The sequence below is a fragment of the Carettochelys insculpta genome, chromosome 12 (genome assembly GCF_033958435.1).
Source record: "Carettochelys insculpta isolate YL-2023 chromosome 12, ASM3395843v1, whole genome shotgun sequence".
Lineage (NCBI taxonomy): Eukaryota > Metazoa > Chordata > Testudines > Carettochelyidae > Carettochelys > Carettochelys insculpta.
Window position 1 is genome coordinate 8,140,633 of NC_134148.1, and position 576,716 is coordinate 8,717,348.

Here is a 576,716-nt window from a genome sequence, read left to right on the forward strand (position 1 = left end):
CAAACAGTAGGATTCCATTCTGATCTTTCCATTTTTGGGCTTCTCAGCCCACTCTATAAAGTGTGTGCTTTCTTCCCCAACATTATCACACAGGACAACCTCTCTGGTTCTTTTCTCAAATGATGTTTGTGACCCATATTCAAATCCTTCACGATGGAATTGGCATAGGTGCATATAATATAGTGCTACGTAAGATGCCAGAAATACTCTGCCCGTAAAAAAATCTGGCTGCTTCAGAAACCCTTGCATTGCAACAGCGGAAATGTGTGCGCGTTAAAAGCATGTCAACCCAAGAAAAACTGACGCTCAACCCCCCCTTAATATTAATACAAACCCCCATTTCATAAAGCTGACATCCCTCAGTGTGGGAGCAGCGTCCCCTCAAGTTTAAATGTCTTGCCTGGGACAGAGGCGAGGCTGAGAGCAGCTGGGGTTGGGTTTGGTACAAGGGTTGGCCTGTGCCCGGGAACCTCGCCGGGAGAGGGAGTTGCTCGATTGGCGGGAGAGGAGCACCACGGCTGGCGAGGAGGCGGCCTCGCTGGGGAATCCCGACCAGGCTAAGCTGCACAGTCCGGCCGTGGCGGAACCAAACGGGTGTGAAGGGCGGAGGGGGCGGGATGGGATGGGATGGGATGGGACGGGTTGCTACGTATGTCCCGGACGTGCAGCGCCCCCCTGGGCTCCCTACTCGCTGCGAGGAGAGGCCAGGCAAGACACGTCTCCCCTCCACCGTCCGGCCTCCTCTCATTGGCTGCCCGCTCTGACCAATGGCGGTAGGAAGGATGTCAAGTCGCGTTGTTCCGTCCCAACTCTCGCGCGATCGCTGCCTCGCCAGCGCAGCGCGAGGGGGCCCGGAGGGAGTCGCGGTGATGTTGCGGGCGGTCGGCGCTCGGCGCCTGAGGCGGGCGGTGAGTGCGGTCGGGGCCCACTGAGCGGGGCACACCTCGGAGAGCCCTTCCCCCGCTGGCCGGCCCCCTCCCGCCGCCGCTGCGGCCGCGTACCTCGGACTGGGCCAAAGGTCGCTCAGAGCCGGGGAGGAGGGGCGGACGCTGCCGGGGTTCCCCACCCTGTGCCCGAGCCCAGCGACAGCCTGCGCGGCGGGGAGCTGCCGGCCTAGGCCCTTAGCCCGCCCCTGCCGGGGCTCGTCCTCCCGTTCTCCCAACCCTCCCGGGCTGGCGCTGGGCGCCCGTTCTGGGGTCCGCTGTGCCTACAGTTCCTGCCGTCTAGCCCAGGGGAGGGCAGGATCAGCTCCGGCGCTGGACCCGGCCGCCAAGTGGTGCCCGGTCGCCCAGCTGTTGAGCAGAGCGTGCCAGTGTTATAGCCCGCGAGTGTTCAGCTGCTCCCCTGCCCCTTCCACCACCTTGTCCATTTGCAACTGACCTGCCACTAGGAGTCTCCTGCCAGCTGTGCAGATGGGGCAGGGTTAGTGCTGAAGTCAGTGTGTTCCCTGTACCTCATCTCTGCGGAGCAGGGCTCACGTGGAGGGTGGGGAGGAGAGCTGCTTCTTTGTGAAGTATGGATGGTAAGTGACTCACTCAGGAGTTTCAGAGAGGTGGTGCAGACCTGGGCCCCTGGGAGATAACAGAGCAAGACAGATTTCGCTTAAGAACAGGGGGACTTCTCTCAGAAACTTACACAGTACACAGATTCTTTGTCACTGACACGAATACCCAGTCTGTGCCACACACAGTCACTGTCACATACACACTGCAGCATGTACTCGGCCTGTGTCATAAATTCTGTCTCATGCACAGTGATTCTCTTTCACACACTCTTGTCTCTCTGTAGTCCCCAGCCCCAACCCTTTTGCCCAAGCTCTGCGGCTTCTGGGGGGCCAAGAGCAGTCCTTTGAACATTATCAAAATTCGTGGAGTGGCCCCTCTGCAAAAATTATTGCCCACCCCTGCTCTAGCCTAAATCTCCCTTGCTATAAACAAAGTCAGTTGTTGCATCTTACCCTGCCTTTGGTGGACCAGGAGATCTGTCAATGACTGGTAGGTCTTTGGCGTTTTAAGACAGCATAAGTGAGGGAAAGAAGCAGCTCAAGAGGTTTACTGGTCTAATTTACATTGCGCTAGGCACAGAATTGCCTTTCTCATCATCTGGACACCTTTGACAAGCTCTGTAAAAATACAACTCTATAAGTTGCATATCTCATTTCAAATTATGGCTTACGTTGAATAATAAGACATTTGTCTCATAGCAAATGGCCAAAAATTGTTCTAGTCTGCATGTATTGCAACCAGTAATCAAGGACTCTCATTTTCAGTGATTAAAATCCCTGTGTTGCCCAGTGACGAATGAAAACAAATTTATTGCAGACTGGACCTTCTAAGAGTTTTTAGAAGGTTGTGTATGTGTCAGAGAGAGTCTTAACTAGATTTGTGGTGGTAAAATAGTAAGTGTGAATATGCTTTAGTGCTATAACAAAATAGGGAGTTCATTTTGATCCTGAGTGCACTCAGCTCCAGTTCATTGCAGTGGGAGTTGAGGGTATAAACAGGTTGGATCTCCCTGGTCTGGGACCTGTGGGACCTGACCCATCCTGAATAAGGGATTGTTGTCCAACCAGGGGAGGTTCCCTGCTTCTGACCCCTCAAACTGCTCCCCTTCCCTTCTGCTTCCACCCTAAACAGCCCCCCTACTCTGCCTGGGGTGCAAGTCCTGGCCCTGGCCTGGTTGCTGGTCCTGACCCAATTCTGTCCCCTGCTGGGCTATTGGAGGCTGGGCCTCACTTCAGCTGCCACTCTGGCCCTGGACCCTCAGACAACACTTCTGCCCTGGGACACTCTGGGTTTGGTCCAGCAAGACCACGGATGTTGCTGGATGAGAAAGTCCTGGATTTGTGAGGTCCAACTTGTATTTGCTTAAGCAGTTAGAGCTTAAAGCAGGCATGTCAAACTCAAAGCCTATTGAGGGCTGCACAAATGAAAACTGATAGCTTTCAGGGCCACCAAGAAAATGTAATTCTTATTTTATATTATTTTTTCAGGTCTTGTTTGATGATAATACAGTAATTTTAATTGAGAATTAGTAGTTTATATAAATTTTATTGTTTTATACCTTTTTTTAATAGTTCATAAAATTTGAAGTGTAAAATTATTTGCTTATATATATTTTAATTTACATATATATTTGAGGTACTGTATGCCCTGGACATCTCCCTGGCACTGGAGCTGATGAGTGGGGCTTCATTGTCCATGCCGGCTCCCCGTCCCGAGCCTGCCAGGGTTCCCCTGGCCCTAACTAGGTTCCCTGGGTTGGAGCTGCCAGTGGGGCTCCGCTCCCCTGCCTCCTCTCAGTCCCGGGGCTGCTGGGAGTCCCCTGCCCCTGTCTGGGTCCCTGGGGCTGGAGCTGCTGGACAGGTCTGGGAGGGCTGCTGGGGTTCACCGAGCCTCAAGCCAGTCCCCGGGGCTGAAGCTGTTGGTGGGGCTGGGAAGGCTGCCAAGGTTTCCCCACCCCAGCAGGGTCCAGGGGGCTGGAGCTGCCAGTGGGACTTTGTGCCACAGCCAGCTCCCAGCCCCAGGGCCAGAAGAAATTTGATGGGGCCACATGTTTGACATGCTTGGCTTAAAGTAATTCAGTTGGGAGGTATGCATACAAAGTGAGAGCTGATCACTTTTATAAATTAGGTCATAGCAAGATATTTACTTTGTTGCATCATAGTTTGTGTTCAGGCTTCTATGTTTCTAAGCTTTACATTTAGGTAAATACTCAGGGTTATTGGGTCATTTTTGTTTATATATCATTAACCAGTTAATTAGTAACAGAGAGTAAGCCGTGCTAGTCTATACACTATCAAAACAAAAAGCAGTCAAGTAGCACTTCAAAGACAAGCAAAATAGTTTATTAGGTGAGCTTTTGTGGGACAGACCCACTTCTTCAGACCATAGCCAGACCAGAACAGACTCAATATTTAAGACATAGAGAACCAAAAACAGTAAGCAAGGAGGACAAATCAGAAAAAGATAATCAAGGTGAGCAAATCAGAGAGTGAAGGGGTGGGGGGCAAGATCAAGAATTAGATTGAGCCAAGTATGCAGACGAGCCCCTATAGTGACTCAGAAAGTTCCCATCACGATTTAAACCATGTGTTAATGTGCCGAATTTGAATATAAAAGTCAGCTCGTCCACTTCTCTTTCTAAAACGGTGCGATAATTTCTCTTCAGTAACACACATACCTTGAGGTCATTGACAGAATGCCCCATTCCATTAAAATGTTGACTAACTGGTTTGTGGATCTGGAGTGTTTTGATGTCTGTTTTGTGCCTGTTGACCCTTTGTCTAAGGAAGTTAGAAGCCTGTCCAATATACAAAGCATCTGGGCATTGTTGGCACATGATGGCATATATGATGTTAGTAGAGGAGCATGAGAAAGTGCCCGTGATTCTGTGAGTAACCTGGTTAGGTCCAGTGATGGTATTTCCAGAGAAGATATGTGGACAAAGCTGGCAGCGGGCTTCATTGCAGGGAAAGGTTCCAGTTAATTAGGGTTGAAAAGAATAATCTCATATGTGCAATACTGTCCTTACAGAAGTAATGCATTTATTGTATTTCAGTACTATCTGAGATATAGTGAACCAAAGCAGAGTAGATTGATTTAAATCAAGTTACCAAAAAAGCTAAGGCTGACGGTGCTTAGAGTGAACATTATTTTGGAGTAAGCTTCATTGAATTCACTGGCACTTACGTGTTTTGAAAAAACAAATGTAAAGTGGAGTTCTCTTGGAAAATCTGAGTTATGCTGAAGTAAGATAGGGAATAGACTCATGGCATTACCATTATGCCTGTGGCCATTATGCCCCAAAATAAGGGGCACGTGTTTACTATAAAATAAAAAAAAGGCACTGTGGCAACTAGCAGCTCTAGATTTTGCTTACTGCAACTTTCTGTAGTGTATACTTGACAGATTCTAAACCAAATAAACTAATTAACTAAGCCATGAGGATTAGCTAATATAATACTGTTTCTAGCAACATCCATATTTTGTTCCTCCAAACTTTAGTGTTAACCCTACATGTGTTTCTTTTTCTAAGGCCTCATTGCTCCAGCGATTTCAGAGTACGTTGGTAATAGCGGAACATACAAATGAATCTCTCACACCCATTACACTTAATGCTATCACTGCAGCAAAGCGTCTTGGAGGTGAAGTGTCTTGTTTAGTAGCTGGTACCAACTGTGACAAGGTAAGAAACTGGATTATTTTTCTATCCAGTTGTGTTTAAATTACAAGTACCATTAAGTAATACCGGTTGAACTGCCGGCATGAATACTGCGGCATGATTTTAGTTACCTGGATGTCTGCTTACTGTAAGTATGGCCAGGTTTCCTATGATCTGCATATTTTTTATAGCTCCAGTCCTGCGTCTCTGTGCTATTATTTAGCTCTATGTTAACCCTAAATGCCATTTAAGAAACCAGCAAGCAGTGGAAGTGCTGGCAATGCTGCTAAGCATAAGCCTGGTTTTTGTGGTTTATCTTCTTTCTTTCTTTGTGCAAATATAGTAAAATTGTATGACAAAGCTAACAGTTTATGAAGAGGTGATAAGCCTTGGCTAAGTGTAGGCTTATGTAAGGTGCATCAGTAAATCATACATTATTAAGCAGCACTGCAAAGGTTCTGTGTATTTACCTCGGTGAAATAAAAGTAGAGACCCACTTGTAGTATGGCAAATTTTCTGGTTTGGCACCAGTCAGGTTCCAAGGGTGCTGGACTACAGAGGTTCAACCTTTACCAAACAAGATTTGGGTCAGTTTGAAGAATAATGTCGATGTAGGACTAGCTAGGCCAATGGTTACTAGTCCCAAAAAACTGTCGTGTTTTTAAACTGTTGCTCATTCTAAACTGAAAATATGGATTTGGGTTTTTAAGTTGGCAGAGTCCCTTTTAGCTTTACTATCTATTTTAAAAGAAAATAACATGAAGTTTTTATAAATTTCAAGGCCAATAGAAATGTTAAAATATCAGTTTAAATAGCTATTTTAAAAATATTTTCCTGTAAAGTGTGAAGTCCAGATATTACAGCACTGAGAATCTGAAAGCAAAACTTGCTTAACTAGCTTATAGCCCATTCTGTGAAAATAGCAACAAGTAAACAGAACATAAGGAATACAAGTAGAACTTGAAAACAACCTCACTGTTAATAATCAAAGGTGTTACTAACGTAAGAAAATGTTTACAATGTATGATTGAATGTTTAACTGTAAGGTTTGACATATTTTTAGAGAACGAACGTCTTGTTTGCTTGCCAATAACTTTGCTTGGATCCTCTCAAGAGTCCATTGTAGACCAGTTTTGTTATGTTGTCACTAAGGATTTTAGCACTTGACACTGATGTACCAATACAATGTAAATGTGGAAATGGTGATGATCATGTCTTATTACTTGTAAAATTAAACTAAGTTACTGCAGAGTAGTTTTTGTTGTAGTGGCAAGTAATATCTTGGGCATAGAACTATACATGTGGCAAATGCTATTATTGACACTTGGCGTTGTAGCATCCTTTCCAATCACACCAGGAGGAGAGATTATAACTAGATTATAAAGACTTGTAAACTCAAGACCTGACATGTAATAAGTTTCAGAAACGTTGGTTTGATTCATGTTTTTTAACAACTCCATTGGTATCCCTTTATTTCGGAGACTTTTTGCACTCAGCTAAAACATGGCGGGTGAAACTTGTTCTCTTTCAATATTCGGTGTGTTTTGTGTGGTGGTGACCCAACTTATTCTAGAAAATAATACTGCGTTTAAGGTGAGATTTCTTTTTAAAGTTGTAAGACTGTGTATAGGTGGGTTAAAAATCATAATACAGTAAACCCTCGAAATGCACGACTTGAGTTGTGCTTAACTCACATTAACATGAGTTAAGCATAACTCAAAGCCTCTCTGCAGCTGACTGCCTGCGAAGCTCCCCCAACTGGGGAAAGCCAGGCAGGCAGACAGCCACCACCTCTGGGAAGCCAGGGAGAAGCCTATTTCCTCGCTCCCTGCCACTCTAGGAGCCAGGAAACCGACCAGGCCTGGTGGCATGGTCAGGTTCCTGGCTCCTGCAAGCTCATGGGAGCGTCAACCAGGCAGCCATCTGGTTCCTGTCTCCTGTGACTTGCTTGAAATTTGAGTTACATGGGGGGGTTGTGAGGAACGCAACCCCCGCGTAACTTGGGGGTCTGCTGTGCATAAATAGCAGTTATATAGTGGCCACTTTGGTTTTATCTCTTATGCCCTTTTTTGCGGTCGGGATAAAACTGGTCTTCAGGAAAACCAGGCAGTAATGTAGGCTGGAGTAATGCAAGTGTCTTATCACAATTCTGTCATTCTACCGCAATGCATTTTACAACAACTCTTTCATATCTTAAGTTTTACTTCTGTGAATCAAACATAACAAAACCATAGGTGCAGATTTGAAATTCTATAGGAATTCAACAGCTAATAATGTCAAACTTCAGTACAAAAGATGTCTGCTGCAATTAATAAGAGGACTACATCACTGCTTGTTTTTCTTGGCACTTGCAACATACGTCTATAGCATTGAAATACAAGGCAAAATTCATTGTCTGGGTTTCGTGAAAGAAGGCCAGGAGACACCTGATAATGGGTTTTAATTAGGGCACAACTTTATTAGACAGGTGTCTGGGTCTGCTCAGCAGATAAAATTCACAGTGCTGGTCAATCCCTGCTTCTTTAAATAATTACCCAGGGTTCCACCATCCCTATTCCCCACCCCTGATTTCTATTGAGGTCCCCCAGCCTGCTCATGGCTTGGACCTTACCATTCACCACCCTCATAGGAGAGTGAAGGTGAGCTATGAGAATGATTTTCTCCCTGTGTGATAGAGTAGGGATCCACGTGTGTGTATGTGTGTGTCTCAGAGAGGGTGTGGGGTTCCTGCTGAGGGTAACCTTGGCGACCAGGTGACACCTTTGTATTGCAGACAAAGGAGGAGGTGGAGCCTGAGGAGTTTGAATTGGAACTGGGAGTTGGAAAGCAGTTAGTCTGGGCTGGGAGAGAGAGGGAGACAAAGGAGAGGGCAAGGCACTGGCTCCGGGGGCCCTTCAGGACCTCCTCTCCCCAGTGTGGATTGGACTGGTTGTCTCTGATTGCTGTACTGACTCTTGTAAGACTTTGTGCCCTGTCAGCTAATAAACCCACTGTTCTGCTGAGTGAGAGTCACTCCTGCCTGCAGATGGGATGCGGAGCTTGGGGACCCCTGAACCCCACCACACCCTGTCATACCAATCAGAGGAGTCCCTGTTTCCTCCCCTATTCTGTTCCTTTATCCCACACCTCCTTTTAAGTCCTTTGTAAAGCCATATTTCTGGTCCCTGGATGCCTTCCCTATAGAGTACCTGCATGGGACATCTACCCAACCTTATGAAATAAGTTATGACAGAAATCTTACCACTTTTTTTTCTTATCTGAAAAGGTCCTTCCTGATATTTGCTCTGAGGAAGGTGAAACACCTCACTCCAGTGAAACCAGTCTGGTGGTGCAGTAAAAATTCCTTCCAGCGCCCTCTTAAAAAAGGAGTAACTAGTACGATGCCTACAGTATAACCCAGGGGTCTGCAACCTGCAGCTCTCTTCAAAGATTTCTTTGTGACTCCAAAAGCAATAATTGCAAATTTTTTTTTTAAAAAAAAAAGCCCTCCTGATTATTTTCAATAAACTGTGAACGTCTAAAAGCCCAAAAATTAAGAGCACCCATCCAAATAGCAACAATACGTGATCTTGAAACATTGGATGACTGCTAGCATTCCCGAGAGAGAGAGAGCAGTTTGGGAGTGTAATTCAGGAAGACAGTGGTACAAATACACGTGTAAGGTGTGAGGAAATAGAATACGTAAAATTTGTGAACATCCTGCAACAAACATGTATCACATTACAAATCGTTGTGTGTTCACTGTTCTTAAAATAAGTGTTATAAAGATTACGGTTTGATGTTATTTATTAAGGACCATCTTGTGTTCATACGCATTACGGCTCTTGAATTGAGTTTTTTACTGAATTGGAAAAAATGGCTGCTCTTGCTATTTTGGTTGCCGACCCCTGGCATAATCCAATCTTCACCTTCACTAGAGGAGGGAGAGTGGGTGGTTGGTGGTTTTGCTTGTTGTGCGGAACAAAATGGCTTCCCCTGCCCAGTGCTTGTACCTTTTATACCTTTTTGACCTCACATTCCTGAGGGGTGAGTCAGTGCTGAAAAAACTGTCTGCTGTCCACCTCTCTGACCTCATTCTCCCCCCTACATCCTCTGCCATAAAGCAGAACTGTCCTTCTCCAGTAAGCCCAGGCAGCCCCTTCCCAACTTAATTATAGATTTATTGATTTTCAGAGGAAGTAACTTTAAGCTCTTGAATAATTAGATGAACTCAGTTGAAGCCATTGTCTGTATATTTTGAATCAGTTGTTAATGGCTGTTCATATAAATGTTTATCATCTTGTAGGGGTTCTCTTCCACCTTTTAAAACACAGATTGCCTCTTAGAATTTGTTGGAACCTGGAGTGCCCTCCATGATCAGATAGCAGTTATCTTTCATTCAGATTTGCGCTGACTACTCCTCCATCACAACAGAGGTGTGGTTGAGCCAAATCTGAGCGTATGGCACTGTGACCTGATGCTTGGCATCACAGCTTTTATGTAATTACAGAAGTATTTGAAGGCTCATTCCCGCACCTGTTTAGAATTCTGATAGCAAGGTTATTGTACACTACTGTTTACATGAGGCCAACATGTCTTATGATGATTTCTTTTGTAGTGTTAGTCTTACTCAAAAATTGTGTATACTTGTGTTGGAGAGGAAGCATAACCAGCTCCCTGGGGCACGAAGCTCAATTGGGCCTGTAGATGCTGGTGCGATACTTTATAATAATACTTTTGTAATCATAGGTGGCAGAAGAGCTCAGCAAAGTACAGGGTATTGCGAAAGTTCTAGTGGCTCAGCATGATATATACAAAGGATTTCTAGCAGGTGAGCATTATTGTATATAGCTTTCGGGCAAAAATAATCTGCTGTCACATAGCAAAGAAAACTGTAATCGGAAATATAAATAATACTGATGTAAATGGTGACATGTATTTTTCCTCAGAGGAGCTGACTCCATTGATTTTGACAACTCAGAAGCAGTTTAATTACACACACATCTGTGCTGGAGCCTCTGCCTTTGGGAAGGTGAGGAGATAAGAAACACATCTGTATTATGTAAGAGGCTAAGAGCTCATTATGTGTGAGTGTGAGTTAGAAATTGGTGGAAGACCTCTCATATTCTGTAACTATGCTGGACTTTTCTGAAATGTTACAGCAGCGTAAAGGAACAATTTAAAGCAAGTATTTAATTCTCACTAGTCATAGTATAAATTTTGCTTTGTATGTGGATGTTTAATAAAAATAGGAACTAGAAATTTGAAATCATTTTGTATTTAGAAAAGAGAGAGTAGTATAAAAAGCTGATTGTGGTAGCTCTTACTTTAGAAAAAGCAAAGTTTTACTTGTATTCAGTTTTGTGGTTTGCACCTGTGAAGTAGGGATAGCATGCATGCCTTTTAGCATTAAACTATCCTGGCTTTATTTACGTGTCTATGGAGTAAAGCAGACTAGAGTGTAGAAATATTTAAATTTTGCATGAAAAACACTAACTGTAACTTCCAAATTTTATTATATATAATTTTAAAATGAAAATACAACTCTGAGTATTCTTTTTGCCTTTCACATAAGCATTCCATGACTAATTCAGTTAAGCTTCCTTCAGATCACTTTTCACTTGTAATCGGTATCAATCCTTTATACATTGTTATTTTCATTCATAGTAGTGCTCTAGATGTGTTTTGTCCCAATGCAAATTTTCATGGCAGCTTTGACCTGATATTTAGCTGGCTAGAAATGGCTGCTTTAGTTTTCTTGTCCTAAGAGCTTGGTAATAAGAGCCTACTCTCCCATAATACCGCTTAACATAACTAGAGATATCTGAAGTGTGCCCTTACTCTGTGTATGTTGTACCAAGTCAGGAGGAAGAACTTAACCCTTGGATTCCTTATTACATACAAGATGTGTGCTTCTTAGCCTTCTCCCTGTTGCTTTTACATATAACTACACTTTTTGTAGTAAACTATAGACTAAAGTGTCCTTTGTAAGTTTTGTAATTTTAATATATTTTCAGTTGCTTTTCTGTCTGCTGAAATACAGATTTATTCCTCACTCTTTGTATTTGGGCACTAACTTCTAAATATATTCAAACAAACAAACAAACCCCAAAACCTTTCTTATCAGAATTCAGCAATCCATAACTGTCCATTTTGTTAGCAAATGGCATCTGTATTCAGTTTCAAACTATTAAAGCAAACAAGCATCATAATTCAACATATTGGATTAAGGGTTTACTTACTGTAAGTCTCATAACATTTCTAATGTTGTTACAGTAATGGGCTTTCATTTAACCACAAAGGCTACTTGAGTAGCCATCCAAGAGCCTATAGTTTTCTGTGCCTCTCCACATAGATAGCATTGCTTCTTCTTCGAGTGGTCCCCGTGGGTGCTCCACAGTAGGTGTCGGGCTCGCCCCGGCGCCGCAGATCGGAAAATTTTTAGCAGTCTCTGTCGGGTCGCGCATGTGCCAATGCGCGCCGGTCCTTCGCGCGCCTTTGGTCACGTGCGCAATCCGGTCCCCGCCAGTTCCTTCTCAACCGCCAACAGCTGCAGACAGATTCCACTCCGGCTCCAACTGTGTTTTTATTTTGTTAATCTTGTTAATAGTTATTAGTTTGATAGTTTAGTTAGCATTGTTAAAGTTGTTCCGTTAAATGTAGATATAGTTTTAAAAAAAAAAAAAAGGAGAGAGAGGAGAACGGAGGCGGCTGCCTTAAGCGGTCTGCTATCCTAAAAGCCGCAAACGTTATCTTTTTTCCAGGACTGATTAGCTGTTAAGTGCCCTATTAACTTTCAAAGACTTAAGCGCCCAGGCCGAGATGTCCTCGCCGGGGTTTAAGAAATGTGCGTCATGCCATGAGGCCATGCCTGTCTCAGATGAGCATAGTGAGTGCATTCGTTGCCTCGGGGAGACCCACGTTCCACAAAAGTGTCCTCACTGCTCCAAGCTCACAGCCAGAGCCAGAAAGGACAGGGAAATGAGGCTGAAAATAATTTTATTTGATAAGGTCCTCCAACCTGCACCATCGGAGAAGCCCCATAAAGAGGGACCTTCAGGGTCGCACAAGAGGAAGGCGGCTTCCCTAACCTCCTCTGTACAAAAGAAAAGGAAGCTTTCTCCAGCTCGATCCTTGCTGGTAGCACCTGCGAGCAGGATGAGCGGAGCACAGGGCTCTGACCCGCGGGCTGCTCAAAGTGGGATGACTGTAGCGCACACAGCTGTGCCAGGGCCTCCGACCATTAAGCAGTTGGCACCGGGGGTGCCGCAGGCGCCGGAATGAGCGGCACTGACTCCCACGGCACCGAGCCCTGCGGCACTGACGGCACTGGAGCAGGGGTACCCGGCATGGGACCCAACGGTGCTGGAGGGAGCTACCTGTGCGGCGCCGTGCACAGGGGCACCGAGCGCGGCACCCACAATGGCGTCAAGGTCCCCGGCACGGCAGGGGGCGGCGCCTGCTTCGCAGGGATGGGGAAAAGTAAAAGCCAAAACCCGGCACCGCAGCCCATCCCCAGAGGCCACCTCATTGCCGTTATCGCCTAGCTCCACCCCAGAAATATATTGGGCAGCAACTCCAATGGCCTGCTTCGGACCTCCATCCCCGTTCCTTCAACCACCATCCCACTGGCTCAGACAACCTTCACCAGTCTCCAGTAGGAACCCATATGAATACTATCACAGAGCGTCTCCGCCACTCTGTGTCATCGTGGAGGTCACACTCGTCTAGACCCCATGCGTATGTTTTCCAATCGTGGTCCAGATCATCATCACTGGGCCCTTGCCCCTGCTGTTATGGCCGTCCCTACCATACTGAACACCGGCACAGGGGGTCCAGGTCCAGGGGTAGATCCCCACCCACACCTCACCAGCACCCCTTCACACAGTCTCACTCTGTGAGAAGAACACAGCCTTCCTAGGGGGACGTTGGTCCACAGGCCCTGGACCTCCCCTCTGAATCCTCAAAAGGGCAAGCATATGGACAAATCCAGGAATCGGAGGAATTAGAGGAGGTATATCATAGCGACGCCTCTTCGTCCTCCCCACGTGAGGGGATTGTCCCTGGGGATATTTCCCCCCCAGACGACCTTAGGCAATTCCAAGAACTATTCAAGAGAGTAGCACAAACACAGGACATTCACATAGTGGAGGTGCAGGAGAAACATCATAAACTCCTGAAAAATTTAAGACCCCCGGCTTCATCTAAGATCGCTATCCCACTAGATGAAGCGCTTATGGAATCAGCCACCAACATATGGCAGACTCCAGCCTCTACCCCTCCCACAAATAAGAGGGCGGATAAGAAATACTTTGTTCCAGCCAAGGGCATGGAATTTCTGTTTAGCCACCCCCAACCAAATTCCCTGGTAGTGGAATCATCACAGCAGAGATCCAAGACACCCCAATATAAATCAGGAGGGTCAGAAAAAGATGCGAGGAAATTAGACACGTTCGGTAGGAAGGTCTGTTCTTCTTCGAGTGTCCCCGTGGGTGCTCCACAATAGGTGACGGGCTTGCCCGGCGCCGCAGATCGGATCTTCCAAGCAGTTTCTGCCGGACCGCGCATGCGCCGGTGCGCGCCGCTGCCTTGCGCGCTCCTGGCCATGTGCGCGATCCGGTCCCCGCCAGTTCCTCTTAACCGCCGTCGGCTGCAGACGGAATCCGACTAGGCTAAGGCCAAATAGCGTATTCAACGACTTTATCTGTTTTTCTTTAAAGTTTTTTCAGGTACTTAGGCTACTACAAGTTAGCCGGTTGTTATTTTGTAAAAAAAAAAAAAAAAAAAACAACAACAACAAACAAGCTACGAGAGGGACAGCTCAGTCCAGTCCCAGTAACAAGCGCTGGAGGCCAGGAGTTAGGGCCATCAGCCCTCCTGCTGAGGCAGGCCATCGGACGGGGAAAACGGCACAAAGAAGGTGCTAAGTACCCACTTAAAAACTCAAAGACTCACCAACAATATCCTCTTCAGGCTTTAAAAAATGTGAGTCCTGCCGAGAGGCGATGCCAGTGTCCGATGGGCACAGTCTATGCATAAGGTGCCTGGGGGAGTCCCATGTGGCACAGAAATGCGCCTTCTGTGCTAAATTAACGACCAGAGCACGGAGAGACAGGGAGATGCGGATTAAAATGCTGCTTCTTGATAAGGCCCTCCAGCCAGACATGCCGGAGCGGCCGCAGCAGGAGGGACCCTCCGGGGCCCTTAAAAGGAAAGCTGCCTCCCTCACTCCATCAGCGCAAAAACGGAGGAAAGTTTCTCCAGCCTGATCCCTGCCGGCAGCAACAGTGAGCGGGACGGGAGGAGCAAGCAGCCCCCAGCCGCAGCAACAGCTGATCGGCGGCGGCACGGAGAGCCACGTGGAAGCGGCTCAGCCTCCGATAATCAGCCAGCCGCCCCGCACCGCAGGCAGGGCGGCGGCTAAGCAAGCGCCGGTACCGGCAGCACCGCAGACAGCGGCACCGACCCCCAGGGAACCGGCGGTGCAGAGCGCGCAGGCACGTAGCCTGCAGGCGCAGAAGGACACCGCACGTGCGGCACCGCCTTCGAGCGTGCCTAGCACGGTGCCGACGGGGCCGGGATCCCCCGCGCGTCAGGGGGCGGAGTTACCTCCTCCAGGGAGGGGGAAGGCTGCACACCAGAGGAGGCATTGCAGCCCCTCTCTGGACAGGGCTGTGGAGCTGCTTTCTCACAGCCCTCCGCTCATGTTGCAGACTCCAACCAGAAGGCAGGGGTCCCCCCTAACCTACCCGGAGCCCCCTTCTCCATTTTTACAACCAGCCTCACCATGGCTGGCACCACCTTCACCCTTCCTGGGATTTGAACCGCTGGACTATTACGCGAAATCGCTCTCTCCAGTGTCTCGACGATCTCCCTCCCCCAGATGCAGAGGGTACGCACCAAGGGAATGGTCAAGGTCACCTTCCCAGGAACAGTGCCTCTACTGCCATGGTCGCCCCTACCACGCGGGGCATGGACATCATCGGCAATCTACTAGGGAAAGATCCCCACACACTACCTCGTACCCCCGAGGGCAATTGCGATCGAGGACAGAGACTCAAGCATCTCAGGGGGGACTGGTCATGGAACCCCGAGATTTTCCCTCGCAAACCTCCAGCGAGAGGGTGTACCATCACCAACAGGAACCGGAAGGGTCCAGAGAGACGTACCCCAGCGGTTCCTCGCTCTCCTCCCCGGACGAGGCCACGGCCCTGGGGGACGTCCATCCTACGGACGATCTCAAACAGTTTCAGGAGCTGTTTAAGAGGGTGGCCTTCACGCAAGGCATCCAGACAGCAGAGGTGCAAGAAAAACACCATAAGCTCCTCAAAAATTTGAGACCTCCAGAGTAGCAATACCGCTTGATGAAGCGATCTTAGAGTCCGCCACTACGATATGGCAGACCCCTGCAACTATTCCGCCTGTCCAAAAGAGAGCGGATAAGAAATACTTCGTGCCGGCGAAGGGCATGGAGTTCCTGTTTAGCCACCCACAGCCAAACTCCTTGGTGGTGGAGTCCTCGCAACAAAGATCAAAAACATCTCAATTTAAAACAGGGGGAACAGACAAAGATGCCAAGAAGCTAGAGCTGTTCGGCAGAAAGGTCTACTCCTCCTCCACTTTAACGTTGCGAATGGCAAATTACGCAGCGCACTTGGCGAACCATAATTTTGACAACTATTCCAGGTTAACCTCCCTCATGGACTCGATTCCAGAGGACAAAAAGCCGGTCCTCAAGGCCATAGTGCAAGAAGGCTACGCGACTGCGAGGATGGGAGTTCAGATTGCTTTGGACGTTGCGGACACAGCAGCACGTTCCACAGCAACTGCAGTGGTGATGCGACGGGAGTCCTGGCTCCAGACCTCGGGTATACCGAGAGATCTGCAGGCAAAGATAGTTGACCTTCCCTTCGACTCGCAGAAGCTGTTTGCTGAATCAACTGACTCGGTCCTTCATTCCAGTAAAGATTCAAGAGCCACACTCAGGACCCTGGGGATTTACACCCCTCCATACACAAAGAAAAGGTACTACCCTCAGCAAAGGCGGTACCAGTACCAGCAACAGCGCCCCCAGTATCACAGGGGTTACGAGCAAGGGCGACATCAACAGCACCAGCAATACAGAATTCCCAGGCGACGCTCACAACAGGGCCGTGCGTCCTCGGGGCGGGGCCAAAGGCCACAAGTTTGACATACAGATCCAGGGCTGCGCCATCACTACCATCGCACAAGGTCATCCGAAGTGGCTATTTCACCATCGCCTCCGACCATTCTACGACCAGTGGCAAAGGATCACCACAGACAAATGGGTGCTGGAGATCATAGCCACGGGGTACGCCATCCCCTTCCAGTCGCTCCCACCGTCGCGACCTCCACCCAAGCCCCACCTCCAGGAGGCCTCCCATGTAGCCAGGCTCAGGCAGGAGGTGGCCTATCTCGTGCTCATAGGGGCGGTGGAAAGGTGCTGGAGCAACTGCAAGGAAAAGGGTTCTACTCCCGGTATTTCCTAACGGAGAAAAAGACAGGAAGCTGGAGGCCCATCTTAGACCTTCGCGGCCTCAACAGGTATCTGCGCAAGCAAAGTTTTCGGATGATCATGATTGCCTCCATCCTTACAGCACTGGACGATGGAGACTGGTTCGCAGCCCTCGATTTACAAGACGCGTACTTCCACATAACCATCCATCCGGCTCACCGGCGATTTCTCCGGTTCATGGTAGGCAACGAACACTTCCAATACAAGGTCCTACTGTTTGGCCTCTCCTCGGCCCCCAGAGTCTTCACCAAGACCTTGGCAGTGGTGTCAGCCTACCTGCACAGACAGGGGGTATTTATTTTCCCGTATCTGGACGACTGCCTGCTCAAAGGGGCCTCGAAAGGGGAGGTTCTCCGCATGATACGCGTCACAGCAAACACGTTCTCCTCACTTGGCCTGGTTATCAATCTGGCAAAATCAAAAATAGACCCCACACAGGACATAGAGTTCATAGGGGCTCGCATAAACTCGGTCACGGCGAGAGTATACCTACCAGAGGCTCGCTTTCGAGCCATCGGTTCCCTCGTGCAAGTCATCACCTTCAGCCCTATGGTGCCGGTCTTGACGTGCTTGCAGCTGCTGGGCCACATGGCAGCGGCGACGTTTGTGGTACAGAACGCCAGGTTGCACATGCGCAGCATGCAGCACTGGCTGGCGAGTGTATACAAACCGGCAGTACACACCGTTCACAGGGTGGTGTCACCCACAGCCGGGGTGTGCAAATCCCTGCAATGGTGGGTAAACCCCAGGAACTTGCTAACAGGGGTACCCTTCCACCAGCCGCAAATATCGGTTTTTCTCACTACAGATGCCTCCCTCATAGGGTGGGGAGCGCACATGGGTGAAGAGGTGACTCAAGGACTGTGGTCACCTACGGAGCAGTCACTACACATCAATGTACTAGAGCTCAGAGCAGTGTTCAACGCCTGCAAACACTTTCGAGACCACGTACAAGGCAAAGTCGTCGGGATCAGTACAGACAATACCTCCACCATGTTTTATATAAACAGGCAAGGAGGAGCTCGATCCCGTGCCTTATGCGCGGAAGCAATCCGCTTATGGAACTGGTGCATCGCCCACGATATAATATTGAAAGCCTCATACTTACCGGGTGCGCACAACGTGAAGGCAGACCAGCTGAGCAGGCGTTTTGCACTCACACACGAGTGGCAGATCTGTCCCGATCTGCTACGGCCGATTTTCCACGCATGGGGGTTTCCCCAAATAGATCTGTTTGCCACTCAGCACAACAAGCAGTGCCCACGATTCTGCTCCAGAGCAGGACTGGGCTGGGGGTCCCTGGGGGACGCGTTCGCGATCCCGTGGGGGGGCCCCCTGCTTTATGCGTTTCCTCCCACAGTGCTGATCCACAAAGTTTTGCAAAAAGCCAGGAGGGAAAGGGCCCGGATGATCCTGATAGTCCCAACGTGGGATCGCCAACAATGGTTCCCCCTACTCCTGCGCATGTCAGACCGTCCACCGATGCCTCTTCCGGTGGCGCCGGATCTGCTCACGCAAGCCCAGGGGTCCATAGTGCATCCGCACCCCCACAGCCTGCGACTGCAAGCGTGGTTAATCCATGGCTCAGCTCCTTAGAGAGCACATGCAAAGTGGAAGTACAGCAAGTGCTAGAAAGTAGCAGGAGGACTTCCACTAGGAAGACCTACAAACAAAAATGGACTCGCTTCACGGCTTGGTGTTCTGCCAAACAGCTGGCCCCCCTTTCGGTGCCTATACCTACAATTCTAGAGTATTTACTGGACCTCAAGAGAGGAGGACTCTCGCTATCCTCGTTAAAGGTCCACCTTGCCGCCATCTCGGCGTTCAGACATGAGGAGGAAGGGCCACACGGTGTTCGCCCACCCTATGGTTACCAGGTTCCTCAAAGGGTTGGTAAACCTCTACCCCCGTCGGAAACCGATTCCACCTTCGTGGAACTTGGACCTGGTGCTTACCACACTGATGGGACCACCGTTCAAGCCCTTGGCCACGGTTTCCCTCCGCCTTCTTACAATAAAGACGACCTTTCTTCTTGCAATTACATCAGCTCGTAGGGTGAGCGAGCTCGCGGCAGTCATGGCAACGCCACCCTGCACTGTTTTTTCCAAAGAGGCGGTAACCATACGGCTGCATCCAGCCTTTGTTCCCAAAGTTTCTTCTGAGTTTCACATCAACGAACCTATTGTTCTACCCTCGTTTTATCCAAAGCCTCATAACTCCAACGAGGAGGCGCGCCTACACCTCCTGGACGTGAGGAGGGCGCTAGCCTTCTACGTAGACAGGACCAAGTCCTTCCGGAAAACGGATAGACTCCTAGTCTCCCTCGCTCCCAAATCGAAAGGAGAGGGTCTCTCCTCGCAGAGAATCTCGAAGCACATTGTATCCTGCATAAAAATGTGCTACGAGCTCAAAAAGACTCCTTTATCGGCCACTCCCAGGGCTCATTCCACCAGGGTGGTGGCGGCATCAACAGCCTTTTTCAAGGGCGTTGCGTTAAAAGACATTTGCAGAGCGGCGACCTGGTCATCCTACGACACCTTCGCCAAACATTACGCCCTTCACAGGGTATTCCAAGAGGATACCCGTCTCTCTGCAGCGGTCCTCTCGGGGACAAGCTGCACATAATCCGATTACCCACCTCCTATCTTGGGTTACTGCTGGGTAGTCACCTATTGTGGAGCACCCATGGGGACACTCGAAGAAGAAAGAGAAATTACTCACCATGGTAACGGTGGTTCTTCGAGATGTGTCCCTGTGGGTGCTCCACTACCCGCCCATCCTCCCCGCTTCGGATCTCTGTTAGTGTTTTGCAGGGGCACCCGAGGCGGTTGGTCGAGGAACTGGCGGGGACCGGATCGCGCACATGGCCAGGAGCGCGCAAGGGAGCGGCGCGCGCCGGCGCATGCGCGGTCCGGCAGAAACTGCTTGGAAGATCCGATCTGCGGCGCCGGGCAAGCCCGTCACCTATTGTGGAGCACCCACGGGGACACATCTCGAAGAACCACCGTTACCACGGTGAGTAACTTCTCTTTCCTCCTCTACCTTAGTACTCAGAATGGCAAACTATGCAGCACACCTGTCAACCTACAACTTTGACAATTATTCCAGACTTACTTCCCTCATGGATTTCCTTCCAGAGGATAAGAAACCGGTGCTGAAAGCGATCGTCCAAGAGGGCTACGTGGCCTCACGAAGAGGAGTCCAGATTGCCCTGGACGTGGCAGACACGGCAGCATGCTCCACAGCCACAGCAGTGGTAATGTGTAGGGAATCGTGGCTCCAGACATCTGGCATTCCCAGAGATCTGCAAACAAAAATTGTAGACCTTCCATTTGATAAACAGAAGTTATTCGCAGATTCAACTGACTCGGTCCTACACTCCAGCAAGGACTCGACAACCATGCTTAGGACCCTGGGCATATATACCCCTCCGTACAGGAGGAAAAAGTTTTACCCCCAGCAAAGGCGCTACGCTTATCAACCTCAGCGTACGCAATACCAAAGGAGCTATGACCAAGGGCGCCACCACCAGCAGCAACAGTATAGGGCCCCCAGATGACGCCCCCAGCAGGGTTGCGCACCCTGGGGGCAAGCCCTGAGAGAGCAAGTTTGACGGGTATGTTGAGGACTGCAATATCAAGACCATCCCTCAATGCCAATCCCAGCACATGTTCCATCATCGGCTCAAACCGTTCTACTCTCAATGGCAAAACATCACCACAGACAAATGGGTACTGGAAATTATAGCCACGGGATACACGATCCCCTTCCAATTGCTACCTCCACCGAAACTGCCCACCCAGCCTCTCACGAGACAAGGTTAAAACAGGAGGTAGACCATCTTGTGTTCATAGGGGTGGTGGAGAGAGTTCTGGAACAATTCCAAGGGAAAGGGTTCTACTCACGGTACTTCCTAACAGAGAAGAAGACAGGAGGCTGGAGGCCAATCCTGGACCTACGGGCCCTCAACCGGCACCTGCGCAAACAGCATTTCAGGATGATTACAATTGCCTCCATACTTATGGCATTGGACGATGGAGACTGGTTTGCAGCCCTCAACTTGCAAGACGTGTATTTTCATATAACTATTCACCCGGCACACAGACGTTTCCTCCGCTTCACAGTAGGCAGGGAGCACTTCCAATACAGAGTTCTTCCGTTCGGTCTCTCTTTGGCGCCCAGAGTGTTCGCCAAAACACTGGCGGTAGTATCAGCTTACCTACACAGACAGGGTGTGTTCATTTTTCCATACCTGGACGACTGCCTACTGAAAGGGGCCTCAAAGGCAGAGGTCCTACACATTCGCCTTGTTGGGCCTAATTATCAACCTCTCGAAATCAAAGACCGAGCCTACGCAGAATATAGAGTTCATAGGGGCAAGCATAGACTCTACTACATCAAGAGTATACCTGCCTGAGGCCCGTTTCCGCACCATCAAATCCCTGGTACAAGTGATGACGTACAGCCCCACAGTGCCAATCCTAACATGTCTACAACTGTTGGGGCACATGGCGACCACCACGTTCGTGGTACAGAATTCCAGGCTGCATATGCGGGGCCTGCAGCATTGGCTGGCGAGCGTTTACAAACCAGTAGTCCATACCATCCACAGGGCAGTATCGCCCACAGTGGAGGTGCGCAAGTCACTGGCATGGTGGGCAGATCCCAAAAACTTACTGGTAGGGGTGCCCTTCCACCAACCACAAATCGCGACTTTCTTATGACAGACGCATCCCACAAAGGATGGGGAGCGCACATGGGCAACAAAGTAACTCAGGGGCTATGGTCCCCCGCGGAAAAGACATTGCACATAAACATACTAGAACTCAGAGCAGTGTTCAATGCGTGCGGACATTTTTGGAAATACCTGCACGGCAAAGTAGTGGGATAAATACCGACAACACCACCACCATGTTTTATATCAACTGGCAAGGAGGGGCCACATCCCGTGTGCTATGCGCGGAGGCGGTCCGGTTGTGGAACTGGTGCATTGTCAACAATATAACGCTGAAAGTCTCATACCTACCCGGTGTCCACAACGTGAAGGCGAACCAGCTAAGCAGGCGATTTGTGCTCACGCACGAGTGGCAGATCCGTGCTGATCTGCTCGGACAAGTTTTTCACAAATGGGGGGTTCCCCAAATTGATCTGTTTGCCACTTACAACAACAAACCATCCCCTCAGTACTGCTTCAGAGCGGGCATAGGACAGGGATCCTTGGGGGACGCCTTCACGGTGCCATGGAAGGGCCCTCTACTCTATGCGTTCCCTTCCACGACACTCATTCACAAGGTTCTAGAGAGAGCCAAAAGAGAGAGAGCACGCATAATACTGATAGTCCCAATCTGGGACCGACAGCAATGGTCTCCTCTGCTTCTGCGCATGTCATGCCGCCCGCCACTCCCCCTACTGGTAGTGCCGGACCTTGTCACACAGGCTCAGGGGTCCATAGTGCACCCACACCCTTAAAGACTCCGCCTACAGGCGTGGCTAATCCATGGCTCAGCCCCTTAGAAAGCATGTGTTCGGAGGGAGTGAAACACGTCTTGGAGTCCTGTCGAAGGACGGACTTCCACCAGAAGGACTTACGCGCAGAAGTGGAAACGATTCATCTCCTGGTGCTCTTCCAAGCAGTTGGCTCCTCAGGGTGCCCCTATAACTGGAATTCTAGAATACCTGCTGAAACTAAAACAAGACGGACTCTCCCTATCCTTTATAAAGGTCCATCTTGCTGCTGTATCAGCATTTCAACATAAAGAGGAAGGACCAACCATATTCGCCCATCCTATGGTCACACGGTTCCTAAAGGGGCTGGTAAACCTGTACCCCCCTCGGAAACTGCTATCGCCGTCATGGAGTTTGGACTTGGTCCTCCGCACGCTGTCGGGACCACCCTTTGAACCATTGGCCACAGTAACCCTCCGGCTACTTACCCTGAAAACAGCCTTCCTTCTCACCGTCACGTCAGCCTGCAGGGTGAGCGAACTCGCAGCAATAATGGCAACACCATCCTGCACAGTATTCTCAAAAGAAGCGGTGATCTTACAATTACACCCGGTTTTCCTTCCAAAGGTTTCCTCAGAGTTCCACATTAATGAACCAATAGTATTACCCTCATTTTATCCTAAGCCTCGCAACTCTAGCAAAGAGGCGCGGCTGCACCTGCTAGACGTAAGGAGGGCGTTGGCCTTTTTACATAGACAGAACTAAGCCCTTCTGGAAAACGGACAGACTCCTGGTGTCTCTCGCACCCAGGTTGAAAGGGGAAGGCCTATCCTCACAAAGAATTTCAAATCACATCGTATCCTGCATAAGACTGTGTTATAAGCTGAGTAAGACCCCTCTGCTAGTTCTGCGCAGGGCTCACTCCACCAGAGCGAGGGCTGCGTCGACGGCCTTGTTCAAAGGCATCGCATTAAAAGACATCTGCAGAGCGGCGACTTGGTCATCTTACGACACCTTTGCCAAGCATTATGCCATGCACTGGGTGTTTGATGAGGATACACGCCTATCAACAGCAGTCCTATCAAGGGCAAGCTGCACATAAGCGGACACCTACCTCCTTAATTGGGGTCACTGCTGGGTAGTCACCTACTGTGGAGCACCCACGGGGACCACTCGAAGAAGAAAGAGAAGTTACTCACGTGTGTAGTAACGATGGTTCTTCGAGATGTGTCCCCGTGCGTGCTCCACTACCTGCCCATCCTCCCTGCTTCGGAGCTCTGTTTTCGTGTTTTTCAGAAGCATCCGGGGCGGTTGGTCAAGGAACTGGCGGGGACCGGATCGCGCATGTGACCGAAGGCGCGCGAAGGACCGGCGTGCATTGGCGCATGCGTGACCCGACGGAGACTGCTAAAAATTTTCCGATCTGCGGCGCTGGAGCGAACCCGACACCTACTGTGGAGCACCCACGGGGACACATCTCGAAGAACCATCGTTACTACACAGGTGAGTAACTTCTCTATTCAGTGCCTTAACTTCTTTATATATCTTAATTATAGTTTATACACCAAACTGGTTTATTTTAACTTTCCTTACATATTCAGGTTACTACCCCTCAGTATTTTGCTAACTTTTCATATTTAACATTTTAGAACCTTCTTCCCAGAGTGGCAGCTAAACTTGATGTTGCCCCTATTTCCGATGTTATTGAGATTAAATCTCCTGACACGTTTGTGAGAACCATTTATGCAGGTGAGCCATACAAGATTCTGCTGTACAATAAGGATCCAATCCTGTTTACCTGTGTTACTAAAACGCCAATTTCTATACCTTGAGATATGTAAGGAGTTTCAAGATAGCACCCTAAATTGCTGTGGTTATTAAGAATTTAACTGGAAACTGGAATTTATTTTAGTAAAAACAAACAATCTGAAAAACCAAACCAAAACACACACACACAGAGCATTTTCCCTTGTATTATAGGATTGTAGCTCAGATCTGACATTTTAATTAGCAGTCTCTGGTGGTGATTTTCATGCATACTGTATTTCTCTGTTAATGTACTTCTGATCAGATTTAGCAAAATATAAGATTCAGATAACTGACTTTATTTAATATGGCTAGCATTAGTTCTGATTTCAGATATCTGTGAGGTTATTTTTCCTAGTTATGCAGGCATTGATCTGATTATTTGTAATATTTAATTGGCTTTCTTTAGTCATTATTTGTAATCTTTGGCTCAAGTCTAGTTCTCTAATGCCTGTCTTACTCTTGTGATTTATGTTTTTCAAATTTAGACATGAGCTCATTAGCTTGTTTTTTACGTTAGTGTGGCAGGATTTGCCTTCCTTGAGCCCATATAATATCTTAAGATAATGGTGATACTACATTTGAGATGTGACATCAAAACCTAGATGAATTTTGGTACTATTTAAGTTGCTTACTTGTAATTCAGGTTTAAGGGTTTTTTTTTTAATTGGTTGCTGGTATTCTAGCATTTGTTTTCCTTTCCCCAGTATCCCCAATTGAGAGAGATTAGTCGGTTAAAATATCGAAAATCAAATATTGGGCAGGGTTGGTTGGTTGGTTTGTTTTTAATTCTGTCATCTGACAGTTTAAAAGGCCTGTTTGTGAAATGGAGGCTTTTCATACTGTTGTGAAGTCTTCAATCTTGCAGTTATGATAATTGAAAATAAAAAAAATACCTGAAAGCGGAGCGCTCTCTTGAATGCAGTTGTACTGTTCTGATTGGAAGTGGGAAAGGCACACTGTCACCACTGGCATTTTTCTTAAATCTTGTGTGATATGTACGAAATGCAAAATGCAGTTTTAAGCCTGAAAATTTTCTAATTTTATTGACCTAAAACTGCAGTTTTAGGGAGACCGTCTTGTGCTCATTTTGTTTTTTAACGCTGCATTTTTGACTAGAAGTACTAATATTTCTGGTTATTCACTGGTGCTCTGTTATATTTACAAAACACTGTCTTTTCTAGGAAATGCTCTGTGTACTGTGAAGTGTGATGAAAAAGTAAAAGTGTTTTCTGTACGGGGAACCTCTTTTGAAGCTGCACCATTGAGTGGTGGGAGTGCTAATGTAGAACAGGGTGAGTGTTTTCTTTGTTACATTTTCATCATTTGGTTTTAGTGTTGCACAGAGTGTAAAGTTCACAAAATTTCTTATCCCAGTAAACTAACTATAATGATCTTTATGTTGTGCTTGAGAGAATTTTTTTTTTAAAGTTTTGCCCACTTTCCAGGTAAGGGAAGAGATGTATTGCCTGTCCGCTGGCCTTTTTTCCTTTTCTAATCACACCTGTCTAAATACCAAGTAACAGTTCACTTACCTGCTTTATTGCCTTGTGCTGCAACAATCTGTATTTTCAAGTTGTCTGTATTTAAAGTTGAACCAACTTGCTTAAATTGGTGCAAAACAGTATGAACTTCAATAATTTGGTTTAATCCAGTTCTCTGGCAGCTTCCATCTCAAGATGATTTCTTATCACATTGAGATAAATTGATGAACAGATTTAAATCAGATTGAATATCCAAGACTGTTTTTTGCACCACTTTTGAATAAATTATGTTTTCAATGAAAATCACTGCAACTTTGAATACAGACAAGGCCATAGTCACATGTCTCCTTTCTGGTATGGTACCATTCAGGATGCTTCCATGCATCTACCAGAGGGAGTCAGTAACACCATACAAAATATTTCTTTTTGTCATCAATGATGATGTTAAGGCTGAGAAGTTACTTCCTCTAAATCCTTCTCCAGCATTCACTCTGTCAGCTCAACTCTGATCAATAAATATTAGCAAGTTGCACTGTCATTAGACCAATTAGCCATCTTGGCTTACTTTTTAATAGTAGTTGTGCTGCTTTTGCTAGGAAGATACAATACATGTGCAAATATTACAATCCTTCATTTTAGTCCAGTTTTAATATGCAATATGAAAATAGTTTTCAGTAAACTTTGTATGTAGCACTACAGATACATGTAAATGAGCTATAAATGTAAATAAGAGGCAGTGTTTCCTCTAGTTTTTTCTATCCGTGTAAATTTGTTATGTGCACCAAGACATGTGGCTGTGCATCACCAATAGAAGCAAATGCTGCTCACTGTTTTTGTCTGGCAGCACTCTGCTAATAAGTTGGTGTCACCTTAATCTCTCTTGAGTGGCTGCCCCAGGACTCTGCTTACCGAGAACACTGATAAGGAGGTGAAGTATTTTAGTGCCTAATAAATGAAATTGCAGCTCCAAGATCCTAGGGCAGTTCTGAATAGAATTATTCTGGAGGCATATGAATGGAATTAGTACTGTAGTGGACTCCTGTTCAGTTGATTTCTTATGTACCACTTTAGCTTAAAGCAATAAAAATATTTCAGAGTTTAAAAAATAAAGTAACATATACTTTTAAAAATGTTATTACATAAACAGTAACCGCTCCATCACCGGTTGGTCAGTCTGAATGGATCGAGCAGAAGCTAACAAAAAGTGATCGTCCAGAGCTCACTAGTGCAAAAGTGGTTGTCTCGGGTGGTAAGTAGATAATGCTAAGTTTTAGTTCAACTAATAGTTATAGTCAGACTCCTTCTTTGACCTGCTCCACTGTGTTTAGATATTTAATTTACAGTATGTGGCTCTCTTTTTGAGCAGATGCCTGAAATCATGTATGTCATGTAAGTGGCAAACTGTGAAATCTTAACGTTTGGTGACAAATATTTTAAGGTCATTGTCACATTGAGTATGTCTGTAAATTTAAAGAAGTGCATGGAAATATTTAGGTTCATATGTGACCTATATTAAAATGTGTACAATAGTCCAAGAATTGTTAATTCAAAACATATTCACTGTCCTGGAGTAAGAAAATAAAAAGCTACCTGATGTATTTTTGCTCTTCAGTAGCAGAGCTGTATAGCGAGAGGGAGCACAGATTGACAACAAATCCTGTTGCCAGACTTGAGGGAGAATTGATTATGCTGTTGACAAGGAAGAAAACTAGACAGGGCAGTGTTGGTGCATGAATAAGAGATAACATGCTAATCAAATGAAACAGCAAAATCTGTATGAATTCAAATTTTTAATTTCAAGATGCTGGGGATGCTAAATCTATTGAGTAAAAAGTGCTTGAGAGCCTGCCTCTCTGAATATAAATATTGTTAATATATGTCCAGTATGCATACATTCTCTATTATAAGGTATATAAACAGAATATTGAATGTTTTCTTCTTTTTTTTAATCTTAAGGGCGAGGTTTGAAGAGTGGTGACAACTTCAAACTTTTATATGACCTTGCAGATCAGTTGAATGCTGCAGGTAAAATAATTATTTTGTCTTATTTTTAATGGTGGGTGTTTAAAACTGACACAGGAACAAGACTAGATAGTATTTGTGATAGTCTTTTATCTAGCCATTTTGGTCTGTCTTGCTGTTAATGTCATCTTTACTCTGTAAAAAAGAAACCACTTTTTTTCTTTGAGTGTTTGCTCGTGTCCATTGCACAGTAGGTTTGTGTGCTTGTCACATGCACTAGTGCTAGAAGTTTTTTACTTCAGCAGTATCTGTAGGGGAGTGGCCCTCATAACCCCTAGAGAGGTGCCTACACGGTGCAGTATAAGGGGTTCCTCTCCCAGAGATCTTTCCTCCTCTGGATGTCCTTCTTGCTGCCAGTGATGGTGCATTGGACTTGCTGTGCTTTTGGATAGCTTAATTTTTGCTGCAAAAGCAGTTGTGTTTATTTAGATAGTTCTCTCAGTAGTTTGTTATTAGTTGACTTATTGTGTCCCTGGATAGGACTTACTCTAAGGCAGGGGCATGTCCCAGTCCTGCCTCAGGTTTTGAACCACATTTAGAGTGCCAGTGCTTTGTGCTGGTTAAGGACCCACATAACAGCTGCCTGAGGTGCTTAGGCAAGAGGCATAGTGGCAATAATCCTTCATATGAAAGGGGTTAAAGCCTCAAATGAAAAAAATAAAGGGACATTCATCTCAAGGATTCAACACTAACCCCAGCACTGGTGACCAGATCAGCCTTGGCCTCCAGTACCATGACCTCAGGGTGGGATACTCTGGTGCCTCCATCAGGTCAGCACAACTTGTCACAGTCCCCAGCATGGATGGTGAAGATTCAAGCTTCCTGATGTCCTGTAAGGGGCAAATGGGTGGAGAGCCTAGATCTGTGGTAGGCAGCTTATCAACTGCCTCAGGGAACTGGGTGCTAGCGCAGGAGGCATGGGAAAGCCCCTCCCATCCCTCTGTGGTGTTGCTGAGTAGTGATACAGTCCTCCAGCTCCTGGAGGAACCATCTACATTGGAGGCCTTTGTGCAATGCAGGGTATTAATTTTGTTGGCGCTGGCAGCACCTGTTAAGGCTGTAGTGTGGTCTGAGACAGGTCTATGTTGGGTTCTATATGGGCATAACCATCCTAGCAGCCTCAGGCTCCTTCCAAAGTACTGTTCCATGGCATCCAAGCCTTGGATAATGGGAGGCGGTCCTCTTAGGCAGCCTTCTGTTTTCTGATTCAGGGCACAGCAAGCAGGACTTGGGGCAACACTAACGGAACATGTGTGAGTACCCAGGCCTCCTATTGATCACACTGGGATCTGTTCTCAGTTATGCAGAGTCTCCAGTACAGGTTCCAAGACCACTCAGTCTGTCAGGCCATTGATCTTCGTCATGCTGGCACCCATCTCCATCCCATCGAGCTTCTAGGTCAAGGAGATCTTTGGACCACAGGTCTAGATCCCAGTCTGGATCCTGACACCAAGTGAGCATTAGGCATAGTCTGTATCTGGATTGCTGTCACTGATCTGCTGACCCATGACATTCTCCAAGGTTCCAAGATCAAGACTTGTCTTATTTAGACAGATCTTCCTGAAACCGCAGCTCTTGCCAGACACTGAACCCCTGGACGTCCTCTTGTACCATGTCCCCAGATACCAAGGAGGAAGCCTTGGAGGCCAGCACTGAGCAGGAGTCTCTGCCTCTGCGTCAAGTTCCAGCACTGGTGGTACTATCCCATTCTGCAATGCCACACCCTTTGGGAAGGCCACAAGGGCAATTGGCCAATGTCCCAGTTTCTCTGGAACCTGTGTGGGGTCATGTAACCCACCCAGCCAGTGTACTCAATGTTGGGGATTTTGGAGTGGCCATCAACCTCGGGTGAATCTCAGAGAATCACCTGACACCATGTCAGGAGTCTCCAGCATGGGCTGATTCAGCCCAGTTGTGTTTGACTCACCCCAAACAAGGGACAAAGAAATAGTTCTGAGGGTGTACCCAAGGACAGCATATAGGATATCTGTGTGGATTTCTCCTCCCTCTGTTTGGCAGCTGCTTTTCCCATCGCCTGTCCTGAACTTCCATAACTTTGGACCGTTAGGTTCTGAGCACTATCTTTCTGGGCTATATCCTCTAATTTCTTTCTTCCTCTTCCACCCGTGTCACTCCCTACCCTTCTGAGATGCTTCTTACAAAAACCTACTCTTATTGGAGGTTCAGGAACTGCTGTGCTTTGGAGGCAATGAAATAAGTTCTGCCCCATTATTGGAACAAGGAGTTCTAAGTGTATGGCGGTAATGGCAGCCTACATCAGACATCAGGGTATCCAGAGTTATCCTTACTTTGACAAATGGTCAAAGGCAGTTCCAGGTCCAAGACAGTATAGTGGTGTTCCTGACAACCTGCCAATCCTTGGGACTCCTAGTTAATGAGAAAATATCTGCATTAGTACTGGTCCAGAAAAATAGAATCCATCAGGGTGATAGTCAACTCAACCACCTGCAAAGGCCTCGCTGCCCCCAGACTGTTTCCAAGCCTTTGCAAACCTCATAGAGGAGATGTCAAAGTCTCTCCTGACCACTGGCAGGATCTGCCTGCACTTCCTGGGCTATATGGCAGTATGTACCTAGGTAGGTTGAGGCTCCTTGTGTGGCTGCACTAGCAGTGACTGATATGAATTAAGTCCCAGACTCAGTATCACTTGGACAAGATGGTCACAATTTTCCCTGCAAGTACTTACCCATACTGCAGTGGTGAACAGTTCTGCACAACTCTCTGGAGGAAGTTCCATTCAATGTCCCCTCCTCCCTCTGTTGAGCTAAGGTCCAACGCCTTGGCTGGGTAGCACATATAAGCAGTCAAAGAATTCAGAGCAGTATGTCTGGCATGTGAGGCTTCCTGCCACGTGTTGGGCAACGTGGTGAGAATCCTCACAGACAATAGAGCCTCCATGTTCAATATCAACAGGCAGGAAGGGATTTGCTATTCAAGCCTATGCCGGGATGTGCTCCTTCTCTGAGACTTCTGCATTGATCATAACAGCCTTCTGGAAGCCTGTCAGCTCCTGAGTGTTGACGGTGCCCTGGCAGATTGCCTCAGCAAGGATTTTTATTCTCACCATGAGTGGTTGCTCCATCTGGACATGGCTAGTGCAATCTTCTGAAGGTGTGGACCTGTTTACTATCAGTCAAAGCAGGAAGTGCCACCAGTTTTGCTCCTAGTGAGTAGGGAAGGGTGCTGGGAAGGCACTTTCTCTGATGTATGTCAGCTGTCACAGTTCAAGGGCCAGCTGTATGCATTCCTGCCAGTTCCTTTCATGAGTCAGGTCTTGTGTTGGATCAAATGGGACAAGCTCAAGTGACATGAGTGCTTCAGTATGGCCCTGCCAATGCATATTCAGCATGCTCATGAGCACATTGCTATACCCTCTCAGAAGTGTTCTCTGTAAGCAAAGTGCTTGGGCAGTCACCCAGGAGGGATTCAGGTACCAACCAGCAAATTAGTAGAGCACCAACAGTCATTCAGCATGAACACTGTGTGTTTCTGTTGGTTGTGCACATTCACACATCTTAGGGCACCGTAACAAAATTAATCTTCCCATAAATAGAAAATATTAGAGAGAATGCTGCCTACCAGACCCCTTCCAAGCCACCTGGACTTCTTGTCACAGGATCACAATCGGCTTCTGCGTCCCTGCCCCTGTTGGCATGAATGCTACATGTTTGATCACAGAGGAGCATACTTCCTCAAAAAAGGTGCAGCAGGTCCTCATAGGCAGCAGGAAGCCATCTACACATCTAATGTGTCAAGTGAAATGGATGGGGTTTTCTCTTTGGGCTTTGAAGTGCAGTATCTGGCCAGAACAAACTGTCCCGCAGTCCAGTTGTCATTGATCACTTACTGCAGCTGAAGGACCAGGGCTGGTGCATTACTCCATGTAAGTGCACCTTGCAGCCATCTCTGCTTTTCATGAGCTGATCCGAAAGCGAGCTGTCTTCTTCTATGACATGATGGTGAGGTTCCTGCACAGCCTTGAAATGTGCTACACAGAAGTTTGGACCTCAACTGAGTTCTCTCTTGGCTCATTGGGTTACTGTCAAACACCTCTGTTTCTGCTCCTTGGGTCCCACTTCTCTTGGAAGAACAAGGTCCAGGGGAGGCTGCATCCAGGTGTCTTACCAAAGGTCATCTCCATTTTTCATATTAATCAGGATATATTGCTGCCAGAGTTCTGGCCCAAGCCTCATAAGTTGGCAGGGAGAGGTGGTTCCATACACTGGGCATCAGGAGGGCCTTGGTGTTCTACCTAGAGCGACCAAACCATTCTAGAGCTCGACACAGCTCTTTCTAGGTACTGCTGATAGAATGAAGAGCCTGCCAGTATCTGCTCATTGGCTTTCAAACTGGATCCCCCTCATTTATTTGGACCTGCTATAAGAATGTGAGGGTCCCCCTTCCACCCACCATCCAAGGTCACTTGACTAGGGCTCAAGCTTATTGGTGGCCTTTTTGGCACATATGACAATCTGTGACATCTGTAGAACTATGACGTGGTCTTCAGTTCACAGGTTCATGTCTTGTTATGCCATTACTCAGCTGACTTAGACACTTTGATTTTGCTTTTATTAGTAAACTGAATTTAAGCAAAATATTTAGAATAACTGACATGTTACCTCCACGGGGGCCTGATACACAATCATAGAGTACAGGGCAAGTGTAAAGTAAGGAAAAGTACTTACGTGTATTTTTTTTTTTAAATGAAGTGCGGAAATGTGATGGATTTAAATATCCTGTTCTTTCATGGTAGTATTAGAGATTTCTTGTTGCTTATGAAATGCATTTATACTTCCTAACTGGAAACTTGAATCAGTGGTACAGAAGGAGTGCTTATAAGAATATAATTTTTGGAGGGAAGTATTCAAATACATGCCATCACACAGGACTTATTGCTAATATACACACTCTTTTTAATCCGGATCTGAATTTTGGCTTGCTAATGTTTTATGAGAACACTGAACGTATTTTCTTTCAACCAGTTGGTGCTTCTCGTGCAGCAGTTGATGCTGGCTTTGTTCCCAATGACATGCAGGTTGGGCAGACGGGCAAAATAGTAGCACCAGTAAGTATGGAAATATCTTTTTCAAAAGAACTGTATATTCCCTGTCTTTAATAAAAAATAATGTATTTATAACATGTGCTACAAGGATCAGTTCTAGGACCGGCATTGTTCAACATCTTTATTAATGACCCGGATGAGGGGATGGATAGCACCCTCAGCAAATTTGCAATGACACCAAGCTAGGAGGACAAGTAGATATGTTGGAGGGTAGGGATAATGTCCAGAATGACCTAGATAAATTTGCAGGATTGGGCCAAAATAAATCTGAAGATGTTCAATAAGGGTAAGTGCAGAGTCCTGCACATGGGATGGAAGAGTCCCAAGCATTGTTACAGGCTGGGGACTGATTGGCCAAGTAGCAGTGCAGCAGAAAGGGACCTGTGAATTACAGTGGCTGAAAGGCTGGATATGAGTCAACATTGTGTCCTTGTAGCTAAGAAGGCTAACAGCATGTTGAGGTGCATTAGGAGAAGCATTTCCGGCAGATCTAGAAAAGTTTTATTCCCCTCTGGTCTATACTAGTGAGGCCACATCTGGAGTATTGCATCCAGTCCTGGGCCCCCCAGTATAGAAATGATGTGAATGCATTAGAGAGGGTCCAGCAGAGGGCAACAAAAATTATTAGGGGTCTGGAGCACCTGATTTATGAGGAGAGGCTGAGGGATTTGGGCTTATTTATTTTGCAGAAGAAAAGATTGAGGGGCGATTTGATAACAGCCTTCAGCTTGCTGAAGGCTCTAAAGAGGATGGAGAGCAGCTGTTCTCAGTAGTGACAGGTGGCAGAAAAAGGAGCAATGGTCTCAAGTTACGGTGGGGGAGGTGTAGAATGGATATTAGGAAATGCTGTTTTTCCAGGAGAGTGGTAAACACTGGAATGCGTTACCTAGAGAGGTGGTGGAATCTCCATCCCTAGAAGTTTTTAAAGTCCTGACTTGACAAAGACCTGACTGGGATGATTTAGTTAGGGTTGATCTTGCTTTAAGCAGTGGGCTGGACTTGACTTCATGAGGTCCTTTCCAACCCTAGGGTTCTATGGTTCAATAATGTATCATGTATAATTAGCTGAGATTTAGTATTGAACATAGCAACAGTGTCCATCTATTACCTCTAACAGGGGTGGGCAAAGTGAGGAGTGGGGCCTCTTGCGGGAGGGGAGCCTGAAATTTCCTAAGGTGTTGGGGGCGGGTCACAGCACAATCGGCTGCTGGGTCTGAGGCATAGCCATCTCATTAAAGGTGTTGAAATATGTTAAGTTTTTTTTTTTTGTGTGTGTATTCACATTTATATATTGATTGATACATTTTTTTACATTCTACATGCTTATTTTCTTACATATGCTGAAAGGTGGGTTTTTTTTCCTATATGAACATCAGCAGAATGTCTATCAGTTTGGATTACATTGGAGGGGCTGGGGGACGCAGGTACTTTCCAGGACAAAAAGTGCCCAATGTAAAAAGTTTGCTCATCCGTGACGTATAACAAAAGCATTTTTCAGTGAAATTTTAAGGCCACAACAGTAGTAGAACTGATAGTTATTCACTTTGTTGTTCATCAGAAATATTCTGCATGTTACCTCAAGTAGCTGTGACTGTACTGGATTCCTTTCAGTTCTCTCTGGGAATGCTTTGCATCTTTCATTTACTCCCTGAATGCCTTCATTTCTGGTATTGGAGTCTAATTCTGTAGATGATAAACCCGTAACTAGTAATTTTATAGTTAGGCTAGTTAGGCACGTTACAGAGCTATTCCTCACATGCACATTAATGATTTGGTGTTCAAGCTCTTAGGTGGAGCTTACTGAATTGTTGCACTGTAAGCTAAGCAAAGCTTGTGCAACGGATAGAAATGCCAGCACATCAAGCATCAGTTGGGTTACAAGTTTATGGCAGATAAACAAGGACTGTTGGCTGTATTGCAAAGCAGTAGTTCAGGGACATCTCAGCTGTGAATGGTTAATAAATGTCAAGGATCATGGAAGCTTTAGAGCACCTTCTAGAGGCAAGGGCATCTAAGCTTTTTTTGATCTTCAGCCCTAGAGATAATTATGAAAAGCTAGAATAGAAAAGACTGATTCTTGGAGGAGGAAGGTTTATTCCAGATGGCTGATGACATCAGCAACATGTAACTGGTATAAGAAACTCATATGATTTTAGTCTAACCATGGTCACCATCAAAGTCAGTTGGAGTAGAGAGAGGTAAGACTGACTTACTGTTATGTCAGAGAAGAGAATTGTAATTGACACAATCACGTGGATGTACATAAGACAGTTCAGAAATCCTTTACCAGCATTTTTCTATATTTTAAAATTCTTGTAAAAATAAACAATTTCATAGAATATTAAAACTTAACTTGTTTTAATTGAAATAATTGTTTCAAGTTATAGTCCCTAATTACTGGTCAGAAATGCAATATACTGTAACTTACAGGTGCATTGTAAAAATAGTTTGCAAAAATTAGAATGTAACGAAGATGAACAGACAGTAAGAAGGTCAGAGTTGCTAACTGGAAGAGATAATTTTGTACCATAATACTTGTGTACCTAGATGGTAAAATGTCTCAAAATGATGCACTTGACCACCAGTGAATCTTTCCTGCTAAAAGTCAGTCAGTGCTTTTTTCCTAGGAAAAAAAGGTGGTGGAACTCAAGCCTCAATCCACTCCCCCCCACCCCAAGGCTCAACACCCACCCACCCCACGGGGGCCCAAACTGCTCCTAGGCAGCTTAACCACTTCCTGTGTGGGTCCTGAGCCACCCCCTATGTGGGTCCCGGGTAGGGTTGCCAGATTTTCAGAATGCTTATGAGGGACAATGCCCTTCTTCTCCCCCCCAACCCAATCCCCAGCAACACTGCTCTAACCTCATCCCCTTCCTGCCTCTGGAGCTAGGTTACCACAACCCCGTGCTGTAACCCAATGCCCTCCCTCTCCCCCAGAACCAGACATCCCCAGCCACTCCCCCTCCCCTACTTTCATCCAGCAGTTGCTGTCCTAGGCAACTGAGACCACAGTAATTTTTCCAAACGAAATAGTCAATTCACTCTGACAAAAGTGCTTCCAGTTCAATAATGGCTGTCCTGGGGAACCACTGACAAGATGGTTATAACATGGGCAATACTGGAAAAGCTATTTTTAAAACCCTTTGTAAACTAAGATGCTGCAGAATTCCCATGGGTATATTAGCATTATCACCTAAGCTGGAATTATCAGCCCGGTTCCTGCATGTGTACTTTGGTCAGCCACGTTCTAACTGTCTCCGGTCTACCTAATTCCAGTGCACCGACAGCTGGAGTCTGTAGATGCAGACCCTCATCACTGCTTTGGCTTTGGAAGAGACTTTTTTAAATTCATATTGTGCCAGAAATCAGTCAGCTGAAGAGCTTTTGATGTTTTTCTATCTTAAACCACAATGATTTGACCAATTTCATTCATAAGCAGAGATGAAGAGCAGGATTTCGTAGTGATGGAGGACTTCAGCTATCCAAGGAAACTAACACAGCGAAGTACAGGCTATTCAAAAAGTTCCTGGACTTCATTGAAGGCAATTTTTTTTTTTTTATTTCAGAAGGTTGAAAAAGCTGCTTGGGGGAGGCTGTTCTAGATTTGATTATAGGTGGGAACAGGTTGAGAATTTGAAAGTGGAAGGCAGCCTGGGAGAAGGTGACTGTGAAATCATAGAATCCATGATTCTAAGGAATGGTGGAAGGGAGAACAGCAAAACAGAGACAGTGGATTTCAGGAAGGCAGATTTTGATAAATTCAGAGAGCTGGTAGGTGAGGTCCTGTGGAAAGCAAGACTAAGAGGTAAAGGAACTGAAGACAGTTGGCAGTTTTTCAAAGGGACACTATTAAGGGTGCTAAAGCAAGTTATATCACTGTGTAGGAAAGATAGAACGTATGGCAAAAGACCACCTTGGGTTAAGCAGGACACCTTGCATGATGTCAGAATCAAAAAGGAGTCATATAAAAAGTGGAAATTAGGACACATTACAAAGGATGAATATAGGAAGATGATACAGACATGTTAGGGGCAAGATTATGGTAACAAGAAGACATGCTACAATATATTAGAACCATGAGGAAGACCAAGGACAGGGTAGACCCACTGCCCAGTGTGGAGGGAGAAACATTATCAGGGAACTTGGAAATGGTGAGGTGCTCAATGACTTCTTAGTTTCAGTCTTCACCAAGAGGTCCGATGAAGGAATGCCTAACGTAGTGAATGCTGGTGGGAAGGGGGTAAGTTTAGAAGATAAGATAAAAAAAAAGAGCAAGTTAAAAATTACTTAAAAAAGTTAGATGTCTGTAAGTCACCAGAGCCTGATAAAATGCATCCTAGATACTCTAGGAGCTGATAGAGAAGGTATCTGAGCTTTTAGCTATCATCTTTGAAAAGTCAGGGAAGATTCCGGAAGACTGGAAAAGGGCAATTGCAGTGCCCATCTATATTAAGGGGAATAAGAGAAACCCAAGAAATTACAGACCAAGCTGTTTAATTTCTGGGTCAGGACAGATAATGGAGCAAGTAATTAAGGAATTCATCTGCAAATATCTGGAAGACAATGGCTACGTCTACACGTGCACCCAACTTCGAAATAGCTTATTTCGATGTTGCGACATCGAAATAGGCTATTTCGATGAATAACGTCTACACGTCCTCCAGGGCTGGCAACGTCGATGTTCAACTTCGACGTTGCTCAGCCCAACATCGAAATAGGCACAGCAAGGGAACGTCTACACGCCAAAGTAGCACACATCGAAATAAGGGAGCCAGGCACAGCTGCAGACAGGGTCACGGGGCGGACTCAACAGCAAGTCGCTCCCTTAAAGGGCCCCTCCCAGACACACTTTCATTAAACAGTGCAAGATACACAGAGCCAACAACTAGTTGCAGACCCTGTATATGCAGCACGGACCCCCAGCTGCAGCAGCAGCAGCCAGAAGCCCTGGGCTAAGGGCTGCTGCCCACGGTGACCACAGAGCCCCGCAAGGGCTGGAGAGAGAGTATCTCTCAACCCCCCAGCTGATGGCCGCCATGGAGGACCCCGCTATTTCGATGTTGCGGGACGCGGATCGTCTACACGTCCCTACTTCGATGTTGAACGTCGAAGTAGGGCGCTATTCCCATCCGCTCATGGGGTTAGCGACTTCGAAGTCTCGCCGCCTAACGTCGATTTCAACTTCGAAATAGCGCCCAACACGTGTAGACGTGACGGGCGCTATTTCGAAGTTACTGCCGCTACTTCGAAGTAGCGTGCACGTGTAGACGCAGCCAATAAGTGACAGCCAGCATGGATTTGTAAAGAATAAATCATGTCAAGCCAATCAGATAGCTTTCTTTGTTAGGATAACAAACCTTGTAGGTAAGGGAGAAGAGGTGGACCTGGTGTACCTACATTTCAGTAAGGTATTTGTTATGGTTTTACATGCTCTTCTTGTCAATAAACTAGACAAATACAACTTAGATGGGGCTACAAGAACCTAGAAGTCATTCTTCTGCTCTACTCTATGCTGATTAGGTCTCAGTTTATGTGTTACGTCCAGTTTTGGGCACCACATTTCAAGAAAGATATGGAGAAATTGGAGAAGGTCCAGAAAAGAGCAATAAGAATGATTAAAGGTCTAGAGACCATGAGTTGTGAGGGAAGACTGAAAGAACTGAACCTGTTTAGTTTAGAAAAGAGAAGACTTAAGAGGGGACATAATAGCAGTTTACAAGTACCTAAACATTTGTGAGGAGGAGGAGGAGGAGGAGGAAGAAGAATTGTTCTCTTTGGTCTCTGAGGATAGGACAAGAAGCAGTGGGCTTAATCTGCGGCAAGGTAGGCTTAGGTTGGACATTGGGAAAAACTTCCTAACTGTCAGAGTAGTTAAACATTGAAATAAGTTACATAGGGAGCTTGTGGAATCTCCATCTCTGGAGATATTTAAGAGCAGGTTAGACAGATATGTATCAGGGATGATCTAGACCAGTAGTCAGCAACCTTTCTGAGGCAGAGTGCCAGATTTTGACTTTTTAATGTCTACGTATGGTCTGAGTGCTGGTGATACTTTCAGAAGTCACTAATAGTCCTTTTTACAACAGCTTCATTAACAAATAAATTATGATGTGGAACTTTACTGTTTCGGTCTTTAAATTTCCATCCTGCTCGGTTTTTTAAAGATCTAAAAAATTCTGGGATTTTAATACAGGTTGAACCTCTCTTATCCTGATTCTCTGGTCCAGAAACATCCATGGTCCAACAGCACCACAGATGTTAATGAACTAGGGAGCTCCTGCCACTCTGATTGTCTGCAGCTCCTGCCAATCAGAGCAGCAGGGGTGGGCAGTGTCTGAACCCATGTCTCCAAAAAGTCTCTCCAAGGCACTCTTCTCCCTGCTGATGTTCCCCTTGAGGGGCTGGGGTCAGTGCTGCAGGGAGATAAGCATCCCACCTTCACTCAACCTGCTTCTGCCCAGAGCACCCCACCCTGTTTCTACATCCCCTCCTGCCCACTCTCCCTCCCCAACCGTGCTCCTGCCCAGACTCCCACCCTCAGTCTGGTCCTGCACCCTCCCTCCCACCCATACCTCTCACTTCCATCTCTTTCCTGAACCCTCGACCCACTGCTGCACCTTACCTCCCACCCAAATCCCCAAACCACAGCCCATTCCTGCACCTTCCCTCCTGGCCAGAACCCAGACCCCCCACCCCCAGCCCATTGGGGCGGGGGAGAGGCACAAGCCTGCAGCAGGTTCTTCAGGGCTTGTCACTGTGGGCTCTGGGCCTAGCCCCACTCCACCCAGGGCTCTGGCCCCAGCCCCCTAGCGGGGAATTGAGGGGGAGCCCATTGGCCCTGTGGGAGGTCTGGAGGGTCCTCCCTACACCCTACAGGGGTCTGGTCCTGGTCCCCTGACATGGTTGGGACTCTGGGATTGGGGGCGGGGGGGGGCACGGCACCTGTGTCATGCAGGGCTTCGACCCCAGCCCCATGATAGGGGCTGCCCTGGTAGGGCTCCAGCCCCAGCTCCATTCTGTGATGGCTCCAGCGTGCATGCCCCCCCCCCCGCCCCTAGTTTCCTGCCCACCAGCTCTGTCCCCAGACCAGCCAAGCACCAGAGCGAGGCCGGGGCTGGTGGCAGTGTCCCGGTGGGGCAGCAGGTGGAGGCAGGTGGCTTGGAACTGCATTTAAAAAATGGCAGCGGCGGGGAGGAAAAGGTGGCGGAATGCTGTTTTGTGCCCCACCAGAAGAAGAGCCCTGCTGAAAGCGATCTGCTTTAAGCTTGTAATCACTTCAGCTCTTTGATACAGAGAACATCTTGTAGCGGATGAGGAGGTTCATCTAAAAAATAAAAAAATTGATTTTGTGAAATAAAATAAAAGGATAATAAATACAGAACAGTCCCCTGAAAGAGGTGATTGCAAGCTTTGCAATGAAGAATTCCTGATGTTGACAGTTTAGCAGGAGCCTCATGTATATTATATTCTGAAAGTGTTTTGTGACTGGACTCAACTAACAAAAAAATCTTGTATATTACCTGATCACATTATTTGATTCCTTAGTTTTCCACTTGGATTTGGATTTTGACTTAAATCATTCATAGTTGTATTTGTTAACAGCAGGAAATGACTGCTACAAAAAAAGTGCTGGAGTGTGAGATGTCTGAGCTTTTCACTTTCTGATGGGAAAGTATTTCAGTGTTTGCTCTTGTTATTCTGTTTATAGCTGCTTGCATGTTCCCAGTGGAGGACTAGGCTGGATTTGCAGTGTTTTTTTCTTGAAGACTAGGAAGGTGGAGACTATACAATCTTCCCCCGCTTTACAAGGGTAATTTGTTCCTGAAAAACCCCTCTTAGGGCGAATTCTCGGAAGTTGAAAATGTGATTGCCATTAATTTCAATGGGAAAAAATTGTATGCGTTCCTGAGCCCCAAAATTTACACTCATTTATGTTAAAACAACACCAAATGCCATTAAATCTGGTGCAAGGGGGTGGGCAGGGCAGAGCAGGGCACAGGGAGGTAGCCCTGCCTGAATGCAGTTTAGGTTAAGCAAGGAGGGGGCGCTGCCAGGGCCTGGCCGTGTGGGGAGGTAGGCAGGCACAGGGGGCCCCCGGCTGGCGAGGGGCGATGCCTTGCTGATGTGGGGCTGCGCCACAGAGAGGCCCCACTGGCGGCAGCTGAGGAGGCAGCGGCGGGTGAGTCAGGCACTAAATGGAGAGAGGGAGCACCGCAGACGGCGAGCAGCACCTGAGGCACAGCTGCGCAGAGCGAGCAGCGGCGGCCCCCTAAGCCGCCCGGGGGTGAGCGGCAGCAGCGGGGCCAGGATGGGCTGCGCCCCCAGCATCCACGTCTCGCACAGCGGCAAGATCCACTGCTGGGACTCGGACAAGCCTACCTCCCCACACCAGACTGCTGCCCTCTCGCAGGGCGCCGCCGCCCCCCTGCACGGCCTCTGTGTCAAGTTCAATGCGGCCGACTCTATCCCCTCAGTGTTTGCCTACCAGAGTCGCCAGCCTCCAAATCGGTCTTCGTAAATGTGAAGAAATGCCTCATAAGCTGAAGTAGGGGTATGAAATGAAACTCCTTATGAAGTCGAATTCTCATAACTCGAATGGGTGTATCTGGGGGTATGTCTGTATTAGCTTATAGGCCAAGGAAGGAGGGTGTGAATCTTGCTTCCTATTGCCTGCTAATGTGTGGAGGTGTTCTTTTCTTGTTCATTGGTGGATAAGGTAATGTTCTGAGATCTCTTTTGCTGTCCTTATGTCTATCTGAGGATGTGATGAGGAGAAATTTTGGGTTTTGACAACAGATTTGAGAACCCAGCTCAATTAGTATCACAGGACATGTTGAGAATCCCCACAGTTTTCCTGGGCAATTAAGAGCTTTTCTGAAATGCTAATATACTAACACATGACCATATGGCCAATTTCATTGTTTGTTTTTTTTAAATATCTCTTTGCAGCCTAGTCATCTGGGAATGTTCCTAGAAAACTTCTATAAAACCTTTCACTTTTCTTTAGGGAGTGAAGAAATTAGTTGAATAAGAAACTCAAATACACATGTTCCATTCTGGACATGAGACTTTGCTCCTGTGCAGTATATTCTGTGGAACAATTTTACGTCCCCAAGGTTTTGTGTTTATAAAATCATTTATTTTCATTCTTAAATTATATTCATTTTCTGGTTGACTGGAGCTTTGGTAATGTTGCTCTTGTATAGTTTTGACCTGTTGTCCCAGATTTTTTTAACACATTAGGATATTATTTAGTTTCATGTAGTTTTTGTAACTGTTGGTTTTCAAGTCTGCTATGCTAGCAACATTTTATGGAAACTTTTAAAATCAAAATAAAAGCTCTCACTTGGTGTTTTAGTTTATGGTTAAGCAAACACATTATATGAAGATTGTCTCTGACTCAGAACTTGTTAGGCATAAGCAGTTACCTGTGTCTGCTGAATCTTAAAATTCTTCATTTGTGCTGATTGAAATATCCTTTCAAATTGGTTTAATGTTAGTTGCAAGAACCCTTATGAGTGTTCTTTCCTTTGAGTGTCTTTGTTAAAAAAACAAACGGTCATCTTCTGTTACACTGACCATGTAAAAGTTCTGCTGATCTATGGAATTTTTTCCTTAAAATAAGAAACATGTACTGTGTCCTTATTTTACTAGTCCCCTCCCCCGCACCCTTTTTTTACTCTTCTTAGGACATTGAAATTAAGTGATTAAAGGCCTTTTTGTGATTATCTGAATGTTTGGTTAGACTTTAATTATTGTAAATATTCATTATTGTGGCTGGTTTTGTTCAACATCTTTATTAATGACCTGGATGAGGATATGAATTTCATCCTCAGCAAATTTGTGGATGACACTGAACTAGTAGGAGAGGTTGACTCTCTGGTGGGTAGGGACAGGATCCGGGGAAATCTGATGAGGTTCAATAAGGACAAGTGCAGAGTCCTGCACTTTGGATGGAGGAATCCCAAGCACTGCTACAGGCTGAGAATTGACTGGCTAAGCAGCAGTTCTGCAGAAAAGGCCTCTTGGATTACAGCTGATGAGAAGCTGGATGTGAGCCAACAGTGTGCCCTTGTAGCCAAGAAGGCTAATGGCATACTGGGGTGAATTAGTATAAGCATTGCCAGCAGATCTAGGGAAGTGATTATTCCCCATTTATTTGGCACTGGTATGGATGTGCAGTAAACCCTCACTTTTATGGATCCCAATTTTATGGACTCCCCAGGTCTCTTCCAGCTCTGTGAGATGTGTATCTCCAATTTAGCGGGCTCTGGGAACAACAGACACCACCCGCCTCCCCTTGTTCTTGAAGTCTGCTGAGGTTCATGAGATCACCCTTCCCCCCAAAAAATATTTAAAAACTTGCTGCTGCAGCCTGAAGGACTGCCACCTCTTCTGCCAGAGCTACCATGTGTACGTGGCAGTGGCTCCTACAGGCCGTGCGGGGTGCTTCTGGCTGCCTAGCTGGATGCATCCTGCCCCACATGCCGAGGCAGTTCCAGCTGCGCGCTGGGTGCCTCCAGCCACACAACAGGGTCCATCAGCTCCCCCATCAGCGGCGGTTCTAGTGAGTGGCAGGGTTTTATTTTTGGGGGGCTGGGGCTGGGGAGCGTGGTAGGTGGGGTGGGCATATAATGGGCTTCCAGGAATTGTGGACAGCCTTCACCCCCATTAGTCCATTATAACAAGAGTTTACTGTACTGGAGAGAGTCCAGTGGCAGGTGATGAAAATGATTAGGGGCTGAACTACATGACTTAGGAAAGGTTGAGAAATTTGGGCTTATTTAGCCTACGTAAGAGAAGATTGAGGGGGTTTGATAGCACCTTCATCTGCCTTAAAAAGGTTTTTGAAGAGTATGGAGGCTATTCTCAGTGGTGTTAGATGATAGAACAAGGAGTCTCAAGTTGCAGTGGGAGAGGTCTAGGTCTAGGTTGAATATTTGGAAAAACTGTTTCACTCGGAGGGTGGTGAAGCTCTGGAATGGGTTATCTAGGGAGGTGGTAGACTCTCCTTTCCTAAAGGTTGTTAAGTCCTGGCTTGCAAAGCCTTGGCTGGGTTGCTTTAGTTGGGATTGCTCCTAAGCAAGATGGAATAGTAATGTCATTAATGCCCATCAGCATGCATTTATGGGAAGTAGCACCTGTCAAAGGAGCTTTACGTTGTTCAAGATTACAAAGCTGGTTGATAAAGGTAATTGATATGTAATATATTTAGACTTTTTTAAAGCATTTGGGTTGGTACTACACAACACGGATTTAAAAAAATAGAGTTGTCTAAAATTAACAAAGTCACATAGTAAATAGATTAAAACTGACTGACAGGTATGAAAATGCAGTTATAAACAGTGACTCCTCATAGATCAGGTATGGTTCCAGGGGGGTCCCACAAAGATTGTTGCAATTTAACATTTTGTCAATGACCTGGAACAAAACAAAAAAATCTTAACCGATAAATCTTTCAGAGAATACAAAATTTGAAGTGGCGTCATGGATAATGAAGAGGGATACAGAGTAATCTAGATTACTTGGCAAGCTTGATGGATGCAAACAATATTCATTTTAATATGCATAAAGATATACAATCTGGGAAGAAATCATATAGACTTAGAGGGTGGGGTGCTCTATTCTGGAAAGCAGTGAAAAAGATTTAGGAGACTTGATGGTTAGTCATCAGTTAGGGAGCTGCTGTGGCCAAAAGGGATAAACTAATTTGATGGTTAGATGCATAAATAGTGGGGAGTTTCCAGAAGAATGGAGAAATTATTTTAGCTCTGTGTTTGGGACTGGTTCACTGCTGCAGGAATACTGTGTCCAGTTCTGGTATCCCCAAGAAGTATGTTGGTATATTGGAGAGGGTTGGGAGAAGAGTCATGAGAATGATTGATTAAAGAATTAGAAACCTTCTGTTGTGATAGCCGCAAAGAGCTTAATTTGTTTTAGCTCAACAAAGAGAAAATTAATGGGTGACTAAATTTTAGTTACGTACCTAAATGGGTAACAAATATATAAGTGACTCTTCAGTCTAGCAGAGAATAGTCTAAACATGATCCAATGGCTGGAATTGTAAGATGGACAAATTTAGGCTATAAATATTGGTACATTTTAGATAGCGAGAGAATATTTAACCACTAGAACAATTTCAAGACAGCTTCTCAATCACTGCTAATGAGGGAATTAAAACTGAATACTTTTATAAAATGTATGACATTTGAATTACTTGAAGGTGGTTCTGCAGCTTTTGTTAATGCAGGTCAGATAAGATGATTATAGTGGCCTCTTCTTGCCTTGGAATCTGCGAATAATTCTGTTGTCAGTTGGTGGTTGCAACTAATATTTAATTTGAAAAATGATGATGATGATGATGAGTAAGTGGAAGAGCAGGAATTTCAGAAAGATACCTACTGATAATAGTTGAAACTCAGTACATGAGAGTTTGCAGTGTGATGTGATAATATACGTGATTCTGAACTTTTGTGCTGAGACACATCACAGAACAGATGTAATCCTTTGTGGTTCTGGTGTGAGCACTTTTAGAATACTGCATTTCGGTCTGAGCACCATGGAGGAAATCCTGGCCATGGTAGCAAGTAAGATAGACCTTGCTTCTGCCTAATGCGGCTCTGAGCTTTTAATCTACTGGATTTGTTGAGACTTTTGTAGCATGTTGTGGGAGCCTCAGAAAGAAAAATCTTGTGAACTCCTGGTTTAATGGATGTGATCAAGGGAGGGATGTAAGTGTAAAATATTTGAGGGGCACTAACACCAAGGATGGAGAACCACAACTTGGAGCCTGTGTACATTTTATAATTAATTTGGGGTAAGGCAGGGTATGAGTTTAAAGCACCATAACTATCACACAGATATTCTCATTCTATGTGTGGACAAACCCTAAAGTGTGGTACATTTTATGTAGCTAGGAATAACAGGATGAAAAAATTGAGGGAGGGAAGATGGAGTCTGAATAGTAGAAAAACATTTCCTGGCCGTGGGACACATTAGGTGATGTAACATTCTTTCCCCAAGGGGTGGTTGGAAGCATTTGGGCATTTAAAGGCAGACTGGTCGAAAAAAAATAAAAGTCTACTTTTCTGTGCAGCACTGCACTAGACAGTCTCTCCTTCATTGGATGCATCACACTGTTTTGCACAGTCCATCTGAGGCAATATCACATGCTTCAAAAGGCATTATCACAGTTGGTACACTTATTTAATCTGCTAATTCTGTTATTAATCAGGGAAAACAGCAATCAGACATTTTGTGTAGCCTGATTTATTTTTTATGTTAATGTCTCCTGGTTCTGTTACTCACTTACGTGCTTAGAAGTTCTTTTCCCAATATGTATTCCATTATTTTCCTTAGGACTATTTACTTGTCCCCTCTGCTGAATACTGTCTATTAGAGTAGTTCTCTTTTTGGGGGAGATTGGTACCATGTTGTCTTTATTCCCTTATTCAAGTAGTTTCTCAGATCTCTGACTTGCTTTCAAAGAAATTGCTGTTAGTAAGTGAACTAGTTAATACTCTTAGGCCCTTGGACTGCATGTCCTCTAGACTGCCATATTTGTGCGTACACTCATCCCTTGGTATACAAGCACAGTTGGTTCCTAACTTTTTGCTTGTAGGTGAAAACTCATAAGAGGGACACTAAATTCCTATTAAAATAAGTGTAAAAGACTCTGTTTGGTTCCAAGTGCTGAGAGGGGCAGCAGGTGGCACTGCTTTTGAAAGGTAAGTGCACCTGGGTTTGGGAGGGGGTTAAAGGCTGGGGGCAGTTTGGGGCCATGAGTGGGAGGGAGGGTTAAAACCTGTAGGCAGCTCAGGTGGAGGAGGTGGCAGCTTGTTCCTCCTGGCTGCAGCAGAGGTATCTGGTGGGTGGAGGGGGGCAGGGTGTTGGGACAGAACAAGATGGGGTGGCTGTTGGGAGCGGTCTGGGGGGTTGTGTGGGGAGCTGTGGGCTGGGGAAGTGTTGGGACTGGGTGGGGGCAGGGGGGCTGCGGATTTCCCTGCCCCCCAGCCAGGGACCCCACTGTCGGCTTGGCTCCAGCTGTGGGTCTCCCTGCGCTCTGGCCAGGGACCCTGCGGCTGGATGAGAGCCAGCTGCAGGGCTGCCGGTCTCTCTGCCCCCTGCCGGGGACCTGGGGTTGCTGGTGTTGCAGCCCCTGCCAGCGGCTGGCTCGTATTAGGGGGGGAAGTTCGCTCATCTAGTGAACATTGGTAAGTGTCTTCCTCATTTTAACGAGTACTCGTAAGAAACGTACTCGTTAAATGAGGGATGAGTGTACCTACTTTTTTAATTTTATTCCCCTAGGGATGTAAAATCCTGTTTAGTTGTTTAAATGGTAGGTTTAACAGATTAATCTGATAAAGGGGGAGTGGCTGGGAATGCCATCACCAGCCACTCCACCTGCAGCGCACCATTGACCAGGGCTGCTCCAGCTGATCTGGAGTGCCCTTCACCTGTGGGGCATTGAGGACCTAGGCTGCTTCAGCCCAGCTGGGGTTTCCCTGCCTGTGGCCCTGCAGACAGAAACACCCCAGCCGGGGAGAGTAGCTCCAGTCCCTGGCATGCTACAGGTAGGAATGCTCCAGCTGGGCAGAGCAGCCCTGGTCCCTGGCATGCCATGGCTGGAGTGACCTATCTAGCTGCTCCTGCCCCTCCGGCTGGGCTGGAATGCCGCTCCTCCCTGCAGTGACCCCATAGGGTTGGAGCAGACCCTTGCCCATGGTGGGCTGCTCCAGCCCCTACTGGTTAACCGTAACTGGTAAACCTCACCCATGTAGGGCAAGGCTTACTGGTTAACCAGATAACCATTAACATCCTTGTATTCCTCCTACTTGCTTATCAACAGCTATATGCACAACATTTTCATTACTTATTAATTGTCTGTGCATACAAGAGCATACTGAGATAACTAAAGTGTCAGTAATCAATCACATGGTGAATTATATTATCACACCTATAGCTAGCCTCTTTGTGGGAATGTGTTATTTGTGCATTTCATTTGGGCATTTTATTAACAGATCAGCAGATGCACTTCTTGTATAAATGGTTGAGTTGAGGTTGTTAGGTGGGATTAGTTTTTGGAAAAATGATCATGCTTAGAAATTTTATTTTTTGGACTGTCTCCTCTGCTAATTCACTAGTGTTGCAAAGTAGCTCTGCAGCAGTGAACTTTAGAGAGCTGTTTGTATGCAGCTGGGACTAAATTTACAGCCTACCTTTCTCTGTCTTGCTAAAAAGCTAAAGATTGACAACCCTTTCATCCTGCATTATCCAGCATGGCTTTTAAATCCAGAAGAACTGTGTTCACAAATTGATGCTCTGTTCCTTTGGGGTTGGTGCAGAAACATTAAATTGTACTAAAATATTCATATGTGAGTGCATTTAGCTGAAAGCAATTGATGTGCAGTTCCCTGGAGAGCAAAAAGAACTGCTGTATGGCCCTGTACTCCAGCAGACACCCTAAGCATGCTTCTTAAGAGTAATTACATGCCCTGGCTGATCAAAGCCCTTAAAGGTTCTTTAAGTGAATGAGATTAGGAGTAGATGGAGCTGCAGTACTTGGTGCACTGTTTAATAACTTTTCTGCTATTTGTACTAAAACAAGGGTTTGGTGAATATCTTGGATTCGTTTTCAGAGTAATTGTTTGATACACAGTGTAATATATTTTATAAAATCTAGTGTTAAACTATACCCTTGGTGTCTAATACACTTTCCATTCGCCACATGTGGTGAACTGGACAACGTGGTGTGGCAAAATGCGGCTCCTTAGAGCTACACACGTGGAGTGCCCTCTTTCTGCTCCATGCACGTGTCCCACCACTTGGTGAGACAAGTGCGTGGTGGCAGCAACTCTGGCCTGGAGCCTGCAGCCTTCCACAGCCTAGCGTGGCTGGTGCGGCAGCAGCTCCAGCTGTGGGGTGGCTTGTGTGGCAGTGGCAGCTCCTTCAGCTGTTGGTGGCTTCAATGGTGGCGGCAGCTCTGGTGAGTTGCTGGCAGTTTGTGTGAGGGGGAGGTGTGCCTGGGTTGGGGGACAGGGTGGGGATGGGGGCTGTGGCTATCTTTTTACATTTCTATTGGACACTGCTGAACTACACACTATTTTTATTGGAGCGAATAGCTTTTAATTGGTATTGATCCTTCATGTGAAGTAACTCACAGCTAAGTTTTCTGTCTAATTTCATTGTCCTTACTCGTACAAAGAAAAATATCCGGGCTGTCTGTAGAAAGAGTGCATGTGCCAAAGGGGTTCATTAAACTAGCCGTTAAAAGCATGCTGCTGCAATGATGACAAGTTGATGCACACCGAAGATTTTTAAAAGTAATTCAGAAGTTGGGATGATAGTCAGTAGGAGCTGGCAGCACACTTGCAAAGCAACTCTCTCATCTTGTTACACACCTGTGCAAGATACAAGACAGTATCTTGAGTGAATTTCCTCTCAGACTATAAATGAGAATAAAATGTTTTCCTGTGGCTCTCTTAAGCAAACCCTAAGGCAGCCCTGGGCAGTGTAAAATAATCTCAAGTAAATACCATGGAAAGTGACAAGACATGACATGTTTTGGAAATCCTTGTTTCATGAATTGTTTGGGGATCTGCGTCCACCTGAAAAATATTCTACATTGATCTATTGGTAATTATAAGTACTGTAGGCTATAGTGGAAACTCTGTAATTTACTGTAACTGGGCATATAGATTTCAGATGCAGTTGTGCATACTGCTGTATAAGGAATCTAAATAACTTTACTGGGATTACTTAAGTAAGGGTTTGGAGGATTGGGTATTTTAATTTTGACTTTGTAATTGGTAATTCAGGGAGGGATCTAAGGGTTGTTCTCAATCTAGAATTCTGGCTGCATGAAACCTGAGCCAAAATTGAGATTGTATGTAGAATAAAATCAGGGCTTTAAATGGTGATTCTTTTTACAGTTGTTCTGATTCAAGCCTGCTGCTACAACTCTAAGAGATGCCAGGGATGAATGATTGAATTTTGAGCTGCAGAGCTGCCCACAGGCAGCTATGCACTGTTGCAGAAATTTAGAAGAGCCCGGACAGGTGCTCTAACTTGCTGCAGAGACTCCAAATCTGGGCCACACAAAGATGGTGTAAGCCCATTTTTGCCCTCCCCCCTTCTTTTCCCGCACCAGGACCATGCCTCCTGAGAATATCAATATGGAATCTGGCTTCATGTTGTCTTGCATTTTTATGCAATACCTAGTCTTAACCGGGGACTTTGGGCACTGTTACAGCATAAATAATTGCGAGGACTTTACCATAGAACTGAGATAGAAGTTTCTGGTTGCAGTAAAAGCATGTACTTGAGATGGTTTTATATTAGTCTTAAAATAATTTTAAAAACAAAATGAAAATGGGAAATAAGGCTTTTGTAACCTTCCTTATCTTGGGAGGGGAGATGGCTCAGACTCTTTTGGGTGACCAGATTCTTCCTTGTAATGCTTATATGGTGCTTATGTTGGCATCTAGAAGCTTTGAAGTGTTATTGGTCATATCAGCTTGGTGCATTTAACTGTTACCTGTATAGACCGAGTCTCCTTCTAAATATTTGGATTTTTTTCAATAGGGAGCTATTAATAGGAAACATGCTGTTCTGCATAATGTCTTTATAATTACACATTCAAGTGAAAGTTTTATGTAGTTGAAGTGTTCTGCCATACAAATTAAACACAATCAGATGGCTTGGGAAATCCTTGGTCAGCTTAAACTCAAAAAGGATGCATATAAGAAATGGAAATGTGGACAGTTGACTGAGGAGGAGTATAAATATGTGGCTGGAGAGTGCCGGACAGTAATCAGGAAAGTGAAAGCACAATTGGAACTGCAGCTGGCAGGGGATGTGAAGGGCAACAAGAAGGGTTTCTACAGGCATGTTAATAAGAAGGTTATCCGGGAACGTGTGGGGCCGTTACTGGATGAGAGAGGTAACCTAGTGACAGATGATGTAAGAAGAGCTGAAGTACTCAATGCTTTTTTTGCCTCAGACTTCATGGACAAGGACAGCTCTGACACTACGGTGCTAGACAATACAATATGGGAAGGTGGAAGGCAGCCCGTGGTGGGGAAGAAGCAAGTTAAGAGCTACTTAGAAAAACTAGAAGTACAGAAATCCATGGGTCTGGATTTAGTGCACCCAAGGGCACTGAGTGAATTGGCAGACATCATTACTGAGCTTTTGGCCATTATCTTTGAAGACTCTTGGAGATCAGGAGAGATCCTGGATTATTGGAAAAAGGCATATGTAGTGCCCATCTTTAGAAAAGGAAAGGAGGACAATCCAGGGAACTATAGACCAGTCAGTCTTACCTCAATTCATGCAAAAATAATGGAGGGGATCCTCAAGGAATCCATTTAAAGCACTTGGAAGGGGGAAAGTGATCAAGAGTAGTCAACGTGGGTTCACCAAGGGCAGCTGTGCCTGACCAATCTGATTAGCTTCTGTGACGAGGTAACAGGTTCTGTGGACATGGGGAAGTCAGTGGATGTGATATACCTACACTTCAGAAAAGCTTTTCATACAGTCTCTCACAACATTCTTGCCCGTAAGTTGAGGAAGTATGGATTGAATCCATGGATTGTAAAATGGATAGAAAGATGGCTTGATGGTCGGGCCCAACAGGTAGTGATCAATGGCTCAATATCTGGATGGTGGCTGTTTTCAAGCGGAGTGCCCCAAGGCTCAGTTTTGGGGCCAGTGTTGTTCAGCATCTTTATTAATGACCTGGATGAGGGACTGGATTGCACCCTCAGCAAGTTTGCAGACAACACTGAGCTAGGGGGTAAGAGAGATGCATTGCAAGTAGATCTAGAGAAATGGTTTTTCCCCTCTATTTGGCACTGGTGAGGCCACATCTGGAATATTGTGTCCAGTTTTGGGCCCCTCAGTGTAGAAAGGAAATGGATGTGCTGGAGCAGGTTCAGCAGAGGGCAACAAAAATAGTTAGGGAGCTGGAGCACATGACCTATGGAGGGAGTTGGGCTTATTTAGTTTACAGAAGAGAAGACTGAGGGGTGATTTAATAGCAGCCTTCAGCTTCCTGAAGGGGGCTCTACAGAGGATGGAGACAAATTGTTCTCAGTGGTGTCATATGGCAGAACAAGGAGTAATGGTCTGAAGTTACAGAGGGAGAGGTGTAGGTTATATATTAGGAAAAACTACTTCACCAGGAGGGTGGTGAAGCACTGGAATGCGTTGCCTGGAGAGGTGGTTGGAGTCTCCATCCCTAGAGGTTTTTAAGTCCCGGCTTGACAAGGTCTTGGTTGGGATGACTTAGTTGAGGTTGATCCTGCTTTCGGCAGGGGGCTGGACTTGATGATCTCCTGAGGTCCCTTCCAGCCCTATGATTCTATCATATCCAACTTGGGAAGCTGAATGCAGGCAAACTAAAAGGATCATGATGTTCATAAGTCTAAACAATAGTTATGTCTTTTTAGACAAAGAAATCTGGTAATGTATAAATGACCTGTTTGTTAAAATATATTTCAAGAAAATAAGGAAAGACAAAGGAAATAGGAAGTAGACATGAGTGTTCGGTGTTTGATAAATTGGATGCCTTCCAAATATTAGTTTTTAAATTTAGCAAATGGACAAAAGGAACTTGGTAGTCTAGAAGACCAGTGATAGTTAATCAGTCTAAACATCTTATGATAACCGTCTTTAAAAAGTTATATTTAAAAAAAAAAAAGTGATAAATTTCTCATGTAGATCGGGGCGGGCAACCTGCGTGCCCTGCAAGCCTCAAGTGGCCCAATAGGGCTCTGCCTGTGACTTGCAGACCCCTATCTGCCCCCCGCCCCATGTACCTCTCGTGCACTGGGACACCAGAGCGCCCCACACTTCCTATGATTCCCCTGCTCCTTCCCAGTACTTCTGGAAGAGCTGCGAATCACCTGATTTGCACTCTGTCCCCACTCTTCACCCTCCCTCCCAGGACTGGAATGCTGCATACAGCTGATTTTGCAGTGTTCCAGCTTTGGAAAGGACGGGGAGGAGTAAGTAAGTGTGGGACTTCAGTGCCCTGATATGTGAAAGGTGCATGGGGGAGGGGAGGCAGATGAAGGGATCCAAGTGGAACCTAGTGGGTCCCGGTGGCCCACTGATGTGCCACTCATATGGCTCACCTCCTGTTCGTGGCTGTTCATCCCTGATGCGCGCACAGTTTTTTTCCTTTTGGGATAATTACAGTATCACACTCGAACCAGGTGTCCTGTTTATATTATATTTCGCTTGTTAGACATAGCCCTGCATTTAAGATAGGGTGACTCCAAGCATTATTGAGTAGTGGGAGAAGAAACAAAGGGCCATGAATTTTGTAGTCTCTATTAGACATGTTTGTGAAAATGCTCAGAACTGAGATGCATTTCATAGTCTTACTCATATTTTTGCTGCTTTTTATAGACTTATTTATTCAAAAGGAAATTTCTGATCATTCTGCCCTTCTAGAGACTTTTATCACTGTTAGAGGGATTTTTCTGTGTAAACAGTGGAAAAGTTTCATGACTATATAGGGGGAAAAAGCATAATTTTTGAAGACTGGTTTGGGTGAATCTATGCATCCAGCTGTCTTAATTCAAGCACCCCTCCTCCCCCCAGCTTTGTTTCCCCTGAAGAGTGGGGAGGAAATTTGGCTTATTTGGGATGACACAGTAATAATCATTGCTATTTGTGTGCTGGGATCCCACAGAATAAAATATGCCCTTGATATAGGTGCTGTCTGCTGTCCATGGAAAGGAGAAGCCCCGTGTAGGAATTGCTAAAGTAAGTTAGGACATGAGAACTCTGGAATCTTATCTCCTTGATGATGATGTACACCAGGGGTAAGCAACCTTTCGGAGATGGAGTGCTAATATTTGGCCTTTTGACCCCGTTTGTGGTTGGACTGCTGGTGATATTATAAAAGTAAATAGTCCTACTTCCAATGACTTCATTAATAAAAAGATGCAGAGCTTTACTGTTTAGTGTGGTGGGCAGAAGGGGTCGGCCAGAGCGCCCCAGGAGCTCATGCTGCTGCCTGCTTATGGGGCAGGCCAGCTCCCACTGCTGCTCCAGCCCAAGTTCCAGTGGTGACTGCAGCTGGGGCTCAGCTGGGGCCCTGTGGCACGGGTTCTGGCCCCACTTGGAGCTTCAGTGGGGGGTCCTGGCACCTACCCTTTTCCAGGGGCTCTGGGCTGACTCTATACTGAGGGGGGCTGCTAGGTCCAGCCCTGTGGTGGTCCCATGCTGAGGTTGGGGGGCCCTTGACTCTGGCCCTGCACAGTGGCAGGGGTTCCAGCCCCGTGCTCCAGTGGGGGGGCTCAGCGGTGGGGTCTTGGCCCCAAGCCAAGGCGGGGGGCTCCACTGCGGGGCTCTGGCCACACCCCGTGTCCACCCCCCATGCTGTCTGGGAAAGGAAGGGCAGGAGTTAGTCCCCCAGAGAGTGCCACTCTCTAAATCGTCTCACATGCTGAGATTGGCACCTGTGCCTGTGGTTGCTGACCCCTGTGCTGTTTCTACATTGCATTTTAGGTGTCCTAAACTAACTGAGCCTTGTAACTAAGCTTGTTTTTAATTTTTGTTTTCAATTGGAGGCCATTGAAGGAAAGTGGGAGGCATTAAGAAATTATTTAACTTAAACAGATCTTTCTGGTTAGTAGCTGCTTGTTTTACCCTTCATGAATGAGGTGGTGAACTGTACTCTTTGTTCTCTTCTATGAGTTTTGAAGGTAGCCAAACAGTAAAATGTTGACCAGAAAAATGGCCTGTTGGCCACAAACTCTGGTTCCAAGAGTTCGAAATGTGCCTTGCTCTGTGTAGATCAGTCAGAATGAGTTTCAGACCAAGGGAGAAAAGGTTTTTTATTTTTTTGGTTTTTTTTTAAATAAATTAAGACTGCCAATATTAATCAGCTTTTTTTGTTTTTTGAGGAATTTACATTTTGAAGTTGGTAAGAATTTATAAGCAAATAAATTAAAATGTCTAAAACCGTAGAAACTTAGGCTCTACTTGTGTCTGCAAGGTGCATTGATTTTAAATCAACTGTTTTATATATGATTTAAATAAATGAGTTTAGTAATTTTTTGTATATGCACTTTTTAGTTACTTTATTAAAGAGAGCATGATTCTTGTTCATAACATAAAAAGTGTTGATTTGCAATCCGAATGTAAGTCTTTACACTAAATTCAATACTACTTTTTGCTAACCATTATGTAGCATAACATCCATTTGTTCAGATTCTTATTTTCTACATGTATTACAGAATGGAACGCTTACCATGTTCTATTTATGGATGGTTAATTTTTACTTGAGTTTTGCATCAAGTCTTATTAAGATGAAAATTCAAGCTTTATTTATGCACAAAACATTTACTGTTTTTAATTAACTGAAGCTCTATTACATGTGCTGGTAAGAAAAAGTTCATCAAAACGTGGTTTGCATTTAAAACTGATTTGTTAAACAGTTTATCTAAATTATATGTAGTTAGAAAATTAAACAGATTGATGGACACACAAACAGTTTTAGAACTAATAGTAGTCATCCTCTCACATCTAGTTTTCATACAGAGCTTGGAACAAAGACAAGACTTCCTGGTTTTTCAGTTCTGACTTGGTTTGTAAATTTTGACTTAACGAGTTATTGAATTGAACTAGCTGAGTAAACTGAAAAGGGAGAGAATTTTTTCTGCACCTGCAGAAGAGGTTACTGCTTTCAAAAGCTGATTTAGCATATCAGCAAAATTTGGTTCCAGATGCATAGCCAGTGACTTTCACTGGTTCAGTGGTGACTTTCTTTGAAACTGGGTAGCAAACATATGCTGCTTAATATTTTCGTTTTTTAATTTAAATGTGGGCTTTAACAAAGGTGGTCCATTTCAAATTTAATTTTAAAAGGTTTGCTTGTTTGTTTATTTATTTATTTATTTATTTATTATAAATAAACTTGTATTAAATTAAAACTGATAGGAAAAAATTAAAATCTCCACACAATGAAAATCTGAAAGACGCTGGCGTGGTGCCACTCCCTCCTCCTATAATGTGTGCGTGTGTGTATGTGCATTTACAACATAAACAGGACATCACTGTGGTTCTGTGCATGTGCCAGATGCTCTTTTGTTTCATTTTTATTTTTTTACAACCCCAAACTGGCCAGGTGAACAAGAGAAACAAATCTCTTTCTCAGAGATTTCAGCCTGTTGTGCACCCATAGCACAATGTGGTGCCCTGGAGTTCAAAAATCTAGACAAGAAATTTATATTGATTTTTGTTAAAACGGGTAACATTTATCTGAAAATGTCACTTATACTAATATATTTTTCTTCTAGGAACTTTATATTGCTGTGGGAATATCTGGAGCAATCCAGCATTTAGCAGGGATGAAAGACAGCAAGGTACAGTCCTACATGCATTAGAAAAGTCTGAAAGAAGGAAGATAATATGTAAAAGGCAAAATACATATATCACTAAAACTTTTTCCAGTATTTGTTGAAAGAAATGATTTAGTTGGTTCCGTTAGTTGATGTTGGTTTGTTCTGTTGTGTTAAAAATGTCAACTCAAAGATACGTCAAATACTGTGAAAGAAAGTGTTTCAAGAGTAAGCTAACTTTAAAAGAAATCTGTTGCTAAAACAGAAGTAATTCATCAGAAAAATAATTAATATATGGTTTAAACATAATTCCATTCTTGAATACTATGTTATAGTCACACTCACATATATTTCAGACCCTGACACATGAAATCATGCATAACAATGTGCAATTTAAATTATGAACTTACATTCCATGAAGTAAAAGATGCCTCCAACATTCCTGCATTTATTCATTCAAATGGAAACCTATTATAAAATGGTAATAAAACTTTAAAAGGTTTAACTCCTGCGTAGCTGACGTGTACAGGCTAAATGTGGAAATTGGACAGTGGACTGGACATTGACAGTTTCCTAATAGGTTGGCTGGGTTATGTGCTCTGATAACTGTGCCAAAAATAGAGAAGTTGGGGGGAGTGGGGACTGGTGTGTAATTTTTTAAAAAGGTACCATTTGTACCTCTTCAGGAGACTGTGTTTAAAGTGGATTTTTCAAAGGGGCTCAAATGCATTTGTGCTGTGGCATCCTGCTGAAGCATGAACTTCCCATGGAGCAGTGGAAAAACCCTATGAGGGTCTCCCGTTGTTTTATATTTGGAGCATACATTTCTATTTTCACACTTGATAAATGGATCATAAGAACTTTTTTCCTGAAGTTTCAGAAAATTTCCTTCTGGTGATAGTAACAAATTAAGCTTGGTTAAGTATCCAGTAAATATTCTTAGTATGAGCCGAACGACATAGTAGGATGGTTTTCACTTACTTTAGCACCTAGGTTCTTCTGAATTTGGTGTGTGCATTTTAAAGTGAAATTTCAGTTTACTGGGGGGGAGGGGGGGCATAGGAATGAATTGAGTGCCGGCTTGCCAGCTATAGATTAGAGCAGTGTTTCCCAATTTAATTGGACCATGGAACCTTTTTAAACTCGAAAGAATTTTGCAGAACTCCTAAGAACAGTCTTATATACGGCTTAACCCATCCAAATTAGTCCCTGGAACTAACTCATCCACCCAAAAAGGCCCCCAGCCTAACCCCACCTGATCAAACTCCACCCAAATTAGCTCCTCCCATTACCTTTCCCAACATGGTGGAGAAACCTGCCTTAGCCACCTCTGTTCGTGCGACTCTAGTCCCAAGGGTCCAATTTCATTGGCCGTCCTATGGCAATGTGAGAGGCTAGCCACAGCCAAGAAAGGTGAGGACAACACAGGAACAGCAGAACCCATCTGGCTCCCCTTCCGAATAGCCATTGGCTCCCCTTGCCCTGCCCCCATTGCATGCACGCTGGCTATTTTGCAAGCAAGGCGCTCCCTGCGGCTCCCTACCCTGCTGCTGCCGCCGAAATAACGTAACTAAATTCAGTTGGTTTAATGGCCAGATTCCTCCCGTCACCCTGCTGGGCGTTAAACCGATTAAATTTAGTTCTGCTGTTTCAGCAGTGGCAGGGGAGGGACCTGCAGAGGAGTGAGCGGTGGCAGTGTCGGGAGTTGCAAATGATTCCTTTGAGCAGCATGCAGCTCTGGAGGTGCAGGTTGCCAACCCCAATAGTTTTCTCATAGAACCCTTATTTTCACTTCATGGAATCCTGTGGTTCTTCAGAACACCGTTTGGGAAACATTGGTTTCAAGCAAATGCCATGGAAAATGCAGTGTAATACATCTTATGTTGCCACAGAGCTAGCTGTGCTAGTCTGCATCGTCTCAAAACAAAAAAGCAATCATGTAGCACTTTAAAGACTAACAGAATTTATTAGAGGATGAGCTTTTGTGGGGCAAACCCACTTCTTCAGATCTGGAATAACTTGATAAGTTATTTTGTTAGTCTTTAAAGTGCTACATGACTGCATTTTATCTTGTGTAGTATTATTCGTACAAGCTGTGTCCTGCTTTAGAGTTAATATAATTGGAAAATAACCTGAATGAAAAATGAAAGGATACCCTGAGCAATGGAGGAAAACTTTAATATGGGATTGTGAAGTGGAAATATGCACGTTATAGGACCTGCAATGGAAAAAGCAGCTTTTATGTCTGCATTAGTGAAATTAGCTTCTTCCCTTTTAACCAGAGCGGTGGGGAAGGTAATAAAGAATATGAATACCGTTTTTCAATGGGATATCCTGAATTGTGAAAATAATTTGGTTTGATCCCAATTACATATAAAGATTACGTGATTTTTGAATAATATACTCTTTGGTTTAATTTTTTCCTTTAATGTTTATATTTAAACAAAATTGTGCATCTCGAGACTTTTGCTTGAACTGTGACCTACTTCTGTTTTTAGTAGAAGCAGTTAGGTCTGCAATTGGGTCTGAAAAGACCCAGTTTATATTATTTAAAAAAAACCTGTAACCATAGCAACGGTCTCTTGTGTGATTCCTCTTCTCCAACTCCACCATACAATGAATTATCTGGCATTGTGAACTTGCCCACTTAAAGATATGGTTTCAGAAGTAGTCAGAGAAGCTTTCTCTGAGTGAATGTATAATTTATTTGTACTTTTACGACAAGATAGAAAATCAGTTTTCCAGAAGGGAACAGAACTACAGATGTTAGTTGTTTTGTCTGTTGTGGATTCACAATTTCTTTCCCTTTTCGGAAATTTATTTTTTCTATATCTTACCTAGCTTACGTGCCAGTAAGTTAGCATAATTTTTAAATGCACAGAATCCAGTCATTTTACAGAACAGTGATTAAATTATTTCGAAGACAGTGAATCATTGTTAAGGGTTAGGTCTTAGAGTGTGTGAAGAATACTGTTATATTTAAAGCCTTTAAGTGAAGATACTGACTTGTTACAACACCTTAAATGGTACAGTATTTGTTGTTTCTCCGAAGGTACCATCTGATTATTGCCTTCATTATTTCTTGGGAAGGGTGATGGTGGAGCTGTAACAAGTTGAAAATACGACCAGCGTCCATGAGGCTGTAATTTCTCATATGCTTTTGATTTTGCACATTTTAAGACGCATGGGTTAGAATTATCACACAGGACAGGAGAAGGATTGTAATCGGCAGTGGCTTTTTTGTTTAAAAAAAAAAAGAGAGAGAGAGAGAGACATACTGGTACTCAGCCACCTCCCCATACCCTGCTCCCAGCCAGTCCCATGGCTGGGGCTGCCGAAGTGCCAGTACTTGGCGTACCAGCACAAAAAAAGCACAGGTGATTGCTTGTAGCCAGTAAGTTGGATTCAATACCTATTTTAAAAATGTTTGTTTGAGAAGTGCAAAGGAGAGGCAGAAGAGCTGCTGAATGCCTGATTCTCTGGTATTGAGATTCAGGTTCTCAGCGCTATAGACTATGAAACGTATGACCTAGAAAACAGCTTTGTGTAAGAAATACTAGGTGACCGAGGTCCCAGAATTAATGAATGTGTTATAGGAGAAACTGTGGTGTTTCTAAAGAGCGGTGAGGTGCATCTCCCTCTTTAACAGGCCAGTGGGGGATATTTTTCTGAATGCCTATTACGCAATACCACTACAAGCCTCTTCTAGAGCAGTGCTCTTCCCCTTTTTCAACCTGAAGGCCACACCCTTGCTTCAAAATGACAAGGGATTACAGCCAATACTTGAGGGCAGATTATTGGCCTTCTGCTCTTTACTCCTGCCTAGGGATCCTGAGATCCTTATACAGTACCTTTTAGAGAAGTCCTTGCTTGATGTAACACCAATGCAGCCAGCTCCTTGCTTTCCTGCAAATGGTCTCTGCTGGAGTGGCCACAGCATCTTGCATTGAGGCCGTCCCCACATGGGCATACAGTTCTTAAGGGAACATTGCCAGCTAGCGGAAGTTAGCCTAGCTTCCATACTTCTCTAACTGGTGCCAAAATCAGGGCATAAATTAAAGGAGGCATACCTGCTTTCCCCCTTCCCTACACTGGGGAGGAAGATCATCCTTTGCTAGTTGTCTCTAGGCTCCAGCTTCTGTTTTGCCCAGCAAGGAAATAATGGAGCAGCATTGGCTTCCCTCCCTTGCAATGCTGCAGGCAAACAACTGGGCAGCTGCTCCTGAGATTAGGACTGATGCATGGGGAGGGTACAAAGAGGGTCCCATACACCCTCCTCCATCACCCCTACCCCACCATAGTTTCCTGTAAGCTGAGTACTTGGGCAGCCGCTTAGGTGAGATTCAAGTGCTGCCCTACTAAGAGTGCCCACAGCATCCTGCCGTTGGCAGCACGTTTCTATTGGTGATGCACATCTGCACGTGCCTTGGTGCACAGAACAGAACTACTTCTATGAGTGTCCCCGTGGGTGCTCCACAATAGGTGTCGGGCTCGCCCGGTGCCGCAGATCGGAAACTTTCCAGCAGTTTCTCCTGGATCACGCATGCGCCGGCGCGCGCCGCTCCCTTGCGCGTCCCCGGCCACGTGCGCGATCCGGTCCCCGCCAGTTCCTTCTCAGCCGCCATCGGCTGCAGACGGAATCCGCTCAGGCTACGGCCAGAGTCAGATTAGATAGAGTTTTTACGTGTAAATTGTTGTTTTTCTTTTCAAAAAAAAAAAAAAGAAAAGAGAGAAAGCAAGAGAGTAAAAATATATATATATATATATATATATATATATATATATATATAATAAAAAGAGAGAGAGGAGCGGAGAAGACACATGGACGTGAAGGCCAGTAGGCCTCCCGCCACTGCAGGCTGGTGTCCGCGACGGGTAAACAGGCACGAATTAAGTGCTAAGTGCCCTATTAACAGCAAAAAGACTGACCGCGATGTCCTCTTCAGGCTTTAAAAAGTGTGAGTCCTGCCACGAAGCTATGCCGGCCTCCGATGGGCATAGCGAATGCATTCGGTGCCTGGGGGAATCACACGTTACCCAGAAGTGTTCCCACTGTGCTAAGCTCACAGCCAGGGCCAGGAAAGACAGAGAAATGCAGCTGAAAATGCTCCTGTTTGATAAGGCTCTCCAGCCTGACTTGCTGGAGAGGCCTCAACCAGAGGGACCCCCTGGGCTCCACAAAAGGAAGGCGGCTTCCCTCACCCCCTCGGTGCAGAAATGGAGGAAGCTCTCTCCAGCCCGATCCCTGCTGGCGGTCTCAGCAAGCGGGACGGGCGGAGCACACAGCCCCCAGCCGCATACTCAAACAAGCGGCAGCGCAGCAGCGCACGTGGCAGAGGCTGAGCCTCCGATTACCAAACAGCCGGCAAGTGCAGCACTCAGAGCGGCAGCCAGGCAAGCGCCGGAACCGGTGGCACCGCCACAGGCGGCACCGACCCCTGCGGCGCCAGCAGTTCAGGGCCAACAGGCACGGAGCCTGCAGGCACCGGAGGACGTTATACGCGCAGCACCGCAACTGAGCGGGCCGAGCGCGGCGCCGACAGCGGGGCCGAGGTCCCTGGCATGGGAGGGGGCGGTGCCAGCCCCGCAGGAGAGGGGAAAGGTGAGAGCAAAAACCCGGCACCGCAGCCCTTCTCCGGACAGGGCTGCAATGCTGCTATCAACAAGCCCTCCCCTTATGCTGCACACGCCACCCAGAAGATCTGGGTCTCCACCGGCCTATCCAGAGCCGCCTCCTCCGTTCCTCCAACCAATGTCACCATGGCTTGGGCCACCTTCGCCCTTTCTGGGATTGGATCCCTTGGAGTACTATCACAAACCAGCTTCACCGTTATCTGAATCGTCGTGGAGATCTCGCTCTCCCAGACATCGGGGGTACGCACCCTGAGAGTGGTCCAGGTCTCCATCCCCGGACCTGTGCCCGTGCTGCCATGGTCGTTCTTATCATGCTGGACACAGACACCCCAGGCCTACACCTAGGGGCAGGTCCCCCCCGGCCGTCCAATACCCCCGTGGACACTCCTGGCCGGGGATGGAAACACAGCTATCTCAAAGGGAGTTAATTGTAGAACCCCGAGACTTTCCTTTGCAAGCCTCCAATGAGCGGGTGTACCATCGGCCGCAAGAACCTGAGAGTTCGAGGGAGGTTTACCCTAGTGGTTCCTCCTCGTCCTCCCCTGATGAGGCCACGGCCCCCGGGGACGTTGCTCCCCCGGACGACCTCAAACAGTTTCAGGAGCTGTTTAAAAGGGTGGCTTTCACGCAAGGCATCCAAACGGCAGAGGTACAGGAGAAACATCACAAACTCCTGAAAAATTTGAGACCCCTGGCTTCATCCAAAATCGCTATCCTGCTCGACGAAGCCATTATGGAGTCAGCCACTACCATATGGCAGTCCCTGGCCTCCGCTCCGCCTATGAACAAGAGAGCGGATAAGAAGTACTTTGTCCCGGCGAAGGGCATGGAGTTCCTCTTTAGTCACCCACAACCAAACTCACTGGTGGTAGAATCGTCTCAGCAGAGATCAAAGACTTCTCAGTACAAATCGGGGGGTTCAGACAAAGATGCCAAGAAGCTAGAGCTGTTTGGCAGGAAGGTATATTCCTCCTCAACCCTGCTATTGAGAATGGCAAACTATGCAGCACATCTAGCGAACCATAATTTTGATAATTACTCCAGGCTTATTTCTCTCATGGATTCACTTCCGGAAGATAAGAAGCCGGTGCTAAAGGCAATTGTGCAAGAGGGCTATGCGGCTTCGAGGACGGGAGTCCAGATCGCCCTGGATGTGGCGGACACGGCGGCACGCTCAACGGCTACAGCAGTGGTCATGTGTAGAGAATCCTGGCTCCAGACATCGGGTATCCCGAGGGATCTGCAGGCGAAGATTGTGGATCTTCCCTTTGACACGCAGAAGTTGTTTGCAGACTCAACCGACTCAGTCCTCCACTCCAGTAAGGACTCCAGAGCTACACTTAGAACCCTGGGTATTTATACCCCTCCATATAGGAAGAAAAAGTATTACCCTCAGCAAAGACGATACCTGTACCAGCCACAGCATGCTCGGTACCAACGGGGCTACGACCAAGGGCGACATCAACAGCAGCAACAGTATAGAACTCCCAGCCGATGTCCTCAACAAAGCCGCGCACCCTCGGGGCAGGCCCAAAGGCAACAGGTTTGACGGGCAGGTCGAGGGCTGCACTATCACTACCATCGCGCAATGCCATTCCCAGCTAATGTTCCATCATCGCCTCCGACTGTTCCACCCCCAATGGCAAAAGATCACCGCAGACAAATGGGTACTGGAGATCATAGCCACGGGTTACGCGATCCCCTTCCAGTTGATCCCACCGCTGAAACCTCCGCCCAGGCCCCACCTCAGGGACGCTTCCCATGAGGCGAGACTCAAACAGGAGGTGGACCATCTTATGTTCATAGGGGCGGTGGAAAGAGTGCCGGAGCAATTCCAGGGGAAAGGCTTTTATTCACGCTTCTTCCTTACAAAGAAGAAAACAGGAGGCTGGAGGCCCATCTTAGATCTTCGGGGCCTCCACTGGTACTTGTGCAAACAACGTTTTCGGATGATCACAGTCGCCTCCATACTCATGGCACTGGACGATGGAGATTGGTTTGCAGCCCTCGACTTACAAGATGCTTACTTTCCTATAACGATCCACCCGGCACACAGGCGCTTCCTCCGTTTTATGGTTGGCAAGGAGAATTTCCAGTACAAGTTTCTTCCGTTCGGCCTCCCTTGGCCCCCAGAGTCTTTACCAAAACCGTGGCAGTGGTGTCAGCCTACCTGCACAGACGGGGGGTATTTATATTCCCATACCTGGACGACTGCCTATTGAAAGGGGCCTCGAAGGCAGAGGTCCTACGCATGATACGCATAACAGCAGACACGTTTTCTTCGCTGGGCCTAGTCATCAACCTCGCAAAGTCAAAGACCTACCCCACACAAGACATAGAATTTATAGGGGCACGTATAAACTCTATTACAGCAAGGGTGTATCTACCCGACGCCCGCTTTTGTGCCATCAGTTCGCTGGTTCAAGTCATTACATACAGCCCCACGGTGCCGGTCTTAACGTGCTTGCAGCTCCTAGGCCACATGGCGGCGGCGACGTTTATGGTGCAGAATGCCAGATTGCATATGCGCAGCCTACAACATTGGCTGGCGAGCGTCTACAAGCCGGCATCCCACACTGTCCACAGGGTGGTGTTGCCCACGACAGAGGTGCGCAGATCCCTGCAGTGGTGGGTAAACCCCAAAAACCTGCTAACGGGGTACCCTTTCACCAACCACAAATCTCTATTTTTCTTACTACTGACGCTTCCCACATAGGGTGGGGAGCACACATCGGCGACAAGGTGACGCAAGGACTGTGGTCCCCTGTGGAACAGTCACTGCACATAAATATACTGGAGCTCAGAGCAGTGTTCAACGCCTGCAAACACTTTCGAGACCACATACAGGGCAAAGTAGTCGGGATCAATACAGACAATACCTCCGCCATGTTTTATATAAATCGACAAGGAGGAGCCCGATCCCGTGCCCTATGTGCGGAAGCAGTCCGACTGTGGAACTGGTGCATCGCCAACAATATAATGTTGAAAGCCTCGTATTTGCCGGGCACTCACAACGTGAAAGCGGACCAGCTGAGCAGGCGCTTCGCACTCACGCACGAATGGCAGATCTGCTCTGATCTGCTGCAACCGATCTTTCACACATGGGGGTTTCCCCAGATCGACCTGTTTGCTACTCAGCACAACAAGAAGTGCCCCCAGTACTGCTCCAGGGCAGGATTGGGGCGGGGGTCCCTGGGGGACACATTCGCGATTTCATGGAAGGGCCCCCTACTTTATGCGTTTCCCCCCACAGTGCTCATCCACAAGGTCTTGCAGAAAGCCAGGAGGGAGAGAGCCCGCATGATCCTAGTAGTCCCAATGTGGGATCGACAGCAATGGTTCCCCTTGCTTCTGCGCATGTCGGACCGCCCACCACTCCCCCTTCCGGTGGCGCCGGACCTACTCACGCAGGCCCAGGGGTCCATAGTGCACTCACACCCCCAAGGTCTGCGCCTACAAGCATGGCTAATCCATGGCTCAGCTCCCTAGAAAGCACATGTACGGAGGGAGTACAAGGCCTGGAAAGTAGCCGAAGGACCTCCACCAGGAAGACCTACAAGCAGAAATGGACTCGATTCACTGCATGGTGTTCCGCCAAGCAGTTAGCTCCCCTTGACATTCCTATACCTGTAATACTAGAATACTTAGTGGACCTCAAGAGGGGTGGACTTTCCCTATCCTCGCTAAAAGTCCACCTCGCTGCTATATCTGCTTTTCGGCATGCAGAGGAGGGGCCCACGGTATTTGCCCATCCTATTGTTACCAGGTTCCTGAAGGGGCTGGTAAACCTGTGCCCCCCTCGGAAACCGCTTCCACCATCGTGGAGCTTGGACTTGGTGCTCAGCACGCTAACGGGTCCACCTTTTGAACCATTAGCCACAGTTCCCCTACGTCTCCTTACGATAAAAACAACCTTGCTCCTTGCAATTACGTCTGCTCGCAGGGTGAGCTCGCTCGCAGCAGTTATGGCAACACCGCTCTGCACAGTATTCTCAAAGGAAGCGGTAACTTTACGGCTGCACCCAGCCTTTGTTCCGAAAGTTTCTTCAGAGTTCCACCTTAACAAACCCATAGTTTTACCCTCGTTTTACCCGAAGCCTCAGAGCTCCAGCAAGGAGGCACGCCTACATCTCCTGGACGTGAGGAGGGCGTTGGCCTTCTACATAGACAGGACCAAGTCCTTCTGGAAAACGGGCAGACTTCTAGTCTCTCTTGCTCCCAGGTCAAAAGGAGAGGGTCTCTCTTCACAGAGAATCTCGAAGCACATTGTGTCCTGTATAAAAATGTGCTGCGAACTTCGAAAGACTCCTTTGCTGGCCCCGCCTAGGGCTCACTCCACCAGGGCGGTGGCGGCGTCAACAGCCTTCAAGGGCATCGCGTTAAAAGACATCTGTAGAGCAGCAACCTGGTCATCCTATGACACATTCGCCAAACATTATGCACTACATCGGGTATACCAAGAGGATACCCACCTCTCAACAGCGGTCCTTTCGGGGGCAAGCTGCACATAAACCGATTACCCACCTCCTTACTTGGGTTACTGCTGGGTAGTCACCTATTGTGGAGCACCCACGGGGACACTCGAAGAAGAAAGAGAAGTTACTCACCGTAGTAACGATGGTTCTTCGAGATGTATCCCCGTGGGTGCTCCACCACCCGCCCATCCTCCCCGCTTCGGATCTCTGTTTAGTGTTTTTCAGGAGCATCCGAGGTGGTTGGTCAAGGAACTGGTGGGGACCGGATGGCACACGTGGCCGGGGATGCGCAAGGAAGCGGCGCGCACCGGCACATGCGCGATCCAGGAGAAACTGCTGGAAAGTTTCCGATTTGCGGTGCTGGGCGAGCCTGACACCTATTGTGGAGCACCCACGGGGACACATCTCGAAGAACCATCGTTACTATGGTGTGTAACTTCTCTTTATTCTGCACAGGGATGGAACAATTAGAGGGAATACAGCCCCCTGCTTTCACCAGGAGCTCTGTGTCCCTTCCGGTGAGTTCCGGGGCACTCCTGCCCCTCCCCTAGAGTGGCACTGTTCTAGAGCAGTGCCAGTTTGTAGCTCACTCTTCTCTCAGGCTGCGCTGCTCCTGGGGAGGGATGGGACTGCTCCTGCACTTACAGAAGCTGCAGGGATGGGGAAGGGACAAAGCAGGAGCATATGGCCAGTGCCCCTCCAGGATCCCCCTTATGAGTTGTCACTGCCGAAGACTGCTGGCGGATTCAAACACTTCTGTTTAAAATCATAGGGCATGTCTCAGGAAACCCACTTATGGTTGATAATCATAGAATCATAGAAGAGTAGGACTGGAAGGGACCTCGAGAGGCCATCGATTCCAGCCCCCCCCGCCCTCATGGCAGGACCAAGCATTTGCTACACCATCCCTGAAAGCCATCTATCTAACCTCTTCTTAAATAGCTCCCGTGATGGAGATTCTACCACCTCCCTTGGCAATTCGTTCCAGTGTTTGATCACCCTGACAGTTAGGAACTTTTTCCTAATGTCCAACCTGAACCTCCCCTGCCGCAATTTCAGTCCATTGCCTCTTGTTCTATCCTCAGAGGCAAGGAGGAACAAGTTCCCTCCCTCTGCCTTATGACACCCTTTTAAATACCTGAAAACTGCTATCATGTCCTCCCTCAATCTTCTCTTTTCCAAACTAAACAAGCCCAATTCTTTCAGCCTTTCTTCATAGGTCATGTTCTCTAGACCTTTGATCATTCTCGTTGCTCTCCTCTGGACCCTTTCCAATTTCTCCACGTCCTTCCTGAACTGCGGTGCCCAGAACTGGACACAATACTCCAGCTGAGGCCTAACCAGCGCAGAGTAGAGCGGGAGAATGACTTCTTGTGTCTTGTTCACAACACACCTGTTAATACATCCCAGAATCATGTTTGCCTTTTTCACAACAGCATCACACTGTTGACTCATATTTAGCTTGTGGTCCACTATAACCCCCAGATCCCTTTCTGCTGTATTCATTCCCAGGCAGTCCCTTCCCATTCTGTATGTGTGACACTGATTGTTTCTTCCTAAGTGGAGCACTTTGCATTTGTCCTTATTAAACTTCATCCTGTTTACCTCAGCCCATTTCTCCAGTTTATCCAGATCCTTTTGAATTATGACCCTATCCTCCAAAGAAGTTGCAACCCCTCCCAGCTTGGTATCATCTGCAAACTTAATAAGTGTACTTTCTATGTCAATATCTAAATCGTTAATGAAGATATTGAACAGAACTGGTCCTAAAACAGACCCCTGCGGAACCCCACTAGTTATGCTTTTCCAGCCGGATTGAAAACCATTAATAACTACTCTCTGGGTACGGTTATCCAGCCAGTTGTTCACCCACCTTATAGTAGCCCCATCTAAGTTGTATTTGTGTAGTTTATTGATAAGTATATTATGTGAGACCGTGTCAAATGCTTTACTGAAGTCTAGGTATACCACAGCCACCGCTTCTCCCTTATCCACAAGACTCGTTATTCTATCAAAGAAAGCTATTCGTTTGGTTTGACATGATCTGTTTTTGACAAAGCCATGCTGCCTGTTCCCTAGCACCTTACCACCTTCCAAATGCTTGCAGATGATTTCTTTAATTACCTGCTCCATTATCTTTCCTGGCACAGAAGTTAAGCTGACTGGCCTGTAGTTTCCTGGGTTATTCTTGTTCCCCTTTTTATAAATGGGTACTATATTTGCCCTTTTCCAGTCTTCTGGAATCTCTCCCGTCTCCCACGATTTACCAAAAATGAGAGCTAAAGGCTCAGATACCTCTTCTATCAGCTCCTTGAGGATTCTAGGATGCATTTCATCAGGCCCTGGTGATTTGCAGACATCTAATTTTTCTAAGTAAATTTTAATTTGTTCTTTTCTTATTTCAGCTTCTAAGCCTACCCCTTTCCACTAGCATTCTCTATGTCAGGCATTCCTTCAGATTTCTCAGTGAAGACCGAAACAAAGAAATCATTAAACATTTCTGCCATTTCCAAATTCCCTGTTACTGTTCCTCCCTCCTCACTGACCAATGGCTCTACCCTCTCCTTAGTCTTCCTCTATTAATGCATTAATACCTTCAAATCCCACAGTTCAGACACCACTTCATCATGTACAACTGTCTGAATGTCACTCTAGCTATAGAACACCGTATCTTTGGTTTAGAAGCAGGCTTTCCTAACCTTATTTCATTGAGTTATTACCCCTCAAGCTTTTTCAGCAAAATTAATGATTTGAGGAAATACTTGGGTAGAGATGGAGAGGCACTTGGGAAGAGCAGGAGTTAAAACATAACTTTTGCATAAAAGATTTCATGGAATGTATGAAAATTAGGTTGATTTAGGATGCCTGCATGGCTTCTCCCTGCTTTGAATTGGGATTTAAAATTGGCAGTGCTTAGGTAGGTAGGTGGTAGCAATAATTATACCAGCGTAGAGATTACTTGGAGCAGTATAGCTTTCTGTGTTTCCAGAGCATTTCCTTTCTTGCAGCAGGCCATTCATCTGTCATCGGCTGGAAACTATCACAAAACTGTTTTGAAGTGATTTTGGCTAGGAGTACAGGTTGTCCACTAGGAAAGGGAATCTTCTGTATTTAGCATTGGGATTTTAATAGTATATGATTTTCCACTGCATAGTGAGCTAAATGATTTTTGCCCACATTAAAAAAATTAACATATTAGTTTCCATTGTATGGTGTTATGCTCCTTTTCCAAAATGTCCTTTCCCTGTTCTTATTTGTTAAATATCATGGTCTTTTTATAGTGGGCATCCTTTTTATGAGAGCATTTTAGAGATTTATACTATTTCCCCCTTCTTACCTTTGTGTTTAATTCAGCATGGAACAGTCAGAATGTGTTTCCATTACGTGTTGTAGACATTTTAATTCACTTATTAAGAGATCCTTTACAGTCTTGCATCCCATTTCTGCCTTGAAAACCTTTGCCAAATGCCATTGACCAAATGAAGATAGAACGGTTGGAGCTTAACAAACTTTTGCATTATTATTGTAGACATTAGCTCATTTATTGAGAGGTCATTTTGTAGGTCTCGTTTTAAAGCAGAGATGGAAAGCATTTGTCAAATTCACTTGACCAGATCTGCTAGGTCCAGTATTCCAGTGTGAACTTATAGCACACTTTTTATATTGGAAAAATTGTCACCTGCAACTGTATGTTTTAAAAGACTTTGTTTCTGCTTTCAGACCATAGTTGCTATTAACAAGGACCCAGAAGCTCCAATTTTCCAGGTTGCGGACTACGGATTGGTGGCAGATTTATTTAAAGTAAGTGTAACCTTGTAATAAGGATCGGGGAGGAGGGAGGAAAAGCCTCAGTTTCTCAGAGCTGCCACAACAAAGATCAATTCTGCAGTTTTTTTATTTTTTACTTGCTTTTCCATGAAATTTTGAAGTAAGCGTAAAGATGTATGTAAGGAGATATTAAAAATAAGGGAGTATGCCATTTAAGGTGATGTAAGCATCTTGATAAGAAGTAAATGATGAATCAGGTACTCATGCGATCAATCCCCTGATGTCTTTAAAAGTGTCTTCCACTGCATTTGTGTGTTTGTAGGAGAGAAGCATTTCTTATAGTTGTTGCAAAGATTTTTGTCATTTCCTTGTATACTAGTTATAATCTAAACATTAATCTTTAAATGTGTATCTTTGTATCTCTGTATTATACTGGCCATTGTATTATATTATCAGATTACTATAAAAAATCACACCTAGGTGTGAGCTGTGTGCAGTGTGTTCAGAGACAGAAGGCAGTTCAAAATCCATATTAAATCAGACTCCTTGTGGAAGAGACCCTTGTAACAAAGGAGGGTGCTTAGATGCCTTACTGAAACTGATGTTTAAAACACGACACTTTTTGTAGTGACTAGCCCATAACTGTATTCTGGGACCGCTGTTTTACTTAAACTTCTGACAGTTTTACTATTGAAGTGTAAAACTAGCTATACAATACTGAACCACAGCCCTTTTAAAGATCTTTTATTTTGTAATGTTAGGTCCATTATTCCTGACACTCTTCACATATCAGGGTTTTTTCATGCTCCTTACACTATCCAGCATCTAGGTACTACTTTTTTTTAGGACAGGTAGTATTTATTTATTCTATTTTGGACTGTGTGTTTTCAGTCAGGTACTTTATCATCTCCTCTTTCTCATCAGAGGTTATAAGCTTGTTTTCTAAGAACATATCACAGTGACTTTCTAAAAGCAGTTTACATAAAGTTTCCTGGAAAATTAAGAGAATACAAGTATGATATAGAACATTTTTTCTAACTACATCCTGGCTTGTCTGTGGACCCCAAAAGTTCATTAAAGTTTGGGGAAAAAAAAATCCTGCATGCTGTGCATCTTGGGCTTCCGTGTTCTTTCCCTGTATTCAGCATCCCAGCATTGGGTCAGTGAAATTGTCCCATCTCTTCTCTGCATGCATGTGTATAGGTATCTTCCCTAGCAGATACGGCTGTGTTCACCTTGCATATTACTACAAGCAACTCCATCTTGGTCTTAAAATTAGGATTATATTGCACTCCAGTATGAGTTTCTTTAGCAGCTGTATTGCACTAATTGTGTAGCCTTTGTAGGATCAGAATTCCTCATTGGCTTCTTTTAGTAATATCCTCATATTCCATTGTTATGAGCCATTGAATTTACTACATATTTAAGTTTGAATACTTCACGTTGAATTGGGGACAACTAACCCTCTACATTTCTGGTGAATGTTTTTCTCATTTCACAACAAAACTGGCTTGCTTGATGAGCCATGTTTGAGTTGTATGAAAGCAAGTTTTTAAGATGTCCTGTTTCTTGTCTGTTTGGCTTTCCAGTCTCCTAATTTTGAGAGAGGTTATGATGTAAAGATACCAAACAGTCCCCATAATGAAAGTTCTGTGGGTAGGGGGAGTACAGATCTTGCAAATATTTTAATTTTACTTAGATTTGTGCTAATAGTATATCTATCTTGTGCACTAGGTTCTGAAGAGCAACTGTACACCCACTCACTGAGAGGTGTTGTAGCCAGTATTGTGTGGAATATAACCCTTTCCACAAAGAAATCTGCTACTTCTTCACGGCTTTAAAGCTTTCCATCTTTAATTCTCCTCTGATCTATGTTACCTACTGAAAGTACTTAATTTCTGGTATATATCATTCCAAAATAATTCACTTTCAGAAACTTGAACAATTTGGCTTTTTCAGCTTCTTATAGAAAGAAAAACAAACTACTGAACAGTTCCTAAATGTTTTAGTTAGTGGAAGTATGAATGATGCTGACTTTAGATGTTAGTGAATAGGGTTTGAGTGATAGTTCTAGTTTTGTACAGAGTGAAATAAAACATGGCAGTTTCCTAATATTAAATAAACATAATCGCCTGAACTCCTACTGTCACCTCAAGCATCTATTTACTGTTATGTGAAAAAATTTGAACCCAGAACATTTACTAGGACTTCGCAGTGCCGCTACAGGTTACCCTGGGGGTTCTATTAGCATGTTGTGTGTGTGACTGGCATGAACTTGTAGTTCATCTACTGAGGAAAGTAAGCAGAAACACTGCCAGCACTTAATGCCATTCCAGAACTAATGCTGGCTGGCTCGCCAGTAAACATGGGCCTTTTAATAAGCTGGAGACAAAGTGACAACATGTCGACAATTTCCTTAATAAATTTTGTACGAACACATTAGTTCCACCTAATGGAAATGTAGATCTCTTAAATAATTGAGAGGCTATATTCATCATTGGTGAGTTCAGCTGGGATCTCTTTTGAGATGGGGCAACCTGCAGCCCCTTGAAAGACAAGGTAATTGATATTTTACACAAGTGACTCAGATAGGTTTTCAGGTGCGGTTTGTAGACTAATCTACCGACTCTTTACATGCATAACTGCTCTTCCTAGTGCTAAGCAGAATTACAGTGCAGCATGGTTGGTCTGTTAAGTGGCAGAACCACAGCAGGAGCCAAGGCTTTGGCACTAACTCACTTTATGAAAATTGTTTAATGCAAGTTACATCAGCTTTTCCACTTTTTAAATTCATCACTAATTTTACCTTAAACTGTTTTTTTGCCAGGGTGATAGGAAGTAAACAATCACTTTCTTACCACTTCAGAAATAAATTTTGCTGAAAATTAGAGGAACTAAATCAGTTTTCTAGGTAAATCATTTCTGATAAATAAATGCAATTCTGGCATTCCTGACAAGGCTGGAACTAGAAATTTTGGAAACAGATCTTATAATGATCTTCTAATACCCAAGGATCTGTGTGTTTGTAGTTCTGCTGACAGTAGGAGAAAAATTGGACTGTAACATATTGCTACTGTGCATCTTATGAAGCCTTTCAGCAATGATAAAGGTGCTTCTTGTAATATCAACACTGCTGCACCCTTGTTTTTCTTTTGAAAATCACCCAATATTTTTAAATATCAAACAGCCAGATTGTAGAACTGTTCAGTACCTACACATTACAGTATAACTCCAGGAAGTGGTTACTGCATTGATTGAGATAAGACTCTGATCTTAAGTTGGGTTGAATCCTAAAGTTGAGTTCATTGTGAAAACATTGTACTACAAATAAGAGTTCTTTAGGCTGTAATTCGAGAAGTTGTACATCAAATCATTTCTTCTTGTTGGTGGTGACTTATGGGCTACATCTACGCTACACTGATCTTTCAAAAGAAGTTCTTCCGGAAGATCTCTTCCGAAAAATCTTCTTTCGAAAAAGCACGTCCACACACAAAAAAGCATATTGAAAGATCAGTCTGCTCTTTCGGTAAAGAGCGTCCGCACAGCCCCCACTCTTTTAAAAGAACAGGCCAGGGAGCCAAAAATCCAGCACCATGAGGACCGCTCTTTCAAAAGAAGGGCCCACAGTGCATCTACATGTCTTCCTTTTTTTTTTTTTTTTTTTTTTTTGAAAGGACGCACTCTTCCTGATCTGGGAATGGAAGAGGGTTTCCAGAAGAGGAGCCGTGTGTGTTTGAGTTTCTGGTTGAAAGAGCTCATTTTGTTTATGCATGCTCCATATGTTCTTTCAAAAAAGGGCCTGATTTTCCGAAAGAGCTTGCTAGTGTAGACGTAGCCATGAGGTTTAAACCTTATGGTTCTACACCTCTTTCCCAGTTCTAGCAAACATTTTTCATTGACATTTGTGCATACTTTCTCTGTTTACATTTGCAGGTAGTTCCTGAGCTGACAGAAGCATTGAAAAAAAAGTGAAAGCACCCTTCAGATTTTGAAGAAAAAAATTCTGTGTGCAACACCATTGAATTGCTGATTTCAGGCAGATTTTGAAACAATGAAAATCTGTACAAATTGTCTGAATTCTCATATCTTGTGTACTGCCTTCATTTGCCTTTTCATCTAATTTTGGAATACAAATAATTTTTTGATTCTCTCCCACCATTCCCAATTCTGTAATAAAACATACACTTTAAAATCTAATAGCTGGCAGTAAGTCTGTTTCTTAACTCAAACTGGATTTGTGGTGGGGATGGAAATTATCCCTCTTTTCCAGAAACTTGTCTGCACACTAACTTGCATTTGACCTATATTTTAGTTCTATCTCACAAGGTACATTGTAGTGTAGTTTGTGTCTTAGACGTAGATTATTTGAGCAGTCCTGGTTAGCCTTTCACGAACATGATTCCACATGGAGAATCAAGAACTCCCTTTGTCACACTATATGCTGCCGAGTCTATAAGCAGAATTTCAGCTTTAACATTTCATATGGTGATGTTTGGTTGTTTTTTTGGTTTAATGTACCAGTTTTCTTCTACCTTGTAATTTATTTTATACTGACATGTGGAAAGGATGTGTGAGGACCCAATGACTACTTTGATCTGCTATATCTGGAAATGTATTTATTTACATTAAATAAGTCAGTGCTTTTCTATTGAGTGGAGTCATATCAGTTAATAGCTAGAATGCACTGTGAGTTAAATTACCAAAAGAAGGGGATTATTTTAATCACTGTATTTTATTGGAGCTTTTTCAGAGCTTAATTTTGGCCTCTCTAGAAAATATTTGGTAGTATTATAAACTTGTTTAATATGCCAACAACAAAGACTTATCTTCTGTTTAACTTTGTATGAATTACTTGGAGAGAATAGTGTTGTACAGCAGCTCAACATATCTTCAATATATTGCTAAGCCTGTTTGCCATTTCGTCGTTCTGTATTTTTTAGCAGCATTCTTTACATAAATCATATATCAAAACAAAAAGCAGTCAAGTAGCACTTTAAAGACTAGCAAAATAGTTTATTAGGTGAGCTTTTGTGGGACAGACCCACTTCTTCAGACCATAGCCTGGCCTGTTCTGGTCTGGCCATGGTCTGAAGAAGTGGGTCTGTCCCACGAAAGCTCACCTAATAAACTATTTTGCTAGTCTTTAAAGTGCTACTTGACTGCTTTTTGTTTTGATAGTGTATAGACTAGCACGGCTTCCTCTCTGTTAATATACATCATATATACAAGTGACAAGTAAGTTTGGTTTTGTCCAAACACTGACCCCTTCTGGACACTTGTAATATGCATATGAACAGTTAGACATTTCTAGACGGTTTACCAGTGATTTGTCAATGTGTGAAAGTTGGAGACACGTCTGTTTTTAAACATGGTTAATTAGTCAGAGGAAACAATAGCTGATGTTAATTTACTTATTAGTGCAGCTAACAGTAGGCTATGGGTCTCAGAAGCCCAACGATGGGTCCCTCAAAATAGACTTTAAAATATCGTCATCTTTCCTAGCATGTCACATAGTTTTACGTGACCTTTCAGTTTTAATTTAGCGTGTGATCTTCTGTTCCACTCCTGTTATGATCACTCTGTTAATGACAGTCAAGCAAAGTTGTTGCTTTGCCTGGAATTTGTGAACTCAGTGTAATGAGTTTGAGGTGATGTGATAGTTTTTCATAACCACAGACAGAATAAGTATTTCACTGAAAACAGCAACCTCAGAGCCAGCCTGTCTGTGAGTATTAGGAAGATGAAGAAACCACCATGCAGAAAGAGAAGCGAGCCAAGAGAATGGAAGAGATGAATGCTATCAAGTTCTTAAATATAAGTGGTGTGAACAGTGAAGTCACATCTGACTCCAATAAATTATTCAAGCTACTGCGTGTTCTGAGAAATATTTTCTTGTAAGATTGTCAAAATAATTTAGGTACAGGGAGGTCTGGGCACTAATAGAATAGTTCATGCCACAAAATGCCTGTTCTTTAGGCAAGACAATTCTACTTCTGTTACCAGTGTCAGCAAACTTAGTTTTTAATAGCTTCCTATGATATCAATTGAGAATTTAAGAGCCCCCAAGTCCCTAGCAGCCTCTGCAGCTGGGGCTTCCTAGTTTGGCAACTTACATGGTGCTGCTGGGCCATGGATGTTGCTGGACCAGGGAATTTGGGATAAGAGGTTCAACCTGTATTTAAATCCCGGACATTTTTAGATATATAAATACCTATCTGGCCGGAGATTTAAAGACCAAAACAGTAAAGCTCTGTATCTTCATTTATTAATGAAACTGATGTTAAGTTAGGACTATTAGCAGTTTTAAAAAGTGTCACAAACTCAGATCATGTATACAGGTCAAAAGGTCAAGTTTCAGCAGTCTGCCTCAGAAAGGTTGCTGGTCCCTGCTTTACACAGCATGAGAGAACCACTCAGTGTGCTACGTGGCAGAGGCCCAAGCATTTCAGAAATTGCTGAATTTTTGCCATTCACATAAAGTTGACGTCTCTACTGACTGGTTTATTGAATAGTGGAGGCCTAGGGCCAGAGCACCCAAATTAGTACCTGCGCTGTGGCAGGAAGGCCTGATGTGCCAGAAAATTGGAGCAGAGATTCGATTTCATAACCAGCTCCACTCTGGCAGGAGCACAGGCCAATAGTGCAGTGCGTACTCAGCCTGGGCCCATTCTCATCCTCCTCCAGCTCGTTTCCAATGACACTTCATTTGAAAAAACTCCTGGTCCTGCCTGCTTTCAGCAGCAGCAGCAGCAGTCCATATGGAGTAGACCTTCAGAATGGCAGGAAGTGTGTAGTATAGCTCAGGCTGCTACACCACTGTTTTTAAGGTTACTTGACTGTCCCCAGTCTAAGCACACTGTTCTCAGTTGCTAATAACTCCTTGAAATTTACCATGCTGGGTGCCAGCCTCACAGTGAATAATTACTCATTCTTCTTCGAGTGGTCCCTGTGGGTGCTCCACAGTAGGTGTCGGGCTCGCCCCGGCGCTGCAGATCGGAAAATTTCCAGCAGTCTCCGTCGGGTTGCGCATGCGCCGATGCACGTCGGTCCTTCGCGCGCTTACGGTCACGTGCGCGATCTGCTCCCCGCCAGTTCCTTCTCAACTGCCAGCGGCTGCAGACGGAATCCACTCCAGCTCCAACGCCTGAGACAGATAAACTCTGTTTTACTTACTGTTAATAGTTATAGCTTGTTAATTAGTTGTTATAGTAATTTTAGCTTAGTGTGTACATAGTTTTTAAAAGGAAAAGGGAGCAAGAAAAAGGACGGAGGCGGCTGCCTTCGGCGGGTCCACTATCTGAAAGCCATGAACGTTGTTTGTTGACTGTTAACGGTTATCTGTTGCCGGATTGATTGACTGCTAAGTGCCCTGTTAGCACTTTAAAGCTTAAACAATGTCCTCACCGGGTTTTTAAGAAGTGTGAATCATGCCGGGAAGCCATGCCTGCCTCAGACAGACATAGTAAATGTATTCGGTGCCTCGGGGAAGCCCATGTCCCCCAAAAATGCCATCATTGCTCTAAGCTTACAGCTAGAGCTTGAAAGGACAGGGACATGAGGCTCAAAATGCTCCTGTTCGACAAGGCCCTCCATCGGAAAAGCCCCATAAGGCGGGTCTTCAGGCTCGCACAAGAGGAAGGCGGCCTCTCTGACCTCCTCTGTGCAGAAGAAGAAAAAACTTTCACCAACTCGATCCCTGCCAGTTACTTCTATTAGCGGGACGAGTGGAACACGGGGCCCAGGCCTGCTGGCCTCTTATGGTGGGAAGGCCGCAGCGCATGTCCCTGTGCAGGGGCCTCCGGTTGTTAAGGAGGTGGCACCGGGGGCTCTGCAGGCACTGGAAAGGTCAGCACTGGCTTCTGCGGCACCGAGCCTTGCGGCTCCGACGGCACCGGAGTGAGAGCACCCAGCACGGAGCCCAACGGTGCCGGAGGAGTCTTCCCGAGTGGCACTGAGGACAGCGGCACCGAGCGTGGCACCAGGGTCAATGGAATCCAGCGTGGCACCGACTATGGTGCCGAGCCCCCCGGCACCGATGAGAACACCTGCGGCGCCCGAGTGGGGGAAAGCGAAGGCAAAGACCTGGCACTGCAGCCCTTCCCCTGAGATCATTGCGCTGCCATTATTACCTCGCTCTCCCCCAGAGATTCAGTGGGCAGCAACTCCAACAGCCTGCCGCAGGCCTCCATCTCCATTCCTTCAACCACCATCTCCTGGACTTGGACGTTTTTCACCAACTTCAAGCAGGGATCCCCGCCTATGTCAGTGTCATCTCGACGGTCACGCCATTCTACACATCACGTCTACGCTTTCAGGTTGTGGTCCAGGTCCCCATCACCGGGCCCTTGCCCTTGTTGCTATGGCCATCCTTACTATATGGGACATTGGCACAGGAGATCTGGGTCTCGGCATAGATCCCCGTCAACACCTCGTCAGCATCACAGCGCACAGCCTCACCCTGGGGAACACCACAAGTTTCCCAGTCAGAGACTGGTTTAAAGGATCTGGAACCCCACCTGGAAACCTCAAAAGTACAACCATGTGAACAGAGCCACGAACCTGAGGACTTAGAGGAGATGTATCACAGCGATGCCTCCTCGTCCTCCCCAGATGAAGCAGTTGTTCCTGGAGATATCTCTCCCCCAGATGATCTAAAGCAGTTTCAAGAGCTGTTCAAAAGGGTGGCTCAATCACAAGACATTCAAGTGGCAGAGGTGCAGGAGAAACTCCATAGGCTCCTCAAAAATTGCAGACCTCCAGCTTCATCTAAGATAGCCATCCCATTGGATGAAGCGATCATGGAGTCAGCCACCAACATATGGCAGACTCCAGCCTCCATCCCTCCTACTAACAAGAGGGCGGAGAAGAAGTATTTTGTCCCTGCCAAGGGCATGGAATTTCTGTTCAGTCACCCGCAGCCTAATTCACTAGTGGTTGAATCCTCGCAACACAGAGCCAAAACATCCCAGTATAAATCCGGGGGATCAGACAAGGATATAAAGAAATTAGACTTCCTCGGCAGAAAGGTTTATTCATCATCTACCTTACTGCTACGAATGGTGAATTACGCTGCTCATTTCTCGAACCACAATTTCGACAACTATTCTAAACTCACCTCACTCATGGACTTCCTTCCAGTGGATAAAGAGCCGGTCCTCAAAGCAATCGTCCAAGAAGGCTACGCAGCTTCAAGAGCAGGAGTCCAGATTGCCTTGGACGTAGAGGATACAGTGGCTTGTTCCGCAGTCACTTCAGTGGTAATGCGCAGGGAATCGTGGCTCCAGACGTCCGGCATTCCCAAGGATCTGCAAGTAAAAATCGCAGATCTTCCTTTTGATAGGCAGAAATTATTTGCGGAATCAGCTGACTTGGTTCTACACTCTAGTAAGGACTCGAGAGCTACACTTAGGACCCTGGGTATATATACCCCCCCGTACAGGAGGAAGAAGTTTTACCCTCAGCAACAGCGTTACACTTATCAACCACAGTGCACTCAGTATCAACGGGGGTATGATCAGGGGCGCCAACAGCAGCCACAGCAGTACAAGGCCCCTAGACGTCGGCCACAGCAGGGCCGCGCCCCCTCCGGACAAAACATAAGACAGCAGGTTTGACAGGTACATCGGGGACTGCAAAACCAAGACCGTCTCTCAGTGCCAATCTCAACATATGTTTCACCATCGACTCAAGCCATTCTACTCTCAATGGCCAAGCATCACCACAGACAGAAGGGTACTGGAGATTATAGCCACTGGGTACACAATCCCTTTTCAATCATTGCCACCACTGAGCCCTCCCACCAGGCCCCTTTTCAAGGATCCCTTTCACCACATAAAGTTAAAACAGGAAGTGGACCACCTCTTGTCCATAGGGGCGGTGGAGAAAGTACCGGAACAATTCCAGGGCAAAGGCTTCTACTCCTGGTACTTCCTGACAGGGAAGAAGACAGGAGGTTGGAGGCCCATCCTGGATTTACGGGCCCTCAACCTGTATCTGCGCAAACAGTGCTTCAAAATGACTACAATTGCTTCCATAATCACAGCACTGGACGATGGAGACTGGTTTGCAGCCCTCAACTTACAGGATGCGTATTTCCATATAACAATTCATCCGGCGCACAGACGTTTCCTCCGGTTCACAGTAGGCAGAGAACATTTACAGTACAGAGTCCTTCCATTCGGTCTCTCTTCGGCACCCAGAGTTTTCACCAAAACCCTGGCGGTCGTATCAGCGTATCTACACAGACAGGGCATCTTCATTTTTCCGTACTTGGACGACTGCCTGCTGAAAGGAACTTCCAAAGTGGAGGTCTTACGAATGATACGCATTACCACAAACACATTTAACTCACTGGGCCTCATCATCAACCTCTCGAAGTCAAAAACCGAGCCTACTCAAAATATAGAATTTATAGGAGCCCGAATAGACTCTGCTACATCAAGGGTATACTTGCCCAATGCCTGTTTTCGCGCCATCAAATCCCTGGTACAAGTAATAATGTACAGCCCCACTGTTCCAATCCTAACATGTCTACAGCTGTTGGGGCACATGGTGACCACCATGTTTGTGGTACAAAACGCCAGACTGCACATGCAAGGCTTGCAGCGTTGGTTGGCGAGCGTGTACAAACCAACAGCCCATACCGTTCACAGGATGGTATTACCCACAATGGAGGTGCGAAGGTCACTGGCATGGTGGGCAAACCCCAAGAAATCTGCTAGTAGGGGTGCCTTTCCGCCAACTGCAAATTACCGTCTTTCTCACAACAGGTGCATCCCATCTGGGATGGGGGGTGCACATGGGCAACAAAGCCACTCAAGGTTTATGGTCCCCCGTGGAGAAGACACTGCATATACACATACTAGAGCTCAGAGCAGTGTTCAATGCGTGCAGGCGTTTTTGGAATTGCTTGCCCGGAAAAGTAGTCGGGATAAATATCGACAACACCTCCACCATGTTTTATATAAACCGACAAGGAGGGGCCAGATCTCGTGTACTCTGTGTGGAGGCTGTCCGCTTGTGGAACTGGTGCATTGCCAACAACATAACACTAAGAGCTTCATACTTGCCGGGTGTCCACAATGTAAAGGTGGACCAACTCAGCAGACACTTTGCGCCCACGCGTGAGTGGCAGATCCGTTCTGACCTGCTCCGCCGAGTGTTTCACAAATGGGGGTTTCCCCAAATCGATTTGTTTGCCACTCACAACAACAAGAAATGTCCCCGGTACTGCTCCAGAGTGGGCATAGGACAGGGATCCTTGGGGGACGTCTTCATGATCCCATGGAAGGGCTGTCTACTCTATGCGTTCCCTCCCACAACACTCATACACAAGGTTTTGGAGAAAGCCAAAAGGGAGAGAGCACGCGTGATACTCATAGTTCCAACCTGGGATCGACAACAATGGGTCCCGCTGCTTCTGCGCATGGCACGTCGCCAGCTGTTTCCCCTACCGTCAGTACCGGACCTTCTCATGCAGGCTCGGGGGTCAATACTGCATCCACACCCGCAGGGACTCCGCCTACAGGCATGGTTAATCCATGGCTCAGCGCCCTAGAGAGTACATGTTCGGAGGGAGTGAAGCAAGTCCTGGAGTGTAGTCGGAGGACTTCTACCAGAAGGACTTATGAGCACAAGTGGACACGATTTACCTCCTGGTGCTCTTCCAAGCAGTTGACACCTGTGGACGCCCCTATAACTACAGTTCTGGACCACCTGCAAGAACTCAAATGAAAGGGGCTCTCTCTATCCTCGATAAAGGTTCATCTTGTGGCTATATCAGCTTTTCGACACGAAGAGGAGGGATCAACCATATTCGCCTATCCTGTTGTCATGCGTTTCTTAAAGGGGTTGGCAAATCTGTATCCCCCTCGGAAACCAATACCGCCGTCATGGAGTTTGGACTTGGTCCTCCACACGCTGTTGGGACCGCCCTTTCAGCCATTGGCTATGGTCCCCCTCAAGGTACTTACCATGAAGACAACCTTCCTTCTTGCAATTACATCAGCCCGTCGGGTGAGCGAGCTTGCAGCAATAATGGCTACACTGCCCTGCACAGTGTTCTCAAAGGAAGCAGTGGTCTTGTGATTACACCCAGCCTTCGTTCCAAACATCTCTTCAGACTTCCACATTGACGAACCGATAGTATTACCCTCGTTTTATCTTAAGCCTCACAACTCCAGCAAGGAGGTACAGCTGCACTTATTAGTAACAGAGAGTAAGCCGTGCTAGTCTATACACTGTCAAAACAAAAAGAAGTCAAGTAGCACTTTAAAGACTAGCAAAATAGTTTATTAGGTGAGCTTTCGTGGGACAGACCCACTTCTTCAGACCATATCCAGACCAGAACAGACTCAATATTTAAGATACAGAGGACCAAAAACAGTAAGCAAGGAGGACAAATCAGAAAAAGATAATCAAGGTGAGCAAATCAGAGAGTGGAGGGGTGGGGGGGAAGATCAAGAATTAGATTGAGTTAAGTATGCAGGCGAGCCCCTATAGTGACTCAGAAAGTTCACATCCCGATTTAAACCATGTGTTAATGTTCCGAATTTGAATATAATTGTCAATTCGTCCGCTTCTCTTTCTACAAAGGAGCGATAATTTCAATGACCTCAAGGTATGTGTGTTACTGAAAAGAAATTATCCCACCATAGGCAAGTGACACAGACACGGACCGCGTTTGGCTTTGGGCAGGCTAAGGTACAGCGCCCTGAGTGCCGCCAGACACACAGCCCTCCAAAGCAGAGGTGGAGAACTATGGCCAGCCATCTGAATCTGGCCTGTGGATTGTCTGGATCCTGACCCTGAGGACTGGGGCTCCCTGCCATACAATCCATTCTGGAGAGGATAGAGCCTGGAGCCATGCAGGCTGGCTCAGGCAAGCTGCAGTGCAAGCCAGACTATGGGTTCTGCTAGGGGCCTGGGGACCAGGATGTGGCGCTGGGCTCTGCAGCTGGTCACTGGTGTTGGCCCAGGTGTGGGGAGCAGCAGCTGCTGGGGCTTCTGGCCCAGAAGCTTCCTACTGTGGCTCTATTGGCCGCAATTCCAGCCAATCAGTGCAGCAGCGAGCAGTGTCTGGAAGCAAGGGGTGGGGGCAGAGACGCGTCTAGGGAGTGCTGCAAAGGTTAAATGTCCCCCCCCCCCACCAGTCACCCATGCCCCCAGATAGCTCCTGTCCCCTTCACTTCCAGCCCCCCCCCCCCCCCAAAGCCACCCACTTTCTGCACCTTCTTTTCAGCCCCCGCCAACTCGTCACCCCCCCCCACCTTGCCCCTTCCTGGACCAATGCCCCCCCTTCCCCCAACCGCACCTGCACCCTGTTTCTGCTCCCTTCAAGCTCTCACACCTCAAACCCTCCTGCACCATTCCTCTCACACACACCCTGCCCCTGCATTCCATGCCAAAAATCCCTCCTGGTCCAGATCCTGACCTCCCCCCACCCCTGCCCTTGCCCTCCTGCCCAGACCCCTGTAGCCCTGGACCTTGTACTGTCAGGGACCATATTGGGGCAGTGGTGACTTTTCTTTTCGGCTTCTCACTTCTGTGGTTGTCTCCCCAGACTGCTTTGTCATGGGTCAGTGCCCCCCCCAACCTGAAAAAAGCCCCCCCAGCTCAAAAGGGACCAAAATCCCAACTAATGCCATATTACACTGCCAGTGAATGCTCATGGGGGGAGGGGTGCTAGCTTGAAGCACTGGATGAGCGATATATCCAGGCGTGGCATCCCACACCTCAACAGTGGACTCAGGCACCTCGAGGCAGGAACCCAGGATATATGTGTGTGGTGGGGGGAACCTCTTGTGACTGGATATGGGGACACTGGGTGGGTGTGTAACCCCCCCAACCACTTTTTTGAACACACTGCCAACCATTTAGCAGTGCTCACCAGCGGGGGGGGGGGTGCCCCCCCAGGCCTTATGAAAATTGGCTGAAAATTATGCTTATGAATATGTTTAACTTGAAGCTGCATCATGTGACACATCATTTTTAAAGTTACAGCCTGCATGCTTTTCCTGGGAATGGGGGTGTTACACAAGGGCTGGGTAGCACTCACCAATCGTCTTCAGCTGGCCTTGGACAAATGCCTCCTCAGTGGAAGAGGAGCCTCTCTGGGTTGTGATGCTACAGTCAAGATATAGACTGAGGTGACCTGTAATGAACATTCAGGCTATGTCTCTTTTGAGCTGTTTTCCCTTGCATGCGAATACGCTTTTCATACTTACCACCAAACAAGCCCAGTGTAAATAACTGCTACTGGGGTGGGAGTGGGACAGGGTGGTGGGGCACTCCAGAGGACAGGTAGGCAGGCACAGTGTGATGATCAGAACACTGGGGCTACAACTACACTGCAGCCCTATTTCGCAATACCAGTTATGTCATAATGTCTTCTTTTGAAATAACACACCTACACACAAAATGCATTTTGAAATAGACCCCCACCTATTGCAGAAGAGCATTTCTGGCTCCAGACCGCTCTTGCAAACCAGTGCCCTTGGAGCCCAGTATGGCTTATTTCAAACTAGTGCTCGTCTGACACCTCATCACTTCCACATACAACCATATTAAAGGCAATCAGCTGGCTTGGTAATACCACTTCTCTTCTTCCCACGTTTTCCCAGCCATTGCCCTCCCTGGCAGAACACAAACTGAGTACAGGTTGCTATTATAGGTTGAACCACTTGAATCTGGACCTCTCTTATCCAGCATTATCCATGGTCTGGCATGGTGTTCGTTAGCTGTATGACCACTTATCATGTGTGTGGCCAAGTTTCCTGCGAGTCCCATAAAGTTTGTTTACCACCACCAGTCCTGGCTCTCACTGTTCTGTGCTGTTATTTAGTTGTAATTTACCCCTAAATGTCTCCTAAGAGCCCAGTAAGCAGCAGAAATCACACTATACAATATTGACCTGTGATCCAGCAAATGCTCTCATTCAGCACCAGTCAGGGCCCAAGGGTGCTGGATTATAGCAGTTCAGCCTGTAGTAATACAGTTGTCATTTCAACATATTGCAACTACTTTGTAAGCTATATACTGACTGACTGTCAGACACTTATTGAATGTGGCGGCCGCTTATCAATATAAATTACAAATAACCACAGTGTGCATGGTTACAGAAGTGTGTTATTTTATTGTGGTAACATATGACAGAAGCTGATAAAAATTATGATTCACTGCTGCTCCTTCAGACACATATGCATGTGCTTAATTTTACCACTATTAGTAATGAATCTCTAGTAGTGCTCGTGGAAATAAGGCTAAGCTCATGTATCAGTGTTTGCCTTGGCTTTTTAAAGCATGGTTACACACCTGTCCAGGCTCAACTGCCAGCCAAGACTGCTGCGTGCCTGGAAGGAGGTTGACATCATAGTCTGACTGGATACTTTTTAAATGCTGGGTGTGTAAGCAAATGGCAAACCGCTCCCATGTAAAGCAACTAATCCAGTGCTGCTCTGTGGAAAAAAGAATTATCAGTGAACAATGCCCTCCAGGCTCCAGAAAAGGAGTTGGCATCTCTCAACCACAAAACTAGTGATCCCCTTTAAATGGTCAAATCCCACACCATCATTTAATTTTTTTTAAAATATATTAGCGCTTGACTTTATCTTCTCACTTGGATGTGCATTACACCCACTCACTGTGCTCTCCACAATGATCAGCAAAATGCAAATGAATAAGCATTTAGTGTCCAAATATATAAATGAGAGGCATCTGCGGCTTGATCCAGAAAAGGGCAACTTTGACCGGAACCCTTAAGAAAATGTGTATCGCCTTTTGCACAGTTCCTCAGGAAGCAGGTAGCCATTTGGGGAATAATAAAGCTAGGTCTACACTAGACCTTAAAGTTGATAGACAGTTGCATAGCTGGAATGCACGTACCTAGGATTGACTTATCTGGCTGTCCTCCCTGAGGAACAGTCAGCGAGGTAGCCGTTGTAGTCTGTAGCTTCACAACCCAAAAAAAGCAGTCCCGCAGCACTTCCAAGACTAACAAAATAATTTATTAGGTGATGAGCTTTCATGAGGCAGACCCACTTCTTTAGAGCTGGAAAGAGTGCTGAAAAATGAACTGCCACAACAAATAGGTAAGAGAGCTAGAAAACAAACCAAAAAAAAAAAAAAAAAAAAGGAAACTGACAAATCAGCTGGTGGGCCAAAGGGTGGGAAGGAGCTTACTTACTGCAAGTGACTACTGAGTGACTAACCTGAGATCACTATGAATATCAAAGATGGGGAAACTGTCTTTGTAATGTGTAAGGTAATTGCTATCTTTATTAAGGCCAAGTCACAAAGTATCAAATTTGAGAATAAATTCCAGTTCAGATGTCTCCCCTTGTAAGCTGGTGTTAAAGTCTCTTTGCTGTAGGACACAGAGGCTCAGGCCTTTAATGCTATGGCTGACTCCTTTGACATGCTCACTGATGGGTTTATGTGTATTCTAATGTGTATCTAATGTCTGATTTCTGTCTCTTCATTCTTTGGTGGTGTGATTGTCTAGTCTGTCCAATATACATAACAGAGGGGCATTGCTGGCACATGAGGACATATATAGCATCAGTGGAGACACAGGAATATGAATCCCCAATCGTGTAACTAATACGATTTGGTCCAGCGGTGGCATCTGTGGAGTAAATATGTGAGCAAAGTTGGCACTTCCTCCCTGAGGAAGGTCAATGGGAGAGCTTCTCCTGTGGGCCTCCTTTACAGGGGAGTACAGGGGTTGACTGTTGATCCCTGATTGATTGATTCTCCACGTTCCCACTAGGCATGTGAAATCAAGCTCCAGTAGATCGACTCTTACCAGGTCAAGCTTCTGGGTAGTGAAGACCTACCCTTATGTAGGGGAACTACAGCAATCTAGCCAACAGTATGGCTATGTCTCCACGAAAGCAAGCTTTCAAAAGAAGTCCTTCTAGATGAAAGAACTTATTTTGAAAGTGCGTCTACACACAAAAAAAGCAGCTCAAACGAGTGAGCTGCTCTTTCAAAAGAGAGCGTCCACACAGGCTTGTCTTGTTTGAAAGAACGGGCCAGGGATCGAAAAATCAGGCAACATGAAGACTGCTCTTTTGGGAAAAAAAAAAAGGGCCTTCAGAGTGTCCACACATTCTTTTCATTAAAACCAGACATCACATAACTCAAGTAAAACAAACGGATGCCTTGCAAGGATCTCTGGCTAACAAACACATACACAATCAAACAACAACAAAGCAAGTGTGTTTTTTGGGGGGGGAATTTTTTAACTGACTTTATTGATGGCCATTTTCGGAGATGCTTATCACACAGCAGCTTCCACTCGTGTCTCTATCCTGTTAGCAGTGTTCTTTTAAAAACCTAGCTGCACCTGTGAATGTAAGCAATCTGAAAAAACTGGCTTTTACTGTCCACTTAGTGTTGTGAGCAGAAGTAGCTGTCCTTTATTTCATTTTCTAAGTGGCCATGTCAGAGAAGAACAAGAGGGCAGTTGCTGAAATTAGGATGCAGCAATTAAACCTAGAAGGTGGATATCACTCATAATGCAATCCCTTGATGCAAAATATTATGGATGCAAAATGCTGGCCATGTCTACACATGATCCTCCCTTTCGGAAGGGGCATTTACATGATATGGATTAGAACTGGTTAATGAGGCGTTCATATGAATATTCAGCACCCGTTAGCATAATGGCAGCCAGCCGTGCTTCAAAAATGATGATTTCAAAATGCAAAATGCAGACTGGCCGTGTAGATGCAGGTGCTTTGAAATAAACCCCAGACTTCAAAATTCCCTTATTCCCAAAAGCCAGGTCTACACTAGACCTTAAACTCAACTGTAGATACGCAATTCCAGCTATGGCAATTGCGTAGCTGGAATTGATTTATCTACAATCTACTTACCTGGCCATCTTCACTGAGGAAGGTTGATGGAGAAATGTTCTCAGTGACCTTCCTTACTCCTTGCGAGACTAAGAGGTACAGGGGTTGACTGCTGACCCTTGCTAATTTGATTTTGCGTGTCCGCACTTTGTGCGAAATCGAACCCTGGAAGATACACTAATTACCTGATGAATTTAGCCTCCCTCTACATAGTAATGTCCTAATGTAACTGGGCTTACCTGCTGTTAACAGGTCCAATGTTCTTATCCAAAACCTACAGCTGAAATACTTGCAAGTCCTCTGTTCTAGACTGCAAAATGGATAAGACCCTTAGCTATTCCATTCCAAAGATGTTTCTTTTGATAATGTCCAATTTTCCCAAATGGGGAAGTCTTCTAGGGCCTGAACGTCTTTGACAATGCATGAGCAATTTCCACTGAAACCCTAGGAGCTCGGTATGTATGTTTGCCAGAGAAGCTGGGGCTCTACTACTTATACAGGTGGATTTGAGCAGTACACCTTCCCACACAACTAGCGGAGTATCTAAAAGGGCCAGAGAAGCACATGAATGCCAAAGGCTCTGTTCTGTAAATTCAAATTACCTCAACGATAATAGAACTACACTCAGTGCCACACACTCTGAGCTGTATGGTGCTGCTTTGTGTTGCACTGCTGGTGCAAAGAAGTGTTAAAGATGGCCTGCAAATCACACTAATAACAGCAGGCCTCCACTGCAAGGGGATCGTGACTGCTGTGCTGGTCCTCATGCTGTCCCCTCTTCTTGTGGCCTAGAGGTGGGATACAGCTGAAGAAAAGAGGTCTGGCCACCATACAGGGCACCTGAGACAGCACAAATTATAGCTGGCAGCTGTCCAGCTCTCCTATTTTACCCTGGGCATGAGCTGAGCACACTGTTGGCCAGCTACCTTGGACACCCTCCTGCACAGCATTGTGAACACCTCAGCCACGGATGAGAGCTGAGCCAGTCACTAGTCACTGTACAGTCAAGTGAGTTAAATGTACTAATTCATTAAACTAAGCTAAATGTAAATGTTGTTAAAATATTTTTCAAAATGGAAGATGAAAAGCCCCACTATTTATCTCATGAATTTAGCTTCTCTCTAAATCTATGGAAAAAAACACCAACTGAAAACATCTTTTTTTTTTTAATTAAAATTGAATTTGCAAAATATCCATTTTTTATTCTTGTTGACTTGGAGGTGAAAACAATATTTTTTGTTCCAAAATACTGTTTTTAAAGAGTTTGGGCTAAAACAGAAACAGATCACACTTTGCTTCTTTAATATTTATCATCCAAAGTGCTCCTCCAAAAAGGGATTTGGGAAGAACAAAAATATTTGCAGAATTTGTACAAAGGGGTTTACAGTTGTTGTCATGTACAAAGGGAAAGTAAGAAATCGTAGAAGGAGAAGTTTACATCTGCACATACCATACCCTGCTGAAGCTTGACCTGACAGAAGGCTATTCAGAGTTCCATAAAAATTGTTGATGTATTTTTAAAAAAACTTCACAAAACTAAGATTAAGAATCTGTACATCTTTGAGGTCATTGTTTTGCAATACGCAATATTTTTTTTCTTCATCCAGAGCTTGGCCTGAGGACCTCAAAGGAAGAAATGTCATGGATTCACGTTAGCTCTCAGAAATCATGCATTTTATGAACAGTCAATTCATTCAAACCACACAAGGAGCAAGATATCCAGCCAGTCATTGTTCCGAGGGTGCCATTAAGGCTCTAGAATGCCCTGTCTTTTCCTACCACTTTGAAGAACTATGAATCTGGGACCCTATTCAGCTTTTGCTCTTTGGATTCCAAAGATTTGTACTTTTCACTGATCACTGAGGCATTTTGCTGAAGGTGAATAACTGGCTTAATGTGAAGCACACCAAAGCTCTCTTGGTTCTTCTGGTTGTAAATGTTCACTCTATGTTCCAGCACAGGACTGGCTTTGGTGGACCCCGCTGGACTAGGCAATTTAAGATTGACTGGATCCAAGCCTTTCTGTGTCAAGCAAGAGTCCTCTGACAACGATGATAGCAGTTCCTGAACTACTGCATTGTTGACCCTATGCCTTGCAGAATCAATCTGATCACGTTTTACATTCACAACTCTGTCTAAGGGGCAGTACTCAGAGGATTCCTCCCGGGTGGTACTACAGTCTGTGGAAGAGTCAAATGTTTGACTGCTGTCACAGTTAGCTCGTGTTATGGAGCTGTCTGTAGATCTGGAGGCACTGCCCGATGTGACACTAGCAGAAGTTCCATTACTTCCCATCTTCGTGGGCACTTCCACTGTGAACAGGTCAGAAGATATGTTGGGGTGATGCACGTCAATGGCTGCTGTGGTAACAACACAAATCCCAGCTTCAGGAACTCCACTGTCTACAAGTAAAATAATAGAAATATCAACTGAAAAATGCTGGTCTCTGAATGCTCTGAGGACAGGCTCAACAGCACTTTTTCATGTGAAATTGTTTTGTAAGTAGAGAGAGCTGATTACATTCATAGAAACAAGATTTTTATTTGTATTTTCCTTAGTGCCTATGAGTCCTAGTCATAGACCAGGATGCCACTGTGCTAGGCACCTGTACAAACACAGAACAAAAAAAATAAGACAGCCCCTACTCCACAGAGCTTACCATTTCAATTTGTTTATCTGAAAGTGCTGGATTTGTAAGCACAGGCTGAACCTCTTTCATCCAGCACCCTCAGGACCTGACCTGTGCCAGAAAAGAGAATTTGCCAGATCACAGGCGGTCTATATTGTCTACCATGTTACCAACACTTACACACTTAGGAGACATTTAGGGGTAAATTACAGCTAAATAACAGGACAGAACACGGAGGTTTAGACTACACTACTCTGAAATGCTGGGAAAAAATATGCAACTTGTGCATTGCAACTAGCACATCTTTTCCTGCTTTGCTGCCGGGAAGGGCTATTCTGAAATTTGGCCCCTCTACATGGCACCAAATTTCAGAAAATCCTCCTCTGACAGGCCACCATCTCTCCCTTGTAGAACAAGGTTTGCAGGGATGACAACAAAACATTCTCGATGCAGCAGACCTCTTCCACAATACATCTGCTCTCCGGGAAAAGTCTGCAGTCTAGGTGTAGCCTGAGAGCCAGGACTGGTGGCTGTAAAAAACTTTATGGCACCATGGGAAACTTACCCACATCCATGATAAGTGGCTGTACAGCTAACTAAAACCATGACAGATTTTGCCAGACAAGTGAGTGCTGGACTAGAGGGGTGTGTCTACACAGGCACAAATCCTTGAAATGGCCATGCTAATGGCCATTTTGAAGATTACTAATGAGGCGCTGAACTGAATGTTCAGCGCTTCATTAGCATTAGGATGCTTCCAGACACTGTGCTTCGAAAGCGGAATAAGGGGATTTTGAAGGGTGCGGGGTCCTTTTGAAAAGGATCCCTGTGTAGCCACACCGAGCTGCACGCTTTTGAAACCAGCGCTTTTGAAGCACCACAACCAGAAGTGTCCTAATGCTAATGAGGCACTGAATATTCAATTCAGTGCCTCAACGGTAATCTTCGAAATGTCCATTAGCATGGCCGTTTCAAAGATTTGTGCCCGTGTAGATATACCTGAGAGGTTCAGCCTGTTATCTCATAATGGAATTTGTGTTCACAAGGACACAGGAAGGCACACATAGAACTGACATATTCCTGATTATTTTTAAACACATTTGGAGTAAATTTTTTAAAGTGGAACTGAAGAGGCCACATAAATGGTGGCATTTTTGTTAACTAAATTTGCATGGTCAAGTGAACTGCTTTGACTATTTGCTTTGTTGCATACCTTTTAAAATTCAAATTTTTGGGTATTTATGTATGAAAGTAGTTCACTGCAATGTAAAGTGATACCTTTGATGGCTACAATTCAACTCTAAGTAAAAAATCCATTTGAAGGATAGCGCAGTGCTGCTGCTCACAAGTCAGTGTTGTCTGGTGTTGAGTTTTTTTTTAATCCTTCATTCATTCAGTTTAACTTTTCTAAAAGGTTCTCAGCAAGGGGTTAGTCTTAAGTTAACTTCCAATTGATTTTCTATTCATTTATTTCCAACCTAGGTTTCTTTTTTATGTCCATTTGAACCACTCTATTGACTGCATAATGTACTCCAGGAAGAATGCACACCTGAATCTTAACATCATTATGGTTGACTTGAGTGGGAGCAAGATAAGGTCCTGTATCCTTTAGAGACTATCACTTTGATATAAACGTTCAGGGAAAACATGATAGGTTTAGAGATTAGTTTACTATCCCAGGGTGAGCTACTTAATTGCTCAGTCTTGCTTGTCATTCAACGTAATGTAGCAGTTACAAATGTCTGACACCCTGAAATTCAATTTAAATCTAAATTTTTAAAGAAAACTCACCAGTGCTGGGCTCATTGTAATACTGACTGATGTAGTTGTTCATATCATCCTTGACCATGGGCTCTGGAACAGAAAAAGGAAATGCCATTAGAAAACTATGTATTTGATTATTTTTTCTCATCTATGTGATTGAAATATCATACTTGGCAAAACCCTCCTGCCTCATGTACCTTTGCCCCACTCACCGTGTCTTTGATCACACGCACTGTGTGGTTATAAGCAACTTTTAGATACGCAGCGATGCTTTGGAAGCAGTCTCACAACAAGCCTGATCTTGCAGCCTTGACTTGGGAACTAAAAGTATATGGGCCTGCATAAGGATTTTGGGACCAGTTCCATACTGAGCACTTAAGTTTCTTTATATAGTAACAAATGGAAGACTTCTAAGAAGGGATTCTAGAATGACAAAACACAAGCTGCCTGACCCAAATTCTAAAATTTTTATTCACCTTATTCAAAGTTTGTGATCTGAAGAATGGCAACCCCACCATTTAAATGAGATAGACTGGGAAATACATCTGCACACAAAGCAGAATTAACACCACTCTTTGCAATCAATGGTTAATGACTTAAAGTGACAATAATGTGCAGTTTGAGGCTTGACTAACTAAACTAAAATCCCTGGAAGCTGCATGGAAACTGTTTAAAGACACCATACTAGAGGCCCAACTTAAATGTATACCCCAAATAAAAAAACACAGTAAGAGACCTAACAAAGAACCACCATGGCTTAACAGCCATGTTAAAAAGGCAGTGAGAGAGAAAAGGGCAGCTTTTAAAAAGTGGAAGTCAAATTCTAGTGAGGAAAATAGGAAGGAACATAAACACTCCCAAATTAAGTGTCATAACGTAGTAAGAAAAGCCAAAAAAGATTTTGAGGAACAGCTAGCCAAAAATTCAAAAAATGATAGTAAAATGTTTTTTAAATACATTAGAAGCAGGAAGCCCGCTAAAAAAGCAGTGGGGCCCTTGGATGATAAAGATATAAAAGGAGCGATCAAGGAAGACAGTGCCATTGTGGAGCGATTAAATGATTTCTTTGCTTCAGTCTTCACAGCTGAGGATGTTACAGAGGTTCCTAAATCTGAGCCAGCCTTTTTAGGTGACAAATCTGAGGAACTCTCCCAGATCGAAGTGACGTTAGAGGAGGTCTTGGAGTTAATTGATAAGCTGAATAGTAACAAGTCTCCAGGACCAGACGGTATTCACCCAACGGTTCTGAAAGAACTCAAATGTGAAATTGCGGAGTTATTAACAGTGGTTTGTAACCTATCCTTTAAATCCGCTTCGGTACCCAATGACTGGAAGACGGCCAATATAACGCCAATATTTAAAAAAGGCTCCAGAGGAGACCCTGGCAATTATAGACCGCTAAGTCTAACATCAGTACCAGGCAAATTAGTAGAAACAATAGTAAAGAATAAAATTGCAAGGCATGTAGAAGAGCACGAATTGTTGGGCAAAAGTCAGCATGGTTTCTGCAGAGGGAAGTCGTGTCTAACTAATGTATTAGAATTCTTTGAAGGGGTTAATAAACATGCGGACAAGGGGCACCCAGTGGACATAATATACCTAGATTTCCAGAAAGCCTTTGACACGGTCCCACACCAAAGGCTTTTATGTAAATTAGGTGGTCATGGGATAGGAGGAAAGGTCCTTTCATGGATCGGGAATTGGTTAAAAGACAGAAAACAAAGGGTTGGAATAAATGGTAAATTTTCACAATGGAGGGGGTTCCCCAGGGGTCAGTCCTGGGACGGATCCTGTTCAACTTGTTCATCAATGATCTAGAAAATGAGGTAAGCAGTGAGGTGGCAAAGTTTGCAGATGACACCAAGTTGTTCAGGACAGTCAAAACCAAAAGGGATTGTGAAGAACTACAAAAAGATCTCAGCAAACTGAGTGATTGGGCAGCAAAATGGCAAATGAAATTTAATGTGGGTAAGTGTAAGGTAATGCACATTGGAAAAAATAACCCAAATAACATGATGGGGTCAAATTTAGCTACGACAGATCAGGAAAGGGATCTTGGAGTTATAGTGGATAGTTCTCTGAAGACATCCACGCAGTGTGCAGCGGCAGTTAGTAAAGCAAATAGGATGTTAGGAATTATTAAAAAAGGGATAGATAATAAGACAAAAGATATCATACTTCCCCTATATAAAACTATGGTACGCCCACATCTTGAGTACTGTGTGCAGATGTGGTCTCCTCACCTCAAAAAAGATATATTGGCATTAGAAAAGGCACAGAAAAGGGCGACTAAGATGATTAGGGGTTTGGAATGGGTCCCATATGGGGAAAGGCTAGAGAGACTGGGACTTTTCAGTCTGGAAAAGATGCGATTGAGGGGTGATATGATAGAGGTATATAAAATCATGAATGGTGTGGAGAAAGTGAACATAGAAAAATTATTTACCTTTTCCCATAATACAAGAACTAGGGGACACCAAATGAAATTGATGGGTAGTAGGTTCAAAACTAATAAAAGGAAATTTTTCTTCACACAGCACACAGTCAACCTGTGGAACTCCTTGCCGGAGGAGGCTGTGAAGGCCAGGACTCTATTAGGGTTTAAAAAAGAGCTCGATAAATTTTTGCAGGTTAGGTCCATAAATGGCTATTAGCCAGGGGTAAAGTATGGTGCCCTAGCCTTCAGTACAAGGGCAGGAGATGGATGGCAGGAGATAAATCACTTGATCATTGTCTTCTGTTCTCCTTCTCTGGGGCACCTGGCATTGGCCACTGTCGGCAGACGGGATACTGGGCTGGATGGACTTTTGGTCTGACCCAGAATGGCCATTCTTATGTTCTTATGTTGATTCTCCAGGGCTCCTAAGCTATTTGGGCAGTTAACTCTGTAGGGTACACTCCCTGATGTCCTATGTCTTGGTGACAAAATTTATTCTTAACCTATAAAATTAAACAAAAAAAAAAGCACAGACTGATTATGGATAAATGGAAATGTGCTAGGGAACAGTTGCTCCTGTGCATTGATATATGGCTTTAAAAAAAAAGTCAACACAGCTGAATAAATCCAAAGAATTGTGTCTTATTAAGGATCTTTCCTTTTTCTACAGTTTGGTCATACTGTGCAGAATGTCTAGACTATAGAAGCCTCATTCATCCAGGGAGCAGTTCCGTTCAGTTAACATAAGAACATAAGAACGGCCATACTGGGTCAGACCAAAGGTCCATCCAGCCCAGTTCAGTTGGTTTACACCATGGATGAACAATACAGGTTGAGGGTACATCTACACTTACTGGGCGCTCAACCCAGTTTGGGTCAATCTTCCAAGGTACAATTTCTCATGCCTAGTGGGGATGCGTGAATTCAAACTACCAGTATTTGACAGTTGGCCCCTGTACTCCCCATTATCACAAGGTGTAAGGGAAGATGGCCAGATAAGTCGATCCTAGATAAAGTGGATTCCAGATACACAATTGTTGTAGCTGGTATTGCATATCTAGGATTGATTTTCAGGTCTAATGTGGACCTGCCCTTAGGGACAACATGTTCAAACTTGGTTGTCTACAGTTAAGCACTTAAATTTTCATTTAGCCACCTAAAGCGTCATTTTCACAGGTGCCTGTCACACGAAACTCCTGAAGTAGTAAGCAAACCGTATATAGTACTTACTATGAAAATGAAATGCAGCCACTTCTGGGGCAGAGGGCAGCTCTCAGCTGACACAACAAAAACACGGTAAAAGGGTAATTGGCAACTTCTTACTCCCATAAAACATGTCATGGGGTTTTTAATCATACGCTATGTCTAGACTGGGAGCCCTCCAGTCTCCCAACAGAAGTCTGCCGCTCTGGGAGCCTTCTGTCGACATCCCAGTCATCCTTGTTCCACGAGAAAGAAGGGACGTGTTGGCAGAGGGGGTTTTCCCAACATTTGGCCCCAAGTACATCTGCCAAATGTTGGGAAAGCCTCTCCTGACAGAACTGTTGGCAGGACATATGTCAGTGGATTGTACGATTTGCATATCTTTTGCCAACAGATCTTTTCAGTGTAGTCAAAGACATACAATCTTAGTATTGAAAGGGACCTAAAAAAGTTGTCAGTCCACTCCCCTGCACTCATGACAGGACTAAGTAGCATTTAGAAAATCACCGAGAGGTGTTTGTTTAACTCGCTCATAAAAATTCCCCCGTTGTCTACCTAGGCAATTTCTTCCCTGCCAGGAGGTTTTTCTGAATCATAGAATCCTAGGGCTGGAAGGGACCTCATGAGGCCATCGAGTCTAGCCCCCTGCCAAAAGCAGGATCAACCCTAACCTAAACCATCCCAGCCAGGGCTTTCTCAAGATGGGACACAAAAGCCTCCAGGGATGGAGATTCCATCACCTCTCTAGGTAACGCATTCCAGTGCTTCATCACCTGCCTGGTGAAATAGTGTTTCCTAATATCCAACCTACACCTCTCCCTCTGTAACTTGAGACCATTGTTCCTTGTCTTGCCATCTGTCACTCCTGAGAACAGCCTCTCTCCATCCTCTTTAGAGCCCCCATTCAGGAAGTTGAAGGCTGCTATCAAATTGCCCCTCGCTCTTTTCTTCTGTTAAACTATATAGGCCCAAATCCCTCAGACTCTCTGCACAGGTCATGTGCTCCAGCCCCTTACTCATTTTCGTTGCCCTCTGTTGGACCCTCTCCAATGCATCCATATCTTTTCTATATTGGGGGGGCCCACAAATGGATGCAGTGCTCCAGATGTGGCCTCACTAGAGCTCAATAGAGGGGAATAATAACTTCTCTAGAAATGCTCCTAATGCACCCCAATATGTCATTAGCTTTCTTGGCTACAAGGGCACACTGTTGACTCATATACAGCCTATCATCCACCATAATCCCCGGGTCCTTTTCTGCTGCACTGCTACTTAGCCAGTCAGTCCCCAGCCTGTAACAATGCTTGGGATTCTTCCATCCCAAGTGCAGGACTCTGAACTTGTCCTTGTTGAATGTCATCAGATTACTTTTGGCCCAATCCTCCAATTTATCTAGGTCACTCTGGACTCTAGCCCTATCCTCCAATATATCCACCTGTCCCCCTAGCTCAGTGGAATCTGCAAATTTGCTGAGGGTGAAATCCATCCCCTCCTCGATGTCATTCATAAAGATGTTGAACAATACCAGCCCTAGAATTGATCCTTAAGGCACTCCACTTGCAATAGAATGCCAGTCAGATGTTGAACCATTGATTACAATCCATTGGACCTGACCATCCATCCAGCTTTCTATGCACCTTACATTCCATTTGTTCAATTCATACTGCCTTTACTTGCGGGCAAGAATATTATGGGAGACTACGTCAAAAGCTTTGCTAAAGTCAAGGTTTATTACATCCATTGACTTGCCCATGTCCACAGAGCTAGTTACCTCATCATAGAAGCTAATCAGGTTGCTCAGGCACAACCTGCCCTTGGTGAAACCATGTTGACTACTCCTGATCACTTTCCCCTTTTCCAAGTGCTTCAAAAATGGCTTTCTTGAGGAGTCACTCCATGATTCTTCTGGGGACTGAGGTAAGGCTGACTGGTCTATAGTTCTCTGGATTGTCCTTCTTTCCTTTTTTAAAAGATGGGCACTATATTTGCCTTTTCCCAATCATTCAGGGCTTCTCCTGATCTCTACAAGTTTTCAAAGATAATGGCCAAAGGTTCTGCAATGGCATTTGCCAATTCCCAGTACCCTTGGATGCATTAAACCTGGACCCATGGATTTGTGTATCATTAGCTTTTCTAAACAGCTCTTAACCTGTTCTTTCCCCACGGAGTGCCACCTCCTTCCCATACTGCATTGCCTTGTGCAGTAGTCTGGGAGCTGACCTTGTCCATGAAGGCAGAGGCATACAAAGCATTGAATACTTCAGCTTTTCCCACATCATCTGTCAACATGTTACCCCCCCATCCAATAATGGACCCACACCCTCCCTGATCACCCTCTTATTGTTAACATGCCTGTAGAACCCTTCTTGTTAACCTTCATATTCTTTGCTAGCTGCAGTTCCAATTGTGTTTTTTGCCTTTCTGATTACTGCCCGGCATTCTCCAGCCATATATTTATAGCCCTCTGTAGTCATCTGCCCAAGTTTCCACTTCTCATACACATTCATTTTTAGTTTAAGCTCACCAAGGATTTCCCTGGTGAGCCAAGCTGGGTTGCCCACCATATTTGCTTTTCTTACTGAATATTGGGATGGTTTGTTCCTGTGCCTTTAATAAGGCATCCTTAAAATACTGCCAGTTCTCCTGAACTCCTTTCCCCTTCATATTCACTTCCCATAGGATCCTGCCCATCAGGAGGGAGTCAAAGTCTGCTCTTCTGAAATCAAGGGTCTGTATTTTACTGCTCACCTTTCTTCCTTTTGTCATGATCCTGAATCCACCATCTCGTGATTGCTGCAGCCCAGGTTGCTACCCACTTCTGTTTCTGCTATTAACCACTCCTGCTACAATTTAAGACACTGGTTCTTGTATATCATCAGAAGTTAAGATAAACAACTTTTCTCCCTCCTCCAAGTAACAACATTTTAGTGACTTGTAAAGTGTCATGTCCCCTCTTGGTCTTCTCTTTTCCAGCCTAAATAAATGTAATTGGAGATACATGTCTCCTAGAGCTGGAAGGGACCTTAGGAGGTCATCTAGTCGGGTCCCCTTGGCAGGACCAAGCATAACTATTTGCCCCAATTAGCCTCCTCAGGAATGGAGCTTACAGCCCTGGGTTTAGCAGGCCAATGCTCAAACCACTGAGCTATCTCTCCCCACCACTTAGAAAACCCACTTTTTCAATCCTCCCTCATATGTCAAAATTCATAGACCTATATATATATATATATATATATATATATATATATTTTTTTTTTTTGGCTGCACTTTGTTGGACTTTTTCCAATTTGTCCACATCTTTCCTGAAATATGGCACCCAGAACTGGACACAATATTCCAGGTGAGGCCTAATCATCATGGAATACAGCAGAAGAATTACTTCATATGTCTTGCTTAGCTAATGAATGATGAATGTAGATGAATCTCAGAGGCTACGTCTACACGTGCCCCAAACTTCGAAATGGCCACGCAAATGGCCATTTCGAAGTTTACTAATGAAGCGCTGAAATGCATATTCAGCGCTTCATTAGCATGCGGGCGGCAGCGGCGCTTCGAAATTGACGCGCCTTGCCGCCGCGCGGCGCGTCCAGACGGGGCTCCTTTTCAAAAGGACGCCACCTACTTCGAAGTCCCCTTATTCCCATGAGCTCATAAGGGGACTTCGAAGTAGGTGGCGTCCTTTCGAAAAGGAGCCCCGTCTGGACGCGCCGCGCGGCGGCAAGGCGTGTCAATTTCGAAGCGCCGCTGCCGCCCGCATGCTAATGAAGCGCTGAATATGCATTTCAGCGCTTCATTAGTAAACTTCGAAATGGCCATTTGTATGGTCATTTCGAAGTTTGGGGCACGTGTAGACATGGCCAGAATGATGTTTGCCTTTTCTGCAACAGCATTACACTGATGGTTTCATGTGTGGTCCACTATGACCCCTAGATCCCTTTCTGCAGTACTCCTTGCTGGGAGTCATTTCCTATTTTGTGTGTGGGCAACTGATTCTTCCTTCCTCAGTGGAGTATTTTGCATTTGTCCTTTTTGGGTTTCACCATTTTTTCCAGTTCGTCCAGATAAGTTTGACTTGTAATTGTCTTCTCCAACACACTTACAACTCTGTCCAGCTTAGTATCGTCTGCAAACTTTACAACTGTAAGTATAATATTCGTGGGAATCCAATAAGACTTGCCCCATACACTCATCTAATCTACTTTAGGACAAAAGTTTGTATCAATCCTGCTATATTCTTTGGCCTCTTAAACCAAACTGATGTCTGAAGTTACACTACTGAGCAATCCCCTTCCACCTGATTATTCTTTATAAAGGGAATGCTTGTCTATGGGTTGGAACATGAGTGGTACTCTTGTTTTGTGTTACTTCAGTTCTATTAATTCTGACCCTATGCGTGTGCATCCATGCTGACCACTTCCTACCAATCTGCAGCCATTCCTTTAATTTGTGAGTGATCAGTACCTCTAGACGTTCCTCTAGCGGCGGATTTGACTGGCAAGTCTTAGCTCTGGCTTAGGAGCATTAATACCTTTTTCAGACCTCTAGAAAGCACACCAGGGAGTCCTGGGGTTCTCTGTCCTTCACTTGGAATTTCTTTTTAAAAGCCTTTTCTGCCACTGGAATCCATTTTGATGATGTTTAAATCTTCCTCTCTGGAAGCTTTGGTTTGCTTCTGGCCTCTTTTCTCTCACTCTTGATGTTCAGCATGTTGGTTCAGCTAAAGAGTTGCTGCAAATCCATGGCATTTCATTAAGCCAATGCTGCAATGCTGATTTCCTGTCTGAAGATCTGGCCCCTTAAGGGCCAGCTCACCAGGAAGTGTAAGTTCCCTACTGACTTTGACTGAACTCTGTCACCAGCTGAAGATCTGGCCATGGGATGTAACAACACACATGAAAGCTGCAACTGATTTTAAGACTGTGAAGTATGTAACGGGGGCACAAACAGAAAGGGTGTGTCTATACAGGCACAAATCTTTGAACTAGCCATGCTAATGTCCATTTCAAAGATTACTAATGAGGCGCTGAACTGAATATTCAGCGCCTCATTATCATTAGGACGCTTCCAGCCGCAGCACTTCAAAAGCACCGCTTTTGAAAGCGCGCGACTCAGCGTGGCTACACAGGAGTCCTTTTTGAAGGGACCCCGCACCTTTCGAAATCCCCTTATTCTGATATTCAGTGCCTCATTAGTAATCTTTGAAACAGGCATTATCACGGCTATTTCGAAGATTTGTGCCCGTGTAGACACAGCCAAAGAGAAACACCAGCTGTGCATTTTATAGTCAACAAAGAAGTTTTGTTTTCTTTACAGTAGCTAACTATCATTGGGCATTTTCCTCAACAAGAATTAAGTCTCTTATGGTAAAGTAGTAAGAATTTTACAGCAACTGCAAAATATGGAAAATATAAACCTATTTTGTCTCAATTTTAGTAGAACTGAATGATTACCATTATAAACATAATGAGAGCATCCAGTAAGAACCTGAAGCTTAAAAGCAAGACAATCTATCCAATTTGTGGGGTATCATATGCTTTAAAAGCATCCCCTCCTTTTAAGTGTTCTTTTTGACACCATGTTTCAGAAAATCATGCTCATCCCTACGAGCCAGATTTCCCACATCCTCTTGGGTCTCTGTGGCTACACTTCCTGCCGTTTCACAGCACACTGTGGTTTGCAGGTGAAAGAAACAGATGTTTTCAGTGGAACACTTTATCCACACAACAAGACCCAAACCACTAAGCACTCTGTACCTGAGATAGCGGCACTCAGAAGATGGCAATCTAACTTGACACTGAAAGGGAACATGATTGTTTTCCTGGTTTCAATGGATCTTAAAAGCTTTTTTGGCCCCTGTTGATCTTTAAATGCCTGCAGTCAGAGCTATACTTTGTGCTAATGTCTGAGTTTAAAAAGAGGACTCGGAGTAGCTCAAGGCAATAGTACTGGATCAGGAGTACATTGCATTGCTTTTCAGCTATCAGCTCTTAAAACACACTTCATTTCAATCATTCATAATTTATACTATAAATGCCACAACCTTCACAGCTAGTGTATGTATACCTTATAGATCTAGCATGCAATTTTCAGGCGTCCACATAAGTTTCTGGGACAAGCATCAGGGGATGCAGATATTGGAGCCTTGATGAATTTAGAGATCTCACTAGATCTTGTATATATTGCAGAAATCTCTTGTGATCCTTGAGCAACATCTAATTCAAAGCTGACTTCAGAAATATGTTGGAAAGAGAAACTATGTTGTGGTATGTTACTATGAAAAAGTTGACATAACCTACCTTGAAATAAAACAAAAAAGCAAAACAAACAAAAAAAAAGCCCCCCCACCCCCAAAAAAACAGTTGCTCACCATCTTGTAACTACAGTTTTTCGAGATGTGATGTTGATCTCCAGTCTAGCCAGCTGTAGGGTCAGCCTGGGTGTCCCCTGGAGTCACACCTTCATGGTGTCCAATATAGAGCTGTGCTGACCTGTCCCCTCCTCAGTTCCTTCTTGCTGGCTATTCAGATAGATGGGGAGGAGGTTGGGTATTGGAATGTACATGAACAACACATCTTGAAGAACAACAGTTACGAGAAGGTGAGTAACTGTTTTTTCATCTTTGAGTGCTTGTTCAAGCACATTCCAATCAGGAAACTCACCCTATACGAGAAGTAGAGCAGGGAGCGTGGTTCAAATGGTGGTCCCATCAGTCTAGAAAGGACTAGACTGAGGGCCAATGGAGGGATGAGCTGATGGACACAAGACTAAAGTCTGTTGAGGCCTTTTAAGAACTAGACCAAGTGGTCTGCAACACTGAGCAGGCCCTGTGCATGCAGGTGTAATGTCAATATCGCAGCTAAGTGATCACTTATTGATCAGATTAAAAGTCCTTCTTGCTCTGGGGGGACAAGGCAGTCTAGAATCAGGCCAGCATTGGGGATGAACACTGTTGTGCTGACCAGATTGAGAATCTTTTCCATTTGGCAAGGTAGGTGTCTCTTTGCAGAGGGTTTTCTATGGCCAAAGAGGATTTAGGAAGGATAGGGAGGGGAGAAAAGGAGAAGTTCTCCTCTATGCTATGTGAAGAAGCAGTATGATTGCTCAGAACTCTTGTATAAGGAGGGAGAAAAGCCAATTGAGTGTCTTTGGGTTAAGCTTAGAGGCAAAAGCAATAGAGATGATGTTGTAGTTGGTGTCTGCTGTAGACCTCCATCCAGATCAGGGAGACAAGGTAGATGAGGATTTCTTCAGACAGATAAGAGAAGCTTCCAAATCACAGGCCCTGGTTCTCATGGGAGACTTTAATTATCCAGACATTTGTTGGGCGACCAATACAGCAGCACACAGACAATCCAGGAAGTTTTTGGAGAATGCTGGGGATAACTTCCTAATACAAGTGCTGATGGAACGGACCAGAGGCACTGCTCAGCTTGACCTGCTGCTCATAAACAGGGAAAAGCTAGTAGGTGAAATAGAAGTGGGTGGCAACCTGAGCTGCAGTGATCATGAGATCGTAGATTTCATGATTCTGACAAAAGGAAGAAAGGAGAGCCGCAAAATACAGACCCTTGATTTCAGAAGAGCAGACTTTGACTCTGTGAGAGAACTGATGGGCAGAATACCCTGGGAAACAAAGATGAAGGAAAGAATTCAGGGGAACTGGCACTATTTTAAAGAAGTCTTGCTGAAGGCACAGGAACACACAATTCCACTGCACAGTAAGAAAAGTAATTATGGTAGGCAACCAGCTTGGCTTAACAGAGAAATCCTTGGTCAGCTTAAACTCAAAAAGGATGTGTATAAGAAGTGAAAACTTGGAAAGATGACTAAGAATGAGTATATATACAGCTGGAAAATGCTGGCCAGCAATCAGGACAGCGAAGGCACAATTGGAACTGAAGCTGGCAAGGGATGTGAAAGACAACAAGAAGGGTTTCGAGAGGCATATTAACAATAAGAGGGTTATCAGAGAAGGTGAAGGGCTGTTACTGGATGAGAGGGGTAATCTAGTGGCAGATGATGTAAGAAAATGTTTTTTTGCCTCAGACTTCATGGACAAGGACAGCTCTGACACTACGGTGCTAGACAATACAATATGGGAAGGTGGAAGGCAGCCCACGGTGGGGAAGGAGCGAGTTAAGAGCTACTTAGAAAAACTAGATGTACAGAAATCCATGGGTCTGGATTTAATGCACCCAAGGGCACTGAGGGAATTGGCAGACATCATTGCTGAGCTTTTGGCCATTATCTTTGAAGACTCTTGGAGATCGGGAGAGATCCTGGATTATTGGAAAAAGGCAAATGTAGTGCCCATCTTTAAAAAAGAAAAGAAGAACAATCCAGGGAACTATAAACAGGTCAGCCTTATCTCAGTACCTGGGAAAATAATGGAAGGGATCCTCAAGGAATCCTGTTTAGAACACTTGGAAGAGGAAAAAGTGATAAAGAGTAGTCAACATGGATTCACTGAAGGCAAGTAGTGCCTGAACAATCGGATTAGCTTCTATGATGAGGTAACAGGCTCTGTGGACATGGGGAAGTCAGTGGATGTGATATACCTTGACTTCAGCAAAGCTTTTCATGCAGTCTCCCACAACATTCCTGGCCATAAGTTAAGGAAGTGTGGACTGGATACATGAACTATAAGATGGATAGAAAGATGGCTTGATGGTCGGGCCCAACTGGTAGTGGTCAATGCCTCAATATCTGGATGTTGGTCAGTTTCAAGTGGCGTGCCCCAAGGCTTGGTTCTGGGGCCAGTGTTGTTCAACATCTTTATTAATTATGTGGATGAGAGACTGGATTGCACCAAACTGGGGGAGAGGTAGATACATTGGAGGGTAGAGATAGGACCCAGAGTGATCTTGTTAAATTGGAGGATTGGGCCAAAATAAATCTGATGACGCTCAACAAGGAGAAGTGTACAGTCCTGCATTTGGGATGGAAAAATCCCAAGCCTTGTTATAGGCTGGGGACTGACTGGCTAAGCAGCCGTACAGTGGAAAGGTACCTAGGGATTATGGTGGATGAAAGGCTAGATATGAGTAAACAGTGTTCCCTTATAGCCAAGAAGGTCAATGGCATATTGGGCTGCATTAGGAGGAGCATTTCGAGCAGATACAGGGAAGCTTTTGTTCTGCTCTATTCAGCAATGGTGAGGCTACAGCTGGAGTATTGCATCCAGTTTTGGGCCCCCCCGTATAGAAAGGATGTGGATGTGCTAGAGCAGGTTCAGTGGAGAGCTACGAAAATGATTAAGGAGCTGGAGCACATGACCTATGAGGAGAGGCTGAGGGATTTAGGGTTATTTAGTTTACAGAAGAGAAGACTGAGGGGTGATTTAATAGCAGCCTTCAACTTCCCGAAGGGGAGCGCTAAAGAGGATGGAGAGAAACTTTTCTCAGTGGTGACAGATGGCAGAACAAAGAGTAATGGTCTGAAGTTACAGAAGGAGAGGTGTAGGTTGGATATTAGGAAAAACTACTTCACCAGGCAGATGGTGAAGCACTGGAATGTGTTATCTAGAGAGGTGGTGGAATCTCCATCTCTAGAGGTTTTTAAGTCCTGGCTTGACACAGAGTCCTGGCTGGGATGACTTAGTTGGGGTTGATCCTGCTATAAGCAAGGGGCTGGACTTGATGACCTCTTGAGATCCCTTCCAGCCCAGTGATTCTATGAAGAAGGCCTTGATGAAGACATAGAGGTGCAGGAGTAGGTGGGGCTCATAGAGGTGGGGGTATCACCAGGTGTGGCAGGCAGCCAGGAACTGTTCTGAAGTCCCAAAGCTCATGTTGAGTCTCAGCAGGAGCTTGTTGTGGAGCATGAAGCAAAGGAAAAAAAGCTAGGTAAGTTGCTCTATTGCAGCACATGGGCAGGGCGACCGGTGGCTGTGTTTTTGCCTAGGCCCTGCCGGTCTCGGCATTAATCTGAGCAGGGAACTGATGCACACAGGGATATCAGCAGATTTGTGTAAGAAGATTCTGTCAAATACTTTTCCTGAGGTACTTATTTTCTCAGGGATATTTCATGAGAGGGCTGCCATTTCCCCTCCCCTGGGGTATGGCACTATCCTAAACCATTCTTCAATCTGTGTGCAGTACCAAGGGAGAATGGAGCTGGACTGCATAAGGAACAAGGCACCTCTCCCCCACAACTCTCATTCAGAAGCAGAGCTCAGTTTGCCTGTTAACCTTCCATAGGGAGATATCAGCCGGAGTTGTGGCAGCCTGTAGACACGTGGGGGATTATTAGAATTGCTTCCTTGTACACCTGCTGCACAAGTGAGGACTGTAGATTCTTATGCCACCAAGCACAACCCTCCTTCTCTCCCACCCTTCACCTTGAAAACTCACCAGGTTCAGAATGACTGGACAGATCTGTGTTTGCCTCTAGGGTAACAGGAAAAGTGGCAGGTTGTGTTCAAAGACCTGCATTTCAATGAACTGTTTCAACCTTTAACAGGAATAGTACAGTCACTCAATAGTTAACCATTACTTTTTCAGACCAGACCTTGAGAAGGCACATACGTTCTACCACTCACAAGCCATGTCTACACGTGCACGCTACTTCGAAGTAGCGGCACTAACTTCGAAATAGCACCCGTCACGGCTACATGCATCGGGCGCTATTTCGAAGTTAACTTCGACGTTAGGCGGCGAGATGTCGAAGTCGCTATCCTCATCAGGAGATGGGGATAGCGCCCTACTTCGACATTCAACGTGGAAGTAGGGACCGTGTAGTCATTGCGCGTCCCGCAACTTCGAAATAGCGGGCTCCGCCATGGAGGCCATCAGCTGAGGGGTTGAGAGATGCTCTATGGTCACCGTGGGCAGCAGCCCTTAGCCCAGGGCTTCTGGCTGCTGCTGTGGCAGCTGGGGATCCATGCTGCAGGCACAGGGTCTGCAACCAGTTGTCAGCTCTGTGGATCTTGTGTTGTTTAGTCCAACTGTGTCTGGGAGGGGCCCTTTAAGGGAGCGGCTTGCTGTTGAGTCCGCCCTGTGACCCTGTCTGCAGCTGTGCCTGGCACCCTTATTTCGATGTGTGCTACTTTGGCGTGTAGACGTTCCCTTGCAGCGCCTATTTCGATGTGGTGCTGCGCAATATCGAAGTTGAACATCGACGTTGCCAGCCCTGGAGGACATGTAGACGTTATTCATCGAATAAGCTATTTTGATGTAGGCTTCACGTGTAGACGTAGCCACAGGCTCCATCAACTCAGGCAAAGACCATGTAGGACCTCATGAGCGATGTTTTACAACATTCACTGCTCTGGATCCAAACAAGGGAGGAAAGATGGGTCAGGGAGATGAAAGATAGAAAGGAAGCCACTGACCACATGCTAAAGCTCATGGAAGATCAAACTGAGATTCTGAAATGTCTAAGTAAGATGCAGAGTGAACAGCAGCACACGCAAATTCTGTATCCAGTAACCCTCTCCCTTTCCTCACACGCTCCTTTTCACTATTTGAGAATGGTTTTTGCCAGCCCATTCCACTCTCCATCACAGTTGTGACTGACGGTTGTTAACTCATCTGTGAAGCTTTCCCCTCACCATTCCCTTCCCTTACCAGCGAGCATTTACCCTTGGTTTATGACCCGGATTTGCAATGATCAATAAAGGCAAAATTGATGCAGAATTCAATGAGTGTGTTTTGCAATACACAGCCCATATCAATCATTCTGGCCCCTGGGAAAGCCTGTAACATCGCTTGATTTCATGGGAATGCCTTACACAGGATTAGTGGTGGGATGAGGCAGGGACGCAACCCCAAAATACACAAAGGTCAGTGCTCTTCAATATCAAAGACAGAGTCTCCCTGCTGTTGATGGCCACCCTATGGGCTTCTCTGACAGCCTGAGTGTCTGACTATTCAAACTGTGTCCAAGTGCTGTGCCTCAATGCTCCTTCCATTAGCAAGCATTTCATCCTCACTCAATTATGTAAGCAAGAGCATGCGGCTAAAACCGTGGGGATATGACCCTCCATAACATCTAGCCTGGTACAGAGACACCTCCATCTCCCTTTCAATCTGCCAAATGCACATTCAACAACCATATGGCATTGGTGTAGCCTGTTGTTCAACTGCTCCTTACTGATGTCTAGATACTCCATATAAGGCTTCAGGAGTCAGGTCTGTAAGGGATAAGTCAGGCCACCAAGGATCACTCTTGGCATTTCCACTTCCCACACTGTAATTTTGTGATCTGGACAGAAAGTCCCTGCTTGTAATGTTGTATACAGGCCACCCCACATTTATGTCTGTGAAGTGCCTATGGTGAGCCACAAGCACTGGGAGCACCGTTAAGAAGTACCCCTTCTGACTGATGTACTCCTTGGTGAGGTGGAGTCATGCTATAATTGCAATGTGTGTGCTATCAATGGCACCAGCACAGTCTGGACAGCCCATTTCTACAAAGCCCGCCACTATGTCATCCACATTCCCCAGAGTCACAGCCCTATACAGTGGAATGCAATATAGTGCCCTGCACACTTGCAAGAAGCGGTGCCACAGTGGTAGGCTTCCCCACCCCGAACCGATTTGCAACTGAATGGTAGCAGCTGGAAGTCACTGGCTTCCACATAGCAATTGCTGCACGCCTTTCTACCAAGACAGCAGCTTGTGTCCAGTTTTGGGCCCCCCAGTACAGAAAGGATGTGGATGTGCTGGAGCACATTCAGCATAGGGAAACAAAACTGAAGGTGATGTCGGGCCCCGTGGGCTGCACAGCCACAGTACATTGCTCTTTCTGCTGGCGAGGGAGCTAAAAATGTAGCCATGATATGTCAGAGGGTGGCAATGTAAACATGATTTTTCATCTTTCTTTTTGGTAATTTTTGCATGTTGACATTACTTTTGTCACCAAAGCTGCAGTGTAGACACAGCCCTGGTGGTGGTAATTCTTCGTCTTCTTCTTTGTTGTCTTCTTCATCTTCATCTTCTTTGTCATTGAATGGCTAAATAAAAATCAAAAGAAGGCTACAGTATTTCTAAAAGCTAGGGATTAACAACTGAAAAGGAGAGTTAACAATCTGCTGATGTATCAAGGGGATAGTTGTGCTAGTTTATATCTAAAAACAATGAGTATTCCTGTCGCACCTTGGAGACTAATAGATTTATTAGGGCATAAGCTTTCACAGGAAAAACTCACTTCATCAGATGGAATGGAGAGGAAATAAAAAAAGCAGGTGTACATGTAAGAAAATACTGCAAGAAAGCCACTATCCATTGTAAATTAGGGTATCTCTGGCCATCCAACGTAGCTGATGGGGAGATGTGAATGTTCATGGAGGGGAAGATGCCCCTGTAGATCCAATTAGGCCTAATTGTATAGGACTATTGAGGCCTAATTGTATAGGACTGAATTTGTAAATAAGCTCCAATTCAGCTGTTTGCCTTTGTAATCACACTGAAACTCTACTGATTGTTTAGGGTGATTAAAGTGTTCCTCTATAGCTTTATATGTGTTTCCTTTTTTGATGTCTGATTTGTATACATTTATCCTTTGGCACAGAGACTTTCTGGTTTGTTCAATATATGTGGCAGACAGCCATTGCTGGCACATATCACATTAGCAGATATGCTGGTGTATGAACTAATTTGCAAATGGACAGCTAACAGCTCTGTCTCTAGCCAGAGGTGGCTGAGAAGGAATTGAGCATGGCTAGCCTTTGTGTGCTGGCCATGGACACTGGGATGCAGATGCACCTAAAATGGAGCATCCTTAGGGACGCTACTCGAAGTGGAAATAAAGCATATTATTTAAGCAATATGATATAGCAGCATGAAGGCAAATCATGGTGATCTAAAATCAGATAAAAATGGGCCTGTCTTTTAGGATGTTCAAGTGAAGAAGGATCAAGAAAACAACTAAAACAGCAACTATTTGTAGGAAGGATGCTAGGAGAGACAGCTTTTGGGAAAGGGCAGGGTTTTTTTTTCAATAGTTAAATACTATGTAGTTCTGTTCTCTCAAATTCCGTATTCATAGAATCTTAGAACACTAGGGCTGTGTCTACACGTGCCCCAAACTTCGAAATGGCCATGCAAATGGCCATTTTGAAGTGTACTAATGAAGCGCTGAAATGCATATTCAGCGCTTCATTAGCATGCGGGCGGCAGCCGCGCTTCGAAATTGACGCTCCTTGCCGCTGCGCGGCGCGTCCAGACGGGGCTCCTTTTCGAAAGGAGCCCCGTCTGGACGTGCCGCACAGCGGCAGGGAGCGTCAATTTCGAAGCGCGGCTGCCGCCCGCATGCTAATGAAGCGCTGAATATGCATTTCAGCGCTTCATTAGTACACTTCAAAATGGCCATTTGCATGGCCATTTCGAAGTTTGGGGCACGTGTAGACACAGCCTAGAACTGGAAGGGATCTTGACAGGTCATCAAGTCCAGTCCCCTGCCCTCATGGAGGGACCAAACACCATCTAGATTATCCCTGTTAGATATTTATCCAACCTTTTCTTAAATATCCCCAATGATGGAGATTCTACAATCTCCTTAGGCAATTTATTCCAGTGCTTTACCACCCTGACAGGAAATACTTCCTAATATCCAACCTAAACCTCTCTGGTTGCAATTTAAGCCCATTGCTTCTTGTCTTATCATCAGAGACTTAGGAGAACATTTTTTTCAACCTTCCTCTAGGGCTACATCTACACTTAGTAAAAACTTCGAAATGGCCATGCTAATGGCCAAATTGAAGAATACGAATGAGGCGCTGAAATGCATGTTCAGCACCTCATTAGCATGCCGGTCGCCGCAGCACTTCAAAAGTGCTGCAGTTTGCTCCTGTGAGGCTTGTCTACACCAGGGTCCTTTTTTGAAAGGAACCCACCAACATCGAAATCCCCTTATCGCTATCAGAGATTAGGCACATAATGATGAGCACATAGGAATAAGGTGATTTTGATGTTGGTGGGGTCCTTTTGAAAAGGACCCTGGTGTAGACGAGCCATGCAGGAGCAAACCGCAGCACTTTCAAAGTGCTGTGGCAGCCGGTATGCTAATGAGGTGCTGAATATGCATTTTAGCACTTCATTAGTATTCTTCAATTTGGCCATTAGCATGGCCATTTCGAAGTTTTTACTAACTGTACACATGGCCCATGTAAAAACCTTTACAATTCCCTTGATTCTCTGAAGTATCAGTTCACATTTCAGATTCATCCTGTTTCCTCCTGACAGATAGAATTATTTTCTTTTGATTTCATCCCATGGGGAACTCAGAATTTCCAAAATCTAAGAAATAAGACTATTTTCTCTTTTCTTCAAGAGATACAATTATGTGGCTTCCACATTCTCTTTCATAAAGCCAGTCTCATTCCGTAATGTAAGCTGGTGAATCTCAGAAGTAAGGAAAAAAATAATTTTCCTCTCATATGTGGAGATGGTGACCTTGGAAACATGGTCAGGGACACTGGACTCTAATAGTTATGCTTAAGAGTCTGACCTTGCTTGTTTGATGTACCTTGAACAGTGATTTTCAACCAGTATGTCTCGGCACACTATTGTGTCTGAGAACTGTCCAAGTGTGCTGTGAAATTTCACTGGCCTAGAGGAACAAAAGCATTTCCACACAGGCACTGGTGCATGTTTAATTTTTAGACTTGGACTGCAAGCAACAATACTGCTAATAAAAGCCACAAATCAGGATCTCTCTTACCCACAGGACCCTTAATTTACCTGCACATTCAGGAACCGAAGATGATATCACATTTCTCAGTGGATTGGAAACTACAGTGTACGGCCAGGTGAATTCCAGGCCCTGGAGAGGAGAAGGTAGGACAGACTGCTATCTATGACAAGACACTGCTCTATGAATTGGAGTGCAAATTAACGCTGACCGTGACAAAATTAGATAGTCTGCCAGTGATGTGCAACCACTTTATAGAAAGTGGCAGCTGCGCAACAGCACACAGCAGAACTGTACAATTCAAAACAGGAAGTGGAGACTAGAACTGAATCCAAGTCAGACTACAGTGGAAACTTCAGTAGGCAGAAAGGTAATTATCTAAACTGGAGTTTAGCCAGGACACTGGAGTTAATACTCTCTCTCTTATGAAATCTGAAATAACCTCTTTCTCTGAATTTACAATCAACCATTTTCTGAGACTCTGCTGCTTGAGTAGCTGTGTGCATTGTAAAGCCAGGCTCATCCCTTCACTTCACAGGGGATGGAGCTAGCAATTTTGCCTGCGGTCCAAAATCTTGTCTGTGAAAAACGGGGGCTCTTGGTCAGGAACTAACAGACGGCAACTGGAGATTTTTTGATGGAAATTTCCAAATGGTCTGCCTATTTTTCCTCTTTTTTTTCCTCCATAAAAATATAGACCATAACTCAATTTTTTCCTGGAAATAATAAACTATTTGGAATAAAGTCCCTTCCAACCCATGAGAGGACTGTATAATCTCTCTTTCTCTCTCTCTCCCCTCAACCTATAAGAACGTGATACATTTGGTGGAACACATAAATGCCATTCTGTCTATCAGGGCAGATTCCTCTTCTAGTCCTTTAATCCCTCCATAGCAAATACGCCAATAGTCTCATCAATGTTCCCACTGTATAAGCCTGCAAAATCTCTGGATGAAATAAGTATCACTTGTACACATTTATGATTTTGTGTATTTTTTCTAAAAGAAGTTTTATCATGTTACTTGGTAACATTTTATTATTGAAGCATTTTATTTCATCTTTTTGTTGCCTTTGATTCTGCTGATTCCTGCCTATCAGAGTTGAATTTCATGGACTGTGGAATTATTTTCTTCAGCTGCAGAGTCCCTGTGAGGTCAGGGGTCTTTAGAGGGGGATGCATTGTTACCTCTCACTGCACAGACAGACTGCAACACTATGAAAAAATCTTTTATCCTGTCATTTCTTAAGAATGGGATCTTACAGCTCTGTCACTGGTCTCTTTCCCCTTGAGTACCGATAGCATTTAGAAGCCTATGGAAAGTTACAGTGTGGGAAGTCTAGGTTGGATATTAGGAAAAAACTATTTCACAAGGAGCGGGTGTGAAGCAGTGGAATGTGTTACCAAGAGAGGTGGTGGAATCTCCGTCACTAGAGGTTTTTAAGTCCTGGCTTGACAAAGTCCTGGCTGGGATGATTTAGCTAGGGTTGAGTCTGCTTTGCACAGGGGGCTGGAACCTACGGTTCTATGGCAGAAAAAGAGGAAAATGAGTGCACAAATACAGCAAAAAAGGCTGCTAAGCCACAGTTCAGTATGTTCCTTGCCAAGCTAGAATGAGGACTTGTTAAATTTGAAACCTGATGACTAGAATGATGTCAAAATATTCCAAAGTGATAGTAAACATCACCGCATATATTTCAACTGGGGAGCCCAAAGCTGATTTCTGAGCTTTCTAGTATAATTCTCTCTGTTATGTCAACACAGGGCTGTCACTGATACATCACTTCTGATAAGGGATGGCCTAACTTCATTACTACCGCCTGATTTTGGTTATCTTTTACTATCTACATTAGCAGTCTCTCTGGGTAATATATCCATATTCAAAATTCCAGGTTCCATTATAGCTAATTGTTTTAATATGAGACTAGACATTTGCTCATTGATCCATGGGTGATGCATGAAAGGTTGAGGCTCCAGCACTGAGCTTGCAGCAAAAGAATCGATGATTTAAACATTGCCATTCCTCATCAGATGACATTCTCTTAGACTTTGAGGGCAATAAGCAGTTCAAAATGGACAGCTGTCTGGCAACTTCAACACTGTCTTGCTGGTTCTTTTTGGTGAATGGTTTCAGCTGAGGACTGATCTGGTTGGGGAAAAAGCAGCACATATTTGTCCAGTTGTTAATGTCCATGCTTTTTATCATCAAAAAGAATCTGACTCCAGATTACAAGTAGCTCAGTATTAATCTGTTCCAACTGGACATTGTTTAGGATGCATCTCAAGTTTTTGACATTTGCCATCTCTTCAATGATGGAAAATGCTCACATGATATGAGTCCTGCAGGGACTGCTGTGGAGATGTTGTGAGACCAGAGCTTGCTACAATACTACTCAACCACATCTATACCAACTTTATTATATGCCAGTGAAAGAAGGATGCAAGGGAAGGCTGGAATAAGGGGATTTCGAAGTTCCCGGGGAGCCCTGTCTGGATGAACTGCGTGGCAGTGAGCCACAGCAATTTCAAAGTGCTGCAGCTGCCAGCATGCTAATGAGGTGCTGAATATGTATTTCAGTGCCTCATTAGTAATCTTCAAAATGGCCATTTGCATGGCCATTTCGAAGATTTGGGCTAGTGCAGACGTAGCCCTGGAGGCTAATAAATTCGCTTTTAAGATGTGGTGATGCCACACTTGCCTTTACTTGAATTTCTGAATTCAAGCTTGATGCTATACCCATCATCAAACTGTGATTTTGTAATCTCAAGATTACTGCACCCAAATTCAAATGAATAGTTTTTACAGTGAAGACAGTCACATGGTAAAATACAGATAGCTGAAGTAAATTCGATTTTATCTTGTAGTGTAAATGCAGCCAGTATTACGAGTGGGATTTTTTCAGAAGTGCTCATTGCTGACCTAAGTCTGCACAAGTTGAAGACAATGGCAGTTTTACCACTGACTTAACTGGGGGTAGATCTGGGCCAACACTGAGCACCTCAGAAAATTCTACCCTCCATGCACTAAAGAAACTTACACAGCAGTACCCACAAACTATGCTGACAGAACCTTAGAAATGCAAGTAATTGGATACTGTCCTCTTAGTTTACAATCTACCATGGGCCCTTAAGAGCTTTCTGATCTTAACCATCTGAACTGCACCCTTTTCCAAACTTTGGAGCTGACCCCACTTCAAACGTAAAAGCTGCCAACATAAATTAGACCAAAAGTCGATCAAGCCTTTGTTCCAACAAAGGCCAATGCCAGGTGCCCCAGAGGGAATTAAAGCGGTCCATCTCTTGTCACTCATTCCCAGGTTTGGTCAAACAGAGGCTAGGGACACCACTCTTGCCTATCCAAGCTAATAACCATTGTTGGCCTATCCTCCATGAATTTATCTAGTGCTTTTTTGAACCCCATTAAAGTCCTGTCCTTTACAACATCTTCTGGCAAGGAAATCCACAGTCTGACTGTGTATTAAGAAATACTTCTGTTGTTTGTTTTAAACCTGCTGCCTGTTCATTTCATTTGGCAGCATGTTATCAATCTATTATGAAGATATCTGCAGCTGAACAATGAGTGGGTAAGGTCAGCATCCTCTCTTCTACGCTCTTTCTAGTGGATCTAAACAAGATGACAAATGGAATTTTACATTCCTACTCTGGTGCCATCCTGGAGTCCCTCCTTCCCTCTAGTGACATGCAACACACCTGCCAAGGGGACAAGGTGGGTGGCCATCTGGCAATCTCCAGGGGAGACTTCCACCTGTTTTCTGTGTAAAAACATTTTCTCGCATTAGTGACAGCTACAGTGTTCACAAGACTTTTCCATTCACTTGGATAACTAGTCCCTGCATAGACTTGCATGTGTGTGAAGATTTGGGAGGATCCGCAACATCCATTCTTGACAGAAATGTCAAAGTGAGTAGCCAGAGGAGACAAGAGGAAGAGCATTAATGTGACTCAGTCAAAAACACCTGAGATGTGAAGGGGTTGTTGGTTTGTGAAATCCTGAGACACATTGGTTCTTCCTTTCTCGCCAGGTGCTGCTGTAGAAGAAAAAGCTCCACAAATGACAGCAGTGGACTTTAAGGGTGACATTGTCCCCAGTTTTAGCTGATAAATCTTCATGAATGCTGTGTGTTGGTTTAAACAATGTGTTATCAAAGCCTGCTTTAAATGAGCTCAAATGCTCAGTGACATCCACGGTAAGAATATTTTAAGAATTAAAAAATAAACCTTGAATCAGAAAATCAGCATCTGCTGTGTCATACCAAGACCACCAATCACTGACATAAATTCTGGGGTTTTTATTGTTTGGGGTTTTAAAAGGTGCCCAAGGGAGAGTCTACACTGTTGAACAGGTGATGTTGAGTCTCAGAATCAAATGAACAGCAGTGTAACTATTCCCATTCGAGATGGAGCTCAGGCTCTGAACCCAAACAGAAGAGAGCATGTTGGAGCTCCAGCAGGTATATCTTCACTGCTATTTTTAGTCCTTCAGTGTCAGACCCATGAATCGAAGTAAACTGCCTCAGGCTCAGAGACTCAGCACTCTAGGCTCTTCTTTGCAGTGTAGACATACCTGGACCATTCTTAAACGATTATCAGTGGGACTTGTTCTTCTAAGTCACTTCTAAAAATCTCAGCCTTTGTTCTTTCTAAACTGATCTCCAGGTTACCTTTGTCTGCAGTTCTCTTTTATTCAGTTGGCTTTGGGGGTGCTTATTAGCTCAAGAAATTGACCCTGCAACTGCAGAATCTTTCTCTGAACTTCAGTTCCCTTAGGGTATAACTTTACCTATCTATTCCACAGTTGCAAAGCAGTCATAGACTTGAGGCAAAGTGGTTTAACTTTGTACAGATAGTTAGATGTTCCCTGCTTTTGGAAATGAAAAGGGTGTCTTCTGCTCTATTTTGTTTATACAGGTTGAACCTCTCTACTTCAGCGCTTGTGGCTGGCAACATCCATTACCTGGCATGATTTTAGTTTGCAAAATGTCCATTTATCATGTGTGTGCCAAGTTTCCTGTGGGCCTGTAAAGTTTGTTTTCAGCCACCTGTCCTGGGTCTCAGTGTGCTCTAATGTGCCTGTAAATGTCTTCTCAGAGCCCAGTAAGCAGTGGAAATGTTGCTACTAGACAATATTGACCTTCCATGGTTCGGCAAATTCTGTCATTCAACACCAGTTAGGTCTTGAGGGTGCCAGACTAAAGAGGTTCAACCTGTACACATTTCAAAAACTACACACCGTATGCATGGACGTTCTGTGTGTGGTTCCATTAAATACTGTTTGTTCTAAATCAGACACAGAAAAGCCAAACTGTAACTCTTGCATGGACAGAGTGAGGTCTAACAACACATTTTAGTCTGTCAGCGCAGTCCAATCAAGCTATTATTATGTCCTAAGGTCAGCTCCAAAGTTGTATAAGCCTTTCCTGGCTTTTAAAAAAACTTTAAATAATTTCCTCCTGTTGCTTTCAAACATAAGCTCCCATCAAGTAGCATGGAGGAGGACACACAAACCTATAAGAACCAAAGCAAACTGGCTATTAGAAAATCAGATTTGATTCATATAACTGAATTACCACTATCTGCTACAATTAGTAAAATACATTTCCAGTCTAATGCTTTAACATTTTCTGCCTGCTTGAGAATAATCCTAATGGAGCCCTTTAAAGAGCTCAAATTTTTCATATCCAACAAATGCTATTTTTTTTTACTTGTGTTGATAAAGATATACATAAATACGGATATCAATGAGTACAGCAAGATTCATTTTCACTAAACGTGCTCAAACTGCAGAAGTATTACCTTTTCCCCAAAGGTAAAGCTTCACTGCCAAGCCCCATAAAAATGGAAATTTTTCTCAGTATACCTAAAAAAACACGTCTACAATACAAAGTAACAGAGCTGGGATTCTGCGCTCTTTAAATTAATACACAGCCCTAGTCCAAAATGTCAGTATTGCAGAATTTCAAAGAGTGAAATGACATATGCAGAAAAATATGGAATTTCCACCAGGGACAGTAATTCATATATTATGGGACAGATTAAAGAATAATAAATTTTGGAAGGGCATATTAATGACTATATGGAGCACTGCAAACTTGACATTCCTTGAAACACTGAATTTTGTATCTCAGAGCTTTAAAAATGATTTGTACTTGAGCAAACCTAAACAGAAAAGTTGATCCTACTCTGGCCATGATCAGTTACATATTGTGTGTGTCAACAACCTGACAAGAAAAGCTTCCTTTATAAACTAGAGGTGAACAGTGAGAATAAGCTTTGCTACTGCATCACTGCTCATTTTCTCAGAGGAAGTGAGGATAGAGGGTAACACCTAGAATATTTCTTTCACTGTATGCCAAAGACTGTCCTTTGGATTCTTAAAAATGACTTACCAGCAACATTTAGCATTTATTTATAGCAGTTATCTTCCTCAACTCTTTACAAGCCATGCTGTTAATTCTCACAACACTTCTGTAAACAGGTAATTATTCTAATTTTACATTTGAAAAAAATGGATTGTACATAGAGATGGGCAACATCAGAGCTCAATGCCGGAATTCCTAGCTCCTACCTCAGTGATCATATTATTAGTATGCACTCTTCTATTCATATTCACTCTCACTGACCAGATTTACACTAGACATTAAAGTCAATTGGAGATACGCAATTCTAGGTATGGCAATTGCATAGCTCGATCAACTTATCTACAATCAACTTACCTGGCTGTCCTCACAGCGAGAGGTTGATGGGAGAAACTATTCCATTGACCTCCCTTACTCTTTGCAATATTGAGGAGTACAGGGGTTACCTCTCGACCTCAAACAGTTCAATTCATGCATCCCTACCAGGTGTGTGAAATTAAACCCTGGAAAATCATACCTGACAGGGTTGATCTGCCTAATTTAGACATACCCTTAGTCATTGATCAGGGCACCCTATTGTTTGTGTTCAAGTCAACTTTTGGCTTCCATACTTGTCTGCGTTAGAGAGCTAGTAAAAATCTGTCCAGCATATAAAGTCTGGACAAGTTTAAGAAGATATGTTTCCTGTATCTCTCGGCCAAACTGGACTAGAAAGATACCCTACATTGCCATGTTTTCCACACAGCAATTCCTACCACAGCAGAATTCTCACAAGTGGTCTACCTTTGCAGAGACAATTAAGCCAGAGGCCTGTTATTCACAGACTTAGCATAAGGATGATTCTGTCGTGGAGGCTGAACAAGGCTGTCATCTCACAAAAGTGGTCCTTCCAAAACAAACATGAAGCACGTTGGCAGGGATATTTTAGAACCTTTTCATGGTATAGCATTGTAGCAAGGTGCTGTGGCCTCCCCCCAAACTCAGAGGCAGAGGAGGCCGCTCAGAGACCCTGGTGGACGGGCCCAGAACTGGAACACCTGGGCCCCGCTTCACAGAGGGCGGCACCTGGGACCAGAAGGACCAGGGGCGGGGCTCGAGGCCCATTAAAGGCTGGGCCTCCAACCAGGGTGGAGGGCCCTGACCAGGCTCCTGGGTGCTAGGGCAGGGGACGCACCTCCAACCACCCTACCGGCAAGAGTTGCCCCCCAGCTGCCTAGACCAGCCTGGGCAGCCGCAGATACGCCTGCCGTTGGGCTACTACCCTGACTTCCCAGATCTACCGGGGCCCTCGTATCGGTGGAGGGCTCCCTCCCCCGAGGCCCTGCCAGGACCAGAGAGGCCACCCAGAGCTAGTTACCCTGAGGCTCCAGAAGAACAATGTCCCGGAGTCCTGCCTGAAGCCCGCAGTGCTGAGGCCTCCAACCATCTGGAGCGCACCATCCTGCCACCGGTGGACTATCCAAACGACACAGAGATGTCTGACTGGCTGGAGCCACCAAGGGCGGTCTACCCAGATGAAACCTACCAGCCTGGACCAAGCTGACTGGGACCCCGCACCGATGGAGATCAAGGTAGGAAGTAGCCCGGGGAATGCTCCCCCGAGCCCATGGTGGTGTGTTGTGGTCTAGATCCCCACTGCCACGCTCAGGGTGTGAGTGACCACTAGCGCCCCACGCCGGGTTGCAGCAGAGTGGAAGGGCCTGCGACCCCCTACCCCACCTCCCTGGAGGGGTGACCCCTTGCCTCTCTGAAGCCACCCCTGTCTAGGGGAGAGCAATGGGTCTGCTGCCCCACTCTGAACTGAGGGCTTGGCTTCTAAACTGTTTGTTTGATTGTTGCCTAGCTCTGAACAAGGGGCTGGGCTTCCAAACTATTCGCTTGCCTCCAGTCGGCCGTTGAAGGGGAAAAAGTGCCAGGGTCAGCCAGACATGGAGGGGCAAGATGCGCTGGCCCGCGTCACCTAGAGGGGGTGCTGCCACAGGCCCAGGTCACTACAAGCATGGACAGAGCACTTCTTCACTTTCCAAAAATGCCACCAGAAATTAATTCACTTTAGACAATCAGACAGGTAAGAAACAGCTGTGCAAAAACAAAACCAGTTTGAAAATGTACAGTGAAAGCTATCCAAGCTATCAGCACATACAATATTCTCCTGGTGTATATAGGCACTGTATATCTTTGAGGAAGTCTGTGTCTCTGAGGTCCTGTGTGTAACGTGAGGCAGGGGTTACCTGACTTATTTTATTAATGCTGCTGAAAATGGTTCCACAAAATCCAGTGTAAATACCACAGTGCAAGCTAGTATTTAAGCAGCTGCCCCTGAGGAGCTTTAACTTATCTACTGTCCCATAAAACTCACATGCAGGGAAATGAGCAGAAGCCTGAATGCTTTTTAAATCTGTAATGCTGCATGGTAAAGTAGTTCATACTGAATGTTTCCATTGTTTCTTATGAACAGGAGAAATAAGATTAGTTTTGGAGGGAATACCCTCCATGCACTAAGTTCTTTAGCCAACTAAACCCCACTGGTTTGGCAGAAATTAGGACCCTCCAAACTTGGAAAGATCTTGAGAGGCCCACAAAACCAGGTTCGTCAGAGTATGACTCATGCTGTTCCCTAACTAAGCTACTACAGGCATTATCATGTATTCTTCACAGCTCCAAGATGCCATAATCTGAACCACCCAAATGTTTTAGTCTGATCCAAAGTGGTTGTGACAAACAGAGGAGTTAATGAAAGTAGCATGGTTGTGAGAAGATGCAGATAAAATAGTTTCTAAGACTGTTTGACTTGCAGGATTGTTTGTTACGTGCAACTTTTGGGTCACGCTATCACAAATTAATGCACAGAAGAAACACTGTGAGCCCACAGCAGGACAAAGTAAGGGCATTGGAAAGCCCCACATTCAGCAGAACCTGTGCTGTCTTGGGGTACAAGACAGGGCAAGAATGCGGTGTATGGGTGCATTGTCTGCCTTAAGCCTGGTCTACACTAGGCAGGTAAATTGACTGTAGATACGCAATTCTAGCTAAGGCAATTGCATAGCTAGAATCAACTTATCTGCAATTGACTTACCTAGCCATCCACACAGAGGGAGGTCAACGAGACAAACTCTTACCAGGATCAACTGCCGACCACAGATAGTTCAATTTCGCACATCTCTACCAGGTTGGGTCAATCTTCCCCACTGTATAGACAAGCCCCGAGTATGTAGGCAGTGATACGTGCGGAGAAAACAAGCGATCTGGGACTAACTCAATTTCCCTGCCCATGCTGGAGGGATGGGATGCCCACCAGCAGTTGCACTGTGAGCTATTGAAATGCCCTCTTTGTTCCATGAAATTATATTCTGATTTTGCAGAGATCCTGTCTCTAGAAATTGCTGTTGTGCTGCTCAGGAAAAATTTTGGCAGCAGATTTTTTTTGTGCATACAACTTCAATTTGGCCCCCTGGTGCATAAATTACATAATCACACACTATTTTTCCCTAGGACCACCACTTCAGTCAGTGCACAGGGCAGTGTCCAAATTGGTGTTTCCATCTTTAGGTTACGAAGTCAAACACATGAAATATTATTTTAACACAGACTTTTTTTGTACATAACACAGGTTGAAACTCTCTTGTCTGGCAACATCCCTCCTCTAGCAGGACAATGGGTGGTGCTGAATCAGAGGGCACCTGAATCAAAGAGCTTCAGTTGTGTGGGGCCAGAGCAGAGCCCTGCTGGTGGCAGGGACCCCCACTGGCAGCCTGTTCTGGGGAGCCCCAGGGACAGCCCCAGGGGAGAGAGCCAAGTCTGGGAACCCCACTGTGAGGAGCCTGGCTGGGGTTGGTGAGCCCTACTGTGGAGACCCCAGCCCCAGTCAAGAGCCCTGTGGTAGGGATTCAGCAGGGACCCTGGCTGTGGCAACAGAGCCCTGCTGGCACCCTGTGGCCATGGGGTACCTGGACAGGGTAGGGGAGTCCTGAAGGAGTGGGACCCCCTCCCCAAGCAGTCTGGGGGTAAGCAGCCTGTGGTGGCCAGGAGGGGAACTAGGCCAGCAGGCTGGTGGCCCCTCCTCTCCGCAGGCCAGACAGAAGGCCTGACTTCCCCTCATCCCGCAAATCCCTGCATTTGGGACCACTCGGGTCCTGTGGGATGAGGGAGGTACAACCTGTATAAATGTTGTATTTATACCATGCACAACTTTCTTCAGTTCCAAATGTAACCCTCCACGAACACATGCATAAACGACAATGTATCCTCCTGGGAAAACACTGGCAATCTGACCAAAAGGAAGAAATGCACTTATGGGGCAGGTTACAAACAACCCACTTTTTACTTTTTCTAAATACCATTTGAAAGCTCAAAGAACTATTCCAATAACTACTGATGTTGACCTAGCAGCAAATGAGGATGGAGCCAGGCATAGAATTAAGTGGCAGACCACAACTGTTATTGTGCTCATCTCTTGTACTCTCCTATACCAGGCATTTAACTGGTTCCAGTGCAGGGGTTACAGGGCTCGACCTCATATAACCCATAATGTGGGATAGACTCTCCTCAGCTGACCCTCGAGGACTCAGGGTACAGCAGGGTGGGGACCTCAGCCCACAAGAATGACAAGGTCTGACCCTATCACATGAGCCCAAGGCCCGTCACCAAAATCCCAGCTCTCCCACCTATTTTCTTAACTGCAAGAGTAAATATTTCCAAGTCACAACAAATAAACACCAGCTACATGTATTCATACTTAACTCACTGTGGCTCGAAGTTGCTGTGAGGAAGACAAAAGACTCACTGGCCCTCCACCCGCTGGCCCATGGGAGAAAAATCTCCTTCCTGACCCCCTAACAGCTAAACATGCCACATCTTGTTCTCATTCCTAGTTCTAGTGGATACAGTGGCTGCTGGAACAGAGCTGGAAGAGACTCCACATGGTCCCTGCTCTGGGTTAAACTGTGGGAGCTGGGGAATACTGGCCAATCAGCTCCCATCTCCCCCTCCTTTCCAACTGGTGCTAGAGAGTCCCGAGAAAGGAACTACATATTGTCCCTTGGCAAATGCCTCTCTTCTGTGCCACTGGACCTGTATCTTTCACTGTCCTCCCCATCTGTTTCCCCCATGGCATAGGGCTAAACTGTGATCATAACAGCAAACTATTAAAATGAAAGCAAACAAAAACCAAAATGTCATTGTTTCTAATCTAATAGTCAATTCACTGTTCTTTATAAGCTTTAGGAGCTCTTTTATGTCTTTAAGTTAAAACCCTATGCATAGTGAATTTGATTGCAAGAAGGACTATAATTTAAATGGATTACTATTTCCATGCTCCCTTTGTGAATTATTGACTATCCCACTCACATTATCAGGCAAAATGCCAGAGAAGATCTTAAAAGCCCCTGGAGAAAGAAGAAAAGAGAGGAGAACTAGTATAGTAGAATAGTATAGTATAGTATATAGAATAGTATAACCTATTCACGTCTATGTAGTCACAAGAAAGTGAATGGATTTCCAAAAGAAGACTTCATCTAACTTGGGAGTTGGTCAGAAAGATTCCATGGGAAACAAGTTTAAGAGGAAAGCAGCTTACAGTTTTTCAAACAAACATGATTAAGGACACAAGAGTAAATTACCCCGCTGGGCTTATCTACACTTGCCCCCAACTTCAAAGGGGGCATGACAATCAGGGCCACAGAAGATTACTAATGAAGTGCTGCACTGAATATGCAGCGCTTCATTAGGCTAATTTTCCCCCATGACAACTTCGAAGCATCAAACTTCAAAGTGCCAGTGTGCATGTAGGCCCGCACTACTTCAAAGTTTTGAGGAGTAAAGGAACTCCAAAGTAGCGAGGGCACTTAGAAGTGTCTGTGGCTACACACATGCTGGCACTTCGAAGTTTGATGCTTCAAAGTTGCTGCAGGGGAAAATTAGCCTAATGAAGTGCTGCGTATTCACCACAGCACTTCATTAGTAATCTCTTGTAGCCCTGATTACACTGATCACCATGCCCCCTTAGAAGTTGGGGGGCAAGTGTAGACCCAGTCTACTGTGTAGGAGAGACAGGAAGTATGGCAAGAGACTACTCTGGTTTAACCAGATCATCTTCAATTATTTAAAATTCAAAAAAAAAAAGTCCCGCAAAAAGTGGAAAATAACTCAAATTACCAAGTGTGAATATAAGCAACAAAAGTTTGTAGCGACAAAATTAGAAGCTAGCTAGAGATATAAAGGGTAACAAGAAAACAGTCTACACGTACATTTGAAATAAGAGGAGGACCAAGAACAGGTTAAGTCCGTGAGGGAGAAAAAGCCCAATAACAGAAAATATGGAAATAGCACAGGGTGATAAATGACTTTGTTTCAGTTTTCACCAAAATGTTTAGTAGCAAATGGACTTATATCTTAATGCCCCTATAAATGAGGTAGGATCAGAGGGAAAAAACAAATTAAAAAGTGCTTAGACAAGTTAGATATTTTCAAGACACAAGGGCCTGATAAAATACATCCTAAAATACTCAAGTAACTGTCAGGGGAGATATCTGAGCCATTAGCAATTATCTTCGAAAAGTCATGGAAGAGGAGAGCAATTCCAGAGGACTGAAAAAGGGTGAATAAAGTGACAATCTATAAAAAGGGGAATAAGGACAAGTCAGGAATTACAAATCAGTCACATTAACTTCAGTACCCAGAAAGATAATGGAGCAAATAATTAAGCAATTAAACTCCTGGAAGACAACAAGGTGATAAGTAAGAGTCATCATGGATTTGTCACGAACAAGCAACCAACATTTATTGCTTCCTTTCACAGGGTAAAGTTGTAGATGTCGTTTATCTAAATTTTAGTAAGGCTTCTGACACTGTCTCACATGACCTTATTATAAACAAACTAAGAAAATACAACCTAGATGGAGCTACTGTAAGGTTGGTGCATAAATGGCTGGAATCCATTTCCAGAGAGTAGCTATCAGCGATTCACAGTCGGTTAAGCTGGACAGCATACCAAGTTGGATCTCACAGGGACAAGTTCTATGTCCAGTTTTGTTCCTCTTGCTTTCCGTGCTTTAATCACTAAGGCTACGTCTGCACTAGCAATCTCTTTTGAGAAAGCTGAGGCTCTTGGAAAACTCCCACAGAGCACCTACACACAAAATGCATTCTTTTGATTTTAAACAGGAAGAACGCAGCCCTTTTTCTGGCGGCCCTCTTCCTCTCCCAGATGAGGAAGAGAGCCTTTTTCTGAAAGACTTTTTCAAAAAAACTTGTGTGTAGATGCCCCAGGGGCTCATCTCTCAAAAGAGCAGTCCTCATTGTGCTGGATTTTTCGGTCCCTGGCCTGTTCTTTCAGAAAAGCAGGGGCTGTGGGACAGTCTCTACCAAAAGAGTGGATTGACTTTTTTCAATCCACACTTTTTGTGTGTGTATGCATTCCTTTGAAAGAAGTGTTTTGGGAAGAGATCTTCTGGCAGAACTTCCTTTGAAGGATCTCTGTTGTGTAGATGTAGACTGAGTGAATAATTCCGACTCAGCTGATGCATATTAGTGCTTGTTGGATGTAAGCATCACGACCATGAAGGAGCACATCACAGTCGTTTTTCCCCTGGGTCAGTTTATTGGCTCTGGTTGGAATTTGTTAACATCTTCTGCCACTTTGAAGCAGACCTGTGAATAATGGGGCAGGGGAGTCGCCAGGGAGTGCAATCAACTCACTTGTAAAATGAGACTATTCAGCAAATTCAACAATTCCCTGCAAGGAAACAGCAAAAGCAATTGGTACTACACAGAGCACTCACCTTGGGGTGGTCGTAACTCAGTAATATGCGTAGTGGCCTCATCATCCGAATCTCCAGTCGCCACAACCTTGTATCTATTGCTGTTCTGTTTGCTCAGCACATGGGGTACTTGCAGTGCAGCCTCCCTCTCAGCAGCCAGGTCCAGATCTTGCTGAGCGAGGTGGGCTCTCAATTGCCTAATTTCAAACTAGGGGAAAAAACAACATCAAATGAGGCAACACGCAAACCTACCTGGCAATTGTTAGTCGCCAGAAAGGCTGAGTTGAGCTGAACTCCCAAGGTGCTGGATGCTCAGCCAAAGCCTTTCAAAGGACCTGCAAACCTCATTGCTTGCAGGTTGACAGTCTTCTATGAAAGGTGAAGGGGAATTGCATTGTGCATTTACACAGAAGTTTTTAAGAGTTGCTAACTTCCTTTCAGCTAGCAAAAGTGCAGTGAGAGGTGCATTGCAGTGCAATGCAGTGCATTACTATCCCCCTGTCTGACCTGACTTGTTTTTTCCTCTTTTGATATTGATAATGGGCCATTTCCACTTTGCTGAATAGACATTGTCAGCTCTGGTCCTCCCTTTTACTCAGACTCCATTCTTTAAATACGCCTCTGAAACCACCACCCCACTCATGCATCTGATGAAGCGGGTCTTTGCCCACAGAAGTTTATGCTCCAAAATATCTGTTAGTCAACAAGGTGCCACAAGACTTCTTGCTGTTCTTGAAGCTACAGACTAACACGGAGACCTCTCTGATACTTATCAACATGCAAGGCACTACATTTAGCCGTAATGAGTGCAAATTTCAAAAATCAAATGGAGAGAGAAATCTCTGAGTTGCAATTTATTTGCGTATTTGACTCCATTAACAAAGGATTAAACAGAGACTGGGAGTGGCTCGCAGCTTACAAAAGCAGCTTCTCTGCCCTGGGTGTTAATATCTCCCCATTAGACTCTGATGATGGCTCTTATCCCCCTGCCTGATCTGACTTGTTTTTTCCTCTTTTGATAAGTACTGTTGATACTGGGCCACTTCCACCTTGCTGAATAGACCTTGGCAGCTCTGGCCTTCCCTCTTACTGAGACCCCACTCTTTAAATACCCCTCTGAAACCACAACCACCCCACTCATGCATCTGATGAAGCGGGTCTTTGCCCAAGAAATTTTATGCTCCAAAATATCTGTTAGTCTGTAAGGTGCCACAAGACTTCTTGTTGTTCTCCTTTCAGCTGTGCTTTTAGCTAAGAGGCACAGTGCTGAAAAGTTTGCTGTGCAGCAACCTATTCCTTCACTAATTTTCCTTTTCCCTCTCACTGTGTATAACTAGAATTGTGGTGTTCACCACTATCCCTCTCCGTCCTGTCAAAGAGTTGCAACCCAATACGGTCTTTCCCCAGAACTGAGGTGGTTTAGATATAGGGCTTGCAATATATTGCAACAAGAATGAGGAAATCCCTCAGCCCTCAAATGGGGATTCAGAGATTTCTTTCCTACACCCCAGGAGGCGTGAGTCTATCAAACACAGGGCAATATCGGGGTCTCTTAATGAGATTGTCAGTCTCTCTCTCTTTTTCAGTCACTGTCACTTTTACTGTGTATAGTGCCATTCAGCAAAGGATGTAGCCTATTCACATAAATAATAATAATGAGTCAACTTCTGCTCCCTTCCCTGCAATTCTAGAGGGCATTCCCAGGGGCAGAACTGCTGTGGTTCCCTTGTTTGAGGGAGGAGCTGTTTGAGTGTAGTGTATGGAGATCATGGTACGCTGAAACCTGTGTTGGAGGTCACACTTATTAGGCAATTACTTCTCTTCAGAAACTGCCCTGAATTGTATCTCCAACCCTGCATGAACACTTGTCTGTACAGGGCGATGCTAGTGGGAGACATTCTGCTGCCAACTTTGCACCCACTTATTGAGCTGGTTTTATTATGCTGAAGGAAGAGCTCTCCTTTGCCTGCATAACATGGCTAAATGAGCACTCTTATGGCAGCACAGCTGCATCGGTAGGGCTGCACTGCTTTAAACCTGTAAGTGTCGACATGCCAAATGAAGAAGAGGTCTGGGAACACCAACTCCTTTCACAGTAGCTTCCCACTTTAACAGCCAGATTGCGACAATGATTTTCCATAAGTGCCAGTTTGGGTGAGATATGAACCAACAATTTATAGGTGAAAGATTTTACATTTCGTTATCTATCTTCTGACCTATCCATTGCCTTTACAAATCGCTGTTCTCCAGATTAGATACTACAATTGAGCAGGTGGGTAACAGAAATTCTGCTTTCAATATTGAATCTTCACAAGAACATGAACTAAATTAAGGAAATACAAACACAAACTTCATCTCTTAAAATAAATCACACAAAACACAGCTGAGAAACAGATAATGGGGAAGATTTAGAAAGGTGTGAAAGACAGTTAGGGTAGGTCTAAACAGCCTTATTTTGAAATAAGCTATTCTGCAAGAGTTATTTCAAAATAACACCACTACACACAAAAATGCATTTTGAAATAGCACTTAGTGACTTTGAAATACAGCTTCTAGATATATAGAGCCTATTTCACAGTAGAGCCATTGGATGCACTATGGCTAATTTCGAAATAGGCTCTGTTCTCTGTCATAACAGCGTGTATTTTGAAATAAGAGAGAGATAGCCATGCTAGTCTATATACTATCAAAACAAAAAAGCAGTCCCGTAGCACTTTAAAGACTAACAAAATAATTTATTAGGTGATGAGCTTTCCTGGGACAGACCCACTTCTTCAGAACATAGCCATACCAGAACAGACTCAATATTTAAGGCACAGAGAACCAAAAATAGTAATCAAGGTTGACAAATCAGAAACGTATTATCAAGGTGAGCAAATCAGAGAGCAGAGGGGCAGAAGGCTGGGTGGAGTCAACAATTAGACAAAGACAAGTATGCAAAAGAGCCCCTATAATAACCTAGAAAATTCCCATCCCGGTTCAAACAACGTGTTAATGTGGTGAATATGAATATAAAAGAGAGTTCAGTGGCCTCTCTTTTCCAAACTGTTGTGAAAATTCCTCTTCAGTAAAACGGAGACTTTCAAGTCGTTAACAGAAAGGCCCCCTCCATTAAAGTGCTGGCTGACAGGTTTGTGAATCAGGAGTGTTTTTATGTCTGTTTTGTGCTCATTAATTCTTTGTCTAAGAGAGTTTGAAGTCTGTCCAATATACAAAGCATCTGGGCATTGTTGGCACATGCTGGCATATATGATGTTAGTTAAGGAACATGAGAATGTGCCCGGGATTCTGTGAAAAACCTAGTTAGGTGCAGTGACGGTATCTCCAGAATAGATACGTGGACAAAGCTGGCAGCGGGCTTTGTTGCAAGGAAAAGTCCCAGGACTGGTGTTCCTGCGGTATAGACTGAGGCTGTTGGTGAGAATCCTCATAAGGTTGGGAGGTTGTCTGTAGGAGAGAGCAGGCCTGTCACCTAGGGCCTTCTGGAGTGTGGCATCCTGATTAAGGATAGGTTGTAGCTCTTTAATAATGCGTTGCAGTGGTTTGAGTTGGGGGCAGACTATCCAGTTATGTGGACTCCCGTCTCAAACCCTATGCCACCAACACTCCCAGCTATCTCCAAGATACCACTGACTTCCTGAGGAAATTACAAAACATTGGAAAAGTTCCTGACAACACCATCCTTGCCACCATGGATGTAGAGGCTCTGTACACTAATATTCCACATGAAGACAGATTACAAGCGATCCAGGAATACTATCCCTGATGTCACCACAGCCAATCTGGTGTTTGACCTCTGTAAGTTTGTTCTCACCCACAGTTATTTCCAATTTGGGGACAATTTATACCTCCAGATTAGTGGAACTGCTATGGGCACCCGCATGGCCCCACAGTATGCTAATATATTTATGGCTGAACTGGAACAACGATTCCTCAGCTCTCATCCCTAATTACCCCACCTCTACCTACGATACATTGATGACATCTTTATGATGTGGACCCATGGTATAGAGACTCTAGGAGAATTCCACAGAGACTTTAACAATCTGCACCCCACCATTAACTTATGTCTTGACTACTCCACGTGAGAGATACATTTCCCGGACACCACAGTACAAATCAAGGATGGCCTGATCAGTACCATACTCTACCGGAAACCCACTGATCGTTACACTTACCAACACACCTCTAGCCTCCATCCTGCACACACAACTAGAACCATTGTTTGCAGTCAAGCCCTTCGGTACAATAGCATTTGCTCTGATCCTACTGACAGAGACCAAAAACTGCAAGATCTTTACAAAATATTCATAAACCTGAATTACCCATAAGGAGAAATGAAAAAAAACAAATCAACAGGGCCAGACGAATACCCAGAGACCAGCTACTCCAAGATAGGCCCAAAAAAGCCAAGAACAGAAAACCACTGGTCATTACCTACAGCCCCCAACTCAAATCACTTTAACATATTATTAAAGACCTACAACCTATCCTTAATCAGGATGCCACACTCCAGAAGGCCCTAGGTGACATGCCTGCTCTCTCCTACAGACAACCTCCCAACCTTATGAGGATTCTCACCAACAACCACAGTCTATACCACAGGAACACCAATCCTGGAACTTTTCCTTGCAACAAGGCCCGTTGCCAACTTTGTCCACATATCTATTCTGGAGATACCATCACTGCACCTGATCAGGTTATTCACAGAATCACGGGCACATTCTCATGTTCCTCAACTAACATCATATATGCCATCATGTGCCAACATGCCCAGATGCTTTGTATATTGGACAGACTTCAAACTCTCTTAGACAAAGAATTAATGGGCATAAAACAGACATAAAAATACTTCTGATTCACAAACCTGTCAGCCAGCACTTTAATGGAGGGGGGGCCATTCTGTTAATGACCTGAAAGTCTGAGTTTCACTGAAGAGGAATTTTCACAACAGTTTGGAAAGAGAGGCCGCTGAACTCTTTTATATTCAAATTCGACACATTAAAATGTGGTTTGAACCGGGATGGGAATTTTCTAGCTCATTATAGGGGCTCTTTTGCATACTTGGCTCTATCTAATTCTTGACTCCCCCGCCCCTCTGCCCTCTGCTCTCTGATTTGCTCACCTTGATAATATTTTTCTGATTTGTCAAATGATTACTATTTTTGGTTCTCTGTGCCTTAAATATTGAGTCTGTTCTTATATGGCTATGTTCTGAAGAAGTGAGTCTGTCCCACAAAAGCTCATCACCTAATAAATTATTTTGTTAGTTTTTAAAGTGCTACTGGACTGCTTTTTTGTATTTTGAAATAGTTACTTCAAAATAGAAGCTATTCCTCATGCAAAGAAATTTACCAATTTTGAGATCAGCCAACCACTATTTTGAAATTATTTCAAAATAGAGGTTGCGTTGTATAGACAGTAGGATAATTATTTCAAAATAACAGCTGTTAGGTGCCTAATTCCTGTTCACTTTCAGTGGGAATCTTGTTGTTAATAATACTGAGCATCAGAAATCAAAGTACCAGCACTCGTAAGAATTACACCCAAATTTTTTGATTCTACTAAAGACATTGTTCTTTTTAACAAAATCTTGTTCACAATTGACTGGAAAGCAACAGCTAATTTGATTTGAGTCCTTTCAGAAATCAAACTGTATACAATAAGCAATCAACATGGGGTAACTGAGGCACAGCAACTGACCCAAGGTGTCACAGTTCTGTGGCAGAAATGTATATAGGACCCAGATCTCCAGACTTCCGCTTCTGTGCTCACTCAGTAGGCAATTCCACTTCCTCAGAACAAATCTTTATAGCCTAAATTGGAAAAAGTCATATGTTGGCTGAAGATAAACAGTCTGACTGGTGAGAGAAACTGGAGTCACAGAGATAGTGAAAACCAGCAATTGAGGTGAACAGTGCACTATTTTCAACAAAGTAAAACAAGAGAAGTGGTTTTACTGCCATCTTATGGCCATAAGACAAAATCACATACCACGCTGCCAGCCTCACTAAAGTGAACACTTGAGATCCACAAAGCATCCAGTGTTATGTGCCTCAGAAATCTGTACATAAAGTCTCAGGCAATTTGGACTATTTCCCTCAGCGGTTTTTGAAGACATGAGAAGCATACACAGGCCTTATATGCTTTTGTGATGACACAGGAATCCCTTTCTATTGCTCTGTGCAAATATGATCTGGTTGTTCTGTTTTCACCCTTACCTCCGTGCTGGTTCAGCTGGGCTTAAGACCAACATGGAGCATCAGCATGGCTGTTAAATAATTGCACTCAGAGGACCAGATGCTTAGCTGATGTTAATTGGCATAGCTCTATATACTTTGATGGAATGCGTGTGTTTTGAGCAATGTTCAAATGTTAACAGAAATACCAAAGATTCTCATTTACACCCATGGAAAGTGGGCATAAAATACTACTATTTTTATACAATAGATTTTCTACCAGTAGGGGAGAATCACAGAATGCTAGAACTGGAGGGGACCTCGAGAGGTCATTGAGTTCAGTCCCCTGCCCTTATGGCAGGACCAAGCACTGTAGACCATTCCTGATAGGTATCTATCTAACATGTTCTTAAATATCTCCAGTGATGGAGGTTCCACAAGCTACCTAGGCAATTTATTCCTATGTTTAACCATGCTGACATTTAGGAAGATTTTCCTCATGTCCAACCTAGACTACCCTTGCTGCAATTTAACCCTATTGCTTCTTATCCCATCCTCAGAGGCTAAGAAAAACAATTTTTCTCTCTCATCCTTGTAACACTCTTTTAGGCACTTCTAAAACAGTATCATGTCCCCTTCTCTTTTGTAAACTAAATAAACCCAGTTCTTTCTGTCTTCCCTCATAGCTCATGTTCTCTAGACCTTTAATCATTCTTGTTGCTCTTCTCTGGACCTTCTCCAATTTCTCCACATCTTTCTTGAAATGTGGTGCCCAGAACTGGACACAATACTGCAACTGAGGCCTAATCAGCGCTGAGTAGAGCAGAAGACTGACTTCTCGGGTCTTGTTCACAACACACCTGTTAATGCCTCCCAGAATCATGTTTGCTTTTTTTGCAGCAGTGTCATGCAGTTGACTCCTATTTAGCTTGTGGTCCCCCCAGATACCTTTCTGGATGTATGAAGCTGATTATTCCTTCCTAAGTGGAGTACTCTGCATCTGTCCTTATTAAAATTCACCCTGTTTACCTGAGACCATTTCTCCAGTTTGTTCAGATCATTTTGAATTATGACCCTATCCTCCAAAGCAATTGCAACCCCTCCCAGCATTGTATCATCTGCAAACTTAATAAGCTTATTCTCTGTGCCAATATCTAAATAGTTGATGAAGATATTAAACAGAACAGGCCCCTGAGGAACCCTACTTGCCCTTCTAACATGATTGTAAACCGTTAATAACTACCCTCTGAGAATGGTTATCCAGCCAGTTATGTACCCACCTTATAGTATTCCCATCTAATTTCTATTTGCCTAGTTTATTGATAAGCTCCTGTGAGACCGTATCAAATGCCTTACTAAAGTCTAGGTATACCACATCCACCACTTCTCCCTTATCCACAAGACTTGTTATCCTATCAAAAAAAGCTGTCACATTGGTTTGGTATGATTTGTTCTTTACAAATCCATGCTGGCTGTTACCTATCCTGTTTTTTTCTTCCAGATGTTTGCAGATGAATTCCTTAATTACTTGCTCCATTGTCTTTCCTGGCTCAGAAGTTAAACTGACTGGTCTGTAATTCCCTGGGTTGCTCTTATTCCCCTTTTTATAGATGGGCACTATATTAACAGTATGCACAACACTCTCACTTTGTACACTTATATACAATAATCCATAGTGTTTGGCCAACTATGAGTACATCTTCATTACAGGGAAAATCGACCTCATCGTGGTCAATCTTCTGGAGTTTGATTTAGTGCACCTAGTAGGGATATGCTAAATTGAACTTACAGGGCACCTGTATTGGCACCAGTACTCCTGCCCCCCTTAGAGAAGACAGTGCAGAAGCCCAAATTAAGGCACATTGACTCTAGCTACATAATTAACATAGCTAGAATCGCACACCTTAATTTGACCTTCCACTATACTACAGACCTGCCCAAAGATGTAAATTCTTAAACTGATTACTGACAACAACAAATAAAATATACACAATTCTATTAAAAATGTTTACCAAAAATCTATTAATTTATGTTAGCATGTTTGAAAACAAGGAGGGGGAAAATCACCATTTAATATTAATATGACCAAACACTGCTGTGAAAGACAAATGGATATTTATTAAAATGGTTAGGGAAAACTAAACATGAGACATGGCATCTTTCTAATCATTTTAGCTCAAACTTGGCACCTAGCCCAAAAGATCATTTCAATATTAGTTATAGCCAATTATTCATCTAATGAGATCGCATTTTTTTTTTATTTCAGAGGGGTAGCTGTGTTAGTCTGTAGCATCACAAAAAGAAGCAGCTCTTTTACACCCTAAAAACAAAACAACTTTATTAGATTACAAGCTTCTGTGGGTAAGAGCCATTTCTTCACTTCATGTGAAGAAGTGGGTCTTACCCATGAGAGCTCATGACCTAATAAATTTGTTACTCTTTAAGCTGCTACAGAATCACTTGTTATTTGTCATTGTGTTTTATGGTTAAGATAAGATACTGAAGATGCTAGGAAACTGCTACAGCATTCATTAAAATAGGTTTATCTAATATAAACAAGCCAATAAAAATCAGGGCCATGTCTAGTAGCGAGATGGTTCCCATCTATTGTCTTTAGGCTGTGGGCACACTAGCAAGGGATTTCAAAAGGGGAAATACCAATCTGTAATTTCGAAGCGAGTCGTTTCTATATGGAGCAACTACACACAAAGTGCGGATTGATGTTGCAATCCTCAACATTGAAAGGACCCCCCCCATCCTTTCGAAAGGAAGCAGCTGCACAGCACAGAACCTCCCTTCGAAAGAACAGGGAAAGATAGGGTGGGTCGAATGGCCGACAAGCCCTTCCTAGACCATGGGCCAGCTGCCCCCTTAAGGGGCCCCTCCCACACACCCTCCCGCCTCCATGCACATGCTGAGGACTCAGGCGGCATTCAGGACGCATCCTCTAGCATGACACTGGTGCCCTGCATGGCTGTCCGTGGCCCCGTGCAGGGATCCCCATGTACAGACCTCTCCTTGATGGTGACTGTGGCGGGCCCCATGCTGGCAGCGGTGGGGGCTGCCACCCCCAAGGTCCAGGATGCCCGACACACATGGTCCTACCCGAGAGTGCCTCGGGAGGCTCAGGGGATGCCTGGGCGGAGGTGGCCCAGTTTGTGTCCTCCAAGGGCACAGCGATGTAGAGAATGCCCTCACTGCCGCGCTCTCCATTGCTGTCCCTGTCATCACACTGGGGCTCCAGGTGCACAGTCAGGAGTGATGCAGAGGGCCCTGGCTGTGGCTCCTTGCCCTACCTCTCCCCCTCTGACTCAGCAGTGTCCAGGGCCCATTTCGGGGGTCCTGCCTCCCTGGAGCCAAGGAACTGGTCCAGCTCGGGGAAGTAGGGGCAACTGGCAGGAGCTGCCCTGACTGCTTGGCTGAGTCCTTGGTCCTTGTGTAGCTCTGGTGCAGGTCCTTTACTTGGGAGCGCACCTGGGCTCCAGGCAGGGGGTGGACCCTTTCAGCAAGGTTGTTGGCCAGCCAGGCAAAAGTGGCCACATTCCCCTTCCGCCCCTCCATTTGGAGCCAGATGTCCTCACCCTCTCAGATGGCAAGGAGATCCCAGACCTCAGCTTCCAGCCACAGAGTTCCCCTCTGCTTGGCCAGCTGCTTGGTGTCCTGCTGCTCGCTGTCTTGGGGTTTCTGAGGCTCCAGGGGGTCCTGCCTGCTGGACATGGCTCTGGCTGGCTGCTTTTCGGCCATTCTGGCCAGTGCTGGGAAGTGTGCAGCTGTGAGCATGTATTCCTACGGCTGCACATTCTCAGCTTCTTGTAAAGGGTTTCTGTGTTCCTGCAGCTTTAAGGCAGCTGGAGCTGACAGCCATAGAGCCCTGGGTGCTGGCCAGGGGATCTCTGTGGTCTGGGAGGCGGGAGAGGGGGAGGTGGCACCATGGAGGGCTTGTAACTTCAAAATGGCAGCCAGGGCTGCGACTACACACATTTCCTTTCGAAACCGATGTCAAAATGAGGCATTCCCAGGACAGGAGTGGAACAACGCTTTCGAAATGACTGCCCTTTCACTTCGAGGCTGATTTCGAAATGAGCAATTTGTGTGCAGTCACTCTGCTGTTCATTTCAAAATCGGCCCTCTTTTCGAAAGCAATTTCGAAATTACTTCCTAGTGTGGCCACAGACTTCAGAGGTTAACTGACTACTTTTCTTCTACCACTTTCAACACTGGCATGGAAATCCTGCATCATCTGAGCAGTGCAAACTCTGCTTTTGCCTGTCTCAGACAAAGGGTCTTCGAGAACTGGGACATCTATAGCAAGACAAAGCTCCCTGTATATCGCACAGTGGTGGTTCCAACTACTGTATGCATGTGAAACTTGAGCAATATACAAGCATCATTTGAAGGCACTTGAACAATATAATCAACGCTGCCTCAGGAGACTCCTAAATATCTCTGGGGAGGATAGGCGCACAAACACTAGTGTCCTGGAACAGCTGAACATGACCAGCATTGAAGCCATTATTATTCACCAACAACTTCATTGGACTGGTCACATGGTTCAGATATCTGATCAGTGCCTCCCCAAAACAGATTCTCATTAACAGTCAAGCAAGAGAAGATGGTTGACAAAGCCCTGGAGAAATCAATGAACACTTTAACCAAAAGCTAGCTCATGTCTAATGCTCTGGCATTAATTTTGCTCAATTCTATTATTATTGTCTGTACAGAATGCTCTGCCCTAAAACTCATCTGCCAATGGGATATAACCCAATGTTTATTTCCATTAGTTTAGACATTGTTGGTAACAATAAACATGAGGAGACAGTTGCAAACCAAAGATGTGGTCAAAATAAAAGAATTATGACCTTAGCTGCCTGCCATACATTAGGAAAATGACTAGTAGTTAAAAATAAATTAAAGTTATTGCAAACAGATAATAGCCGTGTCTACACGTGCACGCTACTTTGAAGTAGCGGCACTAACTTCGAAATAGCGCCCGTCACGGCTACACGTGTTGGGCGCTATTTCGATGTTAACATCAATGTTAGGCGGCGAGACGTCGAAGCCGCTAACCCCATGAGGGGATGAGAATAGCGCCCTACTTCAACGTTCAACGTCGAAGTAGGGAAAGTGTAGTCGTTGCGCGTCCCACAACTTCGAAATTGTGGGGTCCTCCATGGTGGCCATCAGCTGAGGGGTTGAGAGACGCTCTCTCCAGCCCCTGAGCTCAATGATGGCTGCGTGGAGCGGCCCCTTAAAGGTCCCCACCCCCTCCCTTCCTGTGCAGGAAGCTGAGAGAGCGTGCTGGCAGCAGCAGTAACACACGGCTAGCCTGCACACTCTTCTGCAGCCACCCACACCCCCAACCGACCTGATGGCCACCCAGCAGCACCCCCCAGCGCCCTCAGGGAACCCCCCCGAAGGGGAGCCAGGGTTCCCAGAGCAGGAGCCAGGCCGGGAAGTGGCAACGGGGCCCCTCCTGGACGGAGGCCGAGCTTTGGGACCTGTTGGGGCTCTGGAGCGAAGAGGAGGTGCTCCAGGTAATGGGGAGCAAGAGGCGGAACGCGGATGCGTTCGCTCAGCTGGCCGAGGGCCTGGCCACCTGGGGTCACCCTGCCCGCACTCCGGACCATGTCCGGAGTAAAGTGAAGGAGCTGCGGCAGGGTTACGCCTGGGCCCGGGATGCGGCCGGCCCATCTGGGGCCGCCCCCATCACTTGCCCCTTTTACAGGGAGCTCAGGGAAATCCTGGGCCCCCGGCACACCTCCTCCCCTCCGGCCACACTTGACACCTTGGCTGAGGAGCCCCAGCAGGCCCCGGAGGCAGAGTCCGCTCCGGAGGCAAGCCCCACACCCCAGGGCCCCCCCCAGGAGCCCACCCCTGGGGCACTGGAGCAGGAGGAGGAGGAGGAGGGGGACTCCTCCTCCACCGACACCGGCCTCCAGATCCTCCTCCCATCCCGGAGCAGCAGCTGGGCATCCGCCCCCCCCCAGGTGTCCCCCGACCGTGGGAGTGGACCTTCAGGTATGTACCCCCCCCCTGGGCGCACACCCCCGGGCTTGAGGGGCGGGGGTAATAGATATGGCCAGGGCCCTCCACATGCCTAGATGACCATGGCCCCAAGGACAGCAGTGGCATGTCCCTCACAGGAGTGCATCAGCCCCTGCCCCCCGCCCCCCATCACGACAGTGCCATGCCCCATCCCCGGGGCTGGGGGGAGCGGAACCTCTAGGGTCCCCCAGAGGGAGGGGGTGGGACACCCAGCAGCAGAAGCAGCAGCAGCATGTGATGGAGTGGGGGGGAGTGCAAATGCGAGACTCAAGCTAGATATGAGCAACAAGTTGAATAGCTCCCAGTGGCTAAGGATGATCCTGGGGCTACAACTGGCAGGTTACACCTCTGCCCTGAACGAAGAGGAGGGAGGAGCCGAGCTGGGTTTGAATCGGGGGCCGCAGTTAGAGGCTAGGGGAAGGGAGAGCTAGAAGGCTGCCTGCCTGAGGAGGGGGGAAATCTACACCCCAGAGGGGCACCCCTCGGGGTCTTCTCCCCAGGACGGGTTGGAAGGACTGTCTCTGACTGCTGTACTGTCACTTCTTGGAGAAACTGGGCATCTGTTGCCTAAGAAACCTCTCCTGTCAGACCTGCTGAGTGAGTGAGAGTCACTCCTGCCAGCGGACGGGGTGCAGTGCAGGGGCACCCCTGAACCTCATCACAGCAGCATCTCCCGGGGACGGGGATGGGGAACCTGCAGCACAGGGGTGGGGGGACAAGGGCCACAGCTCGGGGCCCACACTAATGCCTGTCTCCACTCTTCTTCCCCACCCTCCTGTGTTCCGCAGCTGCACCATCGGAAGGACCGGAGAGCGCCGGCGAGGCTTCAGTGGTCCCGGAAAGCCCTCCGGGGCCATCGCTCCAGGCCAGTCCCTCGGTGGAGGACCGACCGGCCCCACGGCGGGCAAGACGGCGGTCCCAGCAGCAGCAGCCGCCAGCGATGGACCCCCAGCTGCTGGCCCTCCACTGCCGGCAGGTGGAGGTCGCTGAGCAGCGGCTGCGGGTGGAGCAACGCCGCCTCCACCTGCAGGAGCGGGCGCTGGCCTGGCGCCAGGAGGCATGGGGAGCCTACATGGAGACATTCAACCGCTGAGCGGACTACCTGGCCCCCCATGCCGCGCCGGCTGCCGCTGCGCCTGCCCTGCATGCTCCACCTGCTGCGCCACCCGCTGCTCCAGCCGCCGCACCGTCCGCTGTCGCACCGCCACCCGCCACCGAGGGCCATTCTGCTGAGGGGGACCTGGGGCCAGCTGACACTCGCTGACCGTATCTTCTGGTCCACCCGGCCCCCAGCCAAACCCAGCCAGGGCTGCAGCCAAGGCGGGGATCCCGGCCGCCCACCCCGAGTGCTGGACTGTAGGGGAGTGGGGCCCAGGACATGGCTGCCCCCCCCTTTGTGTATATTCCCCCCCACTTTTATGTTTTTTTCGGGCTGTACATAGTTTGTATTTATTTGTGACCCCCTGTTTTCAATGTCTGATCCTTCCCCCCCATGTAAATAGTTCTCCCCTTCCTTGTTATCCCTGGTTTTATAATAATATACATACATATATATAAGTTAGAATTTCTATAGTTAATAAGAAGAGTTCCAGTAAACATGTTTGATTTGACAAACAAGTGTCTGCTTTTATTTGTACAAGAAAAGTGGAGGGGGGTGTCCTGTTGGGTGCTCTGTGGTGTGGGCGTAGGGGCAGGGAGTGTTGTGGAGGATGGGGGGGCAGCGGGGGGAGCCTGCAAGTTTTCACCCCGTGGCCTCATCGAACTGGGCCCGCAGGGCCTCCCGGACCCAGGTCCCTTCGGGGTCCACCTGGCGACTGGGGGCAGCGGGTGGCTGCACATCGGCCCTGCCGGCCTCCACAGCCCAGCCCTGAAAGAAGGCCTCCCCCTTGCTCTCCACCAGATTGTGTAGGGCGCTGCACTCACCCACAATCTGGGGGATGTTGGTGGGGCCCGCATCCAAGCGGGTGAGGAGACACCTCCAGCGCCCTTTGAGGTGGCCAAATGAGTGCTCCACCACCTGGCGCGCGTGGTTCAGGCGCTGGTTGAAGCGCTCCTGGCTGGCAGACAGATGGCCCGTGTACGGGTGCATGAGCCAGGGCCGGAGAGGATATGCCGCATCTGCGATGACGCAGAGGGGCATGGTGGTGTCCCCCACAGGGATCTCCCACTGGGGGATGTAGGTCCCTGCCTCCAGCCGGCGGCACAGGCCCGAGTTACGGAATACCCGGGCGTCGTGGGTGCTGCCAGGCCAGCCCACATAAATGTCCTGGAAACGGCCCCGGCTGTCCACCGAGGCCTGGAGGACCACTGAGTGGTAGCCCTTCCGGTTGATGTAACGTCCTCCACTGTGCTCCAGGGCGCGGTTGGGGATGTGAGTCCCATCCAGAGCCCCGAAGCAACTGGGGAAGCCCGGGGTGGCAAAGCCCGCGATGGCGGCATCTGGGTCCCCAAGCCTCATGAGCCTGTGGAGGAGCATGGCATTCATGGTGCGGATGACCTGCAGGGGAAGCACATGGGAGAGCACCAATGAGGGGTGAGCAGGGTGTGTGTGGCCCTCCCCTGCCAGGGCCCCCCTCCCCTCCCCTGCCCCCCGCTCCTGCCAGGGTCCCCCTCCCCTCCCCTGCCCTCCCCTGCCAGGGCTGCCTCCCCCCTCCTCCCCCTGTGGGTCCTCTTACCTCCATGAGGACAGCCCCGACGGTGGCCTTGCCAATGCCAAACTGCTGGCCCACGGATCGGTAGCTGTCTGGAGTGGCCAGCTTCCAGACAGCGATGCCAACCCGTTTCTCCACACTGAGGGCACGCCGCATGGCAGTGTCCTGGTGCCTGAGTGAGGGGGTGAGCCACTGGCATAGCTCCAGAAATGTCTGCCGGCTCATGCGAAAGTTCCTGAGTCAGCGGTCGTCGTCCCACTCTCCGAGCACCAGCCTCTCCCACCAGTCGGTGCTGGTGGGGTAGCTCCACAGCCGGCGGCGTATGAGGCAGGGGGAGGGGGTCGGGGTGCTGCAGGGTTGGGTGTTGCGTCCTCCTCCCCTGCGGGCAGCTCCTCCTCTGTGGCAAGGAGGTGCTCAGCTGCCTCCTGCATGGCATGGAGCAGGGCGAGCACTGCTTCTGCAGAGGCGGCTGGGTGGACCTCTGGCTGCTGCGGCTGCTGCTGCTGCTCCTGCTGCGGGTCCATCATGACTGCGTCGCTTGAGGTGTGCGTGCCTATGGCTCTGCAGACCACGTGCTGTGCAGGCTGAGTGTGTCTGGGAGGGGCCCTTTAAGGGAGCGGCTAGCTGTTGCCCCGGAAGTGCTAGTCTGCCCTGTGACTCTGTCTGCAGCTGTGCCTGGCACCCTTATTTCGATGTGTGCTACTTTGGCGTGTAGACGTTCCCTCGCAGCGCCTATTTCGATGTGGTGCTGTGCAACGTCGACGTTGAACGTTGACGTTGCCAGCCCTGGAGGACGTGTAGACGTTATTCATTGAAATAGCCTATTTCGATGTCGCTACATCGAAATAAGCTACTTCGATGTAGGGTTCACGTGTAGACGTAGCTTTCTTAATGATTCCCAACATTTTGGTAGCTTTTTTGACTGCTGCTGCACACTGAGAGGATGTCGTCAGAGAACTATCCACAATGACTCCAAGATCTCTTTCTTGAGTGGTAGCAGCTAAGTCAGACCTCATCATTTTATATGTATAGTTGGGATTATATTTTCCAAAGTGCATTACTTTGCATTTATCAACATTGAATTTCATTTGCCATTTTGTTGCCCAATCACCCAATTTATTAAGGTCCTTTTGTAGATCTTCACAATCTGCTTGGGACTTAACTATTTGGAGTAGTTTTGTGTCAGCTGCAATTTTTGCCACCTCACTGTTTATCCCTTTTGCCAGATCATTTATAAATATGTTGAATACGACTGGTCCCAGCACAGACCCCTGGGGGAAACCACTATTTACCTCTCTCTATTCTGAAAACTGACCATTTGTTCTTACCGTTTGTTTCCAATCTTTTAACCAGTTACCAATCCAAGAGAGGACCTTCCCTCTTATCCCATGACAGTTAACTTTGTTCAAGAGCCTTTGGTGAGGGACCTTGTCAAAGGCTTTCTGAAAATCTAAGCACACTACATCCACAGGATTCCCTCTGTCCACATGCTTATTGACCCTTTAAAAAATTCTAATAGATTGGTGAGGCACAACTTTCCTTTGCAAAAGCCATGTTGACTCTTCTGCACCAAATTACGTTCATCAATGTCTCACAATTCTGTTATTTACTAGAGTTTCAACCAGTTCGCCTGGTACTGAAGTCAGGCTGACTGGCCTGTAGCCAGTCTGGAGCCCTTTTTAAAGACTGGCGTCACATTAGCTATCCTCCAGTCATCTGGAACAGGTTAAAAACTACTGTAAGTAGTCCTGCAATTTCACTTATGAGTTTCTTCAGAATGCTTGGGTGAATACCATCTGGCCCTGGTGACTTATCACTGTTCAGTTTATCAAATTTGTTCCAATACCTCTTCTAATGACACATCAGATTGAGACAGTTCAGATTTGTTACCTGAAAAGAATTGTTCAGGTTTTGGAATCTCCTTCACATCCTCAGCTGCGACGACTGATGCAAAGAAATCATTTAGTTTCCCTGCAATGGCCTTATCATCCTTGAGTGCTCCTTTAGCATCTCGATCATTCAGTGGCCCTACTGGTTGTTAAGCAGGCTTCCTGCCTCTGATGTACTTAAATTTGCTATTATTTTTTGACTCTGGCTAGCTGTTCTTCAAATTCTTTTTTGGCCTTCCTAATTATATGTTTACACTTCACTTGGCAGAGTTTATGTTCATTTCTATTTTCCTCACTAGGATTTAACTTCCATTCTTTAAAGGATGCCTTTTTGTCTCTCACTGCCTCTTTTACTTTGTTGTTTAAATACGGTGGCACTTTTTTGGTTCTCTTTACAATGTTTCCTATATTTGGGTATACATTTAAGCTGAGCCTCTATTATGGTGTCTTTAAAAAGTTTCCATGCAGCTTTCACTTTACATACTGTGCCTTTTAATTTCTGTGTAACTAGCTTTCTCATTTTTGTGTAATCCCCCTTTTTGAAATTAAATACTACACTCTTGGGCCTCTGTAATATTTTCTCAGCCACAGGAATGTCACATTTAATTACACTGTGGTCACTATTACTAAGCAGTCCAGAAATATTCACCTCTTGGACCAGATCCTGTACTCCACTTAGGACTAAATCAAGAATCGCCTCTCCTCTTGTGGGTTACAGGACTAGCTGCTCCAAGAAGCAGTCATTTAAGGTGTCAAGAAACTTTACTTAGCTTCCCGTCCTGAGGTGACATGTACCCAGTTGAGATGGGGATAGTTGAAATCCCCCATTATTACTGGTTTTTTTATTTTCATAGCTTCCCTAATCTCCCTGAGCATTCTACGGTCACTAACAGTCCTGGTCAGGTGGTCAGTAATATAACCCTACCATTATAGTCTTATTATTCAAGCATGGGATTATTATCCAGAGAGATTCTATGGAACAGTTTGGTTCATTTATCATTTTTACTTCATTTGATTTTACACTTTCTTTAATGTATGGTGCCACCCCGCTTCCAGCACGACCTGTTCTGTTCTTCTGATAAATTTTGTACCCTGGTATTACTGTGTCCCATTGATTATCTTCATTCCACCAAGTTTCTGTGATACCTATTATATTGATATCTTCACTTAATATAAGGCACTCTAGCTCACCCATCTTATTATTTAGTCTTCTAGCATTTGTATATAAGCACTTTAAGAACTGGTCACTCTTTATCTGCCTGCCATTATGTGATGTGATTGAAAGGGACTCCCTTTTACTTGACTGTTCCTCATCAGATACTACCTGTGTTTTTTCATGTTTCATCCTCTTCTCCTTACTAGGACATAGAGAATCTCCAATAAGAGATCCTGCCCTAAGGGATGCCATGATCCGAACCATGTGTGCCTCCACACTTGTCGGCCTTCCCCCAGTCCTTAGTTTAAAAGCAGCTCTATGACATTTTTAACTTCAAGTGCCAGCAATCTGGTTCCATTTTGGTTGAGGTGGAGCCCATCCTTTCTGTATAGGCTCCCCCTTTCCCAAAAGTTTCCCCAGTTCCTTATAAATCTAACCCCTCCCTCCTACACCATTGTCTCATCCATGCATTGAGACCCTGCAGTTCTGCCTAACTGGCCCTCCGTGTGGAACTGGAAGCATTTCAGATAACGCTACCATGGAGGTCCTGGACTTCAATTTCCTACCTAGCAGCCTAAATTTGGCTTCCAGGACCTCTCTCCTATCCTTCCCTATGTCACTGGTACCAACATGTACCACGACCACTTGCTCCTCCCCAGCATTACACATAAGCCTATCTAGATGTCTCAAGAGATCTGCAACCTTCGCACCAGGCAGGCAAGTCACCATGCGTTTCTCGCAGTCCTCACAAACCCAACTATCTACGATCCTAATGACTGAATCGCCCTTAACTAAAACCCATCTCTTCCTCTTAACTGGAGTTCCCTCTCCTGGAGAGGTATCCTCAGTGTGAGAGGAAGTTCATAAACTGATGACCTACAATCAGAACTGGTACAGGGACTGAAATTCCCACACCACTGACACGAAAGTTACAGCTACACCCTTCTCGGCTGGAATCCGCACCATTAATAAAAGCTTTGGATTAATTTTTTTATTTTAATAAAGTTGTTTCACCTGAAACTTAGTCCCTGTGTCTACATGAGCCCGGAAGGGGCATGTTAATGAGTGGGTTTGAAAGATGCTAATGAGGTGTTTCTATGAATAGGCAGCGCCTCATTAGCATAATGGAGCCCACGGCAATTCGAAAGTGCAGCTTTTCGAATCATGCACTGCCTGTGGAGACGGGGTCCTTCTGAAAGGACCCCCCAGTTTTCGAAAGCCCCTTCTTTCTATCTAGTATTAGGAAGAAGGGGCTTTCGAAAACTGGGGGGTCCTTTTGGAAGGTCCCCGTCTCCACAGGCCATGCGTGATTCGAAAAGCTGCACTTTCGAATCACTGTGGCCGCCATTATGCTAATGAGGCACTGCATATTCACAGCAGAGCTTCATAAGCATCTTTCAAACCCGCTCATTAACATGTCACTTTCAAAAGGAAGGGGCTCATGTATACCCAGCCAGTGTGTTTTATAGCCTTTACTACAAAATTACAATGCACATAGCTTAACACAATCCATTTTTACTTATTATTGTGAGCGCTAATATTTGGGAAGTTTTGTAAAATTATGCACATTTATGTCATGACAGTATTTTCAATACCTTCTACCTTGACTGCCTTCTCTTTTAAATATATCTTTTCTAATGCACGGGGAATGAATAAAATACCAGAAATTCAAACATCTTGGGACACTGAAAAAGGTCAAAATAGTAGTGCAGGCACTTTTGTTCATAAAATATATTATGACTTTCAAATGTGTGGCCAGCCAAACTTCAACATCTGGAAAGAATTTTTTATGTTTGTAAATTCATATATTTTGTGTCATTCCAGAATGGATATGTACTTTATAGATGAGATACCTGATCATCTGCCAGTCCCTGTCTCCCTCAAATATCCACTCCTGCCAAAAAAAATACATGTAGCTTGAGTTAACAGGACAATTCTTGCACCAACCTGGCTGCATCTACAGTGGCAGTTAGGGTCAGCCCTTTACATTGCACAAGGCACAGCACTTTTCATAGGCCTTTGCGAATTAGCTGGGTGGATTTAATTATTAGATTGAGAACAGGCTCCGGATTAAGTTCTCCCATTGATCTGTTGTGTGACTTTGGGCAAGTCACTTCACCTTTCTTACCCCTTCCACTTTCAGTATGACTTGTGTTTTGCAGATTGTAAGTTTTCTGGAGAAAGGGACTGTTTCTCACTGTTTGCATGGCACCTAGGTCTCTAAATACAATACAATGCAAATTTACTACTACTACTACTACTACTACTGATATATGTTTGATAGGATAGCAACTTTTTTCTGGTTTAAAGTGCAACTAGATGTTTTCCTTACCTTAGGCCCCACTGTATGGGACATTTTTCTGTTAAAAGTAAAGGATTTTAAAAAAAGGAATTTGAAAGTCCATTTTCATGGTATTAAAAGTAATTCAAAACATTTATTTCACTGCCAAAAACAGTGTTTTCAAACTGATATTAGTTCCTCTGTGTTTTTGAATGTCAGTGTGTTCATTCGAAACTATTTATTTTGTAAGACTGACCTTGCTTTTACTTAATGCCAAATTACTAAAAAAAAATTGGTCCTGGACAGAACCTAAAACCTTGAGTTGCTTCCAGAAACTTAAAGTTTCCACAACAGCATTTCTAAGTTGGACAAGAGTAGTGATAACTGATAAATTAGTTATTAGGAAAGTTATTCTCTTCCATTAAAAACAACAAAAGCTATGGGTAGAACCTCTCAAATTTGTGGTTTGGCATGATCACAGATGTTACTGAACCAGAGAGCCCCGGCAGCTGGTAACAGGAACCAGTGGAGAGTTGGGAGCTAGATGCCCCAGCTCAGAAGCCACAGCAAAGCTGGTGACAGGGGAGATGGCAGCATCTGGCTAGGGCTGGGAAGCCAGGGCTAAGGAGTTGGGTGCAGGGAACCATCCCCCATGGCCAGGCTGGAACTAGGGACCTGCAGCCAGGTCTAGAGAATGGTGGCTAGGGCTGGGGCTGGGAAGCCATAAACAGGGCTGGAAAGTGGTGGCCTGCAGCTAGGCGGGGGAACTGCATCTAGGGCTTGGGAGCTTCAGCCTGTGACCAGGGCTGGGGAACAGTGGCCATTGGTGGAGATGGGCAGCCATAGCCAGGGCTGGGGAGTGGTGGCCCACAGTGGAGCTGGGGAGCAGGAGCTGAGGCTGGGAAGTGGTCAAGGTTGGAGGCCAGGAAGTGGTCAGTGACTGGGAAGAGCGCTGGAGGCCAGCAGGGGATCATTGACCTTCCCTGGTCCAGCACTGCTCAGGTCCCCAGGGTACCAAACCAGGGAGTTGGAACCTGTACTATCTCCTTAATGGTACGAGGGAAGGACAGCTTTTCAGTGTTGTTTGACAACACCTACATGTTCTAAAGTTGTCTCCATTTCACATATGGGGGACAAAAACAAGTACAACACAGGCTGCAAGTTCCTGAAAGTAGCTAGAAACTTTAGCATTCCTGAGAGGTGTCAAGTTCAAGTCCTTGAGCTTTCAATACAAACTCCTAGTGGTACTTTTTCAAACAAACCTCTCAATTTGGCAACTAGTCAGTCTAGCAGCTAAGCTATTTCAGCCTTCAGGAAACCAGTGTCTTCAACAGACAACATGTAAATAAAAATAAAATGGAATTTTTACCCCTTGTTCCTGGCAGATCTGGGTCAGTCTTTCCAGCTGCTCATCTTGAATCACCTTTGCCTTCTCATACTGTTGAATCACCATCTCCAACTCCAGTTTCACTGGCAACACATAGGCTGGAAAAAACAAACAGGTGCTTGAAGAGGTTACTCACATGAAGTTGTCTGAGATGGTGTCCCTGGGGCACTCTACTACAGGTGTTCTAGCACCCATGCTTCTAGTCAGAGACCTTTGGTAGCACTGCCCTGTTTGGCTGCACATAGCAGCAGCTGTCTCATGCCCTCCAGAAGGCTACTCAAGGCATGTAGCCAACCATCACTCAGTTTCTTCTCTACCCTAAAAGTTCAAGTTGAAACTTTGAAGTAGAGGGGAGGAAAAATTTGTTACTGCACAAGGTGAGTAAGCTTCTTCTTCTTCTTCTTCTCCATCTTCGAGGAATGTCCCTGTGGGCACTCACTCCACTTGAGGTGACTGAAGAGCAGTGCCCTTCAGTGGAGAGAAGGAACTTCAGCAATGATGTCTGTACAATGGAGAGCACTGATCGCCTGAAGCGAAAATCTGTGGCTGACTGATGTTTGAGGGTGTGATATTTGGTGTGGATAACATCTGAAAAAATGCCATGTGTGTACGTGTCCAGTAACATAACTGCTTACTACGTGTAACTGGAGTGTCCTCAGTGACTAGGTTCTCTTATCAAAGAGGTCTAGGCATTTCCAATCTTTATCATAGGGCATGGTTTTGGTTTGATTCTGCATACGCCTTTCACTGATTGCCTCCACCCTCAGTGAGTTTGCAGAAGGGCAAGTAAACTAAACTCTGCTCCTTTAGCCGGCATGTACTACTTCTTGTCAGATCATTTACAAGAAGGAGGGGGTCTACCACAGGCTTTCTGCTGGGTCCATGATGGCAGCATTAATAAGAACACAAGAATGGCCATACTGGGTCAGACCAAAGGTCCATTTAGCCCCGTATCCTGTCTTCTGACAAACATCAATGCCAGATGCCCCAGAGGGAGCTAACAGAACAGGTAATCATTAAGTGATCTCTTTCTTGTCATCCATTTCCAGCCTCTGACAGCTTATAGATATGGATGGACCTAATTTCCATGGATTTGTCTAGCTCTTTTTTGAACCCCGTTAAAGTCTTGCTCTTCACAACCTCCTCTGGCGAGGAGTTCCACAGGCCGACCATGCACCACATGAAGAAAAACTTCTGTTTGTTTGTTTTAAACCTGGCACCCATTCATTTCATTTGCTGACCTCTAGTTCTTATGTTATGGGAACTGTGACAAGTCCCTTGTCAGCCCCTGTGGGTCCCTGCGCTTCCTGGCGGTTCTCTGTTGACTCAGAGACTCACGGAGGCCCCTTATCTGCCCAGGCCTTTCCAAAGGCAGGAGTCTCCACTTAGTGAGCCACCCTCACCATAGGCAAGTCCAGAGTGGGGAGGATAAAGCCAGTCCCCTTGCAGGCCCGTGCCTGCTCCAGTGGAGTAATCCCCCTGGGGAAGGGGTGGGGGGAGTCCAGACCTGCCCTCTACCCTGGACTCCGGTCCAGGGTCCCTACGAGGACAAGAGGCAACTGGCAGGGCCTTCCCCCTTGCCCCAAAGTAGCAACCTCACCCTGGGCCACTTCACCCACCGCTTCCCCGTGGTACCTTCTCACTCGCTCACTTACTTACTCGCTCGCTCTGCTCTGCTCTGCTCTGCTCCGCTCCTCCGGTGCACCTTCCAAAACCTTCCCCCCTGCTACCAGATGGGGAGCCTTTTATAGGGAGTGCAGGGCCCAGCTGACCAATGAGGGCTTGGGCCTAGTCAGGGAACAAAAAAGCATTGGCCCACCATCCAGTATACCGTCCTTCTAGAAGGTTCCTGAAGCTTCCAGGTAGGGGTCTGCCACAGAACAAACAAGTAACTTTTCCTTATTTACTTTTTCCACACCTGTCACTATTTTATATAACTCTGTCTTATCTCCCCTTAGTTTCCTCTTTGCTAAGCTGAAATGGGCAGTACTATCTTTGCTGATGGAGGATTAGCCAGGGGGATGTCTACTGACTCCACTCCTCTTATACACAAATCCTGAAAGAATTTAAATTCACCTCCTGATGGCAAAGAAGGTGGCATTGTTGTGTCATCCAGGGATCAGTGAGTAGGTGGGAGGGTGTCACACCATCCAGCCTTCTTGCAATTCGTCAGCTTCCTCCTGCAGCAATTCTGGAAAAGCTGGAGCAGATGGCAGAGAAGGTGACCATGTGCTGGATCTGGATGGGTTGGACACCAGGGTAGGAGAGAAAAAACTGATTGATGGTTGGTTATGTAACAGAGTAGCCTGTCAGAATGGGATGAGATGGCTGCTGTGCATATGCAGCCAACCAGGGCACTGCTACCAAAAGTCTCTGATTAGAAGCAGAGGGTGCCAAAATACCTGAAGTAGAGTGTCCACACAGGGACCCAATGTGGGTCATAAGCAGGTTTTGAATCCTGGATGTTAGATCCCCAGCTGAGAACCATCCCCTGAGTTACAGGCAGAACTAGAGCTGAAGTGCACATTGCAACTTTGCCTAATGTTTTACACTAGTGCAGATCTATTACAGCATTTATTACAGCTAGTCAAAAGCATTCTCTGCTTTGCATTCTGCATGTCTTGATAACATTTTCAAAATGTGGGCGCGTACTACCTTGCAGAAGAGCCAGTCCACAGCTGTACACATTTTAACATTGACTCCTCAATTCAACTGAAGAAAATGTCTATATGAAGGAAAAGTGAACTAAGGGTGAGATTTTCAAAAGGCACAAATGGCAGTTAGGCACCTAACTTCTTTGATTTTCAACAGGAGTTGGGCAACTAACTGCCATTTATGCCTTTCTGCTTTAAAAATGTTCACCAAGTTGGGTAAGGCAAGTTGCGCACTTTATTCAGGATGACTGTCTAAATTTGACTGTATTTCTTGAGTTCTTCACTACATGAATCAAATCCTGAATTTTGGTCACAGTACTTCACCCGACAGGGTTCTCTCCTGTTGGAACTTCAGATTCCTCAGTGCCTAGAACAAAAACACCACTGTGACACACTCTCACAGAAGCAAAGTGATCCTAGGTCTCATTCTTTCCGCATTTCTCCTCCCTGCATCCCGGAATCCCATATACTGATAGCAAAACAACTTAGGGTTTGATAATAGACGTAACTGCCCTCTGCCTGTGCTAATATCCCCTTTCTTGAATCCCTGTTTACATGCTCAGACACTGCTTCTGTTCTCTACAGTCTTAACTCTTCAAGCTGCTCCCCTATCTCCCAATGTAATCCTATGCAAAACAGCCCTGGTACACAGCTAATTAAGGTCAGATTAATAGTATAGATAGACCTGTGAAAAACCTGCAGCAGGGAACATCGAAGACACAAATAAAAAAAAAAAGAGGAGGAAAGTAGAATGGATCAAGATTGAGGATGCTTGGGCTGGCAAAGAGGAACAGCAAGAAGGAAAATGTTGGAAGCAATTATTTTGATGAAGATGGAAGGAATATCTCATGGTAAGTGGTGAGAGGGCATCATGTCAGCAGCGTTTTCTTTTCAGGATAGGTGTCATGAAAGTAGAGCTCAAAAATAATTCATAAAGCATCATAAGGCATTTAGATATGAAAATTAATTTCTAATGTCACCAGTGGGAGTCACAACACTAAATACCTGTATGAAGGGGTAGACTAAGCCCCCATGCCCCCTACAGGAGGCGAGAGACCTTGCCACACTCCATCCCAGTCAGAGGAGCAGAAAAGAGGTCCTCCAGACAGGATAGAGTGGCTATCTCTGTGGCAGACAATCAGGACCCAGCAGGCCAGAAGCTGCTGGGCTAGGTCCTGACAGTTCCTCATAGGAGCCCAACCCAGGAATGTCTATATACTGGCTGGGAGATCAGCAGCACTATAGACAGCTCTGAGTGCAAGCTGAACACAAACATCAGTAAGGCCCAGAGGCAGTGGCCAAAGCCTGGCCATAAATCTAATACAAGAAGCAACAGCACCATGGACAGGGCTAGTCAGATCCTAGCTTCAGAACCCTGAAGACAACCAGACAGGGCAGCATCCAGGGGAATCAACAAACCAACTCCCTTGTCAGCAAGTTGATTACCACTTACCATCAATAATTCTTTTCACTCTCCATATTCGCAGGGTTATAATGAGACTGATGGCATCCCAAGGACTGCTTGGGCCATTTGCCACTGTAGAGGCCACCATTGGAGCCAAGGATAAAATTATTACAGCACCATCAAATACCTAAAATGAGAAAAGTAAAGTGACCTGATGGCATTTCACAACATCCTGGACTATGGGTAGTCTTTATATCTCTAACAAACAGAACAATCCAGTACTGAATTGCCAGGATGCTCCATGCAGGGCTGAGAGGTCGGAGCTGTGTGTCTCTCTGAAAACCCGGCCACTGGCTGAGCAATTTGCGAGGAGGTGGGCAAGATGCCAGGGAGGCAAGTGGTACCATGGTGTGACCATGGTCCCTGATTACACTGCACCATTTGTAGAGCCATCGGTATGCCGAGTCTCACTGGGAAGTGTTGGTCTGGTACCATCTAGGAGCCCAGGATAGAAGCAGGGCTGGTGCCCAAGCACACACTACCTGGCAACAGGGAGCTTGTGGAGGCATTTTGGGATTGGTACTGAGCTTGAGACAGTGCCATTATTAGCTGGTTAACTTCCTGTAGGTGTCTTGGCAAACATGTTTTCAGGAGATATCTGAATAAGGAGAGTTCAGTGGCCCTGGGGAATCAGCTCACGAATGGCTATTCCATGTATGGGAGGTGATGTGGGAGAAGGCATGGAAAGGTTTATGGGAGAAGTGGACAAATGGCATGTCAAGAACAGAATCGTTGGCAAAGCAGGGACAATGAAATTGAGGGCAAGGCTAATAATAATGCTTGGGCTGGACCACCACATCCTGGAATGGCATAAGGCAGAATTCTGTAGCCCCAGACTTTGTGGAAAGTCCCAGCATACGTCTTATTTACTCATTGATTGAACAGGAAAGCAGGACGTATACCACTACAAGAAAATTGCATTAAGAACTGAACATAAACAAAGTCCATAACAAGTTGTAATCCTCACTGGCATCATCTGTAGGATGCTGGAATACAACACATCCCTTTAAAAAGTGAAATGAAACTGCTGAAATTTATGTTTTGCTGGGTAAAATCAAAATACTACTTGGCTTCCGTACCATACCGTATGTGTCACTTTGAATATGCAAGCCATAAAAAATGGTTTGAGGTTTAGTTATGGAAGATCTGTACATTTCTAAATGTGGCTTTATATGCAATCAAAACCAGATTTCCTGTCCTCTTTTGGAGAGCATTTAGTTTATTAGCTTTATGTTCCATTTAATCCCTATTTCTGTCTCAGCAATATTATAATTACTGAAAATGTAATGTACCCTAACTACTGCTGCACTTTAGCTGTGTAAATTCTTGAGTAGTCATCATTTAGTTAGTTATGTACATTATTTTTTCTTGGTCAGAACCATAATAGCTAGAAATATTTTTGAACACAATTATCAGTAGCATGTACCAGCCATGGTCTTCTTGAGAAGTAGGGACAGGCGTTTGTTGTCTACTATAAAATTATGTGACAGATTATTTGCATTGTGTGGGTTTAGCCTATGCCTTGTCTATACTAGAGCCAGAATCAAGTCTGGGGAGGGCGTTAGCAACACTGTTAAAAAATTGTATTGTACACAAAACATAATGCCCCAGAATGGTCAACATACTTTGACTTTTCATGGTTTTTCACTAGAACTAGTCTGAAAACTGATTTCCTCCCCCATGGAAAATTTTCATTTTGATTTTTTATCACCCTGATTGGGAGGAAAAGCCAAATAATAAATTTGGATACAAAAAGCCTTTTTGAATAAAAGAACCAAAGCTTTAGTTCTGAAAATATTAAAATGGTATGCTTCTGCTTTTTTCCCCCCAAAACGAAATTTGTTGAAATCTGATTTCATTAAAAGTTTTAGTTTTTGTTAAAACAGTATTTTCAAAACAGAAACATTTTTGAGGAAAAATATCTTACCAGCTCTAGTTTATGATTAGGGAAATATGGTTAGACCATTAGATACAAATTCTCAATCATATTTTCAGACAGGTTCTCAGGCTCCTGTTATCATTATAATATGGATGGGGATTAGATAATCACAGTCAGACTCACGCAGTTCCCAAATGGAAATTCTTGTCCACAGCAAAATTATACTAAAACTGTGATACAAAAAAAAGTGTGTTTAAACCACTGTTCTAACTGTCATCAGTCTGACCCTTCCCACTGTGGACAGGGTTTTAATTTGCATTTCATTTCATCATTGTACGCAGGGAGTAACATGCATGAATCTGTGGCTAGTGCTACACTCACCCCTCGTGCTGGCAGCTTGATGCAAATAAGTGGTCTCAAAAATGCAAAATAGATGCTCCTTTGCATATTAACAGCAGAAAACAAGCAGTGAAGATGTGATTCTGTCAGCAAAAACCCCCTCTGTTGCCAGCCCCTCATCCCTGATTTTTTCCAGGCTTAAGGGGCTGGTGACAGAGGGGGATTTTGTTCGCAGAACCTGCTTGTTTTCTGTTTTGCTGGTCTTCACTGCTTGTTTTCTGCTGTGAACAAGCAAATGAGCCACTTGAATATGCAAATGGCTGACGATTTTGCATTTTTGAGACTGTTCATTTGCATCAAGCTGTTGGCACTGGGGGTAAGTGTAACACCAGCCTGAGAGTGTAAATTCCTATAGCTAAAGCACCAACTTCTATAGCTAAAGCACACACTGCAGAAACAGTTAATTATTCTAACTTTGCCATGCTGAAACATAAACAGTGTTTTTGTGGCACTTTTACTTACCTCTATTTTGTTTTCAATGTAATCCCATATACCGAGAACCACAATTCTCAAAATAGTCTAACAAGAAATATTAAGAAAAGGACAACAATTTATTATAACTTACATGCCACACATTAAGAAATCCCTCTGAATTAATAAAACACTTAAATATGGCTGTTGATTAATCCCAGTTAATTCATGTGATTAACTAAAACACTTTACCGTAATTAATTGCACTATTAAACAATAGAATACCAATAGAAAATTATTACATATTTTGGATGTCTTCTATATTTTCTGTTACAATACAGAATACAAAATGCATAATGCTGACTTAAGAATTTTATTACAAATATTTGCACTGTAAAAATGACAAAAAACTGAAAAATGATGTTTCAGTTCAGCTTATAGAAATACAAAGGTTATGTCCTGATTAGCACGCCCTTTCAAAAGACACTTTGGAATATGCTAATGAGGCATCACAACGAATATGCAGAACCTCATTAGCATAACGGCAGCTGTGGCACTTGGACTGTGCCGCTTTCGATCACACGTGGCTCATCTACACGGGGTCCTTTTCAAAAGGACCCCACACACTTTGAAATCCCCTTATTCAGTTATAGGAATAAGGGGATTTCAAAGTGTGAGGGGTCCTTTCGAAAAGGACCCCAGGTAGACGAGCCACACGCGATCGAAAGCGGCACGGTCCAAGTGCCGTGGCCATCATTATGCTAAAGAGGTGCTGCATATTAATTGCGGCACCTCATTAGCATATCCCGAAGTGTCTCATTAGCATCCCCCTTTCAAAAGGGGGGTGCTAGTGTAGACACAGTCTATAGTGCAAATTCCATACCATGAAAGTGCAATTTACGAATGTAGAAACTTCTGTTAACGTAACTGTACTCAAAAAAGGAAAAAAGCCCAACAACATAAAACTCTAAAACCTAGGCTTCTTGTTCAATCTATCAACAGAAGGCAGACAAATAAGTTTGTTTACATTTACAAGAGCCAGTGTTACCCGTTTCTTATTTGCAATGTCACCTAAAAGTGAGAACAGGCATTCACATGGCACTAATGTAGCCAACGTCATAAGATATTTATGTGCCCGATGTGCTAAAGATTCATTTGTTCCTTTATCTTTCAATGACCATTCCAGAGGACATGCTTCATGCTAATGCTCATAAAAAAAAAGTGTTTATTAAATCTGTGACTGAACTCGTTGGGGGGAGAATTGTGAATTTCCTGTGTTGTTTTACTCGCATTCTGCCGTATAGTTCACGTGATAGGTGTCTCATGCAATGATCCAGTGCCTCTTCATTTTAAGAGCAACTTTCACAGCAGATTTGACAAAATGCAAAGATGGTATCAAAGTGAGATTTGTAAAAATAGGAATAGCCTTTGACCCAAGATTTAAGAATCTGAAGTGTTAACCAAAAGCTGAGAGGAATGAGATACAGATCCTGCTTTCAAAAGTCCTACAAAAGCAACATTGTGATGAGTGAAAACTACATAACCAAACCACAAAAAATAAAAAGTCCCAAACAAAACAACAAAAAACCCCAAAACCCCAAACTTATGTTGGTGGCATCTGACTCAGATGAAGAAAATGAACATAGCAACATAGACCACTACAACGGGAAATCCACTGCCCTCACAACAGGACCAAGCACCATCTAGAGTCTCTAGACAATCCCTGCTAGGTGTCTATTTAACCTGCTCTTAAATATCTCCAGTGATGGAGATGCCACAACCTCCCTAGGCAATTTATTCCAGTGTTTGACCACCCTGACAGTTAGGAAATTGTTCCTAATGTCCAACCTAAACCTCCCTTGCTGTAGTTTAATCCCATTGCTTCTTGTCCTATCCTCACAGGCTAAGAAGAACAATTTTTCTCCCTCCTTGTAACACTCTTTATGTACTTGAAAACCACTACCCTGTCCCCTCTCAGTCGTCTCTTTTCTAAACTAAACAAGCCCAGTTCTTTCAGTCTTCCTTCACAGCTCATGTCCGCTAGACCTTTAATCATTCTTGTTGCTCCTTTCTGGACCTTCTCCAATTTGTCCACATCTTTCTGGAAATGTGGTGCCCAAAACACAATACTCAAACTGAGACCTAATCAGCGTAGAATAGAGCGGAAGAATGACTTCTCATGTCTTGCTCACCACACCACAGTTAACGCATCCCAGAATCATGTTTGCTTTTTTTGCAACAGCATCATACCACTGACTCATGCATCAGTCCACTCCTCTAGAACGGTGGCTAAAGCATGAACATGAATATTTAGTACATCTGCCATGTAAATATCTTGTGATGCCAGCTAAACAGTGCCATGCCTGTACTCACTTGCAGGTGACATTGTAAACAAGAAGCGGGCAGCATCTCCTGCAAATTGTAACCAAACTTGTTTGTCTGCGTGATTGGCTGTATAGGAAGTAGAACTTAGTGGACCTGTAGTCTCCAAAGTTTTACATTGTTTTATTTTTGAATGCAGTTTTTTGGTACATAATTCTATATTTGTAAGTTCAACTTCCATGACAAAGACGTTGCACTACAGTACTTGTACTTGGGGAATTGAAAATTACTGTTTCTTTTGGTTTTTCTACAGAGCAAATATTTGTAATCAAAATACATATAAAGTGAGCACTGTGCATTCTGTGTTCTAATTTAAATAAATATATTGAAAATGCAGAATAATAAGTGGTATTCTACTACTGTTTAACATCACAATTAATTTTTAATTGCTTAACAGCTCTACAGTTAACCCTTACATGCTCCTCCGCTGGGGTTCTCTCTCTTCACAGCAAAGGGACATTTCCTCATTTTAAAGTCCCAGGGAGTTAGAGTGCGGGGAATGGGGTCAAATGTCTGCACCCAAGTCTGCTATTAAGCAAACAGCACAGGTTTAGCTTATTTACTTAGAAAAGGGGAATCATAAGTAAACATGCCACAAAGCAGTGATGAATCGCTATGAAAATTCCAACAGCACGTTTCCCATTTTTCTATGATATAGGTGCTTTCAAAAGATGGAATTAAAAAGTTCTATAATTTCACTCATGCAAAACTTAGGGCTCCATTCTGCAGAAGTCAGATTAAAATGTACTTTATACTCAAGTGCAGCATTAACACATAGATGTGTGGCTTGTAAAATACACCAACATTTTATTCTGCCTGTCTATAAATATAATTTATCAGAGAGAGCTTGGCAGATATGTGAGAGAGGTGCCCACGCCAAAAAGGAGTCAGAATGAAAATGTCTTTGACTATACAGGTCTTCTATTCATTCAAAATACAATTACTTTAAACCACCTCAAAACTCTGGGTTCATGCTGCCACCAGTTTCTCAATACAGTCATTGTAACCTAGTCATGGAATAGCATTGAGTTATTCCGCGTACCATTGTTCATACTCAAGAACCTGATTATCCATTGTCTTGCACTTTATGTAGCCATTTTCACCTGAGCAAAGTGAGTTGAAATTGCTCCAGATCAGGTGGGTAGCTGTTTATACTTATTTCGTACAAATACAAAAGATTACACTGGCTGCAAGACACTGCAGAATCAAGTACCAGATCAACAGTTCACTGATCATGAAGGTAAATGGATCAGCTAATGTGCTTAAAATAGCTCACGCACAGCTTGTGACATCTGAGTCTGTTTTGCTGAAAAGGCGTGTGCCCAGATTCACTGATGGGGGTTGCGGGGTGGAGACTACGGGGGGCAAGTTGCACTGCAGGACTGGTCTTTCAAAGGAGCCCAGAACTCCAGCCATCGTGGGGACCAAAATAGCAGTGGCAACAGCTGGAGATCTGGGCCCCTTTGAATTGTTGTGGCAGTGCAGCTCTGGATGCGCATGGCTGGGAGGGAGCAGATGTGTGTGAGGGGAGGCCAAATGCCTGCCCCCTGAAATTGGCTCTGCCCCTTCTGGGGCATGAAGCCAGGCCCCACTGCCACCTCTCTGTGGCGCTGGGTGTGCCAGTCAGGATAATTAATGTGGTTACCCTTTTTCCCTTTGAGGAAGCATTATGGGACCATTAGGATTAGGGACCAATGCTGATAAACTTACACTACAGAAAATACTTTTTCACCTGAAGGATCCCAAAATTATTCGCAAATTTAGCTAACTGATAGACCATTCACAGCAGTCACAACATTGACCTGTCACAAAGCTGCCCGTGGGACAAGACTGCAATTGTTCAACTGGCAGGAAGGACTTAATAACATTATAAGGTTCCCTCTGAGGAACAGCTCCTCTAACAATTCCACACTCACCAGTACTATGTAGAAAGTGAATGGCAAGATCTTAGGACATCTAAACAGTGCTACACTTACAGCATTTTCATTACACAGCATTCCCACTGGAAATACACATTGGTTGACATTTCATACTTGTCCTATAAGTGCTAGAGTTCTCAGTCCTTGCCTTAACAGAACAAGGATTTGTGAAAAACAAACAAAAAGGATCGCAATTTAAAGCCTTATCCCCATATTTTTGCCCCAGAAACAGAATCAAATAATAGAATCATAGAAAATTAGGGTTGGAAAAGACCTCAGGGGATCATCTAGTCCAATCCCCTGCTCAAAGCAGGACCAACATCAGCTAAATCTTTCCAACCAGGGCTTTGTCAGACTTGGCATTAAAAACCTTTAAGGATGGAGATTCCACCACCTCCCTATGTAACCCATTCCAGTGCTTCATCACCCTCCTAGTGAAATAGTTTTTCCTAATATCCAACCTACGTTCGTCCAACTGCAACCTGAGATCATTCCTCTTTGTTTGGTCACCTGCCACCACTGAGAATAGTTGGTATTCATTTTCTTTGGAACCTTCCTTCAGTCAGTTGAAGGCTGCTGCTAAATCTCCCCCCATTATTCTCTTCTGATGATTAAAAAACCCAGTTCCCTCAGCTTGTGCTCACAAGACATGTGCCCCAACATCCTAATCATTTTTGTTGTCCGCCATTGGGTTCTCTACAATTTGTCCTTATCCTTTGCGCATGGAGGTGGGGAGGAACAAAACTAGATGCTATACTCCAGATGAGGCCTCACCATAGCTGAATAGATGGGGATAATCACTTTCCTCAATCTCCTGACTCCTGGGGCACTTTGCTTGATTCTGGCTTGATTTGTTGTTGAGCCCAATGATCTAGTCAGTTTTCTATCCACCTTATAGTCCATTCATCCAGGTGACAGCTGTCTAGCTTGCTGGCAAGAGTACTATGAGAAGCTGTATCAAAAGCTTCGCTAAAGAAAAGTATGTCACATCCACTGCCTTCCCAGTTCCACAGAGCCAATTATGTCATCATAGAAAGCAATCAGGCTGGTCAGGCATGACTTGCCCTTGGTGAATCCATTTTGACTGTTCTTGATCACCAAGTACTTGATCTCCTCCAAGTGCTTCAAAATGGATTCCTTGAGGACATGCTCCAAGATTTTTCCAGGGACAGAGATGAAGCTGACTTGGCTGCAGTTCCCTGGATCTTCCTTCTTCTGCTTTTTAAAGATGAACATTATATTTGTCTATTTCCAGTCCTCCCAGACGTACCCCAACCTCCAAGAGTTCTCAAAGCTAATGGCCAGTGGCTCTGCAATCACATCAGTGAATTCTCTCAGCACCATCACACACATTAGATCTGGCCCCATAGACTTGTGCACGTCCAGCTTTTCTAAGTAGGCATTAACCTGTTCTTTTACTATTAAGGCTGCTTGCCTCCTCCACATACTGAACTGCCCAGTGCCACAGTCTAGGAGCTGACTTTGTGAAAAAAAAGAGGCAAAAAAGTATTTAGTAGTTCAACTTCTTCCACATAATCTGTCACTAGCTTGCCTTCCCCTTTCAGTGAGGGTCCCATGCTTTCCCTAACCTTCTTCTTATTGCCAACATACTGTAGAAACCCTTCTTGTTATCCTTCTCATCCCCACCTAGCTGCAACTCCAAGCATGCTCTGTCCTTCCTGACTACACCTATGCATGCTCAAGCAACGTTTTTATACTCCTACCTAGTTATCTGTCCATGTTTCCACTTCTTGTAAGATTCTCTTTTGTGTTTAAGCTCACCGAAGATTTCTCTGTCATGCCAAGTGGGTCACTTGTCATATCTGATATTCTTTCTGCATGCTGGGATGGTTTGTTTCTGCACCCTTAATAAGGCACTTTTAAAATATGGCTAGCTCTCCTGGTCTCCTCTCCATCCTCTCCCTAGCCATTCAGGGGATCCTGCCCATCAGTTTCCTGAAGAAGTCCATGTCTGCTTTCCTGAAGTCCTGGGTTCATATTTTACCACTCTCCTTTCTCGCTTTTGTCAGGACTCTATATTCAACCATCCCTTAGTCACTGCTGCTCAGGTTGCCAACTATTTCTAATATCCCTTCCAATTCTTCCCTGTTTGTGAATGGCAGGTCAAGAGGTTGTCCAGCACTTGCACTAGGAAGTTGTCTTCACTCTCCAAAAACTTCCTGGATTTTCTGTGCACAGTGTATTGCTCTCCCTGCAGATGCCATGGTGACTGAAGTCCTTAATCCTGGATGGAATCTTCTGAGCTTCTAGTAACAATTTGGATAAAAGGTTTCGATAAGTAAATTAAAAGTCAGGCAAAGTAAATGCTGCACCAGGCTGTTAATAGGAAATTTAAATGGAAACCTTCCTCACTGAATTTCTGGGAAACATTTTTCTCTGTTGCCACTCCAATGACTTCAATGGAGTGACATGAAGGATGAGTTTAGCTCATTTTTATCCTATGCTTAGAAAGTATTTGTGAAATGCTAATTAGATGAGTAACTAGTGTATATACTCAGAAGATGCTTATGAAATGCATTTCTTTTTGCCATGGGTGAAGAATGCACACAAACATTTTATCTTTGGAATAATAAGGTATATTCACTACAAAGAGAACACACAGCACAGCTCTTTGGCTCACAACCCTGAACAGGGGTTGTATGAAACTCCTGATTCAGGGGTCATAAAAAGATTTTTCACATAATGCAGCTGCTGCTTTAATTCCTCTGTGCAATGTTTTAATCGGGCTGCACTACTGGTATTTTAAGGGGTCTGCCTACCTCAAAGTAATGGTAGCCAGACACAAATATTTTTTACCTCTGTTTTGCTGGTGTGAATGAATGTAGGTCAGCCATAATTATTTGACAGCTGTTTTGTAGTGTTAATGGAATAAACTGCTGGATCTTGGTCCAGTTTCTAGGTGAGAGGTGTCCACCTGAGGGATAACCTCCCTCACAATCAGCCCCCTTATTGAGGGTCTCTGGAGAGAAATCAAAGGAAGACCAATCAGGAAGTGTGTACCGCCTCTCAACCCAGAGGCAAAATACAGATACACAGGAGCACTATGTGAACAAGCCTGACAGCTGCCAGTTCCGGGGACTGAAGCCATTAAGCTTTCAGATTTCATCAGCAGAACATTCATTGAAATGTGAATTTAAAAACCTGTAAGAAGGTCTTTCTAACCATGCATTCATTTTCTGGTCTGTGGACATACAGGTGGGAGAGCCTGGTTAATGTGTCTTAAACAGTGGACGTACAGATTCCACCTCCCTGGTCTGGCACCGTCAGGACCCAAGCAGTCCCAGACCAGGGATTTTGCCAGTTCTCCAGCCACAACCCCCTGGTACCCTGGCCCTGTCGTGGGCTGCTGTTCCTCAGTCCCTGACGTGGCTCTCCAGCTGCTGCTCCCCAGCCCCAGCTGCAGCTCTCCAGTCGTGGTCATGGCTCCCGGCCCCAGCTAGATGTTGCTATCCCCCTGTCTCCCAGCCCTCAACTCTCTAGGCTCTCATACTCTCTGGTCCACCAAAGTCTGTAGTCATGGGTGTTTGCAGACCAGAAAGTCACAAATTTTAGAGGTTCAAACCCTATCTCAGCATACACCTGCAGTGTTCTCAGTGCACATCAGCCAATGCACATTGTAATTCCAAGTTCAAATCACACTCTCTCACTGACCCCTGGCCTTTACAGAGAACACGTGTTGGCAACACTCTTCCATGGTTCTTGTGAGGATTCCTACACTCAAAAGAGCGTCTCTAGACAATTCTCCATATATAGTATTTTAAACCTAACAAGTTAACGATAAATAGAGCAATGCTGTGCAGTAGATACTCAATTTACGTGAGGGTTCAGTTCCCATGAACCCTTGCGTAACCTGAATTTTGCATAACTGGGGTGACTTCTTCCTCAGTGGAACACACGTTGCAAGGTAAGTCCGAGGGGGGGGCAGTTGGGGAGGCTGCCAGTGGGCTGGAGGGTTAAGCCTGCGGTGGGCTCGGGCTGCAGGGGGGTGGGGAGTAGAGTTGAGCCAGAGCTGTCCTGTGGGGGGTGATTGAACCAGGGAGGGGTGGGTTGAGTCAGAGCCACACTTGGGGATAGTGAGCCAGGCTGCAGGGGGTTTGAACCAGGGCCGGGGGATGGAACTGGAGCTGCACATGGTGATTTGAACCAGGCCAGGGGATGGAACTGGAGCTGCACATTAGGGGGGTTGTACTGGGGCCAGGGGGGTTTGAAACAGGGCTGAGGGATGGAACTGGAGCCGTGCATGGGGGGGTTTGTACTGGGGCTGGGGGGAGGTTTGAACTGGGGCAGGAGGATGGAACTGGAGCCACACGTGGGGGCCTTGAAGCAGGGTGGGGGGGGGTAAACCAGGGCTGTGTGCGGGGGCGGGGAGGGTTTCAGCTGGAGCCACAAGTGGGTGGGGGTGCAGATTGAGTTGCAGCCGTGTGTGAGGTTGGTTCGCCAGAGCCAGAGCTGGGCACGGGGAGTGAGCTGGAGCCATGTGCAGGTGGTGAGCGGGGCTGGAGGGCGCGGCTAAGCCGGGGGGAGCAGGATTTTGAGTTACGCTTAACTCACGTTAACGTGAGTTCAGTGCAACTTGAAATCACGTATTTCGAGGGTTTACTGTATTAAACATACATTGGTGTCACACATAACATTTTTAATTTTTTTCCAAAAATATCAAATGCATTTCTTGGGCAAACAAAAATATATTTAATGTGATATATTTATACAGTGCATTTAAATCTCCAGCATGATCTGAAAGACAAAAGAAACCCAAGATTAGGACATTTTCTTTGCACAATGAAAATGTAAATGTCTTAAAACTGAATTGTGATTATAATATTTACCAAAGTTTAAACATAGACCCTAGCAATACAGTACAACGCCACTTAAACTGGTATCTGTAATGAAAAGGCACAAATGAGAAGCACCGTTATTTTATTATTAATATACAGACATCTTCTATCACCATAGTACAGCAGTTCCCAAACTTTTTCACGTCATGGAACACTTGGACGTCATGGCGCTCTCTGCAGAACACTTTATCTTTTTTACATCATCATCATACTAACTATGAGGAACATTACTTCTCTGAGAGTGGGGAAGAGGCCACCATTACTCAATTTCAAAGGTGGAACACTTTGCCATAGCTTGTGGAACACCAGTGTTCTGCCGGAACATAGTTTGGGAACTGCTGCCAAAGTAGGTTTGTTCATGCAGTTGTTCTGCTTTTACAATGAAGCTGTCACGCTACACTGGAATTCTGATGCGTATACTTGAATACACATATTTAATATACATGTACACATTACCTTTTGACTTACAGGTACAATGTTAATCTGAATTTCTTAAAACCGAACAATTCCTAATATATTCAGTTTGTGATAGAGCATCTTTAAAATAAAACACCTTAAACTTACCATAAATATTCCTTAATGAAACCCCAAATGTCACAGATGTTTTCAGTCTCTGTTTTTAACAGTCTTCAGCAAGACTAAAACGGGTTAATTGATTACACAACATGCACTAAGAAAAACTGGAAAAATATTTCTGTAGCTTTTCTTTATTACAGTACTAGCTCAGTGGTTTGAGCATTGGCCTGCTAAACCCATAGTTGTGAGGTCAGTCCTTCAGGAGGCCATTTAGGGATTAGGGCAAATAGACGTCAGGGATGGTGCTTAGTCCTACCAAGAGGGCAGGGGACTGGACAAGATGACCTCCTGAGCTCCCTTCCAGTTCTAGGACATGTGTATCTCCAAGTACCTTTAGCTGTGGCTATCAAAAGCTAAACAGTTTTCAAATAAAATGTAATTTTTAAGCTGTTGGCATCCCCTTACCAACGTCGCCTACTATTGTCAAGAAAAGAGAATTGGCTCTATGCAGTTTTTCTATATAGTTTGGTGGGGAAACTTGGCTGAGGACTTTGCTGAGCCAGCCATGTGAATGTCCACAAATTACACGAGTTAGTCGACTGTTAAAATAAACTCAGTAATTTTTAAAAATACTTCATTTCTTGCATAGTTAAAGCAACAAGGGGTCCTGTGGCACCTTATAGACTAACAGAAATGTATGAGCATAAGCTTTCGTGGGCAAAAACCAACTTCGCCAGATGCATCTGACAAAGTGGGTCTTTGCCCACGAAAGCTTATGCTCGTACATTTCTGTTCTATAAGGTGCCACAGGACCCCTCGTTGCTTTTGCAGATCCAGGCTAACACGGCTACCCCTCTGATACTTGCATAGCTAGTACACAGTTTATTTTTGGCGACTCACTGGGTCAAACTAATCCACAAAGCAAAGAAACCAAAACAGGGCAAAGGTGTCAGGTCTGTACACAGAAATTTCTGGGGGTTGTGTGTGCTTTTTTTTTTTTTTTTCAAAAAAGTGCCCAGAGCTCTGGTCTAGTGCTGGCAGCTGTGCTCTCGGGCCTGTGGCTTTCTGCACCCCCTTGGCCACATGCAGCAAGGAGGCGGCCGCTGAGCACATGGCTTGAGGTGGGTCTCTGACCTGGGTGTCACTCTGAGTGGGGCAGCCACGAGCCTGAACTCCAGTCCAGCAGCAAGAAGCAGCAGTTGTGCTGTGCAGTCTGAGGTGTCCTTGCCTCGGCTGCATGCAGTGCGGGGAGGCCTGGGATGCAGTGGTGAAGGCAGTGGTCATGTTCTGCAGCCACAGCATCAGGTAGCGTGTGTGTTGCACCACTAGTATGTGGCACTGCGGTGGGTGTAGGAGAGGTAGAAGAGGGGCTGCTGACATGGCCAGAGCTGTCCCATCCCTAGGACAGCAACCCTGGTCAGACCATAAATTGTTCCCTTTAAACACTGTTCTGAAGTGTTTTAATTTACCTTTTTATGACCTGTCAGTCTTAGAAGCAATTTCCCAATTATTCATACATACCATTCCCATGCCACTGGAGTATGAAGAACATGACATCATCTTTACACTGACGCTCAGGATTGCAACACATGGGTATCATCTCATTCTTCTCAAAATTCTACAAGAATGACCAAGAAAAAAAAGGGCAACAGCTGACTACATCCCACACAATATTCAAATAGTACAAAATATTTTCCACATGTGCTGCATTATAATTATTGTGGTACTATTGTACAATATACCCCAATAATTTATACTAAACAACTGGAATAGCAGAGTGACACCAAGATTACAGACATAGACACCTAATTCTAACAACAGCAACCATTAATATTAGTTTTTTTGGTTACAGCACATAATATCTACACTCTACAGGTGCATTCATGGCAACATTCCTGTAATATGCATTGTACCAAATTTGTCCAAATTTGATTATATTCACTGAGTGCGACGATGGATTCTAAATCAGAATTCTAGATTTAGAAGTGATTTACAGACATGGCTCTATGACCTATTTGCTGCACAGCATAGTACCATGAGGCAAATATGAATTTAATAAAACTCGTTCTTTTGTTTCCCTACATCAAAGGTTCCATCTCATCATGTTGGAACAAGGGGTTTTATCTACATCTCTGGTGTGTATGTAGAAGGTGCAGCAAGAAATGAAGCTTGAAGAGAGTACAACTGAAACACTAGGCTAGCACTCATTATGGGTCAGCACTGTTTGTGGGGAAAAAAGCACTCAGATAAGAAGGATGAAGTTTTACAAAGGCTTTGTTCTAAAGTCTAATCTCTCCAAAAAATCCTATAGTCTCCCATATCCATATTTTTGTGTAGTGACACAGTTGGATGGCTTAGGTTCTAGATCTAAAAAACATTAGAAGTTAAACTTCTGCACCCTATTGAAGTCTACAAAGCCAAAGTTTAACTGATTTTTATAGCAGTTTATAAAATCCATATATTTTTTCTAAGTTTTCCTCTGCACCACTTGCTCCTAAAACCAAAAGTTGTCAGTATCAACAATTATCAATTAAAAACTCCCCCGATGTACACACATGGCAAACAATCCAGCACTCTTAAGGAACCCTACCATAATTAAACTAGTATGTATACAGAATGGAGGAAAACATTCAGAAAGGGGTAAATTTCCAGTTCATTATGGAAGAATCACATACTTTTCTATTAAATTCTAACCTTTCTATACTGGTAGGTTATACTACAGAATGGAATAAAGAATTATATCTTCCCTTTAAGGTCCCTAAATTCTATATTTTCCCTAGTAATATCTACAGGACCCAGTTTAATTCTTACTAAATTCTACAGGACTCTCCCCTAAGATATTTTAATCTTCCTAGCGGTAGTTATAAAGGAAGATTAAAAGTATGAAAGACTACAATAAATGTTTTTGTTTATATGTAATTTGAGCGATAACTTTCATTTTGTCTTCTCTGTTCTTAACATGACAACCCAATAAATATATTTTAAATCAAACTTAACCCCCACCAGACAAGTAACATCTTAACTAGTGGAACCCCAAACACTGTTGGATATTTTCTCATTCCAAAACCTTTGGGAGAAAAGAAGGCCCGATTCCATTGGTACTTAATCTTAAATATGGGAACAGTCCTGTTGACCTCAATGGGACTACTCACATGATTAAGGTTAGCAGACTTCTTGTGTGTTGTGCTGAATTGGGCCTCTGGGAAACAATGCAACAGCAGAGTACAGCCGGGTAAAAATTTCCAATGAAACTACCGGAGTGAGAATACTGCAGAATCTGGCCCCTAATAAATGTAATATGATTATTGAAGTACATTGAGGCTCTATAACACTTACCAAAGTCGATGTCAAATCCTTTGTCTCCCTTTCCGGTCCAAGTACAATCGGGTGTGGTTTTGCCTTCTTGAAATGATGCAATCCTGCATTGCCTTGATTGCTGATTTTGTGTTTTTGGCCCAATATCCTTCTGACATTCTAGCTCCTCTTTTGTCTTAACATCTCTGTATTTTTGATGTACAGGCTCGACATACACAAAGACTAACAGGCAAAGCATCACAACCAGTAAATTTAATCTGAGCTTTTACAAAAAGTTATATGTACGTCACTGAATAAAGATAATGTAATACATTGGAGAGTCTGCTGAGACAGACATGAGGCAAATATAAAATTTACACAAAGCAATAAATTCAAGTTAAGACTTGTGGCCACAGAACAAGTATAAAGATAGAAGGAAAACGCTGGAGGAATAGCTGCTGAATTTTGTTGGCAGCTGCAAACTCCTGGCACACTTGTCCACTACACTTCAATCAAGCAGAAAGCCAGCTCCTATTTAACTGTAACGAGACATCAAAATGGGTGCTAATAGCACCCACTATCATTCACATTGTAAATGTTATCTGCTATAGATTTCAATCAGTCATAATCTTCCAAATTTTGAGCACAAGTGCTTTCGTGTAGTTTGGGGAAAGTAGTGTTATGAGCAATCAGTCATACTCAACAGGCATCTGATAAGATTTGAAACCATGAAATGAAACCCTACAATCTGTGTCTGAACAATGAAAGATTGTAAATGTCTCACTGAAACACACAGCAAAATTATTTCCTGCCTACCCCAAACAAAGAGAAATCTATCACATCAGAAATAGGAAATAAATACATGTAATGAAAATGCTGTAAAAGATCCTCTGACTTTTTCAGGGTCTGCAATTTCTGGAGCATCAGACAACGTTTTGAAAATTCTAAGCTTTCATTTTAGATGAGAAAAGTAAGTTTCTCTCTTCTATTTTACTGACAATCACTACAGTATAAACAAATGTACTGTTGTCCTCTTAATTAAATTTTGTAAAAAAAAAAAATCCCCTATCTCCAGCAGAACAATAGCAGCAGCAAAGGTGAAAAATTCATTCTTCTCCTTATCCAGTGGTGCTCAATATATGGTTTACAAAGTGCTTTCAGGTAGTCTATGGAGCTTCTGCTGTTATAGCCAATATTAATCTAGCTTAACTCTTAAAAGTTTCCAAAACCTTGATTAATAATATGCACTGCAAAAATCCCAGCTTCTTTGCACTCCTCAGATGGCTACTTCATGTCTTCATTGGTGGGTATTTTTTTATGTAAAGACAAACTATGGTTAAATGTGTGAATACTATCAATTAATAACTCAATAGCTCAGTGGTTAGCGCATTAACCTTTTAAACCCAGGGTTATGAGCTCAATTCTTGAGGGTACCTTTTGTGGTTCTGGAGCAGGTTGGCTTTTAAACAGAAAAAAAAAACAGGATGGTGATAGGTCCTGCTGCAAGTGCACAGGACTGGACTCAATCTCTCCAGGTCCCTCCAAGCTCTACGACATACATATGTAGCTCCATGTTTCAACTCTTTATCATGTTTCAATTTGGAAAGACAGAAGCAAACTGGAAAGAGGATGTTAACAGCTTTAGAACAATGGGCACTAAAGGCAAGAAGGGGAGATTGATTCATAATATCTGCATTGTCCTAAACCCAGAGAGAAGGAAAAATACAACACAGACACAGAATGGGACTGGAAGAGAGACAAGAAACTTTGCCCACCATTTTCTAAATAAATTGATCTTAAAATTTTTAATTACTTCTGAACCTTAATCAGTACAGAAAGTCTGGAGTCATGTTTTGGAGGTTGCCAGCAAAAGCGTATGGTTCAGCGTTACGTGTATTCGCTATTTAAATTTGGTATGATTTTTTAAATCCATTAATAGAACCATGGAAATAAATGGTGGTGTAGTACAACTAACTATAAATCCAACAAGTGTGGTTTCCAAGTTCCCCTACAATTATCAAGGCTCTTGCTTCTTCTAAGGCGAATTCTCACAACCTTAAGCTAAACTCTTGCGTGAAGCCACTAATATCTCTTTTATTTGGATGCAAATCCTTTCCCTTTGAGAACCCAGAAAAGATATTCTCCACATATGCAGATATTCCAGAGAGTCTTCTGGCACAGCATGGATATTGGTGTAATTTAAAAACACACAGCTATGTTACAAAAATCCTATTACAATCTGCATAGTATGTCATGGAGGAATAAACCAAATTGCTGCTTTGGGAGCACTTCAGATAGATTGTGGTGAAATAGTAACAGATGCCATTTCTGGAATAAACTGCAGTTATTTCAATTTAGTAATTTATTATATCATCAACACGGGCTTTTCCAATGAACGAATTTATGGCACCAGTATTTGCACAGGAATTCACCACCATCCAAAATCCACCGTTTAGTCTCTAATTTGTTGTATTTAATTACTTGCTTATATAGAAAGAATATAGATGTAATTATATTTAGAAAAAACAGAGAAGAGTGCTTAACTAAATCTTGAAAGGAGATGATTCGTTCCTATTCAGAACAAAGCTTTGTGCAAGATGAACTTCGGGATTTCTTATTTTAGCAAAATTCCCACTGAGGCCAAGAAAGTTCCTGGAGCGAGAACTTCAGAACCAGACCTGACTTTTTCCCTCATTTCATTGAACTGATCTGAGATGATAGTTCTAATTATTCCTCCTCACTTTTCCTATTACATATTGTAAAATATTCTTCCGTTTTTCTTGGTCCTTTCTAATTGACTCTAATAAAGAGAACAATGATAGTCAATACAAACAAGATCCTTAGGTTTTCCAAATATGAATGGCAAAAGCTGACTTATTTTCTTTTAAAAACACACCATATGCTTACTTCTGTTCCGAATGCAGTCAGTGTCAAAATTTGCACTGATATCAGTGGGAGCAGGACTGGGCTCTGCATCCAAATAAATTGTGATTCATGATGCATTATACATACCTCTGAAAAGAACACAGACAAGATGACTAGGCTGATCCAGTGAATAATTCCAGCAAACTGTGATGCACTTGAAACTGCAATTAACACAAGGTAACGAAGGATAATTTTAATACAAACTAGCTACTTACATATAATGGTTATTAGTACCATCACTACCTACATTTAGGAGAAGCATTTCATTGGAAACATTACAATGAAAGGATAACAGACTAGATGCAATGGGACATGAAGCTTTACTCCCTTCAGTTGCTCATTCAAATCAGTTCAGGTCAGTAATGACCATAAAGTTATCTGATGGCTGTTCAGTTCTTTATGTAAAATCAGTAGGTGATCTCCCTAACTGCCCCCACAGCACAGCTGCTATTACTACTACACTAGAGTCCCAGAAGAGAGGCTCAGGAATGAATAGGTTCATCTCAGGTTTTTGTTCTGAAATTGAGTCACCTTTGTGGTAAGCTATAGACAGAACCCTGCCAAAAAAACAGGTGGGAGGAAGAACCAGCAGTGTGGGGCTAGGCTACTCCCAGACTGTCTGAGAAAAGAAATGTGCCACTTTCCTCTCAGCCAGATCTCCTCAGAGACTGTGGAGACTCTCCATTTGTTTTCTCCAGTAGTGGCTGTGACAGTGGGTGTCTTGACCTGTGGTTCATAGAGCTCTCAGGAGCTAATAAATTCCAACCCACCAACCAGTGGTCTGCTAACTGCTGTCAGGAATAAAGCTGATCTCTGACAGAAGACTGGTAGTGCTGCATTCTGACTGGTAGAATGCTGGGGGTCTTGAGTGGTCTTCACCTTCTATTTAAACCAATCAGAGTAACAGAAGTTGTCCATGCAGCTGGATTTCCCTTCTTTAAGGCTGTCACCTGCAATACCTTCTCCTACTGCCTGAGTCTGATCTCCTGATAACGTGACCCCTCCTGCCTCCTGACTTGCAGTTTGCCCTCTGATCTCCTGGTACAGCATGACGTCTGTTCTGAGGACTAGGTCACAAAAATTAGGCTCCCTCTAATTTTTTCCATCCATGGATGGAATAATTTTTGTTATGTGCACCAAGGCAGGTGTGGATGTGCACCACCAGTAGAGGCACATGCTGGTGGCTGCGGGCACTCTGCTAACCTGTTGGGTGGCCCCTGAATCTGTCCTGGGCGAGCCACCCAAGCACTCAGCTTACAGGGAACACTGCAGACCACCATTTTCCTGGTTGTGGGAATGGGCTGCTTGGGATGGAGGTGAATCAACTCTACCAAAATCTGTCAGCCCAGTTTGAAACTTGGTAGAAAAAAAGGAACACTGGAGTGATGCTCAAGGTCAGGTCTGAATCTGTCCTACGTGTGGAGCTGCTACAGAAGCTCATAGCTAGTGTACTGTATCCTATGGCATCATTGTTCCAGGCTACAGCAGCACAAGTCCATTTGTCTGTACTAGGAGATGAGACTAAATCAGGGCCAGGCCAGATACATCTGGCCAAGCTTTTTAATCTGGCTTCAGACCCAATCCTGCAGCCTGGAGCTGTGCCACTCAAAGCATCTGACTGCTCGCTGTAGCTCTCTGTGCTGTGGTGGGGAGGGGAACGGGTTTCATGCACTGCCCCTGGCCCCAGGAAAGTCTCCAAGGTCCTAATGGCTGGAAACCACAGTGCAGAGAGCCACACGGAACAGACATCTGCTTTGAGCTGTCTTAGGCTGCTGGCAGGCAGGGAAGCCTGCCTGAGAGTCCTGCTGGACAGGAGCTGCTTAGATAATAGCCTCCCACCTGGACCCTGCCTCTGGCACCCACTCCCTCTCCATCTCAACACCTCCCACACCCCCTCCAAAAATCCTCTCCCAGAATCCTCTCCTGAACCGACACCCCCTCCTGGACCCTGCACCCCAATATCCTGCCCCAGGTCACAACCCCCTCCTTCAATCAAACTCCCTCTCAGATCCACACCCTCTCCTGCAGCCCAGTCTCCCCTGAGCTCCCCTCTGCACCCAACCTCCATCCCAGACCCCAGACCCCCTCCACAGAAAAGTGTGGCCCTTTACCCCTTACCACAATCTCCACCAAAATTATTGCTCACCCCTGGACTAAACCCTGTGCAACTGAAAATTTAAGAGTAAAATTCTATAAAGTAATAAAAAATTACTCATTCTGTAAATCATTTAAAAAATCTTTTAATTAATGCTGGAAGATCATTGTTTGGACCAAGTTTTTCAAGAATATATGCATAAAATTAAGACTCCTTTATCCATATTAGGCACTAAAGTAAGCAGCCAGATTTTCTGACGTAATCACTTATTCAGTTGGCTAACTATGAAATAAAAATATTGGCCACTGCTTTCACAGAACAAGGCATCAAGAGTCTGCCCACTCAGTCTGATTCTACACCACCAAAATGGACACCTGCATGAAGACCAATATCAGACCTTGAAGAATTAAGTAACTGTTAACAATATTTGATCCCTGCATTAGAAAAATGTGAAATATCACCTGACATCAAACTGTCTAATAAAGATAAATTGCTAGTTGGAGACTACATGTGCTATGAACACATTTAATTCTAAATTGTATAAATCCAATTGGCAAAATGCTGTCAGTGGAAGTTCAAAATAAAGAAAATGAATTACAGAAATTAAACTTTCACACAATAATTTGATAGCTGTCAACCTGCCAAGTCTGTCTTTGTGATACTCCACTGAGGACCACTGCATTACCATACCACAGAGATTCAGGCCTGTGTACTCTATAATTGGTTAGTGTATCTTTGAGACATGGAGGACTTCCTGGCCAAGTCTGACTGCAAGACTGTCTGCTCATGGTGGGTATCTAGGATGAAAAAAGCTTTATACACATGGAAAAACTCGAGACTGCAAGGATGTGTAGCGTGGTCAACTTTGGCTACAAGATTAATATTCCCGTAGTCCCAGATCAAAATGCAATGTAGACAAAGAATCATTCCCCCACCCATTCTTGTGTGCCTGCCCAGGTCCTAGAAGCTTGTCTACAAAGGATCAAAACTGCTTGAGATGATAGGATGAATTATTGCACCATGAAAAAATGTATTAGGTGTCAATAACTGTGTTCATGAAGATGTCAGGTTGTGGCAGAATAATGAGGGAGGAGGGGCATTAGCGTTCAAGGGAGAACATCAAATGAGTTGACACTGGTATTTGTGATGTTAATAAGGGGTCAGTAGAAACTGCCATGCATAGCACCCCTGAATTTCAGCAGAGACACAATAATCTACTATGTATTTGAGAGTGTTTGCTTGTCTGTGAGAGAGCAAGTCTGTCTGTTTGTCAAGAATTCCTCCTGAACAGTAAGAGCTAGGACCACCAAATTTGGTATGCAGCTTCCTCTTATTTTAACTTACAGCAAGGTCAGGTTTGGTTGTGCAAGGAAAATGGGATGTGCCTGGAATGGAGGGGACTGTTATACCACATAATTACCACAGGGGGCATCAACGAGCCAGAAATGGGAACCAAGAAAGCTATAACTCTATGGGGCCAGCACGGGTGAATGTAAGCCTCCCACCCAACACCAAGCCAGTGCGATCCCTGCCGCAGCCGACCCCAGGGAGCTACTGCCTGGCCAGCACAGCCTCCATTGCTCCTGCACTCCCTATGTCCCCAGCCACCCGCACTGAGCCCCTTCTCACTCCCCAACCCTGAGTCCTGCACACCCCCACAACCCCCTGCCCTGAGCCCCTCTTCACCACCAAACCCGATTCCTGAACCTCCCATAACTGCCAGCTCCCTGCCTTGAGCCCTTCCTTACCCCCAAACCTGATTCTTTCACCCCCAAAACTCCCAGCCCCCTGCCCTGAAAGCCTAACCTGAAATCTTGACTCCTGCCCCTCAGCTTTAGCCCTCTGCCCTGAGCTCCTCACATCTCTAAGCCCCTGCACTGACTACTGATTACCTCTCCCCCACCCCAAAGGAGCTGGGTAAATCTTCTAGCTGATTAAGAAATAAGCAGACAGTACTTTAGACACTTCCAACAACACACTGTTTAAACAACAGACAAAGATGAGAAAGGGGAGGAAGCCATTCGTGGGGAGGTGATCTAACAGTGCTTCATCGACATAAAGTCATCTGACTGCCTCCTAGTGTCCAAGGGAAGTATAATATATGGGTATTTAGTGAAGGAAGAAATGGATTTCTCATGTTGCAGTCTGTGCATCAAAGACTGCTAGATATATGTCAGGCTGGAGACACAATACAAGCACCTGAGTCATATCAACAATAAACCATTTCAAATAACCTTCCAGGCACGAAGTTCCTGAATAAAAACTGAATACATATTCCATAAACCAAGTCATCATTCCATCACTCTCAATTGCCTTCTGTTCCTTGAAAACATCCAGCCAAATACACAGACTTCTCCATGCTGAACTGTTGAAACAACACGATGGTTTCAGAAACAATGTGAGAACACTCCAGTGTCCTGACTCTTATGGGGCAGAGTTTCAGTCTACTATTTGTGTGTAAATCTGACTTGCTGTAGAAATTCAGCCTCGTCTCTAACAAGTGAGGCCAAATAAATTCCCACTAAAAGAGAACTCCATATTTACATCCATTCTCATTGTACAGCTATCCAAGTACAGTAAAAGACCTTTTATCTGGCATGTTGGAAGAATTGGGGGTAGGGAGGGCATGCCAGTGACCTGTTGCTACTGTGCCTAGGTGGAAGTGCTTGGTTACGTGGCTCTGTGCACCTCTCAGTTCCCATTTGCCACAGTCCCCAGCCAATGACTTCTGTGGTGAAAACACTCAGGGAACAGCAGGAGCATTGCACAGAGCCATCTAGCCAAATGCCACTATCTAGGAGCCTCAAGGAGAGGTTGCCAGTTGTGGGGAGCCACCGTAGATGAATGCCCCCTGGATCCTGCAGCACAACCTCCCACCTACAGCCCAGCCCCTTCCCACACCCAAACTCCCTCCCAGAACCTGTGCCCACCAGCCCACCCTGCATTCCAATCCCCAGTCCCTCACCTCTGCCTTCACTCCAAACCCCCTTTTTCTGCTTAGGAGCCGCTTGGATACGCCACAGTTTCCAGGGAGCCAAGCAGAGTCAGGGGAGTCTGCTGGCCCCAGGCGAACAGGAGTCTAAACCAGACTTTCTATAAAGGTTAGAAATGCTGGTTTACAACACTTTCTGCTTGGTACAGGGCCAGATAACACATCTTTTACTACACTTACATAGGCCTAGATCCAATAAGCAGATACACACAGGTGGATCCTCACATATGTATGGAGCACCACTGATTTCAAGAAGACTTCACACGGGCATACAGATGTGTCTTTATGTACCCAATTTCAGGAAAAGGGCAGTATTAAGTCACTCCCAACACTACCGGGAGTGGTTAGGCAGAGACAGAGGTACATGGTCACGAGCGGACAGGGAGACAAAAACTAAAGAATTCAAATCATGGCTCCGCTAATGAACCCCTTCACTTGGGCCCTGGGCAAGTGACTTTATCCACCTTCATTTCTTCCCCACTAAAATATGGATAACAATACTCATGTACTTTACTGGTGTAATAAGAGATTACCTAGTTAACGCACATAAGGCCTACCATAAAAATATGCTTCATATTAAATTTATTCAAAGTCTATTAATTTCTCATTTAACCTGTACTTTTGCAGAAACAATTTCCGTGCATACCAAAAAAGAGCTCCAATATGCGCAGAGTGCAACTGAGGTTAGCAGTAGGAATCGGAGTGTAGACTTTTGCCTTGGATTTTAGCAGTCCCAGAAGCCTGACTTTTTTCCACAATATTCAAAACTCTTAATAAAACTAATTTAAAAAAAAACAGACTTCCTTGGTGACTGCAGTCTATAAAGTGGATTAATGGCTTTCTTTGGAAACAAAACAGGCACACAGCATATTCTTAATACACTTGTGTATGTTGCTTTCTTATGCTACAGAGAATCATTAAATGCTACAATTACATTTTAAAAACATAATTACACAACAATAGCTTTTGAAAATTTAAGTTAAAAGCAGAGTCGTCATTGCACAGACTTAGAGGATTCATGTTAACTCCCTCCATCTACTCCACATTTGAGTTTGTCTATGAGCGAGCTAATCTATTCATCCATTTGTTCAAGAACTCCTCCTAAATGGTAAGAGCTAAGACCACCAAATTCGGTATACAGCTTCCTGCTAACGTAACTTAAAGTTGGGCTGGGGAAACTTTTTTGGGCTGGGGGCCACTGACCCATAGACAAATCAGTTGGGGACCATGGAAGTGAGAAGCAAAACACCCCACCTCACTGATGTAGTCTGTGATTCTATGAGGGTCAGAGCTATGGAGTCTGGGCAGGAGGCAGGGTTCAGGAACAGGTTGGGAACTGGGGACTCTGAGCGGGAGGGAGAGTGCAGAAGTGGGCTGAGGTTTGGTGATATGGGCCACAGTGGGGTGCAGGAGCAGGCTGCAGGTGGGGGTTCAGGTGTGAGGGGGTGCAGGAGCAAGCTGTGGTTGGGGGTCCAGGTGTGAGGGGGTGCAGGAGCAGGCTGGGGGTCTGGGTCTAGGTGAGATGAGTAGTGCAGGAGGGTTTGGGGTCTGGAAGGGAGGGATCAGAAGCAGGGTGCGGGACAGGGACATGGGGTCTGGGGTCAAGTGGGAGGGGGTGTGGATGGGAGGGGGCACAGGAACTGACTGGGTGCCTGGGGTCTGGTCAGCAGGGGTGCACTTATCTTTGCAGAACTCTGGATGCACATGACTCTGTACTCCCTCCCCCTGCTCCCAGGCACAGCCCCTCCACTGCTGTGATTGGCTGGATTCTGCAATAAAAGCAGCGGTAGGAAGCCCCCGGAGAGCCAGCTGGGAGAACAGCAGCCACTGGCACCAGAGCCGAGAGCTGCTTCCTCACCTCCCTCAGCCCCCACTATAACCCACGGCCTGAATCTGGACCTGATTGGGCTTGGGGCTCTGCACCCACCACAGGCTGGGTGCCATGAGGAGCCCTAAGCTGCAGGGTCCAGATCCAGACAAGCCACGGGCTGGATACACACTGCAGGCCAGTGGTTCCCCACCCGGCATTAAAGCAGGTAAATCAGGGTTTAGAGTGGCAGTGACAGATACATTGTGCAATGACCTCTGGGGGCCAGCAGGGGGCAGAGATGGGAACCAGGACAGTTATAACTTCACAGGCCAGCAGGCAGACAGGGATGGAGGTAAGCTTCCCGGCCACCACCTGGGCAGCATGGCCCCAACCACAGCTGGAATCAGAGAACTGCTATCTGACCAGTGTGGCTCCTGCCATAACCTGCCCTGGGGAGCTGCCACCTGGCCAGCGCAGCCTCTGCCATGGCCAGCTCACAGGAGCTGCCATTGAAAGCAGTATGACGCCCGTTACGACCAGCCTGGGGGAGCTGCTGCCCAGGTGGCATGGCCCCTTCTGACTCCTGCAGCCTCCACTCCAACTGCCTGCCCTAATCCCCTCCTTACACCCCAATCCTGAGTCCTGCACCCCCCATACATTCTTAGCCCCCTAGTACAAACAAATATAGAAAAGCTTCATCTGTGCTATTTGTCGTACAGTACATTAGTAAAACAGAAGAAAACCTGAACTGTTTGATTGCCTTGCAGGATACTAATTGCCCTGAGCCTCCTCCATCCCTGACACCTACACTCCCAACACCTCTAGCCCCCTGCCTGAGCCCCTCCTCACCCCCATACCTTCACTCCTCCATCCCACACACCACTAGTTCCCTGCCCTGAGCCTCCCACACCCTCACACATCTCTAAGCTCCCTGTCCTGAGTCCTTCTTCACCCCCAATCCTGATTCCTGCACTCCCCACGCCCCCAGCCCTGAAGGACCTGAGCAATGCCAGGTAAATCTTCCAGTACATTTCACAATGGTTAAAGAACAAAGCCCCAAGGAATTTAATGTAACAAAAGCTACATGAAATAGTGAGAAGCATGGTGTATTGATCGTTAGCTTAAATGCAGCGCAATGCAATGCAGAAGCCCAAAGGCCAGCAAGAGTGGAGAGTAGGGCAGAAGCAAAGCACTCTGAAGGGAGAACCATCTATTTGTCTGGCGTCGGGGCACTGGAACAATTTTTATAATGTGGGTGCTGAAAGCCATTGCATCCAATGGAAGTCATGTCAAGCCAGGAGGTGATGCTCCCCCTGCTCTCCCACCCACCCACCTTGGTTCTAGCACTTAGGCCTGGCACAAATCTCTTTGGCTGATGCATGGGGTAGACACTGGTTGACTCTGAAGGATGTCACATGCAGGACTTCTCACAGAGGAGTACTGATGGGGGAACAAATGGTAAAGAACCCAGGTGATTCCTTCGAAACAGTGTCAGAAGTAACGTTATCTTGTAAAGCAAATAAATCCAGTGTTGAGGATTCAACTATTAATTCTACTACCAGAGGCAACTTTAGACATATGCAGTGGGCCTTAAGCACATACCGACCTACCACCACTCAACTGATAGGGATCTATGATCCTGTTTTAGTACAGCTCTAAAGGTAGAATCCTATAACAACCCCAAATGCTTGGAAGACTGCATTTTGCTGCCTCCTCTTGACTTCTCTGTCCTCACAGCAGTTGGGTTAGCAAAGACAGTAGAGTCTCACAAAGATCTGATGGGTTGTGGGAGGCTGGTGGGGTGGTATTTTCATAAACGTATTTGAGATGTGCACATGTAGAAATACAAAGGGACCAGGTCAAATACAAGCAAGGTGTAGGCGAAGGCCGAGTCAGCTTTCCTTCTTACAGGTTTATAAAATAAAATAATAACAACAATAAAATTCAGGCTGCTCCTAGATAGTGGTTTCCTTAATATTACTAACAACTTTTACAGCACTCCAATACACTACATAATCTGATCTTTGGGACAAAATCCTGACCCCACTCAAGTCAAATGGCAGAGCTCAAGAATTTCACCCAATAGTTCTCTAATCTTCAATGGTACTTTTTTGCATCTTTGAGTGTGTCTAAACCCTTTATCATTGATTCTGTATATTTCTACACAGATTTCTTTTTTTAAAGGCCCAGGTTTAATATTTACCACAGGAAAGTTTTAACCGAAGGAGAGAATAGTGAAAGAACAGTGCAATCAGGAAGTAAAGCAACATAATTAAAAACTGCATGGAACCTGTGTAGAGTGAATTCAGACAGACAAAACTTCACTTGGATTATTTGTCTTACAGCATGTTAGTAAAGTAGAAGGAAAACCTAACTTCTGTCATTGCATTGCAGGTATAAATTACAATTTCAGTTCCAACAAATCTCTGTTTAGAGGGACTAATTATCGAAGGAGAAAATACCAAGCTCAACAGGAAAATCTATGCACACTTATTTGCCCACATACATGTGAATGGACAACTGGGTAACTATGATGGACTTGCCCTTTTGACTGCACAAATTTCCTGTTTCCTGATGCAGGCCAGCTGGCGAATGTCATAAGAAAGGAAGCTTTGCAGGTGTGTAATGTGTGGGTACATTGTTGCAAGTATCAAATTGTCAGCATCCTCTGAAAATCTGTCCCATAACAAATTTTCTCTGAGGGGACGAGGACTTCACAATACCAGGGTTCCACATATTTAAAGTACAGTAAAGGTCATTATCAAATTTTTAAACTACTTACATGACCAAACTTCTCCCTCCCCGGCATGTTAACTCTAAACATGATTTATCTGTGATCAAATTTTTAAAAAAGCCTGCTACTCACACTGGAGAAGCTTTATATCTATTAGGAGTTCCAGAGTCAGGAGAATCACCACCAACACTACACAGGCTACCAGGAAACTGTTGAGACTTGCACTGAGCAAAAATACCTGCCACACTGCTGCTCGTCTCCCACAGCATGGCTTTAGCCAATTAGATCTAAGGAAATAAAACAAGGGAGGGGAAGAGAGAAAGAGAGAAAAGAAAATAGAGAGGGTAAAGAGTAATGGACTTTAGATTAAAGAAGTTCTGGTAGAATAGATGTGACCATTAGTAAAGTTCAAAGACTTTCCAAATCGTATTTATTTACTTTTATTAATTTCTCTGTTAAATTCAGCCTCTTCTTTTTATCTAATTTTCTGAATTTCACAGAGTTGGATGCTAGTTACCTACATTGATTGAAATAACCTTAATTAAATGGGCATCTTAAATTGCACACATACTATGGAGGAAGTTCTCTCTGATCTGGAGAACTCAATAGCCGTGTCTACACGTGCACGCTACTTCGAAGTAGCGGCACTAACTTCGAAATAGCGCCCGTCACGGCTACACGTGTTGGGCGCTATTTCGATGTTAACATCGACGTTAGGCGGCGCGACGTCGAAGCCGCTAACCCCACGAGGGGATGGGAATAGCGCCCTACTTCGACATTCAACGTCGAAGTAGGGACCGTGTAGTCGTTGCGCGTGCCACAACTTCGAAATAGCGGGGTCCGCCATGGCGGCCATCAGCTGAGGGGTTGAGAGATGCTCTCTCTCCAGCCCCTGCGGGGCTCTATGGTCACCATGTGCAGCAGCCCTTAGCCCAGGGCTTCTGGCTGCTGCTGCTGCAGCTGGGGATCCATGCTGCATGCACAGGGTCTGCAACCAGTTGTCGGCTCTGTGGATCTTGTGTTGTTTAGAGCAACTGTGTCTGGGAGGGGCCCTTTAAGGGAGCGGCTTGCTGTTGAGTCCGCCCTGTGACCCTGTCTGCAGCTGTGCCTGGCACCCTTATTTCGATGTGTGCTACTTTGGCGTGTAGACATTTCCTCGCAGAGCCTATTTCGATGTGGTGCTGTGCAACGTCGATGTTGAACATTGACGTTGCCAGCCCTGGAGGATGTCTAGTCGCCACATCAAAATAGGCTACTTCGATGTACGCTTCACATGTAGACGTAGCCAATGAGACCCTCTCTTCCAGTCTGTTATTTCTATACCAGGACCATCACAGTTGAATCTGTGTGTGCCTTTCAACAATGAATTAAGCAATATGGCTGACACCTGTCATGTGTGGTCCTTTCTTCAATCCCCAAGAACAAAAAATTCTTGCATGTTTGATATATGCGCTGTGTGCTTCTGTTTGTGAAGGCCAGGGCAAAGACATGAGTCTGTTCTGGTCTGGCTATGGTCTGAAGAAGTGGGTCTGTCCCACGAAAGCTCACCTAATAAACCATTTTGCTAGTTTTTAAAGTGCTACTTGACTGTTTTTTCTTTCCAGTTAGATTGGAAAGTGATGAAGCTTGTGGTAATTCCTCTGCAAGTTAGCATTATGGTCTTTGACCACTACAGTAGTTAATCTCTGTGATGACTTGGGTGGGCAAGTTATCAAAATACGCAAGCAGTCATGCTTCCAACTATCATATGCACTACAGTCAGATCTTACGCTGCCATGTAAGGTGGCAGTGGGTGTTTGGAAATAGAGTGACAAAATCGCCGATGAAGTGGATGCAGCGGTTCTCACATACTATGAGAACTAAAACATTAATACATGTTGTTGGCAGAGCTTTGGCTTTGCCTTGAGGGTCGTACATGGCTAGGCGATTAGGAGGTGCCTCAGAGGCTCACTGTGATTCTCCACGTAGCCGCTCTCTCTTTTGGAAGACAAGGGTCACAACCTACGGAGCCAACTTCATCATAGGCCAATCAATGGGTTTGGTGTGAAAACCCTCATTACTCCTAATCCTCCTCTCAGGAAGTGTCTCTGAGGTGGCAAGGGGAAGCTTGGTGGGAACCCGGACCTGCCCTATGCTCCAGGTTCCAGCCCCTAATGGCAGTGACGACAGGTAGTTTTTCCTCCACTACCCATGCTATAGTCCTGACTTGGGCTACTTCCCAAATGGCCCCTCCCAGCACCTTCCTCTTGGTACCTGACCACTCCCAGATCAGAGCACCCTGATTGATTCTGGCAAGTTCCTGCAGGTTCTGGATAACTCAGGGTATAGAAAACTAATAGTATATTTTCCTTCTGTCAGACTACTGCAGCCCACTAGCCTGGTGGTCTGTCACAATAGATATTGGAAATATTCATTCAGGGGCTAAATTCAATGGAGTCATAATTCAAATAGGATTCACACACCTGGAAAAAAGCCACCACCTTCTCAATGTCATACAACCTAATTGATGTATCCTTACCTCTCCTCTCCAAAAAATGACACACAGGAGGATGTCTCAATGCTACATAAGCATCACCCAGGGACTCAAGAGCTCTCAGGATTCTCTTCAGAACAGTGTTCCATTGAAATTCTCCCCTCTGCCCCAGGAGACTGACTAATTGACCTTAAAAGACTCCCCATGCAGATACCTTGTAGATGAAAGAAGATCTGGCAAGGTTTACAGGATATGAACCCAATCATCCTTAGTTCAAATTCATCAAGTCTCTGCAGTAAACATCTGACACCACCAGATACTGCTTCTCTGTCTCAAACATGCTGACTGAAAAAATGTGAAACAAAGCCCTACTGTATAACAAGGTGCACTAGATATTAAAATTATTATTAAACTAAGTAAACTAAATCACCAAAAAGACACAAATAAAGAACAATTAAACACACTAAGAGGGAGTCTGATAAAGGTCTATAAAATCATCACTGGTGTGGAGATAATGAATAAAGAAGAGTTACTTACTCCTTCCCATGACTCAAGAATTAGAGGTGACCAAATGAAGTTAATAGGCAGCAGGTTTAAAATAAATAAAAGGAAGTATTTCTTCATACAATACACAGTCAACCTGTGGAACTCTTTGCCAGAGGATGTTGTGAAGGCCAAGAAGATAACAGGGTTCAAAAAACAGCTAGACAATTAATGGATAGGTATATCAATGGTTATTAACCACGATAGGCAGGGATAGTGTCCCTAGTCCCTTTCTCAGAAACAGGGATTGGGTGACAGGGGATAGATAACTTGGTGATTTCCTGTTCTGCTCATTCCCTCCTGGGCACCTGGCATTGGCCACCGTCAGACCAGACACTGGGCTAGACGGACCTTTCGTCTGACCTAGTCTAGCTGTTCTTATGCACACAGGTGGTTGGCAGAAGAGGGTACTGCTAACCGTCTGTCCAATTTTACGGTGAGATGACTGGCTCTTAAAGGAGCTGCATTCAGTCTTCCTCTGCTAGTGGCTCAATGAATGGGCTCTGGGAAGACATACGTTTTTGAAATAAAACAAAAGGGAAAATTCTCCCAGCTGTCTGGGGCTCACAGAAAAATTACAATTTGGTCACCAGGGAAAAAAATTCTCTCACAGATGGAGCTCATCTTCTATATTTTCTCAGCCTTCACAACTGCTCCCAGACCCGAAGAAGAGCTTGAAAGCACCTCTCTCTCATCAACAGAAGTTGGTCCAATAAATGATCTCATCCACCTTGTCTCTCTACAACAACACTGCAACCTCTGTGCTCAGTCAGTCTGTAGAAGCTGACTTTGAAAGCACTCCCAATGCCACATGCTATAAGGAACATGACTGACAAGTGAAGCAAAAGTTGTTCTCATTAGGGAGAAAAATCTCCATCTCCGTCTCTCCCTTTCCTCTGCTGTTTTCAGAATGCTTCCTCTTTTTATGGGAAAAAATACAAAATACTATGAAGTTCTATTCAAGGTACTTCACAAAGACATCCGCTAAGCCTCACTCTCAAGATCCTCAGGAAGTCAGCCTAGTTCATTTATTCCTTCTTAAACAGGCAATAAAACTGAGGCACACAGAGCTGTTGCAGAGCAGAGAACAGAACCTCTAACCCCTGCTTTCTGGTCATGCATTTTAAACACTTCTTTTTAATACTTAAGTGCTAATCCGCCAAACTATCTGGGGACAGCCCTTTACGCAGACTGGGACCTTTTGCCATTAGATTTATTGGTAGGTTTTTAAAAAATAATTTAGAAACTGGGTTACATTCTTCACTATGGCTATGTTTATCTTAGGGGAAAACTTTGGAATGGCCATGCTAATGACCAAATTGGAGAATACTGATGAGGTGCTGAAATGAATATTCAGTGCCTCATTAGCATGCTGCCAGACATGGCACTTCGAAAGTGCTGCGTTTCGCTTATGTGTGGCTCATCTACATGGAGGTCCTTTTCGAAAGGACCCTGCAAACATTGAAATCCGCTTATTCCTATTAGCTTATTCCTTTTAACGTTTGCAGGGTCCTTTCAGAAAGGAGCCCTGTGTAGACGAGCTGTGCGTGAGTGAAACGCGGCACTTTCAAAGTGCTGTGGCCAGCACAATGCTAATGAGGCGCTGAATATTCATTTCAGCACCTCATTAGTATTCTCTGATTTGGTCATTAGCATGGCCATTTCAAATTTTTCCCCTAGTGTAGACGTAGCCTATGGCTGCTATTTTAATGTGAATAATTTTATGTTCACCCTCCAGGCAGGAGCTTGAGAGTAGCACCAGAAGATCTGAGGAACTCTGAAAGACCTGTACAGCTCTGTGTCCTCCAACTGGACTGCTCCTTGGAGGCTTATCTAAGAACAACTTTATGAATTCTTTAATTAAGTTTTAATACTGGGAGGGAGGGATTTGCATTCTTTCTTTTCTGACAGCCTAACATAAAGTCTCCTCCTTTAGTATTACAGGTGTGCCATGTTCAATGGTAACCTACCAAAAGTCGAGCTATGTTGGGCTAGGCATGTGAAGAACCAACTGCACTTGCTTTGAAGCCTGTACCATACTGTGCACTCTAACAAGCATTCAAGATACAATTCCACTGTCCTTTTCCCTGATATTCCCACCATTACTACTGCCTCTGCAGCTCCACTGTAATTACTAGCTATTCGTAGCAGGTCTGTCTTGATTAAGACATGCAGCTGCTGCATTCACTGTATTGATTTAGCTATACCAGTTGGAATACTGATGGGAAATATTAGGGAGAAAAGAAAGATTAATGTAGACTAGGCTAAAAGGATCCTGTGCACCACAGCACATAAAGAAATAACCTATCAGAGGTAAGAAGGCTCAGCTGAAGACTCTGAACAATTTGTGTCAGAACAGAATCAGGAAGACATTTCTAAATCCTGGAACATGTTTATAACACACTGACTGGGTAGTGCAATGTTTTCATATATTCTGCAATAAAGGGCTGGTTATCACAGAATTTAGAGTGCTGAATGCTGGAAGTGGAGAAGAGGGTGAATGGCTTCTGCTGCAATGCAGGTCTTAGATTGGGACCAAAGCACAGAGTAACAGTGATACAGTACTGCACAAGAGAACAAACCACCATTATAGTCTCCTTCAATACGTTGCATTGTTCAGCTTTTGTTCCACCTTTCTGGGCACAGTTCATGTTTGGCAGTTATACATATTGTCACGGCTTGGGCATGTCCATCCCCCTCTGGGGTAAGGTGTTCATCCGGGGCCTGTCAAAAAGCGCTCCACGCCACAGGTGTATCAGCTCTAATGGCTCAGTGCCAATAACCTCGCCTTGTCTCTGTGAGGCAGTCCTGCCCTGTGGCAACAGTCAATAAATCACCTGCTTCTTACAGGGTAGTGGGGGCTAGTGGCCAGAGTCAGTAACAACTCACCTTTCTCTCAATGCAGTGTGGCCTAGCAGTCAGAGTCAGTAACCACAGTCTCTTACTTCAGGGTAGTAATGCCTAGTGGCTTCAGTCACAGAGTCACTATCCATATCCCTTTGTATGAGGTGGCATGTTCTAGCAGCAAGAGTCAATGGCAACAGATGTAGAGACACCAACAGCGTCCAGGGGACTCCTTTGATCCTAGGCATCTGGCATTTGGGGCATAACACACAGTGGTGGTCATCCTGGTGTAGCTCCAACATCAACAATTCAAGCTTGCTTGCTGGAATGTGCGGACCATGCTGACCGGCTTGACTGAAGATCTTCAGGCCATCAGTGACACCCCCAAGACTGCTGTCATCAACGAGGAACTGAAGAGGCTCAGAGTTGATATCACTGCACTGCAAGAGACACGACTCGCCGATTCGGGATCTCTAAAGGAAAAGGACTACACCTTTTTCTGGCAGGGTAAAGCCCAAGAAGAACCCAGAGAGCATGGTGTTGGCTTTGCTGTCAGAAACACCCTTCTACAAATGGTGGATTTAGTCATGGGCGGATCAGAAAGACTTCTTCGGATCATGCTTCAAACTTGCGCCGGTCCTGTCCACCTGATCAGCGCTTATGCTCCAACCCTGTACGCCACACCAGAAGTAAAAGACAAGTTCTATGACGTGCTTAGTGCTGCTGTAGCGCAAATACCTGCTCGTGAACAACTGTACATCTTGGGTGACTTCAATGCAAGAGTTGGAGCTGATTGGGCCTCATGGCCTTCCTGCTTAGGACACTTTGGTGTGGGAAAAATGAATGACAATGGACAGCATCTCCTTGAACTGTGCACATACCACAATCTGTGCATCACAAACACATTCTTCCAAACGAAGCCACAGCACAGAGTGTCGTGGAGACACCCACGCTCGAAGCACTGGCATCAACTAGATGTGGTCATCACTAGGCGTAATAACCTCAAAAACGTCCTTCTGACACGCAGCTATCATAGTGCTGACTGTGATACAGATCACTCGCTAGTTTGCTCCAAGCTCAAGCTGAGACCCAAGAAGCTGTACCGCTCTAAATCTGCTGGAAGGCCCCGCATTGACACCAGAAAGACAGCAAACTCGGAGAAAGCTGAAAAGTTCAGAGAGACCCTCCAGGAAAATCTGCGCAGTGGCCCTGGGGGTGCCGATGCGACATCCAAATGGCAACATCTGAGGGATACAGTTTACAACACGGCCTTGTCGGTGTTTGGAAGAAGAGCTAGAAACACGAATGACTGGTTCGAAGCTAACTCTGATGAGATGATTCCAGTCATTGAAAAGAAGCGCGCTGCACTCCTGGAGTACAAACGCTCACCGAGCCAGAGTACCCAGCAAGCGCTTAGAGAGGCCAGAAGAACAGCACAACAGACAGCCAGGCGCTGTGCCAACAACCACTGGCTCCAGCTGTGCAGCAGCATCCAGACCTGTGCCGACTTTGGTAATCTGAGAGGAATGTACGAGGGTATGAAGAAGGCATTAGGACCCACCCAGAACAAGATGGCACCTCTGAAATCCAAATCTGGTGAAGTCATTGCTGACAAAGCCAAACAGATGGGGCGCTGGGTTGAGCACTACTCCGAGCTGTACTCACGCGAGAACATTGTGGTTGATGCAGCCCTCGATGCCATCGAGCTCCTACCAGTAATGGACGAACTGGATCCAGAACCGACTGCGGATGAACTGAAGAGAGCCATCGACAGCATTGCAGCAGGAAAGGCCCCTGGTCAGGATGGTATACCACCAGAGGTAATCAAATGTGCCGTGGACACACTCCTGGAACCCCTACATGAGCTACTGTGCCTGTGCTGGAAAGAGGGTGAGGTTCCACAGGATGTGCGCGACGCTAACATTGTAACATATAAGAACAAAGGAGACAGAAGCGACTGCAACAACTACCGTGGAATCTCCCTCCTAAGCGTCACTGGTAAACTGTTCGCTCGCGTCATCCTTGGCAGACTCCAGAAGATTGCTGAGAGGGTGTACCCCGAATCGCAGTGCGGATTCCGCGCAGAGAGGTCTACCGTTGACATGGTCTTCTCTCTAAGGCAGCTGCAGGAGAAGTGCAGGGAGCAGAGAAAGCCACTCTACATAGCCTTCATCAACTTGACCAAGGCTTTTGACTTGGTCAGCAGGGATGGTCTGTTCAAACTGCTCCACAAGATAGGCTGTCCTCCACGGTTACTCAAGATGATCCAGTCGTTCCACGAAGACATGAGAGGAACCATCTAATATGACGGCGCATTATCGGATGCTTTCAGAATCAGGAGCGGTGTCAAACAAGGATGCGTGCTTGCTCCGACATTGTTCGGGATCTTCTTCGCACTCCTCCTGAAGCATGCCTTTGGATCTTCAACAGAGGGCATCTTGCTGCACACAAGATCTGATGGGAAACTGTTTAACCTTGCAAGGCTGAAAGCTAAGTCTAAGGTGCGAGAAGTCCTCATCAGAGACATGCTGTTCGCAGATGATGCTGCTGTAGTGTCTCACACAGAAGACCAGCTTCAAAAACTGCTGGATCAGTTCTCCAAAGCGTGCAAGGACTTTGGGCTTACCATCAGCCTAAAGAAGACACACGTACTCCGTCAGGATGTTGCTGAATCCCCATCAATCAGCACTGACAACTATACGTTAGAGGTCGTCCACGAGTTCGTTTACCTTGGGTCCACCATCACTGACACCCTGTTGTTGGACACTGAGCTAAATAGGAGGATCGGAAAAGCGGCCACAACTCTGTCCAGACTCAGTAAGAGAGTGTGGAATAACAACAAGCTGTACACTCACACTAAAATGCAAGTCTACAGAGCCTGCATCCTCAGCACCCTCCTTTATGGCAGTGAGACTTGGACCCTGTATGCCCGCCAGGAAAAGAGGCTGAACGTCTTCCACTTGCGCTGCCTCAGGCGCATCCTTGGAATGTCATGGTAGGACAGAGTGACCAACACCGCCGTCCTCGAGCAAGCTGGAATCCCAACCATGCACACCCTCCTCAGGCAGCATCGACTCTGCTGGCTTGACCACGTCCACAGGATGAATGATGGAAGGATTCCAAAAGACATCCTGTATGGTGAGCTAGCCTCTGGCAAAAGACCTCCCGGACGCCCCCAGCTGCGTTACAAAGATGTCTGCAAGAGAGACCTCAGAGAGGTAGACATCGAGCTGGACGGTTGGGAAGAACTAGCAGACGACCGCAGCAGATGGAGGCAGGTGTTACACAAGGGCCTTCAGAAGGGCGAGTTGAAGATCAGACAGCTAGCAGAGGAGAAGCGAGCGCACAGAAAGCACAATAAGGACTTGCCAGACACCCACTACATCTGCAAGAGATGCAGCAAGGACTGTCACTGTCGTGTGGGTCTTTATAGTCATAATAGACACTGTAAATGAAGTCCTCAACTGAAACTTTAAAGGGCGCGATCCATAGTCTATGCAGACTGAAGGATGCCTACTACTACTACTACTAGTACTCTTCATAGCATCTTCTCTCTTCCTAAATGCCCAGCCCAGGGCATTGCCTGAGCTAAGTGTAGTAAGCCCTGCCAGAGCCTACATGGAACTAGCAGCTGGTGGATGTCTTCCTTGGTTTGAGGGTCCTTCATCTGCCATTGCAGAAGATCCTGGCAGATCTCCAACTGGGGTCTCTGGAACTGGTGTTGCGGTGGATTGCTTCCTGTGGACAGATCTGCTGCGTGTTCCCAGTCTGCTGGGGGTTGGTTCCCTCCTCTGTTCCCTTGAGGTCTAACCCTACTTTTGTCTTGGGTCAACAGGGACCTCTGTTGGGCTGGATTCAGATCTCACTGTCCCAGGGCCCCCCCCAGGGTCCTTCACCCAGGTTGTCAGGTGGCTCTTGGCCTATCACCGCTGTCCAGGTGGGTTGAGTCCCCTTTGTTATTAGGAATGAACATTCTCTCTTTGCAGGTGGCCCATGAAGGCGGGCCAATTGTGCCGTAAGACCACTGGGTAGGCTAACTTCTGGGCCACCACAACCTGGCATTGTTTCCTGCTTTCTGTTCTCCAGAGTCACCTTAGTTATAGGGCACCATTTCACATCCTCGTGAATACCCTGTGACTGCACCCAGTTGCTGTGTCTGGGGTCAATCCCACTCAAATAAGGGTTTTGCTGCACCCAGAGTCTACCAGTGCTGTAATGGATGTCCCATTAACTCGGATGGGAATGATTATCATAGTTGTAGCTGTTTTTTGGGTCTGTGAGCCCACAACTATCACTTGCCCATAGGTGTAGTCCATGAAGTGGCACTCCCTCTGGAAATGTCCCTGCTGGCTACACTTAGAGCAGCTGCACTTCTGACTTTGCCCTGTAGGTGGTATCTCCTGGGGGGAGCTCTCAGATCCCTCCATGTGTCTACCCCTACTTGAGCAAGGACAACCCCAATGGGCTCCCTTGATGGGGTCATCTTGAGCTCTTGAGGTGTCCCAGTGTTGGAGCAAAGGGCCCCTTTGTCTGACTTCCCAAGCTCCCGATCATGCTGCTGGCCTTGCACCCTCTGGACTCTCCCATTTCTGATCTGGTTTCCCAGGCTCTTCTGCTGCCATGTAATCTTCGGTCAAGGAGACTGCTTGGCGAGGGTCTTAGGATGGTGCCATTGCATCCACTCTTACCCACATTTAGGCAGGACCTGTACCAATTGTTCTAGAGACACCATGTCTGCTACCTGTGCTGCCATCTGATAACCTGATTCTAGCAACTGCCAAAAGTGATCTTGGATTCACTGGGCCACCACCATAGGCCTAGCCCTAGCAGATATGGCTCCTGTCACAGCCCCCGGTGGTATGTTTCAGGATTCACTCTGGCTTGATCTCGTATGGCCACCTTACCTCTGAGGTACTCCCATACCTCTAAGGGTCCAGGTTCCAGTAAGCCATTTGAGCTGGGCCCCTATAGTAAGGTACCAGTAATGTGGCCCAGAGCTCTGGCAGCCACAGCAGCAACTTACTCAAACATAAGCAGGTAGGCTTCCAGATTATCATGGGGGTCCCATCTTTAGGAGGTATATGGGCAACCTCAATGAACCACCACCAGCAGCCCCATCTTGAGCTGGGTTAGGGAGAAGGGGTGCTGTGTCCCACCATTGTGTTCTCATATGATAGACCAACTGACCTTATTGAGACTGCTGTTGGGTGGCCAGTTCCCTCAGCAGCAGTTGCTGCTGTTCCTGTTGTAGGCCTGCCTGCAGTGGTTGCTGAGTCATCAGCTACGTCTACACTAAGAGAAATCTTCAAAATGGCCATGCAAATGGCCATTTTGAAGATTACTAATTAGGTGCTGAAATGCATATTCAGTGCATTAGCATGCCGCCGGCTGCGGCTCTTCAAAATTGCTGCATTTCACTCCCATGCAGCTCGTCCAGACTGGGTCCTTTTGAAAAGGATCCCGGGAACTTCGAAATCCCCTTATTCCTATCTGCTGATTCCTATCTGGTCGAAAAGGACCCCCGTCTGGACAAGCCATGCAGGAGCGAAACACAGCAATTTTGAAGAGCCGTGGCCGGCAGCATGTTAATGAGGCGCTGAATGTGCATTTCTGTGCCTCTTTAGTAATCTTCAAAATGGCCATTTGCATGGCCATTTTGAAATTTTGTGGTAGTGCAGACATGGCCATCATGTGTTGGAGCAGTTGGGTCTGCTGCTGCTGGGTGGCCTGCTTTTGCTGGTTGTCCAGCAGTCATCTCAAAAACTTAATGGGCACTTTTCTGTATTTTCACTCAGTCTTTCAGCAACTCACTTTGTTTCTGCACGTCCACATTTCCCCTTATATTGGGGAGGGATTTCATTAAATGCTGACATTCTCCACCAGTTGTCATGGGGTGGGCATGTCTGCGCCCCTCCGGGGTAGGGTGTTAAGCCTCTGGGGCCTCTCAAAGGGCATGCCACTCCATATGAGTATCAGCTAAAATGGCACAGGGCCAATAACTCCACCTTGTCTCTGTGAGGCAGTCTGGCCCAGTGGCCACAGTCAAGAAAAACAACCTTTTATCACAGGGTAGTGGTGCCTAGTGGACAGAGTCAGTAACAACAGTACCTTCCCTCAGGGCAGTGAGGTCTAGTGGCCACAGTCACAGAATCAATATCCATGCCCCTTCGCACAAGGTGGCATGGTCTAGCAGCCAGAGTCAATGACAACAGTTGTAGCACCCCCTTGGTATTAATGTGGAGCGGTTAGGGGGACCCAGGCCCTCCCTCTCCACTGGGGCTCAGCCCAGGGCCCTGTCTCCACGTCCAGCTCAGCAGAGAATCCGCCTAGAAACCTGCGTAATTCTTGGGAAAAGTAACTCCCTGCCGTGGGCTATTTCCTATCAGACTCACCATTGCCATCTTCTTCACCACTCTCCTCCAGCCTGGGAGGTTTTCTGGTTGTTCCTCACTGGCTGGCCCCTGTGGTTCAGCCTGTCCACAGCTCTTTCTCAGGAGCTCCAATGTCACCGCCTTCCCTAGCAGCCGTCAGCCCTGACAGAGCTGCTCCGCAGGCTTTTATAGCTGGTCTCAAGCTGGAGCATGCCCAGCAGGACTGTGGGGGCAGTGCCTTCTCAGCTGGATGCCCACCATTAACCCTGGCAGGCCCAGTGCATGGTTGGTACACTGCATCTTACATATGCTTAAAAAACTTGATAAACCAAGCCAACATCACTTTTGTAAACAGAGAGAATGGTGGCTCACTGCACGATACAGTTCAGCTTTAAAAACCTCCACCTCATTTCCCTGGAGACTGAGTTATTCGTAACAGATCAGCCAATATCCTCAGCGACCTACATGAGTTGGACAGTCATTGACAGAAGTGATTTAGGACAGTAAAAATAGGACATCCAAAAATATCAAGTGGTAAGCCAAGGAAGAAAGGTAGAAACTAAAGTCCATTTTAGCTAATTACCTCAAAATCTTCCAACAAATGACTAAAATACAGCAATCAAAACAATAATTTGTCAGAGTTGTAAAAATCCCACAATGATGAGTGAGTGTTTGCAAAGTGTGAATTGGGAGTGCTTTGTTCCAGATGTACCTTGAGTGATTGGCTTGCCATTCAGGCTGCAGTTGATTGGCTTGCAGTTCAGGCTCTGAGCTGGGTCACTTGCTTCAGCCTTATAAAACTGGCAGCAAGAGGGAATGGTTGAAGTAACCTGTGAGAACCAGGGATAGCAGAATATGGAACCTGGACTTCAGAAAAAACAAACTTTGACTCCCTAAGGGAACTGATGGGCAGGATCCCCAGGATGTTAACATGAGGAGAAAAGAAGTCCAGGAGAGCTGGGTGTATTTTAAAGAAGACCTATAGGAAGTGCAGGAACACACTATCCCAATGAGCGGCAAGAAAAGCAAGTACGATAGGCAAGCATCTTGGCTTAACAGAGAAATCTTTGGTGAGCTTAAATACAAAAAGGAAGCTTACAAGAAATGGAAATTTGGACAGATGACAAGGGAAGAATACAAATAGACAGCTTGAGCATTCTAGGGTGTAATGAGGAAGGCCAAAGAGCAAATGGAGTCTCAACTAGCTGAGGACGTGAAAGGAAAGAAGAAAGGTTTCTGTAGGCATGTTAGCAATCAGGAGGAGGTCAGGGAAGGTGTGGGGCTGTTACTGGATGGGGAAAGTAACTTAGACTATGTCTACACTATGAGATAGTATCAATTTTAAGTCATTTAGCCTGATTTTACCAAGTGCCTGTCTTCACTGTAAATTCCGTTAGTTCGATTTATGGCGCACTAAAAATATCGATAGCATAATAGTGTAGTAAGCTGATGGGTTGAGCGTTCAGTTCGAATTTAAAATTCCAAATCAATGGTAATGAGGAAGCGCCGTGTCTTTAAATCAAATTCATTAGCCTCCAGAGATGTCCCGTATGTGCTCCACAATGCCCCACAGTTCTCTGCTCTGGCCTCTTCCATCTCCTCTGGTCTCAGGTGTGGAGGAATTAGGCAACAAGAAGACCATTTCAATTCAGCACCTGGAAGTCTGTGGCTGCAGGGTCATGAGAGGCTGAAAAATCTTCTTTTTCTTTGCTATTAGCGTAGCTGTGGGGTCTGTGGTTCTGCGTATACCCCTCCTAGCTGCCATTTTTTCAGCGCTGCCTGACGCCAGCCACTGCCCTGCACCCCCGCACCATATGGCAGCTAGTCTGTGGGTGGGGTTGTGCTTGTACAAGAAACTTCTTTTCAGTGCTTACATTTTGTCCTGACCCTCACATGCCCTCCGTTTCCTCCCCGCAAAGGCTCCACGCAGTCTGGAACTTTCCTGCGACCAGCTGACCACATGGCTTGACCCTGGACCAATAAAAAGATGTGTTGCGCAAAGTGCCAGGCAGCTTGCATGTGGTGAGGCTCCTGCAGCCAGCCAGGGGAAGTCTCCCTGGTCAGTCATGATTTTTTGGCAACAGAAAGAGAAGTCACTCACCGTAGTAATGATGGTTCTTCGAGATGTGTCCCCGTGGGTGCTCCACAATAGGTGTCGGGCTCGCCCCGGCGCAGCAGATCGGATCTTTCCAGCAGTTTCTGCTGGACCGTGCATGCGCCGGTGCACGCCGCTCCCTTGCGCGCTCCTGGCCACGTGCACGATCCGGTCCCTGCCAGTTCCTTGACCAACCGCCTCGGATGCTCCTGAAAAACACGAAACAGAGATCCGAAGCGGGGAGGATGGGCGGATGGTGGAGCACCCACGGGGACACATCTCGAAGAACCATTGTTACTACGGTGAGTAACTTCTCTTTCTTCCTCGAGTGTCCCCGTGGGTGCTCCACGATAGGTGACTACCCAGCAGTAACCCAAGAAGGAGGTGGGTAATCGATTTATGTGCAGCTTGCCCCCGAAAGGACCGCTGTCGAGAGGCGGATATCCTCTTGGAATACCCGGTGTAGGGCATAATGCTTGGCGAAGGTGTCATAGGATGACCAGGTCGCCGCTCTGCAGATGTCTTTTAGCGCAATGCCCTTGAAAAAGGCTGTTGATGCCGCCACCGCCCTGGTGGAGTGAGCCCTAGCCGGGGCCAGTAAAGGAGTTTTTCGAAGTTCGTAGCACATCTTTATGCAGGACACAATGTGCTTCGAGATTCTCTGTGAAGAGAGGCCCTCTCCTTTTGACCTGGGAGCAAGAGAGACTAGGAGTCTGTCCATTTTCTGGAAGGACTTAGTCCTGTGTATGTAGAAGGCCAACGCCCTCCTCACGTCCAGGAGGTGCAGGCGTGCCTGCTTGCTGGAGCTATGAGGCTTCGGGTAAAACGAGGGTAAAACTATAGGTTTGTTAAGATGGAACTCTGAAGAAACTTTTGGAACGAAGGCTGGGTGCAGCCGTAAGGTTACTGCCTCCTTTGAGAATACTGTGCAGGGCGGCGTTGCCGTAACTGCTGCGAGCTCACTCACCCTGCGAGCTGACGTGTTGCAAGAAGGAAGGTTGTCTTTATCGTAAGGAGACGGAGGGAAACTGTAGCTAAGGGTTCAAACGGTGGTCCCATTAGCGCGCTGAGCACCAGGTCCAAGCTCCACGATGGTGGAAGTGGTTTCCGAGGGGGGTACAGGTTTACCAGCCCCTTCAGGAACCTGGTAACCATGGGATGGGCGAACACCGTGGGCCCTTCCTCTTCATGCCGAAACGCCGATATAGTGGCGAGATGGACCTTCAACGAGGAGAGGGAGAGCCCGCCTCTCTTGAGGTCCAGTAAGTATTCTAGTATTACAGGTATAGGCACCTCAAGGGGAGCTAACTGCTTGGTGGAACACCATGCAGTGAATTGAGTCCATTTCTGCTTGTAGGTCTTCCTGGTGGAGATCCTTCCGCTACTTTCCAGGACTTGTTGTACTCTCTCCGTACATGTACTTTCTAGGGAGCTGAGCCATGGATTAACCATACTTGTAGGCGCAGGCCTTGGGGGTGTGGATGCACTATGGACCCCTGGGCCTGCGTGAGCAGGTCCGGTGCCACCGGAAGGGGAAGCGGTGGACAATCCGACATGCGCAGAAGCAAGGGGAACCATTGCTGTCGATCCCATGGGGGGACCACTAGGATTATGTGGGCTCTCTCCCTCCTGGCTTTCTGCAGGACCTTGTGGATGAGCACTGTGGGGGGAAATGCGTAAAGCAGGGGGCCCTTCCACGAAATCGCGAACGCGTCCCCCAAGGACCCCCGCCCCAGTCCTGCCCTGGAGCAGTACTGGGGGCACTTCTTGTTGTGCTGAGTGGCAAACAGGTCTATCTGGGGAAATCCCCATGCATGAAAGATCGGTCGTAGCAGATCGGAGTGGATCTGCCACTCATGTGTGAGTGAGAAGCGCCTGCTCAGCTGGTCTGCCTTCACGTTGTGAGTGCCTGGTAAGTATGAGGCTTTCAACGTTATATTGTTGGCGATGCACCAGTTCCACAGCCGGACTGCTTCCACACATAAGGCACGGGATCGAGCTCCGCCTTGTCGATTTATGTAAAACATGGTAGAGGTATTGTCTGTATTGATCCCGACTACCTTGCCTTGTATGTGGTCTCGAAAGTGTTTGCAGGTGTTGAACACTGCTCTGAGCTCCAGTATATTTATATGCAGTGACTGTTCCGTAGGGGACCACAGCCCTTGCGTCACCTTTTCGCCAATGTGTGCTCCCCACCCTATGTGGGAGGCATTGGTGGTGAGAAAAATAGAGATTTGTGGTTGGTGAAAGGGTACCCCTGTTAGCATGTTCTTGGGGTTCACCCATCATTGCAGGGATCTGCGCACCTCTGTCGTGGGCGACACCACCCTGCAGACGGTGTGGGATGCCGGCTTGTAGACGCTCGCCAGCCAATGTTGTAGGTTGCGCATATGCAATCTGGCGTTCTGTACCATGAACGTTGCCGCTGCCATGTGGCCTAGCAACTGCAAGCACGTTAAAACCGGCACCGTGGGGCTGTATGTAATGACTTGTACCAGGGAACCGATGGCGCAAAAGCGAGTGTCGGGTAGATAAACCCTTGCTGTGATAGAATTTATGCGTGCCCCTATGAACTCTATGTCCTGTGTGGGGTCGATCTTTGACTTCGCAAGGTTGATGACCAGGCCCAGCGAAGAAAACGTATTTGCTGTTACGCGTATCATGCGTAGTACCTCTGCCTTTGAGGCCCCTTTCAGTAGGCAGTCATCCAGATATGGGAATATAAATACCCCCTGTCTGTGCAGGTAGGCTGACACCACTGCCAGGGTCTTGGTAAAGACTCTGGGGGCCGAGGAGAGGTCGAACGGCAGAACCTTGTATTGGAAATGTTCTTTGCTGACCATAAACCGGAGAAAACGTCTGTGAGCCGGGTGGATTGTTATATGAAAATACGCATCTTGTAAGTCGAGGGCTGCAAACCAATCTCCATCATCCAGTGCCGTGAGTATAGAGGCGACTGTGATCATCCGAAAGCGTTGTTTGCGCAAGTACCAGTTGAGGCCTCGAAGATCTAAGATGGGCCTCCAGCCTCCTGTTTTCTTCTCTGTGAGGAAGTATCGTGAATAAAACCCTTTCCCCTGGAGTCGCTCCGGCACTCTTTCCACCGCCCCTATAAGCATCAGGTGGTCCACCTCGTGCTTGAGTTTTGCCTCGTGGGAGGCATCCCTGAGATGAGGCCTGGGTGGAGGTCTTGGAGGTGGGAGCGACTGAAAGAGGATCACGTAACCCGTGGCTATGATCTCTAGTACCCATTTGTCTGTGGTGATCTTTTGCCATTGTGAGTGGATGCGATGATGGAACATTAATTGTGGATGACATTGTGCGATGGTAGTAATAGTGCAGCCCTCGACCTGTCCGTCAAACTTGTTGCCTTTGGGCCTGCCCCGAGGATGAACGGCCTTGTTGGGAACGTCGCCTAGGAGTTCTATACTGTTGTTGCTGTTGATGCCGCCCTTAGTCGTAGCCCCGTTGGTACTGAGCACGCTGAGGTTGGTACGAGTATCGCCTTTGTTGAGGGTAACACTTTTTCTTTCTGTATGGAGGGGTATAAATACCCAGGGTTCTGAGTGTAGTCCTTGAGTCTTTACTGGAATGAAGGACCGAATCAGTTGACTCTGCAAACAACTTCTGCGTGTCGAAAGGGAGATCGACAATTTTTGCCTGCAGATCCCTTGGGATACCCGATGTCTGGAGCCAGGATTCCCTGCTCATGACCACTGCTGTAGCCGTTGAGCATGCCACCGTGTCCGCTACGTCCAGGGTGATCTGGACTCCCGTCCTCGAAGCTGCATAGCCCTCTTGCACGATGGCCTTCAGCACCGGCTTCTTATCTCCTGGAAGTGAATCCATGAGAGAAGTAAGCCTTGAGTAATTGTCGAAATTGTGGTTCGCTAGATGTGCTGCATAATTTGCCATTCTCAACAGCAGGATGGAGGAGGAGTATACCTTTCTGCCAAATAGCTCTAGCTTCTTGGCATCTCTATCTGTTCCCCCCGCTTTGTACTGGGAAGTCTTCGATCTCTGCTGAGACGATTCTACCACCAGAGAATTTGGTTGTGGGTGACTAAACAGGAACTCCATGCCCTTCGCCGGGATGAAGTATTTCTTATCTGCTCTCTTGTTTATACGTGGAGCGGAAGCTGGGGTCTGCCATATGGTGGTAGCAGACTCCATGATTCCTTTGTTGAGCGGGATAGCGATTTTGGATGAGGCCGGAGGCCTCAGGTTTTTGAGGAGCTTGTGGTGCTTCTCCTGCACCTCTGCTGTTTGGATGCCTTGCGTGAAAGCCACCCTTTTAAACAGCTCCTGAAACTGTTTGAGGTCGTCCGGGGGGGGCAACATCCCCGGGGGCCATAGCCTCGTTGCGGGAGGACAAGGAGGAAACACTAGGGTAGACCTCCCTTGAACTCTCAGGGTCCTGCTGCCGGTGGTACACCCTCTCACTGGAGGCTTGTGAGGGAAAATCTCGGGGTTCCAAAATCAACTCCCCCTGAGACAGCTGTGTTTCTGTCCCCATCCGTGAGTGCCCGCAGGGGTACTGGACGGTCGAGTGGGACCTGCCCCTGGGTGTATGCCTGTGGTGTCTATGCCCAGCATGATAAGGACAACCGTGGCAGCACGGGCACGGTTCCTGGGATAGAGACCTGGACCACTCTCGAGGTGCATACCCCCAATGTCTGGGGGAGCGAGATCGTCTGGATGACTGAGACAATGGTGAAACTGGTTTGTGATAGTACTCCAGAGGGTCAAATCCCAGAAAAGGCGAGGGTGGCCTGAGCCATGGTGACGCTGGTTGGAGGAACGGAGAAGGAGGCTCTGGGTAGGCTGGGGGAGACCTATGTCTCCTGGTTGGTGTTCGCAGCATAAGGGGAGGACTTGTTGAGAGCACCCCTGCAGCCCTGTCCAGAGAAGGGCTGCGGTGCCGGGTTTTCGCTGCTGCCTTTCCCCTCCCCTGCGGGGCTGGCTCCGCCCCTTCCCGTGCCGGGGATCTCGGCCCCACTGTCGGCGCCACGCTCAGCACGCTCATTTGCGGTGCCGCGCGGGTGGTATCCTCCAGTGCCTGCAGGCTGCGTGCCTGTTGGCCCTGCACCGTTTGTGCCGCGGGGGGTCTGTGCCGCCGGTTCTGGCGCTTGCCTGGCCGCCGCTCTGAACGCTGCGCGGGCCGGCTCCTTAGTAATCGGAGGCTCAGCCTCTGCCACGTGCGCTGCTGCGCTGCCGCTTGCTTGTGACTGCGGCTGGGGGCTGTGTGCTACGCCCGTCCCGCTCGCTGTGACTGCCAGCAGGGATCGGGCTGGAGAGAGCTTCCTCCGTTTCTGCACCGAGGGGGTGAGGGACACCGCCTTCCTTTTATGGAGCCCTGTGGGTCCCTCCGGTTGAGGCCTCTCCGGCACGTCTGGCTGGAGGGCCTTATCAAACAGCAGCATTTTCAGCCACATTTCTCTATCCCTTCTGGCTCTGGCCATGAGCTTTGCACAAAAGGAGCATTTCTGGGTGACGTGTGAGTCTCCCAGGCACCTAATACATTGACTGTGCCCATCAGAGGCCGGTATAGCTTCGCAGCACGACTCACACTTCTTGAATCCTGAAGAGGACATTGCGGTGAGTCTTTGAGCTGTTAATAGGGTACTTAGCACCTTCTCTGTGCCTGTTCCCCTCTCACGGACCCCAGCCTGCCGCACAGGAGGCCTACTGGCCTTCACATCCCCGGGTTGCCTCCGCTCCTCCTTCTCGTTTACTAAGACTTTCTACTTATATATATATATATATATATTTTTTTTTGCAATAAAGAAACAAACAATCTAACTAAGAACTCTGAAAAGAAAACTCTAAAACTCTGAAAACTCTAAATACGCTGACTCTGGCCACAGCCTGAGCAGATTCCGTCTGCAGCCGATGGCGGTTAAGAAGGAACTGGCGGGGACCGGATCGCACATGTGGCTGGGAGCGCGCAAGGGAGCGGCGCACACTGGCGCATGCGCGGTTTGGCAGAAACTGCTGGAAAGATCCGATCTGCGGTGCCGGGGCGAGCCCGACACCTATCGTGGAGCACCCACGGGGACACTCGAGGAAGAAGAAAATACTTAGTCACTAGCGTGGCTGTCCTCTCAGAGGAAATTTTTGTGGGGGTTTTATCCAAAGGCCAAGGGGCTGGCTATAGTCGGGGGTCTTATAGCCACCTGGGGGAAGTCTCCCTCGGCAGACACAAATTTTAGATGCTGGTTGTAGCTGGGGTTCTTTTACCTGTCCAGGGGAAGTCTCCCTCGGTGGTCACTACTTTCGGGTGCTGGCTGTAGTCTGGGGTCTTTTAGCCACCCTGAGCCGTAACTGTTTCAATAGTCTGGGGTCTTTTAGCCGCCCCGAGCAGTAACTGTTTCAATGATTCACTGCAGTTTCACTGTAACATCTGTGTCTACTTAAACAAATGGGTCTTCTTTGCCAGGAGGTCTAAATCCAGATGCAGGTGGTGGGTCCTACCCTGGAGTGTCAGCCAGTATCCTGGGCACAGATGTGGCACTGCTGGACCTCCTTCACCTTCACCTGGACTTCCTCCACATTGCAGCAGGGGGGGTGGCCTCGTTCCTTCAGGTTGGTGGCCATCTGGTGAAGACTTGGGCATTATGGTGCTTCACCTTGGGGTCTTGGAGTTGATTCTCCTCACCCCACAGGTCCAGGAGGGTCTGCAACTTTCACTCAGTCCAGGAGGGACCTGCCTCCTGGTGACCCAGGCATGCTCTTGGGCCATTGAGACAAAATTATTGATCTAAGGATCTTTTTTGCCAGGAGGTCTAAATCCAGATCCAAGCCTGCAAAGCAAGCTATACTGCTGCACAGAAAAGATGTTAAGTATGGTAAAAGACCGCCTTGGTTTAGCCAGGAGATCTTGCATGATCTCAAAATCAAAAAGGAGTCATATAAAAAGTGGAAATTAGGAGAAATTACAAAAGATGTACATAAGCAAACAATACATGTATGCAGGGGCAAGATTAGAAAGGCCAAGGCACCGAACGAACTCAAACTACCTAGAAACATAAAGGGTACCAAGAAGTCATTCTATAAATGTATTAGAAACAAGAGGAATACCAAGGACAGGGTAGGCCCACTACTCAGTGAGGTGGGAGAAACAAGACCAGGAAACTTGGAAATGGAAGAGATGCTTAATGACTTCTTTGTTTCAGTTTTCACCAAGAAGGCCAATGCAGAAGTGCCTAACATAATGCATGCTAGTGGGAAGGGGGTAGGTTTAGAGGATAAAATACATAAGCCGTGTCTACACGTGCACGCTACTTCGAAGTAGCAGCACTAACTTCGAAATAGCGCCCGTCACGGCTACACGTGTTGGGTGCTATTTCGATGTTAACATCGACGTTAAGCGGCGAGACGCTGAAGCCGCTAACCCCATGAGGGGATAGGAATAGCGCCCTACTTCGACGTTCAACGTCGAAGTAGGGACCGTGCAGTCGTTGCGCGTCCCGCAACATCGAAATTGCTGGGTCCTCCATGGAGGCCATCAGCTGAGGGGTTGAGAGACGCTCTCTCTCCAGACCCTGTGGGGCTCTATGGTCACCGTGTGCAGCAGCCCTTAGCCCAGGGCTTCTGGCTGCTGCTGCTGCAGCTGGGGATCCATGCTGCATGCACAGGGTCTGCAACCAGTTGTTGGCTCTGTGGATCTTGTGTTGTTTAGTGCAACTGTGTCTGGGAGGGGCCCTTTAAGGGAGCAGCTTGCTGTTGAGTACGCCCTGTGACCCTGTCTGCAGCTGTGCCTGGCACCCTTATTTCGATGTGTGCTACTGTGGCGTGTAGACGTTCCCTCGCAGCGCCTATTTTGATGTGGTGCTGCGCAACGTCGATGTTGAATGTCGACGTTGCCAGCCCTGGAGGACGTGTAGACGTTATTCATCGAAATAGCCTATTTTGATGTCACAATAAGTTATTTCGATGTAGCGTTCACGTGTAGACGTAGCCATAAAGAACAAGTTAAAAATTACTTAGAAAAATTAGATGTCTTCAGGTCACCAGGGCCTGATGAAATGCATCCTAGAATACTTATGAGATGATAGACAAGGTTTCAGAGCCTTTAGGTATCATCTTTGAAAAATCCTGACAGTCAGGAGAAATTCCAGAAGAGTGGAAAAGGGAAAACATAATGCCCACCTATAAAAAGGGAAAAAAGAACAATCCAGGGAACTACAGACCAGTCAGTTTAACTTCTGTGCTGGGAAAGATAATGGAGCAAATAATTAAGGAATTCATCTGCAAACCATCTGGAAGAAAATAAGATGACAGGTAAGAGCCAGCATGGATTTGTGAAGAGCAAATCATGCCAGATCAATCTGATAGCTTTTTTTGACAGGATAGCAAGTCTTGTGGATAAGTTTTGGGACTGGTGTCGTTGAACATCTTCATTAATGACCAAAACAAAAGAATGGATTGCACCCTCAGCAAGTTCATAGATGACACTAAGCTAGGGGAAGAGGTAAATATGTTGTAGGGTAGGGATAGGGGCCAGAGGGATGTAGACAAATTGAAAGACTGAGCCAAAAGAAATCTGTTCATATTTCACAAAGATAAGTGAAGATTCCTGCACTTAGGACATAAGAATCTCAAGCACAGGTACAGGCTGGGAACTGACTGGCTAAGCTGTAGTTCTGCAGAAAAGGACCTAAATATTAGAGTGGATGAGAAGCTGGACATGAGACAACCATGTGCCCTTGAAGACAAGAAGGCTAATGGCACTTTGGACTGCATTAGTAGTAGCACTGCCAGCAGATCTAGGCAAGTGATTATTCCCCTTTATTCGACACTGGTGAGGCCATATCTGGAATATTGTGTTCAATTCTGTGGCCCCCATTACAAAAAGGATGTGGACCCACTGGAGAGAGTCCAGTGGTGGGCAGTAAAAATGATTAGGGCGCTAGAGCACAACTTATGAGAATAGACTGAAAGATTTGGGCAAATTTAGTCTACAGAAGAGAAAAGCAAGACGGGATTTGATAGCAGCCTTCAACTTACTGAAGGGGGTTTACAAAAGGGCTGGGGAGAGGCTGTTCTCAGTGGTGACACATGACAGACTGAAGAGCAATGGTCTCAAGTTGCAGTGAGGGAGTGTAGTGAGTCAGTATGGCCTCCTGCTCATACTGGAGTTACTGGGGGGGGCGGGTGGGCAGGCATAGCCTGCCCATGGCTAAAAGGCCCCTCTCACAGTGAGGGGGCGCCCACTAAAAACACCCAGTCACCAAATGAATACGGGGAACAACAAAGGAAAAAACAGGGACGGGAGTGAGGGTCAAAGGTTTACAATGAGGGAGCCGGAAGGGGATACCGAGCAGAGGACCCCGGACAGCGCCCACTGCTCCTCGAAGGTATCCAGGGAGTTGGTGGACGCCGCCCAGAGGAACTCTGCTCGGATTCGTGAGCGAAGGGAGGAACGGAAGTAGGCCCCACAGTTGCAGGTCGCCCCCTCTGCCAGCCTCCTCTCCCTGGTTTTGTAGATGGCCATTTTGGCCATGGCCAGGAGGAGGCAGACGAGGAGGTCCTGCGACTTTGTGGGGCCGCGGATGGGGTGTGACAAGATAAGGAGGTGCGGGGAAAAGTGCAGCCAGAACCTCAGGAGAAGGTTCTGGAGGAGCCGGAAGAGGGGCTGCAGCCTGGCGCACTCAATGTAGATGTGCGCCAGGTTCTCCCTCATGCCGCAGAAGGTGCAGGTCTCTGGGATGGGGGTGAACCACGCCAGGTACACGCCCGTGCTCACCGCTCCATGGAGGATTCTCCAGCTGATGTCCCCGGCGGGCCGCGGAACCAAGGTGGAGTAAAGGCTGGCCCACCGGGGCTCCCCACCATCCGATGGTGGCAAGAGGTCCCGCCACTTGTGGTCGGGGCGGGACACGAGGGTGGGGAAGTGGAGCGTGTGAAGCACGAGCGCGTACAGAAGATGTCTAGGCGCGGTTCGGAAGGGGACCGGCTGCAAGGTATGCAGCCGGCTGAGGTGGTGGAGGGGAGGGGGGCGGGCAGGATCGCAAAGCTGGGGGCCCACGGAGAGGTCCGGAGGGCTAGGAGTGAGAGGGGGGCGGGGTGCACCCTCTCGCAGGACCTGGCCGAGGTAGACGTGAGCAGTGGGCGGCAGGGCGGCCTTCACCTCCTCGAGTACGCGACGGGGGGAGCGTAGGTTGGAGAGCCCCATGTGCTGGGCGAGCGACGGGGCCTCCATCCAGTCTCCCCGGTCGTAGTCCAGGAGGTCTCCGACCCTGGTGATTCCACCTAGGACCAACCTCCGGCGCACCTCGGGAGACTCCGCTGCCTGCACACGAAGGTGGGGGTTGTGTAGCAGGGGCTCCGTGAGGAGGTCTTCCCCCGCGGTGGCCCCTAAGGACCTGGATGCTGCGAGCAGCCGCCAAGTGCGGAGGAGGTCCTGGTAGAAGGCCGGCAGCTCCGAGAGGCCTCGCGGACGGTCTCTCCAGGATAAATAAAAGAGCTGCTGGTCGTATCGGAGCCCTCGGTAACGGCGGAGGAAAGCGTGCGCCAGCGTACTCCATGCCGGACTATCTGCACTGTTGGTGTTGGTGTTGAGGAGTCCCTGCAGGGCCCGGAGGCGGAGGACATGGACCTGAGTGCGCATGCAAGTCAGGCCCTGTCCTCCCTCCTCCGGGGGTAGGTGGAGTACCCCTGCAGGGACCCAGTGCAGTCCTGGCCAGAAAAACTCCAGGATTAACCTCTGGAGCTGGTCCAGGAACTTTGGGGGTGGGACCAGGGTGCTGAGGCGGTACCAGAGCATGGACAGGACTAGTTGGTTCAGCACCAGTGCTCTCCCCCATAGGGAGAGACACTGGAGCAGCCCATCCCACCTCCGCAACCGCTCAGCGACCCTGCCCTCTAAACCCTGCCAGTTTTCCGGCGGAGATGGATGTGTGGCGGATAGAAAAACGCCCAGATAGGGCAGCGGACCCGCGCTCCACCGGATGGCCTGAAGCGCGGGCGGGAGGCGGCTCGTCTGCCATCCAGTCCCGACCACCAGGCCAGAGCTCTTGACCCAGTTGACCCGGGCGGAGGAGGCTGCCGAGTAGATAGCTCGGCAAGCCTCCAGACGCGCCAGGTCTCCTGGGTCCTGGACCACGAGGAGCACGTCGTCGGCGTATGCCGACAGGACCAGCCGCAGCCCTGCCTCTGGAAGCACCAACCCCATCAACCTTCGACGAAGGAGACAGAGGAAGGGCTCGATGGCCAGGGCGTAGAGCTGTCCTGAGAGCAGGCAGCCTTGTCGTACTCCCCGTCCGAAGCTGACCGGAGCGGTCAGGGTCCAGTTGAGCTTGACCATGCACTCCGAGGCAGCGTACAGCACCCGGAGAAACCTGACGAAGCGGGGTCCGAAGCCGAAGGCCTGCAGGGTGCCCAGGAGATACCCGTGGTCCACCCTGTCGAACGCCTTCTCCTGATCCAAGGACAGGAGGGCGAACGACAGGCCGTCCCTACACCCAAGCTCTAGGAGATCCCGGACCAAGGACAGATTATGGAGGATGGTGCGGCCCGGGACAGTGTAGGTCTGGTCGGGGTGGACCACATCCTGCAGCACGGACCCCAAGCGACGGGAGATGGCTTTAGCAATGATCTTGTAGTCCGTGCTGAGGAGCGAGATGGGACACCAGTTCCTGAGGTCGCAGGGGTCCCCCTTCTTGGGCAGCAGGGTGAGGACGGCATGCCTGCATGACAGGGGGAGGACCCCGCTTTGCAAGGCCTCGGCCCAGACACTGAGCAGGTCTGGGCCGAGGACGTCCCAAAACAAGCGGTAAAACTCCACGGTCAGCCCGTCCATGCCCGGGGATTTATTGGTGGGCATGAGGCGGAGGGCTTCCGAGAGCTCGGCCAGAGTGAGAGGGAGCTCTAGCCGGTCCCGGTCGCCCGTGCTGACCGACGGCAGTTGGTCCCAGAGCACCCTGCAGGCGTCAGCGTCAGTCGGATCCGGGGAGAAAAGGGTGGCGTAGAAGGCGCGAGCCCTCTCGCGCATCTCCACCGGATCCGTAAGAGGGGTGCCATCCTCCGCAAGGAGGCAGAGGATGTGTTTTTTGGCACCCCTCTTTTTCTCCAGGGCGTAGAAGAAGCGGGAGCCGCGGTCCATCTCCAAGAGGAGTTGGATTCGCGACCTCACCAAGGCCCCCTGTCCCCGGAGGGCGTCGAGGGCCCTGAGCTCATCCCTCTTCTCCTGGTACGTGCCGCAGAGGGATGGATCTCGGGCTGGCGGCTAAACGCCTCTCCAGCTCAAGAACCTCCCATTCCAGCTGCCCTATCAACGCATCCCGCTGCCGGCTGGCCCCCCGAGTATAGTCACGGCAGAAGAGCCGCGCGCGCACCTTTCCCAGATCCCACCACTGCCGTGCTGAGGGAAAGGCACGCCGTTGCTCGCGCCAGGCCAGCCAGAACTCCTAGAAGGACGCCACGAAGCCCACGTCCTCCAGCAGGCTGTTATTGAAGTGCCAGTAGGCCGACCCCCGCTTCCCCAGCGAGAGGGAAGCCTTCACGGCCACCAGGTGGTGGTCCGAGAAGGGGGCCGGCCGCACGCTGGAGGCGTGGGCCCGGGAGAGATGGTGCCGCGAGATGTAAATGCGGTCCAACCGGGAGTGTACAGATTTATGGCCCACCACTCGGACGTAGGTAAAACCAGCGTCCTCGTCCAGGTGGTGGCTGCACCAGACGTCCACCAGGGAGTGATGGATGAGAAGCTCCCTGAGGACGCCTGCAGCGGCCTGGCAATGCTTGGTCCCCGTGCGGTCCCGCTCCTCGAGGGTGCAGTTGAAATCCCCGCTGAGGACCAGGCACTCGTGAGGATCGATGGTGTCGAGGAAGGCTGCCGCCTGCCGGAAGAAGGGGGTTCTCTCCGGGCTGAGTGTTGGGTCATAGACATTGACGAGATGGAGAGGCAGCCACTCCACCCGCACCTGGAGATACAGCAGGCGGCCGGGCACAACCTCGACGCTCCCCAGCACCTCGGGCTGCAGGTCTGGGGAGAACAGGGTCGCCACCCCGGCCCGGTGGGCCGAGAGGTGACTAAAGTGGACCCCGTCTCCCCACTCCAGCCGCCACTTAGCTTCGGCGGCTGGGGTAGTGTAGGTCTCCTGTAGGAAGGTGACCGAGTACCCCCCTCCCGAAGGAAGGAGAGCACTTGGCACCTACGGAGACCCGACCCGCAGCCCCTGGCATTTAGAGTGGCAAAGATGATCGGCACCATTTGGAGGGCTGGGGAGGATCCTCGCCAGAGGGAGTACCGATGGTTCCCGTGGGGCCACGCAGCAAACCGTGACCAACCCCGAAGGTGACAAGGGCGTCACGGAAGCTGCGGGCCCGTTGGTAAGCCGTGGCGTCCCTCCTCCCGGTCCCCTTGCCCTCCTTGAGAAGGGCCCTCACGGATTCCAAGATGGTATGAAAGTCCCCCCAGCGCTGGAGGGCGAGAGCAACCTTGTTCTTGGAGCCACGAATGTCCTCCAAGAACCGGTGCATCTCTCCCACCAGCGCATGGGGTGCCGAGGCCTCGGGGTCTCCAGTACCCGTTGGCCTTGTGTTCCTTTGGGCCCCACGGCCACAGAAAAGATTGGGGTGGGGACTGGGGTCTGGTTTTGAGGGGGATGAGGGCGGCAGAGGGAGAGCAGCCCCGGAAGTGCTGGGAGAGGGCGATGTGGGGGGGGCCTCCCGAAGGATTACGGTCTCGGGGGCAGGTATGAGTGGGCAGGGATCAAAGGGAGGGGTAGGAGGAGGAGGGGTGGGGGTGGGGGCAGGGGGGATGAGACTCATCAGGGGAAGGGAAGGTTCATGAGGGGGAGGGAGAGGGGGTAGTGGGGGAAGGGGAGGAGGAAAAGGAGGGAGTGGAAGGAGAGGAGGGTCTGGAGGGGGTAGGATTGCAAGTTCTGGGGCGGGGCGTTGGCTGGGAGAAGGTACGGGGATGATGGCAGGTGATGGGGCTAAGATGGGAGCAGGGGCGGGGATATGGACAGAAGGTGTCTCGGGAGGAGGGGCTTCCTCGGATGGTGGGGCGGGGGAGGGGGGTAGGGGCGAGGTGCCGACATGCTCGGCAGGAGGTGCCAACTGGTCGAGGGGGTGGGTGTTGGGGTCTTTAGTTTCGGGGCCAAAGGCGGGGGACATGGGAAACTCTGCTTCCCCCAGGGCGCCCAGGGGCTGGCCGACTCCCGCAGGGAGATCATCCCTAATTAAGGGGGGGGTCGCCTCATGGGACGTCCCAAGGCAGAGGGAGGTGGTAATTGAGGGGTCGCTGGTAGATGGGGAGGGGGAGAGTGGAGGGGGTGGGGGTGAGTGGATGGACGGCCCACAGGCCTCCAGTAGGAAGCTGTCCACGTCCAGGGCCACCAGGGTGAGGCCTAGGGCCTCGACCTCCTGCGAGAGGAGGGCGAGGCCGGGGCTCACCTCCTCTGGATGCTCCACAGCAGCAGTCTGGGTGGCGGCCGGAGGGGTGTTGGGGGAGGGCACGGGTGCACAAAAATCCTTCTCAGCCTCCTCAGGCTCTGGCTCCGGGGCAGAGGGGATGTTACCTTTCTTAGCCACTGCCGCGGCAGCCCCCGTCGCCCCCGGCAGATGATCGGTAGCCGGGGGTTCGGCAGGTGGGTCTGGGCTGGCAGCTCTTTTTAGTGCTTTGCGCGGCGCCTCCACCCCGTCCTCCGACAGGGTGGGGTGCCGGGTGCGTGCACTCTTTTTCTTTCGTTTCCCCCCCACCAGCACCCAGCCCTCCGAGGAGGCGGGCTGGGCAGTAGAGGAGAAGAGGCCAGGGGGCAGGGCCGATGAGGAGGAAGGGAGGTAAGAGGGGGGCGGGGCGGCAAGGGGGAGGGACGACCCGCCCTGGGACAGGCCCTCTTCTGGTCCTGCCCCGCCTCCTTCTCCTCCGCAGGCCCGTCTCTTGTGCCCGCTCGGGCGCCAGCGCCTGCTTCTTCTTGCCCGGCACCACGCGGCTGGGCATCGTCCGACGCCCGAGCGGCGATGGATCCGTCCGGGACGAGAGGAGGAGGGTCGGTCCCAGGGCCTGTCGCGGTCGGGGCGCCACCGATCTCGTGGCTGAAGCCCCCCGGGTCGGAGGAGGTCCCGGGCTCCCCTTCGTGCCGGGCCAGGGGGCAATCCCTCTGGACGTGCCCTGCCACCCGGCACATAAAGCACCGGGCCTCCCCCAGAGTATAGAAGACCCGGTACTGGGCCCTTTGATAGGGCACCAGTATAGTCCCCTCCTGGGCCACCCCGCCCTGTGCTGCCGCCGGCGGCAGTTGGACCCGGGCCTGCCGGCGGAAGGAGAGCACGTGCCGTAGGGCGGGGTCTTTACAGCCTAGGGGGAGGGGACTCAGGACCGTCAAAGGCTGGCCCAGGGCGGTGAGGAAGGGCAAAAGGGCGGAGTTGGGAAGGAAGGGTGGAACAGATGAAAAAACCACCCGCACGCCCAGGTCTTCCAGCGGCTCCAGGGGCACATGCACGCCCCCAACCGCCAGGCCCCTCTCTCCACCGCCTCCTGGGCGGCGGCCTCCGAAGCCAGGAAGAAGACGATCTTCCCGAACATCTGGGAGGCCGCCACCACGGCCGCGGGCCCCACCACCCATGCCAACGCCCGCACGTAGGTCTCCACGTGGGGCGAGGCAGCCACCAGGAGGCAGCGGACTCCGTGCCTCCTGGTGAGCGCGGGGAAGGGGCCGCGACCGTTGGGGATGGTAGTCCCGGCAGAGGCGGAAGGAGTAGGGTGCGGGGCGGCGGCCGCCGCCTGGGCATACGACCTGGGGGCCGAGAGGTTGGGGCCCCCAGGAGTGGTGGAGGGAGCAGGGGGAAGGGAAGAAGGGGAGGCTGCACTAGGTGTTTGGGAAGCCTGGGGGAGAGTCCCCGCCACGGGAGGTTTGGCCTTCCGGGCGGGGCTCTTGCCCTTTCTTTTCCCCTGGCCCTTCCTGCCCTTTTGGGGGGGAGGGTTTGGGGCTGGGTCGCCAGGGGGCGCCGCATCGGAGGCAGTAGGAGCCCTGGAGCCTGCGCCCGCACCCTCAGCCGACATGGTGGTAGAGTTCTGGGCAGCCCTGGACGTGTGGGCCGCCATTTCAGGGATAGGAGGGGTGACAGTGGAGGGGAGAGGGAGGGAGGGGTCACCAGATGACCCTCCAGTGGGCGTGGGGGTCATATTGGTGGGTCTAAGAGGGAGAAAGTTTATTGGGGGTGGGGGCCTTTAAGAAAGAGCAGGGAGGGGGAGGAGAGTGGAAGGGAAGGAAGGAGTGAGGCGTGGCTGCCCCTCCTCCACTGGCCGGGCTGAGGACCCAGTCAGATGGGGGAAGGGCAGGGCAAGGGGATTGAGGTCAGGGAAAGGGAGACACAAAAAAGGCCACAACTCCCAGCACAAGATGGTAAGATGGCTCCTGTTTCTGCACTGGGATGTGGAGGGAATCAAAGTTTGTGTGTGTGTGTGTGTGTGTGTGTGGGTGGGTGGGTGGGCGAGGGGGCTCAGGCGCTTAAATAAACAAAAAAAGGGGGGAAGGGGTGTGGGCACGTGGGGGGGCGAAGGAGGAGGCACAGCCAACTTAGGGGGGATGGGGGGGTTAATGGGGGGAGGGGTGTGCCCACGTGCGCCTGAGGGGTGGGCCCGTAGCAGCTGCTGCAGAGCCTGGAGATGACAGAGGGAGAAGGAAGGGGCAGCTGATTGGAGGGGCCCAGGTGGAGGGGGCCCCAGCGGCAGCCGGGGGTGGGGGGGGGCAGTAGGGGAGGGGTGGGCTGCAGGGGTGGGGCAGGGGCCACGGCCTAACACCCCACCCCTGGCTATGCAGCCTCCCCTCTGGAGCCCCGGTGGAGAGGGGCCCTGCCCAAACTCACCCCTCCCCAAGCCACTCCGCAGGAGGCTGTGTGGAGGGAGCCCAACCGCCGCTTTGAGAGAGCCCCCTACCTTCTCCAGGTGGTGAGGATGCAGCAGCTGCTAGATGGAAGGTGGGCCCAAATGGGGGGTCAGCAGTTTCTCCCCCAAAAGATGGAAAAAGGGGGGGGGCCCTGCTGTAGGGCAGGGGGCAAGAGGCCCCCACCCTCCACCCACTCAGCAGTTCCTAAAAGAACTAGCTGGAGGGGTGGAGGAGAGGGGGGGAGAAAGATAAAGCCTGCCTGCCCGAGGCAGGAGGGAGGCTGACCCCAGAACGGGGGGGGCTGGGAAGGCAGCCCTGCGGGGGCTTCAGGCAGCCAAGGCCCACCGGCCCCCGGCAGCTCGCCTTCCAGCCGTGGGAGGGGGGTCCCACGGCAGCAACAGCCCTGCAGGAGCGCCTGCAGCAGGCTTCCTGCTGACTCAGAGGCCGAGGAGGCTGCGCAGAGGCCCTGGTGGGCCTGCCCCTCAGAGGGTGGGGCCCAGGGCTAGAAAGGCCAAGGGCAGGGCTCGGGACCCATTAAAGCCTGGGCCTCCGGGCAGGGAGGACGCGCCTGCACGAGCTCCCCGGCGCCAAGGGCGGAGGGTCTGTCGCCACCCGGCCGGGCCGGAGGAGCAAGCCCCCAGCGGCTCCGAACAACCCCGGATCCAGATGCCCCAGGGGGACTACCTGGACTTTCCAGACCTGACAGGACCCTCACGCCGGTGGAGACCCCCCCCCGCCTCAGAAGAAGCCCCAGGAGCGGCCTGCCCCAGAGTCCCGGCGGATCCCTGCAGCCCTCCGGCCCAGGATTGCCTCGGGTCCACCATGCTACCGCCGCCCGACTATCCCAATGACATTGATATGAGCGACTGGCCGGAGCCCCCGAAGGTGGATGATTTGGAGGAGACCGACCCTACGGGACCCCCTGACCAGATGGACTGGGACCTTCCGCCAGTAGAGGTAGAGGTAGGAAGTGGCCCGGGGAACGACGCTCCCATGGCAGCGTGTTGCGGCCTGGATCCCCACTGCCGTGGTCGTGTGTGAGCGACCCCCAGGGCCCCGGGCCAGGTCGCAGCGGAGTGAGAGGGCCTGCGACTCCCTACCCCCTCCCTGACAGGGCCAGACGCGCTGGTCCTGTGCTCAAACCCTTGTGTTGCTGCCCCGCCCAGGCCTGAGGGCTGGGCCGGGTTTTTGTTGCAACTGTGAACTGCTGCCTGCCCTGAACTGAGGGCTGGGCCTGTACTGTATTGCTATTGAGAACTGCTGCCCCGCCTTAGACTGAGGGCTGGGCCTGTATTGTATTGTAACGGTGAACTGCTGACCACCCCGAACTGAGTGCGGGGCTGGTGTTCTAACCCTTTTTTGGGTGCCGCCCGCCCCAGACCAAGGGCTGGGCGTCTCGGGACTCTTACACGTGGTGGAGAATGTGGGTACTCGGTCCCCACCCCTGACGTAAGGGGTGAGGGAGTGGGCGCGGACCCACAGAGAGGAAGAAGCCCCCGGACAGTGCAGGCAACTATCCACTGGTTTTTTTGTTTTTGTTTTTGTTTTTGTTTTTGTGTTATCCCTGCTATCCCCGCTCCGGTGATGGAGATGGACAAGCTGCTGAAATATTTGGCCGAAAGTCAGCAGAAGCAGCAGACTGCCCAGCTACAGCAGCAACAGCAGCTGCTCCATCAGCTGGGAGCCCAGCAGACACAGCAGCTGACTGAACTGATGGTCCAGAACCAGGAGCACCAGCGACAATGTCTGCAGAAACTGGCAGCCCTGGTGCCGTTGCCGGCCGAGCCACGGCAGGGAGCCCAAGGGGGAGGCCCCGCATCAGTCCTGCCGGTACGGCTGACAAAGATGGGTCCAGCGGATGATCCGGAGGCCTTCCTGGTCACCTTTGAATGGGTAGCAGTGGTGGCTGGGTGGCCTCGGAACCAGTGGGCTACATTACTGGCCCCTTATTTGACCGGAGGGGCCCAGAGAGCTTACCGGGCATTATCTGTTGAAGACACCCAAGATTATGACTGGGTGAAGGCAGCCATCCTCGACACCCTGGATGTTAGCCCTGAGACCTTCCACTGGCGGTTCCGGACCCTGACCTACCCCCCGGGGGCTCGGCTGCAGTGCATGGCACAGGAGCTGAGGGACACGTGCCAGCGGTGGCTGCAACCAGAGGTGAGGACCCCCGCAGAGCTCATGGAGCAGGTCGTCTTAAAACAACTTCTCAGCATCCTCCCATCCAGAGGGTGGGCTTGGGTGCGGCGCCACTGACCAGCCACCGTTCAAGCTGCCGTCGAACTCATGGAGGACTTCATCGCTGCGGAGGAGCCGGAAGCATCCACAGACTCGGTCCCGTCGTCATGGCCCCCGCGCCGGGGAGCTGAGAAGCCAGGGGAGCCCCGCTCCAAACTGCCCGGCCAGCTGCGGGGATCACCCAGTCTTCGTCGGAGGCCACCGCGGAAGCCAGGCCCCAATAACCCCCAGGGGGGACCTGAGGGGGCCACCAACCCGCGGCCACCAGGTCCAGGGGGGCGCCAGACCCACAGGGGGCCCCAACCAGTGCTAGGACCCTGCTTCATCTGTGGTCAATGGGGACACCTCCAACGGGACTGCCTGGAACATTTCTGTAGTTTTGGCTGAGTATGGGCAGCCGAAGAGAGGGCGCGACCCCCACAGGCGCCCATGATTACGGTCCCGGTCCTCGTGGGAACTGAAGCCACGGTCGCCTTAGTGGACTCGGGGTGCAGCCAGACCCTGGTCCGCCAATGGGCCGGCCTGGAGGCTGACCCCACTCTAGGGACCATTCGGCTGCACTGCATTCATGGCGACGTGCATCCATACCCCAGCGCACGGGTGCCCCTGACAGTGGCAGGGGTGACCCATCATTTGGTTGTCGGCCTAGAGCCCCGACTGGCGTACCCAGTGGTGTTAGGCCAGGACTGGCCAGGCTTCATGGGTACCTTCCGCCCAGCCACTGGACTCAAGGGGGAGCCGGCCCCCGTCCTGGAGGGGAATATGCCAGAGGATCCACCTGAGGAGAGGGTGGGGCCGGACCTGGGACCCCTAACTGAAGGACCCGCCGAAAGCTCAAAGGGGACCAGCCCCGACGATGGGGCAACTTCAGATTTCTGCCGGGACCAGAAAGACAACCCCACGCTAAGCCGGGCCTATGCCCAGGTGGCGGCAGTTGACGGGGTGGCAACAGACCCCCAGCTCGTGGCACAGTGGCCCCACTTCGAGCTGCGCCAGGAACGACTATACCAGGTGGACCGGGACCCCCAGACCCAAGAACAACGAGCACAGCTACTGGTGCCGAAATGCCACCGACGGGCCGTAATGAAGCTGGCCCATGACATTCCTGCTGCCAGCCACTTGGGCCAAGAAAAGACCTTGGCCTGGATACTGTCCCGATTCTTCTGGCCAGCGGTCCACCAGGAGGTTAAGAACTATTGTAGCTCCTGCCCCGCGTGCCAGCTTGCTGCTCCCCCGTGGGTCCCTAGGGCCCCGTTGATCCCAATGCCAGTGGTGGGAACCCCGTTCGAGCGGGTGGCCATGGATCTAGTGGGCCCGCTCCCTAAGAGCGTAGCCGGGTACAAGTTTGTGTTGGTCCTCGTGGACTATGCCACCCGCTTCCCGGAGGCGATCCCACTGCGCAACATCACGGCCCGCACCATCGCGGGAGAGCTAATGAAGATCTTTGCCCGAGTAGGGCTGCCACGGGAACTTCTCACCGATCAGGGAACCAATTTTACATCCCACCTGATGAAGCAGGTCTGTGCGCTCCTGGGGATTAAACAGCTACGCACCTCTGTGTACCACCCCCAGACGGATGGCCTGGTAGAGCGCTTCAACCGCACGCTGAAGGAGATGATGCGCAAATTCCCCCCAGAGGACCTGCGCCGGTGGGATCAGTTGTTACCTCCCTTGCTTTTGGCCATCCGGGAGGTCCCCCAGTCCTCCACGCGTTTCTCGCCGTTCAAGCTACTGTACGGACGCCGTTCCCAGGGAGTACTCGACCTTATGCGGGAGGTCTGGGAGCAAACCGCGTCCCCCTCAAAAGGACTGCTGCAATACGTCTTCCAGCTCCAGAAGCGCCTGGAACAGGTAGGGACCCTCGCAGAGGAAAACCTGAGAGCTGCACAAGCGTCCCAAGCCCGAACCTACAACCAGGAGGCGCGGAGCCGTAGTTTCGAGCCAGGTGATCGGGTCCTGGTCCTGCTACTCTCCAGCGAATCTAAGTTGCTGGCTAGGTGGCAGGGACCTTACGAGATTATTCGAGCCGTGGGGCCTGTCACCGATGAAGTTCACCAACCCGACCGCTGTAAGAAGACAGCGATATCACATCAACCTCCTAAAACTGTGGCAGGACCGGGAGGGCTTCATGATAAACCCCTGCCCCCGGACCCCGAACTAGGACCCCAGGTGCCTCACAGGGAGGAACCGGCACAACCAGCCCTCAGTGCGATGCTGACAGAAGAGCAACGGAAGCAGGCCCAGTGCCTCCTCCAAGCGTTCCAGGATAACTTCACCGCCCTCCCTGGACACACCTCCCTGGTCTGCCATGTCATCTGCACGGAGCCTGGGAAGGTGGTTCGCGACGCCACGCGCCCACTACCCTTCTGGATGCGGGAAGTAGTGGAAGAGGAGGTACAGGCGAAGCTGGCCTGGGAGTGATAGAACAGTCCCAAAGTGAGTGGCACAGCCCTGTGGTACTCATCCCGAAGCCCGACGGCACTCGGAGATTTTGCAGCGACTTTAGGAGGGTGAACGTGATTTCCAAATTCGATGCATATCCAATGCCCCGGGTCGACGAATTGTTGGGACATCTGGGGGCGGCACGCTATTTCAGTACCCTTGACCTCAGTAAGGGGTACTGGCAGATCCCCTTGGCACCTTCTTCACGGGAGAAGACTGCCTTTGCAACTCCATCAGGCCTATACCAGTTCACCCGAATGCCTTTTGGTCTCCACGGTGCCCCGGCGACCTTCCAGAGGCTGATGGACCATCTATTTCAGCCCCACCGGGACTACGCCGCAGCCTACCTCGACGACATCGTCTTATATAGTCGCCACTGGGAGGAACACCTGGATCGGGTGGCAGCGGTCCTTAGGTCCCTGAGGGCAGCAGGCCTAACGATGAACCTGAAGAAGTGCCGCATTGGATGGCAGGAGATGACGTATCTTGGGTACACTATAGGAGGGGGCCAGGTAAAGCCCCTCGTGGACAAGGTGCAGACCCTAACAGCCTGCCCTCCCCCCAGTACCAAACGGCAGGTACGACGGTTCTTGGGACTGGCAGGGTACTATCGACGCTTCATCCCGAAGTTTGCTTCAATTGCCGCCCCCCGATGCAGCTTTTGACAAAAGCCCAGCCGCAAAGGGTGGTATGGACCGCAGCCACAGACAAAGCCTTCCGAACCCTGAAACAGTGCCTAATGCAGGAACCTGTCCTCTATAGTCCCGACGTCAGTCGTCCGTTTATTCTGCAAACCGATGCCTCAGGGGTAGGCCTAGGGGCTGTCCTATCCCAGGAGATTGACGGAGAAGATCATCCGGTGGTCTACATCAGCCAGAAGCTTTTCCCGAGGGAACAGCGCTACGCTGTAATAGAAAAGGAGGCCCTGGCGGTGAAGTGGGCCTGCGACGCCCTTAGGTATTACCTGTTGGGCGCCCCCTTCACCCTAGTTATGAATCATGCTCCGTTACAGTGGCTATCCCAAATGAAGGATACCAACGCCCGAATTATGCGCTGGTATTTGGCGTTACAGCTGTATGCCTTCGACGTGCGTCATTGGGCAGGTAAGGACCACACAAATGCCGACTTCCTTTCCCGCCTGGGGGAGATGGAGGAGTCCGCCCCCATGGCACGGGAGACGGACTTGGGGAGGGGAGTGTAGTGAGTCAGTATGGCCTGCTGCTGACTCAGAGGCAGAGGAGGCTGCGCAGAGGCCCTGGTGGGCGGGCCCGGAACCAGAACACCAGAGGTCCACCCCTCAGAGGGTGGGGCCCAGGGCTAGAAAGGCCAAGGGCAGGGCTCGGGACCCATTAAAGCCTGGGCCTCCGGGCAGGGAGGACGCGCCTGCACGAGCTCCCCGGCGCCAAGGGCGGAGGGTCTGTCGCCGCCCGGCCGGGCCAGAGGAGCAAGCCCCCAGCAGCTCCGAACAACCCCAGATCCAGATGCCCCAGGGGGACTACCTGGACTTCCCAGACCTGCCAGGACCCTCACGCCGGTGGAGACCCCCCGCCTTGGAAGAAGCCCCAGAAGCGGCCTGCCCCAGAGTCCCGGCGGATCCCTGCAGCCCTCCAGCCCAGGATCGCCTCGGGTCCACCGTGCTACCGCCGCCCGACTATCCCAATCACATTGATATGAGCGACTGGCCGGAGCCCCTGAAGGTGGATGATTTGGAGGAGACCGACCCTACGGGACCCCCTGACCAGATGGACTGGGACCTTCCACCAGTGGAGGTAGAGGTAGAGGTAGGAAGTGACCCGGGGAACGACGCTCCCGAACCCATGGCAGTGTGTTGCGGCCTGGATCCCCACTGCCGTGGTTGTGTGTGAGCGACCCCCAGGGCCCCGGGCCGGGTCGCAGTGGAGTGGGAGGGCCTGCGACCCCCTACCCCCTCCCTGACAGGGCCAGCCATGCTGGGCCTGTGCTCAAACCCTTGTGTTGCTGCCTTGCCTCAAACTGATGGCTGGGCCTGTGCTTAAACCCTTGTGTTGCTGCCCCGCCCCAAACTGATGGCTGGGCCCGTGCTTAAACCCTTGTGTTGCTGCCCCGCCCGGGCCTGAGGGCTGGGCCGGGATTTTGTTGCAACTGTGAACTGCTGCCCCGCCCTGGACTGAGGGCTGGGCCGGAATTGTGTTACGACTGTGAACTGCTGCCCCGCCCTGGACTGAGGGCTGGGCCGGAATTGTGTTACGACTGTGAACTGCTGCCCGCCCTGAACTGAGGGCTGGGCCTGTACTGTACTACTATTGTGAACTGCTGCCCGCCTTAGACTGAGGGCTGGGCCTGTATTGTATTGTAACGGTGAACTGCTGACCACCCCGAACTGAGTGCGGGGCTGGTGTTCTAACCCTTTTTTGGGTGCCGCCCGGCCTTGACCAAGGGTTGGGCGTCTTGGGACTCTTTCAGGGAGGTTAGGTTGAATAATAGGAAATTTATTTCACGAGGAGGGTAGTGAAGCACTGGAATAGGTTACCTAGACAAGTGATGGAATCTCTATCCCTAGAGGTTTTTAAGTCCCATCTTGACAATGCTATGGCTGGGATGATTTGGTTGGGATTGGTCCTGCTTTCAGCAGGGGGTTAGTGTTTATGAGGTTTCTTCCAACCCTATGATTCTAAGAACCTTGCACCATCTGATGCTAATATAGAAGCCAGACTAAGCTGTCTGAAGGAGTAAAATCTGCATATTCTTGGTGTTTTACAAATAAAATAATAAGAAATGAGACCACAAAAAACAAAATGAAAATGAAGAGGTGATGTAAAACGAACAGAATGTTTAAATGCCTTATAAGACAGCAGGAGCAAGGATGAAAAATAAATTCAGCTTGTGTCAAGGAAATCAAAGACAAGCAACAGCAACATGAAGAATAATGAAGGAAAACATGTCACAACATTTTATGGTAGTAACAGAAGTAGTGTGGGTTGCACAGCTGCTGTGCAAAATCTTCCAGGAAATGTCACTGCTACACCTCTGCTCTTGTAATGACTTATGCACATGCTTACTATTTACATACCCTAACAGGCACATACAAAGTTATGCATGTTCATAAGCCATTGTAGAATTACAATCCAGTTATTTTTTCAATTAAAAATACTGGTGATCTTGTGAGTAATGTGCTGCTTTCTGTACATCACAAGTTTTACATATTCTAAATATATCTAAAGAATGCAGAGGTAGTTAGTATGCAATTTCATTTATTGGAAAAAGAAAACATTCCTTTATACCCCAAATATTAGATCTTTATTAGAAGGCAGAAATAACTAATGGATCTGTAAAAGCACAGACATGTTCAAAGTAACAGGAAGATATAAAACAAAAAAGCAGAAATGTAGCACTTTAAAGACTAACAAAATTATTTAAATGTTACTTTAGAAGCCAGGCTAAGATAAGACAACAAGAAATAAGATAGAGGACAAGAAATTTAAAGAACCATGAGCGGAATTAATTCAAGAGAAGAAAAACACGAGGGACCTACTTTATACAGATAATGTAGATAATGAAGCTTCCATCCAGATAGGCCATGTCTACACTAGCCCCATACTTCGAAATGGCCATGCAAATGGCCATTTCGAAGTTTACTAATGAAGCGCTGAAATGCATATTCAGCGCCTCATTAGCATGCGGGCAGCCGTGGTGCTTCGAAATTGACGTGGCTCGCCGCCGCGCGGCTTGTCCCAACGGGGCTCCTTTTCAAAAGGACCCCACCTACTTTGAAGTCCCCTTATTCCCATCTGCTCATGGGAATAAGGGGACTTCGAAGTAGGCGGGGTCCTTTCGAAAAGGAGCCCTGTCAGGACGAGCCGCGCGGTGGCGAGCCGCATCAATTTCGAAGCGCCACGGCCTCCCGCATGCTAATGAGGCGCTGAATATGCATTTCAGCGCTTCATTAGTAAACTTCGAAATGGCCATGTGAATGGCCATTTCGAAGTTTGGGGCTAGTGTAGACACGGCCCTTGTGTTGTATCATTTTTGTCATAATGGCACTGGTGAACAAGGAACTGGTGAAATCCTGGCCCCTAGTGAAGTCAATGGTGAAGCTCCCAGACTTCAAAAAAGAAGTATTTTCCCCTCTTGACTTTATTAAAATTTTTATTATAGTGACTTTACTGTGGATCATCTGTAAACAGTGGAATAAAGTCACTGTGGAATAAAACACGCCATGTTGCAGGTTAGGCAAAGAACTTTGATGAATCAGAAATAGAAGCAGTTTTGAAAATATGCAAAGGATTAGAGATCCAGGTGCAAGAATCTTGAATAACATCTACATAAATATGCACTGACATTTCATCTGGAGAAGGGGAGAGAAACAGCACAAAGATATAACTCAGCTTTAATTCTACACTTCATGCCTGGAAAAGACTGCAAATAACACTGAACAACAAGATGAAATCATCAAGCTATTCAGAGGAAAGTTTTTAAAAAAAATCTATCCAAAGAGCAGTCTTTATAGAACATTTTGGAAGGCTTGTAAATATGAGGGCTTACTGTTTGGCCTTAGACTAGTGACTATCTTAACATGCTGAGGCTGCATCTACACTAGCAAGTTCTTTTGTTTAAAAAAAAGAAAAAGGGCTTTTTCAGACAGAATCTGTGGAGTGTCTACACTCAAAATGCGCTCTTTGGATCTGAAATCAAAAGAACGCAGCACTTTTTCTGGTGGTTCTCTTCCTCTTCCAGATGAGGAAGAGTGCCTTTTTCCAAAAGATGCTTTCAGAAAAATATGTGTGTAGATGCCCCAGGGGATCTTTTGCTCAAAAGAGCAGTCCTCATGGCGCTGGATTTTTTGATCCCTGGCCGGTTCTTTCAAAAGAGCGCAGCCTGTCTGGATGCTCTCTATTGAAAGAGCAAATCAATTATTTTGATCCGCTTTTTTGTGTGTGGATGCACTCTTTTAAAAGAATTGTTTTCGAAGAGATCTTCTGGAAGAACTTCTTTTGAAAAATCGCTGGAGTGCGGATGTAGCCTTAGGGATTAAACTTGCACTATTCAAGTCAGTGGCAGTTTTGCCACTGAGTTCAATGAGAGCTGCTGGTGCTCTGCATCTCTGAAATTCATGCTATAGGGTGATGATTCTGCTCCCACTGAAGAAGAGGATCCAAACTCACTACCTAAAAATGATGGCACCAAACATAAAATGTCGCTCTTGAAAATCTGGCCTTTAAATTCCGTTCCTTGGTTTCCCCATTTGTAAAATGTAGATAATGAAGCTTCCATTCCTTTCTCATAGGAAGGTTCAATTACTGCTCTTAAAGGCTGTGTCTACACTACATTCCCTTTTCGGTGGAGGAATGCAAATGAGGGAGACCAAAAATGCAAATGAAGCACTAATTTACAAATCTCACGTTTCGTTTACATAATTTAGCACGATCGCGTTTCTGGAAAAAACCCTCTGCAGTGTGGACGAGGTTCCTTTGGGGAAAAAACCCCATTTTTGAAAGAATCCTTATTCCTCATTTTTTTCCAGGAATAAGGATTCTTTTGAAAATGGGTTTCTGCCACCAAAGGAACCTTGTTTACACTGCTTTTTTTTTTTTTTTTTTTTTTTTGAAGAAAAGTCTCTTCTGGAAACGTGATCACACTAGATTAGGTAAACGAAGTGTGAGATTTGTAAATCAGCACTTCAGTTGCATTTTTGCTCTCTCTCATTTGTATTCCTCTTCCAAAAGGGGAATGCAGTGTAAATGCGGCCAACGTGATTTGAAAGTTAAAAGCATGAAGGTTTATTATTCTCACATATTTAACTTACTAATACTTTTCACAAGCCTTTAACCATTTTTGTGTCCCCAGCCGCTCCATAACTCTAGTCCACAAAGTTCCTATTTTGCTGCTCCCTTTTGTTTCATCCGCTTATCCTGCTTTTAGATTTTCAAAGTGTCTGAGCACTGAAGTAAAAAAACCAAGACAAATAATTTAAAAAAAATTCACACAGGTATGTCCAACAGATAAAACATATAATCAGCACAGAATATGGATCAAGCTCATTTTTTCATAGTTAGAGACACTGTACATTACTTAAACAAAGTAAACAACTGCCCTCCCACGCACATGCAAAGAACCAAAAGCAAAATCTGAAAGATGTGCACTTGTAGCTCAGTTTTCAGCCTATTATGAGATTGCATCTATGAGATTACATCAATTTATTTGAGAACAACAAGAAGTCCTGTGGCACCTTATAGACTAACAGATATTTTGGAACATAAGCTTTTGTGGGCAAACACCCACTTTATCAGATGCGTGGGTCTTTGCCCATGAAAGCTTATGCTGCAAAATATCTGTTATTCTATAAGGTGCCACAGGACTTCTGGTTGTTCTCCAAGAGACAGACTAACATGGCTCTCTCTCTGATACTTATCAATTTATTTGGTTATTTATGCATTTAATAGTTTCTGTCTATGTAGTCAGGTTCACTCCTTCCGATCAGTTTTCCATTAGTTGTGCAGCTCTTTTACAGGCCATGTGGAGAGGGGAAAAATATTTATTATAAAATAGAAAATACCAACATAAAATCATAAACATTAGGGCTGCGTCTACACGTGCCGGCTACTTCGAAGTAGCGGTGCCAACTTTGAAATAGCGCCCGTCACGGCTACACGGGGCGGGCGCTATTTCGAAGTTGACATTGACATAAGGCGGCAAGACGTCGAAGTCGCTATCCCCATCAGGAGATGGGAATAGCGCCCTACTTCGATGTTCAAGGTCAAAGTAGGGAATGTGTAGCCGTTGCGCATCCCGCAACATCGAAATAGCGGGGTCCGCCATGGTGGCCATCAGCTGAGGGGTTGAGAGACACTCTCTCCAGCCCCTGAGCTCGATGGTCGCTGCGTGCAGCGGCCCTTTAAAGGTCCCCGCCCCCTGCCTTCCTGTGCAGGAAGCTGAGAGAGCATGCAGGCGGCAGCCCAGCCACGCGGACAGCCTGCACGCTCCTCTGCAGCCACCAGAACCCCCCAGCGCTGCGATGGCCACCCCCCAGCCCCCTAAGCGCCCCCAGGGCACCCCCCCCAAGGGGATCCAGGGCTCCCAGACTGGCAGCCAGGCTGGGAAGCGGCAGCGGGGCCCCTCCTGGACGGAGGCCGAGCTTCGGGACCTGCTGGGCTCTGGAGCGAGGAGGAGGTGCTCCAGGTAATGGGGAGCAAGAGGCGTAACGCGGATGTGTTCGCTCGGCTGGCTGAGGGCCTGGCCGCCCGGGGTCACCCTGCCCGCACTCCGGATCATGTCTGCAGTAAAGTGAAGGAGCTGCGGCAGGGTTACTCCCGGGCCTGGGATGCGGCCGGCCGATCTGGGGCCGCCCCTGTCACTTGCTCCTTTTACAGGGAGCTCAGGGCCATCCTGGGCCCCCGGCACACCTCCTCCCCTCCGGCCACTCTTGACACCTTGGCCGATGAGCCCCAGCAGGCCCCGGAGGCGGAGTCCGCCCCCCAGGCAAGCCCCACACCCCGGGGGCCCCCCCAGGAGCCCACCCCTGGGGCACCGGAGGAGGAGGAGGAGGGGGAGTCCTCCTCCAGCGACGCAGGGCTCCAGATCCACATCCTGTCCCAGAGCTCCAGCAGGGCGTCCGCCTACCGGGTGACCCTGACCGTGGGAGCGGACCATCAGGTATGTACCCCCCTGGTGCACACCCCTGGGTTTGAGGGGCGGGGGTAATAGATATGACCAGGGCCCTCCACATGCCCAGATGACCATGGCCCCAAGGACAGCAGTGGCATGTCCCTCACAGGAGTGCATCAGCCCCTGCCCCCTCAGCAGGACAGTGCCATGCCCCATCCCTGGGGATGGGGGGAGCGGAACCTAGGGTCCCCCAGGGGGAGGGGGTGGGACACCCATCATCATCAGCAGCAGCATCTCCCGGGGATGGGGATGGGGAACCTGCAGCAGAGGGGTGGGGGGACGAGGGCCACGGCTCGGGGCCCACACTAACGGCTGTCTCCACTCTTCTTCCCCCCCGTGTTCCGCAGCTGCACCATCGGAAGGACCGGAGATCGCCGGCGAGGTGTCAGGGGTCCCAGAGAGCCCACCGGGGCCATCGCTCCAGGCCAGCCCCTCGGCGGAGCACCGACCAGCCCCACTCGTGGACGGCGACAGACCCCCAGCTGCTGGAGATCCACCGTCGGCAGCTGGAGGTCGCCGAGCAGCGCCTGCGGGTGGAGGAGCGGTGCCTTCAACTTCAGGAGCGGGCGCTGGCCTGGCGCCAGAAGGCATGGGGGGCCTTTATGCAGACATTCGAGTGTATTGCGGACTACCTGGCCCCCCATGCAGCACCGGCCGCCGCTCTGCCTGCCCTGCCTGCTCCATCCGCCATCGCGTCGCCACCCGCCACCGAGGGCCCTTCTGCCGAGGGGGACCTGGGGTCAGCTGACACCCGCCGGCCTTATCTCCCGGTCCGCCCAACCCCCAGCCAGCCCCGGCCAGGGCTGAGGCCGAGGTGTGGGTCACGGCTGCCCACCCCCAGCGCTGGACATTAGGGGGTGTGGGGCCCAGGGTGTGGTCCTCCCCACTTTTATATATCACCTTCAGTTTTATCTTCTTTTGTAAATAGTTTCTGTTAGACCCCTGTTGTTATGTTGTTATGCTGATACCTGCCCCCCCATGTACATAGTTCTCCCCTTCCTTGTCTTCCCCTTTTTTCTTTCATCTTATCTGACTTATAATATATATATATGTAATATTTATTTGTCCTGTAAATAGTTAGTTAAGATAATAATAATAATGAGAGTTCAACATATATCTGGTTTGACAAGCAAATGTCTGCTTTTATTTACAAGAAAAGTAGGGGGGGTGCTCATGGGTGCTCTGTGGTGTGGGCGTAGGGGCAGAGAGTGTTGTGGAGGATGGGGGGGCGTGCAGTGGGGGGTCTGCCAGGGTTCACCCCGTGGCCTCATCAAAATGGGCCCGCAGGGCCTCCCAGATCTGGGTCCCTTCGGGGTCCACCTGGCGACTGGGGGCGGAGGGTGGCTGCACATCGGCCCTGCCAGCCTCCACAGCCCGGCCCTGAAAGAAGGCCTCCCCCTTGCTCTCCACCAGGTTTTGGAGTGCACTGCACGCGCCCACAATCTGGGGGATGTTGGTGGGGACTGCATCAAGGCAGGTGAGGAGACACCTCCAGCGCCCTTTGAGGCGGCCAAATGTGCGCTCCACCACCTGGCGCGCGTGGTTCAGGCGCATGTTGAAGCGCTCCTGGCTGGCTGACGGGTGGCCCGTGTATGGCATCTGCGATGACGCAGAGGGGCATGGTGGAGTCTCCCACAGGGATCTCCCTGTGGACCCGGGCGTCGTGGGTGCTGCCAGGCCAGCCCACATAAATGTCCAGGAAACGGCCCTGGCTGTCCACCAAGGCCTGGAGGACCACAGAATGGTAGCCCTTCCTGTTTAGGTAGCATTCTCCACTGTGCTCCGGGGAGCGGATGGGGATGTGGGTCCCATCCAGAGCCCCGAAGCAATTGGGGAAGCCCAGGGTGGCAAAGCCCGCGATGGTGGCATCCAGGTCCCCAAGCCTCACGAGCCTGTGGAGGAGCAGGGCGTTAATGGCGCGGACAACCTGCAGGGGAAGTACATGGGAGAGCACCAATGAGGGGTGTGCAGGGCCTCCCTCCCCTCCCCTGCCAGGGCCCCCCTCCCCTCCCCCTCCCCTCCCCTGCCAGGGCTGCCTCCCTCTCCCCCCGTGGATCCTCTTACCTTCATGAGGACAGCCCCGACGGTGGCCTTGCCAACGTCAAACTGCTGGCCCACGGATCGGTAGCTGTCTGGAGTGGCCAGCTTCCAGACAGCAATGCTGACCTGTTTCTCCACACTGAGGGCACGCCACATGAAGGTGTCCTGGTGCCTCAGTGCGGCGGTGAGCCACTGGCATAGCTCCAGAAATGTCTGCCGGCTCATGCGAAAGTTCCTGAGTCAGCGGTCGTCGTCCCACTCTCCGAGCACCAGCCGCTCCCACCAGTTGGTGCTGGTGGGGTAGCTCCACAGCCGGCAGTGTATGAGGCGGGAGGGGGGGCGTTGGGGGTTGCATCCTCCTCCCCTGTGGGCAGCTCCTCCTCTGTGGCAAGGATGTGCTCAGCTGCCTCCTGCATGGCATGGAGCAGGGCGAGCACTGCTTCTGCAGGGGTGGCTGGTTGGACCTCTGGCGGCGGCGGCTGCTGCTGCTGGGGGTCCATGACTGCGTCGCTCGAGGTGTGTGTGCCTATGGCTCTGCAGACCGTATGCTGTGCAGGCTGAGTGTGTCTGGGAGGGGCCCTTTAAGGGAGCGGCTAGCTGTTGCCCCGGAAGCGCTAGTCCGCCCTGTGACCCTGTCTGCAGCTGTTCCTGGCACCCTTATTTCGATGTGTGCTACTTTGGCGTGTAGACATTCCCTCGCAGCGCCTATTTCGATGTGGTGCTGCCCAACGTCGACGTTGAACGTCGATGGCACCAGCCCTGGAGGGCGTGTAGACGTTATTCATCGAAATAGCTTATTTCGATGTAGCGTTCACGTGTGGACGTAGCCTTGGAGTGCCACCTGAAGATGCTTTTAACTCATTTTTAAGCAGTAACTACATTTCTGGTTAACAATTTCCCTTACTACATTTCTACTTTGGTGACCACTTTTCCAATATCATGCAACACTCCCAGCAGCCTTAATGAGAACCTCCTAGTAATACTGAGGGTTGAATAGAACCTTTCGGTTATTTTGTTCTTACTCCCAGTCCAAGAGCATGATCTGAGCTAAGAAAGACATAAATTTCTCTATTGACAAACACATTGTCAGACCAGACACCCCAGTGTCTGCGAGTCCTACGGCAGGGATCCATTGGCCTAGAGGCAGGGAGCCTGGTAGTGGTGAAGGGAGGCCAGATAGCCTGGCAGCTGGGGCCGCAGTGCAGCCTGGCATCCAGGGGACCAGCCACCAGGGACACGGAGCCCAGCCAAGGACAGGGCGCCCTGCACCTGGAAGCATGGAGATTAGTCCGGGGCAGGCAGCCCAGGGGCTATGGCCAGCAGTGGAGCCGGGTTGGTAGCCAGGGCTGTGGAGACCAAACAGTGGCCCTGGCGCAAGGAGCCTGGTGGATGGGGCCAGCAGTGGAGCCCAGCAGCCAGGAAGGGAGTTCAGCTGGGTCTGCCGATGGACCCTGAGAGAGCCCAGAGTCAGTCAGCAGGAGGGGGCCGGAACTGACCTCCCCTAGTCTGGCAAACACCCTTGTTCAGGACTGCTCAGACCTTGAGGGTGCCAGATCAGGGAGGTCTAATCTGTACTGATTTAAATTGGAAACACAGGTTGGACCTCTCTAGTCTGGCACCCTTGGGACCTGACTGGGCCTGAATCAAGGAGTTTGCCAGATCCAGGCAGGCCAATACTGGCCCCGTTGCTTCCATTTTCTGGACTCCACTAGGCCCCAGGCTTCCCTCCCAGCCACAGGACTCCCTTCCCAGCTGCTGGTTTTCCTCTCCGAGCCACCAGTTTCCTGGCTCTGCACACAGACAACACCTGGTCTCCTTCCTGCTGGCCTGCCAGTCACTGGCCCCCTGCCGGGCTCTTGGCCCTGGCCGGGCTCCTCTTCTGACCACAGCTGTGCTCCCTGCCACTGATATCCCCACCTTCTGGGCCCCCTGCCATGGCCTGGGTCCATTCCCAGCTGCCAGTGCTGGTCCTGTTGCCACGGTTTCTCCTGAGTGCTCCAACCCTGGAGCACCCAGGGTCCCCAAGGATACCGGAATATGGATGTTGCCATACCAGAGAGTCCAGGACAAGGGAGGTTCAACCTGTATGATACTGGCTCTGACTCATCTGAGAAAGCTCCCAACTTCAATAATTGTCTGACTGACTCGAGTAGCTATAGGAGGTGTATTTTAATGCATATGAAGTATTATGAGATTTTCAGGGGTTCAATCTATAAGGGTTGCTGCCCTAAGGAAGACCTTAATGCTGGGATTTGCACAAAACTCACTTCACTGGAACATATTGCTAATTCGGTCACCTTCTTGCGTGGACTCTACACACTTGTATTGAGGCCCTCCTGGAGATTCTCCAGGCTGTTTCACTTGTGCAACACTGTAATTAAACTCTGGACTTTGTACCAGCCTGTAAGGTAACAAACTGCTACTCTCTATATCTTTTACATGGTCGTGAATAGCAGTGGAGAAGGTGGGATGGCAAACAACAGAGACATCATCCCGTTTTCTGATAGGTCATTTGCCATCTCACATCCCTGATCCTGACACATGAAGAGGCCACAGGCACTTTCTTGATAGAAAGAGGGCAATGTCTAGTCCCTGTAATTAACCTACAATCATTGAGGGTATTTCTGGGTCCAGGGTCCATTCTGCTTAATCCAACTGCTGCCATGTAAGTCTCAGTGTTCATCTCTTTCTGCATGGGCAGTCCGCAGAGACAGGGGACTTAACTCTGCCCAGGACAGAAGCAGTTAATTTTTCCTCTCCTCTCCTCAGCACCTCTTCTAGTTATCACTTGCAGGCCGTGTCTACACTAGCCCCAAACTTCGAAATGGCCATGCAAATGGCCATTTCGAAGTTTACTAATGAAGCACTGGAATGCATATTCAGTGCTTCATTAGCATGTGGGCGGCCGCGGCACTTCGAAATTGACACGCCTCGCCGCTGCGCGGCTCGTCCCGACGGGGCTCCTTTTCGAAAGGACCCCGCCTACTTCGAAGTCCCCTTATTCCCATCAGCTCATGGGAATAAGGGGACTTCGAGGTAGGTGGGGTCCTTTCGAAAAGGAGCCCCGTCGGGACAAGCCGCACGGCGGTGAGGCGTGTCAATTTCGAAGTGCTGCGGCTGCCCGCATGCTAATGAAGCACTGAATATGCATTTCAGCGCTTCATTAGTAAACTTCGAAATGGCCATTTGCGTGGCCATTTCGAAGTTTGGGGCTAGTGTAGATGTAGCCACAGACTCGTATTTTTGCCTGTCAGGTGTCAGAGATTGCTTCAACTTGCCCTATCACCTGTCTTCCTTTCTCTAGCGTCTGTCAGAAGTCAAGAGTGTAGATCAATTTTTAATTAAAATAGTTTCAGCTCTCCACATAGTTTCCCACTGTATATCCCAGGCTATGTCTAAATTGCAGGCTTCTGTCGGGAGACCAGAGATCTCTCAGCAGAAGTCTGCCATGTCAGATGCCTTCTGCCAACATCCCTGTCTTATTCATTCCACAAGGAAGAAGGGACATCTTGGCAAAGGGGGTTTTCCCAACATCTGGCCCCATCTGGACGGGCCGAATGCTGGGAAAGCCTCTCCCAACAGAACTGTCAGCAGGAGATACGCAAATGCATTGTGCAGTTCTTGGCAATCTTGACACAGCCCGAGAGAACGCAGAAGGATTTGTCAGAGCATGAGATTTCAAGGAACAAAACCCCCACGTGTGTGCCCAAAAGGACTTGTATTCCACCACCACGTACTGGGACATGTCCTTAGGACTTGGGAATTTCAGGCCAAGAAGAACCTTACTTGCAAATAGATGCCCTGTATCTACACGAGCCCCTTTCTTCTGAAAGGGGCATGTTAATGAGTAGGTTCGAAAGATGCTAATGAGGCACTGCTATGAATATGCAGCACCTCATTAGCATAATGGTGGCCGCGGCGATTCGAAAGTGCAGCTTTTCGAATTGGGCACCGCCCTTGGAGACAGGACCTTCTGAAAGGACCCTCCAGTTTTCAAAAGCCCCTTCTTCCTATCTGGTGATTCGAAAAGCCGCACTTTCAAATTGCCACGGCTGCCATCATGCTAATGAGGCACTGCATATTCATTGCAGCACCTCATTAGCATCTTTTGAACCCGCTCATTAACATGCCTCTTTCGAAAGGAAGGAGCTCATGTACACCCAGGCATGATGATTAATTTTTTCAAGTGGGGGAGAAGGAAATTCTCAGTCTCATGCCAGCTGAGAACTTTCATGACCAAAGGAGGGGACTAAGGCAATGTCTGTCTGGATATGGCTGCCTGTCTGGTAAGGAGGCCACTCTTTCAGGTAAAAATTCCTACAAGCACTGAGGCCGTGACCACCAAGAACAAAGAGCCGTGTTTACCTCTGGTAGTGCCACCAGATTAAATTTGGACTGGTACACACCAATGAACCTTCTGATCTTTTAAAAGGGAGGCCAGAGAGGCTAGAAAGAAAAAAACGGTGGGCTACAAAGCCCTCGTGTTTTTCCATATCTAGGCTGGTGTCCTTCTTATCATTCCATAGCGTGCTAGCAGGGTACGGGTGGGAGGAGGTAGTGAGGGATGACAGTCTGCAGAAAATGCTGGGAACAATTCGCCCAGACATTGAAAATGAACAGCAGCAGCCGGGAACCATAGCCCAACAGTTAGGGCATGGTGACCCACAGGAGCAGATGGGGACAACAACCTAATACTTTTCTAGACTTGCAGGGGTGCAGGAAGACCCTTTGTCTCCATTTCCTCTTCATGAAGATGGATGTACAACTGCAGCTTATATGTGTTTAGCAGCTGCAGACCTGCTAAGCAGAGTTTCATACCACTCAGCACTCTGTCTAAAAGCCTACGCTCCACCTCTTTTTGTTGGCTTGTTTGTTTTAATATACATTTTCTGTTATTAGACCCCCTAACTCTGATTCAGACAGCAGGCCTTCCCCGCACAAAGGAAGCAAGTGTATGTGCAGGCATGCCCAGAAGAGTCTGGCCTTGTCCTTTTTGCAAGAATCTGCCACACAGCTGTGAAGATGAGCAGAGAAAACAGCACTAAGTTTCTTTAATTACCCTTTGGGGATTTGTCTCCACAGTCTTGCTTCAGAATAGGGAGAGAAACTGAGCTCAGAGACAACTCCAAAAACATCTCCACTGCCTAGCAATCTCCCTGTCTTCAAAGGGGCTGGGATCTATTGTCTCCTTTCCCCCACAAGGTCCTCTTTTATGTCTCTCAGAAAGGTACGGCCTGAGGTTCAAAGATGGGCTTTGACAGAAGTTGTATCTCACTCCAGCAAATGGGGAGTACATCAGCCATATGGGTGTGTGTTTTCCCAAAAGGTGGCAGGTTAGGAATCCCAGGACACCTGTTATAGAGGTGAGGTGGCAGCTGGAAGAGGGAGCTAGACCCAAAGACATTTTGCTGCAATCTGTGATGTTGGCAGAATCTGGGCTGTGTCCATTGCCCTTCGTATGCAGCCAGCAGGGAGATAGAGAGGGAAGGAGGTAACTGAACATCACAACTGGAAGCATAGTTGCTGGTATAGTTTAGTGGGATTCATGCGTAATCTACCATCTGGCACGCTGCCCCTCTGAAGTTGTTCCCATTATGGAGATGGGGTGGAGAAGCTGCTTGCCCCTGGAGCCAGTTATTCTGTTCCTGACCACCTTCTTTCCCACCTGGGGAAGGGTGGAATGAGGTGATCCAGTGTGGGTTGTGAGGAGGAAGCTGCACTCTTCTCACAGTACAGCAAGTGCCCCTCCCCCCTTTCCCTGATAAGAGGGTGAAAGCAGACAAAAGAGTACCCCCGGAAGCCTGCCAGAAAACTGGCAATTGTCAGTGCCTGAAGTGGGGAAATACAATCTCCCCAGCAGGCAAAGAAAGTCCTATGACACCGCTGGGAATTAGACAGACACATTTTTCAATCAATCTGCTTGTCAGAAATTTGAAATAAAGTCTAGAATTTTCCACTGAAAAACTGCAAAGCAGGGAGGGGCTGGCTGAGCCACTGGCCACTGTGGAAGCAAATAAAATTGGAAGGACTTTGACAGAATTGGACATTTCTCTGATGTTCACGACTAACAGGTTTGTGTCTGCACCCAGAATACCAAAGATTGAAGTGCCCATTATAACAGATCTTTGGAGCTTGAAGAATGGAGCTTCAGATGGTGAAGTCAGCGACTGTTAGGGCTGAACACTCGCACTAAACTTGTTGGATATTTATCCAATAGCAATACAGCCTCAAGCTTACACCTGTATATGCAACTAATTACAAAGTGCCTCTTTATGCACACATGGTATTGCATAATATTTATATAAGCCAATCAAAATTTAATTCCCCTTGTTTAAAATTTTTCAAGAGGTCTCACAACGTCCTCCTTGGAAAAATATTTAGGCAAAAAACTGTCCCCTAATTTTGCTTCCTGACTGCAGCATGGAATACTTGCTGAGTGTAGATCCAGGATGTTTCATCTTTGCTGATTTCTGAGTGTAGATTAAAACATATTTAATTGTCAATAGTTTGACGCTTACATACACCTTCTGAAGTTTTCATTTTGAAGGCTGAGGATGGCTTACTGCGAAGTGTTTTTAGACAGATCCTGCAGTAAAAGTAGGTGTGTGTGTGTGTATATATATGTGTGTGTATACACACACACACACACACACACATTTGGTATGATATAAAGTGAAATAGTAATGAATAGCACTTATATAATCTGATGTTGGGCTGTTGGTCACAGGTGATGTTAGTTTTCACACCATAAGGGAGACAGCTTTTCAAAGAACAACAAGAAGTCTTATGTCAGAGAGGTAGCCGTGTTAGTTTATATCTTCGAGAACAACAAGAAGTCCTGTGGCACCTTATAGACTAACAGATATTTTGGAACATAAGCTTTTGTGGGCAAAGACCCGCTTCATCAGATGCATGGGGTGGGAGGGGCTCAGAGGGGTATTTAAAGAGCGGGGTCCCAGTAAAAGGGAGAGCCAGAGCTAACAAGGTCTATTCAGGCCCATTATCAGTAGTATGTATCACAAGAGGAAAAAATAAGTCAGATCAGACAGGGAGGATGTAGCCCATTGCCGGAATCTAGTGTGGAGCTGTTAACACCCAGGGCAGAGAAGCTGCTTTTGTAAAGGGCTGGCCACTCCCAGTCTCTGTTTAATCCTTGGTGGATGGAGTCAAATTTGCAAATAAATTGCAGCTCAAAGATTTCTCTCTCCATTAGATTTTTGAAATTTCTTTGTTTTAGGACTGCTACTTTTAAATCTGTTACTGAGTGCCCAGGGAGACTAAAGTGCTCTCCAACAGGTTTTTGTACATTACCGTTCCTGATGTCTGATTTACGTCCAACAAAAAGCCCTGTGCCACCTTATGGACTAACAGCTATATTGGAGCATAAGCTTTTGTGGACATAGATCCACTTCATTGGATGCATCTGCCGAAGTGGGTCTTTGCCCATGATAGCTTATGCTCCAATACATCTGTTAGTCTGTAAGGTGCCACAGGACTTCTCATTGTTTTTGCAGATACAGACTAACATGGCTACCCCTCTGATAGCTTTTCAAAGGAATCACCATGCAGTCATTGTACATCAAAATACATTGTTTGTAATAAATATACAATTAACTCTTAATACTACTGTAAGTAAAATGTAGTTATATGCTAATTGTTTTATCTATAAATTATAGTGTAAGTTTGACTTAATTGTCTTTTTTCAAAGACTCAATTTGGCCTTCAAACCAACAGACATTGCATCAATATACAGAGCCTGGCAAACCTGCAGCAATCCATGGCTTGTTTTACAAATTTTGTATTTAGAACACTGCAGATCTGTGGATATTGGCTTACATCTGCAGGTAGCCATATATGCTGATGTGGATGCAGATATCCACGGCTCATTTTTACAAATGCGTATGAGGATACCAATTCTGCATCCATGCAGGGATCTTTCCATGTTCCTGAAGGCAGAAACAGAGCTTCCCACACTCACACTCTATAGGTATTCCCTGCCTTACAGACAATCAAGGTGCTAAGTTTGTTAAATTTTTAAGGTAGCTACTTATAAACCACTATTTATAAAAGTTTTGGCTTTAGGCAAAGTACTTTGCTTTTCTCATACATATTGTGATTTAGTATTGAACGTTCTTTTAGTATCTGTGAAAATACTTTAATTCTCTCATTCCTGAAGACATTTTCTAACACACAGTTTGAACTTCCTGTGTAAATATAGCCAGAGTGGCATATATGATCGATCAGAACAACATAACTGCACACAAATATTCTGACTAGCAACAGCCTCATTCACAACATACCCAGAGCAAGTTATTCTTCACAGTTATAATCACCAGGCCAGGAAACGTACACACAAACATGTAGACCACCATCAGTGTCTCTCACCATGGAACATTCTCCTGAGGCATCAGTCACAGAGGATATAGAGAATGTCTCTTTTGCAAGCTTTTGTTTTCTTTTTATGGGGACGAATCAAAAGTCAGGGCAAGACTCAGTTTAGGGCTTGTTTATACCTGAAATGCCACAGAATTTCTGTCCCTGTGTAGCACTTCGGGGTAGATGTTCACAGCGGGGGGCTCGGGGGGCATTGAATATGCAGATGGGAAGCTGGCAATCCACCTCCCCCGAGAGGTCAACAGAAGAATTCTTCAGTCAACCCAGCACTGTCTACACAAGAAGTTAGGTCAGCTAAATTACATTGCTGAGGGGTGTGGATGTTTCACACCCCTGAGGAATGCAGTTGGGTTGACATAACATTTTAGTACAGACCAAGTTGTAGCTTTCTCTCTCACAGCTGGTTTCTAATATGCACCTTGTTTACGCAGGAGCCAGGAATTACTCTTTGTTTCAAGAAAGTCTGAAAACAACTAAATAACTACAGTAGAAAAAGATGCTTACAGAATCAATTCAGGTGCAATTGGCCGGTCTTCTCCACATCATGGCTTTCCCTTCCGTAAACCCTGAAAATCTTTTATCATATATTTGTAAACAAAATTGCATCCTTCCTACTTACCCTTCTCTTTGGTACTCCTCATCCAAATTTGACAAGAGTTGGGACCCTGCCACGGAAAGATCAAGAGCAGCAAGCGGTAGATCTCGGTAAGTGAAGTTAACAAGCTGTACAGGGGCTAAGCTTTTGGTCTCCTCTTCCACTTGTTGTGAAATGATCTCAACTTCTGAAACTCTACCTTCTATTGTAGACCTAAAAATTACAAATAAGCAAAAGGGAAAAATATAAGCAGTAAAGGATGGAAAACTTTCACAAACAGCAGGACTAAAGTTTGTCTTAATGAAAGAGCAAACTTTTGATTACTGCTACCTATGTGTCACTTTTGATAATACATAAGGACAAAGGTTATATGGAGCCAAATCTATCCTCATCTCTGAAATCTCACTTCCTCTGAGGTTAATAGGATCCTCACATACATAAAATGGCAAAATTTGATTCAGACTGTAGGGCTGAAGCCTTTTCATGCCTATAAAAATATAAACTTAAATATTCAAAAACACAAAGAAAAAAACCTTTGAACTAGGTAGAATAACTGAGATATGAAATTATGTATCCTTTAGGTCAAAGGCAGTGCACCAGGACGAAGAGAGGGAACGATGGAGGCCAGGATTACCATACAGAACCTGTTTTCTTTATGCAGACATGGAGGCCCCTGAAGTTCAACATGGGCCACAGCTCACACAAGGTCTTTCGGATTAAGAAATATCAGGAATAAAATCCTTTGCCCCTGAACTCTGGAGGAACTTCTTTTACCACTCCGAGTGCAAGGACTGACTACACTTCCGGCTGGAGAAGCTGCTTGCGAGCAAGGTCCCTGAAGAGGGATGGGGAAGGACGGTGCAAGGGCAGAAGAGAGCAGAAGGGGATGGACTATCCCACTCCTCCTATGTCGAGAACTCAATGGTCCAAAGTAATTTGAGCCCAGGCATTGTGGAAATGGGAAAGAGCGTTCACAAAGGGTACACAACCCAGGAGGGGCTGTAATGTTGTCACTGGGTGTACTTTCAGAACTCTGATTTCTGCCTGGGGACTTGTTGGAAGGGCCCACACCCTGTCCTCAAGTATCTAGAACCTCTCCCTGAGTTATTATTATTGGTGCCCCTCCTTCTTCTGAAGTCTTGATGCGGAACCGGCTGGCAGGGGCGCAGAGGTGATACGGGTGTGAACAGATTCCTCTGCAGAGCAGGGGTATGGATGCCAAAATACCTGGGGATCACCCTGGAGTCCTTCAGGCTATGTAGCCCAGAACCAGCCTGCTAGACAGAGAGGCCAGACCCATCACATGTAAGGTCCTGTATGGTATTCTGGATCTTCAGCAGAAGCCCTGATACCCACAATGAGGAGCTTCTGTGCATAGCTATCGCAATAGCTATTGTGCAGTTGATGGTGCCAATCAAACCTAAGGCTCCCCCTTCTCCACAATGGCCAAAAATTCCTGGTGGGAGTGTAAGGGGAGCAGCTTTTCAAATCTGTCCAGGGTTGACCAAGGATTATAGGAACAGCAACTAAGCAGGCCTGTTGGTTGGCGACATGGAGTTGGAGGTCCCTGTCATGCAAACCTTACAACCATCTCTATGAGGGGTAATGCCACCAAGGGGGCTTTAAGGGTGAAAATATTGACCACAGGGTCACACTCCTCCACTAGAATGCTGAGGTTTTGGGCAACCTTCTGCAGCCCTTGCATCCATTGCTGGAAGGGGGAGGTAGCTGTGCCTGCCACCGCCTCACTCAGCCAGGACGAGGACTTCCTGGGGAGAAATGAGTGTTTGGGTACCTCCAACTCCCTCACCTCCAGCTGAGTCAGCTCCTGGGCTACTGAGGTCAGCAGGGTCACTGTGGTCTCACACACTCCAGTGAAGCGTCAGCAGGGCCAGGGCTGGCAGCACAGCCCAGCCAGGGGCACAGAGCTTGGCAGCTGGGGCCAGTAGCAGAGGCTGGTTGGGGTGTGGAGCCTTGCAGACAGGACTAGGGCTAGCAGTGGAGCCTAGCTACTGGTGCTGGACCATCAGTGGAGCCTGGCTGGTGCCAGAGGCCTGGGAGCAGGAAGCCCGCCTCTGAGACCAGTGGGCTGGGACTAGTAGCAGAGCCCAGTCAGTGGTCAGGATGGGAGCAGAACCAGTGGCCAGACCTGGCACAAGAGCTGGGCTGGTGGTGCAGAACCCATAAGGCAGCCCAGCCTGGTCTTCTGATAGACCCTGGCAGAGCCTGGAGTCCATCAGTAGTGGGGCTGGAATTAACCACCCCTGACCCAGCCAACTCCCTCATTCGGGACTGGTCAGGTCCGAAGGGTGCTGGACAGGGAGGTCCAACCTGTACTAATAATACTTCAGAAAAATGTACCACATCATTTTATTGTTGTGGCACTAATTTAGGATCTGCAAACAACTGAACAAATCCTGCATATCTTACTCAAAACTTAATTGTCCTCCCAGCAACACTGATGAAATCTCCTTGGGATCCTGAGAATTTCACACAGAGGATTTTGAATGAATGGGATTTAACTCATTGAGAAGAAAAACATTTGTAACTTTCTCTTGTGGTACTTACTGGGGATTGGTCATGTTGGAAGATGCAAATAAATCAGCAACTGTTCCAGTATTCAGCTAACTTCAGCTCCTCTTTAGACAACTATCAGCATCTCTAGGTAAGGTTTCTATGAGAGGTAAAACATGATCTGGAACTCAGTTGCAGTTACTGCACAGGTTTCCATTAACATTTTCATATAACATAGTTTGTACAACAGTTTTATTTCCCCCAAATGTTACACACACACCTTTCTTGATGGTGTTTCTATTCTGGGTTAAGACTGGCTCTTCAGAGTACTCCACAAATGTACTGAGCTTTAGAAACACACGTACACCCCACACACCCTTACTTTAAATAACCTCACAGGCCTGGCTTTATGGTATCAGAAAATTTAGGACTGAATTTTAGTGCTTGCAACAGCAAGGCACATCAGCTGCTGCCAACAGCTTCATTCTAGCAAGCTTGTCCACAACAGTTTTGGTGTTGCACTTCACTCCTGTGACACAGCGCAAATACACAGGCCTTGAGCAAAGACTGCGCTGTATGCCAAACAGACAAGTGAGTGGTGGACATGTGGGCATGTGGGAAAATGAGGCACCTACCACGGGAGTGTCCAAGCCCAAAAGGGAGAACCCAGGGTGGCCCAGGCCAGGGGATGAAACCAGGAAAGGATGCCAAGAGGCCCAAGGCAAGGAAAAGGCAAGGGGCCTGCTTCTTGCTCCCAGAACCTCGGCCCAAATCAACAGCCTACAGGCTGTTGAGAGGGCAGGGGAGGGGCTGCTAGAGGGAGGGACAGCCCCCAGAGCCTGGCTTCCCCAGACAGCCTGTAAGCCAAGGGAGTGTGGGGAGGACACTGGAGGCTGGGGTGAGCCCATGGAGCCTGGCCAGCCCCTGGAGCTCCTCCCCAGACAGATTGCAGGATGGCGAGGGCCACTGGAGGCCTGACATAGCCCCACAAAGTGCTGCCACCACAACAGACTGCAGGCCTGGGGGAGCAGCTGGATGCTGTGGCCTGCCCACAGAACCCCAGCCCAAGATGGACAAGCACACAGCCCTGCATCCCGCCCCCAGGAGGAGTTTCTGGCCAGGGCACACAGCCCCAGACCCCTCAGGAGGCCTCGATAGCTGGGGAGCTCTGCCCTGGCCTCCTGTGTGAGCATCACCCTTGCCATCATTGGCGGCCCCAGTAACCCCTCCCCATCTCCCAGCTCCCTGTCCTGAGTCTCCTGCCCTAACTTCTGCACCCCACACCGCCTTGGTCCCCCTCTACCTGGATCCCCCCCACCTCCCAACCCTCTGCCCTAAGCCACTCACCCCTGCCCCTCTTCACCCTTGAACCCTCACTCCAGCTTTCATTCTTCTTCATGCTTTAAAAATACTACCACAGAAAAAAGCATGTACATTTTCCATTTATTGTGAAAAAGTTACCGCAGTTAAAACCCGACCAATGCCAGGTACATCCGCTAGTAGTGCACATAATTAGCCACAGTGAAATTAGTGAAAGACAAAAATGTAGCCTTATGAATTAAGAGTCCATTATAAGGAGTACCCTAGATCTAAACAGCGGCATCTGATAGATTATGCCATTGTCAGAAGGCGAGACATCCGAGACGTACTGATCACAGAGTAATGCGAGGTGCAGAGTGCTGGACAGATCACAGATTAGTCAGAATATCTCTTCAACCTTACATCGATCCCTTTCGGCACAAATGCCTTAAGCATGTGCGACCTGCTTTTAACATAGCTTTTAACATAGAAGGATGCTCAATATTTCAACAATTTTCAGAAGAGTCTCAATGACAAATTAACACCCCTCGGTCAACTGATCGGTACTGTAACCAGAAAGTAGGATCAGTTCAAGCAGATAGTGATTGACACAGCAATAATATCGCTTGGACCAAAGAAAAGAATACATCAGGATTGGTTCGATGAGAACCAAGAGGAAATATGTTCAGCACTGGAAGTAAAGAGAAAAGCCTTTACTGAATGGCACAATGACCCCTCCTCAGTCTCCAAACGGGACCATTTCAAACACCTTCAGAGCAAAACACAGAAAGACCTCCATCAGATACAAGACAGCTGGTGGGAGAGCAAAGCCAAAGAAATTGAGCACTATGCTGAGACCCACAACTCAAAGATGTTCTTTAGTGCTATTAAGACTGTCTATGGACCTTCTAAACCAAGGACTACCCCATTGCTCTCATCAGACAACACAACGCTTATCACAGGCAAAGAGGGCATCAACAAAAGATGGCAAGAACACTTTAGCAACCTCCTTAACAGACCATTGACCGTGAATAATAACGGACTCAATAAAATTCCACAACAACCCATCCTGACAGATCTTGACTTTCTGTCCACTATAGATGAGATTAAGAAAGCTGTTAGCCAGATGAGTTCAGGAAAATCTCCTGGAAAAGATGGGATACCAGCAGAGATATATAAAGCGGCAGGTCCAGCAGCACTAGCAGCGTTCCATAGTGTGATCATCAGCATCTGGGAGGATGAAAACATACCACAGGACCTCCACAATGCTATTATTGTCTCCCTTTTCAAGAATAAAGGCAGCAAAGCAGAATGTGGAAACTACAGAGGCATATCCCTCCTCTCCGTTGGAAGGAAGATCATTGCTTGCATCATCTTGAACCGCCTAACAGCCAGTATTTCCGAGGCAAATCTACCTGAAAGTCAATGCAGTTTTCGACCTGGCCGGAGCACAGTCGACATGGTGTTTGCTGTCAGACAAATACAAGAGAAGTGCATTGAACAGAACATGCACCTGTATGCTGTCTTCATAGATCTGACAAAGGCGTTTGATACCATCAACAGGGAAGCCCTTTGGACCATTCTAATACGACTTGGCTGCCCAAGAAAATTTGTCCAGATTATACACCTTTTCCATAACGGCATGACAGGCAAAGTACTGTCTGATGGAGCCACATCAGCCCCCTTCAACATCACCAATGGCGTGAAACAAGGATGTGTTCTCACTCCTGTCCTATTTAACCTGTTCTTTGCATGCGCCCATAACCATGCAATGAAAGATCTGGACTGAGGTATATACTTGAAATACCGGCATGATGGTTCGCTTTTTGACCTCTGTCGCCTGAATGCAAAGACTAAGACAGAGCAGAAACTCCTTTCTGAGGCACTCTTTGGCGACGACTGTGCCCTTATGGCACACACTGAAAACGATTTACAGCACACTGTCAACAAGTTTGCTGAGGCCTTGCAACTTTTCGGACTAACTATCAGCCTTGGAAAGCCAGAAGTTCTCCATCAACCTGCACCTGGATCAAATGCTCCTGTCCCGAGTATCTCCATTGACGGCACTCAGCTTCAAGTAGTGGAGAACTTTAAATACCTGGGTAGTGTCATATCCAGTGATGGATCACTGGATAATGAGATCAACGCGCGAATATCCAAAGCAAGCCAGGCACTTGGCTGTCTGTGTGTCTAAGTTCTAAACCACCACAACATCCAGATGTCAACAAAACTGCTTATGTACAGAGCTGTTGTCTCTCATCTCTTTTGTACGGGTGCGAAACATGGACACTATATAGGCATCACATCAAGCAGCTCGAAGCATTACACACGTGCTGCCTCCGTAACATCATGAAGATCTGCTGGCAAGACAAAGTGCCCAATCTTCAAGTCCTGGAGAGAGCCCAGATGACAATGATGATTTATCGAAATGATGATTATGAAGTCACAACTACATTGGACCAGTCATGTCAGCCACATGGATGCCAACAGAATCCCTCACCAGCTTCTGTATGGTGAACTCTCCCAGGGCATCGGCATATAGGTCATCCATGGAAACGTTACAAGGATACCATCAAAGCCAATCTGCAGTACAGCACTATCAAACCTAGGGACCTTGAGGACGCCGCCAGTGACAGAACACAGTGGTGTGCAACAGTCAGAAATATCTGCGTTGCCTTTGAGGAAGACCACTGCTGGCATCTACAAGAGGCACGCGAACGACGTCACAGAGCATCAGCAATGCAGAACCCACTGATTGCGAACTTCCCATCTGCGGCAAAATGTGCACCTCTAGAATTGGTTTATACAGTCATCAGCGGGCACACCATGAGACCAATAACAGATGATCTGCACAGATTTGTCATCATCGGATTGATGGACTACCATTAGGTTAGATAAGGAGTACCAGATAAATATACAATGCTAGGATATAACTGACATTACATGGAAAAATTGTTATTACAGTAAACCCCCAATTTAACAGACCCCAATTCAGCGGATTTTGGGAATAATGGACGTCCACCATCCCCCCGTCGTTCCTGAAATCCGCTGAATCCACGCTGAGCTCCCCGCCCCCGCCAAGAAAATACATAAATGCTGGCAACTCACTGGAGCTGCTGCTGGAGGGGCCACCGCTGTGGGAGCTGCCGGAGCAGCTGCGAGACCCATCACGGCTGGAGGAACCGCCACTGCTAGGGCTGTCACCACAGCTGCAAGCGCCGTGCTGTGGCTGGAGCTGCCGTGACTGGAGGAGCTGCTGCCGTTAGAGGAGCTGCCGCGGCTGCAGGACTCATGCTGCAGCGGGAGAAGCCGCCACATGCTCCTCCCACCAGGTGCTAGATATCTACACAGACAGAATGCACTCGGATATGCCCCCCACACCCGGTGGGAGGAGTGTGCGGCAGCTCCGCCTGCAGCTGCAGCAGCTCTAGCTATGGTGGAGGCTCTAGCCACTGTGGTAGCTCCTTCAGCAATGGTGGTGACCCAGGATGCAATGAGGCTCCAGCAGCAACGGCTCCTGCTCAGCAGCTCCAGCAGCTCTGGTGAGTCACCCACTTTACAGTATTTTTTGGAGGGAGGCCTGGGGAAGCCTGGCTGAGGGGGTGTGAGCCAATGCCCAGGTGCCAGCTAAAGGTCTGGTGAGGCAAAAAGTGGGGGGGTGATGCTACACCAGCAGCTATGCTAAGCAGCCAGGGCAGGCTGGGTTCTTTGGTTTGTGTTTAGTTCGGGTACAGCAGCAAGAGGAAAATTACTCTTAGAGAGGCTTTAACAGTTACTTTTTATTTATACAAAGATAGAAACAATTTAACTAAGACAAATGATTAAAGTACAAGTTAGTACTCATGGTTCTTAAAGGGGAAACAACACAATTTAACTTAAGAAAAGTTTTAGACAAACTAGCTAGTTTAAACTAATACAATTAATGTGTACACAAGAAAGGCCTGTTGCAGGTGTGATTTTTACCCCTGCCTCTTAGACCTGGTGGAACCAGAGTCTTTACCTCAATTCCTATAGGAAAGAAGTTTAATACAGGTGTAATTCTTACCCCTGCCTCCTAGATCCAGTGTGACCCAGATTCTCTCAATCCCTCGGGAAGAAGTAGATACGAACCAGGCGTCCCCAGTCTCGGGAGTTAATTCCAGACCTGGCCAGCAGGAGTAGGTGATTGAAACTCAAAGGGGGGGGGGGGGGGTTGCCAAGCCCCTTTATACCCCTTGTGGCACGTAGGCTTCTTCCTGGTCTCAAGTGGCCAATTGGGAGGAGAGTGTTTGAACCCCAGGTTTCCCAGGGAAGATGCAAGGCTCAATTCGCGCCTGTGAATTGTGTACAATTGAGCACCTTTGGAGGTGATGGGCAGGGGTTCCCCAATCTTCCTGGGGAAGTGATCAAGGCTGGGGAAGTGATCAAGGCGTGTTAATTACTGAGATCAGCCAGAAGGGCGGCCATTAGCTAGCCCATCCACTGTCTGGTTTTTCTGTATAGTAGAGAGGCTGGGCGAGACAGCACACCTGTGTTCCCAGGACATCAAAGGCCGGCTGTCTCCCCTGCTTATTCCTCTCTCTCTCTCCCAGTGGGGGGAGAAGAAGAAAAGGCCAAATGGGGGGTCCATGTCTGGCTACAGGGGGGCGTGCTATGCGAATACAAGTAATCCCTTGCATTTAACAGACCTGTGGCATTAACGGACACCCTTCCCCCGCATTAGTCCCTTAAATTGAGGGTTTACTATATTATACTAAAATGTCTCCTCAGTTTTAAGCCAATTACAAATTGCAACATTCAAATCATTTAGGTCTCCTGTAAGTTTTTTCTCAAAAAATACTAAAATAAATGTGCAAATTGCAGGATGCAATAAAGATATTTAATATACAGACAGTATGGCCCTCAGCAATCCCTTAATATTAAAAATTAATCAAAAATATTAGTATAACTACAATTAGAACACCTAGTACAACAATTTCCAGAGCATTGTTTCATATACTGTATGACTGGAACACAATAAAATGTCTGTTAATTAATTCTTAGATTTCCTGTATGCTTGTATATTCAAAAGGCTAGGGCCTAACTCTTAATCACTTTACTCATGCAGATAAATCAACTGAAATGAATGTGATTATTCATCTGAAGAGCAAGCATGTTTAGGCTTTAAAATAATAAATAATTGTATGGACGAACATATACACCATACTGACCTAAAAACTTACAATTTAAAAATTTTGATTAAAACCAGAATTTGCTCATGTATTTAGATCAGTGTTTTCCAATTTTATTTGGCCACTGAACCCTTTTAAACTCTAAAGAATTTTGCAGAACTCCTCACAGGTGATCACACTGCTGACTGAACTGTGCGCCCAGTGCGGAATAGTGATATTACTGTTCCCACTCTCTGACTAAGCTGGCATTACACAGGGACACCTATTGTGGCAAACACAAATGTTTTGTTAATAAAATTCATAAATGCTTAAATATTAAATATTATTTTTAAAAAGCATAAAATGTTATTGTAATGGAAGTTCTCATGGAACCCCGGAGAGCCATGGAACATCCCTTTGGGAAACACTGATCTAAATAAACCCATTCTGATGCACTGCAGACTGATCCAACACTTACTTGAAGTCAACGGGAGTCTTTCCATTGGCTTCAGCAGCCCTTGCCTTAGGCCCTAGCTAGAGGTTCTTTCATTACACTCCTAAAGCACTTGTTTAACTTCCATTGACTTGAGTGGGATTTAAGCACATGCTTACAGACTTACCACACACACGCAAATACAACAAGCTTTGTGTGGCTTGTACAACTAAGATGAGGGTGAGAGAGAGAGGAAAGAATGATGCAGGGAGGGAAAGATGCAGTTTAAGTATTCTGGACCAAAGGCTGTGCTAACTTATACTTGCTGTAGCTGCAATGAAGTCACTATACATATAGATGAAGAGCACAGTTCTAGATCATTTAATTTTATATATTTATTAACATTCCTTTAAAAGAACATATCACACCGTTCTAGGGTCTTGCATAAAAGAATGCATGCCAAAAAATGAAAATCTGAAACAGAGATACTTACTTGGCCAAAGGAACCACACTGCACAACAAAATGAAACCTCCACCCCTCACCCGTCCCCATATCCCTCCACACATCACTTGCAAAACTTCAAGGCAAATGGAGGCCCCGGCATGCTCTCTGAAAGTGTATAAATTCAGCAATATTAAACAAGGCGTTGGAGTGAATGGCAGGTGTCCTAAGGCCTCATTTTACACAGTCTGCCCTTTCTGAATTTTGATATGGAAGCATTTACAGAAATATAGCAGGCATTTTTTTACGAGAAACATTAAGATCTAATCTCAATCTGAGAATGAAAATTGTACCTATTCTATATTTAAATGGGAAGCCATGGGAACATCAAAATCTTTGCTGATCCTGTTATCCTACCGTAAATAAGTCATGGAGCTATCTAAAAGTCTAGAGGGAAAGAGGGAAATGATGGAGTCATCAGAGAAGAGAAGGGAGTCATTAATCACAGTCTGGGATCTTTTAAAAACGAAAGGAATAAAGTAGCTGCACCTACCTGTGCGCATGAACCACAGACATGTCAAAACACTTCATGATCAACTGCATGGAAGCTAGATGAGAGCTTGAAAAAAGAAAAGACATAGATCAGAATGGATGTGACTTTCATACACTGCTGGGAAAAATTATTGACCAGCAATTTACACATGTTTCCTGAAGCCTGAAATGATATTGCGTGGAGTCAAGAAACCTTAAGAATTCTGGAAGTGGTTTGATTTACCCTGTTAAAATCTTCTCAGTCAGCCCAAATAAAGCTTGAAAACAGGTCCAGAGTTGATCAGGTGATAGTTTCTTAACCAGATGCCTCAAAAATGTTTCTTACAGGCTGTTCATCTGAAGGGAGGCACTCACAATGCACAATGACAGAACATAGAACACTTACTTGCTGACATTCCTCAGTCAGGGAAAACCTGAGTACAGTCTACAGACTGGAGCCTGACTTCAGGGAGCAAACAATCACCTTAACGTAATCGTCTGTCGACAGACTGCTGTAGTGTAGACCTAGCCAAAATGTATTCCCTCAAGATACGGCTTTGCCACAATGGAGGCTGTGTCTACGCTGCATTTTTTTGACATCTCTTTTTGATGTCCCAAGGTCAATAAGTAAAGTTGAAAACTTGCATGCACACACCCACAGCATTGTGAAATGGAGCTTTCACATTTACAGCCACAATTCACAGCCACAGCATTGCAAAAGGAGTATTCACATAAGCTGTGTTTTGTTCACACACATTCATTTTCAAGCCTTCAAGAGCGAGGGTTGGGGGTATTGAGGAAAGTTGTTTGCAGAGCTGAAGTTATTTTGAGGAAAAAGCCCTCTTAGCTCGACTTTTCGTGCACGGCGGTCTGATCACCCTGTGTTTTTTTTTGGGGGGGGGAGGGTAGTTTTTTCTGAACCCCTATCACCAAAAACCACAAGTGTAGAGAAACCCAGAGGCTACGTAACAGAGCCAAGTGATTTTCTCTAACAACATAAAATCCCCTACTGATAAAATCTCCTCGTGATGATGACAAAAACTAGGTTTTGGCAAGATGTTCATTGCCCCAAACAGTGGTTTAGGATTTCGTAGATGTTGTGGTGGCTGAAAGAGTTTCCACCAATTCCTGTACAGATATGGCTGAAAATTTAAAATCGATGTCTTGTCTTACAATTGGTTAGGCTTGAACCATGACTCTTACCATCAGGGCTCTTATAATTACATTTCTCATTCTAAATGAATGCTTTTGGAAAGTTTGGAGACAACCATGGAGTTGGTTTTGAGTATAAGAAAAAGCTTTACATATTTATTACATTTTTTAAAAGGGTTGTATTTAGATAAATGAACTTTTAAAACCCCACTAGACAGTCCAACACTTTCTGGCTTGGTTTGAAAAAACGAAACAAAAGAGTAGTTGAGAAAAAATGCATGAACATTAAAATATTATATATTGGGAATCAACACTAAATTAATTTTGTTATCACTTTGGATAGGTGCCAGGGTACATGAACTGTTTATACTGCAGATTCCTGATCCTTCTGATAACTTTAATGTAAAGAATTCCAGACGAGTTTGCAGGGAACAAGAGGGATTTCATACCGTTTCATATTAGAAAGGGGAAACTAAGGGTGGATATTGTAGTCTTGAAGACTTCACTGTTGAAAAGTGTATGTCCTATTATTACAGTAAACACTTTCATATCCAGCAGCCCTGGCACAGGGAAATAGCCAGATATTCAAATATTCTGGATAATAGAGAGGTATACCTAACAATGCATAACACTAAAGAAAAACAAGATTAGATATTCAGAAACAAACAAAAATTTATGCAGAATACTTTATCAACAACAGTAGTATAGCATACTGTAAACTTATACTGTATCACAGAATCATAGAATCCTAGGGCTGGAAGGGATCTTAAGAGGTCATCGAGTACAGCCCCCTGCCTTAAGCAGGATCAATCCTACCTAAATCATTCTAGCCAGGACTTTACAACTTCTAGAGATGGAGATTCCATCACCTTTCTGGGTAACACATACCAGTGCTTCACCACCCTTCTGGTGAAATAGCTTTTCCTAATATCCAACCTACACGTTGAGACCTTGGTCTCTGTAACTTGAAACCATTGGCTCCTTGTTCTATCATCTGTCACTACTGGGAACAGCCTCTCTCTGTGCTCTTCAGAGCCTCCCTTCAGGAAGTTGAAAGCTGTTATTAAATCATTCCTCATTCTTCTCTTCTTCAAACTAAATAAGCTCAAATCCCTCAGCTTCTCCTCATAGGTCATGTGCTCCAAACCTCTAATTTTTTTTGGTGCTCTCTGCTGGACTTTCTCCAATGCATCCACATCATTTCTATACTGGTGAGCCCAGAACTGGATACAATATTCCAGCTGTGCCTCACCAGTGCCAAATAGAGGCAAATCATAACTTCTCTAGATCTGCTGGAAACACTCCTCCCAATGCACCCCAATATGCCATTAGCCTTCTCAGCTACAAGGGCACACTGACTCATATCCAGGCTCTCATCCACTGTAATCCCCAGGACCTTTCCTGCAGCACTGCTACTGAGATAGTCAGTCCCCAGTCTGTAACAATGCTTGGGATTCTTCTGTCCCAAGTGCAGGACTGTGTGCACTTGTTCTTGTTGAACCTCATCAGGTCTCTTTTGGCTCAATCCTCCAATTTATCTAGGTCACTCTGGACCCTATCCCTATCCTCCCCCTATCTCAGGGTCATCCACAAATTTGCTGAGGGTGCAATCCATCCCCTCATCCATGCCATTTTTGCTGTACTTATTTGCATTTACTTGCACTATACTGCACTTATGAAAAACATAACTAAAATTTACTTATGATTAAAATGCTGTTTATTTGAGAGTTTCAGATGACAGAATGCCAGATATAAAAAGTTTACTGTACAAAAAAAATATGTTAAGAGAAAGAAGTTTAGCACTCAAACATTAAAAAATGTCAGATTTGCGTTTGCTCAGGCAGCCTTTATTCTACCCTTTGGTGGATCATCCTGTGCCCTGAATGAACCGGAATGTGGTAGAAAAAAAATGTGATTAGTGTAATTAAAGACTGTATTATAATCCACCCTGATGGATTATTTGTATTTAATTTCCTTCTTTTTAAATGCAAAATAAATTATTATGTACAACTGTAAAAAACCCTTCATTGTCAACATTTGAACACTAAACCTTCAGCACTACAGCACAGCTTGACTTATAATACCAAAGATTAGCTAAAAGTAGGCAAAGGTAATTGTGACAGTCCTCCCTCTCATGCTTTAAGGAAATTGGCTTATGAACATAAATATGAATAACTCAGAGATGCTTTGGACAAAGTATCTCAAATAACCTATCAATTTTAATGTTATAATCTGCTGGATCTATATATTCTATTTTTGGTGCATGAATCATTCTTCTATGTGAAGCTAAAAATATGTAGTGCAAGTCTGTTTATAGTTTTAAATGTGCTGAGCACCATTATTGGTGCCCCTGGTACCCTAATGATTGGGTAATCAATTTAAAGATTTGCAAACAGCTTTGTTTGTCCTGTAAGTCTAGAAGGTGATTGGTCCCAGAAAGACATATGACCATACCAGCTGGTACTGAAAGCCATGTGTTTTTCCACGGGAAGTGGGATTGTAGAACAAAGGTTTCGTGCCTTTAGGAAAGTCTATTTAACCCATGGGAAGCTATCAGTTTTGTCTTCAGCCAGCCTTGGGAACTGTCTGACACACCCTGGCTGTGTCTACACTACAAAAATAACTTCGATATTGCTTACTTCGAAGCAGAGCGTCTACACACACTGTACTTCAAAGTTAAACTTCAAAGCAGGGCACTACTCCATTCCCAGGAATGGAGTAAGGACTTCGAAGTTGGGCTCCCTACCTTGAAGTTAACAATGTGTGTAGACTCTCTGCTGGCTACTTTGATGTAGTGTCTAACTTCAAAGTTACCTTTGAAGTTAGGGAGTGCGTCTACCATGGAACTAAGAGGAAATGAACTAAGAAAGACTGTTGACCCAAATCAGAGCAAGAGAACAGACCTGGTTTGAAGATTTTACCTGAAATGAGAACTGCCCTTTAGGATAAGAATCTGTATGCAACACATTTTTTTAGTGAAATTAGAAATAACACTGCATTTTCTTTTCATTTCAATTTAGTAACTTAGTTTGATCTGCCTACTTTCAATTATAATCACTTAAATCCCACTATTTATGATTAATTAAAAACTGTCAAGCGCAGCATAAGTAATTATTAACTTGGAAGGGCACCACTGTGCATATCTCTCTTTCATTGGTAGCAGAGGCTTACCTGATGAGCCCTCTATGTGCAGAACTTTTGCACAGAAAGAGGTGAATTTTGCAGGGGCAGTTGATCTTTTTTGTGGGGAGGGATTTTCTGGGTGCGGCGCCCTGGAGCTGTGTAGCCAGACAGAATCCCCCTGCTCTACTCCATCTTGCCTGCCTCTCTTAGGTGCCTCAGACCAGCACAAAGTACATGGAAAAACAGCAGTCTTAGAATGTTTTGAGAGCACAAAGTACAGGCTTAAGAATGTTTTGAGATGCCTCACAAACACAGATGTGCTATGTTAGCATGACCCTGGACTGGGAAAAATACTGATAAGAGGGCTAATAGTCTGGCCGATGACCACAGGCCCTCAAGCTGCCCTTGGCTGGTACTGATAATTGATACACCCACATTTTTCATCCCAGAAGAGGAATTTCCTGCCCATGTGAAAAAAAACAACACCCTGTCTTAACAAATTTAGTTATCTCTATCTTACAAGTGTACATTAACTTGCAACTGCCTTGTAAGATCTGGCGTCACAAAGATGAGCCAGCACAATTGGTACCTTGAGATAATGAAGAATCTACGTGCCCCAAGGGGTATAAAGAAGGGTCTGGCAGCCCACTCTAACTGAGCTCCAATTACCTATACCCGCTGGTCGGGTAAGGTCTTTGCCTCCCGAGGATCCAGGGGACGCTCTCCTCATTTGTTCTTCCCGAGGGATTCAGTGAATGATGTTGGCTACGCCAGAGTCGAAGGACGCAGGGGTGAGAATTATACCTGCAATGTTTTGTGCACATTTAATAGTAAGAGCTCTTTAGTCTGAGGTGTCTGGTCCTCAAATGGGTAACTTTCTCTAATTGACATGTCATTTGTATCATCCTACTATAGTAGCTAAGCAAGTAGAGCAATAACCTTGTAACCATTAAGATTTTTGTTTCTGCTTTAATAAATAGTAACCATGTTTAAGCTTCAGCCTGACTCCTTTTAGTTACTGTGATTCAGCCGAACACAAAACAAAGAACCATAGCCGTTTGGCTATACCAGCGTGGTCAGTGGTAAGGTGCAGTAAGAGCTGAGCGTTGAGTCATGTTGCCTCCATGGGACAGACTCCTGGGGGCGCCCGTCAGCCTCCCTGGCTGTCCACTGCAAAGGGACAGTCTGTCCTAGCAGTCAAAGACTCGGGTGGTATAAGCTCTCTGCACCAATCTCAGGGGCACCCGTCAGCCACACTGGCTGCCCACTGCGAAGGGACAGTCTGTTCTAGCAGTAAAAGACTCAGGTGAATCATGGGGGCATCCATCAGCCACCTTGGCTGCCTGCTGCAAAGGGATGGACCATCCTAGCAGCTAAAGACTCAGATGTAAAATAGGCTCACAGACCACTCATTACCTGGCCATCGGCTAACAAGCTGCATCCTCCCAGAGCTGAAGAAAATCAGTGGCTGCATTGCTCTGGTAGGGGCAGTAATACCAACTCTGTGCCTTGGTTGAGGGAGACCAGAGATCCGGCCCAGCAGGACAGAGTGGTGGGAAGCCCCAGAGAGCACGAAGGTGGGTGTCAGGGGCATGATCAGCACACTGGAGAACAAGCCCAAGGGGTCTTCTGTGACAGCACCCCATCACAATTATTTGCAGAAGAAAGGGGACTCTAATTCCACGTGCAGAGTCCAGAGGGAGCTCCGTCTAGCCCTTTCCACTCCTCTCTCATATTGCGTTTCCAGTGGGAAGGAATGGCTGAAGTTATGTACACTTCATACAGGATATTTATGGAGGATGACCAACCTGGGTCTTTTCTTACAGCCCCAGGAATTGAGAGAGCATCTGCTCAATTTGGCACCCCCTCAGGGATGGAGGAATGGGCATGGGATGCTGTGGCAATGTTCCAGGTATAATGTTGTGGTGAGGGTAAGAAGGAAGCTGATGTGGCTTGGCACTCCCCACCACTGTGCTAATGGTGATCCAGCATTCTCAGTTCTGTGCCAGCTCCTGCACTTTCTGGGAGCCTCATCGTACTGTAAGCACGATGTTTGTGCTTTCAGATGTTTGTGTTCTGTTATTATTTTGGCATGCTTCAAAAATTTGCCTGGAACAAACCACAGCAGGAAAAAACATATTCATGATTTTTAGCAATTTGTAACTTGGCTCAACCTGGACAGAATGTCATGGGACAAAGAAAAAGCATTTCACCAATCTGAGGGTTTTCCCTCTGCTGAATTTTAGAAGCTTGTACAACAGAGGCGTTAGGAAAAGTAAAGCCTTGGAAGAATCTTTTTATAATGCAAACTGTTAAGCAACCTAAATATGAAGATCACCATCAGTTTTCTCAATAATAAGCTCATTACTAAGAGCACACATTGGGACCTTCTGGAGCTGTTACTCAGGGACAGCATCCTCTTATTGTCACATCATCTCTCAAAAGGTAGTGTTTATTTTGCTTTAGTAAATAACAGTAAATTTGCAATGGTGTGCTGAAAAAGCTGGTTTTACTCATTTTTCTAAAGGTTAGCAGGTGGGACAGGTTTTAATAGCAGAATGGTTGACTATGTGAGATTACCTAGAGTTCTATGGTTGCTGTCTGGACTACTGAAAATACTGAATAGTGAGAGGTGCCATGTTGCCAAACTATCGTCAATTTTATCAAGAGCCTTTTGTTATTTTATGCATGACTTAAAGCCTCTGCTCCTCAAGTTTCATCTAAAACTAGTAAGTTTCAAGCTCTCACAGTTGCACACTAAAATCTTGAATACATGAACTAAATGCATCCTGAGGCTCCAAAACCAGAAGGCAAATAAAAATAATCCAAAATATATTTATTTCTTAAAATCTCATGATTTCGGGGGCCGAAGTCATGATTTCTGAATGTCTGAGGCTGGAAATACTGTTGAGATGAGACACTTGGGTCAAATGCATTGCAAATGTAAATGGATGGCATGCCAACTCAATCTCACTGCAGTTGCATTTGCTTGGGTCACCAGAGAATTCAGTTTCTAATTTTGTTTTCAGTCCTTAGCTCATTCCCCAGTGATCCAGAACATTCAAATGACTGAAGAAACCAATAGCCTGCAATCTTGTTTTGTGATCCTGTCAGTTCTCACTAGCTGATCAAAGGTACACCTAGTTAGTGTTTGGAGAGGTACTATGGTAAAGAGGATTCCTTAGAAAAGCCATGTTTTGGTATTCTAGACAGCACCTATTTTATCTCACACAGGAATTTACCTATAATTCTGGGTTGCACTTCTCCGCTTAACTTTTTGGCTAGATCTACACAGGAGGGTTTTTCCTGGCAAAACTGGGCTTTTATCGGAAAAACCCCACAGAGCGTCTTACACACAAAATGTGCTTTGTCCACAAAAATCAAAACATCCACCAGCAGCATTACACCTTTCCACATTCAGGTATAACACCTTTCTCAACAGTTTTCTGTCAACAAAATAGCCGTGTAGATGCTCTGGGGGGCCCTCTGTCCACAGACAGGGATTCCAGTTCACCTGGCAGCCCTGTTTGCAGAACTTCCAGTCAGCTGTTCTGTTGAGAGAGGGCTGTGCAGTCTGGTTGCTCTCTGTCAACAGAATGGATTGCTCTTTCAATCCACTTTTATGTGTAGACACAATCAGTCAACAGAAGTTTTGCCAGGAAATCTCTTCCAACAGTCACTTCTGTCACCAGATGCTTCTCGAGTACACGTAGCTTTTAAGTATTTGTTAGGATACCGATATACTGGCCTGCCTGTATAAGCCTATAAAAGAAGACGTCCATCCACCTGTCTGTCCCACCTCAGCTGGGTCCCGGTGACTTGTGGTGGAGCTCCACGTTGTCCCTGGGGCTCCAGCTGCTCGCTGAACTCTGCACCCCAGCCAGCTCCCTCTGTGCTCCGGCTGGCTCCTGGCCCTGGGGCTTCTAGGGGTCCCCTGGGTTCCCAGCTCTGGAGCTCCCAGCTCCCTCCCTGGAGCTGCCAGCAGAGCTCCGCGCCTCTGCTAGCTCCTGATCCCAGGGCTGCTGGGGTTCCCCCAGCTGCAACTGGATCCCTGGGTGTGTAGCTCCTGGCAGGGCTCCATGCTCTGGCCTTCTCCCCAGGGCTGCCAGGTTCCCCTGCCCCCGGCTGGGTCCCCTGGGCTGCTGCTGCCAGCTGAGCTCTGCACCCTGGGGTTGCCAGGGTTACCCTGGCTGGATCCCTGGGGTTGGAGCTTCTGGTGTTCCTGTGGATCCCTGGCCCCAGCCGGGTCACCAGGGATGCAGCTGCTGGCGGAGCTCCGTACCCCAGCTGGCTCTGGCCCCACGGCTGACAGGATTTCCCTGACCCTGGCCAAGTCCCTGGATCAACAGCTGCTGACGGGTCTGCAGCTGCTAGTATGGCTCCATGCCCTGGCCAGCTCCATGCCCTGGCCAGCTCCTGGCCCTGGGGCTGCAAGAACTATTCCCAGTCCCAGCCAGATCCTCAGGGCTGGAGCTGCTAGCAAGCTCCTGGTTAGGTAACAGCCACAAAGGGGCAGGCTCTGCTAGTACATTTTAACTAGTCCCCCTCCTGAGAAGCAGGTAAATAAAATATTCATATTACAGACAGGAAAATGGGACAGAAGCTGACTTTTATTCAGTGCATAAGCTGAAGATGAAGCACAGCTACAAATATAGCCAAATGTCCACATACGAAGTACATGCTTCTAAATATTTGACGACAATAGCTCCGCCTATGCACAGGTGTATTGTTAAGCTTATTTGGAAATTTATAAAATAAAAATTTAAAACAATTGCAGGCTAAATACTGAAGCCTATCCCAAGATTATGTGCAACTCAATTTTTGAATTACGACCAGGCGTTCGAACTCTTTTCTTTTAAACTGGAACGTGAAAGAAGTCAAAGTCAATATTTAAAAGAGAAGATTTTACATTAAATATCAGTATGCTGCAACAGAAACTTGCTGCTGTGGAGAAATAGCAAAGTTCCATCATCTTTCACAAATGCTATGGGCATCTTTCCTGAAAGGGTACATTTAATTTGTGTGAATTTATAGCTTTAATGTATTCCTTAATGGCAACTGCATAATGGCAACTGGTCAACATATTAATATGAAGCAAGCCAGTGCTCTCCCATATTGAAAATAACTCCCTGTAAGTTTGGTTTTCAGAGACAAATAGCCTGCTGGTTTAGATTCTACATTCACAAACAACTATTGTACTTCATTATGATGGCACATATTTCACATTGTTAATCAAAATCTTGTATCTTTCCTCAGATGGTGAAGCAGCGCACACCATCTTCTGTGCAGTCTAATGCACAATGTACATGGTGGTAAAATTCTCTCTTGACTCATGGAGATCACTTTACACTTCTCCCCCACAGGAGTTCTGAAAGATTATGTCAGGAAGGAAATGCACTTATACAGCACATCTTTGAGGTCTAGTTTCTTTCCCTGCTCACTGTTAGCATTACATATTCACACCCAACTGAGTACATAAAAAGCCATTTGCAGTGGGAAGGGTCATGGACACTTATTAATGAGTTCACCATGCTGCACAATGGGACAGAACCTTGTTCCAGGAGCCAGGGAGGAAAACTACCACCCACTTCACCAACTACAGTACAGGTCTGGTGGTTGGTGTAATATTGAGCTGTGCAGCTCTAAAGGGATAATATGCCCACAGATGACTTTAGCCCAAGCACAAGTAGGGTCTGAGATACGGCTCTGTGAAGAATACTTCCTCTTACAGTGTCTGCTGCACAAGATTTTAATTTGCCATCCATTTCTTTCTTATATCAGACACTTAGAGTAGGTGTTTTGGAGTTTAATTGGATAGTTATATATTTTTAAACTCACTTAATTGCTCATTGTTAAGTATCTATCTGAATTGTATCTTGAAGGCAAGAGGTTCTAACGTTTCTGTGCCAGGGAACTGAATATTAAAACAATTATTGATTTTCTATGTAACTGGAGCATAAGCAGTAAGTTTCACTAATTGAGTTGTAACTGAGTTTTCAGAATTTGACTGGTGTTAACTCAGTCGTATTTATTTTTAAGTAGAATACAAAAGAGGATTAGAATAAGGAATATTTTAGGAAAGCACAGAAAATAAAGGATGCTGTATATTTTCTTCATGGTGGAATTAAGCTTTCCAAAATATATCATTTATTGCTTGTTGGACCAAGAAAAGATATTACCTCATCTACTTTGTCACTCTCAGATGCTGGGACCAATAAGGATGCACCAATAGCATAAATAACTATGTACAATTTATTTCTTCACATTTATGTTTAAAATACCTACCCATAGTTTTAGAAGTTTTATACAAATCTCCACACATATTAGGAGGACAAAAAACTGAAAAATTAAAAAGCATCCTATCCATCAAGCTTATCATTATTGGATTGCCTACATAACTAAAACAATCACCCCCATCCAACCATTCGTCCCTTTAAATCCCACCCATCCCATACATAGGGTTACTAAATTTCTAATCACGCAAAATCTAACAGCCTTGACTCAGAGTGGGGTAGAAGGTTGCAGTGCAGAAGGGGGTATGGGATCTGAGAAGGGGCTTAGTGCTGGGGCTGGGGATTGGAGTGTGGAGGGCATCATGTAAGGTGTCAATGGAAAAGTTATGATTTGCCAAAGAGGATTATGCTGTTTATATGCATGTATGAATTTTATACCTGAAGTTGTGAACATTGGCAATAGGCAGACCGTGTTGATTGCCTACCAAAGACAATTAACTCTCAAAATGGGCCACAGAAAAAATTCATTTGGCCCAGAGGGCTCTTTCTGGAGGCACCTTACTTAGCCTTTTAGGCTGGGTCTACACAGCACTCTGCCCGGCGCCGCTGCCGGCAGAACTATGCAAAATGAGCTTCTTGGGATTGCAAATGGCTTCCCACTTGCATACTCCCAAAGCTCATTACCATCACCTTGCAAGAGTTCGGTGTTGGCAGAAGAGGGGACCCAGCACTGCAGAGGCCACGTGGACATGCCTTTGCCAGCTAAATCCCACTCTGTTGCCAGTCCCTTTTGCCTCAAACATTTGCATAGCTCTGCCAGCAGCGGCACTGGGAAGAGTACTGTGTAGACATAGCCTTAGTGGCCAGTAGTTGCCCTTGTGTGTCATCAAGACATGCAAGGATATCTCACATGTGACCCTGGACTCCATTTTGTACCAATAATTTTCCACAAACTGTGCTGTGAACTTTGTTTTGGGACGTCAGTAGATTTTTGTAAACTTCAAACTCATGACAGGGCATAAAAGGGCTGTAAGTTCAGTCCTTGAGGGGGCCTTTCAAGGTTCTGGGACAGGTTAAATTTACAAAAAAAAAACTCTGTCAGGGATGGTGATAGGTCCTGCTGTGAGTGCAGGGGACTGGACTCAATGGTCTCTCAAGATCCGTTCCAGCTCTATGAGATATGTGCATTCTAACCTGAAGATCACAATCTAAATACTAGTCCATTATTATCTGGGGGCAAGAGCTGGGTGAGAAAAGGGACACATAGCTTTTTACCAACAAAAAATTTTACTCTCTGGAGGGGGTGGGGAACAACCCCATTTAAATCAGAGTACAGCTGCCTTTGCATGGGAATGGTGGACTGAGGATAGGTTACAGGAAGTCTTCTCCCGCCCAACATTCATCTACACATAGAACAGGCAGAATCCCAGGGCTTGATCTACTGGTACAACAGTATTCTACAGTATTTGGCTCAAACACTGCAACATCTATTACAAAATACAGTGTTTTCAACCAATTTGTGCAAAAAAAAAAAAACAAAAAAAAAAAACAACCACCAAAACCAACCAACCAACCAAACCACAGCAAAAAAAACCCCTTTGCTATACTGGAGTCAGGATTCAGGAAATTTATCACCAGCCTTAATAGAATGCTTCAGTTTAAACAAAAAAACTTTAGATAACCTGTAAATTCAAAGATAAAATGCCCCACTGCAATTTACATTGGCCAAACTGGACAGTCTCTCTGTAAAAGAATAAATGGACATAAATCTGACATCAGGAATGGTAATGTACAGAAGCCTGCGGGGGAACACTTCAATCTCCGTGGATGCTCAGTGGCAGATTTAAGGGTGATAGTTCTGAAATGAAAAAATTTCAAAAATCAAATGGAGAGAGAAATCTCCGAGCTGCAATTTATTTGCAAATTTGACTCCATTAACCATGGATTAAACAGAGACTGGGAGTGGCTCGCAGCTTACAAAGGCAGTTTCTCTGCTCCGGGTGCTAATAGCTCCCCATTAGACTCTGACAGACTCACATCCCCCTGTCTGATCTGACTTGTTTTTCCCTCTTTCGATAAGTGCTGTTGATACTGGGCCATTTCCACTTTGCTGAATAAACCCTGTCAGCTCTGGCCCTCCCTCTTACTGGGATCCTACTCTTTAAATACCCCTCTGAAACCACCCCCGCACTTATGCATCTTGTCTTTGCCCACAAAAGCTTATGCTCCAAAATATCTGTTAGTTTATAAGGTGCCACAAGACTTCTTATTGTTCTTGAAGCGACAGACTAACACGGCTACCTCTCTGATATCTATTAAAGTGAGAATTCTCAGAATATTGTGGCCATTCACATTTTTTGAAAGGGAATAAATCCAGAAAGAACGTTAAAAACCAAACACATGAGAGACAGAGATAGGAGTTGCGTCAGCAGATGTGTTTAAAACCTGAAAAACAGAAACAAGCATAGAATCACAGAATCATAGATTCCTAGGATTGGAAGGGGCCTCAGATGGCCATCGATTCCAGTCCCCTGCCTAATGCAGGACCAACCGTATCTAAATCATTCAAGCCAGGACTTTGTCAAGCCAGGACTTAAAGACTTCTAGGGATGGAGAATCCACCACCTCTCTAGTTAACGCATTCCAGTGCTTCACCACCCTCCTCGTGAAACAGATTTTCCTAATATCCAACCTACACTCCCACTCTGTAACTTGAGACCATTGCTCTTCGTTCTGCCATCAGTCACTACTGAGAACAGCCTCTCTCCATCCTCTTTAGAGCCACCCTTCAGGAAGTTGAAGGCTGCTATCAAATTGGCCCCTAATTCTTCTGCAAACTAAATAAACCCAAGTCCCTCAGCCTCTTCTCACAGGTCATGTGCTCCCGCCAACAAACAAGCAAACAAACAAAAAAAAAACAAACAAAAAAGGTACCAAAAAGTCAGCAAAGTTATTCTGGAAAAATTTATTTTTGAGCTATTATTCCAAAATAAGATACTTCAGAATAATGTGTCTACACTACAGGGAAGCCCTGGAATAAGCAAAACTTATTCCGAAATGGTGTGTCTGCACACTTAGAACCTATTTCAGATTAAAGCCCCTGGAAGTAGTGCTTCCAGGAGCTCTACTTTACTTCTAGGGGATCTAATCTGAAATACACTCATCCCTCCTTTAACGAGTACTTTGATTATGAGTATTGACTAAAACAAGGGACATACATACACATTTTTGCTCACTAAACGAGTGAACTTCCCCCACTTATATGAGCCAGCTGCAGGGTCCCTGGCCAGGGGCAGGGAGAGCCGCAGCCCTGCAACTGGCTGTGCTCCAGCCGTGGGGTCCCTGGTGGGGGCGGGGAGACCCGCAGCCCCTCGGCTGGAGCCTTCTCCCTCCCTTCCCTCAGACATTCAGCTGTCTGACAGCCTTGTGGCTGGGGGAAGAGAGAGAGAAGACTCTTAGCTTGGTTCCTGGCTCCCCTATGCTGGAGGGAACATGAAACTGACCAGCCATGAGCTGATCAGTTTCCTGGCCCCACAAGCCATGGGGAGACTGGAACCAGCCTGCCCCTGGTTCCAAGCTCCTGCCACTCTGGGAGCCAGGAAACTGACGAGCCCTGGTGGTTCCTGGCTCCCCTCCCCTTGCAGGAAAATTTGAGTTATGCAGGGGTTGCAGGAACAACCTCTGGGTAACTTCAGGGCTTACTGTATTAGACTCCCCCCAACCGCCCGCCCACCCGCCTGCCCCACAGACCTCACCCTCAGCCAGGTTTTAACCCCCACCACCAGCAGCTCCAAACCACCCTCAGCCTTAGACTCCCCCAGAAGCCCCAAAATGCCCCCAGCCTTAGACCCCGACCCCCTGCATCCCTAAACATCCCCAGCCTTAGACACTACTCCTTCGCCTCCCACAGCCTCTTCACCGGGGCTGCTAGGCTGGGTGGCTCACTCAGCCTTTCTGCTCCCAGCAGGTAACAGTCATTAAAACCAATTAACTCAAGCGTTAAGGTTTCAGCACCTAGGCATAAGGTAACTGCTATCCCTAGAGATAGAGATAGTTGCCAGCTCCAGCAGCTATCTCTACTGATAGATATCTGCCTGAGGCAGCAATGTTAACAAACTGAAAATGGTTTCTTTAGCAGCTCACATGTAGCCGGGAACAGCCCAGCTGGTGATCTTTAACAAATCTAATGGGACCCATGTTTGGGTCCTGACCCATAGGTTGGGAATCCCTGCTCCATATACATACACTACATCCTATTTCTGGTGTCAAACTATACACTCACATCAGAAAAGTACTGAACTCAACTGTTTTATGTCAACTTACAAGCACTTGGAACGAATTGGAGACTTTCACGTGAATTTTAATGGGAATTTAGTATCGCTCTTAAGAGTTTTCACCTTTGAGCATAAATTTGTGCTCATATAGCGAGGGATGAGTGTACTATGTCTACACAGCAGAATCATTTCTGAATAAGCTATTCTGGAACAGCTTATTTCCAAATAGCCCCTATTTCATGTCTACACAGCCCCTATTCTGAAATATGTATTGCGGAATAGGCGCTATTCCTCATACAATGAATTTACCAAATTCTAAATAAGCCCTCAGCTATTTCAAAATTATTATAACGGCCATTTTCTCGAAATAACTTTGTTGTGTACACATACCCACAGTGAATTTGCCACCCTATAGCCAACCGCCATCCCCATCAAATATTTACGTATAAGCCACAGAACCTTCTAGGGTGTGTGCGCATGCACACACACACACGAACACCAAAACCAAACCTCAAAAAACTGTAAATTGTACCCATCCATTATTTAGAATCTAAAAACTAAATCCAGAGTCCTGCAACAGATCAGTGCCACAGTTTGGATTAGAAATATTGTGTTTCTGGCTGTCCGCCCACGGCTCAGTCTGCTACACCAGTGATTTTTAATGGGTTCTGTGTAAGATTCTTATTACCTACAACAGTGCTTTTCAAACACAGCTAAGCCTAAGGTTTCAAGAGGTCTGCAACTAACTTTGAAATTTTTTAGGGGTCCACAAATGAAGAAAAAGCCTGAGATCAAGGACTTCCTACAATCAGTCCTGGCATAACGCATAGTTTCAATTATTTGCACCACTCAGGCACTCTCAAGACACACGAATAGTTAATTCAAACATGATTTTAGCAACTGACAGCTCATTAACTGTTGAGATTCATGTTCGACACCATTTGAAAAATCTGGGATTCCAATCTTTCATTTGTTTCCACTAACGTTGATGTCACCTGCGAGAACCATGACAGGCGTAAATGGAGGAAAGCACAAGAGGAACTAATTAGTCTGGGTTAGAAATATTGGGACACACTTTTATTCTTTATAGAATCATAGAAGAGTAGGACTGGAAGGGACCTCGAGAGGCCATTGAGTCCAGCCCCCTGCCCTCATGGCAGGACCAATCACTTTCTAGATCATCCCTGAAAGCCATCTATCTAACCTCTTCTTAAATATCTCCAGTGATGGAGATTCTACCACCTCCCTTGGCAATTCGTTCCAGTGTTTGATCACCCTGACAGTTAGGAACTTTTTCCTAATGTACAACCTGAACCTCCCCTGCTGCAATTTAAGTCCATTGTCTTTGGTTCTATCCTCAGAGGCAACGAAGAACAAGTTCCCTCCCTCTGCCTTATGATACCCTTTTAGATACCTGAAAACTGCTATCATGTCCCCCCTCAATCTTCTCTTTTCCAAACTAAACAAGCCCAATTTTTTCAGCCTTCTTCATAGGTCATGTTCTCTAGACCTTTGATCATTCTCGTTGCTCTCCTCTGGACCCTCTCCAATTTCTCCACATCCTTCCTGAACTGCGGTGCCCAGAACTGGACACAATACTCCAGCTGAGGCCTAACCAGCGCAGAGTAGAGCGGGAGAATGACTTCTCGTGTCTTGTTCATGACACACCTATTAATGCATCCTAGAATTATGTTTGCCTTTTTTGCAACAGCATCACACTGTTGACTCATATTTAGCCTGTGGTCCACTATAACCCCTAGATCCCTTTCTGCTGTACTCATTCCTAGGAAGTCCTTTCCCATTCTGTATGTCTGACACTGATTGTTCCTTCCTAAGTGGAGCACTTTGCATTTGTCCTTATTAAACTTCATCCTGTTTACCTCAGCCCATCTCTCCAGTTTATCCAGATCCTTTTGAATTATGACCCTATCCTCCAAAGAAGTTGCAACCCCTTCCTGCTTGGTATCATCTGCAAACTTAATAAGTGTAGTTTCTATGTCAATATCTAAATAATTAATGAAGATATTGAACAGAACCAGTCCTAAAACAGACCCCTGCGGAACCCCACTAGTTATACTTTTCCAGCAGGATTGAAAACCATTAAGAACTACTCTCTGGGTACGGTTATCCAGCCAGTTGTTCACCCACCTTATAGTAGCCCCATCTAAGTTGTATTTGTGTACTTTATTGATAAGTATATTATGTGAGACCGTGTCAAATGCTTTACTGAAGTCTAGGTATACCACAGCCACCGCTTCTCCCTTATCCACAAGGCTCGTTATTCTGTCAAAGAAAGCTATTAGATTGGTTTGACATGATCTGTTTTTAACAAAACCATGTTGGCTGCTCCCTGTCACCTTACCACCTTCCAATTGCTTGCAGATGATTTCTTTAATGACCTGCTCCATTATCTTTCCTGGCACAGAAGTTAAGCTGACTGGCCTGTAGTTTCCCGGGTTATTCTTGTTCCCCTTTTTATAAATGGGTACTATATTTGCCCTTTTCCAGTCTTCTGGAATCTCTCCCGTCTCCCACGATTTACCAAAAATGATTGCTAAAGGCTCAGATACCTCTTCTATCAGCTCCTTGAGGATTCTAGGGTGCATTTCATCAGGCCCTGGTGATTCGCAGACATCTAATTTTTCTAAGTAAATTTTAATTTGTTCTTTTCTTATTTCAACTTCTAAACCTACCGCTTTTCCACTAGCATTCTCTATGTCAGGCATTCCTTCAGATTTCTCAGTGAAGACCGAAACAAAGAAATCATTAAACATCTCTGCCATTTCCAAATTCCCTGTTACTGTTTCTCCCTCCTCACTGACCAATGGCCCTACCCTCTGCTTGGTCTTCCTCTTGTTACCAATGTATTTGTAAAAAGCTTTCTTGTTTCCCTTTATGCTTGTAGCTAGTTTGAGCTCATTTTGTGCCTTAGCCTTTCTAATCTTGCTCCTGCATGCTCGTGTTGTTTGCCTATATTCGTCCTTTGTAATTTGTCCAAGTTTCCATTCCTTATATGATTCCTTTTTTAGTTTGAGATCATGCAAGAGCTCCTGGTTAAGCCAAGGCAGTCTTTTGCCATGTTATCTATCTTTCCTATGCAGCGGGATAGCTTGTTTTTGGGCCCCTAATAATGTCCCTTTGAAAAACTGCCAACTCTCCTCAGCCGTTTTTCCCCTCAGTTTAGCTTCCCATGGAACCTCACCTACCAGCTGTCTGAGTTTATCAAAATCTGCCGTCCTGAAATCCATTATCTCTATTGTACTGTTTTCCCTTCTACCCTTCCTTAGAATTGTGAACTCTATGATTTCATGATCACTTTCAACCAAACATCCTTCCACTTTCAAATTCTCAATAATTTCCTCCCTATTTATTAAAATTAAATCTAGAACAGCTTCCCCCCGGTAGCTTTTTCAACCTTTTGGAATAAAAAGTTGTCTCCAATGCAATCCAAGAATTTATTGGACACTCTGTCCACTGCTGTATTAATTTCCCAACATATACCTGGATAGTTGAAGTCCCCCATCACCACCAAATTCTGGGCCCTGGATGATTTTGTTAGCTGTTTAAAGAAAGCCTCGTTCACCTCTTCCACCTGGCTAGGGGGCCTCATCCTTGTTTTTTACTCCTCTGAGTCTAACCCAGAGACTTTCAACCCATCCATCTCCTACATCCATCTCCACCTCTGTCCAAGTGTGTACATTTTTAATATACAAGGCAACACCTCCTCCCTTCTTTCCCCGTCTGTCCTTCCTAAGCAGGCTGTACGCTTCAATACCAACATTCCAATCATGAGTATTATCCCACCAAGTTTCTGTGATGCCAACGATATCATAGTTGTATTCATTTATTAGTACTTCCAATACTTCTTGTTTATTTCCCATACTTCTTGCATTTGTATATAGGCATCTCAGACATTGATTTGGTCTTGCCTCCCAGTTTTGCCCTGGCCCTCTTTTTACTCTCCCAGCGTAGCCCATACTCCCTCCCATTTCAAGTTCATGTCCCAGGTATCCATGCTCTCCACTTACCTGCAGGCTTTGCTCCCCTGCCCCCATCGAACCTAGTTTAAAGCCCTCCTCACTAGGTTAGCCAGCCTGTGTCTGAATATGGTCTTCCCCCGCCTCGAAAGGTGAACGCCATCTCTGCCTACCAGTGCTTCCCGGAAAAGGATCCCGTGGTCAAAGAAACCAAAGCCTTCCTGGCGACACCATCTACGCAACCAAGCATTCACCTCCCGGATACACCTGTCGCTGCCTGGGCCCCTACCTCTGACAGGCAGGATTGAAGAGAATACCACCTACGCCCCAAACTCCCTGACCCATGCCCCCAGAGCCCTGAAGTCACTCTTGACCTGCTCAGCGTCACACCCCGCAGTATCATTAGTGCCCACATGGATGAGAAGCATGGGATAGTAGTCAGAGGGCCGGATAATCCTCGACAATGTCTGCGTAATGTCTCAGATATGGGCCCCCGGCAGGCAGCACACCTCCTGAGAGGAAATGTCAGGGCGACAGATGGGTGCCTCCGTCCCCCTCAGAAGAGAGTCGCCAACCACAACTACTCTACGTTTCCTTCTTGCAGGGGTGGCAGTAGACTTCCCAGCGTTGGGGGTACGAGGCTTCTCCTCTTCTGTATGGGGTAATTCTTGGTCTTCTGTATCGAGTACAGCATAACGGTTTTCCAGTACCACGGTGGGAGGGTTCTGAGCAGGGGTGGGACACTGCCCGCTGCCAGAAGTAACCAGCTGCCAGTGTCCACCCTGGTCCACCTCCTCCAGTGGTTTATCAGCCATCCTGTGCACTGGGACAGTTACCTCCGCAGTCTCCACCTGAATACTATCCAGGAACTGCTCATGGACTCGGATACTCCTCAACCTGGCCACCTCCCTCCTGTAGCTCCCCCACCTGCCGCCTGAGAGATTCCACCAGCAGGCACCTTTCACACTGAATATTCCCCTCAGCCTGGGTATCAGTAAGTGGGAATTGCAAGCAACAGTCCTTGCAGAACCACACCAGGATCTGGGTAGAAACATCCATGGTCAGGCAGTCTGTCTGGCTACAGGCACAAGTGGAGGAGACAGCAGTAGTGCTGGCACAGGTGTTGCGGGTCTTCCCAACCATTATAGTCCTCTCTGTCACACTCCCTCCCAAACTCCCTCCCTGTCCGCTTTGGTCCCCTGGTCGCCCTTGCCTCTGGCTTTTAAGCCTGCTGGCCTCTCTCAGGCCCTCCCCCTATGAGTCACACAGGGGAAGGCTGATCAAGGGAGCAAAAGGTCAGGCAGGCAGTCCCAATTGCCATTGAAACTGAAACTGAAACTCCCCCCACCTGGAATCAAAATGGCAGTTCAAATGCCAGCAGTTAAAGCACACGCTCACTCACCCAGAGATCAGCACTCTCACCTGGTAGCTTCTTCAGCAGGAGGCTCACTTGCTCTCCTCCCTCTTAAACTCCCTGTCTGCAGCTCCCTGTCCGCTTCGCTTATATAGCACACCAAAATGCGGTAGGCACATTACAAAGCAATTTCTTTAAAATTACATAGGCCGAGCTCCAAAGAGGTTACAATCTAACTTAGACAAAGATTTAACCAACAAAATGACATGGGTTTTCAAGTTTGGACTATCAGTACATCTTGATAGTCGCACTAAATTAACACATATTTGAAAGATATTCCACCCTGCCTGAATGGCAATGAAGATATGGAGGTTTTAGAAAGAATTTGAAGGAGGAACAATTGATAGTATGGAAAACAAACAACAGGTATGAAAGAGAAGTTACTCACCGTAGTAACGACGGTTCTTCAAGATGTGTCCCCGTGGGTGCTCCACGATAGGTGTCGGGCTCGCCCCGGCGCCGCAGGTCGGATCTTTTCAGCAGTTTCTGCTGGACCACGCATGCGCCGGCGCGCGCCGCTCCCTTGCACGCTCCTGGCCACGTGCGCGATCCAGTCCCCGCCAGTTCCTTGACCAACCGCCTCGGATGCTCCTGAAAAATACTAAACAGAGATCCGAAGCGGGGAGGATGGGCGGGTAGTGGAGCACCCACGGGGACACATCTCGAAGAACCATCATTACTACGGTGAGTAACTTCTCTTTCTTCCTCGAGTGTCCCCGTGGGTGCTCCACGATAGGTGACTACCCAGCAGTAACCCAAGATAGGAGGTGGGTAATCGGTTTATGTGCAGCTTGTCCCCGAGAGGACCGCTGTCGAGAGACGGGTATCCTCTTGGAATACCCTGTGAAGGGCATAATGCTTGGCGAAGGTGTCATAGGATGACCAGGTCGCCGCTCTGCAAATGTCTTTTAGCGCAATGCCCTTGAAAAAGGCTGTTGATGCCGCCACCGCCCTAGTGGAGTGAGCCCTAGGCGGGGCCAGTAAAGGAGTATTTCTAAGTTCGTAGCACATTTTTATGCAGGACACGATGTGCTTCGAGATTCTCTGCGAAGAGAGACCTTCTCCTTTTGATTTGGGAACGAGAGAGACTAGGAGTCTGTCCATTTTCCAGAAGAACTTAGTCCTGTCTATATAGAAAGCCAGCGCCCTCCTCACGTCCAGGAGGTGTAGGCGCGCCTCTTTGTTGGAATTATGAGGCTTTGGATAAATGAGGGTAAAACTATAGGTTCGTTAATATGAAACCCTAAAGAAACTTTGGGAACAAAGGCTGGATGCACCCGTAAGATTACCGCCTCCTTGGAAATTACTGTGCAGGGTGGCGTTGCCATAACTGCCGCAAGCTCGCTCACACTGCGAGCTGACGTGATTGCAAGAAGGAAGGTCGTCTTTATCGTAAGGAGACGGAGGGAAACCGTGGCTAAGGGTTCAAACGGTGGTCCCGTTAGCACATTAAGCACCAGGTCCAAGCTCCACAAAGGTGGAAGCAGTTTCCAAGGGGGGTATAGGTTTACCAGCCCTTTGAGGAACCTGGTAACCATGGGATGGGCAAACACCATGTGCCCTTCCTCTTCATGTCTGGAAGCCGATATAGCGGCAAGGTGGACCTTCAACGAGGATAGGGAGAGTCTGCCTCTCTTGGGGTCCAGTAAATACTCTAGTATTACAGGTATAGGCGCAGCAAGGGGGGCTAATTGCTTGGTAGAACACCATGCAGTGAATCGAGTCCATTTTTGCTTATAGGGCTTCCTGGTGGAAGTCCTCCTGCTACTTTCTAGGACTTGTTGCACTCCCTCCGTATACGTGCCCTCTAGGGAGCTGAGCCATGGATTAACCATGCTTGCAGTCACAGGCCTCGGGGGTGTGGATGCACTATGGACCCCTGGGCTTGCGTGAGCAGATCCAGCACCACCGGGAAGGGCATCGGTGGACGGTCCGACATGCGCAGGAGTAAGGGGAACCATTGCTGTCGATCCCACCTTGGGACTACTAGGATCATTCGGGCTTTCTCACTCCTGGCTTTCTGCAAGACTTTGTGGATAAGCACTGTGGGAGTAAAGGCGTAGAGCAGGGGGCCCCTCCACGAGATCGCGAATGCGTCCCCAGGGACCCCCGTCCCAGTCCTGCCCTGGAGCAGTATTGTGGGCACTTCTTGTTGTGTTGAGTGGCAAACAGGTCTATCTGGGGAAATCCCCCTGCATGAAAAATCGATCGTAGCAGATCGGAACGGATCTGCCACTCGTGTGTGAGTGCAAAGCGCCTGCTCAGCTGGTCTGCCTTCGCATTGTGAGCGCCTGGTAAATACGAGGCTTTCAAGGTTATATTGTTGGCGATGCACCAGTTCCACAATCAGACTGCTTCCGCACATAAGGCATGGGACCGAGCTCCTCCTTGCCGATTTATATAAAACATGGTGGAGGTATTGTCTGTACTGATCCCGACTACTTGCCTTGTATATGGTCTCGAAAGTGTTTGCAGGCGTTGAACACTGCTCTGAGCTCCAGTATATTTATGTGCAGTGACTGTTCCGTGGAGGACCACAGTCCTTGCATCACCTTTTCGCCCATGTGTGCTCCCCACCCTATGTGGGAGGCGTCGGTAGTGAGAAAAACAGATATTTGTGGTTGGTGAAAGGGCACCCCTGTTAGCATGTTCTTGGGGTTCATCCATCATTGCAGGGATCTGCGCACCTCTGTCGTGGGCGACACCACCCTGTGGATGGTGTGTGCTGCTGGTTTGTAGACGCTAGCCAGCCAGTGCTGCATGCTGCGCATATGCAATCTGGCGCTCTGTACCACAAATGTTGCTGCTGCCATGTGGCCCAGCAGCTGTAAGCACGTCAGAACCGGCACCGTAGGGCTGAAGGTGATGACTTGCATGAGGGAACCAATGGCGCGAAAGCGGGCATCTGGTAGATAAACCCTTGCTGTGATGGAATTTATACGTGCCCCTATGAACTCTATGTCCTGTGCGGGGTCTATCTTTGATTTACCAGATTGATGACCAGGCCCAGCAAAGAGAACGCGTCTGCTGTGACGCGTATCATGCGAAGTACCTCCTCCTTCGAGGCCCCTTTCAACAGGCAGTGGTTTTTGGTTTTTTTGTTTTTTTTTCAGATATGGGAATATAAACACCCCCTGTCTGAGCAGGTAGGCTGACACCACTGCCAAGGTCTTGGTGAAGACTCTGGGGGCCGAGGAGAGGCCGAACGACAGAACCTTGTACTGAAAATGTTCTTTGCCTACCATAAACCGGAGAAAACGCCTGTGAGCCGGGTGAATAGTTATGTGGAAATACGCATCTTGTAAGTCGAGGGCTGCGAACCAATCTCCATCGTCCAGTGCCGTAAGTATAGAGGCGACTGTGATCATCCAAAAGTGTTGCTTGCGCAAGTACCAGTTGAGGCCTCGAAGATCTAGGATGAGCCTCCAGCCTCCTGTGTTTTTCTCTGTGAGGAAGTAACTTGAGTAGAACCCTTTCCCTCGGAGTTGCTCCAGCACTCTTTCCACTGCCCCTATAAGCATAAGATGGTCTACCTCCTGCTTGAGTCTCGCTTCGTGGGAGGCGTCCTTTAGGTGGGGTCTGGGTGGAGGTCGTGGCGGTGGGAGCGACTGGAAGGGAATCGCGTAACCCGTGGTTATGATCTCCAGTACCCATTTGTTTGTGGTGATCTTTTGCCACTGGTCGTAGAATGGTCGGAGGCGATGGTGGAATAGTAGCTTCGGATGACGTTGCGCGATGGTAGTGATAGTGCAGCCCTCGATCTGTGTGTCAAACTTGTGGCCTTTGGCCCTGCCCCGAGGACACATGGCTCTGTTGAGAACGTTGCCTGGGAGTTCTGTACTGTTGGTGCTGTTGATGTTGCCCTTGCTTGTAGCCCCTGTGGTACTGGGGACGCTGTGGTTGACACTGCAAACAGCTTCTGCGTGCCAAAGGGGAGATCAACGATCTTCGCCTGCAGATCCCTCGGGATACCCGATGTCTGGAGCCAGGACTCCCTGCGCATGACCACTGCTGTAGCTGTTGAGCGTGCTGCCGTATCCGCTATGTCTAGGGCAATCTGAACTCCTGTCCTCGAGGCTGCGTAGCCTTCCTGCACGATAGCCTTGAGCACCGGCTTCGTGTCCTCTGGAAGCGAGTCCATGAGGGAAGTCAGCCTGGAGTAGTTGTCGAAATTATGGTTCGCTAGATGCGCTGTGTAATTTGCCATTCTCAACAGTAGGGTAGAGGAGGAGTAGACCTTTCTGTCGAACAACTCTAGTTTCTTGGCATCTTGTCCGTTCCCCCTGTCTTGTACTGAGAAGTTTTCGACCTTTGTTGAGACGATTCCACCACCAGAGAATTTGGTTGCAGGTGGCTGAACAGGAACTCCATGCCCTTCGTCGGGACAAAGTACTTCTTATCCGCTCTCTTGTTTATAGGCGGAGGGGATGCAGGGGTCTGCCATATTGTGGTGGCGGACTCCACGATTGCTTCATCAGCGGAATAGCTATTTTGGAAGAGGCCGGAGATCTCAGGTTTTTAAGGAGCTTATGGTGTTTCTCCTGCACCTCTGCTGTTTGGATGCCTTGCGTGAAGGCCACCCTTTTAAACAGCTCTTGGAACTGTTTGAGGTCATCCGGAGGATGGATGTCCCCTGGGGCCGTGGCCTCGTCAGGGGAAGATAGTGAGGAACTGCTAGGGTAAACCTCTCTGGACCCCTCTGGGTCCTGTTGACGGTGATACATCCTCTCGATAGATACTTGCAAGGGAAAATCTTGGGGTTCCAGAATCAACTCCCCCTGAGATATCTGCGTTTCCGTCCCCGTCCGCGATTGCCCTCACGGATATTGAACTGTCTTGGGGGATCTGTCCCTGGGAGTATGCTTATGGTGTCTATGCCCCGCGTGATAGGGGTGACCATGGCAACACGGGCACTGTTGCGGAGATGGAGACCTGGACCAGTCTAGAGGCGCATACCCCCTGCGTCTGCGGGAGCGAGATTGTCTGGGTGATTGAGATAATGGAGAGACTGATTTGTGGCAGTACTCCAGGGGTTCAAAGCCCAGGAAGGGCGATGGTGGTCCGAGCCATGGTGATGCTGGCTGTAGGAACGGGGATGGGGGCTCAGGGTATACTGGAGGTGACCCCTGCCGCCTCGTTGGAGTCCGCAGCATAAGTGGAGGGCTTAGAGCGAGTAGCCCTGCAGCCCTGTCTGGAGAAGGGCTGCGGTGTCGGGTTTTCTGTGCTGCCTATCCCCTCCCCTGTGGGGCTGGCTCCGCCCCTTTCCGTGTCAGGGATCTCGGCCCCGCTGTCTGTGCCGCGCTCGGCACGCTCTGCTGTGGTGCGACGCGGGTGGTCTCCCCCGGTGCCTGCAGGCCGCGTGCCTGCAAGCTCTGCACCGCCGGTTCCCCGGGGGTCAGTGCCGCTAGCTGCGGTGCCGCCGGTTCTGGCGCTTGCCTGGCTGCCGCCCTGCCCTCGGTGTGGGGTGGCTGTTTGATTATCGGAGGCTCAGCCTCTGCCACGTGTGTCTCCGCACCGTCACCACTCACCTGTGACTGCGGCTGGGGGCTATGCGCTCCACCTGTCCCGCTCGCTTTGTCTGCCAGCAGGGATCAGGTTGGTGGAAGCTTCCTCCGTTTTTGCGCTGATGGGGATAGGGAAAGACAGGTTATTCACCGTAGTAACGGTGGTTCTTCGAGATGTGTCCCCGTGGGTGCTCCACAATAAGTGTCGGGCTCGCCCGGCGCCGCAGATCGGATCTTCCAAGCAGTTTCTGCCGGACCGCGCATGCGCCGGTGCGCGCCACTCCCTTGCGCGCTCCTGGCCACATGCGAGATCCGGTCCCCGCCAGTTCCTTGACCAACCGCCTCGGATGCTCCTGCAAAACACTAAACAGAGATCCGAAGCGGGGAGGATGGGCGGGTTGTGGAGCACCCACGGGGACACATCTCGAAGAACCATCATTACTACAGTGAGTAACCTGTCTTTCTTCTTCGAGTGCCCCCGTGGGTGCTCCACAATAGGTGACTACCCAGCAGTAACCCAAGATAGGAAGTGGGTAATCAGATTATGTGCAGCTTGTCCCCGAGAGGACCGCTGTCAAGAGACGGGTATCCTCTTGGAATACCCTGTGAAGGGCGTAATGTTTGGCGAAGGTGTCGTAGGATGACCAGGTCGCCGCTCTGCAAATGTCTTTTAGCGCAACGCCCTTGAAAAAGGCTGTTGATGCTGCCACCGCCCTAGTGCAATGAGCCCTGGGAGTGGCCAGTAAAGGAGTCTTTTTGAGTTCGTAGCACATTTTTATGCAGGATACGATGTGCTTCAAGATTCTCTGCGAAGAGAGACCTTCTCCTTTCGATTTGGGAGCGAGAGAGGCTAGGAGTCTATCCGTTTTCCGGAAGGACTTGGTCCTCTCTATATAGAAGGCTAGCGCCCTCCTCATGTCCAGGAGGTGTAGGCACGCCTCTTTGTTAGAGTTATGAGGCTTTGGATAAAACGAGGGTAAAACAATAGGTTCGTTAATGTGAAACTCAGAAGAAACCTTGGGAACAAAGGCTGGATGCAGCCGTATGGTTACCGCCTCCTTGGAAAAAACAGTGCAGGGTGGCGTTGCCATAACTGCCACAAGCTCGCTCACCCTGCGAGCTGACGTGATTGCGAGAAGAAAGGTCGTCTTTATCGTAAGGAGGCGGAGGGAAACCGTGGCCAAGGGCTCGAACGGTGGTCCCGTTAGCACATTAAGCACCAGGTCCAAGTTCCACGAAGGTGGAAGCGGTTTCCGAGGGGGGTATAGGTTTACCAACCCTTTGAGGAACCTGGTAACCATGGGATGGGCGAACACCGTGTGCCCTTCCTCTTCGTGTCTGAACGCCGAAATGGTGGCAAGGTGGACCTTTAACGAGGATAGTGAGAGTCCTCCTCTCCTGAGGTCCAGTAAACACTCTAATATCACAGGTATAGGCACCGAAAGGGGGGCTAGCCGTTTGGTAGAACACCATGCCATGAAGCGAGTCCATTTCTGCTTGTAGGTCTTCCTGGTGGAAGTCCTCCTGCTACTTTCTAGGACTTGCTGCACTTCCTCCGTACATGTGCTCTCTAGGGAGCTGAGCCATGGATTAACCACGCTTGTAGTCGCAGGCCTTGGGGGTGCGGATGCACTATGGACCCCTGGGCTTGCGTGAGCAGATCCGGCGCCACCGGAAGGGGCATCGGTGGTCGGTCCGACATGCGCAGGAGTAGGGGGAACCATTGCTGTCGATCCCACGTTGGGACTATCGGGATCATTCGGGCTCCTTCCCTCCTGGCTTTCTGCAAGACTTTGTGGATCAGCACTGTGGGAGGAAAAGCGTAAAGCAGGGGGCCCCTCCACGAGATCGCGAACGCGTCCCCCAGGGACCCCCGTCCCAGTCCTGCCCTGGAGCAGAATCGTGGGCACTTCTTGTTGTGCTGAGTGGCAAACAGGTCTATCTGGGGAAAACCCCATGCGTGGAAAATCAGTCGTAGCAGATCGGGATGAATCTGCCACTCGTGCGTGAGTGCAAAACGCCTGCTTAGCTGGTCTGCCTTCACATTGTGAGCACCTGGTAAGTACGAGGCTTTCAAGATTATATTGTTGGCGATGCACCAGTTCCATAACCGGACTGCTTCCGCACATAAGGCACGGGACCGAGCTCCTCCTTGCCGATTTATATAAAACATGGTGGAGGTATTGTCTGTACTGATCCCGACAACTTTGCCTTGTATATGGTCTCGAAAGTGTCTGCAGGCGTTGAACACTGCTCTGAGCTCCAGTATATTTATGTGCAGTGACTGCTCCGTGGAGGACCACAGCCCTTGAGTCACCTCTTCGCCCATGTGTGCTCCCCACCCTATGAGGGAGGCATCTGTAGTAAGAAAAACCGATATTTGTGGTTGGTGGAAGGGTACCCCTGTTAGCAAGTTCTTGGGGTTTACCCACCATTGCAGGGATTTGTGCACCTCTGCTGTGGGCGACACCACCCTGTGAACAGTGTGTGCTGCCGGTTTGTATACGCTCGCCAGCCAGTGCTGCATGCTGCGCATGTGTAACCTGGCGTTCTGTACTACGAACGTCGCCGCTGCCATGTGGCCCAGCAGCTGTAAGCACGTCAGGACTGGCACCGTAGGGCTGAAGGTGATGACCTGCACGAGGGAGCCGATGGCCCGAAAGCGAGTCTCTGGTAGATACACTCTCGCTGTAATAGAATTTATGCGTGCCCCTATGAACTCTATGTCCTGTGTGGGGTCTGTCTTTGATTTTACCAGATTGATAACCAGGCCGAGCGAAGAGAACGTGCCTGCTGTGACGCGTATCATGCGTAGTACCTCCTCCTTCGAGGCCCCTTTGAGTAGGCAGTCGTCCAGATACGGGAATATAAATACCCCCTGTCTGTGCAGGTAGGCTGACACCACTGCCAAGGTCTTGGTGAAGACTCTGGGGGCCAAGGAAAGGCCAAACGGTAGGACCTTGTATTGAAAATGTTCTTTGCCTACCATGAACCGGAGGAATCGCTGGTGAGCCGGACGGATAGTTATGTGAAAATATGCGTCTTGTAAATCGAGGGCTGCGAACCAATCTCCATCGTCCAGTGCCGTAAGGATGGAGGCGATTGTGATCATCCGAAAGCGTTGCTTGCGCAGGTACCGGTTGAGGCCTCGAAGATCTAAGATGGGCCTCCAGCCTCCTGTCTTTTTCTCTGTGAGGAAGTACCTGGAGTAGAACCCTTTTCCTTGCAGTTGCTCCGGCACTCTTTCCACTGCCCCTATGATCATGAGATGGTCTACCTCCTGCTTGAGCCTCACTACGTGGGAGGCCTCCTGGAGGTGGGGCCTGGGTGGAGGTCGTGGCGGTGGGAGCGACTGGAAGGGGACAGCGTACCCCGTGGCTATGATCTCCAGCACCCATTTGTCTGTGGTGATCCTTTGCCACTGGTCGTAGAATGGTCGGAGGCGATGGTGGAATAGCCGTTTCGGATGAGCTTGTGCGATGGTAGTGATGGCGCAGCCCTGGATCTGTGTGTCAAACTTGTGGCCTTTGGCCCTGCCCCGAGGACGCACGGCTCTGTTGGGAACGTCGCCTGGGAGTTCTGTACTGCTGGTGCTGTTGATGTCGCCCTTGCTCGTAACCCCTGTGGTACTGGGGACGCTGTTGCTGGTACTGGTACCGTCTTTGTTGAGGGTAATACTTTTTCTTTCTGTATGGAGGGGTGTAAATCCCCAGGGGCCTAAGCGTGGCTCTTGAATCTTTACTGGAATGAAGGACCGAGTCAGTTGATTCAGCAAACAGCTTCTGCGAGTCGAAGGGAAGATCGACTATCTTTGCCTGCAGATCCCTCGGTATACCCGAAGTCTGGAGCCAGGACTCCCTTCGCATCACCACTGCCGTAGCTGTGGAACGTGCTGCTGTGTCCGCAACATCCAGGGCGATCTGAACTCCCGTCCTCGAGGCCGCGTAGCCTTCTTGCACGATGGCCTTGAGCAACGGTTTCTTGTCCTCTGGAAGCGAGTCTATGAGGGAGGTTAACCTAGTGTAGTTGTCGAAATTATGGTTCGCTAAATGCGCTGCGTAATTTGCCATTCGCAACAGTAGAGTGGAGGAGGAGTAGACCTTTCTGCCGAACAGCTCTAGCTTCTTGGCATCTTTGTCTGTTCCCCCTGTCTTGAATTGAGATGTCTTTGATCTTTGTTGCGACGACTCCACCACCAAGGAATTTGGTTGTGGGTGGCTGAACAGGAATTCCATGCCCTTCGCCGGCACGAAGTATTTCTTATCCGCTCTCTTGTGGACAGGCGGAATAGTCGCAGGGGTCTGCCATATCATAGTGGCGGACTCCAAGATTGCTTCATCAAGTGGTATTGCTATTTTGGAGGAGGCCTGAGGTCTCAGATTTTTGAGGAGCTTATGGTGTTTCTCTTGCACCTCTGCTGTCTGGATGCCTTGCGTGAAGGCCACCCTCTTAAACAGCTCTTGAAACTGTTTGAGATCGTCCGGAGGATGGACGTCCCTCGGGGCCGTAGCCTCGTCCGGGGAGGAGAGCGAGGAACCACTAGGGTACGCCTCTCTGGACCCTTCCGGTTCCTGTTGGTGATGGTACATCCTCTCGCTGGAAGCTTGCAAGGGAAAATCTCGGGGTTCCATAACCAGTTCCCCCTGAGATAATTGAGTCTCTGTCCCCGTTCGCGACTGCCCTCGGGGATACGGGACCGTCTGTGGGGATCTTTCCCTGGTAGATTGCCGGCGGTGTCTATGCCCCGTGTGATAGGGGCGACCATGACAGTATAGACACTGTTCTTGGGAAGGTGACCTAGACCACTCCCTTGGTGCATACCCTCTGCGTCTGGGGGAGCGAGATCGTCGAGAGATCTGGGACACTGGAGAGAGCGATTTGTGATAGTATTCCAGCGGCTCAAACCCCAGGAAGGGTGAAGGTGGTCCCAGCCAGGGCGAGGCTGGTTGTAAAAATGGAGATGGGGGCTCCGGGTAGGCTAGGGGGGACCCCTGCCTTCTAGTTGGAGTCCGCAGCATGAGCGGAGGGCTGAGAGAAAGCAACTCTGCAGCCCTGTCTGGAGAGGGGCTGCGGTGCCTCGTTTTGTGTGCAGCGTTCCCCCTCCCTTGAGGAGGTAACTCCGCCCCCTGACGTGTAGGGGATCTCGGCCCCGTCCGCGCCGTGCTCGGCATGCTCATGGGAGGTGCCGCATAGGCGGTGTCCTCCGGTGCCTGCAGGCTGCGTGCCTGCGCGCTCTGCACCGCCAATTCCCCGGGGGTTGGTGCCGCTGCCTGCGGTGCCACCGGTACTGGCACTTGTTTAGCCGCCACCCTGCCTGCAGTGCGGGGCGGCTGTTTGATTATCGGAGGCTGAGCCGCTTCCACGTGGCTCTCCGTGCTGCCACCGATCAGCTGTTGCTGCGGCTGGGGGCTGCGCGCTCCTCCCGTCCCGCTCGCTGTTGCTGCCGGCAGGGATCGGGCTGGGGAGGCTTTCCTCCGTTTTTGTGCTGATGGGGTGAGGGAGGCAGCTTTCCTTTCATGGGCCCCGGAGGGTCCCTCCTGCTGCAGCCGCTCCGGCACGTCTGGCTGGAGGGCCTTGTCGAAGAGCAGCATTTTGAGCCGCATCTCCCTGTCCTTCCTTGCTCTGGCTGTTAATTTTGCACAGAAGGAGCATTTCTGTGTGACATGGGACTCCCCAAGGCACCTTATGCAGAGACTGCCCATCAGACGCTGGCATTGCCTCTCGGCAGGACTCACATTTCTTAAATCCTGAAGAGGACATTGTTGGTGAGTCTTTCAGTTGTTAATGGGTACTTACCACCTTCTCTGTGCTGTTTTTCCCCCTCTCCGATGGCCTGCCACGGCAGGAGGGCTAATGGCCCTAGGCTCCTGGCCTCTGGTGTTCTGCTTGTTACTAGGACTGGACTGAATGCCGTCCCACTTGTTATTTCTTTTTTTTTTTTTTTTGAAAATAACAACTGGCTAACTTAACAGTAGCCTAAGAACTTGAAAACTTTAAAGAAAAAACAGTTAAAACTATTGAATACGCTAACTTGGCCGTAGCCTAGTCGAATTCCATCTGCAGCTGACGGCAGTTAAGAGGAACTGGCGGGGACCGGATCGCGCACGTGGCCAGGAGCGCGCAAGGGAGCGGCGCGCACCAGCGCATGCGTGGTCCGGCAGAAACTGCTTGGACGATCCGATCTGCAGCGCCAGGTGAGCCCGACACCTATTGTGGAGCACCCACGGGGACACTCGAAGAAGAAGCAGCTTTTCTTTTATGGACCCCTGCGGGTCCCTCCTGCTGAGGCCGCTCCGGCGCATCTGGCTGGAGGGCCTTGTCAAAAAGCAGCATTTTCAGCTGCATCTCCCTGTCCTTCCTTGCTCTGGCTGTGAGCTTTGCGCAGAAGGAGCATTTTTGTGCCCATCGGAGGCCGGCATCACTTTGCGGCATGACTCACACTTTTTGAATCCTGAAGAGGACATTGCGGTGAGTCTTTGAGTTGTTAATAGGGTACTTAGCACCTTCTCTGTGCCTGTTCCCCTCTCTGACTCAGCCTGCCGCAGCAGGAGGCCTAATGGCCTTACGTCCCCAGGCCTCCGCTGCTCCGCTTGCTACTAAGGCTGCAAAACTTTACTTTTTCCTCTCTTTTCTTTTTTTTGAAAGCAATAACAAGCTAACTTAAGCTAAAGACTGAAAAAGAAGCTCTAAACACTTTAAAAACACTGAATACGCTAACTCTGGCCGTAGCCTGAGTGGATTCCGTCTGCAGCCGATGGCGGTTAAAGAGGAACTGGCGGAGACCGGATCGCGTACGCAGCCGGGAGTGCGCAAGGGAACGGCGCGCGCCGGCGCATGCGCGGTCCAGCAGAAACTGCTGCAAAGATCTGACCTGCGGCGCCGGGGCGAGCCCGACACCTATCGTGGAGGACCCACGGGGAGACTCGAGGAAGAATTTCTTTTCAGGACCAGTAAACTTGGCCATTAATTGCTTTTGGAACCACACTTTTGTATGAAAATTTGTTTTTGGCAGCTATGCCTTTTTCAATGACCATGAACTACCTTTAATAATCCAAAGACAGGCACATTATCCCCTTTACACACATGGTAAGGGAAAATTTCCAGTGAAAATGCTGTGGGGTGGGCATAAGAGAATATGCATCCAAAGGAATGGATGCCCCTTGGACTGGGAATGGGATTTGCCAAGTTCAAGGAGGCCAAGGTCCATCAAGAGCAGGCACAACTGGTTGTCTCAGAATAGCCACACGCTGTCAACCTTTAAAGGGATTCTGAGGCTGCAGAACAGTTTATTCAAACTCTTGCATCATTCACATGCAATGTACATTGCCACTAACTTGTGCACTGTTTTTTGGATAGCATAGGGTGCATGATTCTATGGGGCTGAGGGAAGCTCATATCACTTGGAGCTTAAACATGCCTCATTTCAACAGCCCTGAGGAACTTCCGTGCTGTATGTGACTGATGTAGGTTATGCTGGAAGCATGCCACTCAGTCTGTCCTTACACACATACGCTGTTGCTTTCCTCTTCTCGTAGCTGCTATAAGTGCTTCTCTTCATTATACAGAAAGGAGGATAGCATATGGACCAACAAGTGTGAGAAGCTGTGCAGATCTGTTTTACATGTCTACTTAATTCGATTGTTGCTTTGCTAAAGGAAAATTAATGATCCAAAACACAATCAATCATAGGGAGTATCAAAAGCTGCTCCTCTGAGGATAAGAACATGTGGCACTCCACAATGTATTCCTGACAAGAGGACAAACTCTGCTCTCAATCACATTGGGAGTTATTGAACTTACACCAGAATATGTAAGGGCAGAATTTGGCCTAAAGGCTAAAGCTATAAGCCACTGTCACGCCCTTCCCAGAGCATTGTCATCACAGGCTGATGTATAAGATTCACCTCTTTTAAAGTACAAACATAGCTGAATAAGTCATATTACTTAGTTATTTAACCTTGCAGCTCAACAGCTAATGTTTTCCAGATACAGAAAAAATGACTAAGGCTGCGTCTATGCAATGAGATAAATTCAATATATAATAAATTCGAATACTTAACCTCGATATTATGAATTCAAATAAAGTGTTCACAAAGCTTCTTGAAATTCGACCCACCTTTTTTCCGTGTCGAATCTCCACGTCCCCATTGCCACATGCAAGTTCAACAGCATGAGCACTGCATTGTGGGTACCTATCCTACAGTGCCTTAGGCCTGGTGGCTTGTGGGTGTTTCATGTTGGAATCCCAGAATTCCATGCACTGTCCCAGAATTCACTGCATCACTAACTGTGTGAAAAAAGAACTGGAGACCGTACCATTTCCTGCTGCAGCATTCCAGCACAAGCATGGATCTACGAATGCTCCAATTCATAGCACAGATCGTTTCTGCAACCACAGCAGCTGTCATGCAATTTGTCCTTCAATTCCAAAGCTCAGTGGTGCTTGGCTATCCTACTGGTGCTGCTGCTGCTCATGATGAGGAGGAGGAGGAGGATGGTTTGGAATGGCAATCGTCCCAACTGCAGTCCAAGAACTCAGAGCTGGTGGCTGCCATGGCTGCATTGCTGACAGTGGAACGGTGGTTTTGGACTCGAGAGACCAGCACACACTGGTGGGACCACATCGTTTTGGAGTCCTAGGACAACCAGCAGTGGGTGCAGAACTTTCACCTGCACAAGTCCACCTTTATGGAATTTTGTGATGTGCTGGCACCTGCCTTGAAGCACAGCAACACTAAAATGAAGCAGGCTTTAATGGATCACAAGCGAGTGGCAATTGCACTGTGGAAGTTTCCAGCCCCGACAGTTACCGGTCAGTGGCAAATCAGTTCATAATGGGCAGATCTACAGTGGGGTCTGTGGTGATGGAGGTGGCCCATGCAATCTGTCGGCATCTCCTCAGGAAGACTGTGACCCTGGGAGATATACAGGCCATAGTGGATGGCTTTGCTGCCCAGGCCTTTCCTAACTGTGGTGAGGCAATAGATGGCACGGACATTCCCGTCATGACCCCAGCGGAGTATATTAATTGAAAGGGGGTACTTCTCCATGGTCATGCAGGGGCTGGTAGATAGCGAAGGTCATTTTACTGACATCAAGGTTGGCTGGTCAGGGAGGGTTCACAACGTGTGCATATTCTGAAATTTAGGACTGTGCCAAAATTTCCCAGATGGGACTTTTTTCCCTGATCAGAAAATCAAGACTGGCGATATGCAGATGTTCATTTTTACTTTGGGCGACACTGCTTACCCTCTGCTTCCCTGACTGATGAAACCCTACACAGGAGCCCTGGACCCCAGCAATGAAAACTTTAATCACAGACCAAGCAGGTGCAGAATGATCGTGGGATGCGCCTTTGGACATTTGAAAGTGAGGTTCAGATGTTTATTGACCTGTTTGGATGTTTCTGAAGCTAATGTCCCCACTGTTATTACAGCATGCGCTATTTTGAACAGCATATATGAATCAAGGAGGGAAACTTCCCATCTATCTGGAATTCTGAAGCAGAGGAAATAGGCAGGGCTTACTCGCAGCCATCTACGCTGCCATCCAGCAGTAACCACACTCAGGCTGCAGCACTAAGGGACGCTTGAAGAAACAGCTTTATGACTGATCTGTAGTGTACATGGTACTTATGTATGTCCCTGCCAATAACTTCAATAAATCATACTATGTCATAATGAATGAATGCTCTTACTTGGTGGGAGGGGGTTAAGTTGCGGTAAATAGAATGAATATGGCAGGCAGCTGTGCCTTCAGCACCCTGCCCACCAACCCGCTCGGTTCCCTCAGCTATGCATCTGCTGAAGACCAGGGAGTTTCACTGCACAGCTGTGCCTTCAGCACCACTCCCCCTCCCCCCACCCACCCGGTTCCCTCAGCCGTGCATCTGCTACGGACAAGGGAGTTTCACTGATCAGCTGTGCCTTCAGTGGCCATCACCCTCCCTCAACCCACATGGTTCCCTCAGCCGCGCATCTGCTGTGGACCAGGAAGTATCACCAGCCAGCTGTGCCTTTAGCACCACTCATCCTCCCCCCACCCACCTGGTTTGATTTGTGTCTCCTCTTTCCCCCCACCCCCACCCCCAGCCACTCCAGTGGGACAAGAAAGCACACCGAGCTCAAAGGAATGATTCTATTTTGGGGAAGGAGAGTTTAAGTGGCTGGGAAAAAGCCTTCTGAAGGGTGCTTGAAGAGCCTTTTGCAGTGTCCCTTGGGGCTGGAGCAGCAGGTAGCCTTGCCTTCCCTCCCTGTATGCAGGGACCATGACAATGGGGGGGTAGGGGGCGCCCTCTCCTCAGGGCACTCCGGCCAGCGGGTATCAGCAGATGCCCTGCTGGGTTGAGAGCGCCTCTGCAGCTACAGCAGGGAGCGCAAGACCTCCATCTGCTCAATAATGGCCTTTGTGAGCTGTGCTGTGACCTCAGTCTCCTTTGCCATGACTTCATTCATTTCTGACAATTGCGATTGCTGCAGGTCAAGCATTCTCTCGTTAAAGTTAACTTGACTCTGACGCCACTCAGCTGTACTGTGACACCACTGAGCAGTGTCCTTTGTCAGGTTCTTGTGCTCTGCCTCAGTGTTTTCTACGTGCTTCAGGAACAGATCTTGTTTGCATTTCTTGCATCTTCTGGTTTTCTCTGCAACGCTGGGCACTAGGTCTGGCAAATGAAGGTGAAAATTAAGATACAATTCACATAACGTACTTTGAAGTGCAATGAATGGGTCTCTGTGTGTACTATCTCTGACAATGTACTTCTGAAGGACACATGGGTTATTAAGGATGGGACAGTAAGCAGGCATTTCACAATCACTCACTTGCCAGCACTTATCCAGCACATTGTTTTGTGGACATGGTAAGTTATAAGCAATTGTCCTCTTTTGGTGGGAATGGGAAGGTCTGCAAAGCAGGGGCAGCTGCCAGGTGTCCTGGCCGGGTGTCATGTGGCAGTGACTCATGGACAGCTGCGTGTGGGTGGGGCTTTGATGCACAATAAAAATAATGTAAAGAAAAAAAAATATCCAAAGCAAGGCTGGATATAAAGGGACATGGAACAGGAAAAGCAACAGAGGAATCCCCCACATGGCACAGGTAGATTTCTGAGAACTGAAAACAAATGGTGCTTGGAAAGGGACATGGGAGGAGGAAATGCCCAGCAGAGCCCAGCAGCTGTGTGGTCCCAGAGAGTCCTGAAAAATCAAAAGAAATGCTGGGGGAGGGGGATTGAGAGTTGAAACGCCAAGCAGAGCCCAGCAGCCCTGGGGCACTCCAGAAAATGCAAAGAAATGCTGGGGGAAAGGGACATAGTATGGGAAAAGCCCAGCAGAGCCTGGCAGTGGAGAAGTCCTGAAAAACTAAAAGAAATGATGGAAAAGAAATGCTGGGGGAAGGGGACAAGGGACGGGAAAAGCCCAGTAGAGGCCAGCAGCTTCGTGACACCAGGGAGTCCTGCAAAATGCAAAGAAATGGTGAAAAGGAAATGCTGGGGGAAGGGGACATGGGATGAGAAAAGCACAGCAGAGCCTGGCATCAGCGTGGCACAGGGGGGTAATGAAAAATGCAAATAAATGTTGGTTGGAAAGGGACATGGGGGGTAGGAAACAGCCGCAGAGCCTCCAAACCGTGTTCGGTGGGGAATAGAGTGCCTGCCAGCTGCTGCAGGCCAATGTAAAGGGGCAGGAAGCATGTCAAAAAAAAAAAACAAAAACAGATGTGAATTCCCATGGTTCTGCAAGTTCCCAAGGAAGACACCACCCACCTAAAACTAACAGATATGGAGGAATAACAGCTACTCCTGCTGTGTGACCAAAAACCTGGAAAATTTGCTAAAATGCTGCGTGGTGCCAAGACACCAGATTGCTATCTGGTTGCCTGGCGTGGCAAGGTGTGCTACTGTGGACACCGCAGCAAGTCAGACCTGCCCAAGAACCTCGTGAAAAAAATACAAGAATGCCTGGATAAGGCCTTCGAGGAGATCTCCAACAAGGAGAAGCACTCCATCCCCAGAAACATTAACACGCTGTTTTGAGGAGCATAGAAGCACAGCTAGCAAACCTGTACCTATACACAACCCTGTAGCTCTACCCACCCCAACCTGCTTCAGCATGTAGAATAAATACTCACCTGAACCGCTTGCTCCAGGGGGCTCAAGGACCGGTGTGGAGGTAACTGGCGTGGAGGGGACTGCCGTGGAGGAGCCCGCTGTGGAGAGGACCAGTTCCAGGTCAACGGTGAAGAGCTCCGGGCTGTCTGGAACAACTTCCTCTGTTCCCTGCTCATTGCTCCTTTCCTCCTCTCTGTCGCCCTTTTCCTCTGGGCCATTCTGTTCCTCCAGACTCACCCTGAACTCCATACCAGGGCCTCCACAAGTGTCATGATTCAGCCTGGGCTCTGTGGTGGAGTCGCTCCCCATAAGCATGTGGAGCTGTTGATAATAGTGGCAGGTCCATGGAGCTGCCCCGACCACTGGTTAGCTTCATGGACTTTTTAAAAGGGCTGACGGAGTTCTTTAACCTTCACCCAGCATTGCATAGAGTCCTGGAAGCAACCTTGGGCGGCCATTTCACGTGCCATCTGATCATAGATGGTCACGTTTCTCTTGGCCACCCTAAGTCTCTTGGCCACTGATTGGTCACCCCAGATCAAAAATCTCCTGGTGGGTCCAAGCTGGGGGCTCTCTCATGAGCCTGAGAAGTGCTAGTCAGATCACTACCCTGAATACTCATGATTGCAGTACAGGGCTAGTGATAATTGCTACTGGTGTGGTGCGACATGATGGGCAAAGGGATTTTTTCATTATGGACGCCCTTTTGATTTGCAGGGGTGGGGCACTAAATTCCAATTCAAATTTTAATTCAAATTAAATCAAAACTTTGTGGGCTTACTTTCACCTTCTTCCTGCACACCTGACAGCAGTGCACAACAAAGTGGCCATACTTGAAGGGTTACCACATGGCTTTGTGGGATGCATATGGGACACTTCTCAGTAAATTGAGTCAACAGTATTACATGTGAAGACAGTCATGTTTTAATATCGAGCTAAAGTCTTGAAATTCAAATTTATCTCGTAGTGTAGATGCAGCCTCAGACTACAGATTCTGCATCGTTCAGCACATGACAGGATTTACTCAAGCATCCAAAGTTACACTCAGTGGCTGTCAGACCAGAAAACTAACCAATGAAAGTTCAAGAGGTGGATTCTGAAGTCCAGAAGTTCTCCAGCTATGGCCCCTGGACTGCTGATAGGCCTCTGAGAGCTAGTTGGTCACAAAATGCTGACATCTCTGACCCACTTCTCCCCATAACTAATTTACTATATCTCTAACACACACTTTCAATATTGCATCTCTGCATAAGCATTTGCTGAAGCTACTATGAAATTGTTATACAGTCATGAATGGTAGACAAGTGGTCCACAAGACGATTTGTTTTTAAAATAAGAACTTACAGCGTAAGTAAATTCCTGCCAGGGCTGACTTTGTCAGAAGTTTTGAGGGTGTGAAAATTGCAGGACCAAGGTTCGCATCTACTAATATGGGCTTCATAAAATATCGCTACAAGAAAATTGCATATATATGCCACACAAATCATTTAAATTAAAACAAACACCCCTTTTCCCATCCCAGCTGTAATAGTGTAGCCGTCTCAGATGTGTACATTTTCTAGGATTAGTGTTGAGATTTACACTGAATAATTCAAATAGAATGAAGACCGGCCATACTGAGTCAAACCACTGACCAATCCATCCAGCCCAGTATCCTACCTTCTTTAGGGTGACCATATATCCCTGTCCCAAATACAGGACGGGGAGATATGGGCAGGGGGTGGGGTAAGCAGCTCCTCTCGGCTCCACAAAGCCCCAGGGAGCTGGGGAAGAGGCGGCACCCACCAGCATTCTCCCAACACCAGCTCAGGGGAAGCGGTAGCTGCCAGCCCTCTCCCCTCCACCCATCCACCGAGCCCCAGGGAAGGGCAGTCACTGGCCCCTCCCCGCCTCGAGTCCTGGGGAAGCGGCAGCTCCCAGCCTTCCTTCCCCTGGAGCCCCAGGGAACCAGCAGCCACCAGCTCTCCTGCCCTGGAATCCCAGGGAAGCGGCAGCCATCCACCCTTCCCCTGGTGAAGCGGCACAGAGGCGGCAGCTGAGTGCTCTCCAGCCAGCAGCTGCTGGCAGAAAAGGTCAGAGGTGAGAGGGCCCAAATACAGGACAATTAATCCCTTTTAAAAAATAAGTAGGGATGTCTTTTTGGTGTCCCAAATACGGGACTGTCCCACCAATACGGGATGGATCGTCACCCTAGCCTTCTGTCAGTGGCCGGTGCATGACACTTCTGAGATAATCAACTGAACAGGGCAATTAACAAGTGATCTATCCCAGGGGTAAGCAAACTTTTTACACTGGCCCCACTCTTTGGCTCTGCACTTACTAGGTCTCCCTACCCGCTCAACCTGTCTAATGAAATCCAAACCAATGAACATTGCAGCTATGTTCAGATGAATAAAACCTTCTGACTTGTGTAAGTAAATAAATCTGCAGAATCTAAAAATGTTATTAATCAGAATATAAACGTTAATACACAGACATAAAAACAGTAGCATATTTCAACCTTTTAAGGAGACGGACAAGCCTGACACCCAGCAGCCAATCGTGCTGTACCCCCATTATGAAATCTCACTCTGTCCCACCAGTTTGTGCACCCCGAGATCTCCTGACACCCAGTCCCAGCTTCTAGCATTTATATAAAGTAAAAGGTTTGTGAAGAAAATGTGAGTTACAATTCCTAGCCAAAGGGCTTTTGAGCAGCAGTCAAAATAGGGCTGAAAACAATAATTATTTAAAACACAATGTGGGCCAGTACATAATACCTAGAACTGGTTTATTCATTTCTTTTCCAGACCTTTTTTTACCTTTTCCACTTTATAGTTAATTAAGTACAGTTTGGTTATACCTGTGCATGGACTCCTCATTTGATTTCGCTGAGATGTGATAGCAAAAGATTGGGTGCACCTTTCTGGAGTAATTTGTGTTAGAAGTAGCAGGAGGCACCATATCATATGGTTAGCCGTTGCCACACGTGTCCTTCATTCTGTACATTGCTCACAGGGACGCTTGTGATAGATGGGTGGTTCCTTCAGTAGTGAATGGGAGGGATCTCTTAGCAAGAATATGATGAAACACTAATTTAAAGTTAAGCCATCAGTAAGTCTTGCTGCCCAACATAGAGGGGAAGAAAATATACCGTATAAAGGCCATGTACTGAACCTGAGCAGCATGAATCAACCTGTTTTTTCCCCTTCCTCTATTCAAGGCAAAGCAAGGTCATCAACAAGCCCAACTCACAAAATTAATCTAATCCCTCTCAATACACAATGCTTACCTGAAATAAAGCTCATCTGTACTAACGCTTCCATTGCCTGGAATTTACAAGTGTCTCAAAGACAGCAGCTTTCTTTCTGCAAATGTCAGCAGGAGTGATTTCTGCACAAGGCACAAAACCCCAAAGTTTGGGCTTATGGTACATCTACAGTACAAAATTAGGTTGAATTTGCTGAGGTTGATCTTTTAAATTTTGTAAAGTCAAGGGTCCATGGACAAATTTTGGCTTTTAAGTGTCCTCTGTGCAGCAGGTACTACATAGAGATCTTAAGAGATCTGCTTGTCTCGGTTTGCTTCTAGTCACGGTAAGATCTGTATTGGGGCATTCTTTCAAGCCAGTGATTCCAGAAGGAGTTTCTGCATCTGTGCACGCTGCAAGAGGATGTGGGGGTGGGGGTGGGGATGAGACTAGAGGCTGTGGCAGTGGTGGTCACTGCATGCTTCCACTCCCTGCTTTGCTATGGCATTGAGCATCTCCCTTCCCCCAGGGGCCCAGGAAAAGGAAGGGAGGGAGGGCAGGCCTGGCAATGCAGCTGGTAGTATCAGGGCTGTGTGGCTCCTACAGTTGCTGTGTGCTTTTACCCCCCGCGCTGGTGGGGCAGTAAAAGTTTCCCTTCCCCCAGGAGCCTGGGCAAGAGGGAGATGGGTGGTACAAGCATAGCAGAGCAGCTTGTGGTACCATAACAATCTAATGCTCCTTACCCTGCTTCCTCTAGGTTACAATGAGAGATATCAGCCTCCTTAGAATAACACACACTGATAAGGAACTGATGCTGACTGAATGTGGACACAAGGCTGGTCGGTATGCTGTGCTGCAATGATGCCAGATTATCTACTGCTGGCTTGCCATGGAAAGGTGTTCTATTGTGGGAGTAGGGATAAAGCAGGCTTCCCCAGAAACCTTGTGAGATGGATTAAAGAGCACCTGTCTGAGAGGTTTATGGAGATGTGCAGGGAGGGTCAGTACTTCATCCCCAGACATGGTATCAAATTGCCGTAAACACCTTGTACTATGATTAAAAACAAGAACTCACCAGAGGTGCCCTCTCTGCTACCAGAGTCCGGCTGTGAAATGGCCTAGAAAGAAGGGAAGAATCCAAAGTTTAAAAAAGTTCCTGACTCTTGGTGAGATCAGCTGTTGTGTTTGCCTGCTGATCATTCTCATCCTCCTCCTCCTCCATGTCTTCCCTGCTGTTACCAGAGCCTACCTGAGGAATCTCTTACGAGGTATCCATTAACTATTTGGGGACCGTAGTTGGGTCCCCAGCTAGAATTCCATGCAGCTGCTCATAGAAGCAGCATGTTTGCAGAGATGACCCACAATGTCTGTTTGCTTCCTTTGTCTTCTGGTATGCCTGCCTGAGTGCCTTTATTTCCATGAGACACTGCTAGGTATCCCTGGAGTATCCTTTTTCCACCATGCCTACTGCCTTGTGGGTTATCCTGGGAAGGAGGAAGGCTAAGGGAGTAAACCCTGACAGAAAATCCGGAGGGGAGTCCGAAGGCGGTTCGGTGTCAACTTCTGGCACTGTCCCGGCAACTCCTGCAGCTGAGCTGGTACCAGACGTGGAGATTATCCTCTCCTTTGGACTATATCAGTAAAGCCGAGAGGGGGACACTGGTGTCTGGGCAGCCCAGAGTCTCCATAACAAATGCCCAGGCTCACGCCCGGAGAGGTACTCTGGCATCGCTGAACAGCGTTGTATCAACACGGGAGGCAACAGTTACCGGTTATAAGCTCTTGCTCGATTGGCGTACAGAACGAGCGCCAGGGGTTGCCTTCGACGGTGGGAGGGATCCTTGCATCTCACTGGACAGTCACCGCCCGCCTCAAGCTGGGCAGCCCCCAGCCAATAGGGTACTGTCCCGACACAGTTCACCTGCCTCGCTGGGTGCGTGAGGCTTAAGGTTCCTGAACCTGACAAGTGACTGAAATTTGGGCACTAGGCAAACCAATAAGAAAATCAACAAGAAATGAGAAACATCAACAATTCAAGCTTGCTTGCTGGAATGTGCAGACCATGCTGACCGGCTTGACTGAAGATCTTCAGGCCATCAGTGACACCTGCAAGACTGCTGTCATCAACGAGGAACTGAAGACGCTCCGAGTTGATATCGCTGCACTGCAAGAGACGTGACTTGCAGATTCAGGATCTCTAAAGGAAAAGGACTACACCTTTTTCTGGCAGGGTAAAGCCCAAGAAGAACCCAGAGAGCATGGTGTTGGCTTTGCTGTCAGAAACACCCTTCTACAAATGGTGGATTTAGCCATGGGCGGATCAGAAAGACTTCTTTGGATCATGCTTCAAACTTGCGCCGGTCCTGTCCACACGATCAGCGCTTATGCTCCAACCCTGTACGCCACACCAGAAGTAAAAGACAAGTTCTATGACGTGCTTAGTGCTGCTGTAGCGCAAATACCTGCTCGTGAACAACTGTACATTTTGGGTGACTTCAATGCAAGAGTTGGAGCTGATTGGGCCTCATGGCCTTCCTGCTTAGGACACTTCGGTGTGGGAAAAATGAATGACAATGGACAGCGTCTCCCTGAACTGTGCACGTACCACAATCTGTGCGTCACAAACACATTCTTCCGAACGAAGCCACAGCACAGAGTGTCATGGAGACACCCACGCTCGAAGCACTGGCATCAACTTGATGTGGTCATCACTAGGCGTAATAACCTCAAAAATGTCCTTCTGACACGCAGCTATCATAGTGCTGACTGTGATACAGATCACTCGCTAGTTTGCTCCAAACTCAAGCTGAGACCCAAGAAGCTGTACCGCTCTAAACCTGCTGGAAGGCCCCGCATTGACGCCAGAAAGACGGCAAACTCAGAGAAAGCTGTAAAGTTCAGAGAGACCCTCCAGGAAAATCTGCGCAGCGGCCCTGGGGGTGCCGATGCAACATCCAAATGGCAACATCTGAGGGATACAGTTTACAACACGGCCTTGTCGGTGTTTGGAAGAAGAGCTAGAAACACGAACAACTGGTTTGAAGCTAACTCTGATGAGATGATTCCAGTCATTGAAAAGAAGCACACTGCACTCCTGGAGTACAAACGCTCACCGAGCCAGAGTACCCAGCAAGCACTTAGAGAGGCCAGAAGAACAGTACAGCAGAAAGCAAGGCACTGTGCCAACAACCACTGGCTCCAGCTATGCAGCAGCATCCAGACCTGTGCCGACTTTGGTAATCTCAGAGGAATGTACGAGGGTATGAAGAAGGCATTAGGACCCACCCAGAACAAGATGGCACCTCTGAAATGCAAATCTGGTGAAGTCATCACTGACAAAGCCAAACAGATGGAGCGCTGGGTTGAGCACTAATCCGAGCTGTACTCATGCGAGAATGTTGTGGTTGACGCAGACCTCGATGCTGTCGAGCTCCTACCAGTAATGGATGAACTGGATCAAGAACCGACTGTGGATGAACTGAAGAGAGCCATTGACAGCATTGCAGCAGGAAAGGCCCCTGGTCAGGATGGTATACCACCAGAGGTAATCAAATGTGCCGCGGACACACTACTGGAACCCCTGCATGAGCTACTGTGCCTGTGCTGGAAAGAGGGTGAGGTTCCACAGGATATGCGTGATGCTAACATTGTAACGTTGTATAAGAACAAAGGAGACAGAAGCGACTGCAACAACTACCGTGGAATCTCCCTCCTAAGCGTCACTGGTAAACTGTTCACTCGCGTCATCCTTGGCAGACTCCAGAAGATTGCTGAGAGGGTGTACCCTGAATCGCAGTGCGGATTCCGCGCAGAGAGGTCTACTGTTGACTTGGTCTTCTCTCTAAGGCAGCTGCAGGAGAAGTGCAGGGAGCAGAGAAAGCCACTCTACATAGACTTCATCAACCTGACCAAGGCTTTTGACTTGGTCAGCAGGGATGGTCTGTTCAAGCTGCTCCACAAGATAGGCTGTCCTCCACGGTTACTCAAGATGATCCAGTCGTTCCACGAAGACATGAGAGGAACCATCCAATATGACGGCGCATTATCGGATGCTTTCAGAATCAGGAGCGGCGTCAAACAAGGATGCGTGCTTGCTCCGACATTGTTTGGGATCTTCTTCGCACTCCTCCTGACGCATGCCTTTGGATCTTCAACAGAGGGCATCTTGCTGCACACAAGATCTGATGGGAAACTGTTTAACCTTGCAAGGCTGAAAGCTAAGACTAAGGTGCGAGAAGTCCTCATCAGAGACATGCTGTTCACAGACGATGCTGCTGTAGTGTCTCACACAGAAGACCAGCTTCAAAAACTGCTGGATCGGTTCTCCAAAGCATGCAAGGACTTTGGGCTTACCATCAGCCGAAAGAAGATGAACGTACTCGGTCAGGATGTTGCTGAATCCCCATCAATCAGCACTGACAACTATACGTTAGAGGTTGTCCACGAGTTCGTTTACCTTGGGTCCACCATCACTGACACCCTGTCGTTGGACACTGAGCTAAATAGGAGGATCAGAAAAGCGGCCACAACTCTGTCCAGACTCAGCAAGAGAGTGTGGAATAACAACAAGCTGTACACTCACACCAAAATGCAAGTCTACAGAGCCTGCATCCTCAGCACCCTCCTTTATGGCAGCGAGACTTGGACCCTGTATGCCCGCCAGGAAAAGAGGCTGAACGTCTTCCACTTACACTGCCTCAGGGGCATCCTTGGAATATCATGGAAGGACAGAGTTACCAACACAGCCGTCCTCGAGCAAGCTGGAATCCCAACCATGCACACCCTCCTCAGGCAGCGTCAGCTCCGCTGGCTTGGCCACGTCCACAGGATGAACGATGGAAGGATTCCAAAAGACATCCTGTATGGTGAGCTAGCCTCTGGCAAAAGACCCCCCGGACGCCCCCAGTTGCGTTACAAAGATGTCTGCAAGAGAGACCTCAGAGAGGTAGACATCAAGCTGGACAACTGGGAAGAACTAGCAGACGACCACAGAAGATGGAGGCAGGGGTTATACAAGGGCCTTCAGAAGGGCAAGTTGAAGATCAGACAGCTAGCAGAGGAGAAGCGAGTGCACAGAAAGCACAATAAGGACTTGCCAGACACCCACTACATCTGCAAGAGATGCAGCAAGGACTGTCACTGTCATGTGGGTCTTTATAGTCACAATAGACGCTGTAAATGAAGTCTTCAATTGAAACTTTTAAGGGCGCGATCCATAGTCTATGCAGACTGAAGGATGTCTACTACCTGAGAGATCTTGGCATAGATATCTGCATTTCTTTTGCTGCTTTGTAGTTTTGCCAGTACAGCTTCATCTCCCCTCCCCCGCACCCCCTCTGCAATAAGGTTCTGGATCTCCTGCACACTCCACGCTGGAGTTCATCTCTTCTTGGACTGAACCATTGATCAATGGATCTTATCTTCTATGATGCTGTTGGTGAGCAACTAAACCATTCCTTGATTGGCAGAGCCGATTACAGATGTCACATAAAAACCCTCCAACTGCAGGTGCTGTACATTCTTTTTGGATCCTGCGCTTTTCCTGTAGAGCCTGGATACAATGACTCTCAAAGCAATTAAGAGCCTGTACAGTGGATTGCCACCAGAACAATCTGTGCTGAGCTAGAGATTCCAGATCATTGGAAGACATGCTGCATGACTTCACGTTGGTCTTTAAGATGTCTTTATAGCACTTATACTGACCACTGATAGAGTGTTTTCCATGAGCAAGCTAGCCATAGAAGATCACATTTGGTATCTGCATATCATCCCTGCTCATAACAGCTGCGTCTACACGTGCACGCTACTTCGAAGTAGCGGCAGTAACTTCGAAATAGCGCCCGTCACGTCTACACGTGTTGGGCGCTATTTCGAAGTTGAAATCGACGTTAGGCGGCGAGACGTTGAAGTCGCTAACCCCATGAGGGGATGGGAATAGCGCCCTACTTCGACGTTCAACATCGAAGTAGGGACGTGTAGACGATCCGCGTCCCGCAACATCGAAATAGCGGGGTCCTCCATGGCGGCCATCAGCTGGGGGGTTGAGAGATACTCTCTCTCCAGCCCTTGCGGGGCTCTGTGGTCACCGTGGGCAGCAGCCCTTAGCCCAGGGCTTCTGGCTGCTGCTGCTGCAGCTGGGGGTCCGTGCTGCATATACAGGGTCTGCAACTAGTTGTTGGCTCTGTGTATCTTGCACTGTTTAATGAAAGTGTGTCTGGGAGGGGCCCTTTAAGGGAGCGACTTGCTGTTGAGTCCGCCCCGTGACCCTGTCTGCAGCTGTGCCTGGCTCCCTTATTTCGATGTGTGCTACTTTGGCGTGTAGACGTTCCCTCGCTGTGCCTATTTCGATGTTGGGCTGAGCAACGTCGAAGTTGAACATCGACGTTGCCAGCCCTGGAGGACGTGTAGACGTTATTCATCGAAATAGCCTATTTCGATGTCGCAACATCGAAATAAGCTATTTCGAAGTTGGGTGCACGTGTAGACGTAGCCAACATGACCAATCTAGGGAAACTGTCTGTTCATTAAAAAAAAAAAGACTCCAAAGAAAAACTGCACAGCTGCAATTCATTTGTAAATTTGACATCATCAACCAAGAATTGAACAGACACTGGGAGTGGCTAGTCAATTACAAAAGCAGCTTCTCCTCTCTTGATGTTCACATTTCCACATTAGCTACTGATAATGGGTCACATCCTCCCTGACTGAATTGACCTGGTTCCTCCTCTTGATGTTCAGAACTCCACATTAGCTGTGACTAAACTGACCTTGTCAACTCTGGCCCTCCTCTTGACTGGGACTCCCTCCTTTTCATAAGCCTATAAATTTAGACCCTCCTCTGGAATGCCCAATCATGCATCTGACAAAGCCGGTCTTTGCCCACTAAAGCTATGCTTCAAAATAAGTTAGTCTATAGGGTGCCGCAGGACATCTTGTTGTTTTTGAAGACACAAACTAACTTGGCTACCCTTCTGATGTTTGTTCATAGGCATTGCTTCCATATCCATGACACCACACAACTTAAGAAGCTCTATGTTAGGAATTCCATCCCACTAATTCATGTGGGCGATCTTCCTTAGGTAGCGCATATGGAACTGATCATGTGTCAAAACATGGCATCCATGACTCCGAGCCATACAGCAGGATATTCAAGACAACTGCCTGACAAACTGCCACTTTGATATGGAGTTTAATACCATGGTCATTATATAGACATTTGGTAAATTTTCGGTAGGTAGACCTGTCTTTGGCTAATCAAGCAGATACATCATGATCCACATTTATACAGTACATTTCCAAGGTAGCAGAGCCTGTCAACAGCCTTATGGACTGTACCAGCAGTGGAAACTACTGGAATTCTGGGCTCTTTCCAAACAGGCCAAGATATAACTTCAGTTATATAACTTCAGTATTGTGTCCAGTTCAGCTTAACTTCAGTGCCAGGAAAGATAATGGAGCAGGTTATTAAAGAAACCATCTGCAAGCACTTGGAAGGTGGTAAGGTAAGAGGAAACAACCAGCATGGGTTTGTAAAGAATAAATCTTGTCAAACTAATCTGATAGCTTTCTTTGACGGGATAACGAGCCTTGTGGATAGGGGAGAAGTGGTAGATGTGGTATACCTAGACTTTAGTAGAGCATTTGATACGGTCTCTCATGATATTCTTGTCGAAAAACTAGGCAAATACAATTTAGATGAGGCGGGTGCATAACTGGCTGAATAACCGTACCCAGAGAGTAGTTCTTAATGGTTCTCAATCCTGCTGGAAAAGTATAACAAGTGGGGTTCCGCAGGGGTCTGTGTTAGGACCGGTTCTGTTCAATGTCTTCATCAATGATTCAGATATTGGCATAGAAAGTACGCTTATTAAGTTTGCAGATGATACCAAGTTGGGAGGGGTTGCAACTGCTTTGGAGGATAGGGTCATAATTCAAAATGATCTGGATAAATTGGAGAAATGGTCTGAGGTAAACAGGATGAAGTTTAATAAGGACAAATGCAAAGTGCTCCACTTGGGAAGGAACGATCAGTTTCACACATACAGAATTGGGAGAGACTGTCTAGGAACGACTACAGCAGAAAGGGATCTAGGGATTATAGTGGACCGCAAGCTAAATATGAGTCAACAGTGTGATGCTGTTGCAAAAAAAGCAAACACAATTCTGGGATGCATTAACAGGTGTGTTGTGAACAAGACACGAGAAGTCATTCTTCCGCTCTACTCTGCGCTGGTTAGGCCTCAGTTGGAGTATGGTGTCCAGTTCCGGGCACCGCAATTCAAAAAAGATGTGGAGAAACTAGAGAGGGTCCAGAAAAGATCAACAAGAATGATTAAAGGTCTAGAGAATGTGACCTATAAAAAAAGGTTGAAAGAATTGGGCTTGTTTAGTTTGGAAAAGAGAAGATTGAGGGGCAACATGATAGCAGTTCTCAGGTATCTAAAAGGGAGTCATAAGGAGGAAGGAGAAAACTTGTTCTTCTTGGCCTCTGAGGATAGGACAAGAGGCAACGGGCTTAAACTGCAGCAAGGGAGGTTTAGGTTGGACATTAGGAAAAAGTTCCTAACTGTCAGGGTGGTCAAACAGTGGAATAAATTGCCAAGGGAGGTTGTGGAATCTCCATCGCTGGAGATATTTAAGAACAGGTTAGATAGATGTCTATCAGGGATGGTTTAGACAGTACTTGGTCCTGCCATTGGGGCAGGGGGCTGGACTCGATGGCCTCTCAAGGTCCCTTCCAGTCTTAGTGTTCTATGGTTCTATGATTCTATAACTTCTGCCTTGAGGCTCATTGAGATTCCAAAGCAGTGAGCAGAAGTAACAAAGAGATCAAAAAGCTCCCATGCATCCTTCACTAAACGAATCAACCATCTACAATCATCAGCAAACAGAAGGTCACAGATAGTTGTATTAACCACTTTAGTGCGAGCCTGAAGTCTTCGGAGCCTGAAAATACTGCCATGTGTTCGGAACAGAATAGGTATGCCCAACCTGCAGTCCTTAAAAGCAACTAATGGTATCATTGAAAAGTGATGCTGAACAGGAGAGGAGCAAGGACACATCCTTGCTTTGCACCATTTGATAGTTCAAAAGATGCTGATGTCTCTCCATTGTTAAGGATGCGACTACGCATGCCATCATGAAAAGATTGCATAATGTTGATAAATTTTTCAGGACAGCCAATTTGCCCAAGTATTTTCCAGAGCCCATTTCTGTTGACTGTGTCAAATGCCTTGGTCAAGTCAATGAAAATCACATAGAGGTCCTCATGTTGCTCTCTACTTTTCTCTTGTATCTGTCTGGCTGTAAATATCATAGCGGCAGTGCCTCAATTGGCACAAAATCTGCACTAGCTTTTGGGAATAATGCCATTTTTGAACACATGTAGTGAGAGCGGATTGTAAAGGATGTGGGCCAGGATCTTAGCACCTATAAAGAGCAGAGAGATGCCCTGATGGTCATCACAACAGGCATGGTCACCTTTTCTCTTGTATGTGTGTACAACCAGAGATGTGTGAAGTCTTGGGGGACTAGCTCCTTCTCCCAATAGTGCTATATAAATGGGTGAGATGGTACATTAGCTGGCTACTAGCAACTTCATAAAATTTCTGATGGAATTGCATCACTGACAGGCGCCTTTCCAGATTTCATCTGTTTAACAGCTTTTTGTACTTCATCAAGAGCTGATGGTATGACCCGTTGTAAATCACTAGCCCACTGAGGAATCTCTTCAAGAACGGTGTTGTCAAATGTTGTGGTCTGGCTGAGTACTTTGTGAAAATATTCAGCCCAGTGGTCAAGGATTTTAGCCCTGTCTGTGATCAAAGTGAGGCCACCTGCCTCCTTCTACAACTTCATCTACAGTACTGGGAATTCATGGCCATGGCATTGTGCTGCTGAAGTGTGCTGCCTTGCCTGCTTGACACACTGGCCAAGCAGGAAATAAATTCAAACTTTTCCAGGACATTTCCTGCACACCTGGAAGTAATGGAGCTGAAAGAGGTGGGCAGAGTGGGCACATTGTGGGGCACTGTGGGACACCTCCTGGAGGCCAAGAATGTCAAATTTCACAACGCCATGTCTGCACTATCTTAAAGTTGTTCATGCAAGGTCAATTTTGGCGTTACTTCTGAAAAGCAGGAGTACAAAAGTTGACCTTAGAAACCCTTAATACCAGTGAAACAGACCCTGTAGTGAGGACTGATTGCTTAGAAAATTGATATGTCACCTAAATTCGAGCAAATCTCTTAGTATAGACCTGGCCTCAGAGTTTCACCTTGGGAGGGCATTCTGACACTTTTGCTCCCCTCTGCTAGAGTAAGCAAAGAGGAGATTTTGGACCTGGGTCTCCTGTGCTTCATTTCACTCTGCTAAAGACAAAAGACTGCAATTAAACCAGTACGTTATATTCTTTCCTCAATTCCAGAAAAGACAAAAGAAATACCCTCATATAGCACATTGACATGGATTTTGACTTTTGTTTTGGTACTATTTTGTCTTGTTTACTCTCAGTAACATAGGAGAGTAATAGCTATAACTAGGGTGACCAGGGACTGGTTCCACAGCAGTTTGTCCTTCAAAAAGATAATCTCTGCATACTAATGAACCCCTAGTGGGAGGGATAACTCAGTGGTTTGAGCAGTGGCCTTGTAAACTAGGGTTGTGAGCTCAATCCTTGAGGAGGCCAATTTAGGGGTCTGAGGTAGATAGATTTAAAAAAAAAAATCTGTCAGGGATGGTGCTTGTTCCTGCCGAGAGGGTAGGGGATTGGATTTGATGACCTCTCAAGATCCTTTCCAACTCTATGAGATATGTCCAATATTTTCCTAGCAGTAATATTTTGTAATCCAGACCACAGTATTTTGTCTGTGGACTCTCAATTCTGAGAGCGTATATGATTTTGCTCTGGCCACAGGACTAAGTCTGGTCAGGAGGCTAAACAGCCTCATGCCTTGATATAGTATCATGGTTTCTTTCTCATGAAGTTCTGTTGTCCAGAACTTGTTGGCACCATTCATATCTGCTACTGCTGCAAAATGGGAGCTACTGAAGAGCATGGAGGCTGTGTCTAGATTTACCTTGAATGTTGATGGCTGCAATGCAATTTTTGGTACCCCAATTGCGTCCCAAAAATTGACTTTGCAGCCATCGACTTATGTGCCTGTCCTCACGGCAGAAGGTCAATGTGAGCACTCCTCCCATTGACCTTCCTTAAGACCATTCGGCTCAGGAGGTGTTCCAGGGTCAACGTTGACCCTGGAATGCGCCGTTTCAGGCATGCATGAAATGGCACCCCGGAAGATTGATCCAGAGCAGTCGATCTTCTCCAGTACGTGTGGACGTAGCCTGAGGGAGTACTCCCCTTAATCTACCATCAACTCCACTAGCTGAAAAGGTTTCTGAGATCCTGGATACTGCTCCCTTTGTTCTTTGTGCTGATCTATTTCTTGGAAGCTATTTATCATAGATTCTTTTATGCATCATAAATGCTATAAGCATCACTTCTCCTAGGGGAAGATTAAAATTGCTGATCCCTGACCAAATGTGTATATAGTTTGTACTGAAAATACAACTCAATTACTGCAAGGCAGAGATAAATGGTGATCTGAAAAGACCAGGGATATAGAAAAAAATGTATTAATTATTATTATTAATTATTAAATTGCATCACTGTAGGTGGTCATAGGCCAATTTAATGTACAAAGCCAGAATTGTTTTTGTATTTTTCAAACAGTCTCAGTTTCACCTCTATTGTTTCTTCTTTAAAGCATGAATAGTAGGAAAGAGAAAATTAGCTGCCTGACTTTTAGGGGCAGAGTGAAATCTGGAGAAAAGAGATGTTGCTAAAAAAAAATCCTCCTTCCCCAAATTCACTGTGCAACTGCTGATTCTGCCAGACTGACAACTCCAAAACAGGAACTCTTTCATCTCCAATAGATGTAAGCCAAACCCAGAGAGTGTCCATATTTTGTCAGGCTTGTAAAACTATCAGCCACTAAAGAGACTCTACTACAGTTAATAATCTACTGTTCAACAGCAGGTTCCATCTTAGGATCTCAAAGTACTTTACAAATGAAGAAAGCCTCAACTCCATGTGAGATAGATGCTAGCTCCCTTGTACAGATGGGGAAACAGAGATACACAGTGGTCAAGTGAAATACCTATGGTCTCTCAGGAACTATGTGGCAAGACCATAAATATAATTAGGCTTTGTCAACTCTGCACTTTTTAAAACTTTCTCTTACTCTGAGGTGTGAAAAAAAAACATGCTGTTGAAGGACAAAAGTTTAAACCACACAAAAATCGGCCATTTGGACAGCGCTTCATCAATAGGAGCACCTCCTCATTTGGGGGTTGTGTTATTTTGTTAACAGAAGAGCCCTCTCTCAGGGACAAAGAGCAGCTACAATGTATACCTTCTAGCAACCATGGCTGCAGTGGCACAATCATGATGCACAGTGGCACAATCACGATGAAAGATGCATAGCACAGACAAAGCTTCTGATTTCCTGACTCCCATTCCTATGCCTGAATTACAAACTTCTTCTTCATTTAGTTTAGAAAATAAAATAGTGTATACATCCCCTCCAAAATTCACCATTTTTCTTCATTTCTCCTTGTGTTTAAGCAGAGCTTGCACAGTATTGAGTGCTGCAGCATACATGTCCAAAATGAAATTCAGTGAAACTGAAATGGCTTGGAAACTTTTTTGAACTGCTAGTACCATACAGGAAGTGGAAGTGTGACAGACTGCACAATAGCCACTGTCTCTACTGCTGCAAAAATTTCACTGAACCCAGCTCCTTCCACTCACACCAAATCTTTCCCACCTAAGCTATAATGAAAAGGTTGCTGTTACCTGCTTGACAGAGACCAATAACTCAATGACTGATGAAGCTGTTTAATGAGTTCTGAATGACTACGGAATGTCAGCCTACAGTGTACAGTTAAAGGTTTTAGATATACTACGTTTGCTCCTGCCAAATGCTGTTCACAAGATATGCTTTGTTCATGCAATGAAAATAACAGCAATCCAGTCTATTTCGGCCTGTGACCCACTTTAACAAACTACTTCAATGACATCAATGTATAGTACAAAGATTGGATATCTAGAGAGCTTATAGAGAAACGAAATACCACTGAGGCACCAGCTTCTCCACAGTATCCAATTCTTAATTAGCCAGAGTTGCATCTTTGGTCCTAGCCTTTTGTTTCTTTTAAACATTATTATTAACTAGAAGATTTAGCTGCTCAATTTTTGTTTTACTCTCTCAAACATATAGCAGGTATGTTGCAAGCTTTTGTCAGCAGATGGCGCTCTATGTCATAAGAACCCTGTTGCTCAGGCCCTCAACTCAAATTAATTTTTCTTTATATGAATCAGTGCTTCTCAAACTTTTTGAGACCACGGAAAACCAAACAATAATATTTTTATGTGGCACACCTATGAAAATGTTCTTGACAAAAACAAACCAAAAACAAACAAACCAAACAGTAACATATACAGCAAAAACAAAATGACGTTAATTTAATCAGGTATCATAGCAATGAAGAAGGAACATTGTAGCTGGTTTTACTAACAGAAAATACAGACCATCAGTGTCTTTCTCCAAATGCTCACGGCCCACCTGTGAGTTATTCACAGAACACTAGTGTTCTGCAAACGCAGTTTAAGAAACACCAGAACAAACGCTCATACATTTCTATTAGTCTATAAGGTGCCCCAGGTCCCCTCGTTGCTTTTGCAGATCCAGACTAACATGGCTACCCCTCTGATACTTAGTACAAATCTTAGCTCTGGAGTAGAGCTGGGAATGAGGGGCTCAGTTTGCAGACTGCCCCAGGTACAAAGGACTACTCCAGTCCTCTCTAACCACAACAACTTGGGGCCAGGTGAGAAGCACCTTTCAATTACTACTGCAGCTCCAGTAGGCATTGCTGTGGGAGGGGTGCATGTCCCCTGAATGGGGCAGGTCCAGGTTCATCTGTCCCCACTGCGCTCCCCAGCCAGAGTGAGGAATTCAAAAAACTTTGCAATTTCCCTTCACTCCCTAATGAAGGGGAGCAGACAGCAATATTCCCATATGAATCGTGGAAGTGGGAGCTTCAGCCCTCCCGCTCACTGAAGCACGGAAGGCTTGGGGCTGGGGCAGCCCTTGACAGAGGCGCACATCCCCAGACATCCCCTTTTACCTGCCTGGTGATTCTACCTTTTTACGATATGGTTTTATGAAAAGTAATCCTGTTCCAGGCGCATCCCATTTTCCTGGCACAACCAAACTAATGACAGGGAAACAGGCAGTACGCACAGGTTTTGCTGTCAAATGCACAATGTAAACAAACTGAAAAAAATAGATAATATCTACTTGAACTTTTAGATGTATTAACCTTAAGGGTCATATGTAGGTAAAAAACAATCCAGACAAAATTGTTATTTTTTTAAAAAATATGCTTATTGGTATCTCTCTGAACCAACAAAATACGTAACAGAAAGTTAGACTGTTAACATTATTTCAGTTTTTAGTAACTTACAGCCTGATTATGTCAAAGGAATCCACACAGACAGATCCTTACACTCATATGCTGTCCCACAGAAGGCACTTGATTTTGTAAGATCTTGTCATTAACATATACAGTCTTCCCTCGTCTTACGAGGGTAATTCGTTCCTGAAAAACCCCTCTCAGGGCGAATTCTCGTAAGTTGAAAATGTAATTACCATTAATTTCAAAGGGAAAAAATTGTATGTGTTCCTGAGCCCCAAAATTTACACCCATTTATGCTAAAACAACACCAAATCCCATTAAATCCGGTGCAAGGGGGCAGGCAGGGCAGAGCAGGGCACGGGGAGGCAGCCCGGTCTGAGCGCAGGTTAGGTTAAGTGGGGAGGGAGCGCTGCCAGGGGCTGGCCGTGCGGGGAGCTAGGCAGGCATAGGGATCCCCGGCTGGCAAGGGGTGATGCCTCGCTCTTGCAGGGCTGTGCAGCAGAGAGGCCCCGCTGGCGGCGGGCGAGCCAGGCGCTAAATGGGAGGGAGTGCCACAGACAGCGAGTGGTGCCTGATGCTGCCCGCCCTGCGTAGCTGTACAGCAGCCCCCTAGCTGCCCAGGGGGTGAGTGGCAGCAGCGGGGCCGCGGTGGTCTGCGCACCCAGCATCCACGTCTCGCAGAGCGGCATGATCAACTGCCAGGACACGGACGAGTCTACCTCCCCACACCAGACTGCCGCCCTCTCGCAGGGCGCCGCCGCCCCCCTGCATGCTTTCTTTGTCAAGAACAATGCGGCTGACTCCATCCCTTCAGTGCTTGCCTACCAGAGCCGCCAGCCTCCAAACCGGTCCTCATAAATGCAAACAATTGCCTTGTAAGCTGAAGTAGGGGTATTAAATGAAACTCCTTGTAAAGTCAAATTCTCATAACTCGAACGGGCATATCTCGGGGTATGACTGTAGTAACAAACACTATTATTTTAAAGTCCCTTTAAAATAAATAAATTACTTATCACTATTCTAGAATAAAATTCCACATATAAAAAGAAGTACTTTAAAAAGCCGTTTGTTTAAAATTATTAGATAAAAATAGGAAGTATTTAGGATGTTTGGTTCAGCATTTAAACAAAAAAAAAAAAACCCCCAGAAGTGGGTTTGGTGAGCAAAAATATAAAGACTGACCTACTAATTAGATGTACAGTACTATCTGCATATCTAAGATTAGATACCTATCACCATGCACATTGTTACAACAGAAATTATTTTAGGTTTTAAACCCACAAAGGTAGAGATTGTCCCTCATCTATGTTTGTACAGCATGCGCTACAATGAGGCCCCGATCCTTACTGGCTTTGAGCGTTAACATACCACACGTTACTAATACAAGAGTCTGAGGATGCCCTAATAGGGGTCTGTTTTGTTAACTCTTTATGAACAGCTCAGCAGGAAAGAATAAAAATGTAAAGAGCAAATGAAATCCATGTGAATTTTTCCTACACTAGCAAGTACATTTGAAGTTAGAATCGGAAGACCGAGCTCTTTCGAAAGAACCTGTGAAGCGTCCACACACACCCCATGCCCTTTCGAAAGTAACTTTGAAAGAACTCCGGCGTTGTTTTGAAGTCGGTCCTCCGTTTCCGGGATGGGAAGAGCGCCCTCCTTCGAAAGATAATTTCAAAAGACAGCAAGTGTAGACGCTCCATGGCCCGCTCATTCGAAAGAGGGAGTCCTCCATGGCGGTGATCAGCTGGCAGGCGGCAGCGCCGCTCACAGCGCAGATGGAGCTCTATGGTTCTAGTGTCCGGCCGTGCTTAAGAGGACGCAGGCTCCCAGAAACCCTCAGGCAGGAAGCTGAGAGCGTGCAGCCAGCAGTGAGGCCATGCTGCTCTCCAGCTCACCAGCCACTGCAACGGCCAGCCAGTCCCCCACACCACCTGGACCCATGGCCAGCCACCTGGACCTCCGCCCACCCCAGGGGCCCTCCAAAGACACTGGGGAGTCGTCCCAGGAGGCAGGCCAGGCACTGAAGCGTCGAGCCCCCTCCTGGACAGAGGCCGAGATCCAGGACTTCCGCTCCCTCTGGGAGGATGAGGAGGTCCTCCAACAAACGGGGGTCCGTCACCGCAATGTGGTCACCTTCCAGCAGCTGGCAAAGGGGCTGCTCGGCTGCAGCCACCCCACCCACACACCGGACCAGGTCCGGTCAAAGGTAAAAGAACTGCAGCAGGGATATTGCAGGGGCAGGGGCCGGGACGCAGCTGGGCAGTCAGGGGCAGCCCCCGCAAGCTGCCCCTACTACAAGAACCACCTCCTGGGGAGGAAGGAGGCCGGACCCCCCACCATATTCCTCGACACGTCAGTCAGTGACACCGAGCCTGAGACGGCGACTGAGGGCGAGGAGCACCAGGGGTCGTTAGCCAGCACCAGGCGACCGCGGACAGCACGGCCACTCGACCCCACCAGCGATGACGAGGGCTCAAGTGAGGGGACCCTCGTCATCGACCTCCCATCGGGGCCCTCCAGCCGGGCCCCATCCGACCGTGCCTCACCTGCCTTCCCAGAGGGGCCCATAGGTAGGTGGCATGCACACCAGCCTCCCTAGTGCCCAGGGAGGGAGTGTCAGGTCCCACCCGGGGTGGCCACAGGCATCCCACACGGCCACCAGTCCAGGTCCATATGGACCCTGGACAGCTATGTTCCCCGGGCTCTCAGGGGGATGATGCGCGGCACTCAGCAACACATAGATGGGACAGCATCAGGGGCTGCCCAGACTTGGAGGGAGCAGGGAACAGCGTGGGGGGGCGTGTTCCCGGTACCCCTGTGGGGCACCCAGGTACATGTACCCTAGGGGAGGCCAGGACACGGGGACCTGCATCTGGGACTAATGGCCCATTCCCCCTCCCCTTCTGTCTCCACAGCTCCTGCAGCCAGTGGCCGGACCAGCCCCAACACAGAGGGCGAGGGGGAGTGGCCTGCATCCCGAACAGGGACCGTGCGGGGTCACTGCCGGGCCATCCGCCGGCGCCACCAGCGCGGCGACGAGGAGGCGGGGGACACTGCCCATACCACAGCTTTGTGGGACCTTACTGGTGTGCTGCGGGAGTGGCTTGCCATGGAGCAGTAGGCCTAGGACCGGGTTGCGGCAAACATGGATGCCCTGACCTGGGCCATGGTGGGCCACCTAGACCCAGCTGCCACCCCATCGCAAGCCACTACCGCACCCACCCCACCATCCCTCATCCCCCTGTCATCCAGCTGCCCCCCCGCCTCCCCAGTTCCCCGGTCAGCCTCCCCAGCCCCGACCTCAACCACCTCCCCAGTTCCCCAGTCAGCCTCCCCACCCTCGACCTCAACCACCTCCCCAGTCCCCCGGTCAGCCTCCCCACCCCCGACCTCAACCACCTCCCCAGTTCCCCAGTCAGCCTCCCCACTCCCGACCTCAACCATCTCCCCAGGCCCCTGGTCAGCCTCCCCACCCCCGACCTCAACCACCTCCCCAGTTCCCCAGTCAGCCTCCCCACCCCCGACCTCAACCATCTCCCCAGGCCCCTGGTCAGCCTCCCCACCCTCGACCTCAACCACCTCCCCAGTCCCCCGGTCAGCCTCCCCTGACATCTCCTGCCCCCCCGTCTCCACCCCACCCCACCCCCTGCAGTGAACTCTCCCCACGAGCCCGACCTCTCTGCCCTTGTCCCAACCCACCTGCCCCATCTGCCCTGAAGCAGCTGGCCCATATGTTGATGGCCAGGGCTGGCCAAGGTGAGGTCATTCCTCCAGCCCCCCACACCTCCCATGCCGACACCAGGGAGCCCACAGGGGCTCTTCCTCAGCAGTACCCCTACCTCCCTGTGCCACCTGCCCCAGCCCAGCCACGACGGACCACCCAGACCCAGGGAGGAAGGGGCGGATGTGGGAGACGGGGATCCCATCCCTCAACTTCCATAAATGAATAGGGCCTTCTGCCCTTACCCTCAGCCCTCCCAGGGCCCGGAGGGTGACCACCTGGGGCCGCAACGCCCCTGTATGTAGTTCCCCCCAGCCCCCCTTTCTGTGATACTCCCTGTATATAGTTCCCCCACAGCCCCCCTTTCTCTGATACCCCTCCCTGTACATAGGCAGCAAAAAAGTAGTATTGGTTAAGTAAAGTGTTTATTTCGTGGTTCCATCTGGGTCCCCTGTGCATGTGTGGGGGTGGGGTGTGCGTGCATGGGGGTGGGGTGATTACTGTGGTTCCTGCTCAAAGGCCTGGCGCAGGGCCTCCCGTACCCGCACCCCATCCTGCTGGGCCTAGTGGCATGGGGCAGCAGGGGGCTGCTCATACCCGCACCCTGCCTCAACGGCCCACCCATGCACGAATGGCTCGTGCTTTGCCTCCACGAGGTTGTGCAGGGTACAGCAGGCCCCAACCACCGCTGGAACACTGGAGAGGCCAACCTCCAGCCTCGTGAGGAGGCATCTGAAGCACCCTTTCAAGCAGTCAAATGCCCGCTCCACCGTGTTGCGGGCCTGGTTCAGCCGCTCATTAAAAACATCCTGGCTGGGCTGCATGTGTTCTGTGTATGGCCTCGTGAGCCAGGCCTTCAGGGGGTAGGCCACGTCCGCCATGATGCAGGGTGGCATTGTGGTGTCCCCACTGCAGAGATCCTGCTGGGAGATGAAGGTCCCCTGAGCCATGTGGCAGCCCAGCCCCAAGTTCCGGAACACCCTGGCGTCATGGGCACAGCTGGACCAGCCCACACAAATGTCCTGGAACCGACCGTTGGCATCAACGAGTGCCTGCAGGACCATGGAGTGGTAGCCCTTATGGTTTATGAAAGCCCCGCTGCTGTGCTCTGGGGCCCGGATGGCGATGTGCGTGCCATCCTGGGCCCCAAAGCAGTTTGGGAAGCCCAACGCCTTGAAGCCCTGGACGGCATCATCCAGGTCTCTGACACGCACCAGCTGCCACAGGAGGACCCTGTTGATGGCCCGGACGACCTGCAGGGAGCGCGAGGAGGATGCACTCATGAGCATGGGTTGGGGTGTAGAATGCCCAACCATCCCTGACCCCTGCAGGGCAGGCCTCCCTGGGGACCCTGTCCCTGTCCCATTCCCAGTGGGGGCTACCCTGTGGTCCTCAATGGTGCCCCATGCCAGAGTGCCCCCCATTCCCTGGCCCCTGCATGTGCATGGCTTACCTCATTGAGGACGGCCACAATGGTGGCCCTGCCCACCCCGAACTGATGGCCGATGGATCGGTGACTGTCTGGAGTGGCCAGTTTCCAGAGGGCGATGGCCACCCTTCTCTGGAGCGGGAGCACTGGCCTCATGTGGTTGTCCTGGTGCTGGAGGGCTGGAGTGAGCCAGTGGCACAGCTCTAGGAATGTCCCCTTGGTCATCCGGAAGTTCTTCAGCCACTGGTCGTCGCCCCAGTCCTCCAGCACCAGCCGGTCCCACCAGTCGCTGCTTGTGGGGAAGCTCCACAGGTGGCGGATGCCCCGGGGGACTGGCTGGGGATGTCGCGCCCTCAGGATGACTTCCAGGAGCGTGGCTAGTAGGCTGGCTGCCCGTAGCCACTGCTGTGCAGTGGCCAGGACCACAGCCAGTGCACTGGCCACGGCCTCAATGGGGATGGGGGGCTGCTCAGGTTCCATGCAGGCCCAGGGTGCCTCCTCTGATCTCCTTGGTGTGCAAGCCTGGGGACAGGTGGCTGGCCCTCAACGTGTGCAGGCTAACGTATGGGATGAGGGGGCCTTTAAGGGGACAGCGGGCCATGGTCCCGGAACGGCTCATCTGCCATGCGACCCTGCCCACAGGACTTCCTGCACCTGTACTTTCGAAAGAACGCCCTGTATAGTGTGGACACTCATTTTCGAAATTGCAGTCCAGGACTTTCGAAAGAGCGGATTGCACCTATGGTCTCTGTTTTTCTGTGTGGATGCTCCCTTTCAAAAGAACGGCTTTCGATACTCTGTTTCGAAAGCCGTCCTTTCAAAAGGGGGCTGTAGTGTAGACATGGCCAAAATGTGGGACAGATTCCTACAGGAGGAATGACTGCATGACAAGTACATATAAAGCAAACAGGAAGACAATGCAGTGCCATATGCTTCCTTCCACTGCAAGGCAGGGAAGTAACCAAAGAGAAATTTGACTGGGTGGAAGAGAAAGAAAAAGTGAGAATGGCAGAGCAGGGAGTATGGTGCCTCTGCAGCATACTGTTCCCCAAACCAGAAACCTATATAAATGCTTCTGCCACTGCTCACTGTAACTTGGGACACAGATTTTGGGGCACAGAGAGCAATGCCAAGATCGAGCTACAGAGTCACTGCTCTCTACAACCTAATCTTTACTAGGTGGTGGAAGTCTTGCAAAATTAAATTAACGTTACACCCAGCATGATGAATTTCCTGAGACACCCTGCTGAGAAAGAGACTCACGCAAACCTGGGTTAAACAACCAACAGCATCATGACCCTTGAGCTTGTGGGTAGCATATGGAGGAAGACACCACTACACAGGGACAGCTCTGGGCCCTCCCAAGGCTTTGGAACTTCCTTTTCCCATAGACCACTGATCCCTTAGATCAAGGGGTGTGCAAAGTGGGGGGTGGGGCCCCCTGGAGGGGTGCAGCACTATTGGCTGCTGAGTGTCAGGCTCATCCATCTCATTAAAAATGTTGAACTATATCACTGGTTTTATGTATGCGTATTCACATTAATATGACAATTAAATAACGTTTTTATATTCTACATACTCATTTTCTTACACAGGCTGAAACACTTTTTTTTTCATATGAACATAACTAAAATTTCCGTTGGTTTGGATTACAGACAGATGGGGGGAGGGGCCTGCTAACTGTGGGGACGAAAAGTGGGGCCCAGCCAAAAAACTTCCTCATCCCTGCCGTAGCTGTCTAGCAACCATGTCTGTTTTGCAGTCTCCTCTGAAATCTCTTCTTCCCAAGGGGATCTGTGTTAAAAATTCTGAAGTTAACTTTGGAGCCCAAAGGCCTGTTGTCCCAACTAGACGATATGGTCACGTATTTATAGTGACTTCGAGGAGTACTTGCCTTTTTGAAATTTTTTGTTACCTTTAAAAGTTAAACATTTCTATTATTTTAGTTTACTGCTTCCCTGCTCAACAATCCTACTCATTTAAAAATAATCAGGGAATAATCAAATTACTTACAATGGGAGGGAGCAGAAGGGATAGAGGAAAAATAGCTGATGAACAATAGTTGCAAGTGCATATTTAAAGGGTTCTTTAATTTATGGATCAACTGTGTAAATGAACACGCACACTGTGACTATCTCCCGTATCTATTAAAAAAAGCTGTTTTCCAAACTTGCTAATTTTACCTTTGCAGATAAAGAAGTGATAATTTATTAGAAGGGGCCAGTAAATTCCACTTGCCTTTTAGATACTGAGAAAAGTCATGGGGTTGTTTGCTGACAGATACACATCACATGCCCAGTGATCGTACCTTGGCAATTTGCTAATGTAAATAATTACAGCAAAGAGCTCATGAGCTAACTAAAAAACTTTCTAGAATTCAGTTTTTGCAGCAAGAAGGCCTAAAGCATCCAGTGGAAAAAGTAAATCAGTAGAGGTATACCTTAATTTAGGAGGGCTGATGGTTCAGCTGGTGCATTTCCAAGGAGAGATTATGTGGTGGACTTGGACAAATGAACACATGGGGTGAAATCTTGACCCTGGTGATGTCAGTGGGAGTTTTGTCATGAGCTTCAATGGGTACGTCTAGGCTGCCATTAAACACGGGTGGCTGGTCGGTGTCACCTGACTTGATCTTGTAGGGTTAGGCTGCACGGCTATAAAATTCCAGTACAGACATGCAGGTTCTGCGATCCCATGAGGGGGGGAGCCCTGAGAGCATAAATCAGCTGGTATGGGCCAGTCACATGTAACTGCAGCGGAGACATGCCCACTGAAGCCAATGGCATCATTTGCAGTGACTCAGTAGTTCAGGATTTTACCCTTTATGTTTGGAAATTTTCAATAACAGGGAGAAGCTTGTAATGACCCCTGCATTTAAGGTTCCTAACACTCTCTGTTACACAAGTTTCTTGCAACTTCTTCTTCTTCTTTTTTTTTTTTTTTTTTTAAAGAAATTCTGACATGCCCATAGTTTGCAAAAGACCTTTGATGTTCAACAGGGAAATAAAATCAGGCTATAAAAGTGCCCTTTTTTGTCCTGTGACATTTCAGGCAGATTTAGCTAAGATATATATATACACATACACACACACACCCCCCCCTCAGGAAAAGTCTGGCAGCCTGCCAAAATAACTTCTGACTTTGAACATTCTAAAGCCAGCTTCATGACCTTGTAAAAGCATCAGCACACACTGTCAGGAAAGCCTACAAGCTTGCAGGAGGGAAGAGGAGGATGTTTTGGAGAGACAGTCAGGCCAGGTACCTCCCAATCACATCCCAAGATCAAAAATATGGCTCCAGTGATCCATTTTCTTTATGGGTATAGCACCTAGGGCAGGAGCTCTCCCAATTCCAAGAGAGGAGAGGGTGAGAGAGGTGACCTGAGATCTTCCTTCCCACTTGCAGAGCCAGTACTTGGCCCCAAAAGCCCCTCTCATCTCTGACACAACTGCCTCCTCCTCCTGTAATTAGTCTCCTAGCTCAAGCAGCAGAGGTTAGTGCTGCAAGTTTAAGCTTAAAATCCTTTGGATAATATTTCACTTGGGTGATTGTTAGAGTTGTACGTAGTAAAATGTTTTCTCTTTTCTGTTAGCAGTTGTTTGGAATTTCTGAGGTTTTCCTATATTACAAGATTATTATTTTGACCGAAAAGTTAATTCTTGAAAGTTAGAAAATTTGAGATTAGAGGTCAATGAAGCATCTTTAAATCTGCATTATGGTACATTATTTAATTATTATTACCATTTTTCCTCCGGACGCCACTGCCTCATGCAATGTAAAGGATGTACACACAAGGTGTAGGTCTACACAGCAAAGTTATTTTGAAATAAAAGCTGTTATTACGAAATAACTATTCTAGTGTCTATACAACGCAATCACTATTTCAAAATAATTTTGAAATAGTGGTTGTCTTATTTCAAAATAGGTAAACCTCACCATGGCTACATCTATACTGCAATCTGCTTTTGGAAATAGAATGCAAACAAATAAGATCAGGAATGCAGATTTACATATCTCCTGCCTCATCTGCATACTCTCTTGTGGTCTCACTTCCAGAAGACCCTTTTCCGAAAGCAAAAACAGCCATATAGACAGGATTCCTTTGAAAACAAAACCCGTTTTCAAAAGAACCCATCTTCCAATTTTGTTTCCAGAGAAGGGTTCTTTTGAAAACGGGGTTTGTTTTTGAAGGAACCCTGTCTACGTGGCTGGTTTTGCTTCCAGAATGGGCTCTTCTGGAAGAGAGATCATGCCAAAATATGCAAATGAGGAGAAAGATATGTAAATATGTGCCTTAACTGCATTTCCAATCTCACTCATTTGCATTCTGTTTCTGAAAGTGGACTGCAGTGTAGCCATAGCCTGCATGAGGAGTAACACCTATTTTGAAATAGGTCCTGTTAAGAAATGGAATAGAGCCTATTTCGAAATAAACCGCAGTGCATCCAATTGCTCTATTTCAAAACAGGCTATATACGGGTAGACACTGTAGTTTTAAAGAGCTAAGTGCTATTTAAAATGCATTTTGTATGTAGTGGCGTTATTTTGAAATAAGGCTGCTGTAAAGACATACTCAAGGTGATGAATTAAGTTTGCACAGACACACTTTGGCTACAGTTACACTACAGCGAGCTGTCGACAGAAGTCACTGTTGGAAGAGATTTCCTGACAACACGTTGGTCAACAGACTGCGGCCACGCACAAAACCGACTCGGAAGAGCGCTCCAGTCTGTTGAGAGGGTGGCTGGACTGCCCTTCTGCTGTCTTGACAAAACAGGCACCCAGAAGCACAGCAGACTGGACGCCCTGTCTGTTGAAAGAAGGCCCCCCAGAACATCCACACAGCTTTTTTTGTTGACAGAACCTGTTGACAAAAGGCGCTTTTCCTCATCTGGCGGGGCAGAAGGCCGTCGGCAGAAGTGCTGACGTTTGTCAACAGACTGTCAACAACATTTTGTATGTGAACATTCCATCAGTTTTATCAAGAAAACTGGGGTTTTGTCTGCAAAACTCACTAGTGTAGCTGCAGTCTGGCATTTCCTAACTTTTGGGTGCTTGACTTCACAACCAAACATATATTTGACTTTAAACAGATATTTGTACTAGCAAATTGGCCTGGCGTTGCTTGAGTATTTAGAGGGAGTAAGGTTACTGGGTTCCCCCTGTCCCCAGGGTTTGGAAAATAAAAGGAAAATATATATGGTTTCTGCAAGTGATTGTAATTTGGACAATGAAGGAAAAAAGAATTCTGCATTAATAAAAGAGTGATTCAAACATTACATAGAGCCCTGACTCTGGTAGACAATATTTGCAGCCTCTGTCTTTTGCTAAAATAAATCGAGGGTGTGGGTGAGTGTTGGAGTGTGGAAGGGCTGACAGTAGGGGGTGAGTGGCATAGGAGACAAAGCAGGAGGCTGGGAGAGCTGGCAGGACCAGAGCAAGGGGCAGAGGGTGCTGCAGTGAGGGCATAACATGCGGAGTAAGGGCAGAGTGCTTGTGTGGTAGGGATGAGGATGGAGGTGCGGGTGGAGAAGTGAAGACAGGGGTTTGGGCAAGATGGGCTCAGGACAGGGAGTGAGGGGTGCTGGAGGCAGGGCAGAGTGGTGGGGACTCAGAGCACTGTGTTAGTGTGAGCCGGGGGTTGGGTCAGGGGTGGAGGTGTAGCTGTCACAGCAGGGGTTTGGGTGTTGGGGGGTGTGGTAGAGTGAGGGTGGTGATCGGGGACTGAGGGCTAAGGAGTTGTGGGGAAGGCTTAGAAGCAGTGTTCAGTGCATGGGGAAGTCAGGGCAGGGAGGGCACAGAGCAGGGGGCTTATGGCAGGGGCTGGGAGGTCTCAGGGGCTTACAGGAGGCAGCTACAGCAGCAAAGATGGAATTGGTCCCTGTGGGAGCAGGGCTGCACTGCCCAGCCCTGGCATCTCCTTCACAGGGGTCTGGGCTGCAGTTCCTGGCCCCGGCGTCTCCAGGGGCAAGGCTGGACCAGCGTCTGCTCCTTGGGGGAGGCACCTTCCCACACTCCAGGATAGGCATGGGTCGGGCTCCTTGCTTTGCGGGCCTCTTCCTCTGCCCCAGCGTGAACTGGGGGGGGGCAGTGTCAGGGCTCTTTTTTCCTGGCCCTGGCACAGCAGCAGTGGGGGTGGGGGGCTTGGGGGCCCAGAGCAGGAGCCAGAGCTTTTTTTCCCTAGCCCAGTGGTAGTGTCACGAAGAGAAGTTGGAGCTAGGGCTGAAGACGCATCTCTTTTTTCCTGGCCCCAGCACAGTGGTAGCAGGGGGCTGGGGCCACGGCTTTTGCCCTTGTCCCCTGCAGAGCAGGGGGAGGGCTGGAGCTGGGGCCATGGCTCTTTTCCCTGCCTCCGGCACAGCACCAATGAGGGGCCGTGGGCACGAAACCAGAATTGAACCTTTCTTCTTTAGCCCTGGCCCACCAGGAGCAAAGAGAGGCTGGGGCTGGAACTGGGGCCATGGCCCCACTTTCTTCCCCGGTCCCAGCTCAGCAGCAGCATGGGTACTGGGGGTCAAGGTCACGGAAAAGAGTCACAGCACCAACACAGTGGCAGTGTGTGGGGGGGGGTGTCAGTGCTGCGGCTGTTTTCCCTGCCTCTGAGGAGAGCGACTGGGGCAGCCTAGCTTGGGGTGAAGGGGAAGGCTGAGCCTGGGTTCGTGGTTGCAACATCGCAGGATGAGTCTAATTGTATGGGAATTATGGGGGGAGAGAGCAGAGGGGCTCCCCCTGCATGGTGCTGTCGCTGAGCACTGGGGCGGGGCTGATGGTAGAGGTAGCAGGGCACTTAACTCTCTTGGCAAGGTGGGGAGCCCTGTCTCCAGGACGCCTCTGTTTTCCTGCTGTGGCTTCCCCCAGTGGTCACTTTGCAGTATGGCACATTTGCTGCCCCTAGTGGTGAGTCTGAAGCATGTTGTCCCTCCTGTCAGTGCCCCTCCTTCTCCATGTTCTGGGAAATCCTGGGATTTCAGGCATTACCCACTTTCCAGGCACAAGCAAACCCTGACCTTGGTTTAAGTTGAAGTAAGAGGAAGCTGCCAACTCCATTGTGTGGTCATAGCTCTTATGGTTTAAGAGAAGCTCTTGAACAAACATCAACTGACAGGCAGACAGATGCACTCTAAAATATATAGTAGATATAGTGCTACAGGTGCACATGGCATTTTATAAAATAAGCAAAAACATGGTATAAGCCCTGAAAAGCTCAAAGTCTAAATGATTACAGTAGCACAGGATGATGGAAGAGAGAAAATGGAAATGGAACAGAGACAGACATTTGTATAGTGAAAACATTACAGTTTTGAATGAACCAAGGAATAAGTAGATGTTTCATCAATAATTCTTTAGAAATTGAAGCACCTCCATATGCTCCTCAAATATACATATCAGATTCTGCCTCTGCTTAAACACATGGACTCTGATGATTTTGGTGGGACCACATGGGTGTAACTGAGGGCTGATTTGGTTCCTATGACTAAATTATGCTTTAAACTTTATTAACATTCTGATCAAGCCAACTCCAAGCACAGCATACAGCTTGAGTAACTGGGTCTGCAGGGACAGAGACTGTAAAGAAACCTGCCCATTATCTCTTGTGCAGCTTCTGCTGCACCCTGTAACCACTTTGCTCATTGGTTGACCGAAGAACAAGGGATTTTAAAAATGATAAAGCTGGAATTTCACAGAACACTTTCATGTAGTAAACTAGATGCTCGTAATTATTTCAGATAGGACAATTAACATTCCCCCTCCTCTCACCCCTTCCTTCTATCCTATTTGATTTGTCAGTTTTTATTGCAATTTTTTTTTGTTTTTGGTCCTCTGTACTTATATATGTCAGTCTGTATTGGAAATGACATTGATCTGAAGAAGTGGGTCTGTCCCACGAAAGCTCATCACCAAATAAATCATTTTGTTAGTCTTTAAAGTGCTACATTTCTGCTGCTTTGTTTTATCTACAACATACCTTAGCGAGACAATCAGAGAAGAAACATGCATCCGTGTGGGGTAATAAGAGTGGTGGTAGCTCACACGTTTGCAAAGACATTGTGCTTATGGGAATGTTTAATGTATTGGTCCCAGAATATTAGAGAGACAAAGTAGGTGAAGTAGTATCTTTACTGGACCATCTTCTGTTAGTCAGAGAGATAAGCTTCAAAGCTTACACAAAACTCTTCTATTGTGGAAATGTATTCAGAGTGCCACATCTGGATTTATGGATTATTATAACAACTAATAACTCTTAACCACACCTTCTTCTTCACCAGTTTTATTTTTAGCCCCTATGACTAGAGAGGTGTTAATGGGCCACTTCATTTTTAACGGTCCCTTGAAATAGGTGTTAACTGCTTAAGATAAATAATCTGTTCCACCATGTATTTAATTGTCACACTCTGAGTACATTTCTCAGATCTGAAGAGTAACTCTGTAAACTTGTCTTTCTCACTGACAGAAGTTGGTTCAATAAAAGATATTACCTCACCCACCTTGACACAAGCCACTTCAACTGAGCAATAGATTATTCTCTGTGCTCACACGCAAGCATTGTGAGCATGGCCCAGCCACCTTTGTCATGCCCTAAAACCCCCTCCACCATCCCAGGAATTGGTAGAGTGTGTCCAAAGCAGCATGCCCTAGTTTCCTGTTCTGAACCTTTTGTAAAAGAGGGAGGAAAATACCATTCCTTTTCTGCACAAAGTACACTGTCTCACAACAGTTCACAAGCTCAAGGTAATACAAACTTAGTGGAATGAGGACAACCAATTGGACACAGTCACAAAGGGTACAAACTATATCAAAAGGACCGCGGTCTGATAAGAAGAATATAGCAGTAGGATATATTGCCAACCACCTGACCAGTGGAGCGATAGTGACTATAAAATGCTAAGGGAGATTAGGGAGGCTATCAAAATAAAAAAGCTCAATAATAATGGTGGATTTCAACTATGCTCATATTGACTGGGTACACGTCACCTCAGGACAGGATGCAGAGATAAAATTTCTTGACACCTTAAATGACTGCTTCTTGGAGCAATTGGTTCTGGAACCCACAAGGGAAGAGGAAAGTTTCTTGATTTAGTACTAAGTGGAGCTCATGATCTGGTCCAAAAGGTAAATATAACTGGACTGCTTGGAAATCCTGACCATAATATAATAAAATTTAACACCCCTGTGGTTGGGAGAACACCTCAGCAGCCCAACAGTGTGGCATATAATTTCAGAAATAGAACTACACAACAGTGAGAAAGTTAGTTCTTTGAAGGGGTCAACAAACATGTGGATAAGAGGGCTCCAGTAGATATAGTGCATAAGGATTTCCAGAAAGCCTTTGACATGGTCCCTCATCAAAGGCCCTTATGTAAATTAAGTTGTCATGGGATAAGAGGGAAGATCCCTTCATGGATTGAGAACTGGTTAAAAGGCAGGAAACAGAAAGTAGGAATAAATAGAAAATTTCCAGAATGGAGAGGGGTAACTAGTGGTGTTCCCCAAGGGTCAATCCTAGGACCAATCCTATTCAACTTATTCATAAATGATCTGGAGAAAGGGGTAAACTATGAGGTGGCAAAGTTTGCAGACAACACTAAACCGCTCAAGATAGTTAAGATCAAAGCAGACTGTGAAGAACCTCAAAGGATCTCACAAAAATGAGTGCTTGGGCATCAAAATGGCAAATTAAATGTAATGTGGATAAATGCAAAGTATTGCACATTGGAAAAAATAACCCCAACTACACATACAGCATGATGGGGGCTAATTTAGCTACAACTCATGAGGAAAGAGGTCTTGCAGTCATCATGGATAGTTCTCTGAAAACGTCCACACTGCATGCAGCAGCAGTCAGAAAAGCAAACAGGATGTTAGGATTCATTGAAAAAGGGATAGAGAATAAGACGGAGAATATCTTATTGCCCTTATATAAAACCATGGTATTCCCACATCTTGAATGCTGCGTACAATTTCTGGTCACCTCATCTCAAAAAAGATATTTTGGCATTAGAAAAGGTTCAAAAAAGGGCAACTAAAATAAATAGGGGTTTGGAACAGGACCCATATGAAGAGAGATTAAAGAGACTAGTCCTTTTAGTCATACAAGAGAGGAGACTAATGGGGGATATGATAGAGGTATATAAAATTGTGAGGGTGTGGAGAAAGGGAACAATGAAAAATTATTTACTTTTTCCCATAATATTAGAACTAGAGGACACCAAATGAAATTAATGGGCAGCGAGTTTAAAACAAATAAAAGGAAGTCCTTCACACAACACATAGTCAAGCTGTGGAACTCCTTGCCAGAAGAGATGGTGAAGGCTAGGACTATAAAAGGGTTTAAAAAAGAGCTAGTTAAATTCATGCCGGTTAGGTCCATTAATGGCTATTAGCCAGGATGGGTAAGGAATGGTGTCCCTAGCCTCTGTTTGGCAGAAGCTTGAGACAGATGACAGAAGAGAGATCACTTGATCGTTGCCTGTTCAGTCCACTCCCCCTGGGGCACGTGGTGTTGGCCACTGTCAGCAGACAGGATACTGGGCTGGATGGATCTTTGGTCTGACCCGGTATGGACATTCTTATGTTCTAGAAATTAAAAGGTACAGTGCCAAAAGTAAAATCCCTGCAAACTCCATGGAAACTTTTCAATGACACCATAATAGAGGCCCAAGTTAAATGTATACCCCAAATTAAAAAATACATTAAGGCTGTGTCTACACTAGCTCTCAACTTTGAAGGGAGGATGGTAAGTAGGGTGTCAGGAGATTACTAATGAAGTGCTGTGGTGCATATGCAGTACTTCATTAAGCAAACTTCAAAGTGCCAGGTCATGTGTAGCCGTGGTTAACCCGCCGGTACTTTGAAGTGCCTGGGCTAGTTCGAAGTCCCTTTACTCCTCAATACCAATCTAACCCTTACAGATGCTCTGTGACTGCCAAATGCAACAACCGGTCTTTTTTGGTTTTTGTAAATGAAAAAAAGAGGTACTGGTACTCAGCCAGCTCTCCACTCCCCCTCACCCTCCCACCAGCCAATCCAGCAGCTGGGACTGCCAAGATACCGGTACTCAGTACTGGCAAGTGCCCCCTCCCCCCTCAAAAAAAAAAAAAACACTGGCAACAACAGTTTGCTGCTGTCCATATTGTGCACACTGGCAGGCACTCCTCCTTCCTGTCAGCAGCCCTGGGGCAAAGTGGGAGGGGGTCTGGCACTGCACTCTGGAAGGGGTGGGGCAAAGGACAGAATGGGCGGGGCTAAAGGAAGTCAGCCCGTAGCACTGCCTGGACTGAGGTGGTGGGTCCCCTACAGTCATATGCAGCAATGCTGCTGTAATGCGTCTAAGGGGCCCAGAGCTCTGGACACTGCCAAAGTAGCATCAGAGATGGCCAGAACTCCAGGCCCCTTTGCACCTTCCCCCTTTGCCCCCCATGTCAGTGAGCCCGCCTGTCAGTAGTTTCAAGACAATCCTCGCTGCCATATTTGAGGGCCTCATCACAAGTCACAAAGCATGTGAGAGAGGCGTGGGGTCCGTTTTTTCTCACTGAAGATGCCAGACTGCACTGCAGAGAATGGCAGTTGGAAAAAACATCTGAAAGGACATCAGAAGCTCCTTAACATAGTGGTGTCTGATAGGAACTTTGCACGGTCCCAGAATGGCCTGCGCTCTCTTTCATGATTCCATGACACTTAATGACAGATGACGTTGCCAGACTCTGTGGGACACATACCAACAATGCACTGCCCTTGCTTTCGACAAGGGAGCTAAAGCTGTAGAAACAATCTGTCGACAGATGGGGGCAAGTACAAATATGCTTTGGTGACTTTTTTTTTTGGCTACTTCTGTGTGTTGACATTAGTTTTCTTGAAAAAACTTAGTAGGGTAGACACAAGCCTAGTGCAACAGTGCTTTGTCCATGAACCTGCTCTGCTGCTGACAAAGTGAACACTGCTCATAGAGGGTGGAACTTTTTTACTGGCAACAAAGTGTTGACAGTTGCGTGGCTTTTCGGAACACAGGTCTTGCTAAAATCTGTGTAAGACAGACATACCCTCAGTCATGTACCTGTTAATGGGTTGCTAATTAGTTATATCCTGATGACAAAGCACTGTTCACTGTACACTCCTACTTGCCACAGCAAAGATTTTGTCATTTGGAGTGGCAGAGGTGGTTTTTAAGCACCTGTCAACAACAAAAGCTTTGTTGCTCAATTGCCAGTGTAGACAAAGCCTAAGCAATGATGGGAAGAGTTTTTTTTTCTGGTTTACAGCTACTTACAAATCAGGTAATTAAAACAAAAAAGCAGTCATGTAGCACTTTAACAAAATAACTTATTAAGTGATGAACTTTCATGGAACAGGCCCACTTCTTCAGATCTATTGTCTTACCAGAACAGACTCGATATATAAAGCACAGAGGTCCAAAAATTGTTATCAAGGTTGTCAAATAAGAAAAATAGTTATCAAGGTTGGCAAATCAGATAGACAGAAAGAGGTGGGTGAGGGTTGGGAAAGCTGAGTGGTAGGTCAAACATCAAAGTATGTGAAAGTCCTTATAATAGGTCAGAAATTAACATAAACACTCTTTCACATACTTTGGATGTTTGACCTAACACTTAACTTTCCCACCCCTCACCCACCTCTTTCTCCTCTTCTCTTTCACATACTTTGATGTTTGACCTAACACTCAACTTTCCCACCCCTCACCCACCTCTTTCTCCTCTTCTCTTTCACATACTTTGATGTTTGACCTAACACTCAACTTTCCCACCCCTCACCCACCTCTTTCTGCTCTTCTATCTGATTTGCCAACATTGATAACTATTCTTCTTATTTGTCAACCTTTATAACAATTTTTGGACCTCTGTGCTTTATATATCAAGTCTGTTCTGGTATGGCTACGATCTTAAGAAGCAGGTCTGAACCACGAAAGCTCAGCACCTAATACATTATTTTGTTAGTCTTTGAAGAGCTACATGACTGCATTTTTGTTTTGATAGAATACAGACTAACACAGCTATCCCTCTGTTACTAGAAATCATGGAACTGGGAAACTCACCAGCATCCAAGAACTAGACCAAACGCTACACATCCCTCCACATGCTTCATATGACAGCCACAGCTTACTTTTGTTGCTTAGTTTTTCTTTCTTAAACCAAGAAAGTGACTAGATACATAATAGCTTCCAAACGGTATCTTCAGCACAAATTTTTTACTGTTTAATATCTTTTTTTTAAGTATAAATATTTCTGAGTCAATTTTCCTCCCTCTACTTCTATTTATTAATAAACTAATAATAGAAATAACAAGCAGAAAAAAGCATCTACTACATGATGTGAACCAAGGGCAATGTCCACACAATATACTACTTACAACACCCTTGTATAGGGAATCAAAACTATGCCTATTGTATTGAAGACACTGCGCCACCACAAATACTAATACAGGAATCCACAGTGCACCCATGGTTTGCATGCTGGGTGCTACACTGCCACATCTTACCTCCAGAACCCAGTATAATCCCAATAGTCTATTATACTGAAATGAGAGGATGGAATGACACATAAACTGCTATAGTAACTCTCCAACATACGAGTTTCAAATACTTATTTCGGGGACTGAGAAGACAGGCAGGTTGCAATACTCCTTGCTCTAGGAACTCCACAAAATCCCAATACGTAAGGGTGGCAGTATTTTGCCATGCACTATACCCCTGGGTGTCCACTGTCTGCTCCGTTGGGATGGATAGATGAAGGGTGACCTGCCCTGCTCTAGCACATAGCAAATGTACAGCCTGTTAAATGAAGGGTATTGGGAGAGTGACATGTTCTACTCTAGAATCTACTGTATGGGGAAGGAAGGGAATTCCTTGCAATAGAACATAAGGGCCTGCCATGCCCCAAGGCTCCACAGAGAGAGGAGGGATAGCTCAATGGTTTGTGCTTTGGCCTGTTAACTGCAGGGTAGTAAACTCAATCAGATGTCAGGGATTGTGCCTATTCCTGTCAAGAGGGCAGGGGACTGAACTAGAAGACCTCCTGAGGTCCTTTTCAGTTCTAGGAAATATTTATTGTATGTGGAAGGTCATGCTTCAAGCCATACAGCCTCAGTATATGGTGGATGCCCTGCTCCCAACCTTACAGATCTGCACAGACCACTTTATTGGGGCACATCCTTCTTACTGCCACAGGGAACTGCCAAATTTATATGGGGGATGCCCCACTCCCTGCCACACAGACCCACACAGCCTAATTATGCGGAGGATGCCCTGATCCCAAATGTACAGGTCCGGGATCTGTGGGATGCCCTGGTCTCTCCATAGGAACCTGCACAGACCCAGTACATGAGAGATGCCCTGCTGCCGCCTGCCATACATACACGTCATATGGGGAATGCCCTACTCTCTGCTGTGTGACCCTACACAGCCTGCTTTGGAGGATGCCTGCTTTCTGCTGTACGACCCTATGCAGCCTGCTATGGGGGATGCCCTGCTCTCTGCTATACGACCCCACGTAGTCCGCTATGGGGGGAAGCCCTGCCTTCTGCTGTACGACCCCACGGAGTCCGCTTTGGGGGAAACCCTGCTCTCGCTGTGCGACCCCACACAGCCGGCTACGGGGGATGCCCTGCTCTCTGATGTGCGACCCCACGGAGTCCGCTATGGGGAGAAGCCCTGCTGTGGCAGAGGCCGGAGACAGTTTGCAGGGCTACGTGATGTACTACGGAAGGGGGTTCCCAGCGCCTCCCACTGCGGGTGGGACTGGGCCCGTTGGCAAATCGTGCCCTGCGGGAGTGCTGGCGGGCGGGGTGGGGAGACACATACCTGACGCCCGGGATCCTGATACCCCGCTCCACTCTGCAGCAGCAGCAGTAGTTCCCGAGATCAGGCTGGCGCGCGCTCTCCAGGGACCGGGGTTCCAACGCGCACGCACCCGAAATCGCTGCGGCGCGTGCACGTGCCCTCTCCCCCTGGTTCGCTCTACGGCGCGCTCCCTTTCTTCTGGGTCGCCTAGGAAACAACGGGCTGTAGCTCGCTTCGGCTCTGGGCGCACGCCCAGCGTCACGTGGGACATGCAGGCCCAATGGAGACGACGGACTGCGTAAGGCTCGTAGTAGCACGGTAGGGGGGAAGGAGGGAAGGGAGCGAGCGCGTCTCGGGAGGGGGGATCCTGGAGGGAAGGTCCCGCCGCGGGAGGATGGAATGTGGGAGGGGCCCCCGAGGAGAGCGGGCTTCTGGAGAATGAAGCCACCCTCCAAGGAGGGCTCAGAGTGGCTCCTGACAGACCACTCCTCGCCTTGGGGTGGGGGAGGGGAGGTGCTAACGCGGAGAGGTCCCCCACCCCCAAGCCCTAGAGTGTGTGGAGAAACTATTGTGGGGCGAGGACCCCACCGGCCGACATGGCGGGTGGGCCAGGAGAGGCGCTACTGCGGCGAGGCCCCCCCGTCTGACATTGCGGGATGGGAGGGGCTAGTGAGGAGAGACACGCCCCCCGCCGCTTGTCTGCGCGGGAGGGGAGGGGCTAGTGAGGAGAGACACCTCCCACCCAGCCGGACATTGCGGGAGGGGTGGGTCTAGTGAGGAGGAACCCTTACCCTAGTCGGAGCTGAGATGAGTCATTCACGAAGAGCCGCCTATCCTTAAAATGGGACCCTGTGTCCAGAGGTTGCTCTGAAGTGGAGGCAGGCAAGGGAGTCTGGCAGTTGTTCCCAGGCAGGTTGGCTTTTAGTGCCTTGTAAAGGTGCAGAGTTGCCTTATTTTGTCTTCCCCACATGAAGATGGAGGCACCTCCCTGGCTTGCTGGTGCTGTTGGCTGTCAAATCTCTAATATGTAGGAGAAGATGTGAGGCGTCACCATCCTGAATTTGCCCAAAGCAGTGCCACAGGAAAACATCAATGTCCTTACCACATCAGGGTCTTTCTCAAGTCCTGCATTTCAAGATCAGGGATGTAAGTTTGCACTGAAAGGGCAAATAAGGACCTTTGTGGAAATTCTGGATTTAGGGGAAACCTGCACCCAGTTGCCAGGGATAAAGAGGCCCTAGCTCCCTGTATTCCAATTTAATCTTAGTAGAAAGCCCATTATGGTCTGGATGGCATTAAGGTCCCTTAATCTGTGACCCCCCAATCTTGCTCTGGAGGTCATCCTTTCTGGGCACTTGGACCAAGATGGGGCATTGCATGTTGGGTTTTGTTTTTTCAGCATTCAAGTAAGTAGCATGTTTTGCACTTTTGGAGCCATTTCTGCAGAATGAGCTGAATGAATATGAAGACAAATGTTGGTATGCTGGACCCCATCATTTTCATCGGCTGCATTGTTAGACTAAAAGTGAATGCTAATATTGTATGTTAGGACTTGTAGTATAACTGTATCTTCGTACTAAAGATGGAGATAATCCACTTTTTTCTGTGAAGAATAAGTATAGATCTGGGGCTTTTGGAATGTTATTAGTGTAGCCCTCAATTCAGCAATGTTTGAGTCCTGTTAGCATGGTACCAAGAGTTGAATAATTTTGCTGTTACAGTAGAAGTTTCCCCACAACTTAACGACAGATTTCCCTGTTTCTCTCTGAACACCTGGACAATTACATAATCACAGGGTGAATGAACAGCTGTAAGATTATTTGAAGAAGTCTGGAGATTAGTTTGATTCAGCAGATAGTCCTATCTGAGAGAGACTACATATCTAAAGAATACCCATTTACTGGGGTAAAAGCCAGTCAAGTAGAATTAATTAGTTAAAAATAAAGGGGAAAAAAAAGAGATTTGAGCCTGTTTTAAACAGATATAATTTAGGTAAATAACACATCAGTTTTCAGCATTGTCCTCCCATAAGCCTAGCTATTATAAGATGTTTTTAGACAATTTATTATTTTGTGTTTGGTTTATGCGTAGTTTATAAAACAAACTAGCTAATTGAAGGACCCAGTGACCGCATTTTAAAATTAAAGTTTTACAACAAACTTTTCACTATCAGTCTTATTTTGTCAAATAAACACCATATTGGTGGTTAATACACCAGTTTCTAATAAGAATGGTCTTGAACTGTGATGAATTTGAATTTTACCAAAAATTTGAAAGAGGGGTAGAATTGGGATTCTGATAGGAGAATACCTGTATCTCTGAGTTATGAATACAAAAAGTAATCCCACACTGGGATTTCATTACAGGTAAACTGAGTTTTAAAAACACACATTTAAACAAGAGTGTGTTTGAGATCAGGCTTTAGAAAAGTGAAATCTGGGATTATTGTAGTGAAGAAATTAAATGCATGAGCACAAAGTTTGCATTTATACCAATATCTCATCTAAAACTAATTTACTAATTGGGGAGTGCCATATGAAATAAAGTAGGATCCCAAGATACGTATATTTGACTTGCGTGTGTCTTGGGTTAATGCGACTGAGTGGTGGGGAGCTGGCGCCTGGGTCCAGACTACCACACGCCAGCTCCCTGCCACTTAGAGGAGTAGGGAAACTGACCAGCATGATTCTGGGCTGCCTGCCCTGACATGAGCAGCTGCCTACCCTGACAGGAACAGGAGTGGTGGGGAGCTGGGAACCAAGCTGCAGGCTGGCTCTTGGCTCCCCTCCACTGGCAGGAGCTAGGAAACTGACCAGTGATGTGCTGGTCAGCTTCCTGGCTCCTGCAAGATGAGGGGAGCCAGGAGCCAGCCTGCAGCCTGGTTCCCAGCTTCCTGCCACTCTGAGAGCAAGGAAACTGACCAGTGCTGGGGCACTGGTCCCACTCCTATAAGCCCAGGGGAGCTGGGAGCCAGGTTGCTGCCTGGTTCCTGACTCCTTCAACTTGCGCAAAATTTGAATTATGCAAGGTTGCCCAGGAACACTAGACTTGCATAACTCAGGGGTCTACGGTACCAGTATTTGCCTACCTCATTATGTACGTGACAGGTTTGCAGCAGTCTCTTCTCACAGGTGTAGCTATGCTGAGAGAACCAAAATCTTCAGCCTGATAGATATTGAATGTTTGCTTATGTATTAGATCTGTGATTGAAGCTGCATTACCCACCAGCTGTTTATATATCCAGGTATCAAATGAATTTCTGTGGGGCAAACTGTGAGCACAATATGGCTCTTGTACTTGGAGAAGAAAACCATGTTTTTTCATGACCCTCTTGAACATACGGTTAAATGGGAACTCCCTGCATACTGTACATGTGATTTTGTAGATCTGTCATCTAACTCAGAGATTAAAATAGTAAATCAAGCATTTACTTAATGGTATAAATTCTGTTCTTGTTTTCATGTTTGCAACCCCTCTGAGCTCAGTGAAGTTACAAAAGTGTAATTTAGTTCAGAGTTCAGTCCAGCATGTGTGCTTTTGATACTCTGAGGGAATATAATTCATTATGCTTACTCCTATAATTTTTCCCTGGTGACAAATGGAATGCTTAATATTTCTAGGCAGTTCTCTAGTACTTTGTGGGGTTTTAATTTATGTGATAGATTCACCAAGTTTAGGAGGAATGCCTATACATATTTTTATACATTTGAAGGAAATCTTAGTATAAATTAAGCAAAGTATTAATATGTTAGACAATTTTGCTTATTTCAAGACACCATGTGAAAGACAGAAGTGGAAATTACTCATGTATAATACGACTGAAGACTTTACATGTCTATCATTTAATGAAAGGCATGTCAGACTAAAAAAAAACTGGCTGTGATGAATCACAATCTAGAAACTTGCTAATGATATGTCTTTCATTTCATTGAAAGCTGTGTCACAAAACAGTGCAGTCTTGCAAATATCCATTAATCAGATGAATACCCAGTTCAGCCCAGTTTTGCATTATTTAAAAGACACCCAAAACATTTAGGGTGTAAATGGAGAGTGCTACCTTGTGTTGGGGGATGTTTCAGCTTGTCCTTTAGTTAGCTAAGATATAACTACACAAGATGCTCTGTGCTGAACTAGAAGCAATTATTTATTGATAGTATTAACTATGATGAAAAAAGAGGGATACATATGACACTCTACAATTGAGCATTCTGAATATATGAATGGACTGGTAATAAAATGCTAGGAATGGAAGATTTCCCTTAAATTTGTTACAAAGTCACAAATTTGATCTGTGACTGCCATGTTATGATAAATTATGGTATTCTTAATATATCATTCAATTAAATGGATTATGATGATGATAAAATAGTAATATCTAGCACTTCTGAGGACCTTCACCTCTCTGTAAGCAGGTAAGGTTCATAATGTGCTTTGAATAAACGTACACATTTTGTATGTAGTGTAAACGTACTTATCTTCCTGGGGTTTGACTCTGTTGTCAACTTATATAACAAGTATACTTACATACTTTGCTGTCACATGGCGTCCTTGCAGGATTTCTTGTGCACAAAACTCCTGCATTCTAGAACACCTCATATGTTAATTGCAGCTAACTGAATCCAAATGCCACCATGATACAGCAATAATTAATCCACATTTGCTATGCCCTGCACAGGGTCTCAGCAACTGTCACCATGTGAAAATCTGAATGGCTTCTTCAAAGAAAAAGAACAAAGAACAGGAAATACAACAAGCTTTATAAGCCAGAATCCCATCCAGGTCATTGACTATGTTGACAGTCTCAAAGAAAACAGATTTTGAAAGCTAGTACTCTTTTTCCTAGTCCTTATTTTAATAACTACTAGTATTAAAGCAGTTATAATGTACTGTACCCTTTGAACAGCAGTATCCCAACATCTGGAAAATGTCTATGCTACCGGAGTAAGGCAACCTAAATTACCTTATTCATGTAACTGGAGTAGTGTAACCGGAGTCTATATCGCTTAGGTGTCTACACCACACTGAGTCGTTGGGAGACACGCTTCTGTCAACTTTCCCCACTCTTCTCGGAGTAGTAGGTTACATGGCAACAGAACCTGGCAATTGCTGCTCCCAAGAAAGTTGTTGCATGGGATCCTAGTTGTTTCTCTCATAGCTGGGATGACCAGAAAATACTCTTCCATCAGCATGTCTTCACTAGACACACTAAATTGGCATCTGCTGCATCAATTGCAGCAGCATGGATCTACCAGCAAATGTAGACAAACTCTAAGGACATTTCAGGCTTGATGGCTACAAGTCCTTGGTAAGGACCACTACTATTGCTGGAGCTGTTGGTTATAAAATTCAATTACCAGATTAAAAGCTGTGTAACCAAGACTGAATGAATCTTTGTAAGAGTAGCTCTCTTGCTGATATCAAAGGTCAGTCCTCCTACTGTTTCTTCAAGGAGTTTTCAGGTTACTTAGCAGTTAATTTGGTAATTGAATAAAATACTTTACACCCCCACAAGTTATAAGAATAAATACAATTCCCTTTCTTAAATTTAAGTTTTTGTAGAGTGTAAATAAATAAAGGGGGGCCTTAACCCTAATAAAATGTGTGGAAGTCAGTGTTAGTTCTAGTATTTCTAAAGGATTCCCAGAATTTGAGGAAGGTATTAGCTTGTCTCTCACTACAAAAGTGTCTAGGTTCCTATCAGGTGATTTAGGTTCATTTTTTTAGATTAATTGCAGTCTCAAAAGACTAGATTTCAAGGGAGTTGCTCTGCCCAGATTACTGTATTACAAGTAAACATGTAGGGGTTGAAGGTCATTTTACTTGACTTTTGTGCCTTTCTTTTTCTGATTAGAAGGAAGGCAGTGACAGTTTTTACTAGACAACACTCTGTGGCAATAGTATATTTGAACAGATGGAATTCCCAGCCTCCTGTGGTGTGACAACAAGGCATGCCATGCATCACTTTTGTGTAATTGGTACATCCATAACAGGGCAGTATTTTCAACCATCATTTTGGCAGGAGAAAACATGCCAGCAGTTAAAGAATACAAGATGATCTGAACAGTCTTAAAGGATTCTATTGCTATTTTTCTTTTTTGGTTTTAAGCCAGAGGAAGTCATCCACATATGCAAAATCTGCAGTATTTTACTGCGTGGCATACATAATCCCAATTTAGAGTCAAATAAGTTTGTTGCATTGGGAAAAATGCACATACTGTGTGCCATTCTTCACCTTTTCCTGTCTTGGCAAAATTCCGAGATTGAGAAAGAAGGGGACAGATAGATTCTGGTTGTCCCATCTTGACTTTACCATATGTCATTTCCAGTTCTGTTCGGTCTGTCCAAGGACACGCAGCCCCAGGCCTCTTGCCTCAGCAGGAAGATCAGATTTTTCACCCATACTGGAAATATTTTTCATCTGTTGGCTTGATTATTGTAATCCTCTGGGAAAGTCAGAGCTATGAGTGTGCAGTCAAGGATGTCTTCTCCTAGATGGTCACGTCTATTCGTTTAAATAGTTTAAGGATTTGGAGAGAGTAAATTACTACTCCAGTCTCTCACCAGTCATTAGATTTTCTTTGTCCTAGATTCATACAGGATTTTATTGGACTAAAACAAAAAAGTTAAGTTTTGTGGTTAATTTAATTATTTTTTTTAAATCTGCCTGCCCTTGGAAGTCCTCTAATTTCCATTCCTCTTAGAATGAAGCAAATCACAGATGTATAGAATAGTTGGCAGCTTAATAATTTAAAAACATAAATTTAAGCTCAAGTACACAGGAAATTGGTAGGAGAAATTATTGTTAATTAGCATGAAGGGGATAATGCAAACAATATCACTTAGAGAGAGATCATAGAGCCCAAAGCCAAGGGTTCCTTCCAAATGTCAATCACAGAAAGAAGCACTCTCATGCTAGTGAACAAGCACTAGACAAAAATCCACTGCTGCTTCTTGGAGTGATGCCCCCATGAGTGCTTCACTGTAGGTCTTGGGCTCATCCCAATGCTGCAGATCAGAGAATTTCATAGCAATGATCAGCTGGACCCTGCATGCGCAGCCAGCACCTCACAACATTCACACCTTTTTGTGCATGAGCCCGGTCCAGCTCCAACCAGTTCCTCTCAACTGACCTTGGCTGTAGACAGAGTGAACACTTCTCATCAAGATTATCTGTTGAAATTTTTTTCTCTAATATTAGTTAGTTGATAGTTTGTTAGTAGCTGTTAGTTAACTTTAAAAAAAAAAATAACATCAATGCCAGGATCTCTGGGATTCAAAAATGTGACGCCTGCCACAAGGCTATGCAAGCCTTGGATGGCCATTTGTCTTGTATTCGATGTTTAGGCGAGGGACATGTACCTCAGAAATGCCCTCACTGTTTTAAATTAGCTGCTAGAGCCCACAGAGACAGGGAGATGCAGCTTGGAATGATTTTATTTGAGAAGGCCCTTCAGCCTGCAGCCCCCACGCCAAAAGCTCCTGTGGACTCAGCCTCTCAGAAGTGAAGAGCCTTTTTGCCAGGCTCAGCTCCTCTAAAAAACATAAGAATGTCACCCACTTGGTCTTTGCTGTCCTTATCTAGAAGCAGGACAAGCAACAAAGATAATATTGGCACTGTCAGCGCCGCCCCATCTCAGTCTAAAGTAGCCGGTGTGCCAAAAACTAAAAGACGTTAACCCTGGTTCTGACATCAAAACTGCCCATGGAACTGAGAGCGACAGTGGCACCAGCAGCACCCAGCACTGGCTGCAAAGGCTGCGGCATTGACTACAAAGGTTGTGGCACTGACTCCTAAGCTGACAGCACCAACCTTATCAGCACTAATGGGGGGGTCCATGGCATCAACTACTGTGTTGGTGCCTCAAACCTCGGCACCGACCAGAAGTGCCTCTTTGGCAACAAGAAAAGCCACTTCAAAATCTGCATGGTGCCGTAGCTGTACCCCAGACGTCCCCCACCAACCTCTCCACTGGAACCTTCATCTTCACTTCTGGCACCAACATCCTCAGTACTACTGTCCCACACTGGGGATTCGTCTAGCTCCATGCCATCACCATTCTTGAGACTTCCTTCTCCTGTGCTAGATCAACCTGGATGTGTTTATCATCATTCGAGACATATCTCAATCTCTCCTTCACCATCTTCCAGAATGTCTTACAAACCTATGTACTCCCCACATCACTGGAGAAGTTATACACACCACTTACCATCCAGATGCTCGTTTATGATGGACAGCATCACTATTATGACAACTGATATTTCCATGGATCTCATTATCACTTTACCTACCAGTAGTACCCCAGCAGATCTCGTGAATGATCCCCAAGTGGTTGCTGGTCTCCAAGACACTCACCTGCCTCCCCCATCCCTACTTAGAACCTCGGCTCATGTCTCCTCAAACCCAACGTTCTGAACCTCAGGAGGGCCAGATATTGGAACTGGAGATCTCACTGGACACCTCCCCTTACAGATTTGTCTTCTTCATCGCCTGATGAAGCTGTGATCCTGGGGGGTATTTTTCCCCCGGATGATCTGAAACAGTTTCAAGAACTATTCAAACAGGTGGTGGCTAGTCAGGAGATCGAAGTGGCAGAAGTGCAAGAAAAACACCAGCGCCGCCTTAAAAATCTGAAACCTGCTTACACCTCAAAAATAGCCATTCCCCTAGACAAGGCAATACTAGAGGCTGCAGATGAGATATGGCAGACACCAGCTTTGGGTCCATTTACTAGTAAGAGGCCAGACAGAAAGTATTTTGTCCCCTCACAAGGGATGGGGTTTCTTTGTACCTACCCCCAGCCCAATTCCCTGATTGCTGAAGTGGCACAACACAGATCAAAAGCACCTCAGTACAAAAATACAGTTGCAGACAGATTAAAAAAGACTAGATTTATCTGAAAAAAAATTTATTCATCTTCCATCCTTTTATTGGAGGGGTAGCCGTGTTAGTCTGGATCTGTAACAGCAACGAAGGGTCCTGTGGCACCTTATAGACTAACAGAAAAGTTTTGAGCATGAGCTTTCGTGAGCACAGACTCACTTCATCAGATGCATCTGTTAGTCTATAAGGTGCCACAGGACCCTTCATCCTTCTATTGAGGATCGCTGATTATGCAGCGCATCTGTCAAATCACAACTTTGATAATTACACCAAACTGACATCCATGATGAAGCACTTACCGGAGTCAAAGAAGCCCATGCTAAAAGTTATCATTGAGGAGGGCTACATCACCTCTACGACTGCTGTCCAGGTAGTTTTGGATGTTGATGACATGGCTGCAAGGTCTACAGTAACTGTGGTCATCATGAAAAGGGCCTTCTGGTTGCAGACAGCAGGAGTCCCCAAGGAACGACAAAATAAGGTCAAGGACTTACCCTTTGACAAATCAAAATTTTCCACAGAAAAGATGTATGAGGTCCTGCATTCTAGCAAGGACTCCCACATTACCTTTCGAACACTGGACATGTGTACACATATCTCACTATGCCACCATCGACGATCTGCTTCATATCAGAGAAGATATGATTCCTCCTTCCCCAGACAACAGTACCAACAATGGGTCTTTGACCAGGCATATTCCAAACAACCACCCCACAGGCACCGAAACCAGAACATATGCAATCAGCCTATCCAGTCAAACAAGTAGCAGGTTTGACTCCTTGGTCGAGGGTTGTCATACCATTGTCATTGTCATGCAGTACCAATGCTCCACGCCCACTTTCCGTGACTGTCTAAGACCACATTATGACCAGTGGTCTATGATTACATCAGACCAATGGGTTCTAGAGATAATTTCATCAGGCTATATAATACCCTTCCTCTCCACCCCTCCAACCATCCCGCCTACCCCGTCCCTGTTCAGGGACCCCCTCACAAATACATATTGAAGAATGAAGCTGACCTCCTCTCCATCAGAGCTGCGGAGGGGGTTCAGGTGAGTTCAGAGGGAAGGGGTTTTATTCTTGATACTTCCTTACCTAAAAGAAGACAGTGGGTGGAGACTAATACTAGATCTTTGAAACCTAAAGCGCTATCTCCGAAAACAGTGGTTCAAGATGGTGACCCTTGCGTCCATAAACCCAGTGTTAGACAATGGCAACTGATTTGCAGCCCTCAACCTCCAAGACGCCTGTTTTCACTTTACTGTTCACCTCGCCCAGAGGTGACTCTTCCACTTTCCACTGGGCAAAGACCATTTCCAGTACTGAGTTCTATGCTTCAGTCTTTCAGCAGCCCCCAGGGCATTCTGGAATACCCTGTCAATTCTAACAGCACACCTTTGTTGAAAAGGCGTCATAATCTTGCCTTACTTCAACAATTGTTTATTGAAGGATCATTCACCTGCAGAAACACTCAATGTGATAAACACAACCAGGCAGACCTTCCGTTCTCTTGGTCTCCTGATAAATGACCAGAAATCGGTAAGTGAGCCTACTCAGAGTCTGGAGTTTATTGGTACTCAGTTGACTCTGTCACTGCAAGAGCCTACTTACTAATTCAGCAGTTTCAGGCTATCCAATCCTTAATCAATATCATTCGGCATAGCCTGACAGTAAAAATAATTACATGCTTGCAAATGATGAGCCATATGGCACCTACGACTCATGTAGTCCGACATGCCAGACTGCATTTTTGTTGTATATCCAATGTATATACAACATTGGATAGCAACTGTTCATACATCCACAAAGCACTATATTTACAAAGTAGTAGCACCACCAGGCCACGTTCTAGACTTCTTGCGATAGTGGAAGGTCCGATGGAATCTTCTATCAGGTATTCCTTTCCATCAGCTGCAGCCTTCATCCCAAATAACCACAGATGCCTCCCTCTTAGGATGGGGAGCCCATAGGGATGGAGTTTAGGTTCAGGGCCAATCATCCCCTCAGGAAACATCCTTCCCATGAATCTGATAGATCTCGGAAGTTTTCAATGTTTGCAGGCACATCCGGAGTCACATTCACAACACAACAGTCAGAATATTCACAGACAACATCGTCATGATGTATTACATCAATTGTCAAGATGGCGTGTGATCCTGTTCTTTCTGTACAGAAGCAATTTGCCTCTGGAACTTGTGCATTCACAACAACATAACCTTAGTGGCCTCATATTTAACAGGGGTCAGCAACATTGCAGCTGACTTGCTCAGCAGACACTTCACACCAGATCACGAATGGGAGCTTTGAAGTGACATCCTTTGATGTATCTTGCAATGCTGGGGATTCCCCCACATCGACCTCTTCACCACCTACCACAATAAGAAGTGCTGTTACTACTATTCCAGAGTGGGAGTGGGATTGGGTTCCCTGGGCAATGCCTTCCTCCTCAAATGAAGGAGCCCACTGCATTTCCTCTTATGTTACTCATACCAAGAGTTCTGGAAAAGGCCAACATGTAAGGAATGAAGTTAATCTTAGTAGCTCCAGCATGGGCCCACCATCATTGGTTCCCGTTTCTTCAAAGGATGGCCCCATGTTCTCCTTATCCCCTCTCCAATCTTCCAGATGTCCTGACCCAGAACTGAGGATCGCTGCTGCATCCCAAGCCTCGCACCCTTCACCTCACGGTGGGGCTGCTTGTTGGCTCAACGCTTCTGAAGGCCTTTGTTCTGAACAATTCACAAAATACTAATTCATAGTAGACAACAAAATACCTATCAAAATGGAAAAAGTTCGTAGCCTGGTGTTCCTCAAAACGTTTGAGTCTAGATACGACTCCTATACACAAGATTGTTGATTACGTGTTATATCTGAAACAGGAGGGTCTAGCATTAGCGTCAACATCACTAAAGGTACACCTTGCAGCAATATCAGTCTTTAAATATTTGATTGAGGGCACATCGGTGTTTGCCCATCCGATCACTAAACGTTTCCTTAAAGGTGTAGCAAACCTCTACCCACCTCGGATGCCTATTCCCCCACCTTGGAGCCTAGATCTAGTGTCTGGATAACATTTCCAACAGCCATTTGAACCTCTGGCTATCACCTCGCTTCAGCTGATGACTCTAAAGACAGTTTTCCTTCTCATTGTAACATCCGCTCGCAGAGTTAGTGAGATGTGGGCCCAATGGCCGTTCCACCATATATAATCTGCAATAAAGGTGTAATACTCAGACCTTATCTGGCCTTTATCCCGAAAGTCTCATCTGACTTCCATATTAAGAAACCAATTATGTAGCCCTCCTTTGACCCCAAACCACATGCTTCAGCACATGATGCAAGACTGCACTCTTTAGATGTTCAGAGGGCACTGGCCTTTTATATTGAACAAACCCAAACCTTTCTGCAAAATGGATATTTTAATAGTCTCTACTGCTGCCCGCTCCAAGGGAGAGGTGATATCTTTGCAATGGCTTTCCAAACTGATTACCTCATGTATTACCACATGCTGTTCCTTACATTGCACACTGCTACCTACCTAGCCTAGGGCCAACTCCCACAAGAGCAGTGGCAACATCAACAGTGTTCTTCAAAGGTGTTCCCCTCAGAGACATCTGCTGTGCAGCCACATGGTGTTCTTATGACAACTTCATGAAACGTTATGCGATACAGTACCAACTGGCTGCGGACACTGCACTCTCAACAGCAGTACTTTCAGTCATAGTGAGACCTTGACTCTGGAACCCTCCTCTGAATTCTCAAGGTACTGTTACTTAGTCACGTACAGTGGAACACCCAGGGGTACATCACTTGAAGAAGAAAGAGAAGTTACTCACCTTGGTGCAGTAATGATTGTTCTTCATCCCTGTGGGTGCTCCACTACCCACCCTCTTCCCCACCCCAGAGTTTTCTTTATGTCTTTCAGATCTCAGGGTGGATTCGAGGAATTAGTGGGAGCCGGATCGTGCTCGTGCACAAAAAGATACAAACATCGTGAGGTGCCCACCGCACATGCATGATCTGGCTGACCCCCACTATGAAAATTTCTGATCTGTGGCTCTGGAATGAGCCCAACACCTACAGTGGTGCACACACGGGGACCACATCTTGAAGAACAGTCATTACTGCCCTGAGGTGATTAACTTCTCTGTTACACAGTTCTGTGGATCAGTGGATCCAACCTGTACAGAAACTGTTTCCAGACCATAGACCCAACAAATCCACCCTCTACTCCAGAGCAGAAAACTGTTGCAAAATGCACAGGTGTGTATGGGCTAGAAAAGATCACCCACCGTAAAGTAGAAACCTAGCTTTCCACTCTATTTAGGACTTTATGCTTTTGCATAAGAGAACATCTACATTAATATATACCTCACAAGTGCCAATTCCACAGTGCTTATGCACATGCTTAATTCCTGCTGACTTATATGAAATTACTTATCTGCCTGCATTTAAGGATATGTTTAACGCTTTGTGGAGATAGTTATTGTTATTAAGAGGTCTAATTAAATTTGATGGATTACAGAATTTCAAACAATATAGCCTACATTAAAGCCATATCAAATAGAAACTTCAGATAATAGAAGAGGCTAAAATGCAAGTATAGCATTATGTTCTGCTGCCATTAAATTTTTAATTTATGTGCAGTAGTCTGTAAAACAATGTTTGTCTTGAGAACTGGTGTCATGATAAGATACAGAATAAATATTAGAGTAGAATCAATTTAGGTGGAATCCTGTATTGATTGTGCCTGTTCATGATTGAATACATGACTGTGTCTAAAATATTCTCTATGGAGATACCAAGTGATATGATCTAGCAAAGTGGGTCCTGTTGAAAGCGTATTTCCGACAGTATGTAATAGGATGCTTCACTTGGCTGCTCACTTATTGCTAGAGGTTGTGACTTTCTGGATTTCATTTTCAAAATTTGTGGATGTGAATCCATTTCCCGCCAATTAACAGTGGTATTAAGATATTTTGCATTTGGTGGAATGGGAAAAATAATAAAGAAGTTACACTTTTAAGCAAGGTTCCAGTCAGAGTAAGGTCAAGGAGTTTAAACCATATGCCTAAGGCTGGCATTATCAATAATGATGTAACTGTTGAAATAAAGTCATATTTTCCCCTTAGCTGAATAAAGTTACTTTTGATAAAGAGGCATATTTTCTATGGCATTAATCTTCATTTGCTGCCAGGATCCAAGGCTTAAAGCCTGAGGTAAGTTACTGTTTTGTTACAGTAAGTGGTACATGGAGATGACTGTTTTCATCCTGTTGCTTTGCGCTGGAAAAAATAATTATGATTAAAGAAGACAAGACTGAGATCTGTTGCTTTGATTTCCCCCTTTCTCACCTAGTTTGTGGATTATATAATGGCAGTGGGGAAATTTGTTACAACAGAGTTAACCCGGGTTCAGTTAACCAGGTTCATTACCAAAATGCAGCACACTGGAAAAAGGGAATTTGCCTGAGATTAAGCAAGGCATTTTTGTTTCCATGTTTCTATTAAGAACAGATATAGTTTAAGGAATAAATGTTTTAATAGGTATAAACAATAGGATAAGATACTCCTTTAAACTATGCTTAAGTATGCTGTCACAGTAAAAGGGAGGTTGCTCTGTGTGCATCAAATTAATTAAACTGATAAAGGAGTTAGTGTGAAGTTAGGCCATATAGTTTATTTTAATTGGTTAGGATGAGAACTTGTAAGTATTTCACAGTAGTACAGGAAATTTTGAAAAAAAAAGGAATTATATATTTTATGGGGTAAAAATTAGGAGTACAAGTTTTCTGATTTGTTCAGATTTACCTTGTAACCCACATGCTTGGTTGCAATGTATTCTTTTATATTGTAATTTGGACACTGCTTTGGAATTCAGCCAAGTGACAAATACCCCCAACACAGCACTTGTTTATAATCAAGGATCTGCTTTGCAGTTGTGAACATGTGAGAACTCTTTTGTGAGAAGAAGGGGGCGTTTCCCTGGCCTATACTTGGCCTCTGTGCACACTTTTTTCTTTGTCTCACCTTCACCCACATTGCACTATGCACACTCATAAATCTTCAGGTTTTTAGTAGCAGGTATACTATGCAAACCTTGGGTTCTGCTAAACGTAACACATCTCCACAAGAATTTATTTTTTAAACGTTTTAGTAGTGAGGTAAGTGTTTTTGAAAAAACATTATTTATTTTGTGCTATGTATTATTTTTAACTCTATTTTGTTATGAACACTTACTGTGGATAAAGTTGTATGAATGTGCAACAAAGCCAAAGAGGAGGACTGCCCTTTGAATGGAGGCATTGGTATTACATCTTTGTAACATAGGGAATTGCCATTTTAGATCTCTCTTACAGGGTTGCGACAGAGTAAAGACGTGATTTCAGTTCCAGTGACAAACGGAATTGATCTACTTACATTATACAGTAAGTACAAACCACTTTAATCTTTTGAAACAAGTTTTTATAAAAACTTGTTTTGTACAACTAGAGAGGTTCATGCTTAGGCATTTCTTTCTAGTAATACTCAAATTCTTTGTTTTGCTATTTAACTGGCAGAAATCTTTTAAACGCTGGGAAGGAGAAAGTACTTTGAATGGATGATGCAAAGAGGGATAAACACATTATCTTTCCTAATGGTGATGTAGCTGCTATTGTCCTCTAGTGGCATTGTGCTACTGCTTGGCGTGGTACTTCTCCATATTTCTCCAAACTTGTGGCAATATGTTGCCAAAATTAATTTAGTCTTAAATATTCTATTTTTATGGTTTAATAAACACTGAAATGTGAATTGAAACAAAATAAATTCAGAAATTGAAAATGTTATAAAATAGAACATTTCATATCAGACCTGTGCAATTCAGTGACCCATCTGATCAATAGCCTGTCTTACAGTGGCCACAACTAGATCTTTTACGATAAGGTGCAGGAAGTCTTACAGTGGATGGTTATGGAATAGACTGTCCCAAAGTATTTTTTTTTTTCCTTATCTGTCTCTGGTAGTGTTTGTCCTGAAGTAGAAGAATTTATATCCTGTATACGTAAATTATCCTCTCTCAGCTTCTAATTTGATTTTACAATCAGACAAAATAGAAAAGAAACAAATAACAAAACCAAGACTTAAGGAGAGGGTAAGTGTGACACAGTAGTTAATTGCAAATATCCCAATCTTGCAGCAAAACTTAATTGGACTTCAGAATCATGAGTGGATTAATTATGTGCCCTGGAATTCATAAACTAAGCCGCTGCACTGGACAGGGAAAGATGGAAGGAAATAGTGAGAGAAGCATCAGACACCAACAGGCACTGAGCCCACGGTTATTGATAATGATGAATTCATAAAGCAACAGAGTTTAATTAGATATCAATGTTAGTGGTAAAGCAGTTTTCTAAAAGCATCAAGCACTGTAATTCCTTAATTACTGCATCCTCTTCCAGGTGGAATTACCCTGCAGAACTCTTTAAATATTTTCATTATTCAAACAAGTCTTAAGGCATCTCCGCTCTATCAGTAGCCCATAAAGGCTTACATAATTTGACAGTATGAATGCTTGCTATTAGTTTTAAAATTAAAGGAGTTTATGGCATAACAGAATATTTCTGTCTAGAGTAGGTCAGTTTCTTAATTTGCAGCATAAGTGAAAATGCGTTCATATAGCTCTTTACTGTGGGAAAAAGTACAATAGGATTAAAATGCTATATTTAAATTTTTGGTTTTAGGCGCTGTTTTAGAAGACTATCCTCTAGACAAGAATATAAATTGTTGTCAGAATAATATGCGAACAGGTAATTTCTTGTAAGTTTATTTTTGCTCAGATGTTTATATATAATTCACTACAGTTAAGCCAATTACAACAGCTAATATTGGACTGTTGTGGCTTCTCCAGAGAACCAACTCCGCTCCTGGGACAGTGGATCAGCAATTGCAACTCTTGTAAAGAGAGAGTGCATTGGCCAATCTTAACTTCTCAGAAGTTCTGAGATTGGCTGGCATATGGCCCATGACTGCTTATAAAAGGAGGCAGGAAAAGCAGATTCTTTCTAATTTGCCACCTGATAGTTTTGACTTCTTTTTTCTTTTTTATTCACCTGATTGCAACTTCAGGACAATGTTTGCTGGGTAAAGAGTGTTTAGGTTAGCATCTGAATTGGAGAGAAGTAAAGGTGTGGGGAGGGGACAGGTGAAATGGGTTTCTACAGATGGTTAGGTGGCGTTGAGGATTTTTTTTCCCGAGCACCTAGGACACTCTGGCCCAAATTTTCAAATGGGTACAGATATAATTGCACATAAAATTTAGCATATGTGTGACTTGAATATGCACACTCAAGGCCCAGTGGATGAGCAGAAGGCTGCCTGGATACGTGTACACGCACACACCTATATAAAGAATGGATATGCCAATTTGAAAATGGTTGTTAGTTTTATGACCATTTAGAGGCTACTGTAACCTCTACCACTTTGAACCACTTCTGGGTTAGGCCTGCAAGAGTTAATTTTGATTCAATAAAGTTGCAACTGTTTGACCACTGCCTAAATAAAATGTGTTGCCCTCTGCCCTTATTTTCTGTACTCAGCAAGTAAGACTACAAACTACAAATGTACATGACAGAATACAAGACTATGAAACTACAAATGTACATGACAGAATATCCATAATATGTTAGTGCCACTTCTACATATCCAATTATTTATTTATAGTATTAATATTTCATCCCTCTCATCAACATTTATCTTGCATGACCTTTCTGTCTTGGTTATACCAATCTAACCTTAGAATACATTTGACTGTCTAAGCTTATAATTTGCATTTTTAGATTTATTATCTTCACTTGTAAAAAGGTACAGCAAGGTCTTTCTAAATAAAACACAGTCTTCCCTACCAACAGATTTAATAGAATTAGAATGAAATAATACTAGTATTATATTCTTCCAGATTACTGACTGTAAACTTAAAGGGGCAAATTTTGGCTTTACATTCTCAAACTTGACTCCTCTTGTCTGAAGTGAAAGCTGTGCATGCCTAAGGGCAATATTTGGTTAAATTATTCAAGGAGGTGACCATGAATTATGACACTGATTGCAATAATTTTTCTCCATATTATAGCATCTTATACTTTATTATTTCACTTTTTCAAAATGTGTAAGCCATTGTTCAATGTGTCATTTTAATAAATAGCAGCAAAATACTATTTGCTGAGATCAGAATAACTGAAAAGTACACATGCATTGACAACAGGATACTTGATCTATATGAGTGTAAAAGTATTGTCTCAATGACCCACTTCCTGACAAGCAGCCCTGTCAAAAGGGGGGACAAAGAGGGCAACTGCAGAGGAGCCCCGCATTTCAAAGGGGCCAGGAGCTCCCAGTTGCTGTTGCTGCTGCAGTAGCAACAGCAGCAGCCAGGAACTCTGTGACTCTTTGAAATGCTGCAGGAGGATCACTCTGCTGCTCTGCATGGCTTCTGAGGGGTGGGTGGGGTCTAGAGCCATGCTCTGGGCAGCACTAAGAGCTGACTGCCCATGGGCCCCACCTCTTCTGTCCAAAGATCCACCCTTTCTGGGGGCATGGAGCCAGTCCCCCACACACCTTGTCCCTGGGCCTGCAGTGGCTTTCATCCCTACTGCTGGCAAGTTACCTAAAACAGATGAAGGGTACATTTTTTTCCACTTTGTTGCAAGTAGTGGCAGCTCCAGAAAATTGACAGTAGATCCCAGAATAAAGTCAATAATGACACTCCCTGAAGAACAGGTTTTGTTGATATTACTCTACTCCCACGGATGACCAATTATTATTGTAATTTATGTACATACACACAGCATTAGACTCAGAAATTATTGAAATACATTATTTTCTCTCTCTCTCTCCCTATCTCCAGAGTTCCTGAGGCATTCTGCCATGGAATGGAGGTATATCTAATGGGACTGCAGAGAGGGCAGATGTTCTGTGTTCTACAAGGGTATTCTGCAGCTCTGAGAACATTTGGGAGGTTCACTGTATCATAAACTATTCCTAGGTTCTCCTCCCCCATGGCAGAATGGCTCCTGATTGAATCAGCGTTTTGCCATATTCTTTCATTTACAGAAAAATAAAAGATCACTCACTGGGCAGGACTCTAGCGAAGTTAACAAGGGTCCTTATTAACTCCCACAAAAATTTTCCTGGGGGTCTGACAGGAGATGCTGCTGCATAAACTTATTTTGAGGAAGTTGGTGAGGAAGAAGAGTGGGGAGATTAGCTATTTCAGCTTTTCCTCCTTCCCCTAGCAGTTTCAAAGACAATAGAATAGGATTTCTACTTTTTTTATTCCCTCCTTTCATTCAGGAGATCTCTTGACCCCAAAATCTGGTTACAGTGATATAGCAGAGAATAAAATCTCTCTACTTTATTTACAGCTGCTGTTCAAAAAGACTTGTTAGTAAATTTTCTCTTCAGTTATTTTCCACCCACTTCCCCCCCATCATAGTAAATGCTCTGTACACACAGTTGGAATACTTGAAAAGTACTTCATAGTAAGCTTGCCATAAACAAATTATCAGTGTGTATTATAGAAATCATCCTGGTTAAAAGTGGAACAATATTTCATTTTATAACTTTAGTGTGAGCATACAGAATTAAGTTGTCCCTGATCTTGTGCAGAGGTACCTGGATGTCTTTCTGTTCCCCTGATCATTTGCATTAGTTCTGTGAACAGTTCTGATCTTTGCACTCTGAGCACGTGGACATGTTGGGGAAGGTTTGAAATCCTGTTCCTGTTGAAGTCAACAGCAAAACTTCAGCACAGCCAGGATTTTGTCTAGAGTCTCCATTGCCAATTGCATCATTATATAACCCAAAGAGGACAGTGAGGCTAGGTCTACGCTAGAGGGTTTTGTCAACAAAAACAACATGTTGTCAACAAAACCTGGGGAGCATCCAGATTCCTAAGGCATTCTGTTGACAGTAAATCAACAGAATGCAGCACTTTTGTCAACAGCTGTATCCCGTTCCCCAGGAAGAAGAATACCTCTGTTGACAGAAAGCTGATCTGGACACTCCGGGGGACCCTCTGTCAATAGACAGGGCTTCCGGGACACTGGGTGGCGCTGTCTGCTGTGCTTCCAGTTAGCCGCAAGAGGGTCCAGCCACTCTGTCAACAGAGTGGTCACTCTTGCAATCTGCTCTGCATTTTGGCCATGATCTGTAAACAGAAGTTTTCTCGGAAGATATCTTCTGACAAAAATTTCTGTCGACAAATCACTGTAATCTAGACATAGCCTGAGAGTGCAGAATTAGTAGTGGTAGCCCAGTGCAATGTGTGAGGATTGTGCATAGCGCATTTATTCCAAGAATATAATAATGGCCAAACTCTTCTGAAAGCATTGTGCATGCTTGAATTGCAATCCCTCTGAGAGTACCCACTGCTGTGGGATTCTTTAACACGACTTGCTAGTTTGGACTGTTTGCAACCATAGTTTTGCCTCAAGCTTTTATGTGGAGGAATTCAGGGGAGGTGCAATTGAGCTATATTGTTGTATTCCAACAGAGTAGATATGAAAATCAAGATATCTCTTCCCCAGTGGTATATTTTTTGTACACTGCTGAAGGAACATTTTGCCATATGTGAACAACAGGCATGCTGGCATCTTATTTTCTGACATGGCTAGAAATAACCATGAAAATAATCACAGCTAAAGTGTGAGATAACACATGATTCTCAGCTTTGTGATGTCACGGGCCTCTTTTGTTCCTGTTTTAAGGGAAATGCTTGAGTTTAATTAGTGAGATTAATAATATACATTCACACACACACAGCTATGTACTCATTTGCATATAGCATCCACCCACCTATCCCAGTTTTTAAAAAATGTAGACTTCTTACTAGAATGTCCAAATCCTGTATTTAGATGCCCATGACAGTGGGTTCATGGCTCTGCAGAGGAGATAGATGTTAAGCTCCATGGCCTAAAAGCCGAGAGGCCTACACTAAAAATTCTTGGCACCTATGTCCCAGCTCCCTTCTGCACTAAGCTTAAGCCTCAGTAGGCAACCAAGGGTGCCAACCCCACCAGGAGTCTTCACAAAGGCAGTTCAAGTGCTATAAGAAGCACTTTTCCCAGCACCCTCAATCTTCACAGCAGCTGGGCTTGTCCAGGCCAGACAGGCTGGCAAGCAATCATTTTGAGTGGGGGACTTTTGGGGATAACATACCAATCTGTTCACCAGATCCAAGCACCCTCCACTTCTCCAATCACCTCTCACAATTTTACCCAGCATGGGCATATGTCATTTCAGATCATTGTATCCTTAACGTTATTGCCACAGTTTGCACCCTTCAACTACTTTATACCTCTGCTACCTACCCTTTCCACCTCACTTTCTTCAGGGACACTTCTTGTGAGCATCTCCTCAAACAAAAGCTGTGACAGTTCCTTTGCTTAGCAGTAGCAGAGGAGGTGCCATCAGAATTCAGGGACAGAGGCTCCTACTGGTACTTGATTCCCAAGGTCAAGTAGGGACTCAGGCCCATTCTCAACCTACAAGACCTCAACCAGTACCTAGCATGGCTGAAGTTTTGCATTCTTTCCCAGTCTTCTCTCATCCACTACCTGGATCCCAGAGATTGGTACATGAGTCTAGATTTTCAGGATGCATACTTCCACATCTTCATTTTTGATGGCCAAAGGTGCTTTCTCCAGTTGCAGTCCTCCCATGGTCATTCTACAACACCTCCAGGTTTTCACCAAGTGCATGTCAGTGGAAGTGGCCTATCTCAGGAGCAGAGGAGTCCAGATATTTCCATACCTCGACAATTGTCTGGTCAAGGGCAGCTCCAGGTCCTAGGTGTGGGGCCACGTCACATTTCTCCTGTCCATGTGCCAGGCCCTAGGCCTCTTATTGAACAAGAAAAAGTCTACATTCATTCCAGTTACGAAAATACAGTTTTTAAGAGTGATACTGGATGCTGAGAGTACAGGGCCTCCCTTCCACAGAACAGCTTCCATACTCTAGGGGCTCTCATCAGGGATGTCTCTCAGTTCCCAATAATGATAACCAGAATGGGGCACATTGCGGCTTGTACTTACAATGTTTAATATACCAAGCTCCATATGTGCCCCCTTCAGATGTGGCTGGTGTAGGTTTTCTCACAACACAAGGACCATCTGTGCACAGTCCTGTCAGTACTGGCCTCTGTGTTTACCTCCCTCTGATGGTGGACAGTTCCTGAAAATGTGTTGCTTGAGATCCCGTTTTGCAGTCATTTTCCTGAGTCAAATGCATTTTGGATGCATCAGACCTCAGATGGGGGGCCCATCTAGGAGACCATCCATATGGTCACCAGAAAAGATGAACTTGCACATCATTGTCCAGGAGCTCAGAGTGATATGTCGTGCCTGCAAGGCATTCTGTCCCAGCCTCACAGTCAGGTTGGTCAGAGTCCTTATGGACAGTGTGGCCTCAGTGTTCTATATCAACAGTCAAGGTGGAGCCCACTCTGTGGTTATCTACCAGGAAACCTTTACACTATGGGACTTCTGCATCAAACAACATTGATCTGGAAGCTTATCACCTTCCAGGCATAGTGAACGCTGTGGTGGATTGCTGGAGCCAAGACTTTTCTTTTCACCATGACTCTGTCTACACTAGAAACATCTGTCAACAGAAGACAGAGAAACCTCCACTGAACCTCTGTCCACAGATTGCATCTACATACAACTTCCTCTGTTGACAGAGAACTGCCAGACTGCACTGCCTTCTGGTGTCAGAAAGTGGAATGGTATCTCTGCAAAGGGCTGCCCAGCAACTGGAAGCCCTCTCTGTAGACAGAAGTGTCTGCGCTGCACTTCTGTCGATAGTACTCTATCGACTGATTGTTATGCTTCAAATTTTTGAGGGATAATACTGTCAGGGCAAATGCAAATGTCGAGAATCTGTCTACAGAATGCTTTAAGTGTGTAGACGAGCCCTGAGGTATATCAACAGAAGGCCCCCCTTCTGTCAACAAAACTCTCTGGTGTAGACCCAGCCATGGTGTAATTTTGTCGCTTCTTGATTCCTCCTGAGTAAAAATATAACAAATCTCTCTTTTGCTATCTCTGTTCTTTTCAGATCATGAAGAACTCTGTGGTACCAATTATGGATCTTTTTGTCTAAATGGTGGGATTTGTTATGTGATTCCTACTGTATCTAGTCCATTTTGCAGGTGAGTTAAATTTAAGCTTGGATATTAGCAATTGGAAGGACTGATATTGTGCTAGTTTAACAATATAGCTTTAAAGAAATATAGCATGATAAGTGACAGTGTGTATGTGTCCATGGATGTTGTAAACATGTTTGTATTTGCAGACTCAGCAGTTCATGGTTATGTGATCTAATTTTAATGTTTCCATGTGGTTCATAGAAAAGGTAGTGTTTTAAAAAACAGTATGCTTGAAAAAAATTGTGTTTGGAGGAGGCAGTACTCATTTATGTATTCAGAATTTAGGCTGATATCTATAATTCAAAACATTATGCTCCCTCATCTTATGCAGTAAAGAAGAGAGAGAAATGCTCGTAATCTCACAAAGAAGAGACTAGAGGAAGGGTATGCAGAGAAACAATAATGGGTATAGGCTGTATTCCCTTCTCTCCTACAAATTATACAGCAGAGTGCTTAATATAAATAGAATGTGGCTTGACCTAAATGGGAAGGAGTCAAGGAAAACAGTACATTTGTGTTAGGGTGAAAATGTAACAGAGGCCCAAAAATATATGTGATCTACAAACCCTGTTGAAAGACTCACAAAGCAGAGTTTCTGGGGGGACAGCTAAAAAAGGGTCTTTGGACAAGAAAGCAGCATGGTATCTGTGTTAATGCTGTGCTCACGCAACCAAGATGTAAGGGGTTGGGAAACTAATATTTGATCTCCAGGAGTAGGGTGACCATATTTCCCTTTGGGACATGAGGGACACCTGGTAAAATTGCTTGGAGTTAAGTGAGTTCAGTGGCAATCTATTAGAACTATGTGGTACAAACATTCAATATAGCATTAAGTTGGCTGAGCACCCATTTAAATGATATACTGCATTATTATAACAAAAATGGTAAAAATTAAAAATAAATACCTACAAATTATGTGGTTATTGCTGTATAGAAGTGCCTGCCTTGTCCTCAGCTTGCTGTCCTCCAGAGTGTGGGCTTGGGAGTGTGAGGCCTGGTAAGAGAGAGAGGTGCAGGAGCCAGAGCAGAGGCCTGCGGGAATGTGGGGAAGGGCTGCTGGAAATCGGGGCAGGAGTCAGGGATTGGAAGCAGTGAGGAGCCCTCGGGCTGGGTTCTGGAACAAAGTAAATCACCTGATATTTTTGCTGCAGTATAAAAAGAGATGAAACCAACTAGGCCAATTTAACGTGCCCCCCCCCACCATTTAAATGTCACTAGAGTCAGCAGATTTACAACAGATAAATTATGGTACCTGTTTATTTCCTAGTTACTGCCTTTGGGCCCCCCTTTGCTCCCCCACTCTGCAGTCCTGGGTTAACTGGCTCCCCCATTTGCCAGGGCAGGGCCAGATTAAGATAAGGGCTGCAGCCTAATGGTCAAATACCCCATCCCAAACAAATGCTAAAACTTGATGGGAATCACTTATCTGGAAATCCAACTCTAACTGAGAAATCAAACAAACAGGTTCTATGGTAAAGTTCATGCAGTATTTAATTTACCATGCCTCATTTAGTAAAGTAAGAGGATATTTAAAAAAAATGATTAGTTTTCAGATAGTTACAAAACTCCAAAAGAATTGTGTTGTCAAAAGAATTATTTTCCTTCTAAACTATTAACACCTTTGCAAAGAGGGGCAGCCAAACTCCCTACTCCCACCCTATTTCTCTCATCACCTCAGCTTTTCCTCTGGAAGGCTCTGGCTTTTGAGGAAAGGCACAGGCAGAAAGAATGGAGAAGGGATTAGCCTCCCCAACAGGGTGGTTCCACCTGCCACACCTGCCTCAGCAATATAAAAGGGGCTGGGGTTCCCAGACCCATTTAAATTGCTTGAGGTCCTAGGCACTTGTCCCCTTTTCCCATCCAGCAATGGGCCAGTGAGTTCCCTTCCACACTCCAAACCCCTGGGCCCCAGCTGGACGCCCATCCTGCTTCACCCCAAGCCCTTCATCCCAGCTCTACCTGAGAGCATGCATTCCTAGTTGAAGCATCCTCAACCCATTTCACACCCCAGTCTTCTGTCCCAGCCTGGAGCCCATATTCTGAACATATTATTTTTGTGTTCACCCCAGATCCTAGGGGCCCCCACAAAATCTAATATCTCTGGCCTCCAGAAGAGTTAATGCAGCTTTACCAGACCACTGTGATTCATCTTCCTTGTTCCCTTCTTCCTGTCCCTCGCCCTTCATGGGAGTCCTCCAAACCCATTGCCTGGGTCAAGCTGCCCTTTACTCCAGTGACTTGCCTGTTTGCTGCTTTCTGTGGGCTACCAAGCTGAGTGCAACTCCCCAGCAGCTGCCCCCTCTTTCCCCCAAGTAGCTTCTCCTGTTCCCTGCCATAGGGCTCTGCACTCCCTACCCAATCCTTTTACCTGCTAGCAGTGTGTTTTGGGGAGGGGGGGATATCTGAGACACAGCTTCCTCTGTCTGGCAGTGTGAGCAAACAGCACAGCAGCCTGACTCTGGCTTCTAACAACTTTGCACCTCCCCCACTCCCCTTCCATAGCCCTGGGGCCTGCTGGCAACAAAATGTTTTAAGAGCATGCCCATCTCCTCCAGCTTCTCCAACTATCTCTGTAAACAGACAGCCCCTGCTGTATAAGGAGCTGTCTCTTTAAAATTCAGGTCCCTGCTTTGCAACATACGAGACAAATTAGCTTGTTTTTTAAAAAAAGTCAAGATGCTCTGCAGGGATCTAAAAAGAGGGACAGTCCTGGCTAAAACAGGACGGATGGTCAGTTTATGCAGAAGGGGAGCATGAAACAGAGTATGGAAAGACGTAACACTGCTTACCTTTGCAGAGAAGGTCTTCCCTTCTGCATGGGAAAAAAATCTGACTATCTGTTTGCCACGTCATCGGAGATACAGGAAAAAAAGTTTACCCGGTATACTATCTTAGGTCTGCTTCTACTAATTGTTCATTTGAGATAAATGAACTTGTTAACTTAAATGGTTCAATGGACATGCTGGCACTTACACTAAATTTATGGATGTAAGAATGTTATGGGTCTCTTTCTCTTCTACATGGTGAATTTTGTTCCCTGTTCCCTGGTTGCCTCTTCCAGCCTTCACCTATAACTAAAAGTATTGGGTAGAAATGTTTAGGAAAAAAAATCAGGAAAACTTCTCATGATGAGATCTGTTGAATTGTGAGCAATCTCACTTTGGACATTCCAGTCTAAAATAGATAAAAATCCCGAATATTAGACTGCAGGGAACAATCCTGCATTGTTTCTTAAGAGATCAATTATATAATCTCATAACTTGTTTCCATTTCTTACTTTTTTCTTGTCTAGTCACAGTAGACGTGCATATATTAACTATTTCTTCTAAAATGATCAGCAGTGGGTAGTTAATAAAGTTGACATTTAAATCAGAATTAACTTCTACTGAAATGGCTAAATCCACCTCTCTCCTTGTTTGTGGTTATGACAAAGTGTCTTTGTTCATTTCCTTTTTGCTTTTCCATTTGAAAAATTATCCAGTCCCTCATTCTTCTTTGGAAGCACATGCACCTCTCACAATGCTAAGGGAGAACATGTTTGTGGGAAGCTCTTGTTAAAATATTCACTTGCACATCACGGAAATGTATCCTTGAGGATAACTGTCCAGCATAATTTAGTAAATCATGTGAATAGGTAATAGGAGTCCTTATTTCCAGGTCATTTGTTTTAGCTACCAGGCCACACTAACTCATATTATATAATTTAAATTCATGCAGAAGAATTGAAAATAAAAGTCTGTCAAGAAAAATCCCTATTTTTGTTTAGCTAGAAATAAACCCTCCTTTCCAGCTTTTTAATAGCAATAATAAGTAGGGGAAAAGTGGAACACTAAAATTAGATGGTGTCAGTTGTACAACTTCAGATTCAGTTTCAAAGTATTCTGTCTTAGGAATTGCCTAGCTAGAATATAAAGCAAAGGCTGAGCGTCTGATGTGAAACCCATGTATTTGGAATGACGAACTCCCTGAACAATTATTTCTTTGGCTATCATCAACAACAACCACGGGCTCAGTGCCCATTGGTGTCTGATGCCTCTCAAGCTATTTCCTTCCATTTTTCCCTGTCCAGTGCAGAGTGACTTAGTTTCTGTAGACTAGCTCCACACAAATCTACTAGATCATCTACCAATTCTCTGTGGGGCTTTCCTCTCCTGTTCGAACTGTCCATTCTGCTGAGTGCCAGGATCTTGACTTTTTGTTTGTCGTTCATTCTGCAGATATGCCTGAAAAGTTGTAACTTACATTGTATAACCTTCTGCAGAAGGTTCTCTTTCAGCTGTTTCCTCCTATATAATTCCTCATTGGTGACCTTCTGCATCCATCCTATTCTCAGGATCTTTCTGTAACAACTCCTCTCGAATGCCAACATCGTTCTCTTTGAACCTTGTTATTACCCATGTCTCACATCCATACAACGTGCTGCTGAATACACACATTTTCAAGATGCTCAGCTTCATTCCTAAGCTAATCGCCCTGGTTACTTGAAGACATCTAATTTGTCTAAGTAATTTTTAATTTGTTCTTTTCTTATTTTAGCCTCTGATCCTACTTTATTTTCACCAGCATTCACTATAGTTAGACATCTAATCTCTAGGAACTCTCTTGGTGAAAATCACAACAAAGAAGTCATTAAACAACTCTGCCATTTCCACATTTTCTGTTATTCCCTTCCCCACTCTATTATTTAATAACAATCCTATTCTGTTGTTGGTCTTCCTATTGCATCTAATATTTTCTTGTTACCCTTTATGTTGCTAGTTAGTTTGGTATCATTTTTGCCTTGTCCTTTCTAGTTTTGTCCATACACCCTTTTGTTTGTTTATATTAATCTTTGGTAATTTGACCTGGCTTCTACTTTTTGTAGGACTCTCTTGATTTTTAGATCACTGAAGATCTCCCAGTTAAGCCAGGGTGATCTCGTGCCATACCTCCTATCTTTCCAACACAGTAAGGCTGGGTCTACATGGCACGGCTTTCCCGGCAGATCCATGCTAATGAGCAGCCTTGAAATTGCAAATGGCTCATTAACATAGCCACACGAGAGCTCAGTCTCAGTCTCAGACTCGGCAGAGGGGGGTACGGGCAGTAAGGAGGCCATGTGGACGTGCCCCTGCTGGCAAAAAGCCCCTCTGTCGCCAGATCCTTATGCCTGATTTTTTTCAGGCATAAGGGTCGGGCGACAGAAGGGCTTTTTGCCAGCAGGGGCATGTCCACACGGCTTCTTTACTGCTGGCACCCCCTCTGCCAAGACCGAGCTCTCGCGCGGCTATGCTAATGAGCCATGGTACCATGCTAATGAGCAGCCATGCAATTTCAAGGCTGCTCGTTAGCATGGGTTTGCCGGGAAACCTACGCCATGTAGACCGAGCCTAGGATAGTTTGCTCTTGTGCCGTAATCATGTCTCTTTCAAAAACTGCCAAGTATCTTGAACTGTTCTTCCCCCCTATATTTCCTTCCCATGGAACCTTACCTACCAACTCCCTGAGTTTGCTGAAGTCTGCCTTCTTGTCTTTATATTGCTATTCTGCCTCCTACCATTTCTTAGAATCATGAACACGATAATTTCAAGATCACTTTTACCCAAGTTGACTTTGACTTTCAAATTCTCAACGGGGTCCCTCCTATTTGTCAGGATCAGATGTAGGTAGACCAGCCTTTCCCCCCAGTAGCTTCTTCCACCTTCTGAAATGAAAAAAAAATGTTGCATATATATTCCAGAACTTGTTGGATAATTTGCCCTGCTGTGTTGTCTTCCTGACAGTTGTCTGGGTAGAGTCCTCCATTACCACCCAGTCTTGTGCTTTGGATGATTTTGTTGGTTGTTTCAAAAAGGCCTCATTCACTCTTCTGCCAGGTTAGTTGGTCTGTAGTAGAGACCTATTAGCTCTAGTAAGACCAACTATGACCAATGCAAAGAATGACTGTAGCAGCAAAGTTCTGGTTGTAAATTGGTGTGATTGGGCCTCAGGTGGCTGAGTAGTCTAGTGGCTAGATCACTGAGTAGGCAGGCCAAAATGGGGGGATGCTGGTCCCCTGCCCCTTGTGATCCTGGCCCAGAGACCGTGAACCACTTTCTTACTGTTCCTTAAGTTTGCGACATGGCCCAGTAGTCCAAATTCCCCCTAGTCTGGGTCTCTCAGTGGGTTCCCCTCCTTTCCCAGCGGGGTAGTGTGGGGATTATGTGCTCCCATGGCTGCTACACAGGCAGATTGTGGTTGTTCTGCTGAACTTCCTCCAGTCTCCTGGAAGTCAGCCCCAAATTGAGCCAGGCTCCTTGCTTTTCTCCTCCCTCCAAGCCTGTCATTGGTTGCAAGTAAAGTTTGGTGGAGCTAGCTGGGTCCAGAGGCTCTCTTTAACCCTGGAATGCCAAACCCTTCTCTCTCCAATCTCTCACAATTGGTTACATGCTATAGGAGAAAAAAACAGAGTGATTTTGAGCATTCTAGAACATCCTAAAAACCTAGGACAGCTGTAGACATGTCCTGTGTGTCACATACAGTATAGCCATCATATCCATGGAATAAGGACATTTCTTTTGTCAATGGACTCATTAGTGCAAACTCTTGAAACATTTGATATTTAAAAAAAAAAAAAAAGCCCCAACTCCTGGAACCAAGACATATATAAAAAATCTAAGCTTTCTTTATTTTATTTTTTTAAAATGAAGGTATGTTTCAGCTTTCTTGTGGAGAAAAGCTTCAACAGAGTGTCCAAGTGTGTCCCAAATGTCCAAAAACCAGAAAGCAAATAAAAACAACACAGCTGTTTTAAAAATTCCTAATTGTTTGTAAGCCAGTCTCATTAGTTTTTTGTGTCAGCCTCAATTTTCAGGTACCTGGTGTTGGCAGTATTACAGATGGCCTAGTTTCCTCTTGATACTATTACAAAGTTGTGCACCATGCGCCACGACATATGGGAAGTCATCTGTGGCTTAGAATTCCTGCCCATCCATAGCAACACTAATGTGGATCTGTAACCCTGTGTATTAAAGCTTTAGGAAGTCCTCTAAACAAAAGTAACTCCCCAGCTAATGTTAACAGTGTCCCCACTACTACGGAACTGGGCTCAGTGATCTTGACCCAGATGAGATGGGGTCTGGCTCTTTTAGGTCAGTCTCTTTTATGTCAGCAGAGTACTTTTCAGGTACCTTTTGCCTCAGCAAGGTTGAGGAAGGCCCTCCAAGGCTTACAAAATCCTTTAAGTTTACAGCACTTTCCCTAAGCCCCTCACTTTCCTGTCACCTCATTTTTTGTATCGTCTTCAGATAGTTGGGTCCCATAATGCTTTCTCTTCCTTCTGCAGCCCCTCAACATCACCTCTAATTGTACACCTCCTCATGGAGCCGCCATCATGAAATTTCAATGAGTGGCAACTATTTTTACTTCTTCCATTCATCTCTCCTAGCCCCAACCTAATTCTGAGTCTCCTTCATCTTTCCTAGACTGATCCTATGCGTCTTTAGTAAATAATGCTATCATTTTCTCTATCTCTTTCTCCTGTGTTTGTCTGTCCATGTCTCTCCAATGAAGGTTTGAGAGAATCTTTATGTGGTTTGTCTTCAGGCTGCACACTTGCAAACAACCTGTGAGGGGCTGCTGCTTTCACACCTTAACCTGTACCTCAGCTTTCCTTCAGAAGTAAGTTGTCTGAGACATGAACACAGCCTTCTGAAAATACTGTTTGGGTACCAATATCCTAGACTACATGCCACTTTGCGTCTGTGGAATGCTGAAGTCACTGAGTTCTTAGGTCTTGACAGCAGGGAGGTGGTGTAGTGGTCAGGAGGCTAGCTCAGACTTGAGAGGCCTGCATTTTAATCCCTGTTCTTCTACAGACTTTCTGTGGGGCTTTGGCCAACGTTGTTAATATAGGATACAAAAAGGGCCTTATGTGCCTAAATCCCAATGTTGTCTCCTTTATGATCCAAAAAATGCCTGTTGAATCCCCTTGTTGCCTAAATTCACTTAGTTGTTAAGTTTTCAGCCTAAAAAGTCGCTTGTTACCTCAGTTTCTTCCTCAAGACATGCACAGTGGTTTGTGAATTGCTCTGGAGGCTCAGATGGGAAATAGTCCCTGAAGACACCTAGAGGGAGGCAGCAGTGCAAATACTCAGAAGCAGAAATCTAGGTGCTGAGTGAACTTTTATTCTGAAAAGTTAGGTGCTGAGTTTAGACAGCTACATAGGAGCCAAAACTGGGATGTAGGTACCTAAACCCAAGACTTAAACACCTGAGACTTGGGTTTAAGCTCTTTAGCACCTTAGTGGATCTGGAACATAATTCTCTGCATATCAGTTTTCCCATCTATAAAATGGAATGATGATACTTCTCGTACCTCATGGAGTTGTTGTGAAGGTAACTGTATTTAAAAAGAGTGTGACACACAGAGGGTAGGTCTACACAGCACAGTTATTTCAAAATAAAAACTGTTATTTCGAAATAACCAACCTAGCATCCAGATGATACAACAAGAAATTTCACCGTTTTTTCTTGCTTGGAAAAAAGTTCTAAAAATATTATTTGTCCTGACCAATAACAATATCATTAGAAAGAGAGCAGTGGGGTTTCATATGCGTTTATTGGGGTCAAATCTTGATTCTCTATACAAAGCCTATTAAAAGGGGATTTGCTTATGGTGAAGTTGAAGAAAGAATTGTGGTGTATTAGGTCTAAATGTTCTTCCTTGTGGCTGGTTCCTCCTATAATGGAACTGTCTCTTTTCCGCTGTCTTTGTCTGTTTGTAGCCCTTTGGCAAGCTAAGTGATCTAATCCTTAATGTATTTTTCCTTTTCGTAGAATCATAGAACACTAGAACTGGAAGGGACCTTGAGAGGTCATCGAGTCTACTCATATTTAGCTTGTGGTCTGCTCTGACCCCTAAATCCCTTTCTGCAGTACTCCTTCCTGGACAGTCGCTTCCCATTTTGTATGTATGAAGCTGATTGTTCCTTCCTAAGTGGAGTACTTTGCATTTTTCCTTATTGAACTTCATACTGTTTACCTCAGACCATATCTCCAGTTTGTCCAGGTCATTTTGAATTCTGACCCAAACGCTAAAGCAGTTGCAACCCCTCACAGCTTGGTATCATCTGCAGACTTAATAAGTGTACTCTTTATGCCAATATCTAAATCATTGATGAAGATATTGAATAGAACCGGTCCCAAAACAGACCCCCGTGGAACCTGGCTTGTTATGCCCTTTCAGCATGACTGCAAACCGTTAATACCTACTCTCTGAGAACGATTAAAAGCCTGATGCTCTACCGACTGAGCTAGCCAGGCTCATACCTGAGAGCAGTTATCCAGCCAGTTATGCACCCATCTTTTGCTAGCTCCATCTAAGTTGTATTTGTTATGGATAAGATCATGTGAAACCATATCAAATGCCTAACTAAAGTCTAGGTATACCACATCCACGGCTTCATCCTTATCCACAAGATTGTTATCCTGTCAAAGTAAGCTATCAGATTGGTCTGACATGATTTGTTCTTCACAAATTCATGCTGGCCATTACCTATCACCTTATTTTCTTCCAGATGGTTGCAGATGATTTCCTTAATTTCTTGCTCCATTATCTTTCCCAGAACAGAAATTAAACTGACTGGTCTGTAGTTTCCTGGGTTGTTCTTTTTTCCCTTTTTATAGAAGGGCACTATGGTTTTTTTTTCCAGTCTCCTGGAATCTTTCCCAACTTGCAGGACTTTTCAAAGATGATAGCTAAAGGTCCCAATACATCCTCTATCAGCCCCTTGGGTGTCTAGGATGCATTTAATCAGGCCCTGGTGGCTTGCAGACATCTAATTTTTCTAAGTAAATGTTTAACTTGTTTTTTTTTTAATTTTATCCTCTAAACCTACCCCCCTCCCACTAGCATTCACCATGTTAGGCATTTCTGCATCAGATTTCTTGGTGAAGACCAAAACAAAGAAATCATTAAGCACCTCTGTTATTTCCAAGTTTCCTGATATTGTTTCTTCCTCCTCATTGAGTAGACCTTGGTCTTGGTTCTTGGTCCATTCTTGGTCTTTCTCCTGCTTCCTCTAATATATTATAAGCCATGTCTACACGTGCACGCTACTTCGAAGTAGCGGCACTAACTTCGAAATAGCACCCGTCACGGCTACACGTGTTGGGCGCTATTTCGATGTTAACATCGACGTTAGGCGGCGAGACGTCGAAGCCGCTAACCCCATGAGGGGATGGGAATAGCGCCCTACTTTGACGTTCAACGTCGAAGTAGGGAACATGTAGTCATTGCGCGTCCCGCAACTTCGAAATTGCGGGGTCCTCCATGGCAGCCATCAGCTGAGGGGTTGAGAGATGCTCTCTCCAGCTCCTCAGCTCAATGGCGGCCGTGTGGAGCGGCCCCTTAAAGGTCCCCACCCCCTCCCTTTCTGTGCAGGAAGCTGAGAGAGCGTGCAGACAGCAGCAATAACACGCGGCTCGCCTGCACGCTCTTTTTCAGCCACCCAGACCCCCAAATGACCTGATGGCCGCCCGGCAGCCCCCCCAGTGCCCTCAGGAAACCCCCCTGAAGGGGAGCCAGGGTTCCCAGGGCAGGAGCCAGGCCGGGAAGCGGCAGCGGCAGCGGGGCCCCTCTTGGACGGAGGCCGAGCTTCGGGACTGCTGGGGATCTGGAGCGAGGAGGAGGTGCTCCAGGTAATGGGGAGCAAGAGGCAGAACGCGGATGCGTTCGCTCGGCTGGCCGAGGGCCTGGCCGCCCGGGTTTACCCTGCCCGCACTCCAGACCATGTCCGGAGTAAAGTGAAGGAGCTGCGGCAGGGTTACGCCCAGGCCCAGGATGCGGCCGGCCCATCTGGGGCCGCCCCCGTCACTTGCCCCTTTTACAGGGAGCTCAGGGACATCCTGGGCCCCCGGCACACCTCCTCCCCTCCGGCCACGCTTGACACCTCGACTGAGGAGCCCCAGCAGGCCCCAGAACAGGAGTCTGCCCCAGAGGCAAGCCCCACACCCCGGGGGCCCCCCTTGGAGCCCACCCCCGGGACACCGGAGCAGGAGGAGGAGGAGGAGGGGACGACTCCTCCACTGACACCGGGCTCCAGATCCTCCTCCTGCCATCCCGGAGCAGCAGCCGGGCGTCCGCCCCCCGGGTGTCCCCCGACCGTGAGAGTGGACCGTCAGGTATGTACCCCCCTGGTGCACACCCCCGGGGTTGAGGGGCAGGGGTAATAGATATGTGGCCAGGGCCCTCCACGTGCCCAGATGACCATGGCCCCAAGGACAGCAGTGGCATGTCCCTCACAGGAGTGCATCAGCCCCTGACTGCCCCCCCAGCACGACAGTGCCATGCTCCATCCCTGGGGCAGGGGGGGAGCGGAACCTCTAGGGTCCCCCGGGAGGAGGGGGTGGGATACCCAACAGCAGCAGCAGCAGCAGCATGTGATGCAGTGGGGGGAGTGCAAATGCGAGACTCAGGCTAGATATGAGCAACAAGCTGAGTAGCTCCCAGTGGCTAAGGATGATCCTGGGACTACAACTGGCAGGTTACACCTCTGCCCTGAACAAAGAGGAGGGAGGAGTCGAGCTGGGTTTGAACTGGGGACCGCAGTTAGAGGCTAGGGGAAGGGAGAGCTAGAAGGCTGCCTGCCTGAGGAGGGGGAAAGCTACACCCTAGAGGGGCACCCCTCGGGGTCTTCTCCCCAGGACGGGTTGGAAGGACTGTCTCTGACTGCTGTACTGTTGCTTCTTGGAGAAACTGGGCATCTGTTGCCTAAGAAACCTCTCCTGTCATACCTGCTGAGTGAAGTGAGAGTCACTCCCGCCAGGGGACGGGGTGCAGTGCCGGGGGACCCTTGAACCCCATCACAGCAGCATCTCCCGGGGACGAGGATGGGGAACCTGCAGCACAGGGGTGGGGGGACAAGGGCCACAGCTCGGGGCCCACACTAACGCCTGTCTCCACTCTTCTTCCCCCCACTCCTGTGTTCCGCAGCTACACCATCGGAAGGACCGGAGAGCGCTGGCGAGGCTTCAGTGGTCCCGGAATCCCCTCCGGGGCCATCGCTCCAGGCCAGCCCCTCGGCGGAGCAATGACCAGCACCACGGCGGGCAAGACGGCAGACCCAGCAGCAGCAGCCGCCGGCGATGGACCCCCAGCTGCTGGCCCTCCACCGCCGGCAGGTGGAGGTTGCGGAGCAGCGGCTGTGGGTGGAGCAACGCCGCCTCCACCTGCAGGAGCGGGCGCTGGCCTGGCGCCAAGAGGCATGGGGGGCCTACGTGGAGACATTCAACCGCATAGCGGATTACCTGGCCCCCCATGCCGCGCCGGCCGCTGCTGCTCCCGCCCTGCCTGCTCCACCCGCTGCTGCAGTCGCTGCGCCATCCGCCGTCGCCCCGCCACCGAGGGCCATTCCGCCGAGGGAGACCTGGGGCCAGCTGACACTCGCCGGACGTATCTTCTGGTCCGCCCAGCCCCCAGCCAGCCACGGCCAGGGCTGCGGCTGAGGCGGGGATCCCGGCCGCCCACCCCCAGTGCTGGACTGTAGGGGTGTGGGGCCCAGGACGTGGGCCCCCCCGCTTTGTATATATTCCCCACACTTTTTTGGTTTTCGGCCTTGTGCATAGTTTGTATTTATTTATTTGTGACCCCCGCTTTCACTGTCTGATCCTTCCCCCCCCATGTAAATAGTTCTCCCCTTCCTTGTTATCCCTGTTTTTTTTTTGTTAATATACATACATATATAATATTAAGTTAGTTAGAAGTTCCTATAGTTATTATTAGTAAGAAGAGTTGCAGTAAAGATGTTTGATTTCACAAACAAGTGTCTGCTTTTATTTGTACAAGAAAAGTGGGGGGGGTGTGCTGTTGGGTGCTCCGTGGTGTGGGCATAGGGGCAGGGAGTGTTGTGGGGGATGGGGGGGCAGTGGGGGGCCTGCTAGCGTTCACCCCGCGGCCTCATCAAAGTGGGCCCGCAGGGCCTCCCCGACCCGGGTCCCTTCGGGGTCCACCTGGCAACTGGGGGCAGCAGGTGGCTGCACATCGGCCCTGCCGGCCTCCACAGCCCAGCCCTGAAAGAAGGCCTCCCCCTTGCTCTCCACCAGATTGTGTAGGGCACTGCACGCACCCACAATCTGGGGGATGTTGGTGGGGCCCGCATCCAGGCGGGTGAGGAGACACCTCCAGCGCCCTTTGAGGTGGCCAAATGAGCGCTCCACCACCTGGCGCGTGTGGTTCAGGCGCTGGTTGAAGCGCTCCTGGCTGGCAGACAGATGGCCCGTGTACAGGTGCATGAGCCAGGGCCGGAGGGGATATGCCGCATCTGCGATGACGCAGAGGGGCATGGTGGTGTCCCCCACAGGGATCTCCCGCTGGGGGATGTAGATCCCCGCCTCCAGCCGGCGGCACAGGCCCGAGTTCTGGAAAACCCGGGCGTCATGGGTGCTGCCAGGCCAGCCCACATAAATGTCCTGGAAACGGCCCCGGCTGTCCACCAAGGCCTGGAGGACCACTGAGTGGTAGCCCTTCCAGTTGATGTAGCGTCCTCCACTGTGCTCCGGGGCGCGGATGGGGATGTGAGTCCCATCCAGAGCCCCAAAGCAACTGGAAGCCCAGGGTGGCAAAGCCCGCGATGGTGGCATCTGGGTCCCCCAGCCTCACGAGACTGTGGAGGAGCATGGCGTTGATGGCGCGGACGACCTGCAGGGGAAGCACATGGGAGAGCACCAATGAGGGGTGAGCAGGGTGTGTGTGGCCCTCCCCTGCCCGGGCCCCCCCGCCCTGCCAGGGCTGCCTCCCCCCCCTCCCCCCATGGGTCCTCTTACGTCCATGAGGACAGCCCCGATGGTGGCCTTGCTGATGCCAAACTGCTGGCCCATGGATCAGTAGCTGTCTGGAGTGGCCAGCTTCCAGACAGCGATGCCGACCCGTTTCTCCACAGGGAGGGCACGCCGCATGGCGGTGTCCTGGTGCCTGAGTGCGGGGGTGAGCCACTGGCATAGCTCCATAAATGTCTGCCGGCTCATGCGAAAGTTCCTGAGCCAGCGGTCGTCGTCCCACTCCCCAAGCACCAGCCACTTCCACCAGTCGGTGCTGGTGGGGTAGCTCCACAGCCGGTGGCGTATGAGGCAGGGGGAGGGGGGAGGGGTGCTGCAGGGTTGGGGGTTGCGTCCTCCTCCCCTGCGGGCAGCTCCTCCTCTGTGGCAAGGAGGTGCTCAGCTGCCTTCTTCATGGCATGGAGCAGGGCGAGCACTGCTCCTGCAGGGGCGGCTGGATGGACCTCTGGCGGCTGCTGCTGCTGCTGCTGCTGGGGGTCCACCATGACTGCGTCGCCCGAGGTGTGCGTGCCTATGGCTCTGCAGACCGTGTGCTGTGCAGGCTGAGTGTGTCTGGGAGGGGCCCTTTAAGGGAGCAGCCAGCTGTTGCCCCGGAAGCGCTAGTCCGCCCTGTGACCCTGTCTGCAGCTGTGCCTGGCACCCTTATTTCAATGTGTGCTACTTTGGCGTGTAGACGTTCCCTCGCAGCGCCTATTTCGATGTGGTGCTGCGCAACATCGATGTTGAACATCGACGTTGCCAGCCCTGGAGGACGTGTAGACGTTATTCATCAAAATAGCCTATTTCAATGTCGCTACATCGAAATAAGCTACTTCGATGTAGGCTTCACGTGTAGACGTAGGTATAGAGTGTCTTCTTGTTACCCTTTACCTTGCTAGTTTGAGCTCATTTTGTGCTTTTGCCTTTCTAATCTTGCCCTTGCATACATTTATTGTTTGCTTATGTTCATCCTTTGTAATTTTTCCTAATTTCCACTTTTTGTATAACTCCTTTTTGGTTTTGAGATCATGCAAGATCTCCTGGCTAAGCCAGGGCAGTCTTTTACCATACTTTCTATCTTTCCTACACAGCAGTATAGCTTGCTTTTGGGCTCTTAATAACGTCCCTTTGAAAAACTGCCAACTCTTCACTTGTTTTTCCTCCTAGTCTTGCTTCCTATGGGACCTGATACCAGTTTTCTGAGTTTACCAAAAATCTGCCTTTGGTAAATCAATTGTTTCTATTATGCTGTTCTTTTTTCTACCATTCTGTAGAATCATGAACTCTGTGATTTCATGGCCACTTTCTCCCAAGCTGCCTTCCACTTTCAAATTTTCAGCCAGATCCTCCCATTTGTTAAAACTAATTTTAGAACTGCTTCCCTCCCTTACCCCACTGCAGTAGCATTTTCCAGCTTCTTAAATAAAAATTTGTCATCAGTGCAGTCCAAGAAATTTTAGGATAGTCTGTGCTCACTGTGTTAGTTTCCCAACATGTGTCTGGGTAGCTGAAGTCCCCCATCACCACCAAATCCTGTGGTTTGGATGATTTTGTTAGTTGCTTAGAAAAAGCCTCATCTACCTCTTCTACCTGGGTAGGTGATCTGTAGTAGACTGCTAGTATGACATCGCCCTTGGTTTTTACCCCTTTTAACCTAACGTAGAGACTCTCAACACATCTATCTGCTGTGTCCATCTCCCCCTCAGTCCAGGTGCACACAACACCTCCTCCCTGCTTACCCAGCCTATTCTTCCTGAGTAAGCTGGGCCCTTCTATACCAATATTCCAATCCTGTGTATTAACCCACCAAGTCTCTGTGATACCAATTATGTCATAGTTGTATTTATTTATTAGGATGTTGAGTTCTTCCTGCTTATTACCCATACTCCTTGCATTTGTATATTGGCATCTAAGATACTGATTTGCCTTTGCCTCCCAGTTCTGCCTGGTCCCTCTTCTTTTCTCTGCTGTTATAGCCAGTGATCCCTCCCAGTTCCAACACAACTCCCAGGTCTCCAAGGTTTTTACTTACCTGTAGGCTTTGGTCACCTGTCCCTGTTGAACCTCGTTTAAAGCCATCCTCACTAGGTTAGCTGGTCTTGTTCCAAATATTGCCTTTTCAAATTCACGTTAGAAGCCTACATAGCAGAATTGTTTAAAGTCAATAGGTGACATGTTGCAGCAGCATCTAAGTAACATATTGCAACAGCAACACTTGCCCTTGTGAGCACAAGGCTTAATTAGTGTAAGTTCCTCTTTAGTAGGGTTAACTGCGGGTCTTCTGTCTCTTGCAGACACTTTTTCACAACACTGCATTATTTATCCACTAAATTGAACAACTGCAAACTTAATCTCTGTTTTTACATTGACTGTTCATAAAGTGTCTGGCTGATTATAAACCGGTACAGTTGGCTTTCAAAGCCCTTAATAGAATGCTGACCTTTGAGACCTCCATTACAGTTTCAAGTGAGTAGTTGTGTGTGCTTGTACACATGCCTGTCAAAGGATGAAGGGACATCTGGATTTTCTTGATGCCAAAGAGAAACAGTGAATTCTTTGGAGTTACAGTTGTGGTGTAAAACAGTGATCGGGTTCTTAGGATGAGGATCTCAGCCTTGAAGTCTGCTCAGTCTGCTTTGTCTGACTTTTCAATATGATAAGCATTCTTTCGAAAGGGTGAAAATCGAAAGAGGAAAACAGAAAATGCAGATTTCGAAAGGGAGTGACTGCACATTAAGAGCAGATTGATGGGTCAATCAGCCCTTTTGAAGGGCTGCTGCGTTCTTTTGAAAGGGAGCATCCACATGGCTCCAGGCACTCTTTTGAAAGAAGGGAGGCAGGAAATGCTGAGGATGGGGTCCCATGGCCAACAGGCCCTTTTGGGGCTGTAGCCAGCCTCTCCCCTAAAGGCCCCCTCCCTCCACCCCACATGACCTGAGTGCTGCCCAACTGACCCCTGCCCAGCAGAGCCCACTCATGCCCAGGATGGAGTCTCAGCAGCATCTCCTGCATGAGGACACCCTCACCCTGGAGACCATCGTGGCTGTGCTCTGCACCATCGCCACAGCCTCCCCCGAGCCTTCCCGGATACCGCTGGTCCCCCACCCCTGGGTACCTCTGGAGTCCCCCCAGCAGCACCACTGGTGGGAGTGCCTGGTGCTGTGGGAGATGGCTCAGGAACTACTGCATGTCCAGGCAGACCTTCAGGGAGATCTGCCACTGGTTCACCCCTGCGCTCCAGCACCAGGACACCTGCATGTGGCCTGGTTTCACCCTGGAGAAGTGGGTTGCAATAACCATCTGGAAGCTGGCCACCCTGGACTCTACCAGGCAGTAGGACAACAGTTTGGGGTGGGCAAGGCCACCACTGGGGCTATACTCATGAAGGTAAGTCAGCCCCCCCCCCCCCCCCGGGGGGGGCAGGGGGACCAGGGCAAAGGGAGCCCTTGACTGCTGGGGGCAGGCAGGGATCATGGACAACCTGCTATGCCCTCATGGGAGCACAGGTCTCCCTCCCCCCATGTCGGTTATCTGAGCCATCAACGCGATGCTGCTGCACAGGATCATCTGCCTGGGGGAGCTGGATTCCGTCATCACAGGCTTTGTAGAACTGGGATTCCTGAATTGCTTCAGTGCCTTGGATGGCATGCACATCCCTATCCACACCCTGGCAGACAGCGGTGGCCAGTACATGAACAGGAAGGGCTATCATTCAGTGGTCCTCCAGCCCCTGGTAGATATAAGGGACTGGTTCATGGACATCTGTGTGGGCTGGGCTGGCTTCACCCATGACGCCCACATGTGCTGGAACTCCAGGCTCTGCCAGCACATGGGGGCCAGCCCATTCATTCCACAGTAAGAGATCTTGGTGAGGGTGGGGATGTTACCATGCAGCTCTGCATGGTGGCAGATGCACCTACCCCTTACAGCTGTGGCTCATGCGGCCATACAGCTTGACCCTATCAGTGAGGCATTCAGCCATGCCTGAAATGTTGTGGAGGGGACCTTTGGGCACCTTAAGGGGCAGTGGAGGTGCCAACACTTGAGGTTGGAGGTTGGGGTCCGTCACATGCCCCAGGTGGCGAGCACCTGCTTTGTCCTCCACAATATTGGTGGTGGGGAGCACCAGCCGGTAAGGCCATGAGAGGGGCCTGGCCAGGGGGATGGCAGTGGTGGATGGTGAAGAGGGTCACGTTGGCTGCATGCCCTCCAGCATGGTACTGATGCCCTCCAGGGTGGTCAGCAGCCTGTCGTCGTCCCCTCCTGCCCCGCTCTCCACCACTCCAGGTCACCTCTGCGAGCTGGAAGTGCTGCTTGGTCACCTGGGCCTGGCAGCAGCTGGCTGGGTCCTGCTCCACCTGTGGCCCCAATGGTGCACCATGTGGGGTGGGACCTGGGGGCCTTCCACAGCCACTGGGGAGCACTTCCAGCCTTCAGATGGTGCAGCTGTATAGAGAGAGGGACAGCATGTCTGTACTGTATTATTGGCTGGGGCGCCTGACTGTGGGATGGTACCGGCCCCCATCCCAGGGCTGGCATCCCATCCGACGGCGCAGCAGCAGGGGGGCGTCTCGGGCAGGTGGGGGTTCCCGACCTGTGGTGAGTGGTCCCCAGGTGCTGTCCAGCGCCACCTGACTGCCATCCTGCATGTGGCTCATGGCGCTGTCCACTGGGGGAGGGTGCTGGCCATTGTCAGCGAGACATCACAGGGTGCCATGTACCACACCAGGAAGTGTGTGGCCAGGGACCACTGGTCCTGTGTTTTTGTCAGGTGGTTGGTGCATCACTCCCAACCCACAGACCAGGGCATGCACCTCACTGTGTACGTACCCAAGGGTCCCTAGGCAAAATGCAGTTGCTTCAGTACTTGTACCAGGAAGTTATCCCCAACAGTTTCCCAAAAACTTCCTGGATTGTCTGTGTGCTGCTGTGTTGGTTTCCCAACAAATGTCTGGGTGATTGAAGTCTTCCATGAGAATCAGCCCATGATTTGGAAGCTTCTCTTAGCTGTCTGAAGAAATCCTCATCTGTCTCATCTACCTTATCTGGTGATCTATAGCAGACACCAACCACAGCATCACCCCTCTTGCTTCCGCTTTTGAACTTAACCTAAAGACTCAGCAGGCTTTTCTCCCTCCATATATTGGAGCTCTGAGCAGTCATACTGCTCTTTCATATACATCGCAACTTCTCTTCCTTTTCTCCCCTGCTTGTCTTTCCTAAACAGTTTATACCCTTCCATGACCATGCTCCAGTTACATAAGTCATCCCACCAGGTCTCTGTTATTCTAATTATCTCATGCTTCTTTGACTGTGCCAGGGCCTCTAATTCTTGCTGCTTATAAACAAGTGAAAGAAGCCCAGGAAACAAACACCTTAGATAATTAGCTGATTTTCAAACCAGGGGTCCTCCTTTGTTGTTCCTTTCTCCTTCCACACTTATCCAGGGCTTGTGTCACCATACCCAAACAAACCTATTTTAAAGCACTCCTCATTAGGTTTCCAAGCCTGCCTGCAAAGATGCTCTTTCCTCTCTTCATTAGATGGATCCTGTCACTTCCTAGCAATCTTTGCTCCTGAAACAGAACCCCATGGTCGAAGAAACCAACTCCCTCTCTGACACCACCAGTGCAACTATGCATTTACTTCCATGATTCGACGATCTCTACCTGGACCTCTTCCTTCAATGAGGAGGATGGAAGAAAACACCACTTGTGCTCCATATTCCTTGATCTTCCTTCCCAGAGTTACATAATACACAGTGATCTGCTCAAGGTTGTACTTTGCTGTGTCATTAGTTCCTACATGAAGAAGTAAGAAGGGATAATAATCCACAAGTTTGATTTTTGGAAGTCTTTCATATCCTGGATTCTAGCTCCTGATGAGCAGCAAACTTCCTGAAATTCCATGTCTGGGCAGCAGATGGATGACTCCATCCCTTTTAGGAGAGTGTCCTCAACCACCATCGCCCATCTTCTCTTGGAGATAGTGGTCACAGAACTCCCATCCCTAGGGCTATGCATCCCATGTCTTTTAGTCAGTGAGGTCTTCTTTTCATCCCTTCCCTAAGAGCTCTCTATCACAGCATTCTCCACCATATCACCCATACAGAGAGCCTGGAAGCAGTTGCTTATCTCCACCAGAATTGGATATACCTAAATTGGCTCTCTTTTCGTGGAGGTTACACAATTCTAGTTTTCTTCCTTAGTTTGTACTGCTCTCACTGGTTGCTCAGCTTGCTGCACCTGTAGTACCAATTGCTGCCTTCTGTCAAGGAAGTCTTCACCTTCTCTGATGGGCCGGAGGGTTGATATTTCTGCCTCAAGTCCTGTAATCTTTTCTTCCAAGATGGCAACCAGCTTTCACTTGGTAGATATGAAATCCCTTCCATCTTTCAGAAGGAAGACAACTATAGCACATGCCGTGGAGGTCACAACAGCTAACTTGTCACTATCCATTTTTCCTTTTCTTCAGAGAATTCCCTCTGATGAAATTGAGAATGTGATCTTTGTGTGCCAGAGAAACTGGTTGGGGACAGGGAAGGCGGGAAAATCAGGAAGGTGTCTTTGTACAATTGATTACAGATGTTCTAGAGTTGTCCTCTGTTGGAGAGTTTTCTCCAGCTTATTTTCCTTAATGAAATCACAGCCCATGTGATGTAACAGTATAATGTATTATTGTAGAGATGAGAAAAATTATAGTCTGCCTTTCAGCCCTTTCTTGGTTTTCCATAGAGTGCTTTTAAAAATCTTTTGTGGTGCCCACTAGTTCATTCAAATAAAGGGTGTCTTGAATGAGTAGAGGGTGTGTGGATCTGGAGAAGTGAAATGTTCAGGTGAGTTTTTTGACCTGAGATTCTATAGATTTAGTGAAGTATACACCGGTGTCTAGATTGTTCTGTGCCACCCCAAATAATCATGGAGATAGAAAACTGGTACCTTTGATCTTGTATAGCATTTATACCTTGCTGAAGTGGGGAGGCTAACAAAAATTAATGGGGACCACCCTTCTCTTTTGTAGTATGGTAAAATGATTGGCAGAGTGGAATATGTTCAGTGGTGCTTGGCTTACCTGGCTGTGCTTGTATAGCTTAGTGAGGTTGAGAGATGAGTCAGAGGCCAGGCACCAGAGCCACAGGTCAGAGACAGAATCAGGAATGGAAGCAGCATGTCGCAACTGGGTGAACTTGGAGCGAGGCAAGGCAAGAGCAGCTATCACAACTGGGGGCAAATGCTTTAACCGGTTATTGAACAGCAACTGCTGTTGGGCTTAAGAAGTCTGCTGAGTCTTTCAAGTGATCAAGCAGCACACTACATACCAGCTATGTTTGATAGGTTGCCAGAGCCAGGGTAGACTGAAGATCCTGCTTCCAGACTATCTCTGGTGAAGTCCCTGATTCCTCACACTAATGTGCACTTAAACAGCAGGAATTTTGGTACTGTGTCAGAAGCACCAATGCTCTCCAAAAAAGTTGCATTACCCTAGTTTTGGGCAAGTATTTGAGAAGCTTAACTAAGAGTAGCAGTGAAAGCTTTTAACTAGGTCCCTGTGGGCTTGTCTACACTACCACCTTCCTTTGAAGGAAGGATGGTAATTAGGGTGTTGGGAGTTTACTAATGAAGTGCTGCTGTGCATAGGCAGCACTTCATTAAGAAAATTCCCCTCCCCCACCCCCGGCGGCAACTCTGAAGTTTTAAACTTCGAAGTACCGGCACGCGTCTAGCTGCAGCGCAGCCGCTGATACTTCCAAGTGCCAGGGCAGCTTTCAAGTCCCCTTACTCCTCAAAATTAAGGGGACTTCAGAGTTGCCCTGGCACTTCGAAGTACCAGCAGGTGTGCCGTGCGTGCCAGTACTTCGAAGTTTAAAACTTCGGAGTTGCCGCAGGGGGGAATTTGCTTATTGAAGTTCTGCCTATGCACAGCAGCACTTCATTAGTAAACTGTCAACACCCTAATTACCATCCTTCCTTCAAAGGAAGGTGGTAGTGTAGACATAGCCTCTGTGAATGCAACTGTTTTTCAAAAACTTATGTGTTTTGGCATTCCCGCTATTCCATTGCATATAGAACAAATGTAACTGTCATTGCAATTTGTCAAGTGTTTTTACATTTCCCATGTCTCAGTTTATGCTGGTTTCCTTGATCTGGCACAACAGTAGCAGCTCATGGACAGAGAGAGAAAGGTAACTACAAAAGGTTCAGGAATGGAGGCAAGACCAGCATGGACTGGAGCAGAAGAATCCCAAGCATTGTTACAGGCTGGGGACTGACTGGCTCAGCAGCAGTACGATGGAAAGGGACCTCGGGGTTATGGTGGATGAAAGGCTGGATATGAGTAAACCAGGAAGGCTAACGGCATACTAGGGGAGGAGGAGCATTTCGAGCAGATCTAGAGAAGTAATTATTCCTCTTTATTCGGCACTGGTGAGGACACATCTGGAATATTGTGTCCAGTTTTGGGCCCCCCAGTATAAAAAGGATGTGGATTTGCTGGAGCAAGTTCAGCAAAGGGCAACAAAAATGATTAAGGGTCTGGAGCACAAGACCTATGAGGATAGGCTGAGGGATTTGGGCTTGTTTAGTTTACAGAAGAGAAGACTTAGAGGTGCTTTAATAGCAGCCTTTAACTTCCTGAAGGGGAGCTCTAAAAAGGAGGGTGAGAAACTGTTCTCAGTGGTGTCAGATGGCAGAACAAGGAGTAATGGTCTGAAGTTGAAGAGGGAGAGGCGTAGGTTAGATATTAGGAAAAACTACTTCACCAGGCGAGTGGTGAAGCATTGGAACGCGTTGCCTAGAGAGGTGGTGGATTCTCCATCCCTTGAGGTTCTTAAGTCCCTGCTGGACAAGGTCCTGGCTGGGATGACTTAGTGGGGGTTGATCCTGCTTGAAGCAGGGGGCTGGACTAGGTGACCTCCTGAGGTCCCTTCCAGCCCTGTGATTCTGTGGATTTTTTCCACTGATTTTTGGTTCTGTACATTCTGGAAGGCCACACTTTCTCTTCCCTATGTGATCAGGGAACCTTCATGCCCTCAACTGAGATGACATTCTGGGAACTGAAAAAACTACAAGTTACTGTTTTTTAACCCCAAATAAATCTGCCTTTTCACAGGTCTGTCTGCAGGAGAACACAATGTAGCTACTGGAGTCGCCATGCATGCATATAAAGTGTATTTTAGGGGAGAAGGATGCTTCTTTATTCCTCTCCAGTCAAGTTACAAAAAAATCAGAGGATGATATCAGAAATTCCCATAATTCTATAAGTGAGATTTATATAAATACATGTTATAGAACTGAATATAAACTATCTGCAGTGAGTCAGAAATTCCTCCCCCTCCTACCCAAAAAAAAAATATATATATACAAAATCTAATTCATACAAAACTTGGTTTTGCAGGTGTATTGAGAACTACACAGGAGCCCGTTGTGAAGAAGTTTTGCTGCCTAGTTACAAGACCCAAATTAAAAGTGAACTGTTTGCAGCTTTCTTGGCATCAGTAGTTGTTCTAGGAGTTCTTGTAATTGGAGCATTTTACTTCCTTTGCAGGTAAAAGTGGTTCATAGTACTGAAGCTAGTCAATCAAGTAGAAATGTATTTTCAGGTAATCATGTAATGAATTATAAATTAGATATGCATGATTATTCAGCAAAATAATGGACATTTTATCTTAGTTTGTAGTTCTCTGGAATGATCCTTTCAGTGTTAGTGTAGCACTTTAAAGGTTAACAAGATGTATTTATTCGGTGATGAGCTTTTGTGGAACAGACCCACTTTATCAGATCAATCTCATGTCCAATACATTACTGACATTGATAAGTTGAGAGGACCCAATAAATAAATAAATAATTTGCAATAAAAACTGACAAATCAAATAGGACTAAAGGAGGGGGATAAGAGGGTGGTGGTGGGGATGTTAAGTGTGCTTTCTGAGATAATTACGAGCATCAAAGGAAGGGAAGCAGTCCTTGTAATGTGTGAGGTAATTCATGTCTCTGTTCATGCTACATGTTAGTGTCAAATTTGAATATGAATTCCAATTCACAACTTCCTCACTGTAATCTGTTTTTAAATTCTCTGTGCTCTAGGACACAATTCTCAGGTCTTTAACAGAATGGCCTACTCCATTGAAGTGTTCACTGACTGGCTTAAGTGTATTGAGTTTCTTGATATCTGCTCTGTGTTCATTTATTCTTTGGCGAAGGTATTGCCCAGTCTGTCAAATGTACATAGTGGCAGGGCATTGTTGGCACATAATGGCATGTATATTGCTGCTGGAAGTGCATGAGAATGTGCCTTTGATCTTGTAACTAACATAGTTAGGCGCCGTGATGGTATCCCCAGAATAAATATGTGGACAAAGTTGGCAGTGGGGTCTGTTGCAAGGAAAAGTTCCAGGATTAGTATTACAGTGGTGTATCTTGTGATTGTTGGTGAGAATCTCTCTTAGATTAGGAGGCTTTCTATAGGAAAGGACAGGCCTGTCACCTAGGGCCTTCTGGAGTATAGCGTCAAGATTTAGAATAGGTTGTATGTTTTTAGTGATGCAGTGCAGGGTTTGAGTTGGGGGCTATAAGAGATGACAAGTGGTGTTCTGTTGTTGATCTTCTGGGGCCCCTCTTGAAGTAGAAGGTTTCTGGGTATTCGTCTGGCCCTGTCTTTTCTTTTTTACACTTCTCCTGCTGGGTAATTAAGGTTTATAAATGCTTGGTAGAGGTCTTGAAGTTTTTGGTCTCTGTCAGTAGGATCAGAGTAGATGCGATTGTAGCTAAGGGCTTGACTATAAACAATGGATGTCATACAATGGATGTCATTCAATGCTGCACAGAGCAGATCTTAATAGTTTTGTGGTAAAATTGCTGAGACATCAGCTGAACTTCAGTAGCAGATAATTTGGGAGGGTGGGAGAGGGCCCTAGCTGAATTTCAGAAAAGCAAGATAGAATATGGAAAGGGTACTTGGATTAACATGCTTACGCTTTGGGGGGAGGAAATCGCAGAGGCCTTTAATGGTTACACAAATGAGACCTTGGTTTTAGGTCTTTTCAGAATGAAAGAAGTCTTGTAAAATTATTTGTGTCTTTACTAGAAAACTTTCTTTCTACATCCAAAAATATTGCCTTATGTAACAGGTACTACAGATGACTTAAGTATTAGCAGCTTAATTTTCTTTGCTGTTTTACTGAGCTCAATTTTCTACCATTCTATGAACTGCAAGGTAGACACGCTAGGTCTGCCTCTTCAGAAGAGGGAGCATAAATTCACCGAATATGTGTGCTCCAGATTGTCCTCCAAAATTTCTGATGTCTATGGGACCGTGTCAACGTTAACCATATTTTGGCAATAAACACTAATTATTTACATTGTGAATTGGAAAATGGGATATGACAGTTTCTTGAACTGATAGAATTGGTTGTATGGAGGGGAGCTCTGAACATGAATTCCTGGTTTTACAATTACTAATGCTATAGGGCCAGCACTAATTATAGTTAATTAACCAGTTTACCCATTAAGAACAAGGACTCAGTGTGCCACCTTTTTGTACACCACATAAGGAGTGGGAGAAGAGACAGCTTCTTGCACACTGCCCTTGCAACCTTTGCAGCTCTAGGCACACTCCAGCTGTTATCAAAGTGAAACTAAAAGAAATGGCACAAAGAAACACCACCGAGGAAAGTAGTAAGATATTCGCAGTACTTGCTGTTAGAGTTGTGACTTAAGACAGCAAAAGGCTGATTTTACTACAAGCTATTCAAATGTCCAGGACAAGGCTGTACAAAGTATATGAGAAAAGAGCAAGAGAGGTGAATCTAATCCATAATACATCCAAGTTTTTTTTCCCATTGTGTTAAGTTATAGGATGTTATGTTGTGAATCTCCCACTGCAAAGGGGGAGAATTCATCATGGAGGGGGCAATAGATCTGTGAATCTTTGATATCTCATACTATAAATTACGTATGTGAGAAGACTATATTAACAAACAAAATGAGAGACATCCACCTGAAACACATAGTGTGAATAGTAACAGAGAGAAAGCCTTTCTTCACATTGTGTGAAGTAATTAAAGTTTACACAGAACAAAAACTTGACAGAAAAGATCAAACCTTACAGCTTTTCTCAAGACAGATGTCTAAAGTGGTTTTTCTTACAAAGACAAGATGATACGGTAATGTAGTTTATTGGATCAACTGCTGCTGCTGAAAGAGATGAGCTTTCAAACGAGCACTTCAACAGCATTAACTATGTGTAAAACAGCTGCAAAGAAAGCATCCCTTTGGCATTTTGAAAGGGCTTGTTAGCAATTGTGACAAAGTCCTGAGCAACTCCTTGTGGGTCCTGTGCTTTGTGGCAGTTAAAGAGGTGCCTCAGAGGCTCACTGAGCCCCTTTTTGCTCTACCTCTCAGTTTTCCCAGGGGTGGGATACAGCCTATTGAGCCCTTCTCATCATCAGCACAGTCATAAATGGGAAAGGATCCTTTGTGGATGTTGGGTCTCCTGCCCCTTCTGAGCTGTCCCAGAGAGTGTGGGGTGGTCTGGGGGGAACCCAGTCAATCCAGGTTCCAACCCAGGGACCCCAGGTAGCTGCTACAGGAGGGACTGTCTCCCTCAGACCAAAGTGCACCAGCTTCCTCCCGGGGCCACTTTCCCCAGGACCTTCTACTTGCTGCTGCTGCATCAGCAAAGCCTTTTCCTCTTGCAGGCTCTCTTCTGCAGTTCTTTCCTCGTTCCTGGTCTGTTCCCTTTCTTCCTCCCACACCCTACCTGAGGGAAGCCTTTTAAAGGGCTCCATGGGCTTCAATTGGTTGAAGGTGGTTGATTAACCCAGGTGCTGGATTAGCCTGCTGCTGCAGGCTGCTCCCAGGTGAGCCTCAGTCCCTGGGAAACATAAAGGCACTGACCCAACTCCTCACATACTTGCCTTCCATAAGGCTACTATAGTCTGCTGTGGGCTGTGGTGTCCCACAAGATATAAAAGACTAATTAATTAAAATTGTATTGGAGTGACCAAGTACATAATGAAGGCTTTAGGAGTAGCCCAGAACAATGACATAAGCTGGGATACGTACATCTGAATTCTAATCCTCATGTTGCTACAGGCTTGTGTGTTTTTGAGCAAATTTCTTCTGTTTCCCCTGTCCTTCATCTAAGCTGTTGCATCTGCCTCACAAAGGGGCTGAATAATAAAGTATGCCCAGTGTTTTGAAGTTGCAAAGGTCTGATATTACATTGTTAGTGAAAGCACAATTCATACGTTGAATTTCTCTTCTCTGATCAATATTTTCTCATTCTGTGTTTCTTCATCGCTTCTTTGCTCCCCTTTTTGGTGTCTTATTCACGGTCAGGAAGACCCACGTTCCAAGAGCCAGCTCCACAGAGCATGGTGCCAGCCTGGCTGAGACTAACAGTGGCAATGGCAGCAACAGTGAGTACATTTGAAATTAAGTGTCAGGGTTATTCTTGGGGGAAGAAGATGGGTAATTGTTGCTAACAGAACATCTTTCTTAACTTTTTAGAGATAACTTCAGAGTAAAGAAATAAAACAGGAACCATGGGAGAGGAACATGCAGAGCAACCATAAGTGCATAATAGGCGTTGGGGAGAGTCTAGCAACCAGGATGAGCAAAGAAGAAATTAGAAACAAATAAATCTACTAATGTGCTGGAAGAAGATGGCACATAGACCATAATAAGGAAAAACAGTTACATTTATCTGAGTGCCTGATTATTTTCAAAGAAAGGAAGTCGCATTGTAGAGAAACTGTTAGAACCATTTAAAAATCATCTATGCACTTTCCCCTGACAAATATATTGCAGACTCTGCAACCAAGTAGTTCTGTCTGGGAGCTCTTCCTTTTTCCAGTGAAAAGATAGGGAGAATGCGAATCTTTGAGGTGTCTCCTCATGTAAGGAGTACGTTATAATCGTAGAGATTTACATCAGATTGTCCCCTTCTCACTGGAAAGCTGGAAAGCGCACAAACAGGTCAAGGGTCTGTCATGATCCAGTGGTTTCAAAACACATCTGGGATATAGGTACAGAATTGAGCTGACTTCAGACATACCTCACCAGAAGTGAATAAAAAGGCCTTTCTCTCCAGCTGATGTAAGAACTAACTTTTGTTGTAAACAGTGATTAAAGAGTGTGTGGAACCATTAAAATATCTTTCTGGCCTATCTCCTAGCTCAAGGACTTAGACTTGAAATAAAACAATGTGAAGATGAGGAAATTCATAATAGTTAAAGGAAATGTGCTGGGCAGAGTTATTACCCTGTGCTTGGTATATGCCCCTAACATTGGACAAAGAGCCTTTCTCAGTGCTATACTTCCTGTCCAAATGTTTTCTATTGAAAGTCTCATTACAGAGAGAAATTTAAATCTTACCTCAAATCCTACAGCTGATAGATCAGACAGAAGAAAGGAGGAACCCAATTTCCCATGTTCATATTTGAAACAAAAGTTCCATCTGAGTCTACTAAATCCATGGAAGAATGTGAAGCCATTAGTGAAGGATTATTTGTTGTATTCATATCCCCATTTGCTGTTCATGCAAGTAGTAGAATATATATCCTGGTCTGCTTGCTTAAAGGATTTTCTAACTAAAGTAAAGAGAGATCAACTTACATGGTCAGTCCCTATTCCTGTCAAGACAACACTTAGACACTTGCGTGGTAGTAAAAATCACAGCAACTGGGAACTGAATAATTTCATATTTAATAAGCCTGCAGTATTGAATACTGAAATTAGCAAAACTGAAATTTCTTTCATTTATGACAAAAATGGAAACTTACATACCAATGTACTATGGAATATTTGCAGGCCTGTACTGAGGAGGCAATTAATGGCGATATTCTGTAGAATTAACAGGGAGAAAAATATGGAAGACAAGGTTCTTCTTTCTGAAATAAAAATACTAGAGAAGTTGAATAAAATGAAAGGTGCAAGGAGAAAGCTGATTAAACATACCTGTCTTGGGGGACAACTCTCTGTTCTATTGCCAGAAAAAAGAGAATGTGATGTACACAAATTTGAACAGAAGTACAAACAGATGGGAAATATGGGCTGTTACAGTTCAGCAAGCAGGCTAAGACAGGAAAAAGGAAAAACTACTACAATTAGTATTGGAGAACACAACAGTGAGATGCACCATCATACAAGTTCTTACAGTGAACAAGCTGGGCTCTCAGTTATATCTGAACATCTGCAGAAAGAATTTGAGCAAGTCAAATCAGTCGTTCAAAATAAAGCACTAGGAACAGAAAGGTCTCCACTTAAACTGTACAAATCTTTGACTTACCTTTCCCCCAAAAATCTTCGAAGTAATTTTCAGGACTTCAATACATTAGCAGATATTAAGAAAGAAGTCAATACTGCTGTAGTGTTAAAGGCCAGAAGAAGTAAAACTGAATTGTCAAATACAGAATTTAAGAGTTTTGCAAAGGTATGGACAGAATTACTTACGCTTAAAATAACTAGGGGATTTAATCAGGAAAGACAGTTATTAGATAACATTGATAGGTTACCAGTTGTGATTCAGTCAAATCCATTACAGATAAAAAGACCAGGTATGTTACTTTCACTAGATGTGGAAAAATTCCACGAACAAGATAAATGGAAGTGTCTGTGTCTAGAAAGTAAAAGGAAAAAATTGACTGAAATCTTACACCAATCTATAAGAACTAAAGTAAAAATCAAAAGATATGCAAAGCCTTTCTCATTTCATAGAGGCATATGGCAAAGTTGTCCACTCTTCCCCACCTTGTTTGTATTAACCAAGAAATCATTTACACAGAAAATTAAAAAAAATCAACAAATACAGAATTTAAATGCAAAGATTTCAATCCATAAAATAGTGTTCTTTGTTGATGAAGTCCTGTTCATGCTTGCAGAATCCCTCAAAGGAATGGCATTTAGGGAGGTTGTAGGTTCTAAACTTATGTACATAAAATTGCATGTCTCATCAGTCAGCCTTAAAGAGCATTGCCAGATGTGGCTACAGAGTTTTTTAAATTTAAAATTGCCAAACATCACATAAAAGGATGCAGTGGTCAATGGTATTTTCCATTTAATAATGCTGTATGAAGCCAGTCACCTATCCATGCTGAAAAAATTAAAAACCGATCCAAAAGTAAGAGATGATTATAGTGTGGTTTGGGAACATTAATTCCATAAAAATAATGTTGCATCTTCCTCTTCTAGAATCTCCTAGTAAAGGCTTCCCATGAGATGTTAGAAAATCCTTCTGTTCATTTGGGAAAACAACATTAAGAGTGGCTAAATTTAACAGGAAAATTCTAGCACTAAAATCAGGTGACCTGGCAGTGCCCAATGTAATAGGTTTGTGTTGGGAGACACATTTGAAAAAAGGCAATGTATACTGGAGACAGAGAAACTAGTGGAAAGAGAACAAGAGGAGTTTCCTAGTCTACTAATTACTTTGATTTTTATTTCCAAACATCAAGAGAATATCAAGGAAGTACGCTTGGTAGGATCATAGAATTCTGGGACTGGAAGGGACCTCGAAAGGCCATCGAGTCCAGCCCTTGCCCCAATGGCAGGACCAAGTACTGTCTGAACCATCCCTGATAGACATCTGTCCAACCTGTACTTAAATATCTCCAGCGATGGAGATTCCACAACCTCCCTTGGCAATTATTCCACTGTTTGACCACCCTGACAGTTAGGAACTTATGTCCAACCTAAACCTCCTAATGTTCAACCTAAACCTCCCTTGTGGCAGTTTAAGTCCATTACATCTTGTTCTATCCTCAGAGGCCAAAAAGAACAAGTTTTCTCCCTCCTCCTTATGACACCCTTTTAGATACCTGAAAACCGCTATCATATTGCCCCTCAATCTTCTCTTTTCCAAACTAAACAAGCCCAATTGTTTCAGCCTTTCTTCATCGGTCACATTCTCTAGACCTTTAATCATTCTTGTCGCTCTTTTCTGGACCCTCTCTAATTGCTCCACATCTTTCCTGAACTGCAGTGCCCAGAACTGGACACCATACTCCAGCTGAGGCCTAACCAGCGCAGAGTAGAGCGGAAGAATGACTTCTCATGTCTTGTTCACAACACACCTGTTAATGCATCCCAGAATCATGGTTGCTTTTTTTTGCAAGAGTATCACACTGTTGACTCATATTTAGCTTGTGGTCCACTATAACCCCTAGATCCCTTTCTGCTGTAGTCATTCCTAGACAGTCTCTCCCCATTCTGTATGTGTGAAACTGATTGTTCCTTCCCAAGCGGAGCACTTTGCTTTTGTCTTTATTAAACTTCACCCTGTTTACCTCAGACCATTTTTCCAATTTAGCCAGATCATTTTAAATTATGATCCTATCCTCCAAAGCAGTTGCAACCCCTCCCAGCTTTGTATCCTCTGCAAACTTAATAAGCGTACTTTCTATGCCAATATCTAAATAATTGATGAAGATATTGAACAGAACCGGTCCTAAAACAGACCCCTGCGGAACCCCACTTGGTATACTTTTCCAACAGGACTGAGAACCATTAAGAACTACTCTCTGGGTACGGTTATCCAGCCAGTTATGCACCCACCTTATAGTAGCCTCATCTAAATTGTATTTACCTAGTTTTTTTATAAGAATATCATGTAAGACCATATCAAATGCTTCACTAAAGCCTTGGTATACCACATCTACTGCTTCTCCGCTATCCACAAGGCTCGTTATCCTATCAAAGAAAGCTATCAGATTAGTTTGACATGATTAGTTCTTTACAAATCCGTGGTGGCTGTTCCCTATCACCTTACCACCTTCCAAGTGCTTGCAGATTATTTCTTTAATTACCTGCTCCATTATCTTTTCTGGCACTGAAGTTAAGCTGGCTTACAGCTTCCTGGGTTATTCTTATTCCCCTTTTTATAGATGGGCACTATATTTGCCCTTTTCCAGTCTTCTAGAATCTCTCCTGTCTCCCATGATTTTACGAAGAAGATAGCTAAAGGCTCAGATACCTCCTCTGTCAGCTCTTTGAGTATTCTAGGATGCATTTCATCAGGCCCTGGTGACTTGCAGACATCTAATTTTCCTAAGTGATTTTTAACTTGTTCTTTTTTCATTTCAACTTCTCACCCTACTCCTTTCCCACTAGCATTCACTATGTTGGGCATTCCCTCATCAGACTTCTCAGTGAAGACTGAAACAAAGAAGTCATTAAGCATCTCTGCCATTTCCAAGTTCCCTGTTACTGTTTCTCCCTCCTCATTGAGCAATGTCTTACCGTGTAGTGATGAGCGAAAATAAGAATTAGAGAGTGCTGAGAATTTTCCACACTTACTGCAGTAAAAGGAAATTCCAGTCTTCCATAGAATGTGGGGGGCAGCAAGTTGTTTCATAAGGAAAGAAGATGAGCTTTTGCAGAATGACTTGGTTGTGTCAAAAGTGAAACCAGAGGATGGATCAAATACTGCAAATGATTTTCCCCTTAGCAATCTGCATTTTTAATTACTATATAAAAATCACTCATATTATGAGTTGATTTTGATTTGCGGAGGGCAACCTGCAGCCCATCAGGATTCTGTGTGTGGCTTGCAAGACATTTTGTTTATTGTTGCTCATGTGCAGAGTTGCTGGATTACACTGCTTTCTGTCCATGTAGGTTTTTTTTCCCAGCCCCTACCAGTATTACTGTAGTGACACACAAATAAACTAAGGGCATGTGAAGTGTGTGCTGATTGCACATAACATTGACTGTGAAGGATGTGTGCTTTCTCTACATCCAAAGTGCTTCTGTGGTTCAAGTGGCATACCTTGCAAATTCTATGTACACAAATACCATTGGTAAAACTCTTATCTCAGGAGACTGAGATAACAACAAGCTTGAGGCCCCTAGAGATGAGGGCCATGCATGCAGCCCACTTGCAAGCCTAGGCTGCCCATTGCTGTTTTAGTTAGAGCCCTCCACAGAATTGGCAAAAATAATTATGAAATGTAAGGACTTGGACGATATAATTCCTGCCATGGGTGCGGTAGTTATTAAATTATAAATTAGATGCATAAGTGGTAAGTGTAGTTGTATGAACACATTTCAGTGGTCGTGAACAGAGATCATGCATGTGGTCTGGCACAACTGTTTGTTCTAAATATGTTACCATAACAAAAAAAAAACAATCATATTTGACTTTCTTCAGATTGAAATAAAACTAAAAAAACTTTTCAAATATTTGCTGGAGAAACTGTGGATTGGTTGGTATTCTCCTCTGCCCAGCCCCCCCGACCTTCTGATGGGCCTACCCTAAAATCCAGGCATAAAAACTGTTATTCCCTGCAATTTTACTGCCATGTCCAGTTACATGCTTATTTAGGCCACAATAGTCTGATTTCTTAACATGCTTACTGGTAGCAATGGAAAAATAAGAACATCTCTACATCGTTCCTCCATAACACTGGATAAATCAAGACCATCTGCCACAAATCATTTGTCAATGTTTTTTTTCCCATTAAGAATGAAGCTAGAAGACATAAAAGCCTTTAAGGCAGAGTAGTCTTTCTTATAGTTTGAACCGAAAAAAACATCATTCAGATGTCAAAAGGAGACAGGAAAAATTAAACTGTTTTTCTTTATTATAGCTAAAGTTATCCATTTCTCACATATATCAAAAGTACATATAACTGGTTTGCTTCCATTTTGTTTATTATCATAATCTGTGTAAGATGATGTGTGTGTCTGTATCTGTCAAGCACAAAATAAACTGTTAATAAATACTTAGTGTAGGTTATGTTCTTTCTGTATGTGGGACCAATGTTTTTCCCAGCCATGTTTGGTAATTTTCATAATAGTGCATGAGGCCTAAAAATATGGCTGGGTATCCAGTAATGAGAAGTTTTGAATGCATTCTTCTGTACAAAGACATGTTATACAGATCATTCTTTTCTCCATCACAGGATCCACCACTGCTGTTAATTTGGCCAGTTTTGGAAGCAGTTTGTAAGGTTACATCTGCATTAGAAAACTAGGTTGAATTTGTTAAGGGCAATTTTTAGCACCTGATTTTTGTAAAGAGGAAGATGCAAATCCATAATGGTACATGCAGGCCCAATAGGCAGCTTCAACACTGTCAGCAATGCACTGTGGGTACTGATCCCACAGTTCCTGCTGACCCCTTGCACCAATGAGAAGAGGAGGAAGAATGAGGAGATGCTGGCTGCACTCAATGCTTTGTACCCAGTGGAGTGCCAGTTTTGATGCCGTGAAACAAGCTCAGAGTGCTGGGACCACATTGTTCTGAAGACATGGTGTGGCTGCAAAATTTCTGAACTTCTGCATTTGAAAGACCAATTTCATGGAACTTTGCAAATTGCTTTTTTCTCACTCTGACCTGTTGCAATACCAAAATGAGAGTGGGGCTGACAGTTCAGAAGTGAGTGGCAATAGCTCTGTGGACATTACCATGCCAGACAGCTACCACTCAGTGAACAATCAATTTGGCATGGGTAAATCTACAGTAAGGGGTGCTGCAATCCAGTAGGCACTCAATACCCCTCTCCTATGAAAAACAGTGACTTTGGGAAATGTGCAGGACATAGTGGATGGCTTTCCCATGACATGGTCCACTATCTGTGGCAGGGCAATAGCTGGAATGTACATTCAGACCAGTTTGCACATAGTACATAAACCGCAGGAGTTGGTGGATTACAAGGGTTGTGTCCTCAACAGCAATATGGGATGGACTGGAAAGGTGCATGACATGCACATCTTTAGGGACTTTATTGAGAAAGCTGCAGTACAGAACTTTCTTCCCAGCCCAGACTGAAGCTTTTATAATAAGCTTTATATATAAAGCTTTATAATAAGCTTTATAAGCTGCTAATAGTGATTCTGGGAGATTTGGCTTACCCCTTGCTCCCTTCACTTATGCACAGGCAGTCTGCACCGCAGTAAGGAGCAGTTCAACTACAGGCTGAGCAGGTGCAGAATTGTAGTAGAATGTGCTTTGGGCCATTGAAAAGCCAAGTTCAGTGAAAGCAACATTCCCCTAATAGTGGTAGCCTGCCATGTGCTCCATCACTTACATGCGTCTAAAGGGAACATTTTCATGCACGCAGGAGGGCTGAGGCAGTTCACCTGGCCACTAATTATGAGCAGCCAGATACCAGTGCAATAAGGTAAGCACAGTGAGAGGCACTGTTTATCAGGGAGGCTTTAAAATGACCAAACAGCAACATCATGGTCATATTAGTTGCTGTTAAGGAGGTGCCCCCGTATGGGTACTGGCCTGTAAACCCCTGGGAGGTCCCCTTACCAGTGCAATGCAAGCAACACTTAGGGAACAATGGCAGGAACTTCAGACATGGGTAAGCAAGGGCAAGAGGTGTTTTACCATCATGGGGAGGAATGTTTGGGTTAAGCTTAGAGATGGCAGCAAGAGAGGGGATGTTGGGGTTGGTGTTTGCTGTAGACTAGCAGATCAGTTAGCTGATTTAGACGAGGTGGGGGTTCTTCAGACAGCTCAGAGAAGCTTCCAAATCACAGGGGTCTGGTTCTCATGGGAGCCTTTAATGACTCTTAACATTTGTTGGGAGACCAATATAGCAGCTCACAGACAATTCATGAAGTTTTTGGAGAATGTTGGGGATAACTTCCTTGTACAAGTGCTGAAGGAACTGACCAGGGGCCATGTACAGCTTGACCTGCTGCTCACAGACAGGGAAAAACTAGAAGGAAAAAAAATAGAAGTGGGTGGCAACCTGGGCTCCAGTGATCATGAGATGGTAATTTTTGGGATCCTGACCACAGGAAGAAAGGTGAGTAGTAAAACACAGACCCTTGATTGCAGAAGAGCAGACTTTGACTCTCTAGCTGCGTCTACACGTGCATGCTACTTCGAAGTAGCGGCACCAACTTCGAAATAGCGCCCGTCACGTCTACACGCGTCGGGCGCTATTTCGAAGTTAACTTCGACGTTAGGCGGCGAGACGTCGAAGTCACTAACCTCATGAGGAGATAGGAATAGCGCCCTACTTCGACGTTCAACGTCGAAGTAGGGACAGTGTAGACGATCCGCGTCCCGCAACGTCGAAATTGACGGGTCCTCCATGGCGGCCATCAGCTGGGGGGTTGAGAGACGCTCTCTCCAGCCCCGCAGCTCACTGGTGGCCGCGTGGAGCGGCCCCTTAAAGGGCCCCTCCCCCGCCCTGACTGCAGAAGGCTGAGGCAACGTGCAGGCTCCTGCCTGTACACGTGGCGGCGAGCCTGCACAGCCCTCAGCCCCTGACAGCAGCCATGGCTGCTCAGCAGCCCCCCCAGCGCCCCCAGGGGACCGCCCCCAAGAGGAGCCACAGCAGCCAGGGCAGCCAGAGGACCACGCAGTCTGGGAAGCGGCAGCGGGGCCCCTCTTGGACGGAGGCCGAGATGCGGGACCTGCTGGGGCTCTGGAGCGAGGAGGAGGTGCTCCAGGTAATGGGGAGCAAGAGGCGGAACGCGGATGCGTTCGCTCGGCTGGCCGAGGGCCTGGCTGCCCGGGGTCACCCTGCCTGCACTCCGGACCATGTCCGGAGTAAGGTCAAGGAGCTGCGGCAGGGTTATGCCCGGGCCCGGGATGCGGCCAGCCGATCTGGGGCCGCCCCCGTCACTTGCCCCTTTTACAGGGAGCTCAGGGACATCCTGGGCTCCCGGCACACCTCCTCCCCTCCGGCCACCCTTGACACCTCGGCTGAGGAGCCCCAGCAGGCCCTGCAGCCGGGCTCCGCCCCGGAGGTAAGCCCCGCACCCCAGGGGTCCCCCCCAGAGGCCATCCCCGGGACATCGCGGCAGGAGGAGGAGGAGGAGGAGGAGGGGGGCTCCTCCTCCACCGATTCCAGCCTGCAGATCCTCCTCCTGCCATCCCGGAGCAGCAGCAGGGCCTCCGACCCCCGGGGATCTCCGGACCATGGGAGCGGACCCACGGGTAGGTACCCCTCTCTGGTGGACACCCCGGGGCTTGAGGGGCGGGGGGAACAGAGATGTGTCCAGGGCCCCCCACACGCTCACATGGCCATGGCCCCAAGGACACCAGGGCCATGGCCCTCACAGCACTGCAGCCATCAGCCCCTGACCCCCGCCACCCTGCATGACAGTGCCATGCCCCATCCCCGGGCCAGGGGGGAGCGGAACCTTGAGGGGCCCCCGGGCGGAGGGGGTCGGACACCCCGCAGCAGCAGCATGTGATGGAGTGGGGGGAGTGCCAAAGGGAGACTCAGGCTACATATGAGCCACCCGAGCCGAGGAGCTCCCAGGGCCAAAGGAGGATCCTGGCGCTACAGCTGGCAGGTGACACCTCTGCCCTGAACAAACAGGAGGGAGGAGCCGAGCTGGCTTGGAATTGGAGGGCGAGGGCGGGGGCCACAGGTAGAGGCTAGGGGAAGGGAGAGCTGGTAGGCAGCCAGCCAGAGGAGGGGGAAAGCTGCATCCCAGAGGGGCCCCCCTTGGGGTCTTCTCCCCACGACAGGTTGGAAGGACTGTCTCTTCCGACAGCTGGTGCTGTCACTCCTGCCAGAAACTGGCCATCTGTGGCCTAAGAAACCTCTCCTGCTCTCAGACCCTGCGGGGTGAAGTGAGAGTCGCTCCCACCAGGGGACGGGCTGCAGGGCAGGGGGACCCCTGAACCCCATCCATCACAGCAGCATCTCCCGGGGACGGGGATGGGGAACCTGCAGCACAGGGCGGGGGGGGACAAAGGCCACGGCTCGGGGCCCACACTAACGCCTGTCTCCATTCTTCTTTGCCCCCTCCTCTCCTGTGTCCTGCACCTGCACCATCCGAAGGACCGGAAGAGAGCGCCGGCGAGGCATCGGTCGTCCCAGAGACCCCTCCGGGATCCTCGCTCCAGGGCAGCCCCTCGGCCGAGGAACAACCGGCCCCGCGGAGGGCCAGACGGCGGACCCTGCGCCTGCTACCGGCGGCGGCCACAGACCCCCAGCTGCTGGCCATCCACCGCCGGCAGCTGGAGGTGTCGGAGCAGCACCTCCAGCTGCAGGAGCAGGCGCTGGCCTGGCGCAGAGAGACATGGGGGGCCTTTCTGGATACCATCAATCGGCTGATTGATTCCCTGGCCCCCCATGCTGCGCCGGCCGCGCCACCGCCCGCCATGCCCGCTCCTGCAGCCCCACCACCGGCTGCTCCAGCTGTCGCCGGGCCGTCCGCCGTCGCCCCACCACCTCCCCGCGAGGGCCACCGCGCCGAGGGACCCCTGGAGCCACCCACGACTCGCCAGCGCCTATACCTTCCGGTGGAGCCCGCTCCCACCCAGCCGCGCACCAGACTGCAGGCCCGGCGAAGCTCCCGGCCGGGCACGCCCACTGCTGGGCTGTAGGGGCGAGGGGCCCAGGACGTGGCCCCCCCCCTTGTTGGACAGACTTTGGGGACTGGGTGGGTGGTGTGGGTGTTTCCCCTGTTTGCCCCTTCCCCCCCTGTACATAGTTCTCCCCGTTCTCCTCCCTGCCTTTTGTTTTTCTTTTGATGGCGCACAGTGCTTTCATTTTTATTGTTGTACATAGTTTTATTTGTGCCCATCTTGGTTTTGTTGAACGTTTGTCCCTCCTTTTTGGTTTCTGTCTCACATATATATATTTTTTTATTTAAAAAAAAAAAAAATCGTGAGGACAAAAAAAACATTTACGTTCACCCACAAGTTCGTGCTGTCATTTCTCCTGGACAAGTGGCGGGGGGGCAGTGGGGTGCTCCATGGTGGTGTGGGCGTTGGGGCAGGAGTGTGGGGGAGGAAGGGGCGGGCAGTAGGGGGCCTGGGCACAGTTCACCCCGCGGCCTGGTCGTCGAAGTGGGCCCGCAGGGCCTCCCGGACCCGGGTCCCCTCTGGGTCCACCTGCCGACTGGGGGCAGCAGGTGGCTGGAGGTGTGCCCTGCCGGCCTCGGCGGCCCAGCCCTGAAGAAAGCTGTCCCCCTTGCTCTCCACGAGGTTGTGCAGGGCGCAGCAGGCACCCACAATCTGGGGGATGTTGTTGGGGCTGGCATCCAGGCGGGTGAGGAGACATCGCCATCGTCCCTTGAGGCGGCCAAATGAGCGCTCCACCACCTGGCGCGCACGGTTCAGGCGCCCGTTGAAGCGCTCCTGGCTGGCGGAGAGGTGGCCCGTGTAGGGACACATGAGCCACGGCCGGAGGGGGTAGGCCGCATCCGCGATGATGCAGAAGGGCATGGTGGTGTCCCCCAGAGGGATCTCCTGCTGGGGGATGTAGGTCCCCGCCTCCAGCCGGTGGCACAGGCCCAAGTTGCGGAACACCCGGGCGTCGTGGGTGCTGCCAGGCCAGCCCACGTAAATGTCCTGGAACCGTCCCTGGCTGTCCACCAAGGCCTGCAGGACGACTGAATGGTAGCCCTTCCGATTGACATATCGGCCTCCACTGTGGTCCGGGGCGCGGATGGGGATGTGAGTCCCATCCAGAGCCCCGAAGCAGTTGGGGAAACCCAGGGTGGCAAAGGCGGCGACAGTGGCACGTGGGTCCCCCAGCCTCACGAGCCTGTGCAGGAGCATGGAGTTGATGGCACGCACGACCTGCAGAGAAAGCACATGGGACAGCCCCAATGAGGGGTGAGCAGGGTGTGCATGGCCCTGCCCTGCCCTGCCCTGGCCCCCCTGCCCTGGCCCCCCTGCCCTGGCTCCCCTGCCCTGGCCCCCCTGCCCTGCTCTGCCCTGCCCTGGCTCCCCTGCCCTGCCCTGCTCTGCCCTGGCCCCCCTGCCCTGCCCTGCCCTGGCTCCCCTGCCCTGCCCTGCCCTGCCCTGGCCCCCCTGGCCTGCCCTGCCCTGGCCCCCCTGCCCTGCCCTGCCCTGGCCCCCCTGCCCTGCTCTGCCCTGCCCTGGCCCCCCTGGCCTGCTCTGCCCTGCCCAGCCCTGCCCTGGCTCCCCTGCCCTGGCTCCCCTACCCTGCCCTGCCCTGCCCTGCCCTGGCCCCCCTGGCCTGCCCTGGCCTCCCCCTGTGGGTTCTCTTACCTCCATGAACACAGCCCCGACGGTGGCCTTTCCGACGCCAAACTGCTGCCCCACGGATCGGTAGCTGTCCGGAGTGGCCAGCTTCCAGACAGCGATGCCGACCCGTTTCTCCACAGGGAGGGCACGCCGCATGGCAGTGTCCCGGTGCCTGAGTGCGGGGCTGAGCCACTGGCACAGCTCCAGGAATGTCTGTCGGGTCATCCTGAAGTGGCGGACCCAGTGCTCGTCGTCCCACTCCCCAAGCACCAGCCGCTCCCACCAGTCGGTGCTGGTGGGGTAGCTCCACAGCCGCCGGCGTGTGAGGCGGGGGGTGGAGCGGGGTGCTGCAAGGGTAGGGGCTGAGCCCTGCTGCCCTGGGGGCATGTCCTCCCCTGGGGCAAGAAGGTGCCCAGCTGCCCCCAACATGACAAGAGCCAGGGCAAGCCCTGCTTCTGCCGGGAGGGCTGGGTGGACATCTAGCTGCTGCTGCTGCTGCTGCTGCTGCTGCTGAGGGTCCATGCCTGCGGCGCTCGGGGTCTGTGTGCCTATATGGCTCGTCAGACCGCGTGCTGTGCAGGCTGAGTGTATGTGGGAGGGGCCCTTTAAGGGAGCAGCTAGCTGTTGCCCCGGAAGCGCTAGTCCGCCCGTTGACCCTGTCTGCAGCTGTGCCTGGCATCCCTATTTCGATGTGTGCTACTTTGGCGTGTAGACGTTCCCTTGCTGCGCCTATTTCGATGTCGGGCTGCGCAACGTCGAAGTTGAACATCGACGTTGCCGGCCCTGGAGGACATGTAGACGTTATTCATCGAAATAGCCTATTTCGATGTCGCAACAGCGAAATAAGCTACTTCGATGTAGGGTGCACGTGTAGACGTAGCCTCTGAGAGCACTGATAGGCAGGATCCCCTGGGAAGCTAATATGAAGGAGAAAGGAGTGCAGGAGAACTGGCCATAGTTTAAAAATGCCTTATTGAATGCACTGCTGATGTGCAGTAAGAAAAGCAAATATGGTTGACAACCAGCTTGGCTTACCAGGGACATCCTTGGCAAGCCTAACTCGAAAAAGGATGCGTATAAGAAGTGGAAACTCAGATGGATGATGAAGGAGGCATATAAATATATTGCTAGAGACTGCAGGGTTGTAATCAGGACAATAAACGCATAATTGGAACGGCAGCTCACAAAGAGTATGAATGATAACAAAAAGGATTTCTACAGCCATGTTAAGAGGGTGATCCGGGAGGGTGTAAGGCCCTTACTGGATGAGGGAGGTAACCTGATGTGGGAGAAGCTGAAGTACTCAATGCTTTTTTTTTTTTTTTTTTTTTTTTTTTGCCTCAGTCTTCACGGACAAGGTCAGCTCCCAGACTACTGTACTAGGTAATGCAGTATGGGAAGAATGTGGGCAGACAGCGGTAGGGAAGGAACAGGTTAAGCGCTAGTTAGAAAAGCTAGCCATACACAAATCCATGGGTCCAGGTGTAATGCATCCAAGTGTACTGTGGAATGGGCAACTGTCAATGCTGCGTGTTTGGCCATGCTCTTTGAAAACTCGTGGAGCTTGGGAGAGGTCCCAGATGATCGGGAAAAGGCAAATACAGTGACTATCTTTAAAAAGGGACAGGAGGACAATCCAGCGAACTATGGACCATTTAGCCTTACCTCAGTCCCTGGAAAAATCAGAGGCGAGCCTCAAGGAATCCATTTTTGAAGCACGGGGAAGTGATCAAGGGTAGTCAGCATGGCTTCACCAAGAGCAAGTCGTGCCTGAGCAATCTGATTAGGGTTGATGCTGAGCTAACTGACTCTGGGGGAAAAAAAATCAATGGATGTGCTATACCTTGACTTCACCAAAGCTTTTGATATTCTTACCCATAAGGAAAATAAAGTGCCTGGAAAGCTGGCTAGACAGTTGGACCCAATGGGGTGTGATCAGTGGTGCATTGTCTTGTTGATGCTAAGGTTCAAGTGGAATGTCCCAAGGATCATTTCTAGGGTCAATATTGTTCAACTGCTTTATTAATAACCTCGATGAGGGGATGGAGTGCACCCGCAGCAAATTCATGGATGACACTAAGCTAGGAGGCGGGTGGGGATAGCATCCAGCGTGACCCAGCCAAATTGGAAGATTAGGCCAAAGGTAATCTAATGCGTTTCAACAAGGACAACTTCCTGCACTTGGGATGGAAGAATCCCAAGCATTGTTACAGGCTGCAGACCGGCCAGCTAAGTAGCAGTGCAACAAAAAAGGACCTGAGGATTACAGTGGATGAGAGGCTGGATACGAGTCGACCATATGCCTTTTTTTTTTTTTTTTTTTTTTTTTTTGGGCCAAGAAGGCCAATGGCATATTGGGGTGTGCAGTAAGAGGACCATTTCTAGCAGATTATATCTTCCGCTATTTGTCATTAGCGAGGCAACAGCTTGGCTATGATTACACTAGTGAGTTTTGAGGACAAAACTGGTGGACCTTCCACACACAAAATGCATTTTGTTGCCAGTTTGTTGACAAAACAGCACTTTCACTGGCAGTATGCTGCTTCTCACCCACAAGGCATCATGCTGCTGTTGACCGATGCTGCCAATAAAAAAAAGCTGTGTGGACACTTGGGGTGGGGGTGTGTGTGGGGGGGTGTCCTTCCTCTCATCAGACAGGGCATCCAGACCAATGGGCAGCCCTGTCTACTGTGCTGCCAGGTGCCTGTCTTGTTGAGAGAGCAGCTGGGCAGTCCACTGCTCTGTCGACAGAGCAGAGCACTCTCCCGCTTGGCTTTTGTGTGGGGCTATATTCTGGCAACAGAAGTTTTGTCCGGAAATCTCTGCTGAACAGAGCACTGTAGTGTAACTAGCCTAGGAGTACTGCATCCAGGTATGGGTCACACCAGTACAGAAAGGATGCGGCTGCATTGGCGTGGGTCCAGCAGAGGGCAACAAAAATGATTAAAGGGCTAGAGCACATGACCTGAAAGGAGAGGCTGAGAGAGTTGGGCTTATTTATTTTGCAGAAGAAAAGAGTGAGGGGTGAGCTGGTAGCAAACATCAAATTTCCTGAAGGGGATTTCTAAAGATGGCTGCGAGAGGCTGGTCTCAGTAGTGATGGATGCCAGAACAAGGAACAATGGTCTTGGGTTATAGAAATGGGGGTGTAGGTTGGATTTTAGGAAAAAAAAATTTCACCAGGAGAGCAGCAAGTCACTGGAACGCGTTACCTAGAGAGGTGGTGGAATCTCCAACCCCAGAGGTTTTTGTGTCATGGCTTGACAAAATTCTGGCTGGATGATTTAGTTGAGGTTGATCTTGCTTTAGGCCAGGGGCTGGACCCACTGACCTGCTGAGGTCCCGTCCAGTCCTAGGTTTTTATGAATGTCAGCCTTCTGCTCCTTGAAGTTTTACTATGGCCATGTGTTTGCCGGTGGCCTGGTAATATGCGGTGAGGTACTCCCCTGGGTCCTAAACAACCCACTTTTTTACTGTTAGAGCAGGGAGCTGCTAGCACTCCTATGGCCAGGTTGTAGTAACCAAACGGTTAAAGTTCTTTTCGTTGTGCCGGCCGTGTTGCAGTGACAAAAGGGTGAACAGCAGTCAGGCTCAGAGCTTAACTAGTTACAAGTTTATTAAGCTACAGTTATAAGCGTGTGGTTACAAAAGGCTATTGTCTACTTCTTATATGCTAGCAAAGTACAGGTGTTACCAGCTTACGTTACAATCCAATACAAAGATATCTGTTACCATCTAACATGATGATATCTTGATACAACGATGTCTAGTTACAGAGCTCTAATTCTTTAGCTGTGCACAAAAAAATGGAGACCTAGCATGGGTATATCTTACCCTCTCTGCATCTCTCAATACCTGCGTAGCCAAGCCGGATCGGTCACTCAATTCCGCGGAAAGACGAATACGAGGTTGGGCGTCCCCAGTTGTGGACCTCGGGAGGCAATCACCTGACCCGACCAGCAGGTAGTTGGTGGAATGCACTCAAAGTTAGAGTTCTGCTGGACCCATCTTTTATACCCCTTTTTGGCTTACGTATTCTCTTTCTTATCTAAGGTGCCAGATCGTACTGGTCTGTCTTTGTGATGCCAGTTTGTTACAAGGGCAATTCTTACTTAATTTGCACTTGTAAGACAGGAGATAAACAATTTGAGAATACAGGACATTCTTTTTGTGTGGGCGGAGATTTCCCCTTCTGGGATGGCTGTGTGGTCATCAAATTCATCAATGCCAGCTGGGGTGATTTCCTGAGGGTCCCCCCCTCCTCTCGTTGACAGTTTGGCCTGTTAGCCTTCTATCTGTACTTTCTGCTTCTCAGGGTCACGATAAGCTAGCACATCTGGGCCTCAATGAGGGCATCAAAGACTGTGCTGTCAGCAGCCGTTTCCGTGCCCTGTGTGCTCCTCAGTGGGGTGTGGGGGGGGCAGCAAGCAAGCTGGCTTGTAAGGGGGAGACTTTGTCTGGCTACATTCCACCCCCCTGATGCACCACACTACATCCCAGAATGCAAGGTGGTGGTGATGCCAGCACCTCTTGCCCTCCTTGGAGGAAATCTAAAAGTACCCAATGATCCGATCAGTATGTGGGGAATCGCGGAACTGGCTAGGATCACTTGTCAGCTCCATGTATCGGATTTGCGTGGAGGAGATAGCCACATCAATTAGTCTCCTAACGATGCACAGTGTTATGCAAAACACAACTAGTATGATAAGAACAATCAAAATAGTGGTTACAATAGAATGCAGGAATGGAGTAAGAGAAAATTCTAATTGTTGAGCTAGCCATTTTAACCATGAGACCTTTCCATTCTTAGTTACAGCATGTAAGATTTTAACTGCATCTTTGATGGCAGATACATCCTGTTTAATCTGTTCTGAGTGTTTACCTAAAAGCATCAAGATCCTCCTTGTTGGGCCAGGACTGCATACTTTGAGACCCACCCATCCCTTGCTGACACTCAGACAGAGAACAATTAGACAGGAAGGCAGATGGGAATTATGGTCTAATCCAGAATTATGGTCTAATCCAGAAAGTTCAAACCGGTTACCTCTACCCCCACCAGCTTGGGTAGGAGGACGGGACAGAAGGGCCCAGCTTAACCTTCGAGCTTCCTCACACGCGATGGCTTCCACTCCGAGGAATTACAAGCAAAACACACAGTTCCACCCTCCCAGCACCCGTGACGACAAGGTTGTCAGGGACTCAAATCCCAGCAAGCCTCATCTCGTTACAGGGTACGATAACAAAACCAGAACCAGAACCAGAACTCCCAGATTCCTTATTCAAGTAGGAGTTCACCCTATCACAGCATGAACCCCAGGGGCTGCGGCGAAGGTAGGCGTGGACGTCGCTGTCATCAAAACAGACTGGTCCCCACCGGACGATGTCGTTTTTTCCCCACCAATCATTCAGGTTCAGAGGGACAAACTCAATTCCCAATCTGGTAGAGGAGTTCAGCAGGGTACACATCCAGCAATCCATGGCACCAGCGGTGGAGACAATGGACTGGATGGCATTCCTGAGGGGATGCTTAGATGTGGCAGAGGTCAGCGAGGTAGTCAGGAAGATGACGAGGAGTTGAGGTGCCATGCTGTCATCTGGGTCGAAGGTAGCTACAACACAACTAGGCCTATAGCAATTACTAATGGCATCTAGCAGCATGCACACATTAAAGTTCTTTGGTGTGTACTGATGTTACAGGTGGCCGTTGCCTTGCTTCCTCCCAGGAAGGTGTGTATTTCAGGTGGTTCCTTTTTCTTCTGGAGAGAAAACACAAGGTCAGCCGGTCTTGGATGGGATCCAAGCCTCGGTAGTGGTTATTGGTTCCCTTTTAGAGTCTAAAGCAGTCCACACCCCCACCTTTGTATGAGTGCAGTACATGAGTCTGTGTTCCCAGGCTAGGGTGTTTAATTACAACAGTATCTCCAGGATTAGATTTGGAGTCCTTGAGTGGCGCAACAGAAGTTGAGGAATTTTTCCCTGTAGGGAAGAATCCTCTGCTGATTGGACTGCCCATAGGGGTTTGCTGGTTGTTTAGTCGCTGCACCACCTCATCCAGCCTGTTTTCCCAAGTGCCATCCATGGGCTTCAAGTGGCTTTTTAACAGCCCATTCCAGTGCTCGACTATGCCATTGGACTGGGATCGGTAAGGGAGGTGGTAAGTCCACTGAATTCCATGCTTAGTAGCCCACTCTTGTACTGCTTTGTTTTTAAAGTGTGAGCTGTTGTCAGACTGAATTTCTTGGGGTGCTGGGACAATTGCTGTTAAGCAGTTTAGTCCCATAATGGTGGACAGTCCTGTTACCAACCGGGCAGGGTATGCAAAACCAATTCCTGAGACAACTTCCATTCCAGTCAGGAGGTACTTACACCTTTGCCTGGTAGTAGGAAGTGGGCCAATGTAATCAACCTGCCAGGTTGCCCATAGTGTTTTCCCATCTCTTAGCCTAGCAAACCACTGTCCTTCAGCTGTGTGTTTTCGGGTTTTAGCACAGATAGTACAGGCTTGCAACAGGTCTCTGGCCTGTTGGTGGGTGATAGGCCACCCCCTGATATGTGCTTGCAGCACCAGCTCATCACTCCCTGTGTGCCCTAGAGTCTCTTGTAGCCATAGGTACAAACGTTCCCAATCTACTTGGGTGGCAGAGATCCGGGCTGCTGCATCTGCCAGGTTATTTATCTGTGCAGCCAGGGTGTTATTCTTTGGTGGGCTGACACATGTCCTATACTTAGGGGTTGCTCGGTGGCATGGTGGTACTCACTAGACATTCCCACCTTCCATAGGGATTCCTTAATTAAGGTGGAGTTCTGTGGGGTATCAGCTTTCCGGCATGGACATTCCTCTACCCATCCCGAGAACAAACAAACAGTAACCAGCACATTATTAAAAGATTTACATTTGGGTAACTGAATGAAGTTCATCTATAACTTCAGGAACAGTCTTAAAGGCAGAGATCTGGTTGCCAGAACTGTCTTTACAGGTTTGCCCATGTCATGGGCTTGGCAGACAGGGCAAGCCAGACAGTTGTTTGGGCCACTTAGGAGAATTTGGAAGCAAACCAATTTTGCTTGAACAGCAGTAATCATCCCCCTGCTTCGCTTACATGAGTCAGGCTGTGGTGCATGCAAGCAAGATAAGGGAGAAGGACCTCGGGTGCAACCAGGCGGCCGTCCGGGGAGCGCCAAAGGTGTTCAGGGTGCAAAAGGCATTCATCCAGTCTCCAGATAGTTTCTTCTGAATTTAGGGCCTGATCTTAGAATAGTGCAGTATCAATAAGGGTTGCAATAGGAGACTGGGAATCTGTAAAAATGGGAAACAGTGAAGTGGCCCAAGAGGGGAGAGGTCTGCAGCTTTAGCTGCTGTGTCAGCCAAGGCATTTAATAAGGCAGCAATATACAGATCATTTTGTTTTAATTTGTGAGCCCATGTATATTTTAACTGACCAACATAGACAATTTGATAATGCTATTAATAAGATAAGCACAAACATAAAATACAAAACCACATTCTTCATTTTAAAAGGAGATTCATGATGTTTAGGTTGTTCTTCAGTAACTACCAGCTTTTCCTGTGTTTCTGAAAGACAAAAGAATACTTTTCTACCCCCTTTTGGGGTGGCAGGTTACATATTGGAATACTCCATTTACAAATATGCTCAGTTCCTTCTAAACTCTGCAGGCTACTCACTCTGAATTTTCTCCAGACCCTTAGAGTTAAGGACTTACTCACTTACTCTTTCCCTCAAATCACATGCTTATTTTCCAAAGTGACATTTTATTGGATATTACCATTTTAAGTATTACTAAAGGGATTTAGATCTTTTATACCTAAACTTACTGTTTTTCCTATATTGGAAGGTGTCCATATTGGAAGGCGTCCCCTCCTTATGGATGCACCAGCAGGACAAACAGACAGAGAAACAACATTAAACAAAACTCCATGACATAAGCTGCGTCTACACGTGCACGCTACTTCGAAGTAGCGGCACTAACTTCGAAATAGCGCCCGTCACGTCTACACGCGTCGGGCGCTATTTCGAAGTTGAAATCGACGTTAGGCGGCGAGACGTCGAAGTCGCTAACCCCATGAGGGGATGGGAATAGCGCCCTACTTCGACGTTCAACATCGAAGTAGGGACGTGTAGACGATCCGCGTCCCGCAACATCGAAATAGCGGGGTCCTCCATGGCGGCCATCAGCTGGGGGGTTGAGAGATACTCTCTCTCCAGCCCTTGCGGGGCTCTGTGGTCACCGTGGGCAGCAGCCCTTAGCCCAGGGCTTCTGGCTGCTGCTGCTGCAGCTGGGGGTCCGTGCTGCATATACAGGGTCTGCAACTAGTTGTTGGCTCTGTGTATCTTGCACTGTTTAATGAAAGTGTGTCTGGGAGGGGCCCTTTAAGGGAGCGACTTGCTGTTGAGTCCGCCCCGTGACCCTGTCTGCAGCTGTGCCTGGCTCCCTTATTTCGATGTGTGCTACTTTGGCGTGTAGACGTTCCCTCGCTGTGCCTATTTCGATGTTGGGCTGAGCAACGTCGAAGTTGAACATCGACGTTGCCAGCCCTGGAGGACGTGTAGACGTTATTCATCGAAATAGCCTATTTCGATGTCGCAACATCGAAATAAGCTATTTCGAAGTTGGGTGCACGTGTAGACGTAGCCATATACACATACACCACAACATAAATGTTTACATAACTACACTTTGTACCACAAAGAGTTAAGAACTTGAACTAAAGCTTTCAGAGTTGGGCAGTTTCTTCAAGGTCTTATACTCTGGGCTTTTGTCCAAGAAGCTATTTCTCACAGCTAGATACAACTGCTCCAATATTCCTTTTTCCCTTTTAGCTTACAAGCAGTTCTCTGCTTCCAGAACTGCAACCGTGATTCCTCTGATTGTCCCCAGTTCTTTTCCAACACTTCCTCGTCCCACTTAGGGTCACCCCATCCTTCCCAGGTGAATTCCTTCTCTATGTTGGGGAAATCCATGTTGTTTATCGTGACTGGTTTCATTTTGTCACTGCGGTACAGCCTGTGTCACAACCCTGCTCGCTGCGCCAATTCTGTTAGCCGGTGGCCAGGTAATGTGCGGTGAGGTACTCCCCTGGGTCCTAAACAACACACTTTTTTACTGTTAGAGCAGGGAGCTGCTAGCACTCCTACGGCCAGGCTGTAGTAACCAAACGGTTAAAGTTCTTTTCGTTGTGCCGGCCGTGTTGCAGTGACAAAAGGGTTAACAGCAGTCAGGCTCAGAGCTTAACTAGTTACAAGTTTATTAAGCTACAGTTATAAGCGTGTGGTTACAAAAGGCTATCGTCTACTTCTTATATGCTAGCAAAGTACAGGTGTTACCAGGTTACGTTACAATCCAATACAAAGATATCTGTTACCATCTAACACGATGATATCTTGATACAACGACGTCTACTTACAGAGCTCTAATTCTTTAGCTGTGCACAAAAAATGGAGACCTAGCATGGGTATATCTTACCCTCTCTGCGTCTCTCGATACCAGCGTAGCCAAGCCAGATCGGTCACTCAATTCCGCGGAAAGACGAATACGAGGTTGGGCATCCCCAGTTGTGGACCTCGGGAGGCAATCACCTGACCCGACCAGCAGGTAGTTGGTGGAATGCACTCAAAATTAGAGTTCTGCTGGACCCATCTTTTATACCCCTTTTTGGCTTACGTATTCTCTTTCTTATCTAAGGTGCCAGATAGTACTGGTCTGTCTTTGTGACTCCAGTTTGTTACAAGGGCAATTCTTACTTAATTTGCACTTGTAAGACAGGAGATAAGCAATTTGAGAGTACAGGACATTCTTTTTGTGTGGGCGGAGATTTCCCCTTCTGGGATGGCTGTGTGGTCATCAAATTCATCAATGCCAGCTGGGGTGATTTCCTGAGGGTCCCCCCCGCCCTCTCGTTGACAGTTTGGCCTGTTAGCCTTCTATCTGTACTTTCTGCTTCTCAGGATCACGATAAGCTAGCACATCTGGGCCTCAATGAGGGCATCAAAGACTGTGCTGTCAGCAGCCGTTTCCATGCCCTGTGTGCTCCTCAGTGGGGTGGGGGGGGCAGCGAGCAAGCTGGCTTGTAAGCGGGAGACTTTGTCTGGCTACATACACCATGTCTATACTTAGAGAAAACTTTGAAATGGCCATGCTGATAGCTAAATGGAAGAATAGTAATGGGGCGCTGAAATGCATATTCAGCACCTCATTAGCATGCCGCCAGCTGCGGCACTTCAAAATTGCTGCTTTTCACTCCCGCATGGCTCATGCAGATGGGGTCCTTTTCAAAAGGACCCCCACCAACTTTGAAATCCCCTTATTCTTATCAGCAGATAGGAATTTCAGATATGCATTTCAGCACCTCATTAGCATTTTTCAATTTGGCCATTAGCATGGCCATTTCAAAGTTTTCTCTAAGTGTAGATGTAGCCTATGAGTGGAATACAAGGCTGCCCTTGACTTCCCCAGCCCTCCGTTCTGAGGTGCTGATGGGGAGAGGGTGTGGAATACAGTGAGAAGGGTATGCAGTGCACCATGGGCTGAACTGGGGCTCTGTACCAGGCATAGCTGGACCACTGTTAGTTGTCTCCTCAGCTTCAACATCTCCTCCTGGGTCAGGACTTGATGAGCTCTGAGCTGTCTCCTCTCCTCACCACCTGCCCGCTTGGCCTCCTGATCCACCCTCCTCTCTGTGTGAATGGCTTCCTTGTGCTCTAGAAACATATCTTCCCCCATTCATTTTCTCTTTTAGATCTGTGCCAATTTAATGCAGGGATGGGGAGGAGAGCAGTGGTCAAAGAGCCTGCTCTTGAGCAGACTGAAATAAAACATAAGGGAAGACAAGACATCAGGGAGATAAATTTACCATAGTTGAGAAGTTTTACAACCCCAAAGTAATTTCATGAAAGAGTCTTTGTGGCAAACACTAGGGCTGTGTTATGTACCAGGACAAGTTTTGGCTTTTTAGCATTTTCTGTGCAGCAGGCACTACAGCAACCTTAAAGGACCTGCTTGACTTCGTTCATTTCCAGTCCTGGTAAGGTACAGATTGGGGAATGCTGTCAAGCCTGTGATTCCAAAAGCAGTTTCTGCAGCTGTTCACACTAAGTATGTGGGGGTGGGTTGGGGTTAGTGGCTTTCCAGGCTATGGCAGGCACCAATTTGCTAGGGCATTGAGCATTTCCCTTTCCCAGGCAAATACAGGCAAGGGCAGGGATGGCAGGGTAGCTTGTGCTTTCCTCCTCAGGGCTGCTTGCTTGACTTTTGTGGTCACCCTATTCATTCCCCCCCACGCCTGTTGTCTGGGATAGTGAAAGTTTCCCTTCTCCCAGGAGCCTGGGAAAGAGTGCGGGGGTGGTGTGCTCCATGCATGGTGGAGCAGCCTGTGCTATCAGAGTTTAATGCTCCTTCCCCTGCTTTATCTAGGTTGCAATGAGACACATTAGTCTGCTTAAAATAAACACACATTGATAAAGAACTGATGCTGACTGAATGTGGGCAAAAGGCTGGTCAGTATGCTGGACTGCTCTGTGGTGTGATGAGAACTCACCAGAGGTGTCCTTCCTGCCATCAGGGTCCAGCTGTGAAACATTCTGGGAGGAGGGGAGTATTCCAACTTAAAGTTGTCGAGATCAGCTGCTCCACGCACCTGAAACCAGTCACCCTCCTCCTCCTCCTCATCCTCAATGTCTTCTCTGCTGTTGCCAGAGCAATCTCTTGGGACGTATTCACTGACTATTTGGGGACCGAGGCTGGGTCCCCTCCAGAATCCCATGCAGATGCTCATGGAAGTGGCATGTTTCAATGATGACCCAGAAAGTCATCTGCTTCCTTTGTCTTCTGGTACACCTGCCTGAGCTCCTTTATTTTCACAGGGCATCGCCAGGTGTCTCAGAGGCATCCTTTTTCCACCAAGCCCTAAGAGATCGTGGCATAAATGTCTGCATTTCTTTTGCTGCTTCATAGTTCTGCCAGCACAGATTCATCCTCCCCCACAGCAACAAGACCCTGGATCTCCTGCCATGCTACGTGCTGGATCTGCAACCTTGAGAATTCATGTCCAGATGTGCTGCTGACACATGCTGCCTGCTCCATTCACCACCCTTGCCGAACAAATGAAATTCAAACTTTTCCACGCTGTTTCCTGCATACGTGGAGAGCAGTGGAGCTGAAAGTGGTGGCAAGGGTGGTCACACTGGGTCACTGTGGGACACCTCCAGGAGGCCAAGAACATTGCATTTCACAGTGTTGCACCTGCACTACCCTAAAATCTACTGTGGAAGGTCGATTTTGGCATTGCTTTTCATGAAAAGCAGGAGTACAAAAGTTGATCTATAAGGGCTCATAAGTCGGCAGAATGGACTCTGAAAGGGTGGACTGATAGCAGGCACATTTCTGAGCAGCAAACAGGAAGCAAATTTCCAAATTGGACAGCCAGAAAGGTTCCTGCTTTTCCCACGCATCGGAAATTCTAGAGCCACATTTCCTGTGTTCAAGAACATTGTATCAGACTAGAAAGGGTGAGTCAAATGGCAATGAGTTAAGTATGAAACATGGGCTGGAAGCTCTCATAAATGAAAGAAAAATATTTGGCTATGCATCATAATAATTTCATTTTTCCGTTATATTTTATGGTTTTATGCAGCACAGTTGTATCTTTATCTAGACGACGTAGGCTATTCCTTATACAATAATGTAAAACAAACATTTACGAACATTCTGATCATATGCAACACGCATATAGAAGCAAGATATTTGCCTCCTACAAACAAGAACAATCAAATATCACTTTTGACCTTCAGATCTTCTGTCTTGGAAGTGTTCGTTTCTTCCTTTTTCCATCACATTGATTTCTATTCTGCTTTGTGTCAAGGATGAGCCAACATGCCTGCAAGAGATGCATTTCAAATCAGCCCTGAACGCAGCAATTCTGAAATCATGGATAAGTATTTCTCAGGGAAGTCTCTGAAAAATCTGAAAACTGCCTAGGATGACTTTCAAGTTGTTTCTCCTTTAACTGTTTCATCCAACCTTAAACTCTCTGGTTTATTGTGTTTGGAGGCACATGCACAAATCATTCATTAAACACAAAATTCCAAATTACTAACTGAGAAACACAGTACTGGCTTTTGGTACATCCAATACTAAGTTTACACAGAACTCAATACAGAGTACTGTGTTCTGAACCATTTTTTTTCTCCTCTCACAGAATTCTGCTTATTTTGGGGAAACTGCACAATAAAATGAAACATTTTCCTTATCTAAATTTTCAGTATGTTAAATCATAGAACCACATAGCCAGAAATGACAATGTAACACAAAAGAAGGCAGCACTTGAATACCCCTAAAAGACCTCTTTTAACATGGCATCATCAAAGGGCAGAACACACTGAATACAAATCAACAAGTTTAACTTGTAGTAGGATCACTAAAGAGACCCATACTGGCTAATCTCATGCTTTAAAATGCACAATTTGGTATGAAGTCTTCTAGTTTTAAAAACCCCTAGAGTAAACTGATTAAGGGTTCTATCTAAAGCCCATGTTAGCAATGGAGATGTCCTTTGAATCAAGTGAATTTGAATCATGATCACACACGGTAATAATTTCAATCATAGAGCAGATGATTACCAAATGTCTATGCTGAAACTCCACATAGCCTCACCAGGAAAAAAAAATTATCTGAATCTGCAGCGTGCATGAACGAAAGCTGCAAATGTACAGCAGCAGTTCTTGTAAGAGGCCCCCTTATGTGAAATATGTGCCTTTTAAAAAGTTCTTATACAGGTTGAGCTTCTCTCATCCAGCTCTTGTGGGTCCTAACCGGTGCCAAATGAATTTGCTGACCCATGCGAGGTCGATATTGTCTGCCAGCATTACCAACACATCCACTGCTTATTGGGCTTTTAGAAGACATTTAGGGATAAATTATAGCTCAACAGCACAGAACAAGGAGGACTGCTGGCTGTAAACAAACTCTATGGGATGACAGAAAACTTGGCCCCACCCATGATCAGCAGACAGCTGGCTAACTAAAAATCAAGCTGAACCATAGATGTTGCTGGACAGGTGAGGTTCAACCTGTACAAGCTTTCTTCCTATTGCTGTTGAATTACACTGTTGCTGATTCAGCAAGAATTTCAGCATTGTGGACTAGGGAGAGGTGTATAATTGTACACCATAAAGTTTTTGAAGAAACTTATGACAAACATCTACAAGGAAGCAAAAAAAGATGCAACTAGCCGAGGAAATATAATATACGCATCCCAAGTTAAATATTATTGCATCAAACAGCATTTAAACTTTTCCAAAGGCAGGAGGGAACAAAGGCAACAAGCTTTCTAAATGGCAAGGTAATATGATACAGATTTAAATGATTCGCTGACGTCTCTCTCAGGGCAAAACAGAGTAGCCCTGATGAAAGGATGACGCTAAATTTCAGTTACAATTTTTCCCTTGACATACTGCCAAAATTTTGCAAAGTATCTACTATTGACAGCTATTTTCCAACAGTTTACAGAAAAGCAAGCAATATATCCAAGAACAAAAGAAGTGTCTCTGTCCTATGGAGGATCAACTAACTATAATGAATCAGAATTTTCCTCTCATTTTAGAGCTTTCTCTGAGAGTTCCCATCTGCCCTGATGCCAGTATACCACATAATTCCCTGATTTGGAATTGAGAAATACATGGTGTGCTACCAAAACATTTGAGTTGTAGTAAAACTAAAATACAAAACACAACAAATTTCTGAATTGACTCATTCTGGCATTATAAATTCTGTATCTAGCAAAGTTAACATTTTATCAATCCAGCTGTATTGCTCACAATGAGTAACAAACAGAAAAACTGCATCAAAAACTTCAGCCGAAAAAAACCTGTCATCCAGCATAGTCCCTCGAGCTTTCAAATGGAACCTGCAATGAAAAAACAAAAGAGGAAGATCTCAAACAACGTGGAGAAGGTCTACTGAAACTGAAGGACAACTGCTGGAGTACTCCTGGAGCCAGCTAGAAATTTTGTCCCAAGACAGAGTGAAGTGGAAGAGACTTGTAGATGACCTGTGCTCCACACGGAATACAAATAGTAGTAAGTAGCAGTAAAAAAACCTGGGAAAAATTCTTGGTTCAAGTGTGAAAAATACAAAAAAGCAGCAAAAACTAATTTAAAGAAAGGGAGAGTCTGGTCTAGGCTTGTCCCATATTTTAGAAACAGCAAAAATATCCAAAGCTATAAAAGAACTTGAGACCAATGGAAATGGTTCATAACCATGCTGGAATTGCATAATGACTGGCGTACCACAAGGTTCAGTTCTGTTCAATATTTTCCATCAATGAAAGAGTACTCTTGTAGTTTTCAAATGAGACTAAGCTGGGAGCGCTTTGGAAGATAGGACTGAAATTCAAAACGATCTGGACAAACTGGAGAAATGATCTCAGGTAAACAGGATGAAATTCAATAAAGACAAATGCAAAGTACTCCACTTAGTAAGGAACAAATCACACAATCAGTTGCACACATACAAAATGGGAAATGACTGCCTAGGAAGGAGTACTGTGAAAAAAGATAAATGAGTCACAATAGACCACAAGCTAAATACGAGTCAACAGTCTGATACCACCCCCCCCTTTTTTTTTTTGGTTGCACCACTCTGGGATGTATGAGCACAACTTTTGTAAGCAAAACACAGGAAGTAATTTTTCCACTCTACTCCATGCTGAATAAGCCTCAGCTGGAGTACTGTGTCCAATTCCGGGTGCCATATTTCAGAAAATATACAGAGACGGTCCGGAGAAAAGCAACAAAAGTGATTAAAGGTAAAGAAAATATGACCTATGAGAGCAGATTGAAAGAAGAGGACTTGTTTAGTTTGGAAAAAGAGAAGACACTGACAGCTTTCAAGGACTGAAAAGGTTGTTATGGGGGAGGACAGGGCAAGAAAAAAAGGGGTTAAATTGCAGCAAGGGAAGTTTAGGTCAACACACTACGAAAAACTTCCTGTCAGGGTGGTTAAACAGTGGCAAAAATTGCCTAAGGTAGTTGTAGAATCTCCATATTTAAAAGCAGGATAGACAAACGCCTATGAGGGATGATCTAGGCGGTGCCTGATCCTGCCATGAGTTAAGGGACCTGGATTTGATTACCTTTCAGTGTGTCTTCTAATTCTATGAAATGTTTCCATTTCTATGCTTCTGTAGGACACTTTTAAATGAACAAACTGTTTGCAGCATCTGCAATCTTTACATGCACAGTGCTGCATTTTGGAGAAACATAGAAGAGCAAAGGTGAGCAAATTGGTGTTCCTTTTTCATTCATTCCATTCATCAGCCAAACTGAGAAATGCAAAAGCAAAACAGGAAACATCAGATACTTAAAAATTATTTTAATCCAAGGTGTTCTTGAAATCAGCCAGTTTTTAACCAGATAGTATGCTTTATATTGGGTTCTTCTCTCTAAACATAGAAGACACTGTACCCTTTTACATATATTTCACTGGTAGAGTGGTGAAGCTCTGGGATGGGTTACGTAGGGAGGTGGTGGAATCTCCTTCCCTGGAGGTCTTTAAGTCCTAGCTTGACAAAGCCCAGTTGGGATGATTTAGTTATGACTAGTTCTGCTTTCAGTAGAGCATTGACCTTGATGACCTCCAACAGTCTCCTCCAGTCCTATGACTCCATTATATTTTGTATTTTATTTAATGACTACTTTGTGATTACTGCCCAAATATTCTCACTCATTTGGCCTAATGAAGAGGTATTACTGCTTGTAGATAAGGCCCAGTTTTGAACCTGGATGGAATATTCCAATCTTTGTTGAAAGAAGATTCAGGTAATAGTGGAACCAGACACACAGGCTATGTCTACACTAGAAGCATCTGTCTACAGAAGTTACTGTCAGCAGACATATTCCGACAAAACTTCTGTCAATAGATTGTGTCAACACATACAAGCATATTATCTTTTGATCTGCTCTGTTGACAAAAGGGCTCCTCGGAACTTTTTAGTAGACGGTTTCTGTAAACAAAATGCATTTTGTGTGTACACACGCCACGAGTTTTGTCGACAGCACTCTAGTGTAGGCATAGCCATATGCACTAGTAGCTTTTTAAGATTTATGTGCAAGAGATTCACTGATGGTTCACTTTTCTGTACCATTGAGTGTCGGTGCTGGACTACACTGCCATTTGTGTTCTAGCCTTGGGAGAAAGAAAAGCTTCCTTCTATTGTAAAAGCTGAACAAATGTATACTTACTTGCAGTTCTGACGTCTCTAGTTTTATACTCAGTGCAAAGCTTCCCCATACCTACTGTACTGAACTTTATCCTCTCTACAGGATTTTAACACAATGCAAAAATTACAACTATTGATTTTGGAAGGTGCCTTTATGGTATGAATGTGCATCATCCCAGATTTTTTAGCTTTCTGGAACAGAAATAAGTAGCTCAAGTGGTGTATTTAAAAACATGTTTAAATTTGGTTTGCTCTAGTTGAACCAAGATGAATAAGAATCATAACTGTAGTATAACCATGAAATAGATCATCTTTTATGTCACTGCACTCTCTCAGTATGAAATTCCCAGTGACTATTCGATCACATCCTATTTCTCCATGTCCAAAAAAGCCAAACAGGGGAACATTAGGGAAAAACTTCCTAAATGCATCTGCTTCAAGATTACTTTTGGTTTTATAATACTGGTATCCTCTGCCAACACATGCAAACATGAACCCAATGGTGTTGTGCTCAGGAATGTTTGCTGCTTTGAGACGCTCCATTGCTGCTTCTACAGTCCTCTCATCAATCACATCCTGGTCTAACAAAACTGTAGCACTCTGTAGCTGAGGTCCACTGAAAGCCAATCCAGCCACACCGCAGGAATCACCAACTTCACTGTGACTGAAAAACAACAATACACCAAGTTAGGAAGAATTCCAAAGGAACTGCTCTAGGTTTAAACAGAGGCTGCAGTAGAACATTATACAAACTGAACATACACTACAGATGACAGCATTTTACAGAGGTTTTTACAGTCAGCCACAAAAACAACATTGGTGCTCCTGTAAGTAAAGTCAAAGGCAGACTGGCAGCTACCACCAAAGAGTACCAAAATATACATCAGCCAAAAGCAGACCTTTCTCATGCCTCAGCAATAAGAAGCTGTCCTTAGACATCTGGCATATGCCCACCTTGGGGCACTGATAATGATTTGATCTCTGGGATCACAGAAGTAGATGCCACGTTCAGTAGTTTGCAGGGACTCTATTTAATCCTTGAAACTGTATAGGCTTGCTACCCTCTCGACACATTAGTACTTAGAAATCAAACAACAAAACAGAGCAGCAGGTGGAAGGAGACTGACAGAAAAAGCTTGCGACTGCTGCACTTCTCACTTTTTCCTAGTTACCAAGACATTCTGGCTTTTAAAAGTTGTGACCTCGTGGCCATAAGGGACATGGACAGATGTTTGCCCCTCATTGGGCTCTTCCTTTGATAAACACACTATATCACAGCCGTCTCTAACTAGCAATACCTATGCAGAATGGGGTTTAAAAAGATTACTTTAAATCATAACATTGATAGAATCATAGGGTTGGAAGAGACTGCAGATCAACATTGCCTGAGGAGCCATTACTTTAGCTTCTCGGACTGTCAGTCAGTTACTACTACTACCATAGCACAAATACCTGCTCGTGAACAACTGTACATTTTGGGTGACTTCAATGCAAGAGTTGGAGCCAGTCGTGACTCATGGCCTTCCTGCTTAGGCCACTTTGGTGTGGGAAAAATGAATGAAAATGGACAGCGTCTTCTTGAACTTTGCATGTACCACAATCTGTGCATCACAAACACGTTTTTCCAAACCAAGACAGCACAGAGTGTCATGGAGACACCCACGCTTGAAACACTGGCATCAACTATATGTGGTCATCGCTAGACGTGATAACCTCAAAAACGTCCTTCTGACACGCAGCTATCATAGTGCGATACAGATCACTCGCTAGTTTGCTCCAAACTCAAGGTGATTCCCAAGAAACTGTACCACTCTAAACCAACTGGAAGGCCCTTCATTGATGCCAGAAAGACAGCAAACTCAGAGAGAGCCAAAAAGTTCAGAGAGACCCTTGAGGAGAATCTGCGCAGCAGCCCTGGGGGTGCCAATGTGACATCCAATGGCAGCATCTGAGGGATACAATTTACAACACGGCTTTGTTGGTGTTTGGAAGAAGAGCTAGAAACACAAATGACTGGTTCGAAGCTAACTCCAATGAGATGATTCCAGCCATCGAAAAGAAGCACACTGCACTCCTGGAGTACAAATGCTCACCGAGCCAGAGTACCCTGCAAGCACTCAGAGCAGCCAGAAAAACAGTACAGCAGATGGCCAGGAGCTGTGCCAACAACTACTGGCTCGAGCTATGCAGCAGCATCTAGACCAGTGCTGACTTTGGTAATCTCAGGGGAATGTACGAGGGCATCAAGAAGGCATTAGGACCCACCCAGAACAAGATGGCACCTCTGAAATCCAAATCTGGTGAAGTCATCGCTGACAAAGCCCAACAGATGGGGCGCTGGGTCGAGCACTACTCCAAGCTGTACTCACGCGAGAACACTGTGGTTGATACAGCCCTCAAGCTCCTACCAGTAATGGATGAACTGGACCAGGAAACAACTCTGGATGAACGGAAGAAAACCATCGACCGCATTGCAGTAGGAAAGGCCCCGGGCCAGGATGGTATACCACCAGAGGTAATCAAGCATGCCACAGACACTCTCCTGGAACCCCTACATGAGCTACTGTGCCCGTGCTGGAGAGAGGGAGAGGTTCCACAGGATATGCGTGACGCTAACATTGTAACCTTGTATAAGAACAAAGGAGACAGAAGCGACTGCAACAATTACCGTGGAATCTCCCTCCTAAGCATCACTGGTAAACTGTTCGCTCGCGTCATCCTCGGCAGACTCCAGAAGATTGCTGAGAGGGTGTACCCTGAATCGCAGTGTAGATTCTGCGCAGAGAGATCTACCATTGACATGGTCGTCTCTCTGAGGCAGCTGCAGGAGAAATGCAGGGAGCAGAGGAAGCCACTCTATATTGCCTTCATCCACCTGACCAAGGCCTTTGACTTGGTCAGCAGGGATGGACTGTTCAAACTGCTGCACAAGGTAGGCTGTCCACCACGGTTACTCAAGATGATCCAGTCTTTCCATGAAGACATGAGAGGAACCATCCAATAAGACGGCACATTATCGGACGTTTTCAGCATCAGGAGCGGCGTCAAACAAGGATGCGTCCTTGCTCTGACGTTGTTCGGGATCTTCATAGCTCACCTCCTGAAGCACACCTTTGGATCTTCAACAGAGGGCATCTTTTTGCACACAAGATCTGATGGGAAACTGTTTAATCTTGCGAGGCTGAAAGCTAAATCTGAGGTGCGGGAAGTCCTCATCTGAGATATGCTGTTTGCAGATGACGCTGCTGTAGTGTCACACACAGAAGACCAGCTTCAGAAACTGCTGGATCAGTTCTCCAAAGTATGCAAGGACTTCGGGCTTTCCATCAGCCTAAAGAAGACAAATGTACTTGCTCAGGATGTTGCTGAACCTCCCTCAATCAGCATTGACAACGATACGTTAGAGGTCGTCCACGAGTTCGTTTACCTTGGGTCCACCATCACTGACACCCTGTCATTGGAGTCTGAGCTAAATAGGAGGATCAGAAAAGCAGCCACAACCCTGTCCAGACTCAGCGAGAGAGTGTGGAATAACATCAAGTCATACATCCACATCAAAATGCAAGTCTACAGAGCCTGCATCCTCAGCACCCTCCTTTACAGCAGCGAGTCTTGGACCCTGTACGCCCGCCAGGAAAAGAGGCTGAATGTCTTCCACTTGCGCTGCCTCAGGTGCATCCTTGGAATATCATGGAAGGACAGTGTCCAACACCGCTGTCCTTGAGCAAGCTGGAATCCCAACCATGCATACCCTCCTCAGGCAGCGGCGGCTCCGCTGGCTTGGCCACATCCACAGGATGAATGATGGAAGGATCCCTAAAGACATCTTGTATGGTGAGCTAGCCTCTGGCAAAAGACCTCCCGGACGCCCCCAGATGCGCTACAAAGATGTTTGCAAGAGGGACCTCAGGGAGGCAGACATCGAGCCGGACAGCTGGGAGGAGCTGGCAGACGATCACAGCAGATGGAGGCAGGAACTACACAAGGGCCTTCAGAAGGGTGAGATGAGGATCAGACAGCTAGCAGAGGAGAAGCGAGCCCACAGAAACCACAGTAAGGACCTGCTGGGCACCCATTACACATGCAACAGATGCAGCAAGGACCGTCACTCTGGTGTGGGCCTTCACAGTCACAGTCAACGCTGCAAATGATGATCCCAAATGGAACTACAAAGGGCACGATCCATATTCTATGCAGACTGAAGGATGCTACTACTACTACTAGCTCCACTTCACTCTGGACAAAACTTCTAGCTGGCTCCAGGAGTACCCCTGTTGTTGTCCTTCAGTCCCAGCAGACCTTGTCCACGTTATCCAAGGTCTTCCTCTTTTGCATTTTCTTTGCGGGTTCCATGTGAGAGCTTGATGAACTATACTGGATAATGGTTTTCTGAGAGTGTGGCCTAGCCATCCCCACCTTTTTCTCTTGATTTCAATGTCGATTGATTCTCGCCTGGCTCTGTTCCAAAGTTCTGTGACAAAGTCTTGACATACGATGTGAAGGATGTAGCTCAAGCAACTGTTTATGAGTGTCTGTAGCTTGTGATTTGAAGACTTTTTAGCTCTCCAGGTCCCGCATCCATACAAGAGCACACGCTTCACATTTGTGTTGAAGATCCAGTTTCATCTTCGCAGATATTATTTGCGAACTCCATATGGGACAAGAGTCTTGAATGCAGCTGTTGCTTTCCCTGTCCTGGCATTGATATCCTTATCTGTTCCTCCATCTATGCCCATGACGCTCCCCAAGTACGTAAACTGCTCTACATCTTCCAGGTCATCCCCTCTCAGTGTGATGGTTGTGGTGTTGGACTAGCTGATCATCATTGTCTTGGTCTTTCCTTTTTTAAATGCTCAGTCTAGTCACTGAGAGAGTTTTGTCTAGTGTTGTGACCTTTGCTTTCATGCTAGTGTGAAAAAGGGTGACATCATCAGCAAAATCAATGTCCTCTAGCTGTTTGAAAAGTGTCCACTGAATGCCATCTGTTGTCCTGTTCCTAATCCACTCCATTGTGATCAAGAACAGAAGAGGTGACAATAGGCATCTGTGTGAAACTCCCAATATTATGCTGCAGGATTGTTTCAAGACACCATTGTGAATAACTTGGCATGTTGTGGGTTCATACGTTGAATGAATTAAGTTAATAATTTTGGATGGGATGCTATGGTGTTGCAGCAGTTTCCACAAAGCGTCTCTATCAGTGCTGTCAAAGGATATTTCAAAGTCTATGTACAAGGGCGAGTTCCACTTGAGCAACTGTTCTACGATCACTTAGAGTTGCTATTTGGTTAGTACAGGATCTCTTGCTTCGGAAGCCAGCCTGTTCTTCCCTAAGCTGTCTATCGACTTCCGTCTTCACTCTCTCCAAGAGAATCCTGATGAACACTTTTCCTGGAATAGACAGTGACATGATGCCCCTCCAGTTCTTGCATTCCTTCCGGTTGCCTTTCTTTGGCAGCTTCATAAGGTAGCTGTGTTTCCTCTCCTGTGGGATCTCTTCAGTGTCCCAACTTTTCTCAAATAAATTATACATCATGTTGACTGATGTCTCACTACCTGCCTGGATTGCTTCTGCAGGGATGTTGTCTGGACCAGGTGCCTCTCTGTTTTTCAGATGGGCAATGCCTTTTCTGATTTCTTCTTTTTTGGGTCTGCTGCTCTTAATTTGCAGGTGGTAACTCTGGAGGTTCCAGTGGGCAGGACATTTCAGTAGCAAGTGTTCCTTCCATTTATTGAGCTGCTCATTTGGGTTTTTTAGCACACACCCCTCCTTATCCTGTACTGGCTGCTCCACTGTATACTGTGGCCCAACTAGCTTCTGTGTGATGTTATAGAGCTCTTTTAAATTCTTCTGTCCTGCAGCTTGTTCAACTTGTTGTGCAAGGTTTTCCACAAACTCCTTCTTGTCGCATTTTACAGCATTTTTAACTTCTTTGGTGGCTTCTGAATACAAGCCTCCACCTTGGCTGTTCTTGTTTTGCTGCTGTTGACTGCTGCTTTTCTGTCCTTTCATTCCTGCACTTTTCTCAGAGTTTCTACGGTGATCCATTCTTTGCGACACCTTGTCCTCTTTCCCAAGGTTTTCCGACAGCTTTCTTTGCAGACTGGTTTGGTGTGTTCCCAAATTTTTTTCGTGGTAGCATCTTTCAGGATGAGGTATGCCAGAAGTGCACATCTGTTGGACAGCTCCACTTGGAAAACAGGTTGTGTCTCTAAATTCTTCAGTTACTCCATTTAGAATCTCAGTCCGGGCTTGGTGACTTGTGGTGTACCTCTTGAGCTTGAACTTGAGTTTTACCATGACCAAATGGTGGTCTGAACTTACATCTGCTCCTCTTCTAGCATGGGTGTCCTGCATCAATCTTTGGAAAGAATGGTTGATATAGATGTGATCAATCTGGTTTTCTGACTGAGGGGCCTATGAAATCCAAGTGACCTCATGGATCCTTTTGTGGGGAGAAGCACTACCACCTGTCACAAATCCGTTGAAGGAACAAAAGTCAATAAAACACTCCATTTTCTGTCACAATGCTGTACAGTTGGAGATACACATCTCCTAGAACTGGAAGGGACCTCAAGAGGTCATCTAGTCCAGTCCCTGCCCTCTTGGTAGGACCAAGCACCCTCCCTGACATCTATTTGCCCCAATCCCTAAATGGCCTCCTCAAGGATTGAACTCACAACCCTGGGGTTTAGCAGGCCAGTGCCCAAACCACTGAGCTATCCCTCCCCATGTTGCCTACGTCTTCTTTTCCCATCGTCGGTTCTCCGCCTGTGTTTATGCTTCAAATTTTCGCACCAAAGTCACCCATCAACATACCCTTCTTTGCTTTCTCGTTCACCACACTTTGTAGTTTCTCAAAAAAGTCTATTTTACATTCCTCAGCTGCTTTATTGGTTGGTGCATAACATTGGACAATTAATAACTTTTGCACTTTGGTGTAGAATCTGTCAGTGATGATGCGTGATGATACTGCAGTCCCCTCCATTAAAGCACCAGGTGCCTCTCTTGATAAAATAAAGTCCACACCTTCTGTGTGCGGTGCATCCTCTTCTTCAGGTCCTGAATAGATGGGGGTTTCACCTGTTGCCAGGCAAAGCTGCCGAGATTGTACCCATCTTGTCTGACAAGAGCCCAAACTGCAAGTTTGTACTGCTTCATCTCTGTGGCAATCTGTGCTGTCTTCCATGCTTGATACGTAGTCTGAACATTCCATGTACCAAACTCGGTGGCTGTCCTGGGTGTGAGAAGAGTCATCTGTGGGGTAGCTTCCTTTCAACTTTCCCTGCCATGCTTCATACTTAATCTGAGGAGATTGTCAACTCCCCCCAAGAGTTGTGTAGTTGTTGGTTTCTTTGTAGATGTTTCTGTAATTTTTGTTTTTTATGGCTAGAGGTGATCCAAATTTGTTTGGTCTCTACCCTTTGACCTCTCCAGTTTGGGTGACCCTTCCAGGAGCTGTAGCTCCTGCTGGCATAGCTTTCCAGGTTCTTGAGACACACAAGCCACCTCACCACAACAAGGAATGGACCATGAGGTAGTCACAGTTAACATCTGCAATTAACTGCTAATAAAACTAAACAGGTTGATTTTTTCAACACATTAATCGCACACCTGTGGGCAAGGTGGAAAGAATCGTGACATGGGAACTGGGGAAGCCCCAGCCTGCCACAAGGGGACTGGAGCCCACCATCCAAAACCCTGAGAGTAGCTGCAGCTCAGTGCCCCCATCCCAGATCCTATAGTTGAAAATATAGAAACCTTTAAAGTAAATATTGTTAATCAGTACAATTCAAACAATGATTAAATTAAATTTAAAAAAATATTATTTGACAGCGGCAGCAGCTAAGTATTGCAGCATCTTATTGCTATCCTCAGTCCCTAAACTGTCCAAAAAACAAGTTAGGAATCTCAGGCCACAGAATTTAAAGAAAACTGGGGGATCCTCACTGACATCTCAGCACCTGACAGGAAGAAAGTAAGTAGATGCTTCACACTACAATGGACAAAAGTGGAAGTACAGGTTGAAACTTTCATCTGGCATTCTTTTGTCCAGCAACATCCTTTGTATGGCAGGACAATGGATGTTGCTGGACTAGAGATTTCCAGCTGTGTGGGATGCAGCAGAGCCCCAGTGGCACCGTGCTCTGGGGCACCCCATGGGCAGCCCCAAGGCAGAGAGCCAGGTCAGGGAGCCCCACTGGGGTTGAGGGAGCCCCATTGTGGGGCATCCAGCCATGTGGACCCTGGGCAGGGCCAGGGAGCCCTGACAGTCCTGGAGCAGGGAGCCTTGCCAGCATCCCTGCTGCTCCACAGGGACCCTGGAGGGCTGGGGGAACCCTGGCAGCCCTGCAGCAGAAAAACACCAGCCAGAGCTGGGAAGCCCAGCAGGAGTGCCCCACTTCTCCTACCTACCAGCCAGCCTGACCTTCCCTCATCCAGCAAATCCTCTTGTTCAGAACCACTGAGAATGAGGGAGGTACAACGTGTACTATACTTAATGAGGGCATGATAGCAGCCAGCTACACACCAAACATGACATCTGAAATGCAAAGCAAAAGCCAGAAAGCTGCCTTTTATAAACTGGCTGGAAAGACTAGCACTGTAACAGTTATTATTAGTGTTATGATATAATGCATAATGAGAAAGAAAAGAGCACAAATACTGAAGAGCAGAAGCATACAGAAAGCAGAATCAATTTCAAGTAAAGAACTCAAACTGGAAAACTATCACCATTAGAAAAAACAATCTTCCTCTATAATTCACCTCAAAGTTAAATTCTAGAATCCAAGATTTAAAACTACTTTTTGTAACAGACAACAGAGCAAAGCCAGATGACAAAGACTGTAGATCTCCAACGATTGCAGCTCTATATCATCTTTCCAATTACAGTAGTCCCTCAAGTTAAGTAAGGGTTGCGTTCCCCATGCACCCTCCCATAACTCGAATTTTGTGTAAAGCCGGGGGCAGGGGGTGTTTTCCCCCTGGGAGAATGCACATTTTGCAGCTGGGGAAGCAGCAGGAGCATTTGGAACTACTTTTGAAAGGTAAATCCTGGGGTTGGGCAGGGACAGCTGGGGAGAATTAAGCCTGGTGATGGGCTGGGGCCATGGGAGGGAGGTGGGGGGGGATTAAGCCTGAGGTGGGTTAGGACTGCAGGGAGGTGGGGTGGAGATGAGCTAGAGCCGTGCCGGGGGAATGAGCCGGAGCTGCATACAGTGGGGGGTTTGAGATGTAGCCGCACGTGGGAGGTTTGAAACGGGGTGGGTGGGGGAGATGACCTGGAGCCGGAGCCAGAGCCAGGCATAGGGGTTGAGCAGGAGCTGTGCTTGGGTGGTAAGCCAGGCCACAGGGGGTTTGAACTTGGGCCATGCGGGGCCATGGGGGCTGTGCCAGTGCCAGGGGGAGGAGGATTTTGAGTTGCACTTAACTTGAAATCGTACATTTTGAGGGTTTACTGTACATATTTCACTTTAATTTCAAGAGGTTTTCCTTAATATTTAAATTACTACTATGAAAAATAAGTCTGCTCAGGAAAAGGAACTTGGGTATTTCCTCTCCCCCGTCAAAAATGACACCACTGTGGTTGGATGACACACATGATGTAGATGTCTGACTCAACCTCTATTCACAGAGGGTTCACATCCAGTGCTGTACCCGTCTACCATTCCACAATGTTTCATTGCAAATTAACTTGAAAGAGATACCCACTCCTCAGAGGTCAGTGATGTCAAGCTCTCCACATGTCCTCCAGCCAAGATGATACTTTTTTCATTTAAACAATTGACTATCTGATGAAGAAACCGATTAGCTCCTGGCTTCCAGGAATTGTAGACAAACAGAAGAATCACACGGAGCTCAGCATTATCCTTAAGACCTGGGAATTAAAAAAAATAAAAAAGCCTTTTACCTTTAAAGGCAGGGTCTCCATCTGTGAAATTCAAGTATTTCAATTATTCTGATTATGTTTATTTTATGCCTGCACACAAATACTTTCAAGAATACTGCCTAGTTCACTGCTGTAGCAACAATAGGAAAAAGCAAATCATCCTGGACCTTCAAGTAGTATGCTAGATTTACATTTTTGAAAGATATATTTATTCTCTCTCTCTACTGAAAGTTGAGATTCTCTTCTATAGTGCCCAAAAGGTTGCCCTACACACATGCTCTCCAGCTCTCAATGACCCCCTACATACTTAGCATTCTGGGTTTTTCCAATCACAGATGAAGTACTAATCAATTCCCTGAAGTCAGCAGGCTCATGAAAAGAAACTGGCTAAATTACCCTTCACACAAAAAAAAAAAAGCCTGTTGCTGAGTATGTGGTATGTATGCTATGGTGTGGAATGGAATCTCCTACAGTCAACAATCTGGGGACTAGAGATGTCGATGTTTGGAATGCCAAAGCCCAAGGTGGTTTTTGTTTGCTTGTTTTTTGTTTAAGACAATCAAAACATTTGCTCTTGTACGGTCCTAATTACTGTATGATGACTAGTTAATAATGCTAACAGCCACCAAAAGAAAAAGAATAGTACTGGGTATTGTAACCTCCATACTCATGCACTGAGCAGGAACAAAGGGATTGCTCAGGAATTTAATGGACACAATTCAAGTTCGCCTCTCAAGTTCACACTTTATACTTTAGTACTCTGCTGGGAGACAAAATTGTTAATCTCTGGCAGCCTTGCATTTTATGGTGGTCCATGCTTGCAGGGTACCTGTGCCCAACACCCCAGGCTACAGTACTTGAGTTGAGCAGTCACAAACACAGCAACTCACTTCACACAGACCCCAATAAAACCGAGGCCACAGCACACAAAGTATATGATATAAAATTAAATGACTTGCCTGCTTCAGTGAATTTACTTTCATCAAAGAACCTACTCTTTACATCGTTAAAAAAGTGGAAGGTTTGGATTTTCACACCATCAATTTTAGGGAACAATAAAGCGAAGCCAGCTTCACCATCTTCGATTTCTTGTGGTCGATTGCTGCTTGAGCCCATTGGAGTAACTGAAAGATGTGTAATGTGAATATTTTGCTTATTCTGATTAAAATACTTTTGCATACCTCACAGTGTACATGAAGGGAAACAGGGTAAAAAAATTGGGATGCAGGTGCTTTTGAAAAATATTACTCACAGTAAAGTTGAAAGACAATTAATTCAAAGCTAAGTCTCATTTTGTACATCAGACTCCAAGTCCCCCAACATGTGATGACTTACTCAGACAGGGCCAGTGACCATGCAAAGTGTCAATTGCAAAAGTAAACTCAAAATAAAGGAAAATTTCCTTTAATTTCTTTCCAATGATAGACACTGCATTTTACTTTTAATGCAGAAAGTGCTTTTTTTTTAAAAAAAAATGCAATATGTTTCTTTAAACTTTGAACAAACAGATGCAGGAAGTTTGGCCGAGTACCCTGGAATAATGAGTTTATTAGTGATAGCTCCCATATTTGAGAAATCTTTTTTTAACACATACCTATGGGACCAGTCAGAAATATGACCCCACTAAAGATTTAGTATGTTCTTCATGCCATCCTCTGCCAAAGAGAAACAGAAGGTACAGTCTACAATCTCTCTGCATAGCAGCCTCTTATTTTGTAGATGCAGTCATATCAAAGATTGCCCAGACAAGAAAAGTGCCATTTGGATCTTAAAACAATAAAAGCACTATAAATAATTGGGTGTGGAAGATATTTTCATCTCAACTGGGACAGAGATTATCATGCTTTCCAAAGTTTGTGTCTGAAAGCCTAGAAAGCATGTCTGAGTTGGTTAGTCTGGTGTACCATTGATCTTTTTATCTGACATTTCAGCAGCTTTCTCCAGGAGAAATTCCACACCAGCCATCAGCTGATACTGAGGTCTTTGCTTCTATTTCAAATCTCTAGCATATCCAATTTTTTCCCCAAAGTCCATCTTTTCTATGCAGACTGAAAAATGTGAGTTAAGAATTCTCATCTCACCCCAAGCTAATCAACAACGTCATGAATTTTTTAAAACTATGGCACACATTGCTCAAATTGGAATTTTTAGACCAGTGTTTCCCAAGTGGGGTCCTGTAAAGTGAAAATGAGGGTTCTGCAAAAATATTCCATTACAATAACATTTATGATTAAAAATAATAATTAATATTTAAGCAGGAAAGGATAGCTCAGTGGTTAAAGCACTGGCCATGTAAACCCAGAGTTGTGAGTTTAATCCTTGAGGGGGGCCTTGCAAGGTTATAAGGCAGGTTAGATTTAAAAAACAAAAAAATCTGTTAGGGATGGCAATAGGTCCTGCTTTGAGTGCAGGGGACTGGATTCTATAATCTCTCAGGTCCCTTCCAGCTCTGTGAGATATGTATATGTAAGCATTTGTGAATTTTATTAAAAACAATTTTCATTTGTATTTGCCACAATAAGTGTCCCTGTGTAATTGCCATCTTAGCCAGAGTGGGAATGATGATGTCATTATGCAGTGCTGCCCATACACTTAGTCAGTGCACTGTATGATTGCGTGTTACATACCACCATAAATCCCCATATTCACTCTCACCGGATCATTTTGGGGCAGCTGATAACAAGAATATTCAGCTTTATCAAGACGTGCAATTTGTCAGTTGTTACCATTTGCCAGCACATACTTGTGCGAAACAGGGTTCTTGAATTAAGCAGCAACAAAAACAAAACACAGAAATCAACTGAATGCGACACCAGATGTGAATCCAACTTTCCAGTATTAAAAACCAAATATAAAAAGAATTTGCCAAGAAAAGAAGAAAAACACACTCTTTACATTGAAAACTGACAATACAATGCATATTAGTTTGTGCTTTTTTTTTTGTGTATATTATGATTTTTGTTATTAAATATGTGCAATTAAACTAAATGTCCATCTCATGACCTTGTTTAGCATTTGTTGTTATCATCCTTACTTATACATGGAGCTAAAAAAGTAGACTACAAATAAGACTTATTAGGGATTCCAGAAAATTCTTTCGAGGTTTAAAAGTTCTGTGGCCAAATAAAACGGGGAAACACTGTTTCAGACAAGACAGTAGTATGTCCTCCAGGCAAAGCTAGAGCGCTATGCCTCATTTGAGAGTCTAACAGCAGCCTGAGAAAGTTAGCTACCTTGATATCAGGCTGTTATATGACCAGACACTGGTTCTTCTTACCTACAACTCCAGGAGTGACCAGTCCCAGAACTTGGCATCGTTTTGGCAACAGCTTTTCCAGTGCAATTGCTATTTCTTTACTATTCCTTTTCCTTGCTATAATGAAAGAGGAGAAAAAAGTAAGGCACACAATTGGCCAATGTCTGTACTCAAAGACCTCTACTCTAAACAACAATCAAACTGACTTTGCATACGGATTAAATAGTGCCTTACCATCAAATGCTTGCTATCAAACAATCCAGCTCATTGGCCACCTCATTAAGTACATGACAAATCATATACAGCTAATGCACACATTACAGAATTATATTACACAGAAAGTGAAACATTAAATATCCTCAGTAGAATGAGGTAACACGAGTTCTAGAACATCCTGCTGTATAACTATTACATGAGTTTACATAAACAGGGCCCTAACAAACTGATGGTCCATAATTGTAGATTTCACATAGTAAAAATTAAGATTTTAAAAATCCTATTTCAGATATTTAAAACTGAAATATCACAGTATTGTAACTGTGGGGATCCTGACCCAAAAGGGGATTGTGGGAGTGGGTGGCAATCACAAGGCTACTATAATTGGGAAGTGGTATTGCCATCCTTACTTCTGCGCATAGGATTTTTTCAATCTGCCAACCTTCCTTCAACACTGCTGCTAATAGTGGCACTGCCTTCAGAGTTGGGCTCCCACCCAGTAGCCACGAATTTTCCTACAGCCACAGGAAGTTCCCAGAAGTGGGTCTGATGCTTTCCCCGCAGCAGCCTGTGAAGTTAAACAGAAGTCCCATCCCTCCTCAGTCTATCTGGGCCTAACAGCTGGAGCCCAGTGCAATGCAGGAGCCTCTCTGGAGCCGTCAGTTATGAGTTTAAGGGGCCGTGGTCTGTAAGAGACAGGGTGTGTGTAACCACAGTGCCAGGGCAGTTACCTGCCTGTGAAGCCAGCTCTAACCCACTGCAAAAAGTGACTATTCCCTCAACCCTCATTCAACTGCCTTCATGCCTGTGCTACTGCTGGTACTGGCGCTGCCTTCAGAGCTGGGCACCCAGCCAGCAGCCATCGCTCTCCACTCTCCAGCCACTCAGCTTAGAAGGCAGCAAAGAAGCAAGGGTGGAAATCCTATAATCCCCCTACAATACCATATTTCACATGAAAGACCAGATTTCAATCAGTCGCAAGTTTTTCACAGGTGTGGAAGGGCCTTATGTACAACATAGTCAACATGGACCACATCCCTTGATGCAAAACCAAAGTGACAGCACCCCCTTTATATTTTTAGCCATTAAGTTACCTTCCTTTAAAGTAAATGTTCACAATATTACCTGACTGGTTTCCTTTAAGCATCCTACTCCATTACAGTTGGCCATGACAAGATTCTCCTAAAACAGGATTAACACTAACCTCTCTTTTGTCTGTGACACTCTTCATGTCCACTGAAAGTCTCTGCATCTGCTATATAGAGCACTGTTTGTGGCAGCACATGCACATTCTGTAGAACACAAAGATAAATGAGAAAACAGTTTAAGAAAAGCAGACTCTGCTACTTAATTGCAGGATGCCACACTTGTGTCCTATAATGAAAATGACTGAAAGGCAGAAAGGGAGATTGCTGGAAGTCAGTGATAGGAAAGACCTGGCTACAACAACTTCAGAAACTTCTGTATTGTCTTATTAATGGACTTCAGTACACGTTAGCATCACCGATTCTCAAAACTGGTCAAACAATAAATCAGATGATAACTTTGTTACTACTGACATAATTCACATTTGTGGCTCTAAATCCAGTTGTAAATCCTAGAGCCATCCAATTCCCATGTCAAGAACTTACTTTTGATAATATAAACACTAAATCTGTCTAACTGCAGTGATTTGCATACCCATGTTTACAGAAAAACATTTTATTTACATACTCACTGTTATTTGGAACTAGAAATACTTTCCTCTTTTGATCCTCTGTGGTCCAAGTTCTCTAAAGTTTCTAACACTAGCAGTGAATGCTACTTGCTTCTGCTTTTTTCATTTTGAAGTGCTATAAACCATGCACTGATCATTCTTTGGTACATATTTGAGGGTTACAACTGTCAAATATTATATTCTACAGAATGCTGAAAAAAATGGGAACCCAGACAACTATCTGCCACTGGTAAACTGGTTCCCATGTCTTGTTTAGTTGTACTGCTGTCCACTTGGTTAGATAAAGCTGCTTAAAAGTCTCTAAAATTAAGGATCAGTGTCTACATGAAATTTCACTTTAAAATATCTTCTTACCCATGTTTTCATCACCATCTTAAATTACTAAAGCTCAAATTAAAACTTACAATCCAGTTTAAAAACAGAAACCATGCCTGTTATAACCTGGCCTGGATCCAATGAGCTTCTAACTCCCTTGGGACTCAGCAGGAACTAGTCAGTACACTTAGCTGGAGGTCTCTCAGGAAAACTCCTAAGTGCAGACACTCTGACACTCTTCTCTGGCAGCAGGGAACTGCATTCCAGCTGCCTGGACTTCGGACTGAATGCCAGAGCCTTCCAGAACTTCCAAATGCTTAAACATGTTACCTCCAGAGTTTGCCTGGCTGAGCGATCTCTGGCTTCTAGTTTGATGGTTGTTTTCCCTCTTAAAAAAGCATTAAAAACCAATAAATTCCTGAACATAAGTCTCCCCTACCCCAAATCTGATCACTTCCCTTCTGAGAAGTTTGGCTTTAGATCACGTCTGTAGGCTTGGAAGCCCTTCCTGTCTGCTTTAGTCTAATCCTCCTACCTATGCCAATGCACTCACCCCTTGCTTAGAGAAACACCCCTCTTAAAACAGTTTTGTCTTCCTTGCTCTTCACATTTCTGTCAATGCAGCCCTTCCTTCCCCAAATTCAAAGTCAATGGTCCCACCAATTGAACCCCCATTGTTTCTGTAGGGAAGTGTCATTCAACGCAGATGGTCCCTGATCGCTTTGTCACAGCTTTTCAGACAAACAAGGAGTCCTGTAGCCCCTTAATAACTAACAAATATATCTGGGCATAAGCTTTCATGGGCCGCAGCCCACTTCATCAGACATGCCAAAACTCCTCTCACTCCTCCCCCATTCCCTGCCTCCCAACATGCTCTAATCCACATAGGAACTTGCAAGACAATATTAAAGTTACACTTCAAAATGGAGATTACCACACAAAACAGAGCCCCCTACAACATAATGGGGAATCACACAACAAAATGGGGCTCTCTAACTTGAAAAGGTAAAGAGGTCAAGACCAGTAAAAATATCACCAAAATAAATCTTGTTTGTATGGCCAACACAAGCATCATAACGTCTTTTTTGTGAAAGTCAGGTAAGTTGTGAAACGCCACAATGTAATGCTTAAAGTGAAATGGCTCAACACTCCCTAACCATAAAACACCTGTGTAAGGATAAATATGAATTGAAACTTAAAAGGTGAACTATTAGAACAGTATAAAAGAACTGACTTCAGAAAAATGCCTCGCTATAGACTCAAGTGTTCACATGGATTATACCACCACAGTAATTATACAAATAACAAGCAGTCCTGCGGCACCATACAGACTAACAAATGTATTAGATCATGAGCTTTTGTGAGTAAAGCCCACTTCTTCAGATAAAAAATGGAGACGAAAAAACAGAATCCTGGGTTTATATAGTGAAGGGAGGGAGGGGATGGGGGAAAAAAGGGTTACCTGTCATTAGTAGTTCAAGTTAATGAAGCAGGACCAGTCAATTAAGTAGGATGAATCTCATTCCTGCAAATATCAAAGGTGGGGAAACTGCCCTTGTAATACATGAGATTGCCTGAATAGAGAGCTTAACTAAGTTTACAGGTGTGACATTTGCAAATAAATTCCAGTTCAGATGTCTCCCTCTGTAATCTTGAGGTAAAATTATTTTGTAGAAGTACAGCTGCTTTTAAAGCCACTACTGACTGTCTGGGAAGTTAATGTCCCCCTACAGGTTTATGTCTGTTCTCATTAGTGATGTCAGATAGCACTGCATTCTGCACAGCTGAACAATACCAAAGATACAGTAACCCAGGAACCTACTCCTGCACAACCCAGGAACCTATCCCTGTTGCCAGCTCTGTCTACATATCCACACAAGCAACACCAACACAGGACCTAACCACAGCAGCCACACCATCAGGGATTCATGCACCTGTACACAAGCTAATGTGATATGTCATCATGTGCCAGCAATCCTCCTCCTCTTCTGTAAAGTAAGAAAGGCAGGGGGCAGGGGGCAATGACAACAGGAGGGGAGTTTGGAAAAGAAATAAGGAGGAGGAAGAGAAAAGCAAACCAATATGGGTCAAGGGCTGGAGGAGGGGCAAGCTGCTCTGCTTCTCTCCCCTTCCAACTCAAATCCAGAGCTGAGCTGTTTTCCCTGGAAATCTGCCCCCCCCTCTCTCTCTCGCCACTCCCAACCCTTTGCAACTCCAACAGGTTGACTGTTCCTCCCCTGTGACTGGGGTTGGGGAGAGAACAGGGACAGAGAGACTGACAGCAGCCAGTGATCCCTGAAGTTTCCCAACAGCTCAGCTGTCACCAAACAAACACCTTAGCTTGCAAAACTGGAGTCCTTTTTAAAGAGGCAGGGGCCAGAAACTGCCCTGAAAAGCAGCAAGGAGCTAGATCCATTTACACCTCTGCCCAGCACAGCCACGCTCCCTTTCAGCAGGCATGTGGCCAGCTTCCTTTTCTTTTATTACTAGTTCTTTTTTTCCTCCCTCCAACTCAATCGGTTTTTGCAGAACGGGAGCCAATCCTAAGCACTGCAACCAGAAGGGCAGGCTCTGTGGGACCCAATGACTTGAAATGGTGTCTGGGCTCTCTGAAACGAGACATGGTAAGTCTGGGAGCCAAGTCTGGTTAAAAACCTGGAGAACAGAATCAGCACTTCATTGAGGTCCTAATCCCAGAGGAACTGGAATAATTTTTATAGTAGGGATGCTCAGAGCTTTTGAGTCAAACTGGAAACCCCTGACACCTCTAGTTCCAGCACCTATATCCAGTCCTGGCTTTTTAACTGTTTATCCTGGCACTGAGCCAACTGTCTTCAAGCAAAAAGTCATCAATCCATTAGTGATCAAACCTAGAACTTGAATTTGTCCAAAGTGACGCACCAACACAGATTAATTACAAAGGAGAATATACAAAGTTAGAGTTCTGACTAGAATGCATTAACTTTAGCCTAGTATTGGTAGTTCTCCACATTTTATTGCATCTCTCATGATATTTGGTGTCTTCGTAAAGATCCAGGTCCTGGAGCCAAATGATTATTTCATGAGATTCTCAACTTTCTTCTCCCCTGCCAAGTACGTTTCTGTACCTCACAGCTGCAGAGAAAAACCTAAAAATGTGAATTGAGCGCATGCTAAAAGCTGGGAAACTAAAGGATCATTTAAAAAAAAAACAAAAAACAAAATAAAAAAACCTTATTAGTCTGAGGGGTAGCCACACTAGTCTGTATCTGCAAAAACAATGGAGTCCCTTGGCACCTTAAAGCAGGGGTGCACACAACCTCTGCTGGCTCCCCCAGCCTCTGTCACTGCAATGGGAGTGTGGCACATCATCTTGGGGCGGGGAGGGGAAGGGGTTGTCCTGCCACTCACTGCGAGACAGGTTGTGGGGGGTGGGGGGACACGTGCACGGGACTGCTAATTGCGGGGAGAAAAAGAGGGGCCCAACGAAAAAAGTTTGCTCACCCCTACCTTATTCCATGTATATTGGATAAACCAGACAGTTTCTGCACCAAAGGATGAATGGACATATATCTGACATCAAGAATTAGAACACACATGAACGTACAGGGGAACACTGTAACACTCCTGGACATTCAATAATGGATTTAAAAGTAGTGTTCTTCTACAAAAGAATTTTACCGCAAGATTACAGAGAGAGACATCTGAATTTGAATTCATTTACCACTTTGACACCTCTAACCTTGTTCTGACTCTTAACTATCTTATGCATTAAAACAAGGACTAGCCCTCTGCTTTCTGCCTTAACTGGCTCCAGGTGCCTGCTTGACTGTGCTGTACTAGGCTTGGTCCTGCCCACTTCCCAGCATCCAAACAGTACTCAGAGGAGAGGAAACTGTTTACCCTGAGTCCAGCATATCTGCTTTCCATTAGTGTGCAACAGCCAGCTGGTCCACATATGTCACAGTAGTCAACAGCGGCATTTTACCTACCTCAAGTTCTTCAGCTAATGCACGGACCAGTGAATGACTATCAGATGGACCAGGCTCAAGTGCAGAGACCCACTCTATGCTCTGCTGTGTTCTCAGTAATCGACGGGCACATTCTCTCCATAACCGGCAAACACTGAAATACAAAGATTTATCACAACAAACAAAATGGAATGTTAGCAGCAGCCAACCATTTTTCACTTGTAGACTTGGAAGTATCTATCCCACATTCATATAAGAAACTCTTTTAAACAAATTAAGTGCACATTTAAATCAAAGTGTAAATTGTAGATTGCTGTTTCTATTAATTTATATTAAGAAAAAACCGAAGGCAATATTTGCATGGGTACTGTCCTAAGAGTTGTTTCTGAACTTCAAAAAAAAATGAAAAAATTAGAAAAGCTGGCAGTTCTGACTGCCTCACGCAGTACACATCAGAATAAATTAAGCAAACAAAGTAGTGTTGCTCCAAAGAGCAGAGAAAATAATTCATTCACATGTCTTTTTTACAGCACAATATAGAAAGCAGTTTGACAAAATGGCATTGAACTCCAGAGAATACTTAACCCTTGTACCCCGCGTGAAGCACAGGTCATCTACAAGTCTCCTCCACTTCACTCTGTCTTGGAATAAAACTTCTAGCTGACTCCAGTTGTTGTCCTTCAATCTCAGTAGACTGTCCCCATGTTTTCTGAGGTCTTCCTCTTCTGCATTTTCCTTACAGGTTCCATATGAGGGCTTGACGAACTATACTGGACAATGGTTTTCCGAGAATGTGGCCTAGCCATCCCCACTTTTTTCTCTTGATTTCCTTGTCAATTAGTTTTTATCTTGCTCTGTTCTAAAGCTCCTCCTCTGTGACAATGTCTTGACATTTGATGCGAAGGATGTACCTCAGGCATCTATTTATGAACATCTGTAGCTTGTGATTTGAAGACTTTTTTTTAGTTCACCAGGCCTTGCATCCATAGAAGAGTGCACTCTTCACATTTCATCTTCGCAGGTCTTATTTGTGGATTCCACATGGGACAGAGTCTTGAATGCATCTGTTGCTTTTCCTATCCTGACCCTGAGAGCCTTACCTGTTCCTCCATCTATGCCCATAATACTCTCCCAGTAGGTGAGCTGCTCCTCGTCCTTCAGCTCATCCCCTCCCAGTGTGATGGTGGTGGTGTTGGACTGGCTGACCCTTATGGTCTTGGTTTTTCCTTTGTTAAATGCTCAGTCCAGTCACTGAGGCAGTTTTGTCTAGTGTTATGACTTTTGCTTTCATGCCGGTGTGAAAGGAGGGTGACATAATCAGCAAAATCAATGTCCTCTAGCTGTTTAGTGTCCACCGAATGCCTTGTTGATGGCCATCTGTTGTCCTGTTCATAATCCAGTCCATTGTGATCAAGAACAGAAGAGATGACAAGAGGCACCCTTGCTGCTCTCCAAACAGGATGCTGAAGGATTCTCTCAAGACACCATTGTGAACAACTTAGCATGTTGAGGGTTGATACATTGAACGAATCAAGTTAATAAATTTGGATGAGATGCCATGGTGTTGCAGTAGTTTCCACAAAATGTCTCTATCAGTGCTGTCAAAAGCTTTTTCAAAGTCTATGAAGATTATATACAAGTGGCAAGTTCCACTTGAGCAACTGTTCTACAATCACTTAGAGTTGCTATTTGGTTAGTACAGGATCTCTTGCTTCGGAAGCCAGCCTGTTCTCCCCTGAGCTGTCTATCAATTTCCGTCTTCACTCACTCTAAGAGAATCCTCATGAGCATTTTTCCTGGAATAGACAGTGACATGATGCCCCTCCAGTTCTTGCATTCCTTCCGGTTGCCTTTCTTTGGAAGCTTCATAAGGTAGCCATGTTTCCACTTCTGTGGGATCTCTTCAGTGTTCCAACTTTTCCCAAATAAATTATACATCATGTTGACTGATGTCTCACTACCTGCCTGGATTGCTTCTGCAGCGATGTTGTCTGGACCAGGTGCTTCTCAGTTTTTCAGATGGGCAATGCCTTTTCTGATTTCTTCTTTTCTATGTCTGCTGCTGTTAATTTGCAGAGGTATATTTGCAGGTGGTAAGCCTAGAGGTTCCACGTGAGCAGGGAGGTTCAGTAGCTCTTCAAAGTGTTTCTTCCATCTACCAAGCAGCTCACTTGGTTTGTTAGAACACACCCCTCCTTATCCTGTATTGGCTGATCCTGGTACACTGTGACCCAGCTAGCGTCCGTGTGATGTTATAGAGCTTTCAAGTTTCTCTGTCCTGCAGCTTCTTCAACTTGTTGTGCAAGGTTTTCCACAAAGTTCTTCTTGTCGCATTTTACAGCCTTTTTAACTTCTTTGGTGGCTTCTGAATATAAGCTTCCACCTTGGCTGCTCTTGTTTTGCTGCTGTTGACTGCTGCTTTTCTGTCTTTTCATTCCTTTGCTTTTCTCAGAGAGTTTCTGCTGTGATCCATTCTTTATGGCACCCTGTCCTCTTTCCTAGTGTTTTATTGCAGGTTGCTTTCTAGGATGTTTTGGTGCATTCCTAAATTTTTTCCACAGTAGCAACTTTTGGCATGAGGTTTGCCAGCAGTATGCTATCTGTTGAACAGCTCCTCTTGGAAACCAGATCTTGTCTCTAAATCCTTCAGTTGCTCCATGCTCAATCTTAATCTTGGCTTGGTGACTTTTGTGGTATACCTCTTGAGCTTGAGTTTTATATTGACCAAATGGTGGTCTGAACCTACATCTGCTCCTCTTCTAGCAAGGATGACCTGCATCAATCTTCTGAAAGAACTGTTGACACACATGTAATGCATCTGGTTTTCTGACTAGGGCTCCAGTGAAACCCAAGTGACCTTATAGAGCCTTTTGTGTGGAAAAGTACTACCACCTTTCACCACTTCATTGAAGGAATCAAAGTCAGTGAATCAAGCACCATTTTCATTCATGTTGTCTATGCCTTCTTTTCTCATGGTCTGTTCTCTGCATGTATTTATACTTCCAAATTTCACATTGAAGTCCCCTTAGATGACTCTTCTCTCACACAGGACAATCACCCTGTTTGGTATGTGGAAGGTTTGGACCATGTATCAAATGGGGAAGACTGCACAGATTGCAGCAGAGTTGACATCCACATGCTACAAGTGTCCAGAGACAATGTACTCATTGTAGTCTTTAAAAAAGAGTATTTTTTCTTGTGTCATCATATTTGGTCACTAAATGTGTTCTCCTGATGCTGTATGATGGAGCTGAGTGTAACAGAACTCCACAGACGTAAAGAACACAGCAATGTGCCATTTTAAGATTCAAAAAAGAAAGTCTGAATCATTCAGACGACTTGAGTTCTTTTAATACAGTTAATTTTAAAAACAAATTTGTCAAGCACCCACAAAACTTCCCCTTCCCCAGTTGGCCTCAGACGGTTACGAGAGGAACTCGAACTCGCCGCGAGAGGAACTCGAACTACTTCGTCAACACACGCCAATGGGACATTCATTACGCGGGGCGGGCATGGCCGCTCCGCGGACTCAGACGCAACTGGCTTGAGATCGAACGTTGTGCACCACCCTGCGGGCAGAAGCGGAGCTCTTTAGAGGCGGGAAGCGCGGCGTTTCCCTTAGCGCGTCCTCTGCGTCCCTCCCTGTAGGGGCAGCGAGACCCGGCCAGCCCCGATCTCCGACTTACGCACGAAGCCGAGGACACCTGAAGACTGCTGCAGAGGGACGGAGGAAGGCCCTGCCAGGAGACTGGGACCCACCCAGCTCCACAGACGACACTGGGGAACGCGAGGGCCCAGCCCGCTGGGCAGTTCCCCCCCACTGTGGGGCGGACGGGGGTAAAGCTCAAGGCCGCTCCTCACCAGGCCGCCCGCAACAACGCCTTGGTGGGTAGGAAGCTCAGGATCCGCTCCACCACCACGCACAGGTTGCTCAGCACGTAGGCCCGTTTGCTGTCCGGCCCCATGGCAACCCCCTCCTCACATCCCCCACGAGCCGGAGTCCAGCCCCTAGCTACGGCGCACTGTGAATACGTCATCACACTGCGCCTACTTCCGGTTTCCGCCTCTAAAGCACGTGACCATTCAACGCACTTCTTGGTGGCTTTGGGGTAGCGTATAGGAGCGCGTGGCTGTGAAGCGTTCACGTCACATGACGGAAGCCGCTAGATTTCCGGTTTCCAGCAACGTGGTTCACTGGCGGCGATTCCTTTCTCGGTGGGGTTGGTGTGTGCTGACCGTGGGCACGTCTCTTAGGCTGGCGTGGTCCTTGTTTGGCTGTACGCTGGAGCTAGCCACAGTCTCCTTTGAAGAAGTGGGTCTGTCCCGTGAAAGCTCATCACCTAATAAATTATTTGTTAGTCAAGTGCTACTTACCTGCTTTCTTGTTTTGAGGGCCCAGCAAGGTACGTGGCCTGGCCGGGGGAGAACTGCAGAGGCTGTCTGAGCCGCACGAGGGAGGTACGCTGGGGCTGGGAGACGAGGAGGCGGTTTTGGAACTGGAACTACAATACTGCAGACAACTGTGAGAAATAGTCAACAGTTTCTATGTTAATGTCCCTTTAATGCAGGGTATTTCTATATAGGGAGTAAGACTCGAAAGTTAGTTCAGTATCGGCTTCTGTCTTGAAAATCACGTTTCCTGTATCCGTGCAGCTCAAAAACTGCTAAAGGTAGAAGCACTTTTCCCCTATCACGAAGTCCTGTGGCACCTCATAGACTAACAGGTATTTTGGAGCATAAGCTTGTGTGGGCAAAAGGTTATGCTCCAAAATATCAAAACAAAAAGCAGTCAAGTAGCACTTTAAAGACTAGCAAAATAGTATATTAGGTGAGCTTTCGTGGGACAGACCCACTTCTTCAGACCAGAACAGACTCAATATTTAAGACACAGAGAACCAAAAACAGTAAGCAAGGAGGACAAATAGGAAAAAGATAATCAAGATCCATCAACTACATGAAAAAACTCGCCCAGAAAACTGTCTTACTCTTTGTTACACTCCAAAATATGTTAGTCTATAAAGGTGCCACAACTTGTTTTTGAAGATACAGACTAACTTGGCTACCTCTCTGACACTTTTGCCCTAGACTCCTAAGTGTGCTCAATGTATTTTTAATTTTGTGGGTTTCAGATGATTTTTCATGTTTGCCCCCAAAGTGAATGGAAATCAAATTCAAAATGACTTTTACTGGAACTTTTTTTTGTTTCCTGTTTCTGATTTAGATTGTGAACTTAAGGCAAGGATTCTGTTAGTTGTTTGACAAAGGGCAATTATGGGGTAGCACAGCATTCAATGCTGTATGCTTCCATTTACCAAGAGAGTCCGGCTACAGTGGTATTGATTTTTCAGCTCTTATGATGATTGTGTAGGCTCTTGGCTCTCCCATCATCCACCCAAAATTAGAGGCATTAGATGAGCGCTGCAATGGGAGACTTGAACCAAGGAAGTTAAGACAAAAAGCAGTCAAGTAGCACTTTAAAGACTAGCAAAATAGTTTATTAAGTGAGCTTTTGTGGGACAGGCCCATTTCTTCAGACCATAGCTATACCAGAACAGACTCAATATTTAAGGCACAGAGAACCAGATACAGTAATCAAGGAGGACAAATCAGAAAAAAATGATCAAGGGGAGCAAATCAGAGAGTGGAGGGGTGGGCAGGGGAAGGTGAAGAATTAGATTAAGCCAAGTATGCAGATGAGCCCCTGTAGTGACTCAAGGTTCCCATCCCGGTTTACACCACGTGTTAATGTGCTGAATTTGAATATAAAAGCCAGCTCAGCTGTTTCTCTTTGAAGAACGGTGCAAAAGTTTTTTTTTTCAGTAACACACATACCTTTTCAAAACAAAAAGCAGTCAAGTAGCACTTTAAAGACTAGCAAAATACTTTATTAGGTGAGCTTTCGTGGGACAGACCCACTTCTTCAGACCATTCCTGTGTGTTACTATCAAACATACCTTTAGGTCTTTAATAGAATGCCCCATTCCATGAAAATGGTGACTAACGGGTTTGTGGATCTGGAGTGTTTTCATGTCTGTTTTGTGCCCATTAACCCTTTGTCTAAGAGAGTTAGAAGTCTGTCCAATATACAAAGCATCTGGGTGTTGTTGGCACATGATGGCATATAGAGAAGTTACTCATCTGTGTAGTAACGATGGTTCTTTGAGATGTGTCCGTGTGGGTGCTCCACTGTAGGTATCGGGCTCACCCTGGCGCCGCAGATTGGAAAATTTTTAGCAGTCTCCGTTGGGTCGCGCATGTGCCGATGCGCATTGGCCCTTCGCACGCCTTCGGTCACGTGTGTGATCCGGTCCCTGCCAGTTCCTTGACCAACCACCCCGGATGCTTCTGAAAAACACGAAAAACAGAGCTCCGAAGCGGGGAGGATGGGCAGGTAGTGGAGCACCCACGGGGACACATCTTGAAGAACCATCGTTACTACACAGGTGAGTAACTTCTCTTTCTTCTTTGAGTGGTCCCCCTGGGTGCTCCACAGCAGGTGACTACCCAGCAGTGACCCCAAATGAGGTGGGTGTCCGCTTATGTGCGGCTTGCCCTTGATAGGACTGCTGTCGATAGGCATGTATCTTCATTGAACAACCGGTGCATGGCATAATGCTTGGCAAACGTGTCGTAAGATGACCAAGTCGCTGCTCTGCAGATGTCTTTTAATGCAATGACTTTGAAGAAGGCCGTCGACGCTGCCGTCGCTCTGGTGGAGTGAGCCCTGGGCAGAACTAGCAGAGGGGTCTTACTCGGCTCATAACACAGTCTTATGCAGGATACGATGTGATTTGAAATTCTTTGTGAGGATAGGCCTTCCCCTTTTGACCTGGGTGCGAGAGACACCAGGAGTCTGTCCGTTTTCCGGAAGGGCTTAGTTCTGTCTATGTAAAAGGCCAACGCCCTCCTTATGTCTAGCAGGTGCAGCTGCGCCTCTTTGCTAGAATTGTGAGGCTTAGGATAAAATGAGGGTAACGCTATTGGTTTGTTAATGTGGAACTCTGAGGAAACCTTTGGAAGGAAAGCCGGGTGTAATTGTAAGATCACCACTTCTTTTGAGAATACTGTGCAGGGTGGCATTGCCATTACTGCTGCGAGTTCGCTCACTCTGTCGGCTGATGTGATGGTGAGAAGGAAGGTTGTTTTCAGGGTAAGTAGCCGGAGGGGTACTGTGGCCAATGGTTCAAAGGGTGGTCCCGACAGCGTGTGGAGGACCAAGTCCAAACTCCATGACGGCGATAGCGGTTTCCGAGGAGGGTACAGGTTTACCAGCCAATTTAGGAACCGTGTGACCATAGGATGGGCGAATATGGTAGGCCCTTCTTTATGTTGAAACTCTGATATAGCTGCAAGATGGACCTTCAGAGAGGACAGGGAGAGTCCGTCTTGTTTTAGCTCCAGCAGGTATTCTAGAATTGCAGTTATAGGGACGCCCTCAGGAGCCAACTGCTTGGAAGAACACCAGGAGATGAATCGTTTCCACTTCTGCGCGTAAGTACTTCTGGTGGAAGTCCTTTGACTGAACTCCAAGACGTGTTTCACTCCCTCTGGACATGTACTCTCTTAAGGCGCTGAGCCATGGATTAGCCACGCCTGTAGGCAGAGTCTTTGAGGGTGTGGGTGCACTATGGACCCCTGAGCCTGCATGAGAAGGTCCGGCACTACCGGTAGGGGGAGTGGTGGGCGGCATGACATGCGCAGAAGCAGAGGAAACCATTGCTGTCAGTCCCAAGTTGGGACTATCAGTATTATGCATGCTCTCTCTCTTCTGGCTTTCTCTAGAACCTTGTGAATGAGTGTCGTGGGAGGGAACGCATAAAGTAGAGGGCCCTTCCATGGCACCGTGAAGGCGTCCCCCAAGGATCCCTGTCCTATGCCTGCTCTGGAGCAGTACTGAGGGCATTGTTTGTTGTTGTAAGTGGCAAACAGATCGATTTGGGGAACCCCCCATTTGTGAAAAACTTGTTGGAGCAGATCGGCACGGATCTGCCACTCGTGTGTGAGCGCAAATCTCCTGCTTAGCTGGTCTGCCTTCACGTTGTGGACACCGGGTAGGTATGAGGCTTTCAGCGTTATATTGTTGACAATGAACCAGTTCCACAACCGGACTGCCTCCGCGCATAGCACACGGGATCTGGCCCCTCCATGCCAGTTGATATATAAAACATGGTGGTGGTGTTGTCGGTATTTATCCCGACTACTTTGCCGTGCAGGTATTTCCGAAAACGTCTGCATGCACTGAACACTGCTCTGAGTTCTAGTATGTTTATGTGCAATGTCTTTTCCATGGGGGACCATAGCCCCTGAGTTAGTTTGTTGCCCATGTGCGCTCCCCATCCTATGTGGGATGCGTCTGTTGTAAGAAAAATCGCGATTTGTGGTTGGTGGAAGGGCACCCCTACTAGTAAGTTCTTGGGATCTCCCCACAATGCCAGTGACCTGCACACCTCCGCTGTGGGCGATACTGCCCTGTGGATGGTATGGACTATTGGTTTGTAAACGCTCGCCAGCCAATGCTACAGGCCCCGCATATGCAGCCCGGAATTCTGTACCACGATCGTGGTGGTCGCCATGTGCCCCAACAGTTGTAGACATGTTAGGATTGGCACTGTGGGGCTGTACGTCATCACTTGTACCAGGGATTTGATGGTGCGGAAACGGGCCTCGGGCAAGTATACTCTTGATGTAGTAGAGTCTATGCTTGCCCCTATGAACTCTATATTCTGCGTAGGCTCGGTCTTCGATTTCGAGAGGTTGATAACTAGGCCCAAGGAGGCGAATGTGTTTGTAGTGACGTGTATCATGCGTAGGACCTCTGCCTTTGAGGCCCCTTTCAGTAGGCAGTCGTCCAGGTATGGAAAAATGAACACACCCTGTCTGTGTAGGTAAGCTGATACTACCGCCAGTGTTTTGGCGAACACTCTGGGCGCCGAAGAGAGACCGAATGGAAAAACTCTGTATTGGAAGTGCTCCCTGCCTACTGTGAAGCGGAGGAAACGTCTGTGTGCCGGGTGAATAGTTATATGAAAATACGCATCCTGCAAGTTGAGGGCTGCAAACCAGTCTCCATCATCCAGTGCCATAAGTATGGAGGCAATTGTAGTCATCCTGAAACGCTGTTTGCGCAGATGCCAGTTGAGGGCCTGTAGGTCCAGGATTGGCCTCCAGCCCCGTCTTCTTCTCTGTTAGGAAGTACCATGAGTAGAACCCTTTCCCTTGGAATTGTTCCGGAACTCTCTCCACCACCCCTGTGAACATGAGATGGTCTACCTCCTGTTTTAACCTTGTCTCGTGGGAGGGGTCCTTGAAGAAGGGCTGGGTGGGCGGTTTCGGTGGAGGTAGTGATTGGAGGGGGATTGTGTATCCCGTGGCTATAATCTCCAGTACCCATTTGTCTGTGGTGATGTTTTGCCATTGAGAGTAGAACGGTTTGAGCCAATGATGGAACATGTGCTGGGATTGGCATTGAGGGGTGGTCTTGATATTGCAGTCCTCAACATACCTGTCAAACTTGCTGTCTCAGGGCTTGCCCCCAGGGTGCGCAACCCTGCTGGGGGCGTCGTCTGGGGGCCCTATACTGTTGCTGCTGGTGGTGGCACCCTTGGTCATAGCTCCGTTGGTATTGTGTAGAGCCTTTGCTGGGGGTAAAACTTCTTCCTCCTGTACGGAGGGGTATATATGCCCAGGGTCCTAAGCGTGGTTCTCAAGTCCTTGCTGGAGTGTAGGACCGAGTCAGTTGAATCTGCGAATAACTTCTGTTTATCAAATGGAAGGTCTACAATTTTTGTTTGCAGATCTCTGGGAATGCCAGACGTCTGGAGCCACGATTCCCTACGCATTACCACTGCTGTGGCTGTGGAGCGTGCTGCTGTGTCTGTCAAGTCCAGGGCAATCTGGACTTCTGTTCGTGAGGCTGCGTAGCCCTCTTGGACGATCGCTTTCAGCACTGGTTTCTTATCCTCTGGAAGGAAATCCATGAGGGAAGTAAGTCTGGAATAATTGTCGAAGTTGTGGTTTGACAGGTGTGCTGCATAGTTTGCCGTTCTGAGTTGTAAAGTAGAGGAAGAATAGACCTTCCTACCGAACATGTCTAATTTCCTCGTGTCTTTTTCTGACCCCCCTGATTTATATTGGGGTGTCTTGGATCTCTGCTGTGATGATTCGACTACCAGGGAATTTGGTTGGGGGTGGCTAAACAGGAATTCCATGCCCTTGGTTGGAACAAAGTATTTCTTATCCGCCCTCTTATTTGTGGGAGGGGTGGAGGCTGGAGTCTGCCATATGTTGGTGGCTGATTCCATAAGCGCTTCATCTAGTGGGATAGTGATCTTAGATGAAGCCGGGGGTCTTAAATTTTTCAGGAGTTTATGATGCTTCTCCTGCACCTCCGCTATGTGTGTGTGTGCAACTCTCTTGAATAGTTCTTGGAATTGCCTACGGTCGTCCAGGGGGGAAATATCCCCGGGGACAATCCCCTAATCTGGGGAGGACAAAGAGGCGTCGCCATGATATACCTCCTCTAATTCCTCCTGATTCCTGGATTTGTCCATATGCTTGCCCTTTTGAGGATTCAGAGGGGAGGTTCAGGTCCGGTGGACCAACATCCGCCTGGGAAGGCTGTGTTCTTCTCACGGAGTGAGACTGTGTGAAGGGGTGTTGGCAAAGTGTGGGTGGGGATCTACCCCTGGACCTGGACCCCCTGTGCTGGTGTTCAGTATGGTAGGGATGGCCATAACAGCAGGGGCAAGGGCTTGGTGACAGGGATCTGGACCACGATCAGAAAACGTATGCATGGGGTCTAGATGAGCATGACCTCCGTGATGACGCTGAGAGTGGCGGAGATGCTCTGTGATAGTATTCATAGGGGTCCCTACTGGAGATTGGTGAAGGTTGTCTGAGCTAGGGGGATGGTGGTTGAAGGAACGGGGATGGAGGTCTGAAGCAGGCCATTGGAGTTGCTGCCCGATGTATTTCTGGGGGGGGAGCTAGGCGATAACGGCAACGTGGTGGCCTCCGGGGATGGGCTGCGGTGCCGGGTTTTGGCTTTTACTTTTCCCTGTCCCTGCAAAGCAGGCACCGCCCTCTCCTGTGCCGGGGACCTCGGCACCGTTGTGGGTGCCGCGCTCGGTGCCCCTGTGCACGGCACCGCGCGGGTAGCTTCCTCCAGCGCCGTTGGGCCCGTGCCGGGCACCCCTGCTCTGGCGCTGTCAGTGCCCCAGGGCTTGGTGCCGTGGCAGTTAGTGTTGCTGATTCCGGCGCCTGCGGTGCCCCCGCTGCCGACTGCTTAATGGTCGGAGGCCCCAGTGCACCTGTGTGCACTACAGTTGTCCCGCTTTGAGCAGCTCGCGGGTCAGAGCCCTGTGCTCTGCTCGTCCTGCTCGCAGGTGTTACCGGCAAGGATCAAGCTGGAGAAAGCTTCCTTTTCTTTTGTACAGAGGAGGTTAGGGATGCCGCCCTCCTCTTGTGCGACCCCGAGGGCCCCTCTTTATGGGGCTTGTCCGATGGTTCAGGTTGGAGGGCCTTATCAAATAAAATCATTTTCAGCCTCATTTCCCTGTCCTTTCTGGCTCTGGCTGTGAGCTTGGAGCAGTGAGGACACTTTTGTGGAATGTGGGTCTCCCCGAGGCAACGAATGCACTCGCTATGCCCATCTGAGGCAGGCATGGCCTCGCGGCATGACGCACATTTCTTAAACCCCGGTGAGGACATCTCGGCCCGGGCATTTAAGTCTTTGAATGTTAATAGGGCACTTAACAGCTAATCAGTCCTGGAAAAAATATAATGTTCGTGGCTTTTAGGATAGCAGACCGCTTAAGGTGGCCGCCTCCCTTCTCCTCTCTCTCTTTTTTTTTTTTTTAAAACTATATCTACATTTAATGGAACAACTTTAACAATGCTAACTAAACTATCAAACTAATAAGTATTAACAAGATTAACAAAATTAAAAGATAGTTTTATCTGTTTCAGGCATTGGAGCCGGAGTGGAATCCGTCTGCAGCCGTTGGCGGTTGAGAAGGAACTGGCGGGGACTGGATCGCGCATGTGACCAAAGGTGCACGAAGGACCGGCGCGCGTTGGCACACGCGCAACCCGACGGAGACTGCTAAATATTTTCCAATCTGCGGTGCTGGGGCGAGCCCGACACCTACTGTGGAGCACCCACGGGGACCACTCGAAGAAGAAATAATGTTAGTAGAGCAGCATGTTACTATTCAAGGAAGTTACGGTGTTTGGATGGGCAGGAAGAGAACCAGAGACATTGCAGATTGAATGTCATTGCTTTCCTCCCATTTTCTCACTTGAGGGTTAACAAAAAATGCAATTTGAAGGCCCCTTTGGCCTTACGGGGTAGATTAGAAGCTGTGAAAGAACACTTCTCATGTGTGTCTGGGTTAAGTCAATTCCCTCCGCTCCCCAGGAACCTTACCCACCATCCATGTGATTTTTATTAGGGATGGTAATATTTAACCAGAAAGCTTCACCCCAAGGACATGTGGCTTATCAGAACCAGTGGAGGTGGACCAGCTCCTGCCTGCAGCAGGCAGAGATTTGCTCCAGGACTGAGGGGCCACCACAGTTGGGGGGGCTGTTCCAGCAAAACCAGATAAGCACCCATGTTCAGTGGCCTGGTCATGCCATGAGCAGCAGTACTCCAGCCAAGCTGGAGCTGTCCCCCTTTACAGCAGCCCCTGCAGGAGGAAGGGGGACCACAACTGGGACTGCCATGGACAGGGACTGCTCCAGCCCAGCTGAAGTGCCCCCACCCATGGCATATCCAGGACCAGGCTGCTGCTGATGGGAGCTGTGCTGGAGCCACCAACAGTGGGGCTATGGACAAGGATGCTCCACACCATCCAGAGCAGCTCCTGTCTGTGCCAGACCACTCCAGACAAGCCAGGCTAGTGCAGCCTCCCTAGCCACCTCCTCCGACCTCCTTAATCAGTTAACTGGTTAAACTTAACATTTAACAAGTCAGCTAATTAAACCAGATTTTACATCCCTAATTTTTGTTCGATGATAGTGCACTTTATGGGACCACATCTAAAGACAACTTCGGAACAATATCTAGTGCATAATTCAGCAGTCCACATACTTAGTTGCACATTTCAGGGAAGTCTTTTACATCCATGGTTATTGAGCCTGAAATTCAAGTGGTTTTGATGCGTTGATCAGTTATTCTCTTTTATACGCTGCACTGCTTGGGAACACACACGTTCAATGAAGAGAAAGTTGTCTATATTCGAAGACTAACCACAAACAGAATAATTCTTAAAATGGTTCTTTATTCATAAACTTGATGCAAGTTTACAAATTACTATACATTGCCAAATAATTCTGCAATGAAAAATGAAATCCAAAAAAGCATGCCAATGTGCATCTGTTAACCTGCTAGCCCATTAGAATATTAAAGAATTTAATAATATAGTCAAAGATTTCAGCCTCAGGTTTTAAGGACCTTTAATGCTTAAAGAATTCTGCCTCTCTCTTCACTTAAGGTTGCTGTCTGAGCAACTGACTACCAGGATTGCATACAAATATATGTACAACCAAGTAAGCACAAAAGCTGGCAAGTCATCCGCTATACTCCCTAGACGTCTACTTGAAACAAAACAGTACATATTGGGAGTAGTGACAAATTCCTTCAGTCTCTTCTTTCAAGCTAAAAACTGGAGTTAGAAGCAAATGCACAAGGGTCCATGGGTGCCTGATAGAGGAAAAAAAAGAGCACAAATTTGATAGTTGTTAATGAAAAAATACCCCATGCTTCTGGGCTAAAAAAAAAAGTGCTTAATCCATGGTACACACCCTTTTCTCTTTTCCTGGCAGTACAAGGTGTAATCACTGATTCTACAACCAAAACAGATTTGATTTAGATAAGGCAATGAAATATAGTAATTACACAGACCTGGATTCATTTACTTATAATGAAATAATAGCTCCTGTTAGTCTTTCAATAACAAAAAGCATTGTCATGATTATGGCAACATTTTTACAATTCTGAATCAGGTGATGTCTTGTTCGTATTTTATTGTAGTTTTTATATAAAAAAATTGTTCAAGGATTTTCATTTTAATTTGTGCCAATCACTTTATAAGTTTATTAGTTTAAAAATGATTGCAACAACCCGTTAATAAAATGGAATACCTAAAAAGGCTTTTAGTATCTTAAATAACTTCAAGCTGCATACTGTAACTTTTTTTTTTTTTTTTTTTTTTTTTTTTTTAAAACTCAAGTAGCTTGAGCCAACAAGTAGCAGGAACAGCCCACTAAGATTCTGATGCCCCAGTGCAAGTGACTAATTACAAAGTTTTATTGGCACAGCCTTGTTCTGCTTAAAAATACAACCATCTAATTAAGAGAATCTCTTCCAAGAAACAGTTCATATTCTCATATGGCCATGAAAAAAGTTTAATAACTTTAAATGTTTTCCTATATCATTAATTTGGCAATACTACAAATATTTTCATTTTAGACCAGGAAAACTACTGTGATTTACATGACCTGAAATTTCCTAAAACAGTATTAAACAATGTATTAAACTTTGTTGGCTGTCAATGAAACAATACAATACAAGTCTGCACTCCGCAGTCTGCAAAAGGTAAGAAGTCGTGAATGACTCCCATTGAATGATCTCCTAGTAACTCAATAGCCAGCTTGAAAAAGTTTGCACTTTTAAATGAAAAGCAGAAAGGACGGAGTGGCCCAAACATGCTCAGTCCATAAGGACAAATACAGTAAAGGCCAAAACTCCTCAGTCCAAGATACCTAATAGGAGTGAAATGGTATGGCTGTAAATTATACTGGATTTGTCAGTTGACAGATGATAATCCACTAATTTATCTAATAGCTACAGTCTTCAGTACAGTTGTTACAGGGGCACGCATAACTTGAGTCTGTGTGTGTGTTGGAAAGAAATAAAAAGAGCTGTCTGATGTTGGTCCAGGTGTACAACAGTCCACACTATTAACCATCTTCTTTTGGAGGAGTGTACCAGCCTACAAAAGAACAAAGAAATGCATTAGGTACTCTTTACTTTAGTGCAAGATGGCTTTAAGTTTTGTTTTGATGTGTAATTTAAACTTAATTGTATTTGAAAACCATACTAATCTACAAGAGTCCCTACACTGATTTCAGTGGGAGTTAAAATACTCATCGCCTTGCAAGAGTAAACCCAGTATTCATATTTGAAAATAAAGCATTAAAATTGAGCTCTTGTTGGCAGCAGCCATCCTACTGAATTAAACAAATCTTAAGACACCAATATAGAAATCAAAGAGTAATGGGATCTAGTTTCCATCTGCTTTAGTAGAAACAAAGGTCCAGATTCCAGGATGTATTAGCCAGAATGTTGTAAGCCAGACACGAGAGGTCATTCTTCTGCTCTATTCAGCACTTAGAGGACCTCAAAACTGGAGTAACATGACCAGTTCTAGCACCACACTTCAGGAAAGAGACAAATAGGACAAAGTCCAAAAGACAGCAACAAAACTGATTTAAAGTCTAGAAAAATGGCTATGAGGAAAGACTGAAAAACTAAGTTTTAGTCTGGAGCAGAGACGACAGCAACACATGATAACTGTCTTCAAGTACGTAAAAAATTGTTATGCACAGGATGGTGACAAATTGATCCTGTCAATTGCTGGAGATAGGACAGAAAGTAATAGTCTTATATTGCAGCAAGGGAAATTTACATTAGGCATTAGGAAAAAAATCAGTCGCAACAGTAGGTTAGCACAAGAATCGGTTACCTAGGGAAGTTGTGGAATCTGTCATCATTGAATGTTTTTAGGTTCAAACAACAGCAGTCAGCGACACTGTATGTAATACTAAGTCCTGCCCCAGTGCTAGGTGACCTATTGAGGTTCCTTTCTATCTTAACGTTTCTATGATTTTTCAATCCGGAAGCCATGCATACAGTTATTTGATTATATTGGTATTTGTATACGAAAAACCCATTTTGCACATTCAAACTCAACTTTTGCACAAATGTTTGGAAATATATACCAAGATGTTCCTAGTGTTACAAGTCTTTTTCATTCTGCTGAGGAAGGAACTGGAATGATGAACTATAACAGCAAGTTCAGAAATGCCAACTAAGCAGTTTAACTTTCAATATATATTTCAGTATTGCTGAATATCCAAAATAACTTCTGAACCTGTAAAGGACTACCAAGAGACCAAAGTGTGCATGGTATTTTTAATATCTATTTAATTTTAATCACCACTCTAGCAAAAGTCTTAAGAGATCAGAATCAGATCGTGTGATTAGCATAGTGCCTACTTAAGCTGTTCCTGAGGACCTACAAATAACTGTAAGTCAAAGCAGCATTTGGATGTCATTAATATTGTGGATGCTGCATGTATTGGTAATCAGCGTAGTGTATAACTAGAACTAAAACAGAGAGCTAGGCTGACTTTTTTTAGAATAAAAGCAACCAAAAAGCATCAGTAATAGCAGCTAATCACACCATTTCAAAGTGCTTTAGAATCAGCAATTTCCATTACACTCCTCTGCCACTAGTTTAGAATACATGCTTATTGTGCAGATGTGTGCCTCAGTTTCCCTGAAAAATATATCCAAGGACTAACTGCAACATAGCTTTTCTGGCTCCCAGTACCACGTTTTAACCACTGGGTTAAAACTCTGTGCCTAGATAAAAATTCTTTGCTAAATACAGACACTTCCAAAGAGAATTATTTATTAAACAGTGAAGAGTAGTTGATAAGTGCTTTGAAAGTAGTTCATAAAGCTAGGTGACTTGTCCAGTTGCGAAACAATGGAAAAAACTATAATGTGGGATGTTAGCAGAGTTATCTGCTACTCAGGGGGCTCACTCAAGCTGTAAAGTATTAATACTAATTTTTAGCTTAAGCCATGTCCAGCTTATCACGCAACAAGTGAACAGCAGCACCAGCAAGTGGTAACTTGCTTTGCATGGTGGAAAGCACACCTGCCACCCCAGAATTAAGCCTTTTTAGGCTTATGAACTTTCCACATATTTTTGGCCTTTGATCCTCACTTCTCCTTCATTCTGTCATTGACTGGGACTTTCACTGATTTGATTTAGATTAGCTCATTGGGGTAAAGAAGAGATGTCTTATTTGCTGGCAAAGCATCTTACGTTTCAGGCACAACAAAAATTCTGGCTAATTGGGTGGAAACAAAACACAGAACAGAGCGATCGTTCAATGCATTGAAGGGGCACAGGACATTCTTGCTTTCGCCAAAATCCATAAAAGTTTGTACTGTATGGCAATTATATAAATACTTCTACTACTTAACCCTTGTACTCCACATGCTGCACAGGTCATCTTCAAGTCTCTTCCACTTCACTATGTCTTGGGACAAAACTTCTAGATGGCTCCAGGAGTTATATTAGCTTCAAGCATCATGATCTTTCCCATGATACAGTACAATATGTACAGACAAGAACCTGCCACATGAAAAATGTAAATATTTACATACCATTTTTCTCATGTATTTGTACTAGAGACTTATAGGACTGCTGTGCTCTTGCTAGATTATATTGATTCTGAAAGAAAAAACAAAACAAAACACATTTTTAGGGATACCATCAAGTCAAGTGATACCTCTAGTCACACAGGACCAAAAAATTATGGACACTGACACAAAATACCATAAAGTAATCCTTAGAAGTTAAGACAATGCTAAAAATGATTATTAAAAATGCGCCACGCAACAAACCAACTGTGGTCTTAACTTGCAAAATCCACAGGCTCTAGGAGTGAAGAGCTGGAACTCATACTAAAAAGCTATGTACAGCAGCAGTGTGATGGGGCTTGCTAGCTGATAAAATACAGAGTTTTGAAGTGCTGATTTTTCACTTCAAAAAGATGACCTTTAGACATTGCATTTTTTGGTCAAGTACAAGTTGGATATTTTTCCACAGTGCCAATACAGGAAAAATTAGGACAGGCAAATATTAGGCTACACTGCAATAAAAAGCTCCTCCAGCTGACCTGCATTGGCTGACTTGTTCTTGAGTGGCTCAGGTTACTGTTTACATCTCTGGGTTCAGGCTGGATCCCAGACTCTGAAAGGGGTGGGGGGTGAAGACCTCAGAGTTTGGATTTTAGCCTGAGCTTAGACAGCTACTCTTCAATTTTACAGCTCTGCAGCCAGAGCTCAGAGAGATAACAAATGCCGGACAAAGGTGTTCTATTGCAGTGTAGATGTAACATCTCACAGATGAATGACTTATGGTAAGGGACATTTCAAGTGGGTAGACTTCAAAATGAATCAATCTACTTAAAATACAATGTTTAAAAAGATTCTTACTGTCAAACTAATTAGCCATCTTCCACAGAAGGCTTTTAACATTAAATATCTAATCTCATGGTCTTTTTTTTTTAATTAAAGAAAAAGGGAATGGGAAGAAGTAGACATGGTGCATTTTCCATGCACTCAATATCAGAAATGCCTCAAAAATCAGCAGGTTCTCAAAATTTCAGATGGTTCAGAAATTTGAGGTATAATTTTGAGCTATGAGACCTAACTATCCTAGGGATCCTAGAACTCTACTCGACTACAGGAATACACATCTGCTCAGTGTTAAATTATAATATGACTGAATATCCTAAGAGACACAACAGACATGAAATTCAGGTTGATAAGTGTTAAGCAGATTTGCTATTCTGAAGAGTCAATGGACTGGTCCAACAGGGCAGCAGTCTCCTGCCACAGGGTGGAAGCAATGGATAAAATACATTTTAAGGGTGCCTAACTGATCTAGGCTTCTAGTTAATTCATAAGCCCTTACGCAAGGTCCATAAGCTTTAGAATTAAGCGCCTAAGCTACTTTGCACGCTTAAACATATTTACCCAACAGGATTTGTCCCTTTGGTGTTGTTCTGAATGACTAGCCTGTTTGTATACATACAAATTTGAACTGTATATTATTAATGCACAGAACAGCTGCCCCCTTAACAGTGATAAGATCAGATGACACAGAATAACATTCAAAAAGATCTGGGACAGTTATTTTATTACTTTTTCGTCTTTTATTAAAAGTACTATTTTGTGTTTACCAAAAAAGCTTTCTTCAGATACTTTTTCTCAACTACCCAAGAAGAGGCAAAAGTTGTTTAAAATTAGGTTGGATAAAACCATTTCCCTGTACGAGAGTGACATGCCTTAGAATTCTGCATAGAGATGTAGGGCTCTTCACCCATATTGGCTTTAAACACAACATGGATTCAGTCAGCACCAATCAGAATTTAAGAAGGCTCAGAGCCTCTCCTCAGAAGCACACACAACTAGGGACAAAAAGACAAAGCACTGGGAGAGAAACCCTTAAAAAGAGTCAATCTTGGGAGAACATTGAGGCTGAAGTTTATATTATATTGAATTATCAACAGAAGCCAGGAAGAGGATAGTCTCAGAGAGAAACTGTGTTAGTCTGTAGCTTCACAGAAAAAATCCAAGCAGTCCTGTAGCAGCTCAGGCTAAGTCTAGATGATAGCAATCTGTCAACAAGTTTTTGTTGGCAGCTATCTTCTGACAAAGCTTCTGTTGACAGATCGTGGCCAGACAGCAAAGCAGATCGCTCTGTCGATCTGCTCTGTTCACAGAGAGGCCAGACTGCCCAGCCACTCTCTCAACAGAGCTGCCACACGGAACACCATCAGACTGTGTCGCATGGCAGGCAATCCCTTGGGGGAGCCCTGTTGAGATGGGCCCTTAAAGCCCACTCCCCACCCACCCCCGATGCCCATTCCCTGCCCATGACAAGGCGTGCCTACCTCCATGAGGGACAGCACAGCTGCTAGAACACGGCTTTGACACTTGCTGAGATATATAGTGCTTTCCAGATAGCCATGGTGCCAGAGCAGCCCCCAGGCTTGCACTGGCCCCACCCATAGGTGTTTCAGCCCCTACTGCAACTTCACATGAACATCCTCCTCGTCCTCTGGGAGTGCGAGCCAGACGCCAGCCTTGAGGAACTCACCGTTGCTACCGCATGGTCCCACCTGCACCTGCTCCAACCCCAGGTGCACAGGCAGATCGGGAGGCACCCCACCAGTTCCAACTGGTGGGACTGCTTGGTCATGGGGCAGTGGGACGACTAGCAGTGGGTCCAGAACTTTCATGTGCAGAAGAAAAAACTTTCCTGGAGGCTCTATGCCTAGTTCACCCCTGCCCTCCAGAGGCAGGACACAGGGATGGCAGGCTGCAGCCATGTCGAGAAGCAGGTCACAATCACCCTCTGGAAGCTTGCCACCCTTGACAGCTACAACTCCATGGGAAATCAATTTGGTGCAGGGAAATCCACCATTGGGTCCCTCCTCATGGAGGTCAGGCACTCCCTGGCTGCAGTCCCTGCCTGTGTGTGCATGCGCACAACCCTCCCCACCATGGGCAGCAACCAACACCCCCCGCAGCAAGTATATCAACAGAAAGGGGTACTTCTCCATGGTTCTGAAGGCCCTGGTCGACCACCACTTCACAGACATTTACATCTGGTGGTCAGGCTGTGCACAAGACACTCAGGTGTTCTGCAACTCTGGCCTGTGCTGGAGCATGGCGGCAGATGCATTTGTTCCCTGCCAGGATCTGGCTGTCAGGGACATGCCCCTCTGCCGTGGGAGACATGGCCTACACCCTCATGCCCTGGCTGAAAAAACCTATACTGGTCAGCTGGACTCCAGATGGGAACCATGGGCAATGCCTACCCCAGTCAGGCCCAAGTGCAGGTGGAGTGTGCCTTCGACTGCCTCAAGGCATGATTTTAGCATCTGCTCACCCATCTGGATATGGGGAAGCACAGCATCCCTCAAATTGTGACAACGTGTTGTGGCCTGCACAGCACTGTGGGGGGGAAGCGGGACTCCTTCCTTCCAGGTCGGGGGCAGATGCCAGCTTTGGGAATAAGCAGCCAGGCACAGCTCCAATCCACCAGCCCACCATCACAGGCTGCAGATCCACAAGGTCCTGAGGGAAATCTTCTCCCACGGTCCCCAATAATTCCCCCAGGGTTCCCCCAGCAGGGCCTTGGGCCCACAGCCCTACCCCACCCCCACCATGACTCCTCCTGTCGCCCCCCTTTCTGATCCTTGCCCACTAAACACGGACACAGAAGTGGTGCTCAAATAAGTTTACTTAAATAAAAACCAGTGCAAAACAGAAATGGTGCAATGACTATTTACATCAAAGGCAAGTGTAAAAACAACAAAGAGTGGGGGAGGGGGCCTCAGTCCATGGAGGGGTGAAGCCCATGACCCAGAGGGGGAGAGGGGCCCCAAGAGGCATCTGCCTTGCGATCTCCTCCTGCTGCGGGCTTGGGGTCCCAGTCAGGGCTGGGTTGGAGCTGGTAATAGTGGGAGGTAACAGAGGCGGTGGGGTGGGCATGGCCCTCAGCCACTGCCAGAACTCAACAAAGCCCTGAGGGGGCAGGGACAGCAGCGCTGGGCAGCTGGGCCACCATGTCCCGCCAGATGCTGACGGCAGCATCAAAGAGGGACATGAGTTGGTCCCAGACCCACAACTGCCACTCCTGGTCATCTCACACCTGCCACTCCAGAAGCTCAGTCATCCTCCAGAAGGTGGGCCCTCTGAAGGGCCTCCTGCACCCGGCGACAGACCCTTTGGCCGTGGGCTTGCCCTGTTGGTGGTGCAGGGCTGGCCTGGCCCTTGGATGGTGCACATCCAGCTGTAAGGAAGACAAGAAGGGGAGACAGTGAGTCATTCACACAATACAGCCCCTGAGGTCGTGCCCCCCACTTCCCACCAGTGACAGCAACCAACACCCCTGGGGCAAGGCACAGGAATGTCCCAGGAGCAGAACCATGTGTGGCCAGCACAACGGGTCCTGCCACCTGGGGGCTCCATGGTGCTTCCGGAACTGGGCTGACTGCTGCAGGCCCACCCCGCGGGGAACAGGATAATGGCCAAGAGGGGCTGTCTGGCCACAGAGGGGTCCTCACGTGGGTGGCAGGTGAGCAGGGAGCAGCCTGGCCCCTCCTGACCTCCCCCACACCCCTATGGCTCACAGCACTGTCTGCGGATGCCTCATGCCTGCAGGCATGCCCACGTGCCAGGAGCTGCGCCCCATGGTGCATCTAGGGTCAGGCCAGTGCCCATGTGGCTAGCCCGCTTCCAGCTGTGGCAGGTGCTGGCAGGTGCCATTCCCGCCTGCACGGGTGGCACATGCTACCTTGCACCTAGTTCCATGTACCAGGACCACAGCACAAGGTGCCAACCAAGCCAACTGGGCGACGCTCATGGCATACCCCACCTGCACGACCTCCCACACCCTGGGGTGTGTGATGTGCAGGGTACTTACTGGAGGGACCCTCGCCCAGCTCCGAAGATGCCCTGGAGGTGGTCTGGCTCATGGGGACAGACTCCATGACAATCACAAGTGTGCTTCCACTTGCCTCGGACCCTGTGTCTGCCTCTGGCTGGGTCCCAGGATGCCGCTTCTCCTCTTCCTTTGAGGGCTCCTGCTGCAGGAGTGAGGGCTCCAGCTGCACGGGGGAACCCTCCTGCGCTGTGTTGATGGGGGTGTCTGGAGGGGATGACTCATCAGCCCTCAGGAGCTGGTGCAGCTCCCTGTAGTAGGGGCAGGTGGTGGGTCCTGCCCTGATCTTCCACCGGTGTCACAGGCCCAGGTGTAGCTCTGGCAAAGTTCTTTCACTTTCACCTGCAGCTGCTCCACGATTCTGTCAGGATGGCCCCATTCAGCAAGTGCAGTAGCCATTAGGGAATATGCAGGGGCATTGCACCACTTAGTCTTGGGGGTGAGGAGGGTCTCTTCATTGCCCCACAGGACCAGGAGGGCCTGGATCTCCAGCCTGGTTCAGGATAGGGTCCTCCTCTAAGTGCCCTGGGGTGGGTCCTGGGACCCCTCATGCTGCTCCCTTGTGGGCCCCGGTGGGTCTTCGGGTACCTGCCTGTCTGCCATCAGGCAACACTGGCAGGAAACTAGTGCCTGTGAGGGCTTGGGGGACTACAGTCTGTAGCTCTGCTGCTGCAATGCTCTCAGCTTCCTGCCACAGGGTTTCCTCAGGCTCCCTGAAGCTTTAAGAATGGCCAGAGGCAGGCAGCATAGAGTGCCAATTAATGTGAACAAGTTGTCCCCAGCAGCACCTGTGTGGTGCCCTGGAGGCAGTTTCTGTTGATAGAAGGACCCCACGGAACATCCAGACAGTCTTTCTGTCAACAGATCTGTGTTGACGGAGGTGTTCTTCCTCATGGGGAGCAGGATAAGACTGTCAACAAAAGTCCTGTGTTCTGCTCATTTACTGTCTGGATGCTCTCTGGGTTTTGTTGACAAAACCCCCTAGTGTAGACACAGCCTTAAAGGATAATTATTTTTATTAAGTAATGAGCTTTCGTGGATAAGACTCCAGAATGTGAAGAAGTGGGTCTTACCCATGAAAACTCGTTTCCTTCCATGTCAAAATATATTTGTCTTCCAGCTCACAAGCACATTCTTTCCTAATCAACCCACATTGTCCGTGTCTGGAACACTCACCACAAATATACTATGTTTCAGTACACAAAAGTAAATGAAAAGCTTAGCCAGACATTAAACAACAACTGTTTTATAACTGAACTTTCCATAACAGTCAACATAAAATGGAAAATAAAACAAACATTTACCCACAACACCTCAGTAATTATACATAAAGAAAGGTTACTCACCGTAGTAACGGTGGTTCTTCGAGATGTGTCCCCGTGGGTGCTCCACATTAGGTGTTGGGCTCGCCCGGCGCCGCAGATCGGATCTTCCAAGCAGTTTCTGCCGGACCGCGCATGCGCCGGTGCACGCTGCTCCCCCGCGCGCTCCTGGCCATGTGCGCGATCCGGTCCCCGCCAGTTCCTTGACCAACCGCCTCGGATGCTCCTGCAAAACACTAAACAGAGATCCGGAGCGGGGAGGATGGGCGGGTAGTGGAGCACCCACGGGGACACATCTCGAAGAACCACCGTTACTACGGTGAGTAAACTTTCTTTCTTCTTCGAGTGTCCCCGTGGGTGCTCCACATTAGGTGACTACCCAGCAGTAACCCAAGATAGGAGGTGGGTAATCGGATTATGTGCAGCTTGTCCCCGAGAGGACCGCTGCTGAGAGACGGGTATCCTCTTGGAATACCCTGTGAAGGGCGTAATGTTTGGCGAAGGTGTCACAGGATGACCAGGTCGCCACTCTGCAAGTGTCTTTTAGCGCAACGCCCTTGAAAAAAAGGCTGTTGATGCTGCCACCGCCCTAGTGGAATGAGCCCTGGGCGTGGCCAGTAAAGGAGTCTTTTTGAGTTTGTAGCACATTTTTATGCAAGATACGATGTGCTTAGAGATTCTCTGCGAAGAGAGACATTCTCCTTTTGATTTGGGAGCGATAGAGACTAGGAGCCTATCCGTTCTCCGGAAGGACTTGGTCCTGTCCATATAGAAAGCTAGCGCCTCCTCACGTCCAGGAGGTGTAGGCGCGCCTCCTTGTTAGAGTTATGAGGCTTTGGATAAACAAGGGTAAACAATAGGTTCGTTAGTATGAAACTCAGAAAGAAACTTTAGGAACAAGGGCTGGATGCAGCCGTATGGTTACCGCCTCCTTGGAAAAACAGCGCAGGGTGGCGTTGCCATAACTGCCTCAAGCTCGCTCACCTTGCGAGCTGACGTGATTGCGAGAAGAAAGGTCGTCTTCATCATAAGGAGGCGGAGGGAAACCGTGGCCAAAGGCTCGAACGGTGGTCCCCTTTTCGCATTAAGCACCAGGTCCAAGTTCCACGGAGGTGGAAGCGGTTTCTGAGGGGGGTATAGGCTTACCAGCCCTTTGAAGAACCTGGTAACCATGGGATGGGCGAACACCGTGTGCCCTTCCTCTTCGTGTCTGAACGCCAAAATGGCGGCCAGGTGGACCTGAAACGAGGATAGCGAGAGTCCTCCTCTCTTGAGGTCCAGTAAATACTCTAATATCACAGCCATAGGCACCGAAAGGGGGCTAGCTGTTTGGTAGAACACCATGCCGTAAAGCGAGTCCATTTCTGCTTGTAGGTCTTCCTGGTGGAAGTCCTCCTGCTACTTTCTAGGACTTGCTGCACTTCCTCCGTACGTGTGCTCTCTAGGGAGCTGAGCCATGGATTAACCACGTTTGTAGTCGCAGGCCTTGGGGGTGCGGATGCACTATGGACCCCTGGGCTTGCGTGAGCAGATCCAGCGCCACCGGAGGGGACATCGGTGGCCGGTCCGACATGCGCAGGAGTAGGGGGAACCATTGCTGTCGATCCCACGTTGGGACTATCGGGATCATTCAGGTTCCTTCCCTCCTGGCTTTCTGCAACACTTTGTGGATGAGCACTGTGGGAGGGAAAGCGTAAAGCAGGGGGCCCCTCCATGAGATCGCGAAGGCGTCCCTCAGGGACCCCCGACCCAGTCCTGCCCTGGAGCAGAATCGTGGGCACTTCTTGTTGTGCTGAGTAGCAAACAGGTCTATCTGGGGAAAACCCCATGCGTGGAAAAATCGGTTGCAGCAGATCGGGACGGATCTGCCACTCGTGCGTGAGTGCGAAACGCCTGCTCAGCTGGTCTGCCTTCACATTGCGAGCGCCTGGTAAGTACGAGGCTTTCAAGGTTATATTGTTGGCGATGCAGCAGTTCCACAACCGGACTGCTTCTACACATAAGGCACGGGACCGAGCTCCTCCTTGCCGATTTATATAAAACATGGTGGAGATATCGTCTGTACTGATCCCGACTACCTTGCCTTTCATTTGGTCTCAAAGTGTCTGCAGGCGTTGAACACTGCTCTGAGCTCCAGTATATTTGTGTGCAGTGACTGCTCCATGGAGGACCACAGCCCTTGCGTCACCTCTTCGCCCATGTGTGCTCCCCACCCTATGAGGGAGGCATCTGTAGTAAGAAAAACCAATACGTGTGGTTGGTGGAAGGGTACCCTTGTTAGCAGGTTCCCGGGGTTTACCCACCATTGCAGGGATTTGCGCACCTCTGTTGTGGGCGACGCCATCCTGTGAACAGTGTGTGCTGCCGGTTTGTATACGCTCGCCAGCCAATGCTGCATGCTGCGCATGTGTAACCTGGCGTTCTGTTCTACGAAACGTCGCTGCTGCCATGTGGCCCAGCGGCTGTAAGCACGTCAGAACCGGCACCATAGGGCTGAAGGTGAAGCCTTGCGCGAGGGAGCCGATGGCCCGAAAGCGAGTCTCTGGTAGATACGCCCTCGCTGTAATAGAATTTATGCGTGCCCCTACGAACTCTATGTCCTGTGTGGGGTCTATCTTTGATTTTGTCAGATTGATAAGCAGGCCGAGCGAAGAGAACGTGCCTGCTGTGACACATATTATGCGTAGTACCTCCTCCTTCGAGGCCCCTTTGAGTAGGCAGTCATCCAGATACTGGAATATAAATACCCCCTGTCTGTGCAGGTAGGCTGACACCACTGCCAAGGTCTTGGTGAAGACTCTGGGGGCTGAGGAGAGCCCAAACGGTAGGACCTTGTAAGTCGAGGGCTGCGAACCAATCTCCATCGTCTAGTGCCGTAAGGATGGAGGCGTTTGTGATCATCCGAAAGCGTTGCTTGCGCAGGTACCGGTGAGGCCTCGAAAATCTAAGATGGACCTCCCCGTGAGGAAGTACCTCGAGTAGAACCCTCTCCCTTGCAGTTGCTCCGGCACTCTTTCCACTGCCCCTACAAGCATGAGATGGTCTACCTCCTGCTTGAGCCTCGCTACATGGGAGGCCTCCTGGAGGTGGGGCCCCGGGTGGAGGTCATGGCGGTGGGAGCAACTGGGAGGGGATGGCGTACCCCGTGGCTATGATCTCCAGCACCCATTTGTCTGTGGTGATCCTTTGCCACTGGTTATAAAATGGTCGGATGATGGCCTTGAGCACTGGTTTCGTGCCCTCTGGAAGCGAGTCCATGAGGGAGGTTAACCTAATGTGGTTGTCGAAATTATGGTTCGCTAGATGCGCTGCGTAATTTGCCATTGGCAACAGTAGCGTGGAGGAGGAGTAGACCTTTCTGCCCAACAGCTCTAGCTTTTTGGCATGTTTGTCTGTTCCCCCACGTTGCGACGACTCCACCACCAAAGAATTTGGTTGTGGGTGGCTGAACAGGAACTCCATGCCCTTCGTCGGCACGAAGTATTTTTTTTTTTTTTTTTTTCAAGCCTGAAGAGGACATTGTTGGTGAGTCTTTGAGTTTTTAAGTGGGTACTTAGCACCTTCTTTGTGCCGTTTTCCCCATCCGATGGCCTGCCTTAGCAGGAGGGCTGATGGCCCTAGCTCCTGGCCTCCGGCGCTTGTTACTGGGACTGGCTGAGCTGTCCCACTCGTAGCTTGTTCGTTGTTGTTTGTTTTTTGTTTTTTTTTTTACAAAATAACAACCGGCTAACTCGTAGTAGCCTAAGTGCCTGAAAAAAACTTTAAAGAAAAACAGATAAAGTCGTTGAATACGCTACTTGGCCTTAGCCTAGTTGGATTCCGTCTGCAGCCGACGGCGGTTAAGAGGAACTGGCGGGGACCGGATCGCGCACATGGCCGGGAGCGCGCGGGGGAGCGGCGCGCACCGGCACATGCGCGGTCCGGCAGAAACTGCTTGGAAGATCCGATCTGCGGCGCCGGGCAAGCCCGACACCTAATGTGGAGCACCCACGGGGACACTCGAAGAAGAATGTATTTACCTTATTGGCTCCAAACTGTACTCTGGCTTTTCCTTTGACTAAAGTGGCATTGATTTGCATGATGACCGACTCTATTGAATAGGCACTACTCCAGCCCTAAAAGAAGAAGGAAATAATTCTACAGAAGGTATGTATGTACTCTTATGTTCACCTTGCAAATCCACTCTGTAAAATATGTTTCTTTCTGCTAAACTCTTGCAAACCATAGTATTTTGGATTACTAGATTTTAAAAACTCTCAAGAGAAACATAACATATAAAGTAAACTATATTAATGTAAAGAGCTTGTACAAAAAAGCCAAGAAGACATGTCCAGAAGCTGGTAAGACAAACACACTGAAAAAGAAAAAAAAAAAAAGAAAAAAAATGCCCCAACTACATTATAGTATCTACTCATTTTCAACTGGCTTTACAAAAGAAATTTCAGCTTTAAGATATTGCTTTTAATGACACTCTGGCAGTTTTACCTTTCCAGGATTCACAGAAGCTTCTGCTAGATTTTTACAGGAGCTATTTTTGCATGGGAGGTTCTGTCCACTCACCCTTCTCCAGGCAGCAGATATCTACCGCTAAGCTAAAGCTGCCTCAAGCACCAAAGCTCAGAACATACATCCCTCATTAAATTTTGAGAGGCACTTGCTTGGGTAGCAGGTGGACAGAGGGTGCAAAGAAGCAGGACACTATCTTTCCTTGTACTGGGCCTGGAATTCCCTCTCTCACAGACTCTTGGAATTCACTAATGTGGGGGGCGGGAGGAAGAACAGCATTTCCTGTTCCCAGCCTCTCTCTCCCCCAAGACCCAGCAGCCTGAAGAGGAAGATTTGATGCAAATTCAGTAAGGTGACCCTTACAGAAGCTCTAGCTTCATGGCTCTTGTTCCCTTATAGGAGGCATTTCCACAAGTGTGTTAGTGTTTAATCTCATATACAAAAACATCTGTTTACTTAACAGGTTGAACCCCTCTAGTCCAGCAGGCTCTAGTATGGCAAAATCCATGGTCCAGCATGGTTTTAGTTAGCAGATGCCCACTTACGGGGGTGGCCAAGATTCCCATGGTACCATAAAATTTGTTTACACACACCAGTCCCGTCTCTGTGTTCTGTGCTGTTATTTAGCTCTAATTTACCCCTGAATGTTTCCTAAGAGCCCAGTAAGCAGTGGAAGTGTTGGTAATGCTGCTAGACAATTTTGATCTCCCATGGTATGGCAAATTCTCTAGTTTAGCACCAGTGAAGTCCCAAATGTGCTGGACTAGAGAGGTTCAACCTGTACTATTACTAATCTTAAGAAGTATGTGTTGTTCTAGTCAGGATGCTAACGCTATTACAATCATTTTTAAACTTAGCATTGCAACCTTTCCCTATTATTCTTGACAATTAAAAAAAATCACAAGGAAAATACGTAAGATTTTGATTTTATAGTCACCTGTTTAGTAAGAAGTTCCATGCATAATGCACCCCCACCCAGGACATACCTAAAAATAAATTTTAGGTTAGAAATTTTGAATTCAACATAGCTTTTATTTGGAATCTTTCAAGACCAGTTAGTGGAGAGATTACTATGCAGTCAGACCCTCAGGCTATTATGGATTAGTCTGTCTTACTGTTTGCTCAGCTATAAATAAAAATCAGATAATTTTAAAAGAAAATAATTGTTAGTCATACAGATTTATTTAGATCTCTACCTCATAGAATTGGAAGGCACCTTAAGAGGTCATCAAGCCCAGTCCTGGCACTCACAGCAGGACTTATCACCATCCCTCACAGACTCCCCGCACCCCACTTTAAAATCTAACCTACCCCAGAATCCTGACAGGGCCTCTCAAGGATTGAGCTCACACCCCTGGGTTTACCAGGCTAATGCTCTAACCTCTAAGCTATCCCTCCCTCCTTTTATGTATATAGAGCAGAATAATGTTGTAGTGGAAATCAGTGAGTCAGCCAGTCTACAATCAGAACTCAAAAACATTGTGCAGGGATGATATTTTTGATGACTTTACTGTGAAGACAGTACTGATACAGCTTTTTCTTTGTTACTTCCAAAAAATAATATAAAACAATTTCAGCAACTTTGCAAGTATGTGCAATGGCCTCCTCTTCACAGAAGAGATAGGCTAGACAGGTATTCGCCAGTATGCACTATACATACTGGAAAGTCACTCTGAATGAACATCAGCAATTCATGATGACATGCCTTGGCAAAAAAGGGAATGGGATGGAGTAATTGGAATTTTAAGTCCAGAAAGTCCAAAATGTTCTCCTTCACCTGGCCTATCAGGCACAAGATGGGCACATTCGCAGACAGTCATTAAAAATCTAGACCTTCACTACTAAATTTAGTTTTGCACAAGGAAGATTCAGAAAGAACCGAACGTGCCTCCAAATGGGTAATGAATGTGCATTCTTGAATTAAGATCGATAAGAGGTCAGTATCTGCTTCCACTAAATTCAGAGGAAAAAAAAAACCAAAAACCTAAAAACTTGCTGTCACTTACCTTCCTACAACACGGATACTGAACTTGATACCCTCCTAACAAGTATCTGTAAGTTTCCCCAATACAATCCAGCCAATGTACTTCCGCGATACTCTAAAGGAATCGCCTTTAGGCTGTCATCAGGCTTAATGCTATATTTGCACTAATCTCCCCCTAAAATTTCCCAATGTTACCAGAAATGCAGCTCCAGGAGCATGGGAACAAGTACAGACTGACCAGCAGATTTTAAACCACCATGTCATCTGCTCTGTGCCAAGTGGGATTAAATCACATGGAGGCAACCCTCACAGTTACCCCTACTGTGACACCTACCAATGCTAAAGTCACCATCAATAATAGAAAGCTCCAGGGAAAAGTATTAGTGTACACACACATTCTGTAAGGTCACAGTGGCCTAAACCAACACATTTCACAATGGCCTAAACCAACACATTTCACTTAGGCAGCCAGCTGGAAGCTCTTTAGCTCACTGGTTTGAATCAGATGAAATTGGGAATAAAGTCTGTGTCCCTTGCATTTCCTGAGCACTGTCGTAGTCTCCTGGCCTGGAGCAGCTCACCAATATACACTGGGAGTAGGGGGGGGTCACACCTTAAAATGCAGTTGTATTTCCCAGAAATCAAGGGCGTCTTCAACAATTTCTGCTACAAAACACATAAGTCAGTATTAAAAAACTTACCCTCCCGTGAGCACAGGAGATACCACTCGCACAAAGGGTGGATCAAAAGGAAAATTATCCTGAAAAAGACATTATCACATACAGTTAAAGGTACGCTGCAATGTAGATTTCCAGTAAGAAATATACATTTCAATTTACTCTTTGGGAAATTGATAATATATAGATTTTGAGAACTTAGACGCTCATCTTTTATTTAAAGTAGACATTCATATTACTTCTAGCAGAACATTAGCTGTGGAACGTGATAGTAATATATTATCTGTTTTTGAAAGTTATGCCATCATACTCCAAACAGAACACCTGGATTGGTATCATGTAATATGGTTTCCATGTCCAGATAGTAAAATATTTCCTTCGATACCCTACTGATACCCATTTACCTTAAATGAGAAGTTGAGCAAAATGTATTCTACACCTTCTTTTTCTTTTAAGACTTGAAGATCACTGTGTAATGGGCTGTCAGGATCAACTCTAGGAATGAACAAGGGGGAAAAGCAAACAGAATGAATTGAATCATTTGGCTTTCTTTAGAAGAGACATCACCCTTGAAGAGTTGCTTTATCTCCTTCAGTGTTCTTGCAGTTTCAACTAACTTTTACAATTCTAAATGAAAGTCCGAATACCAGATAAGTACTCTAACTGAAAGCAGCAGCAGGATTGACTGCAATGTACCGTCTTCTTAACATACTTATGTTATTCAAAGATTTTAAATGCAGAAATTCAAAATAAAATAGAATTACTGTTCTCAAACAGAAGGGCATTTCTATTCACTGGCACCCTTCTAAAAGTTAAAAACTCTTAAATGAAGAGATTTTTAAAACTGTACTCTGATCTTCAATGTTTACTACCTAAAATTGTTACATTTTATGTATTTTGCACAGATCTAGATTACCAAAGAATCAGAAATTTTGCATCTGTGGGCTTTGCTATTGGAGCAATTTCAACAACCCTGTTTGTTGGCAGACACTGATGGCAGGATTACAAACAACTAGAAGCCTGGTTCCAATTCTTGCAGCATAAGGTTAATCCTACCTCAAGAATTTCTTCCCAATTAGCTTTTTAATAAGAACATACACATAGTCTGCTATAAGTCAGGTTACTTTTATAATGTGTGTGTCATGCACTCTGCTGAAGACCTAGACATTCCACTGGAAGTGTGCACAAAATTATTGCCGAAGCCAAGAGTACACCTCTCTGAGGCAGAGTCTACACTATGGTAATCCCACTCCCCAACTGATTTAAAATACACAGCTTCAGCTATGTGAATAATGTAGCTGAAGTTGACATATTTACCATGGTGCCTTCTATGCAGTAAGGTCGGCAGTAGATGCTCTCCCGTCAACTCCACCTACTCTTCTCATCTTGGTGGAGTACCAGAGTCGACAGGAGAGTTTTCGAAGCAGACATGATAAACAGACTGATTTATCTTTACAGCATCAGTCCACCATGTAGTGGAGACAAGCCCTGTAAGCCTAATCTGCACTCAGAAAGGGAAACAAGGCTTTGCTCATAGCAGCTTGCGGAGGATCAGCGATCCATCCAGAGATGGTGTTCCCTCACAGCAGTCAGCCTGTGTGTTGATGCAGTTCTGGGAGAACCTCACAGCAGTCTGATGGGATCCACTTCTAAGGGACAGATCACACTAGTTTGGTTTGGAATATTATTTTTCCTTCTTAGAGATTAACCTGTAGGTTACCACATTATCCTACAATCAGGGATGATTTCAGAGGAACTGCTCTGGGAATATTACTTATGGTAAAACATACAGATAAACATATTAAACTTTGGACATATCCACTTGTGTAATGAAAAGCCTACAATTTGTAATCTTGTCAACATCTCACTCATAGCTCACACACAGTGATCAGGACTATACCCTGGACGGCTTTCCCCCCCCACCCTTCCATTTTAGGCATATGTAATCCTTGAGCAATGAAAGCTGCTAAAGTCAGTAAAATAGTTGTTCTTTTGTATACCTTGAATATCTTCAAAATCTAATTTATTCTTCAAGTTAAAAAATTATTCAGCTCACCATTTTCTATAGGTTTGGAGAGGTAATTTTGGTGAGTATAAAAGGTTATGTTAAAAGAGCAGCAGTCTGACAATGTAAACTCAGGTATATTCTGTACAAACTCTATCAATGCAGTTTAAGTCTAGTCCGTAATAAATTCCAAAGATCCCTATCCACAAAGCCTTCATAGTATATTCTAGTTGGACAGTTCCACATTGTAATCCGTGCTGCAGCATTACCTTGGGTTCTTTAGAAAAGAGATTTAAAAAAAAATGTAAACTTACTTTAGAAGTTTAACATGCCACTCGTACAGACTGTCATTTACAAGTTCCACTGAATAAATCCCTGTGAAAGTATTAGATAAGTTATTTAGAAACCCTGAATGTACTGTTCTGAGTTAACTGAAACATAATTCCAAACAGATTGTTTCATCACCTTTAATAAAGAAAAGCACACAAAATCTCTTATATCTTTTTGGCCATGTCTACACTAGCCAAAAACTTCGAAATGGCCATGCAAATGGCCATTTCGAAGTTTACTAATGAAGCGCTGAAATACATATTCAGCGCCTCATTAGCATGTGGGCGGCCGCGGCACTTCCAAATTGACGCGGCTCGCCGCTGCGCGGCTTGTCCAGATGGGGCTCCTTTTCGAAAGGACCCCACCTACTTTGAAGTCCCCTTATTCCTATGAGCAGATGGGAATAAGGGGACTTCGAAGTAGGCGGGGTCCTTTCGAAAAGGAGCCCATCTGGATGAGCCACGTGGCGGCGAGCCGCGTCAATTTCGAAGTGTCACGGCCGCCCGCATTCTAATGAGGCACTGAATATGTATTTCAGCACTTCATTAGTAAACTTAGAAATGGCCATTTGCATGGCCATTTCGAAGTTTTTGGTTAGTGTAGACGTAGCTTTTAAGTATCTGACCAGGTGAGAGTGTGGATAAAAGCAGACACATTTATCAGGTATATCAAGGGATAAGAGGAAGTATTTTCATAATAAGGTTACAAAAAAGTCAATGTCTACCCCTGATAGTTTCAAATAGCAATACCACACAAATCAAGGGCATAGACCCTATAGACATTAGCCATTCTAGATTTTCTCCACTTCCATTTCTTTAGATTTCCTAACACACCTATACCCACATCCCATTCAATGCTCAACAGGCGTGATCTTCTGAACATATGCATGAAGATTAATATTATGCACGCTAGTCCAAATAAACAACTCTCTAATTTGCACTTGGGTGCTGATCCAATCCATGCTACCAGAAAGGTAACCACCAAATGGAAAATAAAAAGGGGGTTGCTGTCACAGTGGATAACAACAAACATGCCAACACCAGACCAGAAGATGTCAGTTGCTGGCAGCTTGTAAATCAGCATGATTTGGGATGCTGATCTGTATGTTTAAATTGTTCATTGTACAGATTTGCCTGTTGTCTTACATAACTAAACTTCACCACAGCATTTTAAGCAGTCAGTATTAAGTACAGGGAATACATAAACAGTAAAGTAAACCTTTAACCATGTAAGATAAAACTAGCAAGATTTCAAATACGTAATTTTTATATAAATAAAACCACATTACACAAGCAGGAATATTTGGACACTTATAACTGCAAAAGAAGAGCCTAGTCACTACAGATTCTGAAGACATTTCTGTAGAAATCACTCTTTTCTGAAGGAACATATAACTCCAGTAATCACTTCCACCTGGTGATTCTTTGATACGCATGTTTATGATTTTATCACTGGCAATCTGAAATTGTTAGTGCTGGTGCAAGTCTCTCAGAAGTCACTGTATTTTGACAGACTTCTTGTATGACTCCATTCAAAACAGGTCTTTGGCATCAGAGTAAAAACAAGTGCAACTTTCAGAGATCACAATTTTGATTTTCAGTCCTCAAATACCAAGACTATAGGGAACAACATTCAACAGTCACATGGTTTCAATATTTTAGCCCCACACAGTAACCTAATCTTAGCAAACTGGCCCATTATGGCAGTCTACAAATGGACAGTCTGCTCAACACTTCACAAAGGCCTGGAGATACAGCCCCTCAGTAGGTACATCTAAAATGCATTCATCAGAATTTCCAGACCTGAAGTGGGTCTGTCCCATGAAAGCTCATTACCTAATACATTATTTTGTTAGGATTTAAAGTGCTACAAGGCTGCTGTTTTGTTTTGAAGAAAATGGTTTTATAGAATCACAGAACTGAAAGGGACCTCAGGAAGTCATCTAGTCCAGCCCCCTGCTTCGAGCAGGATCACCCCTCACTGAGTCATCCCAGCCAGGATCTTTTCAAGCTGGGACTTAAAAACCTCAAGGGATGGAGAATCCACCACCTCTCTAGGCAACACATTCCAATGCTTCACCACCCGCCTGGTGAAGTAGTTCTTCCTAATATCCAACCTACACCTCTCTTTCTGTAACTTCAGACCATTACTCCTTGGTCTGCCATCTGACACCACTGAGAACAGTTTCTCACCCTCCTCTTTAGAGCTCCCCTTCAGGAAGTTGAAGGCTGCTATTAAATCTCCCCTCAGTCTTCTCTCCTGTAAACTAAACAAGCCTAAATCCCTCAGCCTATTCTCATAGGTCTTGTGCTCCAGCCCCTTAATCATCTTTGTTGCCCTCTGCTGAACCTGCTGCAGCACAGCCACATCCTTTTTATACTGGGGGCCCCAAAACTGGACACAATATTCCAGATGTGGCCTCACCAGCGCTGAATAGAGGGGAACAACCACTTCTCTAGATCTGCTTGCAATGCTCCTCCTACTGCACCCTAGTATGCCTAAAAAGAGCCTGAGATCCCCACACAGACAGCAAAGCACACTCCATGACTTAATGCAGACAAAAGCAAATGGCCTTAGGAAGTTTCTTCTCAGCCCCACGATATAGTCTCTAGTGTCTTGAAGGGGTAATTGATACAAAAGACAGTGGTGGATAGGGTCACAAAATGAACACTCAATAGCAGCAGGCAGCATTAGACTTTGCTGTTCTGTACGATCAGATCTGAATTTCAAAACAGATAATCCATAAATATTCTGAAATGAGACTGACAGTCTCAGATTAATAGCCTTAGTTGTTCAGTTGTGTTCTTTGTTATATATCAATTAAAATACCAAAGCCACTGAATGAGGGTCGAGCACACTAGAATGAGAAAAACTGGCAGTAACTCATAAGAGGTCAGGCAAAATGCAGAGAATGCCTTTGGACAAATCACAGCATCACCAACAATCATTCTTTTAAGTTAACTTGAGAACAAGACCTCTTATTCTGACAGCTGGGACAAGCATTTTCCTGTCAGACACACACATCTGAAGTCTTTTGAAATTTTCCCAGCCTGACCTGTGCTTATAGTCTTTTCCCTTGCATGGGCAAGAAAATAAAGACATTAGGCCAAGCTAGCATGGTTATATTCTGCTCCGGATGATACTGCAAATTAATCTACCGTACAGCTATATGACAAAATTTATACTCACTATAGAAAGTGACCAGACAACACAATCCACTCACCCCACTGCTCTGCTATTTCAGGCAAATTTCTATAAACAAAGCAAAGAGGATAGCCAGCCGTTTATCTGACTACACTAATTAATCTACTGGGATAAAATGATGAGTATTTTATTTACATAACAATCATGGTTTTTCAGTAGTTTTTGTAGTTGGTGGGGCAGGGAAGGCATGTATGTGCAACACCGTCAGCCCTAGAGAGTGTTATCACAGGAGAAGTGATAGCCGTATGTGACTGGGCCTGTTAAACTCAGCCCAGTGGGAGGACTGAGACTGTGGAGCCCACAGCTGTGGCACGTATCAGCCAATCAGAGCCCAGCTGAAGGCTGTATAATTAAGGGTTCCTGGAGTGGAGGAGAAGAGACTGTTGTCCTAGCAGTAGAGCAGGAGGGACCTGGCTGCCGAGGAAGCTACAGAGGCTTACTAACATAGAGCAGGCCTAGGGGAAAGGCAGGCAGAGCTGGGGGAGCTCAGACCAGTCAAGCTGCCTGCAAATCCACCCCCTTGCCAATGATGGGTGAACTGGCCATTTCAGACTGCATCTTGCCCCGGAGGTAAGGAGCTAGAGGATGACTGGAAGTGGTGTGTTTAGGGGGCTTGGGATTCCTTGAGAGAGGAGGACCCTGAGCGTGGGGCACTGCCTCAAGGCAGTAGCCTGAGGGAAGGGCACGGTGATCTGGAAGGAATGCACGTCCTGATATAAGCTGGAGAACAGAAGGCCAGAAGAGGGCGCCCCAGAGAATGAACAGCTAATTCCCAAGTGAGGAGTAGGAGGAACTGTGGTGGTGGTGAGTCACTTCCCATTACTCCACATTTTTATTTAAAACCAAACCTCACTACATTCAATAGTAATGGGCTTTTGAATCAAGTGCAACCCCTTGTGTAGCAGGGATATTTAAACTGCTTCAAATGCAACCCTGAGAACCACTTGACTAAAGCAGCACTGCAAGATTTTTGCCCTATGTGCTGGTGGGTCTGTCATATTCAGCATCGCCTCTAGACAGCACTCAAGCTGTTATGTTAGTGCTACTAACGTTAATGTTAAACTTTTTGTAGCAAAAGAGTCAGGTCAGAAAAACTTACAGGTGGAACTGGAGCTAGATTATTAGAGGGGCTTCAGGGATTGCAGCCCAGGGCCCTTGTCTAACCCACTAAAGCCCCTGAGTGCTGCATTCCTGGACAACTCTGCACATGGGGCGTGGTGGGAGGAGGAGGGAGGCTCTGCATGCTGCCATTCCCTCTCCCCTAAGCTGGAGTTACCTCATTGGGAATGGAGGGAAGCAGGCTCTTCCCTCACTGCTCCCACTGGCTGAGAATTGAGGCCAATGAGAGCAGCAATGTCAGTCGGTACCTGAAAGTACAGCGTGGCCCAGACACACCTATTTCTCCCCACCAAACAGGCTCTGTGCCAAGTGAGCGCACCAATACCTGGCTTTGTCCCCTCCCTCCCATCCAGAGCCCTCAACTACACCCCTTCCCCCTTCCAGACCCTGCACCCTCACCCCACTTCTGCACCCAACCTCCCACCTCAAACCCCATTCTGCTTCCATACCCTACCTCATGACCCTATCCCACCCCACACCTACTCCCCAGCAACCCCCCCCCACACACCAAACCCCCCATTTTTGGCCTCACCCTGAGCCTAGATGAATCCCACAAAAATCTACTAGCCCCACACCCCCAAATCAGCAGCTAAGGTTATTTCATTAAATGTGCATTTCTAAGTACAAAACAAAGAGCAATTAGCAAAAGACGTTTACCAAGAGAAAGACCTTCTGAACTGCATTTCTAATGAGACCATTGTACAGCACCTTACCTGTTTTATAACTCTGTGATCTGTATATATCCCTGAGCTCTTTCATAAGTCGATCTGACGCCTGAACTGACCCAGACACGGCACCCTAAAATTTAAACACAGTTAAACCACCTCATTTGTATTACTTATTTAAAATAACCTGTGTAGCAGCTTATTTAAAAAAACCTGTGTAGCAGCAAAGTCCAAGCAATGCTAATGTACAACCACATACATTAATTTCACAGATCTAGAATTCATGCAGGCTAAGAAGTCAAGCACATATGTAGTCAGAATCCCCAAGTCAGTCCCAGAATATTAGCTTAGCAACAGTTCACAAACTCAATATTATGGAACATTAAGTGTTTCCATTTAACAAAGAAAAATAGCAATACAGTAAAATAGATGTTTTGTGCTTTAGGGTCACGCAAAAGACTCTAGCAACAAAATTTAAGAAAAAAGTCCAAGTTCCTTCAACGTAATACAGGAAAAAGTGGCTACAATCAAGTGGCGTTTAGGAACTGTGCAGCCCCAGCATCTTCAAAATGCATACCCACTTTCAGGATGAAAAAAAGCTAGTAATGCTTCCTCACAAAGATGTCGGCTTTAAACACCTATCTTTTTATGTATGTGGTTTGTTAACAAATTCTTGGAGAAAGCCAGCCTCTTGTCTAACTAGCCTTGGTCCTAAGTGAATATAAGAACTCTGATCAAATTGGGAAGGAAACTTGTCTTTCCCCTTTTCCCTACTGACAAGCTCTTACTGCTCAATTGATTTGATTTTGCTCACAGACAGAAAAGGAAATAATCTTTGATTCAAGATTAAAGCATGGAAAATTCCTGCATAAAACGAATTCTGAAGTTTATGAACTAAGAGGCCACCCCTCCAGACTGTCAACAAGACGCATTGTGTGTGTAGATGTTCTGCAAGTTGTCAACAAAACCCCGGTTTTGTTGACAAAAACTCTCTCATGTAGAGGTAGCCATGAAGTTTATGGATGGAAAAGAATTCCTATTGTGAATGCAGAGAGGTAGTAAGCCTCCCTGTGCGCGTGCACAACAAGCTACATTAGCAAAAGCAAGTGCTGCTGGTATAACTGCAGCTATGCTAGGGGCTCTTCCTGGCACCATTGTGTCAGTCAGGGATCACAACTCTTCACAGTTCCAATACATACAGCTATGTCGGCAGAAGCCCATAGTGTAGACGTAGCCAAAGGATATTCTTCTTGGGCTATCCATCTTAACATGCTGAAATTCCACTAAATATCTTTCTACCTGGGACTTGTGAAATATGGTCTATAATAACTAAACACGTAGACAGGGGCTTTTTTAGGTCTCTTCCAGCTCTATTGTTCTATGATTCTAGGATTCTCTCCTTTCATTTGATATGCAAAGGTATACAAATGACTAGGCAACACTTCAAAGGAACCATGGTATTTTGTTCAGGTAAAAAGGGGCTTTTCCACACCCCACCTTCAGATACCCTTCCCTTCTGGTCACCTATAGGGAAAGTGTGCCAGTCCCTCCGCTGACATGGTGAGACCCTCCTTGTTTTCTAGGTGGTCAGGCAAAGCTTCTGTGTACACAGTGTGGGAGAACAAGAAGTCCTGTGGCACCTTACAGACTAACATATTTTGGAGCATAAGCTTTTTTGGGCAAAGGAGCCTTTATATTGGCAAGGATTGCTTTTCTACCAGCCTTAACACCCTTGCAATTAAAGGTGCAATGTCTCCACTAAATCAGACAAAGAGTCCACCCCTCAGTATGCAATAGGGGCATCCTGTTGAAGCCATTCCTTCACCAGTGGAAAAAACTGGGCAGAGAAGAGTGTTCTATTGCTGTCTAGTAGTTGCACATAGATGGAATTTTAAAAATATCCACAAGGCAGTCCACACAAGAACTGTATTAGATGCAAGTTCAGGCTGCAAAATGAACCACTCAGGTCTTTAACTGCAAAGCCAAGGTCGTCTGTGCAACCTGAAACCCACAGGGGGACAGAATTATTATAATACGGTAATTACACTGACACACAGTTTTCTGCAAAGTTGTAGTACCATCCAGTGATCATACTGAATAATGAATGGTACAGGGTTGTGTGACAGATGTGGGTTTGGAGGAGCACTACAGCATGCGCTACAGAATATGAACAGTATATAGTGAATGAGAGTGACCACCAGGATCCTTGCCTCATGAAGCGAGCATCACATATAGGGCACACAATAATGAGACAGCTTTTCTGTATTTCTCTTTTATGTTCCAGGAGCACAATCAAATTAGTCTTTAAGTTGGTATTTCTTTAGAGCATCTTAGTTCTGCCATGTTTACTTTTAAGATGCATGTAAGCAACAAATGGAAAGAAGAGCAGCAGAAAACGTCTGGCCATTTAATATTTAAGGGACAACTGTTGAATTGTGGGTTTCTTGATGAATACACAGGCAAGATAAGCTTTTCTTGCTCAGAAATCAGATTAATTTCAGTCAGATCATAGCATGTGCCACTGCCTATGCTATGCACAAACAAGCTACTCTTACCACAACTTATGCAGGAGCCTATAGATAAATCTCTGCATGGATACAGAATTTGTATATACATTTGTATTAGCAAAAATAAGCTGTTGATATCCACAGATATAAAGTGTATATTTATAGATTTGCATGGCTCTAGATGTAGACAGTCTAAGGTTTGGTAGCCGTGCTGCCCTCCAAGGCAACTTTCTTGCTGTGCATATTGCAATTTGTATCTGTAACAGCTTCCTTAAAAAAGGCAGAAGAGGCAGTTACTCACCACGTGCAGTAACAATGGTTCTTCAAGATAAGTGTCCCTGGGGGTGATCCACTTTGGATGTGAGTGTGTCCTTGCACAAGCGCTTGGAGATTCTTCTATAGCTGTGGTTCACACCCCTCTGTTCCTTCTCTACCCCACAAACACAGCAGGATGGAAGGAGGGAAGGAAGTGGAGCACCCACATACACACCCATCTGAAAGAACCATCTTTACTGCACAAGGTGAGTAGCTTCCTCTTCTTCGAGTAGCATCCCATTGGTGCTCTGCTCTGGGTGACTATACAGCAGTAGTCACAGTTTGGAGGTGGGTTTGGAGCTTGGTAACTACCACAGTTGATAAACACCACTCACCTCACTTGAATGGAGGAAGCAATGGAAGAGAAGAAAGCGTAGTGCTGTGCAAACATGTTGCTGGAAGACCACATTGCTGCCTTGCTTATGTCCATAAGAGAGATGTTCTTGAGAAAGGCGGAAGTGCAGAACATAGCCTGGGTAGAGTGGGTGGTGACTGCACCCGGGAGTTCCCATCGATGAAGTGCGTAAGAAGTGAGAATGCAGGTGGAGATCCACTTAGACAGCTGTTGGGACAAGACAGGCAGGCCTTTGGAGTGTTCTGCAAAGAACAGAAAAAGCCTTGGAGATTTATGCCAAGGTTTTGTGCTGTCAGTGTGAAAAACCAATGGCCAATGGACATTAAGGGTGTGCCACACCACCTGCACAGAATCGGGAGTGTGGCTTTGGAAAAAATGTTGTAAGTGAATAGGTTTGTTAATGTGAAATGGAGAGGGAATCTTAGGAAGAAACTTTGGATGAGGGCAAAGAGTGACCCTGTCCTTGATAAACACAGCCATGAGCGTGACACGCTCTCCGACTAAGAACCAGACCTTCATCAATAAAAGGGTTTCAAACAGTGGCTTAGTGCGGCACTTAAGGGCATGGTTAAGGTCCCACATAGGGACTGGAGGATGTACTGATGGGAAGGTGTTTTGCAGGCCCATCAGAGAATGTTTGGTGATAGGATGGGCAAGGAAGGAGATCCCATCATCCACCTGGTGGAAGGCTGTCAATCCCCCACTGTGCACCTGGCCAACACTCAGGACCAAGCCAGACTCGCACAGGTGCAGCAGGTAGTCAAGGAGAGGCACAGTATGAGGCGGCACAGGACAGATGGCACCTAGCCAGCGAGAGAACTGTTTCCACTTGTAGAGGTGGACTTGCATGTTGACTCCTGTCTGCTGCTAACGAGAACCCATTTTACCACTTCAGAGCATGTGATTTTAGCATTCTGGAACCATGAAAAATGGAGCTTGACCAAACTGGGGTGAAGAGTGCAGCCAAAGTCCTGAGATAGAAGGCCACAGTGAGGAGGAAAGAGACAGGAGCCGCCACTGACATGCAATACAGGTAAAGGTACCAGATTTGTATCTTCCACATCGGGGCTATCAAGATGAGGCAGGCCTGCTCCGGTCTGACCTTGTCCAGAAGTGTGTGAATCAGGGGAAAGGGAAGAAACATGTAGAGAAGGGGAGTGTCCCACCTTGAGAAGGCGTCCTTGAGGGAGTGCCTCCCCAAACCCACTCTGAAGCAATATTGGTGGCACTTTCTGTTGACTCAGGTGGCAAACAGGTCTATGCGTAATTGGCCCCAAAGCTGGAACATGAGTGAGTGAGAGCTGCCGTATTGATTTCTCAACGTGGTGATCACTGTACAATCAGCTGAGAGCATCGATCGTGACACTGAGCACCCAAGGGAGGTGTGTGGCTGTAGGGGTGATGTGATGCCAGAGGCACCAGGTTCAGTTTTATGGCCTCTGCACTCAGAGACAGAGACCAAACCCTGCCCTGACGGCTGATACAGTACAGGCAGGTGGTGGTGTCCCTGAGGATGTTGACAGACCTCTTCTCCAGGTGCCTCTGGAAGTGCTTGCAAGCCTGGAGTACTGCCCGAAGCGCTAGGAGGTTGATGTAGATCACCTGTTCAGTGAAGCACCATTTGCCCAGAATGGCATGAGAGCCCTGATGAGCCCCCCACCCATAAGTGAAGCTTCAGTAGTAAGAGTGACCAATGGGTGCGGCTGGTGGAATGGCACCCTGCAAGAACACTGCTCAGACGCATCCACCACTGGAAAGAGGCAAGAACGCATGGCAAGATGTCCATGGTTTTGGACAACGGGTCCCTGGCAGAGTGTAGCGTGTGGACAGCCATGACTGAAGACAGCAAATGCAAAGTCTGGCCAGTTTGATCACATATGTGGTAGCGGCCATGTGCCTCGGTAGCTTGACGGATGAGATCACACAGGGCCTGAAACCTTTGCAGGAGCAGTGTGGCTCTGGAGGCAGTGGTGTTTATGTGAGCACAGATGAACAACAGGGATTACATGGACTGAAGCATGTACTTTTCATAGGTCACGTGAAAACCAAGGCTCAACAAGAGGCCCATGGTGTCTGGCACCACACAAAGGGCCTCAGTGAACAATGGTCCCTTTACCAGGCAATTGTCCAGATAGGGGAAGATAATAACCCCATGTTGGGGTAGGTGAGCAGCTACGACTACCAGACTCTTAGAAAGCACTCTGGGTGCAGTGGAGAGCCTGAATGTGAGGACCAGATACTGATAGCGGTGGGACCTAACTGCAAACTGAAGGAACCCCCTGTGTGCAGGGTGGATGGAGATGTGAAAGTAGGCATCTTGTAGGTTGAGAGCTGAGAGCCAACTCTTTCTGTTCAAAGCCAGGATAACGATCGTGAAAGTCACCATCTTGAACCACTGATAAAAAATGTATTTGTTGACCCTCCTGAGATCACGGATGGGTCTCCATCCCCTATTTTTCTTCTGGGTTAGGAAGTACATGGAACCCCCTGCCCCAAAACTCCATGGGGACAAGCTCGATGGCTCCAGACAGAGGAGGTGCTGAGCCTCTTGCTTGAGAAGGTGCGTGTGAGAAGGTCCCTGTAGAGGGACAGGGTAAGGGGGCAGGTAGGCAGGGTAGGACTTGACTCATGCAGAAATAAAATGGAAGATGAGATGATTTAAGGACCATTGTGGGTTTTGGAAACTACATCATATCATAAAATAGATAAAAAGTATATTTGCCATTACAAATTTGGGTGGAAAAAAAGGAAGAGTATTAATGAAACATACAGAAATTTAAGTAAGGCACTGACTTGCTACCACATGACATTTGATTAAAAATTATATCAATATAAAATTACTATGACAGATTAAATGGCTTAAAAAGGCAACTGAAATGTCAAGTGTAACTGTAAAAACGGTAGGAACATTAAATAGCTATGCATCTGGTGGGCTCACAGAAGTATTAGTTTTTGGCCCCATACTATAACATTTTTATTGATGACCTAGAACAAAACAAGGTCATTGATAAAGTCTGCAGAGGACATAAATTGAGGAGGAGTAACAATTAAGAGGACAGAGCAATCCAGATCACTTGCTATGCTAGGCATAAAATCAATATGCATTTTCATATGGCTAAGTGTAAATGCATACATACAGGAAAAAGAATGTAGGACATTTTTACATAATGGAATTATCCTGGAAATCAGTGACTCTAAAAAGATTCAGGTCATGATTGATAAACAACAAAACACAAGCTCCCAGGACACTGTGAACAAATCAACTAATGCACATCAGTGAATGTGTGAATAGAGGAAATCCTAGAAGGAGTTGAGAGGTTGTTTAAATTCACTTATTTGTCAGTGATGTGATTGCGGCTGAAATACTGAGTCTAGTTCTGATGTTCACAATCCAAGAATAATCGTAGGATCTTATGCCTGGAAGAGACCTCAGGCGGTCAGAGTCCAGTCCCCTGCCTAAAGCAGGATCAACCCTAACTAAATCATCCCAGTCTGGGCTTTGTCAAAAGGGGACTTATAAACCTCCAGGGATGGAAATTCCACCACTTCTCTACATCACACATTCCAGTGCTTCACCACCCTCCTAGTGAAATAGTTTTCCCTAATATTCAACCTGCACCTCTCCGACTCTAGCTCCTTGTTCTGGCATCTATCACAACTGAGAACAGCCTCTCTCTCTATCCTCCTTAGAGCCCCCCTCAGGAGGTTGAAGGCTGCTATCAAATTGCCCCTCACTCTTCTCTTCTGGAAAGTAAATAAGACCAAATTCCTCAGCACCTCCTCAGAAGTCATATGCTTCAGCCCGCTACTCATTTTGGTTGCTCTCCACTGGACCCTCTCCAATGCCTCTGTATCCTTTCTGTACTGGGGGGCCCATAACTGGACACAATATTCCAGATGTGGCCTCCCCAGTGCCAAAGAGAGGGGAATAATAACTTCTCTAGATCTGCCAGAAATGCTCCTCCTAATACACCCCAATATGCCATTAGCCTTCTTGACTACAAGGGCATGCTACTGCCTCATATCCAGCCTCTCATCCACTGTAACCCCCAGGTCCTTTTCTGCTGTGCTGTTACTTAGCCAATTGGTCCCCAGGCTGTAATAATGCTTGGGACTTTTCCCTCCCAAGTGCAGGTCTTTGCACTTGTTCTTGTTGAACCTCAGATTTCTTTTAGCTCTATCCTCCAATTTATCTAGGTTGCTCTAGACCCTGTCCCTCCCCTCTTACATATCTACCTGTCCCTCTAGCTTAGGGTCATCTGCAAATTTGCTGAAGGTGCAATCCATTCCCTCATTCAGGTCATTAATAAGATGTTGAACAATAATGATGAACAGTTGCAGAGGTTTCAGAGAAAAGAGCCATGAGAAAGAGTGAAAGACTAGAAAGCATGCCTTATAGTGAAAAACTCAATAAGCTCAACCTATTTTGCTTAAAGAGAAGGGAATGGATAATAGTCTATAAGGACCTACATGAGGAACAGATGATAATGTGCTCTCCAGTCTAACATAGAAAGTTACAACATGATCCAAGGCTGGAAGTTGAAGCCAGTCAAATTCTGATGGTAAATAAGGTATAATTTTTTTTAAACCCATGAAGGTAATTAGCCACTGGAATAACTTACCAAGGGTCGTGGTGGACTCTCCATCACTGAAAATTTTTAAATCAAGTTTGAATGTCTCTCTAAAAGATCTGCTCAGGGGATTATTTTGGGGAAGTTTTATGATTTATGTTATACAGGAGGTCAGACTAGATGATCATGATGGTGATCCCTTCTGGCCTTGGAATCTATCAATCTATGAAAAAGAGCACAAAGCAACCAGTGAATCTCTGGATTCTAATGCCCACTTGGTTCTAGTGCTAACAGTCAGAAAGCCCTTACCAAATTATACTGCAGAGAAATTTAAAGTATAACAAATACAGTTAGACTGGTGCACAATTTTATTAGGGATCACTAATAAACTAGTTACCATCTCAGAGAGTTAGCTGTGTTAGTCCGTAGATTCACAAGAACAAGCACCTTAGAAGTGGGTCTTACCCACAAAAGCTCACGACCTAATACATTTGTTGGTCACAAAAGGTGCTACAGGACTGCTTCTACTTTGTGAAACTAGTTATAGATCATCCACCTCCTCCTTGTCATGTGACATTATTTCTAATTTGAACATTTGATGGGTAAGTATTAACATGTTAACTTTTTCTAATTCTGTATGCACTTCTTTGCTTTTGCCATCCTCTGGAAAAAAATGAAGTGAAGTGTGAAAAAAACAAGGCAGGAATTCATGATTTACCTTTGTGCCTCAATGTACTGAGAATATTCTCCATCATACTCTTTATGAAAAGAAAGCTTAATGCCAAGGAGTTTAAAGTTCAATTTTCTTTGTATATAGAGCATGTTGCACACCATTTTAGAATCAACACCATGTTATAGTTCCACCTTCTGCTGTCTAGTAGACAGAAGTGGACAAAGATGCAAGCATGAGCTGGATTAATGCAAGTTCTCTTTTGGCTCAGTGATAGATCTGTCACTTTTAGATTTCAAGTCCCAAAGAACAAAATCCTTTAAAGGCATTTAACCAGAACAGGAGCTACAATTTCTGGTAACTCACAAAAATACTGGTTCTCTTTAGGAGCAGCTGAATATACCATTCCTTGTGCTCAGATGACCTTGTTCATACTAGTGCATAAATGAATGTGTTGGCATGAGAGTGGTATTATGTAATTTGAAGCCGCTGTTTTGAAACAAGAACAGCAATGTTTATTTCGGCTCCACAAGAGTCAGAGAGAAGAAAACAGACAAAGTTTGCCGAATGGGAGGACAAAATCTGTAAGGAAGGAAAATTATCAGCTAACCATGAAGAATAAAATTAACATTACAGGGCCTATTTTCAGCTCCATTTAATTTTCACGGAAAAATGAGAATGCACAACAGTTAGGTGACATAATCCAGTCAATCTGTTTTAAAATTTATTACCATCATAGACTCATAGGGTTGGAAGAGACCTCACAAGGTCACCGAGTCCAACCCCCTGCTGAAAGCAGGGCCAATCCCAATCCCAACTACATTATCCCAACCAGGGCTTTGTCAAGCTGGGACTTAATACCTTGAGGGAAGAAGATTCTACCTCTCATGACATGGTGTATATGTATTCCTTTAAGCAGCGTCTATAATGAAGTGGTTGAACACATTTTAAAATGTATCAAGCTTTAATAACCCTGTCATTGGATGGCAAATGCAAAGTTCAGTTTGACTAGTTCTGCTTAATTATGTTTTATGCCAATTTTGTCAGTGAGACAGGTGGCGCATTCATACATTAAAGACAAAGTAAGTCCAGGTCTACTCGGGGGGCGGGGGGGAAATCAATTTAAGATATTCAACTCTAGCTATGAAACTTCAGCTGGAGTCGGCATATCTTAAATAGACTTTTTTGCTAACCTCCCCACAGCAGGAGGTTGACAGGAGAAACTCTCCTGTTGACTTGCCTAACTAGGTGTACTATACTGAACCCCAGAAGATTGACAGCCAGTGCATCGATCTTCTGGTAAGTATAGACATGCCCTTAGGAATAACATTCTGAACTTTACTGACCCCAAGAACACACAGTTAGGATATGGGGATAGCAAGAGTCACTTGACGAAAAGTACAGTCCTTACCATTCTGCCACTCCATTTCTGTCAAACCAGTACCTCAAGAAAAGTACAGCTCTTGGAATGCTTCACCAGAATCAGTAAATTCAAACAGTGTCAGACCGATGAGGGGACAGGAGCAGTTCTAGTTAAGGACCCTTCATAGTGGATACCTCGCAATTGAATTCACTCTACTTGGGAAAGCAAGGTGCTATTTGGCCACACAGCTTCCACTTACTTTGAACCGGGATGGTACTGAACAGGAAGAAATGGTCTCAAATAGCCAGACTGTACGGTACCTAGGCTGTGTGACCTAAGAAGCCCTAACAACTGCAAGAAAAGCTTAAAATAGATCTGCATGTGTCTAAGGCCCAGATACTGAGGATTACACGATTGACTCCACTCATAAGCAGCGCCACTTTCAGTTCACTTTTTTTCATTCTGTCCCAATGATGGCCTCCAAAATACCCATATGTACTGAAATACCAATTGCAAAGTTAAATAGATTCTTTACGAGTGGGACAGTTATGATGAATTTTTAGGCAACACAGCTGGAGGGAGTACAGAGACTGTCCTGATAAATCCCATTCAGCAAAGCATTAAGATATGGTACTGTATCAACTGTATTTTGTTTTACAGCAAGTTAGCTATGGTCTATAATCAAATTTCTACCTCTTTAAAATGTTCTATGAACAGAAGATTTCAAAAGCAGTTTTATTTGAATCACCTCAATTTAGAATCAAGGAAAAAAATCTTTACTTAGACATGGCATGCTAATTTTGCTAAGAAAAAAACTTCCCCCATAAAAAGAACTATCTATTTCATTAACAGGTCATGTCATATCCCTTCCCACAATGAACCTGTAAAAGATGAAAGATTATTGGCAAATCATGTTGTGAATCACAGTAAGTTCCCAAACCTCTGAGGAGACTAGATGCTACAAGGACAAGCTGTGCTTTTAGCTCCGCCCCAGAGATATTTCTGCTGGCTTTCCAAATGATGAAACTGTACATCATTACTGCCCCTCGTTCTGGCTCCCGAAAGTGAAACCTACAACACTGTAGCACCTCAACCACACAGTACGATTTTCATAATCAAAAAGAAGGAAGGTGTTTTGCAGCCCACACCCTCTTTTCTCTTCTTAGCAAACATTTTACCAGTATTCAAGCTTCTTTGACATACTTCATGCTTAAATGGAAACCATAAGACAAGACACAGGTTTTTTTATGTTTAAATCAAGTACACAAATTTCTAAAACACGTAAAATTACAAGTAGTGACTGGTGTTACGGATTAGTGTATTTGGCCTTTTTGTACCTCTCTTTAATTGGTCTAAAGAGGTACAAGCAAGAGCTCTCATCACTAATTGCTTCTTGTTGGTCCTGCAGAGACAACAGTCCTCCTATCAGAGAAGGCAAGTAAAACACAGATTGGCAAGAAGGAAAACCAGCTCTGACAAGAGAGCTAGGAAATACTACCAAGCGTGAAAAATAGATTTGGTGTTAGATTTAAATTTTTTCACTCTCACCCATGTAAAAGTAATTTTTCAGCTGAAATACCAGAAAGTATTCTGCCACAAATTGAATGTAAACTAGCAATTTTCTAACTCAGATGAAAAAGGCAAGCCAAGGAGTACGTTGATGTTTTCATAGTGCCTCTCTGGGGTGAAGGCATCCCACAAAAAACCTTCAGAGTGAAGGATTCTGATAAGATGTTAGGGGAGCAATCAGTTCACTTTGCAGATTCAGAAGTCTTTTACCAAACCAGCTCAACAGAGTGTAGCTTCTCCCACAGACGTTAGCTATGTTTATGTACACAGAAGCAAATTTTATTTGTTAGATGCACCGTAGAAGAACCCAGTGCTACATATAAATGTATGAAGTCTAATACCTAGATACACTTACATTTAGGTGGTCTTGTCTTTGATTCTTTCTGATTTTTTCTAAAATTGCAAGGTTCTCTTTTTCAATGCCTTCATCCTCAGACTTCTTTCCATCAACAGGTTCTTCCTCCTTCATATCATAATGATCTAGGTCTTCAATATCCTACAAGATGGAAGAAAATTCATTGAAACACAAGGCACCGTAAATGCCAGTTAGCATAAAAATTGCTCTCCAGGCTGGGGCTTGAAAGCATAGACAGTGCATTGTGAAGAGTACCAAATTAGTCAAATTTTTGTGTTATTTTTATTTTGCTTAGAGTTTGCCATTACTATTAATAGGACATTCTATTGTAATTTAGGAAGGGTGAGTGATCATACACAAAACCCAAACTTATCTACACTTCTGCTGCTAGAGACTCTGGTGGCAAAAAGGCAGCTCTGTGGGAAGGGGAGTTTGATAGGTAAAATGAGAGATTGTTACAAATAATTCCCACCCTAGTCCTTATCTCAGATGAAACTCTCCACAAGACAAGGTTGATCTTTCTCTAACAGCCTTTTTGGGTAGGAAGACTATTTCAAAAGCCAGCTGAAAACAAAAATACTGACTGTTTAAGGAATGCAAAGCAAAAGGGAGGCAGGGAGGGATAGCTCAGGGGTTTGAGCACTGGCCTGCTCAACTCAGGCTTGTGAGCTCAATCCTTGAGGAGGCCATTTAGGGATTGGGGCAAATAGGTGTCAGGGATAGTGCTTGGTCCTGTCAAGAGGGCAGGGGACTGGACTAGATGACCTCCCAAGGTCCTCTTCCAGTTCTAGGAGACGCATATCTCCAATTATAATTCTAACTCTTTCCCCATAAGGAATCTTTTGTTTAACACTCCCATCCCCATGGAAAAATACAAGATTCAAGATGGATTCCAGCACCAAGTGACACAGCCACACACCTTTGAAAGACCAACCACACTTTGGGTTTACAGGAAAAACAAAGCTATTCACAGATCCATGGTTTGAATACTCTGCCATTATGTTTCTAGAGTATCACTAAGGGCCCCTTTTAGCACATTTAGGATTATATACAGATTCACACTTCATATTTCTAATTTCAAGTATAGTACAGGTTGAAACCTCTCTAGCAAACTCTGTAATCCAGCATAATTTTAGTTAGCTAGACGACCACTTATCATGGGCGTGGCCAAGTTTCTTATGGTCTCAAAGTTTGTTTACAGCCACCAGTCCTGGCTCTTAGTGTTCTGTGCCATTAGTTATCTGTAATTCAACCCTAAATGTCTTCTAAGAGCCCAATAAGTGGTGAAAGTGTTGGTAATGTGCTAGAAAATATTGACCTCCCATCAACCTGTACATGCACAGAAAATTATTTGGCAGACTGCAACTTTAAAAATTATGTACTATGAGGCATTTTACTTTAAGTATCTTCAAGTTATACATATTCGTAAGCTAATTTTCATAAAACATGTGGGACGTGATACCTTCCCCCACAGAGATCACTGCTAGAGGGTTGGATAGTGTCCAGTGCAGAGGCAGTGTGTTCAAAATTTCTGGCTCTGGTTATACATCCACCCAGAGTGTCATCCACAGGGGTTTTTGCAAAGTCCTGGGTTCCTGTCCCCCAGGTGTCTGAAAACATTTTGGGGTGTAGTAGGTTTTCCAGAACGCAGGTAGCAATTTTATTTAAAGTGTAGGTGTTTTGGCTTTTAGTCACTAATGCCATGAGGTGATGTGCCTCAGTTTCCCCTTCCACATAGCATATATGTATACAGAAATAGAATATACATTCTCAGCAGATAACTTTAAAATTTATACATCACATGATGCATTTTGCCTACAGCATCTTGTAATTATGCATATTCACATACCAATTTTCATACAGCTGGGGGGGAGCGGCCCAGAACACCTCTGAAGGGAGCAGAGAGAACTGTGGCCAGAGAAGCTAGAAATAAACTGCTCCAGAGTATCCCTTACAGAATCTTAAATGCAAATTTCCACTTCCACACTAGAAGCTCAGCTGTTGTAAGACTTCTGCTAATCCACAGGAGACAGTAAACTACATGTACTTTTTTTTCCTATGTGAAGCTTTCATTTCAGAAGGCCAGAAGCATGAGCTACACTACAGGGACATGAAAAAGACAAAGGAAGTGTTGAAGACATTAGACTATTGGTATATCCACACTGCCGGGATGAACAACATGGTAGTAGGCAATCTTCCAGGATTTGATTTAGCATGCCCAGTGGGGACGTGATAAATTGAACAGTCATGGCACCACCAATGACCTTGGTACTCCTGGCAGTTGTGACGAGTAAGGAAAGTCAACAGCAGAGCTTCTCCCATCAACTTCCCACCACGGGGAACGTGGCAATAACATATTTTAGATTAGTCGACTCTAGCTATGCAATTCTTGTAGCTGGATTTGCATAACACAAAACAAACAGATTTTACTTATTATTGTAGGGCTAGTCTATGCCTCAGATCGGAGTTCAAACCTCAGTTCTATTATCATCCTCACTTAGATAAGTCATTTAACCTCTGTGCCTTTTAAAACAGTAGGGATAATACTTCCCAGCCTCACAAACTGTTGTGAGAATAAAGTAATTATCTGGAAGTTCTCTGTTACTACTTGTAAGTTGTTTAACTACTATACAACAGGAGAGCCATGCAAATACCTAAGTTACTAAAAAGCAGGATTTGCTTTAGGGTCCTTGTCCAAGTTCTCCCTTCCTGCCACAGGTGTGCTTCATCTATCTCTCAGATGACATCTTCCTGGCTAAAAGGAGGCTGAATTTCAGTAACACTGCAAGTTTACAGGATGTAACATTATGGAATTTTTCAGTATGAAATGGAGTATTAGTACCCAAGAGTACAGTCTGGGAATATATACACCATATGCTGAGAACTTGGAGGTAAGTAAGAGACTACCTGAAAACTAGGAAAGGTTTTAGAATGGTTTTCACTTACTTTGTGCATTTGATAGCACTTTGTATGCTATTGCCATTTGTGAGGTTCTTTCAGATGCCCCAAATTATGAGTTTAAAAAAACTGGACTAGATTTCAGAAGGATTCTGCTGGATACTCATCTGTCTTCATGGAAGCAGTACATTGCTTCTAGAGTGTGAAGACAATACTTTTGTCCAGTTACATTTGTATAGAAATAAGGGACTAGGTAACATTAAGCAAGTTGTAAGGCATTCATAGAAATTCTCCATCTAGTAGCTAGTGACAGCAAACTCCTTTAGAGTAATCCATTTCACAAGGTACTTATATTTAGGTTATTTTTGAAAAAGTTGTATTAATTCTCTATTCTAAAACTAGTTTCCTTTGTTGCATTTAATATCCTTCTTATTAAAAATATAAACTTTAAGCCTGAGCAATTCTTTTCTAATAAGATATTGTTTAAACACAGACATTTGCTTCTCTTTGAGCCATTCTAGCACATTATGAAACCAATTTGAGTTGAAGGTATGAACGTACTTTATTGAAATGAAAACCATATTGCTATACAATCGTATCACCTACTTCAAGTTTAGTCTCTGCTATTTCACATTTTGTTCCATCTCATTAATATACCTGAACGTAAGGTTTTATTAAAATGAATCAGCTGATTTATAAAAAAGAGTTAGTGAATAAATGAACTCTCAAGAGGATGCCTCAATTTCATCTTGGGAAACTATTTAAAACAAAGTTCATAGACTATTTGAAATAAGGCTTTATAGTTCATGTTTGCTCATATGCCACAAGCTTTACATATAGGCTACATCTAGACTATAGTGACCTTTCTGAAGAGGTTCTTCTGGAAGATCTCTTCCCAAACAGCTTCCTTCAAAAGAGTGTGGACACACACAAAAAAGCAGATCAAAAGAGAGCATCTGTACAGCCCCTGCCCTTTCCAAAGAATGGGCCTGGAATCAGGCACCATGAGGACTGCTCTTTCAAAAAAGAGGGCCCGTGGAGCATCTACACTAGCAGTTCCCAACCTCTTCCAGATGGGGATTCATTTTGACAATTCGGGAAGACTTGGTGACCCAAGGCAATTCAAAGATGGGGGACTGGGGCAGTGCCATAACTAGCTAATTTTGTGCCTGGAATATAAGATTACACCCCCCTCATGTTCACATATGTAGAGTAGTTGTTTCATAGAAAAAGGGAAAATACATGAATAATAATAAAATAACACTATGTTTATTATAGTTATTTATTTTATTATTGTAGTTGATCTGAGTTGTGGTTGGCGAAAAAGACCCTCATCCCCACACTGCTCTCCCCCCTGCACTCCCAGCTTAAACCCCACACTCAGAGGCTGGAGGGGCTGGGGAGGAGTTACACTCAGGGGCTGAGGGGTTGGAGGCCTGGGGGGTTGTCACACTCGGGGCTGGGGGTGTTGGAGGTGTCACACTCAGAGACTGGAGAGAGATATAAACAAACAAAAAATGAAAACTGACAAATCAGCTACCCAAAACAGAAGGGGGCGGGGAAGAATGGAGGGGGATGAAAATGACTTACTTTAAGAGTCTATTAAGTGGCTTGCCTGGGTTGATTACAAATATCAAAAGGTAGAGAGATGTCTTTGTAATGTGTAATTGCTTCTCTATTGATAGAGATAGCTGCTGTATGTGGCAGCATTAAGGAGCTACAAATGGCTTCTTTAAGAACCACATGCAGCTCCCATAGGTTGGGAATCCCTGGTCTACACATTTTCTTTCTAAAGAAGCTTCTGAAAGAAGGTGCTCTTCCTGAAATGGGAGTGGAAGAGTTCAAAAGGAGCACCACATTGTTCAATTTAAATTTTGAAAGAATGCTTTGTGTGTGTAGATGTTCTGCTGGATATTTCTAAACAGCCCCTTCTTTTGAAAAACATTTTAAAAGAACTTGCTCATGTAAATGTGACCATATTTTTGGAATAAACAGCAAATGGACATCCATGTGTCAAGATTCAAGTTACCTCATTCTCAGCAGAATAATTTGAGAAACTATATTTTTTGCAGATAAAGGGTTATCTGAAAACCACAGGTGAAGTTTCCAACTTTTTGGTCAATGTCCTCTGGAAGCCTCCCTTCCCCCAACTCATGCATCTGATGAAGCGGATCTTTGCCCACAAAAGCTTATGCTCCAAAATACCTGTTAGTCTAAAAGGTGCCACAGAACTTCTTGCTGTTTTTGAAGATACAGACTAACATGGCTACCTCTCTGATAATGTTCATACTATGGCACTTTTCAGAAGGTCATCTGTGATTTGGAACACGTGCATTTTGTTTACATTGTCAAAGTAAGGACCCTGAAAACAAACCTTGCATTTACAATCTAATAAACTCCCATACACGTACTTCACCCATGTCTTCCTCCTCCTCCTCCTCTGATGTTACTTCTTCAGTCGTTCCATTCTGGAATGCAAAATTAGTAGAGCTATTTATTTTTCCCCCCCGTAGTAAAATCACGTGAGTTTTAACGAATCACAGTTTTAATTGCACTGTTAAACAGATTGCTAATTAAAATGTATTAGATTTTTTAATATTTTTCCTCCATTTTAAATATGTTGGTTTCAGTTACAACGCAGAATACAAAGTGCACAGTGCTCATTTTATGCCACTTTTGATTACAAATATTTCCATGGAAAAACAACAAGGAAATAGTATTTTTCAGTTCATCTCATACACATATTGTAGTTCAATCTCTTGTGTGAAAGTGCAAGTGTAGAAATTTGTTACATAACTGCACAAAAAAACCCCACCTTTAGAGCCGACACGTCCTCTTGTTCAGCAAATTCGCTAAGAGAAAGTTTAAACAAAAACCAGGACATAATGCAGCCCTCTTCTTACAGATGACATGCTTGGACTGAGGCTCTAGCGTTATACATTGTTTGATTTTTGAATGCAGCTTATTTGTGTACATTTGCAAATTCAACTTTCATGAGAAAGAGATTGCACCACACTATTTGTATTAGGTACACCTAAAAATACTATTTGATTTTTATAGCGTATTAGTAATCAAAAATAAACAATTTGAGCACTGTATACTGTGTATTCTGTGTTTAATTTAAATCAATATATTTGAAAGTGTAGAGAACATCCAAAATATTTAAATAAACAGTTTTCTACAATTTCTTAGCAGTGCAATTATTTTTATAAATCGTATGACAGCGCACAGGTGCATGGGGCAGGGTTGTTTTTAATTTTCTTTGCACTAAGCATCACAGTATCAGCTCTTGTACGGAAGGAAAGTAATGCAGTACCTGTGAAATTTACATTTATCAAAATTCACACAGGACTGCAGCTTAATCAAAGTGGCTCAAAAAGAAAGGTGATGCATGCTTAGTGTTTACTACATTACTAGAAAAAGTGGTGATGTATTATCTTGACCACTGCACAGAAACATAAACCATTATTAGAATAACTAAGTAAAATTAAATCTAACAAACTGAGAGCTTTAAATAGATCTCTTTGTATCATATCCTTTTTTATCACAGTGGTAATTGTGGTAAACTACTAAAATGAAATAGATGGCTCTCTGATGTCAAGACCGTCATCTATGTCTTCAGAACATCCAGCATACACATGGATATTATGGTGTCCTCAAATAAATTAATAAATAAAAATCTGTTTATTTCTGCAGTAAATATGAATTGTGCAATACTTATTGTAAGGTACTGAATACATGGTTTATTTCAAATTTAAATGAATTGTCACATATGACATGGAACATTAAGTTGAATCAATTCTTCTATAACTTGCAGCAAATTATTTTAGGTATGCCTGGAGTGTCCCAGTGTAAAACTATTTCCTTTTATGATGACCTAGTGACTTACAAGTCCAACTTGGCACAGAGTTTTTTTTTCCCCTTGTGTGTAACTGGGAAAGGCAGATTGGAAGATACAATTGTCATCTTGCCTCTTTAATCATTATTTTATTACGGTAAGTTATGTTACCACATGGACAACCATCTGCTGCTCAACAGGAGCTTAGAAGCCTTGCAGTTATCTTAATAAAAATAAAAGGAATATCCTCAAAGCCTATTTCATAGGCATAGCACCCTACCAAATTCACAGCAATAAAAAACACATTGGGGACTGTGAAATCTGGTCTCCCCCAGTGAAATCTGGTCTCCCCCAGTGAAATCTGGTATTTTGAGTGGTTTTACCCTACGCTACACAGATTTCCCCCTGCTGCTGGCGATGACTCTGCCTTCAGAGCTTGACTCCTAGCCAACAGACACAGTTCTTCTCTAGAAGACATCTCTGAAGGCAGTGCTGCCACCACTACTAGCAGTGCAAACTTAAAATCTAAATACTGCACACTCCCTCACAATAACTTTACAACCCCCTGCCCCACAAACTCCTCTTTGGGTCTGGACCCCTACAATTACTATACCATGAAACTTCAGATTTAAATAGCTGAAATCACAATACCTACTATTTTAATAATTCTCTGATAGTGAACTTGACAAGAATGAACCAGGAATTTGGTAGGGCCCCACTTACAAAATCTGACATACGAATTTGGTCAGTAAAAACTCAGTCCCGATATCACTTTATAGTCAGCACAAGAAAGGATATTTTAAGTAACCAGCGCACTTCATGACACCTCCTGATACGGACTACTAAAGTGCCTGGAAGGAACCTCAATCAATTTCAGTTTATAGACACTCTACTTAAAAATAGTCTTGATTTCATAAGACACTGTAAAAGGGAATGGACAGTTCAGATAAAGTTGACAATAAGTCACTGAGTAAGGCATGTAAACTTCTTGATTTGATTCACTTATTTAATTGGTTACTTCTCAGCTTCCGAGAAACTGCATTTGGGAAGGCTTGGAGGCATGGGAGTTGTCCTGGTGAGCAGATTCAGGTCAGTCACTAAGGATAAAGGAGCATGGAAGAGGGCATGGAGAATGAAGTGTACTCAGACGCTAATGATAGAGCAGAGGAGGAGGGGTAGAAAAACGAAAAAGGAGAAAGATAGGTCAGGGTTAGGCTGAGGCTCCGCAAATTAGGACCAAAAGTGACTCAAGCTATTGAGGGCAACAGTCAGGCTGTGGGGTCACGGGGGGCACAGGTGGTGGGGGGGTGGGGTCTGGCCACGGGGCCAGCAGGGGGTACAGGCATCAGGGGGTTCAGGCTGTGGGGCCAGTAAGAGTCTGTCGCAGTTTGGGGCTGCAGAGGAGGGGGTGGTGAAATGGCGGTGGGGGGATGGTCTGGCCACGGGCCAGGAGGGCATCAGGCTTCCGCGGTTTAGAACCGCGGGGGCAAATCAGGCTGTGGGGGGTCTGGCAGCAGGGGGTTTGGCTGCAGCGGGTTGGGGCTGTGGGTCTGGTGGGGCAGGGGGGTCAGACTACAGGGGCTGGAGCTGCGGGGAGTGGGGTAAGGCTCATATTAATGGGAGGAGTTCACTTGTCGAGTGAACTAAGGGAGGTATGTGTGTCCCTCGTATAAACAAGCACTCAAATAAAGTACTCGGTTAAGGAAGGATGCGTGTACTTTAAAATCAGTCCTTTCCTTCTTGCTGTATGTACTCTGTTGAAATTAAAGAGGAGGCTTTTAATTTCCAGTAGCTGTCTAGATTTCTTCTATTTACCTGTCCTGTTGGTAGTGGCTGATCTAACATCTCAACATCAGGATGCTGAGGAAGGTTGTATAATCTGCAGAGGTCACATATCAATCGCTTCAGTTGTTGAAGAAGCTATAAAAATAAAAAAAACTTATTTCAACAGTATGGAACATGTCCAAGATAGTGAACTTTCAACTAATCACTTTAACGTACATAAGTACGCAACTAAGTTCTCAAAAATGTAACGTGTCAGTATGTTTCAGGAAACTGATTTCTCTGTCGTGATCACACCCCTATAAATTCCTAGATCAGGAAGCCACTCAATGAGCTAACAAGGGAACTGTTAAGAGTTTTCTGTAGTTCACAGCTCAAGGATCAAATTTATTCCAGCAACATATACAAAGCTACCCTACCCTAAGAGCAATTAAATGGATTACATCTCAAAAGGGGGAAAAAAAAAATCTATCTCCCACTTCCATGATTTGCAAAAAGGTGCTTTTTTAAATATGAGCAGGGTCACATAGTTATAGGCTACGGTCTCATCTTTTCCCAGCGCACTTTGGACTAAATCACTCCTAAAGCAGTGGGAGCTTGCAGCACCAGCACAAGCACTGAAATTCACCCTTGTGCACGGCTAAGAGGAAGACTAATTTCTTTTCACACCTGTCGTCCTGTGCCAAACTTAGGAACAATCTCAGCCCAGATTATTACCAGCACTAGTGGATTCCAACAGTTCAAGGGCGGGGCAAAATATGGCCCACAGGCAGGATCTGGCCCAAACCATTGGATCAAGCCTGCAACGATCCCAAGGCACAGCAGAAACCTCACACTGGCTCCCTGCATGTTGCTCAAAGAGGCTAGCTAGAGGGGCCATGTGCATCACTCTCTGCTGCATGTTGCCTGCACCACAAGCATGGCCCATGGAGCTCCCATTGGCCAGAAATTGTGCTCTGGAAGGGGATGATCCCCTCCCCAACCATCTCCCCTGCCTCCAAGGGCACACACACTGCCGAAATGCACACAGCTCCCACAGATAGCCTCCTTGAGCAGCCTGCAGGGATGCAGCAGGTAAGGGAAAAAAATCTATATACCTTTTTCAGCTTCCCAGAACAGAGTAAGTTTCTCCACCTCCCACAGAGGAGGCAAAATTAATCCAATCTTCCTCTTACTGCTACTGTTGAACTGTGCTCATCAATTAATTTCCAGAATTACTAACATTCCAAACTTCTGAGCAACTTACAAACACTCTCTTCAAAAGCAAAACAAAGCCACTTATCACAAAAATGTTTCCTGTCTTCCTCCTTTCCAAGCCTCACACAACATGACTCAGATAAAAAAAGCAGGGACTGCTGATTATGCATTTACCATAAGATCAACAAGGAAGAAGCATGACAATACAGAAAATGAAGTCTGCATGAGCTGGAGATAAAGAACTAAATGGCCGCCAGATGCAGCTCTCCCTTTTACAAAATATTAGGTGGTTTTCCTGACCCTGTCAGAGTGCATTACAAGACATCTACTTACACAGTAGAAACACCTATTTTTAGGCGAGAAAGTCAATTCCCCTTAAGTATTTCCCCCTAAGGAGGAAGACTTAGGCAATCCAGCCTCATCAAGGGTGCACAAGAGACTTTCAGGACAAATGTGAATTTGCTTATTTTGGTGTTTAGGTGCCATGAGGATTAATTATTATATTTCTTCACATTACCAATTCCAGGGCCAACAACCATCTTAAAGAAAAGGACTTGTGAGTTCATTTTTTAAAAAAGTGTTAACAAGAAAGTGCCCCCTACCCCCACACCTTTGTAGCCCGATTTCTATTAAAAAAGAAAGTTAGTTACAGGCAAAAGGCTATGAATTACAGTACCAGTAATACAAAGCTTAAACTAGCTGTTTTGTATCTTACTTATGCCATACTCTATGCATATAGCCAGCTCAGTTATTGAATACTGCCTATCTACATATGCTTATGCTTGGCTCCTTGCTTTACTGGTGCAAACCCTCAGCAGAAGTGCTTATATTGACTGTTATTGCGGGACAAATCCTGAAAGCCAGTAACAAACGATGCAGCATGTAAACTGAACTGCCTCTCAACCTACTTACATTGACCATGACTCAGTGCTACTTGGGGTAGGTGGTGTTACTAAGTCAGCAAAAGAGGCACTTATGTCAGCATGAACCAAATTTAAAGACAAGTATTGTCTTCACACTCTAGAAGCAAGGCAGCTACGGTTCACCTAACTCAGCAGTACAGACTAAAATTTAGCTTTATGAGTGTTGGAGACATGCAGTGTAACAAGCCTACGAGCAGCAGCACAGGGTGGGGGTACGATTGCTGGGAGGAGGAACAAATGCATCATTGCTTCTCCCTTTGCTTCCTCCCTTGTTTAACCCCCCCCACCCCACCCCCCAAAAAAGAGAGAAATAAAGGATATTACAAGAGAATAAAGCCACTTTCTGCCTCTCCCCCTTCCCCAAAGCTTTCCAATGGGATCCAAGGATGAGAGAAGCTCTCACAGTCAGGAAATGAAAGAGAAGCTTCCCATTCTCCAACATCCACAAGAGGTGGAGGGAAGCTGCTCCAGACTTCCAACAATCGAAGCGGGGAGTCTTGGCTCAAACTTCCAAGTTATTGGACAGGTATGGAAATAGTGTAGAATGGGCTTATGTGCTGCCCATAGAAACTGCTATCGCCTACTTCAGTATTTCTCAACCAGTAGTACGAGTACCTTTGGGGGTACACTGAGTTCTTCCAGGGGCTACGTCGACTCATGTAGATATTTGCCTACTTTTACAACAGGCTACCAAAAAAAAAAAAAAAACACTAGTACAATTGAAAAGTTCACTCAGACAATGACCTGTTTCTTCTGTTTCATATGCCTTACGCTGAAATGTAAGTTTGGTATTTTTATTGCAATTCATTTATTTGATAATAGGATGGTAGAAAGTCAGCAAGTTTTCAGTAGTAGCCTGATATTTTTGCATGTTTTATAAGTAGTTTTTAAGGAATATGCAAATTGGTAGTATACAAAACAAATCTATGACTTCTGAAAAACCGTACAGTAATCTGGAAAGGTTGACTGGCACTTGTTACAAGACCTCAGAATACCATAGACAGGGTTTCCTGAACCATTGGTACACATACCCTCAGGGGTATATGAGAGAAGTCTGGGGGTACTTATTTTTTTTTAAATGTTATACTTTATAAAAAAAGGTTGAGAAACACTGTCCTACCTTACCCACTTTTTCTGAATAGTACAAACTACTTTGCAATTGAATAATACACGCCCTCTGAAGCAACTCAGTTTCTGTATCTCAACAGTCCTGAGAGATATGTGAGTAACCTTGTGAAACAGAAAAATAGATATTAAGGGTATGTCTGCACTGGAAAATTTTTGCAACAAAAATCAGCGTCGGGACACAGAAGAAGTCACCAAAAAAGTCACCAAAGCACCTTTATGTTGACTGTCAACAGATTATGGCCATGTTTTCAGCTCCCCCATTGACAGACTGAACAGTGCACTGTTGGACATGCATCCCACAGGGTCTAGCAACACCTTTTTCAGACACTGTAGGAACACAGAACAGAGAGCAGTGCATCCCTGGAATGTGAAAGACGTCCCAACAGGCCCTGCTTTGTCTCCCAGCCCTCCAGCGGTTTCCAGATCCCTTTCCTATCATTTGCAACACGGCCAGCCTTTGCTGTGCACTCCAGCATCTGCAGTGAGAAGTCATGGATCACACGGTTGTCTCCTAGGCTGTATTCAGTGTTGCAAGGATATCATGCACTGCAGCACAATTACTGCTGAAGTTATTGACAGAGAAAGAAGAGTGGCAGGGAGGTGACATTGAGCGACATGGACAGCAGAGCCTGGCATTGCATTTGGCCATCATAGAGCACCTGTACAGTGCAGTCAGTCACTTTTTTGGTTAAGGAAGCTACCAAGCAGAAGATTCGCATCCCTTTGGATCTTGGAGCAAGAGCTGCCCTGGATGAACCAATTGTCCAGATAAGGGCAGACCTGCAGCCCTTGTCATTTGAGGTGGGCAGCCACCACCAATATATATTTGTGAACACACGAAGTGTCACGGCTAGGCCAAACAGGAGAACTGCACAACCCCACACACAACTGCAAGAAATGTCTGCACCCCTCAGATATACTGCAATATGGAAAGACGCGTCCTTAAGATTGAGGGCAGCACACCAATCTCCTGGATCCAGAGAGAGGATCATGGAGGCCAGGGAAGCCATATGGAACTTGAGCCTCACACCAGGTAGTGGTTTAGGCCACAAAGGTCCAGAAGCCTTCTTGCCTTTGGGAATTAAAAAGCGGTACAACTAAAACCCTTGGTTCCACTAGCAATGCAGCACATCCTACACTCCTCCTATCCAGAGCAGCCGTTCAACTTCTTGCAGAACGAGTGCCCCGTGAGAAGGGTCTCTGAAGATGGTTGGGGAAGAGGGGGGAGAGAGAGAGAGAGATGGAGGGTATAGCAATGCTGCACTATGCTGCAGCCCCAGCAATCCACAGTCAGAGTATCATGAAGGGAGGAAAGGGCACAAACGGTGCGAGAAGAGCATGGGGAACGGATCTGGCAATCTGAGAGGTACACAGTCCTCAATCGTACTCTCAAAAGGGATACCTGGAGGTGGCCTTAGGATGCCAGTGTGCTGTGGAGACCAGACTGGCCGCCTTATCAAGCCAGAAGCTCACTGGCTGCCCCCCCCACCCCCATCACCTGATGCAGGGCCTTCCAATAAGGTCTCCACACATTCTAATTGGCCCAGAGGGTGCACCCATTCCCACTGGTCATTGCACTTCCTTGGCAACAGTGGCAATGGAGGCTATGGTGGAAAGAAAGAGGGCTGCAGCCCTCTTTCATGCACCCCCACCCACTTTGCCCACCCCTGCCCTGTGGAATCTACACTCGGTAACTAACTGATAATCGTAAACTAGCAACAGAAAAACTATTTACAGAGAAAACAAAGCCCAACTGGAATTGCACAACAGCTAATGCTGAGACAAGTAGTTTCCAACTATCATTGCTAGCAGCAGGGCTTTGTTTCTGGTGGTATGTGCTGGTACTGCAGGTGGGACTGCCAGGGGAGCTCAGTGAACTGGCTAGCAGCAAGAAGGAACTGAGGGTGGATGGAGACGTGCTATATAGTGTGGTATGTACATTCCACTTCAGGGGGTACCTGAGCCAGCTCCCCTAAAGTTAATGCTAAGAGAAAAATCTTCCAGCACCAGTGCACATGGTGAACACACAACCTAGACTGAACAGACATGAACAAGCACTGAAGGAAGAACCAGTAGCTACGGAACAAGCTTCCTGTAGCTGTGTGATGGGCTGGTGTATGAGACCTGTCCTCTCTATAGAGAAGAATGTGGCAACTCTGTGTGGAAGCCAGTGACTTACGATTGCTACCATTCTGTTGTAGATCAGTTTGGAGTGCAGAAAGTCTACCATTGAGGCTGCACTTCTGCAAGTGTACAGGGCAATAAATCGCATTCTTCTGCGGAGGACTGTGACTCTTGGAATGTGGATGACAGTGGCTAGCTTTGTAGAGATGGGCTTTACAAACTGTAGTGGAGCCCTACATAGCAAACATATTCTAACTCTAGCGCCAGCCTACCTTCCCACAGAGTACATCAACAGGATGGTGCTGCAGGTGTTTGTGGACGACTGTGGGCACTTCACAGGCAAAAATGCAGGGTGGTTTGTATAGGTGCATGATGCACACATCTTCAGGAGCACTGACCAGCCTGTACAGAAAGCTGCAGGCAGGCAGTTTTTCTAGATCACAAAAATACAGAGGGGGATGTCCAAATGCCCATAGTGACCTGGGATAACCCAGCGTAACCCTTACGGCCCTGGCTCATGAAACCTTACAAGACACAACTGGACAGCAGTAAGAAGTGGCTCAACAACGCACTGAGCCAAATATTACATACTAGTGGATTGTACCTATGGTAGTCTGAAAGGGAGACAGAGATGTCTCTATAGCAGGCTAGACCTTATGGAAGATCATATCCCCACAACTACACCTGTATGCTGTTTGCATGTGTGAGAAAAAATAAGGGGAAATGTTTGCTAACTGGTGGTGCACTGAGGCACAGCACTTGGGGACACAGTTTGAGCAGCCACACATTAGGGCTACCATTAATATCAAGTTGGCTTTGAGGAACCACTACAATGAGGGGCACTTTGAAATGCCCTGCTGCATTCCATTCCTCATCCCGAGTACCACAGTTCCATGAAAGAAAATGGTGTGCTAGTCTTCAACTGGGGCCTGCACAATTGGTATAAGTGGTGGAAATGAAAATCATGGTAACATTAAAAAGACTGGACGCCTTTACTGAACACTTCCATTCACAGTCACACACCTAGGATCAATATTTGCTGGTAAGGAAGAATTAAGGAAAAGTCTCACAATTATGCGTGGGTCCAGCTGTCACAGTCACGGCTGAAATAAGGAGCGGAGTGCACCAAAAACAGAGCATTCCCCAACAGCGAAAAGGAAGGTGGGTGGGGGGCTAGATGGTAGATTGCCAGGCAAAGAATACTGTATCTGTTGCAAAGGGAGGGCAGGTGGTCGATGACGTGTTCACTCTGCATCTTGATTGAACACTTCACAATCTGTTTGCGCCTCCATAACGATCATGTGACCAGTGACGTCTTTCCAATCTTTCCTTTCACTTTGCCATCTCTCCACCCTTTTCTGTGCTTCAACTGTGCTATCGTTCAGCACCTTCCTCACAACTTCCTCCCTATTTTGCCTCGATCTCCAACTAACACAGTCAACTAAGGAGGAGGAAGAGTTTTTTGAGTTGTCAAGGTCTCATCTATCACACACAATGTAATAAAGGGATTACAAAATTCCTGCTCAAGGTTGAAACGTTTCACTCAAAAAGAGAAGTTACTCACCGTAGTAACGGTGGTTCTTCGAGATGTGTCCCCGTGGGTGCTCCACAATAGGTGTTGGGCTCGCCCGGCGCCGCAGATCGGATCTTCCAAGCAGTTTCTGCTGGACCGCGCATGCGCCGGCGCGCGCCGCTCCCTTGCGCGCTCCTGGCCATGTGCGCGATCCGGTCCCCGCCAGTTCTTCAACCAACCGCCTCGGGTGCCCCTGTAAAACACTAACAGAGATCCGAAGCGGGGAGGATGGGCGGGTAGTGGAGCACCCACAGGGACACATCTCGAAGAACCACCATTACTATGGTGAGTAACTTCTCTTTCTTCTTCGAGTGTCCCCGTGGGTGCTCCACAATAGTTGACTACCCAGCAGTAACCCAAGATAGGAGGTGGGTAATCGGATTATGTGCAGCTTGTCCCCGAGAGGACCACTGCAGAGAGACGGGTATCCTCTTGGAATACCCTGTGAAGGGCGTAATGTTTGGCGAAGGTGTCGTAGGATGACCAGGTCGCCGCTCTGCAAGTGTCTTTTAACGCAACGCCCTTGAAAAAGGCTGTTGATGCTGCCACCGCCCTGGTGGAATGAGCCCTGGGAGTGGCCGATAAAGGAGTCTTTTTGAGCTCGTAACACATTTTTATGCAGGATACAATGTGCCTTGAGATTCTCTGCGAGGAGAGACCCTCTCCTTTCGATTTGGGAGCGAGGGAGGCTAGGAGTCTATCCGTTTTCCGGAAGGACTTGGTCCTGTCTACGTAGAAGGCTAGCGCCCTCCTCACGTCCAGGAGGTGTAGGCGCGCCTCTTCGTTGGAATTATGAGGCTTTGGATAAAACGAGGGTAGAACAATAGGTTCGTTGATGTGAAACTCGGAAGAAACTTTGGGAACAAAGGCTGGATGCAGCCGTACGGTTACCGCCTCCTTGGAAAAAACAGTGCAGGGTGGCGTTGCCATGACTGCCGCGAGCTCGCTCACCCTACGAGCTGACGTAACTGCAAGAAGAAAGGTCGTCTTTATTGTAAGGAGGCCGAGGGGAACCGTGGCCAAGGGCTCGAACGGTGGTCCGATTAGTGTGGTAAGCACCAGGTCCAAGTTCCACGAAGGTGGAATCGGTTTCCGAGGGGGGTATAGGTTTACCAACCCTTTGAGGAACCTGGTAACCATAGGGTGGGCGAACACCGTGTGCCCGTCCTCCTCATGTCTGAACGCCGAGATGGCGGCAAGGTGGACCTTTAACGAGGATAGCGAGAGTCCTCCTCTCTTGAGGTCCAGTAAATACTATAGTATTGTAGGTATAGGCACCAAAAGGGGGGCCAGCTGTTTGGTAGAACACCAAGCCGTGAAGCGAGTCCACTTTTGTTTGTAGGTCTTCCTGGTGGAAGTCCTCCTGCTACTTTCTAGGACTTGCTGTACTTCCACTGTGCATGTGCTCTCTATGGAGCTGAGCCATGGATTAACCACGCTTGCAGTCGCAGGCTTTGGGGGTGCGGATGCACTATGGACCCCTGGGCTTGCGTGAGCAGATCCGGCGCCACCGGAAGGGGCATCGGTGGACGGTCCAACATGCGCAGGAGTAGGGGGAACCATTGTTGTCGATCCCACGTTGGGACTATCAGGATCATCCGGGCCCTTTCCCTCCTGGCTTTTTGCAAAACTTTGTGGATCAGCACTGTGGGAGGAAACGCATAAAGCAGGGGGCCCCTCCACGGGATCGCGAACGCGTCCCCCAGGGACCCCCATCCCAGTCCTGCCCTGGAGCAGAATCGCGGGCACTTCTTGTTGTGCTGAGTGGCAAACAGATCTATCTGGGGAAAACCCCATGCGTGGAAAATCGGCCGTAGCAGATCGGGACGGATCTGCCACTCGTGCGTGAGTGCAAAACGCCTCCTTAGCTGGTCTGCCTTCACGTTGTGCGCACCCGGCAAGTATGAGGCTTTCAAGATTATATTGTTGGCGATGCACCAGTTCCATAAGCGGATTGCTTCCGCGCATAGGGCACGGGATCGAGCTCCTCCTTGCCTATTTATATAAAACATGGTGGAGGTATTGTCTGTACTGATCCCGACTACTTTGCCTTGTATGTGGTCTCGAAAGTGTCTGCAGGCGTTGAACACTGCTCTGAGCTCCAGTACATTGATGTGTAGTGACTGTTCCGTGGGTGACCACAGTCCTTGAGTCACCTTTTCGCCCATGTGCGCTCCCCACCCTATGAGGGAGGCATCTGTAGTGAGAAAAACCGATATTTGCGGCTGGTGGAAGGGTACCCCTGTAAGCAAGTTCCTGGGGTTTACCCACCATTGTAGGGATTTGCGCACCCCGGCTGTGGGCGACACCACCCTGTGAACGGTGTGTATTGCCGGTTTGTATACGCTCGCCAGCCAGTGCTGCATGCTGCGCGTGTGTAACCTGGCGTTCTGTACTACGAACGTCGCCGCTGCCATGTGGCCCAGCAGCTGCAAGCACGTCAAGACCGGCACCGTAGGGCTGAAGGTGATGACTTGCACGAGGGAACCGATGGCCCGAAAGCGAGCCTCTGGTAGGTATACTCTCGCTGTAACCGAGTTTATGCGAGCCCCTATGAACTCTATGTCCTGTGTGGGGTCTATTTGTGATTTTGCCAGATTCATAACCAGGCCAAGTGAGGAGAACGTGTTTGCTGTGACGCGTATCATGCGCAGAACCTCCCCTTTCGAGGCCCCTTTGAGCAGGCAGTCGTCCAGATATGGGAAAAGAAATACCCCCTGTCTGTGCAGGTAGGCTGACACCACTGCCAAGGTCTTGGTGAAGACTCTGGGGGCCGAGGAGAGGCCAAACGGTAGGACCTTGTATTGGAAGTGTTCATTGCCTACCATGAACCGGAGGAATCGCCGGATGGATGGTTATGTGGAAGTACGCGTCTTGTAAATCGAGGGCTGCGAACCAGTCTCCATCGTCCAGTGCTGTAAGGATGGAGGCGATCGTGGTCATCCGAAAACGTTGCTTGCGCAGGTACCTGTTGAGGCCGCGAAGGTCTAAGATGGGCCTCCAGCCTCCTGTCTTTTTCTCCGTGAGGAAATACCTGGAGTAGAACCCTTTCCTGTGCAGTTGCTCCGGCACTCTTTCCACCGCCCCTATGAGCATGAGATGGTCCACCTCCTGCCTGAGCCTCGCTACCTGGGAGGGCTCCTGGAGGTGGGGCTTGGGTGGAGGTCGAGACGGTGGGAGCGACTGGAAGGGGATGGCGTACCCCGTGGCTATGATCTCCAGCACCCATTTGTCTGTGGTGATCCTTTGCCACTGGTCGTAGAATGGTCGGAGGCGATGGTGGAATAGCCTCTTCGGATGACCTTGTGTGATGGTAGTGATGGCGCAGCCCTGGATCTGTATGTCAAACTTGTGGCCTTTGGCCCCGCCCCGAGGACGCACGGCTCTGTTGTGAGCGTCGCCTGGGAGTTCTGTACTGCTGGTGCTGTTGATGTCGCCCTTGCTCGTAACCCCTGTGATACTGGGGGTGCTGTTGCTGGTACTGGTACCGCCTTTCCTGAGGGTAGTACCTTTTCTTTGTGTATGGAGGGGTGTAAATCCCCAGGGTCCTGATTGTGGCTCTTGAATCTTTACTGGAATGAAGGACCGAGTCAGTTGTTTCAGCAAACAGCTTCTGCGAGTCGAAGGGAAGGTCAACTATCTTTGCCTGCAGATCCCTCGGTATATCCGAGGTCTGGAGCCAGGACTCCCTTCTCATCACCACTGCGGTTGCTGTGGAACGTGCTGCTGTGTCCGCAACATCCAAAGCAATCTGAATTCCCGTCCTCGCAGCCGCGTAGCCTTCTTGCACTACGGCCTTGAGGACCGGCTTTTTGTCCTCTGGAAGCAAGTCCATGAGGGAGGTTAACCTGGAATAGTTGTCAAAATTATGGTTCGCTAAGTGCGCTGCGTAATTTGCCATTCGCAACGTTAAAGTGGAGGAGGAGTAGACCTTTCTGCCGAACAGCTCTAGCTTCTTGGCATCTTTGTCTGTTCCCCCTGTTTTAAATTGAGATGTTTTTGATCTTTGTTGCGAGGACTCCACCACCAGGGAGTTTGGCTGTGGGTGGCTAAACAGGAACTCCATGCCCTTCGCCGGCACGAAGTATTTCTTATCCGCTCTCTTTTGGACGGGCGGAATAGTTGCAGGGGTCTGCCATATCGTAGTGGCGGACTCTAAGATCGCTTCATCAAGCGGTATTGCTACTCTGGAGGAGACCGGAGGTCTCAAATTTTTGAGGAGCTTATGGTGTTTCTCTTGCACCTCTGCTGTCTGGATGCCTTGCGTGAAGGCCACCCTCTTAAACAGCTCCTGAAACTGTTTGAGATCGTCCGTAGGATGGACGTCCCCTGGGGCCATAGCCTCGTCCGGGGAGGAGAGCGAGGAACCGCTGGGGTACGTCTCTCTGGACCCTTCTGGTTCCTGCTGGTGATGGTACACCCTCTCGCTGGAGGTTTGCGAGGGAAAATCTCGGGGTTCCATGACCAGTCCCCCCTGAGATGCTTGAGTCTCTGTCCCCGGTCGCAATTGCCCTCGGGGGTACGAGATAGTTTGTGGGGATCTTTCCCTAGTAGATTGCCGATGGTGTGTATGCCCCGCGTGGTAGGGGCGACCATGGCAGTATAGGCACTGTTCTTGGGAAGGTGACCTAGACCACTCCCTTGGTGTGTACCCTCTGCGTCTGGGGGAGGGAGATCGTCGAGACACTGGAGAGAGCGATTTCACATAATAGTCCAGCGGTTCGAACCCCAGGAAGGGTGAAGGTGGTGCCAGCCATGGTGAGGCTGGTTGTAAAAATGGAGAAGGGGGCTCCGGGTAGGCTAGGGGGGACCCCTGCCTTCTGGTTGGAGTCTGCAACGTGAGCGGAGGGCTGTGAGAAAGCAGCTCCACAGCCCTGTCCGGAGAGGGGCTGCAATGCCTCCTCTTGTGTGCAGCCTTCCCCCTCCCTGGAGGAGGTAACTCCGCCCCCTGACGCGCGGGGGATCCCGGCCCCGTCGGCACCGTGCTAGGCACGCTCGAAGGCGGTGCCGCACGTGCGGTGTCCTTCTGCGCCTGCAGGCTACGTGCCTGCGCGCTCTGCACCGCCGGTTCCCTGGGGGTCGGTGCCGCTGCCTGCGGTGCCACCGGTAGTGGCGCTTGTTTAGCCGCCGCCCTGCCTGCGGTGCGGGGCGGCTGGCTGATTATCGGAGGCTGAGCCGCTTCCACGTGGCTCTCCGTGCTGCCGCCGATCAGCTGTTGCTGCGGCTGGGGGCTGCTTGCTCCTCCCGTCCCGCTCACTGTTGCCGCCGGCAGGGATCGGGCTGGAGAGACTTTCCTCCGTTTTTGCGCTGATGGAGTGAGGGAGGCAGCTTTCCTTTTAAGGGCCCCGGAGGGTCCCTCCTGCTGCGGCCGCTCCGGCACGTCTGGCTGGAGGGCCTTATCAAGAAGCAGCATTTTAATCCGCATCTCCCTGTCTCTCCGTGCTCTGGTTGTTAATTTAGCACAGAAGGTGCATTTCTGTGCCACATGGGACTCCCCCAGGCACCTTATGCATAGACTGTGCCCATCGGACGCTGGCATCGCCTCTCGGCAGGACTCACATTTTTTAAAGCCTGAAGAGGACATTGTTGGTGAGTCTTTGAGTTTTTAAGCGGGTACTTAGCACCTTCTTTGTGCTGTTTTCCCCGTCCGATGGCCTGCCTCAGCAGGAGGGCTGATGGCCGTAGCTCCTGGCCTCCGTCGCTTGTTACTGGGACTGGACTGAAGCTGTCCCGCTCGTAGTTTGTTTGTTGTTGTTTGGTTTTTTTTTGCAAAATAACAACCGGCTAACTCGTAGTAGCCTAAGAACCTGAAAAACTTTTAAAGAAAAACAGATAAAGTCGTTGAATACGCTATTTGGCCTTAGCCTAGTCAGATTCCGTCTGCAGCCGACGGCGGTTAAGAGGAACTGGCGGGGACCGGATCGCGCACATGGCCAGGAGCGCGCAAGGGAGTGGCGCGCGCCGGCGCATGCGCGGTCCGGCAGAAACTGCTTGGAAGATCCGATCTGCGGCGCCGGGCAAGCCCGTCACCTATTGTGGAGCACCCACGGGGACACTCGAAGAAGAACTGCCCATTTTTCATGACTTTTGTCGTGAAGTCAACTTGCAGTTTGAATGCCAGTATCAGAGTTTTGTGGGCAAAAAGGGGGTTTTGGTGACAAAGCTTGACAGTGTAAGCATGCCCAAGGAAAACTACCTACTTGTTCTATGTCATGTAGAAACACTGAAGCAAAGCTGGGAACCGAACCCCAGTTGGCATGTCTTAACCACAAGGGTTCTTTCCCCCCGACCCCCATCCAGTCTGCTCCAGGAAACTTTGGAAATAGCCAATCCGTCTCATACTCTTGCCTGCCCTGCTAAGGGCCATCACCACCATCACCACTTTCCTTAAATCCAGGAAGGTTAGCAAGTCACAAACTTCTCCATCAGAACAATTTGTAAAGATGCTGTGATTAAAGCATCCATCTTACCTGTGCAACTCAATTTCACTGGTCAGTTTTGTACTATGATCTGCTTGCATGGAAGGAGCCAGTGAGATAAATTCTCCTGCCCCTGGATTACATTCCTTATTTCAAAGTGGAGACTTATTAAATGGTGAATTAAAGCAGTGATTTATTCTTGCCACATCTTTATCTCACATGCTGGATTCCGTAACACCCCCACTCTAACAGCCTAAATCATGGAACTCTAGAACTGGAAAGGACCTCAAGAGGTCATTGAATCCAGTCCCCTGCCCTCTTGGCAGGACCAAACACCATCTAGGTCATCCCCAGTAGGCGTCTATCTAACCTGTTTTTAAATATCAACAGCGATAGGGATTCCACAACCTCCCTAGGTAACTTATTCCAGCGTTTAACCACCCTGACAGGAAGTTTTTCCTAATGTCTAATCTAAACCACCCTTGCTGCAGTTTAAGACCATTACTCCTTGTCCCATCCTCAGAGGCCAAGGAGAACAATTTTTCTCCCTCCTCCTTGTAACCCTCTTTGAGGTACTTGAAAACTGCTATCATTTCCCCTTTAAATCTTCTCTTTTCTAATCTAAACAAGCCCAGTTCTTTCAGTCTTCCCTGGCAGCTCATGTTCTCAAGAACTTTAATCATTCTTGTTGCTCTTCTCTAGACATTTTCCAATTTGTCCACATCTTTCTCAAAATGTGGTGCCTAGAAATGGACACATACTCCAATTGAGGCCTCTGATTTAGTACTGTTCATTCAGGCAGGTTTTAGCAAGGGTTAGAGTTTTTCGAGAACTGGGACATCTAACCTAAGACAAAGCTCCTTGTATACCATGGACTGGTTGTTCCAGTGCTACTGTACACATGTGAAACCCGGACAACATACAAGGGCCATTTAAAGGCACTTGAACAATATAATCAGTGTTGCCTTAGGCAAATCCTAAATATCTCTTGAGAGGATAGGTGCATGAACACAAGCGTCTTGGAAGAGTCAAACACAACCGGCATTGAAGCCTTTACCATTCATCAATAAATTCACTGGACTGGTCATGTGGTTCAGATGTTTGATGAGCACCCTGCCCCCCCCAACAAAACAAAAAAAAAGAAGATTGTTTTCTGAGTTGGAGGAAGGACAGAGGAGCACTGGGGCCAGAAGAAGTGATATAAGGACATGCTGAAGGCACACATACAAAAGTGCTGTACCAGTGTCAACACTTGAGAAACCTTGCCCACAATTGTCTCCAGTGGAGAGCGGTAATCTGTGAGAGGTGGTGTAATCTGAGAGGTCCCGCTGCAGTGCACACAAGGAGAGGCAGAAAAGAAAAAAAGAGCAGCAAAAACTGCCTCATGCCCCTCCAACAGCTACCAACACCTGCCCCTGCTGTGCTGCAGCTCCAGAATCCTGCTGATCAGTTGTCAATGGATTCATAAATAGGAGGGTGACATGAAGATGTTGTACTTGTTATTGAGTGACCGCCAAGAAAAAGGTGGTAAGGGAATACAGTGGTAGGTATTATTTTAAATCCACCTCTATGTTCTCTAAACCTTTTGGTCAAAATAAGCCATCCTTTATTCTGAAGAGGCTGTTTAGGTCTCACAGCAAATCTATAGTGCCACTGTCTTCCACAGGAGAAAGCCAGATGGACTTACTGAGTCGCTCCTGGTATCCAGAGAGCTGTAACCCAGTCCTGGTCACTGTGGACAACTTGAACTAACGTGTGTGTTGGGAGGGGAGTGAGAAAAAATGATGCATTTTAAGATCCATTTAAACAGGTTAGTAGTTAGCCTTCTCTTGCCAATTAATAGGTCATTAACACTTTCCATGCTTCATATACTTGGCAGGAATTGGAAATGACTAGTTCATGAAGTTTGATATCTCTAAGCCACGGGGAACTAGCTCATGCTAGATGACTTTGGTTCCATCTAAAGGGCTGTTTAATTCAGGGTGTATTGATTTAAATCAATTTAAAAAGAAATACATTGATTTAAATCAAGTTTTCCATAGTGCTTAAACAACAGTGCAAATCCGATTAAAACACGCTAATGTACAATTAAATTAAAGCATTCTACTGCATCTGAGGCAGCTTTGTGAATATTTTTAGATAACTTGATTTTCATTAGAGAATAGTACCCAATACTCATTACCCGTCAAGCTGCAGATGCAGCAGCATTCTATTATGAATATTAAAAACTAAAATCACACACAGAAAAACCTCTTGCATTTCATTAAACTAAAACTTACATTACGTAAATGTTTCATATTTGCAATTGCAGCAGTCTCCTGAGTTGCTGACTGACAACGGTCTTTAACTCACTTCTTCCACTTTTAAAGGACCTAAGACTAAAATGTACCAGGTCTTTAAAATTTCAACAAACTAGCTCTCATCTTCCCCACTCCTCCTGTCATTTTGGTGCACAGAGAAACTGAAGAAGGAGTTTTCATGCTTTTTTAACTCCCAGTCGATTTCTTAGAATTGTGTGAACAACAGACGATACTCTCTCTGTGCCTGCAGAGAAAGCTACTGATGTGAAAAGCTGGCTTAGCAACTGGTAAGACCTGTTCTCTCATAACTGGTGTTCTTCACATCCATTCCAGCTGACCGGGTGTGTGCATCGTGTGCACCAGTGTCAAAGTTTTCCCTTAACAGCTCCTGTTGGGGTTAGCTGTGCATCCCCCTGGAGTGGCGCCACTATGGCTGCCTTTATACACCACTGTCATCCCCACCTTTCCCACAGTTCCTTCTTGACAGCTACTCCAAGAGAGCAGGAGGGTGGGTATTGGAATGGACCTGAACATCACATCTTGAAGAACACCAGTTATGAGAGGAGGTAACTTTTATTTTCTTCTTAAAGTGCTTGTTTACACAGATTACAATCATGTGATTCCCAAGCTGCTACACCCTGGAGGTAGAGTCAGAGTTAGGAATAGCTAATTGGAACACCACCCTTCCAACTGCTGCACTGGCTCTAGCCTGCTGATCTATGGCATAACAGTGAACATATGCACTGAAGACCAGGTTGCTGCTCTACAGAGTTCCTAGATGGAGACATGGGCTAGACACAGTCGAGTAGGTGGGCCTTACAAGGCGGGCTGCGATTGCAGGAGGTGGACTTTAGCAAAGTTATAAACAGGTGCAGATACAGTCTGAAATCCATGAAGAAAATGTTTTGAATTGAGACCAGATCTTTCATCCATTCTGCTAATCCTACAAGGAACAGGGTAGATTTCTAAAATGGATTTGTATATTCAATGCAGAAGGTGAATGCTCTGCAAACATCGAGAGTGTGCAGTACCTGTTGGAAGTATGAGGTTTTGGGTAAAAGACTGGGAGGAAAATCCCCTGTCCCAGATAGAACTGAGAAATGGCTTTGGGTAACAATGGGGGACATGGCCTAAACTGAACCTTGTCTTTATGGACATAGTGTAAAGGGTTTTAAAGTAAGAGCCCTCAGCTCTGAAACCCTTCATTTGAATATAATGGCTACCAAAAAGGTCATCTTCCATGAGAGGCACAAAAAGGACCATGTGGCCAGTAGTGCAAAGGGAGGTCCCATTAGCTTGGCAAGCACCAACTTACGGTCCCATATGGGGACCAATGGGCAGGAATAAGGAAAGAGCCAGTCTAGGCCCCTATGGAAATGGGAAACCAGTTGGGTCAAAGAATAGTGAGCACCCTATGAGGCATGGGTGAAAAGTAGCTGCAAGGTACACCTTAATGGAAGAAGGGGCTAATCGCTGAGTTCACAGCTTAAAAAAGTATTCCAGAAAGACAGGGACAGGCACTTGCAGCAGTATAAACTGAGGCCACACACAGCATTAGGAAAACCTCCACTAGCGAGATAGGTGGCTCTAGTTGAGAGTTTCCTTCTACCTAGAATGACCTCTCATATTTGTGTGGAACATTGTAGTTCTGACATGTACAGCCACGCCCTCTCCATGCCATGAGATGGAGAGACTGAAGGTACAAGTGGGGGCCTGTGAGATCAGATCTGGATAAAAAGGCAGGGCTATAGGAGCTTCCACTGACAACCCTAAGAGTGTCGTGAACCATGACTGACATGGCCATGCTGGTGCTAGCAGGATTGTGTTGACCTTGCCCCTGCAAATTTTCTGCACGACCTTGTAAACTAATTAACATGTAGTTAAAGTAAAGACAGAATACTAAGAGACTAAAGACTTGTTCAACACAAGGGAGAGAAAATTGTTCCAGTTGCACCACACTGTTCCTGAAGGTCCTAAAATGCTGAGTTGATACTCTGGCTGTGGCCACACTGTCTCCTCCTTTCAGAGGGTCTATGGTAATGTGGCACTTTGAAATATGCTAATGAGGTGTTACTATGAATATGCACCACTTCATTAGCATAATGGCACCCGCATGCGCTTTGAAACTGCTGGCTTTGGGAAGAAGAGGCTTTTCAAATAACGAGGGTCGTTTCGAAAGGCCCCCAGCTACACGGACAGCGTACGCTTTGAAACCAGCAGTTTCGAAGCACAGGCAGACGTCATTATGCTAATGAGATGATACATACTCATATAAGCATTTTGTTAGCATATTATCAAGTGCCACATTACCATAACCCCTCCAAAAGGAGGTGTTAGTGTGGCCACAGCCTCTGCGTCTAATTATTATACAACATATGGCAAATTTTATCTTCCGTTGTCGATTTCCCACCTCTTTTTTCTACAGTCCGAATGGGTTCCTAAATGTAACTTATTCTGTGAAATTTTTTTACATTTGGAAAATTAAAAGACCCATGTCATGAAATAAATCTATATGCTGAACATTTCAGGAAAGTTACATGAGCACTTCCCTATTTCACAAGTCTCAATCCCCATCCTTAGAATATAAGTAAATTTCAGTTTTAGACAGTTATATTTTACCCTATTAGAAACTTATGAAATATCTTGAAAAATAAACATTTTATGATTTTTACAAATATATTCTGATTGCATTTCACTAGATTTTTTTTCAGTGTTTGTAGAGAGAGAGCGTTCATAGCATTACAAAAGATGCTAAACAGATATGTATAAAAATCAGTAATTCTCCCAATTATATAAAAATAAGCCATTGCTTTCTTGCACAGTATAAGTAATGTTTTGATTTGATGCAATTCTAACAATTGCACCAGATCATTCTCATGCTAGAAATGCAGCCACCACACAGACTTGACTCGTGCAGAACTTGTACTCCAGCAGTTTTAAATTTAATCAGTCTTTACATTACTTTTCTCCACGTACATCATGTTAGTGCCCAATTTCCACCTGCAGGGCAAAACAGTCTGTGACAAATTAGTAATATGTTAAAATCTTTCCTACTAATAGCAAGACAGTCTAAAAAGTGTTCAGGTTTAAGTCCGAGAATTTTTTCATTTCACCACAGTTCCAACTCTGCTCTGGAGCACATTAACTCTAAACCATCACATTATACTCTAGCCCAAAGTAATGATAATAATTTTAATTTCTGCATAATGGAAACACCAATGACTAATATTCAATTGCTTCCAATTAGAGATTTTTAATTGATTAAGCTTATATGCAAATCTACTTATTTACCTATTTTCAGAAGGCCTAAGTAACATCATTGACAATATGACAAATCTTTTCTCAGTTTCAAGTCATCCAAAGAAATTTAAGCCTTTTGGGGTTATTAATAAAGTATTTTTAAAAAAAACATGCCTGCCTTCTGATGCAGAAGCGTATGAAAACAGCCACGAATATTGGGCTGGGAATGTAGCTTTGGCATGAGAAACCACTGTTTAACTGGACCTGCAGTTAGTGAAAGAGTAAAAAAACCCCACTAGTTGCTCACCAGAGTATTGCTCTTCTTAATATCTTCTAATCGCTCCAACACTGAAGTCAGGTTTGGGTCATCTGATTCCACAAACCATATTGGTGATGAAGAGGGATAAGACTCCTGTAATAAATAAATAAAAAAAAGAAGAAAAAAAAAAAAAGACAGGAAATTTTTTGTATGGGATGTGTGCTAAATAATAACAATATTAGTATCAGACAAAAAAAATTGCCACATCATATAGCAGCATTGATGCTTTTGTCTTAAAGAAAAATCAGGAGGTAAAACTACCATACCCTTTCCCCCGCAAACTCTCTACTCATGCTTTTTCCTGCAGTTTAAAAACTTTAGCCTGTTTTCCTCTCAGTACAATAACGCACATACATAGGATAGAGGTTTAAATTTCATCCCCCACCCCCACTTTTGACATTTAAATCTGGAGGGCAGCCAACACGATAAAGTAAAAAAACCCTTAGTACTGCTAGAGAGTCATATTACTAGCTAAAGCGATATTTTGAAGGACGTATCTACATGCCAACTACCTGTTCAGATGTTCACTCATTCAAGTAAGTGACACAAAACCCATGAAAGCCTAGAGCCACAAAGGGGAAAGGGAAGGAGAAGGGGGAGGCAAAGAGGGCAGCTGCTCTGAAGCCCAGAGATTTAAAAAGGGCCTGAAGCTCCAGGCAACTGCTGTAGCAATACCAGTGACCAGAGCTCCCAGCCCTTTAAAAATCACGGCTAGAGTTCCAGGTGGCAATGAGGGCTGGCCAGGGTAAACTATCCCCTAACCCTGCCCTTTTCACCTGAGGCCACACTCATTCCAGGGGGTCCAGAAAAGCACACATACACACACGGCCCAGGGCCCAGTGAAGTCTGCTGCCAGCCCTGTGAAAGTGTTTATTACCTCTTATGTGAAGCCTTAAACAACTTCAGGAAGAAGGGTGCTTTCAAAACCAAGGTTTCATTTCAAATGAAACACATCCACAATGTGTGTTTTTCCCCCGCCAAAAACAGCATTTCTGGAACAGTGTGTGGTTGCCATTATGCAAGTGAGAAATATGATATCCTAATTAGCACTTAATTTGCATGCCCAATCAGCCACATTTGTATTCCTCTTCTGAAAGGGGTATGTAGTGTAGACGCAGCCTTGAAGTTTATGCTGCTGCCGCCACGGCATCTCAAAATTAGCTATGCCAGTTAGAAAACATTTCAGAGCTGAAGCAAGCCATTTAATCAGTACAGTACATGTTTAATCATGATTTGAACAAAGTCGCTCCCCTGAAATGGCAGGAATCACTAGCCAGACACCTTGAAACAGTAAACCTTATCTGTAAACCAAAATGAGTCTTGTCAAGTGGACTTTTATGTGATTGTGGAACAGGGCTGTGCGTGTAGGAGAGTTTTATTTGTGGCAGAGTTCATAGAAGACTGATCCAACTATGATTTCAATAATTAAATACAGGGAGACTCTCTGGGGGAGCAAGGGGAAGCGAAGAGGACCCTGAGCAGTGGGCTCAGCAGCAGCTGGGCTGGGAAAAGAAAACAAAACCCATGACTTCCACTCCACACACTAGCAAGCAAGGGGGTGGGGGACAGAGGCTAAGCAGTGAGAAGGCAAGGGGAGTACTGAGCAGCCTCTGGGCTAGCGCACTGGGGACAGGGCAGGAGAGAGGAAAGGAAGGAAACTCCACACGGACCAAAGAAAGAAGGGTGAGCAGAACAAGGCAGAGAACTCTCTGGGGACAGCTGAGCATGAAGAAGACAGCAAGGAGGAAGCCCACTTTGCCCACCCTGAGCTAAGGTGCAGGGAGGCTCCAAGCAGGGATGAAGGAGAGTAACTGGCAAGCAAGCAGCATCAAGAGCACAGCAGCTGAGTGGGGCTGTGTCGGGAAAGCAGGGTTAGCATACATCTCGGAGAAGTGTGTTGAACAAAATTGGCGAGTAGACGTGGCATTATGGGACTAATTCGAACCTTGCATATAGTTTCATGCTGGTTCAGGGGCAGGCAGCTACCTGCTGCTTTGCTTTCCCAGCTGCCTCAGAACCTACCTGAACCATACTAACCACATTCCACAGCTTCACCACGTGGAAAAGCAAGCAGGAGAGAAGGGTGGGGCCAGAACAGACCCAGCAGTCCCCTGAAGTTCTCTGGCTTCTGTCTGGGAAGGCAGCACCTTTCTTTGCCTTACTGATGAGCCACCCATGCCGGTAACTGAATCAAACCGCACTCAGTGATTTTGAATTTGTAACCCTCAAAATGAACAAACAGAAAAAGATTCCTCAGGTGAGCTGAGTATTTAACATGAAATGGGAAGAAGGATGTCTATTCCTTGAAAATAATGGAAAGCCACTGTGTGTTGTGCGCCAACTAACTGTTGCTGTAGTGAAAGAATATATTAGGCAGTATTATGAGACAATGCACAGAACACAGTATGACCAGTGTATAGGGAAACCACAAATTGATACTGTGATGGACCTGAAAAGCCAACATCAGAAACAAAGGATGTGGTATTTAGGTGTGGGAAGCCTCAAACTGCAAGCCTTACTGCACCACATGAAATCGCTCTGATGCTTGTGAAAAAAGCACAAGCCATTTAGAGATGGAGACTTGATAAAGAAATGTGCATTTTGGTGAAGATGAAGTGGCCAGAAAATCTGAAATTACATCATTGCTTCAAATGGTTGTAAGAAGAGTAAGAACTATATAAGCATGTTTCTTTTGAGCTGAAAGACATAATGAAGCCATGTAAACATTTTTCACTGGCTTTGGATGAAAGTACAGACATCAGTGACATGAGCCAAATGCTCTTATTCACACATGCTGTAGAGGGAGATTTTGTGGTACGTGAAGAGCTCTAATCAAGATGCAACACTTGGATGGTAATTCAAAAGGTTCGAACATTTAGGCAGCTCTTGATTCTGCTGTCAGCGCAGGTGGATGGTTTCAGAAGTGTTCCTGTACTGTAACTGAGGGTGCAAGAGCCATGGCTGGTGGTAAAGTCAGGAGTCAGCTGAAGGAAAATGGAGCGGATTGAACTGAATTATTCACCAAGAAGCATTCTGTCGGAAAATTACACAAATAAAAGTGATGTCATGCAGTGTTGTCAGCATAGTGACCTTAGAGGCAGCAACAAATCTCAAACGTAGGAAATTCATATCTTTCCTTGAAGGACTGAATGCAGTAGTGACATAAGGTGGCTGAGTGCTAAGAAAACTCTTCAGCATTTGTTTGCTCTTCAAAAAAAAAATCCTTTTCTTTCTTCAGAATGAGCAAACTGACGACACATATGAATATCAAAATCAACTGCAAGATATTAGTCTTTTTTCCTTTTCATTCCTGCCAGACATGACAGCTCACCTGAATGAGCTGAACCTGAGCTTACAAGGTAGGCAACACAATCCTTCCCAGCTAGTCAAGCACACTGAATAGTTGAATCTTTGCAGCTTCTTGCAGAATGTGTGGGTTTTAGGAAGAATGATCTTGCACACTTTGCTTCTTGTGCACCGATGACATCAAGGAAGATTTCAAACTCTGAAGAAAAAATTGAAATGTATTTGGTGGGTTTGACAAGACATTTACAGATTTTGACAAACTGAAAGCCCAGTCTCCACTTGTTTAACAATCAGATGGAAGCTACAGTGTAGGGACAGTTTCCTGATCTTAAGGTTTAATTGTGACCCACTGTTGCAAACAAAATTAAAAAGGAAGTTCAGGATAGTTTCTGGAAGTTGGCCTGAAAGAAGCATTTCCCCAAGCTAAGAGACTTTGCTCTCAAGATATATTCAATATTCCATAGTACTTACAATATGCAAAAGGACGTTTTCTGTGATGGAACGAGTGGAATCTAAGCCCCCAAACCAAATGGGAAATGAAACACTGGCTGCAGGTCTTCAACTACTATCACCACCACTGATAATGATATGGACTCCCTGGTAAAAGAAAAACCTTGCCCACAGACCTCCCATTATTAGCAAAGAATAAAATTAGCACTAGTTCAGTAGAAATGCAATGTCTCCGAGTATGGGGTTCCCTAGGTACTTTCTCTTGCTGAGCCACCTCTGTGGCTGCAGGACTTCAGCAAACCCAGCCAGGTTCTGTCGGTCCTGGTGCCCAATGCATCCTTAGTGCTTAACTCCTTCCTGCTTGCACTGTAGCTAGGAGACAAGAGGCAGCTGGGTTAAGTCAGTAGCCAGCAGCAGCTGGAGGAGTTAGGAATGTACGTGTTCCTTTCAGCTAAAGCAGAAAACATGGGCCAGACCGTCCCTAGCCCAACCCCCTTCATCTGGGAGCAGCTCTCTTCCCTTCCCTCCCACACAGTGCCAAAAGGCTACTGCTTGCTTCATTCTGGTTTGACCCCCAATAGAAGACATAATTCTTGCCCCCTAAAGTTTCCTATCTAACGTTATTGGTCATTAAAACCCAAACAAGATTTACAGACAAATTAGTAGCAACAACAAAAAAATATGGTAATAACTCATAGGTTTTATAAATGTGAACCTCACAAGACTCTAGTGAAGTTACTTTTCCCTAAGTGTTAGAATCACTTAAGCAGAACTGTGAATGAGTGTTACATAGCAAGGAGCACTGTTTTTTAAAAAAAGTCATTTTTCAATTCCTTTTAAGGCATGCTGTAAATAAAGCAGAGCTACCATGACTTCTACTAAATTTTAGCTGTCAGAAATAATCACCAAGTATTTTCTAAGTTATAGAAATAATTCAGAGTTCATAGCACCGACAACTGGGCAGTGAGGCTTAGGGAATGATGTATCGTGAGATTCAACCAACAAGTCTCCAGGAGTAGATCTGTTTATTCAATAAGCTGTCCAAAACAGCCAGGTAGGTACAGGTTGAACCTCTCTAATCTGGAACTCTCATCCAGCAACATCCATAATCGGGCACAAATTTAATTAGCTGGGTGACTACTTATCATGGGTGTGGCCAAGTTTCCCATGGTTCCATGCTGTTTGTTTCCAGCCACCAGTCTCAGTGTTCTGTACTATTATTTAGTGGTAATTTACCCCTAACTGTATTGTAAGAGCCCAGTAAGCAGTGAAAATGTTGGTAATGCTGCTAGACAATATGACTCCTATGGTCCAACAAATTCCCTCTTCCAGCACCAGTCAGGTCCCAAGGATGCTGGATTAGAGAGGTTCAACCTGTATTTCACTTTCTTTCTTTCCCCAAAATCTTTACATGGTGTAATCTTAATTCAATTTTTCCATCCATCAACCAGTTCTTTGTGGAGCCTGTTAACCTTCAATTTAAGAGTAAGTTTATTATTGAGCATCACATAGCACTCTTTCCCCCACCACCCTACATCTAACATTCTCAGCCACTGGCAGCCTAATCAATTAAACTCTGAATGGAGGAAGGGAAAAAAAAAAAAAAAAGTACAATTCTTTCCAAGATGAAAGCCACTGAATGTGGTAGGTTCTCTCTCTGATGTCAGATGCCTTCCTCTCTCAAAAACATTTTAAATGAACTTTAAGTAAAGGTTCACTATATACATTAGAAGACAGCTTTATTGGGAGGATAAGAAACACCAAACTATGCAAACTGGCATATTATACTGCATTTACAAATATTCCACTTCATAATAATGAGACCTTTGGTGCTCGCCCTAGTCCCATCCTCCTCAAATAGTATTGGGTCCTTCTGTAATTCTCTTCCAGTTGAAGATTTCAAAGAGCTTCATGAATGAGTGAAGCCTTATTTTTGTGAAGTAGATACCATACAAGAGACTGGTCACGGAATCGTCATTCATGTGACCAAAGTTGCAAGATTTTCCTGCTGGAGAATATTTTCAAGGGGTCTGCCTATGCTAGTTTTCAGTGTTGAGATTTGGCTTCCACTAATTCCTATATAAAGTGACTACAGAAAAGTTTCTAGAACAGAACAGATGTGCACAAGGTGCGGGGGACAGGGTCAGGGGGGTGAAATTTCATAGGGAAGCACAGCATGATTGGCTGCTGGGTCTCAGACTCATCCATCTCATTAAAATGTTGAAATATGTTCTTGTTTTCGTATATGTGTATTCACATTTATATACCGGTTAATAAGGTTTACCTCGTACATACTTATTCTCTTACATGTGCCAAAAGTTCCCCCCAACCCCCCACCCCATGAACATCCCCTGCAGGGATGAAGAGCGGGGCCCAACGTACAAAGTTCTCACACCTCTGTTCTAAAGGAAAGGAAGACCACAGCAATAAGCAAAGGGGTCCAACAGTATTTCAACAGTCTCAGTGGAAGTAGTGCTATATTGGCAGGACTTTTTGGCCTCACAGACTTCATGTGCTTAAGATGGACAGTGATTCTGTGCCAGAACATTCTGATACAACTCCGTGGGAGGAAAAAACAGTTTAGACCCTAAATAAACACATTAAAGTGACAGAAGGATTCCTAAAGGGAAAGAAACCTGACCCAAGGTGCAACAATAGAAGACTAGCAGTCTACATGGATTCTGACATAAAAGTCAATGGGATTATCAGCAAGGGGGTGGGGTAGGGAGGAATGACAACAGGAGTGTGCTGCCTGGAGGCATACTATTCTGGAACATTCTTCCTGCGGGGAAGACCTAAGCACAGGTTCAGAGCAATAGATTTGTGCCACAAAGACAGGCAACGTCCCACCAAAGAGACTAATCCTGTAGGGCTGAGTTTCCAATTAGTGTTCCGCCAAAACCTGAAAGTAAGGGTTCAGCAGTCAGGGGGTTGGCAAACCTGCAGCTCCAGTGCCACATATGGCTTAAGGAGTCATTTGCAGCTCTGGACACTGATGCCTCTGACTCCTATGCAGCTCCCTGGCCTGCCGCCAGCAGAAGGGGGGTCAGACGGGTCCTGCATCGGGCCCACGGGACTTAAGTCGGAGAAGCAGAGGTAGGTTTATCTGCCATATTGGGGGTAGGGGAAACAGGTATTTGGGTGGGTTTGGAGCTGCAAGGGGTTAAGAGGTTATTAGGAGTTCCACAAAATGTTAAAAATTTAAAAGGGCCAAAAAAGAAGAAAGAAACAAAACACCGTTGAAGGGACTAAGAATTGCAGCATTAAAATAAAGGCCAACGCTACCAGCTTTTAGGAACAGTTAAAATAGCTGCTACAAGTCCACAGCGTTCAGAATTTTCTTCTGCCATGCCCTCTGTACGCCCACTGCAATTGAATTTCACCATTGGTCTCCTCATTTACAGATGAACGTGTGCACAGAGTTCTTAAACAAATGGAACTTCTTACACTCCTGTACTATATCCAAGATTTCTGTTTCTGTTCAGTAAGTCATTCATTGTAAGTTGCAGAGAGGACAAGCAAACTCTATCAAGAATTTCTGGACCCTCCCTTACTGAACATTCCTAGTCCCATTCTTGCCCTGATAAAGAGAAGGAATGACTTCAGAAACACTAATTGCTATTTGAAAGGCATGGATGAGTATATGAACACACCATTATTCCAACCAGCCAGCCAAAGACACACAACTTCCATGGAGTAAATTGGTTTTCACCTTTTCTTAACTACAGGTTGTTCCTCCCATAACTGGGATTCTCTGATCCTGCAACATCCGCGGCCTGGCAAGACAATGGATGTTACTAGACCAGAAAGTCCTGGGCTGAGAAGCTATTAGGCTGAGGACTGGGAGCCCTGCCAGGCAGAAGCCCAAAAATAGGGAGGCCAGCAGCCCTGAGCGGGGAAGCCAGCAAGGCCTGTGTCGCTGGGGCCAGTGCCACGGCTGGAGCCGACAACTCCCGGGGCTAGGCCTGTGATCCACCACAACTGGAGCTGGATTCAAGAGTCTGGCTAGGGCTGGAGCCGGCGGTTGGGGCTGTGGCCATGGTTCAAAGCCAGAGAGCCAATGGGGCTGGAGATAGGAGAGCTGCAAGCAGGGGGCCAGCAGCGAGGAAGCAGCCCTGACACCAGCTTAGGGGGAGTAGAGGCTGGAGACCGCCACTCGTCTGGCAAATTTCCTCATTTGGAACAGGTTGCTGAGGATGCTGGACAAGGAGGGTGCAACCTGTATTGTTCTTCAAGAGATGTTGCTCACACCCATTCCATTCTAGGCACATGCACGTTCATATGCTTGGTTGGCCATTTCTGCACTAGTGGTATCCAGAGGGTTGGCTGTGGCAACCTGAGTACTGTGCTCCTGCACCGGTGTACACCTATCTCTCGATTTACAAACGTAATTTGTTCCATGAAAACTATTCATAAGGTGAAAACTCATAAAATGAAAATGAAATTCCCATTAATTTCAATGTAAAATAATTCTGACTGGTTCCCAACCCCCCCCATCATCCCATATTTTAACCATGTTACAATAACATACAATCATAAAAATAACAGTACCACTTTATTGCTTTTTTGTAACATTTATCACCACTAGTCAGTTCTCAGATAGTGGTGACGAAGGTGATGTTGATGCAAGTTCCATGAGATCATCTGCCTCATCATCGAAAATACCTCCATAGCGACTTCAATCCCCTTTACTGGGGTTTTATCTTCAGCTTTTGAGTTTGAGGATCAGTGCCCTGTGATGACGGTTTGGGGTGGAAGGAAAGATAGAACTGAAGTTTATACTACAGCCCTCTTTTTTTTCCTGTTATATAACTCCTGAAAACATTGAACAGCTTCATGAATTTGTCACTTGCATGCTGAATGCCATCCTAAGTCTGTGTCAGTGTCAGTGTCATTGTCACTGGGAATTTTTGTAGCTGCTTTCAGTGCACCGAAGAATTCTGAGAATGTTTTAGTGTCCAGCATTTTTTGTGGTTCATCCAATTCTTCCTCCTTTTCTGATAACCTTTCTGCATCCAGCTGAATTAATTCTTCATTAGTCAATTCTTCACTGTGTGACAATAACAGGTCATGAACATCATCTGTGCCTACCTCATTGAATCCTGCTTGGAATTGCCAGTTGCACAACAGAATTTGAATGCCTTTCACTTCACATTCAAAACCATGGAAATTGCTGAAATGTATTCATAATAGGTTTTTACAAGCACGATTCAGGATACTTGAGTAATTTTATTCCACGCGGTTGTGGTATTTTCTATAGCTACCTTGACACTGTAGTTCTTCCATAATTGCTTAATTGTTGGTTTGTCTTCTCCATCTGATGCTGATATGAGATACCAAATCACAAGTTGCAGATAGTAAAGCTTTAAATGTAGCAACGATGCCTTGATCCACTGGCTGAAGGATGGAAGTGGTATTCTGTCGGGGGGGGGGGGGGGGAAGCCACTTGAATGTTATTGCCATAGTCTTATCAGTAGACATTTATTATTCAGATTATTTTCAGCACAATATTTAGAGATGAATGGTGAAAGGTAGCATGTTATGTAATCAGCAAAACAATGCTTTGTCACCCACACCTTTCAATTAGAACACTGAACCACAGGTAATGATGCTTTGTTTAAACCTTTAAGCACCCTCAGGATTTTCCAAATGGTAAACAAGAAGAGGCTTCAATTTCATGTCTCCTTCCAAATTTCCACCACGATGTAATGTCAGTCAATCCTTTGAGGACTTGAACCCTGTTGCTTTTGTTTTATCCTTGAAATACAGGGTTGAGAAGGCACTCTTTTCCAGAAAGGCCCCATTTCGTCAATATCCACTTTCATCAATTATTTGTTGCAATGTGGCTGAGAAAATGTTAGCTACCTGAATATCACCAGATGCTGCTTCACCTGTAACACACAGACTATTTATAATGCAAACACACTTAAATGCTCAAACCAAGCATGACTTGCTTTTAATGTTACTTTGGCAGTCCCAACTTGCCTCTCTTCCTTGTCTTTCTTCTTCAGGCCCTCAAAGAAAGACAGGGCGTTCTCCCTTATGATGAGGAAGCTCTAAGGCATGTTGAGTTCATTATGGCTGTCGAGCCAGTGTATTAAAAGTCCCTCAAATTTACACATTATTGCATCCCTGGCTTTTGTTATTCAATGCAACTTTTAGCTCTATCAACATATGTTTCTACCATTTCTTTTTTCTTTTCTTTCTGCACAAAGATCGTACACGCTGTTGATGCTGACAAGTTCGTTGTCAAATGTGTTTTTTGATTGCTGGCCCTCTTCAATTCTTTTGAAAACTTCAACTTCGGTAGCCAAGGATATTGCTTTCCTTAGTTTCTTGGCCTTAGTGACAGCTCCTGAAGAAACCTTCCCATCTAGCACCCACAATGATAATAACAAAAAGGTATCTGAAGATTAATATTACTCACAGTCAAGATGACATGAACACAATAAAGCATTTAAATCAACTGGTAAGAGCTGGGCAGCTGAGGGAAATGCAGTGCAAGGCTGACTCATTCGGCTGTATTCCTCCGTGTTTGTTACTTACAAATTGGATGCTCGGACAAAGCTTGGTTCTTGTTTGTAGCAAAAATGTGTTTGTAAATTGAAAAACAGGTATAAATCTACATTGTTGTAGCAAAAATTCATAAATTGAAAGTCTGTAAGTAGAGGGATAGATGTACAAAGGCGCTGCCGGCCCTACACTCAGTTTCCTCTTGCCAATAACTGTCACATGAGTAAAATGGGCATGAGCTACACATCTCAAACAAAAGAGGTTACTTACCTTTTCTGTCTTTCAGTGCTTGCTCACGCCAATTCCATTCTAAGGTGACTAATAAGTATTATCAGAGGTGATTCAGAGGTCAGCCTTACAGCAGTGCTCTGCCATATACAGCCTCATCTCAAGCTTTCTGAGTTGAATATATTAGTGGAGGAGCAGGTAACAGCCTGACAGATTTCTTGGATGCCAGGAAGGCTATCAGGATACCTGTGACTCAGTTGAGTGTGCAATCACAAATCACTGGTGAAGGCACCTTCACAGCTCACAGCAGTAGTTAATACAGGCCATGATCAAGGACGAAGTCCTCTGCGCAGACACTGGGCAAAGTTTCATTGCATCTAAAGCCAGAATGAACGATGGGGGTGGAGTTGAAGAGGATTCTTTGCCATACTGCCCCAGGATCCAACCACCAGTCCGACAATGACAGAGCAAGGGCTGGTACCCTGACCACCCACTTCAGATAGGGATGTAAACCAAAGCACACCAAGACTTTACAGAAACCAGAGACAGAGCAGAGCATGGCTGACCACTTATGTGCATTCAGCCAGCCACAGGCACATAGGCACCAGAGTGACTGTGAGGTTCTTTAAGTGGGATATCAGTTCCAACATGGCCTGAAAGAGCACCTTCAGGGGGAAGGCTACGGCTTGCATGCAGTCAAGAACTGGTCCAATAAACTCTTTGTGCTGGACTGGTGTTAAAAACAGATGGGCCTGTTAATAAGCAGCCAAAAAGCATGGCAGGTAGAATGCACTAGATCAAGGGCTCCTTTGCACTTGCTCTCAAAACCTGCCCTTGATGAACCAGTTGTTGAGATATGGGAAAATCTGCACCCCTTAACATCACAGGTAAGCTGCCACTGTCACTATGTATTTTGTGAACATCCTGGGGCCAACAGTGAATTAGAAATGGCAACTGCCCACTACAAGCCAGAGGAAATGCCCAAGGTCCAGGAATGTGGAAACAAGGGTCCTTTAAGAAAACAGCAGCCTGCCAGCCTCCCAGATCAGGGGAGGGAATGATGGTCAAAGAGACCATGCGGAACTTTAAACTTCTTCAGACTTGTTGAGGCACTGCAGGTTCAGGAAAACCAGAGTCCAGGTAGGTGGGTACAAAAGTATTCAAACCCACTGGCCAAGACAAAGGAGCTCTTTTGGAGGTGGGATGGATGGATGAGAGTGTTTGCCATAGGGCCTTTAATTTTCAACACTCATCAGGCACAGGCAATAAGACTCAGACACGAGTGGAGGCAGAGAGAATGCTAAATAGGCTGTTTGTCTGTTCAGTCATTTCTTCTACTTCCAGGTCACTCACCAAAGTAAGACCTCATATGCCTTGAAATTGTCCGACTGGCTGGCCTTCAAGGGTCCCATGACCACCTTATTCAGGGACTATGAGGATGGCTGGACCAAAAGGGGAGGCCCTCAGTTTCATCCACCACAGGAGAGTGAGGTTTACGGTGGGTGCAGTCTTCTCCACCCCGCCTGAAAGTTCCTCCAGCACCAAGCCCAGTAGCATAAATGCCACTGTCCAATGTCCTGAGGCGAGGGCTGAAGCATACTGAAAAGGGGGCATTGTCATGACTGGCATCCCCACACACTCCAATATTGCCACTCTACTGGCCCCATTGCCAGTGCGGTAACACTGATGTTCACCTGTCCTTAGGTGCCAAAAGGCCAGTAAGAATTGGCAAGGGGATGAACTGGCCTTCTTGCCAAAGAAATCACCTTCCAGCAATCATAGCAGGACTGCCGACACTCGAGTATGTCTACTGTTTGTCACTGCCAGTGATTGGTGCCCAGAGAAAGGAGATTGCTGCTGGTAGTGGAGACACCATTCGCAGAGGGATCAGCATGGACATGGGAGGTGCTCCCACAGTACAGGTGATCAGGGCTAGCATCAATAGGATGATTGACAGGAGGGCAAATGGTGCCAATATTAAGGCAATCAGCATCTCCTTCTACATGAGTTGTCCCCAGATGGCAAGGAACTGGTCTTAGTGACTGAGGACAAGCCCCTGACCTGGGCTGCAACTCCTGATACCTGCAGTGGCTGGCTTCCCCTCTATGGAATGCTTGGCCAAGACCTGGGACACACATAGCATCAGAGGCACAGGCAGACCTGTGCTCACACAGTAACTGGGCAGACAACTGTGCCAGCACAGAGTTGGATCCCATACTGTTCTTGCTCAGTGGCGGACTTTGAAGGACCAGGGGCCCCTAACCGGTGGATCTGTAGAGGCCAGATGACCCAGACTGGGTCCTTTGCCAGATGATCCTTGGGCCTACTTGTCTGGTGCCAGTGAGTTGTGTGTTCTTAGGCTTATGCACCAGCAACAGGGAGTGGCGCCAAGCAGAGCCCGGTGCCAGTGGCATACTGCACAAAGATGGCAAGGCACTCAGACTTTGGGTGAAAGGTAGGACTCCATTAGCAAAGCCCTCAAACATCACCCCCCTTCGATCATGGGACTGAAAGTGCAATTGCTCCCTCCTTCCTGCCCCCAGCACCTGTCACATGTAACCCCTCTCCCCCAAGCACTAAAACCAGGTGCTACATGGGTCATCTATAGGTACAGACCCATCTCATTCCACACAAGACAAACATGGGAAGCCGGGGTATATCTCACCTGGGGTGAAGTCCCCACTTGAGATGCTACACCTAAAAACACCACAAAAAGGTAACTAGTATAAATAAGCTATTTACAAATCCCAGAAAGCTGAAGACAGCAGAACAAACAAACAAGCTATCCCTTGCAGTGCAAGTAAAGGAACTGTCACTAGCCCCCTGAGGGCATAGAGCTGGCAGCACCCACTATACTGGTGCATGTGTCCGGCAATCAAGGGGGTGCCACAGCAAACTTATGGGGTACCACTAAAGCAAATCTCCGACAACCGTGCACATAGTTGTGCACACCCTTACAACTGAACGTACATGAGCATGTGTTCAAAGTAGAAGCTAAGCACTTATGTAATAAAGATCAAAAATCTTAAATACAATCCTTCCTCTTTAATTCTCTTCCATAAACCAGAGTGATTAGTTACCTGCCCAGAGCTGCATCAACATGCCTTTGGTTGCAAAGGATGGAATGGGAGGAGACATCATCTTACTCACATGCCATTCTTCCAAAGTGCATTTGGAATCTGTTGAGACAGTTTTGCATTTATACTCTCTCCTCTTTAACTCTAAACACTCTTCACTCATCCCACATACAAATCAGAGCATGATGTACCCACAGGAGGACAAAGCTATCCAGAATGCAGGGTCTTCTGCAACATTTACAATAACTCAGGTTGGGGGGGGGGGGGGGAGAGAAATGACAACAGGGCACCCAATAAGGATAATACTAGATTTGTGGATCTGGTGGTCCTAACAGGCGAGTTGGGTAGAGTAGCTGTAACAATATGCAGTATCCTGCACTGAATGATTTTCACCTTCTTTTCCTCCCTTCTCACTCCAACACTTAACTGGATTTCTGCAAATAAAGTAAATCTCAGCTTATGTGGGGAACCATTTTAAAACACAGGCACAATCTAGGTCTGTTTTATCAGACACACTCCACTTGTCATTAGGCACTTTTATTTAATTTTCTTCTCTTCAAGCTGTAAATTACATTTGTAAATAGAACTGAATAAGTGTGGAAAAAGCAGATTACAGTGACCATATACTAAGCATGCTATTCATAGGAATTGAATATGCAAAAGGATCTTCAAATTCATTATGAGTCCTACATAGTCAATGCATGAAAAAAGAATTAAAGTTATTGTTTAATTTTTAACAGTAATATTGCATTTACACATGTATTCTATATTCCAGTCTGAGATATAATTTAAAAGTTGACTCAATGGATATGCTCGCTTCACTTTAAACTTTAGTTTTCTAGCTCTTTAAACTTCTTTTCCAGTATAGAGACCAGTGTATACTTTGTCCAGATGAAGTGTCATGAGTGACTGAATGCCTGTAAAGGAAGGGTTAAACCCAGAGAGCGGGTTCTCTGTTGACAAGCAGCCATGTGAGCCAACTGGAAGAGGGGGGATTTCTGAACTGAAGCAGTTACCTAATGAGTGAGGGGTCTCTCTTTTGTACAGCCAAAGATGTTTAAGTTCTGCGTAGGCTTAAGGAATTCAGGAAATACCCAGATCACAAAAGCTGCGTCTACACGTGCACGCTACTTCGAAGTAGCGGCACCAACTTCGAAATAGCGCCCGTCGCATCTACACGCGTCAGGCGCTATTTCGAAGTTAACTTCGACATTAGGCGGCGAGACGTCGAAGTCGCTAACCTCATGAGGAGATAGGAATAGCGCCCTACTTCGACGTTCAACGTCGAAGTAGGGACTGTGTAGACGATCCGCGTCCCGCAACGTCGAAATTGCCGGGTCCTCCATGGCGGCCATCAGCTGGGGGGTTGAGAGATGCTCTCTCTCCAGCCCCTGCGGGGCTCTATGGTCACCGTGGGCAGCAGCCCTTAGCCCAGGGCTTCTGGCTGCTTCTGCGGCAGCTGGGGATCTATGCTGCAGGCACAGGGTCTGCAACCAGTTGTCAGCTCTGTGTATCTTGTGTTGTTTAGTGCAACTGTGTCTGGGAGGGGCCCTTTAAGGGAGCGGCTGGCTGTTGAGTCCGCCCTGTGACCCTGTCTGCAGCTGTGCCTGGCATCCCTATTTCCATGTGTGCTACTTTGACGTGTAGACGTTCCCTCGCTGCGCCTATTTCGATGTTGGGCTGAGCAATGTCGAAGTTGAACATCGACGTTGCCGGCCCTGGAGGACGTGTAGACGTTATTCATCGAAATAGACTATTTCGATGTCGCAACATCGAAATAAGCTATTTCGATGTTGGCTGCACGTGTAGACGTAGCCAAAGAGATCTGGACATATGGATATGCAAGTAGAAAGGAAATCTTTAGTCAGACACAATCAGGTTGTTTTTATTTTGGATTTGGTGCAGGACTTCTTGGGCTGACTCTTCTCCCCCGCCCTCCCGTACACTAACTTTTAAACTGAATCGCAGGGAAGTAATTCTCATAGCTTTAATTTGCCTTTTTTTCCACTTGCTCTGTAACACCTAGCAACCAAGTATGCTTTATCATATGTCCTTTGCTCTGTTAATAAACCACCTTAAAAAAAAAAGGCAATGATTTGACCCTCTGAAAGGTCTGTGTATATGAATACCTAAGACTGAAAGGTCAGATATCAGATTGCAGCTTAATTTCTTCCTCTTTCTCAAACTCTCTCCTGAAAGAAGGTTAAGAGCTTGGGTGGTGGCAGCTACCTCCCAGGTTCAGGGAATCTGTGACCTTGGGCAGCTTTTAAGCAGAACCCTACAGAGGCAAAGTGTTTTTAAAGTCTCTTGCGGATCCCCACCTTCTGCACTTGGAGTGCAGAAGCCTTGCCATAAAGTCATTCCTATCCTCTTGGTGGAAGGCAAACATGACACGTTCGGAGTGAGCAGTTGTTATCTGCACATTACGCATAGGCTACGTCTCCACTAGCACACTATGCCGAAGTAGCCTATTTCGAAGTAAGGACATCGAAATAGGCTACTTCGACATGCATCATCTGCACGTCCTCCAGGGCTGGTGCCATCAATGTTCAATGTCGAAGTAGCGACAGGGAACATCGAAAGGAGCCGCCCCGGAAGGAAACGTGGAGCGTCCATACACACAAGCGCTCCCCGTCGAAATAAGGGGCCAGCAAAGCCCCAAGCCGCTCCCTTAAAGGGCCCCTCCCAGACACACTTGCCCTGCACAGCACAAGATCCACAGAGCCGACAACCGGTTGCAGACCCTGTGCATGTAGCATGGACCCCTAGCTGCAGCAGCAGCAGCAGCCAGAAGTCCTGGGCTAAGGGCTGCTGCACGCGGTGACCATAGAGCCCCATGGGGGCTGGCCAGAGTGTCTCTCAACCCCTCAGCTGATGGCCGCCATGGAGAACCCCGCTATTTCGAAGTAGCAGGATACGGATCATCTACACATGCCCTACTTCGACGTTGAACGTCGAAGTACAGCGCTATTCCCATCTTCGGATGGGAACAGCGATTTCCACATCTAACCGCGTGACACCGGCTAGTGTAGGCGCACCCATATTGTCCTCCTAAGAGCCTCCTGAGATGCTGTATCTGTTGTTCACAGAACACCAAAAGGCACAAAACTCCCTGGCAAACTCCCTCAGTTCGCTCTCGTTCAGCTTGCCACGGGTTCCTTTTTTATAAGGCTGCTAACTCAAAGCCCACCCAGAACAAAGCATTCCTAATTCACACATTTCAAACAAACATACTCAAAGAGAGTTCTTAAAGCTAGCTCCAATGAAAATATTGTCACAGACAGACACTCAAATATTCATCCCACCAGCTCACAACAGGCCCCTAACTCACCATAAATCCTCTGACAGTTCCCAGGCAAACTCCCTCTGCGGAGATTATGGGTTAGGTAAACCATATCTGAGGAGTGAATCTGCCAGACTGCACAAGCTTCAGTTGGCACATCCCCTTGCTAGTTGATTATAAACAATAAATGAAAGAGCAGTAATCGCTTATGCGTTTGTAGTAAAGTGCTACAGAAAGTTCAATACGGAATGACAGAATTAAAAACAAGCCAGTTAAGGGAGGAAACATTTAAAAAAAAGGAGGCGGGGGAAGCAAGTACACCTGTTCAAATTAAAATGGAAAAACAGTAATGTCATTTATAAAAAGTGTCACTCGTAAGGCTACATAAAACGCATGACACTATTGTTCATTCTGGCCCAAATCCAACATTTCTTATAACATGGCCACTGTAGGCTGCCAAATGCCTTTTAGTCATCCAATGAAGTAATCCTTAACAATGTTTTATCTTCTGTAGAATAAGTGAATAATGTTAAAAGCCTGCAAAGCGTATCGGTGATTGAGTTGTACATAGTAACAGAGAGGTAGCCCTGTTAGTCTATACTCCAACAAAAAAAAGCAGCAGAAATTAGCACTTTGAAGACTAAAAAAACCGATACATTTCTGCTGCTTCGTTGAACTGTACACTGATCACGCCATCCATGTTAACATTCAGAAGCACTCATTCTAACCAGAGTGAGTGAATATGAAGGCTAGGGAGAAGGATGAGACAAAGATTAGAGGTCAGAGTACTAGCCTAGGACTTGGAGACCAGTGTTCAGTTCTCTTCCTCGGGACACACTTCCTGTGTGACCTTGGACAAGTCATTGTGCATCAGTTCCCTGACCATTTGTAAAATGGTGATAACAGTATTTCCGTAACTGATGGGGTGCTTTGAAAATAGCCGTTCAAGACACTCAGACATTGCAGTGATGTGGACATTATAGATTACCTAAAACAGATCAAACTTTTACACTATCAGCTAATTTCATTACTTCCAAGAGCATTTTGCAAAAAGATTCCAGTGGGGGCAGGGGAGGTGGTCATGCAGCCCCCAATCCTGAAAATATTTACATGTATATAGTTCAAAGGCATAAGTAGTCCCTTAGATTTGACTTGGGCTATTCGGACGCTTGCAGTTCAACCTATCAAACAAAACACCTGCAGGACCGTGGCCTAGAACTACGGCCTCACATGATACATTGGGCAATTTACCATATTATCAGAAGTGCATTTTAAAGGTGAATGAGCGTAATATACCTGCAGATCTCTAAATATAACCTTTAGGCCATAGATGCTACAGAACACCTGTAGAACAAAATAGAAATTATGGAAACCATAGATATTTGTCAGCTTTTTTCAGTTCCAGTACAGTTAGCATTTATATATGTGAATGAACTATGAAAACTGTCTCCTGCTCCTCTGATCTCTCTGGAACATGGTGGTCTGTATTGTCCCAGAGGGAAGAGCTGTTGCAATGGTACTTTGATCTAATTTTCTTTTTCTAACTGCACTGGAACTGAGCAAAGACGTCTATGGCTTCCATAATACCTCTCGCACAGTTTAGTTTGTTAATTTAAATTTTGCAGTGTAGAAACATATTATTCATCTAGAAAGCTCAGCCTTTTTTTAATCTTAAAATTTTTTTTTCAGAAGTGCATTTTTTCCAGACATCACTAATTTATTCTCCTAATTTGTTGCATAAATAAGGATTATTCTGCCTCCAGGCAACATTGTGAGTTTTACATATTTTAGAAATATTCCTTTTTTGAAAAAAAAGCACCTAGTAAATTTTTCTGGTTGTTCCTTGTATTTATATGTTACATAGGAAATAATCTGGACTCTAATCATCATTATAGGGATTCACCAATCTACAAAAAGTTGGGTAGTTTCTTCTGAGGTGGAAGCTCTTTCACTATGGAAGCATTTCCCAAACTTAACACATTTGCATACCCCCTCTCCCAGTGCCATCCCAGTGCTTATCTCCCAATTTTTAGTAACATATTTTCTGCCACATACCCCTTGAAATCCTTTAATGGATCACTGGGCGTATGTGCACCACACTTCGGCAAACATTGCGTTATGGAATTATGAGCATCCTTAAAAACAGCTTCTAAATCATCCCCCTTTTCTGTACTGCCTTGAGTACTGATATCAGAAAACAAAAGGATGCATGTGATATGCCAATACCTGTATTTTGTGTCTGTATTGAACTGCAAAAAGACTGTGGTGTTATCAGAAAAGCATCTATCCTTTTACCAGTTTGGGTTCAGGATGCAGAGTTAGTTTATTTTTCGGGGTCTCTCATTGGTTGCTGTCCAAATGCCACACTTTCACATCTTGCACACCAGCTTGAACTATGATTTAGCAGCAGGCTAACTCTTCAAGGAAGGCAAAGGATCTTTCTTTCCATATGAAAAATAATCAAGTCCCAGGATAAGTCACATTTATATGATGTGAGCAATAATCTCCTAGTATTTGGTACTCGTTTGAGACAAAATTCACCCCTTGTGCAGAGAACTGACATAAAAGAAACGTTCAACTTCATAAAAACAAAAAGGCAGTCCTATAGCACTTTAAAGACTAATAAAATAATTTTTTAGGCGATGTGCTTTCGTGGGACAGACCCACTTCTTTAGATCTGGAAAATTCTGAACTTCAGAATTTTCCAGATCTAAAGAAGTGGGTCTGTCCCACGAAAGCTCATCACCTAATAAATTATTTTGTTAGACTTTAAAGCGCTACAGGACTGCTTTTTTTGTTTTGCAAAGATATAGACAAAACATGGCGACCTCTCTATGAATGTTCAACATAGGCATCAAGTAAGAATTAAAGAAAACAAATGGTGTAGAGGACATCTACTGTCTCTCTAGGGATTAAATTTCATTCTTAGATAGTTCCTAGTGGAGACCAGAGTCCAATTTGTCTCTCCACTGCTATCACTCTAAGGAGGTCTCCTATAATACTAAACTGATTTTTAAATTGCATATAAGAAATTGCTGTAATAAGTATACATAGTATATTGTCTCCCTCTTTAAACCCTCCTCTGAAACCCTCCCACGCAGGCATCTGACAGAGCAGGTCTTTGCCCATGAAAGCTTATGCTCCAAAATATCTGTTAGTCTATAAGGTGCCACAGGACTTCTTGTTGTTTTTGAAGATACAGACTAACTCAGCTGCCCCTTTGATATATTTTCACACATTAACTGTGAGAATGTGCAGTGTTCTGAGGGAAGTGTGATTTTCAAGTTTGTGTCCATTTAAAACCACATAAGTGAGCTAATAGTTCACACCTGCAGAAAAGAAAATAAGAGTTCTACCTAAAATTAAATCTCTGCATTCAGATACCAGGTAAGATGAGTAAATTCTTCACTGGAAAGAAAGCAGAACATCCAGTCACAACACTTAGCTGGTGGTATCTTATCAGACTTGGGTTGCAATGTGACAACACTACAACTTTCAAATAGACAAGTTAGACGCGCTGTTATAGAAAAGCAATAAATTACTGATTTTAACTTCACTCATTTGCTTTTCATACAACACACCCCATGGTGCGAGGAGTAAATCCACATGGAGCTTGTATCAGGCAAATTTTGCTCAGCATGACCTTAACTAAGGTGCTGATAACAAGAAAGGGAGCACAAAAAGCTGTATGACAACCCTAAAGCAGAGATGAGGCTCTTGGCACAAATGAGAGTATGTCTAGACTGCAGACTTCTGTCAACAAAACTCCTACTGACAGAGCGCACGTCCAGACTGCAGATCTGTGAGCAGAGATATGCTGGTTGGGAGTGTTCTCTCGACATCCCTCTACACCTTGTTCCACAGGGAAGAAGGGACATCTCAACAGAGGGAGTTTTCTGACATTTGGCCCCGTGTGGACAGGCCTCTCCCAACAGAGAGGCATTGTGCAATTTGCATATCTTTTGCTGACAGTTCTGGGCAATCTAGACACAGCTGGAATGTACACAGCCTGAACAAGCTCAATAATTGGATAGTTCTCAGGACATAGAATCAGTATTTCTGACAACTCCATCCTAACATGCTTCTTTGATACTAATGATTAGCTATTTAAGGTCCAATACAGATCACCCTTCTGGCAAGGGCAGAGTTAGCAGTTCCCTCAAAATCTGACTGGATGTCTTTTGACCACTTCTATCCTATAGCCAAAAGATAATTTATCAATGTAGTTAAATCCTGATTTTATTTCAGGAGCCTAAGAATTAAAGAGATTAACATTTCTCTGACTTGTAGAAAATTGAGCTTTGAAAGTTCAAAACATTTTCCAGTGAGGTTTCCCAGCCTCCACAACGAAAATGTCAACTCTATGGGAGGGAGGGGTTGCCAAACATGTCAACTTAGCACACTGAATTCCTTGCAAGAAGCTAGGTTTCTTAATCAGGGATTTTTTTAGCTGTATTCCCTCTACTTCCTCCTCTTTAGATTTCCAAAGTAGAAGGACTTTTCTAAAATTATAAGATCTCCTTTAAGTCTTGGTCCAGAAGTTCTTGAAAGAACTCTGTTCCTCGTAAGAGTGATCATTCTAAATATGAATAGTTTTTTGCACCCATACACAATATATGAGCGATCCCACCACGTAGAAAATTTTTGCTGACGCTATGCAAAGGATCACACAGTTAGTTGCTATTTTCCACTGTAAATAGGATTCTTTTGGCATTCACAAGCCTACTACTGTTAAGTAGCAAGCATAGAGTCAGAACTGATTAGCTGAGAAAGTCACTTTTTAAAAGGTTGTGCTAAACAAGCAGGTAATGTCAGCCTCTGACGCATCACAAAAGGAAGAAAAAACTAAACATTGAATGGCCTACAGTAGCACTCGCTAGGAGACATCTTACTAATAGAAGAAAATGTCCTTAAGGATTGTCTAGGAGAAACAGACTCAAACTTACATATCTGTACTTTAATTCCAAAACCTGGAGAGAATTCCTCCATTAGAAATGTTATAAAAAGAGGGGGATAGACATCTGTGGTTCTTTGGAAACTCCTCCATTTCTAATTAAAGAACCACAGATGTGTATCCCTCACTTTTTATAACCTTACAAGTTTATATGTGCAAACAAACAGTCATCAGAAGATATATTCCAGATCCCAGAATGCCCTGACCCTGCTCTACAGAAAAGTGTTCTAGCTCCCATGCAGGATGAAGGGAAAGAATTATAACTTAGCTACAACACCTAGACTGTGGCCACACTTGGCCAAAACTTCTTCGAAATGGCCATGCAAATGGCCATTTCAAAGATTACCAATGAGGCGCTGAATATTCTATTCAGCGCCTCATTAGCCTTTGGACACTTCCAGCCGCGGCAGTACGAAAGCGCTGCTTTCAAAAGTGCGCAGCTACACGGGGGTCCTTTTTGAATGGACCCCGCACCTTTCCAAATCCCCTTACTCTTCTTAGTGGAGGGGAATAAGGGGATTTTGAAAGAAGTAGGGTCCTTTCAAAAAGGACCCCCATGTAGCCGTGCCGAGCCGCGCACTTTCGAAGGGCCGCGGCCAGAAGCGTCCTAATGCTAATGAGGTGCAGAATATTCAATTCAGCAACTCATTAGTAATCTTCGAAATGGCTATTTGCATGGCCATTTCGAAGTTTTGGCCAAGTGTGGCCACAGCCATAGAGACGCAGCTGACAGCACTTCATAATAAAAGCCACAAGATTAAGGATGACTGCTACAGAGAATTTCCTTTGCCACTTCAAGCCTTAATAGGCTTGTAGCAAAGCACCAGGCTTGGGAATCAGGAGACCTGTATTCTAGCCTTGGCTGTGCTACTGACTTCCCCTTGATGTTATGCAAGTCAACTTCAGTTTCTATCCCCCTTCTGTAAAACTGATTAGAATTGTGAGAATTTAACTTGTTCTGTATAGAACCAATTTCCTCAGGAAGAAGTGCAACATATAACTTCCAAGAAGCTTCAACTCTTTATCACTTGGCAAAGCAGAAGCCTTGGCTTTTCTGTCCAAAATAGTCATTTTCAGTTCCTTTGTGGCAAGATCACATGCCACTTAAACCAGCATAACTAAGGGGCCTTTGCCTTTTGGGACAGCGATCATAAAAGCACAGCATAGTAAAAAAGAGACACTACTGTAAGCTCAGGAAAACTTTCCTGCTCTGACATAAGCAGCTACCAAAATGTAGTAACCAGATTTGAATGGGGAATAAAAAGAGGTATGAGCTACTGCCAGAAGTGTCCTTAGAGGTAGAAAAAGGCTAGAAACACCATAATGCAAACCCTGAATCCATTGCTGCTGGCTGCTTTCCTGCTTATCTAACAGGAGGGAAAAAAAAAAAAAAAGACATCATCCTGAACTGATGTTACATGGTTCAGAAACACTGTTTTATATTCTTCCCAGAAACTTATGGAACAGGTCATGCATTATGGCAAGTAGCAATCAACCTCCTCAGCAAAAGAGCAGTACAGTTTTCTATTGAAAAGACAACATGTAAAGGAAGTCATACAACTAATTATCTGATCTTTCTTGATATAGGTGTAGTACCCAGAGGCACTGAGACCTCATCTGGAATGAGTGAAGTCTCTGCTCTACAGCCTTAGCTGAGAGCCAGCTGGCATTTGGCACAGCTGGTAGAGTGCAAGGCTTTAGACCCTATGCTCACAGGTTCCATCCCTAGGACCAGCAACCTGGATCTGTTGGCATTACATAGGAATCAAAGCATTGCACCTCCCATTTTAAGATCACCCACAACTTGTTATAAAGTAAATGCACTTGGATTAAGTGCTTTTACATTCAGCCACTTGTAAGCACAAAGCAACTTCCATGATATTTAACTATCAAACCTGCAAATCCTACTTTTTACAAAAGTGTAGGGGATTATTTTCTATGCTAATCTCAATAAAGTAACTTGTGATACAGGTAAACTGCGATTAATTGAATTATATTAAAAATAATTAACGTTAATATTTCAAGGCTGAGAACTCAATATTTTAACTATCAGTAATAGGGCATTTGCAGTCAGACCCTTAGATGTCTCTTTGAAGACAATTCATTGCCATTTGGAAAAGGATGAAAGTACATTGTCATCTTTACTTTGACCCCCAACACACCAAACTCCATTGTCAGTCAAGCCTTAAAATAGTCTACCTTTAATACCATCTTGCCAAATAGATAAGTTTACCTACACGTGGCCCTAATACTGCAAAGTGAACCTGCAGCAGCATTCCACATGAAGTAAAGGACCCACATGTTCAAATTAATTGTATTTCTAAAGCTGATAAAGGATATTGTATCAGTTCAGACAAATTTTTGAGTATCTTTACCATAAGCTTGCTTCCAAGCCTCCCAATATTGTTGATTTCACTCATGTAAACAAACAAAATCCCCACAAATTAGTTGTTCACTCCAAATAAGTGAAAACTGCAGGACTGGTTAATATCCCCCTTCCAAAAAACAGCCACTTTCCAAAAATGTATTTTGCTAACAAAGTACTTTATTCAGCACACTCAGTTTTCACCCTCTATGTGGGAATCATTAAGTTTTTTCAGTCTCCTTGCACATTCACTTCTGCAGCTGTAAAACATATTTTTCAGGTGTATAGAGTAAATGACAGGCTGTAAAAGTAAGTGAAGAGATCTGTATGCCTCCTACTCTCCCAGCCCCAAAACAACAGTTAATTTTTCTGTAGCATTCACTTGGCCACATCACACAGATAAGCAAGTTGCTCGGCTCAGGCCTTGGTTGCATTGCGTATTCAATAACGTAGACACACTCCACCTTCTTCCTGGGCTTCCACTTTTGGGGGAGGGAACAAACTACTTATCACGTTCCACTAAACTGCTCTGGAAAGGGAACTTTTCCCTCTGTAACCTCCTCTTCCCTGCTCCTCACCCCACGAGGTTTCGGGCACGCAACCAGCAGCAGGAAAGATGGGGATCACAAGGGGTGCTGCCTCTCGCTTCCTCCAGGGCCTACAGGCCCTTTGTTTAGGGCTCCCAGGCCTCCAGCTCCCGAACTAAGCACCAGGGCCGCAGCACAACTAATTAAGCGATGGGCAAACCCCCCGCCCCGCATCCCGCCGAAAGCCTCGGGCTGGGCAAGGCGACATTTTTAGCTTAGAAATAGAAAGCGGGGGGCGGAGGCCGCTCCATAGTTCATGGAGGCAGAAGGGGCAGCCCGAAACCTTTCCCTGGACGGAGGGAGAGCGAAAGCAGAGCCAGCGGAGCCCTGAGGAGAGCCGGCTGCCCGCACAGTGTCTCGCCAGCCCCTGACGGCGGGGACTCAGCTCGGGGGTCCCAAGACGCCGCTGGCTCCCCGCTGCCCCCTCCCTTCAGTGTGCTGGTTACCGTACGCCGCCGGCGCACCCCGGGGGCTGAGTCACCCTGGCCGGGGGCCCTACCGGCAGCCGTGCGCTGCTGCCGGTGGAGTGGGAGCCGGCTGCCGTACCCCGCCCGGCCTCCCGCGGCCCGGCCCGGCCCGGCCCGCACCGTGATGTTGCAGTGGATGGCGAGCGGCGGCGGCGGCGGCGGCGGGCTGCTCCCGGGCGGCGGCGGCAGCAGCACGAACTGGCAGTGCAGCTCGTCCAGCTTCCAGGAGACGATGCGGAAGCGCTCGTGGTCCTTATCGAAGATGGACTCGAGGAGCTTCAGCTCGGCCTTGAGCCCTGACACCGACATCCTGGCCACATCTCCAGGCCCGGGCCCGAGCCTGCGCCGCCTCGCCTGGCCCTGCGCAGCGCGCCTGCGGCCCAGCCTGACTCGACCCGCCGCGCCTGCTGGGCGGAAGATGGCGGGGAGCAGCCGGAGCCGGTAGAGGAAGCAAGAGCGGCGGCTGCTCTCTTTGTACCAGCCTCTAGCACCCACTCGCACACTTAAAAGGGCAACAGCGGAGCCAGCCCTCCCCTCCCCTGCCGGGCTGGGCCGCGCCGGGCCCACCAGTCACCTCAGCCCCAACTCGTTCCACTGCCCTCAGACAGGGGCCCTCCACGCGGGGCCCACACCTACAGCAGGGCAGGACCCGAGCACCACCTCGGCCCCTGTCCGCCAGGAGCGCTGCACTGGGCCTGCCCCCTGCTGGTTCCCCTGAGGCAGGGTTCACCACATGCACACACCGGAGGGCAGTGCCACCCATTCTCACACCCGCATAGGGCAGGGTTCAAACCCACCCTGCCTGTCCCCCCAGGGAACAGCTAGTCCTGCCCCTTGATGCTCTCATTCAGCTAGCTGGGGATTGGGACAAGGCACTCACTGCCATAGCAGTGCAGGGCCCAGCCACCTGACTTGATCACTTTCCCACCCATAGACCCAGGGGGTAGGATTAGCCTGCTATCCTAGATACACAACGAGGCAAAGTCCTCACTCCTAGCTCTGCCCCTGTGCACCTCCCATGAGGGCAGGGCACACATGCCTTTCTCACCAACACACTAACATACCAGTGTAAATCCAGCTCTTGAGTCACTGTCTCACATATGACAAATTTGTGCCGCCCCCAATCTTTCACATTCACCAGGTTTGGCCTGCTCCCTACTTCACACATACACACCAAGTGAGGGCTAGCCCTAACATTTACAACCCCTCACCCAACAGCCACCATGGCTGAGAGTAACACCTATTCTCCTTCCCCCACCAAAGACATATGCAGTAGGTTTGGTCCAATCTGGTCCACTAGATCTATTACACACACCACAGCTGACCGAGCTTCCTACTCCAGCCACATCAGCCAGCCCTACCAGTTTCACAAGAACCCCTTGATGCTAACAGCAAAGCATTTACTGTTCTGTAATAGCAGATCCTATTCATAGGGCCAGAAGGGACCTCAGGAGGCCATCTAGTCCAGCCCCCTGCTTCAAGGAGGATCAACCCCAACTAAGTCATCCCAGCCAGGACCTTGTCAAGCCAGGACTTAAAAACCTCTAGGGACAGAGGATCCACCACCTCTCTATGCAGCACACTCCAGTGCTTCACCACCCTCCTGGTGAAGTAGTTTGTCCTAATATCTAACCTACTCCTCTCCTTCTTTAACTTCAGACCATCACTCCTTGTTCTGCCATCTGTCACCACAAAGAACAGTTTCTCTCCATCCTTTTTAGAGCACTCTTTCATGAAGTTGAAGGCTGCTATTAAATCACCCCTCAGTCTTCTCCTCTGTAAACTAAATAGGCCCAAATCCCTCAGCCTCTCCTCATAGGTTATGTGCTCCAGCCCCTTAATCATTTTTGTTGCTCTCTGCTGAACCTGCTCCAGTACATCCACATCCTTTCTATGCTGGGGGACCTAAAACTGGATGCAATATTCCTGCTGTGGCCTCACCAGTGCTGAATAGAGGGGAACAACCACTTCTCTAGATCTGCTCACAGTGCTCCTCCTAAGGCATCCTAATATGCAGTTAGCCATCTTGGCTACAAGGGCACACTGTTCACTCATATCTAGCCTTTCAACCACCATAACCCCTAGGTCCCTTTCCACTGTACTGCTGCTTAGCCTATTGATCCCCAGCCTATAACAGTGCTCGGGATTCTTCCATCCCAAGTCCAGGACTCTACACTTCTCAGTGTTGAACTGCATCAGATTTCTTTTGGTCCAATCCTCCAATCTATCCAGGTCAATCTGGATCCTTTCTCTTGCCTCCAACAAATCTACCCCTCCTCCTAGCTTAGAGTCATCCACAAACTTGCTGAGGGTGCAATCCAGTCCCTCATCCAGGTAATTAATAAAGATGTTGAACAACACCGGCTCCAGAACCGAGCCTTGGGGCACTCCACTTGAAACGAGCTGCTATCCTGATAATGAGCCATTGACCACTACCCATTGGGCCCAACCATCAAGCCAGCTTTGTATCCATCTTACAGTCCATGGATCCAATCCATACTTCCTCAACTTATGGGCAAGAATGTTGTGGGAGACTGTATGAAAAGCTTTGCTGAAGTGTAAGTATATCACATCCACTGACTTCCCCATGTCCACAGAGCCTGTTACCTCGTCATAGAAGCTAAGCAGTTCGGTCAGACATGACTTGCCCTTGGTAAATCCATGTTGACTACTCTCGATCACTTTCCCCTCTTCCAAGTGCTCCAAAATGGATTCCTTTTTTTCCCAGGGATTGAGATAAGGCTGACCAGTCTATAGTTCCTTGGCTTGTCCTTCTTTCCTTTTTTAAAGATGGGCACTACATTTGCCTTTTGTCAGTCATCTGGGATCTCTCCCAATCTCCAAGTCTTCAAAGATAATGGCCAAAGGCTTGGCAATGACGTCTGCTGATTCCCTCAGTACCCTTCGGTGTATTAAATCCAGACCCATGAATTTGTGTACATCTAGTTTTTCTAGGCAGCTCTTAACTCTTTCCTTCCCCACCAATGGCTGCCCTCCACTTCCCATACCACATTGTCTAGCACTGTAGTGTAGGAACTATCCTTGTCCACGAAGACTGAGGCAAAAAAGCATTGAGTACTTCAGCTTTTCTTACATCATCTGTCACTAGGTTACCTCTCTCAACCAGTAACAGCCTTCCCTGATAACACTTTTATTGTTAACATGCCTGTAGAAACCCTTCATGTTACCCTTCACATCTCTTGCCAGCTGCAGTTCCAGTTGGGCTTTCGCTTTCCTGATTACTGCCCAGCATTCTCCAGCTATATTTTTATACTCCTCCTTAGTCAGCTGTCCATGTTTCCATTTCTTATACACATCCTTTTTAAGTTTAAGCTGACCAAGGATTTCCTTGTTAGGTCAAGCTGGTTGCCTACCCTATTTACATCTCTTACTATGAAGCCCTACAAATCACATTTTCCAAGTCTTTACCCTCAACAGTCTCTGCTAATCTCAGTCCTGCCAATTTCCCTCTACCTGTCCCCCCCACCCCCTCAGTATACTGTTTCTGCAAGCCTTCCAGTCACACAAGCCTTATCCTGTTCTGCTCATTAGCAGCATTTCAGGTGTCCTTTATTACACACAGTTATTGCTGTGCTTCAGAAGTAGAAGTGGCAAAGTATAGTAAATAGGCCCTTAGGTTGTGAGCCAGGAGACTTTGCTTCTGTTCCTGCTTTTTCCACTAATCCACTGAGGCTACGTCTACACTAGAAGCATCTGTGTACAGAAGTTACTGTCCGATGAGATGTTCCGACAAACTTTCTGTCAACAGATCGCATCAACACATAAAAGTGGATCTATCTTTTGATCTACTCTGTTGACAAAAGGGTCCCCCAGAGCATCTACATGGGTTTTTTGTCAACAGTTTCTGCTGACAAAACACATTTTGTGCATAGATGCCCCATAAGTTGTCTACAAAACTCTCTAGGGTAGACATGGCCTTGTATGGCCATGGACAAGTTATTTCACTTCTCTCTGCCTCTGTTTCTTTCCCATCATTTGTCTGTTTTGTCTATGGAGCAGAGACTTTCTCACTGTAACTGGACCTGGCATAGTGGAGTCACCATAATACAAATAATAAGTGACCTTTAATTTAATGCTGCAGATAACATACAGAGAAAATTAGAATTAGGGAATTGCCTTCCTTTTGGTTGAACTGGTATTTTACATTGACATATAATCTTTCATTTCTATGGTTCTGACAGTGCACCACAAACTCTGAGCTCAGTCTTGTAAGATGATGAGTGCTTTAGCCTTATCAACCAAAGCAGCTTTGCACCCACCCAGCTAGCTTTAATCATATAAAAAGCAATCTTGTAGTATCTTAAAGACTAACACATTTACTGATTACGTAATTAACTTTGTCTTACCCATGAAAACTCATTACCTAATCAATAAATGTGTTTGTCTAAGGTGCTACAGATCTGCTTGTTATTAGTGAAGCTACAGACTAACATGGCTACCCCCCAAGTCTTAAATCATATAAGTAGTCCCCCTGAATTCAGATCAGATTAGGATCAGAGTGATCAGCACATTTATTTTGCCCCAGCATATAGAGCAATAAATCCAGCTTGCTTCTTTACACTAAGAGTACAGAGAAATGTTGTCTAAAGGCAAGTCCCTACTTTGAAAAAGGTGATATGGGATCTTTTCAGCAGCCAGAATATGAATAGGACCTGCTTCATCTGGTGTCATTTGAAAGACCTTCACAATAAAATATTTGGGATTCTATTTCCATAGAAGCTCTGAGCTGACCTTAATCTGATGGGGAGCTGATGAGGTTCATTTGTGTTTCCAGTGCTCTAGGAGCATGTGGTGATATTAATTAGATTGTGAATTTAAATAAATTCCTTAGATCATGAGCCTCTCAGAGCAGAAACTGCCCGAGTATTTTGAAAGCACTTTCTACATGGTGGACAATACTCCACATAAATGACAATAAAAATAATCAGTTGCATTCTCCTGAGACTAAACATAAAACTTAATTAGAAAAAGGAAAAATCATATTATTTCTAAAGCTATCTCAGTTTTGTTAGACTTCCTGCCTACATCCTTCCCTGCCACCTTCTGCTTACCTTCCTGCTACAGATTTAAAAAAAATATACACGTTTACACAAATTCAACTCTTCTGTAAATCTCCTGTCACAGTTATCTACATTGTTCAAGCTGCAATGTAATAGGACCTCCTGTGAATTAATTCCTGTGATAAAGACCTTCTGAACACATCAAGGATCCTTTGATCTCTGGAATAATGCCTTCTGCATCAGAGGTGTAAGTTCTTCTGTCTTGTTCATCCTTACTGGGCTAGGATTGTGGCCTTAGAGACACATCTAGGTAACACCAGAGTCCTGCATTGCCCTGGGGCAATTGCCCTCTTTCACCCCCCACTGGTAGGCCTGGCAGGATCTGTTCTTTATGGAACAGATGGTCAGTTTCATGCTGCCAACTCAAGCAGGTTGCCACAGCTATGCTAGGTACATGAATGCTCAGGCCTGCCAACTTCGGAGCTGGGGAGTGCTGGGGGGCAACTGCACTGGGGCCTGGTGATTATAAAGAACACAGGATTCCCAACTACCACTGTTACCACAGCAGCATCAGTGGCTGGAACTTTGGGCCTTTTAAATCATCAGAACAAAAGAATGGCCATAACTGGGTCAGACCAAAGGTCCATCCTAGTTTTCCAACAGCAGCCAATGCCATGTGTCCCAGAGGAAATTAACAGGACAGGTCAACATCAAATGCCCCTTCCCCTGTCACCCATTTCCAGCTTCTAACACAGCGCTAGAAGATGGACAATACAAGCATTGGGGGATGGCCAAAAAGTGTTCTACTTGTGCAGCATTCCCAGGGGAGACAACAGACTTATTGGGCCCTTGGGCAAGGTAGTGGGGAAGTTCTGTGCTTCTGGAGGGAATGGGGCCTTAGGTAGAAGGGGCAGGGCTGGGGTAGCCAGCCCTCAGTGCTTCCCAGAATGTACCATGCCCCCCTCCCTGCCAGCCAGCCTTGAAACTCACCAAAAGCAGGTCGTTCAGAGCACCACAAGGCACAGCCTTACTGGTTTTCAGGGCTGCCTGAGGAAGGTGGAGGCATGGCACATTCTGCAGAGCTCTGAGGACTAACTGCCTCAGCCCTCCCCCATCTGCCTGAGGCCAGATTCTCTCCAGAAGCACAGAACTGCCCCACTCCCCAGGGGATCAGCAAGTCTGTTGGCTCACCTGAGAATGCTGCACAAGTATAAGAGTTCTTGGCCATTCCCCTGTGCCTGTGTTGGCCATGTTCCAACACTTTGAGAGAAGGAAAGGGAGGGTGGAGCAGAGGCTTTCCTTCAGACCAAAAATGTTCTTTCTAAAACCCAAGGAGAAAATTTTCTACAAAGTTAAATTTCAGACAAAAAGTGAGACTCTGAATCCAGCTTTCAGAGAAAAATACCAACGTTTTTGGAAAGATTTGTAAAGAGATAGGTGGCCCAGCTGCATATGAGTAATGAATTCTGCCATTTGCTCTACTTCAGGGCAGAAAATTCTGAGTAGTTTTCTGAGCGAGGACCCAAGTCCATCCTGAGTTCAAAGGTCTGGCCAGTCTCCAAGCTGTGAGCGAGAATTAAAACATTCACACTCACAAGAGTAGTTAGATCACTGGCTCCCTAGAGATGGAGAACAGCCCTGTTAGTCAAATACTTGCACTCACCTATGAATTCAAAAATACATGAGCATACTATTAAAAATTGTTGGAGTTTTTTCAAATTTTCATAGGGATTTTGTATACCTATCTATGCTCATTAGTTTTTATCTATAGCTATCTATATAGTGAAATCAATATGTTTATGAGCTCAATCCTTGAGCAGGCCTCCCAAGGTTCTGAGGTAGGTTAGATTTAAAAAAAAAAATCTGTGAGGAATGAGTAGCAGAGGGGGTAGCTGTGTATTCTGTAGCCACAAAGTCAACAAGAAGTCCTGTGACACTTTATAGTCTAACAGATTTATTGGCACATAAGATTTTGTGGGCAAAGACCCATTTCATCAGATGCATGTTGGTCTACAAGGTGCCACTCAACTTTGTTTTGGTCAGGTATAGTGATAGGTCCTGCCATGAAGGCAGGGGACTGGACTCAATGATCTCTCAAGGTCCTTTCCAGTTCTACAAGACATGTAGGCATATGTAAAACAAGAGCTCTCAATCTGGCGGGGGGAGAACATGAGATGTATTAGGAAGATTAAAAGAGTGCACATTTTACCCACAGCAATGAATAACTAGAAAAGACGATTCCTCCAGGCACACCAGGTCTGTTAATTCTGGCAGATTTCTATGCTTGCATAGCTTTATACAAAGTCATTACCATCTGTTCTTTAATCCATTTGCTACAACTCAGTGTGCGCATTTGATTGCAAGCGTGGACCACAATGCCAATTTTGCTTTTGCTCTTGCTACAGTGGATCCTTGCCTAATTTGTGCAAAAGAAGAAGAAAAATAACTTAGGTGGAAAAACGAAGCCCACACTGAAGAATGAGCACAGCATCTATTGGGATATGTACTTGAAAGACAAGAGGAGAGGCAGCTTAAACTAATAGAGGTGCATAGAAGGGGAACACAATCAAGGAAGTTTGAGAGCGTGCCCTAGACAGCTTGAAAATCTCAAACTTAAAAGAGAGTTTGAAGTCCCATGGTTAACCACTGAAAAGTCAGCAAATTGCAGGGATAATATTCAAGTGCATAGTCAAGTGTAGCTCTGCCCCCTTGTGATTATGTGTTATGATGCAATTATTATCCACATAAAACGCAAAACAAAACAAAACACCAAAGTAAACCAATTTTTTCTACAACCTTACATGCATAAATGAGTATTTTGTAGTTGTGTGCGCTACTTTAGATTTGCCACACAAACACAATGTTTGAAAGTCATTATGGAGGCTTTCTGTACTGACTCTACAGTCAAGGCTGCATTTACATTATTATGTAAGCAAGACTAAAATCCCTTTTTGCCCACTTCAGTTATTTAATTTAGTCTCAAAATTTAGCACACTGGACAGTTTTGTCTTCAAGGAACAATTACATAGTTGTAGAACTTATAAAATAAGTCCAGGTTGACTCTTTCTAGTCCAGCACCTTCAGGACCTGACCAGCGCGGAATGAGAAAATTTGCCAGACACGAGGAAGTTGATATTGTTTAGCTGCATTACCAACACTTCCAGTACTTACTGGGCTCTGAGTTGACATTTATAGGTAAATTACAGCTAAATAACAGCACAGAACACTGAGAGCCAGGACTGGTGGCTGGAAACAAACTTTATGGGACCATGGCAAACTTGGCCATGCTCATGATGGAGATTAGATCCATCATTGGCTATTGGCCAGGATGGGTAGGAATGGTGTCCCTAGCCTGTGTTCGTCATAGGCTCGAAATGGATGATAGGAGATGGATCACTTGATGATTACCTGTTCTGTTCACTCCCTCTGGGGAACCTGGCCTTGGCCACTATCGGGAGACAGGATACTGAGCTAGATGAATCTTTGGCTTGACCCAGTATGGCTATTCTTATGTTCTTGTTCATGATAAGTGGTCATCTGGCTAACTAAAACCATGCCAGATTATGAATGTTGCTGCACAGGAGTGTGTCAGACTAGAGAAGTTCAACCTGTATTTACTAATTTTTGTGGAGGTTACATTTAGAAGTTCTTCCTTTGAAAAAATTTTGTTTTTTTTTCATCACATTTCTTTGGATTTATCCAGCTAAATAGCTACAGACACCACAACCTGTGCCCACACCCAAATTAAACACCCAAAAGATAATTCCCCTAATTTAGAGAAGTTATATATACTATTTTTGCTGTGTTCTTCCATCTGTCTGTCTGGGCAAGGTTCTGCCATGTTCCTCTCCCCGTGCTGTGCCAGCACCAGCTGCTTCCTGGCCAGTGTGGGGCCAAGCCCCGCCCTGCAATAGACACCCCACCCCCTTTGCACTGTGCCAGCCCCAGCCCCACCTTCAGCCAGCATGGAGCCCAGCCCTGGGCTCCCAACAAAGCCCCCTCCCCCATGCACTATGCCTGCCCCTCCCTCACCCAGCATGGAGCCCAGCCCAGTCGCCCAACAAAGCCCCTCCCCTAGCCAGAGTGGGGCCCAGCCCAGCCCCCCTGCACCGTGCCAGCCCCAGTGCCTCCCCTGGCTAGCACAGGGCCTGGCCCTGCCCCCTGAGAGAAGCCACCACTACCACACCGTGCCAGCCCCTCCCTCACCCAGTGTAAGGTGCAGCCCAGCCCCCCCCCAATGGAGCATCCCTAGGCACTGTGCCAGCCCCTGCCCCTTCCCTGGCCAGCATGGGATCTGGCCCAGCTCCCTCAATGTAATCCCCCATGTACTGTACCAGCCCCACCCCTCCCCAGCCAGTGTAGGGCCTGGCCCTGCCTCCAACAAAGCTCTTCCCTCTGCCAGCACGGGGCCTGGCCCATACACTTTGGATGTGTATTACAAGTTTTTGTGGAGAACTTTCTTCCAGCCCAACTTCCGCTTGCAAGCAGAGCTGCAACCAGACCTCTAGTTTAACTGAATTTCACTAAGAACAGCCAAAGAAACTGCTCAGCTTTGTAAGCTACTTTTTCCTGCTGCTGTTTTTCAGCTAGAGGTGACTGGAAAATGGGAGAATTATCTGAAATGTCTGTCTTTCTTTCTGTCACCATTTTACTGCCAGCTCTGTCCCTGATTTAGCAGTGGCACATATGTCTAGTAAGAGTCATGAATGAATGCCTGTAAAGGGTTGGACCCAGAGATTGTGAGTTCTCCTTGGTATGCAGCCAGGTGAGCCAATGGGAGGACAGAGGGGGATTTTTGAATTGAAGCAGTTACCTGCTGAGAGAGTCTTTCTTCTGTGTGGTGTAGCCAGACAGAACCCCACCTGCTCTGCTCCATCTTGCCCCTCTTAGGTGCCTCAGAGCACAAAGCACAAAGGAAACAGCACAGTCCTACAGACCTGGGAGCACAGATGTGCTTATCTCAAGCACAGTCTTTTGATGCTTCAGAGCCCAGATGTGCCGTCTCATCGTGACCCTGAACAAAAGAACACAGATAAGAGGGCTAACGGTCCAGCCGATGACCACGGGGCCTCAAACTGCTCTTGGCTGGTACTGATAATTGAGACGCCCACACATCGTCCCCGAAGAGAATAGAAAATACGAAAAGAATGTCCTGTCAATGATTTAGTAATCTCTATTTTACAAGTGTAAATTAAGTTGCAACTCCCTTGTAAGAACTGGCATCACAAAGACGAACCAGTACAACTGGTACCTTAAGGAAGAGTGTCCGTGACCCAAGGGGTATAAAGAAGGGCCCAGCAGGTCACTCTAACTGAGCTCCAATTACCTATTCCTGCCAGTCAGGTAAGGTCTTTGCCTCCCGAGGTCCCAGGGGACACCCTCCTCGTACTGTTCTTCCTAAGGAATTCAGTGAATGACGTTGGCTGCATCGGAGTCGAAGGATGCAGGGGTGAGAATTATACCTGCAATGTACTTTTGTGCACATTTAATAGTAAGAGCTCTTTAGGCTGAGGCGTCTGGTCCTCAAATGGGTAACTTTTCACTTGTAATCCAATTGACATGTCATATGTATCATCCTACTAGTAGTTAAGAAGATAGAGCAATAACCTTGTAACCATTAAGATTTGATTTCTGTCTTTTAATAAATAGTAACCATTTAAGCTTTCAGCCTGACTCCACCCAGTTACTGTAAATCAGAACCTCAGCCGTTTGGCTATATCAGCCTGGTCAGTGATGAGATGCAGTAAAAGCTGAGTGCTGAGTCGTGTCGCCTCCATGGGACAGACTCCTGGGGCACCCGTCAGCATCCCTGGCTGCCTGCTGCGAAGGGACAGTTTGTCCTAGGAGTTAAAGACTCGGGTGAAATAAGCTCTGTCCACCAACCTTTGGGGCATCCATCTGCCACCCTGGCTGCCCGCTGCAAAGGGACTGCTGGTCTTAGCAGTTAAAGACTCGGCTGTAATAAGGCTCACAGACCACTCATTACCCAGCTATCAGCTAACATGTGGCAAGAGGGGAGAGACAGGAATGGTTTAAGGCTGAACCAGGCTTGGTGGATTTCAGTAAACAGCTATGGGCATTTTGAGATTTTGTGATTGTGTCTTCTGGGAAAAAAGTCACTGCAAGTGGTTCTGGGTTTCTGATGTTGTCACCCCAGAATGCATTTTACTCACCTCCCCTTTCCGGCTTGGAAAAAATGACATTTTCGTGCACTTTTTGTCTTGCCTGCCAGCTGCCACTACAGACACTAATGTGGCTCCCTATACACTTCAAAGTTTGATGCAGTGTTTTGTGTTCAGTTCCCATGCAGTATTTTCTGGACAATACTCAGGCAGTATGAGCTTATTATTACCAGGGGCACTGATGGACATGAATCTCTGGAGAGAAGAACCAGGGAGTTTCTGGCAGCACTTGAGTCACTGTACAGCATGGAGCAGAGGGTCTGGAGCTGCAAAACCAGCACAGACTGGTGGGATCACACAGTTCTGCAGACATGGGATGACCAGCAGCGGCTTTGAAATTTATGCGTGGGTGAGGCCACTTTCAAGGAATTCTGTAAACTGATGTCTCTGGCCCTGAAGTGCAGCGATACCAGAATGAAACTTGCTTTGACACTCAAGAAGTGTGTGGCAATTGCTCTTTGGAAGTTTGCAATGCCAGACAGCTACCCGTCAGTGGGCAAAGCTACAGTGGGGGCTGTCATCACACAGGTATAGCCAAGGTGATCAATATGCCCAATCCATAATCCTAATTCTAATCCCTTACCCTAACTATAACCGGAACCTTAACCCTAACCTTAAAATTAACCCTACCCTTAACCTGACCCCTAACACCAAACCTAACCCCTAACACTCACCCTAAATCTAACCATAATCATGACCCTAACCCTTCCCTAACCCAAACCCCTAAACCTAACACTAACCCAGCTTTTACCACCCAATCCAACCTTAACCTTACCCTAACCCTAATGCTTACCCTAACTCTGACACTAACCACCCCAGTCATAAAAATAACTGTAACCCAATATCCTAACCCTAACTCTGAACAATAAGCTTAACCCAGCCTAACCCTAACCCCGAACAATAACCATAACCTGAACCCTAAACTCATAACCCTAACCCAACAGCTAACCCTATTCCCCTAAACCTAATCCTAATCCTAACCCTAACCTGAACCCCTAACACTAACACTAACCTCTAATGTCTAACACTAACCATAACAATCACCATAACCAAACTTAACACTATTACAAATCACTGCAGTTATTTAGCATGCTATCTGGTCAATGACAACATGCATTATCTGACTACAAAACAAACTATACATTACACTGCTACAAATGCAGCATTTGCAACAATATGACAAAATACTCAACAATAAAATACATTAATCCAACAAATTACAGTGTCCTCTTGTAACTAGGATGGCTAGAATATTCCACATTACAATTCATGAAAGTGTGAATGAACTACTTCACATAAGCGAACAAATAAATTAAATCAACACATCTCCTGGGTGGGATAGTGGAAATCTCAATAATGCCTTTTCGTGATATTGTTAATTCTAGTCCTGTATGTACTGCAAAACCAACCCCACTGCTCTACTATAGTCTAACCATCAAAATAAGAGGAGACTTCACATCACAAAGCAAGGAATACCTAAACGCCAAATCTTCCAAACAAATGAGATACATTGAAGTCTTCTATGGTGACAGAGACTTTTGGATCTCACAGATAGGAATAACTTCCTATAAGAATGGGAAACAGGAATCACTCAAAATGCACAAAAAAACATATTAGCTTCCAACACAGACGTAACAGATTTAACACACTCAAAGCCACGTCTACACTAGCCAGCTGTTTCGAAGTAGCCGTGCCAAGTGTTATTTTGAAGTTGAAATCGACGTAAGTCGCTATCCTCATAAGGGCTACGTCTACACGTGAAGCCTACATCGAAATAGCTTATTTCGATGTAGAGACATCGAAATAGTCTATTTCGATGAATAGCGTCTACACATCCTCCAGGGCTGGCAACGTCGATGTTCAACTTCGACGTTGCGCAGCCCAACATCAAAATAGGCGCAGCGAGGGAACGTCTACACGCCACAGTAGCAGACATCAAAATAGGGATGCCAGGCACAGCTGCAGACAGGGTCACAGGGCGGACTAGCGCTTCCGGGGCAACAGCTAGCCGCTCCCTTAAAGGGCCCCTCCTAGACACACTCAGCCTGCACAGCACGCGGTCTGAGGAGCCATAGGCACACAGACCCCGGGCGCCGCAGTTATGGACCCCCAGCAGCAGCAGCAGCAGCAGCAGCAGCAGCAGCAGCAGCAGCAGCAGCCAGAGGTCCACCCAGCCCTCCTGGCAGGAGCAGGGCTTGCCCTGCTCCATGCCATGCGGGAGGCAGCTGAGCACCTCCTTGCTACCCCGGAGGAGGAGCTGCCCCCAGGGCAGCAGGGCTCAACCCCCAACCCTGCAGCACCCCGCCCCGCCCCCGCCTCACACGCCGGCGGCTGTGGAGCTACCCCACCAGCACTGACTGGTGGGAGCGGCTGGTGCTTGGGGAGTGGGACGACGACTGCTGGCTCAGGAACTTCAGGATGAGCCGGCAGACATTTATGGAGCTGTGCCAGTGGCTCACCCCCGCACTCAGGCACCAGGACACCGCCATGCGGCGTGCCCTCACAGTGGAGAAACGGGTTGGCATCCCTGTCTGGAAGCTGGCCACTCCCGACAGCTACCGATCCGTGGGGCAGCAGTTTGGTGTTGGCAAGGCCACTGTCGGGGCTGTCCTCATGGAGATAAGAGAACCCACGGGGGGAGGGCAGGGCAGGGGAGAGGGGCCTGGGCAGGGGAGGGGAGGGCGGGGGAGGCCAGGGCGGGGGAGGGCAGAGGAGGGGGGCCCGGGCAGAGGAGGGCAGGGCAGGGCAGGGCCGGGCCACGCACACCCTGCTCACCCCTCATTGGTGCTGTCCCATGTGCTTTCTCTGCAGGTTGTGCGTGCCATCAACGCCATGCTCCTGCACAGGCTCGTGAGGCTGGGGGACCCAGATGCCACCATCGTGGCCTTTGCCACCATGGGCTTCCCCAACTGCTTCGGGGCTCTGGATGGGACTCACATCCCCATCCGCGCCCCGCATCACAGTGGAGGACGATACCTGAATCGCAAGGGCTACCATTCTGTCGTCCTCCAGGCCTTGGTGGACAGCCGGGGAGGTTTCCAGGACATTTATGTGGGCTAGCCGGGCAGCACCCACGACGCCCGGGTTTTCCGGAACTTGGGCCTGTGCCGCCGGCTGGAGGCGGGGACCTACATCCCCCAGCGGGATATCCCTCTGGGGGACACCACCATGCCCTTCTGCGTCATCGCAGATGCGGCATACCCCCTCCGGCCGTGGCTCATGCACCCGTACACGGGCCATCTCTCCGCTAGCCAGGAGTGCTTCAACGAGCGCCTGAACCACGTGCGCCAGGTGGTGGAGCGCTCATCTGGCCGCCTGAAGGGACGCTGGAGATCTCTCCTGACCCGCCTGGATGCGGGCCCCAACAACATCCCCCTGATTGTGGGTGCCTGCTGCGCCCTGCACAATTTGGTGGAGAGCAAGGGGAGACCTTTTTCCAGGGCTGGGCTGTGGAGGCCAGCAGGGCCGACGTCCAGCCACCTGCTGCCCCCAGTCGGCAGGTGGACCCCGAAGGGACCCGGGTCCGGGAGGCCCTGCAGGCCCACTTCAATGATGAGGCCGCGGGGTGAACTCTGCCCAGGCCCCCCACTGCCCGCCCCTTCCTCCACCACACTCCTGCCCCAACGCCCACACCATGGAGCACCCAACCGCCCCCCCCGCCCACTTTTCCTGGACAAATGACAGCACGCACTTGTGGCTGAACTTAAACTTCTTTTTCTTTGAGAACTTTTTTTTTAACTGTAAATATATAAAACAAGAACAAACTATATACAACATGTGGAAACAAAGTAATATGTACAAATAAAACAATCGTAACAAACAAGTGTCCTCATTAATAAAAAGAAAACTGGGGAGAACTATTTACATGGGGGGGACGGGGCAAACGGGGAGCACAAACTAATAAGTTGAAACTATATACGGGGGGGGGGCACGTCCCGGGCCCCTCGCCCCTACAGTCCGGCACTGGGTGTGGGCGGCCGGGAGCCCCGCCGCAGCCGCAGCCGCAGCCCTGTCCTGGGCTGGCTGGGGGCGGGCCGGACCGGAAGATATGCCCGGCGAGTCTCAGCTGGCTCCAGGGGTCCCTCGGCGCTCCGGCCCTCGGCGGTGGGTGGCGGGGCGACAGCGGATGGGACGGCGACGGGTGGAGCAGCTGGTGGTGCGGCTGGTGGAGCAGGCACGGTGGGCGCTGCGGCGGCCAGTGCGGCATGGGGGCCAGGTAGTCCACCAGGCGGTTGAAAGTCTCCATGTAGGCCCCCCATGCCTTTTGGCGCCAGGCCAGCGCCCGCTCCTGCAGCTGCAGGTGCTGCTCCGCGACCTCCAGCTGCCGTCGGTGGATGGCCAGCAGCTGGGGGGTCCGTCGCCGTCGGTTGTTGGTGGCGCGGGGTCCGCTGTCTAGCCCGCCGTGGGGCCGGTCGGTCCTCGGCCGAGGGGCTGGCCTGGAGCGATTGTCCCGGAGGGTTTTCCGGGACCACTGGTGCCTCGCCGGCGCTCTCTTCCGGTCCTTCTGATGGTGCAGGTGCGGGACACGGGGGGGGGGGGGGGAAGAAGAATGGAGACAGGCGTTAGTGTGGGCCCCGAGCCGTGGCCTTTGTCCCCCCAGCCCTGTGCTGCAGGTTCCCCATCCCCGTCCCCGGGAGATGCTGCTGTGATGGATGGGGTTCAGGGGTCCCTGCCCTGCACCCCGTCCCCTGGTGGGAGCGACTCTCACTTCACCCCGCAGGGTCTGACAGCAGGAGAGGTTTCTTAGGCCACAGATGCCCAGTTTCTCCCAGGAGTGACAGCACCAGCTGTCGGAAGAGACAGTCCTTCCAACCCGTCGTGGGGAGAAGACCCCCAAGGGGGGGCCCCTCTGGGATGCAGCTTTCCCCCTCCTCAGGCTGGCTGCCTTCCAGCTCTCCCTTCCCCTAGCCTCTACCTGTGGCCCCCGCCCTCCCGCCCCCCATTCCAAGCCAGCTCGGCTCCTCCCTCCTCTTTGTTCAGGGCAGAGGTGTCACCTGCCAGCTGTAGCCCCAGGATCATCCTTTGCCCCTGGGAGCTATTCGGCTCTTGTTGCTCATATGTAGCCTGAGTCTCCCTTTTGCACTCCCCCCACTCCATCACATGCTGCTGCTGCTGTTGCTGCTGTGGGGTGTCCCACCCCCTGCTCCCAGGGGCCCCTCGAGGTTCCGCTCCCCCCTGCCCCAGGGATGGGGCATGGCACTGTCGTGCAGGGTGGGGGGGGCAGGGGCTGATGCACTGGTGTGAGGGCCATGGCCCTGCTGTCCTTGGGGCCATGGCCATGTGAGCATGTGGGGGGCCCTGGACACATGTCTATTACCCCCGCCCCTCAAGCCCAGGGGTGTACACCAGAGGGGGGTACATACCTGTCGGTCCACTCCCACGGTCTGGAGATCCCTGGGGGGTGGAGGCCCGGCTGCTGTTCCAGGATGGCAGGAGGAGGATCTGCAGCCCGGATTCTGCAGAGGAGGAGCCCCCCTCCTCCTCCTCCTCCTCCTGCCGCGATGTCCCGGGGGGGGCCGGGGGGGGCTCCGGGGGGGGCCCCCGGGGTGCGGGGCTTACCTCCGGGGTGGACTCCGGCTGCAGGGCCTGCTGGGGCTCGTCGGCCGAGGTATCAAGGGTGGCCGGAGGGGAGGAGGTCTGCCGGGGGCCCAGGATGTCCCTGAGCTCCCTGTAAAAGGGGCAAGTGACAGGGGCGGCCCCAGATCGGCTGGCCGCATCCCGGGCCCGGGAGTAACCCTGCTGCAGCTCCTTCACCTTACTCCTGACGTGATCAGGAGTGCAGACAGGTGACCCCGGGCAGCCAGGCCATCGGCCAGCCAAGCAAACGCATCCGCGTTCTGCCTCTTGCTCCCCATTACCTGGAGCACCTCCTCCTCACTCCAGAGCCCCAGCAGGTCCCGCAGCTCGGCCTCCGTCCAGGAGGGGCCCCACTGCTGCTTGCCAGCCTGGCTGCCCGCCTGGCTGGGCTGGCTGCCCTGGCTCCCCTTGGGGGGGGGGGGTCCCCTGGGGGCGCTGGGGGGGCTGCTGGGCAGCCATCGCAGGTGGGGTGGCTGGTTTGGATGGCTGAGGGACGTGCAGGCTGGCCGCGTGTCTGGGCTGCCACCTGCACGTTCCCTCAGCTTCCTGCACAGGAAGGGAGGGGGAGGGGACCTTTGAGGGGCCGCTCCATGCGGCCACCATTGAGCTGAGGGGCTGGAGAGAGCATCTCTCAACCCCTCAGCTGATGGCCGCCATGGAGGACCCAGCAATTTCGACGTTGCGGGATGCGCAATGACTACAAGGTCCCTACTTTGACGTTGAACGTTGAAGTAGGGCGCTATTCCTATCCCCTCATAGGGTTAGCGACTTCGATGTCTCGCCGCCTAACGGCAAAGTTAACTTCGAAATAGCGCCCGACGTGTGTAGCCGTGACGGGTGCTATTTCGAAGTTAGTGCAGCTACTTCGAAGTAGCGTGCATGTATAGACACAGCTAAGGAGATGGGAATACCGCCCTACTTCGAAGTTGAACGTCGAAGTAGGGTACGTGTAGATGATCTGCGCTCTGCAACATCGAAATAGCGTGGTCCTCCACAGCGGCCATCAGCTGAGGGGATGAGAGACGCTCTCTCCAGCCCCTGAGCTCTATAGTCGCCGGGTGCAGCGGCCCCTTAAAGCTCCCCGCCCCCTTATTTTCTGTGCAGGAAGCTGAGAGCTCGTGCAGGCAGCAGCACTGCCACGTGCCCAGCCTGCACGTCCCTCCGCAGCCTCAAGCCACCATCCTGCACCCCATGGCACCCAGCCAGCCCCCCCCCCCCCCAAGTGCCCCCAGGGCACCACCCCCCCAAGGGGACCCAGGGCTCCTAGCCTGCCAGCCAGTGGTGGAAGAGGCAGCGGGGCCTCTCCTGGACAGAGGCTGAGATCCGGGACCTGCTGGGGCTCTGGAGAGAGGAGGAGGTGCTCCAGGTAATGGGGAGTAAGAGGCGGAACGCGGATGCGTTCGCTTGGCAGGCCGAGGGCCTGGCTGCCTGGGGGTCACCCTGCCTGCACTCCTGACCATGTCAGGAGTAAAGTAAAGGAGCTGAGGCAGGGTTATGCCCGGGCCTGGGACATGGCCAGCCGATCTGGGGCTGCCCCCGCCACTTGCCCCTTTTACAGGGAGCTCAGGTAAATCCTGGGCCCCCGGTACACCTCCTCCCCACCAGCCACCCTTGACACATCGGCCGACGAGCCCCAGCAAGCCCTGGAGATGGAGTCCACCCCGGAGGCCAGCCCTGCACCCCAGGGCCCCCCCCCACAAGGAGCCCACCCCGGGACACCGGAGGGGGCCTCCAGGGATGGGGGGCTCCAGATCGCCCTCCCCTCCTGCAGCTCCAGCAGGGTGTCCGCCCGATGGCTGTCCCCAGACCATGGGAGCGGAGCGTCAGGTATGTACCCCACCCCCCGCAGTGCACACCCCCAGGGTTAAGGGGGGGGGACAAGAGACATGGCCGGGGCCCTCCACACACCCAGATGATCATGGCCCCAAGGACAGCAGTGGCATGTCCCTCAGAAGAGTCCATCAGCCCCTGCCCCCTAACAGGACAGCACCATGCCCCATCCCTGGGGATGGGGGGGACGGAACCTAGGGTCCCGGGGGGGGGGGGTGGTGTTGGACACCCATAATCATGATCAGCATCTCCGGGGGATGGGGAACCAGCAGCAGAGGGGTGGGGGGACAAGGGCCACGGGTGAGGGCCCAGACTAACGGCTGTCTCCACTCTTCTCCCCCCCCCTGTTCTGCAGCTGCACCATTGGAGGGCCCGGAGAGCACTGGCATGTCGTCCATGGTCCCAGAGAGCCCACCGGGGGCCATCCCACCAGGCCAGCCCCTTGGCAGAGCACGGACCAGCCCCAGGACAAGCCCAACAGTGGCGGGGCCATCTGCAGGTGTCCACAGACCCCCAGCTGCTTGCCACCCTCCGGCGTCAGCTGGAGGTGTCCGAGCGGTGCCTGCAGGTGGAGGAGCGGTGACTCCACCTCCAGGAGCGAGTGCTGGCCTGGCGCCAGGAGGCTTGGGGGGGCCTTCATGCGCAGCTTTGATGCCATCGTGCGGCACTTGCCCCGCGCCGCCCCCCCCCCCCCCCCCCGGCCCCGCCGCCTGCCGTTCCACCTGCCATCCCTCCACCATCGGCTGCCCTGGGGCCTGCCACTGAGGGGGACAATGGGCCTCCGGACACCGCCAGGCCGTATCTGCTGGGTCTCCCGGCCCCTAAGCAGCCTTGACCAGGCCTCCAGCTGAGACGTGGGTTGCGGCCCCCCCCCCCCAACACCAGGCGCAGGACAATAGGGGTGCATGGCCGAGGAAGTTGCCCCCCCCCGCCCCCAGGCCCCCCTCTTTTGGACTCATTCCCCCCCCCCCCCCCGCCATGTTTGTGTAAATAGTTTTTGTTCTACCCCTGTTTTGTACCTGTCCCCCCCATGTACACAGTTCCCCACTTATTCTTCTGTTTTCATATTAATAATACAAAGGTTGCAGGGTTTTGTTTAAAAAAAAATTCAATTTTTTTATTGTACATAGGTGGGGGTGTGTGTGTGTGCTCTCAGGTTCTCTGTGGTGTGGACGTGGGGGCACGGAGTGTTGTGGCGGATTGGGGGGATGCAGTGGGTGGCTCACCCGCAGCTGGCCCTGCCAGCGTTCACCCCGCAGCCTGGTCAAAATGGGCCAACAGGGCCTCCAGGACCCGGATCCCCTCAGGGTCGACCTGGCTACTGGGGGCAGCGGGTGGCTGGACATCGGCCCTGCCAGCCTCCACAGCCCAGCCCTGGAAGAAGGCCTCTCCCTTGGTCTCCACCAGTTTGTGGAGTGCACTGCAGGCACGCACAACCTGGGGGATGTTGGTGAGGCCTACATCCAGGCGGGTGAGGAGACACCTCCAGCTCCCTTTGAGGCAGCTGAAAATGTGCTAGACCACCTGGCGCACATGGCTCAAGCGTGTATTGAACCGCTCCTGGCTGGCTGTGACATGGCCAGTGTAAGGGTGCATGAGCCAGGGCTGGAGGGGGGTACGCCGCGTCTGCGACGACGCAGAGGGGCATGATGGTGCCCCCACAGCGATCTCCTGCTGGGGGATGTAGGTCCCCGCCTCCAGCCGGCGGCACAGGCCCAAATTTCTGAACACCCGGTGTCGTGGGTGCTGCCAGGCCAGCCAACATAAATGTCCAAGAGGCGGCTGCGGCTGTCCACCAAGGACTGGAGGACCACGGAATGGTATCCCTTCCTATTGAGGAAGCATCCTCCACTATGCTCTGGGGCATGGATGGGGATATGGGTCCCATCCAGAGCCCCAAAGCAATCTGGGAAGCCCAGGCTGGCAAACCCCGCAATGGCAGCGTCCGGGTCCCCAAGCCGCACGAGCCTGTGGAGGAGCAGGGTGTTGATGGCGCGGACGACCTGCAGGGGAAGGACATGAGAGAGCACCGGTGAGGGGTGTGCAGGGTGCATCTGGCCCTCCCCCCCCCTCCCAGGCTCCCCCCCCCAAGGCTCCCCCCCTCCCCCCCCAGTTCCCCCCCTGCCCCGTGAGTCCTCTTATCTCCATGAGGACAGCCCTGACGGTGGCCTTGCCCACGCCGAAATCCTGCCTTACGGATCGGTAGCTGTCTGCAGTGGCCAGCTTCCAGACAGCAATGCAGACTCATTTCTCTACAGTGAGGGCACGTCGCATGGGGTGGCCTGGTGCTGTAAGGCAGGGCTGAGCCACTGGCAGAGCTCCAGGAATGTCTGCCAGCTCATTCGGAAGTTCCGGAGCCAGCGGTCATTGTCCCACTCACCGAGCACCAGCTGCTCCCAGCACTCGGTGCTCGTGGGGTATCTCCACAGCCAGCGGCATGTGTGGCCGGGGAGGGGGCGGGCGTGAGCTGGGAGGGCAGCAAGGTCTGGGTCTGCTTCCTCATCCCCTGAGGACAGCTCATCTTCCTGAAATAAAAGATGGTCAGCTGCCTCTTGCATGGCACTGAGCAGGGCAACCACTGCTCCTCCAGGGGGCGGGTGTGCGGGCCGCTGGCTGCTGCTGCTGGGGGTCCATGCTGCTTCCACGGGGTGTGCGTGCCTGTGGCTCTGCAGACCACGTTCTGTGCAGGCTGAGTGTGTCTGGGAGGGGCCCTTTAAGGGAGTGGATTGCTGTTGCCCTGGAAGTGCTAGTCCGCCCAGTGACCCTGTCTGCAGCTGTTCCTGGCACCCTTATTTCAATTTGGGCCGCTTTGGTGTGTAGATGCTCCCCTGCAGCGCCTACTTGGATGTAGTGCTGTCGAACGTTGACGTTGAAGATTGACGGCACCAGCCCTGGAGGATGTGTAGATGCTATTCATCGAAATAGCTTATTTCGATTTCGCTACATTGAAATAAGCTATTTCAATGTAGCATCCCAGTGTAGACATAGCTTCAGTGAAATACAGCCACCATCTTTAACATGCAACACACAAATAAATCTGATCAATAACTATACTTAACTTGCATGCCTGACAGCAATCCACTTCCATGAGGGGAACAATTCTCCCCCACTGTACACCCAAACTTAATCACTTCTTTGACAAATTGGACATCTTGCCAAAGAAGCTACAATGACAACAAAATTTAACATAAGGCACATTAAGCAATACTCTAAATGCTATCACAAACCACCTGCAATTATGCAAACAGGGCTTGGGTTATGCACAGAACTCTTCACTCAGAGCAAGTGTGACATTGGGTGGCCACTTGGAGTACTGCATCAACAGAATTGAATGGAACAACAGTAATGTTGGGTGGCTATTCAAAATACTACTCATAGCACTCCCCTCATGGAGCAAAAATCCCAACCCACGCCCCCAACCTTATTGACCCAAGTGGCCACCTATGTTCATTGTTGTTTCATTGCAACATGGGGTCACGATGACTCCATAAGGGAAATGAAATGTGCATTACCCCAAATAGCCACCTGGTGTCACTGTTTTTCCATTGGAGATTTGTTCCTGCATTACCCCCAAGTGGCCACTAGTGTCACTTTAGCTCCTTGAGGGAGGTGCTATGTGCATTATTCCGAGTGGCCACTGAGTGTCATTATTACATCAGAAATTTATTAATACATTACCCTGAGTCAGGGGTCTGCAACCTGAGGCTCCAGAGCCACATGTGGTTCTTTAAGGATTTCTTTGACCAGCATCTGATGAAGTGAGCCTGTGCTCACGAAAGCTCATGCTCAAAACTTTTCTGTTAGTCTTTTAGGTGCCACAGGACCCTTCGTTGCTGTTAAGGATTTCTTTGTGGCTCCTGACGCTGTAATAGCAAAGTGAAAAACTGAATGTCTAAAAGTCCAACAACGAACAAGTCATATCTAAATAGCAAATAATACGTGAGCTCGAAACATTGTATAATACCCCCCCATTATCTGTGCAGTGCATTGTGGGAGATGATGTCTGTAATTTGATCATGTTGCTAATAAAGTCTTGATTTTGAAAAGGAAAAGGAAGCCTGCAGCACTCCTATTGGGAAGAGCAACACACATTTTAAGAAAGAAAACAAATTAAATGTGAAGTAAAATTGGTGTAATTTAAATGGGCTCAGGAGTAAAAGTCAGCAAGATAGTAGGACAAACACACACAGGCAAACAACAGGATTACCCCCCCCCCCCCCCAACTCATGCAGCTGACAAAGTGGGTCTTTGCCACAAAAGCTTATGCTCCAAAATATCTGTTAGTCTATAAGGTGCCATGGGACGACTTCTTGTTCTCAAAGATACAGAGTAACACAGCTACCTCTCTGATACTTCACACACAGGTAAAGTATGAGGAGACAGAATATGTAAAATGTTTGTGAATATCCTATAGTAAACATGTATCACATTATAAATCATCTTAGCTGCGTAGTAGCATAGTAGCCGCGCCAACTTCGAAATAGCGCCCGCCACATCTACACGTGATGAGCGCTATTTCGAAATTGACATTGATGTAAGGCGGCGAGACGGCGAGGTCGCTATCCTCATGAGGAGATGGGAATAGCGCCCTACTTCGACGTTGAATGTCGAAGTAGGGCACGTGTAGCCGATGCGTGTCCCGCAACATCAAAATAGCGGGGTCCACCATGGCGGCCATCAGCTGAGGGGTTGAGAGACGCTCTCTCCAGCCCCTGAGCTCTATGGTCGCTGTGTGCAGCGGCCCCTTAAAGCTCCCTGCCCCCTGCCTTCCTGTGCAGGAAGCTGAGCGAGCGTGCAGGTGGCAGCACAGCCACACGGCCTGCCTGCACGCCTCTCTGCAGCCCAGAGACACCCCCCCCCCCAACTGCGATGGCTGCCCGCCAGCCCCCCCAAGCGCCCCCAGGGCACCCCCCCCCAAGGGGACCCAGGGCTCCCAGACAGACAGACAGCTGGGGAAGAGGCAGCGGGGCCCCTCCTGGATGGAGGCTGAGATCCAGGACCTGCTGGGGTTCTGGAGTGAGGAGGAGGTGCTCCAGGTAATGGGGCGTAAGAGGCAGAGCGCGGATGCGTTCACTCCGCTGGCCGAGGGTCTGGCCGCCTGGGGTCACCCTGCCCTCACTCCTGACCACGTCAGAAGTAAGGTCAAGGAGCTGTGGCAGGGTTACGCCCGGGCCCGGGATGCGGCCAGCTGATCTGGGGGTGCCCCCGTCACTAGCAGGGGCGGCTGGGTGGACCTCTGGTGGCTGCTGCTGGTGCTGCTGCTGCTGGGGGTCCATAACCGCTTTGCCGAGGTGTGCGTGCCTATGGCTCTGCAAACCCCGTTCTGTGCAGGCTGAGTGTGTCTGGGAGGGGCCCTTTAAGGGAGCGGCTAGCTGTTGCCCTGGAAGTGCTAGTCCACCCTGTGACCCTGTCTGCAGCTGTTGCTGGCACCCTTGTTGCGATGTGTGCCGCTTTGGTGTGTAGCCACTCCCCCTGCAGCGCCGACTTGGATGTGGTGCTGCCCAACGTCAACGGCACCAGCCCTGGAGGACGTGTAGACGTTATTAATCAAAATAGCTTATTTCGATGTCGCATACACTTGTAGACATAGCCCTTGTGTGACTGTCTTAAAATAGGGGTTACAAAGAGTATGGTTTGACATTATTTGCTAAGGACTGTCTTGTATTCACATCCAAAGCAGACTGGGAAGAGTTACAAAGGGAACTCCCAAAACTGGGCAAGATAAGGGCAAATGAAATTCAGTGCTGATAAACACAAACTAATACACACTGGAAAACCTTGTCCCAACTATACATATAAAACGACGGGGTCTGCCTCAGCTGTTACCACTCAGGAGAGAGAGATTTTTGGAGTTGCTGTGGGGACTCTTTTCCCAGCAAGCTGTGCTCATCCCCATGTCCCACAAATCTGTCTTTTGCGAAAATTTAAGCTGAGTGGCCCAGCACTGAAGTCAGGCTCACTGGCCCGCAACTGGCGTGTTGCAATGTGGCTAGGGTGATGAACACAGTTAGGAATAGGGTTACTGAACCCAATGTCCCCATGCTAAGTGTTTGGATGGCACACACTGACAGGGTAAGGAAGTGTATGCAGTGCAGTAGATTGGGGAAGGAAATGGATGATGCACACAAGCCACTGGGGGGAAAGATTTGGATGATGCACTTTCCAATGTTTGAGGAAGGATTTGGATGATGCACACAGGCTATGTCTGCACTACAGGAATCTGTTGACAGAGGTCACTGTTGGAAGATGTCTGCTGCACATGGACCGGACTGACCACTGTGCCCTCCAACTCGATGGTTCAGCAGCCCAGGTAGGCTCTGGGCACTGAGGGGGTCCCTGCATGGGTGGTGCACACACCGGGTGCAGTCTGGCTCCTCCTCCTACACGTGCTGCTTGTGGTCTATCTGTGGGAGCGGGTGCTGACTGTCACCTATGGGCATGCCTGCGAGCTTGAACTGTGGCCTTCCCTGATGTGTCTGGGGTGGGGCTGGCACCTGTGTGGCTGGCCCACTTCCAGCCGTGGCAGGGCAGATGCCCCCTCCCCCACATGATTAAAAACAAGCTGTTTTACAGGTACAACAATTGTATTTTCTGTTCCACAAAGGCACATGGCAATTGCCTTGATCTCAGTTACAGGCTGTTCCAGCATTATCCTGCCTTAATATGTGTCACATGGGATGTTAAATAGGATGCAACAGGCTTCACACAATAAATTTGTCCTGGTGCATTCATGTGTTATCTGATTCTGTGGTCAATGGCGGGGAGGGGTCTGTTGGAGTCTGTTGTGCTAGCTGTCTGTGCAGTGACAGGGCAGCACCCAGACGGAACACAGGTATGCAGCTGAACATCTATAACCATCTGACAGAACAGCACATTGCTAATAACTGTAAACATATATGATGACAAATGATAAAGTACAATATGATCATATAAGTTATATGGTCATATAATAGTGTACCCCTAGACTGTAAATATAGGTTTTAGTCATTTTAGCAGGACTGTTTAAAGAAAAACAGTGAAACACCACTTTAGGCAGTGTGGCTAAAGGATTCTTACTTTCAAATTGTATTTTTAGTGATAACTTGTAACCCTTCTTCCAGCTGGAGCCAGCAGCAGCCAAGACTGAGTTCAATATCTAGTTGGTTCCTTTCCATCAGTTCAACACAGAACCTGCTCAAGCCCTCCTGAAAGAGGTCAGAAGGAAGTTGGGGTGTTGGAGAGGATGTGATCTTTGGGCTCTGGGAAGAAGGCTGGGGCAGGGTGTTGGGACACAACAGCAGGTCAGGAGTTTTATGGTTACCTCTGGCAACTGTTCAGATGTTGCCCATTTCTGAATCTTTTAAATGAGGTCCTGTTCTGACGTGGGTGATCAGACCCATGTGCTCTATTCTCTGAGCCCATGATTGAAGAGGTGGGCGCACCTGGATTTATAGAAGAACAATACAATATTTTCTGTCTCATTTTCTGTCTCTTTCCTGATGATTCCCAACATTCAGTTTGCTTGTTCTGGCTGCAGCTGCTCATTGAGGGGGATGTTTCCAGTGCCAAGACATTTCTTTTGAGATGAAGCAACCACATCTGCAAATAGTATTCAAGATGTGAGCATAAGGGAACATAGTGAGGAGGCCATGTCTGCATCATGATGTCCATTAGCAGGAGTTTCAGCCTCAGGTCCTTGTTGCTGCGTGCCCTGGACTTCATTTTGGCACAGTGTGCACTTTTCTGAGGGATATGCCCCTTGCCCAAACAGCAGACACACTGACTACTGTGTCCAGACATGGACACAGCCTCCTTGCAGGAGGCACATCTCTCAAAGCCCAGGGAGCCAGGCACTTCAGCAGGAGCTGTTAAAAGGGCTGAAGCAGTTTTTTGTTCCTTTGCTTTTCTTCTTCTCACAACTGTAAGGAATGTGGCAGCAGGAACGCAATGCTGCTGAAAGCTGGGAGGAATGTGTGAGTGCAAAGGTGTGCATGTGCGATACCTTTTAGGCAAAGCCTAATAGGTAGCAAGTAAGCCATGAGGTTTTGTCTATTGTAAACACATTGTTGTAAAATCACAATTTATGCTGACACGGGGATCTCACCAATGCTCTGGGTTGTTGTGTGGGACAGGGCAGTCGCCATAGCTGCAAAAGACATTGACTACACAGGGCTCCCTTCTTTAAAGCATTGTAAGGCAGGTGGGGAGGGGTACTAGTTGAGCCAGTTTAGTGAGTGCCTTGGACCTGCCTATGCCTTAGCCATATAGCAAAAAGCCTGGTTTAACTCGCCCTCCCTACCTGTTGAGAGGTAGAGCTGGATACTAGGGTTTTCGTGAAACTCCACACTGGAGATATTAAGAGCTGAAATCACAGAGTGTTACCTGAGGCCATGCAGGGCTGAAATCACAGGGTTCTGCCTCAGGGCAATCCCCCAGCAGTCCGAGTGGTAAGAGAGTGATGATGGCAACTGGTGGATGGCCAGCAGGTGGCAGTCAGTGGGATGCTGCAGACAAGTGGACAGCTAGTACTGCCCTGGTGATGTATCTGTGGGCTCTGAGTCCAGGACTGCACTGTGAGAGGTACACCCTGTAACTGTGTGTGGGGTAAAGGCCAAGAGCACCAGCAAGAGATGTGAGTCTATAGTGTATGGGGATGGTATCTTGTTAAAGGGGTTTGTCTCTCCTTTGCTTAGATATACTGCATCTGTCACTGTAACCTTGGGGTGGGTTATGGTCATTAAACAAGCTGTTTCTATCTCAGACTGTGTGCTTGCGAACGGGGGAGAACCGCCTTACAGGCACCCAGCACGTAGGGTGAAATTGTCCCAGGCCACTGGGTGGGGGCTCGAGCCGGTTGGTTGTATCCTTGACAGGAAACCCCCCAGGAGTTGAACCCGGCCCTTCTGGCAGGCATCTGGCATTAATAGAAGGGTTACATAAGTGGGGGCTCCTCTGGGATGTCTTTTGCTGGGTAGTACCCCTTGCAAGCACACACACACACACAAATATATATATATACATATACACACACCATTGTAAGAAGCAGTTCTGTTGTTGCAGGATAAGTTAGAGTTTATACTGTGGCTGGCCGTATGCTAGAAGACTGGTGTGAGGAGTTGAGTATCAGTCCTAGGAATTGTCTGTTAGTTTTAGGGTTACCTGAGAGTGTGGAAGATGGCCCAATTGAGGCCCTTCTGATAAAAGCCATTAATTCTCTAATGAGGTGTCACATTTGGGGGCGTAGACCTTGAGTAGAGGACAAAGCCTTGTGATGTGAACTGCCAGTGTCTGTGGACTCTTTGCAGATCCCAAGTGAGATAAAGACTTCCACTGGCACATTGAAAGTTGTGATTGCCAAGGCCTTTGCAACAGGCCCCGGCTCACATGCTGGGTTTGAGGAGAAGATGATAGCTTTCTTGGCACAGGAAGGAAAGACTATGGCAGACGTGTCGAGTCTACTGAGTGCTGACCCATCAGCCCCTGACCCTTCTTCAGATGCATGGGCCAAAGCTTTGGGACGAGCATTGAAGAAGGTCCTGCGACCGCATCATGAGTCTAGTTCATACCGTAAGTTACGCTTATTTTCTGGATGTGCGGTCCCAATACCAGGGGAAGAAGCGTTTGAACCCTGGTTAGAACATACCACTGAAATGCTCCGAGAATGGGCAGTACCTGAAGCCGAGAAGAGAAGGCGGCTGATAGAGAGTCTCCAGGGTCCTGCACTGGGTGTCATTTGCACGTTGAAGCTCGGTAATCTGGAGGCTAGTGCAAATGACTGCTTGGAAGCTCTCAGTCATGCTTTTGGGAGGACTGAAGATTTGGAGGAAGTTTATAGCAAGTTCCTGAACACCAGACAACAGAGGGGTGAGAAGTTGTCAACATATGTTCAGAGGTTGGAGAAACTACTGCAGAGAGTTGTCTTGCATGGAGCCATCACAGAGGAGCAAATGGATCGAACTCGTGTCCCAAATTGTGAGGGGAGCGCAATACTAGCACCCAATCCTATTCCACCTTCGGTTAAGGGAACGACTGGTGGCCCCACCCAGCCATTCACGACTGATTAAAGAGAGCTGAGAAGAGGAAGAAAGGCAGGCCACCAGTGAGAGCAGGGACACTCAACTGTCCAAACACAGCAGTACAGCCCTCTTGCAACCCCCTAAAACATTGATGGTGAACAGTGGAGAGGAGCTCGCCCAGAAAATGCAAGACCTGATGGTGCAGGTGGACGAACTGAGGGGCGCTGCAGGTTCAGCCTGGGCACCAGGGAGTGGTGAACAGCTAGCAGCAGTGGTCCATAAGACCGGGCTCGGGACCACTACTTCTACAGGTCGGCCAAGTATAGGATCATTATTCTGCTACAAATGTGGTCAGGAAGGACACACTGCAGCAAGATGTCAAAATAAAGAAAATCCAACACTGGTGTACCAAAAGCTGAGGGTCACCTGGGAAAAGTCGGGAAACGGCTACAGGGTTTGGGAAAGGAGCTGCCTACACCCTTGGGAATTGAAGGCTCCCCTAGAAGAGACAGACCCATAGCCTTCCCACAAGGACTAATGGGGCCTAGAGCAGAAGTCAATGTGAAAATAGAAGGGGTGGAACGTAGAGCCGTACTTGATACAGGATCTCAAGTGACTATCATATTCCAGTCATTCTATCAACAAAGGCTTGGGCACCTGCCTATCGATCCACTGATGGGTCTCGGCCTGTGTGGACTCAGCATGAATGAATACCCCTATGTGGGATATATCATAGTGCACCTAGAGTTCCCGGAAGAAGTGGTGGGGTAAGAGAGGAGGTAGACACAGTTGCCTTAGTATGCCCCGACCCCAAGGGGATCTCTGATGTGTCTCTGCTAATAGGCACCAACTCCAGTCTCTTTAAAGTACTGGCAGAATACTGCAGACGATGGGCCGGGGACCAATACCTGAGCACCCTGATGATTCATGCACTTTGTGCTGAAGCCTACAAGAAAATTGAGAATTCTAAACAGGAGTTGCCTGAGGTACCAATGGGTGCCCTGAGGTATGCAGGCACAATTCCCGTGGTAGTGCCGCAAGGACAGCACAAGAGGTGCTCACCAGCAGTACCTGGCTAAAAAGCAGCGGAGAGACTCTAGCTATGGTAGAGCAACCAGCTGACAGAGGCCTTCCTGCAGGAGTGCTGGTTCCCAGTGGAGTTATAGCCTTACCCACTGAAGCCTAGGAAAAGGTGACTAGACTGATTGCTAATGAAACGAGTCACAATATTGTTGTAAAGTGAGGGCAAAAGATAGCAGACCTTTTTGAGCCTGAAGCAGTAGTAAGGCCTCAGTGTGGCACTCTGGCCCCAACGATAGATCCAGAAAAATTTGACTTTGGAGATTCACCACTGTCTGAGGAATGGAAGACGCAGTTAAGGGAGAAGCTTTGCAAGAGATCAAAGGTATTCTCACTGCATGTGTGGGATGTGCAAAAGGTGTCAAGCGTAACATCAGACTTTATGATTCTTGACCTTTCTGGGAGAGCTCTAGGAAGATCACCCTTTCTGAGATGGAAGATGTGCGACAGCATCTTCAAGAGCTGGCAGAGAATGGCATCATTACAGAGTCCCTCAGCCCATACGCTTCACCCATTGTTCTGGTCCGTAAAAAGAATGGGAAAATTCAGATGTGTATTGACTACTGCACCCTAAACAGCCATACTGTGATTGACCAGCACACTATGCCATGGATCCAAGATGTCTTAGACTGCCTGCTAGGAAGCCAGTGGTTTTCAGTTTTAGACCTTTGAAGTGGATATTATCAGATTCCTCTGGGAGCAGAAGCTAAAGAGAAGACAGCCTTCATCTGCCCATTAGGGTCCTACCAATTTGAACGCATGCTGCAAGGGATTTCCGGGGCACCAGCCACATTCCAGAATCTTGTGGAGAAAGTTGTGGGAGACATGAACCTACTGTGTGTCTTGGTTTACTTGGATGACCTGATCGTATTCGGAAGAACATTGGAGGAGCATGAAGCAATACTTCTTAAGGTCCTCGACTGGTTGGAGGCCTATGAGTTGAAACTTTTATCAACAAATGCCAGTTCTGTAGAACATCGGTGAAGTATGTGGGTCACGTTGTGTCCCAGGAAGGTGTGAGTACTGATCCAGACAAAATAGAGGCACATGTCATATGGCCACGTCCCAACAATTACTGGAGCTTGAAACCTTTCTAGGATTTAGTGGATACTACTGTAGATTTGTGAAACATTATGCTTCCATTATCAAGCCTTTGAATGATCTCACTCGCGGATCCCCAGTCAACAAGAGCATGACTAAGACCAAGGGTAAGGGGAAGCCCTCAAGACTTCCAGAGCAGAAGCACCGTGGTCCTCTACAGCCTTTTGGATTGCAACGGGATGAGAGGTGTGAGAAAGCTTTTTGAGAGATCATTAACTGCCTAACTCATGCTCCAGTCCTAGTGTTTGCTGACCCAAACAAACCCTTTATTTTACATACAAATGCCAGTTTGGAAGGGTTAGGGGTGGTTTTATACCAAGAAGTGGATGGCAAACATAGACATGTGACCTTTGCCAGCTGAGGATTGTCTGACAGTGAGACTTGTTACCCTATCCACAAGCTGGTGTTCTTGACCTTGAAGTGGGCTATCACTGAGAAGTTTCATGACTACCTGTATGGTGTTAAGTTCCAAGTATGGACAGACAACAGTCCATTAACATATGTATTAACAAGTACCACAGCCTCCCCTTACCCTTCTTTGAATGGCGAGATAGAGTCATAAAGGCCGTAAATAGAGTAACTTATGAGGAACCTGGAGTAGTTGGGGAGGATGTAATACATCTGGCACACAGACTTGTGGAAGCCACAGTGAGCTTTCTCAGGCCATTAGGGGGGAACTCATGTGGATGTTATAATCGAAAGTGTGATTTGCTGGGATGTCAAACCAGGTGGGGGCCAAAAGGACGCAGGGCCCCTCCTGTTCAGAGGCTGAGCTCCGAGACCTGCTGGGGCTCTAGGGCAAGGAGGAGTTGCTCCACGTGATGGGGAGCAAGCGGCGGAACGCAGAAGCATTCGCCTGACTGGCTGAGGGCCTGGCCGCCCAGGGTCACCCTGCCCGCACTCCAGATCACATCCGGAGTAAGGTGAAGAAGCTGAGGCAGGGGTATGCCCGGGCCCAGGACTCGGCCAGCCGGTCTGGGGCTGCCCCCACCACTTGCCCCTATTACAGGGAGCTCAGGGCCATCCTGGGCCGCCAGGACACCTCCTCCCCCTGGCCACACTTGACACCACGGCCGACAAGCCCCAGCAGGCCTCAGAGCTGGAGTCCGGCCTGGAGGCCAGCCCCGCACCCTGGGGCCCACCCAAGGAGCACCCCCCCGCCTCGGGACAGCGGAGGACGGGGTCCAGCAGTGCAGGGGGGGGCTCCTCATTGACCTCCCCTCCTGGAGCACCAGCTGGGCAGCCGCCCACCGGGCTTCCCCCAACCATGGCAATGGACGGTCAGGTACATATCCCACACCCATGGGCCACAGGGCAGGGGCACCAGCCATGACTGGGAGCCTCACACACCCCAAGCGGCGCCCCCCCAACACGTGAATGCCCAGCCACAGTACAGTCCCAGGACAGTGACACGGCCATCAGTACCCGTCAGCACCCGTACCCATGGACAGAACTCAGTCTTGACCCCCCCGCCCCCGAGGGCGGGGGACAATGCCATGGCGACAGCCAACAGGGACATCAAACCCAGCAATGGGGGCGGAGACCCAGCACCCAAGAGGGGGCGGGGAGAATGGGCCACAGGCCAGGGCACTGTACTAACAGCCTTCCCCTCCCTTTCTCCCTCTCCAGCTGCAGCATCTGACGCCCCAGGCAGCCAGGCACCCTCTGTTGTCCCCGACAGCCTGCCAGAGGCCAGCCACCGCCAGCGCCCAGAGACATCTCCAAGGCCAGTGGGACGGTCCCGCCACTGCCAGACTCTGGGGATGGCCCCGGTGGATCCTCAGCTCCTGGCAGCTCTCAGGCAGCAGCCGGAGGTGGCGGAGGAAAGACTCCGTTTCGAGCGGGAGGAGTCCACCCAGTGGTGGGCGGCCTGGGAGGACTTTATGGGGGTTTGCAGGGCATAACCGGGTCGATCCGGGAAGCCGTTGCCCGGCTCCCGCCCCCCCACCGCTGTCCCCTGGCCCGCCCTCCCTGCCGCCCCACCTGCCTCGCCACCTGTCGCTCCACCTGCCTCACCGCCTGCTGCCCCACCGCCTGCTGCCCCACCTGCCTTGCTGTCTCACCCACCTCACCACTGGCAAGCTCCACAGAGCCCATTGGGGCTGTAGACTGGCCAGTGGAGGCATCCTGGCCATACCTGCCAGTCCTCCCAGCCCCCAGCCGGCCACGCTGGGGACCGCAGACATGGGGGTGGGGGTTGCGATCTGTACCTGCTGGGGCTCGCGCCCCTCTACCCCCACCTTGGACTGAGGGGGGCCTGGTGAATGGCTCGGCTGTTGGCCCATGTATATAGTTGTCCCCCTTTGTGTAGATTAGTTCCAGTTTCTTTGTTGAATCAAACAACTTATCCAGTTAAAAAAAAAAAAGGGTTTTATTTTCCAAAAAGCTGGAGGCGTGTGCTTGTTGGGTGGGGGGGGGTTGGGGGCAGTGTGCGGGCAGTGCAGGCTGTGTGTGTGTGTGGGGGGGGGCTTCTGGGGAAGGCCAGGGAGATGCTCAGGGGTCTCCCTGATTGAAGTGGGCCTGCAGGGCCTCACGGACCCATAACCCCTCATGGTGGGACTGGCAGCTGGGTGCGGCAGCCGGCTGGGGGAAGCCCATGTCGGCATCAACCGCCCACCCCTGGACGAAAGCCTCCCTCTTGCTCTCAACAATGTTGTGGAGCGTGCAGCATGCGCCCACAACCTGGGGGATGTTCTGGAGGCTGACGTCCAGTCAGGCAAGTGGGCACTGCCAGCGGTCCTTCAGATGGCCAAATGTTCTCTCCACCACCTGGCAGGTGTGGTTCAGGTGGGCATTGAACTGCTCCTGGCTGGCGTTGAGGTGGCCGGTGTACGGGCGCACGAGCGAGGGCTGGAGCGGGTAGGCCGCGTCCGCCATGAGGCAGAGGGGCACGGTGGTGTCCCTCAGAAGGATTTCCTTCTGGGGGAATGTACATCCCCGCCTCCAGCCGGTGGCACAGGCCCGAGTTCCTAAAAACACGGGCATCATGTGTGCAGCCGGGCCAGCCCACATACATGTCCTGGAAGCATCCCCGACTGTCCACCATGGCCTGCAGGACCACGGAGTGGTAGCCCCTGCAGTTGATGTATCTTCCTCTGCTGTGGTCTGGGGCATGGAAGGGGATGTGGGTCCCATCCAGGGCCCTGAAGCAGTTCAGGAACCCCACGGAGGCAAATCCGGTGACGGCTGTGTCCAGGTCCCCGAGTCAGACGACCCTCTGGAGCAACAGGGCGTTAAGCGCACGGACCACCTGTTGGGAGGGGAACACAGGTGCCCATGAGGCTGTGCAGGGTGCCCCAGGGCCCTTCCCCCAGGCTCCCCTCCCAGGCACCTCCCCTCCCAGGCACCTACCCAGGTACCCCACTTGCCCAGCCCGTCCCTCCCTGGTACCCCTCCCTTTCCAGGCCCACACCTGGCCCCTCCCTCCCTAAGCCCACACCCGGCCCCCCAGTGGGTGCGTGCCCCATGACGACGGCCCTGACCGTGGCCTTTCCCACTCCAAACTGGTATCCCACAGAGCGGTAGCTGTCTGGAGTGGCTAGCTTCCATACGGCTATTGCGACCCTCCTCTTGCCGGCGAGGGTGCACTGCATCTGGGTGTCGTGGTGCCTCAGTGCTGGGGTGACCCACTGGCAGAGCTCGAGGAAGGTCTGCCGGCGCATGTGGAAGTTCCAGAGCCACATATCGTCGTCCCAGTCCCGCATGACAAGCTCCTCCCACCACTCGGAGCTGGTGGGGTAGCTCCAGAGGTGGGGGAGCAGCCGGTGAGGGAGGAAGAGGGGAGCCCGGTGGTCAGGGGCATCCTTGTCTGCCTCCGGGGTGGGCTCCTCTGGCAGGAGCCACTGGGCGGCCTCCAGGGCAGCACCTAGCAGGGTGCTTGCCCCCTGGATGACTACCTGGAGGGCCTTCGCTTCCTGCTGCTGCAGCTGCTGCTGGGTGTCCATATCTGCTGTGACTTGATCTGCGAGAGAGTGGCTACTGCTCTGCAGACCTCGTGCTGGGAAGGCTGGGTGTGTCTGGGAGGGGCCCTTTAAAGGAACGGCTTGCAGCTGCCCTGGAAGGGCTAGTGTGCTCTGTGACCCGGTCCACGGTCTGTCCTGGCCCCATATTTTGAAAGAGGGTGCTTGTGTGTGTGGACGCTCTGCACTTCCTCCCAGGGCGGCTCCTTTTGACATTCCCCGTTGCTACTTCAGCGTTGAATGTTGACGTTGCCAGCCCTGGAGGAAGTGTAGACGATAATCTTCGAAGTAGCCTATTTCAATGGTCTTACTTCAAAATAGGCTACTTCAACGTAATGTGCTATTGTAGATGTAGCCTGTATGTGACATAATGGCTATGTCTACACTAGCCAAAAACTTTGAAATGGCCATGCAAATGGCCATTTCGAAGTTTACTAATGAAGTGCTGAAATACATATTCAGCACCTCATATTCAGCACCTCATTAGCATGCGGGTGGCCGCAGGACTTTGAAATTGACGCAGCTCGCTGCCACACAGCTTGTCCAGACGGGGCTCCTTTTTGAAAGGACCCCACGTACTTCGAAGTTTTTGGCTAGTGTAGACACGGCAAGTGACAGCAAGAGGAGGAGCTGAATTTTGCAGAGTTAATTATAATTGTCTTATTAAGTGTACATTTTGCTTTAATGTATATGCTAAGTAAGACGATTTCCCGTTTCCTTATGACAAACAAGATTTATGCTCCCCCCAACCCGAGAACAGATATTTGTATGCAGTAACTATGTTTGTACATAAGTGATCTACTTACAGGCTGGGTCTACACGTGCCCCTTCCTTTCGAAAGGGGCATGGTAATAAGCAGGTTCAAAATATGCTAATGAGGTGCTGCAATGAATATGCAGTGCCACATTAGCATAATGGCAGCCACGGCGATTTGAAAGTGCGGCTTTTCGAATCATGCGCCACCCGTGGCTCACCAGATAGGAAGAAGGGCTTTCGAAAACTGAGGGTGGGGGAGGGGGTCCTTTCAGAAGGTCCCATTCCCACAGGTGGTGTGCAATTTGAAAAGCCGCACTTTGGAACTGCCACGGCCGACTTTATGCTAATGAGGTGCTGCATATTCATTGCAGTGCCTCATTAGCATATTTCGAACCTGCTCATTAACATGACTCTTTCAAAAGGAAGGGACACGTGTAGACCCAGCCTAACAGATTTACCCGACATTGCTTGGATCCTTGTAGCGCTCACAGCAGGAGATGGGTGGGGTGGAGAAGTCAGGGTTGGGGTGGAGGGTGCAGGAGTCATGACAGGTATCTGGGAAGTAGCAGTGGGGCCTCAGGAAAGGATGTGAGTGGTGCAGGAGGCAGGCTGGGGGCTAGGAGATGTGGGGGTGCAGGAGACAGGCAAGGGGCTCAGGGCAGGGGTTGGAGGGTGCAGTTGTCATGACAGGTGGTGGGGGACTTTGGGAAGGCAGTAGCTGCTTTCCAGACTCAACAACACAGTTTTTTCAATCTTCTCTCATAGGTTATGAAATAGAGAAAAAAAGCTTCCCAAGGTGGAATGCATTACTGTGAGCAACTCCCTTTTTAAAAAGACACAATATTAGATCTTATCTTGTCAGGAACCCCTGGCAGCAGAGGCTCTTCTGTTCTGATAGGTATTTGTCTAACCTGCTCTTAAAAAATCTCCAATGACAGAGACTCCGCATTCACCTAGCCAGCCAGTTAGCAAGTTTTTTTTTTTTTCCAAACTTCCAAATACAATCACTGTCGTTGCAGTTTAAGCCCATTAGATTTTGTCCTATCATCAGAGGTTGAGAAGAATAACTGTTTTCATCCTCTTCAATAACTATTATGTATTTTTAAAACTGTTACCACATCCCTTCTCATTCTTCCACAGGCCTCCCTGCTTGTCCTCCAGCAGTGTAAGTGGAGGGGGCGCATCAGACAGGCCACCAACAGGGGATGCAAAGGGAGAAACTGCATAGGGCCCTTTGAAATCCTGCAGGAGCAACAGTCAGCCTCTCTGTGTGGCTTCTGAGGGCTGTGGGGTGCAGGGCAGCACCATGCTCCAGGGTGTGCTGAGGGCTGAATGGCCTTGGCCCCACCCATTCCAAGTCTGTCCTTTCTCTGCCTAGTGCTATTAAAAGCTTAAACTACACTAAATTAGCCCCCAAAGGGGGGGAAAAATAACTATAGGTAGCTAGACAAGAGATTAGGTATGGGATGCTCATTACATTTCCCATCTTTCTGTGATTAACATTGCAAATACATTTTTTAAGATATTTTTGTTAGTAAGTTCATGGACATAAATGCGCAATTTTACAGTAATATCATATATTTACATGGAAGATTACAAAAGAGAGAAAGAAAAAGATAAATTCATCCAAGCTTTGGTATAGGTTTTTCATTACATAGGTAATTAATATAAATAAGTATTGTTGTTTCTTATGCTATCTTTTCAATAAACTAAGAAATTCTCCTGTCATCATTAGATGTGCAAAATCTAAATATATATATTCACAACAAACATTGCTGAGGCAAATTCAGCCCACACACACACACATATCCAGCTAAATCTATGCTAATTTTCAGCATTCTTGCCCCCCCCCCACAAAAAAATCACAGTTTCAGTGACTGTACAAGAGACATCTATTTATTATCGTGACCTTTTACTCCTCTTGTAAAGGGGCAAATACAAAAATTTCAATGACTATGCCAACTCTCACTGTCTTACCTTAGCACTATGTTGTGATGAGCTTTCAGTTGAAGTTTGTACTTGAAAAAAAACCCATCATCACATTACTCCCAAGCTTTGATGGCTACCCTCCTAATAAACGAGGGAGAAATTGCTCTGCCAACTTTAGTTTATGCCTGAAGCACTAAGTACTGAAGCAGTTAGCTGTTGCAAACATCAGCAATTCTAGCACAGCTGTCAAAATGCTTCACTGTACTCTATAGAGTTCTCATGAAAAACACCAGTTTCTTTCCCTTGTACAACAAATTTATTTCTGCACCATTCGAAGAAATAGTATTTCCTTGTTCTTTAGAGTGCTTAAATTATAGTATGGATGAGTGATAAATAAGACCCTCTGCCATCTCTGTTGCGTACTTTTGTTTTATTATTACTGCTTACAGTATAAGAAACTTATCTGTGAGAATCTCAGTCTTGCTATTAGTCCAAAAAACATTCTCCATTCTGAAAATTATAACAAAGCAGAGGAAGATAATCAGAAAAAGTCTGCTCAGAATAAGCCTGTTATACAGATACAAGTTGTACGTCCCTTGTCTGGCACCCTGGGGACTGGTGTGGTCCTGGACGAGGTGATTTGCTGAACAAGGGCGGGTCAGGCTGGCTGACTGGAGAGGCAAGGGTCCCAGTGATTGTGGGCTTGCGGCTGGAGCTCAGTGCCCAGCCAACTCCCTGTGTGGGGCTTCAGGGCTCAACCAGCCTCAGGGCCCCTGCAGCTACAGGGCTGCCGGCAAGGTTCCTCTGCCCCAGCAGGCTCCCAGATGCAGGGGTCCCCCAACCTGGCAAGGTTCGGCAGGTGGGTTGGGGCTAGCAGCGCTTTTAAGTCCCTTGTGTGGCACATCCACCCCCTCCTCCGATGGGGTGGAGTGCCGAGCGCGTATATTCCTTTTCCTCCGCTTCCCCCTTACCAGCACCCAGTCCCCCGTAGAGGAGGCCTGAGCAGCGGAGGAGAGAGGGCCAGCAGTGAGGAGGGAGGGAAGGAAAAAGAGGGCGGGACGGCAAGTGAAAGGGATGGCCTGTCCTGGGGTGGGTCCTGCCGCCAGCCCTTCCTCCCTCTCCTCCGCGGACCTGGCTCTTGTGCCCGCTTGGGCGCTGGTGCCCGCTTCTTCTTGCCCGGCACCACTGGTTCGGGTTCCCTCTGACGCCCGAGCAGCGATGGATCTGTCTGGGCCAAGAGGGGGAGAGGTGGTCCCAGGGCCTGTCGCAGTCAGGGCACTGCCGGTCTCGTGGCTGATGCCCCCTTGGATGGGGGAGGTCCTGGGCTCCTCTCTTTCATGCCAGGCCAGGGGGCAGTCCCTCTGGACGTGCCCCCGTCGCCCGGCACACGAAGCACCAGGCCTCCCTCAGCATATAAAAGACTGAGCCCCTTGGTAAGACATCAGTATAGGCCCCTCCTGGGCTACCCTGCACTGTGCTACCACTGGAGGCAGTTGTACTCGAGCCTGCCGGGGGAAAGAAAGCACATGTTGGAGGGTGGGGTCCTTACAGCCCAGGGGGAGGGGGCTCAGGGCCGGCCCAGTGCGGTAAGGAATGGCAAAAGGGCGGCATTGGGAAGGAAGGGCGGGACAGAGGAGGATACCAGCTGCACGCCCAGGTCTTTCTGCAGCTCCAGGGGCACGCGGACGCCCCCTACCGCCAAGCCTCTCTCCACTGCCTCCTGGGAGGCGGCCTCCGAAGCCAGGAAGAAGACAATGTTCCCGAACATCCTGGAGGCTGCCACCATGGCCGTGGGCCCCACCAGCTGCGCCAAAGCCCGCATGTAGGTTTCCACGTGGGGCAACGCAGCCACCAGAAGGCAGCAGACTCCATGCCTCCTGGTGAGCGCCAGGAAGGGGCCATGACTGTCGGGGATGGTAGTCCTGGCGGAGGCGGAAGGAGCAGGATGTGAGGCGGTGGCCACCACCTCAGATTCATGAAGGTGGGTGACCTTTAAGAAAGAGGATAGGGGAGGGGAAGGAGGAAGTGGCTGCCCCTCCCCCACCATCCAATCTGAGGACCCGGACAGGTTGGGGTGGGGGGGGCAGGTGGAGGGAGGGAGGAAAGGGAGGTGCAAGAAAGGCCACAAGATGGTGAGTGGCTCCTGCGATTGCACTGGGCGATTGCACTGGGCTCTGTGTGTGTGTGTGGAGGTACAATACATGTAAGTGTGGGGAGGTGAGTGAGTGGAAGGGGAGGGGCTCAGGCACCTAACCGAAAGAAAAAAGGGGGAGGGCATGGGCACAAAAAGGGCAGGCAAAATGGAAGGGGGGGGTAGAACAAGCCAAAGTGGGGCGGGGGAGGGGCATGCCCACAGGTGCCTGAGGGTGGGCCCACAACAGCTACTTCTGCAGAGCCCCAAAAGAGCTGGGGGTGGGGGGGTGGAGCAGGAAGGGGCACATGGTTTGGATGGGGTGGGCCCCAGCTGCAGCTGGGTGTGTGGGCGGGGAAGGAGGAAGTGGCTGCAGGGGCGGGGCAGGGACGCCCCTTACACCCCCACCCCCCCCAACTATGCAGCCACTTCTCTGCAAGCCAGTGGAGGGGGGCCTCACCCAAACTCACATCTCCCCAAAGCCATTCTTCAGAAAGCTGTGGAGGGAAACCCCAGCGACCACCCAAGACAGCCCCTTACCTCCTCTGCAGTAGCGGGGATGCAGCAGCCAATAGGTGGTAAAGTGGGCTCAAGTAGGGAGCCAGCACATTCCACACCCGAGAAGATGGAAAAGGTGGGGAGGTACCCCCCTCCCTGCCAAAAGGCAGGGCAGCAGAAGTCCCCCCCACATACTACCCACCCAGCAGTTCCAGAAAAAATCTAGCTGGGAGGGGAGAAGAAAGCAGCCTGCCCAGGGCAGGGAAGAAGCTGGCCCAAAAGAAAGGGCCAAAAGCAGCCCCAAGGGGGGGGGTGCTAAAGCCAGCAACCAAGGCTGCCCACACCCAGCACCTGGCCTCCCAACCACAGGGGCACTAATGGGCTCTGTGTGGCAACTCCCCAGCCCGCGGGGACATGCTGCAGGAGCCCCTCCCCCCCCCCCCCGAAAGCAGGTATACTGGGTCCTATTGGAAGTCCATGCAGCAGGCGGGCGCAGCTTTGGACTTTTGGCCTTGGACTTTTTCTGTTTTTTTCCCCCACCCTTCCCCAGAGTGTTACTCCACTAGAAAACGTGGGACTTGCCTATGATGAGGGTGGCTTGGTCAACGGAGACGCCTGACTGGAAATGCCTGGCCAGATAAGCGTTCTCCATTAGTCTCTCAGCACAACAGAGAAAATTGCCAGGAAGCGCTGGGACCCACAGGGGTTGACAAGGATCTTTGCCACAGTATGAAAAAGAATTTCTTGGTAATGGCAAAACGTTGGAGTAGTTGACCAGTGTTCAATCATACCAGCACTTGTTTGTGCTGGGAAAAGGGATTTACCCCTTACAGTAACAAGACAACTTCTGTCACCAGAAGCCCCATCACAATATATTTTGTCATTAATGATGGTTTAACAGCATGATCAGAAACTGTACAGGATGAAAAACCACAGTATAGTATATTGACTGCTTTTAGCTCCCACAGAAATGGGAAGGCAATGTGCTTAAGGTACAAGTGTTCTCTCCAAAATATGGGATAGTAAAAGTTATGGGGTTTGCATAGCAGCCAGTTGGGGACACTGACATTAAATTGGTAATGTGGCTTAAATGAGCCTCACATACTTCAAATCTGGGAATCAAGGCCCAGCACCCTAACTAATTCCTCAGGAAAACAATTGTAAATAGCTGGAAACTGCACTAACACCATGCTAGGCAGATGTCCAGGACACAGGAGAAATGGGATCCCAGAATAGGTCAAAGGAGACCCTAAAGTTCGATTGCAATGTCAGGTTCTGATTAATTTTCTTGATATCTGCACTGAAGTATGTGACTATATATTGCAAGGCCTTGATTAAAATACATTTTTAAAATAATTGCCCCTGAGTATTGTTTGCAAAAAAAAAAAAATCAAGAAGATACCCTTTAAATGGGACACGTCGTAAACCTGGTTCATGTATTACTAATGTGACCTTTAAAGTAAACTGACCTGAAACTTACTGTGTTAACAGTGTCCCAGGCAATACCTTAATGTACCCCATGTCTACAATCACTCCATAAGCATATGGTATGTAGACAAACACCATAAGAAAAACTACTCCAATGGGCGGGGGTGGATTGGAAACTGTTTTGGGTAGTACTGGATTAGGTGGTGGAATACTGGAAGCCACTAACATAGAGTTATTATCAAACAAACTAAGGTATGTTATACCTGAAATACAAGAGTTGGGAAAGACTGTCCGTGCATCTTTATAAAAATCAGAAATGGGACAACAGTTATTGCTAGACTATTGCCAGTGTGGCAACTGTAAGAGGAAAATGATTTGTTACCATTAGCAGGAACAATGGGATCAACACAGGAATATGTATCCCTTACATTAGTCTGTAAACAAGCTCAGGAAATAAGCCAGCAATTGGTCACGCAAATAATCTGGGAAGTTATTCAAAGAAATTTGCTGTTGGAAACCGTTGTAGGAAGTGTATCCAGTAGTAGCTATGGAAAGCCAGATAGATATTTTTATCATTTATTCCACTGATGATCATTCCTGGGCATATAAAAAAAACAAAGAATGGAGCATCACTGATTTTTGTCGGTCCATGAAAATTTGGGATAAGTGTTTGAGGATAAAAACTTACAAAAAAGGGTGAATGTTTCTATATAAAGGAATCCAAAGAGCTATGGTTGGCATATTCTTCAAACAAAAAAGGCAGCTGTTGTATATGCAGGAAGGGGATGTGTTTGTGTAAGAAGACTTTTTGCACCTACAATAGTAGATAAGGAATTGTGTTTGATAAATCATTTAGATAGATTTTTTTTGCATCATTGTATAGATTAAGAGTTGTGATTCTGATTGCTATGTGTCTGTATGGACTACAAACTATGGGAGATATGAAGCACAATTGTATCAGAATGTAACACCTGAAACTTTAGGCAGAGATATGACTTTGGTAAGGAAATTATTACTCCAGCCAATGTTGCATTCACATTTACAATATTTGCACACAGAGGAGAACAAATTTTAATTGATGTGCTACATGATAATGCAGTAATCACTCATGTATTAGAAAGTATTGCAAATGCAGGACATCACGCCTAGGGCCACGTCTACACGTGCACACTACTTCGAAATAGTGGTGGCTACACGTGTTGGGCGCTTCTTCGAAGTTGAAATCGACGTTAGGCGGCGAGACTTCGAAGTCGCTAAGCCCATGAGAGGGGATGGGAATAGCGTCCTACTTCGAAGTTGAACGTCGAAGTAGGGCACGTGTAAACGATCTGCTTCCCGCAACATCGAAAGAGCGGGGTCCGCCATGGTGGCCATCAGCTGAGGGGTTGAGAGACGCTCTCTCTCCAGCCCCTGCGGGGCTCTACGGTCACCGTGTGCAGCAGCCCTTAGTCCAGGGCTTCTGGCTGCTGCTGCGACAGCTGGGGATCCATGCTGCATGCACAGGGTCTGCAACCAGTTGTCGGCTCTGTGGATCTTGTGTTGTTTAGTGCAACTGTGTGTGGGACGGGCCCTTTAAGGGAGCCGGTTGCTGTTGAGTCCACCCTGTGACCCTGTCTGCAGCTGTTCCTGGCACCCTTATTTCGATGTGTGCTACTTTGGCGTGTAGACGTTCCCTCACAGTGCCTATTTCGATGTGGTGCTGCCCAACATCGAAGTTGAACGTCGACGTTGCCAGCCCTGGAGGACGTGTAGACGTTATTCATCAAAATAGACTATTTCGATGTACCGTGCACCTGTAGACGTAGCGCTAGTGGGAAAAAAGGGCGGTTGCAATGGGCATGCTAAATATAATTGTTCCCCTTTTGTGCTAATCATTGGACTCTAACTGGCATTACTACTGAGTATAATCGCTCTGGCTTCTGGATATAGAGAACTTTTCGAAGGATACAGGAAGCTGGCATGCAAAGTCAAATAAGGCCCTTATTAATAATACCCAGAGGGCAAGACCAAAATCAGTAAATTGGTATTGGGGTCCTGAAATTTTAATGGCAGCCTTGGTAAAAGCGTCATGAATGTAAAAGTACAGTAAAAACTCGAAATGCACTTGCTACTGAAAATCCTGCTCCCCACATCCCTGGCTCAACTCCTCAGTCCTACACTGCCCTGGTTCAAAGAACCTGCGGACTGGCTCACCACTTGCAAAAGGCTTCAGCTCACCACCTGCCCTGGGCCAACCTACCCTGTCTCCAGTTCAACCTCTCCGTGGTCTGGCTCACCATCCCCAGCTTAAACCACCCGCAGCCCAGGTTCAAACTCCCTGGACATGGCTCTTATTCCGGCTCACCAGCCCCAGGCATGGTTCTAGTTCATCCCCCCACCCGCCCCTCCGCACTTCAAACCCTCTGTGCGTGACTCCAGCGCAGCACCCCCCCCGCCCCCAGCCGGCCCCGGCAGCCCTGATCTATCCCAGGCTTAACCTTCCCCAATTGCCCCCCGCCCCCCCCCCCCCAACCTCCAAGGATTTACCTTTGAAAAGGAGCTGCATGTGCTCCTGCTGCTTACCTGGTTGCAGAATGTGTGTTGCGCTGGGGATAAAATATATCCCCACCTTATGCTAAATTTGTGTTATGTAAAGATACATTGAAGCGCAACCTTCATCTAACACAAGGGAGAACTGTATAACAGATATAGCATTTTGGCAAATATATATATATATATATATATATATATATATATATATATATATGTGTCTTACACCCTTTTCAGCTTAAGTGAAGTCCACAATGCACCATTATTTCATTTTCTGTCTTCTTATATTATGGGATGAAGTATATTGTAGTCACCTGCGCCACACCATTCATAATTTAATATAATTCTATCATAGCGCCCCTCAGTCTCCCCTCTAAACGACTCAGCAGCAGAAAAGGCAATTACTTTTTGTATTTAAAAAAAAAAATCAATTTTAGGAAATCAAGCATGTCTTCTGAATGGTGCTGTTTTTTAGAACAGACTCGATATCTGCTGCAGCAGCTGTATCCTGAAACTAAACGGGAAGAATGCGAAATAATTTAACCTTAGAGTGCGCCAGATTTAAAAGAAAAGACTCAGAAAGTAGCATTATAGATTTTCCCCCTCCTTTCTTGTGGGTAAATGTAACAAATTGTTAGACATCCACTCTTTTGGTATGTCCTATGAGGACAAAGCTGCCACGCTGACAACATAGAAATATTGTGTTTATTCGCAGCGGAGTGCACTGGGTGGAAGTTGTGGCCTTTACTCCAAATTTTCCCATTGAAGTCTTTTACCACAGTTGAAATGCTAGCCCACCGTTTGCCTGGGATTTCACTACAGCCATCACCGGTTATGCTCAGAGAGCTAAGTCTATCTACAAAATGATCCAATCTGTCAACAGAGGGCAGATGGCCTGTTTCGCTGCTCTTTTCAAGGAATGGCCAACTGGAAGGACACCAGAGAAAGTTTTCTGGTGTCCTGAAAGCCCTGTCTATTGACAGGGGGGGGGGGGGCCCCCCCAGAGCATTTGCACTTTCTTTCTGTTTACGGAACATGTCGAGACAAGCATTCTGGAGGAATGGCAGAAGTCTGTTTAAAAAAATGCTCCATGTTGTTGATTTGTAGCGTGCATGCGCTGTGAGGTTTGGCGACAAAAGTCGCTAGTGATAACAGCTGAGTCATGCCTAGCCTAAATACGGAGCCTGCCACCACTGGTGATACTATTAATACTCATTGTGATGGTGGCTTTTGTGACGCGGCTCACTTGTATGTCAGGAAATGGACTGAGACCAAATACAAACTCATTTCATACACTCAGTGAAGGTTCGTTTTATTTACAGATGAGCTCACAGAAGAGATAGAAACGTAATTCCAATTCAGGATTTTAGGAATCGTTCTCTGAAGAGTCAACTGGTCAAAAAAAGGCTCACCTCTTAGTGGGCAACATTCGTACAAATAAAAAGGACCACATTAGTTTTTTTCCCTGAAATAGTAGGAAATAGATGAGCGTGAAGATGAGCATACCTCGCCATATATAACACACTTGTCCCCTACAACACAAGGTTGATTATTTCTCAAGGTGAGCAAATCAGAGAGCGGGGGGTGGGGGGGGGGGGGCGTCAAGAATTAGTTTGAGAAAAATATGCAGACTAGCCCCTATAGTGACTCAGAAAGGTCTCTTCATGATTTAAACCGTGTGTTAATGTGCCAAATGTGAATATAAAAGTCAGCTCGTCCACTTCTCTTTATAAAACGGTGCGAAAATTTGTCTTCAGTAACATGCATACCTTCAGGTTATTCACAGAATGGCTCATTTCATTAAAATATGGACTAACTGGTTTCTGGATCTGGAGTGTTTTGATGTCTGTTTTGTGTCCATTGACCCTTTGTCTAAGGGAGTTAGAAGTGTGTCCAATATAGAAAGCATTGTTGGCACATTATGGCATATATGATGTTAGTAGAGGACAATGAGAAAGTGCTCGTGATTCTGAGAGTTTCCTGGTTAGGTCCACTGATGGTATTTCCAGAGAAGATATTTGGACAAACTGGCAGCGGGCTTTGTTGCTGTGGTAAAAGACTTCAATGGGAAAATTTGGAGTAAAGGCCACAACTTGCGCCCAGTGCACTCCGCTGCGAATAAACACAATATTTCTATGTTGTCAGCCTGGCAGCTTTGTCCTCATAGGACATACCAAAAGAGTGGACGTCTTACAATTTGTTACATTTACCCACAAGAAAGGACTGGTGTTCCGGGGGGGGGGGGGTATACACTGTGGCTGTCAGTAAGGATCCTCAGGAGATTATGAGGGTCTCTGTAGGAGAGAACAGGAATGTCACCCAGAGCCTTCTGGAGTGTAGCAACCTGATTAAGAAGAGGTTGTAGGTTTAAATCACGATTTAACCACATGGCTTACAACGTGATGGCAACACTCTGAGTCACTTTACGGGCTCGTCTGCACACTTGGGTCAATCTAGTTCTGAACCTCTCGCCACCCCTCTATTCTCTGATTTGCGAACCTTGATTATCTTTTTAGGATTTGTGCTCCTTGCTTACTGTTCTTTGGCGCGCTGTGTCTCAAATTTTGAGTCTGTTCCGGTCTCGATATGGTCTGAAGAAGTGGGTCTGCTCACGTAAGAAACTATTTTGAGACGCTTTAAAGTGCTCCTTGATTACTTTCAGGAAAGGCAAAGTGCAATTGGCATTGACGCTAGCAAGGGTTAGAAAGACACCAAAAACCATTTCTACAGGCAAACTAGCAATAAGAAGAGGCTCAAGGAGGGCATGGGGGGGAGGGTGTCTTCCTGGATGACAAGTATAACCTACTGAGGATGGTGTGGAAAAAGCTGCAATAGGCTGTGTTTTTGTTGTTTTTTTTTTTTGCCTCTCTTAACAGGTGAGGTCCGTTCGTAGCCTGCTCCTGCTGGCATCAAAGTGTGGCTCTGTCTCCATTAGCGCCCTGCTTTGAAGGGCATTGGGAGATTATTACTTAAGTGCTGCAGTGCATATGGATGAATTAACTAAGGTAATACCTCCCGACGCAAATTCATAGTGTTACACTTTTTTGAGCAGTAGAGGGACATTGAAGTTAGCCTGGCAGTTTGCAGTGCCGGCTGGGTCGCCACAGCAGCACTTTGCCGTTGAACACTTTGAAGTTGCGACAGAGGAGAATTAGATTAATCAAGTGCTCCACATGTACTGCAGCAGTTTATTAGTAATCTCCTGACGCTGAATTTACCATGCTCCCTTTGAAGTAAGGCGATAATATAAAGAAGGTGGGCAGCTTGCAGTAAGGCCAGAACATGTTAAGAACGATTTAGCAAACCTGGCCATATAGACGGTGTTGAGTCGCGATCAAATGCATTCACGCTTGATAATGGAGTTGCTCGATGTTAGAGCAGAGCCATCGGTCATTAGCTTTGCAAATTTGCGGTGACAGTGGGAACGCCCAGATGATTGGAAGATTGCAAATGTAGTGCCTAGCTTTTAAAGGGGACGAAGAATCTAGGGACTACAGCGCTTACAGCCTCATTTCAGTCTCTGGAAAAATTCCTGGCGGGGTCCTCAAGGAATTCATTTCTGAACACTATGGAAGACAGTGACAGAAATAGTCATCATGAATTGACCAAAGGAAACAGGAACAGGCTTGCCTCCAGCAATGAAGTATCTACTCTGTGGACGTTGACAACTTGCTGGGAAACTTTATCAAAACTGTGACATATACGGTCTCAAAATATTTTTGCCAGGAAGTTAAAGAAGTATGGCTTGGATGAATAGACTATAAGTGGGCTAGAAAGCTGCTGACGGATGGGGAACAGGTATTCTGGGTCAGTGCCTGCCCTCTAGTGCCTCCGACCCGCCTCCTCCGCCCCTGAGTCCAGGGGAGGTCCCACCATCTCGCTAGAAAGTCTAATACCGAGAAACAATCACGTCTCTGGATATACTGGCAATGCGCCTGTTGATGCACCCTAATATGCCATCAGTATTCTTGGGTAGAATGGCACACTGTTGACTCAGGTCCAGCTTCTTGTCCACAACAAGTCCCAATTCCTTTTCTGCAGATCTACTACCGACCCAGTCGGAAACCGTAACAATGTTGGGGCTTTTTCTGGCCAACTGCAGGAGTCAGCACTTGTCCTTATTGAACCTTTTCAGGTATCTTGGAACCCAGTTTCCGATTTGCCTAAGTGACTCTGGCTCCTGTCCCTACCCTCCAATGAAACTTGCTGAGGGTGGAGTCCAACCTCTCATCTAGCTCATTGATAAATATGTTGAAGAGAAGCCAGAAGGGCCCTCCAAGAGACACTGACGGCCATCCTGATATCAAGCCGTTGATCACTACCCGCTGGGCCCGAAGATATGCCAATGTCCTCAGAAATAGGTTGGGGGGGCGGGGCATGGTTTATTATGTTTGGTACTTTTTTTTTTTGATAAGTCCTCACCTCTTCTTTTCCCACCAAAGGCTGTCCGCCTTCATCCAACAGCGCATCACTTATCACATTAGTCCACGAGCTATCATTGTCCATGAGGGCAGATCCAAAGGAAGCATAAAGTGCTTCAGTTTCGCCAAGGTCATCTATCACTGGGTTGCCTCCCAATAGTGGGTCACCACGGAGTCGCCGATCACCTTATTTTGCTAAAATGATTCTAGAAAATTTGCTTGCTATCTTTCACCGTCCTTGCAACTACAGTTGCTAATTTGTCTTCCTGATAACTGGCCCACAGTCTTGAGCTATACTTTTATATCCCTCCATAAACATTGGTCCAAGTTTCAACTTTTTATAACCTCACAGTAAGCCAGTCTGGTCTCCTACCATATTTAGTTCTCTTGCTTCACATCAGGATGGTTTCTTTCTCGTCCTCCAAGAAGGCTTCTGAAAAATACTGACAGTTTTCCTGGCCTCCTTTTCCCTTCATGACAGCATCCCAGGGGATTCCGCCCATCAGGATTCTGAGGGAGTAAAAGCCAGCTTTTTTGAAGTCCAAGGTGTATAATTTAGTGCTCTCTTGCCTTCCTTTGGTCAGGATCATGAAGTCTGCCATCTCATGATCACTTCTTCCCAGGTTGTCTCCCACCTCTACCTGCCCTGTTAGTTCTTCCCGGTTTGTGTGGTTGGATCTTTCCACACTTTTACAAAGCGGTCATGCCCCTATAGGCTCCAGAAACTTCCTGAGCTGCTCGTATACCTCTGTTCTTGTCTTCAAACAGATATCAGGGTAATTGAAGTCTGGCATAATGACAGCTTGCGATGCCGAAAATTTTCTCAGTTGTGCAAAAAAGCCTCATCGACCTCATCACCCTCATTTGGCAGCCTGTGGCAGACATCAAAAACCACTGCTGCCTATACTACTAAACTTGACAACAGGCTTTCCTCCATCTACTTAGTAGGGTTCCAACAAAAAGCAGTGCGGCTCCTTCTCCTTTTCTCCCTTCTCTCTTCTTCTTGAACAGTTTTGCAGTCTTTGGATAGAGATAGACACCTCTGTTAAGCCCAATCAAGTCATAGTTCTTGGAATGGGCCAGGGCTTCTAATTCCTTCTGCTTCATACCCAGGCTTCTGATATTGTTGGAAAAACACTTTTGATAACCAGTTTATCTCCGTCTGTTTTTAACCAGGACTCCTTTTTGTTTTACATTTTTCTTTGCATTTCTTTGCGGCCTCCAAGTTTCTGTCTAGCTGCAGGATTTCCGTCGTCCCCCAACAAACCTAGATGGAAATGCTCTTCGCTCTTTGCAAACCTACTTGCGAAAATGCTCCTTGGTCAGGAGGCCGCCCCCCACTTTCTTCCCAATAATCCTTCTGCCCGGAGCAATGTCCCATGGGCGAAGAATCCAAAGCCCTGTCTCGGACACCACTAGCATAACTATGCTTTTACTTTGTCAAATTGACCATCCCAACCTAGCGCTTTCCCTTCCACAACAGTTGTGCTCCAATTTATTTGATATTGCCCCCCCACCCCCCGGCAGTGACACATGATCCACTCAAAGTCAGTCTTGGCCATATCGTTACTGCCCACATACAGAAGTAGGAAAGGCTACTATTCTGAAGGCTCGAGCAGTCTTCAAGTCAAATGCTGAATTAAGTCACATCCTGAATTCGCACGCTCCGTGAACAGCACACCTCACGAAATTCCAGGCCCTGTCGGCAGATTGAGTCCAGCTCAGTCACCAAGAACAAGAACGGGGCTGCTTTATACACATAGGAGGTGGCATCTCCATCCTTACAGCTTTTTAAGGTCCATGTTGAAAAGCCATTGGCTGGGAAATTTTATTTGGGATTAATCCTGCTTTCAGCAAGTGGTTGGATTTGATTGCCTTCTGAGGGCTCTTCCAACCAAATGCTTGGTTTGTACTATACCAAATCAGTACAATCCCTATAACTATTTTATATGTTGATATTCTGTAACACACAACCCATAAAAATGAATCCTCTTTTTTAAAAAAATATGAAAAGGTTTCCGTCAAAGGGGACCTTTTACTGCAGGCTGCAAGGATAAATTGGGTATGCATGCATATAATTTCTGATATATACTTTGTGTCAGTTCAATTGCGCAATCAGTATTCACAAAACTAATTTCGTTAGGACGAAATTCAATTACATATTCCAAGAAATGACATCTGGTTAAGACTCTATTTAATTCTGACCGTTAGTGCATTGTTTAATGCTCTGTACAGGAGGAGAAGTTAGTCCAAGATTTATGGACGCAGCTCTACAAATTGAATTAGCGGAGGCATAAATGAGATCTTAAGAATATAAATAAATTTTTTTTAACCAGCCCCTCCTCTTGCTTATTGGCTCCATGTGGTTAACAATAAGACTATTTCCTGTTGATTAGAAGCGGAATGAAAAAGTTAAGGGCTTAATCATGCAGATGCAGAAGGCCCATTTCTCATTAGCCCTACCAAAAAAAAAAAGAGTGGGCTTCAGGCTTTATTTGTGATTCTTTATTCCAAAAGGTTTACTACATGGCTGAAATCTCATACTATGTTTCTAAAAGCAAGTTAAATAGTACGTGCAAAACAGCTAATGTGGATGGTAAGTCTGCAATTGCAAGTGGATGGATATGGCAGAGACCCAAAAAAAAAAAAACTAGCCACTCTGAAGGCCATCTTTACATTCTGCGAAATACATTTGAAATCTGCTTTCGGAAAGGCCTCTCGTGTAGACTGGAATATTTCCTATCCTGTCATCGTTCCCTAATATATGGCTTATATTATCTAATTTTGGTTGTAGTATATAATGGGATGCTTCCGCTTTAACGATTCACTGTCCAGTCTTACTGTAGGTCCTTCTTTCATCCCAAGGGGAAATTGGCTCTATCAACTGGGCATTTAGAAGAGGTCACTTAACTCTTAGGGGTTTTCTTCCCTGCAGCTTTCACGCAGATGACCAATATGTGCGTTAACCTGGTGGGGGCGTGAGCAGCCACGCTGCAATGCATGATCTGAGTGCCTTCCTCTTTATTGGTGCCACACTTCCCTGTATTCATTGCTAGGATTTCTGCTTCTGGGTGCTGCAGAACGATGATGTCGCTGAGCCAAGGACGAACTGGTCTGTATTGGGCACAGGCGAGGGAGTTTTGGGACGACATTGGAGCATTACCAACAACAAGGATCTTACATAGTTTGGCGTCCGTAGCAACTGCCATTATCTGCGTGCATAACAGAACTAATAAAGCCATCACACGCAGGTGTTATAAAGCCCATACTGCGTTTTTCACTCGAATGAAAGAGACTACCGCTAACATTAACCATTTCAGCTAAAGTGGCCACTTGTCACTTAACTTATCCAACAAGGAACAAAGAAGCAAAATAGGATGCAAAAAAAAAGGAAAGCGAACATAGCACACCTAGTTATAACTTTGTAGATATACAAATTTTAAAACACTGGCATATGCAGATGCTATGAAATGATTTTATGATATTAAAAGACTTTGAACCCAGCTTTACTTTCACACACATCAGACGAAATTTGGAATAACTCTTGGAAACCAGGTTAATTAGATAGGATTGAGACAGGCTGAGAACAGGTGTAGAAAACTGAAGTGCACACTCTCTCGGGGCTGAAGCCTTATAGCGTCAAGGGACAGAGAAATACATGACTTAAGTAATGGTGTTAAAGCTGGGTATTTATGTAGACCATTTTTCGTACTCACATACACTTAGATCTCAAATCTATTGGACATCATTGGTCATTAATACTGCTCCACAGAAAAGCAACTGGCACCCACAGAGAGCTCTTTAAAAATTCCCAAATGCTTCGCGATTTTCACAAGCTGCCACGTGGAAACTGCACCACACTAGGCCCTTTCAAGTCTCTTGAGGCGTGGGAGTGCTTTTCAATTATTCGTGCCCTTCTTTCTATAAAGTGTATTTCTCGGTTTGCTGGCTATGCCTGTAGGATAAATAAGCACTGAAGTGGGGCTTCGAGCTGGTTCAACTAGAGAGCCCTATAGCCTTTTAGACTGTAGCAAAGTGCTGTATAAAATATTTAACTAAAGAGCACACTACAGTTTGAGCCTAAAAGCACTTTATACATAGGCACCCTTGATAACAGTAAGCCTTCTATAATAGACGACTTATTTAAGAGGTCTACCCAAAGAGTGGAAAGGGAGAGTCTTGAAACAAAGGGGTAAACTAAAGCGGCCCTGATAGGGCATTAAGAGCAGGCAAATTTTGCCAAAAGTTACTTGACCACAGGTTCGTCTTTACAACATATGGACGTAATCTAATTAGCAACGGCAGAGTGGATGGATGGGCATAGTTGCGGGGGGGGGGGGCGGGGGGGCGGTAACTTATGCTGAGCTCATGGCAATACTGTAGCATCCGGCAGCTGCGTCTAGATCCAGCCATGCCTAGTCCTTCTAAGCACCAGGTAGCACCCCTGCCATAAATAAAGTCTCATCTGTGCCTTTTGTGTTTATCAAAAACTCACAGTTTACTTAAAAGGACTTAATAAGCTAACATAATTTATCCACTTAGAGCTCAATATAAAATCACTGAGATATGGCTAAATATTTATATTTTTTATGTCCCAGGAGCCCAAAAAATGAATAATTCAGTTTTTTCTATTTTTATAAGTAGATAAAAAATTTCATTAGGTAAGCTATTTAGACAACAGGAAATTTTTTGTGTCATAAAAGGTGCTTAACAGGGGGGCCACACTTGGTTTTTTTTTTTTGCGCGGGCTTTGGCACATCCCAAAAAGTTTGAGAACCACTGGTCTAGCCTAAACCAAAAAAACACTTCGGAAGTCTCCGTTGACTATATGTCAAATGTTTATCATTTTTCCTACCAATTTGCCTTTTACTTGGGATACGCTCTTATACAAGGGTCACTCTTCTGGAGGCGCTTGGTGCTTGCCTTAGTTGTTTTTCTCATAATAGCCTGACTTCTACCTTCTGTTAGTTCCCTTTTAATGGAGCCAGCCTCCAGGATGTAGGTCCTCCAGGGCTGCCCTACAAATGAGATCACCAGGTGCGTACACTAACTGAGGACAGCTGAGCGGACGAGCGACTCAGCAAGCGCTATCTGTCCCTCTTATATGTCCAGGGACGAAGTAAATTGGGTGGGACAGCAATGCCGAGATGTAAAGCTCGCTTGTCCTCGCAGTAAGTTGAAGGGGGTTAAAGAACATTTTAAAGTCTTACCGTCCTGTTCCATCCAGAGTCAGCGTTTCTCTATGCATAATTTCATGCCACATCCATTTTGCTAGTAACCTAGTTCATGAACAAATCCCCATGGGATTTTTGGGAGGTACAGGAATCTTTTTTTTTTCTAAACGGTGATTTACACACTGACCGGCGGAACCAAAAACCATCACCTGCTCTTTGTCCCATAGTGGAGTGTGGCTCTTGACTTCGAATTGCTGCTCTGTGTTTTTTCCTAGATGCGTTTGTCATCTTCTGCCCTTACATTTTAAATTTTTGTCTTTCTTTAGGCTGGGGACGCGGGCGGGGGCGGCGGGAATGTCCCATTAATGGTCCTCGACTTATGAGCCAGACAGGCTGGCTCGTTTGCAGAAACAAAAGAAGCATCCCCACTATTTTAAAAGTGGAAGAATTTCAGTTTAGCACAACCAGGTAGTCAAAGTAAGTCAAACGATAATAACGGGAAAATAATGTTTAAAGCTTAGCGCTGCGTCTGAAATCATAAGGAAAATAGTTGAAATTGGAGGGGCGGGGCAACTTTCTCCCACAAAGCGAAAGAACGCTAATGAACAAATGAAACTCTGAGCAAAACTAAGCTATTTTTTTTTCCTCATTGATTGCCACAACTCCCGTCAGTTCTGCAGATAGAGCGGAGCGTAAAAGAACGTCAACAAACGAGACAAAAACTGAGTGGTCCTCTTTCTTTAGCTCTCAGAGGGCTGTCTACCTCTCATACAAAGAGCTAAATGGATAAGATTTATTGAAATGTTAATGTTGCTTTGAATTAGATAGCTTCGTTTACTGCACATGGAGAACCGCTTTTATCAGCAACGGTACAGCCACCAAGAACCTCTTACTCTGATTTCACCTTTCCTATCGGTGAAATCTATACTATACTATACTATAGGTATAGTAGGCGCTTCGAGGCGTGGCGGCTGCCTATGATCTCAGGCCTAGCATGGTGGACTCCTCTGGCCCCTTTGGCTCCACACGTAGTACAGGAGAGCTGTTTGGCCATCTCATCATTCCCTGCTCGTCATATACAATGAGTTTGGGAAGTCAAACCTATTCTGAATTTGCGACCTTGTGCCAAAGTTAGACAAGGGTGGCTACAGACCAGGACATTAATTGGACCTTCCGCCAAATGGAGAGAATACCTTTTGCTTGTAAGATGAGTTAGAAAGGCTTTAGCTCAGCTGAAAGAGGTGATAGCTATAAACCACACAATCCCCACACTCACAGAGGTGTTAAAGGAAATGCGACTCGTTCCCTCAGCTGCGCAGTGGTGTCTGCTCTGTCCAT

General features: G+C 46.8%; 5 protein-coding genes and 2 long non-coding RNA genes across 21 annotated transcripts; 3 read left to right on the forward strand and 4 right to left on the reverse strand.

The window, feature by feature from the left end:
* Nucleotides 1-767: 767 nt before the first annotated feature.
* Nucleotides 768-73,949, forward strand: ETFA (electron transfer flavoprotein subunit alpha). Of its 2 annotated transcripts, XM_075006513.1 has the most exons (13): nt 768-908; nt 5,038-5,187; nt 9,892-9,973; nt 10,092-10,174; nt 23,773-23,872; nt 25,114-25,224; nt 26,561-26,662; nt 27,370-27,438; nt 32,439-32,521; nt 53,243-53,293; nt 55,834-55,899; nt 69,705-69,785; nt 73,686-73,949. In XM_075006513.1, the coding sequence occupies exons 1-13, from the start codon at nt 768-770 to the stop codon at nt 73,722-73,724; spliced, it is 1,158 nt and encodes a 385-aa protein (XP_074862614.1). In that variant the 3' UTR covers nt 73,725-73,949. The 2 variants fall into 2 exon arrangements, with proteins under 2 accessions (XP_074862614.1, XP_074862615.1); XM_075006514.1 differs by lacking the exon at nt 53,243-53,293.
* Nucleotides 73,950-88,800: 14,851 nt separating this feature from the next.
* TMEM266 (transmembrane protein 266) lies at nt 88,801-319,857 on the reverse strand. 5 transcript variants are annotated; one of them, XM_075006774.1, is made up of 12 exons: nt 319,648-319,857; nt 244,212-244,277; nt 236,410-236,515; nt 233,866-234,054; nt 179,460-179,614; nt 169,784-169,857; nt 153,856-153,912; nt 151,104-151,242; nt 146,979-147,094; nt 125,430-125,616; nt 92,031-92,093; nt 88,801-90,012 (listed from the first exon to the last, which is right to left on the reverse strand). In XM_075006774.1, exons 3-12 carry the CDS (start codon nt 236,421-236,423, stop codon nt 89,402-89,404), a joined length of 1,605 nt encoding a protein of 534 aa, XP_074862875.1. In that variant the 5' UTR covers nt 236,424-236,515; nt 244,212-244,277; nt 319,648-319,857; the 3' UTR covers nt 88,801-89,401. The 5 variants fall into 5 exon arrangements, with proteins under 5 accessions (XP_074862875.1, XP_074862876.1, XP_074862879.1 ...); XM_075006775.1 differs by lacking the exon at nt 244,212-244,277; XM_075006778.1 differs by lacking the exons at nt 236,410-236,515; nt 244,212-244,277; nt 319,648-319,857 and having other exon boundaries at nt 179,566-179,614; nt 233,866-233,944.
* Nucleotides 162,749-167,415, reverse strand: LOC142019635 (uncharacterized). The gene is made up of 4 exons (XR_012647139.1): nt 166,814-167,415; nt 164,999-165,095; nt 162,953-163,006; nt 162,749-162,860 (listed from the first exon to the last, which is right to left on the reverse strand). It is a non-coding gene; the product is annotated as an uncharacterized LOC142019635 (long non-coding RNA).
* Nucleotides 319,858-319,916: 59 nt separating the features above from the next.
* Nucleotides 319,917-376,152, forward strand: NRG4 (neuregulin 4). Of its 3 annotated transcripts, none has more exons than XM_075006682.1 (7): nt 319,917-319,924; nt 334,868-334,936; nt 336,230-336,295; nt 342,600-342,693; nt 365,857-366,006; nt 369,801-369,880; nt 369,972-376,152. In XM_075006682.1, exons 3-7 carry the CDS (start codon nt 336,286-336,288, stop codon nt 369,986-369,988), a joined length of 351 nt encoding a protein of 116 aa, XP_074862783.1. In that variant the 5' UTR covers nt 319,917-319,924; nt 334,868-334,936; nt 336,230-336,285; the 3' UTR covers nt 369,989-376,152. The 3 variants fall into 3 exon arrangements, with proteins under 3 accessions (XP_074862783.1, XP_074862782.1, XP_074862784.1); XM_075006681.1 differs by lacking the exon at nt 319,917-319,924 and adding an exon at nt 320,602-320,772; XM_075006683.1 differs by lacking the exon at nt 319,917-319,924 and adding an exon at nt 334,568-334,672.
* Nucleotides 376,153-398,751: 22,599 nt separating this feature from the next.
* Nucleotides 398,752-422,957, reverse strand: FBXO22 (F-box protein 22). Its single transcript, XM_075006680.1, has 7 exons — nt 422,819-422,957; nt 418,979-419,111; nt 414,180-414,267; nt 412,781-412,876; nt 410,463-410,627; nt 409,326-409,491; nt 398,752-400,277 (listed from the first exon to the last, which is right to left on the reverse strand). Exons 1-7 carry the CDS (start codon nt 422,920-422,922, stop codon nt 399,851-399,853), a joined length of 1,179 nt encoding a protein of 392 aa, XP_074862781.1. The 5' UTR covers nt 422,923-422,957; the 3' UTR covers nt 398,752-399,850.
* Nucleotides 422,958-423,135: 178 nt separating this feature from the next.
* LOC142019922 (uncharacterized) lies at nt 423,136-433,224 on the forward strand. 4 transcript variants are annotated; one of them, XR_012647228.1, is made up of 5 exons: nt 423,136-426,448; nt 426,740-427,008; nt 427,843-427,968; nt 428,752-428,941; nt 430,925-433,224. It is a non-coding gene; the product is annotated as an uncharacterized LOC142019922 (long non-coding RNA). The 4 variants fall into 4 exon arrangements; XR_012647227.1 differs by having other exon boundaries at nt 426,740-426,871; XR_012647230.1 differs by lacking the exon at nt 426,740-427,008.
* On the reverse strand, nt 432,221-522,315 carry UBE2Q2 (ubiquitin conjugating enzyme E2 Q2). Of its 5 annotated transcripts, XR_012647225.1 has the most exons (14): nt 521,888-522,307; nt 496,526-496,630; nt 477,348-477,452; nt 474,106-474,162; nt 468,797-468,937; nt 457,140-457,224; nt 452,088-452,148; nt 450,173-450,263; nt 449,793-449,851; nt 448,045-448,093; nt 446,621-446,716; nt 436,425-436,491; nt 432,764-433,953; nt 432,221-432,662 (listed from the first exon to the last, which is right to left on the reverse strand). XR_012647225.1 is itself a non-coding variant. In XM_075007339.1 (13 exons), exons 1-13 carry the CDS (start codon nt 522,074-522,076, stop codon nt 433,922-433,924), a joined length of 1,137 nt encoding a protein of 378 aa, XP_074863440.1. In that variant the 5' UTR covers nt 522,077-522,279; the 3' UTR covers nt 432,221-433,921. The 5 variants fall into 5 exon arrangements, 3 of the variants coding, with proteins under 3 accessions (XP_074863440.1, XP_074863438.1, XP_074863439.1); XM_075007339.1 differs by having other exon boundaries at nt 432,221-433,953; nt 521,888-522,279; XM_075007337.1 differs by lacking the exon at nt 446,621-446,716 and having other exon boundaries at nt 432,221-433,953; nt 521,888-522,312.
* Between the last annotated feature and the right edge of the window lie 54,401 nt (nt 522,316-576,716).

Bases quoted from the DNA above. Each gene is read 5' to 3' on its own strand.
- ETFA (XM_075006513.1), top strand. From the start codon at position 768: ATGGCGGTAGGAAGGATGTCAAGTCGCGTTGTTCCGTCCCAACTCTCG. The intron at 10,175-23,772 runs GTGAGGAGATAA...TTAACATTTTAG, and splicing joins GAGCCTCTGCCTTTGGGAAG to AACCTTCTTCCCAGAGTGGC. The intron at 53,294-55,833 runs GTAAGTTAGGAC...TTTTTCTTCTAG, and splicing joins CCCGTGTAGGAATTGCTAAA to GAACTTTATATTGCTGTGGG.
- TMEM266 (XM_075006775.1), bottom strand. The intron at 179,615-233,865 runs GTAAGTAGGAAG...TTATTTCCTTAG, and splicing joins GAGGAGTACCAAAGAGAAGG to ATCTAATTGGCTAAAGCCAT. The intron at 151,243-153,855 runs GTAAGTAAAAGT...TTCTCATTTTAG, and splicing joins ACATTGAAAACAAAATAGAG to GTATTTGATGGTGCTGTAAT.
- NRG4 (XM_075006682.1), top strand. The intron at 342,694-365,856 runs GTGAGTTAAATT...TTGGTTTTGCAG, and splicing joins GTATCTAGTCCATTTTGCAG to GTGTATTGAGAACTACACAG. The intron at 366,007-369,800 runs GTAAAAGTGGTT...ATTCACGGTCAG, and splicing joins GCATTTTACTTCCTTTGCAG to GAAGACCCACGTTCCAAGAG.
- FBXO22 (XM_075006680.1), bottom strand. From the start codon at position 422,922: ATGGGGCCGGACAGCAAACGGGCCTACGTGCTGAGCAACCTGTGCGTG. The intron at 414,268-418,978 runs GTAGGTAAAATG...TGTGTTCTACAG, and splicing joins CATTAGCTGAAGAACTTGAG to AATGTGCATGTGCTGCCACA. The intron at 410,628-412,780 runs GTAAGAAGAACC...CACATCTTTCAG, and splicing joins GGTCACTCCTGGAGTTGTAG to TTACTCCAATGGGCTCAAGC.
- UBE2Q2 (XM_075007339.1), bottom strand. From the start codon at position 522,076: ATGTCGGTGTCAGGGCTCAAGGCCGAGCTGAAGCTCCTCGAGTCCATC. The intron at 448,094-449,792 runs GTAAGTTTTTTA...ATTTATTTTTAG, and splicing joins TCTCCTGTGCTCACGGGAGG to GTATGTCCTGGGTGGGGGTG. The intron at 446,717-448,044 runs GTGACTATAAAA...TTCTTCTTTTAG, and splicing joins TGGAACTTCTTACTAAACAG to GGCTGGAGTAGTGCCTATTC.